General features: G+C 41.4%; 7 protein-coding genes, 1 non-coding gene and 3 pseudogenes across 27 annotated transcripts; 5 read left to right on the top strand and 6 right to left on the bottom strand.

Moving 5' to 3' along the window:
- Positions 1-25,818: 25,818 nt before the first annotated feature.
- Positions 25,819-75,420, top strand: ESYT3 (extended synaptotagmin 3). Of its 4 annotated transcripts, none has more exons than XM_019437670.2 (23): positions 25,819-26,352; positions 44,463-44,504; positions 46,942-47,076; positions 50,277-50,353; positions 51,857-51,923; positions 52,558-52,647; positions 53,172-53,227; positions 54,472-54,592; positions 56,685-56,855; positions 57,530-57,612; positions 59,456-59,504; positions 59,790-59,879; positions 60,368-60,430; positions 60,530-60,592; positions 61,145-61,213; positions 62,200-62,286; positions 62,965-63,114; positions 64,696-65,192; positions 65,831-65,929; positions 66,477-66,608; positions 73,619-73,724; positions 74,750-74,799; positions 75,144-75,420. In XM_019437670.2, exons 1-23 carry the CDS (start codon positions 26,026-26,028, stop codon positions 75,178-75,180), a joined length of 2,661 nt encoding a protein of 886 aa, XP_019293215.2. In that variant the 5' UTR covers positions 25,819-26,025; the 3' UTR covers positions 75,181-75,420. The 4 variants fall into 4 exon arrangements, with proteins under 4 accessions (XP_019293215.2, XP_019293221.2, XP_019293238.2 ...); XM_019437702.2 differs by lacking the exon at positions 25,819-26,352 and adding an exon at positions 40,486-40,631; XM_019437676.2 differs by lacking the exon at positions 66,477-66,608.
- A 19,084-nt stretch (positions 75,421-94,504) lies between these two features.
- On the bottom strand, positions 94,505-173,804 carry CEP70 (centrosomal protein 70). 8 transcript variants are annotated; one of them, XM_053903777.1, is made up of 20 exons: positions 173,693-173,803; positions 166,348-166,478; positions 162,290-162,392; positions 151,684-151,774; positions 149,366-149,490; positions 146,859-146,949; positions 146,612-146,735; positions 146,091-146,271; positions 136,543-136,712; positions 129,800-129,856; positions 119,725-119,812; positions 119,548-119,636; positions 118,449-118,523; positions 111,718-111,823; positions 104,421-104,591; positions 100,652-100,798; positions 100,308-100,476; positions 100,020-100,134; positions 98,156-98,235; positions 94,505-95,225 (listed from the first exon to the last, which is right to left on the bottom strand). In XM_053903777.1, exons 5-20 carry the CDS (start codon positions 149,378-149,380, stop codon positions 95,164-95,166), a joined length of 1,740 nt encoding a protein of 579 aa, XP_053759752.1. In that variant the 5' UTR covers positions 149,381-149,490; positions 151,684-151,774; positions 162,290-162,392; positions 166,348-166,478; positions 173,693-173,803; the 3' UTR covers positions 94,505-95,163. The 8 variants fall into 8 exon arrangements, with proteins under 8 accessions (XP_053759752.1, XP_053759750.1, XP_053759751.1 ...); XM_053903775.1 differs by lacking the exons at positions 166,348-166,478; positions 173,693-173,803 and adding exons at positions 151,227-151,250; positions 164,557-164,705; XM_053903776.1 differs by lacking the exon at positions 166,348-166,478 and having other exon boundaries at positions 173,693-173,804.
- FAIM (Fas apoptotic inhibitory molecule) lies at positions 173,724-189,351 on the top strand. 7 transcript variants are annotated; one of them, XM_019437782.2, is made up of 6 exons: positions 173,724-173,829; positions 178,591-178,649; positions 179,726-179,858; positions 180,391-180,619; positions 185,872-185,921; positions 188,974-189,351. In XM_019437782.2, exons 1-6 carry the CDS (start codon positions 173,743-173,745, stop codon positions 189,121-189,123), a joined length of 708 nt encoding a protein of 235 aa, XP_019293327.2. In that variant the 5' UTR covers positions 173,724-173,742; the 3' UTR covers positions 189,124-189,351. The 7 variants fall into 7 exon arrangements, with proteins under 7 accessions (XP_019293327.2, XP_019293390.2, XP_019293373.2 ...); XM_019437792.2 differs by lacking the exon at positions 173,724-173,829 and adding an exon at positions 173,974-174,137; XM_019437802.2 differs by lacking the exon at positions 173,724-173,829 and adding an exon at positions 174,286-174,712.
- A 9,089-nt stretch (positions 189,352-198,440) lies between these two features.
- Positions 198,441-380,844, bottom strand: PIK3CB (phosphatidylinositol-4,5-bisphosphate 3-kinase catalytic subunit beta). 4 transcript variants are annotated; one of them, XM_053903772.1, is made up of 24 exons: positions 380,732-380,844; positions 336,441-336,546; positions 307,133-307,319; positions 301,341-301,566; positions 295,109-295,332; positions 284,493-284,672; positions 281,268-281,438; positions 279,818-279,895; positions 268,747-268,998; positions 266,851-266,947; positions 263,819-263,949; positions 260,133-260,183; positions 253,397-253,585; positions 248,400-248,521; positions 244,718-244,861; positions 243,409-243,508; positions 228,151-228,329; positions 227,161-227,270; positions 225,616-225,694; positions 210,962-211,129; positions 209,758-209,881; positions 208,507-208,652; positions 199,915-199,961; positions 198,441-198,702 (listed from the first exon to the last, which is right to left on the bottom strand). In XM_053903772.1, exons 3-23 carry the CDS (start codon positions 307,301-307,303, stop codon positions 199,928-199,930), a joined length of 2,976 nt encoding a protein of 991 aa, XP_053759747.1. In that variant the 5' UTR covers positions 307,304-307,319; positions 336,441-336,546; positions 380,732-380,844; the 3' UTR covers positions 198,441-198,702; positions 199,915-199,927. The 4 variants fall into 4 exon arrangements, with proteins under 4 accessions (XP_053759747.1, XP_019293422.1, XP_019293402.1 ...); XM_019437877.2 differs by lacking the exons at positions 198,441-198,702; positions 199,915-199,961 and adding exons at positions 202,690-206,854; positions 207,130-207,262; XM_019437857.2 differs by lacking the exons at positions 198,441-198,702; positions 199,915-199,961; positions 380,732-380,844 and adding exons at positions 202,690-206,854; positions 207,130-207,262; positions 380,504-380,617.
- On the bottom strand, positions 349,757-349,843 carry LOC128777477 (U6 spliceosomal RNA; annotated as a pseudogene).
- LOC128777523 (small nucleolar RNA U13) lies at positions 372,690-372,793 on the bottom strand. Its single transcript, XR_008422768.1, has one exon. It is a non-coding gene; the product is annotated as a small nucleolar RNA U13 (small nucleolar RNA).
- Positions 380,845-402,180: 21,336 nt separating the features above from the next.
- LOC109258279 (small ubiquitin-related modifier 2-like) lies at positions 402,181-408,473 on the top strand (annotated as a pseudogene).
- Positions 408,474-436,353: 27,880 nt separating this feature from the next.
- LOC109257943 (purine nucleoside phosphorylase-like) lies at positions 436,354-444,617 on the top strand (annotated as a pseudogene).
- Positions 444,618-479,517: 34,900 nt separating this feature from the next.
- On the bottom strand, positions 479,518-482,259 carry FOXL2 (forkhead box L2). Its single transcript, XM_053904235.1, has one exon. The coding sequence runs from the start codon at positions 482,001-482,003 to the stop codon at positions 480,867-480,869; it is 1,137 nt and encodes a 378-aa protein (XP_053760210.1). The 5' UTR covers positions 482,004-482,259; the 3' UTR covers positions 479,518-480,866.
- A 152-nt stretch (positions 482,260-482,411) lies between these two features.
- Positions 482,412-485,980, top strand: FOXL2NB (FOXL2 neighbor). Its single transcript, XM_053904183.1, is given in 4 exon segments — positions 482,412-482,751; positions 485,060-485,152; positions 485,242-485,369; positions 485,371-485,980. Coding segments are annotated over 4 exon segments (702 nt in total). The 5' UTR covers positions 482,412-482,651; the 3' UTR covers positions 485,752-485,980.
- Positions 485,981-530,797: 44,817 nt separating this feature from the next.
- Positions 530,798-531,550, bottom strand: LOC109258284 (proline-rich protein 23A-like). The gene has a single exon (XM_019434994.2). It carries the CDS (start codon positions 531,548-531,550, stop codon positions 530,798-530,800), a length of 753 nt encoding a protein of 250 aa, XP_019290539.2.
- Between the last annotated feature and the right edge of the window lie 1,099 nt (positions 531,551-532,649).

Here is a 532,649-nt window from a genome sequence, read left to right as displayed (position 1 = left end):
CTCAAGTAGACTGTGTCAAAGTATCTCCAATATTGAGTTCCTGGTCTCCCATTCCTGCTTCACCCAGCTCTGTTGATGGCATCTCCATACTTCCAGTTACTCAGGCCCAAAACCTTGGAATCATCCCTAATTCTTCCTCTCTTTTCCTCACACCTCATAGCCAATCCATCAGCAAATCCTGCTGACCCTGCCCTTAAAATGTACTGCCCATTTCTCATCACCTCCACTGCTAATATTCTGGCCTGAGCCACCAAGATTCCTGCCTGTTTCACTCGTGTCCTCCTACGCTTCTTTCTCAGCACCACATCCAGAGGAATCTTGGTAAAGGGAGGAAGTCAAAGTATGTCTCCACTCTGTTCAACCCTCCCCACCCCAAATGCTCCCCTACCTCATTTTCACTGTATGTCACAGTGAGCTATGCCACTGAACACCTAGAAGTGAGCTGATGTTCATTACCCACAAGAGAAGGGAAGTCAAATTGTTTCATTCATTCAGGCAACAAATATTCATTGGGCTCTGAGCCAAACATCAGGGCAACAGAGGATGTTAAAACCCAGTCACTAGAAATAACAAGTATTGATGAGGATGTGGAGAAAAAGGAACACTTGTGCACTGTTCGTGGGAATGTAAATGCAGCCACTCTGGAAAACAGTATGGAGGTTCCTCAAAAAATTAGAAATATGATCCAGTAATTCTGTTATTGGGTGTTTATCCAAAGAAAACGAAAACACCAATTCAAGAAGATGTAGGCACCCCTATTTTATTGCAGCATTATTTGCAATAGCCAAGATATGGAAGCAACCCAAGTGTCCATCGATAGATGAATGGAAAAAGAAAATGTGAGGTATATACATACACACACGCATGTATATATGATATATATATGCACACATATCACACATGTATACACATATATACAGACACACACAATGGAATATTATGCACCCACAAGAAAGGATAAGATTGTGCCGTTTGAGACAACATGAATGGACCTAGAGAGTATTATGCTAAGTGAACTAAGAAAAAGCCAAATACCATATTATTTCAGTCAGTGGGATGTAAAAAAAACAACAGCAAATGAATAAACAAACAGCAGAATCAGACCTGTGATGCAGAAAACAAACTTTTATTGGCAGAGGGATTGGGCAAAACAAGTGCAAGGGAGAGGAGAGGGAGATGCAGGCTTCCAGTTACGGAATGAATGACTCATGGGAACAAAGACAGCATAAGGAGTATAGTCAATGATACTGTCATAGTGTTTAGGGTTACAGATGGTAGCTACACTTGTGAGCACAGCATAATGTCAAAACTTGTCAATCACTAAGTTGTACACCTGAAATAATATAACATTGTGTGTCAGCTGTACTTTGTGTTTAAAAATATTTTGTTTGAGGTCATCAAAACATCCCAGCCCAGCCACTGTCTACACTTATGAGTATTGTAGTACTCAACGTGGTGAGCATTGAGTAAGGTATAGAATTGTGGAACCACTGTGTCAGACACCTGAAACTAATATAACACTGTTCATCAACTATACTTTGCTTTAAAAAAAAGTCTCCACGTCACAGGGGTTCATGCCCTAATGGGGGTGGTGAACTATTATGATCTGTGCATTCAGAGGAATCCCTCAACCTGGGGGAGCCAGGAGGGGCTCTCATAGACTTTGTACCCAGTCAGTGAGGAGGTTGTGCACTGACTAGATGAGAATTTCAGGTACAGACTGGGTCCACTTGTTCCATTGCTTGTGAGGATTAAAGGTTTCACTGCCCAGGTTCTCAGGACTATCTAAAATAAACTCCACCTCTGTCTCCACACACTTGTGAAAAGGCAGTGGAGAAAAGTTCCCAGGTGTCACGGATGTCAGCATCGGCATCACCTAGGAGCGGGGGTCCTGGCCCGACCTACCCAGTCAGAATCCACATTTAGCAAGACCCCTAGGTGATTGATGTGTGCATCACAGTAAAGTTTGAGTAGCACTGCCTTAGAACATCACCCCAGCATTGGAATGATATCCAGCCCTGGACTCACTGTGCCTCGGGACCCTGTTCAACCACATGCAACCAGCAGAAGCCTCATTGGCATTCAACTTGGCAGTTAAGAGTTTGCTCCTCTGCCTGTAGCTGCTGCAAGATTCTGCCTGGCAAGGCAGTATGCTCAGAAGTGTCCTCCCATCAGCATGTGGTGCCCTTAATTAAGAGGAGTTTTTACACTAAGGCCAGTGGGACCCCAGTTTGCTTCTCACACTCTAGTACTTTTGTTCAAATGTTGGTAGCTATGTTCAATGCAAAGAACAAGAGAACTCACAATCCGAGCTAAGAAAGCTGAAAGGCTCTGGGTTCTTCAGCCACTCTGAAGACGGGGTATTCTATGCAGGCTGGAGATATGCTTGTTCCCCAGGACTTTCGCTTTGCAAAACTCCAACGTTGTGCCAAATAGGTCATTACCATGCTAATGTGAAAGTGTAAACATAAAAAAGAAAGTTGAGTTCACACTGAGCCTAGCACTGATGGATGCTTTCAGTAGAATGTACATTCTGGCGATGATGTGGTAAACCATTAACTCTGACTCAAACTCAGCTTCCTAGTCAGTCCTGGGACCCGTGCCCAGTCCGATGAACAGAAGTAAAATAATTTTATAAGTGGTTCTCAAAGTTTGGTCCTCAGACCAGCAGCTTCAGCATCACCTAAGAACTTATTAGAAATGCAGATTATCTTGGGGAGCCTGGGTGGCTTAGTCAGTTGAGTGTCCAACTCTTTTTTTTAATTTAATTTTTATTTTTTTTAATTTACATCCAAATTAGTTAGCATATAGTGCAACAATGATTTCAGGAGCAGATTCCTTAGTGTCCCTTACGCATTGAGCCCATCCCTCCTTCCACAACCCCTCCGGTAACCCTCAGTTTGTTCTCCATGTTTATGAGTCTCTTATGCTTTGTCCCCCTCCCTGTTTTTATATTGCTTTTGTTTCCCTTCTGTTATGTTCATCTGTTTTGTCTCTTAAAGTCCTCATATGAGTGAAGTCATATGATTTTTGTCTTTCTCTGACTAATTTCACTTAGCATAATACCCTCCAGTTCCATCCATGTAGTTGCAAATGGCAAGATTTCATTCTTTTTGTTTGCCAAGTAATACTCCATTGTATATATATATATATACCACATCTTCTTTATCCATTCATGCATCGATGGACATTTGGGCTCATTCCATACTTTGGCTATTGTCAATAGTGCTGCTATAAACATGGGGGTGCATGTGTCCCTTCGAAACAGCACATCTGTATCCCTTGGATAAATGCCTAGTAGTGCAATTGCTGGGTCGTGGGGTAGTTCTATTTTTAGTTTTTTGAGGGACCTCCATACTGTTTTACAGAGTGGCTGCACCAGCTTGCATTCCCAAGAGTGTCCAACTCTTGATTTTGACTCAGGTCATGACCCCGGGGTCATAGGATCGAGCTCTGCATCGGGCTCCACACTGAGCATGGAGCCTGCTTAGGATTCTCTCTCTGTCTCTGTCTGCCCCTCTCTCTTTCTGTCTCTAAAAAATAAAATAAAAATTGATAAATTAAAAAAAAAGAAATGCAGACTATCTGGCCCCATCTCAGACCTACTGAGTCAGAAATTCTGAGGTGAGACCCAGCAGTGTGTGTTTTAACAAGCTCTCCAGGAGATTATAGTGCTCCCTCAAGTTTGAAAAGCACTGTATTAGTATAAGTAAGTAAAAATAAAAACTCCCACCACATGCGGGTAAGTGGCAACTTATCCTGTTCTCACCTGCAAGACAGCAGTGGGCAATCTGGGGAAGTTGTGCAGGGCCTGCCCCTCCCCTTTCAGCAGCTGATTAATGAGGTTCCTTCAAGGTCTGGAACCCAGGGACTCTGGTGCAGGGGTTAGTAACCTTGCTTCCATGGGGTGACAGTGGGGTGGCTGACCCTTCCCCCTCCCCCAAAATCATATGTAAAATTGTCTATACACATGCATTCTTCTGGAGAGACTATCCTATGGCATCAGATTCTTACTGTACTGCTGTGTCTTATCCAACAAAAAAAACTGGTCCCTTGAGCCTCCTTTTCTGACTTCAGGTCCTTCTGGTAGTTTCACAGACACTGAGAGCAGCAAGAGGAAATGAAAGGAGCAAAGATCCATTGACTCTTATAAGCTCTGACAAAATTCTTCGTCTGGTTGACACATCCCTGAACCCGCCTCCACAACATCCTGAGGGAGGGGGCCGGCCACCCTTCTCCCAGTTCCCCCACATGACTAAGTGTGTGACCCGCACATGACTCACTCACCTCCCCCCACCGGGGTTTGTACCACCTGCTGCTCAGGCCCCAGCACTGGTCTAGAATTGGTGAAATGGGGAGAGGACTTTCAGGGTGCTGGGACCACCACTGGGGTGGGAGCCCGGCCAGGAAAGGGGGCAGAGGAAGGATGTAAGGTGTGTAGCAAAGGCACTTAACATCCGAAGCCATTTCTCGAATTCATAGCCACCTAGGCCATTGGTCCGCAAAGGGCTGTGTGTTAATATTAGAATCACTTCTGGAGCTTGGGGGGGAAACCCTGGTGCCCGCACCACACCCCCAGAGAATCTGGGGCAGTTGACTTGGGTTGGGACCCAAATGTGGAGATTTTTTTTAAGTGCCCCAGGTGATTCAGTTCTGTAGCCAGGGCTGAGACCACTAGCTGTTTCCACTTGATTCTGGTCCCTTGAATCCTATAACTTTTTAGTGAAAATTAGTAAATAAAAGAAACAGCTGCCTGGAGTTGCCAGTGTCTGAGGTTACTAAAGGACCCCAGTTTCCCAGCCCTTTGTAAACAGACACTTGACCATAGGGATTCTTCTCTTTCCATTACAGCAGGTCCTCTCTGAGCCTGGCTTGACTTGTTGATTCATCTGGTCACAGTCCACAAGTTCACATCCCTTCCATTTTTATATCCCCAAGTCCAGGGGGATGTGTGGTAATACAAAGTCAACATTTAATGTTTATTGTTTTTTTAATGTGTATTTATTTTTGAGACAGAGCGAGTCTTTTTGAGCAGGGGGAGGGGCAGAGAGAGAGGTAGGGACAGAGAATCCGAAGTAGGCTGTGAGCTGACAGCAGTGAGCCCAACGTAGGGCTTTGAACTCAGGATCTGTGAGATCATGACCCGAGCCAAAGTCCAACGCTTAACTGACTGAGCCACCCAGGCGCCCTGACACTTAATGCTTATTAAATGAGTTAGTAATTACTGTAGATATCAGCAGGGGCCTTCATGCCTTAAACCTAAGTCAGACTCATACCACTCTGAAGTTCAGCCCCTGCCTCAGTTTCCACAAAGAAAGCTCACTCTCAGCAACCATTCCTGAGTTTTGCTGAGGACTTGGCCGGGGGGGGGAGGGTCCCAGGAACGGTCCCTCTGCTTTCAGGGCCTCTCAGCCCTTGCCATGCTAGACCTTCCAACAACCCTACTCCTCCCCCAACATCAGCATGCCCCTCAGTAGGCTAAACACCCACCCCTCAGTTTCCCTCACCTGCACCTGGTTTGTTTTATTTTGCCACAATCCCATCATCGCTTCCAAGTGTGTAATATTCCAGTTGTTAGTAGGGTAACTAAAGGTTCCCGTCTGTGCAGGACTGAGGGGTTTCCTAGAACATGGGCCTTTCAGTGCTAAAACTAGAACATTTGGTCACCCTATTGGTAAGAATATCATTTTTCAGCTCTTCTATAAGAGCAGAACTAATAAGTCTAAACTAGGCAGTGGTTCCTGAATGTTAGCAACCATCATAAGCACCTGGGAGGCTGGTGGAGACACAGGCTCTTCTGATTCACCAGGTTTGGGGTGCGGCCCAATGATCTTCCCCAGGATGTGACGTTGCTGGTCTGGTCGCACACTTGGAGAGCTCGGCATTAGCTAATCCACATCCTTCAGCAGAGGGCTTGGCATGGACTTCCATGCACCACAGATACTGGTTACCAGCAAATGTTTTGTCGAGTGCTTTCTGTAAGCCAGACCCTATGCTATTTATACATATTATCTCATTAGTCCTCACAGGCACTCTGCGAGGTAGGTGCTATGATGCTTGTTTCACAGAAAGAGAAACTGAGGTCCAGGGACAGCCGAGTGACGGAGCCTGATTTTCACCCAGTTCGGTCTGGCTGCAAAGCCGTGCTCAGCTTACCACCACCCCCGCCACGCTGAAGACAAGCTGCTCCCAGCTTGCTACACCACCCTTGTTAATGTAACTTGCTTGCGGGAAATCTTTCAGTGTATCTCCCACATCCCCGCCTTCTTCCAAGTAAGCTAAATGCAGATCAACTTCCCCTGGGTGACTCAGCAGCAGCATTTTGAACCTAGACCACTGTCATTTTCCAGAACTTCTGCCCTGGGCCTTCTCCCTGAGACACGGCCTCTAGTCCTGTCCCTGCCGCCTCTTTCTCCAGCCTCTTCCTGAACCAGGCCAGCTCAGTCTAGCCCAGCAGAGGCCTCAAGTCTGAGGGCCTCCGACCTCCAGCCCAGGGTAGCACCCCACAGCCAGGGATCCCCTGGGACCCCTCCTTGGTCCTAACTCCCTTGAGGGCTGTCTGAGGGAGCCCTTGATGCAGGGCACCACAACTGGCTTTTTTTGTGACTATAAGAGCTCCTCCCCACTCCCAAACCCCAAGTGAATCAGACTTTTGTGTCCCTATTTGTGGTTGGTATTGCTGAGATTCCTGGTCTTATAGGTACTCAGACTCTGTGTGGGTGGTGATAAGAGCATGGCTGTCCAAGTCTAGCCCAGCTATTTTGCCACCTGAGGACCTTAGGAGGTTGCCCAACCTCTCTGTGCCTCCATTTCCTCATTTGTCAAATTGAGTTGATGATAATATTTGTACTTCTTAGGGCTATTAGGCTATCAGCTTTGAATCAGATATACCCCCTTAGAATAATGGCTGGCACACAGAATCTCTATGTAAATGTTAGCCAAGATCCCAGAATCCAATCAGTAAATGCTTTTGGAGCCGACTAGTCATTACAGCCACCAATTACTGAACACTTAGCAAGTATCTGTCATTGTGCTTTGTATGGGTCACTTAAAACTTGGAGGATCTCAGACACTTGCCCAAGCACGCAGCCCCAGTAAGTGGGGTGTGAGGACCTCAGTCTAAACCAACCTGCCCTGCGGGGGGGGGGGGGGGGGGGCCTCTGCCTCCCATGTGCATATCAGCAGGGAGGCTCAGCCTCACCTCCATTGCCCTCCTTCCCTTGGATGGCCAGCCTGGAAGGCTCTGCCCTTCACCTCTGTCCTCTGGCCACAGCTCCTGCCTTCCCACCTCTACCCTGTCTGCCTCATTCCCCCTGCTCAGTCCTCTTCTGAAAGGCAGCCGCCACACTCCACTCATTCTGCCTGTTGTCCTCTCCTTTCCTGGTCCCAGGGCTACTCTGAGCCCTGCTCTGACCCAGCTCTTCTTGTCAATCAAAGCAGATTTGAGCTTCATGAGAAGCAATTTGGCCTCGTGCATCCAGAGCCTTAAAACCCTCCATCCTAAAAAATCCACTCCTAAAGAAATCCTCAAAGATGCAAAGAATTACAGAGATGATCTTTGAATTTATAAGCCAATTTGGAGATGATCTAAGTGAACAACAATTGACAAATGATTAATAAATAATGCTGGATCCACAGAATGGAGTACAACCCAGCAATTAAAGAGAAGATGTGTGAGTGTGTGTAAAAACTACACATTTCCTGCCCTTTCGCCAGCCCTGGGCGGTATCCTCTTTGTCAAAATCTTTGCTTGGTGGAAGTGTGAAGGAGGTAGCATCTAATTCCTTTTATCTTCATTTCTTTGACTATCACCAGTAAGGTTGGGCTTTTTAAGATTTTTCAACTTGTATTCCTTATAAATTGCCTATTTATGTTCTCACTTCAGTTTTCTATTGGAGATTTTATTATTCTTACTTATTGGTTTCCATCTGTTAAGTGTACTGGCCACTTATGTGTCATATTTATTGCAAATTTTTCACTAGTATGTGATTTCTTTTAATTTGATTTTACACTGTAGACATTTTAAATTTTAAATGTTCAAAGCTATCCTTTTCTCCTTTATGGTTCTTGTCTTTGATGTGATGCTAACAGGATCCTTACTCATCAAATATTATTTTCTTCTAATGCCTTTAAATTTTTTTTAATGTTTATTTATTTTTGAGGGAGAGAGACAGGGCATGAGTGGGGGAGGGGCAGAGAGAGGGAGACATAGAATCGGAAGCAGGCTCCAGGCTCTGAGCTGTCAGCACAGAGCCCGACGTGGGGCTCGAACTCACAAACCGCGAGATAATGACCTGAGCCAAAGTCAGACACGCAACTGACTGAGCCACCCAGGTGCCCCTCTCATACCTTTAAACTTAACACCTTTTTGTCAGATGACTTCCTATCCATAAAATAATAAAATGGAATTATCCACACCTCATACCATTATAGTGAAGATTAAATGAGCTAATTCATGGAAAGCTCTAGAAACAGTAAGTGGCACATAGTAGGTACTCATTGTTAGCTATTATTAAACTCTAATTCACTGGAAATTTTTTCTGGAGTTAGGTATGAAATAGGTTAGAGTTTTGTGTTAAGCCAGTGTTGTCCCAACACTGTCGTGCGCTATACATTTTGCGCTCGTCAAAAAGCCTATGGCTGAAATGCAATCTTTGTGTTGAGCCCAAAGTTCGAGGGGAATTCCCTTTACAAAGCTGTGGGCTGGGAATGAGGCTGCTCCAAAGCTCCCTGCTCACCTTCTCACCAGGTACTCTCCCCATGCCAAGGTCAAGGCCTGTGTCACGACAGGTTTCCTAAGTAGGGTGCAGGCCCAAGACATGCTCAGCTTGCCATGTTCTTTTCCAGCCCACACTCAGCCACATTGCCTCAGTCTTTCCACAGATCCTCCCCTCGCTTTGGTCTCTGGGGCCAATGAGACTCCTGTTTTCTCTAACCATGCTCCTCCCACAGTCCACTGAGTCTGCTCAGCCAAAGTGCTCATGGCCCCTATCCAGCTGACATGCCAGGTAGGAGCCGAGGAAGGACAGGCCCTATGTCCTGGAGGGGTGGCAGTGAGGAGGTGAGGGGTGCTGTCCCCTGGGGGTCACCGGATCAGTCTTTCTGGCCACTGCTGATTCCCGGGTCCAATAAGGGCCAGATTTCCTCTGTCTGAGACTCAGTGTTAGTCTCCCTTCTTATAATTCACCTCTGCAAGGAAGTTCAGTGACACATATTTTCTCTGAGAAGCATAGTATCAAAGGTTGGGGAAGGAATTGGGCTTTTGTAACAGAGATGCCTTTTTTTTAGGCAAAGAGTTGAAATGCCACTTATAGAGGGCTCTCTGTGTCTTGGGCAGTACCTGGCAGTCGCACAGCCCGGGAGGCACACAGGAATTTGTGTGAATGGCGCCCCCTGGTCTTCAGAGCAACCAAGGCATGTGCTGAGGGCTTTTACCATCACTTCTCACTGCAACTGCCACCAGGTGAGGAGGACGTTGAACTCCTCTCATGTGAGAGACTGAGAGAGGTTAAATAACTCTCCCAAGGTCTCACAAGCTGAGCAGCAAACCCGCAACTCTAAGCGTGTCCTCCACACACACCCCCAACTGGGATCAGAGGCCACTTCCTCACTATGCAGCTTTGTCAAGTTATTACAAATCTATGGGCATGGATTCCTTCATCTGAAAAAGTGAGTTCTCAGGAGTACTTGCTTCACTGGTGGTTGAGGATTAAATGAGTTGATGCATTCAGAGAGCTTAGAATAGTGTCTGACGCACATAAAGAAAGCTCTAAAATGCACAGTTGCGATTTTTAGCACTACTAGCATTATTACTGTGATAGGAGCAGCAGGAGTTGGTATTATCCCCATCTGAGGTTCCCCTGGCACCAGAATGCCTGGGAAGCCAGACCAGGGTCCCTCTCGTCCACCAGGTGGCACCATCGCAGAGCAGATGGGCGGCTTTCCCCACTGCCTCCCTTCAGTATGTTTGTAGGGAAGCCGTCTGGCTTCCCAGAGGGCACTCTCCCCTGCTCTCACCCCTGCCCTCTGAGACTTCCTCCCTCTAGGGCTGCTTGGACCCAGATTAATGTACACCCTGGGGACCCGGGGTCTTGTCTTGAGTGTAGCAAGTTCACCGTACCTACTTTGTGCCAAATGGCTCACACAGGGCCAGGCCAAGAGGCCTTCTCAGGAACTGTTTGATGATCCCCTCTGGGCCTAAACTTCCCCACCAGAGGCCAGGCTAACTCCCTCTGAACACTCCATGGTGAAAGCCAAAGCCAAACCCCTCATGGCTGACCTCAAATACCCTCTAGGAACTGCTCCATCTGCCTTAAGTTTTCCAGGTGGACACAAGGAAATGTTCTCACAAGGCTCCACACACATTCATAGCCCTACCAACTTGTCGCCAACTTGGGAGACGCCGAGTCCCTGGCCTCTGGCCTTCGGCCTTTCACTCTGCAACCAGCATCTCCCAGGATGTTGTATGAGGACCTCCTGCCTCACATCACAGATGGAGCTTGTTAACAGGGAAGAGTCCAAAGCCCCATGTTGGGCCAGTGATTCTCCAGGTGTGGCCCCAGGACAGCTGCTACAAATCACCTGGAAACTTATAAGAAACGCATATCCTCCCCACCCCAGAACCACTGAAGCAGGAACTCCGGGCTGGGGCCAGCAACCTGTGCCTTCACAAGCCCGCCACGTGATCCTGCTACCTCGGGAAGTTTGAGACTCTCTGGCTTCCGCTCTCCCCTCTTCTGTGGCCACAGGATTTCTCTCCACAAATGTCGCCAGATCGTTCTCTCCAGAGCTCCGGTGGGTCTAATTCATCATTTCCAAGGGGCTGAAGTGTTTTGTCAGTGATGTGATTGTTGGCTTGTGTGGTGCACCACTGACACGGTTGTGATAGGTGTCTTCCCGTATGACGGTGCTCAAAGTTAACATGGTTTTCATTTTCATCTTGATGAAAATGTGCAATGTTTTCGTTACAGTTGCTTAGCAAATAGAACCCTGACTTGTGACAACCGGCTTCACAGATGGTCAGATTTCATGATCTATCTTGTTTCCAACAGCTATAGTATTTTTCTCCTCAGAGGCAGGGGGAAGGTTGCACAGAGACACTGAGGTGGCCCTGTTCTAGTGTGAAGGGGTCGGAGGTACAGGCCCTGCTCCCACCCACCCTTGTGATGTGGAGAGCCCTTGCCTGGGGAAGGTCCAGGCCTGGGATGGGAGCAGCATGATGCCTGGATGAACAAGAGGTACAGACCCATTCTTTAGGAAGCTCACAATCTCAAATAGACACATAATCTTTTTGACAGAAAGTGTGAAAATTTCATTCCTTTCCCTCCAAGTGACATCCAAGAGAGGAATTTCTTAGAACTCAGCATTGCCATCCAAATCCCGCCGCTTAACCAACTGAGCCACCCAGGCGCCCCTTTATTTTTATTTTTAAGTAATCTCCTCACCCAGCGTAGGACTTGAACTTATAACCCCAAGACCAAGAGTCATATGCTCTACTGACTGAGCCAGCCAGATGCCCCTATTTTTATTTTAAAAATTCAGAAAAGCACAAAGAAAAGTCATTCATATTGCCATCACCTAGAACTAATAAGCTGGCAAATTTGCATACCGTTTTTTTTAAAGAATGATTATTCTGCTGCATAAAACATGTTTGTTATAAACAATTGAAACAATACAGAAAAGTGCAACAATAAAATTTTTTTAACCACCAACCAGAAACAATTATCATTAATATTAGGTAAACATTATTCCTGGTATCTTTCAGAACATGTTTGCACATAGAAGGTTACAGATAATTTACAAACACACATGGGGTCTACAGTTTAATTTCACTGCCATTTGTATCTGTGTTCATGGGAATATTGGTCTGTAGTTCTCTTTTCCTACAATGTCTTCATCTGGGTTTTTTTTTGGTAATATTTATTTATTTATTTTGAGAAAGAGAGCAAGAGTGGGGGAGAGGCAGAAAGAGAGGGAGAGAGAGAATCCCAAGCAGGCTCCTCACTGTCAGTGCAGAGTCCAATGCGGGGCTCGAACTCATGAATTGCTATTTAATTTACCAATATTTTGGGGTTTTTTTAATTGTTATTAAGCTCTAATTTAATTCCATTGTTTTCAGAGAATATATTCTGTATAATTTCAGTCCTTTTAATTTTATGTTTACTATATGGTAAAGCACATACAATCAAAGTATGTAGTTGGCCATTTTATGGCACAGTGTCCTTCAAATATCAATTAAATCAAAGTGTGATAGTTTTGTTCTGATTTTATGTCTAGTTTTATCAGTTGCTGAGGGAAGGGTTTTTAATCCTCCAATTATGATAGAAGAACTGTCTATTCTGCCTTTGCTTAATATTTTTTAATGATACAAAAGGAGAAAAAGGGACAAACACCAGACGGAACAAATTGAAAACAAAGAACAAGACAGTAGACTTAAACCCAAACATATCAGTAATTACCTTAAACACAAAAGAACAAATGCTACAATTAAAGACAAAGATTGTGAGGTGCCTGGCTAGCTCAGCTAGTAAAGCGTTAGACTCTTGACCTCAGGGTCTTGAATTTAAGCTCCATGTTGGGTGTGGAGCCTACTTAAAATACAATAAAAAGTAAAAATAAAAAGATTTGCTGACTAGCTTTTTAAATGACCCAACTTTACACATATATGGCACACTTTAAATATAAGAACACAGGGGCGCCTGGGTGGCTTGGTTGGTTAAGCGTCCGACTTCGGCTCAGGTCATGATCTCACGGTCCGTGAGTTCGAGCCCCGCGTCGGGCTCTGTGCTGACAGCTCAGAGCCTGGAGCCTGTTTCAGATTCTGTGTCTCCCTCTCTCTCTGCCCCTCCCCTGTTCATGCTCTGACTCTCTCTGTCTCAAAAATAAATAAACGTTAAAAAATTAAATAAATAAATAAATAAATAAATAAATAAATAAATAAATAAAAGAACACAGAGGGGTGCCCGGGTGGCTCCTGTCAGTTGAGCCTCTGACTTTGGCTCGGGTCATGATATCGCAGTTTCTGGGTTCAGGCCCCACATTGGGCTGTGTGCTGACAGCTCAGAGTCTGGAGCCTGCTTCAGATTCTGTGTCTCCCTCTCTCTGTGCCCCTCCCCCAACTCTCTCCCTCTGTCGCTCTCTCTCTCTCCCTTTCTTTCTCTCTCAAAAATAAACATTAAAAATATTTAAATATAAGAACACAGATAAGTTGAAAGTAAAAGGATTGAGAGATATATTGTATCAGTAGTAAGTGCAAGAAAGCCAAAGTGATCATATCCATTTGAGGCAAATTAAGATAAGGAGAACCATCAAATATAAACGGAGACATTTTATAACAATAAAACAGTGAGTTCATTAGAAAGACATAATTATAAATGTGTATGTGCCTGATATTAGAGCTTCAAAATACATAAAACAATATTTGACAGAAGTAAAAGAAGAAATAGACTAACCAACAATGATAGCTGGAGATTTTTTTTTATTTTTATTTTTTAACGTTTTATTTATTTTTGAGACAGAGAGACAGAACATGAACGGGGGAGGGGCAGAGAGAGAGGGAGACACAGAATCAGAAGCAGGCACCAGGCTCTGAGCCATCAGCCTAGAGCCCGACGCGGGGCTCGAACTCACGGACCGCGAGATCGCGAGATCGTGACCCGAGCTGAAGTTGGATGCTCAACCGACTGAGCCACCCAGGCGCCCCTATAGCTGGAGATTTTAACCCTCCTCTCATTAACTTATGGAATAGCTGGACAAGAAATTAGTAAATATATGGAAGTTCTGCACAATACCATCAATCTTCTTGATCTAAATGACACTTATAAAATATGATACCCAACAATTGCAGGATATACCTTTCAAGCACACATAGAACCAAAATGGACTATATGCAGGGCCATAAAACAAGACGCAAAACATTTATGAGGGTTGAAATCATACAAAGTGTATTTTCTAACCACAATCAGATTGAATAAGAAAATAATAAACTGGAAAAACTCCAGCTATTTAAAAAGTAAACAGAATTTCCAAATAATCAATGGGCCAGAGAAGAAGTTGCAACAGAAAATAGAATAATTTTTAACTAAACAGATCAGGAAATTATAACCTATTGAACAAAACCCTGACATAAGAATAAGTACAAGTCTGAATAGTCACTATTTGTTAGTGAAATTATATCAAGAAATTTCCCACAGAGCAATGATTTCACTGGTAAATTTTGCCAAACATCAAAGGAAGATATAATACCAACCATATACAAACTCTTTCAGAGCACAAAGGAAAGAGAAAACTTCCTAACTTACTTAAGAGGCCCGCATAATCCTGATATCAAATATTGACAAGGAGAGAAAATTATAAGGACGGAACATTTCAGAACCATATTTTTCATGAACATAGTTGCAAAAATTCTAAACAAAATATTAGCAAATCAAATACATAAATGAATTAAAAGGAGGAAACACCTAATGACCAAATGGGTTTTATTCTAGGCATGTGAGGTCAATTATACATCCATAAATCAATCACCATAATTCACTGCATCAACAGAATAAAGGGGGAAAACTATACGATCATCTCCACAGATTCAGAAAAAGCATTTAATCAAATTCAGGAAACTTATATAAAAGGGGGAAGTTCCTTAATCTGATACAGGATTTATTTTAAAAAATTACAGCTAAATCATATATAATGATAAAAGATTGAACACTCTTCCTCGAAGATCAGGAACAAGGCAAGGATTTTGCTCTCACTCCTGTTCAACATTGTACTGGAGGTCTTGGCCATTCCAAAATGGCAACGACAAGAAACAAAATATATAAAGATTGAAAACAAAGAAGCAAAAAAATGTGCTTCTGGGCAGATAACATGATTATATTTTTGGAACTTTCAGAAGAATCTATAAGCAAACTAATAAGTTAATTTAGTGAATACAAAATCAATATAGAAAAACCAATTATAGGCTGGTCCGAGTGCAGTGGTGTTCACAATTAATTGATCACAGTGAGTTACAGATTTCTTTGCTCCCTCTCCATTCCCACTGCTTCACTTGACTAGCCTTAAAAAAAAAAAAAAAAAGAAAAAGAAAAACCAATTATATTTCTATATGCTAGCTGTAAAATACTAAAAAAATTTTTAATTAACACCATTTACCATAGCATCAAAAATATTGAAAACCAGGGTTCCCAGGTGGCTCAGTTGGTTGAGCATCAGACTCTTGATTTTGGCTCAGGTCATGATCCCAGAGTCATGGGATAGAGCCCCCCATGGGGTTCTGCACTGGGCATGGAGCCTGGTTAAGATGCTCTCCCTCTCTTTCTCTGCTCCCTCCCCTGCTCACACACTCTCTCTGTCTCTCTCTCTCTCTCTCTCTCTCTCTGTCTCAATATAAAATAATAATAATCAATGGGAGGGGCACCTCGGTGGCTGTCGGTTAGGCACCTGACTTCAGCTCAGGTCATGATCTCACAGTTCATGGGTTCAAGCCCCGCATCGGCCTCTGTGATGACAGCTCAGAGCCTGGAGACTGAGCTTCGGATTCTGTGTGTCTCTCTCTCTGCCCCTCCCCCACTCATGCTCTGTCTTTGTCTTTCAAAAATAAATAAACCTTAAAAATTTTTTTAAATAATAATCAATGGGAAAATTAATGATTGTTCCCTGACCTTTAAAAGTATTTGACAGCTGGGGCACCTGGGTGGCTGAGTCAGGTAGGCATCTGACTTCCGACCATGTCATGATCTCACAGTTCGTGATTTCGAGCCCCACATCAGGCTTTGCGCTGACAGCTTGGAACCTGGAGCCTGCTTCAGATTCTGTGCCTCCCCCTCTCTCTCTGCCCCTCCCCAGCTCATGCTCATACTCTGTCTCTGTCAAAAATAAATAAACTTAAAAGAATTTTTTTAATAAAAAATAAAAGTATTTGACAGGGGCACCTGGGTGGCTCAGTCAGTTGAGTGTCCAACTTCAGCTTAGGTCGTGATCTCCCAGCTCGTGAGTTCAAGCCCCACATCTCCAGGCTCTGTGCAAACAGCTCAGAGCCTGGAGCTCCCTTTTGGATTCTGTGTCTCCCTCTCTCTCTGCCCCTCCCCCACTCATGCTCTGCCTCTCTCTCTCAAAAATAAACATTAAAACAAATTTTTAATAATAAAATAAAATAATAAAATAAAAAAGTATTTGACAAACATTAAAAATTCCCTGTCAATTATAGATATATCAGGTAATTAGAAATATAGTAAAATTCACATTTATACAACGTAATTCTAAATGTGAGAAATACTGGCAATATCTACTAAAACTAAAAATTCACATATCCTATGGCAAAGCAAGTAATTCCACATAAGACCAAGAGAGCGTATGTCCACCTACTAATATGTGCAAGAATTTTCATATCAGTTTTATTCATAATAATCAAAAACTAGAAAACGTTTTAAATTTCCATCTTTAGGAGACTGGATCAACAAATTGTGGCACATCCATGCAATGGAATATTACATAGCAATTAAAACAATCTTATATGTGCAATAATATAGGTAAATACTGAAAACACTAAACTGAGCAACAAACCCAGACACGGAAGTGTACATACTGAATTACTGTTGGATATAATTTATATGAAGTTCAGGAATAGGCACATTAAATCAATGGTAACGGAACTCAGATGAGTGGTTACCTCTGGACATGGATGTTAACTAGGAGGAAGAATGAGGAAAATTTCTGAAGTGATAAACATGTTTCATATCTGGATCTGGGGACTATATAGATGTATATATAATTGGTAGAAATTGGTCAAGTTGTACCTTTAAGATTTGTGTGTTTTAATATTTGTAAATTATATTTACAAAAATAAATATATAAATAGAAAGAAAAAGCTTAAAAAGCTTTTAATACAGTGCTTCACATACAGTATGGCCTGAATAAATATTAGCACTATGCTATTGAAAAAGCTTGTAGGATGCAGCCATTAGCTGTACTTAGAAATTTATAGCACTAGATGCATATGTTATAAAGGAAGTTGAAAAGTAATTATCTTAATTTCTATCTCAAGAAGTTAGCTAGAAGAAAAAAAATTGCAGCAAAGTAAACCCAAAGAAAGTAGAAGAAAGGAAATAAATATGGAAGCACAATTATGGAAATAAGTAGACATACAATAGAGAAAATAACTGAAGCCAAAAGCTCCTTATTTAAAAAGAATAATAAGATCGATAAACCCGTACCAAGACTAAAGGGGACAAAAGGAGAAAACAAACTATCCATAACAAGAATTTAAGAACATCACTATAGATCCCACAGACCTTTTTTAATTTTTTTTATTTTTTTTAACATTTATTTATTTTTGAGACAGAGAGAGAGCATGAACAGGGGAGGGTCAGAGAAAGAGGGAGACACAGAATCTGAAACAGGATCCAGGCTCTGAGCTGCCAGCACAGAGCCCGACGCGGGGCTCGAACCCACGGACCGTGAGATCATGACCTGAGCCGAAGTCGGACGCTTAATCGACTGAGCCACCCAGGCGCCCCACACAGACCTTTTTTAAAAATAAGAATATTATAAAAACACCTCCAATTTTAGATCAGATTGAAAAATTCCTTGAAAACAACCTCACAATTAGTTTTAAAAACACAACTGATTAAGAAAAGAAAGAAAATCTTATAGTCCTAGAATTATTAAAACAATGTGATGGGAAATACAGAATGGTTGGAGCCGAGGGGCTGGGGGTGGAACTGCTGTCATAATGGAGATGTGTGTGCAATTGGACAGCCTGCTAGTTGTCCAAAGGGCAGTAAGGACAGAGAGGATTGTCCGTTTCCCACTTGGCCCTTGGCCCCGAAGAGTCAGGTGTGCGCCGTAGTCAGCACTGGCATTCATTGCTCAGCGGTGATTGCCTCAGCTGTGACAGATCTCCAGGTGGGCTGAGCTGCAGTGTCAGTGTGGACTGGCTTTTCTGTCCCTCCTGCATCTGCCAACCCCAGGAGGACCTGTGGGACACATTCCTGCAAGCCAGGTGTCTTCCAGACAGTATCAATGAGGAGAGATCTGCAGCTGGGTAACATGATTGGCACTGACAAAAGATCTCGGATCAAAGAAAAGCAAATGAATGTGAAACAGTTTCTGACACTACTGTGTGAGAAGACTCTAGATAGAGATGCTCTACTGATAACTAGGACTGATGTTTGAGGTCAAAAGACAGAGTTTGCCTTCTTCTAGTCATGGGAAGAAGAAACTCAAAAGTTATATTATGTCCCTAAAGAGGAGAGTGGAAGATGTTAGGGAAAAAAAAAATATGTATTAGCTAGCCAACTAAGCTAGAAAACCAAAACTAGGACATAAGCTTCCCAAAGCAGTTTTGTCTGTTTAATTCACTGCGACATCTCCAGTGTTCTAAGCAGTGCCTGACATGTAAAAGGCCCTTAATGAATACTTGTTGAATAAATGAATGAAATAGCCAAAGACAAATGTACAAAACCTGGGACAGCAATTAAACACCAGATTGAATGACGTAGACCTCTTTTTGCACAACTAGAAGAATCAATTTTTTCAGAGGATACAAGATAAAGGAAAGGATATTATGCACAAGTCAAGATCAAATAACATCAACACTTTCAGATCATGTTTCCACACTAAAAAAATCTAATCATTATAAGTGTATATGGCCAGAACAGGTATAAAGAACGAATATTCCCTTACTCTTCCCAATTAAGGAATGGTAGTTGCAGTTTTCCTTCATACTACTATGGCCTGAAAGAAAATTCTCAACACATTTAAGGCTGATCTAATTATAGATTCTAAAATAAAACACCTCGTCTACTGTCCCTGAAAATATATATGTATACATGCTTTTGGAAAGATAAACTTTTCTTGTAATCAGAGATTTACTTGCTCCATAAGTGATGACATTCATCAGGGATTTCTTTCAGGCGGGTGGTGCTACTGGGCCCTCGAAGGGGAGACACACATGAACGGGTTGGGGGATCTTAGAGACTCTCTTCCCAGAGTCGAGGAGAGGCCTTCCACACAACAGGCTGAAGGCTGGTGAACTCAAGGGTAGGATCAAGAATGTCTCACTGCAGTAGCCACTGTGACTTCCTTCTACTAAAAGAGCTCTCCTTACCTTTCCCGGCATTTTTCTGGACTGTTGTGTTGGGTGAGATTTCATTTCGTAACTTGAATGACAGATTTCATTTTTACTTTTACAGAAAAAACCAGACCTTTATTCTCTGCTGGTCTTGTTTAAAATTAATTTACCATCTGCAGAGTGATGTAGTGAGCTACCTAGAAGACTATTTTGGTTTCTTGTGGAGGGTTTTTTTCTCTTGTTTTATTTTTTATATTTTTATTTTTGTTATTGAAGTACAGTTGATACATTAGTGCACAAGATAGTGATTTGAAAACTATGAAATACTCACCATAAAAAGTATGGTTACCAGGGGTCATTACACAAAGTTATTACAATATTATTGACTATATTCCCTGTACTGTCCTTTTCACCCCTGTGATTTATTTTATAACTGGAAGTTTGTACCTTTTAATCATCTTCCTCTATTTCACCTGCTCCCCACCCCAGCAAACTGTTTTTGTATTTATAAGTCTGGTTTTTGTTGTTCTTTTATTGTTTTTTATTTTTTTAATATTTTTTAATGTTTATTTTTGAGACAGAGACAGAGCATGAGTGGGGGAGGGGCAGAGAGAGAGAGAGAGAGAGAGAGAGCGAGAATCCGAAGCAGGCTCCAGGCTCTGAACCATCAGAACAGAGCCTGACACAGGGCTCAAACCCACAAGCCGTGAGATCATGACCTGAGCCAAAGCTGGAAGCTTAACCGACTGAGCCACCCAGGCGCCCCTGTATAGATTCTGCATAAGTGAAATTATATGGTATTTGTCTTTCTATGATTTATTTTACTTAGCATAACACCCTCTAAGCCCATCCGTGTTGTTGCAAATGGCAAGATTTTGTTCTTTTTTTTTGTGGCTGTGAATATTCCATTGTATATATATATATAACATCTTTATCCATTCATCTGCCCATGGACACTTTGGTTGCTTCCATATCTTGACTATTGTAAATAATGCTGCAGTAAACATAGGGGTACATAGATCTTTTCGAATTACTGTTTTCATTTTCTTCTGGCGAGTTCTAACATTTTTTTCTATTTTTCCTGCTTTTTACCTGTTTGATTCCAACAATTCTAGTGGCTGTTTCTTCCTGCATACATACTTTTACCACTGTAATGAGCACATGACTGTTATTTTTATCTATTTTAATAACCAACTATAAAATAATTTGAATATTTAGTATGTAGCTCATCGGGATTTGGGGAATTATGTTGGAGAAATTTTGAGTTTCTATTATCTCATTTTAGAAAGAAAAGAAAAAGAAGAAAAAGAACCAAAACTTGCTCTGTTTTTTGTCTTTGTATGAACACACAGACAGGTGAGAAAGGACATAAACCAAGTGGATACGTCAATCACACATGGGGTACATGATTTTAAACTTCATTACACATCTTTGTATTATTCGCTAAAGCAAGCATGAATTATTTCTGTAATTTTACACACTTGAATAGAGTAAGTTTAACGAACAAATATAGAAGCATTATGACATTTCCTCAAAACATGAAGTGTAGACTTACCACACGATTCAGCAATTCCTCTTCCGGGTGCATACCCCAAAGAACTGAAAGCAAGGACTCAAACAGGTATTTGCACACCTGTGTTCACAGCCGCATTAGTCACCACCAAAGGGAGAAACGATCCAAATGCCCATCAATGGAAGAACGGAGAAACAAAATGTGATTCATAGGTACAATGGAATATTATCCAACCTTAAAAAGGAAATTCTGACACATGCAACAACATGGATGAAACCTGAGGACACTGGGCTAAGCGAAGTAGTCAGTCATAAAAGGGCAAACATTCCACTTACATGAGGTACCTAGAGTAGTCAAATTCATAGAGGCAGAAGATAAAACAGTGGTCGCCAGCGGCTGGGGCAGGGGAAATGGGGAGTTACTGTTTAGTGGGTACAAGTTGCAGCCTGAGATGATGGAAGAGTTCTGGAGATGGATGGTGTGTGGTGGGTGGGCAACAATGTGAATGCATTTAATGCTGCTGAAACGTACACTTAAAACAGTTGAAAATAGTGCATTTTACCTCAGGGTGTTTTATGACAGGAAAAAAAAAGACACCTCTGGTCTCATTTATTTTTGGGAAGCAAAGTACTAGTTTGTGGGTGTCAGGAACGGCAGGAATGAAAGTTGAGCCAACGAAGTGGAGAAGAAGGGGGAGGGTGGGAAGAGTACTGAAGGAAGGGGTGAGGCAGGCTCCCCAAACCTCTGCCTCCAGGACCTGTGTGAGGAGTTCTAGAACCACATCTCTGGGAAAGGAGGCCACAGACCCTGCCTGTGGTGAGCATCTGAGGGGGACCTGGCTGAGGCCTTTAACAACGCGGTCATCTCCTTGGCCATGTCCCCCACACCAGGTTGGAGGAGGGGGGAGCAATTAGAGCCTGACCCTCTGAGATGACAGCAATGGCCAACACTGCTATGCCCCAATGCGCATGTCTAGGAACTCCATTTTGACCCCGAACAGGGAAGACCCACAGGGCCACCTTCTTCCCGCTTAGAGTGTGAGAGCGCAGGGAGAAGTGTGGTGGCTTTGGAAGCACAGGCACAGGATGGATCCATCAGGAGGTGGTCTTGGAGTGGCAGGTGATGGTCAAATCACGAAGGACATTGTGGGGACATCTCCCACCCTCCCGCCCCTGAAATCTTCCTGCTGTCCCACCACCTTCACCACACACATACACACACACACACACACACACACACACACACACACACACACACACACACCTCTGCCACATTTTCATGATGACAGTATGAAATAGTTGACTTCTTAGGTACAGCCTCTATACCTTTCCACCCCCCCCCCCCCCCAGCACCGCATACAGTGTTCTATAAATATTGTCAAATATCACTTGCTCGTGTGGTTTTGAGTCCTGGCTTGAAAAGATTCCAAGCTAAGCAGCTCCATCTGTTGCTTTTTATCAGAAAATATGATTAAGGGCCATCCTGTTCTTGGCTCCAACACATTCGTCTATTCATTCTTGTGTGTGTTCCTTCACAAACATGAAGCCCCTACTGCTAGGTACTAAGCTTGGTAACCCAGTGAATTATCAAGACATACTGAGGGAACCAGTACCCAAGACCTCCCAGATGCCCTGGTTAAACCCTTCATGGTGGGCACAAGGGATTGCTAAGGTCCAGGGTGCGAAGGACATTTGCATATGGTCACACAGCCTATTACTGTTTTGTGTTTTTAAATTGTTTCCAGCTTTATTAAGATATAATTGACATATAACACTGGGTAAGCTAAAGGTGTGCAATGTAGTAACTTGATATATATATATATAGTGAAATGATTACCAAAATAAGGTTAACACATTTATATCACCTCACATAGTTACAATTTGTGTCTGGGAGTGGAGAGGACTTTTACAATGTACTCTTTTAGCAGCTTTCAAATATAGAATAAGTTTCTTTTTTTTTTTTTTTAAAGTAGGCTTCATGCCCAGTGCAGAGCCCAACATGGGGTTTGAACTTACAACCCTGAGATCAAGACCTAAATGATCAAGAGTCAGACACTTAACCAACTGAGCCACTCAGGCACCCCTAGAATACAGTATTTTAAACCATGGTCACCATGGTTGTACATTATATCCCCAGAAGTGTTTCTGTGTTTTCTCAATGATGATATACAAAGGAACACAAACATATGAAAAGAAATTCAACATTACTAATCACCAGAGAAATCCAAGTCAAAACAACAATGAGATATCCCCATGCCCATTAGGATGATTACCATAAAAAAAAAATAACAAATGTTGGTAGAAAAAGTGGAACCCTCACACATGCTGGTGGGGATTGAAAATGGCAAAATCTGTGGAAAACAGTATGGTGGTTCCTCACAAAAATAAACATATAATTACCGTATGATCCAGCAATTCCACTTCTAAACTTTTTTTTAATGTTTATTTATTTTTGAGAGAGAGCGTGTGCATGTGCACAAACAGAGGAGGGGGCAGAGAGAGGGAGAGAGATGGTCTGAGGATTCTGCCCAGGTTTTGTGATGATCAAACAGTGTGTAAAATGTCTTTTACTCACTAAAGCAACTAAACTAGAGGGGTGCCAGGGTGGCTCAGTTGGTTGAGTGTCTGATTCTTGATCTCAGCTCAAGTCTTGATCTCAGGTTCCAGGGCACTTCCCTATATTCTTATCACACATTCTCAGTTCTTTAGCTTAAAGAACTTAAAGGGTTGTGAGTTCAAGTCCTGCATTGGGCTCAGCATTTGACTTGACGCCAAATAAATAAATAAATAAATAAATAAATAAATAAATAAATAGTAGGGTATCCAGGTCAAGAGAAATAATAGTTCAAATGTTCTAGGTACAGATTCAGTCTCAGGCGGGATATGAAGTTTTAGGTGCCACATTCTTATATATTTAATTTATGAGAGCAATTTAATGCCATTATAAATAAAGTTTAAAAAAGAAAATTAACCGGGGTGCCTGGGTGGCTCAGTCGGTTAAGCATCCAACCTTGGCTCAGGTCATGATTTTGCAGTTCATGAATTCGAGCCCCGGGTTGGGCTCTGTGCTGACAGCTTGGAGCCTGAAGCCTGCTTTGGATTCTGTGTCTCCCTCTTACTCTGCCCCTCCCCCACTTGCATTCTCTCTCTCTCTCTCTCTCTCTCTCTCTCTCAAAAATAAATAAACATTAAAAAATGTTTTTAAAAAAAGAAAAAAAAATCAAGCATAATGCCACTACCCTAACATACTGTGGGGAACATTCAGAAGGGGAACTTTGCAGGTAGAAGAAACAGCAAGTACAAAAGCCTTGAGGCATACATGAGCTTGGTGTGTTCAAGGAGCAGAAAAGGCAGTGCAGCTGGGGTAGCGGTGTTCCGCAAGATGATCCAAGTCTCATGCTGGAGATCTTGTGGGTGTCCATCCAGCTCACAAATCAGCAACCTTCCTTTTTCTGGTGATCCTCCTCTGAACACCCTACTCCCACATCCCCTCTGCAAACACACTAACCCAGAAGAGGGACCTGGAAGTAGGACCCGGTGTGTGTCAAGAGGGGAGGGGATGATGGATACAGTTGGGGCCTCTCTCCGAGGCATTTGGACTTGGGACAGGATAAGGGTCAAGCAGTCTCTCTGGAAAGTTCTGTGAGCGTGGAAGCTGTGGAAAAGGTGCTATGTTCTCCACTTCAGCCGGAGGCAGAGGAGGCAGGTCAGTAGGAATAGCAGCAGGGATTCAGAGCTGAGTCAACAGTCAGCTTCTTGGTGCGTCCATCCTGACGGCGGGTTGGATTCCTGACTCAGGTTCACAGAGCACTTCCTCTATCCTCATCATATATTCACCATTCTTTAGCTTAAGCTGACTTGGGTCAACCAATAACAGAAGTGTTTTGAGAAAGAGTTCTGTGGTCAAATAATTTTGGAAACTGAGTTAAATAAAATTTAACAGCTTTTTATCTGCAGGAATTCTCAGAGCCTTTAATAGGATTGTGTACACCCAAAAAAGGAACTCTCCAAAACAAAACAAAACCACAAAAACCGTTAAGTAAACCACATTTCCTATACTGATTTCCCAGGCTATCCTGGGAAATAGCGGAACAATGTTAAGCTGGGAGGCTTTCAGCTTCCATTTTGACTGAGTCCTGGAAGGCCAGGAAGAATGGCCTGGAAGAATGATAGAGGAGAGCCCAACAGGAACCAAAGGAACACTGTTATTGAAAACACTCATTGCAGCAAAGAATTTTATCCAGGAGAGGATAGGGACAGAGGGAAAGAGTATAGTTATCTTCTGGCTGTTGTCCATTGGGTCCAGCCATTCAATGAAACTACTGAAAGCTCGGAATCATTCCAGTGCATTTGTCACCTCCAAAATCACATTCCAGTAATGGATGTGATCACTCATGAGAACCGCCTAAAATGTGTGCCATTCACAAGACAATTTACTGTCTGAAGGTGGAGACTGAGACTCCCCTGCTCACATAATTCAGAAACGATTAGATAGAAACCATGGGCTTCACAACCGACCTCCAGTCACCCCAGGGCTTGCCCTTCATCTCCCTTGTGAACACCCACCACTTGCTGTGCTGGGCAGCCCAGAGCCTAGCAGGACAGCCTGGCCACTGGAAACTCCCAGTCTGATGATGGGGGGGTGGGGGTGGGGGGTGAATTAAGATCCAAACTGACACACACAGTGGGGAATGCAGGACACAGGGCATTGTAGGGGGCAAGAGGCACCTTGGGCTTGGCTAGCTTGGGTTGGGGGCCAGGTCTAAGCTTTAGGGATGCCAGAGGAGCGGGCATCGATGCCGGGCTCTAGGGGCCAGATGGAGGGCTGAGTCAGACCCACTGTGGGGTGGAGAGGCCCGGCGAGCCGGTCCGTGGAGAGCCTCGAACGCCCAGCTAACAGCCCATATACTAGACTGCATATTATAAACGGGTGTAGGAAACAGGTTTTATGTGATGTTTACCCATGACAAGCCATTTGTCCACATGCCTCGGTGAGTCATAAACCGCCTGGGGCAGCACCTAGACCAACCAGGGCTCTACCCAGGAGTTGCAACTGCGCCCTTAGCTGACGCCTGCGCGGGACCTCGGAGTCGGAGGGTGCCCACGCCCGCTGGTTGCTCTTCAGAACCCCGCAGGAGCCCCGCCCACGGTCTGACCCCGCCCCCTTCCCTGGGCCCGCCTCTGGGGGCGGAGACGTCGCGAGCCAAGGCTCTGGTTGGGAGTTAAGTGCTGCGGCGCCGCGTATCTGCACATCCCGCGCTCCAGGTGGCGGCAGCGAAGCCCTGGAACTGAGCGCCCAGACCTCACCAGCGAGTCCGAGTCCCTCAGGGCAGGTGCGGCGCGGCGGCCGGGTCCTCGCGCTTGGAGGCCCGATGTGCCCTGGTGTCAGGACGCGTGGACCTGAGCTTGGGTGAAGCTCTGGGAAAGGGTAACACGGTGGCGACGAGATGCAAGCGGAGGAGCCCGGCGCCCCCAGCGCCCCCGGTGCCCAGGGAAGCCAGAGCGCACCCAGCCCCGAGCCGCGCCTGTCCAGCCAGCTGCTGCCTGAGCTGTACACCTTTGTGGCGCGAGTGCTGTTCTACCTGGCGCCGGTCTACCTTGCCGGCTACCTGGGGCTCAGCATAACCTGGCTGCTGCTCGGCGCTCTGCTGTGGATGTGGTGGCGCAGGAACCGTCGCGGGAAGCTCGGGCGTCTTGCGGCCGCATTCGAATTCCTAGACAACGAACGCCAGTTCATTAGCCGCGAACTGCGGGGCCAGCACCTGCCGGCCTGGGTGAGCAGGGTCGAGGGGGGCGGAGGTGGGATGGATGCCTTTGGAGGTTCGGAAGGAACCTACCGTCACCGGGGGAGCTGGGGGCGGCGCTCCACGATCCGAATACCTGGTGCCCCACCAAGCAGGGCGCACAGACCCCTCGCCGCGACGTCCCTCAGCCTCATACCCGCCTCTTGGTCTGGCAGCTCGGGGAGCGGGGAACTTAGGTTTCATTTAAGGGCCCAGAGCCTGGGAGAAAAGTTACGGGCGGGCCACACCCAGGGAAAAAAAAAGGGGGGGGGGCGTTTGGTACTTTGCAAAGTTTCTCGGGAGGGAAGCAAAAGGCATTTATTTCTTCCACTCACCTGTTGATTCAAAGAAAGAATGCAAGGCGCAAAACGGATCCGCCAATGCCGCAATGACAGAAACTTCAGCCTAGTTGCCTCCGCAGAGGTCCGGACAGAGGGAGGGGGCGGGCTAGAGATGGGATTGAAGGGTGGGCTGGGAGGCTGGATCACGAGCTTCTCTCCCTGCCTCCGCCTGGTGGGATGCTCAGACCTGCCCGGACACACACACATATTCACACTCCACAACTACACACCCCCCTCCTGGTGTGGAAGGGCCTGTATTAGGGTTTCTCAAACGCTTCTGGTCCTGAGAATCACCTGGCCCACTTAACAAAAACAAGTTCAGAGCCCCACCTGGCAACTCCCAGGTGGGGTTGAGGCACCTGGGTGAATCTTGGGATCCGGTGAGTCTGGGAAATACTGGAAGAAGGGTGTTTGGTCCAAGGCTTGGTCTGCGGCAAACCTACCCCTCTGGGTGTTTCTCTGATTCTTCCAGACACACTCAGGCCCACAGTGGGAGATGTCCAGAGGCCCCCAGGCCCCTCTTTTCCTCTGGCCTGAGGCCCGTATTCTAAAATTCAGTCAGGCCATGACAGTAGCCTCCAAAGTGCTTGTGAGAAGAACCAATTAGAAAGATCTGTTTTATGTTTATCTTTAAAACGAGAGAAATTAAGCCTGACTATATTCGTTTGCTAGGGTTGCTATAACAAAATACCACAAACACAAAAACACAAACCCAGTCACACAAACAATGGAAACTGGTCAAGACCAAATTGTCAGCAGGGTTTGCCTTTTCTGAGGCTTCTCTTTGGCTTGTAGATAGCTGTCTCCATCATGTCTTCGTATGGTCTTCCCTCTGTATATATTTGTATACAAATTTTCTCTTCGTTTTAAGTTTATTTTGAGAGAGACAGCGTGCATGTGCAAGCTAGCAGGGGAGGGGCAGAGAGAGAGGGAGAGAAAGAATCTTAAGTGCGTTCCAAGCTGTCAACACGAGCCTGATGGGGGCTCTAATTCACAAACCGTGAGATCATGACCTGAGCCGAAATCCAGAGTTTCAAGATTCAGACACTTACCCGACTGAGCCACACAGGTGTCCCCAAATTTCCTCTTCCTTTAAGGTCACCAATCACATTGGGTTAGGGTCCACCCTAATGGGACCTAATTTTAACTTAATCACCTATTTAAGGGCCCTCTTTCCAAAAACAGTCACATTCCGGGGTCCTGGTTAGGACTTCACCATGAGTTTGGGGAATATGGTTCAGTTCATAACACTGATATTTAATATATGGATTGACCATACAGTTTTGTAAATTGGTTTACATATATTGAGGGTGAGGGGGCCCAAACCTTCCGCTAAGTGTGCACAATAATCACAATGACAACTTTTCTATGGTAGCAGCCGTGGGAACAGTATTTGCAGCCTGTCTCCCAAACTTGATTATCCTGATTGTTCTTTGGGGGCTTGTGATCCTGAAAGATGTGGACCCAGAAAGCAGGCCTGGGCCTATCCATGCTCCTTGCTTATTGTCGAGGGAGTACTGGATGCCTGCTAGACTTTGTTGTGACCCCATGGTGGCATCAATCCATGAGGGGGAGCTTGTGAGTCCTCACCAGGAGACGGCCCTTTCTTTCTGCCCCTTCTTGTATTAGGGAGGCCTGTAGACACTTAGTTGTTTGCAAAAGGTAATGTTTCCAAAATTGAGGCAAGAATCAGATCCTGTGGGGGCATTGACATGCCCCAACCACCATCACCTGCCCCCCTGCACACGAACACCAGGAGCAACATGAAACTAGCCAACGGGGAGCTCAGCCTGATGGGTGAGACAACACAGGAAGCTACCTCATCTCATAAACCATACCCCAGGACTGACCCGGCTGGGTCTAGGGACACACAGAGGAAGGTGATGGTGTCTCTCCTTCCAAGAGGACAGTCTGGGGCAGGAAGTGGATGCATGTAGGTAATTGCCATAGAGGTCTCAGGGAAGCCAGAGATAGTCTGAACAGGGTCCAGTCAAGGGTTGAAAGCATGGAGCAAAGGACATCTGGCTTTGTTTCCATATCAAAATGTCCCCAGACCACAGCTTGTTGTTGCCTTGGCAGAGTCCTGGGAGGAGTCTGGCCTCAGCTTGCAGTCTTCAGACTCTCCTGGCTGGCTTGGCTGGCTAGTTTGGTGAGCCAGGATGTGGATTACATTTTGGACTGAGGCAGTGGTGCTGCAAAGGGGATTCCAGGCTGGGGGAGGCTCTCGAGCACAGCATGGAGGCACAGAATGGCCAGTATATGAGGGAGCACCATATGGTTTGGATTGGTTCAGCTGGAGTGTGTGGTAAGGGTTGATGGACAGGGGCCAAACTGAGGCGGGCTTGGTGGAAGTTGGGCCTGATTCTGAAGGCCACAAGGAGCCTCTGGAAGGCTTTGGAAAGATGCTGTAAAAAGCAGCATGGGGGGTGGGGAGTGAAGCTGGAGAAGAGAGACAAGATGAGAAATTGACTTAAGCCAAGATGGTGGTACTGAGGACTGAGGAGGAGTACAATAGATGTATAAGAGTGGGACTCTGGGTGCTTGGTGGCCTTAGATTAGTGTGAGGGAGGGATCCAGGAATCTTCCAAGGCGTTTTCTAATCTGGGGAGCTAGGCATCTAGAATGAGAAGCAGGTCTGGGGAGGTTGGTCGTCTGCGTGAACACCTGTGTAGAGCATGCAACTAGATTCAGGTGTGGGCTTTTTGCCCTGCCTCCTCGGGAAGGTTGCCAAACGGGGAGATGATGTGGAAAACCTGGAAGCTACTTGGTTGCATACTCTCTCCCTGTTGTGAGGAATGCATACTGTTGATGAAGACAGAGACATGGCTCTGGGTATGGTGGGGCAGCATGACCCTTGCCCACGATTTCACAGCACCAGTGTCTTTATCCTTATATATGGACCTTTCAGTGTGCCGTCCTCCCTGTTTTGAGAATTGACTTCTTGCACAGAAGTGGGGTCAATGGCTTATGACCTCCTTTGGTATCAAGAAATATTTTTACAAATTAACACATGGCAAACCAATAGTTGGGGAGAGTTGAAGAAAAGTTTGAGGGTCTTGAAGGGAGAGTGTGGGGAATCCAGCCCACAGGCTGCTTGAGAAAGAGCACCTTGTTCTAATTTGCACCAAGCCCCTGTGAGCGGATAGAGGAGGCCCAGGCCAGGCTGAGCTGGAGCCAGTCTCCCCTGCCGGACCACAGTGGGCATTTTTAGTTCTCAATGGAGCAATGTTCCCTGCCTGTGAGACTCCTCAACACACTGCTCCAAGCTGCTGCCCCCAGGGCATCATAAGAAAGGATCTTAGAGATTCATTTCCCAGCCTGAGCCTCAGTGTCCCCACCTATAAAAGGAGGTTGTTTCTGGTCAAGCTTCATTCACACAGCCCTGCCCTCCCTCTGGGTCCCTTCCAGGGAAGAGAGAGCTGGAATAAAGGATTCTTCTGCTTTGCGAGGGGTCACCAGTGAAGAAGCCGTGGGTCCTCTTGGCTTGTGAACGTGGCCTGGCCACTCGGAAAGAGCAGGCCGAGCTGTCCCCACTTCTCATCCTCTGAACAGAGGAATGGCTGCCCCTCACTGTTCATGTGCGAATGTTTTTTTATATATCTTGCACACAGTTTTTAGATATATTTTTCAAGGAATGAGGAGCATCTTCCATTAGCCCATCTTGCCAGGGCTGGGGACTGTGGACCGGGTAGTGACAAAAGTGGAGTCCTTGCCACTGCAGAGCTGGTGAAACCCCCAGTGGCTGCAGAGGGCAAAGCAAGCAAGGGGAACGGGTAGCACATGGCAGTGAGACTCCATCCCGGGCCCCTGGCTCTTTCTGGGACCTGCTCCTGTAGGTCCTTAAGTTCCAGTGACCGCGCTCCAGAAGTCATTTCCCTTCTGATCTTCATGCTCTGGGCTCCTCAAGATCCTTTGCAGGGTCCCTTCGATGCTCTGCTCCTCGAGGCCTGGGCCCCTGGTTGAAGCTTGGCCGGCTGCCCTCCTGACCTTGTGCACCAGATTTCTCCTTCAAGGCCCCGTGCCCTTTCAGGATATTCATCAAGCCCTTGACCTGTGCTCAGTAACCTGATAAACCTGACTGGTTTATCAGAGGTGTGTTTTGCCCTATCACAACTGTTCTCTGTGTGGTGTGCTGAGGGAACCTCAGTGAGAGCCTTGCCTGGCCCCAGGTTTGGGGGATGAAGGCCTGAGACTGAGTAGAGTGGGGGAAGAACTATCAGAAAGCCTGGCATTTTGTCTGTCTGGGTCTCCCGTCTAGCCGGACTTGCTCTCCGGCCAGCTGATAGCAATCAGTTGGCAGCTTTGTTAGAGACAATTAACCCTCAGTATCTGCTGGGATGGGGGTGGGGGTTGAGGTGATGTGGTGGCTGGTAGGGACCTGGAGTCTGATGCTCATTCACCAGGGGAACTCGAGAAGGTCCCCTGTCTTCCCTGGGTCCCTGGTTCCCCTCTGAAAATGATGAGACTCCAGGAGATGCCCTCTGGAGTCTTTTCAGCTGTAGGAGTCTGTCATCATGAATCAGTCCCAAGTTGGCTTTTCTGTAGTGCCACCCACCCACAGGACCGGGTTCTGCAGTCTTTCTTGCCTACCCATCATCTAACTGGGTGCGCCCTGGGGACATCAGGTGAGGCAAGCACCAGGGAAAACTGTTCACACAAAGCTGTGAGCATTCCAGGGCTCCCGGCAGTGTCTCCAGGATACTGCCCTCCAGGCCTTCCTGTGCATCATTCAGGTTGAAGACCAGGGTTGAGTGCTTTGCTTTCCTGGGGCTGAGTTTGACATTCCTTCTGTGGGTGGAACAGCAGTCTTCCAGAACCCAGGCGCTCTTGGTCTGTCCCATTCTGATACTTTTGTTAATTAGAGGAAGTAAATGCAATGACAGCTCTGAGCTGGGCTGGCCACTCAATTGAGCTCAATTCTTGGAGCCAGTGCTGTGGGATCTGCTTGGAGTTAGGGGACTTACTTGTGGGGTCCCTGCAGTCCCATGAGGTCATGCATATGGCTTGGAGTCAGGCTTGTCCTCAGGAAGGAAGAGGCACAGCATGATTTAGTCATCCCCCTGAGTCTCTGCCCCACATCTTAGTGATGCTTTATGAACTTAGCATGTCTCGGGCCATGGCTGGGCAATTAAAGAGACAGAACGTGGGCGTCTGCCCTCCAGGCCCAGCACAGGGATCTTAGGCATCCATGTGTTCATTCCTATACTCAGTCAGGAATCATCTATCGAGGGCTTGCAATGTGTCAGGCATGGTGCTGCAGGCTGACTAATGATATGAATGACACCTGGTCCCCGACCTCAAGGAACCCCTGGTCTAGACGGTGATTCAGACCCGCTAGAACAGGCTTTCCTGATACAGTGTGATCAGTCCTATGAGGTGGCCGCGCAAGGCTCTGAGAAAGCCTGGGGGAGGGTATCTAACCCAGGCTGGAAGTGGCCCACAAAGCAACACTTGGGTGATGCTGGCTGGGGAAAGGGATGGGGACTGTGGGTAGGTATGGTCACTTGAGCTCATAATCTCGTTCTGGGGTGAGAAGATTCTGGGACAGCAACTTGTGATACCCTAACTCACACGAGGCTTCCCGTTGCTTTATGTAGAAGGGGCTGAATTTTTCTGCGACAGAAGTGTCCACAGCAGTCTTGTCTCCCAGCTAAGTATCTGAGGACCTTAGTAATGGGAAGGTCACGTGGTAGACAAGGATCAGGGCCAAGAAGGGGACAGCCATTGCCCTGCTCCTCTGTCGTGGCCCCCCTGTCCAGCGGGCAGGAAGTGTGAAGAGCTGCTCACCAGCTTCCATGGGTCTCCTGGCCCTGGCCTGACAGCAGGCTGAGCTGGCACTTGAGTGGGAATGTTCCCAGTGACACTGGGGGGCCGCTGGAGGGTGTGGGCTGCAGCCTGAAGGTCACAACCCAGCCACACAGAGGAGATTCGGCCTTGCCTTCCCTTCCTCCTTCCTGACCCTCCTACCCCTCCCTTCAGTTATTTCCTGGGAGAGTTCCAGGGGTTTTTCATCTCAGGAAACCTAGAGCTTGTAGCCCCAAAGTGTTCACATGTGCCTGAGGAAAGTGATTTCCTTCTTCGTCCTTCTTCACTGCAAATAGTGAAGAGTTAAAAGGTGTTTTCTGTCCCAGTGGGGACTATTAAAGGGGAAGGGGAAAGCCCCATTCTCTTTACCCTGCCTTTCAAGCCAAGGGTATGAGAGGTGACCCCCTCAGGCCACACTGGGAGTCAGGGCCCAGCTCCTGCAAGCCCTTTCTCTCTAGGAGCTCAGGGTGGCCGCTCCTGGCCGTGAAACCCCATCGCAGGGTGCCAGGACCTCCAGACACTCCGAGGAAAGAGCCAGGAAAATACAGGATGTTTCAAGACCCCAGAATCACCCACTCCATTCCGTTGCCCATGTCATGTTTACTTTCTTAAGTAACTGGTTATAAAAAGTGATTAAAAATCTTTTTTTCTGGTTGTCAAGTGGAAGTATTCCCATCGTAGAATATTTGGAAATGGCCTAAAAGAATTAGAACCAACAGTCCCTCCACCCAGAGATAACATTATTCTATTTGTGTGTACTTCTTTTGTATAGAAAGTATACAAACATGGTTTCTTAAAAAACTTGCACCCTTTTTTTTCTTATTTTTTTTTTGTTCTTAACATTCTATAACATTCTTCAAAAACATGCTTAAGGATTATGATACCCTTAATGTGAATATACCCTACACTGCTTAAAAGATTGCTCTAACATTGATTGATTATCTCAGTTATTTCAGGTTTGTCCTACTCATGTGGCTAGCAGAGGTGGGGGTGTTTCCTGTGTCTGTCTGGAATTTCTCCCTCTGACCTGCCAGGGGCTCCCTTGTCCTTTCCTTCAAATCCAAGCTCAGGCTCCCCAATCTCAGACACTGCTCCTCAGGCCCCCGCAGCACCCGGAACCTGTGTCACCCCACTTCCTTCCTGGACTTGCACCTACCTATTTTTGCATCTGACTTTTCTTCCAGACTGAATGCTCTTCTGAGGCAAGGTGTGTTTCCTGCTCCGATCTGTACCTGCAGTTCCTCAGTTGGTGCCTAGTACATAGTGGGCTCGGTAAAAATCTGTTCCTCACATGCTGCATGAATCTTAGTCTCAAGTTTCACAAGTTCCTTGCTATAGATTCCTACATGTTAAACTGATAGGTCAAGGCTTGGGAACAACTTAAAGATTCTCATTCCCACTTCACTGTGGCCTTAACAGCATCGATACTACATTTTTTACTCTCTCTCTTTTTTTTTTTTGTAAGTTTATATATTGATGATGAGAGAGTTCATGCGCATGTACAAGTAAGGGAGGGGCAGAGAATCCTAAGCAGCCTCCACACTGTCAGCGCAGAGCCCATTGCAGGGCTAGAACTCACAAACGGTGAGATCATGACCTGAGCTGAAGTCGGGCCTTTGAGCCACCCGGGCGCTCCTTCATTTTTTGGTCTTTTAAGGTGTACGTCATTTTATTATGCATTGCAGATAATTGCATTTTTTTTCTTTTTTTTACAAATTGAAGGTTTGTGGCAACCCTGCATCGAGCAAGTCTATCAGTGCATTTACCCAACAGCACTTGCTGACTTTGTGTTTCTGTGTCAGTGTCACAGTTTGGTAATCCTTGCAGTGTTTCACACTTTGGCACCATTGTTATATTTGGTGATCTGTGATTAGTGATTATGACTTCCTGAAAGCTCAGATGATGGTTAGCATTTTTTAGCAATAAAATATTTTTAATTTGTTTTTAACATTTATTTATTTATTTATTTATTTATTTATTTATTTATTTATTTATTTATTTTGAGACAGAGACAGAGCATGAACAGGGGAGGGTCAGAGAGAGAGGGAGACACAGAATCTGAAACAGGCTCCAGGCTCTGAGCAGTCAGCACAGAGCCCGACGCGGGGCTCGAACTCACGGACCGCGAGATCAGGACCTGAGCCGAAGTCGGACGCTTAACTGACTGAGCCACCCAGGCGCCCCATAAAATATTTTTAAATTAATGTATGTACTTTTTTTAAAACATGCTATTGCACACTTACTAGACTACAGTATAGTGTAAACATAGCTTTCGTATAGGAAACGAAAAAATTCATTTGACTCATTTTATGGTAATATTCACTTCATTGCAATGGCCTAGAACTAAACCTGCAGTATCTCTGAGGCATTGCCTATACTAGTTTGATAAGCAAGAGGATATGTTTGTTAACCTTTGGGCACTGCCAAACCTAACTGTGTGACTGAACTGTCTGGAGACTTAGCATTACACTCAGGCCTCCTTGAAACAAAGACTCTCTAGAGCCCAGGTAGTCCCTCCATGCTCCAAGCCCTTACTCCTCAGCAAATGGTGACAGGTTCTTGGCACCAGTATTCTCATGGCCGGTGACTGCCTTTGGAGTTTTATCTGCTCAGCGTCCCCCCCCCCCCCCCCCCCCCCGCCACTGGGTCCAGCTGGCTTGGGCCAGTCTGCAGGCTGGGTGTGTTGTTAAATAGCCTATGGATTTTAGAGCAGCACTAAATGGAACTTCAAGTTGGCAAAATGTTTTTTCCTTTAAAGCACTTTTAGCAGGGTAATTTTAAGCAGAAGAGTGGACAGATTTAAAAGCAATTTTTAAGGTTAAATGTTTACCTCCCAAGAACAGAGAAAAGGGGACGAAGGCTGTTCTTCACCAGAAAACAAGTGAATGAAATGAGGGACCAGTTTCTGGTAGAGGAGGAACCACTGAATAGGCACCACAGAGAAGGAATCTATCTCGAAAGACAGGAGCGTGTGTCTCAGGTCTTTGAGATACAAAGAGGCACAGGAACATACTCTATCTCTGTATGTCTGTGTGTCTCTTTCTCTGTGTCTGTGTGTCTGCACACGGCTGCTCCCATGGGAAGAGCTACCATCCCTGTGACAGGGAGTGAGCCGGGTTCACCTGGTGACACGCAGGCCTTTTAAGTGAAGCCCTCCAATCTCCCTGCCTCCTGAGAGGGTCTGGTGGCCCAAAGCTGGTGTCCAGGCCTCCTAGTCCATCTGTGGGGCCTGCCTAGGCTCCACGCTGCTGGACACAGCCATCACTCTGGCTCCGTTTCCTCACTGCTGTGGAATCCTTTTTCCTCAAGGGTTTAAGAAGTAAAGCACGACCACCTAGAGATGAAGCATTGATGTGTGGCGCCTTTGTGGTGGCCTCTGCTAGCCTGGAATTCTGACTTGAGTTTGCTTTACAGTCTATCTCTTCTCTGAGCTCTCATTACTGCCATTGTCTAAAACGTTGCTGTCATTAAAATATGAGCCCACTGCCTGGGAAGCTTTGGCCCAAGCACACTAACAGCAGCAAGATGTAAGTTAGCACAGGGAGGCTCTCGGTGGGTGCCGAGGCCCCGTCTACTTAAGTTTCTCTGAGGGGCAAAAGCAGGCATCTAAGGTCTTGGTGACTTGACCACGGGCTTGGGCAACTTTAAGAGTTTCCAGGCCTTCTTTGGGTAAGTGCTCACACCTGTAATATAGCAGTCAGGATAGTCTCCATGTTCTAGGGGGATGAACCTTGCTACAGCTCTTTTTTTTTTTTTTTTTTAATGTTCATTTATTTTAGAGAGAGAGAGAGAGCACGTGAGTGGGGAGGGGACAGAGAGAGAGGGAGACACAGAATCCAAGCAGGCTCCAGGTTCCAAGCTGTCAGTATGGAGCCCAATATGGGGCTCAAACCCACTAACTGTGAGATCATGACCTGAGCCGAAGTCCGACGTTTAACCTACTGAGCCACCCAGACGCCCCACCTTGCTAGAGCTCTTAATTTGTCTCCATATAGAGTAGATTTGCGTTTATTGTCTCCTGATTGTAGACCTGGGCAGCATAGGCATCACAGCCTCACTTCCTTCAATGGGGAGAAACCTGAGGCTGCAGAAAGGGGGTCAGGACCAGACCCTGTTCCTCAGGGCCCCTGGTGGCACGTCCTACCTCTGCTGCTTGGCTGTAGAAAGCAGCTACCGGGTGGAAGTGGCTCACCTTTTTAGGGGCCTGAGCAGCGCCCAAAGCCAGGCAGACTCATCATACTGTGTTTTCATCTGCTAGCCCTTGCCTTCCCTTGCTCCTCGTGGCACAAAAGATACTCCCTTTGTAAAAGAATTGAGGTCCATAGGCTGCCGGTAAGAATTTGATGACAAAGTGACAGCTGTGACTTTGGAGTTTAAGAATTTGATGACAAAGTGACAGCTGTGACTTTGGAGCCCTTGTCAGGAGCCTCAGGGGGGCGGAGGAGTCACCTTCTCCCAGGGTCTGAGCGGGTCCCCTAGCCTAGGGAGGCCTGTCCACTCATTCTTCAACACGCCCCAGCACTGTGATCAGAATGACCTGGGAGCTTGTTAAAGATACAAGCTGTCGGGTCCCTGCCCCAAGTTTTCAGTTCCCAGAATCGAAATCTCTGAGGGACCTCACTAAGAATCCACGTCTTAACGAGGTCTCCGGGTGGTGGTTTTGTAAGGAAAAGTTTAAGACCGCTGCCCACACCCGCCTGAGTCTAGCCCTTTGCATTGCCAGGAGGCGTGGATGTCTCCCTGCTCTCTGGTCTCAGAGACTCCCAGCCTTGTGAGGTATTGGAACCAAAGTTCCGGTGACTTTAGGACTCAGTCTGAGAGTGGGCCACCAGTCGTCTTTTTCAGCTTTCCCTTCCTTTACCTCCTGAGGGAAAGACATGCACAGAGGCTCTGATTGGGTCCCTTTGCCCCGCCTCATTGTGGAGCGCCCTCATTGGACAGCTTCACACAGGTGCCTCACAGGCATTGGGCCCAGCCTATCTAGGGGCGCATCCCTCAGCCAATCAGCAGAGGCCGGGGAAACAACACTCAACTGTGGTCCTCCTTCAGCCTCAGGCGCTTTCACTGTGTTGTCTCTCTTCTCAGTGTTTCCTAAAGTGCAGAGCCGCAGGCACCTGGGGAGCCCGTAGAGAATTTGCTGGGCTTTGGGTCAGACAGAACTGGACGCATAGCCCAGGTGACATTGTTCTTGGCATGTACCTGAGGACAAAGACGTCAGTGTCTGCACCTTCAGGGTCTATACAACTGCCAACAACAGTAACAGCTTCTGGAGCATTTACTCTGAGCCAGGGAAGGTACCGAGCACTTGCATTGTCTCATTTACTCACTCAGGAGCTCTGTGAAATTGGTAGCATGGTACCCATCCTGCGGATGAGAAAACCAAGGCTTACAGAGGTGAAATTTTAAATGCACAAAGACTACTTTGACCCTAAGAAATGCACTTCAAATGCTGACACTTCAGGTGGAGAAGGCAGGAAGAAAAAAGGCTTGAAGGCTGGGCTCAAATTACATGCGGGTGAAATCCGAGTTCTGGTCACCTGGGTGATCTTGGCAGGTACCAACTAGTCTCTGAGCCTCTCCTCATCTGTAAAATGAGGATAATTGTAGCTTTGCTGTACACCTTATGGAGTATTAGGAGGATGAAATGAAAGTGTAGAATGTCCTTTGTAAGCTATAAAGCATGGCCTGCTAATGAAGACTCAGGTCCCATGAGGGCAACCCTCTGCTAAATTAGACTTTCTATAAAAGAGGAAAAGATAATACTATGTAAGGTTTTCTTAAGAGGAGTGAGAGGGGTGGGGTGGACAGGCAGGGACTTTGTGGTGAGACCGACCTGGATCTGTGATTCCGCTCTGGCACTCCGCAGCTGGTGCCTGTAAGTAACCTTTTTGAGCCTTAGTTTCCTTATCTGTAAAATGGAGCTAAAAAGGGACTAAGGTGAGTTTTAAATGACATGAGATCACATGAACTCAAAAAGTTTGAAAATAAGGTGGAAAAAAAATACAACTGGGCAACTTTGAAACAAAAGTAAGCTAGAGTAGCAATTTTCATATCAGATAAAGTAGAATGTAACTCAGATATATCCTAAAGACAAGGATGTTCTGTCATTATAAAAGGAATAGTAATTTTGAAAGATAACAGTCATGGACATATGTATATGCTGCATAATATAAACTTGAAGTAAAAAACCCAACAACTGACAGAACTGCACAGGGAAGAAGATAAAGCAACAGTTGGACTTGGAAACTCTAATACATTCCTCTCTGAAAATGAGAAGTAGGCAAGGAGGAAACAAGGATAAAGAATTTATGAAGGGCACGATATTTTTTTTTTTTTTTTACAAAGGACATGATTAATAACTTGATCATACATGGAACAGCCCTAGCAATTAATCATGCACTAGGCCGCAAAGGAATTATCAATATATTCCAGTGGACTGCCATCCTACAGACTGTGCAGGCCATAAAGAAATGGAATCAGAAAGCAATAAGCAGTGTTAGAAACTTCACATGCCTAAATATTTAAAAATAGTACTTATTGTAAAAAATTATTGTTTAAAACGTCATCATGGAAACGACAAAAAAATGGGAGGTAAATAATGAAAACACTATGCCAAAAATCATAGGGAATTTAAACTTTGAATTTATCACAAACCAAAAACTGAAAATAAATTCAACTCCAAGAACATAAAAGAGCAACAGGTTTAGATCAAAGAAATAGGTAAGGAAATAAAAAACAACGATGAAAGTGAACAAAAATGTTAATATAATGGTAAAGGGGAAAGAAAACTATTAACAACAACTAAAGCTAGTTCTCTGAGAAGATCAATACAATGGGCAAAACCTTTGTCAAGCTAGACCTATTAAAAAATAGAAAAAGATGAAAATAAAATATGGGATAAATGCAGAAATAACTATAGATAAAGCAGATTAAAAGTAATAAAATATTATAAGCCTGGGTGGCTTAGTCCGTTGAGCTTCGGTCTTCAGCTCAGATCATGATTTCACATTTCCTGAGTTCGAGCCCTGCATCAGGCTCCCTTCTGTCAGCGCAGAGCCCATTTAGAATCCTTTGTCCCCTCTCTCTCTCTCTGCACTTCCTCCACTTGCACTCCTCTCTTTCAAAAATAAACATTTTAAAAATAATAAAATATTATAAGCAAATATATATCAATACCTTTGAAAGCCTATATAAACTATATTTCTAGAAAAATATAAATGCTGAAATTGCCACAATAAGAGATAAGTAGACCTTGAATACACCATTAACCACTAAAAAGAGGAATGGTAATTTCCTACCCCAAAAAGCCTCAGGCCAAGATGGCTTTATAGCTAAGATGCATTAAACTTCATTGACCAGATAATTCCTTTTTTTGTTTTTAATGTTTATTTTTGAGAGAGAGAGAGAGACAGAGCATGAGCGGGGGAGGGGAAGACAGAGAAGGAGACACAGAATCTGAAGCAGGCTGAGCTGTCAGCAGAGAGCCTGACGCGGGGCTCAAACTCACAGACCAGGAGAACATGACCTGAGCTGAAATTGGACGCTTAACCGACTGAGCCACCCAGGCACCCATTTTTTTTTCTTTTTTCTTTTAAATGAGATAATTCCTATTATTTACAGGTTGTTTCAGAAAATAGGAAGATATGGAAAGGCTGTCCCACTAGTTTTATAATTTATTGTAAGATCTTTGTACCAAAACTGGGTGTGAATTGCACAAGAATGAAAATTGTAGGTATCACTTTGAATCCTAAGTGTATAAAACCTAAATGAGATATCAGGCTACCTAAATGTATTACTTCAAATGGGGCGTTTCCTGAGTACTAGAGATGGCTTTGTTTTATAAAGAAACATCAGTTAAGTTCACCACATTAATGGACAAAGGAAAAAATTACACGATTGTCTCAATATCTATTGTGTTGAATATAGTTCGATACCCATTTATAATGAAAGTCCTTGCAAATTAAGTTATTGAGAAGAGCTTCCTCAACCTGATAGGGGCTGTCCTCTAAAACTCTACAGCAAAAATCACACTTCATGGAAAAACTTCCATTTGAGGCCAGGAACAAGGTAGAGCTGTTCACAATCACTGCTACTGGGCGTGACCAAAAGACAAACTAAGAGAAGGTAAGAAAAAATTGTTACTGGAGTTTATTCATGTGTATAAATAATCTGTGCGAATTCATGAACAGTTAGAACTAGCAACAAATTTCAACAAAGTTGCACAGAAAATGAAATACCATTTTTAATAACTGCAAAACCCACGAAGTAATCTAACAAAAATATATGGGATTTTTATAGGAAAAGGTTTATGATCTCAAATGTGAATGCAACCTAATGTGATTCATAAAGGGAAATATTCTGCTCATGGCTACAAAACTTAATATTGTAAAGCTGTCATTTCTCCTACAAATTTATAAGTTCTGGAATATAACCATCAAAATCCAGGAGGATATTTTGGAGGGAAGATTGGCAAGATTCCAAAATTCATATGGAAGTATAAATAACTCCTATTAGCTAAATCAGTTTGAAAAATAAAAGCTAACAGAGGGAATCACCCAACCCCGGTCATGTTGCAAAGCTAGAGTGATTAGCACAGTGTGAGACTGGCAAGGAACAGGCAATCAGACCACAGAGTTCAATGCCAAGTTCAGAAACACACCAGAGTACACAGCAGAAGCTGACATATGAGGGAAGTCACTTCACAAGTCAGGAGGAAAGATAGACTTTTTTTTTGGTATGTGATACTAGAAAATTGCTGCCTTAGAGTATGGAAAGAAATGAAAGTAGAGGCCTATCTCATCCGCTATAAAAAATTTCAGACAGATTGAAGACCTAAGTGGAAAAGCTAAAATATAAAGCCAATAGATGCAATAACATGCAATAACTTTGAGAATTTGGAGTAGGGGAAAAAAAAGGCCAACTATAATGGAAATATGACTAATTTGTCTCCATCAAACTGAGGGAACATTGGGTCTGAGTAATTGCTTCCTAAATGTCCATCACTCTGATGTCATCCTCTGGTCCAGGACTTACTCTAGGGCCATCACAGAGAAGGTGGCCTGGCTCTTGAATCAGCTCACTGGCGAGTCACGATAGGTGCCAAGATTTAGGCCGAGGGAGAGCCAGCAGGGTGCCTAAGGCAGAGTAGAGACTTGATGGTCTCTTCCTTTCCTGGCCTGAATTGCTACTCTTGTCAGGGCATTCAGACTCACTTTCTAGGGGAATCTCTTAGCAGGGAGCCTCAACACAAGTGCAGCTGGCCAAGAGACCATGAAAACAGTGTGGGCCCTGGACATCCCGCTATTGTCTGCATTGTCAGGGTGAGTGTGGGCCCCTCTAAAGGAAGGGGCGGGCTGGTCATTGATGCCAATCCTGATGGAACTCCAGAATCCTGCCAGGAGCTTGTTAAAAATAAATTGCCAGGCCCCACCCTGAAACACTGTGAGTCAGTAGGTGTGAGGCAGCTCAGGAATCTTCGTTCAGCCGGCTCCCAAGTGTGACCAGGGTTAGACCTGCCAAGCTGGATCACTTTTCCAGGGTGCAGGTTATCAGAACCCAGTTCCCAGGGTACAGAACCTCCTCTGGGTCCTCCCCTGGAGAGTCAGGGGGTCGGTGGAAGGGGTGTGCACATAAGATGTGCCCCGGGGTAGGTTGGGAGTGCAGGGGGCAGGATGGACGGAGGAGAGGGAAGGGTCCAGCCAGCAGGCTTGAGCAGCAGAGGGACAAAGGTGCCAGTGAAAGCCCAGCTGTAACCCGCTTTTCTCCTTTGTGGGGGTCCCACTCCCCACACCTTGATATTGATCTTGTACTTGGAATGATCTGTTTATTGTCTGCTTCCTTTGCCAGCCTAGGAGCTATTTGAGGGCAAGAAACTTGCATACATTTATGCATTCATTCATTCCACAAATATTTATTAAGATATTCATGTGTCAGGGACAGGCACTAATAGGGAACACGGCCAAGTCGGCCCACGAGAGCTTCCAGTCTAGTAAGGAGGCAGGCAGACAAGCAGGTCTATTAAGGTGTGTTAAGTGTCTCAAAGGAGAACCAGCAGACACATAATAGGGACACCTGTCTCTGACTTGAGAGATCAGGAAAGGCTGCCTGGAAGAAATAAAGTCAAAGATAGTAATGAGTGGAGTAACCAAAGAGCAGTGGGGATGTCTGTTTCAGCCCCACGTGCAGGAGCTTTTTCTTTAGTGTGCTTTAGTGGGCAGTGTGATAGGGAGCAATGAAAGGGTCTCACCCTCCATTTGCCTGCTACCAGCTTAGGACCTGACCCAGGGCAGCAGCAGGGAATGGGTGGTGAGTAGGCTGCTTCTCCCCAGCTGAAATGAATGGGCTGACCCTAATTCCTGCCTACCTCCCTCAAGATTCCTTTCCCACCATTCCCTTCTGTTCCTGTGGACTGAGTCAGCCTCCCCCTGCCCTCTCCCTGGGAACCAGGCTGTGATTTTCCTTTAGCACCTGAGACTATTAGATGCTTCTCCAAGTTAATACGGATCACTGCCCAGGGCTGGGGGAACTGGGGCTGGGAGAATGGCTCAATGTTCCAGGAGTCTCAGAAGCGCCGGGCTTCTTTGACTTCTCAAGGTTGTTAAAAACTCCTTAAGAGGACTGAATTGCTTATCACTCCTTTGGGAATGGCTCTCCTCTTGGGCAAGTGGTCTAGGCCGGGGTCTACATTTAGGCCTTCAGGGAATCCCCAGAGCCAGCCCAGGGCCTGGTGTGCACTAGGAGTGTGAACTGCATGGACACATCTCCTTTCCTGACCTTGGGAGTTCCAATGCCCACCATGAATCTGATCCTGAGTTGGCCTTGTGCTCAGAGGACTTTGGTGACAGTGATGGTAGCCACTGCTACCATTTACTGATCCCTATTTTGTGCCAGGTACCACTACAGTCTTACCCCTTTGTCCCTGAAAACCTTGGGGGTTGGGGCGGGGGTCTATGAGAAGCTCAGACACTGGCAGAGACTGAGACTCTTGCAAGGAAGGGCTTAAACACCCTCAGGTGATGCAAAGGTTAGCCAGTAGGATTGTTGCTTCACCTGCCCCCCGCCCCCCCCACCCCCCAAGCTCCCTCCCTGACCCAAGGAAGTGGCAGGACTCACCCGGTAGGCACAGTGGCTAGGGGCTGTGACCTGAAGGAAGCTCCCCTATGTGACCACAGATCTGGCCTGCTGGGGAGGGGCTCCTGGGAGCTGAGGGGGACACTTCCATTCTCCAGTTGCCTATGAAAATGGCTTTCAAACGGGCAGTTGTTACCTTAGGAATCAATACAATCCTACATACACTAGGTGGAAAAAAGCAGACTACCAAAACACACGGTGACTTCAATTTCTGTGGGAACTACATAGCCTTGTTTCCGCAATAGGCTGAACCTGTTAACGGTGGTTGTCCCTTGGCATTCTGTGATAAAATATTCTTCCTTTTGCTTAGCTGTATTTTCTAGTTTTTCTCCAGAGTCCATGATTACTTGTGGCATTAAAAGGAATAAGGAGGAGGGAAAGGCAAGGAACGAAGTCGGGTGGTACCCTGGGCCAGCCTGGGTGGGGACTGTGTGTATCCACCGGGAAGGAAGGTCTTATTTGTGTAAGCAAGCGACGGGGTTCCAGTCCCGCCCTTCCAGCCTGTGGGCTGCAGGGCGCAGTTGGGGGGCGGGGGGCAGGAGAGAGGAGCAGTCTCTACAGAACCGCACACCTATGTGCAGGGCTTCCGAGCCCAGTAGTGTCAGTGTTGACCGTGCATTGGTACGGTCTGGTTGCCTGCCGCACCAGACGGTGCGCTCCGGGGCAGGGCTGGCTGAGTCTCTGGCCAAGTGGGTGCTGGACGGGGAGGAAGAGCAGAGGTGCGTGTGGGGTGGGAGCGGGGACTTGCCCGGCTGCTGCGCTTCTGGGTTTTCAGGGATGGGCAGGTGTTCAGTCTAACTTACCTTTGGGGTTTCTGTTCCCTAGATCCACTTCCCAGATGTGGAGCGGGTCGAGTGGGCCAATAAGGTAAGGCCGGGGTGGGTCCGGCAGGGCTGGCTTCCTTCTAGGCCTCATCCTCCTGGCCCTAGGCTGAGGGACCCCGGGGACGGGGCGTCGGCGATGCCACGCACAGGGACAGGGGCCTCCTGGCAGTAACTGCCGGCTGCCTTCTGCCGGTTTCTTCCCCTTCCCACCCTCCCGGATCTTCTCATTACCAATGATTCTATTTAAAACAAAACAGAAGAAAACAAAATTTATTTTAGTGTGAAACTAATGCATGGCCACAGCTGAAATGTTAGAAAACACAGAGAAGTATAGAGAAAAATGCAGCACCCCCAGTGGCCCATGAGGCCAAGATCAGTGCTTGCTAGGGAGGAAGGCCATGGCCACACTTTACCTGGTCTCCAGCCCAGATCTGTCAGCACTGACTCTGCAACCCTGGGCAGGCCGCCTCACCTCTCAGAGCTGGTTCCCCCTATCTGTGCAACAGGAATAATTACGGTCCCTGCCTTGTGAGGCTGTGAGGGTTAATGAGGTAATGAGTGCCCCACAGTGCCTGGGACGTCATGAACACTGTCATCACTGGTGTGACGACTATTAGATCATTCAGGGAACTCCCAGCAGGCTCTGCTCCCAGATGCCTCAGGGGGGCCCCCAGGCTCCAACTCTGGGTCTAGCCCTTTCTTACAGATGAGGAAACAGAGTCTGGCCCCTATCTGGACAGCCCACATCTGTCCCCTAAATGTGACAGCTCGTGGATCCTCCCACCCACTCAAGTATTCTGACTCAGGACTTTTTCTAATATGAACCTTGCCTCTGTTCTGGTTAGAACAGCCACAGCAGGAATGACTTAAGTTAGGTCTAAGAAAAGACTTCCTGATGGTTTTTGAGCAAAAGTTGATAGTTCTGTGTTACCAAAGATGTCAATGCCGTGTGGATCAAAAACCGTTTCCAGCAGGGGTGCCTGGGTGGCTCAGTCAGTTAAGTGTCCAACTTTGGCTCAGGTCATGATCTCATGGTTTGTGGGTTCGAGCCCTGCGTCGGGTTCTGTACTGACAGCTCAGAGCCTAGAGCCTGCCTCAGAGTCTGTGTCTCCCTCTCTCTCTCTGCCCCTCCCCTGCTTGCTCACGCGCTCTCTCTTTCAAAAATAAATAAACATTTGGGGCGCCTGGGTGGCTCAGTCGGTTAAGCAGCCGACTTCGGCTCAGGTCATGATCTCGCGGTCTGTGGGTTCGAGCCCCGCGTCGGGCTCTGTGCTGACAGCTCAGAGCCTGGAGCCTGTTTCGGATTCTGTGTCTCCCTCTCTCTGACCTTCCCCCGTTCATGCTCTGTCTCTCTCTGTCTCAAAAATAAACGTTAAAAACATTAAAATAAATAAATAAACAAATAAATAAATAAATAAACATTTAAAAAAAAGAAAAAAAGAACACTGCTCCCAGCCTATGGGTAGAAGTTGGACGAAGTAGGTTGCTGCTTTCAGAGGAGTGACCAGATTTCTGTGGATTAATGCTGGGCCCAGGGCCCCTGGGACAGACCTTGTTCTGTGCCCACAAAGGGGAGTCCCTCCTGCCTGTGTCCCCTAGTTCATGGGTGCCCTCGTGTGTTACATCTTGCTTTCTTACACTGACACACAGAGTCCCACACAAGGTGTTGGGGACGTATGACTGTAGGATGAGGCTCCCACCCTCAGTTCAGGACACGGGTGGGGAGACAACTGTGTAGACAAACCACACACTGGGGCACCCAGTGTGTCCCATGGAGCTTCATGCTCAGGATGCACTCAGTAGACGACAAAGCAGTGAGGCAGGAAGACGGAACCAGCCCTAACGGGGCCCCTGAGAGAGATGGAGGCAGTGGTGCCCTGAAACCTCTCAGCCTCGGGCTCCTCCAATGCTGGGTCTGGGGAACAGGAACTGCATCTTTAAACTATGACCACTCTCTGCTGCCCTCCCTCTCCCCTGTCCCATGCTTACTTTCCAGACCCACACCATGAGTCATTCTGCAGAGATCAGCCCAAGGCAGCCTTTTTTTGATTGTTAGAAAAAATTAAATCCACAGGAAGCAATTTAACTTTCTCTTCTGTGATTCTTTTTCCTTAAGCCTCTGGCACCTGCTCCTTCCTGGTTATATCACAATGTTGATTCTGATAGCTTACATTTTAGCAGTGAACCAAAAGTTTCATAATACTAAGTTGAGTGACCATTTCGTGGTGTTCTGCAAAACAGCACCAAGTCTTGGGGTCCCACTGCCTGGGCCAGAGTGAGAACAACTGTTGTAGTTATGCCATGTTTGATGGATAGATGGATAGACAGTTGCGTGGATGGGTGGGCAGACAGGCCTGTGGGTGCTGCAGTGTAAGGGCCATGGGACCCCCCGCCCCCGGGGCCAGGTTGTTCTGGGTAGCCCTGGGTCTTGGGTGGGGGAAACAGACCTGACCCCCAAGAGCCTCTTCCTGTGGTCACAGATCATCTCTCAGATCTGGCCCTACCTGAGTATGATCATGGAGAACAAGTTCCGGGAGAAACTCGAGCCCAAGATCCGGGAGAAGAGCATCCACCTGAAGACCTTCACCTTCACCAAGCTCTACTTTGGACAAAAGGTGGGTGACAAGAGGTGGGTGATGTCTCAGGAGGGGCAGCCTGTATCTGCTCTGCAGCCTTTTCTCTGTCCCAAACCCTGCCCCAGGTCATTCGCTCCTGACTGAGAACATCCCAGGGGACCTTGCTGGGGGCCTGGCCGCCACCTGCCCTTCTCAGCCTCTCAGCCTCGGTATAGACCCCTCACCCCTGAGTCCCGGCCCCACAGTCTCTGCAGGGTCTAAGGAAGCCTGGCTCGGAGAGAACAAAAAGGAAAGATGGGAAATAAGTCCACCTTTCTTCAGCCAAATTTTGGAAACATGCCAGGCAGTGGCAGTCGGCCAGATACAAAGATGTACAAGTCATGATTGCTAAGGCATCAGCTTGGGAGAGCACACCTTCACGGAGAGAGGCAGTGCCTCAACACAGTGGATAGTTCTCTACCAAATGATTGGTTCTCACAAGCAGCGTCACAAACCCAACCCTAGTTCTGTGAAGATAATAGGTGACCCAGGATAGGTGAGGTTTGCATCTGACATACCCAACATCAGGTCCTTATTCTTGACAGCTTCCTAGTCCACCCTTGTGCCCCGTTCCTGCTGCCCTAAAGTGCCCCACTGCTGTGAGTCTTATTTTTGCTGTTTGAAAATTCATCCCAGGAGCCCCTGGCGGGCTGGCTCTGTCGCTGGAGCACATGACTCTTGATCTTGGGGTCATGGGTTTGAGGTCCATGTTGGGTGTAGAGTTGACTTAAAAAAAAAAAAAAGAAAAGCATCCTCCAGGCAGAGAACTGCTGTGATGTCCATCACTGGGGAAATCAGAGGCCCCAGCATGTGGTCTGCTGTGGGGCAGGCAGGTGCCAGAGTGCAGGCCAGCCTGCTGAGGGCCGTCTGCCTGCCCCAGGGCGTGTCCCAACTCTGCCCCGCTAGCTGCCTGAGCCCTGGAGATTCTGGTTTATGCCACTCGGACTCAGCCAGGACTGGCTTGTCCCAGCATCTGTTGGTTCATTTGTCCATTCCCTGGTTCGTTCATGTAGACTTTATGGAACATGGCTGTGAGTGAGACACCATAGACAGAAATGGGCGTGGCTATGCGCCTGCCTTCACAAAGGTCACTGTCCTGTGTGAGGCGGACGTATAAACTGGTGGACCTCAACAGGGCCATGTACGCACAATGGTAGAGGAATGCGTGAATTCAGGAGTGGAGGGGAATGGGGTAGTCAGGGAAGGCTGCCGGGAGTGGGTGATGTCTGAGTTGGCATTTGAAGGATTCAGCAGGCTAAGAGCTAAGGAGCCGGCAGACTGCTGTGTTTACCACACAGCCCGATGCCTGTGGGATGTGATGCTGCTGGGAAGTCGTCCCTTGTCACAACAGAAGCAGGCCTAGAGGCCCCAGGCTGTGGGAAGTCCGTTACAGTGCCCCGCCCTGCTCCCCAGTCTTCCACTGGCTTTTCTGGGTCTTTAATACGAAGGCCCTGGAGACCAGGGTGGACGTGGCCTGAAGCTTCGACAGGAAAGAAAAAGAACATGGGGCGCCCAGATGGCTCAGTCGGTTAAGCGTCCGACTTTTGATTTCAGCTCAGGTCACAATCTCAGGGTCATGAGATGGAGCCCTGTGTCCGGCTCCATGATGGGCGTGGAGCCTGCTTAAGATTCACTCTCTCCCTCTGCTGCTCACATGCGTGCTCTCGCTCTCTCTCAAAAAAAAAATAAATAAATAAATAAATAAAAATATAAAATCAGGGCAAAAATAAATGTTAAATAAATATGAGAAAGAATGGCAAAAATAAACCACAGCAAACTATATATTTAAAAAAGCTGACCTACCACACATATCACAAACTGTGGAAAGACTACATAATAATTTTAATTAAACCACTCGAGATGTCCCTATTAATACTTTTTCCCCTGCATTTTTGGTTCCATACTCTTGGATAGGCTTTTCATGTGACAGTGCATTTGTAAATGGCACTTTCTAAGGGGAGAACAGAAAGATAATGGAATATTCTCTAGTGTGGTTGACCGAATTTTTTTCTCCAACATTTCATTGTGAAAAATCTCCAGCATACAGAAGACGTGAGAGTATTATGCCACGAGACATCTGAATCAAACAACTGCTAACCTGTTGCTGTATTTTGCTTTAGCACATATCCATGCATCTATTTTTCCTCATCATCTTTAAAAAACTTTTTTTTAACATTTATTTATTTTTGAGAGTGAGAGAGACAGAGTGTGAGCGGGGGAGGGGCAGAGAGGGAGAGGGAGACACAGAATCCGAAGCAGGCTCTGGGCTCCGAGCTGTCAGCACAGAACCCGACGCGGGGCTCGAACCTACAAAGCACGGGATCATGACCTGAGCCGAAGTCGGACGCTTAACCAACTGAGCCACCCCAGTGCCCCACCTCATCATCTTTTTTTTTAAATGCATTTCAAACTAGATTGCAAACATTAGTGAACTTCAACCCTCACTACTTCAGCATGACTATAACTCAAATTCAAATGATACTTACTTTTTATTCTTCGTAAATAATAATCAGACCCCCATTCCAATGCCCAGTAGCCTCCTAACAGAAGGCAAAGAGACCTGGGGTAGGAGGCATTACTTAGCAGCTCAGCCCTCAGCCCCAGAGGCTGGGGGACCATGACCCTGGGTCATGGAGGGCTGGGTCAAGGGCAGGGCACTTTAATTTTTAGGGTCAGATCCCACAGCCAGGGATCCTGCCCTCTTCCCTTGCCCTTGGGTGGCCGACTCCTACTCATAGGCCAGAACTGTTTAAATGCCTCCTCCTCCAGGAAGCCTTCGCTAACTTCTGCCCACACCAGGGGAGGTTGCTCCTGAAATCTCCAGATCCCCATGTGACAGCAAGGGGCTGAATCTCATCACACCCTCCCCCACCACTGTCTCCTCTGCTGGGCTTCCAACCCATGAGGGCAGGCTCAGCCCATCTTGCTCCTGGCCTTCTCCCCAGTCCAGTGCCTGGCACAGAGCAGGTACTCCGTAAATACCTGCACTAAGAGAGAGAAGAAAGGGTGTGCGTTCTAGGGAGGGAAGTATCACGGTGCCCAGGACAGATGCAGCAGCGTGAATTTCTGTTTGTGCCTCATCCCGGGAATGCAGAGGCCACCTTGGTTGTTGGGGACAAAGCCCGGTGCTGGGCGAGGGGCCAGCAGCCATCCCTTGCTGCCAGATCCCTGCTGACCTAGCCCTCTGGCCTCTCTTCCAGTGCCCCAGGGTCAACGGCGTCAAGGCACACACTAACAAGCGCAACCGAAGGCAGGTGGTCCTGGACCTGCAGATATGGTGAGCCCTCTTGCCTTTGTGGGCCGGGTGGAGGGCACAGGGGAACCCTGTGTGAGAACAGTCAGTTTGAGGACGGAGTAGCGTACTTACACTCGAATTTGGGGTGTGAAAGCGCCTCACAAAAGACATACCCACACCACCTTGGGCTGGAGCAGGGCCGACTATCAGGAGTAATGGATGGTCCCAGGGAAGCCACAGCTGTTTGACCCTCAGCCCAGGCCCAGCTCCTCCCATAAGACTAGGCACCAAGCATGCTCTGGGTGCCAAGGCCCAGACAGCAGAACTTTCTTGGAAGTCAGGGCTAGTCACCTGGAGGGTCAGACAAGCTGCCTTAAAGAGCATGTAGAAAGAGGGAGCAAGTATGGCAAGAAGATATGGGGACTTGTGGTAAAGCCCAGGGAGCTCTGAGCACAGGCTGTGAGAAATCTGTGGGAGAACTGGAGTCGTGGCACCTCAGGAAAACAAGGATGCAAAGACACATGAGTGACTAGTTCAGTGGGTTGGGCAAAGGAGCCTCTTTGGAATGATGTTTGTAGCAGGCTTGAGTCTGAGAGAAGGGACATTCAATCCAGGAAGTCTTCCTGGAGGTGGTGAGATCTGAACTGTGCTTTAAAGGACCAAGGATCAACTCCTAAAGTTCCAGGTTGTTGCCATTCCTCTCCAGTGCCTCATTTCCTGTCCTTAGCCCAGAGGCTGGCACCGAGAGCATATTGGGAAGACAAGAGTCAACTCTGGGAACACCCATCCCCATTTAAGGGCTGGTCTCAAGTGTGTTGGGATGATGTTGGCTGTTGGTCACTCTTGGCTCCAAAGCTCTGCCACAGGATCCTTGCATGAATAGTTGAGGCACATCAGGGTCCTCTGGCACTCAGTTAGCTTCTCAGTCCGCTCAGACAAGTCCCCCCCGCCCAACCCCTGCTCTTCAGAGGGTACTCAGCATTTCTGTGATACCCAGCTTCTCTGCCTGTCCTGCAGATATTTAAAGCCTCCCCACTCTCTATCCCCTTAGAGGACCCTTTGACAGAGTCCTATGATCCTTACCCTCCAAGGCGCCCATCTGGGCTCCCTGTGCCCATTACTTGGTAAGTGCTGCCAGCTAGACTCAGGTTCCTGTGTCCTTGGGGAAGAGACCTGAACAGGGATGGGGCAGGCACACAGCAGTAGCGGAGGACTGGGTAGTATGTTCATCGAGAGCCCCCCCTTCACATCTTCAGGGTGTCACAGGGCAAAGTGGTGACCACAGTCACCGCCCTTGTGGGCGGAGGTAGGGATATTCATGAGGCACCTGGGTGAAAGGACCGGTGCAGCTGCCTCCCAGGGTCTGGGCTCACGTCGGTATTTTTGCAGAGCTGAGAAAGGCTAAGGCTTTTAGGGAGGCCATATCCAGGTGACACGGGGCTCAGGCTTGGTGGCTGGCCGCCTGGACTTGGGCTGTGTGGTGCTGGGCAAGCTTCCTGATCTCTCTGAGTGGTGTACCTGCCCTTCGTCCCTCCCCACTTTCAGCTACATCGGGGACTGTGAGATCAGTGCAGAGCTGCAGAAGATACAGGCTGGCGTGAATGGGATCCAGGTACGTGGAGCCTGGTGGGACTGCCCACCCCCCATTCCTGCCCCTGGGGTGGGAGGCTGGGCAGGGGGAAGTGGGCTCATGCTGGAGCAGGCTGCAGAAAAGGTACAGACACCAAACACAGGCTGACGATGACCAAGGGACTCCAGGCCTGAGGTCGCCTGACCGTGAAGAGGTGACTAGGCCTTATTAACCTGCTGCTTGGCCCCATGGCCCCACACCTGCCTCTGTACAGTCCCCCCAGGGCAATATCAGCTGCCCAGGGAAGGGAAAGGTTCTGTTCATGGAGTGATGCAGAACCAGTGCTTAGAAATGAGGCGGTTGGAGGAGGAGGTGGAGATCTCTTGTGGTAGAGGAGTAATACGGGAGCTGGGTCCCCGCTGGCTGGGCTGGCCTGAAACGTGAGCAAGAGGTAAAGTAAATTGCCCTCTGCACCCGTGGAAGGCAGTGGTGGCTAGCTCGGGGCCCCTGGTAGCTGGCAGAGGCGTGACAGCTGTGTGCAGATTTCTGTTTCCTAAGTGTGGTCCCTATTGGAACAGCAGGTGGCCCTGATGTTTGGGGGTGGCCTCGGCAGAGCACAGCAGGTGCAGGGGGGAGTGGGGCTGAGGTCCCACACTGGCCCCCTGTGCCCACCCAGTTGCAGGGCACGCTGCGGATCATCCTGGAGCCCCTCCTGGTGGACAAGCCCTTCGTGGGAGCCGTGACGGTGTTCTTCCTTCAGAAGCCAGTAAGTCCCAGGGAAAGACGCAGGCCTGCGGTTCCCTGTGAGAAAGCACTCGCCTGCTAGGCCCCAGGAGCCAGTCTGAGTCCCAGAATGGAACTGCCGAAGGCCGGCGAGACTGGCTGCTCCAACTGCTCGTCTCATGTCATCTAAGGCAGCCTGAGGTGCTCGGCTCTGCTCTCCCTGACACCAGGAAACATTCGGGAGAGTGGCTTGCCGAGGTCACACAGGGGGACCGAGGTGGAGACGGTGTAACCCAGACCTCTCAGTCCAGGCCGGCCTGTGGCTGTGTGCCCTGCTCTCCCGTGTGGTCCTGGCAGGAGAGCAGCGGGCCTCGCGGCCCCAGCCACCCAAGCCGAGGCCTAAGCAAGACTGAGAGGTGCCCTCACCTGCCTGACGCCTCCGCAGAGGTCCCACCACCACCAGCAGGCTGGGTTCCCCGGGCTGGCAGGTGTGAGGCGCTTGGCAGAGGGACCCAGCCCTGGGCTTCCAGCTTCATCCAGCCTAACAGCCTCCCTCTGCCCCTGCAGCACCTGCAGATCAACTGGACAGGCCTGACCAACCTGCTGGACGCTCCAGGAATCAAGTGAGTGCACTGCAAGAGCTGCCAGGCAGATCCCAAGAGTGAGGTCCTCCAGAGACGGGCATCCGGTGACTGGAGCTGCACCTTGGCTGTGCCCTCCCTCCCGGTTCCTTTGTGAGGAGCGGGGTGGCACCATGCTGTCTCTGCCCTGGGGGGAAATGTGTTGGTGTGTTCGGAGTGGGACCAGGAGGCTAACAGTGTTGCTTGGCCTCTGTGGGCAGGCACTGCACCTAGAAAACACACACACACGCACACACACACACACACGCACACGCACACACACGCGCACACACGCACGCACACACACGCTCAAACGCACGGGCACACACTGGCCACAGGAGATGTCCTGGGGGAGGCTGTGTGGGCTAATGAGAGAGCACAGGCTCTCTGGCTCTGTTGTTCAGCAACTGTGTGACTTCTCTGGGCTCTTCCTCAGTGAAAGGGGATCCCGGTTCTTCTACGTCCCTTCCTGGGACTGGCCGTGGCAGGGCCGCACTCAGAGCCTCAGGCCCCCTGGGAGGAGAAAGGGAGGGCTCCAGGCCCACGTGGACACGTGTCCCCAGGCATCAGGGACATTTGGACTGGCCAGGGCAAGCACCAGCAGGCTCCCCGGGCTCAGGCAGCTCCCTGGCCTGCGGGGAGGACCACTGGCTCGCTCCCTGGGGACGATCCCACTGCTCCTGGCCCCCTGGATGCAGAGAATCCAGTGGCACATTGTTTCATTCAACAGATATTTCCTGAGCACCCGCTCTGCGTGCCAGGCCTGTTCCAGGCACTGTCCCTGCTCCTCTGCTGGGGAGAGGGAGTCAGGCAGTGAGCAGAGAACTCTGATGGGATGTCAGCCAGTAGAAGAGCTACGGAAGCAAACACTTAGCTAGCACTTACTGTGCGCCAGGTGCTATTCTCTGAGATGAGGAAACAGGTCCAGAGAGGTGATCGACTTACCCAAGGTCACACAGCTCATGGGTAGTGGAGCTGAGATTTGCACACAGGCTCCAGGCCATCCCTTAGCTACCACGCTGGGATGCCTCAGAGAACATAGCGGGATTGAGAGGGTGGTGGTCAGGGGCTGTCAAAATGTAAACCCCGCATCTTCCCCCACCCCCACCAGCCAGGCAGGCTGGGGACAGGGATGTTCCCTGTTGGGCAGGGCCCACCCCACCACGCTCTGCTCCTGGTTTGAGCTCTGGGGATGACCAGTGGAGGGGTGGGCGGCCTTTACAGCTGGTCATGTCCACTGTCCCCAGCGAGGTGTCAGATAGCCTGCTGGAGGACCTCATCGCCGCCCACCTGGTACTGCCCAACCGCGTGACTGTGCCTGTGAAGAAGGGGCTGGATGTGACCAACCTGCTCTTTCCTCTGCCCTGCGTGAGTACCTGCACTGGCCACAGAGCACTGGGCCCAGAGCTGAGGGACCCTCAGGCTGGAGGAGGGAACGCATTCTCAGTTGGTAAGCCTGGTCTCTGCCCTGTGAGAGCATGGCATCTTTGTTTGATCGGGCGAGGACCGAGCGTTGGAAGACTGACTGACTTGCCCAAAGCCACCCATCTAGGGAGGGGCGGAACCCAGGTGGCATTCCTTCCTGGATGCTGGTCCCCCCTCACCACCCCCCACCTGTGCAGCCTGGGTTGGGGGCTATGGGAAGTCACCCCTGCTCCCAGGAAACTCTAGGAGATTCCCATCCTCCCTTCAGGGACACGAGACTCCCCCGACTCCATTATTTGGTGGTGGAAAGAATCCTTGGGGTACACTGGGAAGAACATTCAGTTGAGCCAAGACGTGGGCCTTCCTGTGTGCTCAGTCCCACTGCCCCTGCCCCCCACATCCTGGGCCTTGCTTGGGAGGCCCCTGAGGACAGCCACATGGCCTCCCTACAGAAGGTGCCCTTCAGGGCTGTGAGTCGGGGCTCGGGAGAGGGGTGCGTGCCCATTTCTCCACCAGTACCAGGTAAGAGGCATCGGCTTGCTCTGGCTGCACCGGGGTAAGGCCCGGGGCGAGCAGGCGGCAGCACATATGTCCTCTCAGCCTCCCCAGGCTGAGTTTGGCCATCTCAGAATAACAACCAACCCCATCACCTACGCCTCTGTTACTGAAAACAATCTGTCCTCAGGGGATATCCCCCTCAAGAGGTCCTGGAAAGTTGCTACCATTTAAACTCACTTGGAATAGTTCTTTCTGCGTGTTTGCGACAACTGGCCGTGAACATTTACATTGATTTGTTTCATTCCATTTTCTATTTTTAGGGCTGAATTTTTACCGTAACTTCCTTTCACAGTCATGTAAAATATTTGCAAGCTTCCGAAGTCCAACATAAAAAACGTATTCTATCTTAAGGGATCTGGTTTCGATCCTTTCTTCCCTGCACCTGACCTCCACCATCCCCCTTAAGTAATGGTTTATCCTTCCACTGTTCATTGCTGGTTTTCTAAAATGAGCAGCTGCAGATATATTGCAGATATGGTTGTGTGTGCATATCTGATGATGGTCATATTCCCCTTCTTTGACGGATGGCAGCAACCTAGTTTTCTCCACCTTGCTTTTATCACTCCGTATGTCATGGGCACCGCTCCGTGACAGGGTAGACAGGGCCCTAACTCTTTCCTGCTTACGGCGGCCCAGTACTCCACGGTGTGTGTGTGCAGGGGGTTATTGAATGGGCTGTGTTGATCTCTCGCTATTACAAATAGCGCTGTCACGAATAGCCTTGGACGTGTCTTTTTTGAGTTTTGGCAGTATACTTTTAGGGCTAGACGTGGGATTGCTGGGTCAAAGGGTAAATGCCTGTGTATCTGTCACTGTTTTATTTTTTTATTTTAATTCCAATACAGGTAACATACAGTGTTGTGTTAGTTTCAGGTGTACAAGATAGTGACCCAGCAGTTCTATACGGTACTCAGTGCTCATCCTAAGCGTACATGTATCTACTGATACTTAAAAACACAGTTCTAGGCAGGAGGCCTCCTGGCCCCATGAAGTGTACTTCCTAATTCTTGCGTTCCATTCTGTCTGAGGACAAAGCCCAGAGTGCGGGGCCTTTATGAGCACTCTGCCAGCGGCACGCAGTGCCCACAGGGGTGTGTACACCTGGGCCTCAGGAGGAAATGACTAGAACTTTGTTCCCCTCTAGAGAGGGGGAATCCAGGAGGCAGCCTCCTCAGATGGTGGTCGTCAGCACAGGAGGAAATAGCTGCGGCTGAACAAGCCATTCACACGGCAGGTTGAAGGCCAGGAATGGGGGCAGGGCATGGTGATGAGTGGACAGAGCCCTGGACCCTGACATCACTTGCTTCGTGGCTTTGGCAAGGAAACTGCCATATCTGGCTTGTCTCCCATCTAGACCACAGAGACACTGAGACGGGGCTGGGATGATGTCTGATGGCTTTGGCCCTGATGTTGTGGGCCTTGGGGGCGGGCACAGCCCAGAAAGCAGCTGTGAGCCCTGGGCTGGGGCATTTTCCAGGGAGTGATCAGAGTCCACTTGCTGGAAGCAGAGAAGCTGGCTCAGAAGGACAACTTCCTGGGGATCCGAGGCAAGTCAGACCCCTACGCCAAGGTGAGCATTGGCCTACAGCATTTCCGGAGCAGGACCATCTACAAGAACCTGAACCCCACCTGGAATGAGGTATTTGAGGTGAGGGTCTCCTCGGCTACTTTTGATGCCCTCCGGGCTCCACATTGGGTCATGCTGGGTACAAACAAGGGAGGGCCTCACACACCCATGTGGCAACACCGGGCCGGAGGAGTGGCCTTGGGGACATGCAGGGTGGCCTGCATCACTCCTCCTTCCCACATCCATCAGGCTTCAGAGGTGGGCTGCCGTGGCCCTGCTGGAGGAACAGCTCGTAAATGAATTCCCACCTCCCTTCCCCATCACTGTCAGATTTGTTGGAATTTTTCAAATCAAAGTAAAAGAACCTGAGTCAGTTCTGCCCCAATCCTCCCAGCCTCCCCTGCTGCCAGAGCCTCACACCAGGAGCTTAAAGTTCTTAAATCCACCCACAATCCCTACTACCTGAAGGTAGCACCCACAGCCTATGAAGTGCTCCAGAAGCTGCGAGTCCCATGCAAAACACACAGCAGCCGTTGTCCCCTGTGCACCAACCCCCGTCCTCCCCATCCCGCAGGGGAGGACATCACTCCCTTCTTACAGGTGGGGTTCTCCAGAGGTGTTGAAGGCAGGAAACTGCCCAGGGCTCTGAGCTGGCAGGTGGTGGGGCTGGACTTGGGCTCTCCCTGGGTCATGCTTGAGGTCGGCTTCATCAGCTGTTGCGGCCTCCAGATCAAGTATCCCGTCTTTTGTTCCAGTTTATAGTGTACGAAGTCCCTGGGCAGGACCTGGAGGTGGACCTGTATGACGAGGATCCCGACAGGGACGACTTCCTGGGCAGGTGAGGAGGAGGGCTGAGCTGGGCGCAGGGGCACTGGGCCAGGCCTCGGGCCACAGCACCCTCGCCTCCAGCACGCAGTCACCTGACACAGTGACTGCGTTAGGCATCCTGCTCTGTCATTCCACATTCCTGCTACTAACCTCCTTCCTAGGTGTCTCCTGAGTGCCCAGTCCTGAGCTGGGCTACGGGGATGCAGAGGGCCCCAAGGTTTGTGTCCCATGGGCTCTGCGTCCTGCAGTCCTGGTGCAGTAGCTAGACTCTCTGTTCAGAGCAGGTGCAGGGGCGGGGCCGGCGTGGATGGTCAGGTTCCCAGTGCCAAGGAGTCCTGGCCTCTTGCTCTGGGGCAGAACCCAAACTCAGGGCTGTGGGTGGACTGAGATGGTGGGTCTGGGGCTGGCCATCAAAACTTCAGACTTATATGTCTTTTGGCCCAGCAGCCCCACTTCCAGGAATCTCCCATAAAGTCAGAGTATTATACGTGGGGTGCTCTGCAATGAGCAGAACTGTGGTGGCTGGAAACACAAATGTCCAGCCTCAGAGGATATTGGTCGAGTGTTTGAGTAGATTTGCCATTGCCAAACTACAGAATATTCTGCAGCTTTTAAAAACAATGAGCAGGGTCTGTGTTGAGCTGGAAGACTTGGTTGGGGGGGTGGGGAGGGGGTAAGGGGCGGGAGCTGGGTGTGGCCCATGCGGTTTCATGTCTCCAGGGAGGACGCCGGAGTATGTTTGTGTGAGCACAGAGAAGGGCACAGGAGACACACAGCAGACTGTTCACACCGCTCGCCTCAGGGGGCCTGGGATGAGGAGGCAGAAAAGAGAGTTTCACCCAAATCTTTCTTGCTCCTGTATGGTTTAGCTGGTTTCCACGAGCATGTAATTTTAAAAGCAACAAAACAAAGTGGGAAGGGTGCCATCTGCCACCCTAAGAAACAGCTCCCCACCAGATGTTCTTTTTCTTCTCTTCTTAATGGAAAAAGCTGCAGTTTTTGTGTTGTTGCAGATGAGAAGTGTGGCTTGTAGTTCATGCTGCATGTTACTGATTTCCAGCGTGTGCTGAGCTCAAGCACATTTCTAACAGTCACCCAGACTTAATCCCCACCCCCCTTCCCCTCTGGCTATCAGGGTCTTGTGTTTGGGCTGCAGTCAGGTTAGGTCTCCGTCACCTCCTGTCACACACATGCCAACCAGACTTATCCCCTGGAGGGCACCTGGGGCAGTGTTGGAAATGGATGGGCCCTGGGGGTCGTTAATGATGACTGTGGGAGGCGGTGCTGCGGGTGTTTAGAGGACACAGGACCGGGAAGCTAAACCCATGCAACGCATGGGCAGTTTTTCACAAAGAAGAATCATCCTGTTCAAAATGCCCATAGTACCGTCACTGGGGAATCCAGAGCCAGTGTGCCCAGCAGCCTCTGCTCATGTTCTCCTCTGGGGATTGGAGCCACCTGCTGACTGGCCTTCATTTGCTTGAGCGGCAAGCGCTTTACCACTGGTGCCTTGAGATGAATAAGATCCCATCTTTTTTTTCCTCAAAGATTATAAACCATTTTTTTACATTATGTATTTTGAGTGAGAGAGAGAGAGAGAGCAAGAGAAGGGGGGGTGGTGCAGAGAGAGGGAGAGAGAAAATCCCAAGCAGGCTCCATGCTGTCTGCTGTGTCTGACATGGGGCTCGAGCGCACAAACCAAACCCTGAGATTATGACCTGAGCCAAAATCGAGTTGTACACTCAACCAACTGAGCCACGCAGGCACCCCTAAGGTCCCCTGTCTTGAGGGCCGCCCTCGGATATGCTGCTTCCTGCCTGCTTGGAGCTAAGCCGACTCCCTGTGTGTTCCAGCCTGCAGATCTGCCTTGGGGATGTCATGACGAACAGAGTGGTGGATGAGGTAGAGTCGAGCCTGCAACCCCCCCTCCCCCCATGGACATTCTTGTTTCCATCTCAAAGTGTAGTACTCTGGCCTTCTATAACCACCTCTCCCATTCCCTCGAGCCCAGAGCCCACACCGCCCGGCTGGGCCATCTTTGCCCTAAAGCCCCTATTAGGGCTCCACCAGGTCCCAGAATTGAACTGCTTGGAGGGTCGGTAGCATCTCAGTGGGCCTTTCCTGGAGCCGTCCTCCCTCCTCCCTCCTCACCCTCTTCCCTCCTCATCCTCCTCCCTCCTCCTGCAGTGGTTTGTCCTGAACGACACAACCAGCGGGCGGCTGCACCTGCGGCTGGAGTGGCTTTCACTGATCGCCAGCCCGGAAGCTCTGACCCAGGTGAGGGTGGGGTGTCAGCGTTCCCTACCAGAAAGGTGTGCGGAGGCTGGCGGCCGGTCCCTGTGTGAGCTTTGTGGAAGGGGGCGAGATGAAGCCCCCAGATCTTGCTCACAGAATCATCCAGCCAGCCCCACCTTCGGCAGAACCTGTCCCTCGGCCTCAGCTCCACACCAGGCAGCTCCTGATCTCTCAGCAGTCTCGGAGCAGCTCAGCCATCTTCGGGAAAGATGGGATCCTTAAAAGCTCTGTCAGTGCTGGTCAGCCCAGTTCCTGAGGAAGTCCACCCCTGTGTCTGACTTGAATCTGACATGCTGCAGTTGTAGATTCAGTCTCAACAAAAAGCTAGGTTGTGGGCAATCGTAGGGCTTGTCTGGAGTTCAAGGTCTGGCTAGCTAGCTTCCTTCTGCCGTGAATAGGCTTCTCCAAAACCAGTCTGTGTCTCCTAATGCTTCAGCACCCAGTGAGTGAGAGTCTGTGTGTGCTTGTAGGACCATAGTGGCTTTTCAACTGCCATCCTCGTGGTTTTCTTGGAGAGTGCCTGCAACCTGCCGGTGAGTGGTGCCATGCCCAGTGTCACATACACCTTTGCCTTGTGCCCGTCTCTTGCACATGTCCATGTGTCATTCATTTATCCTATTCTTGTGCTGCAGAGAAACCCCTTTGACTACCTGAATGGCGAATATCGAGCCAAAAAACTCCCTAGGTTTACCAAGGTAAGTGAAAGCCAGTCACGGCGCCTTTTCCTCAGAGTAACCACAGCCCTGTCTTCTGGGTGACCGTCTGTGCACACACAGCCTATGGATGACAAGAGTGCCATTCACCATGTCTGCCATGTGCCAGGCACTGGGCTTTGCAACCCACCCCCCATGTTCATTATGCCAGAGTCCCATGATGAGTGTGTCTCGTTTTGTTGCCATTTTACAAGTAGCACCCGAAACGTTAAGTACCTAGGTCACAAGGTAAAGGAAGAGCCAGAACTTGTCTGCCTCCATAGCTCGAGGGAACAAGAGCGTGTGCTCAACCAGGCCCAGCTCTGGGCCTCCTGTCTTTACCTTGGAGCCTCCCCTGGGGTTAGCCCTATCCTAGAGCTCACAGTGATGGCAGCCCAGGGACCTGGGGGCACCAGGGTAGCCTTCTGTCAGAGGGAAGCAATTGGCTGGCCCCAGGTCCCACTGATGCTCCTGGGGGTTGGGAGGTGAGGCTGGTCAGGGTGGTGTCTCAGACCATTGGTACCACTTTCATTGTTGTCCATCTGTTCCCCACAGAATAAAGTGAGCAGAGACCCCTCTTCCTATGTCAAGCTCTCTGTAGGCAAGAAGACACAAACGAGCAAGGTGAGACAGTTCAGTGTGTAGCCATGGGACAGTGAGGGCCCCACCCCTTACAGGAGAGAAGCAAAAGGGCAGGGGATTAGAGAACAGAACAGTGTTCGTAGGTGTCAGGACACGTTCTAGGCCCGGTGTCTTCAAAACAACCTCACAAAATAGTTGCACAGTTCAAGAACCTGAGGGTCAGAGATGGAGTGACTGACCCAAGGGCCCATGCTAGAAAGCTGTGGAAGTCCTTTTGGCCCCTCCCCTGGAAGTGAGCTCTAGTGCTGCTATGCTTTCAGCCCCACACAACTTCCAGTTTAGGGAAAGAGCCCACATCTCCATTGCCTGATGAATGGATAAAGAAGATCTATCTATGTATATACATGTACATGTACATATATGCACACACACTGGAATATTTGAGATCAAAAAGAATGAATTCTTGCCATTTGCAACAACATGGATGGAGCTAGAGTGCACTATGCTAAGTGAAAAAGGTCAGAGAAAGATAAATATCATATGATTTCACTCGTATGTGAAATTTAAGAAACAAAACAGATGAACATAGGGGAAGGGAAGGAAAAATAAAATACAGAGAGGGACACAAACCCTAAGACACTCTTAAATACAGAGAACAAACCGAAGGCTGCTGGAGGGGTTGTGGAGGGGGGGGGGATGGGCTAAATGGGCGATGGGCATTAAGGAGGGCACTTGTTGGCATGAGCACTGGTGTCATACGTGAGTGATGAATCACTACTCCTGAAACCAATACTAGACTGTATGTTAACTAACTTGAATTTAAGTAAGTAAATTAAACCCCCAACCTTCCTGGGAAAGCTCTCCTTGCCTTTGAACCTGGCTGCCCCACCCTAAAGTCTCCCACAAGCCGTGTGGGTGGGTCTGACCCCCAGGCAGTGCTGGTGAGTGGCCAGATGCGAGCAGAGGGTGCCTGCACCCTGCTCTGCCCATCCTGACCCTTCAGTGATCTTTCTCTCTTCCATCCCCAGACTTGTCCCCACACCAAGGACCCCGTGTGGAGCCAGGTGTTCTCCTTCTTTGTGTACGATGTGGCAGCCGAGGAGCTGCATCTGAAGGTTTGTGTCAAGTTCGGGTCTTGGAACAAGGCTAACAGGTGTCTACCGCAGGAGGGGTGGGGAGCTTGAAGTGCACCTCAGGCAGGTGCTCCCAGTGGTGAAGTCAGCCTGTGTGTGTGGGAGAGGATGTGGAGGCTCCGCATCCTCACGGACTGGTGGGTGGGCGAACCCTCACGTCCCTTGGCTCTCTCCCTGCAAGTCTTTCCGGTTTTACATAGCACCCAGAAGGGCCTGTGTTGGAATCCTCCCTGGACGTTAATGATGATATACTTCTTTAAAAAAATAACTTAATCTTCAAAATGATCTGTGGAAAAGAGATACTTTCTTTATTTTACACATGAGCAAATAGAGGCTCAAACAATGACTCGTCCAAGATTTCATGACCCAGCAAATTTTGGGGGCCCTCAGCCTTGTCCGATGTCTCATCATGGAGCAGCTCAGCTCATCAGCCCTTAAAGCCCCTGTGGCCATGGGCATTTGGCCCCTGCCTCATACAGATCATAACTGCCTCTACCCTGACTGTAAACAGGGACCAGGCCTGGTCCCAGTCCCAGGTTTTCAGAACAGGGCCAGGGGCCAATAGAAGCACAGTACTTACTTAGGCGAACTGAGACTCGGGAAAGGCAGTGGTGGGTCTGAGGCTGGGTTAGCCTGTTTTGTGACTGGCCCACTGCCCAGGTGCTTGATGATGACCAGGAGTGTGCTCTGGGAGTGCTGGAGTTCCCCCTGTGCCAGATTCTACCCTATACAGACCTCACCCTGGAGCAGCGATTTCAGCTGGACCACTCAGGCCTGGACAGCCTCATCTCCATGAGGCTAGTGCTTCGGGTAAACATCCCTTCTTGTGCCCCAGGGTAGGTGAGGGGTGGAGCTCTGGCCGTGGAACAAGGTGGTCTATCCCAGCACTAAGTACCTGCTCTGTGCCGAGAAGAAGCTAGGAGATAGATTGCTGTTTTTCATCAACTTTGGAATATGGTCAGCCATTATCCCTTCAGATATTGCCTCTCCCATTCTTTCAATCCTTCCTTCTAGAATTCTTACACTGGACCACCACCTCCTCCATGTCCCGACCTGACCTCATGGTCATATTTTCTGTTTCTTTATCTCCTGGTGCTACATTCTAAATTTCCTAAGATCTCTGTCATCTTAGACCACTAATTGGCTGTTTTTTATTTCTGATTTTATCTTTTTTCATAGTATTATGATGTTTCTATTCCATCTTCAGTCATTTGAAAATACGTTAGAATTCACAGGTACACATTATATCTTAAGATCTTGAGTTAGATTTTGATGGTTGTTGTATCTGTTTTCTATGCTTAGTAACTTGGGTTGCAAACATATGTTCAGTGTTCTGGGACCTGGACTGAAGCTGCTTGCTTCCAGCGAGGTTCCGTTTTACTATAACCAAGCACCTCGGGAGCATTACAAACCTAGGGTCCATTCTTAGGTTATTTTTTAAATTTTAGGTTTCAAGATTCCACAGGTAAAAATAAGAACCAACATTCATATAAGACAGTCCTGTAAGGTGCCATATTCTCAGGAAAGTCTTCAGTTCCCCCCACCAGAGTACAGGCTGAGACAGACATATTTCTTATCAGTCTTTCCTGGGGGGTGGAATGTTTATCCTAGACTACTTTTTTCCCCTAGAGATCGCACCTTCATGGTTTCCACTTCAACTCCCAGCCTCACATTGATCCGAGGCCTCTTCTCCTTACCCCTTGAATTTTCAAGGTTGATAAACCACCCTAGGAAAGCTTAGCCTTCGTTTTTCAGTAACCCCAGGGGCTTTCCCTCCTTTCTTGTGAATTTGGCAATGCATTTAAAAGGATGTTTGTTTCATTTTATTAGACATTCCTAATGAGATTTTTCAGAATATTTTGACCACCACAGTGCTAGAAATGGAAGTCCCTAGGAACAGTCTTGATGACTAACGGGGAAGAAACATAGTGGCTGAGGTTTGAAATTTTGGTGGTAGGAACACAGGGGTATATGTGGACAGGAACTGTTTTAGGGAAAGCAGTGGTGAATAGGGTGACAGCTGGAAAGGACCCCATCCAGAAGGCAGTAGAGGACTGGAGGTGTAGATCTGGGAGTCCTCTGTGTAGAGGAACAGTGCATGTTGTAAGAGTGAGCTAGGTCTCCACCAGCCAGTTTGAGTGGGGGCAGGACTGAGTCTTCATGAAGACTCATGACTGAGGCAGGAATAAGGGAGAAAGAGAATATTTGGTTACAGGGACCCAGGGGCAAAGAGAGATTAAGGAAGATATGGTGTGGGGTTGTGGGGGTGGGAGGTAGAATCCAGAGGATTGGGCAGTCAGGAAGGAACCATTTCCCAGAGGTTAAGATGAGAGCAGAGGAGGAGAAGGTGGATAGGGGGGCCCAGCCCATAACCCTGTCATCTGCTTGCAGTTCCTGCGTGTGGAAGAACGAGAGATGGGGAGCCCATACACAGGACCTGAAGCCCTAAAGAAAGGTCCTCTGTTCGTTAAGAAGGTGGACACCAACCAGGACCCCAAAGCCCCATCCCAGGGAGGGGGCCCTGAAAATTTGCCATGCCCCCCAGACCCTGTTTCTGATACCAAGGAAGTCTCCAAGAGCACCATGACAACCACCAGTGCCACTACTGTTGCCACCGAGCCCACACCCCAAGAGACAGGCCCAGAGCCCAAAGGCAAGGACAGTGCCAAAGGGTTCTGTGAGCCCACGGGGAAGAAGAAGAGTGCGGCCACCATCTTCCTGACTGTCCCAGGCCCACACTCTCCAGGGCCCATCAAGTCACCCAGACCCATGAAATGCCCTGTCTCCCCATTTGCGTGGCCGCCCAAGAGGCTGGCTCCCAGCATGTCCTCGCTGAACTCCCTGGCCTCCTCCTGCTTTGACCTGACAGATATCAGCCTCAACACTGAGTATGCACCCCTCTGCTTAATCTATTCTAAAATGACATGCATGAAAAATCCATCCCTGGATAGAATAGTAGACACAAACTTACTTTGCTGTACAAGTTCTGGTCTTTCAGAGTGGCTTCATGAGAGGCAGCATGGTATGCTAGAAACACAGGGGAAAGGGGGGAGAGAGAGAGCAAATGCATACCAACTGTAAAACAGGTGCTGGGCTCTAGTGAAGGTTCCTTACCGCAGAAACATTTCCTGAATTCTCAAGTGTATGAGGATGATATGGAGAGCTTAGAATGTGGGATTTATATAAAGTGTTTACCATGGGCTTAGCATGTTATTTAATTCCATCTTCACGATTAGCCTACGAGATACAATTTACTATCATAAAAGTCGAATAACTTACCCAAGGTTTCACAGGAAATCATGGTATAGAAACAGATCCCACTCCAAGGTTCATATCCTTCCTACTGTAAAGTAGGATAATTAATGTGAATGGATGGAATGGACTTCAGACCAAAAAGAACCTGAGAGCTATTTTATTAACCCACAGGGCCCTATGTTCCTAAAGCAGGACATGCTTCTGTCGTTGGGGTTGGGGGAGAGGCCAACACCCGTAACGGCAAGGGACGTGACAAGCCCTTTCTTTACAGAGGCGGGGATCTCCGGCAGCGGAGGCTGGGTGAGATTCGGCTCACGGTGCGCTATGTGTGTCTGCGGCGCTGCCTCAGTGTGCTCATCAGCGGCTGCAGGTAACGAGATGCTGGGGCCAGGAAGAGGCCTCTGGGAGCATCAGGTGAACAAAAGAGTGAAGGCGCTTGGAGCAATGGCAGTGGGCGGGGGGGGGGGGGGGGTGGCATGGCTGAGGTAGACAAGTAATACACAGGGAAGGAGGGAGGGCTGAAGGCTGCCTGCTGTGAATGACAAGTCCTCAATGATGCTGATGGGCTCCAGAGCCAAGGGCTTTGTTCAGACATAACCACTGCAAAACTGTCTGGGGTGACTTGGAGCCAGTACCTTCTCTCAAGTAGGAATCTCCTACTTCCTTTAGATGCAATGAATGTACTTGCTCTCCTCCCTACTTTAAAACACACACACACACACACACACACACGCTTTTGAAATCGTGTGTCTGATGTTTTGTCCTTCAAATCTGCAGACTGTTGCTGTTTGGTCATCTAGACGACAGGGCATTTTTGTCCTCAAAGCCATCTAGAGCTCCATGGCTAGTATAGCTTTCTCCAAATGAGTCTTTGCAGTATTTTAAAACTTTCTTTAATGTCTTTGAAACCAAATCAGAAACCTGACACCCTGCACCAGCAGTGGAGCTGATCCCTATGTCCGTGTGTACTTGCTACCAGAAAGGAGGTGGGCAAGTCGTAAGAAAACCTCAGTGAAAAGGAAGACCCTGGAACCTCTGTTCGATGAGACGTAAGTGGACCAAGCTGCCCTGCCTAGAGTGTTGTCTTATGTCTTCAAGTATTTGTTGAGGGCCTGTGGTGGGCCTGGCAAGCCAGCCACATGTGTGCCTTCACGAACTTTCTAGACATGACTGGGAGAAGAGGACTGCCAGGGCACTGAAGCAAAACAGCTACCATCTGTTCTTGCCCATAGGGGCTAAAGTCTTCCTGATTATGAACTGTGCCATATTTTTTTTTCTTTAAATGAAGCCTCTTTAGAAGTAAAAGGATATAAATATGGTCAAAGAGGATTTCTTGGAATCTCTCTTAAAGTAGCAGTTAAAAATAAACATACCTTGAACCTAAGGACCTAAAATTTCCTCCAAAGCTCCAAGCTCTTTGGCCTGTCTTCCCTTCTGCAACAAAGCATAGCTGTCAAGTGAAATAGATATGTTACCCTGACTTGTCCACCCATGTCCTTGGATACAAGACTGGTAGACAGATTCTCATCACATTTCTTGCTTTTGATGGTCCTGGTGTGGCAAGTCTTATGTGAAATATTCTTGACTTCAAGTTGATCTCAAGGTACACAAGTCAAAATCTCCTCATTGCTTCCTTCTGCATCAGGATCCTAACAAAAGACATTTCTAACCAGCCTAGGAAGGTAATATACCTGATAATTCTGATTTCCTCTCATTTTGGTTAATAATTACTCATTTTAAAAGAGTTGAACTAAGTGCTCTTTGGGCCATGTCTAAGAACTAGTATGTTCCTTTAAGAGCTTCACTTGGGAGTTCAGTGGTACCAAGAAAGGATGTAGGGGAGAGAGAATCTAGTCATTATTTATTGAACACGTTATGCCAGGCACCATCTATATTCTAGAGCCACACAAGTCAGAGACTTTGTACTCAAAGACAGCTCTGACACAACTGTAAAAGGATTTCAAAATTGCCATGTAGGAACAGAGGAGGGAGAGGTTTGACATCTGACTTTTGTGACAAACCTGATCTGTTAGTAATTCTCTCTGAAAATGTGATCCAGCAAGATATGGCTGGATTATCTGGAGGGCAGACTTAGCAGCCTCCACCCTAACAATACACCTAGAAGTAAGGAGCCCAGAGGCCTCTTGTGAGTACGTGACCTATACTAAGACACGTTATAATTAATATGTCAAAAGTTAAGGGGAGAATCTTGAAAGCAGCAAGACGAAAGTAACTTGTTATATATAAGGGAACCACCTTTAGACAGGGGATTTTTCAACAGCAACTCTGCAGGCCAGAAGGGACTAACACGATACAAAGTGCTGAAAGAAAAACTAACCAAGAATACTCTACCTGGCAAAGTTGTCATTAAGAATTGGAGAGATGGGGGCGCCTGGGTGGCTCAATTGGTCAAGTGTCTGACTTCAGCTCAGGTCATAAGCTCACGGTTCTTAAGTTGGAGCCCCAAGTCAGGCTCTGCACCTGAAGCCTGCTTCAGATTCTGTGTGTTTCTCTATCTCACAAGAGTAAATAAACAAAGAAATAATTGGAAAGATAGAAGTTATTACCACTGAACTGGCCTTAAAAGAAATGTTAAAGGGACCCTGTAAACTGAAAAGAAACGGCGCTAATTAGTAACAAGGACACATAGAACAGTACAAATCTCACTGGTAAAGGTAAATATATAGTAAAGGTAGTGGATTAATCACTTATAAAGCTAGTATGAAGGTTAAAAGTACAAAAAACAACTATCACCACAGTAACTAGTTAAGAGATATAAAAAGATGTAAAATGTGGAGTGGGGGGAGTGGTCAAAATGTAGAGTTTTAGAGTGCTTTCAAACTTAAGATATTATCAGCTTAAAGTAGACTGTTATATGTAAGCTTCAGGGTAACCACAAATGTTACCTATAGTACATATACACACATATGTACCTATAGTACATATACACAACATAAAAATAACCTAAGTATACCACTAAAGAAAGTCATAGAACAGCCAGAAAAGAATTAACAAAATGACATTAAGTACTATTAATACGAACTATCAATGGTTACTTTATGAGTTGACTAATCTCTCCAATCAAAAGACACAGAGTGGCTGAAAGGATAAAAAACAAGACCCACCTATATGCTGCCTATAAGAGACTCACTTCAGATGCAGGCTAAGTGTAAGACTCCCTTCACACACAAACTGATAGTGAAGGGATGGAAAAAGATATTCTATGCAAATGGAAACCAAAAGAAAACTGGGGTGGCTATACTTCTATCAGACAAAATGGACTTGAAAATAAAGACTGTAATAAGAGACAAAAGTGGGCATTACATAATGATAAAGAGGTCACTTCAACAAAAGGATCTAAAATGTGTAAATACTTACGTACCTAACCTAGGAGTAACAAAATATATAGAGCAAATATTAACAGACCTAAAGGAAGAAACAGCAATATCGTAATAGTAGAGGACTTTAATACCCCACTTACCTCAATGGTAGATCATCCAGACAGAAAATCAATAAGGAAATATCAGCCTTAAATGACATGTTAGACCACATGGATTTAACAGACATATACAGAACATTTCATCCAAAAGCAGAATATACGTTCTTTTCAAGTGCCCATGGGACTGTCTCCAAAATAGATAATATGTAGGTCACAAAATAAGTCTTAATAAATTTTAGAAAAGTGAAATTATATCAAACATCTTCTTTGACCACAGTAGTACAAGAAATCAAGTACAAGAAGTAAACCGGAAAATTCACAAGTATGTAAAGATTAAATACCATGCTACTGAACAATCAGTAGGTCAAAGAAGAAATCAAAAGAGAAATCAAAAATATCTTCAGACAAATGAAAATACAACTTAGCAAATTTGTGGAATGCAACAAAAGCAATTCTAAGAGGAAAGTTCACAGTGATAAATGCCTATATCAGTAAATAATAATCATCTCCAAAAAACAACCTAAGTTTACACGTCAAGGAACTGTGAAAAGAATGAAGAAAGCCCAAAGTTAGCAGAAGAAAGGAAAGATCAGAGCAGAAATAAGTGAAATGATAGAGACTAAGACAATAGAAAAGATCAATGAAACCAAGAGCTGGTTCTTTGAAAAGATAATTTGACAAACCGTTGGCTAGATTCATCAAAAAAAGGAAATACAAAATCAGAAATTAAAGATGAGACATTATAGCTGATACCACAGAAGTACAATGGATGAGACTAAAATTATATGCTAACAAATTTGACAACCTAAAAGAAAGGGGTAAATTTCTAGCAACATACAACCAAGACTGAATAATGAATGGAAAATCTGAACAGACTATTAATACAGAGACTGAATTAGAAACAAAAAACCTCCCAAGACCAGATGGATTCACTAGTGAATTCTACCAAACACTCAAGAATACAAATCCTTCTCAAAGTCTTCCAAAAAAAATAGAAGAGGAGGTAACTCTTCCAAACTCATATTATAAGGCCAGTATTTACCCTGACACCAAAGCTGAACAAGGACATCGTAAGAAAAAATTATAGACCAATATCCCTGATGAACACTGATGCAAAAATCTTCAACAAGATATTAGAAAGCTGAATTCAGGGAGCCTGGGTGGCTCAGTCGGTTGAGTGTCTGACGCTCAGGCTTAGGTCATGATCTCATGGTTCATGAGTTTGAGCCCCATGTTGGGCTCTGTGCTGACAGCTCAGAGCCCTGGACCCTGCCTTGGATACTGTCACTGTCTCTCTCTCTCTCTCTCTCTGTCTCTGTCTCAAAAACAAACATAAAAAAACAACTCTGAATGCCCCTCTCTCTCTCCCCCTCTCCCACTCACTCTCTCTCTCTCTCTCTCTCTCTAACATTAAAAAAATTTTTTTTAATAAAAAAGGTAACATTCTCTTAAATGTTTAATAAGAAAGATAACATTCTCTCTTAAAAAACAACGCTGAATTCAACAATATATTAAAAAGATGGCACACCATGATCAAGTGGGAATCCCAGAATTCAAGGATGATTCAACATCCATCTGCAAATCAATCAATGTGAATCATCACATTAACAAAAATCATACGTTCATCTCAACAGATGCAGATAAAACATGTGACAAAATTCAGGGTGCCTTGGTTGCTTAGCTGGTTAAGTGTTTAACTCTTGAATTCAGCTTGGGTCATGATCTCATGGTTTGTGAGATCGGGCTCTGCGCTGACAGCATGTAGCCTGCTTGGGATTCTCTCTGCCCCTCCCTCCCTCGCTCGCTCTCAAAATAAAAAACATTAAGGAAAAAAAAGTGACAAAACTCAACATCCACTAAAAATAAAAACTGTCAACAGAGTGGGTATAGAGGGAATGTAGCTCAACATAATAAAGGCCATAGATGACAAACGCACAACTAACATCATACTCAGCAGTGAGAAGCTGACAGCTTTTTCTCTAAGGTCAGGAACAAGACGAGGATAGCCACTCTTGCCACTTTTTTAGTATTGGAAGTCCTAGTCAGAGCAATTAGGCAAGAAAAACAAAAGGTATCCACATGGAAAAGGAAGAAGTAAAAGTGTCACTATTTACAGATGACATAACATTATAGAAAACCCTAAAGACTCCACTAAAAAACCATTAGAACTATTCAACAAATTCAGCACATTTCTGTACACTAATAATGAATTATCAGAGAAATTAACAGTCCCATTTACAGCTGCATCAAAAAGAATAAAACACCTAGGAATAAATGTAACCAAAGAGGTAAAAGATCAGTGCATTGAAAAATCTAAGACATTAATGAAAAACACTGAATACAACACAAAGATAGTTCCTGCTCAAGGAATGGAACAATTAATGTTAAAATGTCCATACTACCCAAAGCAATCTATAGATTTAATGCAATCCTTTAAAAATTCCAATGGCTTTTTTCACAGAAATAAAACAGATAATCCTAAAATTGGTATGGGGCCACAAGAAACCAAAGCAATCTTAAGAAAGAACACAGCTGGAGGCATTATACTACTTTGATTTCAAACTCTATTACAACGCTATGGTAATAAAACAGTATGGTATTGGCGTAAAAAACAGACACAAAGATTAATGGAACAAAACAGCTCAGAAACAAATCCACATCTAGATAGTTGACTAACTTATGACAATGTCAATTAATACAACTTATACAATGAGGAAAGGACTGTTTCTGCAGTAAACGGTGTTGGGAAAACTGGACAGCCACATGTAAATGAATGAAACTGGGCCACAATCTCACATCATACACAAAAGTAAACTAAATATGCATTAAAGACTTAATGTAATGTAGGACCTGAAACCATGAAACTCCTAGAAGAAAATATAGGCAATAAACTCCCTGACACTGGTCTTGGTTATCATTTTTTGCATTTGACACCAAAAGCAAAGGCAACAAAAACAAAATTAAGTGCAACTACATCAAACTGAAAAGTTTTTGCACAGCAAAGGAAATGGTCAACAAAACAAAGAGGCAACCTACTGAATGGGAGAAAATATTTACAAACCATTTATCTGATGAGGTGTTAATATTCAAAATATACAAAGAACTCCTACAATAGCAAAAAACCCAAAAAGTCTGATTTAAAAATAGGCAGAGAACCTCAACATTTTTCCAAAGAAGATACACAGATGACCAAAAGATACATAAAAAGGTGCTCCATATCATTAATCCTCAGAGAAATGGGAATCAAAACAATAATGAGATATCACCTTATACCTGTTAGAATGACTATTACCAAGAGTTGGCAAAGATGTGAAGAAAGGGGAACCCTTGTGCACTGTTGGTGGGAATGCAAACTGGTGCAGCCACTGTGGAAAACAATATGGAGGTTCCTCAAAAAATTAAAAATAGAACTACCCTACAACCCAGCAATTCTACTTCTAGGTCTTTAGCCAAAGAAAATGAAAATACTAATTCAAAAATATATATGTACCCTCATGTTCACTACAACACTGTTTACAATAGCCAAGACATGGAAGCAACATAAGTGTCCAATGGTGGATGAATGGATAAAGAAGATGTGTATGTGTGTGTGTACATATACACACAATGAGATATTCTGCCATAAAAAAAAAAAATGAAATCTTGCCATTTGTGAAAACATGGATGGACCCTGAGGGTGTTATGCTAAGTGAAATAAGTCAGACAAAGATTCTTATTGAATGATCTCACTTACATGTGGAATCTAAAACAAAACAAAAAAAATCCATAAAAGATACCAAAAACCCCAAAACTGCCAAGCTCGTTGATATAGAGATTGGTGGTAGGTGCCAGGGGGTGGTAGGGTAAAGATGGGTGAAGGGGGTCAAAAGGAACAAATTTCCACTTATAAAATTAAGTCATGGGGATATTATGTACAGCATGGTGACCATATTTAATAATACTATATTACATTTTAGAAAGCTAGGAGAATGGATCTTTAAAGTTCTCACCATGAGAAAACAGATTTTATAACTGTGTAGTGATGCATGTTGACTTGTGATCATTTTGCAATATATACACATATAAAATCATGTTATACACATGAAACTAATGTTACTTTACCTCAAAAAAAAATAAAATATCTACAAGTAAGGAGGCCAGTAACCTTTTGTGAGTACATGACAAAGCTTATACAAAAAGATTCCTCTGCCTTGCTCCACAGACAGAAGAAAGGCAGGCCACTATTTTTCATGAAACTCCAAGAGACCTAAGTATTTAGCATCCTAGTCCTTAGCTGGTCAGAAAAAACAGAGTTGAGGTGGGCCTATGAACAGGCACTGCTGAGAGAGAAGGGGCAGGTAAAGAGAGACAGGGCAAGCTCAGAGAAAGTCCGAAGCAAATCCCAAAGCACAGTAGTCCGAGGCACTTCCCAGAGAGGCAAATAGCCTCTTGATGCTTCCAGGGCTTTTGATTAGCACACGACAGCGATTATCTGTCATAATGATGCACTGAATATCTGTTACGAACCAACACTGTTCTGGATGCTCCCCTGAATAGTCTTCGGTTTTAAAAGTAGGAAAATAGATCAAACAAAAATGATTAAAATATGTAAATCTCAATTTGACTTTTTGCTTCTTTAAGATTTGAATTTTTTGTTCCCATGGAAGAAGTAAAGAAGAGGTCACTAGATGTTGCAGTGAAAAACAGTAGGCCACTTGGCTCACACAGAAGGAAGGAACTAGGAAAAGTAAGTACAAGAGGGACTCCTGACACTGTTCCCACAGCACCGCCCCCCCCCCCCCCCCCCGGCACTCTAACTGTTCATTGGTGGAACACCCTTGCAGAAATTCTGATTGGATCATCTGGTTATTATCAGACCTGGGTTCAAGGAGGGGAGAGCCTCATTAGGAGGTTATTTTTATTTTGTGTGTGTTTATGTGTGTGTAATGTTCCTGAAAGTATTAGATATGCCAATTAATATGATCAACACTTTTAACAAGCTGGAGAATCTATCTAAATTCATCATTGCACAAGTATCTGAACATGTATTAAGTATTGTTTTGATAAATACAGCATCCTGTGAAGGCTTGGGTCTCATCACGTCAAGATTTTTGCGGAGATGAGATTTTACTTAAAGTAAAAGTATGGTAAATATAATCTTCAGGAAGATGCCAAGGAGACACAAAAAAGAAGGATGTTTGTTAATACTTTGCAGTTGTATTTCAATAAACATCTTCTTATAATCATGTTTTGAAAAGCCCACTTCTATGATGGAGGTAATATCCTCACTTTTACAGTTGAGGCAACTATGGTGTCTTGCTTAAAATTATGATCAGTTCATGAGTAAAGGCAAGTTGTTCTCCCGTTCAGTAACATTGATAAATTCTTTTTTCAAAGTTTTATTTATTTACTTAAGAGAGAGAGAATCCCAGGTAGGCTCCACACTGCCAGCATGGAGCCCAATGCAGGGCCTGAACTCACAAACTGCAAGATCATGACCTGACCCCAAATCTAGAGTCGGATGCTTAACTGACTGAGCCACCCAGGTGCCCCATGTAGATTCTGAGGTTTAACTCCAAAGAGCAGTTGACCTCTTCTCAGGACACTGAGGTCATTGTCATAACCTCTCCACAAGGACAGTACAATGTTGAGAGCCAAAGGAAAAAGAGCCCTTGCCCAAGGAAGCCCTTTTTATGATCAATTCCGTTTGTGCCAATAGGTTTCCACTCAATGCAATTTTTGGAAGGAAACTGATTACTTGTGTTTGTTTAGGTACTGATCGACTTATCAAAAGAGGATCTGATTATGGGCTTCTCACATTGGTGAGTGAGCCCTTTCATTTTACCACATTAATCTGGTACTCAAGACACTGTCTCAGTTGTGCATATTCTCTCCAAAGTTCTTCCCTTTTCAGGACATGTCAGCTTCTTTGCTTATCAAGGAGAGAGACAGATTAGACTTGTACTTCAGGCTTTCCCCGCTTGCAGATCTCACTTGCCCAACAGACCTCTTTAAGTTCTCGCCTTAACCCTGCCTGGTCTCCTTACAGAGAGACGGGTTCTGCTGTCCCACAGGGGCCGAGGCAGGCTAGACAAGGCTGCCTTTCTGCCACTGCCACCACAGCACGCTCTCATACTAATGCAAGTCCAACCTGACTGTCTTACAGGTATGAGCTGACTCCAGATGGACAGCCCCGAAGTTGATGAGCACCCTTACCAGCTTTATATTAAAATGTGTACATATGTATATTTTGTAATTTAAATCAGAACAGCCATTTGAAAATATATACATACATTTTCGTGTGAAATTTAAGTGCATGACTGGATAATACTAGGAAGAGGTCAACATATGCAAAAGCAAGAACTACTCTCTCAGTTGGATTTAATTGTTCAAATCCAAAAAGAAATGAGGTATTTGTGCCTAATAAATTATTAGGAATCTCAGTGGTGATTTTTTTTTGTGTGTGGGTAATTACATACAACTTGGGACTTGTCAAAAGGGTCCTGTCTCAGGCATAGGGGGAAAAGGAGGTCTGTTCCTGGAGCAGCTACCAATATTCCTGGGAAGCGACTGACTGAAGAGGCTTCTTTTATAGGAATAAAAAGGGACCCACACCAAAAGTGCCAAAAGCCAACACTACCTGTGCCCTTCTGACTGCCACCTCTGGTACTGTGCTGCCTGGAAATTTGTCCCTGTATCTACTTTAGAACTGAAATGTACTTTTCCGATGACCACAATGTTATAGTGGTATACCTAAATACCCTCAGTTCAATACTCCAGCGTGGGATGGCCCAGGACCAAACTCCAGCAGGAGGCATCACTTCCATAGGAAAAAGCAAACCAAATCCCAAACGTGCCTCTACATCTGCTCTCCGAGGGCAGAGCACTAGAGACTGCTGCCGAGTGTTGGTGCCAGAGGGGAAAAGGAGCCTCTGTATCTCTCTCACATGGTTTGGCAATTCTGTTCCACCTTTCTAAGACATGGCGGGTTCACTTAAATAACTTTGGAAGCAAAAAGTATGTAAACTGCACATTTAAACAAGTGCCCCTTTTGCATTTCAAACTTAATAAAACCAAATATTCTTGTCCTCTCTGATGTTATCCTCGAGTTCCTGTGGAGCCCACATTATCTTTTCTCTTACTCAGGCAACACCCCTGACATCGGTTTCCTGGTCTCCCTCCCCCACTGCCTGCACTACGCTTTTTCTGAAGAATGGTAACATCCTAAAGTTTTTGTCATGTTACTGTCTTATAAATTATCTGTGATTTCCTGTTTTCTACAAGAGTAAAACCCACTGCTTAATTTGCCCTTTAGACCTAACAGTCTGGTCCCCAGTCTTTTGCTACTCTCTATTCATATGCATATGCTCTTTTCCAGAATAGTCTACATATCCTATCCTGCCTACTCAAATCCTATTTTCTTAAAAGCCTGTCTCAGAACCTACCTCCTCTGTTATGCCAGTCCACAGTGAAATGGCCTCTCCCCACCTCCTACATCATTTACTGTCAATACTATTTTTCATTTTAACAATTCCCTGCCTATAACATTTAATTTTTAAAAATGTTTATTAGAGGGGCACCTGGGTAGCTCAGTTAAGCGGATGACTTTGGCTTAGGTCATGATCTCACAGTTAGTGAGTTCAAGCCTTGCGTCAGGCTCTGTGCTGACAGCTCAGAGCCTGGAGCCTGCTTTGGATTCTGTGTCTCCCTCTCTTTCTGCCCCTCCCCCACTCATGCTCTCTTTGTCTCTCAAAAATGAATAAACATTTTAAAAAAAAGTTTATTAGAAACCTATGAAGGTCACATACTAAGCAACTACTTATATTGTGTTTGGTATTTAATGTTTGTTTATTGTCCACCCAATTGAACTAAATTACTCTGGTTTTTCAACCCCCCTCATCCAAGACTATGCTAAACACATGGCAGATGAATAATAACATTTGTTTCTGCTAAGATTTCTATTTTGAATGACAAATTCTCATAACAAAACGGAGCAAATGATACCTGCCTGTGCTGTCTACCTCACAATGGCATTCAAATGTTCATTAAATACACAGGCCTTGAAAATGGTAAAGCACTAGAGAAGTATAAGGGAATGTATCATGTGTCATATCCTGCATATATTAGCAACCTTAACTTCTGGTCAAGATGGCAGACAAGTGCAGGGTGCCTGGGTAGCTCAGTCGGTTAAGCATCTGACTTCAGCTCCGGTCATGATCTCGTGGTTCATGAGTTGAAGCCCCACGTCTGGCTCTGTGCTGACAGCTCAGAGCCTGGAGCCTGCTTTGGATTCTGTGTCTCCCTTTCTCTCTGCCCTTCCCTGGCTCATGCCCTGTCTCTCTCTCCAAAATAAACATTAAAAAAAATCCTCTTAAAGATAGCAGACAAGTGAAAACCTATCCTTCCTCCTCCAAACACACAGAAAGCCCTACTTAAACCAGCAACAACATTTATTTTACACATGGCTGATTAAGACATAATGCAGGTAAAGTTCCTGATGATGGTTTAAGAGGATATCTAAAGCAGGGTACAGGAGTTGAAGGTGAGTTTAAGTATTGACAGGAACCAGAATTCTAGCATACACACTAGACAGAAGGCAATGTTACTGTGTAAGGGGCAAGAAGCCTGAAAAGTTTTGAAACAGAAAACACCTTGGCTGCTGATGAGGATAAGGAACTGGTTGTCAGCAATGGGTGGAAACAATCACCGAATCAGTCCTACAGGAGTATGGAATCTGTGGTTACACATAATTGACATAATTGAGCCCCCAAACCTTGAAAATGTAAAAACTGGTTTCGAACCTGCAATCACATGAAGCCCTGACCCAGGCAACCACAAACTGGCCCTGAGGTTGCCACTCGCACCCCTGGGGAAGCTCTGGGATCACTACAGCAGGTAATTCCCACTAAAAGAAGCTTCCAGGCAAAAGTTACAAGATAAAATTGGAATTTTAAAAATATGAAACACAAGGGAACATCAACCTGAAAAATGGCTACTAGATGCACTTCAGGAAAAGAGAAAATGTAACATTCAGAAGTGGCATGTGGGAAACAATGGGGAGCAAAGAAATCCATAAATTGGTGGTTAACTAAGTCTTAACTGTTTAAAAAATATAAGCAAGCAAGCAAAAATTTTTGCAAAAACTGGGTTCGGAAACACAGTGGTGCTAAAATGCTGGTATTAACCTTTAAGAGGAATATGATTTGGCTATTGTTGAAAGTGCTGCTATAAACATTGGGGTACAAGTGCCCCTATGCATCAGCACTCCTGTATCCCTTGGGTAAATTCTTGGCAGTGCTACTGCTGGGTCATAGGGTAGGTCTATTTTTAATTTTGGGGGAACCTCCACACACTGTTTTCCAGAGCTGCACCAGTTTGCATTCCCACCAACAGTGCAAGAGGGTTCCTGTTTCCCCACATCCTCTCCAGCATCTATAGTCTCCTGATTTGTTCATTTTGGCCACTCTGACTGGCGTGAGGTGATATCCGAGTGTGGTTTTGATTTGTATTTCCCTGATGAGGAGCGACGTTGAGCATCTTTTCATGTGCCTGTTGGCCATCTGGATGTCTTCTTTAGAGAAGTGTCTATTCGTGTTTTTTGCCCACTTCTTCACTGGATTATTTGTTTTTCGGGTGTGGAGTTTGGTGAGCTCTTTATAGATTTTGGATACTAGCCCTTCGTCCAATATGTCATTTGCAAATATCTTTTCCCATCCCATCGGTTGCCTTTTAGTTTTGTTGATTGTTTCCTTTGCAGTGCAGAAGCTTTTTATCTTCATGAGGTCCCAATAGTTCATTTTTGCTTTTAATTCTTTTGGTTTTGGAGATGTGTCAGGTAAGAAATTGCTGTGGCTGAGGTCAGAGAGGTTTTTTTCCTGCTTTCTTGTCTAGGGTTTTGATGGTTTCCTGTCTCACATTCAGGTCCTTTATCCATTTTGAGTTTATTTTTGTAAATGGTGTAAGAAAGTGGTCTAGTTCCATTCTTCAGCATGTTGCCGTCCAGTTCTCCGAGCACTATTTGTTAAAGAGACTGTGTTTTTTCCATTGGATATTCCTTCCTGCTTTGTCAAAGATTGGTTGGCCATACATTTGTGGGTCCAATTCTGGATTCTCTATTCCATCGGTCTATGTGTCTGTTTTTGTGCCAATACCATGCTGTCTTGTTGATTACAGCTTTGTAGTAGAGGCTAAAGTCTGGGATTGTGATGCCTCCTGCTTTGGTCTTCTTCTTCAATATTACTTTGCCTATTCGGGGTCGTTTGTGGTTCCATACAAATTTTAGGATTGCTTGTTCTAACTTCGAGAAGAACGCTGGTGCAATTTTGATTGGGATTGCATTCAGTGTGTAGATTGCTTTGGGTAGTATCGACATTTTACCAATGCTTATTCTTCCAATCCATGAGCACAGAATATTTTTCCATTTCTTTGTATCTTCTTCAATTTCCTTCATAAACTTTCTATAGTTTTCAGCATACAAATCTTTGACATCTTTGGTTAGGTTTATTCCTAGGTATTTTATGATTCTTGGTGCAATTGTGAATGGGATCAGTTTCTTTATTTGCCTTTCTGTTGCTCATTATTAGTGTATAAGAATGCAACTGATTTTTGTACATTAATTTTGTATCCTGCGACTTCGCTGAATTCATGTATCGCCTAAATGTCCATCAATTGATGAATGGATAAAGAAGTTGTGGTTTATATATACAATGGAATACTACTTGGCAATGAGAAAGAATGAAATATGGCCTTTTGTAGCAATGTGGATGGAACTGGAGAGTGTTATGCTAAGTGACATAAGTCATACAGAGAAAGACAGATACCATATGTTTTCACTCTTAAGTGGATCCTGAGAAATGTAATAGAAGACCAGCAGGGAGGAGAAGGGGGAAAAAAGTTATAGAGAGGGAAGGAGGCAAACCATAAGAACCTCTTAAATACTGAGAACAAACTGAGGGTTGATGGGGGGTGGGGGAGAGGGGAAAGTGGGTGATGGGCATTGAGGAGGGCACCTGTTGGGATGAGCACTGGGTGTTGTATGGAAACCAATTTGACAATAAATTTTATATTAAAAAAAAGTCATCACAGCTAAAAAAAAAAAAGGAATATGAGGCTGATTCAAAGGAAAGTTAAGAGTGTTCAAGTCGTTATTTAGGAAACTAAAGATAGTTTTATATTTAAAAAAATTTATAAATTTGTGTCAGTTACTAGCTTATCACCTCTCAGCTCCAAATCAATCCGTCTTTGCCATGCTTTGATGACACAGAGACACCACTGACTTGCTTTTTTGCCTGGCTGGGAGGGGGGCTGTTGCTGTTAGGCTTTGCCAATAGAGGACGCTGGAGAGACGCTGAAAGGCAGGAGCAAAAGGAAGGGGCTTTTCTTTTTGCTACTGAAGTGCTGTTTTCCATGGCAGCTTGCTGGTTGTGGTGTGGAGGCTGTTCTGGGTCACCTAAGCACCCCTCACACTTTACCCTTGGCACATATCCTTGGGGTCTGCCCCCATAACCAAGGCCTTCACAGTTTAGAACCAGCCAGCAAGTTGGTTTTGTCTTTTTCTTTTTCTTTTTTTTTCCCTGTAAGTGGGCTTCTTCCTATGGCTGCCAAACCTCTCCTCAAAGTTTTCAATCTCAGCCTAGTTGGAAGGAATTCTTCTAAATTTCTAAATTCCTTTCTTGTTCACTCTCCTTTATCCCTGGGGGGTAGTAGTACCTGCTTTCTGAAGTTGCTACTTTCTACCCCTTAGAGTCCTCTTTTATCCCCTTTTAGTAGTTAACTACCTTTTACTAACTAGCAATTCTTGTTTTAAATTTTTCCTGTTAGCTACTTACGCAATGTGGTTTGTTTCCTGATTGGACCCTGAATGACAAAGTATATATTAAAAATGTTAAGATAGGGGCGCCTAGGTGGCTCAGTCGGTTGAGCGTCCGACTTCGGCTCAGGTCATGATCTCACAGTCTGTGGGTTCGAGCCCCATATCGAGCTCTGTGCTGATGGCTCAGAGCCTGGAGCCTGCTTCCAATTCTGTGTCTCCCTCTCTCTCTGCCCCTTCCCTGCTCAGGCTCTGTCTCTCTCTGTCTCAAAAATAAATAAAAACATTAAGAAAAAAAAATTTTTAAAAAATGTTAAGATAATAAGTAAAATAGAGTAACAGTAGACTATCAATAGAGCTGAACTATAAAACTTCCACATCAGTAGTCAAGAAAAAGTAAAAGAGAAAAAAAAATCAACCTCCCAAAAATAAGAAAAAAAAGCACAGAAAAATTACAAACTATAACAAACAAAAGAAGATGGTCAAAAGACCTCTAAATATATTTATAATCATAATAATCCCACCATGAAAGCCTACAATATAGAATGATGCTGGGAAAACTGGACAGCTACATGCAAAAGAATGAAACCAGACCACTGCCTTATACCATACACACACAAAAAAACCTCAAAATGGGTTAAAGACCAAAATGTGAGACCTGAAATCATAAAAGTCCTAGAAGAAAATACAGGAAGTAATCTTTTTGTCTTTGGATTTAACATTATTCTAGATATGTTTCCTCAGGCATGGGAAACAAATGCAAAATTAAATTACTGAGAATATGTCAAAATCAAAAGCTTTTTTTCATGACCCTGAGATCAAGATGCGAGCTGAGATCAAGAATCAGACACCTGACTGAGCCACCCAAGCACCCCAAAATAAAAAGTTCTTGTACAGCAAAGGAAATCACGAACAAAACAAAAAGGCAACCCACTGAATGGGAGAACATATTTCCAAATGATATATCTGATAAAGGGTTAATATCCAAAACATAAAAATTATCTATAAACTCAACCCAAACAATATCCAAATAAAAAATGGGCAGAGGATGCTCAACATCAGGGGTGCTTGGCTGGCTCAGTCATTAGAGCATGAGACTCTTGACTTAGGGGTCATGAGTTTAAGCCCCACATTGGGTAGCGATTATTTAAAAAATAAAGATGTTCAACATTATTAATCATAAGGAAAATCCAAATTAAAACCATAAGGAGACATTACCTTATAGCTATCAGAATGGCGATTATCAGAGAGAAAAGAAATAACAAGTGTTGGTAAGGATGTGGACAAAAGGGAACCCTTGTCCACTGTTAATGGGAATGTAAGTGGTACAACCACTGGGGTTTCTCAAAAAATTAAAGACAGAAATGCCATATGATCCAGTAAATCCACTACTGGGCATTTATGCAAAGAAGATGAAAATACTAATTTGTAAAGATATATGCACCCCTATGTTTATTGCATTATTTATAATTATTAAAAGGAAAACAACAGCAATCCAAATGTCTATCAATAGATAAATGGATACAGAATATGTAGTATATATACACAAAAGAGTATTACTCAGCCATAAAAACAGGTTAGATTGTGCCATTTGAGATGTGTTGTGTCTAAAGGATATTATGCTAAGTGAAATAAATCAGGCAGAGGAAGACAAATACCATATGATTTTACTTAGATGTGGAATCTAAAAAAACAAAGGAACAGACAAAAAAAAACCCCACAAAAAACAGCAACAGACCCATAAATAGAGAATAAACTGGTAGTTGCCAGAGTGCAGGAGTGTGGGGGGATGGGCAAAATGGGTGCAAGGGAATAGGAGGTTAAGGTTTCTAGTTAGGGAATGTATAAGTCACAGGGATAAAAGGTACAGAATAGGAAATATAATCAATGGTATTGGAAAAACATTGTATAGTGACAGAAGGCAGCTACCCTTGTGGTGAGCGTAACATATATAGTTGTATCCCCATATTGTACCCCCGAAATTAATCTCACACTGTGTGTCAACTATACTTCCATGAAAAACAAAAAACAGAAAACAAAAAAAACCACAAACAACAACAACAACAACAACAACAACAACAACAACCCTCCAGGTATATTAGAATCACTGTGAAAGACAAATATACAGCTATAAGATAACATAGGAGAATAACTTACAACTGTGACCAGGGAAAGATTCCATAAGACACAGCACTGAACTATAAAGGTGAAGACCATACATCTCCCTACTAAAATAGGGTTCTTCAGTTCATCAAACGAAACTACACTTGACCCTTGAAGAACATGGGTTTGAATGGCATCTGCAATCTACTAATATGCAGATTACTTTTTTTATAAATACAGCACAGTACTATAAATGTATATTCTCTTCCTTATGGTTTTCTTAATAACATTTTCTTTTGTCTAACTTAATTTCTTATAAGAATACCGTATACTATATATATAACATTAAATATGTGTTAATTGCTTACATTATTAGTAAACCTTCCTCTGGTCAATAGTAGGCTATTAGTAGTTAAATTCTTGAGGAATCAAAAGTTAGACACGGATTTTTGACTGCATGAGGGGCAGGGTAACACCCCCAGTCCCCCATGCTGTTCAAGGGTCAATTGTATAGGAAAATGGAAAGAGAATACAGAATGGTAGAAGCCATTTTACTACACATTTAACTATCAAGTGGCTCATATCCAAAATATGTAACTCTTACAAATCAATATGAAAACACAGGTAGTCCAACAGGAAAAATGAACAAAGTACATATATAAGCACTTGTAAAAGAAATACAAATGGTCAATAAACAAAGGAAAAAATACCTAACTTAATTAGTAATCACAGAAATAAACATTACAACCACAATAATAACTCTATACAATGGCAAAAAATTAAAAATCTGACTTACCAACAACTGGTCAAGATGTGGAGATTTGAGAACTCTCATACACTGATGGTTGGAGTATACTCTGGTACAACCGCTGTGGAAAATACTTTGGCATTTTGTCATTTTCTTCTAGAGTTGAAGGTAAGCATTCCCTGTCAAAGTTGCTACAATGTACAACCCTCAAGGCTCCACTGACATCATTACCTACAGGAATGATATCACCTCTAATTGTACAGAACACAGCCTTTGTGGCTGTGTACAGAAGTGTTTTCCCCTAGGGCCCAGCCATTTTACTTCTTAGATATTGTACACAAGTGTACAAGGATGCCTATACAAGAATGTTCATAGCACCAATTTACAATAGACAAGAAAAATAAACAACCCAAATATCAATTTCCAGTAGAACAAAAAATGGACTGTATAATTTTCATAGAGGAATATCAAATAGCAATGAAAATAAATAAACTGGACCAACAGACAACAACATGGACCAATAGTACAAAAATAATATTGAAGCAAATAACAAATATTAAAAATAATATAAATGACATGATTCAGCAATTTTATACAATTGAAAAATAGGTAAAACTCAACTATCTGGTTTAGGCATACACACAAAAATGGCAAAACTATAAAAAAAACAAGGAAGTGGCTAACATAAGTCAGACTAATGATTACCCATTGGGAGAAGGGACATACCGTGGGGGCAGGGGAGCATTTTGGAGTGCTGGTGATACTCTATTTTTTATCATTCATTATACTTGACACTATGGTTTATACCACTTTTAGCATTGTGTTCTACTTTACAAAAAAGATGAGTAAATAAATGAAAAAAAAGGAAAAGAAATACCCAACAACTGTTAATTAAAAGGACAAAACTGGGGGCGCCTGAGTGGCTCAGTTGGTCGAGCATCCGACTTCCACTCAGGTCATGATCTCGAAGTTCTTGAGTTCAAGCCCCTTGTCAGGCTCTGTGCTAACAGCTCGGAGCCTGGAGCTTGCTTTGGATTCTGTGTCTCCCTCTCTCTCCCACTCTTCCCTGTTTGTGCTCTGTCTCTCAAAAATAAATGAACATTAAAAAAAGTTTTTAAAAAAAGGACAAAACTGTATTCAAAGTGAAATGAATGAGTAGTAATAGAGATATTGAGAAGATATTACCAACCATGAATTTATAAGTACATGTACATAGACTTGAAATATACAAAACAGGGATGCCTGGGTGGCATCAGTTAGTCAGTAAGTGTCCAACTCCAGCTCAGGTCATGATCTCACATTTCAATGGGTTTGAGCCTTGTATTGGGCTCTGTGCTGACAGCTCAGAGCCTGGAGGCTGCTTCAGATTCTGTCTCCCAGGCCCTCTGCCCCTCTCCCTGCTTGTGCACTCTCTCTCTAAAATAAAACATTATATATATATATATATATATATATATATATATATATATATATATATATATATATATATAAATTTTTTTTTTTGACAAATCCACAGAGAAATTTCACTATCTCCCATAAACTAACAAATCAAGCAGGTAAGAAAAAAAAATTGATAGAAATGAAGTAGAAGTAGATTTAAACAGTATAATAGCTGGGGGGTTACTCAGTTTTCCTGCTTCACTGGCATGGATACAGGAGGAGAGCTGAAGTCAGCTGACCTTGTACCCAGGTTGGACCTCAGGGGCTAGCACACTCGAGTTTACTCTTAAGGATTAAGAAGGGGGACCCAAAGTTCCCTCGTCCCTCAAACACAGCAGTGTTGAGGCCACAGGTCTTGGAATTCCAAGACTCTGGGCTGCAAAGTGACAGAGACCTCTCCAAGGGCTCTGGGGGACAACCTGGTAGGCCACAGGTGTGGGACTGCGAACTGGGAGAGATAAAATGGGTGGCATAGGCATGGAAGGGAGGGATCCCCTTTTGCAGAGAGACAAAAGGAAGAGGAAGAGAGGCTTTGGAAGTGTAGGACTGTATTTGGGGGAGAGAAAAAGCACAGACTGGGGATCGGAAAAAAACGGAGCAAGATCCAATTTCTAACTGCGGGACTTTCTCCAGACTGGGGCTGGCTGCCCTGTTTGCACACCTGGGGAGGAGGGGAGCCAGCCCCAGCCTCGATAACTAGTTCAGAGGCGCAGTCCACAGTGGGAGAAAGCGATCCTCTTCCCTGAGTGCTGTGGGAAGAAGGTATATATTTGTTCCAAGGACAAAGATCCCTGTCTGCACTGCCAGCCAGAGACCCTTTATCGACAGGGTGAAGCAGCATTTCCCCAGTACGGGAGAGCACGGATTGGGTTCCTTTTAACACACGGGGGTTTGAATCCCAGACAAGCGCCAGGGAGGTGCGGTGGGGAGGAGCAGGGGGGTGGGGGCGTGGCTGAGCAGCCCTCTCAAGCCCAAGCAGCACTGTGCGGATGACTTGAACGAAGTGGTTTGGGACACCTGGTCGGGGGAGCAAAGACTGGGGTGTCACCATTTTTCTCCCCATCACCAATAAGGTGGGGCTTTCAGGGAACGGACAAGGGGCCACAATGTAGGCGGGACCCACCTATACCAAACCACGCCCCTCGCACCTGGTAACTGTGTATCTACTGGAGCAAGATTGAGGCTGACCACACCAGACAGCCCCTCCTCCAGACCAGGGCCGCCACAGGTTCCAAGGCACTGGCAGTTTGGCATTTTCTGATTTAACTCTTGGACAATTCTTATTATATATACATATATGCATATATGTATATATACACACACACACATAAAAAATATATATATATATATATATATATATATATATATATATATATATATATATATATGTATTTTTTTCTTCCTTTTCTCCTTGTTTCTTCCCTCCTCTAGTCTGGTCATTCTGGTCGTTGGTTTGTTTAAGCAGGCAAAATTTAATCTATTCTCTTTACACCTGTTCTAGATCTTCTTTACTTTCCTCTTTCTCTCTGGATTAAGCCATATAGTTTCTCTGCCTGGCCAATTTTCTTGTCTTTTTCCTCGCCCCATCATTTCTCTCTTTGTATGGGATCAGGCCTCTTCCACTACCATGCCCCCCTTTTAAAAAAATTTTTTTTCCAGGGTTACTTCAATGAACATATCAAAGCACACCTGGTGGAAGGTCCAAACCATGCCTATAACTAGGGAGATAAAGCAACCAGAGTCACAACAACAGAGCGCATGTAACACACTCCAAAAAACACCTCCTGAAGGGCCAGGCCCTGGACAGTGTATGACCCCCCCTTTAATATAGTAGTGCTTGCAGGTGCAGGACACCTAACAAGCTTTTAAAACACATAAGGGACAGAAAACTATCCAAAATGATGAAATGGAGCAATTCTCCACAGAAGAAATTCCAGGAAGAAATGACAGCTAAAGAATTGCTCAAAACAGATACAAAGAATATATCTGATCAAGAATTTAGAATAATAGCTATAAGATTCATCACTGGGCTTGAAAAAAAGCTTACAATACAGCAGAGAATCTATTGCTGCAGAGATCAAGGAACTAAAAACTAGTCATGATGAATTAAAAAATGCTATAAATGAGGTACAAAATAAACTAGATGTAGTGACAGTGAAAATTCAAGAGGCAGAGGGGAGAATAAGTGAAATAGAAGGTAAAATTATGGAAACACATGAAGCTGAGAAAAAGAGATAAAAAAAATTCTAGGGATGCCTGTGTGGCTCAGTTGGTTGGGTGTCCCAACTTCAGCTCAGGTCATGATCTCATGGTGTGAGTTCGAGGCCCACATTGGACTCTGTGCTGACAGCTCAGAGCATGGAGCCTGCTTTGGATTCTGTGTCTCCATCTCTCTCTGTCCCTACCTTGCTCTCTCTCACTCTCTCGAAAATAAACATTAAAAAATTTTTTTAAAAAAATTCTAGACCATAAGTGAGAATTAGAGAGCTAAGTGATTCAATGAAACATAATAATATCCGTATCACAAGAGTTCCAGAAGAAGAAGAAGAAGAGAGGAAAGGGGCAGAAGGTTTACTTGAACAAATTGTAACAGTGAACTTCCCCAATCCGGGGAAGAAAGCAGACATTCAAATCTAGGAGGCACAGAGAACTCCCTTCAGACATAACAGGAATAGGTCTTCTCCATGACATATCATTGTGAAACTGGCAAAATACAAAGTTAAATAGAGAATTCTGAAAGCAGCTAGGGACAAATGGGCCTTAGCCTACAAGGGTAGACACATAAGGGTAGTAGCAGATCTGTCCACTGAAATTTGGCAGGCCAGAATAGGGTGACAGGAAATATTCAATGTGCTGAATAGGAAAAATATGCAGCCAAGAATCCTTTATGCAATAAGGTTGTCATTCAGAATAGAAGGAGAGATAAAGGTTTTCTCAGACAACAAAAACTGAAGGAGTTCATGACCACTAAATGGGCCCTACAAGAGATCCTAAGGGGGACTCTGTGAGTGGAATGTAGCAAAGACCACAAAGGACCAGGGATATCACTATAAGCATGAAACCTACAGACAACACAAGGACCCTAAATCCATATCTTTCAATAATAACACTGAATGTAAATGGACTAAATGCTCCAATCAAAAGACATAGGGTATCAGAATGGATTAAAAAAACAAGACATCTATTTGCTGGCTACAAAAGACCCATTTTAGACCTGAGGACACCTTCAGATTGAAAGTGAGGGGATGGAGAACCATCTATCATGCTACTGAAGTCAAAAGAAAGCTGGAGTAGCCATACTTATATCAGACAAACTAGATTTTAAACTAAAATCTATGCATCAAGAAGAGCTAACAATTATAAATGTGTATGTACCTATTTTGGAAGCACACAAATATATAAATCAATTAATCACAAACATAAGCAATCTTATTGATAAGAATTGGTAATTGCAGGGGACTTTAATACTCCACTTACAACAATGGACAGATCATCTAGGCAGAAAATCAGTAAAGAAACAATGGCTGTGAATGATATACTGGACCAGATGGACTTGACAGATATATTCAGAACTTCTCATCCAAAGCAGCAGAATACACATTCTTCTTGAGTGCACATGGAATATTCTCCAAGACAGATCACATACTGGGTCACAAAACAGCCCTCAATAAATATAAAAGGATTAAGATCATATCATGCACACTTTCAGATAACAATGCTATGAAACTTGAAAAAGTCTGGAAAACCTCCAAATGCATGGAGGTTAAAGAACATCCGACTAAAGAATGAATGGGTCAACCAGGCAATTAAAGAAGAAATTTAAAAAATATGTGGAAGTAAATAAAAATGAAAACATGACAGTCCAAACCCTTTGGCACACAGCAAAGTCAGTCCTAAGAGGAAAATACATTGCAATCCAGGCCTATCTCAAACAGGAAAAATCCCAAATAGAAAATCTAACAGCACACCTAGAGGACTAGAAGCAAAACAGTAAATAAACCCCAAGGCCAGCAGAAGAAGAGAAATAATAAAGATTAGAGCAGAAATAAACAATACAGAATCCAAAAAAACAAAACAAAAAACCCAGTAGAACAGATCAATGAAAGTAAGACCTGGTTTTTTGGAAAAATAAACAAATTGATAACCCCCTAGGCAGACTTTTCAAAAAGAAAAAAGGAGGACCCAAATACATAAAATCATGAATGAAACTGGGCACATCCCAACCAATCCCTCAGAAATACAAACAATTATCAGAGAATACTATAAAAAATTATATGCCAACAAACAGGACAACCTGGAAGAAATGGACAAATTCATAGACAACCACACACTACCAAAACTCAAACAGGAAGAAATAGAAAAAAATTGAACAGACTCATAACTAGAGAAGAAATTGAATCAATTATCAAAATTCTCCCAAGAGGGGCACCTTGGGACTTGACTCACTCAGTTAAGCTTCTCACTTCAGCTCAGGTCACAGATCTCATATTGAGTTCCAGCCCCATGTTGGGCTCTGTGCTGACAGCTCAGAGCCTGGAGCCTGCTTCGGACTCTGTGTCTCCTCCTCTCTCTGCCCCTCCCCTGCTCATGCTCTGTCTCTCTCAAAAATAAATAAACATTAAAAAAAAAAATCTCCCAACAAGTAAGAGTCCTGGGCCAGATGGCTTCCCAGGGGTATTCTACCAGACATTTAAAGCAGAGTTAATACCTATCCTTCTCAAACTGTTGTAAAAAATAGAAATGGAAGGAAAGCTTCTGGACTCATTCTATGAAGCTAGCATTACCTTGGCTCTCAAACCAGACAGAGACCCCACAAAAAAGAATTACAGGCGAATATCCCTGATGCACATGGATGTAAAAATTCTCAACAAGATACTAGCAAATCAAATTCAACAGTATATTAAAAGAATTATTCACCATGATCAAGTGGGATTCATTCTGGGCTGCAGGGCTGGTTCAATATCTGCAAATCAATCCATGTGATACATCACAATAAAAGGATACAAACCACATGATCCTGTCAATAGATGCAGAAAAAGCATTTGACAAAATACAGCATCCTTTTTTAATAAAAACCCTCAAGAAAATCTGGATAGAGGGAACATACCTTAAAATCATAAAAGCCATATATTAAAAGCCCACAGCTAATATCATCCTCAATGAGGAAAAACTAAGAGCTTTCCCCCTGTGATGAGGAATACAACAGGGATGTCCACTCTCACCGCTTTTTAACATAGTGTTGGAAGTTCTAGCATCAGCAATCAGACAGAAAAATGAAATAAAAGGTATCCAAATTGGCAAAGATGAAGTCAAACTTTCACTTTCACAGATGACATGATACTCTACATGGAAAACCTGAATGACTCCACCAAAAACTTGCTAGAACTGATACATGAATTCAGCAGTCACATACATAAAATCAAAGTCAAATACATAAAATCAGTGTACAGAAAAATCAAATTCAAATACATAAAATCAATGTACATTGATATAAAATCATGTACAGAAATCAGTTGCCTTTCTTATACACCAACAATGAAGCAAAAGAAAAAGAAATCAAGAAATCGATCCCATTTACAATTGCACAAAGAACCATAAAATACCTAGGAATAAACCTAACCAAAGATGTCAAAGATCTGTATGCCAAAAAGTATAGAAAATTTATGAAGGAAACTGAAGTAGACACAAAGAAATGGAAAAACATTCTGTGCTCATGGGTTGGAAGAATAAGCATTGTTAAAATGTCAATACTACCCAAAGCAATCTACACATTCAATGCAATCCCAATCAAAATTGCACCAGCATTCTTCTCGAAGCTAGAACAAGCAATCCTAAAATTTGTGGAACCACAAAATACCCTGAATAGCCAAAGTAATGTTGAAAAAGAAAACCAAAGCAGGAGGCATCACAACTCAGGACTTTAGCTTCTACTACAAAGCCGTAATCATCAAGACAGTATGGTACTGGCACAAAAACAGACACATAGATCAATGGAATTGAACAGAAAACCCAGAATTGGACTCACAAATGTATGGCCAACTAATCTTTGACAAAGCAAGAAAGAGTATCCAATGGAAAAAAGACAGTCTCTTTAGCAAATGGTGCTGGGAGAACTGGACAGCAACATGCACAAGAATGAACCTAGACCACTTTCTTACACCATACACAAAAATAAACTCAAAATGGATGAAAGACCTGAATGTGAGACAGGAAACCATCAAAACCCTAGAGGAGAAAACAGGTAATAACCTCTTTGACCTCAGCCACAGCAATTTCTTGCTCAACATGTCTCCAAAAGCAAGGGAATTAAAAGCAAAAATGAATCAATATTGGGACCTCATGAAGATAAAAAGCTTCTGCACTGCAAAGGAAACAATCAACAAAACTAAAAGGCAACCCATGCAATGGGAAAAGATATTTGCAAATGACATATCGGACAAAGGGTTAGTATCAAAAATCTATAAACAACTTACTAAACTCAACACTCGAAAAACAAATAATCCAGTGAAGAAATGGGCAGAAGACATGAATAGACACTTTCCAAAGACATCCAGATGGCCAACAGACACATGAAATGATGCTCAATGTCATTCATCATTAGGGCAATACAAATCAAAACCACACTGAGATACCACCTCACACTGGTCAGAGTAGCTAAAATTAACAACTCAGGAAACAATAGATGCTGGTGAGGATGTGGAGAAACAGGAACCCTCTTGCACTGTGTGGGGAATGCAAACTGGTACAGTTGCTCTGGAAAACAATGTGGAGTTTCCTCAAAAAATTAAAAATTAAACTACCCTACAACCCTGCAATAGCACGCCTAGGGATTTATCCAAAGGACACAGGAATGATGATTCATAGGGACAGATGTACCCCAATGTTTATAGCAGCACTTTCAACAATAGCCAAATTATGGAAAGAGCCAAAATGTCCATCAACTAATGAATGGATAAAGAAGATGTGGTTTATATATACAATGGAATACTACTTGGCAACGACAAAGAATGAAATCCTGCCATTCGCAGCAATGTGGATGGAACTGGAGGGTATCATGTTAAGTGACATAAGTCAGAGAAAGACAGGTATCATGTTTTCACTCATATGTGGATCTTGAGAAACTAAATAGAAGACCATGGGGGAAGGGAAGGGAAAAAATATATAGTTACAGAGAGGGAGGGAGGCAAACCATAAGAGACTCCTAAATACAGAGAACAAACTGAGGGTTGATGGGGGGCCAGGGGAGAGGGGAAAATGGGTGACGGCCATTGAGGAGGGCACTTGTTGGGATGAGCACTAGGTGTTGTGTGTAAGCGATGAATCACGGGAATCTACCCCCAAAACCAAGAGCATCCTGTACACACTGTATGTTAGCCAATTTGACAATAAATTATATTAAATTAATTACTGAACTTAATTAATAAAATTAAATACAGAGAACAAACAGAGGGTTGATGGGGGCAGGGGAGAGGGGAAAATGGGTGATGGGCATTGAGGAGGGCACCTGTTGGGATGAGCACTGGATGTTGTATGTAAGCTATGAATCATGGGAATCTACCCCCAAAACCAAGAGCACACTGTATACACCCTATGTTAGCCAACTTGACAATAAATTATATATATTAAAAAAAGTATAATAGCCATATATATCAAATAGAGATCAGGCTTTTTTTTAAAACAACTTGTGGAATATGTATAAATTTCATCACATAAAAAGTGACAAAGAAACAACAATTTCCAAAGACCTGATACCAAAAAACAAAACATGTTCTGACTACAATGCAGTAAAATTAGAAAAAAATAATTTAAAAAAAATAATAAAAAGACAACCTAAGAACCCTACACATTTTCAGACTTAATACTTCTAAACTTCCACTTTTAACCAGGATGGAGTAACAGAAACCAAATTTACCCTTCCACCTGTACCAACCAGAACCAAAACAAAACAAAGAACAGACAAAATACATGAAACAACAATTTTCAAGACACTGGATACCAGGTATGTCCACATAACAGTCTGAACATGAATGTTTATAGCAGTTTTATTTGTAGCAGTCAAAAACTGGAAAATAACTAAAATCTCCATCACTAGGTGAATGGATAAACAAATTGTGGTATATTCATACAATGGAATACTACACAGCAATAGAAAGGAATGAACTGTTAATAAATGCACCATGCAAAAATCTTAAAATAATTATGGTGAAAGAGGCCAGACAAAAAAAGAGAACAACTTTTTAAAATCAATTTTATGATTCCATTTACATGAAATCCCATAAAATGCAAACGAGTCTATAATGACAGAGAACAGATCAGTTGTTGCTTAGGGGTGGCAAGGGGCTGGGTAAATTACCAAGAGCAAAGAGAGAAGCTTTGGAGAGAGATTGGTATGTTTATTATTTTGATTGTGGTGATGGTTTCACAGGTATAGGTGTATCAAAACTTATCAAATTGTATACTTTAAATATGTTCAACCTACTAATCAATTATTCCATAATTAAAAAGTTAAAAAGGGGCCAAACACTAATTTCAGTACTTTACTTATATTTTAAATAATTAAAACTGGATAAAAGTAGATCCAACAGAGGGGGCCTAAAGTTCTTACTAGTGGCACTGTCCCATTCAGTGATCCTCCAAAAAACTCTTGAGGCCTCTGAGGAAACGTTTGAAACCTGTTTTAAACTAAGAGTTAACCAGAGATTCTTAAACTAGCTAACAAAATTTAAATTCACATACTTTTTAAATTATATTTTTTCATTTCAAATAACGTTAGATTTTCTAGCTGCCTCACAGCAATTTCTTAGAGTAATCTAATCAGCTCAGAGTATTTACATAATTAAATATTCAATTACTTTTTCTACCCAACTCTCAAAAGACACAGGTCCTTTCACAGACTGTGGGCTCGTGTTTGGAAATGTAACTGCAGGGGTGCCTGGGTGGCTCAGTTGGTTGAGCATCTGACTTCAGCTCAGGTCACGATCTCACTGTGAGTTTGAGCCCCGCATCGGGCTCTGTGCTGACAGCTCAGAGCCTGGAGCCTGCTTCAGATTCTGTGTGTGCGTCTCTCTTTCTGCCCCTCCCCAACTCACACTCTGTCCCTCTCTCTCCTTCAAAAATAAACATTAAAAAAAAATTTTAGAAATGTAACTGCAGCCTAACAAAACAAAGAATTTTAAATCTAGAAAGAACCTAGGCCTGCTACTTATAACAGAGTGGCAAGGGATTGGCGGGGGGGGGGGGGGGGGGGGGGGGGGGGAGTAACACTGGTCCCTTAAGAAACTCAGACTGAATATTGAGAACAGAGAATAAGTAGAAGCAGCAATAAAAGCATTCTTATGTAAAATAAAATGCAGCAAGGATCAGCCTTGTAAGAGAATATGACTCATTCTATGTGAGTAATGCAAATAAGTCACTGAGGACACTTACATTTGGAAATTCTTCACAAGAACTTTATTTAAGATTTCATGTCCTTATAAAAAGTACATTACATCAAGATTGCAAAAAAGACACTTTTTTCAATGAGAGACTATTATCTACTCCTATTACCTCATAATTCATTTCCTAACCTAACCCAAAGATAAAACATTTTTTCCTTCTTCCTTTTCTTCCTCCAGCTTTGAAAGGTCAAGTGCCATGAAGGATATCTCAGTAGAATGTGCAATTTCCTTGCCAGGAAAGCAGTAGGTTCCTATTGGCTGAATTCAAGACAGCCATTGGCAATCCTTATTCCCAGAATAAAAAAGGTCACTAAACCCTCAATTTAAATGCAATCTTTCTATTGTTTGCAACCTGTCTCCCTGAGTTTTTCTTTTACTTACACACTACATTTTAAAACAATCTTATAAAGCACTCAAGAATTGCTTAAGATTAAAGGATTTAAAGTTAACTTACCACTTTAGCTTAGCAACTATTTTCTCTATAAGAATCTCAAAGTTAATAAAAATATAGATGGGAAGACCCAATATTAAGAAGGGGATGAATTCTGAGAGTAAATACATTTTTAACCCTTGTCTTAAAGCACGATCCTACAAAATACTCAGAATGTTAAGAATGCAATTTACACAGTAAAAATAATTTGATTTGTTTTCAGTATGAAAGTATTTTTAATTTCTTTACTGCAGGTACAATGGCATCCAAGTCATCAATTTCTGTAACAGAAAAACAAGAATAAGAATAGCTTTATCTAGTGATAGGCTCAGATGAAATGACAATCTCTCTGGAAAGGAAAACCTCAAATGCAAAGGCAACACTAGCACTTTGATGCACATGAAATTTTTACCCAATAGTGGTGATAAGAGTATCACTGATTGAAACAAAGATGCTTTACAGGGCATCTGTTTGTAAAAGCTACCATATACCTACAAGTATCCTCTGACTCTGGTATTAATCTCATTAGCAGTGTCCTCTTATTAAGAGATCATACTGGCCACATTTGCGATATGTCATTGCCTCTTTAAATCTATATAATTACATGGGTGAGCCTACATGGTGAAATCCTGCGTAGAAGCTGTCTCTCTTCTGGGTACCCATCTGAGGACTTAATGATTTCTTCTCATGGAACATAGTCCTCTCCTTAATTCTACTGGACAAATTTCTCATTAGTAAGATCATTCTGAGGTCTACCTTTTAGATGAAACAACATATCTACCTAATAAAAAGTGTGAGGCTTCTCAAAGTACAAATCTCAGATGCAATGTACTGCAGAGCTTAGCCTGGTCCACCTTACCAGATAAACTAGCTCAGGTTCTTCTCTGCCAGATTCTTTGTGAATTTGGTTTCTCTTTCTAAGACTGTCTGCTTCCAACCAGCCTGTTAGAATTCAGTCTGAAAGCTCTTGGTCACTGGAGAAGCAAGGTCCTTTTCTCTCATTATCTAGACTCCAGCCCCAAAAGCCCCAGTGGGAGGTTCTCTAGATTCTGACCACTTTTTTCTACATTATTCTGCTAGGCCACTGTTTATAAATTCATTTTCTTTTATGTAAAAATGCTTCCTTAGATTCCACCTCTCTTCTTCCATGTTTAGCTGAATTTTGGTTGTTTTTCCTTTAGCCTAAATTTATAGCCTATGCTACTTAAGCTCCTGACTTCACTCAGAATACTTGTCTAGATACACTTACAAAGCATCAGGATATAAGAAAAAATATATATGCAGATCTACAACAGATTATTTGATTCATACTTCATATCACGATAAGATACAAGATCAAGTTATTTCCTGAACCCCATTCTGAAATCACACTTGTTTTTTCACTACATGAGAAATCTGCCTTATAAATAAATCCCACAGAGAAGGATCTTGGCTGGTATGAGAATATTCTCAGCTAATCATACCACTTATGTAAGAAAACAAAGTCCTTCTCCATATCTGGTATTCAGTACAACATTCCATAGTTCTAAATGCTTAAAATGACATCTAGTAATGATAAAAATAGTTATGTTTGCCAAACAATTTTAACCTTCCCAATGTTAAGTGTCATATGTAACTCCAGAGTTTCAACTGTGACAAAAATACAGAGTTCATCTGCAGAGAGATATGGCTTATTGAAGTAAATGATGCCACATGAACCATGCTGAGTATCGTATCTAAGAGGAAGTTTCTATAGAAGGATTCTGAAATAAGTGTTACCTGTACACCAACTGAAATGTTTATTAATGATGAGAACCTCACTGTTTAACTGCTACCACAAAGCAAGAAAAATATTATTCTATGAAACAAAGCTGTTTGGAATACGAGGCAACACATTTCTATGCCTAAAACACATTCAGTCACTGTCTCCCTTGCTTCCCCAGTCTACATAAAATAGGCCACAAAACTTTTACGTTTACTAGGCTAGATATTCCAGTCAGATGTTTCTTTCATTTATTCATCTTCTTACCAAATTTTAATTTACTCATTCCCTTATCTTCTACTAAACCTCATTTTCTCTTCTAATTTAAGAAATTTATTAAATGTCGGCTCTATGCCCAATGTGGGGCTTGAACTCACAACCATAAGATCAAGAGTCACAGCCTCTACCACCTGAGCCAGCCAGGTGCCCCCTCCTCTTCTAATTCAATTTCCTATGGTCAAGGAGGCATTCTTTAAAAAAAAAAAAAAAAAAAAAAAAAAAAATCTTTCAAATGAGCTATATAAAAAAAAATTAATCACTGAATAAATCACTTTAAACTTTAAAAATGTTCTTAATAGTAAGATAAATTACTTTTATAACCATATATAATCACACTTAAGAGACTTAGAGGCACCTGGGTGGCTCAGTCAGTTAAGCATCTGACTTTGGTTCAGGTCATGATCTCTCAGTTCATGAGTTCGAGCCCTTTGTCAGGCTCTGTGCTGACAGCTCAGAGCCTGAAGTCTGCTTCAGATCCTGTGTCTCCTTCTCTCTCTGCCCTACCATTACTTGCACTCTCTCTCTCTCAAAAATGAATAAACATGAAAAAAAAATTTTATAAGATAAGAGACTTGGGTCTTTGTTTTGCCTAAAATTCCTAAATAAGTTACATTTTTTCCCTTCAAGAGATAAAACTAACAAAACTCTCAATATGAACAAAAATGCAAATATATATCTTCCCTACTATATATAGGTTTATAAATGTGTCTTTCTTTATACAGATGTTTACTTTACATTACTTATCACCCTGAGAAGGAAATTTAATTTGTGTATTTAAAAAACACAGTAAGTTCTATCTTAAAAAAAAAAAAGAAGGAAGAAAAAAAAACAACACAAAACATCTTCCAAGATCATAAATTCTACCACGATTTCTTCTCATTAAGCCATGACAGAGTTAGGGTTTAAACTGGGCCCAGCCAGAGTAATGCCATTTCTCCTTTTAAGATTTCAAAACAAAGGCAATCCCCAGCTCCTTAAAGGATATGTACCTTCTCTGTTCTGTAGACCAACCCTAACCAACTCTAACTGCAAGTTAGGAGTGTGTTTCCAGAACTGTTAGTGCTTTTTAGACACTTTCTAACAAAACACTTCTAGGTACAAGCACTAATACAGTGACTAAGGAACACTCTTCCCTCCAACCCAATGATATCTTAAGACTCAAAATTTAACCACCAACAACAAAGATCTTACCTAAGATTTCAAGTAGATCATTAGTAAATGCCTGAAATGCTGGGAAAAATTCCTCATGTTCTTCCAATTTGTTGATAATGCTTTTAAAAAAAATGCACAGTTTACACTGAATTTCCCAACTTAAGGTTTGCATTTGATTGAAAATAAAACATTTTCACAATGTTAGGAAATTTCCTGCTAACTTAAATATAAATGTAATAATAATTTACTGCAATCCTTGATTTTTGAGCTCTGTGTTGATCTTTTACTACTTTTGTAGAGAAGTATCTATTATCAGTGTAAAACACGTGTTCCAAAGTTAAATTTATGTAACACTCCTGATGTGGAAAACTTTCCATTTAGCTCAAGGATTTTTAAGAGACCTTGCTTTTTAACGTTTTCTAAAAATTGGTTTTTATATCCAGTATTCTATTAAACATTAAGAATAAGTATCAGTAGACAGTATAAATATGGGAAGGGAAAAAAGACCAATAATGAGAGCTATGCTCCTTTTAAAAGCAGCAAGTATCAGGGACGCCTGAGTGGCTCAGTTATTAAGCATCTGACTTCAGCTCAAGTCATGATTTCATGGTTCCTGAGTTTGAGTCCCATATCAGGTGAGCTGGAGCCCTGCTTCTCTCTCCACACCCCCTCACTCACTTGTGCCCTCTCTCTCAAAAAATAAAAACAAACAAAAAAAAACCACTTGTTTTGAGGTACCTGGGTGGTTCAGTCAGTTGAGCAGCGGCCAACTCTTGATTTCAGCTCAGGTCTTGATCTCACATTCCTGAGTTTAATCCCAGCATTGGGCTTTGCGCTCACAGCATGGAACCTGCTTCTGATCCTCTGTCTCCCTCTTTCTGCCCCTACCCCACTCATGCTCTCCTCCCATCTCTCTCTCCCTCTCTCTCGAAAACATTTTTTTTACTGTTTATTTTTGAGAGAGAGAGAGAGAGAGAGAGAGAGAGGAGAGAGAGAGAGAAGACAGAGAGAGAGAGAGAGAGAGAGAGAGAGAGAGACAGAGTGAGAGCCAGGGAGGGGCAGAGAAAGAGACAGACAGAATGGGAAGCAGGCTCCAGGCTCTGAGCTGTCAGCACAGAGCCTGATGCAGTGCTCAAACCCACAAGTCTTAAGACCATGACCTGAGCCAAAGTCAGGTGCTTAACCGACTGAGCCACGCAGGTGCCCCTCTCTCGCTCTTAAAAATAAATAAAAGTAAAAAAAAAAAATTAAAAAAAAAAAGCATCAAGTATCAGAAAACTCAAGTGTCAGATTAGGTAAGGATTTTTCTTGGAAAACTTACATAATATATGGAATAGGTGGTTTATGTATGTGTTCCTCTTCCCATATGTTACAGTACCAAATTGGGGGGAGGGTGGTGGGAAGAGTTGCTTGAAGTATAGCTATAATGTTTCAATATTTAAAAAAAAAAATCAGATCTTATTTTAGAGATGACTAGCTTTAAAAAAAATCCTTAACATTTATCTTTTAATCAAATAATACACTGTTAGTGATTATTAAGTGGTCTATGGTGGTATATTAAAAATAGGACTGGTTTATATATTCTGAACACTTACATGATGTTGCTAATAAGGTCTGAATTTCTCCATATATAATTTCCCCTGGGAACAGGCTTAGAGCAGTAATGCTGGAGTCCTGACCCACCCTATATAAACTTAGAGGCCCTACAATCTATTTTTACCTTGAAAATGGTTGGCATTCTCTCCATCTATCTATAAGGTGTGAGATATTTTAGACTGTCAAATTATTTAAAAGATGCTATCCCAAACAGGAAAGGTAAATAACTTATAAAGTTTTGAAAGTCTTCAATTTCATCACTCCAAGCATTTTGGATAATATTTTGCAAACTTTTTAAAATAAATACCTTTGGAGATCTTCAGGTCCTAATACCTGCATAACCTGCTCATTCATATTCTCATTAATCAGCCTACACAATTTTCCAACTGTGCTCACCAACACACACAATGAAGTTGAACTATCTGTAAGAAAAAAATAAAAGGGTATTTTAAAACTGAATTTTCAAAATCATTAAATCAAATACTTTATGCTTCCATTACCCTCAATTTTTTACTTAAAAAATTTTAACCTACTTTTACTTGATTTATCAGGAATAATTCGTAAATGGGGGCCAGACAGGGCAAAGAGTCATCACCTAATTCTAAGAGTTCTTGGAGGTTTCTCACAGCATTGTTCATTTCTCCAAGCCTAGTATAAACTTCATTCATTCGAGGATAGACTCCATTTAAAGAAGGCACATCAAATAATTTTTGGAAGTGAGAAACAATAGCTTGCAAAGTTTTTAAGTTTGGTATATTGCTGTCCTGTCCAAAAGAGAAAGAGAAAGATGGTCCACGTCTTAAAATAATCCCAAGGCTTTAATAAAAACTTTAAAAAGAGACATAGAATTCTAGTAGAATATCAATATCTGTATCAGTATCCGTTTTTAAGATAAGATTACATTAAAATGTGAAAATTTACAGAAGTATTAAGCATTACCTTTTCCTTATTTTCAACTTCTTCTAACATGGTATCTACTATAAATAACAGATCTTCAACTCTGATACCTTCATTTTCATCCTGCTTTTTTAAATTATGCCAAGGCACCAGTTCTGCAGACAGTATTTTCAAGGACTTATACAAATCCTTTATAACAAAAGAAACAACATGGTATTATTGATTTTTTAAAAAGTTTCCATGATGATAATAAAATACAGTAAAAACTTGGATTCCAAGTAACTTGTTCTGCAAGTGTCCTGCAAGACGAGCAAACATTTCTAATAAATTTTAAGTTGATAAGCTAGTGATGTCTTGCAGTACAAGTAGTACGTGACGCCAAACGTCACATCATCACAACTGAACCAATGGTCTCTCTCTCTCTCTCTCCCTCTCACTGAGGGATTGTGGGTGATCAGTCTCCCATGCTCGGATGCTTGGTCTCAGGCCATGGTGTTTGGCAAAAATCGGTGATTTTTCAGAACTTTGGAAGGTGCCCTCAACCAGCACTAGTGTATGTTTCGTCACTTCAAAGCACCTATGGACAGTCCTTTGCTTTTCCATACAAGAGTAAGCTTAGGAATGCATTGCTTCAATGCTAGGTCACTGAATAGGTTCCTTGTTAAAGTTGACCAAAACGAGAAAGATTCCATTTGAGCCAACAGACAGCAGTGATTCCGTTAGTGATAGTGGTATAACCCTCCTCTCTTTTGTCTCTCTCACACCAGCCACAAAGGTTTTCAAAGGTAAGTGCAGGTTAATTTATTTTTCTTTATTACTTTGTATTAGATTACAGTATTGTAATCATTTTTACATGAATATTTCTGGATTGTGGAATGAATGTTCTGAGTTTCCATGATTCCTTATGGGGAAATTTGCTTTGATATACAAGTACTTTGTATATGGATTACAAGCATGTTTCTGGGATGAATTATGCTCACAAACCAAAGTTTTACTGTAAAATTATCCAGGCAGGTATGTGTGTGTGTATGTGTGTGTGTGTGTGTGTGTATGTGTATGTATATATATATATATATATATAAAACATTTGGGCTCCTGAGTGGCTCAATCAGTTAACCATCCAACTCTTGATTTCGGCTGAGGTCATGATCTCATGATTCATAGGATTGAGTCCTGAGTGTCGGGCTCTGGGCTGACAGCGTGGAACCTGCTTGGGATTCTCTCTCCCCCTCTCTCTCTCTGCCCCTCCCCAAATCACACTCACACTTGCTCTTTCAAAAATAAACATTAAAAAAATTATATATAGGGGCGCCTGGGTGGCTCAGTCGGTTAAGCGTCCGACTTCGGCTCAGGTCACGATCTTGCGGTCCGCGAGTTCGAGCCCCGCGTCGGGCTCTGGGCTAATGGCTCAGAGCCTGGAGCCTGCTTCCGATTCTGTGTTTCCCTCTCTCTCTGCCCCTCCCCCGTTCATGCTGTGTCTCTCTCTGTCTCAAAAATAAATAAATGTTAAAAAAAAAAAAAAAGTTTTATATATATATATATATATACACACACACATATATATATAAACAAGAATTGTGTGTATTTATATTTTATATATATATATATACATATATACATACATATATATATATACATACATATATATATATGTATATATATATATAAAATCAAACCATCATCAGTACCTTTTTTATTTTTAATGTTTATTTTTGAGAGAGAAAGAGAAACAGCACAAGTGGGGGAGGTATAGAGAGAGAGGGAGACAGAGACTCGAAAGCAGGCTCCAGGCTCTCAGCTGTCAGCACAGAGCCTGATGCCAGGCTCAAACTCACGGACCATGAGATCATGACCTGAGCCGAAGTCAGATGCTTAACTGACTGAGCCACCCAGGCGCCCGTATCTTTTTAAAATATCATTACCATTTTAGAAAAACTCTGTTATATTGCTTTCTCCAGGTAAATATAGGGCTTACACAAAACACGATATATTGATGATCTCCAATCTATTGTTTTTAATTTATTTATTTTGTGAAACAGGGAGAGCACACGCAGGTAGGGGAGGGGCAGAGAGAGAGTGAGGAAGAATCCCAAGCAGGCTCTGCAAACATGTCTAATAAAATTTAAGTTGATAAGCTAGTGATGTCTTGCAGTACAAGTAGTACTGTTAGGGCAGAGCCCAATGTGGGGCTCGAAGATCATGACCCCAGCCAAAATCAAGAGTCGGCACTTAATCAACTGAGCCACCAAGATACCCCTTGATTATGTCAACTCTAGATGTTTAAAGTAATTATATGTTATTTATTAGTACTATATGTTATTTAAGTACTTATTTTTTTAACTATTGATGGATAAAAAATAAACCTGAATATTTTATAACAGATTTATTGAAATGTAATTCACCTAACATAAAATTCACCCTCTGTTAAGTGTACAATTCAGTAATCCTAATCAATTTACAGAGATGTGCAACTATCACCATTATCTAATTTCAGAACATTTTCATCACCCCCAAAAGCAATGTCATTCCCATTCACAGCCACTCCCCATTCTTCCCTGTCCCCAATCCCTGGGTCACTACTAATCTACCTTCTGTTTCTATGGATTTGCCTATTCTGGGCATTTCACATAAAGTGGAATTATACAGTAAGTGTCCTTTTGTGACAGGCTTTCCTTCACTTAAGATAATGTGTTCAGGATTCATCTATTATAGCATTTATCTCCAGGCAGGTTTTTATCTTGAAAAAAATTAACTTAAAAGATTCTAAATTAAATTAATTCTAGTCTTCATGACAGCCTACTTAATCTTCTTGGCCTAGACAAATTGTCCCACTCTATTTTATTTTTAATTTTTTTTAATGTTTATTTATTTTTGATAGAGAGCACACGCGAGTGGGGGAGGGACGGAGAGAGAGAGAGAAACAGAATCCGAGACAGACTCCAGGCTCTGAGCTGTCAGCACAGTGCCCGATGAGCGTCTCGAACTAATGAACCACGAGATCATGACCTGACCTGAAGTCAGATGCTTAACTGACTGAGCCACCCGGGCGCTCCTGTCCTAATCTATTTTAAACTGTGCACAAAGGACAAAGCTACTCTAAGTTTAAAACTCTAAGACTGGTCAATTGGTAAGTAAGACTGGTAAATAAACATTTACTGAGCATCTACTATGTGCATGGCACAGTCCTTGGCCCTTTAGAGCACTGCTGTCCTCTCTCCCCTCTTTGTATTCTCTCTCTCTCTCTAAAATAAACAAACAAAAAAAGGCGGGGTGCCTGGGTGGCTTGGTCAGTTAAGCATCAGCCTTCAGCTCAGGTCATGATCTCACAGTCCATGAGTTTGAGCCCCACGTCGGGCTCTGTGCTGACAGCTCAGAGCCTAGAGCCTGCTTCGGATTCTGTGTCTCCCTCTCTCTCTGTCTGCGCCTCCCCTGCTTGCACTCTGCCTCTATCTCTCTCTCAAAAATAAATAATAAAACATTAAAATAAAAATACATTAATTAAATAAATTTAAAAAAAAAGAAAGTGAAGAAATTTTTATCTTCCATGGATAGATAGAATAAGTAAAAGTAGTATTGGCTGCTTCTGGACTATTAACTGCTCTACAGAATAAACAAATGTGGACAGTTTTGAAAGAAGGAAAATTATTTCAAATATGAAGAAGGAAAAAATCCCCAATTAAAATGAATGAAGAACAAAATATTACATCTGAGGAGGAATAAGGGCCAGGAAAAGCTGCAGCATGGAGACACCAAAAAGAGGAAGATGAAAGTAGAGCAGGGTCTATATAATAAAGAATATTCAACCCTTTACCTTTAGGGAAGTCAGCTGATCTGCCCACATTTCTATTATAGGAATAAGATGCTCAAATCCACAATCTTGAACAAAATCTTTATGAAAATGTTGGGCTCCTCCTTTGCTCTGTTTATGAATTATTACTGGAGCTCTTGGATTGTGAACAACTGAATTGATGCTACTTAGCACCTTTAAAAAAAGACAATGTTTTAGTTGAAAGGTCTATCATTGTCCTATCCAAGTGGTCTAGGTTACAGAAGTGCTTTCTATGTTAATGTATCATCATTTTCAGAATTAATTTTGGACATTAAGAAGCTCTTTAACTGACACCTGTAATGTTTTGGAAGTACAGTAGTTGCATCAACAGAATTAAACATGTAATTCTAATGAGAACTACAGATTTCATAGAAAAGCGAAATGCATTTCAAATGATTTAGACTTGAAAGTAGTTATGAATGACCTCTTACAATCCACACAGGGAAAAATAATCATCAATATATCCTTAGCTAGAGTCTCACATTTCTCTAATTCTATCTCCTCATATTTAAGCTAAATCAGATATTAAAAGGGTCATTTCCTGTTGTTTGTTTCATAGCTTCAATTAAAGGCCAAAGTGTAAGGACAGTGAATAATAAAGTCCCACACATTCTATACAAAAATCCTGGAAACATCATGCCAATTCTGGAAACCCCAGACCCAATTCAGAGAACTCATCCGTAATATGTTGTTCCTCTACAACCACTCTCAGTACCAAAATCTGTATTAATGAAGGCTCTAAAGAGAAAGAGAAACAATGTATATGTATATAAATACATCTAAAGAGATTAATTTTAAGGAATTGGCTCACAAAATTATGGAAACTGAGAAGTCCCAATTTCTGCAGTAGGCAAGCTGGAGACCCAGGAGAGTCAAGGAAATACTTCTACTTTGAATGCCCACAGGCTTAAGATGCAGGAAGAGACAATGCTTTAATTCAAGTTTGAAGGTAGGAAAAAACTCATGTCCCAGCTCAAAGGCTCCATCTTATTAACCCTTTTTGTTTTAGTCATGTCTTCAAATGACTGGATGAGACCCATTCACATTAGGGAAGGCAATCTGTTTTATCCAGTCTACCAAATCAAATGTTAACCTTATCCATAAACACCCTCACATATTCATATGTGACATATTCAGAATAATCTTTAACCAAATATCTGGGCACCCCATGGCCCAGTCAAGTTGATACATAAAATGAACTATCATAAATACCCACATAATCATTACCTGGATTCAACAACTGTTAACATTTTCCCATATTTGCTCACTCTATTTTTAGCTGAATCATCTGAAGAAAATATAGACATGATAAAATTTTATCCTCAAATACTTAAGTATGCATCTCTTAAAATAGGCATATTCTCCTACAAACTCATAACACCATTATTATATATAAGAAATTTAACAGTAATTCCCTAATATTATCAATGCCTGGAGTGAATTTTAAATATCTTAACATGTATAATATGTGACTATCCGCCCCCTGTTGAAAGTTATGAGTTCTACCTTATATATCATCCAAGCAAAGGAGGAGACCCAAAATGGCAAGTTTAAAGGGAAAAGAGTAGGTGTGCCTGGGTGGCTCAGTCGATTAAGCATCTGACTCTTGGTTTTGGCTCAGGTCATGATCTCGCAGTTCATGAGTTCAAGCCCCACATTGGACTCTGTGCTGACAGTGCGGAGCCTGCTTGGGATTCTCTCTCTCCCATCTCTCCCTACCTGGTTTGCTCACTCTCTCTCTCTTTCTCTCAAATAAATTTTTTAAAAAAGGGGGAGGAAAGTAATTTCCATATTTACCTCCATCAAGCCCATATCATTTAATAAATAATTACATAAGCATAAAGACAAGATACTATTTTGATCTTGGATCTTTGTCCCTACTCATACTTCAAGCTATATTCATAGGTCTCCTGGTAATAAAACTTCAGATGTTTGGGGCGCCTGGATGGCTCCATCGGCTAAGCGTCCAACTTCGGCTCAGGTCATGATCTTGCGGTTTGTGAGTTCGAGCCCCGCGTCGAACTCTGTGCTGAGCCTGCTTCGGATTCTGTGTCTCCCCATCTCTTGACCCCTACCCTGCTCATGCTCTGTCTCTCTCTGTCTCTCAATAATAAATAAAGGTTAAAAAAAAATTTTTAAAAAAAACTTCAGATGTTTACTTACGAGTTTTCTTTTTTAGTTTAAGAGAGAATATTTCAATATTTTTTTCCTCTTGTATGTATGTATGTATGTATTTATTCACATAGCTTATTTATTTATTTTGAGAGAGACAGAGAGAGAGCAGGAGGGGCAGAGAGGTGGGGGAGAATCCCGAGCAGACTCCACACCATCAAGTGCAGAGACTGAAATGGGGCTCAAAATCACAAACTGTGAGATCATGACCTGAGCTGAAACCAAAAGTCGGACACTAGCCAAGTGAGCCACCCAGGCACCCTCTCTTGTATTTACACATATTTTAATGGAGAAACTAAATCCCCTTCACAGATTTATTACTGACAGCAGAGCATTTCTTATGACTTGACCACAGTCAGATGACTGGCAGAAAAATGTGTATTAACAATGAGAAAATAGTAAAATGACTTAAACAATTACCAGAGAGATGAGAATTAAAACAAAAACAACCCAACTCACAAATAGGTCTTATCTTATTCAGAAACAGTTTGCAGATACTGATAAACTCTTGATATGGATAAAAACTGTATCTTGAAAGTAAACATTAGACAAGTAGAAAAGAATTAAGATAACAGATGTCGTAAGTACTAGAAAAGAAAAAGAAGACAAATCTCAACCTAGCAAATTTCAGGAAAAAAAAAAAGAATGGAACTAGAAAACATATAAATAGAAAACAAAGATGTCAGGAATAAAAGTAGATATAGGAGTAAGGTCTCAATATCTATGATGGTTTAATTGCCTATTAAAGGACAAAGCCTCTCAAATTGAATCTAAGAAACAAAATGAATAAAAGAAACTCAGTTACATGCTGGGTACAAGAGAGTTATCAAAAAAAAAATCTGTTTTCAGAAAATTGCCTGGAAATGAAAATCAACACAGATATATGAAGAACCAGCAACAACCAATTAAAAAATGTAATGGAGGAAAGGATGCCATTCTTGATAGCAATACAAGTTATAAAATACCTAGGAAATAAACCTAACAAGAAACGTCCAAGAGCTAAATTTAAAAATATATAGGGGTACCTGGGTGGCTCAGTCGGTTAAGCGTCCAACTTCAGCTCAGATCATGACCTACCTAGCGGTCCATGAGTTTGAGCCCTGAGTTGGGCTCTGTGCTGACAGCTCAGAGCATGGAGCCTGCTTCAGATTCTGTCTCCTTGTCTCTACACTCATGTGTATTCTCACTCTCTCTCTCTCAAAAGTCAATAAACATAAAAAAAAAAAAAAAAAATAGCTCTTTAAAAAAATTGAAAAAATATATAAAGCTTTATTCAAGGCTATAAAGGAAGGCCTAAAGAAAATTAGAGACATATTTCTGAGACGATTAAAAAATGTAAATGTGTCATCTTTCCAAATATTAATCTAAAAAGTTAATTCAATTTCAGTTGCTCTCAATAGGATCTATTTTTGAATCTGACAAACTGTTCATCCAGGAGAGTAAATGTGCTAAAAATATAATAAAGGAAAAATTTTAAAAGAACGATGCCTAAGATTCTTTTCCTAAAAGGTATCAAAACCTACTATAAAATTACAGAAAGTAAAAGAATATGGGAAATAGTATAAAAATGGAATAGACTAAGGAGTCTAGAAATAAATAAACCTATGCATATGAGTGGATATGACAGAGGTTTCATTTCAGTGAAGTAGAGAAAGAATGTCTATGAGAAACTGCAAACTCAAATGCATCTAGAAGCAAGTTAAGACCATGAGTGAGTGAAGCAAGCATGGCCAGGGGCTATGGCTAACTAAAGAGCACATGCCCATATGTGACAAGAGAAAGGCATAATTCTGCTCTGATAAGGACTATGCAGGAATTTGTTGCCAGATTCTGTAGCTTTTTAAGAGAAGGTAGAAAAAAGAACAAATAAAATATCTTAATTTTTAAAATATTAGTAATTAATTCAAAGTTTAAAAAACCCTGTTTGAGTCCAATAAAATAAGAGCACAGGCCCAGTTCAGTCAGTAAACAGGCTGGCTTGATCACTATCTATTCAATAAATGGTCTATAAAAATCACTAAGGTTAGGGGCACCTGGGTGGCTCAGTCAGTCGAGTGTCCGACTTTGGCTCAGATCATGATCTCACTGTTTGTGAACTCGAGCCCCGCATCAGGCTCTGTACTGACAGCTCAGAGCCTGGAGCCTACTTCAGATTCTGTGTCTCCCTCTCTCTGCCCCTCCCCCACTCATACTATGTCTCTCTCAAAAACAAATAAACATTAAAAAAAAATCACTAAGGTAAGATCTCTACATCACACCACATAGAAAATTACAATTCAGAGGGACTAAATGTCTAAATAAAAACAGAACCATGTAAGGACCTTAAGAAAATAAATTTATATATAATAACAGTCATAATAATAATACCAACAAAAGCAACAACACAAACAATAAAAAGGGAAATGGCTTAAGAGAGGAGAATAGGACAGACCAACAACCAGCAAATGAAATGGGTTAGTAAACAAAAATCTCCCCCTCTCTCTAAGTAAATAAATAAACAAACTTTAAAAAAGAGAGAGAGTGAGAACTACAGGCCAATCTTAAAAATCTTATTAGCTTTTTACTACCCTACTTTTAATTAGGCCAAAGTCTTTCAAGGAGTAAGACAAATTCTAAGTCTAGCTACCTACAGTGTTTTCAGCCAAGAAGACATGCCATGATAAAACAGGATAAGCACACACAAATACAAATATTCTTTACCACCTGATAACTTATTAAACTGAGATGAAAATTAAAGTTCAAATACAGTAAGAATGGGGAACTTTAACACCCCACTTACATCAATGGACAAATCATGTGAACAGAAAATAAACAAGAAAACAAAAGCTTTGAATGACACACTGGACCAGATAGACTTAACAGACATATTCAGAATATGCCATCCTTAAACAGGAGAATATACGCTCTTTTCAAGTGTACATGAATATTCCCCAGAAGAGATCACATATTAGGTCACAAAACAGGCCTCAACAAATACAAAAAGACTCAAATAATACCATGTACCTTTTCTGACCACAACAGTATAAAACTAGAAATTAACCACAAGAAAAAATCTGGAAAGACCACAAATACATGGAGATTAAACAACATGCACTAAACAATGAATGGGTCGACCAAAAAATCAAAGAAGAAATTTTTAAAAATACATGGAAACAAATGAAAATGAAACACAGTGGTCAAAAACCTTTGGGATGCAGCAAAAGCAATCCTAAGAGGGAATCCCTAAGAGGGAGTTAAATGGCAAAACAGGCCTACCTTAAGAAGAAAAATCTCAAACAACCTAACCTTATACCTAAAGGCGCTAGAAAAAGAACAAATGAAGCCTAAAGCCAGCAGAAGGAAGGAAATAGTAAATATTAGAGCAGAAATAAATGATATAGAAACTAAAAAACAATAGCACAGATCAATGAAACCAGGAGCTGGTTCTTTGAAAAGATCAAGAAAATTGATAAGCTTCTAGACACACTTATCAAAAAGAAAAGAGAAAGAACCCAAATAAAGTCACAAATCAGAGAGAAGTAACAACCAACACCACAGAAACACAAACAATTGTAAGAGAATATTATGAACAACCTAGAAGAAATGAATAAATTCTTAGAAACATATAAATTACCAAAACTGAAACAGCAAGAAATAGAAAACTTGAACAGACCAATAACCAGCAAATGAAATGAGTTGGTAATAAAAAAAACCTCTCTTTCTAAATAAACAAACTTCAAAAAAAGAGAGAAAGAGAGAACTACAGGCCAATATTGCTGATGAACAGATGCAAAAATTCTCCATAAAATATTAGCATCCTAATCCAACAATACATTTAAAAAAAAAGCACTCACCACAATTCAGTGGGATTTATTCCTGGGTTGCAAGCGTTGTTCAATATTTGCAAATCAACCAACATGATACATCACATTAATTGAAAGAAAGGATAAGAACCATATGATCATTTCAATAGATGCAGAAAAAGCGTATGACAGAGTACAATGTTCATTCATGATAAAAACCCTCAGCAAAATAGGTTTAGAGGGAACATAACTCAACATGTAAAAGCCATATGTGAACAAAAACACAGCTAACATCATCCTAAATGGGGAAAAACTGAGAGCTTTTCCTCTATGAACAGGAATAAGACAAGAATATCCACTCTTACCACTTTTATTCAACATGGTACTGGAAGTCCTAGCCACAGCAATCAAATAACAAAAAGAAATAAAAAGCATCCAAACAACACAAGAAACAGGTGTAGGCAAGGATGTGGAGAAGAAGGAACACTCTTGCACTGTTGGGGGGGTCAAACTGTGCAGCCACTCTGGAAAACAGTATGTATGGAGTTTCCTCAAAAAGTTAAAAACAGAACTACCCTATGGTCCAGTGATTGTACTACTAGGTATTTACCCAAAGAATACAAAAATACTAACAGAAAGAGATAAATGCATCTTGATGTTTATAGCATTATCTATAATAGCCAAATTATAGAAACAGGCCAAGTGTCCATTGATCAATGGATAAAGAAGATGTGTATATGCACAATGGAATATTGAACAGCCATAAAAAAATGATGAAATCTTACCATTTGCAACCACATAGATGGAGCTAGAAAGTATTATGCTAATATTTTGTCTCTGAGAGAGAGACAAATCCCATATGGTTCCAGTCATATGTCGAACTTAAGAAACAAAATAAGGGCGCCTGGCTGGCTCAGGTGGTGGATGGAGCATGTGACTTTTGATCTTGGGCTTGAAAGTTCAAACCCCATGTTGGGTAAAGAGATTACTTAAAAATTAAAAAAAAAAAATTTTTTTTTTTGATTAAAGAAAAAAAACAAATGAGCTAAGGAAAAAAACTATAGAGAACAAACTGATGGATAACAGAAGGAAGGTGGGTGGGAGGATGGGTGAAATTAGTGATGGGGATTAAGGAGTGCCCTTGTGATGAGCACTGAGTGTTGTATGGACGTGTTGAATCACTCTATTACATAATTGAAACTAATATTATACTGTATGTTAACTAACTGGAATGTAAATAAAAACTAAAAAAAAATTAAAGAATAAAAGAAAAAAGAAACCAAGGTTCTCTACCAACACCAGTCTCTTTGCCAGCTGTTCAGTACCTGAAAGTATCTCTGGTCAATTAGGGCCTGCTGCTGGTTGTCTTTGCTGGGTTCATCTTGTTTCTCTGGGTCCTCCACCTTTTTTTGACTGAGAAGATCCTTTAATCTAAAGGGGAGAAAATAAATCAAGATAACACAAAATGCTTTCCTAGACACCGGATTAAGAAAACAAACTGAGCCAATGATTCAGCTCCCCTCCAACAGCTTTATATCATTTTACATACACATGTGTGTGTGAATGCGTGTATATGCATGTATAAATTTTTTTAATTTAATTTTATGAGCCTAGACTACGAAGATGGAAATGGAGACCAGGCCGAAGAAGCGGAGGTTAAAACAGGCAAGGAGGGCAAGGGGGAAAGTGCAACTTGCCTCCATCCTAGAGTCTGTCTGATGCTGGGGGTCAAGGAGGGAGCCCTGGGTGCAGTCTCTCATTTTAAATTTTCTTAAGGGGTGCCTGGGTGGCTCAGTGAGTTGAGCATCCGACTTCGGCTCAGGTCACGATCTTGTGGTGAGTTCGAGCCGTGTGATGGGCTCTGTGCTGACAGCTCAGAGCCTGGAGCCTGCTTGCGATTCTGTGTCTCCCTCTCTCTCTGCTCCTTCCCCACTCACACACTGTCTCTCCCTTCTTCAAAAATAAACATTAAGGGGCGCCTGGGTGGCTTGGTCGGTTAAGCATCCGACTTCGGCTCAGGTCATGATCTCACGGTCCGTGAGTTCAAGCCCCGCGTCGGGCTCTGTGCTGACCGCTCAGAGCCTGGAGCCTGTTTCAGATTCTGTGTCTCCCTCTCTCTCTGCCCCTCCCCTGTTCATGCTCTGTCTCTCTCTGTCTCAAAAATAAATAAACATTTAAAAAAATAAAAATAAAAATAAACATTAAAAAAAAATGGGGGGGCGCCTGGGTGGCTCAGTTGGTTGAGTGACCAACTTTGGCTCAGGTCATGATCTCACGGTCTGTGCATTCAAGCCCCACATCATGCTCTGTGCTGAAAGCTCAGAGCCTAGAGCCTGGAGCCTGCTTTGGAATCTGTGACTTCCTGTTTCTCTGCCTCTCTCCAGCTCATGCTATGTCTCTGTCTCTCAAAAAATAAATAAAGTTAAAAAAAATTTAAAAAAACAAATTTTCTTAAAACAGGGCTGACAGGGCAGTTGCCTATGTACTAGCAACGCTTTCCCCTTCCTGAAAGCTATAATACTACAGCTATTCTAGCTCCTTGTAACTAAGAAAACTCACGTAAATAATGTGATGCCCGTGTTACACTACTAATCATTCTCTTATTTCCCAATTGCATATGAGTTCATTGATGTTTTAGAAACCTATGCTGTAGGAGAGTAGGCTGTACTCAGAAATATGCTAGGATTGTTTTATTGTCTCCAAAGCACTGAGCAGGGCCTAAGGGCCACAAAACCCCTAAGAGCAGCTAAAAGATTCTTTACATACTTAGTGGACACTCATTCCATGTTGCTAGAAGCAAGAGCTGTGTTTCTTTGTGGAGTTTGGGAAACCCAGAAAACTGCCCCTCCAGCTTAAAATATGCTGTGCTGTCTCCTGCTTTCTAGAGCCATCTCCGTACAATAGGCTTCTATGTACAGATACTTTATAGCTTTTAACCATATCTGAAGCCTTTCTATGATCTCATGATGGCTCCCATTCTGGAGATGAGGGACCAGTTGAAAAGTGGAATGCCAATTTTGTTTTTATAACTCCTGCTTACTTAGTCACAAAGATACAAAATACATGTAGAGACCAATACAAACCTCTCAGAGCTGTATGTTCCCTAAGTCCTTTTCTCTACATTCCTAGGATTTTTTTATATGATTAAGATGAAAAGAGGGTAGGTTTCCTTCAATCTATCAACTCCAACGCTACAACTCTGAAGGTAGCTGTTTGTCTAGGGGTGAAGTCTAGCTCCAGGCCAAAATCCTATGTATTACCTTTCAGGCCCAAACCACTGACAATTACAAAGGCTTTGCCTGGAAAGCTCTGTGAGAGGAAGTTGCCCTCCCACATCAGACTTGGTGCACAGTCTGGGCACTGCAATCTCTGGAGGGAGTTGCTGTCAAGAACTCAGACCCCGGGACTCCACCCTTCCCTTGTGACCCCTTGGCCAGCCGTGCTCACCAGCATTTCTGCATTAGTGCCTCCATCCAGAAGCTCTTTAGTGGGGTGGCCCTGCCTGAGGTACTTTTCACTTCTCCTTGTGGGGAGGAGTCCTGACTAATATACTTTTCTCCACTCTGACTCAGTATTTTCCACTCCAAGGCCTTCCCCAGGCCCATGAAACAGCAGGAGTCTTTTGTGCAGGGCTCCTAGGCAGTGATATGTTTCCTCCCATCTGCACAGCATGTCATTCACTGACCCTTGCCTGGTACCTTTCCAACGAGAAGAACGGAACACTAAAAATAGAACATTTTTTGGCTGCTTATACTACTGCAGTAAGTGAATAAAGACTTGGTTGTGCATTTCAGTTTGGTTCACTGTCCTCTGATGACCTTGACATCCATCAGCTCAATACCAGGGTGACAGGATTCTGATTTTGTTTTCTCCTAGCAAAATATAAATACCACTGAAATTAAATGGAATTAGTGTAATACCTTTACTTATCTTGTACTGGCAGACCTATTTGATCACTTCCTAACAACCGAATTTTATAATCAACCTCTTTGTAATATTAACTCAAATAAGAAAAGTCCATGTGTTCCCATGTTAAATAGATTCATTTGCTATTAAAGATTGATTAGCTGAAAGGCAACTACAAATCTAAAGAAAAAAAAAATTGAATTCTCTCAGGTTCTAAAAGGGGAGAGAGACTTTCCCCTTCTTTTCTTTTAGCATTTTCTTTGGAAAACTTGTAGTTGTAAATCCCTTCTCTCTTTAAGAAGTACGTAAATCTTCTTAACATTTAAATAAGCCTCTTGCCAAGTTTACATCCTAGGAATGTCTTTCATTCTTGGGAGCCTTAGAACCAAATCTTAGACATCAGGGAGGAAGGTGCCTTGTCTCCCTGTGTCTGCCTAAGCTCCTGGCTCTAGGTTGTTAACTTTCTGCTTATTAAAAACATGGAAAGCTTTATTTTTCCTTAGGATAAAGACAATTCACATGTATGTAATGGACTGTATATGCATGGCTATATAATAGAGTGAGATTTCTGTCTTTGTAATTTTTTTGGCAGACTGCCTATAATGTACATCACAGTCTAGTTAGATGTTTATTCAGTAATAAAATTGTTCCTTTTTCTACATATGTGGAGAGAATTCACCAGGCTGACAGGATATTTTATTTTTAATTATTTGCCCAACATTTGTAGTTCTTTGAAAAAATATTCTACCTCTGCCACTGCAGAAAATGAAAACTGGAAAAGCTTTACCTTAAAAAAACATTTTCATCAGGTGTTTTGTTGGTTCCAATTAGGATGATGGCTAAGAGTCAGAATGATTGGGTACAAATCTAATTTCTTTTCAAGTTCTTCCATATACCACCCATGTGATAGGCAAGTTATCTAACATTCCTAATTCCCTGTTTTCACATCTAGATTCTACAGAAGTTCCAAATTAAAAAAAAATATATTAACTTTTAAATTACAAATTTAAATTTCTAAAGCATAAATAATTTCTACAAAATCCAACAGAATATAGCAGGGATTGGTTCTAAATCATAATTTTAAAGGCTAATAGTGAAAAGTCAGAGACTCCTGGGTGGTTCAGTCAAGCGTCTGACTCTTGATTTCGGCTCAGGTCATGACCTCACAGTTCATGAGACTGAGCCCCATGTTGGGCTCTGACAGCATGGAGTCTGCTTGAGATTCTCTCTCTCTGCCCCACTTGCATGCTCATGCTCTCTCTCTCAAAATAAATAAACATTAAAAAATTTTTTTTTAAATAGCAAAAGGTGAGTTTAAAGATGAGAGCTCAAATGAACAACAAAAATATATACACTCAATTCTCATTATTCATGATAGTTATATTCTATAATGTCACCACAAACACCACAAAGATTGAACCATTGCTCCTAGAGTTAATACAGAGTCAGATTCCTTCATGCATCTGGAAACATTTTCCTCAACTGATTAATATATAAGCTTATTTTATGTGTGTTAACGTTTAAAGATACCTTATTTACTATTGTTGATTCATTAACACTGAACTCATGGCTAACAGTGGTATAACTCACACCTAAGTGAAATTTACTTGGCACGTTTATTTTCTCTGTAAGCCACATGACAGCCTTCTTCCCACTCAGAAGGGACACTAGACAGCACTTCAACACTATGCTTGGTGGCCCATCTTGGGGAAATCACCAACAAAAAGCACAAAAGTCCAAAAAAAAAAAAAAAAAAGTGGTACTAGAACAACACAAAGAATGCTTCTGTACAGCTATGAGAGCTGAAACAAGAGGAAAAACCATCACCTGTTCAACAGCTGCAAATGTGTGTTGGGCATGTCCATACATGATCATGAAAGTGCCACAACTATTCATGTGGGGATTAAAGATAAATTTTAGCAGGTTAGGCAAATTCACAAATATGGAATCTGAATAGTGAGAACTGACTACCTATCTCTATGTATACGTAAGTACATGACAGTGTGTTTATATCTTCACTAATATACTTGCCTTTAAGTGAGTAAAATTCCTTCGAAGGGGATCAGGATACACTCCAAAATATGCCACTTTGACAGAGGACATGTTTTAAGCCAAAAGAATTTGAGACACGGCAGGTGCCGGAAGGACTCTCTGACCTCCTACTTCTCTCCTGAAGCAGATCATAAGAGCCTTATGTACTAGGTGCCCTCCCTATACCTAGAGGAAAGGACCATCTTCATCTCTGAAGACAGAGGGATTCCAAGAAAGAATCCAAGTTTTCCCCAGTGTACTTGGTTCATGCTCTTTTGTCCTATTATGTTTTCCACAATTTTCCACTTTATCAAACATTAGTTTAAAAAAAAAAACGCTCAGCTTAAACTGTTTCTTCAGGCCTTCATTTCCTTATGAAGACTTTGATATATTCACTATAACATCTATTGACACCTTCTCCTCTTTTTACCTCCCTACATCCTCCTTTTCCAAGTTGCTTCTCAACCAGTTTCCCTATCTCACTGAGACACTAACAACTAGTTGTTGGCCCAAAACTATTCAAGCCTGTAACTGAGGAGTCTTGATTTTTTTTCCCCCTCAGCTGCCTATATCCAATCCATCACCAAGTCTTGTTCTACCTCCAATATTCCAAACACTTCTCATTTCTGCCACTACTGCTCCCTGTGACCTTGTTACTACCACCTCTTGTCCAAACACACACAACAGCAACTCATACTATTTCACATTCAGTACTTACACTGTATCAAATTGGTTTTATTTTTTTTCATCATCCTTCTCCTTCCAGGTAATCTCCATGAGGGCAAAGACCCTTTCTATTTGACTTACCACTGCAATTCCAGTAACCAGAATACCAAGTACATAGTAGGAAGTACTAAAGGTACCCAAAATATTAAGCAATAGTAGGAAGGGAAAAACATTAATTGAACTATTGGCTGAAGCCTTTCCAAACCTTCCACTTCGCTTTTCTTTTTTTGTTTTCCTTCTGTACTATCTTTTTTTTTTTTTATTGAGTTTTTTTTTTTTTTTAACGTTTATTTATTTTTGAGACAGAGAGAGACACAGCATGAACGGGGGAGGGGCAGAGACAGAGGGAGACACAGAATCAGAAGCAGGCTCCAGGCTCTGAGCCATCAGCCCAGAGCCTGACGCGGGGCTCGAACTCACGGACCGCGAGATCGTGACCTGAGCTGAAGTCGGACGCTTAACCGACTGAGCCACCCAGGCGCCCCTCTTCTGTACTATCTTAATGTAACTAGTATGTCAATTCCTAGATGTCCAAAATATTTGCCTTTCTCTGTGGCATGTGTTGCCATAGGAAGGAAGAAACACAGCTGTCATGAAAACGGAATCAACTTATGTTAATACAATTGATTTAATAGATCTAATGCATATATTAACTCACATAGTTTTCAAAATATTTCCCCCCAATGCTTCCCACACTACCTCCTCAAGTTCCATTCCTTTGAATGAAAGAATACACCTAGATAATCTTCAGAAAACACTACTACTATTTGAGGGCCAACTTTTTCAAACTGCTTTTCAAAGTCAAGAAAAGTACCATTAAGTGATGGATGTGAATGGCTCACTGCATTCTTCCTACTACTTTTAAAGTATGATGAGTCTATGTATTATTCAGGCCATGACTGGCACCAACAAAAATCGGAGGCTGTCATCTCTAATTTCAGTGATTCCCTTGCAATTCCTCTATGACTTTCAAAGACAATTTTCTGGTTAAAATCTTTGCCCTTGTTATATCAGGCAAATGCCTTTTTTTGTTCTTATTTAGCATAAGTATACAGTCAAATACAACACAGTAGCAACTGTTTTTAAACTGTGGAACCAGAAATATCCTTTTGAGAAAACACACCTTAGTAAGAAAATAACTTTTTTTTTTTTAAAGTAGGTTCCATGCCCAACATGGGGCTTCAACTCACAACCCTGGGAACAAGAAACATGCTCTGACAACTCAGTCAGCCAGCCACCACTCAAAAATATCCTTCTCTGCCATTTTCCCCCATCAGTCTGGTAATTTCAAGCTTAGGCCACCATGAGGTAACCATGATGTAAACTTATAGGTAACAAAAATAATAAAATACAAAACCATAATGAATCTGTAACTTTAGTAAAATATAATTACCTGATGTTTTTCTTAAGGGCTTTCTCCAGTTTCTTCACCTGTTGTTTATAAAGTCTTAATTCATGCTGTGTGGGCCTGTAGAAAGTAAGTCACATTGAATGCATTTAATTTAATAAGTAAAACTACAAAGGTATTTAATAAGATACACCATGTTACTTGTCACAAATATGCTTATTAAAATTCTTAAAATATTGCACCGAATTTCTTCTGTGTATTCTCTGTTCAAAACTTTTTACCCCTTTTTTTATTGCTGTTAATTATTTGTTCTTATAGTGAAATATTTCAAATGTACAGACAAAAAGAGAGAATAGTAAAACAAATAATGGCATACCCACTATTTGGCTTTACCAAAGTTAAATATTAACAGATTTGATTTAAATCCTCTTTTAACTAAAACATTATACATATATTTAAGGTTCCATGTGTGGCCTTTGTGAGGTAACCACTACCCCAAATCCACTGTTCATTATTTCCATGCATGGTTTAAAATTTTTACTGCACAAATTTATATATTATTATGTGGTAGGTTTTTTAAACTTTACCTAAATGGTTTCAACTGTAGGTATCAGTTCCCTCTCCATTTAAGTATAATCTTTATGAGAACAAGTTATTTATTTTGGTCATGACACCAGAGCTTAGGACAGTGTCTAACTTACAAGAAGTATTCAACAAACTCTTGTTAAATGAAAAAAATCCTGACAATGTTCATTTCTTATTATTCACAGTCAACACGCAGATAGGTCTTGTACGCCATTTACATTTTTTAGTTCTCTTCTTTTACAACACAGGGATGAAATGAGATCATAAGACATTCCAAAGTAATTTGGGAATGGGAAACTCGTTTATATCAATCTGAATCTACTCTGTGTTCCTAACCACTTTTATCTTCTTCAGTGTGGGCTCCTATATTCTCACTTCCTTTGCCTACCTATGTGTTCTCGTTCCTTCTGCCATATGAGATATAACTAAAATGAGTGAAAACATGGTTTCCAGGATTAGTTTTAAAGTAAAGGAGCTACAAAGATACATTTAACACCCCAAATTCCAGGATGTATTTACTTTCCAAAAGTTAAGTAAAAATGATTTAAGTTTCTCTCACCTGGTTTCCAAATCTTTTTGGAGATTCAGCTTTTCACTTAGAAGCACATCAATCTTGGATTTTGATTCCTTGAGTTGATTCTGTAATGACTTCAACACATTTCATAGAAAAAATAGTTAACTTTCCAGATTATTTTACTTCATAAAAAAGTACTTATTACTCATGTAGTCCCCATACCATTAGAAGGCCTTTATAAGTCAGTGAGGCATCGAAACTTCTGTAGTCTTTCTCTTCTTCTGACAGACTTTCATCTTCCTTATATACCCTGTGAAAAGACAGATCGTGTGTACTTCTTATGAAAAATCTATCTTCAATAGAAAAAATATAGCTAACAAAAATCAGTAAAGGCTTGATAACCTAAATATCAATTAAAATTTAAGCCAAATTTCCTACTTGTTCTCAGAGAGAATATTAGAACACACTACCCAGTATTATAGTACATATCTGTTCACTATCACCTTAATTAGAATGTAAAATCCATGTGGACCAGACTTTGTTTAGTTCACCATTGTATCTCACTGCCTAGAAGAATATGGGGCATAAGAGGTGGTGGAAAAAACACTTTTTGAATGAATAAAAAAACAAAGCATACTGTTTTTTCTTCTACTACTTTTAGGTCACCAAAAAACCTATACAAAAAAAAATGCAAATGCAGAGTGGACATGGCAACAGATTTATCAGTCGCAATTCAAGTCTTGATACCATTAACCCAGTGCTATTTGAGTACACCAATCTCAGAATCTGTCTTCTGTCAGAGAAGTATCTGTGACATCTACCTCACAGGACTGGTGTTAAAAGTAAAATAAAAAATATGAAAGCACTCATTTCCAGGAAATAAGAAGTGAACCTCTAAGTCCCTTGCTTCCATTATCCAAGACCATTTTTAAAAATTTCTATCTAATTGGGAATGCAAGCTGGTGCAGTCACTCTGGAAAACAATGTGGAGGTTCCTCAAAAAACTAAAAATAGAACTACCCTACGACCCAACAACTGCACTACTAGGCATTTATCCAAGGGATACAGGTGTGCTGTTTTGAAGGGACACATGCACCCCCATGTTTATAGCAGCACTATCAACACCAGCCAAAGTATGGAAAGAGCCCAAATGTCCATCGATGGATGACTGGATAAAGAAGATGTGGTATATATATACAATGGAGTATTACTCGGCAATCAAAAAGAATGAAATCTTGCCATTTGCAACTACGTGGATGGAACTGGAGGGGATTATGCTAAGTGAAATTAGTCAGAGAAAGACAAAAATCATATGACTTCACTCACATGAGGACTTTAAGAGACAAAACAGATGAACATAAGGGAAGGGAAACAAAAATAATATAAAAACAGGGAGGGGGACAAAGCATAACAGACTCATAAATGTGGAGAACAAACAGAGGGTTACTGGACAGCATGTGGCAGGGAGGATGTGCTAAATGGGTAAAGGGCATTAAGGAATCTACTCCTGAAATCATTGTTGCACTATACGCTAACTAATTTGGATGTAAATTTAAAAAAAGGTGGGGGGGAGGCACGCCTGGGTGGCTCAGTTGGTTAAGCATCCGACTTCGGCTCAGGTCACGATCTCACGGTCCGTGAGTTCGAGCCCCGCATCGGGCTCTGTGCTGACAGCTCAGAGCCTGGAGCCTGTTTCAGATTCTGTGTCTCCCTCTCTCTCTGATGCTCCCCCGTTCATACTCTGTGTCTGTCTCAAAAATAAACGTTAAAAAAAAAAGTGAAAACAACCCAAATGCCCATCACCTGATGATGGATAAATAAAATACAATGCATCCATGCAATGAAATATTATTCAGCAATAAGGAATGAAATAACTGATACATGCTACAACATGATAAATCTTTAAATCATCTTGTTAAATGAAGGAAGTCAGTCATAAAAGACCACATATTGTATGTTCCATTTACATGTAATGTTCAGAATATGAAAATCTATAGAGACAAAAAGTAGATTAGCAGTTATCAAGGGCTGGGGGCTTTGGGAAAAATTGGGAGTGACTGCTAGTGGTCAGAAGGTTTCTTCTGGAGTTAATAAAATGCTCTAAAATTTAGATTGTGATGAGGGTTGACAAATGTGAATATAGTAGGATATGTACTGTGAATACTAAGATGCTGTACTGTGAAAATATGAAAAGCTTTTGAATTTTACAATTTAAATGAGTAAATTTTATGGTGTATGATAATGGTGTATATCTCAATAACATTTTAAATAAAAAAATAAAATAAAATTTCTATCTAATGAGAAAGATGGAATTAAACAAGGGGGCTTCTCCTAACTACTAATTCACTATAGAACCATTTTCCCTGGGGTAGTTTTTCGAATGTCTCTGACATCCCAAAAGAAAATCTGAGCCTAGTATATTTTATTCCTATGCTACCTTCCTTGGCTCTTTAATTGTAAACACCAAGTTAGGGAAATACTAACAAGTAACTAGCAATTTAGGTCATGTAATCTATACTGAATTACTAACACTGGGCAAAGAAAAGTAAAGTTACATAGCTGAACACCTATCATTTTAAAATGTACTTTTCCTCTTTTTCAGAGATTATAGTGTATTTACAGTTTTCTAAGACTTCCAACTGGTTAACTTTTTTTTTTTTTTTTAATGTTTATTTTTGAGACAGAGAGAGACAGAGCATGAACAGGGGAGGGTTAGAGAGAGAGGGAGACACAGAATCTGCAGCAGGCTCCAGGCTCCGAGCTGTCAGCACAGAGCCCGATGCGGGGCTTGAACTCACGGACAGTGAGATCATGACCTGAGCCGAAGTCGGATGCTTAACCGACTGAGCCACCCATGCACCCCCCAGCTGGTTAACTCTTACATTTACATTTCTGCTGCCTTGATCGTCGCTTCAAGTTTGCTCGTGTATGGAGACAGAAAGTAACAGTCCACAGTATTCAGAAACCCCCTTCAAAGTCCCTCTGGAAGTCTTTGCACACCTGTGCCCTGAACTAGAGCCCCCAAACAGCGTGTCATAGGTGTACTGTGCAGAAGGGGTATAGATGTGGTGAGATATTCATCCCCTTCAGGCCTCAGAACAACCGGGTAAGGCTTGGGGTGGTCAGAGTTCTTGAGCCAGGCGCTTCTGGCTGCAGCTCTGGGTGTACCCCAGTGTGGTATCCCAACAGCAACTGCTGTCTCTCATAATGAGAAAAACTCTGAGCAACACCGCCCTTAATACATAGGTGTTAAGCAGGGGCTTCTGCCTCTGCAAGAGGCCCTGCCCCACCTGTCTTCTCCCCTTGGTCTTACTCCCCTAGCTCTATAGGTACCCACCTCTTTCTCCTGTGCTTCCTGTTTAGCCCATGTAGGCCTCCAAATTGTAGTCTCTCTTCCCTCTTTTTCTCCCCTCTGTTCTTTCATCTTCTTTTCTTCAGTAATAATATACTTGTCAAGTATACCCTTCTTTTACAATACTCCTGCTCCTTCAGGTGATAATAATACCCTATTTATAGATACCAAATCCACCTTGAAGTTGCTACAACCTCACTAGCAAGTGAGTACTCACTCTAAGAAAAACTGTTGTTTGTTTTTTAATTTTAGAGAGAGAGAGTCTGAGTGGGGGAGAGAGGCAGAGGAAAAGAGTCTTTTTTTTTTTGAGAGAGAGAGAGAGATAGGGTATAAGTGAGAGACATATAGGGAGACGGAAGATGGAAGTAAGAGGGGGAGGGGGTAGAGAGAAAGAGACAGACAGGGGGAGAGGGAGAGAGAGAGAAGCAGGGCTCACCCGGGGCTGGTGTTCACCTGAAGCAGGGCTTGAACTCAACAACTGTGAGATCATGACCTGAGCTGAACTCAGATGCTTAATAACTCAGCCATCCAGGCACCCAGAAAGGAGACTATTGGAATTTATGATGTCAATGAACCCTGAAAAACCCTCTTCTCTGGAGACTCATCACTGCCAAGTTTAAATGACTTCTAATTTTTTCATCTGTAAGAAGATTGTTTATAATGTAGTTCCTATTTTCTTCCTTTCTCCTTCTCCCTTAATGAGAGACATTCAATCCAAATATCTGGCCTGAGCAACGTTTGTATAGGCCAAACTATCTCACTTCAGCTAGGCCTGTGATGACAGGATTGCTAAGTGAAAAAGTAATTCCTTTCCCCCAAGCTTCTCATTCCTCAACCCTGCATTTTTACTGAAAATTCATGACAACCAAATTCAACACTCCTCCCCACAATGGCCTCAATCCTTTTATCATTTTTAGTCAGACAACCCCAGTTTGCACAACTTCAGAGGCAACTTCTTACACCATATGCCACGTGGCAGATTTCAAATGATAGCTATGCTAAATCTTCTCTACTCTTAGTAAAGATCCCAAACTCTATCATCTATCCAGTCAGCAGTCAGCAAATGGCTGCCTGTGGGGTACATGCAGGCTGTGGATTTTCAAATTAAAGGTTTACATAACATAGCTATGCCAATTCATTTGCATATAATTTGCAGCTGGCTTTGGGCTTCAACAGCAGAGTTGAATAGCTGTGAAACACTATACAGCCCAAAATGCCTATATTATTTACTGTCTGGCACGTTACAGAAAAGTTTGCAAATGCCTGAATCTAGATTATAATTTACTAAAGACAGGGGCGCCCGGGTGGCTCAGTCGTTTAAGCGTCCGACTTTGGCTCAGGTCATGATCTCACAGTTGGTGAGTCTGAGCCCCGCGTCGTGCTCTGTGCTGACAGCTCAGAGCCTGGAGCCTGCTTCCAATTCTGTGTCTCCCTCTCTCTCTGCCCCATCCCCACTCATGCTCTGTCTCTGTCTTAAAAAATAATAAAAATTTAAAAAAATTTTAAAAAAGAATTTACTAAAGATACAGCTCAAGGGTTGGAAGTGATATTCCGTTTGGACAATATTTTGTTTTTATTTGGACAGTGTTTTATTTGGACAATGTTTTTTTATTTTTTTAATTTTTTATGAGTGGTTGATACATAATGTGTCACAATGATAGTGATTCAACTTTCATGTTCTCTATCCTCACAAGTGTACCTACCATCCGTCACCATAGCTTTTTACAGTACCACTGACTACATTTCCTATGCTTTCCCTATTTTTCACATGACTTATTCATTCCACTACTGGAAGCGTTTATCTCCTACTCCCCCTTTACCCATTCTGGCCACCCGTCCACTCCCCTTCCCTCTGGCAACCATCAGTTTGTTCTCTGTGGACATATAATATATTTTAAAATCATTGAGTTAATTGTGTATATAAAAAATCTTATTTATGGGGCGCCTGAGTGGCTCAGTCGGTCAAGCATCCGACTTTGGCTCAGGTCATGATCTTATGGTCCATGGATTCGAGCCCTGTACCAGGCTCTGTATTGACAGTTCAGAGCCTAGAGCCTGGAGCCTGTTTCGGATTCTGTGTCTCCCTCTCTCTCTGCCCCTTCCCCACTCACACTCTCTCTCAGGAACGCAAAAATAAACCTTAAAAAATTTTTTTAATAAAATCTTATTTATAAATATAACCTTGTAATTTTTCTCAAAACACTCCTAGGCAAATCTAGCCACACTGAGCTCACATTCTTAAAAGGTATCAAATGGCTAGAGTATGTAGTAATGGCCCCCTTTAGAAAGATGGTACATAGCTGTCCAATTTGCCACAGTCCTCACCTAACCTGCTTCCCTCAATTTCATTATTTTCTTGATTGTGTAAGCTTAAGTTTGCAACCTCTCAAGCCATTAAAATCTTCACCTTCCTTCCCTTTACTCTTACATACTATAACTGTACATTTTAGTGTCAAGTTGGCTAGGCCTTGGTGCCCAGATGTTTAGTCCAATACCAGTCTAGATAATGCTGTGAGGTATTTCTAGATGTGATGAACATTTAAATCAACAGACTTTAAGTAAAGGAGAACCATTGATAATGTGGGAGGGCCTCATGCAATTAAATGCCTTAAGAACAAAGACTGAGACCCACAAGAAGGAACTCTTTCCTGAATCTGCAGCCTGCAGGCCTGCCTCAAAAGCACATGAACCAATTCCTTTATTTATTATTTTTAAATTTAATTCCAAGTTAGTATACTGTATTAATAATTTCAGGAATAGAATTTAGTGATTTACCACTTACATATAGTATCTAGTGCTCATCCTAACAAGTGCCCTCCTTAACACCCATCACCCATGTAGCCCATTCCCCACCCAACACCTTACCAGCAACCCTCAGTTTGTTCTCTGTATTTTAGAGTCTCTTATGGTTTGTCCCTCTCTCCATTTTTATCTTATTTTTGAATCCCTTCCCCTATGTTCATCTGTTTCTTAAATTCCACATATAAGTGAAATCATATGATATTTGTCTTTCTCTGAGTGACTTATTTTTGCCTAGCATAATACATTCTAGTTCCATCCACATTGTTGCAAATGGCAAGATTTCATTCTTTTTCATCACCGAGTAATATTCCAGAGAGAGAGAGAGAGAGAGAGAAGGTGTGTGTGTGTGTGTGTGTGTGTGTGTGTGTGTGTACACAATACATCTTTATCCATTCATCAGTTGATGGACATCTGGGCTCTTTCCATATTTTGGCTATTGTCGATAATGCTGCTATAAACATTGGGTGCACATGCCCCTTTGAATAGACAGTTTTGTATCCTTTGGATAAATACCTAGTAGTCCAGTTGCTGGGTTGTAGGGTAGTTCTTTTTAATTTTTTGAGGAACCTCCATACTGTTTTCCAGAATGGCACTCCCACCAGCAGTGCAAAAAGGTTCTTCTTTCTCCACATCTTTGTCAACATCTGCCGTTGCCTGAGTTGTTAATTTTACCCATTCTGATAAGTGTGAGGTGGTATCTCATTGTGGTTTTGATTTTTATTTCCCTGATGATGAGTGATATTGAGCATCTTTTCATGTGTCTCATAGCCATTTGGATGTCTTCTTTGGAAAAGTATCTATTTCTTCACTGGATTATTTGGTTTTTGGGTGTTGAGTTTGGTAGATTTCTATAGATTTTTGATACTAACCCTTTATCCAATATGTCATTTGCAAATATCTTCTCCCATTCCATTGGTTACCTTTTAGTTTTGCTGATGGTTTCCTTTGCTGTGCAGAAGGTTTTTATCTTGAAGAGATGCCAATATTTCACTTTTGCTTTTGTTTCCCTTGCCTCTGGAGACATGTCAAGTAAGAAGTTGTTGCGGCCGAGGTCAAAGTGGTTGTTGCCTGCCTGTTTTCTCTGTTTTCTCTAAAATTTTGATGGCTTCCTGTCTTACAGTTAGGTCTTTCATCCATTTTAAGTTTATTTTTGTGTATGGTGTAAGTGGTCCAGGTTCATTCTATGTCGCTGTCCAGCCTTCCCAACACATTTGCTAAAGAGAGTCTTTTTTCTATTGCATGTATTTTTTTTAATGTTTATTTATTTTTGAGAGAGAGACAGAGTGTGAGCAGGGAAGGGTCAGAGAGAGAGGGAGTCACAGAATCTGAAGCAGGCTCCAGGCTCTGAGCTGTCTGCACAGAGCCCAACATGGGGCTCAAACCATTAACTGTGAGATCATGACCTGAGCCAAAGTCAGACACTTAACCAAGTGAGTCACCCAGGTGCCCCTCTATTGGATTTTCTTTTCCGCTTTGTCAAAAATTAGTTGGCCATATGTTTGTGGGTCCATTCTCGAGTTCTTTATTCTGTTCTATTGATCTATGTGTCTGCTTTTGTACCAGTACCATACTGTCTTGATGATTACAGGTTTGTAATACAGCTTGAAGTCTGGAATTGTGATGTCTTCAGCTTTGGTTTTCTTCATCAACATTACTTTGGCTATTCAGGGTCTTTTGTGGTTCCACACAAATTTTAGGATTGTTTATTCCAGCTCTGTGAAGAATGTTGGCGCTATTTTGATAGAGACTGCACTGAATGTGTAGATTGCTTTGGGCAGTCTCAACATTTTAATATTTGTTCTTCCTATCCAGGAGAATAGAATGTTTCATTTCTCTGTGTCTTCTTCAGTAGCTTTCATAAGCTTTCTATAGTATTCAGTATATAGATTTTTCACCTCTTTGGTTAGGTTTATTCCTAGGCATTTTATGGTTTTGGCGCAACTGTAAATGGGATCAGTTCCTTGATTTCTCTTTCTGCTGCTTCATTATTGGTGTATAGAAATGCAACCACTTTCTGTACATTGATTTTATATCCTGAAACTTTGCTGAATTCATGGATCAGTTCTAGCAGTTTTTTTGCGGAGCCTTTGGGTTTTCCACATAGTGTATCATGTGGTCTGTGAAGAGTGAAAGTTTGATGTCCTCCTTGCCGATTTGGATGCCTTTTCTTTTGTCTGATTGGTGAGGCTAGTACTTCCAACATTATGTTAAATAACAGTGGTGAGAGGGGACATACCTGTCATGTTCCTGACCTTAGGGGGAAAGCTCTAAGGTTTTCCCCACTGAGGATGATATTACCTGTGAGTCTTTCATATAGGGTTCATGATCCAAGATGGGTCACATGAACCAATTCCTTTAAAATAAATCTTTCTATTTACATCAATATATATCCTATTGGTTCTATTTCTCTTGAGAACCCTGAAAAACCCAGTTTTTCTGTATTAAAGGAAAAGTATCTTCCTTCTTTCCAAGGCAAATGATGCCTTCTCATTCATTTTTAGGTTACTTGGGGCTGTATGTGAAAGACTACTCTCTATAGGTTACTACAAATCCCTTGAACTCCAGCCAAATTGGCTTAATCACAGTGACATTAAAAACAAACAAAAAAAAAAAAAAAAAACAAAACCAAGAAAAAAAGCCTACACTCTTATACCTATGCAATTTTGCCCATAGCATCCAAGCAGTCTAAAAATGACTACCTTTTTTGCCTTTCTGCTTTCCCAAATTTTACTTTTCCTTTAAGCTCAAACACAACCCTCATCTGCTTTGTAAAGACTTCCCTAGTCACTCTATCCAAAACTATATTGTTCTTGTTTTAAATTCCTATATTACTGTCTGTTTTATTTTAGTGATTACTCTATTATTATATGTATTAGTGTTTTTTAATCTCTTATTATTTTTAATTATTAATGTGTTTACATTTTATCTCCCTTACTAGATTGTAAAATCTTACAAGGTAAGAACCATATCCAAATCATCCCATCTCTGTAGAATCTAACACCATCTAAAAGACACACTCTCACTTGGAAATAAGGAAGTCTCTGAAGTTACTTGATATAATGCTACTTTCTGAAAAGAATGAAACTAGGAATTGCTCTATCATTAGTTGTTCTTGTCTTTCCTTCCTTCTTTTTTCTCTCCATCCTGTCCCCCCGCTTTTATTTTTTTACACTGCCCAAGGTGCTAGAAGGAATCAACAACCAGCACAGCTCTGCTATTGGTCCTGAAGTGTTTCTGGAGTCATTATTCTCGGGGCAAGAATATAAGAACGGAGTAGACAATTTATCTGCATGTTTTTTAAAGTATATCAAGTACCTAAAACAATATGACACAAGGTAGGTGCTCAAATATTTGTTAAAAGAATTATTCCATCTATGAACAATGAAACAAGGGCCTTAGATACCCCTCAGTTATTTTACGTTAGTCAAAGACCATTATCTTTATCTTTACCCTTATTTTTTAAATCAGAGGTTATAGGTGTGTTTTACTCTACATGTTTGATTTTTCACTATGACATTTTACCTTTATCTCCTTTAAGTCTGTATACTAATTAGTTTGGACTTTGTTAGGCAGCTAGTCAAATCTTATGCACCCTGTGGATACACTCAGTAACTGTCCAGTGGCTAGATGACATAGAACAAATTATAATACTTCAACAAACTAAATACTGTTTCTTCTGTGACCAATATTTTGGTGACTGTTAAATACACATATCTTAAAATAAATGCAATAAATTTTAACATAAAAAGTCAAATGCAGTCTTCAAGATCTTTATAAAAAAAGGAAATCATGGTTATATTAGGAAGATTTCCAAAATATATTTAAAATTTCATGAGATTATAAAAAATTTTGGTGTGATTCAGGACTAGGTAATAACTTTAAACACTGTAATACGGGGCACCTGGGTGGTTCAGTTGGTTGAGAGTCCAACTCTGACTCAGGTCATGCTCCCATGGTTCATTGGTTTGAGCCCCACGTTGGGCTCTGTGCTGACAGCTCAGAGCCCGGAGCCTGCTTCAGATTCTGTGTGTCCCTCTTTCTTTGTCCCTCCCATTTGCGCTTTGTCTCTCTCTCTCTCTCCAAAATAAATAAACATTAAAAAAAATTTTTAATAAAAAAACTGTAATACATGATTAGTCTTACCTTTGTTTATGAAGTTTTCTAATTTTAGATTCATAATAATCAATTAGGCAAAGCAACCTAGAAAACAGAAGATAGACTTAATTTTCAAAATTTGGTATTGGAGCATTTACTACTATTGTCTCTACATAACTTCAGATTACAATGATAAATGTACCAGCAAGTTTAAAAATTTGATTTTTTTTACCCGAAGCATTATACTAAGCCATATATTTTATATTAATTTCAAAGTATAGGTTTTAAAATAACCACAAACTTCATATCTCGACATATTAAATGAATATTTTCCTTGTCCCAGCAGTTCTACCTTTAGCAATTGCTCCCACAGAAATATTTGCTTAAGCTTGGAACTCAAAATGAACAAAGCTATCCAATGCACCATTATTTACAAGAGTAAGAACCCAGAAATAATCTAACTGTTCTTCAATAAGGAAAAGTTAAATAATGACACATCTGCTCTATAGAAAACAATGAAGCACAGAAGAAATGATGTAAATTTCTATGTCCTAATAAAAATTGATAAGGAACAAAAGTAACGCTGCATAGCAAAATGTAGAGTATTACTCTACTTGTTTTAAAAAGAAATAATTTTAAGTGACGTTGTCTTTATCTTGAATAAGAACTCTGTGGGTTGTTTTTTTTGTTTGTTTGTTTGTTTGTTTGTTTGTTTGTTTGTTTTGAGAGTACATATGGGGGAAGGGCACTGGGAGAGGGAGAGAGAGAATCCCAAGTAGGCACAGCGTGGAACCTGATTCAGGGCTTGATCTCATGACCTGAGCTGAAATTAAGAGTCAGTTGCTTAACCAACTGAGCGACCCAGGTGCCCAACTCTATGGGTTCTTAAGTGGGGGATAATACCATAACCTAGGGGATGGTTCTAGTTGTCACACTAACTAGTTGAGGAGAGGGAAGGATCTTAAAAGTTCATCAATGAACTCACAGCCCTACTACACAATGAACCATCCCCTGCAAAATGCCAATGGCACTCCTGTTGTTAAACCCTAGGAAGGACACAAACTAAAGTATTACAAGTGATTATCTCTGGAATGTGGGAATTAGGAGGGGTAAGCAGATACATAATATTTTACTTTACACACTTTTATACGGTTTGAATTTTTATAAACGTGCTGCATTTGTAATTTTTAAAAACCCTTAAAAAAATAACACTGTTTTCACATTATTCTTTTTTTTTTTTAATTTTTTTTTTTTAACGTTTATTTATTTTTGAGACAGAGAGAGACAGAGCATGAACGGGGGAGGGTCAGAGAGAGGGAGACACAGAATCTGAAACAGGCTCCAGGCTCTGAGCTGTCAGCACAGAGCCCGACGCGGGGCTTGAACTCACAGACCTGATGATGACCTGAGCCGAAGTCGGTCGCTTAACCAACTGAGCCACCCAGGAGGCCCACATTATTCTTTTTAAAGCAAGAATTCATACTTTTTTTCCATCTGAAGAAAATTACTCATCTCTTTTTTTCAGAGCTTATTCAACCAATTGTGCTCTTACTATACAACTTTCTGGGTTATTCTTTCTCTTCAATCTTTCTCTGTCTCAACACATACCAGCTTTCCTATTACCCGGCAAAAACGCTTTAATTTCTTTTATATCCTTCACAAACCTCCTCACCCCCTACTTCTCCCTTATGCCACCACTCCATCCCTCTTTTTCTTCATAGGAAAGTTCACTCATTCTGATTGTTACCAGATACCTTCAATAAACTTTTCAGGAAGACTTACTGTGTGTCAAACTGAGAATTCTGAGCAAGACAGTGAGAAGGCAAACACATAAAATGATTAGGCAGCATATAACACTTCTTATCACCTCTCTTTCCTGAAATACTTTTTTTTCCTTAGTTACCCTGACGCCCAAAGGTAACTCCTCTTTTCCCTCTTCTTTCTTCCTCTATCTGATATCTGGAAGGTCTCTGGAGTTCGGCCCTTCTAATTGTAGGCCAAGTATCTCTACATGGCTGATGGAAGGTACCTAAGCACATGTCCATACATGAATTCATCATCTTCCATCCCTCTTCCCCAAACCTAGCTTGAAATTGGGCTATTTTTGAATCCTCTCCTTCTTTCAGTATCTGCAGCCAGTTAGTCTGGACAATTCCTGTTCATCTTTGCCATAGTTTCCTTTCTTTTGGCTCTAATGCAGGCCTTTGCAATCTCCAACCTAGACGACTACAACTGATTAGTAACTTGTCTTTTTGTCTCTGGGTTTAATTTCTTTGATCAGAAATCCTGAGGGGGGGGGGAGGGGGGTGGTTCCTGCTATATAGTAAGCAGAACCCAAACTCTTCAGCCTGGAGTTTGAGTCCTTCACAAAGTTCCAGCATACCTCTCCATATTGTCTCTTAAGACACTTACCATCATCATTTTGTGCACTCTACACTCCAGACCTCTTGGACTACTTGCTATTTTCAAATATATTCAGTTTTCCTGCCACCATGCTTCTCTAACTAAAATACGTTTCCTTCATCTCTACCTATTAAAATTCTATAGCTCCTAATAATCAAGTTTATAAGTTACCTCCTTCATGAAGCCTTTTTGGTCATCCCCATCTTCCTCAAAGGAAACTAATCTCTTCTTCTATCATGCCCACTTGGTATCCTATTTGCCCCACCATTACAGCACAGACCACAATCTGCCTTCTATTTTCTATGTATGTTTCTACCTACCCAGCTAGATTATCAAGTCCATAGTGGCAGGAAACATGTTTTTACTCATCTGTGTATGTTCTATACTGTTTTGCCCAATGCCTTTGTAACTTTTAAAAATAGCCATAGTGGTTCCAACTCATGTATTACTAATAGGGTTAATTCACAATTTTTTAAGCTCTGTATCTCAAACTGAAAATTAGCTTTATTAAAAATCCAATAGAGAATTTCCAGGTCATCAAATTCACACCTGAATTAGCTTGACTTCGGATGGCAAATAAATTCTCCCAATACTTCTCTTTCTCTTGCCCTCTTACTCACTCAAATTGGCTGGTTTCTGTTCTTGTCTTCATTCCCTTTCCTCCTTCATTCCTCTCTTATATGCCTCTTTCTCCCACTATAATCATTTCCCTTTCCTTCTTTTAGTTCTTCCTTACCCCTATTTTTCTTTCTTACCCCTGTTTTTCTTTCTTTGCTTCTCTCTTTTTTAAATTTATTCACACCTAGGAGAGCCTTGGTGGCTCAGTCGGTTGAGCATCTGACTCTTGATTTTGGCTCAGGTTGTGATCCCAGGGTCATAGGACTGAGCCCCACATTGGGCACCATGAGCCTGCTTAAGATATTCTCTCTCTCTCTCTCTCTCTCTCTCTCTCTCTCTCTCTCGCTTTCTCTCCCATTCATGCTCTCTAAAATTAAATAAGTAAAATAAAATAAATAAAATAAAATAAAATAAAATAAAATAAAATAAAATAAAATAAAATAAAATATTGGGGTGCCTGGTTTGCTCAGTTGTTAAGCATCCAACTCTTGATTTTGGCTCAGGTTGTGATCTCATAGTTCATGACATCAGGTCCTCCATCTGGCCCCATGCTGACAGCAAATAGTCTGCTTGGCAGTCTCTCTCTCCCTCTTTCTCTGCCCCTTCCCCATTCATGTGCGTGCGCTCTCTCTCTCTCTCTCTCTCTCTCTCAAAAGAAATAAACTTAAAGAAAAAAAAAAAAAAAGTAGGGCATCTGGGTGGCTCAGTCACTTAAGTGTCAGACTTGGGCTCAGGTCATGATCTCACAGTCCATGGGTTCAAACCCCACATCGGGCTCTCTGCTGACAGCTCAGAGCCTGAAGCCTGCTATGGATATTCTGTGATTTTCTCTCTCTCTGCCCTCCTCTGCACTCTCTCGCAAAAATAAACATTAAAGGGGTGCCTGGGTGGCTCAGTCAGTTGAGCGTCCGACTTCGACTCAGGTCATGATCTCACAGCTCATGAGTTCAAGCCCCGGGTCTGAGGCTGACAGCTCAGAACCTGGAGGCTGCTTTGGATTCTGTGTCTCCCTCTCTCTCTGCCCCTAACCCACTCGCATTCTGTCTCTGTCTCTCTAAAAAAGAAAGAAACATTCAAAAAAAATTTTTTAAATAAACATTAAAAACTTTTTTAAGTAATAAAATAAAATTTATTTACACCTATCTCTATATATTTATGGTATCTTAATTTTAATTTTTAAAGTTTTGTCCTTTTTATTCCTTCAAAAGGATGAAAATTATATATATGTATTAGCTCTTAAATAATTATCAAAATAATCTAGTCTTAACTCATTTTTAATTTATATGAGAACTCATTTATTTTTATAGTAAAAGAGAAATATAATTCTATTATGTAAATATATAAGACTAGTTAAAATTTAATTCATTTATCCTATTAAATGAAAAAAAAAACATGGTGCTACCTTTTATACAAAAAGATGAAATACGGGGGTGTCTGGGTGGCTCAGCTGGTTAAGCGTTCAACCCTATTTTGGCTCAGTCATGATCTCACAGTTCATGAAATCGAGCCCCACATCAGGCTCCACACTGACAGCATGGAGCCTGCTTAGGATTCTCTATCCCTCTTTCTCTCTGCCCCTCCCCTGCTTGCACTCTCTCACTTTAAAAAATAAACTTTAAAAAGGTAGGGAAAAATGAACATAATAATGATACTGCTTGTATTTGCTAAAAATAACACTAAACATTTAAAATTACCCATAGGGGAAGTAAGGAATAGGGTCAAGGGGACAGAAATGAAAACACAACTTTCTGAATACGAATAATTAGTTTTGACTTTGGAATCATATTGATGTCTTACATATTCAAAAGTAAATCAAATATAAAAAAGCAATCCCTAAAAATTGAAAACAAATTTAAATAAACCTAACTGTATATTAATCTGGTGACACACACGCAAAGAAATATTTCAAGATATTTTACAACACTGTATTTGACTGCATCCTAGTAGAATACATTATTGGTGTCTAAGATAATTGCAAAGAAATTTAAATTTCATAAGTAGGCTTATTGTTAGCAGTAATTCTGGTATTATTTTGAAACCATTTTCATATATTACACAATAAAGCAAATGAATAAGTATTATATTATTGTTAGGAAAAAGGATTTCTAGCATAAAAGAAAGTTACAAATGTAGAATCAGACTTTCAATCCTGTAATGTTAACTTTAGATGGAAAAAAAAATTAAGGATTTGTTTTCTCCCCAGAAATATATATATAATTCCCTGCACTCTTCACTATAAAGTCCTAAAATCAGTGACAACATAATAAACATTATAAGCATGACAAGCAACCCCAACATCCAGACTGTGGTCTCTAAAAACCATTCCTAACTAAAAGAAATGTCTAATTAATTAATTTTAATTTTAATTTAGTTAATTCTAAATGTTTAGTGTTAGCTTTAACAAATATCTGAGTCCACTTCACAAAAGCGCTCTGAGGCAAAAAAAAAAAAAAAAAAAAATTAATTAAATAATAATAATGATAATAATAATAATAAAGCACAGAATGTGCCTTCTGCCTAAAAGTAAGAAATTTAACAAAGATTAATGCGGTTGGGTTGAAAGGATATACTACCAGCAGGAAAAAGTTCCCACCTGCTGAAGACAGAATAATTTTATTATTAAAATACTTTTGTTAACAACTTTAGAAAGAAGAGAGATAGCCACAAACAAAAAATTTTACTGCTTATCACTGGAAATCATAACAGCATCAACTTCTTACGCTAAAAAGTGAGAATTAAGGGGCGCCTGGGTGGCTCAGCTCGTTGGGCATCTGCCTCTTGATTCCAGCTCAGGTTATGAAGATCTCACATTTTGTGAGTTCAAGCCTCTGCTTGGGACTCTGTCTCCCTCTCTGCCCCTCCTCTGCTAGCTTTCTCTCTCTCTCTCAAAATAAATAAACTCTAAAAATTTTTTAAAAAAGAAAAAGTAGGAAGTAAAATGAAAAAACTGAACACTAATTCTATCTTCCCTGTAACAAACCACATAAGGCAACTAAACAGCCCATAGTCAATAGGAAAGATTCTTTTTTTTATGAAAGAATTAAAAAAACAAAAAACAAAACAGTAGAATTGAAAAATCACTATTTTGCAAAATCATCAATTGGGTGAAACCATTAGATGAAGAGATGATGGGGAATTTTATAGCGGAAAGATTACATTACTATTTAACCCCAACAATCTAGTATCCCTAAGAGTAAGTCAACAAGACAATATGTGCCTAATATGTTACAATTAGAATCAATTACCACCTATGGAAGTATTTTGCCAAAAATATTTTTTCTTTTTTTTTAAGTTTATTTATTTATTTTGAGAGAGAGTGAGTTTATTTATTTTGCAAGACAGAGAATCCCAAGCAGACTCCGTGCTGTCAAGGCAGAGCCTAACACGGGGCTCCATCTCACAACTGTGAGATCACAGCCTGAATAAAAACAAAGAGTTGGATGCTTATATGACTGAGCCACCCAGGCACCCCTGCCAAAAATATTTGTATCTAAATTTAGCCCTAATTTCCAGTTTAGAGGAAATACAGGAGACAGAAGAGTAAGTTAAATGACATAATAAGAAAGCAAATCTAGCATAAACCAGTTTCCAAGACAAATGACCAGTTTCTTCAACAAGTCAATGACATTTTGGGGGGAAAATAAGCAGGGAACAAAAGGAGGAAGACTCCTCTAGTTTATAAGAGATATAACCACTCCCAAGATAAAATGTGTTTTAAAAAAATGATAATGAATAAAACTACACATATGAATTTATGTAGGAAACATTACTGTCTATCCAAGATGGTATGAGGAACTCTTTTGCAGAGATAAGCAAACACTCTGTTTTGAGTGACAATGCGCTCTTCCTCCTCTTTTGTTAATCTATAGATATCCTTTTGCAAAGAAGCAATGGTCTCTTGTTGCTCCATTTGTTTTTTCTTATAATGCTGACATTTTGCCTGTAAGAAATTTTTCAAAAAACATAATCACAATATGTACCTCTAGGACATGCTGCCCTAATAACATTGTACACAGCTTCTATCAAGATGCTTCATTCAAGAACTTTTAACAACTGTTTTCACATGGGTGCAAGCTCCAAGGACATTAATAAGTCATAAACAGAAAAAAAAAAAATCAAACAATAGGGAAACTATAATTAATTGGGTCTATTCAAGTTTGGGTAGTAAGTAAAGGAACTCAAGTATGTCCACAAAAATGATATAATTTCATAGATGAAAATAATAATCAGGAAACAACCAATATTAACAAATTGGATTTAACAAAAACCAGGATTTAAAATTGTTTTCTTTTTTTTTTTTTTTTTTTTTTTTTTTGAGAAAGAGCATACATGCACACGTGAGCTAGGAAGGGACAGAGGCAGGAGGAGAAAGAGAGAATCTTAAGCAGGCTCCACACCCAGCACAGAGCCCAACAACAGAGCCTGAAATGTGACTTGATCACATGACCTTGAGATCACGACCTGAGCAGAAATCAAGTTGGATAACCACCCAAGTGCCCCTAAAATTCACGTTAAGTGATCAATGATAATTCAAGATTTCAGATAATTTGATCAATTTAGGCACTCATGCCATATGAGAGACAACAAACTCAGAGGAAGTCCCTAACAAGGATTTATTATTAAGAAATAATATATACCCCAAGATTTATACAAAGGAATATGAATCTTGGACACTTTCTTGCTTGTCTTCAATGAAATATCACTGGCCTGGTTTTCTCTTATTCCCTACCTTCAATCCTTCAATGTCCTTTGAAAGCTCATTATCAACAGCACTATCATTGCTGTTATTAATACACTTTTCATTAAACTCAGTGAGAAACTCCATCCCCACCTAACCTGCCTATAACTAAGACATACCATTTTCAAAAGAGAATGACTTGTCTAAGCACATGTTCACCTGCCCATAGTGTCAAGTTTACTGAGACTTAGATAGCCTCAAGGGGAAAAGGGGACTCAGCTTCTGATACTACAACATCTCCCAGTAACCAGTGATCATCTGCCTCAGCCCCCAACTAGAAGTCAGGCAGTTGCTCTAGAGCCAAGTGATAAATGTCCCAGTTCCACCACTATCTATACATTAGCAATGAAACCAGAACTAATCATCAGTTTTGCAAGGTTGCAGGTGTTAAGAGCAATATACAACCATCAACTGTATCTCTCCTAAGTCATTCTATGAGGCCAACATTATCTTGATACCAAGCAAGACAACACAAGAGAAGAGAACCACAAACCAATATCCATTATACACACTAACGTGGATAATCTCTGACAAAACTCTAGCAAACCAAATTCCTTAACATATTAAAAGGATTGTATACCAGGACCAAGCGACTTCTATTCCTAGAATGCAGAAACGACCCATCATATGAAAAATCAATGTACTACACCACATTAACAGATTGAAAGAAAAAAAAAAAAAAACATATGATCATCTTAATTGATGTAGAAAACGCATTTGACAAAATCCAACACCCTTTCATGATAAAACACTCAGCAAACCAGGAACAGAATGAAACATTCTCAACATAATAAAAGCCATTTATGGGGCACCTGGGTGGCTCAGTTGGTTAAGTGTCCGACTTTGGCTCAGGTCATGATCTCACATTTCTTGAGTTTGAGCCCTGCACTGGGCTCTGTGCTCACAGTTCAGAGCCTGGAGCCTGCTTCAGATTCTGTGTCTCCCTCTCTCTGCCCCATCCCTACTCATGCTCGGTCTCTCTCTGTCTTAAAAGTAAATAAAACATTTTAAAAAAATTTAAAAAGCCATTTATGAAAAACCTAGAGTGAACATCATACTCAATAGTGACAGACTGAAAGCTTTTCCTCTAAGATCAGAAACAAGGCAAAGATGCCTGCATTCGTTAATTGTACTGGAAGTCCTTATCAGAGTAATCAGCCAAGAAATGGAAATAAAAGGCATCCATTTTAGAAAGAGGTAGAAGTATGTTTGTAGATGATACGATGCTATATGCAGAAAACTTAAAGTGTGCACAAAAAGAAACCTGTTAGAATAAACGAATTCAGCAATGTAGAAACATACAAAGTCAACACAGAAAAATCAATTGCATTTCTTGTTTTTTAATTTGTTTTGAGAGAGAGAAAGAGAGAGAGAGAGACAGAAAGAGAGAGAGCATGCGTGCGAAGGAAGGGCAGAGAGGGAGGGAGAATCCTAACCAGGATCCAGGCTGTTGGTGCAGAGCCCCACATGGGGCCCAATCTCACAAACCACGAGATCGTGACCTGAGCCAGGACCAAGAGTCAGATGCTCAACCGAATGAGCCACCAGACACCACTCAATTGCATTTCTGTATTTACAATGAACAATCCAAAAGGGAAATTAAGAAAACAATTCCATTTACAATAGATCGAAAAGAATAAAATAGAAATAAACCAAGAAGACAAAAGACATACATTGAAATTATAAAAAGTTGCTGAAGGAAAGTGAAGACAACACAAATGAATGTCAAGACATTCTGTATTCACAGACTGGAAGACTTAATATTGTTTAGAGGTCAATACTACCCTAAGTGATCTAGAGACTCAATGCAATCACTATCAAAATTCCAATGACATTTTTTTTGCAGAAACAGAAAAATCTGTCCTAAAGTTCATATGGAATCTCAAGAGATCTTACACAGCCAAAACAATCTTAAAAAAGGAACAAAGTTAAGGTTCTTAAACTTCCTGATTTCAAAGCTTATCACAAAACTATAGTAATCAAAACAGTGTGATACTGGTATATACCAACAGAGTAGAACAGAGAAAGCCCAGAAATAATCCTGTGGATACATGATCAAATTTTTTTTAAACAAGGGTACCAAAACCATTCAAAGGGAAAAGAACAGGCTTTGTTCAACAAATAATGTTGGGAAAACTGGGTATCTACATACTAAAGAATTAAGTTGGACCCTTATCTAACACCATATACAAAAATTAACAAAATGGATCAAAGATCTAAATGTACAAGATAAAATAAAATTCTTAGAAGAAAACATAGGACAAAAGCTTAGTGACACTGGATTTGGCAATCATTTCTTGGATAAGACACAAAAAGCACAAGAGAAAAAAAAAACCAGATAAACTTTCTCCAAACTTAAAACTTTTGTCTATCAAAGGACAACCAACAAAATAAGAAAATATTTTCAAATAGTACATAGGATAAGAGTCAGTATCCAAAATAAACAACTCCAGGGGCGCCTGGGTGGCTCAGTTGGTTAAAGCGTCCGACTTCGGCTCAGGTCACGAACTCGCGGTTTGTGAGCTCAAGCCCCATATCAGGTTCTGTGCTGACAGCTCGGAGCCTGGAGACTGCTTCAGATTCTGTGTCTCCCTCTCTCTGCCCCTCCCCTGCTCATGCTCTGTCTCTCTCTGTCTCCCCAAAATAAATAAATGTTAAAAAATAAATAATAAACAACTCCAACAACTCAACAACAAAATCCAATAAAAAAACAAGAAAAGGACTTGAATAGAAATTTCTCTAAAGAACATATACAAATGACCAATAAGCACATGAAAAGATGCTCAACATCACAGACCATTAGCAAAATGCAAATTAAAACCAGAATAAGATACCACTTCACACCAATTAAAATGGCTACTATTAAAAATACAACATCGGGGCGCCTGGGTGGCGCAGTCGGTTAAGCGTCCGACTTCAGCCAGGTCACGATCTCGCGGCCCGTGAGTTCGAGCCCCGCGTCAAGCTCTGGGCTGATGGCTCGGAGCCTGGAGCCTGTTTCCGATTCTGTGTCTCCCTCTCTCTCTGCCCCTCCCCCGTTCATGCTCTGTCTCTCTCTGTCCCAAAAATAAATAAAAAACGTTGAAAAAAAAAATTAAAAAAAAATAAAAAAAATAAAAAAAAAAAATACAACAAAAATGAAAAATAACAAATGTAGGTAAGGATGTGGGGAAATCTTGTGCCTTGCTGGTAGAAATGTAAAATAGTGTAGCAACTTCAGAGAATATACTGCAGTTCAAGAAAAAATTAAACATAAATTTACCATATGACCAAGCAGTTCCACTTCTGGGTATATAACCCAAACAACTGAAAGCAGGGACTTGAATAGACATTTGTACATCCACGTTCATAGCAGGATTATTCACAATAGCCAAAAGATGAAAACAATCCAAGTGTCTATTGATGGATGAATGGATAAACAAAATGTGGTATATACACACAACAGAATGTTATCAGGCTTTAAAGAGAAAGGAAATTCCAACATGCTACAACATGGATAAATCTTGAAGACATTACGGTAAAATGAAATAAGCCAGTCACAAAAGGACCAATACTGTATGATTCCACTTATATGAGGTAACTAGAATGGTCAATAATAAGACAAAGTAGAATGATGGTTGTCAGGAGCTGCAGGGGGCAAAGAATGAGGAGTTACTGTTTCATGAGTATGAAGTTTCAGTTTGGGAAGATGAAAAAAGTTCTGTAGATGGATGGTGAGGACAGTTGCACAACAGGAATGTACTTAATGCTACTCAAGTGTATACTTTAGAATGGTTAAGTTTTATATTCTGTATGATGATATACAACAAAAAAAGGGCGAAAATCAATTTATCTCTATAAACTAGCAATGAACATTAGTAAATTAAACAGAAAATCGGGGTGTCTGGCTGGCTCCATCGGAAATGTGTGCAACTCGATCTCAGGGTTGTGAGCTTGAGACCCAAGGTAGGTGTAGAGATTAAATTTTTTATTTTTATTTTTTTAAGATTTTATTTTTTAGTAAACAGTCATCTACAATACATCTATCTACAATACAATCATCTACAATACCATTAAAATATTGGATACTCAGAGCTAAATCTGATAAAATATGTGAAAGGCCAGAGTACCCCAAATTACAAAACACTGCTGAGAGAAATTAAAGACTTAAACAAATAGAAACAGCATGTTCATGGATCATAACATTCAATACTGTTAAGATGTCGTTCTCCCCAAATTGATCTATGTATTCAATCCCAGCAGGCTTTTTTTCTGGAAATCAACAATTAGAAAATTCACAAAGAAATGCAAAAGACCTAAAATAGTGAACACAACATTGACAAAGAAAAATGTAGGAGACTTACAGTGCCTGATTACAAGATTGACCATAATCAAAACAGTGTGGTACTTCCGTTAAGACAGATACATACATTAATGAAACCAGTGTCCAGAAGTAGAGCTACACATACAACAATTCATTTCGGCTAAAAGTACAACGGCAATGTGGCAGAGGCAGGATACTCTTTCTAAAAAATGGTGGTATAACAATTAGATATTATAACCTTGAGCTAGGAATCATTTTTTAAGATACAAACCAAAAGCATAAGCTATTTTTTAAAAACCTGATAGAATTAAACTTCATCAAAATTTAGAACTTAAGCTCTTTGCAAACTACCAAAAAAATGAAGACAAGTCACAGGCAGTTTCTTACAAAGTTAAATATATGCTTACCATACAACTCAGCAATTCTAGTCTTAGATATCTACCAAAGAGAAATGAAAGCCTATGTCCACAGAAACACTTGAACACAAATATTCATGAGCTCTATTTTTAATAGTCAGAAATTAGAAACAACTCAAATACACACTAACAGGTCAATACACTGTGGTATATCCACACAATGGAATACCTGTCAGTAATAAAAAGTAATAAACTATTGATACAACCAGCAACATGAATGAATCTTGAAATAATTATGTTCAGTGAAAGATGATTAGATATCAATGATTTTGATAGGGTAGTTAGATATGAGCTGGAGGTAAGGATGGTGGTAAACAGTGCTTCCAGTTTCCCCACCTTCCAGGGCTATCAGATCAAGAATAGCAGGTGCTCTCCTTGTGAGTCTGTGGCCTGCAATAACCTAGAACTTCATTATACTATATTTTAACTGCAGTTTCAGCACCCCTCACTCCCGTGAGGGAAAACAGCCATGACAGTTCTGGCAAGCACCCTGTAGGACCAAAAACTTCCCCTCTCTATTGGAGGAGTCCCTTAAATGACTGGAAACCTCAGTCAGAGACCACTCTAGCCACTACCCGTAACCTATGCAACCATAAAAAGAAAAGATAGCCCTAACTCCAGTGCCATTGCCACCTTGGGCCTGCCCGCTGTCCCATCTTGACAGCATATTGTCCTATTTAATAAACTGCTTTGTGCTTGCTACTTTCTTCTGGCTGTCTTTATTGGAGTGCAGATTCTTATATAAATCTTTCATGGGGAACCCAAGAACTAGACCTCCATTCACACAGCACACAATCTCCCACCAAGAACAATTTTAATAGCCTGTGCCACATGAAATGTCCATTTCCTTCCTATCTCTTTCCTCCCTATTTAGATTTTAGTACATATAACCCAGTAATGTATTCTGCATGTCTTGCTGACTTTAAAAAAGTTTAGGTCTACAGACCACCACCAGAAACTCCCAACTCTATATGCAACACAATGGCAATAATTAATATCTTTCAGTACTCACTCTAAATGTCAATGGACTCGACGCTCCAATCAAAAGACATAGGGTAAGAAAATGGATAAGGAAACAAGATCCATCTATATCCTGTTTACAAGAGACCCATTTTAGACCCAAAGACACCTTCAGATTGAAAGTAATGGGATGGAGAACCATCTATCATGGAGTAGCCATACTTAGACAATCTAGATTTTAAAATAAACATTGTAACAAGATGAAGAAGGGCTTTATAGCATAATTAAGGGGTCTATCCACCAAGAAGACCTAACAATTATAAACATCTATGCCAATGTGGAGCACCCAAACATATAAACCAATCACAAACATACAGAAACTCAGTGATAATGATACCATAATAGTAGGGGACTTCAACACCCCCACTTACAGCAATGGACAGATCATCTAAACAGAAAACCAAGGAAACAATGGCTTGAATGATACACTGGACTAGATGGACTTTACATACATTCAGAACATTTCATCCTAAAGCATTGGAATACACATTCTTCACAAGTACGCATGATACATTCTCCAGAATAGAGTACATACTGGGGCACAAATCAGCCCAAGTACAAAAAAGATCAACATCAACAAGTACAATAAAGATCAAGATCACAATGAGATACCACCTTACACCTGTCATAATGACTAACGTTAACAACTCAGGCAACAACAGATGTTGGCAAGGATGCGGAGAAAGAGGATCTCTTTTGCATTGTTGGTGAGAATGCAAACCGGTACAGCCACTCTGGAAAACAGTAGGGAGGTTCCTCAAAAATTAGTGCAATTACACTACTAGGATACAAAAATGCTGATTCGAAGGGGCATGTGTAGCCCAGTGTTTATAGCAGCGCTATCAACAATAGCCAAATTATGAAAGGAGCCAAAATGTCTGTCAACTGATGAATAAAGATATGGTATATATATACAATGGAATATTACTTGGTGATCAAAAAGAATGAAATCCTGCCATTTGCAAAAATGTGGATGGAACTAGAATGTATTATGCTAAGCGAAATAAGTCAGAGAAAGACCAACATCATATGATTTCACTCACATGTGGAATTTAAGAAACAAAAGGGAAGGAAAAACAAAGGAAGATAAAAACAGAGAGGGAGGAAACCATAAGAGACTCTCAAATAGGGGTGCTTGGGTAGCTCAGTCGGTTAAGCAGCCAACTTTTGATTATGGCTCAGGTCGTGATCTCATGAGCCCTGTATGGGGCTCAGCACTGGGCTTGGAGCCTACTTGGGATTCCTCTCTCCCTCTCTCTCTTCCCCTCCCTGCACTCGCCCATGTGCTCTCTCTCAAAATAAATAAATAAACAGTTAAAAATAAAATAAAATAGGGGCGCCTGGGTGGCTTGGTCGCTTGAGCGTCTGACTTCGACTCAGGTCATGATCTCACAGTTTGTAAGTTTGAGCCCTGCATCGGGCTCTGCACTGACAGTTGGAGCCTGCTTCAGTTTCTCTGTCTCCCTCTCTTTCTGCCCCTCCCTGGCTCACGCTCTTTATCTCGCTCTCAAAAATAAATAAAAAATAAAAAAATTTTTTAATAAAGTAACGATTTCTTAAAATTGGGAAATTAAGCATTCAGTGTTAAAATACTGCTATTTTTATAAAAAGAAAAGTAACCAAACAACTTATAATAATCACAAAGGATATTCCATAAAAACATTAAATTTAATTCAGTAACAAATATTTGAGCATTTACTCCTACTAATAATAGGTACTCTTTTAGCCTAAACAAAATAGACAAAAATATTTGCCTTCATGGAGCTTACATTCTAACACAGGGAAATATATAAACAAAACTATTTGTTTATATATAGTATGTTAGGATATTGGACAGCGGTAAGAACTATGGATAAAACATAAATCAAGGAAGGAGTATGAAGTGTGGTGGATGGGATTGGCAACTGTAAGTAAAGTAGTCAAGAAAGGTATTCCTGAGAGATGGTAACATCCAAGAAAGGACAGAGAGAACAAGCCATGCAGCTAACTCTTGGTGACACTGAGAAAGGAGAGAGAGAAGAGCATGCAGGGCAAAGGGAAAAGAAAGAACAAAATGTACAAAGGCCCTGAAGTGAGGATGATCAAGGAAAATGTTCAAGGAAGAACAAGAACATGAGTGTGGCTGGAGTAGAAATAAGCAAGGAGTACACTAGATGAAATCAGAAAGTAACAGCTAGCCACATTATGTAGGACCTTAGAGGCCATGGTAAGACTTTTTGATTCTCCTCTAAAGAAAAAGGAAAGCCATTAGGGGCTTCTGAGTTACTATGTTCAAAAAGACACTGAAAAAGTCAAGGGTGGAAACAAGAGAGACCAACAGAGGGGTAGAAGAGAAATGAAGGTGACTTGGACCGGAGTGGAGACTAAAAAAAAAATTAAAAGTTTTGGGAAGAAATCCAGGAATACATTTTTAGACACTTAAAATTCTAGATATCTATTAGACATCCAGTAGAGATATCAAATAGGCTGCAAGGTATCAGTCTGGAACTAAGGGAAGATGCCTGGGCTACAGATTTAAATTACAAATGAATTTATGCTATGAATTAGACTGAACATCTGAGTCAGAATATATAGGAAATATAAAAGATCTAAGAAATGAGTACTGGGGAGTCCCAGCACTAAGAGGATAGAGAGATAAGAACCAGCAAAGGAACTGAAGAATGACCAAAAGGAAAACCAGAGGAGAGGACATTCTGGAAACCAAAGAAAGAAAGAATTTTAAGAAGGCAACAGTGATAGGTCAATAAGATAAAGTCCACTGAATTAAGCAACAACACAGAGGTCACCTGTGACCTTAATGAGCCGTTTTAGTATTATCATGTAAGAAAACACAATTAATACCTGTAAAGCTTTATGCTCCTTTTGAAGATCTTTTATTTTATTCTGTTGCTGGCTAACCCTATTTATGGATTCATCCTCCAATTCACCAATTTTGGATTTCACACACTCCATAATTTGTTCCAAGTCATTAGCTCGTTGTTCCTGATCGGCTGCTCGGCTCTGTTCTAGCTGAAGTTCATTTCTAATAACACACAATTCCTTCCCTTAGTTATAAAAGTTAAATCACATCAACAAACATACCCATCTAACAACATAATTTCTAAAATTTCTTTGCATTCTTAAAATTTCCATCATGTAACACAAACCAATATAAGAAATATAGGACACTATTACACACCTAAGCTAAGCTATTACTGAAAGAATTATCTATTAAAAATATTAAAATATAAAAATATTTAAACTTAACATTTAGTCAAAATAGAAAATTAAAGGTCTGGATTCTTTTCAAGGCAATTATTTTTAGAATGCATATATCACTTATATACAAACAATTCAAAAGAGACATTTTTCCATTTTCTTACTTAAGCTGCTGATTAGTTTCTATGAGCTCCTGGATCATGTTCTGCTGACGTGTTGTTTCTTCCATCAATGTTTTCAAATTCTGCCTCATCTTCTGTGATGACTGTTTATCAAAAATGATGAAATCTACATTTATGGAATGTAACACAGATAATAAAAATAAAAAGCAAAAAAAAATTTTTAGGATAAAAAGTTTTGAAAGGAAAAAGACATTTTTTACCATAATGAGCAAGAATAGGATCTGATTACCTTTAAGATCAGTTCTTTTGACTAGTAATAAAGGTTTTAAGCCATGCATCATCAAAAGCACATTTATGCTTTCCCATTCTGCTTCTTCCTGCTACGATTACAAAGAGAGAAAAGAATCAACTTTAACATATAGAGAAAACAAACACCCTCTTGAACATAATTTCCTTGTCTTCAGAATAATGGAACTTTTTCTCCAAAGTTTTTTAATATGAATTTTTATGTACATATAGTAAGTAAAATTAAACTTATTTCTGGCAAAATTAGCAGACTATAAAGAATGCAAATGAGCATAAATAATTATATAATTCCAGAATACTCATACATAAGACCTTAATGGATAGAGTAAAACAAAAACACCAACAAAAAAATACCTTGTAATTTCAGTGAACCAAATAGACCCAAGTTTTTTTGTTTAACTGAACCGGACCAGGCTCTACTCAAAAGAAACAGCTGCAAATTAGGTCATATTAACTGAATAGTAAATTAAATTTGAGTCACTCAGAAACAAGTATCACTTAATAAGTAGGGTCACAAAAATTTTTTTTTAAATCTGACTGGTCAAAGCCAATAATTTAATAGTCTCTTGTATAATAGACAAGGTCTAATTATAAAAAGGAGTCTGTCCATCTAGGTAACTGATTCTAGTAGAATCACTCTGAAAGATACTCTCAAGCTTTGTATCCCTCATTCTTAAATATGTATTTACAACACAAACCTGAGAGGGGAACCCTGACTTTCTAGAGTATGTAAATAAAAACATAATAATGGGAAGAAAAAGGTAATTAAGAACATACAATACAGATAAGAATGAAAAGAGCATGGGGCATCTGGGTGGCTCAGTCAACTAAGCATCTGACTTCGGCTCAGGTCATGATCTCACAGTTTGTGGGTTCAGGCCCCGCTTCAGCCTCTGTGCTGACAGCTCAGAGCCTGGAGCTTGTTTCAAATTTTGTGTCTCCCCTTCTCTCTCTGCCCTTCCCCCGCTCACACTCTCTCTCAAAAGTAAATAACCATTAAAAAAATTTTAAAAAAGAATGAAAAGAGATTTTTTAATTATACATTTATATGCATGACATTAACAGTTTATAACAGTCTTTTGATGTAAATCCAATGATCAATTTGGAATCACTGTATGAGGTGATTTACTTGCTTTTTAAGTTATTAAAGTAGGGGTGCCTGGGTGGCTCAGTCAGTTAAGTGTCCAACTCTTGATTTCAGCTCAGGTCATGATCTCATCATTTGTGAGATCAAGCCCTGAATCAGGCTCTGTGCTTACAGCATGGAGCCTGCTTGGGATTCTCTCTCCCCCTCTCTCTGCCGCTCCCTTGCTCACTCGCGCGCGCGCTCTCTCTCTCTCTCCCAAAATAAACAAACATTTAAGTTACTAAAGTATATTTAAAAAGGTAATTTGAGTGAATTTTTAATGTTAAAATGCTTGAAAAAATAGAATTTATACAATAGTTTTCATTGGTGGAATAGTATTAAATATTTTAATAGCTTAAAGATTAATCATTTAGGCAACAGACAAAATACACATAAATGGATTAGTCTCCATATCCAAATCCCTCTAGATATTAAAGAAATTTCTCAAAACAAAAAAGGAACAAATTACCCTAACTATGATAGCATTATCAATAACAGTGCCAAATCTTTCCTTTTGACTGCTTTCCTCCTCTTCTCTATCCTTTCTGTACTTCTCCGCCCTCCCACAATCTTTTCCCTTCTTATTTTTTAAGGTCTTCTGGTCACAAAGATTCATGACCCAGAATTTAAATTATTAAACATATCGGTTTTAGGGGCGCCTGGGTGGCTCATTTGGTTGAGTGTCTGACTTTGGCTCAGGTCATCATCTCACAGTCCTTGAGTTCCAGCCCCGTGTCGGGCTCTGTGCTGACAGCTCAGAGCCTGGAGCCTGCTTTCGATTCTGTGTCTCCCTCTCTGTCTGCCCCTTCCCCACTCAAGCTCTGTCTCGGTCTCTCTCAAAAATAAACATTAAAAAAAAAAAAAAAAAAAGATATGTTTAGGAGCCAAAAGTTCTGGGTGGGCATCTCAGTGGATGTCTACTATGACTCGCAAAAACAAAGTACTCTGTAAATAATGCCACACATTTTAAATGATCAAATTATACATATTGTTCCTGGATACCTCTTTTAATGGAAAGAATAACTGCAAATTCTGAAAAGAGGTAAGAATGGCATTTTCTTAAAAAAAAAAAAAAAAAAAAAAAAGAAAAAGAATGGCATTTTCTAAAGTATGTGGTACAGAACACTAAAGAACTGTTCCTGAGACTAATGTGAAATAAGTAGGAAATACTGTATACTAAAGTCTCTCTTTGGACAGTATTGTGAAGTCTTACAATAACAAAATCATTAAATAATCTTTAACCCAACATTTCCCAAAGTTATTTTATTACAGAACCCTTTTAAGAAAGATTTTTCACATTTGTAAATGCAGTATTCTTTGGCACGTACTTCACGAAACACTGGCTTCAAATATTTTAAGTTTACCTGTTTTTCAGTCATGAGTCTGTTTGATGATTTACTAGACTCCTAGGCTTTAGGCGCTGCTGGAGATTTGGTATCTTAAGTAAAATCCGAAGAAGTAGATTGGCAGTAAAAAATACTGGAGTTGCCTAAATTAGAAAAGAAAAAATGCAATAGTTGTTAAAGGAAATTATACTTCAAAGAACCAATAACTCTTTGGCAATTTAAGCCATTCCTGTGTCAAAAGTCATATGACTTGTCAGAAAACTGATTTTAAGAATGATTAGAACAGGGGCACCTGGGTGGCTCAGTTGGTTAAGTGTTCAACTTCAGCTCAAATCATGATCTCACATCACAGTTCATGAGTTTGAGCCCCTAACAGGCTCTGTACTGACAGCTCAGAGCCTGGAGCCTGCTTCGGATTCTTTATCTCCCTCTCCCTCTGCCCCTCCCCTGCTCATGCTGTGTCTCTGTCTCTCAAAAACAAACATTTTTCAAATAAAAATTAAAAAAACAAAAGAATGATTAGAATAAACCCTAATTTGGGGATGCCTGGGTGGCTCAGAAGAGCATGCAACTCTTGATCTCTGGGTCCTGAGTTCAAGACCCACATTGGGTGTAGAGATTGCTTAAAATTAAAAAAAAAAAAAATCAATGTAAAAAAAGAATAAGCCTGATCTTATGATGTTCTCTTCTAGAAATAAAACATTATGAGGTTTGACACACACACACATACACACAATTAACTAGCTAATGTACGAAGCACATGCTGCTGATAAAGTTATCTTTTGTAAGCTGATTCCCCAAAACTGAAAGAAATGTGCCTGGCCGAAAGTTACACGTCAGTCTAACAATTCACATGACTAATGCCAAGGGTAAATGCAGTGCCACTTTCTTAGGTGGTCTTTATTTCTAAATAGATCAGAGGCTACCAGCGAAGGGTTCTGTTTGGGAGACAAAAAAGTTTTTATTTACTCTACTCTACCATCACTTCCTCTTGTTTTCTAAGACTCTATCATCCTATAGGAAAAAATTTTCTTGTATTGGTTGATATATAGGTAGAATTCCTCCTTTCCAGAGGCACAATCACACACATTCATTAGCATCATGAACTTTTAGACCTTGAGAGGACCTTGGAAATTGTTTGATCCCAAATCTCTAGCTGTTTGTAGCTGGCAGGGAGGCATACGGGAGAGTTGTACCAGTGTAGCATATACTGGTAACCATCTGGTGAAATGATCTTCTCAAGATTGATTAGGAAAGAAGCAAGCCTCCTTGCTACCAGGTCGTATTTCTTCCAAAGCACAATTCTACCCTTCTAGGTCTGCTTCAGATAATGAAATCCAACTAGACAATTTACCAATCACCCTTATGTGTCTACAGGGTGTAGCTTTCCAGTTTCAGATAAACTCAGTAACATGTTATAAATTTTCAAATTCTGCCACTTTTGCTGCTGGACATCAACTTTGGTCTCTTTTACCAACTCAATCACCCACTATGTTAATCCCTCCTGCCTTTACAAACCTTTCAGCTAGTTTTTAAACTTTTCGTTAGAAAAATTTTCAGAAATACATAAAAAAATATAATAAACCCATGTTTTAAAAAATGTCTTTTTATTTTCCAAATCAGGATCCAAAGAAGGTCCATATGTAGGCCTCTAAAGTTTTTTCTCATCTGTAACAGTCCCATCCCCCCTCCTTTCTCTTTTGACATGCATTTATTTGTTGAAAAAATAGGTCGTCTATCCTGTAAAACTACCCCTATTTCAGATTTGGCTTACTGTATTCTTGTCATTTAACATATATCTCTACCCCCTATATTTCTTGTAAACTGTACATCTAGAGACTTTATTAAATTCAGGTTCAGTATTTTCTGGCAGGAATACCTCAGAGGTGGTACTATGTTCATCCTGTTGTATCACCATCAAGAGTCGGCCAGGGGAGGGAGAGAAAACATAAGAGACTCTTAAATATGGACAACAAACAGAGGGTTACTAGAGGGGTTGTGGGAAAGGGGGTGGGCTAAATGGGTAAGGGGCATTAAGGAATCTACTCCTGAAATCATTGTTGTACTATATGGTAACTAACTTGGATGTAAATTAAAAAAATAAAAGGAAAAAAAAAAAAAGAGCCAGCTAGAATTTTAAAGTGGGAAGAATACATCCTTGGATTTCAGAAATAAGGATGTAAGATAATCCCCCCAAGAGTGAGAAGCTACATATTCTGACAAGCTTCCTAACTACTACACTGGACCTCTTTCAAATCTTCAAAATGTCATTCCTCTCCATATTCAAGGCCTGGCTACTCTTAGCCTGTTCTTCACTTAGTTAACTCATACTTGACCTTCAGATCCTGGCTCAGATTTCTTTCTTCAGGGAAATCTCCCCTGATCCCATGACTAGATTAGGTCCTCTTGTTAAATGTTCTTGTAGCACTATAAAGAATAAAGTATAGAGGTTCAGCATTCAGAGTCAGATGGTGACTACTAGTTTAACTAATAAATTATATGACAAAGACAATTCATTAACATCTTTGAGCATTTTTTTCTTCATTTGTAAAAGACAACACAGTAATATACCTCATAGATTAAATTAAGTCATACAACATGTAGAAAGTACTTAGAACAAGAACCTGGCATATAGAAACTTATAGATTAGTAGTACTTATTGTTATATAAAAGTATGCTAGGGGCGCCTGGGTGGCTCAGTCGGTTAAGCATCCGACTTCAGCTCAGGTCATGATCTCACGGTTCGTGAGTTCCGGCCCTGCGTCGGGCTCTGTGCTGACAGCTCAGAGCCTGGAGCCTACTGTGGATTCTGTGTCTCCCTCTCTGCCCCTCCCCTGCTCTCACTGTTTCTCTCTCTCTCAAAAATAAACATTAAAAAACTAAATAAAAGTATGCTAAACAAAACTAATCTTACCATCATATATTAGCTCAGATTTTTTTCTACAAATTACTCAGATCATTATTTCATACAAGTTGTTTTACATAAGTATGTCTAGATTTAAGACTAAATTTCATGAGGGGCACCTGGATGGCTCAGTCGGATGAGTGTCCGACTTCAATTCAGGTCATGATCTCACAGTCCGTGAGTTCGAGCCCCACATAGGGCTCTGTGCTGACAGCTCAGAGCCTGGAGCCTGCTTCAGATTCTGTGTCTCCCTCTCTCTCTCTGCCCCTGCCCTGCTCATGCTCTGTCTCTCTGTGTCTCAAAAATAAAAACATTAAAAAAAATAAAAAATAAATAAAAGTGTTTAAAAAAAAAGACTAAATTTCATGAGATAGGTAGTCTACTTTTGGTAACGATAGAGTAGGCAGCTCTGTCTCTAAAGTCAAGTAAGAAAGCTGAATAAAATACACTAAATTTGGGGAACCTGGCTGGCTCAGTTGGTACAGCATGCAGCTCTCGATCTCAGGATTGTGAGTTCAAGCTCCACACTGTGTGTATCAAATAGGTTACAAAAAAAAAAAAAAAGGCAGGGGGGGGGGGGGGGGACAAAAATAGAACATACCAAAATTTATGGGACTCAGTGAAAGCAGCGCTAAGGGAGAAATTTATAGTTATAAACATTTACATTAAAAAACAAGAACAGGGGTACCTGGCTGGCTCAGCCAGTTGAGCATCTGACTTCAGCTCAGGTCATGATCTCACAGTTCGTGGGTTCGAGCCCCAAGTCAGGCTCTGTGCCGACAGCTCAGAGCCTGGAGCCTGCTTCAGATTCTGTGTCTCCCTCTCTCTCTGCCCCTCCCCTGCTTATGCTCGCTTGCTCTCTCTCTCTCTCTCTCAAAAATAAACATTAAAAAAAAAAAAGAACCATCTCAAATTAACAACCTAACTTTACAACTTAAGGAACTAGAAAAAGAAGAACAAAAAGCTAGCAAAAGAAAGGAAATAATAAGGATTAGAGCTGGGGTAAAGGAAAGCAATAGAGGAAAATCACTGAAATAAAAAGTTATTTGAAAAAAAAAAAATCAGCAAAATAGGCAAACCTGTAGCTAAATGGACACAAAAAAAGAGAGAAGACTCAAAGTACTAAAATCATAAATGAAAGTGGGGACATTAATCACAATTATACAGAAATAAAAATTCTAAGAGAGCAATACAAAGAAACAGAAAATCTGAATAGACCTATAATTTACATGAAGATTGATTCAGTAATCAAAAATCTCCCAACAGGGGCACCTGGGTGGCTCAGTCGGTTAAGCATTCAACTCTTGATTTTGGCTGAGGGCATGACCTCACAGTTCCTGGGTTTGAGCCCTGTATCAGGCTCTGTATTGACAGTGTAGAGCCTGCTTGGGATTCTCTCTCTCCCTCTCTCTCTCTCTCTGCTCCTCTACTGGTTGTGTTAGTTCTTTCTCTCTCTCTCAAAATAAACTTAGGGGAAAAATCCCAACAAAGCAAAGCCTTGGAAATGATGGCTTCACTGAAGAATTCTACCAAACATTTAAAGAACTAACACCAATTATTCTCTAACTTTTCCAAATACTGAAGAGAAGGGAATAAATACTTCCTAATTCATTCTTTTTTTAATGTGTATTTATTTATTTGTTTGTTTAGAGAGAGAGAGAGAAGACAGAGAGAGAGACAGACAGACAGAGAGAGAGAGAGAGAGAGAGAGAGAGAGAGAGAGAGAGATTCTCAAGTAGGCTCCATGCTCGGCACAGATTCTGACACTGGGCTTGATCTCATGGGCTTGATCTCACTGTGAGATCATGACCTGAACCAAAATCAAGAGTCAGATGCTTAACCGACTGAGCCACCCAAGCACCCCTAATTCATTCTTTTTTTTTTCATTTTTTTTAAATAGTTACTTTGAGAGAGAGACAGATCATCAGTGGAGAAGGGACAGAGAGAGAGGGAGACACAGAATTCAAAGTAAACTCTAGGCTCTGAGCCGTCTGCGCAGAGCCTGACGTGAACCAAAAGATCATGACCTGAGCCGAAGTCAGATGCTCAACCGACTGAGCCACCCAGGCGCCCCAACCCCTAATTCATTCTTAAAGGCTAGCATTATTCTAATACTGAAGCCAGATGAAGACAATACAAGAAAACTAAAGACCAACATTCCTTATGCACATTGATGCAATTATCCTCAACGAAATACTGGTAAACCAAATTCAACAGCATATTAAAAGAATCCCACAACCAAGTGGGAGTTATTCCTGGAATGTAATAATAGTTCAACATATGAAAAACAATTAACGTAATGGACTGCATTAATGGAATAAAGGATAAAAAAACCACATGATCATCTAAATTGATGCAGAAAAAGCATCTGACCATGGCACAGAAAGCCCCTAACAAAGTGGACTCAAGGAAGTCCACACCAAATACGTAATAGTTCAAATGACAAAAAGTAATAATAAATAAAATTTTAATACACTAAAATGGGACACCTGGGTGGGTGAGTTGGTTAAGCTTCTGACTCTTAATTTCGATTCAGGTCATGATCTCACGGTTCATGGGATCAAGCCACACATCTGGCTCCACACTGACAGCATGGTGCCTGCTTGGGATTCTCTCTCTCCCTCCCTCCCTCCCTCCATATCTCTCTCTCTCTCTCTCTCTCTCTCTCTGCCTCTCTCCTACTCGTGTTTTCTCTCTCTCAAAATAAATAAACTTTAAAAAAATAAATAAAAGCACCAGAAGTTAACAGTTACATACAAGAAAAACCCCACAAGGCTATCAGCTAATTTTTCAGCAGAAACAATGCAGGTGCTAACACTCACCACTTAACCTGCTTACACCAGCACCGCTCCCCCATACCAAACTTGAGTGGATCCGCCCCTCCCAGTCATGCTTGCCTCAGTCCCAGCACTGAGGGTCCCCTCCCCCAGAACACCAGTTCAAACCTCACCAGCACATGTCCCAATCTGTGGGTTTTGCAGGACCTCGACTACAGCAGCAGCAGTGGCAGGACTCATTTCACAAGCAGAGCACCACACACCTTGTTAAAAAACGCCCAACCTGGTGAGGGACCAAACACTGCCCACAAGAGGCAAAGAGAGCCGTTGCAAACAATGAGATTGAAGGAAAAAGCAATCAGGACTCAACAGCAAAGCACGCTCAACACACACAGGAGACACTCCCTGAAGCACCAGGTCCTAGAGAACAGGGGACACTGCACTACATGACACTACAAGACCTTTTCTTCATAAGACCATTACCTCAAGAGCAAGAGATATAGCTGACTTTCCAAACAGAAAGAAACAGACACAGAGTCAGACAAAATGAGGAGACAGAAAATATGTTCCAAATGAAAGAACAGGACCAAACCACAGCAAAAGACCTAAGTGAAACAGATATAAGATAAGATCCCTGAGAGAGAATTTAAAGTAATGAAGATACTCACTGGACTTGAGAACAGTGAAGGACATCAGTGAGACCCTTAATAAAGACAGGAAAAAAAAAAAAAACAAAACAGAACCACCAAACATCTTCAGAGATAAAGAACTCAATAAATGAAATTAGAAATACACTAAATGGAATAAATAGCAGGCTAGAGAAAACAGAGGAACAAATTAATGACCTGGAAGTAATGGAGTAATGGAAGTAACCAAGCTGAGCAAATGAGAGAAAAACACAATATGCAGATTGAGAACAGTCAGGGCACTCAGTGACTCCATCAAGCACAATAATATTCACATTATAGGGATCCAAGAAGAAGAGAGAGAAAGGGGGGCAGAAAATTTATTTGAAAACATAACAGGTTAAACTTCACTAATGTGGGGAAGGAAACAGATATCCAGATCCATGAGGCACAGAGATTTCCCCAAAAATTCAATCTGAGAAGATCCACACCAAGACACATAGTAATTAAAAGGGCAAAAAGTAGTGATAAAGAAAAATTTTTAAATCAGCAAGAGAAAAGAAGATACTTACATACAAGGGAAACCCTGCAAGGCTTTCAGCAAGTTTTTCAGTAGAAACTGCATGCCAGAAGGGAGTGGCATGATACATTCAAAGTGCTGGAAGGGAAAATATGCAGCCAAGAATAGTCTATCCAGCAAGGCTAGAATTCACAAAAGAAGGAAAAATGAAGACTTTCTCAAACGAATCAAAACTAAAGAAGTTCATGACCACTAAACCAGCCCTACACCAAATAAACACGACTCTGAGTGGAAATGAAAGAGTATGAAAAGTAAAAAATACAAAAGGAGTAAAAATGAATATTTCTGTAAAAACAATTCAAGGGATTAATAAAAGGATGTAAAATATAACACTGTATACTTAAAACATGGGGAGGAGTAAACAATGAGTTCAAACTTAAGCAAACATCAACCTAATATAGACTACTATATACAGAAGACATTATATACAAATCTAATGGTAACTATAAACCAGAATCCAGTAATAAATATGCAAAGGATAAAGAAAAAGGAAGCCAAGTATATCAAAGAAAGTCAACAAACCATGAAAGAGAACAAGAGAAGATCAGAGAAAAACTACAAAAACAAGCACAAAACAAGTAACAAAATGGCAATAAAGACATATCAATAAATATTTTGAATATAAATGGACTAAAATCAATCAAAACACATAGGGTGACAGAGTGAATTAAAAAAAAAAAATAGGGGCGCCTGGGTGGCTCAGTCGGTTGAGCGTCCGACTTCAGCTCAGGTCACGATCTCACGGTCTGTGAGTTCGAGCCCCGTGTCGGGCTCTGGGCTGACAGCTCAGAGCCTGGAGCCTGCTTCTGATTCTGTGTCTCCCTCTCTCTCTGCCCCTCCCATGTTCATGCTCTGTCTCTGTCTCAAAAATAAATAAATGTTAAAAAAATTAAAAAATAAAATAAAATAAAAAAATAGGGGCGTCTCAGTGCCTCAGTTGGTTAAGTGTCTGACTCTTGATTTCGGCCCAGGTCATGATCTCACAGTTCTTGAGTTCAAGCCCTGCATCAGGCTCTGAGCTGACAGCACGGAGCCTGCTTAGGATCCTCTATCTCCCTCTCTTTCTGCCCGTCCCCTACTCTGTCTCTCAAAAATAAATAAACAAACATTAAAAAAAAAAAACATTCACCAAAATAAAGTGAGATTTATTCCTGGGATGCAAGGGTAGTTCAATATTCACAAATCAATGTGATATACCACATCAACAAGAGAAAGGATGAAAACCACATGGTCAATAGATGCAGAAAAAGCATTTGACAAAGTACAACATCCATTCATGATAACAACTCTCAACAAAGTAGGTTTAGAGGGAACATATTCCTCAACATAATAAAGGCCATATATGAAAAACCCATAGCTAACAGCATACTCAATGGGAAAAAACTGAGAGCTTCTCCTCTAAAGTCAGGAAGAATAAGGATGTCCACTCTCACCACTTTTATTCAACATAGTATGAGAAGTCCTACCCAAAGCAATCAGCAAACAAAAAGAAATAAAAAAGCATCCAAATTCGTAACAAAGAAGTAAAAATTTCACTATTTCCAGCTAATATGATACTATCAAAAGAAAACCCTAGCGACTCCACCAAAAAATTACTAGAACTCATAGATGAATTCAGTAGTTGCAGGATACAAAAATCACTATAAAGAAATCCATTGCATTTCTATATGCTAATAATGAAGCAGCAGATAGAGAAATGAAGAAAACAACCCCATTTACAATTACATCAAAAATAATAAAAAACCTAGAAATAAACTTAACTAAGCAAATGAAAGACCTGACCCTGAAAATTCTTGTCAGATGAAAGACACTGAAGACAACACAAAGAAATGGAAAGATATTCCATGCTCATGGAGTGGGAGAATATTGTTAAAATGTCTACACTACCCAAGGCAATCCACAGGTTTAATGCAATCCCTATGAAAATACCAACAGCACTTTTCACAGAACTAGAACAATCTTAAAATTTGTATGGAACTGCAAAAGACCCCGAATAGCCAAAGCAATCTTGAAAAAGAAAAACAAAACTGAAGGTGGCACAATTCCATACTTCAAGTTATATTACAAAGCTGTAGTCAACACAACAGTATAGTACTAGCACAAAAACACATAGATCAATGGAATAGAGTAGAAAATCCAGCAATAAACCTGTAGTTATATGGTCAATCAATCTTTGACAAAGAAGGAAGGCTATGCAATGTGAAAAAGGGAGTGTCTTCAATAAATGGTGTGGGAAAAATGGGACAGGTACATGCAAAAGAGTGAAACCTAGACCACTTTCTTACACCATCCACAAAAATACACTCAGAATGGATTAAAGGGTAAAGGACCTAAATGTGAGACCTGAAACCATAAAAATCCTAGACAAGCACAGGCATTAATTTCTCTGACATTGGCCATAGTGATATCTTTCCAGATAGGTCTCCTGAGGCAAGGGAAACAAAAGCAAAAATAAACTATTTGGACTATATCAAAATAAAAAGCTTCTGTACAGCAAAGGAAACAACCGACCTACTTAATGGGAGAAGATATTTGCAGGTGATCTAACTGGTAAAGGGTTAGTGTCCAAAATATATAAAGCATTTATGAAACACTCATAAACAAATAATCTGAGTAAAAAATGGGCAGAAGACACCAACAGACATTTCTCCAAAGATGACATACTGACAGCCAACCGACACATAAAAACATGCTCAGTTTCACTCATCATCAGGGAAATGCAAATCAAAACCACAATAAGACATCACTTCACACCTCTCAGAATAGCTAAAATAAAAAACTCAAACAAGTGTTGGTGAGGATACGGAGATAAAGGAATGCTTGTGCACTTTGGTGGGAATGCAAACTGGTGCAGCCACCATGAAAGACAGTATGGTGATTCCTCAGAAAATTAAAAACAGCACTACCCCATGATTCAGTAATCACACTACTGAGTATTTATCCAAAGAATATGAAAACACTAGTTTTAAAGGATATATGCACCCCTATATCTATAGCAGCATTATTTACAATAGCCAAACTATGGAACCAGCCCAAGTAAGATGAATGGATAAAGAAAAGGTGGTATATATATTTAATGGAATATTGGTTGGCCATTAAAAGTGAATAAAATCTTGGGGCGCCTGGGTGGCGCAGTCGGTTAAGCGTCCGACTTCAGCCAGGTCACGATCTCGCGGTCCGTGAGTTCGAGCCCCGCGTCGGGCTCTGGGCTGATGGCTCGGAGCCTGGAGCCTGTTTCCGATTCTGTGTCTCCCTCTCTCTCTGCCCCTCCCCCGTTCATGCTCTCTCTCTGTCCCAAAAATAAAGAAAAAACGTTGAAAAAAAAATTAAAAAAAAAAAAAAAAAAAAAAGTGAATAAAATCTTGCCATTTGCAACAACATGGATGAACCTAGTAGGTATAATGCTAAGTGAAATAAGTCAGAGAAATAAAGATACCATATGAACTCACTCGTATATAGAACTTAAGAAACAAAATAAACAAGCAAAGGAAAAAAAAAAGAGAGACAAACCAAAAAAAAACCCGACTCTTATCTATAGAGAACAAACAGATGGTTCCCAGAGGTGAGGTTGGTTGGGGGGGTGGGGTGGGGGGAGAGTAAAAGGTAAAGGGGATTAAAAGTACACTTAACTTGACGAGCACTGAGTAATATGTGTAACTGTTGAATCACTATATTGTAAACCTGGAACTAATGTAACACTGTACGTTAACTACACTGGAAATAAAATTTTTAAAACCAACAAGGTGAAACCACAATACACCTATTTAAATGGCTAAGACTAACTATACTAGTGTTTATGAGAATAGGAAGGAAATGGAACTCTGATACACTGCTGATGGGCATGTAAAATAGGACAATCAGTTTTTATTTTTAATGTTTATTTATTTTTGAGACAGAGAGAGAGCATGAGCAGGGTAAGGACACAGAGAGGAGACACAGAATCCAAAGCAGGCTCCAGGCTCTGAGCGGTCAGTCTTGACGTGGGGCTCGAACTCACAAACCTAAGATCATGACCCGAGTTGAAGCTGGACACTTAACCAACTGAGCCACCCAAGGTGCACCTAGGACAATTACTTTGGATAACACTTTGGCAGTTTCTGAAAAGGTTAAATAGACACCTAAGACCCAGCCGTTCCATTCCTAGGCATTTACCCAATAGAAATGAAAGCATATGACTACACAAGTCCTATATATAAAAGTCCTTGTAATACCCAGGAACTGGAAACAACTCAAATGCCAATCAATAGCTGAATGGATACAAAAACTGGTAAAAGCATACAATGGAATCTCTCAACAATAAAAAGGAATAAACTATTGATACATGCAACAACACAGATGAACCTGAAAATACTTATGCTGAGGGAAAGAAGCCAGACAAATAAAGACTACATACTGTTTGAATCCATTTATATAAAATTCTAGGAAACAAAAACTAATCTACACTGACAGAATGTAGATCAATGGTGGCTAGGGGAATGAGAGGCTAGAAAAATGGATTACCAAGGGGAACAAGGGAATTTTAGGGGTGATAGATTCACAATCCTAATTGTGTGATGGTTTCACAGGTGTATATGTATGTCAAAACTTATCAAATACAAATACTACACTTTATTTTGTTTTCATAAAGGGAGATGACGAAGGGGAGACTACAGTTTTATTTCATTTTTGAAGTTTATTTATTTTGAGAGAGAGAGAGAGAGAGCACGCACATGCATGTGTTAGTGGCGGAGAGTCAGAGAAAGGAGGAGAGAGAGAATCCCAAGCAGGCTCCACACTGTCAGGGTGAAGCCAGACACGCGGCTTGATCTCACAAAACCATGAGATCATGACCTAAACCGAAATCAAGAGTCAGACGGCCAAATGACTGGCCACCCAGGCGCCTCTCAAATAGTACACTTTAAATATATGCAGATTATATATCACATATATCTCAACAAAGCTGTTTAAAAAAAAAAAAAGCTTTCCTGAAATGAAAAGAATATACACATATGAAATTACACACATGCAAAGAGTCTATCACATACTTGACAATACTGACCCAGAAGACACATCCTAATAAAATTACCGAATTTTAGGGGTGCCTGGGAAGCTCAGTCTGTTAATGATTTCGGTTCAGGTCATAATCTCATAGTTCATGTGACTGAGCCCCGTGTTGAGACTGAGCTCTGTCAGCTAAGAGCCTACTTGGGATTCTTTCTCTCTCTCTCTCTCTCTCTCTGCCCCTCCTATTCATGCACATACGTGCTCTCTCGCTCTCTCAAAATAATAAATAATAACTTTAAAAAATAATTCATTAAGTTACACATTTGGCCTGTGTTCTTTTCTGTTTGACTTCATAATAAAAATTCATTTTATAATAAAAGAATTTTCCTAATAATAAAAACAAAAGCAACAAAACATGAACCAAAGAAAGCTGGTATACCTCGGTAGCCAGGCTACCTGGGTTCAAACCGTGGACTCTGCCACACAGCCAAGAAAGCAGTAATACCTCTGTGCCTCAATCTCATTTTCTTTTTTTTTTTTAATTTTTTTTAATGTTTATTTTTGAGAGAGGGGGAAGGGGAAGAGAGAGAGGGAGACACAGAATCTGAAGGAGGCTCCAGGCTCTGAGCTGTCAGCACAGAGCCCGAAGCTGGGCTCTAACTCACAAATCTTGAGATCATGACCTAAGCTGAAGTAGGATGCTTAACCGACTGAGCCAGCCAGGTGCCCCCCCTCAATCTCATTTTCATACAATGAGTATAATCAAAGTACTTAGCTCATAGGGTTGTTACAGAGATCAGGAGAGTTAATATAGAAATAAAATAGAACAGCACCTGGTTCATAGCAAAACAGAGGTGGTGATTAGAGTTGGTGACCAGCTATGTGAGTTAGTGTAGTTACTTAACCTCTCTGGGCTTTAGTTTCCTTACCTGAGTTTCAAATATCTACCTGACCAGATTATCAGGAGATCAAAAGGAAATATATGCAATGTATCTATTACCGTATTCAATAAATAACAGGTCTTCTCCATGGCCTCCCAACATCCAGAGTTATCTGTCACAGCAGACATACCTCAGTCATAGCACGTCCTTCTTGCGCTTTTCACCTGGTCGTTCAAGTTGATCTCAATGAAATGATCACCCAGTGAGTCTCACGTCCGAAACTGGATCTTCATCTAGATTTCAAAAAGATAAAAAAACCAAAATCTTAAAATGTTTGACCTTCTAGTACGAACGGTCCTGTGTTATTCCCAAAGCAAGTATCCATGGTACCGGTAACTACTGAAGGGGGAACAACTGAAGCCACAACTGATGGACTCCGATGCTGCCACCTTAGCTGAGAGTCCAAATCTATCACCACCTATCATTAATTCTGACCTCTGGCCGCAAGGGTAGAACATTCTCATTTGCAAGCGTACTAAAATGAAGCACTTTCAGATGGACAAATAGCACTAACCACAAAAGGCAAAGTCAGGAAGAAAAACGATCCCCTCAGTTCCACTGTGACCAAGCCCTCCTTTTCAGAGGCCCACGATAATGTGCTGATATTTGCACCAGCCTTTTCCCCCATTAGAAGCTGTGACAGGACATAGACCTGGAACCTTGAGTCACAGGTAGAGACCAAATGCTTCCCAAGGCCAAAGCAGAAGCTATAGCTTTATTCAGTGTCATAACACACCTAAAGAAAGACTGTGGGATTAGGGAAGGCAGGATAGGAGTTGGTTTGTACACGGCATAAAAAGCCAAATGCAGAGAAGCAAAGCATAGTTGTACCTTCTGGCACTGTCCAGGTTTCCAAGAGCCCTTTGCTAACTTACCCTTCATACGTCTGAAGCCCCACTAATAAGCACTGTCCATTGAAATACAATTGTTTTTAGGGGCGCCTGGGTGGCTCAGTCCGTTAAGCGTCCGACTTCGGCTCAGGTCATGATCTCCCAGTTTGTGAGCTTGAGCCCCGCGTCGGGCTCTGTGCTGACAGCTCAGAACCTGGAGCCTGCTTCTGATTCTGTGTCTCCCTATCTCTCTGCTCCTCCCCTGTTCATTCTCTCTCTCTCTCTCTCTCTCTCTCTCTCTCAAAAATACACATTAAAAAAAAATTTTGTTAAATTTACTTGTTTTTCACCCCTTTTGGGGGGAAAAGCTGTAAATAACAAACCATGGCCTGTAATGATTCTTTCTCAATTGAGTCACGTCAAAATCTGTAATTAGCTTTCTCAAAAGCAAATATCTCACATTACTGCAATAAATGCAACACGTAATGCTTTCGAAGTCTCTGGTCTCTATTAAATACAGTATTAGATAAATGCTTTGGAAGTCTCTGGTCTCTACTCCAAAAACATGCCAACATGCTGCTTAATTTTCTTAGGAAGGAGTGAATCTACCACAAATAAGGAAATGGGAGTGGGGATTGGATGTCATCTCCACCCAATCATTCGGCCCCAGAAGAAGGTACACAAAGGGCCAGAACACACCTCTCCCGCCTTTGAAGCAGAAGCTGTGGACAAAACCCTAGTCAGCCACCTCTTCCTCAAGGGGCGGGGGGTAGGGCGGGGGGGGGGGGGTAGGGCGGAGGGGGGGGGGGTGTAGGGCGGGTAGGGGAGGGAGGCCGGAGTGCACTTGGCAATACAGAAAGTAAAAACAAACTCATGCAGAAGACTGGAACCAATATGGGTAATGCCTGCACACTGCTTAATATTATTATGGTCAGAGAGTAAGTGGTAGTAGAAACCCTTCCTGTGTGGTCCCTAGGTGACGGATCTCAGCCTTCTGACATTTCCACCTAATTTTCTCAACAGAATCAAATTAGACTCCGCAGGGAGGCAGCGGTCCTCCCAACCTGGAATGAGCATAACGAACCGTTCCACTCACCTACCCTTCTTGTATTCTCCTTTTGCTCCCTTCTCAGACACCTGACACTTACAAGTGAAGCGGGTCGGCCCTGGCCCACTCGTGTAGATGGAGGAAATTACCTAGGACTTATCCGCAACCCGGATCCGCCAGGTATCAATACCCGCGCCAGTATCAATCTAAGCCTTACACTTAGTGCCTCACTTTACCTTCTCAACCACCACGTAAGGCAAGAATTACCAGCTGTAGGCTACGAATGAAGAAGCTGAAGCGCGGAGACGTTAAATGAGCAGCCAAAGACGGCAAGGGCCGGGGAGCCAGGGCTCGAACCACGTTTGTCCTTATACTGGTATACTTGTGACTGGTGTGCTTTCTGGGGGGACCTGACAAGGGTCGGTCTGGCCACTCGGCGGCACCAGCGGCGGCAGATCTCAGCGGTGCTTTCGGGAGAGGCTCCGACCGATGCCTCCGCGATACCCCTAATCCACTCACCTTCCTCAGCCGCGGCCTCCCACCAGCAGCGCGCCCGGCCCGGCCCGGCTCGGCTCAGCCCTCTCCGGCCCCGCCTCTGCGACCGTTACCGCGCCTTGGGAGACCAGCCAATCGAACTGGAGCGCGGTGAGGGGCGGGCCTCGGCTACGCCTCCGAACGCCGCTAGCTGTTTCCTCCGGCAACCGGGGGAGGCTAGGCGGGCCCAGGGCCCGGTTGGCTTCGCAGCTGGAGGCGGGGCTTATATTCGCGTAGACCAGAGTGCGCCGCGCTTGCGGTCTGCGCCTGCGCACTTTCATTGCTCTTTCAACATTTTCTGGCCTCGCAGGTGCTGGTCGCAGCCACCTGGAAACTCATTTGTCCGGGAGACCGCAGAAATACATACTTAAGGCAGTCGGTCAAAGTGAGGCCGGGGCGAGGTGGCCAAGGCACGCTGCTCTCCATACACACAGTTAAGCCGTGACTGCGAACTCTTGCTGCAGGACTAGTCAGCCTGTTCTCCAGGTTACAGACCTGGCTGAGCACAGCAGCACCTGGCATTTGGAGAACCCCCGTACGTGTTTGTTAATGACATTTTACCCTTGTATTCAGCAATTTCAAATCCCCACGAAGCGTCAGGCCCTACATCAGGCTCCAGAAATGCAGAGGTGGACGAAAGGAGATGCTCAAAGTTTAGTTAGGGAGATGGATATATGCTCTGAAATTCAGATACAGTATGATAGGCATAATCCGAGGATTTTGTGTAGGGCGCAGAAGGGGAAGAGAAGCATTACCTAAATCGGTTACTGAAGTCTTCCTACCTGGCTGCATTTTAGAATCTCCCGGGGAGCTTTGAAAACTTGGTGCTCAAGCCCCAGACCGCTTAAATCAGAATCTCCAGGGTGGCATTCAGGTGTCATAGTTTGTCGGTAGTCTCTCCCCAGGTGATTCCAATGTGCAGCCAATCTCAACTGCAAACCTAGAGAAATGGTTCTGAATGGTAGGAGTTCCCCAGCAATACAAAGGAAAGACAGAGAAAACTTCCTGTGCAAATTAAATAAGATAACTCCAAAGCACATTATTATAATGCTCAGGTTACAAGTGCACAGTAAACCTTATTATTATTTTTTGTCATTTAAACCTGGGCCCCTTCGGGACCGCTCATATCTGCTCTCGCTTAAAACCTAACTCCCAAAGCTTTTACAAATATAATGGAACTTACTGAGAGCTTTCTGACAAAACTGAGTAGTATGTTGCATCACTGGAGATGGGGAGGAGGAACGCCTTGACAAGTGTGCTAAAAAGCTGGGACTTTATCCAGGGGGTGATGGGAAACCATAGACAAGTTTTCAAAGAGGTAATAAAATGGAAATGTTTTTGTTTGGTTATCTTTAGGCCTAATTTTCATGCATCTTGAGACTATAGATAAAAACTGAAAGGCCAGTCGGTTGAGCATCAGATTCTTAATTTCAGCTCAGGTCATGATCCCAGGATGGTAGGATCGAGCCCTGTGTCAGGCTCCATGCGGAGCCTGCTTAAGATTCTCTCCCCACTCTTCCCCTTTCCCCCACCCGCGTGAACTCTCTCTCAAATTAAAAAAAAACAAACAAAACTTTGTTAACCTGTAGGAACAGCTCCACCATGTACAAACATGATCACAGCTTTTTTTCCCCACAAAATGAAATCACCTCAATATTCTATTCCCAAAATAATAAGTTCAGAATCTACAAATAGGTCCCTTACTACCATTTTCAAAAACTCATAGCGGGTTAAGTGATCCAAAAATTCCTAGTAGAAAATACAACTTCCACACACTTGAAGGGAAGGCTTGGAGTCTCATCTGCCCGATATAGTCGTTGCACGTTACAGCCACATGGTGTCGCTGTTTGACGATCTGTAGTTACCAGGTCTGTGGTGTTGCAGGTCCCACAGGGGCCAACAAGGATCTCCAACAGAAGGTATTAATCATAATGTGTCTCACAAGGAAGTCTCAGGGTCATAGCTTTTAGGGTACAATACTTTCAGGCCCATATTCACCCCTCTTCTAGGCAGCTGGGGCCATTATGAGTTTGAGCTCTGGGTCTGCTCCATGCAAACATGTTCTCACCCCTGCCACCCAACCCCTTTCCTTACCTGCCTATTCACACTAGCAATAGTTAATAAATAGATTTTCATCTTCAACCCTTGAAACAAAGTCCCACTGCTTGCCTTTTCCAAGACAATAGGGTGATTTTCCCATTCTTCTGAGTGTAGCTGCCTTAACTGTAGCCAGGAAACCAAATATCACAGGTCCATTGGGATCATTTTGGCCTCAGATAATAGAAAACCCAATTCAAACTGTTTACTTAAAAAATAAGGAAATTTATTATCTCACATAACAGAAGGTCCACAGGCAAAACAGACTTTAAGGCTGGTGAACTCAATGGTTCAACAAGTTATCAAGGACCCAATTGTTACCAGGCTCTCTGCCCTGCTGTAAACATGGTAGGTTTCAAATTCCTACTAAAGTGATTTTCCAGATGTCTACCAGGAGCAATCAGGACCCTATACTTTTTTTTTCCATCTATAATCTTTCCATCCAGTTTTTTTGAGTCAATTAGGTCTCACAGGCCCATACGCTGCTTCCCAATCAATATCTGTCTAGCAAATGTGAAGACGGAGTAAGCCTAGTTTCTGGAAGGGGAAAAGGGTTACCATAATTGGAATTGACATGGGTGGGTGGTCATTGAGTCACATAAATTGCAAGGTGGAGGTATGGCTATTTGAGTAAAACTGGCATCCTGTAAGGGTCAAGAGGACAATGGATGCTAGATGCATAATCACCAGTATCTTTTACAATCTTCAAAGCACAAGAAAGCTGATTACTCTCTATTTCCTAACAAGAGAGCCTCCTCTTCATTCCTCCTGGATTTTGTGTGTATCAAGTGGAAGGGAGGAAGCTCTACAGCACTGTCCTCCAAAGGAATTTCTTTATTACAACCATCAAGGCCTTTTCAGCACCTCTCTTTGCTAGAGAAGTAAAAGGCTCTGCACACAAGTTGTCTTAGCATTCTGCTGCATTGGTCTCAAGTTTTCTATGAGTCTTCATTGACCCACCAGAATGTTAATGGTTCTAAACACTCATTTAACATTTATTCACAAAAATGTATTTGGCACCCATTATGTGTCAGGGACTAATCTAGATGCTGAGTTTACAGTGGTGAGTGAACCAGATGTGATTCCTGCCCTCATGGTGTTCATGATCTAGTTGGGAAGAGAAATATGAAGGAAAAAAAAACGTCAAATAAACATTAATTATGATAAATCTATGAAGGAAGAGAACAGAGGTGTGTGGAGGAGCCTCTCTCAGGAAGTGACATTTAAGCTGAGATCCAAAGGCTATCTTCATTTCAGCTTACTGCTTTCCTCTGTGCTTTGTCTTCCCAGTATAAATTACAGCCTTCGTTAACAATTAAAACAGATCTTTTCATTTCGAAACTTCTAAACTGATTCTCAAATTTTCTCCTAAGCATAAAACTATCAAAGTTATTCCCATAACAAAGAGTATACCACATACGAATGGCATTTGGTGATGAATTCTTGAAGAGTCCTCAATTTACAAGTCTTGTAGACTTAGAATCCTTAATTACACTAATACATTTGTTTCTGCCTCTCCTATGAGAATTTGAACTCTGGGGACACGGATCATATCTTACCTTTTCCAACACCTAGCATAGTCCCTGGCACATAATAGATACTTAGTACAGTGTTGAGTGGCATTGTTAAATTTGAGTCGGTTTTATACAGGGGTCTTTCACCTTCAGGAGCCATTTTCCAATATGAAAGACCATAAGCAAACAGCTCAAACATATTAATAACAAATGCTCAAGAATCAATACAGATTAACAAGAGTTATATTAATTGAACCTTTAAAATGTATCAAGCTCTGGGCTAAACACTTTTATTTTCTAATTTCTTGACTCTTCACAGCAACCTTAACATAAGTACTGTTGTTATCTTCATTTTACAAATGACCAAATTGGAAAATAGGAATAAAAAAAAAAAAAAAAAAAAAAAAGACTTGCTAAGATGACACAGCTAGTATGTGGCAGAGCCAGGATCTGAAATCAGCTCCAAGGCCGACTCCATTAACCACTTTATCAACCACTTCTCTTGATGGGCATCTGCTCTACCATAAGATGGGTATGCATTTATTCCAATTCGAAGTTATTTCATCTGTGCATTAGTTATCTATTGGTACAGAACAAATTATCCCTAAACACAGCCCCTTAAAACAAAAACGTAATATCTTGACATGTCTGTGGCTCAGGAACACAGGGGGGCTTAGCTGGATGGTCTGGACAGAATCTTTCATGACGTTGCAGTCAACCTGTTAGCCTGGGTTGGTCGTCTCAAGGTTCAATTGGGGCCGAAGGATTCGCTTCCAAACTGACCCATGTGGTTACTGGCAGGGCTCAGTTTGTTCCTTACCAAGCGAGCCTCTCCACAGGCTGCCTGAGTATCCCCAAAACATGACAGCTTCCCACAGAGGGAGTGTCCAAGTGAATGTGTGAGCACCTAAGACAAAAGCTGAAGTCTTTTTTATAACCTAATCCAGGATGTCACATATCATCACTTCTGCTATATGCTGTTAATCACACAGACCAACTATAGTAAAACATAGTAGAGGACTATACAAGGATGTGAATACCAGGAAGTGAGGATCCTTGGGAGCCACCTTGGAAGCAACTTACCACAATCTGTTTCCTCATTTTTTGTGAGTGCCTCCTCCACTAGAATGTAAACTTCAAAATAACTTTTTATTTATTTATTTTTTAAAGATTTTATATTTAAGTAATCTCTACACTTAACATGGGGCTTGAACTCACAACCCCGAGATCAAGAGTTGCATGCTCCGCTGACTAAACCAGTCAGGCACCCCTCAAATGCCCTCAAATAATTTTTCAAAAGCAGGGCTCTATCATACCTAAGAACACTACTTATATAATTTTTTTATTTTTATACTAAAAAAATAATAATAGGGGCACCTGGATGGCTCAGTTGGTTAAGCATCCAACTCTTGATTTCAGTTGATGTCATAATTTCACGATTTGTGAGATCAAGCCCCACGTAGAGCTCTCCACCGACAGTGTGGAGTGTGCTTGGCATTCTCTATCTACCTCTCTGTCCCTCCCCCCATTCGTTCTCTCTCTCTCTCAATATAAGTAAACATTTACAAAATAATAATCATTTCTTTTCTGGTTTTCCAGAAAGCAAAATCTCAAAGGAGATGAAACAAAATTTTGAGCTGAACCCAAAGCTATGAGAGATACACATATCGAGAGGAGTGTTACCTATGCATACATCAGCACAGTCAGGAGCAAGTCAGGGGGAACTGAGCCCAAGATTCCTGCATTGACTAGGACTCTGGAAGCATGTTAAAGTGGGTCCAGATCAGTGGCTCTCCCGAGCTCCCAGATACAATTATCTCAAAATAAAATTTTTAAAAAATCACCAATAGACCTACACTAAAAGAACTTCTAAGTATGTACTTTAGAAAGAAGACAAGTGATCAAAGACAAGTCTGAGATGCAGGGATTGTTGAGAAAAAATGATAAACAGGTAGACAAATCTAAACAAACATCATGTAATACAGTATAATGATCATGAAGGCAAATCTGTGGGCTGAAAAAAAGGACAGACTAAAATGAAAATGGGGGCAGCCATTGGAGTTAGAATATTCCAAGGTCCTTGTGTTGTTTGTAAGAAGAGGTGGGATGTTTAGGCTTTGTTAAGTATGTAATGTAAAATTTCAAGGGTAGCCATTTGAAGAAGAGGAATAGAGCCAATGACTTCTAAGCCAGTAGACAGAAAAAGTGGAAAAAGAAAACAAAACCTAAGTCTACTTTTAAGAATGCAAGAAAGGAGGGGTTTTTGGGTGGTCAGTTGGTTAGGTGTCTGACTTCAGCTCAGGTCATGATCTCGCGGTTCATGAGTTTGAGCCTGTCAGCTCAGGTCATGATCTCACAGGTCATGAGTTGGAGCCTGTGTCGGGCTCTGTGCTGACAGCTCAGAGCCTGGAGCCTGCTTCTGATTTTGTGTCTCCCTTTCTCTCTGCACCTCCCCTACTCACACACTGTCTCTCTCTCTCAAAAATAAACATTAAACAATTTTTGAAAGAATGCAAGAAAGGAGAATAAAAAGCAGAACACAGGTGGGACAGTTAGAAAGCTAAAGATAAAATAGTAGAGACAAACCAAATACACTAGTAATAATAAATTGACAATATATAATTCAAAGTGGGATAGTTCAAAACACCCCTCTTCATTATTTTTAATAAATTTATACCCCCTCCACCCATTTCTCCCCCCATCAACCTCTGAAGACCACCAATCTGTTCTCTGTATCTATGAGCTTATTTTTGCTTTTCTTTTTAGATTCCACCTATAAGAGACATATACATTATTTGTCATTCTCTGTCTGACTTATTTCACTTAGCATAGTGTCCTTGAGGTCCATCCATGTTGTCACAAATGGCAGAATTTCCTTTTCTTTTTCAGGCTCAGAGCCTGGAGCCTGCTTCTGATTTTGTGTCTCCCTTTCTCTCTGCACCTCCCCTACTCACACACTGTCTCTCTCTCTCAAAAATAAACATTAAACACCTTTTCACCTGAATAATAATAATAGTGTGTGTGTGGCAGGGCGGATGTCTATACCCAGAAATGAAAGTGCTGGATCATAGCATAGTTCTATTTTTAATTTTTTCCCTTTTATTTTGATTTCTGTTCATACTGTGTAAAAAATTCAGGAAATCAGTCAAACGCATTAACAATTCCCTTTTCAGGGCGCCTGGTCAGTTATGCGTCCTACTCCTGATTTTGGCTTGGAGCAGGAACTCATGGTCCCTGAGACGGAGCCCTGCCTCAGGCTCTGCGCTGACAGCTCAGAGCCTACTTGGGATTCTCTCTCTCTTTCTCTCTGTCTCTCTCTGCCTCTTCCTCCCTCCCTCACACCCCCCCCCCAAATAAACAAACACTTATAAAAAAAAAATTCCCTGTTCAAATGGAGGCCCAATGAAAACATGGAGAATGGTGAATGAAAACATTTTTAGCTGCTCTCCTAAAATACATCACTGATGAGGTGTCTGGCTGGCTCAGTTGATAGAGCACATGATTCTTTCTTTTTCTTTCTTTCTTTCTTCCTTTCTTTCTTTCTTTTCATTTTAAAGTAGAGCATGTGATTCTTGATCTTGGGGTTGTAAGTTCAAGCCCTATGTTGGTATAAAGATTACTTAAAAATAAAATCTTTTTTCCCATCCCCTTGAGAGAGAGAGAGAGAGCAAACACAAAAGCAGGGGAGGGTCACAGGGAAAGGGAGAGAGGGACAGAGGAACAGAGGGAGGGAGAGAGACAGAGAGAGAGAGAGAGAGAGAGACAGAGTCCCAAGGAGGCTCCATGCCCAGCACAGAGCCCAATGTGGGGCTCCATCCCATGATGGTGAGGTTATATCCTGAGCCAAAATCAATAGTAGGATGCCTAACCAACTGAGCCACCCAGCCACCCCCAAAATAAGATCAAATTAATAGATTGAGAGTGAGAATAAGTCAAAAGCATGGGGTACCTGGTTGGCTCAGTCAGTAGGACATGTGACTCTTGATCTTGTGGTTGTGAGTTTGAGCCCCATGTTGGGCATAGAGATTAGTTTGCGGCAGGGGGAAGTAGAGTCGCAAGCAGAATCAGCTTGAATGAATACATTTATACTCAAGTTCAATACCTTTCACCGTGTTTTCTTCAGACTTTCTTTCCATAACAATCCTGTCTGGTAACAAGTGACTATTGCTACCTCTACTGTCCTGGGCCCCTGGGAATAAGTAGGTGGAAAATGTAGCCCAAACTGGTATGTTCCTTAATGCCAGTTATCTGAGAAATTCTACCCAAAGAGAAAAGAGGGGAACAAGCCAGCGGAGGAATCAGACGGCACTGCCTATTTGTGGTGCAGACTTGAGTGTACCTCATGAATGTATTCTGCAGCCCCTGGGCAGAGGAACTTCGCAGGCCTCTAAGGACAGGCCCAGATTTTTCTTCAAGCACAATCAACACTTTTCTATTAACAGGCCCTATTAACATGAACTTCTTGCATCCCACAGGCCTCATTCCACATGCCGGCCCTGCAACTGCTGAAGTGCTTTGGGTCTGTCTGTAATACAAGCACTGGACTATTGTGAAAATTAACAGACGACAATATATAAGGACATAGCAAGCATTCAACAAATTATACCTTTCTGATCATGTAGAGCATATCCAGATTTCTAAAGTTTTACCAGAAAATATGATCCTTCATTAAACAGTATCACTGAGCTGCTTCCCAACCAAGGTTTCCTGGTCCTAGCCCAACAACTCACTAAGGACTAAGAAAAAGTAATTAGGGAGGTGTCTTAGCCTTGTCCCATCCCTGAAAATTTCCACTCTGGGCCTTTTATCTGCCGCCCCTAACTCATTCTTTCAACATTTATTGAAAACTTTCTGTTCCAGACACTGATTTAGAAGAAAATTACAAATATGAAGAGTCTTTGTCTTAGAAGAGTTTTCAATACAAGGTAGCAAACAAGAAATCAGCGCTCACTAAGCAGAATCCTTGTAACATAATTTGCTTAAGAATTCAATCATTATGACTTTGCAGACTGATTAATCTATTAATACATTGTTTCCTATTGTCTCTCAACTTCCCTTTCACTCACACACTTGCTCAGCATCTTGCACTGTGCTGATGTGGGAGATGCAAGAGTGAGAGCCAAGCACCCATTGCCCCTGCCTTTAAGGACCTCAGTCTACTATTAAATTACACATTAAGCAACAATTACACAAATAATTACACACCCTGGCAGGGACTAAGGAGAATTCCAAGTGCTGCAAGTCTTCAGGGCCAAGTCAGTTTTCCTTAAGAAATGATATCTGAAGAGCAAGCTCAACAAGAAAGTGGAGGATAACTAAGGGAAAAAGCAGGGAGGAGTGCCCAGCAGAGGGAAGAGCATCCGCAGAGGCCCGCAGGGGCGGGGAGAAAGAGCTTGCATCATCTGAAAATCTACACGGGGCCTCATGCCCGCTTAAAGAGTTTGGGTCCTTATGGAAGCGGCCAGAGCCATAAACAGAGGTCAAAGAACGAAGGCCATAATCAGATTTACCTGCCTGGTGGCTTCAGAGAAGACACAGGTTCTGTTTTGGCCACCAGGTTATGCCCGGCGTCCAGCCTTGCGCTGGCTATCAGTGGGGCTTACCAACCTCGGCTGGCGGGACGACTGGACGCGGTGCAGGACTTAAGGTTTGGAGCGGGGAAGGGCGGGGAGGGGTGCCCGTGCAGAGAGCGCTAAGACGTCCTCTGAGGCAGCGGGCGGGGCTGGGTCTGCGGTGCGCGGGGGCGGGTGGCGGCCTGCGCTGGGCACCTCCGGGGACCTGAAGCGCCAGAGAGTCGGCGCGCACGGGACTGGCGGCTGCCGAGCTTTCAGCTTACGCGGAGGAGGCGCCCGGTTCTCGGCGAAGGGAACAAGCCTACGCGGCCTAAGTGGCAGAGCCCGAACCCGCGCGTTGTGGGTCCACGACGCAGAGCCTCCCGCGGTCCACGGCGGCCAGGTGAGCCCCGCGGCGCAGGTGAGACGGCCCCCAGAAGCCTCTGCGCTGGAGCGCGGCGGCGACGGCGGCGGCCATCTCGAGGCGGCAGCGGCGGGCGCTGCTAGCGGTGGGCGGTGTTTACGCGGACCGTGAGACGCCGCGGGTGAGGCCTCAGGCGGTGCTGGGGTGTTCCGGGCGTGTCGCGTCTGCAGGGCCGAGGGCAGAGGCGGGACCGAGCGGCAGGCCGAGGGTCTCCCCTGCCCGGCCAGGCCCTGCGACCTTAGGATAATACACTTCCAGCCGCTTTTTCCATGGACGCACAAGCAGACCGTATTTGTGCAGACCCTAGATCGTGAGGTGCCGTAACATCCTTGGCCAAAGGATGCATTACGGGCAGCTACCCGTGGCTTCGCGTATTTTCCTGCGTCCTTTGTATTGGCCGCACTGGACTGCGTTCGTGTGCGCCAGGCTGACCGCCGCATCCATCCCCGGGGCCTGGCCCGGGCTGTACGTGCAGTTTGTTGAGTGACCGGACTGTGATTTACTTCGTGGATGCCGCGCCGCGCCCCGCTCCCCCGCTGTCGGTGAACTTGCAGGTGGTTTTCAGTTTGTAGCTATTACAGTAAGCAGTTCGTTGAGCCCCCTGGTTCACGAAGCTTCCTGGCTTTTCTGGAGGTCCCAGGGCTTCACAAGGTTCTGGGCGTACAGTGTCAACACCTACTTGTTGAAAAGTGACCTCCCTTGTGGCTGGCCTTACCTAGAGCTTTTGCTGAAAAGGGAACTATGAATGTGTTAGTAATTTAAAACTGACTTGGGTTTAGCTTGGACATACTATTACAGTACCCAGTACACTTAAGACCCAATTTAAGGCAAAATTCAATCTGGGTTTAGATGAACAGTGGAAACATCTTAATGTTTGAAGCATACTCTGAAACATGACTGTTGGATTGCTAGGGAAGAGACTTTAAAAGATACGCTGATGTCTAGATACTTAAGTTTTCTTTGAAGACGTAAAAAGTGTTGAGTGAGTGACATCATCTTCATCAGTGAAAAAAATGGAATTTGTTTTTCCATCCTTTTCATTTACATTTTTATTTATTTTTTTTTTAATTTTTTTTTTTTCAACGTTTTTTATTTATTTTTGGGACAGAGAGAGACAGAGCATGAACAGGGGAGGGGCAGAGAGAGAGGGAGACACAGAATCGGAAACAGGCTCCAGGCTCCGAGCCATCAGCCCAGAGCCCGACGCGGGGCTCGAACTCACGGACCGCGAGATTGTGACCTGGCTGAAGTCGGACGCTTAACCGACTGCGCCACCCAGGCGCCCCTTCAGTTACATTTTTAAAGTTTTGTTATTAAATAGAGGGAATTTTCTTTGTAATGATCATTTTCCAGTTTGGTCACATGATCCTGAAAATTAAGTGTATGTATAAGAGTTTATTTTTTAAAACTTAAAAAAAATTTTTTTTTTTTTTTTTTTTTTTGAGAGAGAGAGACAGAACGGCGGAGGGGCAGAGACAGAGGGAGGCACAGAATCTGAAGCAGGCTCCAGGCTCTGAGCTGTCAGCACAGAGCTGGATGTAGGGCTTGAACTTACAAACTGTGAGATCACGACCTGAGCCGAAGTCGGACACTTAACCGACTGAGTCAATCAGGTGCCCCATTCTCTCAGGTTTTAAAGCCAAGTCTCGGGGCACCTGGGTGGCTCAGTCGGTTAAGCGGCCGACTTCGGCTCAAGTCATGATCTCGCGGTCTGTGAGTTCGAGCCCGACGCTGTGCTGACAGCTCAGAGCCTGGAGCCTGTTTCAGATTCTGTGTCTCCCTCTCTCTCTGACCCTCCCCTGTTCATGCTCTGTCTCTCCCTGTCTCAAAAATAAATAAAAACGTTAAAAAAAATAAAAATAAAGCCAAGTCTCTTCTCTCTCCTTACCCACTTAGCAGGCCAGTATCCTTTCTCTGTGGGCCCATTCTGTCCTTCACTGCTTCCCTTTTCAAGGACACTCCTATGGTTCTGTTGTAGTCATCTTTTGGTCTCTCTAGAGCCCCTCACTCTGAGCTTAGTGTCCAGCTGAGTGCCTGGCACATAAGTGACTGATAACTATCAGCAAGGTGAATGAATTTAGAATATGACATGTGTTTATTAAGTCCAGTTTGTAACTTAGAGATGTGTGACAGATATTTATCATTATTCAAATGAGTAATGGAGATATTGGGAACAAGGACAGTTGTGATCATCTTTCAGTTATAGATATAATCACATTTCAAGAAACACTACCAGAATGGCACCTAGGTCTTTTTTTTTTTTAACAATTTAGTTGAAGTATCATTCACATACCATACAATTCACCCATTTAAGGTATACAGTGTCTTTTTGTATATTACACTATTAATTTTTTTAAGTAGCGGCAAAATACATATGACATAAAATTTGCCATTTTAGCCATCTTTTTCTTTTAAATGTTTATTTTTGAGAGAGTGAGAGAGTAGGGTAGGGGCAGAGAGAAAGGGGGACAGAGGATCTGAAGCGGGCTCTGTACTGACAGCAGAGAGCCTGATGCGGGGCTCTTGAACCATGAGATCGTGACCTGAGCTGGAGTTGGGTGCTTAGCCAACAGCCACCCAGGTGCCCCAGCCATTTTAACCATCCTTAAGGGTACAATTCAGTGGCATTAAGCACATTCACAATTTGGTGCAACCATCACTATTTCCAAAACTTTTTAGCACCTTAGATAGATGCTCCATAAATAAATGAATGTATAAATAAATGTTGATAGTTTAGGGGAAAACTTCAAAAAATAAATGTGATTTTGATTTCTCACTTCCCTTCTAATTTGTTGTGTTGTCTTTTATACTTCTATGTGAAAAGTTATTGTAATTAAGTTAGTACTATGCCTTTATGTTAGTGTGATAATATTAAAGTCCCTTGTCATGGAAAAACTGGGCAATTCTTTCAAGTTTGAATGCTGAATTACTGAGCTTTATAAGGTCTTTAAAAGTTATAAAGCAAAATTTGAATGATATCCCTAAGCCCACTCTGATGTGCAAAGGATGGCTTATCCAAGTTTATATTCTGTTTGCTTCCTCTATTGCTATGTATTCTCTTTGCTTTTATAGGTGCAGGATACCCTCCACTTTCATAGGAGATATCCTAGGGCTTCTAGAAAGACTAGAAAATTTCACAAATTGTTAAGGTGCTACCAAAAAAAAAAAAAAAAAAAAGATTTATTCTAGCTACAAAGGGTTTTGAAGTTTTGTCTAATTTTTATTCTAAAATTTGCATGTTTTCTTTGCCTGTTGGAGTGCTTTTATCAGTACTAATTTCTTCTTTGACATCCTTTTAAAAAGTTTGTGGGTTCTGACTGTTTCCAGCTAAAGAAGTTGGGCAATCTCCCATTTTTAACAAGGAGGGAGCACCCTTGGGCAACTATAGGAAAAAGGCTAGGCCAGAGTAGATTTTGGAAGCAAAAAATAGTTGAGCCTATTTTTTGGTAGGTTTGGCCAGGGGTACAGGCTGTTAATCTCAAATCTCCAAATGTGGAGGGTTTCCTATGCATGTGTGAATATGTGTGCTTTTGATTTTAGTAAAATTTAATTAGTATTATAGCCCAGTTAATTCTGGGGTATTTGCATTGGAGTACTGGGCTCTAATTCTGGCTCAGGCCCTACTAGTGACCTGAGCAAACCACATAACTTTTGTGGATTCATTATTGGCACTAGTAAATTAAGTGGGGTCGAGTAAGTGGATAAATTAAGTTTGCTGTTGGGAAACAGCACTAGCATATCCTTGGCTGCTACCTGCAAACTTGTCATTTCTTTGAAGTTCTCTAAAAAAATTTTTTTAAATTTATTATATTTTTTATTAAGTAAGCTCTATACCCAATGTGAGGCTTGAACTTACGACCCCGAGATCAAGAGTTGCATGGTCTACTGGCTGAGCTAACCATGTGCCCCCCCCAAATTTTTAAGTTATATATTCTGACATAATGTGTATTCTAAAATTTAATATTATGATTGCATTTAAATTTGTTACCACCCTGTAACATTGATGCTTCCTGAGATGCATTCTGTGTATCCTGGAGTTTTATGTATTCCCTGACCTACACCTCACACCCTTGGGGCTTCTTATACCTTGATTTGAGGAGCACAGGACCCAGAGGACCTCTAGGTCTCTTGCAGCTCTGATGTGGTATAATATTTGGAATAAACTAGAGTTTATTCTCTAGTTTTAGGAAATTATACATTTATAACAGGGAAAAATATGATTGGCCAATGTGCATGACTTAATTTCTTTTCCTGAAATTGGAGGTTGCAATTCTATTGTATGTAAAAGCTGGTTTCATCAGAAACTGCATGCAATTTAAGAAATGGATTGCAAACTTAGAAAAAACCCTTTGCAGATGTTATCTTTGTTGCTCTCAATCTTTCTTTGCTGCAATTCTGCTTTTTTCTTTCCTGGCTGCTAATTGGATTAAAGGCTATTTTGCCAACCATGGCATCTGGAGATGACAGTCCTATCTTTGAAGATGACGAAAGGTAAATGTCTTGCATGGCAGTAAAACTAGCTTTTGAAATTTTCAATCACTCAAGAGTTATTTATCCAGGCTACTTTTGTTAAGCACACATTTTGTAAAGTTGCAGAATGCTTCGTTTTGCTTTTCTGTGATTTAGAGCAAGGGCAGTAAACACTTGGCATGTAGGTGGCTGCCACCAACATGGCACGTCTTTTCCCGTAGGGCCTGCTATAAGGTCTCCAAACCCATCTTAGCACAGAGTTCCTGGAAATCACTTCAAAATGACAAAAAATCCATTTACCATTTCTGATTTAGAGCACACAAAAGACATTAGAGTGAATAAGGAGTAAGATGTAGTTAAAAGAACAGGCTCAAATATATTTTATGTATGTCTTATATAACATGTCATTCACACAGGACTCGTATAGGATGAATGTTATATATTTTATATTAACATATTAATATCAAACATATGTACTTAATTTGTGCCAGAAACTTATAACAAAACAGAATCCTTTATTTTTTAAATAAGATTACTATAGTAAGGACAAGAATTACCATTTTCCATTTTTTTCTCTCTTATTATAGGACATTTCTTCTATGACTTTTATTTTTCTTAGTATAATGAATTAGAGCCCTTTTTGTTGAAATGAATCCTAATTGGTTTAAGTATGAAATGTTTGGAGAGTTTTTGTTTTGGAGTGAATGGATCTGAGGAAGAAAAACCAGAATTAAATACTGTGCTTTCTAAATGGGGGTGCAGGGGAGAAGTAGAGACTTTTTACTGACCTTTCCAAGCATTATTCTGTAGCCAAGCTTAGAATACTATCCTGGATAAACTGATCGGCTCTTAATCCTATTAATATTAAGGTGACTTTGTTTGGAATTATCCGACTACATACCCATATATAGTAGTTTCATCTTAAAGGAAGAGTGCACAAGAGGGAGAAGATAGTTATATGTACTGTGAGTAGAATTTCTCAGTTACTATCACTTTAATATTTTCTAATTTTATGGGTTAAAAAATCTGATATTTTTACCTGGAAAGATAAATTACTGTTTTTGGTCTATTATAATTGCTTCCTTTTATTCCCTTAGCCCTCCTTATAGCCTGGAAAAAATGACGGATCTCGTAGCCGTTTGGGATGTTGCTTTAAGTGACAGAGTCCATAAGATTGAATTTGAACATGGGACCACATCAGGCAAACGAGTGGTATATGTAGATGGGAAGGTAGGGAAAAAATGCTTGATTTTGTTAATATAGATTCTTCATGTATGAATTCAGGGCTTTTCTCTTACAGTGGTTATCTTTATATTTTGGCCTGTATCATTTTGCTGGACAAAGCAAACTATTTATAGTTACAGAATCCATAGACTATATAACATTTACTACAAGTGCTTTTATTTTGTAAAATATTTGGATCATGAAAGAATAAAATTATACCTATATAGCACTGCTGTTTACTCACTTTAATTATACCATTTCTTGGGGCGCCTGGCTCAGTCAGTTATGCATATGACTCAATTTCGGCTCAGGTCATGATCTCATGGTTTGTGAGTTCAAGCCCCTCATCAGGCTCCTTGCTGACAGCACAGAGCCTGCTTGGGATTCTTTCTCTCCTTCTCTCTCTACCCCTCCCCCACACTCACTTGCTCTCTCTCTCAAAATAAATAAACTTAAAATTTTTTAAATTATAGCATTTCTATAAATATTAAATTTTCTTCCATTTGTGTGTTTTCAACTTTTATATTTTATTGCTTAGGAAGAGATAAGAAAAGAATGGATGTTCAAATTAGTGGGCAAAGAAACCTTCTGCGTTGGAGCTGCAAAGACAAAAGCAACGATAAATATAGATGCTATCAGTGGATTTGCATATGAATATACTCTGGAAATTAATGGGAAGAGTCTTAAGAAGTATATGGAGAACAGGTCAAAAACCACCAATACTTGGGTATTACATTTGGATGGTGAGGACTTTAGAGTCGTTTTGGGTGAGTGCTGTTTCTGCAGAATTCATTGGCTTTTTATGATGGTTGTTAATTAGTCCCTCTGTGAGAGCTTTGAATAGACAGAGTGTAAGGGTAGGTATATTTTTCTTTTTTTTTTTATTGTTTGTTTATTTTCAAGAGAGAGAGAGAGAGTGGGTACACTAGTTGGGGGGAGGGGCAGGAGAGGGAAACACAGAATTGGAAGCAGGCTCCAGGCTCAGAGCTGTCAGTACAGAGGCCAATGTGGGGCTTGAACTCATGAACCATGAGATCATGACTCAAACCAAAGTCAGACCCTCAACTGACTGAGCCACCCAGACGCCCCATCGTAGGTGTATTTTTGATGTGTCCTGTGTGAATGAAGTATTCATTTAATTGATATGTGAGAACCAGATTTTATAGTGACAGTTTTGAGGATGATAAACAGGTTAAAAAAAAGAGAGAAATATTGATGTAGACATTTGCTATTTATTATTGATATTTCTAGTATTTAAAATTATTATATTTGTCTTTAAAAGGATGTGTAAAGACAGTTGGAGGGGCACCTGGGTGGCTCAGTTGGTTAAGCGTCCAGCTTCAGCTCAGGTCATGATCTCATGGTTCATGAGTTTAAGCCCCACGTCGGGCTCTCTGCTGATAGGTTGGAGCCTGGAGCCTGCTTCCAATTCTGTCTCTCTCTCTCTCAAAAATAAATAAACATTAAAAAAAAAAAAGACTGTTGGAAATCTAAGATTGATTAGTAACCAGGGACTTTTTCTCTAGGTAGCAATAGGTTTAGTACTGCAACAGATCAAAATTGTCAAAGTCCAGATAAAGTAGATTAAAAAATAAAAAGTAGTAAGCCATTGATCTTTAAACTAAGTTTTTTTGTTACAGATTGCCATCTGTGTTGTTTCTACCAGGCCTACAAAACTTAAGAGACACATATTTACCAGTTACTATCTTTTCTCTCTTCTGGTACTCCAAGTATTTCCTGCTTCTCAAATCATTAAGACCATTTGGATCATCTCATTAATTCATTGATTCACTTATTTAGATGATATCGAGTACCTACGAAATACCAGTTAGCATATCAGTCACTGAGGATACATAGATGAAGAGATGTTGTCCATACCTGTAAAGATTCTGCAGTCTAGTCAAATGCTAGAAAATACCTTTTTATTTTTTTTAAGTTTATTTATTTACTTTTGAGTGAGGGGGAAGGGGCAGAGAGAGAGGGAGAGAGAATCCCAAGCAGGCTCTGAGTTGTTAGGGAAAAGCCCATGCAAGGCTTGAATTCACAAATGGTGAGGTCGTGACCTGAGCCAGAATCAAGAGTCAGATGCCTAACCGACTGAACCACCCAGGCACCCCTACAAATACCGTTTTATAAACATTTTTTTAAGAATGAAAAATGTTGCTGGGGCGCCTGGGTGGCTCAGTCGGTAAAGCGTCCGACTTCGGTTCAGGTCATGATCTCATGGCTCGGGCTCTGTGCTGACAGCTCAGAGCCTGGAGCCTGCTTTGGATTCTGTGTCTCCCTCTCTCTCTGCCCCTCCTCCTGCTCATGCTGTGTGTGTGTATCTCTCTCTCTCAAAAATAAATATTCAAAAAAAGTAAAAAAAAAAATAGAATGAAAAATGTTGGAGCTCCTGACTGGCTCAGGATTTTGAGTATGATCTCGGGGTTGTGAGTTTGAACCCCATGTTGGTATAGAGACTACTTAAAAATAAAATCTTAAAAAAGAATGAAAAATGTTTGGAGCACTGGCTGGAAGTACATGGATTTCGTGGATTGCATTTCTGTGATGTTTCTCTGTTTCTTTTTCCTTTTCTTTAAAAAATATATATTTTTAAATGTTTTATTTTTGGGGCACCTGGGTGGCTCGGTCGGTTAAGCGTCCGACTTCGGCTCAGGTCATGATCTCACAGTCCATGAGTTCGAGCCCCGCGTCGGGCTCTGTGCTGTCCGCTCGGAGCCTGGAGCCTGTTTCAGATTCTGTGTCTCCCTCTCTCTCTGCCCCTCCCCTGTTCATGCTCTGTCTCTCTCTGTCTCAAAAATAAATAAACGTTTAAAAATAAAAAAATAAAAAAATAAAAAAGTTTTATTTTTAAGTAATCTCTGTACCCAGTGTGGGGCTCAAACTTACAACCCTGAGATCAGGAGTCGCATGCTCTACCAACTGGGCCAGCCAGGCACCTGCATTTCTCTAATATTTCCTATACATTGGTAGTTGACTGAAGAATTGGTCAGATTTAGCTTTGATTTTTTTTTTCTGGCAACACTACTTTATAATTTCGTTATATCAAGAGGCACATGTTGTTTCGTTATATCAAGAGGCACATGTTTGTTTTTTTTTTATGTTGCCAACCTTTAATACCTAATGTTTGTAGCCATTAATTCATTAGCAGTTGCCAAATGGTGATATTCTGGAATATTTCTAAAATAAGAAACTTCCTGTCATCTGTCTGGTTGCACAGAGTTACAATTTGTATAACAAATGCAGAATAACACTTGTTTTGCCTTTACCAGTTTTCAAAATACTGAATTGGAACATATTCTCCTCTAAAGGTGATTGTTTAGGGTTTTTTGGTCGTTATTAACTCATGGATTTAAACAATTTGATGTGTGTCACAACATATTGAAGTTATTATCCTTATTGACCCTCAGATTGTCCCAGTTTTGGCCAATGGTGTATTGTTTAGATTTACTCCTGAGTCCTTTTGACACATCCTTGGTAGACATTGAAAGCTTCCTTGCAGTCTGGTATGACAAGATGTCTTAGGCTCATTTGAACATTTTCTACTCAGACATGAAATCACCCCTTTTTCCAAAATGCCCTGGTTTCTAGTAGAGGCAAATGGTATTTCAGGAGCATAATCTGGGCATACGATAAAGATGCTCATTATTTTTAGGAAAGCCGCAGGCAGGCAGAGGGAAGAGGCTCCAAGACGCACATGCTCCAGGACCTCCTATGACTCACTGAATCCACTTGTGAGCAGCAATGACTGAATACTTTATCAGATAGATATGTTCTTTTTTTTAACATACATACTTGAATAGGTGCTATACTCATATGATTCAGAAATAATAATGATGGGAAAAGATACATGCAGAAATTTCTTTCCACCCCTATTCCCATCCACCCTGTTTCCTCAATAAAGATAAGCTTTTTTTTTTTTTTTTAATAATGAGCCCTTCCAGTGTTTCATTATTCAGAGTCAAGCAAATACAAATATTTTACTACTGCCTTATTTCATAAAAGCCTCTTGCTTTATTGACTTATTTGTATATTTGGAGGATCCTCTTCTACTAGCACATGAAGAACTTTCTCATACTTTTTTTTATAGCTGCAGAGTAAGTCTCAGTAGTCAGTAAAAAAGTTTATTTAACTTATCCCTGACAGATGGGCGTTTGGGCTATTTCTAACCTGCTGCTGTTAGAAGCAGTGTTGGATGAATAGCTTTGTTCACCTGCCTCTTGGAATTTGGTTCACATATCCCTTTAGCATAAAATCCCAGAAGTGGGAAAGTAGGGTCGCTGGGTCCAACATCACTGCCCTTGTTTGAGGAGATGGTGCCCGGTTGTCCCTCCTGGTGCTTCTACTGGTTTGTGCTCCCAAGTACCCATTTCCCCACAGGTTCTCCAGCTGAGCATGGTGTCAGATTTTGTTATTTTTTTTGATATTCTGCTGCATGAAACGTGGTATTTCAGTGTTGTTCATATTTGCCTTTTTCAAAATTAAGTGAAGTTGAGCATCTTTTCATGTTTGAGGTCCTTTTGTGTTTCTTTTCTGATAATGCATCTTCGTGTCCTTTGACCCATTTTCTTTGGGGCTGTTGGTCTTTTTCTCAAGATTAGACTTTTGTCTGTGCTGTGAGCTTCACTTCATTTTTCCCAGTTTGTCATCTATTGTATGAGTTTGCTTATGTGTGTACATGGTTTTTTAAACCATGCAGAAATATTCTTTTATGTAGTCAGATTTATCCCATTTTTCTTTTATGGTTTCTGGATTAGCAGGTTTCTTCAGAGGTACATTAATAATAGCTTTAGAAGGAATCTGCATGCAAGCACATGTCCAGCAAGCACACTAAATAAAATTCCAGTTTTCACCACCGCCATGCTTATTTTAGCACTGTGCTCTCTGATCAGCTGTTGGGTCAAGCTGCGTTTCCCTGCAGCTGCGGCTGGTGATGCCTTCCGCTCAGGAGGCCACTAGGGCAACATCTGCCCACATCTTTTGGGCCCCTCTGCCTCTGTCTCCCTTTAGCCCAGCTCAAAGGCCTCCCTCCACTCTCTGAGGCTCCCATCTCAAGGTGTGGGGAGAAAAGGATCCCTGTTAGACTGTGTTCCTGGAGTAGATGGCCTGTCACAATTAAGCCCCTGACTGGCACCTCAGCCTTGACCCCCAGGCAAGTTTTTGCCTCCTGGGCATCCCGCGCACACGGGTCATGATTCTTTCCAGCCTTCGTTATAACACCTACAGGTCATCTTCTGGCTGCTTAATGACTGCAGTCTTCTCTCCTGCCACCTGCCAGCACACTAATATTTACAAGCAGGCCTGGGGAATCTTCCCCCAAAACGCACATATATTGTGCACACGCGCACACATATACATGCCTCCCGAAGTGAGCTCTGGCAGCTTAACCAACAGCCAAGCTTATCATGGCAGCACTTGGCTCCATACCCAGTGCATACCCAGTAGCACCGTACCCAGCACAGCCACCAGGTATACCTGTGTTGTTGGTTTTTTATGATCCAATAATTTTCCCCAAAGTGAAACTATCGCAAAAAATGAAGAGAGATTCTTGTGCTATCCAGTAGGAAATTAAAGGCTAAATTTCTAAGCCTGACGTGCTGTCCAGCCTGTGTGAACCTCGTGGCAGCCTTTCTTGGTGGCCTTTGTGTGCCATCATCCAGGTGGCTCAGTGTGACAGGGGAGTCATCTGGTCACGATGACAGTCCATATGAAAAGTTCCTTCCTCACATTCATTTCTGTGCATCCTCTTAAATACTGACGTTTGTGCTGCGGTGTTTATTTTGTTTGACAAGGCTTCATCCATTTGTGCTGAGACCATGATTTTCTCTTAAAAGAGTGTTTTGTTTCATTTTTGTTTTGTCTGTGAACCGAGAGTAAACATAGTGTCTTCAAATTTAGGAGAATTTGAAAGCCATGAGTACATTTCAAAATCTAGTATATCAAACTTTTCTTAAAATAATGAAGAGTTAACTTTGAGTCATAGAGTATAATTTTTTTTAATTTGTTACTTTTACAGAAAAAGACACTATGGACGTATGGTGTAATGGTAAAAGAATGGAGACAGCAGTAAGTTGACCCTCTGATTACTTTTAGCACCATGAGTATAGTTGCCATTGAAATGTTGCTGCATTTCCTAATTGTGGAGATTGATAATTAACCAAGGTCATCTCGATTAAGAACAAGAAAGATGAAGTACCCTTGACTCCAAATTCTGAAGACCTTTCCCAGACAGCGCCTGGGGACAGGAAGGGCATGGAAACACCTTATGTTGCGAGCTGGCATCAGCTCTCACCAGCTGGCACCTTTCCTCGCCTGGACCAGACTCTGTCCTAAAAAGCATCCACACATCAAAAACTGCCCCCCCCACCCCACAAAGTTTGGCCTCCTCCTGTGTTTTTCCAAGTTCAGGTGGGGCTCTATACCTCCACTTCTCAAATCTGCATGCATAGGAATCACCTGGGATCTTGTTAAATGCAAACTGTGACACTTCCCTTGGTGCTGCCAATGCTGCTTGTCGGCCCATGGGTCACACTTTGAATAGGAAGGCTTTACATATACCATACTCAAAGCAGATAGTACTTCTCTAGAAGAAAAGTTTTTGAAAAAGAAGTGCTGCACACAGTGTCGGATGACACAAAGGCAGAGAGGAAAGGGCACTGTCGCAAACCCGAGAAGACAAGTGGAATTTGTAGACCAGCAGTGCCAGGAGGGTACACTGCTCATTGAGGCCAAGCACGACATCCCCGTCAGACCCCAGAGTGTTGGGCCCCTGCCGTCAGCTGCTTGCATTGTTATGTGGGATGGATATTGGGATGAATTCGGTGAGAATGAAGTAATAGCGGTGTGCACAGCACAGGGAGCCAGTGGAGACAGAGGAGACCAGCATGGAAAGCACAGAGTGTGGGACTGGGAGCTCACGTCCCTGGGTGGACATTCCGGAGGGCTGTGGGGTCTGCTGGCCAGCAGGGGGCGCTATCCCTTGTACCCACCTTTCATGCTAGCTCAGACGTGGACTTCTGGGCTAGAGGTGACAAGACTCTGCTGTTGTTATGTTTTAGCTAGTTGCACATTGTAGTTGCTGCCATTGTCTCCTTGTCTGTTGTCGGGATAGGAAGGTGGGGAGAGGTGCTTGGAAGGCAGGAGGTCCGGGATGAATTTATTCAACAGGCTACCGAAGACCTGCTGGGTCTTGTGGCTGTCTGCTTCTGAGGAAGTGCCCACGCCAGAAATCAGAAGTTACAAAGATAAATGCTTCTCTCTTTCTTACTCCTGGTATGAATTCTTGAAGGGATATTTAACCAGGGCTCACTCAACGATCCCCAGAGCTTGAGCCACTCACTCTCCAAGTTAAATCCACTGTTAGAGACTTCTTTTATTCAGAGAGGCTTGGTGAGCACTTCAGTGTTTCACGGCCCCTTGTGGAATCCATTAACGTAGATCAGGCACCTGCTGTGTACCCAATGCCACACCTGGTGGTTCTTGCTGTTTTTTCTTTCCTACCCTGGAATTCTCTAGATGCTCAGTCAGCGGTTTTTAATCCCCTTCCCTCCCACCCTCAAGGAATTCTCCAGTGCAGATGTAAAGAGAACATTGTTTTGTGGTGTTAAGAATGTGGTCTGTGGTCGTAAATAAGAATTTAATGATAATGTTTATCCACAATGTCTTTGTTCTTCAGTTATTAACAGGGAAGCACAAGTGTTTGGACAATAGCCCTTTACAACCCAGTTGCTTCCTTATTGTAACTACAACCTAATTTGCAGTGTGGTGTTGGCAGCTCTGTATCTGGGCAGCCTTCCCCAGCACAGTGCACACCTGAGCTAGTTTATTTTCTCCTTTTTCTTTTCATCTCAAAGCCTCATGACCAAGATTATGTATCTGTGAGATTGTGCCCCCGCAAGGTGTCAGTACACCTCCCATAAAGAGCCATTGGCCAGAATCTTCTCAGAGCTCAGAAAAAGCTCTACCCAGTGCATCCCATGCTTTCATTGGTTGGATAATATCAGCTACGGGACCTTGTTCTGTCCACTTTGGCTGCCAGGAAGCCCATAGCCAAGTTTTAAGTCTGCTTGTCATTTCTTTGCTGTCTGGCAGAATTCATATTTATCCTCCAAGCCTCCTGTTCCTTCCTTCTCTGTACTACTTGGCCCCGATCTTTTTACTCTAGATGTTCAGTAGAAATACAATATGAGGCACAGATACGAGTTTCTTGTATAACTTTTCTAGCAGCCACACTAAAAAGTCTTAAGATGAAATTCATCTTAATAATATATTTGGTTTAAATCAGTATATCCAAAATATTATCATTTAACATTTAATCAACATAAAAAGTTTTTAGAGTTATTTTACATTCTCTGTTTCATTCTCAGTCTTCCAAACTCAGTGTATAGTTTACGTTTAAATAGCACGTTGCATTTCAGAGTCCCCACATCTCACGTGCTCAGTTGCCACCTGTGGCCGGTGGCTACTGTGTCTGGAAGAACGGGTCTAGACTCGGTAGTATTTCCTTTTATGTGACCTGTGTGTTTTACAGTAAATCACCTTACATTCTGAGGAATCAGATTTTCAGAGTGGGTAAGAACATCCCATCCCTTCCTGAAGGGGGCCCTCAGCAACTATTTCACCACTCTGTGCCTCCACCTCCTCACCTCTGCAGTGTGGATAGTAATACTACTTCTAGGACTATAGTAATAGTACTTCTAGTCTATAGACAGGGCTATGCGAGGACACCCTGAAATAATGCATGCGAGCTGTTCTTGATATAGAACAAGTAACTTGGTATAAAGTATGTGTTTGCTATCATGTTTGTCATTTTTACTTTTAAAAATAGTTGATACTGTCTACATAGAACATGTTATAGTCACCTAGTCACGCGGTGTAAGGGTTTTTTTTTCCCCTGAAACATAAGATTCTATAATCTTGAGGGGTACAGGTAAGACATTTTCGGTTCATAGCAGAGATGTAAAAGCATCTAGCAATACAAGGTTCTAACTTTAATTTTCCAAAGTTTAACATTTAGCTGATAGATACTTCATTATACTACGCTTTTAGATGGTGTTAATGCTCTAGACGAAGATAAATGTTACTGGAACACTAATTCCTCCTTCTTTTGTTGGCCTAGGGTGAGTTTGTAGATGACGGGACTGAAACTCACTTCAGTGTTGGGAACCATGACTGTTACATAAAGGCTGTCAGTAGTGGGAATCGGAAAGAAGGGATTATCCATAGTCTCATTGTGGATGATAGAGAAATTCCGGAGATTCTTGAATGACTTCATGATGGTGCATTTTAATCTTAAGAAGTAAAGATCAAGACTTTTAAATTAGTGTGGTAATTAAGTATGTTCAAGATGTACTTTTTAGTACACTTAGTCTCCCAACTGTTTAGTTTTTAGTTACTTAAAACGGTAATATTCCAAGGGTCAAAAAAAAATTATGTACAATCATAAAAATTGCAATTTATTTTGTAAATAATGTAAAGTGTTTTAAAGCCAAATGGACCAAAGATATGGACCAAAATCACTAATGTTTTACAAGAGGAACTTTAACTATAATAAACACTATAAAATAAAATGGGTGCTGCTTGATTTGTGTTTCTAAAAATGGATGTCTTTGTATATTTTTAACCTATGCAGATAGTCTCTTTAGTTTAAAGCAGTTGGTACATAATGACATGATTAGTTTAACTGGAGAAAATGAGAAACATTTTCTATCTGGAAACTTAATGTCAAGTCGTGTCACACAAGAATTTAATTAAAAATGGGTTTCTGGAAATGTAGTCATTTTGTTTAATCAGCACAGTAGGGACAAATTAACAAGAGAAAGAAAACAAACTTCTTTACACCAGCCTGCCTCACTTGCATCCTCAGGCAGTATTTACTAAAGTCAGAGTTGCTGGGACACCTGGGTGGCTCATCAGTTGAGTGTCTAACTCTTCACCTCAGATCACGATCTCATGATTCATGAGATCGAGCCCCACGTTGGGCTCCGCACTGACAGTGCAGAGTCTGCTTGGGATTCTCTCTTTCTTCCTATCTCTGCCCCTCCCCCTGCTTGCATGTGATCCCTCTCTCTCTGTCTCAAAATAAATACATAAATATTTAAAAAAAAAAAAAAAAAGCTGCATATGGTGTGGGGAGATAGCAACAGCGGGAAGCAGGCCCACCCAAGCACACTCAGACTGCCTCGTCAGGACAGTGAGTGCTTGAGAATTCATTCAGTACTCTTATGGTCTTTCAAGGCAGGATATAGTTTAATAGTAGGACCCTTCATTGCAGTATCTCCTGTCTATTCTCACATGGTAATCCTCTGTGAGAGGAGGGATTGATTCTCCGTTTTCTACACTTGCTCTGTCTGATATGGGAGCCATTAGTCATGTGGCTATTTAAGTAAAATTACATACAATTAAAAATTCAAGTCCTTTATTACACTAGCCACATTTCAAGTGCTCAATAGTCACCTGGGGCTAGGGGCAGCCATATTGGACAGTGTAGATACAGAACATATCCATCATCCTACCATATTCTGTGGGGACAGTACTGGCTGGCCTGGATACATTGTCTCAAGTCTAGTGAGTTCCTCACTAGTGGCGCCGGCAGGATGTAAACCCAGGTTTTTCCTGACCCTGAAGCCCATCCCTTTCTATCTCCCTGCCACTAACCTATTTCTAAGAGATTTGGGGCAGAACAGAGGCACAACCAGGTTCAAGTACCAGGAACAGGAACTAAGGGGAGAACAGAGAGAGGGAAGGTGCTGGCTCCACCAGGTCTGGGGTAGGCAGGCGACATGCTAGGTGGCAGAGCAAGCGTATTAAAATTAGCCTTTGACTATTTGCTTCCTCTAACTTTTTTTTCAAGTCTTCACAACTGGCAGGTCACTATACTACCTTCACAGAAATGATCCCCTGTTCTCCACCCCCACTTTGCATCACAGCCACTGGAAAACTAGGAGAGGAACTAAGAGAGACTCTTCCAAGGCTTCTTCAACTCACATTTGGGTTTGCTTTCAAGTGTTTGGGTATTTTCTTTTAAATAATGGGCTTCTTTTAATGGCCGTATTTTATCTGGTACCAAAACAAATGTTTTATTTATTTATTAGAGAGAGAGGGCGCAAGTGAGTGAGGGGCAGAGAGACAGACAGCAGTGGGGGTCATGCACACTCGAAGCAGGGCTCCAACTCACGAACCTTGAGATATGACTTGAGGCGAAGTGAGATGATTAACCGACTGAGCTGCCCAGGCGCCCCCAAAAACAAATGTTTTAGACTTAAGTCCAAAAGCAAAGCAAATGTTGAGGTGCCTGGGTGGCTCAGTCAGTTGAGCGTCCAACTCTTGATTTGGGCTCAGGTCATGATCTCACAGTTCATGGGTTTGAGTCCTGCGTCGGGCTCCGTGCTGAGCCTTATTCAGCGCAGAGCCTTATTTGGGATCCTCTCTCTCTGCCCCTCCTCATTTGCTGTCTCTCTCTCTCTCAAAATAAATAAACAAACTTAAAAAAAAAAGCAAAGCAAGTGTTTTTAGGCACCTTGTGTTGAACTCTAGTTATTAGAGGTCAAAACCTGTTTTCAGTGTGCATCATGTCCCACATCGAATACTTGGGCATACAGTTTGATTTAATCTTTGTGGAAATCAAACCTGGGGACAGGGTTTTGCCTTTGACTTGGTGAACCGATGTTCTGTGTTGTTCATTTGAAGCAGCATGGTAATATAACAGTGCAGCCTGGATTTGAAGTTAGGCACAGGTCAGGTTCCTGAGCCTCAGTCTCTTCATCTTAAAGATAAGAGGCTATTTGTTTTGTTGTTTTAGTTGTTGAATGAGGTATTTCAGATGTGCAACATATAGAAAATAATATAACAGACAGTTGTATTATTTAACTGGGTTATACCATTTACCCAGTTTAGTAACTAAAGCATTACATTGCAACTGAATTGCCATGTACCTTCCCAATTCCCAGTCCTCTGCCTTGCCCAGATAATCACTGCCATAATTTTCTTTTTTTTAATTTTTAACGTTTATTTATTTTTGAGAGAGACAAAGTGTGAGCAGGAGAGGGGCAGAGAGAGAGGGAGACACAGAATCTAAAGCAGGCTCCCGGCCCTGAGCTGTTAGCACAGAGCCTGACGTGGGGGCTCAAACTCACAAACTGTGAGACATGACCTGAGCTGAAGTCAGATGCTTAGCTGACTCAACCACCAGGTGCCCCTGCCATAATTTTTAAAAAAGATTTTAAAGTAATCTCTACACCCAACGTGGGGCTTGAACTTACAACCCCGAGATCGAGTCACATGCTCTACTGACTGAGCCAGCCAGGCACTCCTCACTGTTGTAATTTTGATGTTTGTCATTCTCATGCAAGTCTATATTCCTTTCCTGTATAAACATATATCCCTAAACAGTACACAGTACTATTTAAAATTTTAAATATCCTCTTCATGTATCCTTCCTGCAACATGCTTTTTTTCCCACTCAACATTGTTTTTGAGATTTATCTAAGTTGACATGTGCAACTCAAGTTTCTTTTCACTCTTGCATTCAACCATACGAATTTAGTCATCCACTCACCTCAGTAGTTTTCAGATGATCAGTAATACCATCAGCGCTCTAATGAACATCTCTGTGTATGTCCCTTGAGGATATGCTTAAGAGTTTCTCTTGGGCCTTGCTATTTAAAGTGTGTCATTGAACTAGCAGCAACGACATCATCTAGGAGCTTGTTAGGAGTTAAGAATCTCCCGTCCTTCCCCAGGCCTACTCAGAGTCTGTGTTTTAATAAGCCCCCGTGGTGATCTATATGTACGTCAAAGATTGAGAAGCACTGCCCTTAATACACTCAGAAGTAGGATTGCTAAATCAAAAGTAGGTGTATCTTCAGTATCACTAGATATTTGCCAAATTGTTCTCATAGGTGGTTGTGCCATTATAAATTTTGACCAGAAGTTCTTTTCTTCATATCTTCAACTGGAAGTTGTCAAGATTTTAAAATTTTGCCAATCCAATGGGTTTTTTTTAAGTGGTGCCTCATTTTATTTTTATTATTTCTAACGTTTTTATTTATTCATTTAAGTAATCTCTACACCCAACATGGAACTCAAAATCATGACCCTGAGATCAAGAGCCGCATGCTCTTCTGACTGAGCCAACCAGGTGCCCCCCTAAAAATGGTATCTTATTTTAATTTTTCTCTGATTACTAGTGAAGTCGAGTCTCCTACGTGTTTATTGGACACTCAGGTTTTCTTTTCCAAGAATTACCTTTTCATTTCTTTTGCATGTTTTTCTACTGAGTTGACATTTTCTAATAGGTTTGTAATAGTTCTACATATATTCTGGAGCTAATCTTTTAGCTGTAGCCTTTCTCTTATAGCAGTACAAAATGTGCAAGATACCAACAAGTCTCCCAGTCATCCCTCTAAACTAACACAGTTATCTGCTTCATCTAACAAGTGTGGAGTGCAGGGACCACATACTGCTGGATCCCCCAGGAGCTAGCATACTCCCCACTGACGATAGACAGGTTCATGTTACTGCGGTTCACAGGTCTGGCCTGCAGCTATACATGTGGGCAGCAATGGGAATGAATGGCATCAATGAACAAGTGTGTAGACCAAAAAAAAAAAAAAGAAGAAGGGAGTCTAAGATTAAATCCTGAAGAGCTATAGCATCTGAGACTGGCTAAGGGCAAAGAAGATCTTAAGTAAGGAAATCACGAAGCTATAAAATAAAATACAGACATATTTGACTATGTAGAAATTTTAAAGTTGCAAGGGTAAAAAAGTACCATAAAAAAAAGGTAATAAACAATATGGGGCACCTGGGTGGCTTAGTCGGTTAAGCGTCTGACTTGGGCTCAGGTCATGATCTCACAATTGGTGAGTTCAAGCCCTGCACTGGGGTCTGTGCGGACAGCTCAGAGCCTGGAGCCTGCTTTAGATTCTGTGTCTCTCTCTCTCTCTCTCTCTCTGCCCCTCCCCCCACTTGCATTCTCTCTCTCTCTCTCTCTCTCTCTCTCTCTCTCTCTCTCTCTCTCTCTCCCCCCCCAACCCTCTCTCAAAAATAAACATTAAAAATTTTTAAATAAAAATAAATGCTCAAATTAATTTATAGTTAGGGAAATTATTTTAACAATGAAAACAGAAACAAAAAAACCCCCCCACAAAACAATGACATATTGCTGTCTGAGATGTGGAAGGGTACCCCTTTATACAATGAGGGTGAAATAAGTATTTTAAGTTCTTAGTAAAACAATCTGACATTTACTAAACTTAAAAATTCAATTTACAGGTGCACCTAGGTGGTTCAGTTAAGCAACCAATTCTTTATGTCGCCTCAGGTCATGATCTCACAGTTCATGAGATCGAGCCCTGTTGTTGGGCTCCACACTGAGCATGGAGATTGCTTGGGATTCTCTCTCCCCCTCTCTCTCTGCCCCTGCCCCACTTGTGTGTGCACTTGCTGTCTCTCAAAATAAATATATTTTTAAGTTTATTTATTTGAGAGAGAGAGAGAGAGCGCGAGAGAGCGAGAGAGCGCACAAGGGGGGGAGGGGCAGAGAGAGAAAAATCCCAAGAAGGTTCCACCTATGGTCCGCGTGCAGAGCCCAGCACAGGGCTCCAACTCACGAAACTGCAAGATCATGACCTGAGCCGAAATCAAGAGTCAGCAGCTTATCTGACTGAGCCACCCAGGTGCCCCTCAAAATAAATAAATAAACATTAAAAAAAATTAAAATTCCATTTACATAAAGTTCAAAAACTTTTAGAAGCCCATATAATGCTCACCATTTAACCCTGGGAATGTTGACTGATTCTACCAGAGGCCAAGAGACTAAATAGCATTTTTTATAGTTCAGCAGGGCTGGGGGGACAAAACTTGGGGTCCAGGAATGCCAATGTTGGAGGGCAACTCTAGCAAAACTCCCACATTTTGGGCTGGAGCCCCAAAGAGCATAACTTAAGAAGTAATAAAGATTTGATTTGTTCTTGAAATTAGTTACCTTGGATGTGAGTATCCAGCATAAATAAATACACAGCAAATGAGACAGGACAGCATGAATTGGTGTTAGCAAAAATAATGCAGCAATAGAAAAAGACCCATAGGGGCTGCAGTTTAAGAGTTCATTAAAGATGTAGAGCTTAACATAACTATGTTTAAAATGTTCAAGATAACAAAAGACAACTCTGAGAATTTCAAAGGGAACAGGAAAAAAAACCAAGATACTATGCAAAATTTAAATAGAACCAAATAGAAATTGTAGAATTGAAAAATATACAATGAAATTAATAACTCAAAATCAGAAAAATACAAAACTGGAAGAGATGTAAGAAGAAAATATCTAGAAGAAAAATACAAAGAGATTACAGAGAAGAGAGTAATAAATACAGACTGCACAGTTAAAGGTCAAATAAATATAAAGGAGAGAAGTATGCAGAAGCAGATTAGAAGAGAAATTTCCAAATGATGTAAGGTAGCAAGCTATAGATTCAAGAAGTTCTGCAGACTATAACCAGGGAGAACACAAAAACAAAACAAAACAACAAAAGAAAACAAAACAACCACCCAGGTATATCATAGTAAAAATTAAAACTTAAAACTTACTATGATATACCTGGAGTGGTTGTTTTGTTTTCTTTTGTTGCTTTGTTTTGTTATCTCCCTGGTTATAGCCAAATTATGGAAAGAGCCTAAAATTCCATCAACTAATGAATGGATAAAGAAATTGTGGTTTATATACACAATGGAGTAGTACATGGCAATGAAAAAGAATGAAATATGGCCCTTTGTAGCAATGTGGATGGAACTGGAGAGTGTTATGCTAAGTGAAATAAGTCATACAGAGAAAGACAGATACCATACGTTTTCACTCTTATGGGGATCCTGAGAAACTTAACAGAAGACCATGGGGGAGGGGAAGGAAAAAAAAAAAGAGAGAGGGAGGGAGCTAAACCATAAGAGACTCTTAAAAACTGAAAATAAACTGAGGGTTGATGGGGGGTGGGAGGGAGGGGAAAGTGGGTGATGGGCATTGAGGAGGACACCTGTTGGGGTGAGCACTGGGTGTTGTATGGAAACCAATTTGACAATAAATTTCATATTAAAAAAATAACAAAAGTACTGAGTAGAAAAAAAATATTAAAATGTTACCTTTTTAAAAAATGTTTATTTAATTTGAAAGAGCAAGCATGTATGAGTAGGAGAGGGGCAGAGAGAGAGGGACAGAGAAAATCCCTGTCCCCAGAGAAAATGCAGGATCCGTGCTGTCAGTGTGGAGCCTGATGTGAGGCTCAATCTCACGAACCATGAGATCATGACCTGAGCTGAAATCAAGAGTCAGACGCTTAACTGCGGAGCCACCCAGGTCCCTTTAAAATGTTACATTTTGGGGTGCCTGGGTGGCTCCATTAGTCAAGCATCTGACTCTTGGTTTCTGGCTCAGGTCATGAGCTCACAGTTCATGAGTTCAAGCCCCACATTTGGCTCCGCTCTGTGCAGAGCCTGCTAGTAATTCTTTCTCCCTGTCTCTCTGCCCTTCCCCTGCTTGCTCTGTCTCTCTCTCAAAATAGATAAACTCAAAAATAAATAAATAAATAAAATGTTGCCTTTTTCTGTAGAAAAGATATAAGCAAGATGGCAAAGGAAAGATCCCTTCAAAGGATCTTCAAAGGAAATAAGTAATTACCAACCTAAATCTTTACACCCAAGAAAACTAACATTTCTAATCAGGCAAATAAAAGTTTGATGAAATTAAGAGGAGAACAATGAAAAGAAATATGAAAGGGTTTTCTCTGGTCTAAGAAAAAAGATGATCCCAGGTGAAAACTTAAAAATGCAAGAATGGGGTGCCTCAGTGGCTCAGTCGGTTAAGTGTCTGACTTCAGCTCAGGTCATGATCTCATGGCTCATGGGTTCCAGCCCTGCATCGGGCTCTGTGCTGACAACTCAGAGCCTGGAGCCTGTTTCAGATTCTGTGTCCCTCTCTTGCTCTGCCCCTCCCTCGCTCATACTCTGTCTCTCTTTCAAGAATAACATTTAAAAAAAATGCAGGAGGGGCGCCTGGGTGGCTCAGTCGGTTGAGCGGCTGACTTCAGCTCAGGTCATGATCTCGCAGTCCGTGAGTTCGAGCCCCGCATCGGGCTCTGTGCTGACAGCTCGGAGCCTGGAGCCTGTTTCAGATTCTGTGTCTCCCTCTCTCTGACCCTCCCCCGTTCATGCTCTCTCTCTGTCTCAAAAATAAATAAACGTTAAAAAAAAAAAATTAAAAAAAAATGCAAGAAAAAAGATGAAAAGCAATGATGATGGTAAAAATGTATGTATAAATCTTCCTTGACTTATGATGGGGTTATGCCCCAATAAAGCCATTGTAATTTGAAAAGAGTGTAAGTCAAAAATGCGTTTAAAACTGACTGAACATCATACCTGAGCTTAGCCTGCCTTCAACATGTTCAGAACACTTACGTTAGCCTACAGCTGGGCAAAATCATTAAACACAAAGCCTATTTTATAATAAAGTGTTGAATGTTTCATATAATTTATTCAACATTGCACTGAAAATGAAATACAGAAAGGTTGCATGGGTGTGGAATGGTTTTAAGTTTTTCAGTCATTTACCCCCATGATGGCATGCCTGAATAGGAGCTGTGGTTTACTACCACTGCCCAGAATCACAATAGTGTATCATACTACATTATCACTAGTCCAGGAAAAGAGCAAAATTCAAAATTTGAAGTACAGTTTCTACTAAATGAGTACTTTCACACCACTGTAAAATTGAAAAATTTTAAGTCAAACCATTGTTAAATTGGAGACCATCTATATATCTAAATGAACAGTGGCTATATAAAACAATACGTTCTGTGGGATTTAACAATGATATACAACTGAAATCCAACAACAATACCATATAGATTTGGAGAGAAGTAAACAGATTCACTAGCATTTTCTGGGAAGATGATAAAAGTACCAAGTAACATTGGACAAGGATAAGTCTATTATGCAAGTTGTAACCCAGTTTAATCAATAAAAGAATGGCAAAAGAGTGTGATTTCCAAATTAACAGAAAAAATATTCTAGAATTCCATTAAAACTGGAAAGAAAATTGGGGTGCCTGGGTGACTCAGTTGGTTAAGTGTCCGATTCTTGATTCTGGCTCAGATCATGATCTTATGGTTGGTGGGATGGAGCCCCGTGTCAGGCTCCTTGCTGACAGCATGGAGCCTGCTTGGAATTCTTTCTCCCTCTCTCTGCCCCTCCCCTGTTCCTGTGCTTTCTCTCTCTCAAAATAAATAAATAAACATTAAAAAACAAAACAAAACAAAACAAAAACTGGAAGGAACCTATGTGGTTCAGTCAGTTAAGCAACCAGTTCTTGATTTCAGCTCAGGTCATGATCTCATGGTTCATGGGTTCAAGCCCCATATAGAATTCTCTCTCCCTGTCCTTCTCTCTCTGCCCCTCCCCTGCTTGCTTGCTCTCTGTCAAAAATAAATAGACTTTAAAAAAATAAATAAAAAATTAGAAAAAGAAACTGGGAAGAAAATAATGGAAAAAGGAACACAAAGAAAAGCTAGAAAAAAATAAAACTACATAGTAAGATGGTTCACTTGACTCCAAATATATTTGCAATTACATTAAATGTAAATGTGACTGTTTAACAGATTTAACAGAAACACTTAAGGGGCGCCTGGGTGGCTCAGTTGGTTAAGCATCCAACTCTTGATTTTTGGCTCGGGTCATGATCTCATAGGTTTGTGAGTTCAAGCACCATATGGGGCTCTGCACTGACAGTGTGGAGCCTGCTTGGGATTCTCGCTCTTTCCCTCTCTCTTTGCCCCTCTCCTGCTGTGCTCACATTCTCTCTCTTAAAAAAAAAAAGAGAGAGAGAGAAGGAGAGAAACATTTATAAGGATTATAAACAGTTTAAAGAAAAAGCACATTATGCAATCACTAACCAAATGAAAGCTGCCACTACTATATTAATATCAATTAAAGTAGACATTAAGGCAAAAAAGCATTATCAGAAACACAGAGAATACTTTAAAGCAATTTTTCAAATGGTTCACCAGGGATATAAATGAACTCTAAATTTGTAAGCACCTAATAATATTTCCTGAAACTCTATAAATACTGATATAACTAGAATAGGCAAATCCAAAATCATAGTGAGATATTTTAACTGATCTCTCTCATAAATACTCGGCAAAAACTCAGTAAAAATATATAAATTTAAACAACTCAACAGAATTGATCTAATGAACATATATAGAACACTATGTTAACTGCAGAATATGGATTTTTTTCATATGCACACTGAATATTTATAACACTTGACCATATTGTGTCATAAAAACAAGCCTCACAAATTTGAAACAACTAAAATCATATAGTTATGTTCTCTGAATGCCATGCAATCTAGAAATCAACAATAAGAAAATCCACATGTATTTGGAAAATGAATATACTTCTAAATAATCAGCAAGTCACACAAAAAGAAAAAGGGAGATTAGAAAATACTTTTTACTGAAAGGTGATGAAAAGACTTCATCTCAGAACTTATGGGATGCAGATAAATATTGTTATTATAAGGGCTAAAGTTGAAAGCTAAGCAACCATCACAAAATTGGAAAGGGAAAATAAGACCAAATAAAGTAGAAGGAAGCTAATAATAGGGATGGAAGGAAATGCAGAACACAAAGACACACTGGAGAATCAAAAAAGCCAAAAACATTCTTTGTAAAGACCAATACAATTGAAAAACCTCTGTGAGACTAATTAAGAAAACAGAGGAGGCATTGACTAATACCAAGAATGAAAAGAGGGCATCAATACAAATCCTGCAACATTAATAAACTCCTAACACATCAATTACTTTATAGAAATAACATTTAAAATGCAGATGGACATATTCCTAGAAATTACAACTCTTTAAAATGGAGACAATACGATAAAAATCTGAATATTACTCTAGCTGTTACTGAAATCCACACCTCAAAGAAAATATCTGATATACGTCACTGCCAAAATTCTTATCAGACTTTTAAGTAAGAAATAATGACAATAATGACAATCTTACCTGTGTTATAAGGTCAGAGAATCTTGGTAACCAAGCCTGACACAGACCTTAAAAGAAATTTATGGGCCGATCCCATTGATAAAATAGATGTAAAAATCCCAAATGAAATATTGGTAAATGAAATCCTGCAATATATTAAAATACATCATAATCAAATTGGGCTCATTCTAGGAATGTAAACTTTGGTTTAAAATGTGGAAATTGGGGCGCCTGGTTCAGTCGGTTGGGCATCCAACTTCGGCTCAGGTCATGATCTCACGGTCCGTGAGTTAGAGACCCGCGTCGGGCTCTGTGCTGACAGCTCAGAGCCTGAAGCCTGCTTCAGATTCTGTGTCTTCCTCTCTCTCTGACCCTCCCCCGTTCATGCTCTGTCTCTGTCTCAAAAATAAATAAACATTAAAAAAAAAAATTTTTTTTAATGTGGAAATCAATTGATAGAACTTACCAAATGAGAAAAACCTTAGCAAAATGCAGGAAAATAATTCAACTTGGCATCCTTTCATGATTTAAAAAAAAAAAAAAAATCCCTTCGGAATTGAAGCACGCTTCATTAATCTGGTAAAAGATCCAGATTCCAGAGCATAAACCATACTGAATATTGAAATCTTTCCCTTTGGGGCGCCTGGGTCACTCAGTCATTTGAGCATCAGACTTCGGCTCAGGTCATGATCTCTCAGTCAGTGAGTTCAAGTCCCGCATCGGGCTCTGGGCTGATCAGAGCCTGGAGCTTGCTTCGGATTCTGTGTCTCCCTCTCTCTCTGCCCCTCCCCCACTTGTGCTCTGTCTCTGTCTCTGAAAAATAAATAAATGTAAAAAAATAAAAATAAAAAAATAAACTTTCCCTTTGAGATCAGTAAAAAGAGTGAATATTGCTTCTGTTCAACATTTTATGGCAATTTCTAAACAGTACAGAAGGTCAAGAAAAAGAAAAAATGTTGAAGGGAATTGAAAGGAAGAAATAAAACTTTATTTGCAGAACATACATGCAAACTCAAAGTAAGTTCTACAAATAGAATAAGAATGTTTAGTATGTCTGCTAAATGCAAACATCAATTGTATGTCTACTGATTGCTCTGAAACTTGTTAAAGCTTTACTGAAATACAGGTTGCTCGGTGGCGCGTGGGTGGCTCAGTTGGTTAAGCATCGGACTCTTGATTTCAGCTCAGGTCATGGTCCCACAATTTGTGAGACTGAGCCCTGGGTTGGGCTCTGTGCTAACAGTGTGGAACCTGCTTGGGATTCTCTCTCACCTTTTTGCCCCTCCGCGCGCTCTCTCTCTGTCTCTCTCTCTCTCTCAGTAAGTATAATACAGGTTGCTGGATTCCATCTCCAGTCTCCAGAGGTTCTGATTCAGCAGGTCTTGTGGAGGGAAGGGAAGTCCTCAAGAATTCGTAGTTGTAAGCAGCTCCCAGGCAATGCGAATACTTCTAGTCAGGGGACCCCATGTGGAAAACCACTGCTATAGATTAGCAACAATGAAACTTAAAATCACTTACCCAGAAATCTAACAAAAGATATATAAGACTACATAGAAAAGTATAAATCATGGTGGACATAAATTAAAGAGGATCTAAATGAAGGATACTCCATTGTCATAGATTGGAAGAGTCAATATTCTGAAAGATGTGAATTTGCCTCAAGCTAATCTACAATTTAATGCAATGCCATTCAAAATTTCCACAGGTTTCTTTTTGTAGATCTCAAGCAGATTCTGAAATATGAATTGAGGCATCATTGATAACTGTGAGGAAAAAGCATGGATACTTAAGAAAGAGTCTCTGAGTTTGAATACTGGCTCCTACTTTGTGACTATGGCGAAATCACCTAATTTTCTGTGCCTCAGTTTTCTCATCTGTAAAGCAGGGAAGAACACGTGTACCCCTATGGAGGTTGTTACAAAGATTAAACACATACAGTTTAGATGCATGCCTAGCTCACACCACATGCTATGTATGAATATGATAAATAAGTTTAAAAAAATAAAAAGAGGGAGATGAAATCTACTGGGTATCTTCTAGAGTCCAGTAATATCTCCTGCATATATGGACACTTGGGTTATGACAAAAGTGGATCTATAGAACAGTGGGGAAAGGATCCCAATAAAAGAAACTAGGGCAACTTGGTGCCCATATAAGAAAAACATTTCACGCTATATACAAAAAGCAATCTCAGATACATTATAGACCTGAATGGAATAGGTTTTAAAAAAGTTTTTAGAGGATAATCCAAGAGAATATCTTCATGGCCTTACAGGAGGGAAAAACCTGTACAAGGGATATCAATCATAAGGGGAAATAAATTTTACATTAAAATTAAGATCATAGCTATGAGAAGAAACATTGAGAATAAGAAAGTCACATGCTGAGTGGCAAAGAAATTTTCAACATGTGACCGACAAAAGGCTTGCATATGAAACACACACAGAATTTCACATAACAAAAAACAAAAAGCAAAATTAAAAAAAAACCTCATTAAAACAAACAAGAACTCAAATGGTAGGTATCTAAAATTAATAAATGGACAAAGGAATTAAGCAGGTACTTCACAAAGGAGAAAACCCAATGAACAAAAATATGAAAAAGCAATTTAATCTCATTACCAATCAAGGAATGCAAATTACTTCACCTCACACATTAGAATGGCTAAAATTTTAAAAATACTGGCTACTGGGTACTGGTGAGAATATGGAACAATAAGAATTAAGTACTGGAGGAAGAATAAAGTTGGCACACCACTTATTTAGCATTACTTAGTCAAAATAAAGATAGGCATAATCCTATGACCAATTAATTTTAATCTTAAGTATATACATTGAAATATATACATCCATGAATCAGCAGATAAACTGTAATTATCATAGCAGCATTATTTAATTGTAATAGCCTCAAACTAGAAACCACCTGTATGTGTCCCAACAGTAGAAAAGATTTATAAATTATAGGATACCTCTAAGATGGAATGTTGTGCAGTGATAATGAATTACGCAACCACTTGGCTAAATCTTCAAAACATAATGTTGAGCAAAAGAAGCCCAACCCACTAAGTAGGCAGCATAACTGTAAAGTAAGGAAATAAGATGATTGCCCTCAAAGAAGAGACAGTGATTACCTTGGCAGAGAGGAGGGGGTCCTGACCAAGAAGGGGGACTGGTAGGGATTCTGAAGTGTTGGTAGTGTTGCTTCTTGACCTATCTGATGGCTATCTGGGTGTCTGCTCTACAATATGCTAATGCTATTTATATGCCTTATTGCTTTATATACTTTATGTGCCATTTCTCACACTAAAAAAAGATACAGAAAAGTAGGGAGTTTCAAAGGGCAGACTTTTCTGAGTGGTAAACCTGGGCTTTATTAAAAGTGGGTTAAAAGTGAGTTCCAAAAATCCATTAGTTACACATTTTAGAGCAGGAATAACCCAGACGGTGATATCAGATACTTTTCCAATCATCAGACAAGGGGATAAAACTGCCACAGATACTGAAAGAGGAAGAGGCTCCAGGATGACATGACTGTTGTTTAGATCCCAGCTGGAGCTGGACAAGTGCAGCATTCTAGAGCGGAGGAAGGAGAAGAGGCAGGGGCAAAGAAACAACTACTGAGCCTGTTAGTGCATCCTGTTTTTCCACCCACCCAGACTTTACAACATGCTGTACCTTCCTGCTTAGTCTCACCTATCGCCCCTTCACCTAGCTTCTGTCTGTCCTTGAAGACTCAGCTCAGACGCCCTCTGATCCAAGAGACCTCAGCCCTTGCCCCCTCCTTTTTAAAAGCTGCCCACCCCCCACAGTCAGGGTCACATGGCAGGTACCTCCCTGCTCTCCTTCCCACAGTCTTTCTCCTTCTACAGACAAGTGACCTCTGCATTACAGGCTGCCTGGCAGGTCTAGTGCTGAGAGTCAGGGCCATGGGCTGGACAAGGCAGAACTGAGAATACACTGAAGGACTTCCTCAGTCAGGAGACAGGGATAGAGCTCTGGAAGGGGCTTTCCTTCTCTGAGATTCCTCCCTTTAGTGGCCTTCAAGTAGTAGAAGCAGGGAAAGAAATGAGTTTGCCTCTAAATTGGGACTCAGCATACGTTCCCATTCACCGTCTTGACCTAGCCTCTCACCACCATACAGAAGTGAGTAGGGCAGTTGTTATCAGTCCCATTTTACACACTAGGAAGCTCAGACCCTGAGAAATAAAATACCTTACTCAAGGGTCACAGAGGCAGAGCTGGATTGCAAGTATTGGTCTCTACAGCCCAGAGTCTGCCTATAGATATACTAGGTTAATACTCCGAAATTACCTGTTCAACAAAGCCATCCTTTGTCTTCCCAGACCCAGGCAGACACAGATGCTGCCCTCAAGTATGGAAATGTATAGGGTAAAGCAATGTCTTGGATAAACTTGGGGAAGGACCAAAAGACAAGAAGCCAAGAGTTTTGGGCTAAGATTTATTGTTGACCAGAGCACTAAACAGGCAAGGTAATGGGTAATGAGACCCCATGCAACAAGCTGACCCTGCAGCCCAGACTTCTTGGTTAGCTATCCTCTGCCTTCCACCTCCCCTCTCTGGCTCTGACAGAGCCCCTGAGAATCAGAAATATGCAATTCAGGAAGTATGTGGGGAGCACCTGTTACGAGTGGTTGGCAGCTACAGAGGGCTACTGTGTTATAGTGTCCTGGCTATCTTTGAGGGGCTTATGGCAGAGATGGTGGAGGGGGAGTACAGAGTCATCCTGGGCTCAGACCCAGGACTGTTTATTTCTCTTTCTTACTCTTGACATTCACATTCATTGTGAATATATGTATTTTTTAAACCAAGGTTTCCGTGTAGGGTGAGGAGACCCCTCTGGAAGCAGTGGGGCCCACTTCCAACTGGCGACATTCACCAGTCTCCAAACTCCTGACCTGCGACCTAGTGCATGTAATGGTAGACTGCTACCAGACAAAGAGCCTTGAACAAATCTATCCTTCACAGTCCTATTCCTGGAACTCTCACTGAGTTTGGACCAGCCCTGAATGGTCAGTTTAGAGGTCAATCTCCATCCTCGGCTGACTTATTTCTAAGAAACTATGACTTCCCCTGAACATCTGCCCCATGGAAGAGAGCTACAAAGTGGCCACAGTCTGGCCTTGGCTTGGGTACTGAGTAACTGAACAGGCATTCTCCCCAACCTCAGGGTACCTCACAAAGGTATGGAAACTTGATGAGCCTCAGGCACCAACTAAGGTCCAAGAGGCTTCTCACACTGCCTGTTGGGGCTCGGAAGCAGAGGTAGAAGTCAGAGAAGAGACCATGAGCCTCAGCCTATTCCTCAGATTGATTTGTCCCTTACCTTGGCCATTTCTTAGAGTCCCAGTGCCAAGATCTAAAGGCCTGTGCTGTCCATAAAGAAGCAGCCCACAAATCCCAAGAGCAGCTGAAACCAGCTCACCCATTTATTTGACTGAGAATATGAAGGAGGACAACAAAATTAAACAATCTTTAATAAAATTCCTATAGAAAACTCAGTCACAGGGCAAATAATCAGTTCTCTTTCTCATGTCACTGAGGATTGAGAGCTCCCAAAAGTCTTTGGAGAAAAAGCAGTAGTTTTGATGGATATTGCCAGTACTCAGAAAGAGCATCCATTTACACATTCAAACCAGTAGTTCTTATTGCACATATTAACATTATTTGCCATCTAGCACCCTAAAGATATGGTACCTCAACAAATAAATTAAAGAATTCCATGTGGCATGAAACCATTTCAATTTGAGCTAATATCCTTGAAAAAATCACATTATTACAAGTTTTAATAAATACAGTAAGAACAGCTGGCATTTTACTAAAATACTGAATTTTAGGTGTGGAGATGATTCCATAAATAGTTTCCTTTTCATTTGCTTTCTGTCTTGGATGCATTTGCTCAAGTATTATGCTCTATGAAATGAACTCTTTCATAGATACCATGTAAAAACTGAAAGTACTATGTGCCTCATTACAGAAGCAACTGGAAGAACTGGATCACATAGTTAACTAAAAAAAGTAACTTAGGAAAAAGCTCTTCTTTTTGTAAAACTTTAAAACACAGACTGAAAAAAAAAACCAAAGAAATGTCTTTTTATATAGAACTCCCACTAGAAATTTTATAAATATATATGCAACATATATATTATATTTGCCTCACCAGCAGGTCTTCAGCAAGCCTGCTAGAAATGATGCTGTCCTGGTAGATAAATATCAACAAAAGAATTAATGTTTCCATAGATTTAGAGATTTCTTTTGAAAAAAAAAAAAAGTAATTTCAAATTATGTTATAATTTGTAGTTTACACAATTTAAAAGGGGAAGAAAGATACCTTTCTTTTAAGCCTCATTTGGAAAATAAGAACAACTACCAGTGCCCAGGAGTGGATAAGTCGGCTGAGTGATAACACTTGGTCACAATACAAAAAGAAGTATTTACACCTTTCTGGAAAAGTACCAAATACTTAAAAAGAAGAAGAAGAAGAAGAAGAAGAAGAAGAAGAAGAAGACGACGACGACAGAAAACAATCTCTAGTAGCATTCCTCGGCGTGCAAAGTCAGCAGGAAATGATTATCCATAATGTTGAGAGTTTTCATGATGAATCTTGGAAGCATTCAATGAAGCAGGGGGTGGTCATCAGGAACTGTGCAGATTAGGTTCTGTGGGATGCCTTGTTCTTAATTTAAATGAGTTCTAGGATTTCATTCCCTTTAAAACATCTCCGGCAGGGTCATGTTCAATTTAGTGCAAGTGCAAAATGAAAACTAAACAAAACCAACAAATACATTAGGAGCAAAGGCTGATCATTAAGATCTGTAGTCTTTCCGAACTGTGTGGGCCATCCAGTTCACTTTAGTAGTCCAGCTTTCCCTGAGTGCCTCATCAAATTTTTGCTTAAATTGCTTAAGCGCTTCTTCTTCACTCTTTCCTAAGGCAAGAGAGTCCTAAAAATGAAAGGAAAAAATCTGATCGTATACATACTCCATAGTGACATGCAAATGTTGAAATCTCGGCCATGCCTCCCCAGCCATCACAAAGCTGTGTGCTTCATATTCGCACAAGAGAATTACTCAGCTTCTTGTCACTACCAGTCCTGGGCAGGAACAGTTTCACAGGAAATGGCTCTGTTCCATTCCCTTTGAACATGTGAATGAAATAGGCATGTACAGCTGAGCTTCATGCCTACAAACTCCAATATACAAAGAAAAGGGTTTTGTACCTTAAGATACTGTATATCCTTGACTGATGTGAGCTCAGGAAGCCCTGCAGTCAACATCAGTGCAAAAAGAGTGATGAAGAGATTCCCGTGACGTCGTAAAATCAGATATGCATCCTCACAACACTGGCGGAAACTTGAGTTGATACAACAAATCACAAGAACATGATGTTAGAGGAGAGCAAATTTCACAAAGGAAAACAAGACAGACATATCTAGACTTTCCATAACAGCTAGAAGTTTTCTACTGAACTAAAGGTTCATTTCTGATTTTTAAAACTCTTTGAAAATTGGCCCAAGAATAAAATTTACATAGAATGTCTAAAATCACACGTATCTTTTCAAAAACCCAACTAAATTGAAATTCTAGTAAAAGGCTATATAACATTTACTCTGTGCTTTTTAAGTCTATGAGACCTAAAAACTGTTACAAAACAAGTGGTAATTATAACCTGTGAGGATTTCTGAACATATTTCTAGACTCCAGATTTGTAGTCTAACTCCAGAGACTAGTTTGATTTTCCCCAAGTCAATATCAGTGCTTTTGCACTACACCTCCCTATCATCTTGCCTTTCCCCCCTCTCCTTTTAAAGACAATTATTCAAGAGAATCATCCGATGCTATCTCCCTAATTTTGCCAAAAAGAAAAATGAACCCAGATATATATTCTGCAGAAACTCAGGCAGAAATAGAAATAATAGCAATCATTTGGAAAGCATATAGTATGAGTTGGTCATATCATATAACTTTAATTATCATAATAGCCCTAAAATTTATTTTTGTCTCTATTTTATTTATTTATATTTTTGTGAGTGAGAGACAGAGAGAGAGAGAGAGAGGTGCAGAGCGGGAGAGAGAATCCGCTGACAGCATGGAGCCCGACGTGGGGCTCAATCTCATGACTGTGAGATCATGACCTGAGCCAAAATCAAGAGTTGGACACTTAACTGACTAAGCCACCCAGGCGCCCTATGTCCCTATTTTAAGATGAAGAAACGAAGACAAGAAGAAACATACAAGTAGTGAGGACTAGACCAGAGATTACAAAGTCCTGAGCCCCGGCTCCCTTAGAATGAGAGCAAAATGGCTGCCTCTCTCAGCATCTTATTATGAAATGTCTTAACAGTTTCAGAAAATTCTCTAAGACAGGTAAAAAGTGGTATACTCTTAGAATAAAACATAGTAGCTTATTTCAAATTTCTAGATTCTATTTCCCCTCTCTACACCAGAACATGGATCTGACAGGCAAATTCCCCCAAAGCCTCCCAGGTAGCAGTCTGTTTCCCTAATCTAAATATATCTCAGCTAAGAAATGCTAGTCTAGCTAGTCAGATGAGAAAATGTCAGATGTTTATCCATGACATGAGGGCAATACTCACCGGCCAAATTTTTCTGTGTTTCCTGTTTTTCCTTGTTGAATCACATGAATGAAATCATAGGTAAGAATAAAAGGCACTCGTTCCCTTTTAATGCCAAATTTAGACTTGAAATTTCCAAGAATATGTCCAAAGTCAATGTGGAAGAGCTGGGAAACAAAGGGGATTTAATTTCTCTGGTTCCAAATAGAAAGGCAAGATCTCAGCAGTCCTAGACCCCCAATACTACACTGATTCTCAACTTTTCTTGATGTATAGTTTCCCTCTCTTTTCTCTCTCTTTTCATTGACATATAGTTGATAAATAGTACTGTATTAGTTTCAGGTATACAACAGTGATTTAACAATTATTATAAAATGTTCACGAGCCCTTCTCTCTTTCCAAAAGCAAGAGGTCACATGGGAAGAGTGTTTCTAACACGCATAGATCTTTTATTCTTAATAACAACCTGGACCTAATATTAAACTACATTTACTCGGTGGGAAACACAAATCTTTAAAAAGGAAAATACACCCAAATAATAAACATGTCTGATTTTAAAAAGTCAAATAGTTCCACATATTAAACTATTTCAGTCAATATTTCTACATACAAAAACAAAAAAGAGAGCACATTCTTGCCCCACCAACCCCTCAACACCTTGAGTGCTACCACTTGGAGGTAACTTCTCCCTTGAGTGCTACCACTTGGAGGTGATTTTCTTCCATTTTCAAAAATGGTATGTTTACTCTTATTTTCTACTTCCTAATTTTGAATTACTATTTTTATGATGGAAGGTAAAGATTTAGTACTCTGTGCTGATGCAATGCTATACAATGAGGCATATTATATCACAGTTTCAGGCTATATAAATACATTTCAAAGCTAAGGCATGTGGCAATGGTATATACTATGACTGCATTTTCTTTTTTGCCCATATTTTTCCTTGGCAGTTTTTTTTGGGGGGTGGGGGGGGGGCTTAGTGTCCTATGTCCTTATCACTAATTCTTCCCCAGATCTTATATTGAAAGAATAGGGTCATTCTGAATAACTGCAATTGACTTTTCAAACATTAAAGGCTTATCACCTAACTTTGAGCAAATACACCAATGAATATATGAAGCAGATGGTATGTGAAACAGGATGGAGAAATAAAGGAAAGCACAAAGACGTGACTCCCAGAATCACTAAAGAACCTGCCTGAATTTCACAAGAGACTGTGCTGTATGTAACAGCATCACCAAGGCCCCTGGCAGACTCTGGGGAGCAGCTCACCTGGCCGGTTTTCTTGACCATGATGTTGTCACTATGTCTATCACCAATCCCAAGGACATAAGAAGCTACACAGTAGCCGGCACAGGACAAGGTAAACTCTTCAATGGCTCGGTCTAGGTCATCCCTGAATACGAGAGAGAGAGAGGAAAAAAAAAAAAAAAAAAATGAGGTCATCCCTGAATACGAGAGAGAGAGAAAAAAAAAAAAAGCAACAAAGGTTTTCAGTCTCTAAAAGTGTGAGATGAGACCCAATTCACACTTCTGTTTCCTTTTTAATTGTGAATAGAAAGGCAACACAGAGCTGCCAAAACCCTATGAGCCAAACATGCTGGATCAGCCGAGAGAGGGAGGGTGATCACTGCAGGAGCAGGGCAGAGAAGAATCAGCAGGAATCAGATAATGGACCTAAGCCATTCAAACTGCTGTGTTTCCGTGGGCTTGGGAGTAGCTTCATATGTGTAATTATACAAGGTCACCATCAGCTTTGCTCAATGATGCTGGGCATTTGAACCTTTTTTGGTCAGTTTGACCTAACACTAGAATTCCATATTGAAAAGTTAACTATTAAATTTTCAACAGTTCAAGTCACTGACTCAAATTAGAAGTTAGCAATATGGATCCTTTAGAGACAAGGTTTTAAGATCAAAATCTGAAAACTAATTCTCACATACCAGTCCTTGGATTTTGCCAATGATGAAATGTAAGTCCACCTTTGAAGTCTTTAGCCAAAAATATTTATAGTGTTTTCCCTCACTGTGTAATTCCTTAATTGCCTATGATCAGGACTTTTCCAACACAGTAACCATTAATAACACAATTCCTAGCATTGTATTTTTTAATTTGGAGAGATCACAGTCTACAAACTCATTTACTTCTATTGTAAAAATCCTCTGAAAACTTACCTAAGTTCATACATACATTCACATAATTACAGAAGTTGACACATTTAAAAAAAATATTTTTAAAAATGGTAAATTCTTAGATTGTAACTACTACAAGGCTTTGAAATGTGATCTAGATAAAGTAGAATTTAATGGTAACCATCTTTAGGAAGACTTTAGGAAGGCCTATTTGTCACTGATCTAACCTGAAATAAAGCAATAAATAACACTACCATTTCCTCTAGGGCACTGCTGATTCTACTTGGAAGAATAGTGATTTGTTTGGCTGTTTGTTTGTTCAGAAGAATGATAAACAAACTGACCCAGAGTTGTATTCTTTAAGCCAGTTCAGAAGGGCGTCTTTGTTGAAGGCCGCTGCTGCAGCCACATTGCTACTGTTCAGCTGAATGTCAGCAATTGTTTCAGAGGTGCTCACAACTTCTATGAGGCCAGAGCGGTCTCCTGTTGCTAAACAGCCATAAGGCAGCATCCTGAAAGGGAAAAAAATGGGCATAGTCACATGTTTATGTTATCCATAAAATGAAACATTAACAGAGGAAGTTTCTTCTTTGATGTTTTTAAAAGTTTTATTACTATTGATACCTTTGCCATTTTTCTATTATTAGTCATACGGAAAAATACAAGTTCTATTTTCTGTTAAGGAGTAAATCTCTTGGCCAACAGATGGAGTAATTTACTAGAATGCCAATGTACTAGCTAAATGTATAATCTGTTATCTAGTTATTCTGATGAAATATTCTACTTTTTTATGCAGATGGACAGAAGCATATCAGAAAAAGGTTTTTGGGGCACCTGGCTGACTCAGTCCTAAGAGTGCAACTCATGATCTCAGGGTCATGAGTTCTAGTTCCATGTGGGGTGTAGAGATTACTTACATAAATTTTTTAAACCTTAAAAAAAAGTCTTTCGTTTTTACTCTAAATTTTGGAGAAAGGAATCACCCTTTATGGAGCACGTAACAAACAGGTGCCACGCAGTGGGCTAGGCACTTTACACATTACTTTGCTTAATGAATGGCAACTCCATCCTTCTAGTTGTTCAAGCCCACAACCTTAAGGTCAACTTTGACTCTTCATCTCATGCCCAGCATTTACCTGTCTTGAAAATGTGTAAAGTACTTCTCTGCCTCCACTCTTCCTTCTGCTTCTACCTTAGACCAAGCCACTATCAACCCTTACTCAAGTTTCCCTTATTCAAGTTTCCTTATTAGTCTGCTTCCACATCATAGTCTGTTTTAAATGCAACAGCAATACAGGGATGCCTGGGTGGCTCAGTCGGTTAAGTCTGAGTCAGTCTGACATTAGCTCAGGTCATGATCTCGTGGTTTATGAGTTCCAGCCCTGCATCAGGCTCTATGCTGACAGCTCAGAGCATGGAGCCTGCTTCAAATTCTGCATCTCCCTCTCTCTCAGGCACTCCCCAACTCGTGCACTCTCTCACTTTCTGTCTCTCAAAAATGAATAAACATTAAAAAAAAATGCAACAGCAATATAATCCATTTTATTTTATTTATCTATTTTTCAATATATGAAATTTATTGTCAAATTGGTTTCCATACAACACCCAGTGCTCATCCCAAAAGATGCCCTCTTCAATACCCATCACTAATCCATTTTAAAAGTATGCATATTATGTCACTCCATGTCAATTTCTGCAAAGGCTTCCCACCTTAGGGTGAAAGCCGACATGTTTGCCTAGTTCACAAAGCCAGCCTTCAATCTGGTCCCACTTCACCTCTCCTAGTATCCTCCCTCTTGCTCACTTTATCCCTACTACACCAGCTTCCTTGCTATTCCTCAAGCAGATCAGGCATAATATTCCCTCATTCCTTTACATGTGTTATTTTCTCTGGCTAGCACATCTTTCCCTAAGACTTCTACATGATTTACTTCTTTACCCAAGACATCTACATGACCGTCTCTGACATCTTTGCTGAAATGTTACTGTCTCAGTGAGAAATTCCTGATCATCCTATCTGAAATTGTGACACTGTCTGTGACATAATACTTACTATCTCTTCCCTGCTTTATTTCCTCTTTAGCCTTCAACACAATCCAAACATCTTGCACATTTTATTTATGTGTTTGCTTACAGTCTCTCTCTCCACCACTAGGATCAAAGTTCTACCAGGCAGGGATGTTTTGTTCCCTGCTATATCCCCAGTGCCTGAGAATGTGCCTAGCACAAAGTAGACACTCAATAAATTAAAAAAAAAAATTTTTTTTAATGTTTATTTTTGAGAGAGAGAAGCAGGGGAGGGGCAGAGAGAGAGAGAGAGGGAGACACAGAATCTGAAGCAGGCTCCAGGCCCTGAGCTGTCAGCACAGAGCCCATTGTGGGCCTTGAACTCACAAGCTGTGAGATCATGACCTGAGCCGAAATCAGACGCTCAACAGAATGAGTCACCCAGGCGCCCCTAAATATTTTTGAATGAATAGACAAATTTAATAATAAAAATCCTTGTAAGGTAAGATCTCAATTTTACAAATGAGAAACAAAAGTAACTTGGAAAAGATCACATATTTAACTAAGTCTAAGATCTAAAACAATTCTGTGTGGCTCTAAAACTCTCTTTATAACTTAACACAGTCTCTAGAATCACTGACCGTGTAACAGCCCTCTCGTGCTGTTCTCGTTAAAATAATTTTTGCTAAATCGATAGGTAGCACTTTGCTTTGAATTTCATTTATATGATCCCTAATGAAAATAAACATTTTCTCAGGTCTCTTTTAGCCATTGTTTAAAAAATGTTTGTTTATTTATTTTAAGAGAGTGAGCATGTGCGTGAGTGGGGGAGAGACAGAGAGAGGGAGAGAGAGAATCTCAAGCAGGCTCTGCATTGTCAGCGCAGAGCCCTATGCAGGGCTCAGTCTCGTGAACTGTGAGATCATGACCTGAGCGGAAATCAAGAGTCAGACACTTAACCAACGGAACCACCCAGGTGCACCTCTTTTAGTCATTTAAAAATAATTTCTTTTGTGAACTGGGTATTTACATTCTTTCCCTATTTATTAGGGTTTTAAATATTTTCATTAGTGATACATAGGGCATCTTTACATATTAACATTATTCTTTTCTTCTTTTGGCTGTAAACATCTTCTCCAGTTTTGTAAAAACTGTGTTACCATTACAGCGACTCCAAAATGGAATGTGATACACCTTGGGACGTTCAAATAAAAGGTGACTAGAGAAAATGCAATGGATGGAATTCATGGACTCAATTAATATATGGGTACAGCTAAGTGCCAAGCATTGTTTGCTGCTGGTGACACAAAAAGGAGCAAAAAAAAAAAAAAAGCAGTCCTTGCTCTCACTAAGCAGACAAGGCACAAATGCACAATGTGCATGTGATCTCTGAATGAGAATTGCTATGAGAACATGTCGAGAGTTAAGCAGCATCTTGATGAGTAGGAAGGACAGCACAGCTAGAGGAAAATACAAGGAGGAGTGCAAAGGCAAGGTGAGGACCAGAAACCATCAGTGTTGGAAAGACTATGCAGGGCCCTATAGGCCATGTAAGAACTTCTGTCATTCTGCTAAAGACACTCAGAAAGCTTTGAAGGACTTTATGAAAGAGGGTGTGTGTGTGTGTGTGTGTGTGTGTGTCAGAGAATGTATGAATGTGTTACTGTGTCTAATAATCAGATAAAAGAGCCAATTTTAATAAACAGTCCCTCAATTTCGATACAACCAAGAATTCAATTATTTTATGCCTCTTCTAAGCACTTTCTTAGTTCTAACAAAGTAAGGTCGGGAACAGAATCACGAAACTACATGCTGGCAGTGTGATATACCAACAGACTGCTTTTCATCTGTTTTTGTTTTTGTTTTTGTTTCCTTTTAAAAAGTTACCTTTCAATAAGCAAAGTAGCTTGGAGCATGGAAGCTTTCCCAACACCCCTATTCTTATCATGACACAACACATGTGAGGCAAACACTGCGTGGTTTAACTGCACTTTGGCTCACTTTCCTGCTTCTCCTCCCACCTCACTTGCAGCCAAACTGGGCAAAAATCCAACAATTTCCTCTTCAAAAGCGTGCAATGATAAAAGCATTCAGTGTCTTGAGGATGAAACTCTCACAATGGGAAGGAAAAAACATCCTTGTCAGACAGACAGTTTGACAGAAGTCAGGCTGGGGACAAACTCTTAGAGCCCTGATCATCTTACATGGGCCTGTTTTGCACTCAACTTTATAAAGGCCATAAGAACAACCGGTAATGTTTCCCTTCCTTTCTCAGACTCTCTGATCCAAGGAGCACTTTGTTATCTTCCCACTAATCAAGAATTAAAATATAAATTCTACAGCTGAGGGGATGGCAGCCCCATAACCCTACTCTTAATGAGTATGTAGAAAGTTTTCTCGGGCCTTGACTCTGACATATTGACCCACTTTGAGTGGTGACTTAGCCCCTTGCCTCCAAAAGAGGAAAGTGTAATTCCTTTACCTAATGTTTGCATCGTTTCCATATTCTTCCCTAATCCTTCCAAGACCGCTATTACCAGTGTCATTACAGAAGTGTTGATTAGCACTCTTAAAAGGGAAGTAAATCCCATTAATGTAACTCAGATGTAAAGTCACAATGAAGACAACTGTCCAAAATTCAGGGGGTGGTAGAAGACTATGAAATCTACCGAAGGCCAAATAGATTTACATACAGACAACCTAGGAGACTTGACAGAAGAGGCTGAATACCTATTATTTGGTGACTGAGGTCAGAGTGTTCTAACATACTGATAGGCTTACAGATGTTCTAATTTAGTATGAAAAATATCAAGAGTGTCTTTGGGACATCAGAGAAAAATGAAAATGAGAAATAGGCACTTTCATTCATGCTAACATGGCACTGTTACAAATACTAAACTATTCTGGTCAAAGTAATACAGCATAGAAGGTACCTGAAGATTTGAGATTGAATTTACAAGAGTGTGTGCTATGTGACCCAGCTTAACCTGAACAGCTGGCCAAAAGAAAACAAACAATAGGAACAGTGAAGCACGCATATTTATAGAAAGAGTAAAAAAAAGTTTGGTGAGAAAATGGTATTCATTTGGAAATGAACCCTAAAGAATTAAAGTTCCACATATTTTAAAAACATGGGGTCAGAGTACAAAAAGTCAGCAGAGATCTCCCTGGACAGACAAGTTCCTTTTTCTTGTTAGATACTTGTTGCTTCCCATAAGAGAGACACTAGGTTTATTTCTAGCACTCCCACATGTGGTTTCCTCCCTTGGCCTGAGGTCACACAATGAATTTCATTTGATGCTATATGTATTTTACAGTTGAATAGAATGGGTAAAATAAAACAGCAAAGAGAAAAGAACTTGGTTGGGAATTAATTAAGGCAATGGAAGGGAGACAGGGAAACCAAAGGGACTCGCGAAAGAAAAAGCTCTTTTGTTCCCTTTCCTTTTTTTCCTGCTTCTCTTCTTACTAGGACCTGCACCCCGGCCCTACATATGCCTTAATGCGTGTCCTCCTCGTAAGGGACAAAGAATGGTATCTTTGGAGTCTTCCAGCAAAATTGGTAATATCGAAACCACTGGCGCTAGGCATCTCAATGCCAAGACCGCTGGTTTCAAGAAACAAGTGACTCTGATAGACACCTGGCCTCTGTCCTTGTTCTACCTGGTTTCTGGACGCCTGACAGGACATGTACACCACACGACTGTCCCCAATAAAAACCCCCAAAACCTCAGATAAAACCATACTCATGCTCCTTTCCTTTCCCAGTGTTCCAGACGGTTCATCTGTATCTGCTCTCCCTTTATCTTCAAAAAATTCTTCCACCTCCTGCTGGCTCCCAAATAATTTCTATCCTGTGTGAAACCAGGGACCCTCTTGGCTGTTCCTGCAGGACCTTCTCTGAGTCCTTGGATCTGGCCTGGCATCAAATCATTTGATAAAATGATAAAATCATTTTAGCGGCAGTTTACTTTATAGGAAGGGTCAGCAAACTTTTGGACATTAAGCCGGATAGTAAATATTTTGGGCATTACAGACTATCAGGTCACTACTCAATTCTGCAGGTACAGTATAAAAGCAGCCACAAGACAGTATGTAAACAAATGGGCCGTGGCTGTGCCAATACAACTTTATATACAAAAAGTAGGGGGTGGGCTGGGGGACAGTGTAGACCAGACCCTCTGGGTTTATGTTCCTCAGGCAGAGTTCACAACCACCATTCCTCTTATCCATCCAGTATTTCTTACATGTATGTGGTTGACTAAAAAACTTGATACCTATGCAAAACTAATTCTATTTTTTTACACCATTATATTATAAATTCCTCCTAATTTAAAAGCAAAAGTCTGTCACTTATAGTGCTCAAACGGTCCTTTTTAGATACATTATAATCTCACTCCCTTATTCCAATCATATCTGTAAGTCCCATAAAAGGAAAAACACCAACAGCAAATTGCTCTTTCTACTTCAACAGCACTAAAAAGTTTATCCTGCAAGGATCCAAGACTAGAAAACTCTTGCTTTCTTTAAAGAAATAAAACCTCAAATCAATGGAAAATTACTATTTGGGGCACCACAACACTGTGATAAACAAAGGGTTACTACTAAACATGTCTTCCCATGATTGTTTTCTTGCTTAGACTGGTAAAATGAAGAAATAACATCAAGTGTACAGTCTGATAGACCTGGATATGAACTTGGCTCCTTCAATTAATATTTTTGTAACATTTGACAAATTGTTTAAAATCCCTTGAGCCTTGGGGCACCTGGTGGCTCAAGTGATTGAGGGACTGACTCTTGATTTCAGCTCAGGTCATGATCCCAGAGTTGTGGGATAGAGACCTAAGGGTGGAGCCTGCTTAAGATTCTCTCTCTCCCTCTGCCCCTCTGCCCCCCTCCCCCACTTGTGCCCTCTCTTAAAAAAATAAAAAAATTTAATTTAATTTAAAAAATCCCTTTAGTCTTAATTTTCCTCATCTGCTAAAAAAGAATAATACCACCTCATAGAGTATTTTTAACTTACATGACATTACATAGATGAAGAACCTAATACTATGCCTGGTTTAGCAAGGATTTTTTTTTTTAATTTTTAACATTATTTATTTGGAGAGAGACAGAGACAGCATGAGTGGGGGAGGGTAGAGAGAAGAGAGGAGGGAGGGAGGGAGGGAGGGAGGGAAGGAGGGAGGGAGGGAGGGAGGGAGGGAGAGAGAGAGAGAGAGAGAGAGAGAGAGAGAGAGAATCCCAAGCAGGCTCCACGCTGTCAGCACAGAGCCTGATGTGGGACTCGAACCCAGGAACTGTGAGATCCTGATCTGAGCCAAAACCAAGAGTCAGATGCCTAACCAACTGAGCCATGCAGGCGCCCCACAAGTGTCTTAAGTTTAAAAACCCTAAAATATATTTAGTTACGAAGAAAACAATTCAAATTTCAAAACTTAATCAGGAAATACTTATAAGAATAAACTCAATGTCACGTATAACTATTTCCAACAAACTTGTGGACAAAGTTGCTGTAGATTCTAAAACACATAAAAATTACAGATAAAGTCAAAAAGGTTTTATAAATAGCTATGGTAAAGAAAGAAAGAAAAGGAGAACTCTGGGTCCCAGAAACTATTCATAGCACTGGCTGAGCAAACTACTAACTTGGCTGACAATTTAATGTCCATGAGAAGAGAGCTTGGCCTTGGGCCAATAAGAGACAGGATCTAGGCCTGTGATCCTAAACAAAGCTGGGGATCTGAAAGCGCTAGCGCTGTCAAGTGTATGAAGAGGGAACTAGAAAATGTCTGCTCACTGACCAGAAGATGTGGCATGAAAGTCTGCCATCTATCTTGCGCACTAGATGGGGGGAGGAGGGGAACTTTCATGAAAATGCAGAAACTCAAGCCTTCCTACATTCTCATGAGATCCAAGTATAAATATAAACTATCTATGAAATATGAGAGCATGAAGGCTAAGAGTTAAAATAAAAACCGACTGATTGTGTGTAAAGACCTTGGGGAACAGTAGAAATTAAGCACAAACTCATTTTGGGAGGGTACTTTCATACCCTAGGGAGCAAAGGACCCCTCAGAGAAAACACAGTCGACACTAATAATGAATTCAAAACCAAACATTATTAACTACTACATTAACTATTAACTACATTAACTACATTATTAACTATTAACAAGGAAATGAAACTGGACAATGCAGAAGAGAAATTTAGTGAACTGGAAAGACGGTAAACAAGAAACTACAAAGAATGGCACATAAAAGTGGGAAATAGGTAAGACAGGTCAAGAGACATGCAGGACAAAACAGGAAAATCCAACACACCTCTATTAAAGCTGCAGAAGACTGTGAGAGTTTTATAGGAACTAAAACAAGCTGTATTTTCGCTAATTGTAGAGATACACTGAGAATAGGGGGGAAAAGATAAAAAGAAATCCATACACTAACAAACTATAGTAAAATTGCAGAAACCAAAGGCTAAGAGAAATTTGTTTTCTGCATTGGGGTAAAAAAATACCATTCAGACTGACAGCAGATTTGTAAAAAGTAACAGGTCAGAATACCAGGTGCCCCTAGACAAAAATGTAAAAACACTTATTTTAAGTATATTCAAAGAACTAAAAGAAATCATGTCTAAAGAACTAAAGGAAAGGAAAGCCTGAGAATGAGGAATTATGATCATATAGTCTCTATTATTAAGAAACAAATTATTTAGGGGTGCTTGGGTGGCTCAGTCAGTTAAGCATCCAACTTCAGCTCAGGTCATGATCTCATGGTTCCTCAGTTCCAGCCCTGCGTCGGGCTCTGTGCCGACAGCTCAGAGCCTGGAGCCTGCTTCAGAATCTCAGTCTCCTTTCTCTCTGCCCCTCCCCCGCTCTGCCTCTCAAAAATAAATAAATATTTTTTTAAGTTTTTTAAAAAAGAAACAAATGAAACAAATTTAAATTACCCAAATAAAAATTCTGGAGTTGAAAAGGAGAACTGAAATATAAAATTCACTAGACAGACACAATAGCAGATTTGAGCAGCCGTGAGAAAAAATCCGCAAACTTTAAGACAGATCAAGTATTGGGGCGCCTGGGTGGCGCAGTCGGTTAAGCGTCCGACTTCAGCCAGGTCACGATCTCACAGTCCGTGAGTTCGAGCCCCGCGTCGGGCTCTGGGCTGATGGCTCGGAGCCTGGAGCCTGTTTCCGATTCTGTGTCTCCCTCTCTCTCTGTCCCTCCCCCGTTCATGCTCTGTCTCTCTCTGTCCCAAAAAAAATAAAATAAACGTTGAAAAAAAAAAAATTTAAAAAAAAAAAATAAAAAAATAAAAAAAAAGACAGATCAAGTATCCAATCAGAGGAACAAAAGAAAAATAATGAAAAATTAACACAACCAGCAAGTACATAATGGTTGTACAGAGAGAAAAAAGGCAAAAAAGTATATGAAAAAAGCTAAAAACTTCTGAAATTTAATGAAAAACAATAATCTACACATCCAAGAGGCTCAATGAATTCAAAGTCAAATAAACTCCAAGAAGGACTAAACATATTATAACCAAACTGTCAAGATTCAAACAACAGAATCTTGAGGGGTACTTGAGTGGCTCGTTCGCTTAAGCGTCGGACTCGTGATTTCGGCTCAGGTCATGATCTCATGGTTAGTGAGATTAAGCCCCACATCGGGCTCTGTGCTGACAGCACGGAGCCTGCTTAGGATTTTCTCTCTCCTTCTCCCTCTCTCTGCCCTCCCACAGTTCACATGTGTGTGTTCTCTCTCTGTCAAAATAAAATAAATAAACATTAAAAAAAAAACAAAAACACCGGGCACCTTGGTGACTCAGTCGGTTAAGTGTCCAACTTCGGCTCAGGGTCATGATTTCACAGTTTGTGAGTTCAAGCCCCATGTCGGGCTCTGTGCTGACAGCTCAGAACCTGGAGCCTGCTTCAGATTCTGTGTCTCCTTCTCTCTCTGCCCCTCCCCTGTTCATGCTCTCTCTCTCTCAAAAATAAACATTAAGAAAAAAAAAAAAGCCAGTTACCTTGAAAATAATGAGAGATGTGACCAATCCCTTACAGGGATTCCCCTCACCCCCTGCCAAATTAAATAATTTCTGATCAGAAATCTTGGAGGTATGAAAGCAGTGGGAGGACATGTTAAAATGTGGTGAAAGACTGAAAATAGAGAATTCAAATTCCAGTAAAACTATTCTTCAAAAACAAAGGAGAAATTAAGATTTCCCAGATAAATAAAGAGAATGAACAGAAGTTGGAGGACTCACTTCTGAATTTCAAAACTTAATACAAAGCACAGGAATCAAGAATGTGCATAAAAACAAACATGTAAACCAATAAAAAAGAATTTAGAGTTTAGGTAAAAACCGTCACATTTATAGTCAGTTGATGCATGACAAGAGTGCCAAGACAACTTACTGAAGAAAGAATAGTCTTGGGGTACCTTGGTGGCTCAGTCAGTTAAACGTCTGACTCTTGATTTCGGCTCAGGTCATGATTGCACAGTTCATGGGATAAAGCTCCCCATCAGGCTCTGCACTGACAGCACAGAGCTTGCTGGAGATTCTCTCTCTGTTTCCCCACTACTCCCATGCTTGTGTGTACACACTCTCTCTCTCAAAATAAACGTTTAATAAATAAATAAATAAATAAATAATAAAAGGCTATTCTAAAAAATGTATGACAGTAAATGGAAAATACTGATCAACTAGACAATTCTTAACCTCTAGACTGACTCAAGAGGGGAAAAAAATCTGGTAAGTCCAATAATCAATAAGAAAAATCAGTAGTCAAAAAGACCTAGACTCCAAAATCAACACCAGAACCAAATCTTTGCAGAGAGGGAAGAGGGGAAAGCACACTAACTTTGCAAATAAAATCTGCAAAATAAACTATAGAAGAATATCCTTGAAAATAATTGCACAGAGAAAAATATTTTTTTAAATAATGTACTAAAAAGTATAAACCCCTAAGGAACCTAGGTAATTTATAGCAATGGAAAACACAGTACTTTTCAACACTGAAAACAATACTGAACCAAAATATTAATAAAAGAAATGCAAATTAAAGTTCTATGGAGATACCATGTTATATCCATTAGATTTGCAAAAAATCAACAAGTTAACTGGCAAGGAGATACTTCTGGGTGGAAACAACACTGGTACAACCATTTGGACAATGGTGGTAAAGTTGAAAATACATATGTCTCGGGGTGCCTGGGTGGCTCAGTCGGTTAAGCATCCGACTTCAGCTCAGGTCATGATCTCGCGGTCCGTGAGTTCGAGCCCCGCATCGGGCTCTGTACTGACAGCTCAGAGCCTGGAGCCTGCTTTGGATTCTGTGTCTCCCTCTCTCTCTGACCCTCCCCCGTTCATGCTCTGTCTCTGTCTCAAAAATAAATAAACATTAAAAAAAAAATTAAAAAAAAAAAAGAAAATACATATGTCTCATTTATGAGTAAGCAATTCCACTTCCAGCTATTATAAACTAAAGACATCTTCCATATGTGAATGGTGAGCTATTTAGAAGTGTTCAAACTCCCAACAAATTTTTTGTTATTGCTGGAAAAAACAATGAATGTAAATAGCTATTAACAAAAGAATGGATAAACTTTTATATTTATTCAAAACATTAATAAAGAAGTGAAAATAGGGGCGCCTGGGTGGCTCAGTTGGTTAAGCGTCCGACTTCGGCTCAGGTCACGATCTCGCGGTATGTGAGTTCGAGCCCCGCATCGGGCTCTGTGCTGACTGCTCAGAGCCTGGAGCCCGTTTCAGATTCTGTGTCTCCCTCTCTCTCTGACCCTCCCCCATTCATGCTCTGTCTCTCTCTGTCTCAAAAATAAATGTTAAAAAAAAAATTTAAAAAAAAAAATAAATAAAATAAAAAATAAAAAGAAGTGAAAATAACAAATTAGAACATCACATATTAATCTTATTAAATCCTGAAAAATGTTGTGAGAAAAAAGTAAAAGTTGCATGTGGTATGATAGCATTTAAAGTTCAAAACATACAATGGATACAAAATGTATAAGTAAAGCACAAAAATCTATATATTATAGCTTTAGAATAGTGGTTAATTCTGAGATGTGAGAAAGTAGGATAGAATGAGAATGCATTAAAATTTTATCTGCTTGTTTAATTCCTTTTTTAAAAAAGTCAGTTGGACGGAATGGGAAAAGATATTTGCAAATGACATATCAGACGAAGGGCTAGTATCCAAAATCTATAAAAAGCTCACCAAACTCCACACCCGAAAAACAAATAACCCAGTGAAGAAATGGGCAGAAAACATGAATAGACACTTCTCTAAAGAAAACATCCGGATGGCCAACAGGCACATGAAAAGATGCTCAACGTCGCTCCTTATCAGGGAAATACAAATCAAAACCACACTCAGATACCACCTCATGCCAGTCAGAGTGGCCAAAATGAACAAATCAGGAGACTATAGATGCTGGAGAGGATGTGGAGAAACGGGAACCCCCTTGCACTGTTGGTGGGAATGCAAACTGGTACAGCCACTCTGGAAAACAGTGTGGAGGTTCCACAAAAAATTAAAAATAGACCTACCTTATGACCCAGCAGTAGCACTGCTAGGAATTTACCCAAGGGATTCAGGAGTACTGATGCATAGGGGCACTTGTACCCCAATGTTTATAGCAGCACTCTCAACAATAGCCAAATTATGGAAAGAGCCTAAATGTCCATCAACTGATGAATGGATAAAGAAATTGTGGTTTATATACACAACGGAGTACTATGTGGCAATGAGAAAGAATGAAATATGGCCCTTTGTAGCAACGTGGATGGAACTGGAGAGTGTGATGCTAAGTGAAATAAGCCAACAGAGAAAGACAAATACCATATGTTTTCACTCTTATGTGGATCCTGAGAAACTTAACAGAAACCCATGGGGGAGGGGAGGGAAGGAAGGAAAAAAAAGAGGTTAGAGTGGGAGAGAGCCAAAGCATAAGAGACTCTTAAAAACTGAGAACAGGAGCGCCTGAGTGGCTCAGTCAGTTAAGTGGCCGACTTCGGCTCAGGTCATGATCTCGCGGTCCGTGAGTTCGAGCCCCACGTCGGGCTCTGTGCTGACAGCTCAGAGCCTGGAGCCTGTTTCAGATTCTGTGTCTCCCTCTCTCTGACCCTCACCCGTTCATGCTCTGTCTCTCTCTGTCTCAAAAAATAAATAAATGTTAAAACAAAACAAAACAAAAAAACAAAAAAAAAAGAAAAAAAAAACTGAGAACAAACTGAGGGTTGATGGGGGATGGGAGGGAGGGGAGGGTGGGTGATGGGTATTGAGGAGGGCACCTTTTGGGATGAGCACTGGGTGTTGTATGGTAACCAATTTAACAATAAATTTCATATGTTGAAAAAAAAAAGTCAGTTGGAGACATACTAACATCTGTCATTTAATTGCTAAATATGTATTAAATCCCAAAGTAAAACACATAAAAATTATAAATTATTTTCTATACTTTCATGTATGAAAGAGTACACAATTTAGAAAAATAAAATATAAAGAATTAGGTAAAAGAGGAAAAGGTAAATTCTGAGATGTGGGAAGGCAGGACAGGAAATCAAGAGTCAGATGCTTAACCAACTGAGCCACGCATGTGCCCCTCTTTCCAATTTCTAATTTTAAAGTAAATTCTGGAAATACTAGAGGTATAAATAAACTTGATACAGAGAGGTTAGTATTAATTTACAAAGACATGTGAATACTCGTGTTTTTGTTGCTTCAATCGTATCTTAAGCTATTTTATCATTTAACAAAATCTTGGCTAGGAAATCAGTGGTATCCAACTGTTCTTGTATGTTGGAATTGTATGTTGTATTTGTACCTGTATGCTGGAATTGATGTGTTCACATAAGTATGACTAATATTTATTTTATATCTTGTATGAATAGCCTTTTCATTTTTCTCCATATTTCTTTTTTTTTTTAAGTTTTATTTATTTACGTAATCTCTACACCCAACATTGGGCTCAAACTTAAGATCCCAAGATCAAAAGTCACACTCCCTTCTAACTGAGCCAGACAGGTGCCCCTCTCCATATTTATTTCTATGAGCTCTTTAAATATTTAGGATCATTATCCCTCTGTTCTGTTCACTATAAATATTAGGCCCAATGTGAGGCTTGACTTTTAATTTTGTAGGTTTGCAAGATTCAAATCTTATACTGTTAGGTAAATAACCAACATTTTGTTTGTGATTCTCTTCATTTGCTCCTGACCTTAGAAGATCTGACATTGATTAAACTTAAAAAAATTTTTTTCAATGTTTATTTATTTTTGAGAGACAGAGAGAGACAAAGCATGAGGAGGGCAGGGGCACAGAGAGAGGGAGACACAGAATCCGAAGCAGGCTCCAGGCTCTGAGCTGTCAGCACAGAGCCCAACGTAGGGCTGGAACCCACAAACCATGAGATCATGACCCAGGCTGAAGTCAGACACTTAACTGAGCCACCCAGGCTCCCGATTAAACTTTTAAAATCCATTATGTTTTCTTTTTTCTGTTGCCATAAACCTGTTCTGCTGTCTACCTCTAATAATGGTGACAAGCTAAAAACCCTGGAGCACACTTGAACACTTCCCTTTAGGGAAGGTAGAGGAATCAGTGTTACCAGGCTAAGAAGAGGGGCAGGCCATTCTCCGGCCTTGTCATTCTCATGACCACCAGTGCATCCTCCCTGAGAGTACCCTCAGAACCATAGGTTAGAGTGTGACTTTTGCTGCCTGTCTAGGCTTTACTGAAAGTGCAAACCTTTCTTTCTGGAGTCTCTGTAACATACACAGTTTTACATCTGATGAAGTTTCAGTAAGACAATGCATTTGACAGTATACCATAGAACTATAAAATGTTCTATAAATATTACCATGAACACCAGTTAATAATAATAGCAGGAGGGAAGGAATAAAATTTTTTTAAATTTTACTATGGAAGGAATACAACATGAGACAAAAATAAATTCACTAGAAATCTCACCGAAGATCCAGACCAGCTTCTTTCCAAAGTAAATCCATCAAGCGCAACATCTGGAGTGTCAACATATCTTGTCGTAAATCTAAGGGGGGAATACTCTGCTTTATTATAAATGCTTTCCACGTTATGTCTAATAACATTAATTCAAGACTACTAATTCAGACAGAACTAAAATCAATGACCAATAGTGTTAATATTTTCCCAAAACTTTAATGTTGAGTATACTTATTTTGTTAAATATTAGGTTTGCTGGCTAGCATGTGCCTGTAACACTATTTCAGAAATTAAGGTAAATTTTTTTTTGAGAGAGAGAGAGGGAGAGAGCATGCACGCTCGCACAAACAGGGCAGAGGGAGAGAGAGAATCCCAAGCAGGCTACACCCTCAGTGTGAAGCGTGATGCAGGGCTGGATCCCACAACCCTGGGACCATGACCTGAGCTGAAACCAAGAGTCAGACGTTCAACTTACTGAGCCACCCAGGTGCCCCAAGGTAAATAATATTTTTAATAGGGGTGTCTGGCTGGCACAGGCAGTTGAACATGTGATTCTGGATCTCAGGGTCATGAGTTTGAGCCCCACAAACTCACATTGGGTGTAGAGATTACTTTAAACAAAATAATTTTCAATTGTTTACCATGTGTAAGCTACAATACTGATTGTATGGATGCCGTAATACTGTATAACACAGTAATGGCTATCTACAACATCTATACAATTCACACTGCTGATTTTTTTCTTTCCTGGTTGCGTTTAGGGATGCACAGGAAGTTCTTAAAAATCACATAAGGAATTGTATGATAGGTTACAGAATTGTAACAGTTGATTTTATTTGTTATCATATCCAAGGATAATTTTGAGGTAACAGAGGGCTTTGAAAGTATTGCCTTACATAGTAACATTCATATCATCGAGTGGGATTAGATGTCTAGCAAAACAGTACAAGTTCTTTTTAAAATAGTTGTAAGCACACATATTATGGTAAGCATATTTACTAATGTACCTTTTATTCTTTTTAATAAACCCAACATACAAAAACTATAATCCTTATGACCATGAAGAACCTGAAGTGCAATGAATTTTATGTGACTTATCTGTAATCATAACAACTAATGAGTGGTGGCTGTCTGGTTGGTGTAATCACCTCAGAGGCATTTCCTGTCAAAAAATATGAGTCATTAAGACATTTTAATTAAAATATAAAACGATGGCAGCAATATCAAAATTGCTGTCACTGAAACAGAATGTATGAATATACTACTGAAAATACTGTACTTCACAAGCTTCTTACCAAAGAATTAAGACAGACTTTGTATTTTATAGGTAAAAAAGATTTATTAGAACAGTGTATGTAAGTAAGCTGTAAAGATATTTTCTAAGAGGAAAAAAAAGGGATTCACAGGACACGCCAAATTCAACCTTATGACCATTGATAGCTACCTCTGGGCTTGCATCTGTTATACGTTTACACATCATTTTTCAGATAAAGCAAACTGACAACAAATGAAAAATACTAAGGAATTTGGTACTGTAAAAATCTCAGTACATACCATCACCATTTTTAAAAATCACTCCAACTGAATCCTCACCAAAAACTTTGTTGTTGTACACGAGCCACAAAGGCTTCATTTTGGAATCCATGTATTTACATTTTTCAACACTGAAATCAAACAAGGGGGAAATTAGTCCACTTCAATTTAAAGAAATGGCAAGACTGTAAATTTTGCCATGATGTATTAGACTTGGGGAAAACCCTCACCTGTTCCAATCAGGTCTGCAGAAGTCAAAACTAGAACATTTCCTCTTGGTAAAAAAGCAACTGGGGTGACAGTTTTGGTTGGCCTGTAGTGATGCCAGATGGGCTAGACTGAAAACCCAGATTTGCCCTTCTCACTACCTACGTTTAAAATTCTTCCTTTTCTTTCTTCTTTCCTTTCTTTCTTTCTTTAAAATTCTTCCTTTCTTTCTTTACTATTCTTCCTTAACTCTATGTTATTACAGATAGTCAATAACAACCAGATCATAGCATTAGATTAAAATTAGGAATATTATAACTTCATTACTTCTTAAAGGGGGATCAACTTTGAATCCTAACACAAGAGGATACACATCATTACTTTCCTATTATTACTTTTCAAGGGAATGAAAAAGTGAGAAATAATTTTCCAAATCAATTTAAGATCTAATTTTGAAATAGGAAAATAATAATCTATGATGGTTGCCAACATTTTGCATACATAGGATGTTCAACCCTTAGAAACCAGTAACATAGAAAACAAATGTAATCACATACAACTGAAAGGAAAATACCTTGTAATAACTTTCATGGATCCCACAGGTAAGTTTAGCTAGTAGGCATACGTCCCAGTACACACAAAAATAACCTCTGAGAAATTTAAGAGTTTCCTTCTTTAAATATACAGTACTTACTGGGGCTAACAGCTAGCCTTATTGCTCCTGCAAGGCAGTCACTCAGAAATTCTTTCTGCATTGCTTTTTTTATGGAAAAGTCACTGAGCACAGCAAAGATGGTCACTTACTAGAGTTCTGAGAGGATGACACACGGATTCAGAGGTGACTGCAGGTCAGAGAGGGCTTCCCGGTAAGCATTCTGTTTTAAACAAGTATGCATGGCCTCCTTCCCTTTGGCTCTGTTTAGCTTCATTGCATTCAGTTTGATTAAACTATTTAAAGTTTTTAACTTATTGAGTGCTTCAACCTGAAAAATAAGTTTCCCCACCAACAAAATTTATTTATGGTTAAAAATAATATAAAATATTATAGTATCATGTGATATTAATTAATAACTAATCCTTTCCTCTCCCCAACACAAGCCCTCAACAACCAGCCAAAGTAAAATCAGTGCTTAGCTTATGACAAACATATTAAATATAACAAGACTAAAAAACTTATTTTTATCACTTGTGACTTAAAGTACCATTTTTCAAATGTTCTTCAATCCTTTTCTTAAATAAAGTCTTAAAAATCAGAGAAAAGTAAAAGGACATAAATTGTGGGTAAGAAGATGACACTTAAAGTACTCAGAACTCTGCAGCTCACTGAGTAGTAGAATTTGAAACACAATCTGAACCACTCCGTTTGTTCAATTCCATAGTAGAAGAGGAAAATCCTTGTACAAGTAATCCTGGGGATCCTGTCATTCAACCTTAACATCTAGTTTTTGTCATCACTCTTGTGTGATATCTTCTCAATATATTCTCTTGCCATGAATAGTATAGTTAAATGAATTATAGTGTAATAAAATAAATATGAATATAGATAACAGTATTTGTTGTCTAAGTCTATAGTATTTGTATGAAGTAACTTCGGCTATCAAAACTTATGCAAATAAAAAAACTTTATGCAATTAGTACAAGATCAATCAACAGTGCCCAACTGAATCAAAACCATTGTGTTTAAAAGTCAACTTCACTGTTTAATAACTGAGGTCTTTCCGTGTCATGTTATGCAAAAATCCATTAGAAACAGCCTTGGCCAACCATAAGTCATAAGAAAGGGTATTTTATTTTGTTATTATGTCATTAAAACTGAAACAGCTTGTTAATATAAACACATTTATATTAACATGTAAATTATATATAACAAGCATATAAAACATCTATACAACAAATACGAACACCTTGGCTTGAACTTCCATGAACAGGAGATTTATTTTACATAATGTTTTCGTTTTTGAACTTTGCTTCTATGAAAAGAAACCACTAAGACTCTGTAGGAATGTGAATTCAGTCATGCAGTTTTTATAGACAGGCTGAGGGCTTGCTCACAGGAAACTGGAAGGTTCTATGTAGCTTGATGAAAATCGAGATGGCTGAAGCTTGCCAAGTTAGCCACAGACACTCCATTTCTCAACAGTTTCAGGAGCTGGACAAACACTGGTGAAAAGGGAACCAGTTGAAAAACAGACTGTGCAAACAGGAACTTTTTGAAGTATTTCAAATTTGAATTTCTTCTATGTTTGTACAGTTGCGAATTTCAGGCCCCATCACTAACTGTATTGATATCCATTTCCTGGAATAGTGTCCTGAATACCCACATGGCCATAAGTCAAAAACTTTAAGTGTTTCAACACCCTATCTTTTCATAGGTTTACAGTAATAACAAGAACTGCTATGTAAAGTGTACCGCCTCCCTCTTGCTACTCATCAGTCAAGAGTAAAAATGTAATCATACATATGTCATATGTACACTGTTATAAAAGTCAAGCTGAGGTTGGGGCACCTGGGTGGCTCAGTCAGTTAAGCATCACACTCTTCATTTTGGTGCAGGTCATGATCTCACAGTTTGTGAGATTGAGCCCTGCACGGGGCTCTTTGCTGATAGCACAGAGTCAGCTTGGGATTCTCCCTCTCCCTCTGTCCTTCCCCTGATCATTCTCTCTCACTCAAAATAAATAAATAAACATTAAAAAAAAAAAAAAAAAAAAAAGTCAAGCTAAGGTTCCCAGAAAACCAAGAAAATGTACAATGTGGTTTGATCATGAGTGAGGTCAATTCATGATGTAGGACCTCATCAAGCAGGGCTTTACAAACTTTGGTAAAAGTTCAGGGGAGATCCTTTCTACATGCTAGGTGAGATGCTGCTGGATTCATTAATCAATCAATGAAGTCAATTAGATCTTAAAATTCACTGCTGAAAATTTTGTGGCAGCTTCAGGATCTGATGCAAACTTCCAGGGGCATTCAGGAATGAGAAACACAGGTGTGGTACCATGAACCCTTTTGAACTTACTGTCTTTCTCACCATTTCCCTCTTGGTTCTGAGCTCTGCTCTCTTTGTATCAAGCTCCTGATCTAACTGGTTTTCCTTTATAGAGCAGGTCAGATTGAGTTGGCAGACGTATCTGCCCAGAGCTAAGCCCCTAGCCTTTCAGAACACAATTTCCCAGGTAGAAAACCCCAAGTCTTAGTTCTGTCCCTGAATTCCACATTGGAAACCGCTGACAGTTTAGTCTGCAATTCTCCATTTGTTTGAAATCTTTCCCCAGATTCCTTGTTGGGAACTGCTGGAGGCAGCTGTGGTTCTCCATTTTATTTGGAATGAGTCCATCCTCCATATTCCTTGGCATTTGCTGGTTTATCCCTTCCAAAGTCCAAGGTTCCATGGGAATTAGTGGTGCATACAGGCCCTTTCTTGGCCAAGACACAGTAACATCTCTCAGTTACTGTGGTATAATAAAATGCACATATTTTTTGGTCTTGTTTTGTAGAAATAAAGGCTACTCCTAACAGAGATCTCAGAGGTCAAAAAACTGCAAAAAATGGGCCATGCAGTCAAAGGCTGTTAGAGCATCTGCCACTTTAAGAAGACTCCTGTAACAGGGTAAGTTGTTCACGAAACGGGTTAGACTGACACTAGGTCAAGAAAATTTCTGTGCAACAAGGGACACTGTAAACATGCCATAATTCCCAACCCTACCACGTCTCTCTTAGGTATTACTTTAAGAAACCCAAAGGTCTAGCTAAAACAAATCTAAAGAGTTGAACACACTACCTTCCAGCCCAACTGCTTATTTTATGTCTAAGAATTACATGTAGGGGAGCCTGGGTGGCTCAGTTGGTTAAGCATCTGACTCTTGGTTTTGGCTCAGGTCATGATCTCACAGTTCGTGAGTTCGAGCATCACATCAGGCTCCATGCTGACAGCCTGCTTAAGATTCACTGTCTCCCTTTCTCTCTGCTCCTCCCCTGCTCACTGTCTCTCTCTCAAAAACTAAATTAAAAAAAAATTATTAAAAAAAAAAAGATTTACATGTAGAGGCCACTTTTAGACAACAGGCTTGAGCAATGGAATGTAAAGCAAGGCAAAAAAAAGACCCACAGGAGCCACTTGGCTGAATACAGACAGACCCATCAGGTGACCCACCTCAAAACATCCATAAGCCCAAACAGACCAACAGGCTACTGACAAAGAGGCACAGTCACCAAAAAAGAGAAAATTCCATAGGTCCCCATACCTCCTCACCTTCCCCCTCTAAAAACAGCCCTAATCTACTGCCACATTGCAGAGAGTCTCTCCTTTGCTGTCCTGCCAGCCTCTCTTGCAGTGTACTCAATAAACTTCTATCTCCTTTGTTCTGTCTGCCTGGGGTGAATCCTTTCACCACCCTGAACTATTCACCCAATCATCGCTCCACATTTGAGGCCCTCATCCAATCAGGAAAAACACCACATTACAGTCCAGGAAATTTCAGATAGCTAGTAAAATGGCAAAATCTTACTAATGAAAACCTAGAAAGGTAACGTTCATTATGTGGAAATTTCCAATTAGATAAGACATTTAGGAAATGCACTTGAAAGCAAGCATTCCCAAATTAAACAAACAGAATGGGATATCCACTTATTAGTATGCAGAAATCTCCAGAAGGTTTCAAAATTCCAAAATAGTTTCATTGAAAGGTTCATTGCAAAAGCTAATGAAAAATTAAAGAGAAAAGGTATTTAAAACAAAAGACTGTAACAGACTGAGGCATAAAAGTGATGTTATTCCTACTGCTCTCCTCTATCCTTTGAGTATCAATAACCCTCTATCTGAACTGCTTTTCCACTCTAAAGACACTGTTAAACAGTTAACTTATAAAATAAGACCATTTGAGGCTACAGGCCATTCTCTGCAGGTTATCTTTCACATCTTGCTCAAAGGCTGAACTGAGGGCCACAGTCAAAGAATTTCTTAAACCAGGGAGGACCCTGAAATCTTTTGTAAAGAGATTACCTCTGGAGCCCAGTCAAGAGAGGGAAATAAAATTTCACGCTGTCCCTTCCTTTCCAGTTCCTGACCAATTGGTTATTGATCCTTTCTCTCCCAGAGAAGGCTATTTCCTTCTTGCTGGTCTTGTTTCTTATCCTAGGAACTTGGCTTGGCTTTCTGGTCACCTGAGATATGCAAGTTGTTCTTTTGGCTATCTTTGGGAGTTACTCTAGATCTTGGGAAGACAGCCTCTTTTGCATCCACTTTGAAGATGCCTCTTAGGTCTATGGGACTGTTTAATACAGCCAGAGACAGTTAACCGTCAAGGCTGAAATCTTACAAGATATTTTAAAGGACTGAATAACTTTATGATCAGAAATTTGGCCAAACTGGAAGATAATATTCAGAGCCTGACAGGAATTTTTTTAGGCCTTCTCCCCTAAGCTAAATTGGAAGCTGATATTCAGAGCCTGACAGGAATTTTTTAGCCTTTCTCTCCTACACTTACCCACAGGGAAAGAAAAACACTCTAACATAGGTGGATAGGTGTGTTGGCCCTTCGATATAATTTAGGCAGCAACCCAATTCTTTGAGGAATTAAAAACAGCTGCCCTTGTTTTACAAACCTAGTCTTTACAGGACCAGAGATGTAGCTCCAAAAACAACTCAAAATCCACCAATACTTTTTACCAAACCCCAAATCTCCCCTATTTATCTCAGTAGGCTTGGAAGTATTATAAATTCTGGTCTTAAGAAAACAAAAGTTATAGGAAGAGCTTACTTTTTTTCCCCCTGTGCCTTTAAGATATAAATGTTCTACCAGAGTATTCTCCATAATTCTTATCTAGACCATCTCTTTGACATACAAACTTCAGAGAGGTAACTCTTTAATTTTTTTTTTTTTTAATGATTATTTATTTATGAGCGAGAGAGACCGAGTGCCAGCGGGGGAGGGGCAGAAAGAAAGGAAGACCCAGAATCCAAAGCAGGCTCCAGGCTCTGAGCTGTCAGCACAGAGCCCAACGTGGGGCTGGAACCTGTGAGCCACAAGATCCATGACCTGAGCCGAAGTTGGGTGCTTAACCGAGCCACCCAGACGCCCCAATTCTTATCAGAAGGGAAAAAAGGTCATCTGGAACTTGACTTGTTAAGGACAAGACTCTTCTCCACAAGTATTAGAAAAAGTTGTATTCACCTAAGCAGGTAACCCGATCTTATTCTATCTGTTAGAAAAATAATTTAAAGCCAACTATTTTTGTATTATTGTATCTAATCCATGGTAGTAATTTAAAGCTATAAGCTATAAGGTCTCTGTTTGCTTCCATCTATGTTGGTGTGTGTGTCCAGACATACGTTTTACATGTGTGGTACTTTCTACCTCCAAATGGTACTGCCAAAATTAATCTGTAAAAGAGCTCTCTTTAAACGGCTTTTAAAAAAACCAAGCATTTGCATAAACTTAGTCTTCATAAAATTCTCAGAAATATAATAGAAACTATCCCAAATGTTTTTCAAGTTCACATGCTCTGGAATAACTTTTGGTAAATTAAAGCAAGTTTAATAAGTTCATTGGTTGACTGGAAACAGGCATATCTTTAGAATTATCAAGATTGAATATAATGTAGATAAACAACTTTTATTCTACCTGAATTTATCAGCTAAATTCATTTCTGTTCTAGTCTGTCAGCAAAAAATAACTTAGAATGATGCGTGATTTTGTCTAATGACTCATGAAATTTTCATGGGTAAAATAAACATAATTGTTGAGAACAAATGATTTAAACAGATATAAGTGGAATAAGAGGTAATAAAGTTTTTAGCAAGAATTATATTTTATTCTATGTGTACTTAAAAATAGCTTCCAAATCTCTGGTAACTTGAAACTTTAGAACTCTCCTATGTTAAAATAAATATAATAGAAATCTGTTGAATATTTAGATCATTTCCAAATAAGAAAATACCAAACCATTAATTATTAAACACAGGTTTATCTACTTTTGGCTTACTACAGAGAAACCAAAAGATATCTGGATGTGTTAGTGCACTGGAAAACTGAAGAAGGTCTATGCTTCTAGAAATTATGAAAAGTATTCATGAATTTGCAAATCTAAAAAATGCTGGTATAACAGTTTATAATTCCTTAACTTCTTAGTTTTCACTAGGAACTAAGGTTTCTAAGGGTTAAGAATTCTTTTTTCGGGGGGTGTGCTTGGGTGGCTTAGTCAGTTAAGCAACCAACTTCAGCTCAGGTCACAATCTCTGCTGTCAGCAAGGAGCCCCACTTGCAATCCTCTGTCTCCCTCTCTCTGCCCGCCCCCCCCCCCCAACCTTGTGTGTGTGCTCTCTCTCAAAAATAAACATTAAAATAAAAAAGAATTTTTTTTTTTTTAATGTTTTGAGAGAGAAGGCATGCACAAGCAGGGGAGGGGTAGAAAGAGAGAGGGAAAGAGAGAATCCCAAGCAGGCTCCACACTGTCAGCACAGAGTCCTATGTGGGGCTTGAATTCACGAACTGTTAGATCATGACCTGAGCCAAAATCAAGAGTCGGATTCTTAACTGACTAAGCCACCCAGGCACCCCTAAAGGTTAAGAATTCTAATTAATATATGCAATTAAAACTACAGAAATAAGGAAAACATCTCCATATGCAAAGAAATCAAAATGTGTGTTTTTGGTAAAAAGTTTGAGAAATGAAGATACATTTTTGAGGAAAAAAATTGTAGAAAGTTTGTGAAAGAAGAAATCTTTGGAAAGGAATTTTATGTGTGATCAGGACTAAGACTGGAATAAATTTTAATATAAAAAGCAAACTGGTGCAAAATTAGAATTTGATTTTCTTTTTGTTAAAATGACAAAGGTTTTGTTCTGGTTTTTACTTTAAGTCTACTTTTGATAGCGGATTATGGAAGTTTTTTTTATCTTTAAGTGATCTGCCTAGAAAACAAAGATACTGTGTTTTATCAAAATAATTTCTTGTGGTTGCTGTCTTTATCCGGTCTTTGATTACTTAGGAAAACTGAGTCTTCTCTAATATTAAAAGAGCTAAGTTCTGCTAAGAAAATCTAACTAAGCCCCTTCCCTAACTATTCACAAGCAAAATAAGACATCTCATTGGTTGGCTTCCCTGAAGTTACATAGTTGAGTTAGAAAGTACCTGTCTGGAGGCTTTCATGATTCAGGACTCACTCCTCTGATTATGGATAAATGTAAATGAGCCTGTAATCAGGTACTTTTCCGCAATTCTTAAAATTATTGCAGAATCTGCTGCTAAAACAAGAGGCCCAACAACCATCTTTAGGCTCTTTGGCCAAAACTGTTCTTGATAATAGGATGGCCTTCGATTATCTTTTAGCTGAGCAAGAAGGTATCTCTGCTGTGGCCAACACCACCTGCTGTATCTGGATTAACATTTCTCAGGAAGCTGAAACTCAATTACATAAGATGACAAGAGCAAGCCACTTGGCTTAAAAAGGTGACTCCTTCAACAGGGTCTTTCTTTGCTCGGTTTGTGTCTTGGGGACCATGAGTCTAACGTGCACTCCAAACACTGGGAATTATCCTGCTTATACTTACCATAACAATCTCTCTGGCACACTATATTCTCTCATAAGTTTTAAATGCGTGTTTGCAGCCACTAACCATCAAACAAATGAACTCCTTAAGACTGGAATGTCAAAGAACAAGGAGAATGACTGACTTCCACAACCTATGAATATGTAGGAATTAAGCAAAAAACATCATAACCTATGGATAATGTATACCATACAAAAGAACAATAAAAACTGTGAGAACTTCAGAATAGTATCTGATAGTGGTGCTAATGCTTTAAATCTTGATCACATCTCTGTTGAGCTTAGAGCATGATCAAAGGGGAAATGTAAAAGAAAAGAACAGGCCCAAAATGCTAGGCCACATCATCAAACTGGGGCTCAGTACCTAACCTAACTGCACTTTCAACCTCCCTCAGAAGTGCAGTCTTAACAGTCAGTCAGGAATTTCCTGGTCAGCACCATGAGGTAATCTGTCACATGGGCCCTCTCAACCCCCCAAAAGAAAATGAGGAAATCCACCTAATACGGGAAAGTGACTTTCATCTTTTCATCTGCTTATTGTCCCACCACATTTCTGCCTGTAAAACCCTTTTTTGCATGGCTCCCCCAAGTCCCCTCTACTAGATTAGCTAGATGGGACACTGCCCAATTCATGAATCAATTAATAAAGCCAATTAAATGGTAAAAAAAAACCCAAATGGGTTTTATTCTCCATGCAATGAGAATTACTTTAGGGATTTAAAAAATGGAAATGACATAACCCATCTGCATTTTTAAAATGTCACTTTAGCTGCTGTGCAGAGAAGGGTCTGCATGTGCAAGAACGGAAACAAAGGGAGCAATTTAAGAGGTTGATGAAGACATGCAGGTGAGAGAAGATTATGAATTGGACTAGGACAATAGCCATAAACACAAAATACATTGATAGGCATGAGATATATTTAAGAGGACTATAAAATTAAGGGGACTAGGGGCACCTGGGTGGCTCAGTTGGTTAAGTGTCCGACTTCGGCTCAGGTCATGATCTCACAGTTCATGGGATCAAGCCCTGCATTGGGCTCTCTACTGTCAGCATGGAGCCCGTTTCAGATCCATCCTCTGGTTATTTCTTCTATACTGGAATGCATAATTGGAATGGATATACTCAACAGCTGGCAGAATCCCCATATTGGCTCCCTGGCTATTTTGATGGGAAGCGGAAGTTATTATAAGCTCCTCTACCTCAGAAAACAGTAAACCAAAAGCAGTAACCCATTCCTGCAGTGACTGCACAGTTGAGTGCCATCATCAAGGACTTGAGAGATACAGGGGTGTAGATTCACAGCCCCACTCGTCTTGCTTATTTGGCCTGTACAGATGACAGATGGGGCTTGGAAAATTACAGTGGATCATCCTAACATTAACTAGTGGTGTACCAAATATGGTTTCGTTGCTTGAACAAAGTAACACATCTCCTGGTACATGGTATACACCTACTAACAATTGCTTTTTCCTCCATATCTGTCAATAAGGAACCACAAGAAGTTTGCTTAAGCTGTCAAGGCCAACAATACACTTTCAATGCCCCATCTCAGAAGTATAGCAACTCTCCCGCCCTTTATCATAATTTACTTTGCAGAGATCTTGACTGCCTCTCCCTTTAACAAGACACCACTCTGGCACCTTTACATTGATAACATTAGGCTGATCGAACTTAGTGAGTAAGAAATAGCAACTACTTTAGATCTGAAGAAATTTGTATGTCTGAAGGTGGGAAATAAATCCAATAAAAATTTGGGACCTTTTATCTCAATGAAACTTCTAGGGTTCAACTTGCATGGGGCATATCAAGATATCCCTTCTAAAGTAAAGAATAATTTGTTGCTCTGGCCCCTCCTATGACCAAAAATGAGGCACAATGGCTAGTGGGCCTCTTTGGATTGTAAAGGCAACATACTGCTCATGTGGGTCATGTACTACAGCCTATTTACTGAGTGACCTAAAAGGGTGCTAGTTTTGAGTGAGATCCCAAACAAAAGAAAGCTCTGCAATGGGTCCTGATTGCTGTGCAAGCTGGTGTGCTACTTGGTCCATATGATCCAGCAGGTCTAATGGTGCTTGAACTGTCAGTGGCAGACAGAGATGCTATCTGGAGCCCTTGGCAGGCCCCTATAGATAAATCATAGCACAGGTCCTCAGAATTTTGGAAACGACACTTGCCAGCTCCTGTAGAGAAGTACTCTCCTTTAGAGAAACCACTCTTAGCTTACTATTGGGATTTAGTAAGATTGACTGCTTAACCACTGGCTACCAAGCAAGCATGTGACCCGAACTGCCCATTATGAACTGGGTGTTGTCTGATCCACCAAGCCATAAAGATGGGTAAGCAAAATAGTACTCCATCATCAAATGAAGTGTATATATAAGACTGGGCCTGAGCAGGCCCTGAAGGCACAGTAAGTTACATGAAGAGTGACTCAAATGTCCACGGTTTCCTCTTCTTGCTACACTACCTTCTCTTTCCTAACCTGCACCTATGTCATCACAGGGAGTTCCCTTCAACCAGTTAACACAGGAAGAGAAGACTCAAGCATGGTTTATAAATGGCTTTACACAGTACCTAAACACCACAGGAAAGCAGACAACTATGGAACTACAGCCCCTTTCGGAAACAATTCTGAAGGACAAAGGTGAAGTGAAATCCTTGCTGTGGTGCATTTGGAAAATGCACCTTACTGTTTCACTTTGCCTGAAAGGATAAACAGCAATACATGCAATTATATACCAATTCATGAGCTGTGACCAAAGCTTGGCTTATGGCCAAGGACGTAGAAGGAACATGACTGGAAAATTAGTAAGAAATATGGGGAAGAGATATAGGATAGACTTCTCCGAAGAGGCAAAAAAAAAAAAAAAAAAGTGTCCCATTGGATATTCACCAAAGGGAGTCTTTGGAAGAGGATTTTTATAATCAAGTGGATAGGAAAAACCATTCTGTGGACACTAGTCTGCCTTTTTCCCAAACACCCCTGTCATCACCCAGTGGGTTCATGAACAAGGTGGCCAAGATGGCAGGGATGGATGTTATGCATGTGTTCAGCAATATGGACCTCCACTCACCAAAGCCTACCTGGCTATGACCACCACTGTGTGTCTGCTATGCCAGCAGCTGAGACCAGCTGCTGATGAGTTCCTGATATAGCACCATTTCTCCCGGATGGACAGCCAGCTATCTGGTGACAGACTGATTACAACAGACTGCTTCCACTATGGAAGAGGCAATATTTTGTTCTTACTGGAATAGAAACTTAACTCTGGATATGGATCTGCCTTCCCTGAATACAATGCATTTCTGTCAAACTACCATTTGTGGACTCATAGAACACCTTATCCACCATTGTGGTGTTCTACACAGCATTGCTTCAAACAAGAAACTCATTTCACAGCAAATAAAGTGTAACAATGGACTCCTGCTCATGAAATTCACTAGTCTTAACATGTTCTCTACTAATCTGAAGTAGCTGGCTTGACAAAAGAATGGAATGGCCTTTTGAAGACTAACTTACAGTAGCAGCTAGGTGGCAATACCTTGCAGGACTTAGGCAAGGCACTCCAGAAAGCTGTATATGCTCTGAGTCAGCATCCAATATATGACAAGGGTTCTCCCATAGCCAGGACTCAAGGGTCCAGAAATCAAGGTTTAAAAGTCAAAGTTGTACCACTTACTACTCCCTCCAGGGACCCACTAGCAAAATTTTTGCTTCTTTTCCTGCAACCTTATGCTCTACTGGCACAGAGGTCTTAGTTATAGAGGGAAGAATGATTCCAATGGGGGACATGGCAATGACTGTATTGAATTGGAAGTTAAGACTCCAGCCCAGCCACTTTGGGCACCTCAAGCCTCTGGATCAACAGGCAAAAAAAGGCATTATGATGCTGGCTGGAGTGACTGATACTGACTATCAAGGAGAAATTGGCCTACTGTTCCACAGAGGTAAGGAAGAGTAAGCCTAAAATATAGGAGATCTCTTCTTAGCATTACCATGTCCTGTGATTAAGATCAATGGACAATTACAAGCTAACTTAGGTAGGACTACTAATGGCCTGGACCCTTTAAGAATGAAGGTTTGGGTCAACCCAACAAGTCAAGAACCAAAAGTGAAATGCTTATTAAAGGCAGAGGGAATACAGAATGAGTTGGAAGAAGGTAATAATAAATACCAGCTATAACCACATGACGAGTTACAGAAATTAAGCTTAATTGTCATGAGTATCTCCTCCTCGTTTTGATACGAATGTGTTTTTATATATGTGTGTATATATACATAAACATATATGTATATGCTATATTTACATACACAGTCTGTTTCCTTCTGGCTCTTTTCCTTTATCATGTAACCTAGACGTACTGATTTTATATCATAGTATTTAAGTGTTAATGTTACATCGCAGTATTTAATTTATAGTGTAGCAAGAACAGGAAACACCACTCAAGGATATTACCTCCTATTCTGGGGAAAATGTTAGTGCATTTTTGCTTGTACTGAAGGTATTTGTATTATGTTAGAAGTAATTCTCAACTTGCTACACAGTCTTTATTTGGAGATTAAACATGGTTGGCAAAGCTGTGTATACATGCTGAGTTGATCTGTGATGGTTAATTTTATGTATCAACTTGACTGGGCCATAGGGTGCCCAGATATTTGGTCCAACATCATTTTGGGTGTGTCTGTGAGGGTATTTTTGGATGAAATTAACATTTGAATGGGTAGACTGAGTAAAGAAGACTGGCCTTCCTAATACTAATGGGTATTATCAGAACCTGTGAAGTTCTGAATAGAAGAAAAAGGCAGACCTTCCAGTAAGTAAGAAGGAACTCTGCCAGCCCAGCTGTCTTAAGCTGGGACATAGGTCTTTTCCTAAAACTCCTTGGGTGTTAAACTTGTCTGCTTTCAGACTGACACTTTCTACTGACTCTCCTGGTTCTTAGGTCTTTGGACTCAGACTGGAACTTCACCATCAGCTCTTCTGGGTTTCTAGCTTCCTTAACTGAAGATCTTGGGATTTCTTAGCCTCCATAATCACATGAGACAACTCTTTGTAATACAATCTCACCATCCTCCTCTGCTTCATTCTCTCTATACAGCTGACCCTTGAATAAAGGGTTAGGGGTACCAACTCCACCTCCAGACCCACACAGTCGAAAATCTGGGTATAATTTTTGATTCCCCAAAAACTTAACTACTAATAGCCTATGCTGATGGGAAGCCTTACCAGTGACATAAACTGTAGATTAACATGTATTTTGTGTGTTATATGTATTATATACTGTATTAGCTAGAAGAAAGAAAATATTAAGAAAATCATGGGAAAATACATTTATAGTACTGTACTGTGTCAAAAAAATCAGTGTATAAGTGACCTCATGTTGTTCAAATTCATGTTGTTCAAGGGTCAAGTGCATACATACACTCTTATTGGTTGCTTCTCTGTAAAACATTAACATACTCTTCACTGAACTCACACCAACTAGACAAAACCTACAAATGTCACCTCCACTATGAACTCTTTCCTAATATCCTAAGCTTGGTTACATGCCTCTCTTTTGTGCTTCCATAATGTTCCCATAATGCTTAATCATATATTTCTTAATTATTGATTTGTACACCTTCTCTATGGAAATATAAACTCCTTGATAACAATAACATAACTGGGGCATCCTGGTGGCTCAGTCGATTAAGCATCTGACTCTTGATTTCAGGTCCAGTTCATGACTTCAAGTCCACATTGGGCTCTGCACTGACAGTGTGGAGCTGGCTTAGGACTCTCCCCTTCTCTCTCTGTCCCTCCTTCATTCATGCAGTGTGTCTTTCTCCCTCTCTCTCTCTCTCAAACTCAGATAACATAGTTTAAAAAAAAAATAACATAACTATTTTCACTTCACATTACCAATACCTAACAGTAACCCTGGTATAGTAAATTCTGAGTAAATGCATATTAAACCATTAAGAAAACCTTCTTGTGTTTATTTGGATGATACTCATTGCAAGAAAAATCAATGCTAAAGAACAAGAGCATATTGTTGCTACCTGTCAATAAGAATTCTGGCATGAAGAAGCTAGAATAAAGGGCTGCTTTATTTTGATGGCAGAAATGCTCTCATCACATCCTTCAGGGGATGAAGGACCTACCTGGGCCATATCAAGCCTGGGCCATGGTTATGCTTCTCACTTGCAAGCAAGCTATCAAAAGACCTTTACTACTTGCAATTACTACCTATATAAATCAGGATTATCTCCAAAAGAAATAAATGATGTTGAGACAACAACTTTCAATGGCCCCCGATTTTGAAATTCTGTATTCAGTAAAATAGCTTCATGGTTCTGTTTAATGGCTTATATTTTATTTTAGCTTCAAAATACATTTATACTCATAAAATGACACTATTTTATATACTGGATTTATGTTTAAGTTCTGATTTTAAAAAGAGAGTTGTGGTGCCACGAAGGTTTGAAAACTCCCAGTATAACAGTTTTCTAGCTGGACAGCCCTAATTTTAAAAACTCTTTCTGTCACTTAATAGTTGGGTTTTTAGGCAAGCTAGTTAATCTCCTGGAGCCTCTGTTTTCTCCCTTGTCTAATCCAGACAGTATTAGCAACTACTGTGGCACATAATAAGGACAGTAAAATAACATGCTTATAACATTTAATATGGTTCCTGGCACATAAGCATTTAATATCTGACTGATTAATCTCACTAATATCTCATCATCAGCAATGATGAGAAAATGAAGTCCTGGAAAGAAGATAAGGGACTGCAGGCCTGTATATATATTTTGAAAAAGCAGCTTGAGGATTCTGAATTCTAGATGTTATAACAACTATGAATTTAAGTGTCAAAATATCTCAAATTAAAACAAATGGCAGAATATATGAATCATAAATACTATACTAACTGGAAACAGTAACTCAGGGATATGAAAAAACAGGGTCTAAAAATTTCATGACCTTTGTCACCATCACCATCAAACCCATTGTTAAGCATGTCTACATGGGTATTTCCCATTAAAACTTAAGGCATATTATTAATATAGATACTAGGAAGAATCCTTCATTTTTGAGGGAGCATTCAATTAATGTTCGGCTAAATTTAACACTTCATTTCTTGACTTAAATTTTTATTTAAAAATGTATTAATGGGATGCCTGGGTGGCTCAGTCGGTTAAGCGTGAACTTCAGCTCAGGTCATGATCTCGGGGTTCGTGAGTTCAAGCCTCACATGGGGCTCTGTGCTGACAGCTCAGAGCCTGGAGCCTGCTTCAGATTCTGTGTCTCCCTCCCTCTCTGCCCCTCCCCCACTTGCACTCTGTCTTTCTCTCTCAAAAATAAATAAACATTAAAAAAAATTTTTTAATGTATTAATTAGGTTCAGTTACTGAAACTTCCATGGAATAATGGGAGAAATAGCATATGATACAATTTATCAAATACCATGTGGCAAACTGAACATGAAAATAAAAAAAAAAATTAAAAAAACAAAAACAAAAACCAGATACCTGCTTAGAAAGCACTTTCATATGCCCTACACTTCCCCGGCAGTATGCTTCAAGGATGACACCAAACTGTACTGAGACAGCAGGAATATGCACTTCTGACCTACAAATAAGTTAATAATATTAAGATAATTTGCTTATAAAACACTTCAGATCACCAAATAAAAATACTGACTTCATATTATGAAATAAATGTATGATGCCAATCAAAACACAGAAGAATACATCATCTTGTCCACAAATATTAGTGGGATGGGCAACTTCCCAATTCTTTAAACACCACAGATCAAAAACATGTGTGATTATATAATTAATTTTTTATTCCAAAAAACCAAAATTTTCACATCTCACCTTGTTTGCTTTCTGTAGTTGAAACAGAACGTTGCCAATTAAGACAATAAAGTGAAACGCAAAGATCTGATTCACATCACACAAGTGACTAATCCCTCAATTAGCTTCAATTTTTTCTCACTTAAAGAATGGTGTACCCATTTGAAAAAGGAAGGAACAACATATTCTGTTACTCCCTGAAGGGCTTAAAAATAGGAAGGTTGAACTGGATGAAAAAGATGACAAGTTAAAAATAAAAAAGGAAAAACCTCTATGAGTAATAAAGGAAATCAAGATTCAGAAATGTAGCTTCCAAAATCATTATCAAATAATATAGAGCTCATTCTCCTTAAAAAGTTTAGCTAAAATGGGGGAAAGTCCTATTTTTATGACAGTCATTAGTTTCAGTATTCTCAAGTCCAGATGAAAAAAACAAAAATGTCTGAGGACAGAGTCAGAAATCAGGAACCAACAATTTTCCTAGGAAAAAAGGACTTCATTTATCCTTTCTGATTTTACTCCTATATCAACTTGGCGAAATAAGGTTCACATATTTCTAAAATTGACCTAATAAAGAAGCTGAAAATAATGTTGCTCTTGTTATAGGAAAACTTTAAAATCTTTATCTATTGGTAGCAATGATATTACTACCCAAAGCCTTTCCGAAGGAGTAAGTGTGGTTTTAGCCCAAGAATATTAACAAAGTAAGTGCACTTTACTAGAAAATAGCAATACATTAATTTTTAGTTTCAGTTAAAAATCAAGGAAGCTTGGTGGGACACTTATCTGAATTACTTTGCCAAATCCTGAAAATTAAGAGTTAGGTATCAAGAAATAGAAGACACCAAGAAGAGTATGATTGTTATAAATGGCTCAGAAACAAGTAAACCAGCCAACTATTACAGTAAATGTCCCGTATTATGCTGATTTATATTTACAAAAGCACCAGGTAGACTCAAATCTAAAAATATAAAAGACTTACCTAAGGTGCCAAAATAGAAACTGCCCTATCCTGCGGTTAGCAAGTGCTCTTTCTAATAGGAATCTAGAGAGGGCACAATCAAGAAAAGGCTCGTATTTCAAAACTTGCACCAGTTGTAAAAGATATTGAGAGAGTTCTTCATCACTAAAAGAAACAAAAGACAAAATAAGTCACTCAACAACCAATGCCAGAAAGAGATCCCATCCCATCAAACTATCAAACACTAACTTACTGAAACGCAATGGTTCTTTTGGGTCAGGCTTGTTATGTATGTTTACATTCACTGTCCCACTATTAAAATAACACAAGAGGGATGGCCTGAGTGGCTAAGTCAGTTAAGCATTCAACATCAGCTCAGAGTTACAATAAAATCGGGTACTTTAATACTGATTTCTGATCATGCAGGAAAAGTTATATACTCAGTCAACACATTTGTTTGTTTGTTTGTTTCTAAGTTTATTTTGAGAGAGACAGTGCAAGTGGGGTAGGGGCAGAGAGAGATGGAGAGAGAGAATCCCAAGTAGGCTCTACACTGTTAGCACAGAGCCTGACACGGGGATTGCACTCACAAACTAAGATCATGACCTGAGCCAAGACCAAGAAAGAGTTGGAGGCTTAACTGACTGAGCCACCCAGGTATCCCAGGCAACCAGTTTTTTTAAATAAAAAAATTCCATCAGTACTTTTTAGTAATTTATTTTCCTTTCTAATCATTAGGGTTAATTCCTTTTCCCAGATTATCAGTGTGTTAAAATATTAACTTTAAATAATTTAAAGGATAAGGAAATGAGTGTAACTGAGAATTGATTCACTGAATTAATAGAACATAATATTGTAATTAAATGAGCTGAATTAATTAAGGTTAAGAAGTTCTCTATTTTGTGTCCATTTCTAAATCATACACTTATAAACACACTCTTATCAGAGGCAATTCCAGTGGTCAGGTAAGATGAATTCCAAGTCCTCTACTTACTAACTATAGTCTTGGGCAATAAATGGTTAGGATAGTAGTCTAATGCAGATCTGGGACTGAAACCCAGTGCACTATATTTAAAAAAACCTCATTAGCCAAAAATTTATCATAGGAAAATGCATCAGAAATACCAATATAGAACATGGAGATCACAGCAATCTCTTCCTGTATATCAGTTTATTTAAGAGAAACACCTGGGGGGCTCCTGGAGGGCTCAGTTGGTTTAGCATCCAACTTTGGCTCAGGTCATGATCTCATGGTTTGTGAGTTCCAAGCCCCACATTGGGCTCTGTGCTGACAGCTCAGAGCCTGGAGCCTCCTTCGGATTCTGTGTCTCCCTCTCTTTCTGCCCCTCCCCAACTCACACACTCTCTCTCTCTCAAAAATAAGTAAACATAAAAAAAGAAAAGAGAAGAAGAGAAAAGAAAAGAAAAGAAAAGAAAAGAAAAGAAAAGAAAAGAAAAGAAAAGAAAAGAAAAGAAAAGAAAAGACAAGGAAACACCTGGCTCAGTATAAAGGGAGCCAGGTACCCCCTTTCCCTCAGATCTCCAATGCAAACTTAGGAAGATGAGACTAAAGCCCAACTTGCAGCCTCATTTTTTAAAACTATTCACCAATCTTAAGTTTATTGTAAAATCTGTGCCTTTTATAAAACCTACAAAAGGGAGGTGCCTGGATGACTCAGTCAGTTGAATGTCAGACTCTTGATTTCAGCTCAGGTCACAATCCCAGGATCATGGGATCAAGCCTTGCATCAGGCTCCACGCTGAGTATGGAGCCTGCTTAAGAGTCTCTCTTTCTCCCTCTGTGCCCCCACCCCCTTAGTCACCTATTGCCCGTGTGTGGGCACTCTCTCTCAAAAAACAAAAACAGGGGCACCTGGGTGGCTCAGTCGGTTAAGCGGCCGACTTCAGCTCAGGTCATGATCTCGCGGTCCATGGGTTCGAGCCCCACGTCAGGCTCTGTGCTGACAGCTCAGAGCCTGGAGCCTGTTTCAGATTCTGTGTCTCCCTCTCTCTGACCTTTCCCCGTTCATGCTCTGTCTCTCTCTGTCTCAAAAATAAATAAACATTAAAAAAAACCAAAAAACCAACCAACCTATAAATGGTGTAAAAGATAGAAAGGAAGTACGGAAATTGGGAAGGCTTCCTCTTTCCTTATACTTCTAACTTCACTCCCTTAAAATAACAACTATTGAAAAGTTTGTGTAATTTCTTTTGGATATTATGTGGCTTGAAACATATATGACTTTTAAAAAGAAGAAAAAGTGTAACAGTATCCACAATTTTCTCAGAACTTCTATTTTTTCAAATAGCCATACAGTATAAACCTCATTTTTGAAATGAGAAATGGATAAACTTGAAAATGCCCATTGTCTGAGATGGTCTCAATAATGACATTTCTTCAAATAAATCTAATAGATTTTCATACATGTACTAGCCAAACGGGACTGTACAAACATGTTCACTGAAGCACTGGGGAACAAGGAAGTCTGGGGAAAACAAAATGCTTCAATAGGGAAATGCGGCAAATAAGATATATCCCTATGATAGAATATTACACAGTAGTGAAAGAAAAAGACTGTATTTATATGTAATGGTAAAGAATGACCTCAAAAACCCAACAATGAATTTTTTAAAATCAAGATTTAAAATAATACATATGGCAAAACATATTGGTGTAATTTTGTAATGTACAATATTATTCTACATATTTTTATAGATATAAAAATGCAGCATCAACAGAAAAATGTGGTATAAAAGGATACAGACCAAATTCATAATCATGGTTGTCTTTGGGAAGTGAAAGTAATCAGGACTAGGTAACAAAACTATGAGGATTTCACCTTTAGCTGTAATGTTATTTGCTTAAAAGTATAAAATTTTTAAAAAAGCCAAAATATTAACACTTCTTAATTCTGAGTGGTGGACAGAAAAGAGTTAACATAGCAGCAGGCCTGACTGCTATCCTTTTAGAAAGGCTGTTAACTACACCGGCCTTTTGGCTGGCATCTGGAAACATAGCTTTTAGAAGGCTTCCCACCACCTAACAGATAAGAATGGCTTTGTGTGTGTACACTGTTCTTACCCAACGGTTGATGCCCCAACACCCATTTTCCTTCTAGGAGTCTAGGATTTTGCTTTTGTGTTTGGCAGAGGGTGTTTATGTGACCAGCCCCCAATAAAAACCCTGGCCACCAAGTCTCTAACAAGCCCCCCTGGTAGACAATATTTCAGACACGTTGTCACAACTCACTGCTGGGAAGAATTAAGTATATTCACTGCGACTCCACTGATAAAGAACTCTTAGAAGCTTCTGATGGTTTCCTCCAGACTTTGCTCCATGAATCTTTTTCCTTTGCCAATTCTACATTGTCTCCTTTCGTCTCATAAATCAGAGCCAAAAGTATGAGTATGCGCTGCGTCCTGTAAGTCCTAATGAATTGTGGAAACCAAGGGTGATCTTGGGGACCTTCTGACCCAGTATGTTTTTGGGTTTTCTTTTATAATATAGGCTAAACATGAAAGACAAAGGAGTCTTTGAGAGAGAGGGAGGTAGAGAAGGGAATAGGGAAGAACAGATGAAAAATATGCTTTAAACTGAGTAATTCCTAGCTCTTTCCTTTCTTATGAGACATTCAACATACATCACCTTCACTATCTACACCCAAGTTATTCCTTTCCTCAAAGAAAGCCACCTGTAGTATACCTCATCTGTCGCAGGCAGCCCACAGCATATTCTCGCACGTACTGATCTGGATAGTTGAAATCTAGAAGCTCCAAGGCCTCCCGGGGGGGCAGTTTAGGCCAAATCTGAAGTAGGGCTTGAAGCTGTTGAAAAATTGAAACTGGTTCAGAAATTATAGGGGGGGAAAATAATCTATTTTTCCTTGGCACACAGGAGCAGAGATGGGTCAAAAGAAATAAAAAGCATACTTACAATTACAAAGGACTCAAAAATCCACTGCTGTTTACATAAATTAATAATGTCTTTACTGAAATACTCTATAGATAAGCAAGTAATAGAATGATACATTGAATATGCGATTCTACAATCATTAGCCATTAAATAATTTTGTAATTTTGTAAAGGAAAGAGAGAGAAAGAAATGATCAAGGAATAAAGGTAGGAGAGTCTGGGTGGCTCAGTCAGTTAAGCATCAGACTCTTGATTTAAAGTTAGGTTATGATCTCACAGTTGGTGAGAGTGAATCCTGCTTCGGGACCTGTGCTGATAGTGTGGAGCCTAATTGAGATCTTCTTTCTCCTCCCTCTCTGCCCCTCCCCTGCTCATTTGCATGCACAGGCAAGTACACACTCTTGTACTCTCTCTCTCTCAAAAATAAACATTTAAACATTTAAATCTAAAAGCGGGGGAGGCGAAGTGAGAGAGACAGACACAGAATCTAAAGCAGGCTCCAGGCTCTGAGCTGTCAGCACAGAGCCCAATGCAGGGCTTGAACTCACGAACCATGAGTTCATGACCTGAGCCGAAGTCGGAGGCTTAACTGACTGAGCCACCCAGGCGCCCCTAAGTAAACATTTTTTTAAAAAACTGATAATTATGATTCGTGGTCCTTCAAAGCTCACCCCTGTTGGACAAAAATCTTATTACTTAATATTTGATAGATTTCAATGGGTTTTCTTGAGTTTCCAAAGAATACACACAAAATGTATGCAAGATTAGAGCTACAAAAACATGGCAAACAGATGGAAATGACCAGAGGACCTCTCTCACTTGACTGCTCAATCTCAGTCATATTGCAAGAGGTAGCCAGTGAGTATCTGCCAGCTAGCCGCCTTGTCATTTGTCATTTGACCTTGTGCATGAAACTTGGACTTTTGAGAACTAAACATAGTTTTTAGTGTATTATTATTATTTTTTTGATTTAACTTTATATTTTATTTTTTAAAATTTACATCCCAATTAGTTAGTATACAGTGAAGCAGTGATTTCAGTAGATTCCTTAATGCCCCTTACCCGCTTAGCCCATCCCCCCTCCCACAACCCCTCCAGCAACCCTCAGTTTGTTCTTCATATTTATGAGTCTCTTTTGTTTTGTCCCCCTCCCTGTTTTCATATTATTTTTGTTTCCCCTCCCTTATGTTCATCTGTTTTGTCTCTTAAACTCCTCATATGAGTGAAGACATATGATTTTTGTCTTTCTCTAATTTCACTTAGCATAATACCCTCCAGTTCCATGCACATAGTTGCAAATGGCAAGATTTCATTCTTTTTGATTGCCGAGTAATACTCCATTGTATATATATACACCACATTTTCTTTATCCAGTCATCCATCGATGGACATTTGGGCTTTTTCCATACTTTGGCTATTGTCGATAGAGCTGCTATAAACATGGGGGTGCATGTGTCCCTTCGAAACAGCACACCTGTATCCCTTGGATAAATGCCTAGTAGTGCAATTGCTGAGTTGTAGGGTAGTTCTAATTAGTTTATTATTTTAATTCTACTAATTATTCAACCGCTCTCATTAACTATGTCAAGTGCCCAAAATAGGTCAATAATATTTGAATGAATACCTAGCCGCTAAGTTAAAAGGTATTTTCTCAGATCAAGCAAATTTAACCTCATTAAAGATACTTTTTAAATTAATTTTTCTGGGGTGCATGGGTGACTGAGTCCGTTGAGCATCCAACTCTTGATTTCAGCTCAGGTCATTATCTCACAGTTCCTGAGATAGAGCCCTGTGATGGGCTCTGCGCTGACAGCACAGAGACTGCTTGAGATTCTCTCTCTTCCTCTCTCTGTCCTACCGCCTCTCAAAATAAATAAACTTTAAAAAAATTAACTTAATTTTTCTATTATTTTACATTTACAGAAAAAAATAACACTTTTGAATTATGGGGACAGGGCTATTAGAGAAAAAATGTCTAAAAATGCTCCTAACAAGTGTAATAATGAAAAAAGGTTTGACACATACTGGTTTAAAGATATGAAACACCTACCTCAGACCACTTTTTAATCACTGATGAGACCACCCTCCCCACTTTGCCCAAAGTTCTAATAGACCAACAGTCCTCATTATGGAAAGAGGAGTCAAGAGGGACCATTTCCTGAGGGTCTGAAACAGTAGTTAAAAAAAACTAGCATCCCCAGTTAACACATGGACTACAACACTACACACAAAAACAATACAGGGCAGATAACATTCTGTAATACTAGATGGTTAAACTACGCTGGGAATTAAAAAGAGCACTACTATTGGAAAGAAGTTACCTTTGGTAAGATTACTTACAATTATTAAAGAATTAATTATATAAATGTAAACTGAAAAAATTTGCAAAACTCACTACTTTAGTTTGAGGAAAGCTATGAGAGTGAATAGGGAAAATCTGACTCAGACATATAAATAATGAAAGCAGTACCAATTAACTACCAGCCTTTTGCAAAGACTATCGAAACCCCTTCCACAATATGTCAACAGAATATTTTCCTGTGGATTAATGGAAGGCTACTCTTTTTTAAATCTTGGGGCAGTGGAGAAGCTGCTCTTCTACAGAATTTTCACCCACAGCTTTTGCCTTTAGTATTTATTGGAATACAAACTTTGCACCAGGCTCTGGCTCTCTACTTCTTAAGACAGTCAATTTATTAAAAATTCAGTTTATATATTTTTTGCACTCATTCACTGTAACTGGCAATGGGACAAAGTTGTGAAAGCAAGCATGTTACTTTTTTTTTTTTTTTTTAACTTTTTTAACGTTTATTTATTATTGAGAGACGGAGAGAGACAAAGCATGAGCATGGGAGGGACAGAGAGATGGGGAAACACAGAATCCGAAGCAGGTTCCAGGCTCTGAGCTGAAAGCACAGAGCCCGACGTGGGGCTCAAACTCACAAACCGCGAGATCATGACCTGAGCCGAAGTCGGACACTGAGCCACCCAGGAGCCCCGAGCACATTACTGTTTATTCCATCAACTTTTTTTCCCAAAACTACTAAAAAAGAGGATTAGGATTGGCTTTCTTCTATTGAAATGGAGGACATTAGGTTATATCTGAAAACAATGCTTTAGATTACCTCATGGAAATGAGACAAGTATGCTAAATTCCCGAAAGTAAAAAAAATTTCTGTCCCCAGGGTTCAAATAAAGAAATATTATGCATAAACTGGCTCATTCCATTTTCTGACAGTTGACCTAAGAAACCTCTCTCTCAGATATCCTTAAGAGTACAGCCAAAAATTTCTTCTATTTTAATGCTATACAAAATAATAATATGATGGATTTCTTGGATACGCAGTTAGAACTGAACACTAATGGATACATTAGAAGCAGGCAAATGTGTCAAATAAAAAATGCTTATATCTTATGTTCCACCGTTACAGGGGTTTCATAGAAAACTAACCTTGAATGTAAATAAGTAAGTAGTCAGAAGATAACTATGTCAAAACAATCAAAACCTATCTAAATGACAAAAATAGTTCCTTTTCAGAGTAAACAATGTTCATATGGTCTAACTGTATAAACAGTTTAAATGAGGTACATTATAATACGATTAGGTAACATGATTCAAAAAATTGTTAAATACTAGAAATAAACTCAAGAGAAGTCCTTTCTAAACTCTAAACTTAGAGAAGTAAAATAATAAAATAAATTTTAAATATATATGATTAAAATAAATATGCATTTCTTGAAAATCTTTAAGTCATTTTATGGGGCACCTGGGTAGCTCAGTCTGTTAGGCATCGACATCAGCTCAGGTCATGATTCTCACAGCTCATGAGTTTGAGCCCCACATCAGGCTCTGACCTGACACCTCAGCCTGCTCAGATTCTGTGTCCCTCTCTCACTCTGCCCCTCCCCCACTCATTCTCGCTCTCTTGCTCTCTCTCTCAAGAACAAACGTTAAAAAAAAATTTTTTAAGTCATTATAGATTTTACACCTGAAACGAATATAACGCTAATATAACTAGAATTAAATTAAAAAAAATTTTTTAAGCTGCTATAGATTTACTAAGACCAGAAAACTTTTAAAAAGATCAGTTGAATTCAAACAAGTAAGGTAAACAAATTTGGTTATTTTAAACATACCAAATGTATTCATTCTGATTAAAAAACCATTTCAAGGATCTTTCTATAGAGCACTGATAACCACTGCATTTAATAAATGACAGTGCTTTTTCCAGCGTTCTGAAAATTAAATCAAGAAACTAAAATTTGTTTGGCTCTTTGGAACAATTTTTTTCCTTTCTTTATTCTGCCTCAAGGCAAACATTCATCAATACTGCCCAAAAGTGATCTAAAAGGTTTATGCTCTAAAACATCAGCTTCTAGAAAGAGGTAATTTTCAACAATACATGTTCATTTTAGAACAGTCACTGCAAAAATTAAAGTCATTTTAATATTAAAACATTGGAGCTCATTGAATGAAACCGTTAGATATAATCCAGAACCTACTTACTACGTGCAGGTAGTAATTACAATGATTACACCAAAAGCAATGTTTTAATTGTTCTTAGTGAAAGATATAGAAAACCTACCTAAAATCTGGAATTTTAAAATCTTAAACTTTCTAGTCTATCATTTAGAGTATATGTAAAGGTTTAAAACATGAAAATTTCTCCTATGGAAAATTATCCAATCTATGGAGATATACCTATGTTAGAAAGGACAATGTACATGAAATCAACAAAGTAATATATATTCCCAAAAAGAATTATAAAAATTATCTTTTACTCTTACCTGAGCAACATCTTCAAGTTTATTCCACTTGATCGACAGCAGTAATTTTGGCAGTGACTGTGGGAAATTCTCTCTGCAATCTTGTCGCAAAGTCCAAATAAGATCCATTTCGTTCTCACACAGTTGAGACAAGGGATCCCTGTCCAAGATTTCTTTCAGTACAGCAAGAAACTTTTTTCCACCTCGACTCTAAGAAAGTAAAATACTCATTCATCACATAATTTAATTCTGTGAACAGCACTGGCAAACACTTAGCAAATTTATATACAAGAAATTTATAAACAATTTATGAGCTTTAACATGTAAGATACTAAAAATCGAATTCCTTAAAAAGATTACTAAGGATGGATTCCCTTTTTATATGTTTTATTGATAGAATATTAAATCTGTAAGCTAAGGATGAAGGAAAGAATTATTTTTAAACAGTTCTTACAAAGGGGGGGAAATACGGATTCTTTAAAAGTCCATGTGCAAACACTAGGTGGCAGAATTGCAATTTGGATTAAAAAGTCATTTATTATTTGAACTGAATTTCCTATCTTTCCATTTTAATTTTTAATTTCTATAAACAAATAAAACAACAAAGACAAACCAAACATATGAAGTTTTTAAAAAAGTGTAAGTGTCTTGTTAGCTCAGAGGCATAAAAACCACTGGATTAAGCAATAAATCTTGGATAAAACTAAACATGAAACAAATACAGTTATCCCATTTTCTTTCCCAATCCTTGTAAGAATAAACTAAAATAATGAAGATGGCCCGTGCTATTTTTTGGATCTAGACTCTGAATTACAGTAACATGAAAAAAAAAAGAGACTCATTTCCCATACTTAAAGAAAAACTTTATCATTTAGGCCAAAATACATTAAAAAAAAAAACAAAAAACCTTTCCAGAATAGGAATTTTTAACTGATATTTCATATAAGCATTAAACTAGTTATATTATTTTCTAAAGTAATGAGATTAAAAATAATACATGCACATGTACAAAAGAATGGGGATTATAATTATCTACACAGACAGAACTATGTAAAAAATCTGAAAGAATCAACAAAAATATTACCGGAACATAATTAAAGCAAGATTGTAGAACACAGGTTAGTATACAAAAGTAAATTACTTTCCTATATATCAGCAACCTAAGTGCTATTTGAAATTAAAAACCTAATACCACTTACGTTAGCACCCAAAAAATATGAAAACTTAGGTATAAAACTAACAAAATATGTACAAAATCTATATGAGGAAAACTACTGAACTCTGGTGAAAGAAATCAAAGAACTAAATAAACAGAAAGATATTCCATGTTCATGAACAGTAAGATTCAGTACTGTCAGAATGTCAGCTCTTCCCAACGTAATCAACAGATTTAATGCAAACCCAATCAAAATTCTGTAGATGTCAATAAAGCGATTCTAAAGTTATATGGAGAGACAAAAGACCCAGAACAGCCAACACAATAATGAAGAAGCAATAAAGTTGAAGGATTGACACTACCCAACTTAGTAAAAATAAATGTGAAACACAAAACTATAAAACTACTAGCAGATAATATAAGAGAAAACCTAGATGACCTGGGGTTTGGCAATGGTTTTTTACATATAATACCAAAGGCATGATCCATCAATTAAAGAACCATTAATCTGGATTTCAGTAAATTTAAAATTATCTCCTCTGTGAAAGACACTGTCAAGGGAATGAAGAGAGAAGCTACAGACTGGGAGAAAATACCTGCAAAAAGACTTACCTGATAAAGGACCATTACCCAATTACACAAACAGCTCTTAAAAACTCAACAATTAGAAAATAAACCATCAGACTAAAATATAAGTCCTGAACAGACAGCTCACCAAACAAGGTACAGACGTAACAAGAGCATATAAAACGATGCTTAACATCATATGTCATCAGGGAAAGACAAATTAAACAAATATGAGATAAGACTACACACCTATTAGAATGGCCAAAATCCAGAACACTGACAACATCAAATGCTGTTGAGGATATGGAGCAACTCATATTCACTGCTGGTGGGAATGCAAAACACTGCCAACTGCTTAGAAAGACAGTGTGGCAGTGTCTTACAAAACTAAACATACTCTTACCATACAATCCAGTAATCATGCCCCTTCGTATTTACCAAAAGGAGTTGAAAATTTATGCCCACCAAAAACCCCGCACATGGATGTTTACAGCATCTTTATTCAAAATTGTCAAAATTTAGAAGCAACCAAGATGTCCTTCAGTGGGCGAATGGATAAACTGTAATACATACAGACAACGGAGTATTATTTAACACTAAAAGGAAAAGAGCTTTCATGCCACAAAAAGACATGAAGGACCCTTAAGTACATAGCACTAAGGGAAAGAAGCCAGTTTGAAAAGACTGCATACTCTATGATTCCAACTTATATAACATGTAGAAAAGACCAAACTATGGAGAGAATAAAAAGATCAGTGGTTGCCAGGGGTAGGGTGGGGAAATGAAGAGGCAGAGCACAGAGGATTCATGGGACAGTAAAAATATTCTGCATAATATGATAGTGATAAAAACATACCACACATTGTCCAAACTCACAAAATATACAACACCAAGAATGAAACCCAAGGTAAACAAACTATGGACTTTGGGTGATTATGATTTGTCAATATAGGTGCATTCTTGGCAACAAATATACCACTTTGGTGAGTGATGTCGCTAATGGGAAAGGGAGATGCATGTGAAGGGATAGGGGTATATGAGAAATCTCTGTACCTTCCTCCTGATTTTGTTGTGATCCTAAAACCGTTCTTTAAAAAAATTATTTTACACACACACACAGAATGTACGATTACAATGGGTTTATATTCAGACCTTCAACCTAAAAATGGTATACTCTCTTTTACAGGCTTGACAGGGTTTCCCCGAAAAATTATCATGACAAGTCATCAGAATCTGAAAATCAAACTCCTACACTTACTTACACATCTCAAAATGAAACCTGCTGCTGCAAACACAGTATAAATTGTTCATGTCAGCGAAACGCAGACTGCTGTTAAATATTGCAAAAAGCTAGCAAACCTACTGTAATTTTGTGAATCAAAATTAGACTCTACAGACCTACTGTAAGTAAATATCCTGAAGACCTATGAGTAAACTAAGAGGGGAAAGCAAGGGGATTGGCTCTATAATTGTACTGTGATTGTTTACCGAGCTATGAAAAGCACAGCACTGAATAAAGCCAAGGTAAAAATAAACAACTACCAGAAATGTGGCAGGAAGCCCAAAGAAAACACAGAATCTTACATTCTTTTGCAAAACCCAAAATAATCAGTAATGAAAACTTACACTGTATAGGGTAAATGGTGATCTTATACACCTGTTCAAATGTTTGAACTAAACTAAGATAATGGTGGAAAGCAATTAACACTAACATTCATATTCTCTATTTTTCTTTACATGTGGATTTTTCAAAAACCATATACATATTATGATATAACAGTGATTACTGACTAGAATAAATCAAAGCAAATACACTTTGCTATAAGCACATCAAAAAAATGAGTGTGGCTTTCCCCCACTTCCCAATGGGGGGGATATGGGTATGAGGGGGCATGAAAGGAAGAAGCCATCGCTATAACATAAAGGTTCAAGGAGAAACAAGTGTTGATATAGAAGCCACAGGAAGTTGTCCAGAGATCTAGCTAACATAATTAATGAAGGTGGCTACACTAAACAACAGCTTTTTAATGTGCACGAAACATATTTATATTAGAAGGAAATGCTATTTAAGACTTTCACAGCTACAGAGGAGAAGTCAATGTCTGGCTTCAAAGCTTCAAAGGACAGGCAGACTCTCTTGTTAGGGCTCACACAGCCGGTGACTTTAAGTTGAAGCCAGTGCTAAATGACCATTCCAAAATCAGATGGCCCTTAAGAATTATGCTAAATCTACTCTGCCTGTGCTCTATAATAAATGGAACAACAAAGCCTGATGACAGCACATCTGTTTACAACATGGTTTACTGAATATGTTATGCTCACTGTTGAGACCTACTGGTCAGAAAAAAAGATTCTTTTCAAAACTTTAGTACTGACAATGCACCTGGTCATCTAAGGGTTCTGATGGAGATGTACAATTACACTGATGTTGTTTCATGCCAGCTAACACAATATCCACCCTGCAATCCATAGATTAAGGAGTAATTTCAACTTTCAAGCCTTATTATCTAGGAAATACATTTTGTGAGGTCAAAGCTGCCACAGTGATTCCTCTGATGGATGTGGACAAAGTAAATTGAAAACATTCTGGAAAGGATTCACCATTCTAGATGCCATTAAGAACATTCATCATTCATGAAAGAGGTCAAAATATCAACATTAACAAGGAGTTTGGAAGAAGTTGATTCCAACCATCATGGATGACTTTGAGTGTTTCAAGACTTCAGGGGAGGAAGTAACTGCAGATGTGATAAAAACAGCAAGAGAACCAGAAGTGAAGCCTGAATATGTGACAGACATGATGCAATCTCATGATACAACGTGAACAGATGAGGACTTGTTTCTTATGGATCAGCAAAGAAAGTGTTAGGTTTATTCATTTTTGAGGTGGGGGGGGGGGCAGCGAGAGGGGGAGACACAGAATCCGAAGCAGGCTGGAGGCTATGAGCCGTGAGCACAGAGCCCGACGCGGGGCTCAGACTCACGACTGTGAGATCATGACCTGAGCCAAAGTCGGATGCTTAGCCAACCAAACCACCCAGGTGCCCCAAAGAAAGTGGTTTCTTGAGATAGAATCTACCACTGGTAAAGATGCTGTGAAGTCTGTTGCAATGACAGCAAAGGATTTAGAATATGACATAAACTTAGTTGATAAAGCAGCAACAGGGATTGAAAGGATGGACTCTAATTTTGAAACAAGTTCTACTGTGGGTAAAATGCTATTAAGCAGATTGCATGCTGCAGAGAAATCGTTCCTAAAAGGAAGAAGAGTCAATTAATGCAGCAAACTTCATTGTGGTCTTATTTTAAGAACTGCCACAGTTACCCCCACCTTCAGCAACTTCCACCCTGATCAGTCAGAAGTCATCAACATCAAGGCAAGAACTTCCACCACCAAACAGATTACAACTTGCTGAAAGCTCAGGTAATGATTAGCACTTTTTAACAAAAAGTGTTTTTAAATTAAGGTATGTACATTGTGTTTTAGGTGTAATGCTGTAGCACATGTAAGATTACAGTACAGTGTAAACATAACTTTTATATGCAGTAGGAAGCCAAAAAATTCATGACTCACTTTATTGTGATACTCCCTTTATTGCAGTGGTCTGGAACAGAACCCACAGTATCCCCAAGGTCTACCCATAATTGCATGGCAAGCTGATAAGCGTATACTTGCGCTTCTTTTGTGTCATTAAAAAGCAGTGCTCTCAAAGTATTTATGGTAGTAGATGACTTGTACTGCAGGACTATGGATATTTTTGAAAACTCTTAATGGCAAAGCAGAAGACACCCTGAGCCAGACATTTCTCCAACTAGCCAACATTAAATAGAGCTTTGATTCTGTGTAAATGAAAAAAACATACACTCTCTCCATTTTGTCTTCTGGCCTCTATATAATTAACCGTTCTATGGTAGAATGGCCTTATACTGAAGACACATAAAAACTGTAAACAGACAACATGGTAAGAGAACATTAGGTCAGACTCAGCAAAGTCTTAAATGATCTTAAGAGTAAAAAATTTAACTAAAAAGTATAGGTGGTAGCAAAATTGCATATGGTGTAAACTAAACAAAGTAATCTACTTTGTAGTTTTTGGGTACAAACAATGGGTATGTGTGGCAGAAATTACTGTTTATTCCTCTGTATGCATTCTGCTCTTCATCCTTTATTAACTAGAATCTTTTTCTGGCCAAGCACATGACTGCCCAGCCTACGACTACATTTCCCAGCCTCACTTGTGGTTAGGTATGGCCATGTGAGGAAGTCCTGATTAATGAGATGTGAGCAGCAATGAGGCATATAAATGATATCCTCAAAAAGAATGGGTACGGCCTCTACTCTTGCTTTCCCTATTCCTTGCTGGCTGCACCATAATACACAAGAAACTGAAGCACCAGTATTAAACTTGAGACAGAAAGTACACACTAACATGATAGAGCACCAAGATGGAAGAAACTGGCTCCCCAGCACTGTAAATCCTGGCCTGATTATATATGCTGTTACATGAGATAAATAAAATTACAGTCTCTTCATTCAACTGAATACTATTCAAAAAGACAGTATTGTCAATCTATGAGGTGGCATAACATCCCTTAAAGACTAGCTGCTGGGGGTGCTTGGCTGGTTCAGTCAGTAGTGCATGCAACTCTTGATCTCACACTGGTGAGTTCAAGCCCTATGTTGAGCATGGAGCCTATATATATATATATATATATATATATATATATATATATATATACACACACACACATATATATAGTATATACATATAGTATATACATATAGTATATACAATACAATACAATAAAAAAGACGAGCTGCTAAACCTGTGCTTATATCAGAAAAGGGTTTACCACTGAACACAGACCACCTACAAACAGCTGCCATTCAACAAAAAACATAGTATGTACATACTCACATACATTCTCAGGCTATTCTTCCATAAGAGTATGGTCATCTATAAGCTCATTACCATAAATGAGATGAAAGTAACTAATAAGGAGAAAGGGTCCTTTTAAAACCTTGATACTTACTGATACATTAGCACTGTCACTGCTTGCAATCTCAGCTGCCTTCTCGATTATCTGTTAAAAAAAAACTTTTAAAATTAAATTTTGGCTCTTGTATTTGGAAAATTTTAATTGTAAATGATTATAATTGTACTTAGACTAAAAGAAACAACATATGGTCTGGCATTTCTATGCTTTATAATGTAAACATGAATTTTAAATGCAAAATGGTATTATACAGTGATTCCCAATCTTCGAACTTTTTTTTAAATCTTTTTAGAAAATATTTTTATTTATTTTTGAGAGACAGAATGCGAGCAGGGAGGGGTAGAGACAGAGGGGGACAGAGGATCAAAAGCAGGCTGCACACTGACAGCGGCAAGCCCAATATGGGGCTGGAACTCACCAACCATTAGATCATGACCTGAGCCTAAGCTGGACACTCAACTGACTGAGCCACCCAGGCGCACCCCCATCCCAATCTTTAAACTCTTGACAACTGGGTATCAAGGGTATTATTATAAGGGACTGTGACTCCTAGGGTGCACTAGCATTGTCTCTAGACAAAATAAGCAATGGCTTGCATATGCATATGAAAGAATTTTAAATACAGGTAAATATTTTCTGCTTAAGAAAATGCAAAGGTATACAAGAGTTACTAAATAACTAGTAAGTTTTTGTCACTGTTTTTCTGAATTAACATAACAAAAGTAGAGTATCAAGAGACAGCCGTTTGAATTCATTAAGTTCTAAATGGGCTCTGATTCTTTTTTTTAAGTTTATTTATTTTGAGAGAGAGAGAGAGAGAATGAGGTAGGGGCAGAGAGAAAGAGGTAAAATGCCAAGCAGGCTCTGCATTGTCAGCACAGAGCTCAAACCCATGAACTGTGAGATCATGACCTGAGCCAAAATCAAGAGTCTGATGGTTAACCAACTGAGCCACCCAGGTGCCCTTTAAAGAGACTCTGATTCTTGAAAAGACGGGAAAAATCAGTGGTTAAAGAATCTGAAGATTTATATCCTGATACTGAGTTATATAATCCTAAATGAATAATTTAACTGTATCCTCAAATGTAAAGTGCAGTGATAACTCTTATCCTATTTCATAGGGTTGTTATAAAAACAAAATGAGATTACAGTCATTAATCAATAACCATAAAATTGACTTGAAAAGCAAAAGGTACACAAGTGATCACAACAAAAACTATTAAATAAAAAGAACACAGGGAACTTTCACCTTTTCTATCTGTATTAACTGATATTTTAAATGATCGCATATAAATTGTACAATTAAAAAAACCCAATAATTATAAATATATTTATACATATTTAAAGAAAAACCCTCTATCTCAAATTCATCTTCAAAGACAGACTAAGAGATTACAAAAGCAAAAAGTTTAGTGACGTAAGCAATATTTTTTTGTTTTTTAAAAGTTGGACCTCTCTTGAAATAGCAGGTGAAAACTATTTAAATTTGCAGAGGATGTTCTATTTGTAAAAATGCTTCAAAATGCACCACATTTTATATATATACAATGGAGTATTACTCGGCAATCAAAAAGAATGTAATCTTGCCCTTTGCAACTACGTGGATAGAACTAGAGAGTATTACGCTAAGTGAAATTAGTCAGAGAAAGACAAATATCATATGACTTCACTCATATGAGGACGTGAATAGACAAAACAGATGAACATAAGGGAAGGGAAGCACAAATAATATAAAAACAGGGAGGGGGACAAAACAGAAGAGACTCTTAAATATGGAGAACAAACAGAGGGTTACTGGAGGGATTGTGGGAGGGGGGGAAGGGCTAAATGGGTAAGGGCACTAAGGAATCTACTCCTGAAATCATTGTTGCACTATATGATAACTTGGATGTAAATTTAAAAAATTAATTACTTTAAAAAAAAATAATAAAATGCACCCCATTTTGGAGCACCTAGGTGGCTCAGTCGGTTCAGTATCTGGCTCTTAATTTTGGCTCAGGTGATGATCTCATGGTTTGTTGGACTGAGTCCTGCACCCAGCTGAGTGCTGAGAGCTCAGAGTCTGCTTGGGATTCTCTCCTCCTACTTTGCTTCTCCCCCCATTTCATCCAAAAGAAACTATAATTGTTGAACTCACACTATAACAACACAAAAACAGTTGTAGCTTATACTATTAAATGTAACACAAGTAGCTATGCCTTCTGGTTAAATTGCTATTCTAAGGAATAAAGCCAAGGCATGAATGCAAAGAGGAGTCAAAATACCTTTTTCTACTCAATGAACACTAAGGTCTATGGTTCTTGACATATCTGAGATTTGAGATTTCTGCTGTAATAACCCCTATTATTACTAATCAAGAAAATACTTTAGAAGAATTTGAAATAAAAAGGCTTATTTTTTTTTTTTACATTTATTTATTTATTTTGAGAGAGAAACAGCATAAGCGGGTGAGGGGTAGAGAGAGATGGAGTGAGAGAATTGCAAGCCGGCTCTGCATTGACAGATGTGGGGCTTGAATGGACCATGAGATCATGACCTGAGCTGAAACCAACAGTCAGATGCTTAACCAACTGAGCTACCTCGGTGCCCCGAAAAGTTGCTTCTTATGTCGATAAAGTTCAATTAAAATGAGAGTAAAGAAGAAACATTAGGTAACAAGTTTAATTTACATACTACTTTAGAAATCTATTCTATACAGGTCTGGTAGTGCTGGATTTTAAAATACAATTGATTTGAATATTATTTAGTGTGATATCAAATGTATTTATTTATTTAAAATTTTTATTTCTTTTGAAAAACAGAGAGAGAGAGAACATGAGCAGGGGAGGGGGAGAGAGAGGGAGAGACAGAGAGGATCCCAAGCAGGCTCTTCACTGTCAGCACAGAGACTGATGTGAGGCTCTAACGTATAAACCGTGAGATCATGACCTGAGCCAAAATCATGAGTCGAATGCTTAGCTGACCGGTATATTATCAATTTTTAAGGGAAGTTTATTCTCACATAGATTAAGGAAATAAAATAAATTAGTTATTCTCTGAGAATTTGCTTCAAAATTTTCTCATAAAAATCAGCATCAATCACACGTGAAGTAATGATGCCAAGCCTGAAGATAAAACATATGACAACTTAGCTCTCTTAGAATATAAATTAGCAAAGCCCCATTTTCAAATCCACGAGATACCCTCCAGATTGCCAAGATAAGCAGTTTGTATACTAAGGAAATGTGTTTAGAAATGCAAGTCCTTGGTATAGATTCTACATAAATAACAGTACCTTAGGAAGTCTTCCTAATAGTAATATTCAACATAAATTATCTGTTCTTTGAATACCAATTCTAACAACAGCAGTGAATATGTCTTTAATCCCTGAATATGCTGGGCAAGCTTTAAGGACGTTTCACATGCTCAGATTTACATATGAATGCATTTACAGCCGTTTTCAATTGAAAAGAACCTCAGAGAACCATTATAATTTCCTCATTTTATAAATGAGAAACCTGACTTCCAGAGATACTATGTTCCACCTGGTCAGTGATGAAGCCAAGACTAAGTAAGAGTTAGCTGGCTCCATGCTCAGTGGTCTTTCCACTGAATCAAGCTGACAACATATGTGACGTTTGGAAAGAAAAAGTTTTCGTAAAGTTTCATTATAAACATGTAGAGCCAAGAACTAACAATTCAATGATTTTCATACATAGTGGCCTTTAAAATAATTAGCTTACCTTATCAAAGGGAGGATAATAATAAGGTTGTTTTTTATTCTCTGGGAATTTGATATGCAAAGCTGTTGCATTTTCTGTATATGGATTTGTCTGAACAGTTCCCATTGGATTCAACATTTCTTCAAGTTCATCTAAAATATGCAAATAATTTTGATTCTTAAAAAATGTTTTTGAAACTAAACTAAAATTCTTAATAGATTTCAACCATGAAAATTATTTTTAAAGTATGTTACCTAAGGAATTTGTCAGATAATTTTATCAGTAAGCCTCTAATTTTCTGTTAATACTTGACACAAGAGTTGAATACGTTTACATACATCTCTAAAATGAGAAAGTTTACAAAAATTAATACGTACCTCACATCTTCCTTCAAATTTGGTAAGAATTCTCAATCTTGAAAAAGACTTAATTGGAATTGCTTCCCATCAAAATAACGTGACCAAAAAATTTTCCTAACTTCATCACATACAGGGATTTCTTATTTTCTGTGGTCACCACAGTACCCAAACTGTTATTTCTGAGGGTCATCAATGACATTCTTTTGAACAAACCTAATGCTATTTATGTTCCTAGATCATTCCATAACTGCTGATACAGTTAAACACCTCTCCAGTAGTCTCTGCAATACTCCATTCAAGTGGTACTGCTATAAACTGCTTCTTTCTTCAAGGCACTGCTCCCACGCTCTAAAATGGTCCATTCACAGACTTGTGCATAGGCATCTTACATTTCAATGCTCTCATAAAACCCCGGAGTTCATATAACTTTCATTTCACAGATAAACTATTAAAAAGACATTAAACTCAAGATAAGAGAACAGAATTAGCAGTACATCCTCAAGTCTCCCGTCTGCAAACTAGTATGTCCTTCCTTACACTGATTTTTAGCAGTTGTTCTCTCCTAAGGAAACAAAAGATAAAAATCCATTGTGTCCAGGCCTAATATCCAGATACTATGCACACTCGAATTATTTACCAATGCTAGAAAATCTTCACAAAGTATTTGCAAGTTTCAGGTCCTGATCAATTCTTTGCTCATGTTTAATATCGTCAAATTTCATAGAAGGAAGCAATTCTCATCATTTATACACTTCTAAATCAGATTTCTCAGCAAATTAAAATCTTATACTTATGGTAGCATTATACTTCCTTGTCCCATAACATGCAATCTATCTAAAGTAAAATGTACCATTTTAGTATTCTTATCAGTCCCAAACATATAGAGGTAACCTTGCTTAAAAGGGGTTACAAAAAGGCACTCTAATACATTATAGAGAGTATGAACTGGTACAGTCTCTACTGGAGAGCAATTTGTGATTATTCATCAAAATTACAAATGTATTTACTTTTTTATTTTAAAATTCCAAGTTTTTATTTTTTTTAAAGTTTTTATTTTAATTCGAGTTAGTTAACATAGAGTGATTTATCAGTTTCAGGTGTACAATAACAAATGTATATATTCTTTAACACAATAAACCCATCTCTAGGAAATCTTACACAAATACCTACACATAAGCAAGGTTATTCATTGTAACACTTGCTTAAATTATCAAAAGATAAGTCTACTTTAAAAAGCATCAGAAGCACTCTAGATAGATACATAAGGTTAAAAGGTCAAGAGCAGAACACTGCACAGAAAATGCTACTTTCTTTCAGAATGGAAAAAAAATAGAATATTTCCTAGTGTATACATGAAGAAATCGGGAAAGATATAAAAGCAACCAGAAATGTGATTATATACCCTTTAGTGATGACCTAGGGACTCTAGATAATAGATTATTTGGAAGAAAAAAAAAAAAAAAAGACTATTTGTATTTCAGCCTCACTCCTACAGGGATAAAGCGACAATTCTAGAGTTGATACATGCAGAGAAAATGTGTTCATTTATTATTTTTCATGTTATATTTTGTTAGAGATGAAGTCAGGTTCATGGTATGCCAAGTTAATACTGTCCAAAATCATCAATTCTGCTAAAAATACGAGTCAAGTTGCTTGGTGATTCTGGAGAACATGTGTGAATCTAAATTAAGGTTTTGAAAGAAGTATAACTGCTGAAATGCATAACTTTTACTGTTATGACACTCACAGTTTCTCTTAAGAAATGCATAAATGCCTACTATTCTATATTTTGGGAATAACATGATTAATAAAAACTATTACAAGTATATGTAGGAAAGAGCAGAAATTAAAGAATATATATACACATAAAATATTAGAATATGAGGAGTTTTAAATACGTCTGTGAGGAACTGATTATCCAAAACCAGTTTCTCAGATGGCAACTACTAATAAATGAATATTTTCAAACGTCTGTCACCCACAAAATAATTTTAAAATGCACGTAAGTTCACAATTTTATTAACTGTATTAATGAGCTATGAAGGCAGGGGAAAAAAAGAAAACCACTATTACAATGCAAAGCTTACATTAAAAACTTCCAACATTCAAAAAAAAGCAATATGGAATAACGGAAAGAGTCAAGCAATCTTTTGTATAAACCCTGGTTTTGAGCCAATTATGTATGACTGACCAACTTATCATCTCTGAGGTTCACTTTTCTCATCTATAAAATGGAGATAAAACTATCTACCTTATTGGGGTGCTCTGCATAATATTTAAGAAATACAGACAAATTATAGCTCAAATTTCGGGTTAAAGCCAACTAAACACTTATTGTATTTTTACTATTCCTCCCATATTAGTGGATGTGCCTTCTATTAGTGCAGTAAATTTAGTACAACTAGGCGCAACAAAGGTTGTTATAAGACATTGTTTTTTAGGACAATTTCTCCAAAGCCTGCAAAAATAAAATGTTTAAAACAACAACATATTCATTAAGATAACAAATATATTCAGATATAAATCACTTTTTAAACATATTAAAACAATCTGTGGGAATCTGTTTTAGAAAGAATAATAAAGATATGAAATGAAGGTTTCTTTACTAAACTAAAAGAATAGTGAGTCATAAAGAAACAGTAACTAGTCCACATGCCAAAAGTTACTATTTAAGGATTAGGATATAAATCTTACCAGGAAATGAAGACCAGCTGTGCAATATTATGTCTCCAGATCTCAACTGTCCTTTAAAGTCAAAAACCATTGTATTTACCCATGCTACAGGATAATGCTGTTGAAAAAGATACCATTGCATAAATACGCTGAAAATGAACTTTAGCATGTAAATGTGTACATGACCTTTGTTTCAAAAATTTAGTTCTAGAAATTGCTAGAGTTCCCGATGATTTCCAAAAAATCATCCAAAATAAAACAAGATATACATGGAAAAATGTTCAAGATCTTTACAGTGGTTCAAGAAAACTCTGAAAGCCAATTAATGTCTCATGATAAAATAACATATCCAAAAAACAGTATTTAATGTATGAACATTGCAAGTGATAAGGAATTTTTAATGATTCAAGAAAATATGCGTGATATAATGTCAGGCTGTATGTTTTAAGAGCTTTAAGCCTAAGTAAATCTTACGTAGGAGAAGGCAATGTATTCTGGTATTGTAGAATTTATTAATATTTCTAAAAAGGAAGTGCCAAGCTCACAGACTTACACAGGTATCTAGACCAATTAACTTGGTCACAATTTATCAAAAATACTCATAAATAGTCAAAAGCTTTTAGTAAAATTCTGTATCAGTGGAAGAAAAAACACTGAGGAAATAACTCTTCTGTGACTTTTACATCCTAAAATTTATTTTTTTTAACTATATGGTAATAGCCACAAGAAAAGCCTTGCATTCTCACAGTAAAAAATAAAGGATACAAATACACATACATAAATATAGTAACCAGTTTTTTAAAACAAGTATACAATTCATGCCTCCATGCCTTCTAAACTTATAAGAAAATGAAAAAGACCTGACTAAAAACAGGAAACGGAAGATGAGAATATCAGAACAGGTACACCATCCCCTTTCCACAACCTCAAAATCTAACAAACTCCAAAAACTAAAGGTTTGTCCATAACTCATTTGACAGTGCAGGGCACCTAGGTGGCTCAGTCGGTTGAGCATCCATCTGACTTCGGCTCAGGGCATGATCTCGAGGTTCATGAGTTCCAGCCCCACATCAAGCTTGCTGATGTCAGTGTGTAGCCTGCTTTGGATCCTCTGTCCCCTCTCGCTGCCCCTCCCCACTCACGCGCGCACGCAAGCGCTCTCTTTCTCTCAAAAATAAACCTTAAAAAAAAAAAAAATTTCACTTGACAGTAAAACATGGTCAGAAATGGCATGAACTTAACTGATACTCTTCATTTGTCTCATTCAGTATGAATAGTCACAGATTTCACTGTTGGATACTGATGTGTTTGATTACAGATTTGTGCTCCAGATCCCACAGGGTGTGTTGAGTGAAGTGTGTTGTGTAATCTTTCTAAAATTCAAAAAATTCTGAGTGTTCAAGTATATGTGGCACCTAGAATTTTAGTTAAGGGACTGTGGACATATAATTTTTTAGATCTTTTCATTCATTTTTATCTGTATCTTTTTAAGTTTATTTATTTTGAAAGGGGGGGAATGAGTGAGGAAGGGGCAGAGAGAGGGGGACAGAGAATCTAAAGCAATTTCTGTGCTGTGAGCACAGAGCCCGACCCAGGGCTCAAACTCACAAACTGTGAGATCATGACCTGAGCCAAAGTCGGACGCTTAAGTGACTGAGCCACCCAGGCACCCCACACCTCTCTCTTCTTAAAAGTATAATATTTATAATAGAACACTTACAGTAGGACATTTGCTAAAACAAATCTGCCAGAAGAGAAAATAAATAAACAGAATATAAAAATGGATATTTATTGTCTTTTTAAAATCACTTCTTATGGACCAAAGTTATATGATAAAATTTCACTTATATTACTCAATTATTTCAAAGAGTCTTAAAATCATTTCATTATAAAAATTTTTCAGTAGTGCATAATTACCACTTTCCCAGATTTCCGGATGGTCTGATATTTAGAGGGATTAATAGTTTTAGTCGATTTTTTCGTTTTCACTTTATCCAAAACTGCATAAATAGCAAAACATAATCGAGCCATTCGTGGCAGGTCACAAATATTTATATCAAATTCCAGTGGTTCATTCCAAATGTGATCATTTTTCCCTGATATCTCTGAGCTTACGATGGTTTTACACAGGAGTTCGGTACCATGAAAAAGGCCAGCCCTGACATGAACCTATAATGAAGGAGACAAAAACAAACACAGATTTATGAACACTGTACTAATGAACACCTCTATTTTGAAGAAAAATCGTATATTGGGAGAAGGAGCATACCAACTCTAGGAAAAACTTTTTGTCCACAGAACCATCAGGCTATAATTAATCAGTAGATACTTCACTAAACTGTTATTTTAACCTATTTTTCACTTAATCCAAGAGGTCTCAATGTATGTATAAACAGATCTACAGAAACCAAGACCATAAATATAAAAACTATTACTATCATATGCTCACTTCCACTGACTTCATTTATTCGGGATCTTGTCTTACTCTTCTGCAAAACTGGAAAGGAAGTGATGGATGGAATGTCTCCCCAGTCTCTTCCTACATTTAAAAAATTTTTATTTCAGAGGGAGAGAGAGAGTGGAGGTGAGGGGCAAAGGGAGAGAGGGAGAGAGAGAGGGGGGGAGGGAGGGAAGGAGGGAGGGAGGGGGGGGAGAGAGAGAGAGAGAGAGAGAGAGAGAGAGAGAGAGAGAGAGAGAGAGAATCTTAAGCAGGATTCAATCTTAAGCAGGCTCAGCATGGAGCCTGACATGGTGCTTGCTCCCACAACCCTGCAATCATGACCTGAGTGGAAATCAAGAGTCAGAGGTTTAACCAACTGAACCATCAGGCGCCCTTATTTTCTTACTTTGAAACCATCATCAAGCCTACACTGTGTACAAGCCTATACTGTATAAACTTAAATAAAAAATAAAATAACAAAATACAATATATACTCACTAAAAGCATATTCACATTTTGACAGTACAAAGAAATGAATACAAATAAAACTAGTTGTACTATGACAGTAAGAACATTGGTGAGTTATCCTTCTCTTAAGTTATTTTCAATTATATTTTATGTTATTGTTAAAATACTTTAAAATTGGGGCGCCTGGGTGGCTCAGTTGGGTAAGGGTCCAATTCTTGACTTGGGCTCAGATCATGATCTCTGTTATGAGATCAAGCCCTGTGTCAGGCACCGTGCCCAGCATGGAGCCTGCTTGAGATTTTCTCTCTCTCCTTCTGCCCTCCTCTGCTGGAACTCTCTTTCTCTCAAAAACAAAGAAACAAACAAATAACACAAAATAAAATACTTCAAAAATATTATTCTAGAAAGCACCAAACAAAATAGCTGGATGATCTAAATTTAAGATCCTAAATACAAGCATAACACCAAATGCTCACAATCAATCTAAAACTCATAAAATTTAATGCAAATATGAATGAAAATGGAAATCATTTTTTGTATTACTTTTTAAAAAACCATTCAAGGTTATCTGTTTTTAAACAGTGTCAAAAGAATAAACAAATAAAAAATAAACAGACATGGGGTGCCTGGGTGGCTCAGTGGATTGAGTGTCCGACTTTAGCTCAGGTCATGATCTCGCAGTCCGTGAGTTCGACCCCCGCGTCGGGCTCTGTGCTGACAGCTCGGAGCCTAAAGCCTGCTTCGGATTCTGTGTCTCTCTCTCTCTCTCTCTCTCTCTCTCTCTCTCTCTCTCTGCCCCTCCCCTGCTCATGCGCTCTCTCTCAAAACTAAACAAACATTAAACAAATTTTTTTACATAAATAAAATAAACAGACTCTGTCAAGACTGAGTAGTCACAGCCTTAAGCAACTTTTAAGTCTATGTCTACAGTACTTTAAATGATATTCCCCTGTGTTCCCTGAAATAAGGCAAAAAGTCTGGAGATTCTTTTTTTACTCTGTAAATTATACGATAATAATTACAAAGAAAGATTTATACAACAGCACTTTTAGGAAATCTTTGTATTTACATTTATGCTATGCTCAAAGTATCTAAACTATGAGACACTTACAATACTAGTATTTTTAAAGGCCAAGACAAAATAAGAATAATAATTACTTTATTCTGTAAAGAAAACTGCAATTGCCTATAAGAACCATAATTATTTTCTCCTAAGCAACTAAGAAATGGCCCTATCATGAAATGCTCAAAAGATGGAATTTAGTGTTAGTAAAGTTGTATGGAAGATAGGAAGAGCACAAAACTTAAGATTTTGAAGTTTTCTTTTCCTCCCTGAGATACCTCAGGAAAACGGAGCATCAATTAATGAACACACAATGAATGGTAATTTTAGTTTATCAGGAGGTTAGGAAAGGTTCCATCACTATGCACTAGTCATTATCTTTTTCTTTTTTTTTAATCAGGAAAGTGCAAATCATGTTTATTTATTTTTGAGAAAAAGAGAGACAGAGTGTGAGTGGGAGGGGGCAGAGAGGGAGGGAGACACAGAATCCAAAGCAGGCTCCAGGCTCTGAACTGTCAGCACAGAGCCTGATGAGGGGCTCAAACTCACAAACCATGAGATCATGACCTGAACTGAAGTCAGATGCTTAACCAACTGAGCCACCCAGATGTCCCTCTTTTTTTTTTTTTTTTTTAATGTTTATTTATTTTGAGGGAGAGCATGCTCACCTGCATGCAAGGGACGGGCCGAGAGAGAAGAGAGAATCCCAACCAAGCAAGGTAGAGCCTGCTTGGGATTCTCCCTCTCTCTCTCTCGTTTTCTCTCTCTCTCTCTGCCCCTCCCTCACACTCACCGTCTCTCTCTTTCTCTCTCTCTCAAAAATAAATAACACACACACACACACACACACACACACACACACACACAGAAATGTGTACTGACGCCTGTCAAAACAGGAGTCTGGAATTGAAGAAGTACCTAGGCTACAGGCAAAGGCTTAAGAATAATAAGCAAAGGAGGTACAGTTTTTCAATTTTCTTACAAAGAGCATATCAGTAATTGTTTTCCAAGATGTGAAAAATCCAAATGAGAGGGAAAAAAAACTAAGAGGTGTTGAGGCAGGGCCCACATGCCTAAAGCAATCAATCCATCTGACCTCCGAGTTTCCTGACCTCAAAATCTCCACAGTACTTCCTCTCCTTCCCCTCTGCCCCACAAACCCAATCACATGCAGAATTTGACTTTCCCACACCGCAGCAACTCCAAATCACTAATTGCTACATCTCACTTTCTACCACTTCTCCTTCTAACTCACTCTGACACTCCCACAGGAAAATCCCCTTGCCCATTTTTAGCCTCATTTCAATGACCGACACCTCCCCTTCTTTCCCCATCAGATTTGTCCGCCTTTGCCTTCCCCAAAACTCTCTGCCAATGCCAGTCTCTCCCTCTGTCACACACAACTGAGGTCCATACCCTGAATAAACCTAATCACTTGTCTCCTCTCCATACTACATGTTTTTGGGCCAACCAGCACCATGACTAACCAGTCTCAAATGTAAAATTATTGTTTCATCACTGCAAGAACATTTCTTACCATTACTTTAACTGCTGAAAACCTGCATAGCCATTTACTCTTCTATAAGATGAGCCTTCCTCACATTCAATAAAAATATTAAAAATTTTAAAGCCCTTATTTAAGCTCCCTTTTTTATCAGGTTTCTGCTACCTAAAGATGACATGCTGTGATGGATACCTCCTGTTGGTCAACCTATTCTATTGAGAAGTTATAGAACATTAGAACAATGAAATACTAGTCCATTATTATTTATAAGATAAGGAAAGCAAGTAATGAGGAAGATCAAATTATGTAGCTAATAAAAAAAGGAATCCAATACTCACCAAATATAGATAGATCACTGTTAATAAATTATGAAGTCAGATCACTGTTACTAAATTATGAAGTCACGTGGGTGGGGAAGATTGAAGATGGCAAATATGCTGGGATGAAGTAAAGGGGTTAAAGAGTATTTTTCTTCCAGAAAAATGCAGGTTATTTCATTTGCACCAGATCCTCCACAAATCTCCATGTAAAGACGTAGGTGGGGATAGGGTGGGGGTTTTCATCTATTCACACATGAACCCTGCTTATGAACGTCATGTCCCTAAGACTACTTTAATTCCACTATAGGCTCACCTGATGATCAAAGTATTTATGCTTGGATTTCATATCTATATCTGACCTTACATAGGCACAACAAAGTATTTGCTGCCTAAACCTTACCCAAAACCCAATCTGGGGAAAAAATATGCATTCAGAATTTCCTGAAAGACACACAGTACATTTATATCTCTGGGAAGTTCAAATATTACCATTCAATTAAACATAAACCATCACATGGTTGAGTATAAAATTGAGAGTGAGTTACTTTTGTCTCTTACAGAATAACTTTTCCTCAATTGTACTTAATATTATATTTTAAATCTACCCAGTGAAAGATTCTATAGAAGAAAGATATGTGAAACGTTATTTTACCTACTGTAAAGATGCTGGCATGAGTGTTGATGCCCACTTTACTTCCCACTGTGTTTCCTTCATAAGGAGCCACAAATATCTCTCAATTTACAATAGTATCAGGATGAGCTACAAACACATGAATGACTAGTTTATCTTAAGAGAATCTGAATATTACAACTGATCATGTTTTCTTTGCTTTGACCATGAGGTATACTACAAGAAAGCAAAATATGTAATCCAACATCAAGCAGTTACAGAGGATCTTACTATAATACATACTTACCGTGAATCTTGCTCCTGACTTTTGACTATTAAATATTCTCAATTATTTTTTAAAAAGTCAAAATTTTGTATAGGGTTTGTGTGCGTGCGTGTGTGTGTGCGCGCGTGCTGAGAGAAAGAGAAATGGAGACAGATCAAGTACATGTACACTTAGCTCTTACATTTGTGAAGATTCAATAAATCATAAGTAAAACAAAACATACAAAAAACACATTCTGGGGGCGCCTGGGTGGCTCAGTCGGTTAAGCGTCTGACTTCGGCTCAGGTCACGATCTCGCGGTCCGTGAGTTCGAGCCCCACGTTGGGCTCTGTGCTGACCGCTCAGAGCCTGGAGCCTGCTTTGGATTTTGTGTCTCCCTCTCTCTCTGCCTCTCCCCTGTTCATGCTCTGTCTCTCTCTGTCTCAAAAATAAATAAACGTTAAAAAAAAATTTAAAAACAAAAACAAAAAAACAAAAAACACATTCTGTATCTTTTGTATGATAGGATGTAAGGTAGGAATTTCAGGATAAAAGTGACATTCAGTTCTTACTTTCGGTGACCCTGAACAGTTATAAGTCTTATGAATTCTATTACCTTTTACATATGAAATAGTTTATTCAAAAAATAACAAGTAGACTATAAAGAAATAAATGTTTCTCAACGTTTTTGTGATAAAAACCAGCTACTTACAATAAATTGCTGAACTGGAAAAATGTTAGCATCTCTTGGTTTTGACAATTTTTGAGAATAAAAACATATAGGAGTCCACTACATAATTACTCAATAAATGTTAGCTAGTATTGAAAGAACCAAAACAAAAACTGCTAGTTATAATTCCATCAACCAACTTCTAACAGAATTGAGATATAAGGAATGAAGTAAAACTATGGATCAGCTGGATATAAAGGTAAAAAAACGCAAGTATAATGAACTTGAAAAGTTCTGTACTAACTATAAATAGCAAAGGGTATGATCTAGAAAAAAATAATAATAAAGACTCTAACCAAGACATGGTAATAATAAAAAAAAAGACCCAGCATATTCTGAAAAAGTGTTGAAATATTACTCATTATCTAATTATAATTAGTCAAAGTGTGATTTAAGACCAAGTCATTAAGATTATATCTACTTGAGAAATCTAGTAATTCACTAAAATGATTCAAGTTGATACCTGGTTAAAAACGAACAAGAGGGACGCCTGTGTGGCTCAGGTCACGATCTCACGGTTCATGGGTTCGAGCCCTGTATCGGGCTCTGTGTTGACAGCTCAGAGTCTCCCTCTCTCTGTGCCCCTACCCTGTTCATGCTCTGTCTCTCCCTGTCTCTCAAAAATGAATAAATGTTAAAAAAGAAAAAATTTAAAAACAACAAACAAGAGTACTAAAAATGACCTACACTTAAAATTAAACAAAACAAAAAAACCCCACGTGTTTTCGGAACTTAGAATCTCCCATGATAGCAGACATGAAAAACTATACTCTGAACTTGTATCAAATGGAATTTTGTCAAAATTGTCCCATTTCCTGATCCTTGGTCTGAATCATCTTCAAGGTTTGAAAAGTAAAGAATTTTGGAGCACCATCATGCTTAATACAGTCATGTTTTATTGTCCAACTTCAGTAAACTTCCAAGGAAACCCTTTTTGCACAAGCCCCAAAACATGCGGAGAGCAAGAGAAGGTAGGCTTTAGCATGCAGAGAACTTCCCCACTCTGCTACAGCAAGGAGGATAGACTACATTCCTGAACTCAACAATTAAACATGTTTCTGTGTTGGGCAAGACATGAAACTTTTCCCAACACTGCACCTAATTTCCTTCTTGTTCAGTAATAATGGCCAAAATCTACTACTTTCTGCCTGTACATACTAGCCACAAAAAAATGTCAGTGATATGAATAGTCTGAAATTCCCATAGCTTCATGGAGTGCATCACTTTGTAAAGCACATCTGTTCTGGCTTTTGGAAGGAATGTTATGCTACCTTTAACTAAGAAAATGAAGATGTTAGAGATCGTTACATTAAAATGTATTAATTCATAGCACAAGTATTTATTTAGTGTTCCTGGCACTGAAATGAAAAGAGAAAAACGTTAAGGTAGTTTCTTTCTTCAGGTTATATATATTTTATGGTTTTTAAAAAAAAAATTTTTTTTAATGTTTATTCATTTTTGAGAGCATGAGTGGGGGAAGGGCAGAGAAAGAGGGAGACACAGAATTAGAAGCAGGCTCCAGGCTCTGAGCTGTCAGCACAGAGCCCGACACGGAGCTCAAACTCACAAACTGTGAGATCATGACCTGAGTTTAAGTTGGATGCTTAACCAGCTGAGCCACCCACGTGCCCCTATTTAAAAATTTTTTTTTAATGTTTACTTATTTTTGAGAGGTAGAGACAGAGTGAGAATAGGGTAAGGGCAGAGAGAGAGGGAAACACAGAATTCACAGCAGGCTCCAGGCTCTGAGCTGTCAGCACAGAGCCCGATGCAGGGCCTGAATCCACGAACTGTGAGATCATGACCTGAGCCGAAGTAGGACGCGTAACCAACTGAGCCACCCAGGTGCCTCTGATCATATATTTTAATAGTCTAAATATAAGAGTGCTGAGAACCACATAACTAGTCCGGGCAGTGTTAGGATATTGGACTAATAAGTGTGATATCAGATGTACCTAAACTTAAAATTCTGTGTTTATCCAATTTCTGGTTCATTTGAGTTTCTTGAATCTGTTATGTCTTTTACCAACTTTGGAAAGCTCCCAGTGAGAATTTCTTTAAAAAGTTTTTCTGAACTATATTCTTTTTCTTTCTGAAATTCAGATTACCTTCTGATGTTCAACCTTCTGATACTGTTTGACTTTCTGATATTGCTGCACGGTATATGAGGCTATAAAGAGTTTTTTCTCCCTCAATCATTTTTCTCTATTTTGTTCAAAATGAAAATTATTTTTATTAATCTTCAAATCACTGACTTTCCCTTCTCATTACATTTCTACCACTGAGTCCATTCAATGACTTTATAAATTATAAGTTACTGTATTTTTCAGTTCTAAATTTTCCAAACGGTACCTATTTTATCTTCTATTTCTTGGCTGAGACTTTCCACTTTTCCATTCCATTCAATTGTGTTTGCCCTTACTTGCAGCATTTTTATAAGTGACTTAACATCTATGTCATCTCAGCACTGACACCTGTTGATTATCATCATGCACACAACTTGATATCATCCTAGTTCTTCATATGCCAATTAATTTTAAATTGCATCCCAGACCATTCTGACCACTATGTTATGGGACTCCAGGTTTTGTTTATATCTTACAGAAAATGTTAATATATTTTAGCAGACAATGATAAGGTTCAGACTCCATGGTGCAACAAGCCCCTTGAAGCTATGGTTCTAATACCAATTCAGTCAAATTATTTACAGAGCTATTGGATCTGTCCTATGTGTGTAGCATACAGTGACCAGACTGAGACCTGGGTGGTAGTTTATGCTACAGTTCATTTCTCAAAGTGTGTTGGCAGTTAAGACTCAGATCCACATATGTACAGTTTAGGAATAAACCTGTAAGCATAAACAGCTTAAAGGGGTTGCTCTCCTAAGCTCCTCCCACTCTCCAATCATCCAAGTACTTTTTGGTTGCCTGGGGCTCCCCTTTTTTTAATCACCCAGCCAGAAAGCTGAGGCCTTATTCACCCACACTTCATAGAACTATGCCAAATAGCACAAGAGAAAAGGAGAAAGGAAAACAAAAAAGCCAGTGAGGATCTGCCCCATTCTCCTGATACTACAGCTCTTCTAAACATAGAGGAAGGTTCAACTCTCTGCATTTTAGCCTGTCCCCACTGCTGTTGCTGCTGCCACTACCACTGCCACCACTGCTACTAATGCCACAGAACTTGTTAGAAACTGGGGCAAATGAGAACAGAGAAAACAACAAGAAACAAATAATAGAGGGGAAAAGTGGGGAGATCCTCACTCTCTCTCAGAGTTAGAAGACCTCTTTCCCGCTAGAGCTATAACCAGAGGGCTTCTTGAGCTCTGTGTGCACTAGTGTCATCTTCTAGATTTGGGACAGCACTGAATATGAATATGCATACCTGAAAAGTGAAACACCACAAGGCTAGGAAAAGACTGATCAGAAAGCTTTATGCTACAGAATTCTAAGCACACTTAAAAGGTCAAAAGACAGACTTCACTCACATGAGGACTTTAAGAGACAAAACAGATGAACATAAGGGAAGGGAAACAAAAATAATATAAAAACAGGGAGGGGAACAAAACAGAAGAGACTCATAAATATGGAGAACAAACTGAGGGTTATGGGAAGGATTGTGGGAGGGGGGATGGGCTAATGGGTAAGGGGCATTAAGGAATCTACTCCTGAAATCATTGCTTCACTATAAGCTAACTAATTTGGATGTAAATTTTAACAAATAAAAAATAAAATTTGAAAAAAAAAAAAGGTCAAAAGATATTCAAGTGCCAGCCAGGGAGAATAGTGAATCTTCACTGAACACCTAGGATTTTCACTACAAACTGTAGAGAATCATGTGCCCCATAGGATCTCTGGGTCTGTGAATATAATGGATTCGCTCCTGTGATTAGGTTATACTATTTGACATAGCTAACTTTGAAGAAGGGAGATATTGGTGAGCCATCAAAAAAGGACCAGGCTCTTCCCCGCAAGAGATTCAAAATGTGGGAAGAATGTGATGCTTGACAAATTCTCCATTTCTATAGAGTTAAAAATAGAGCCACAGAGCCAGGCTTGAAAGATGCCTCTATTAACTAAGAGCAATCCCCAGTCAATCCCCTGCCAAGACCCAGCAAGGCAATGAGGACCTCAGTTCTACAACTTCCAGGAACTGAATTTGACCAATAACTTGAATCACCCTGGAAGCAAATTCTTCTCCAGAGTCTTCAGAAGAAATACAACCTAACACCTGGATTTCAACCTTGTAAAACCATAAGCAGAAAACCCAGTCACACCACACCTAGACTTCTGACTGACAGATATACAAGCTAATAAATACGTATTCAAGCTGCTAGGTTTGTGGTAATTTGCTAAACAGCAATAGAAAACTAATTTAAGGGGCTATTATGAACGTAATAATTTAACAACTTAAATACTTCAGAAAACAAAAATTATCAAAACTGACACAAAAGAAATAAAAATATGACTATATATCCATTAAAGATATTAAATTCCTAATTAAAAACCTTCCCACAAAGAAAACTCTAGGGTCAGATGGCTTGGAGTAAATCTTACCAAACATTTAAAGAAGAAATAATACCAATTCTATATAAACTTATTCAGAAAATTAATAGGAGGAAGGCTTCTCAAGTCAATTTGGGGAAAAAAGATCAATAACTGTTTTCATGACTGGCATTTAAATTTTTTTACCTGTTGCAACAATCATGTTCTACTTTTGCAACTGGACACAAATTAATAAGGAAAGTTTAAATAAAAGAAAAAACAATTACCACTAAAACAGAAAACAAAGGCCAACTGGTCATAAACACACTCATTAAAAATTAAAACCTAGCTGAGAATGTAAAAGCAAAAAAAAAAGCCCTATTTTAATGACAGCTAACTAAAGGATCTTTAAAGTCCATTTATAAAAGCAAGTCACTGGTAATCTTTGGCAAGATGCTCCTGAATATGTCCTCATGCCAGCAAACATCTCAAACTAAGTGAATCTCTTTCTTGGATCACAAAACTATTCACTTAATTTCCTGCCAAGCAAAATAGGGGAAAATGCATGCTTTACACTTTAAGACAAAATGCCTTGTTAAGTCTTTACTTAATTGTATGGGGTTATGCAATAAATCTCCATGTGTTAACAACTTGTGGTCCACAATGTAGTCATCTATTTTCTTCCAGGAAATGGTATTACATTTTCTCTGTGTTCAGCAAGTTTAAAAGAAAAAAAAGGGGGGCTGAAAAAGGAGGCTGGGTGCAGCTCTAACAAGGCTGACAAAGGAGAGTTAAGCTTGCATAGGAACCTGGGACCTATAGTTTTGTCGTAAACTGTACCTGAGTTCCTGATCTAAAGCAAGTTCTTTTACATAATACATCAGGGGAAAATGTCACTTTATCCAGTACATCTCCAACTATTCAAAGAATACTTTAAGACAAAAATTCTTAATTGTCTTATATTAAGTCGCCATATTTTATCCTGTGCAATTGACCGATATACCTAAAATTTAATCTCCAATGTGAGATTCCTTATGTGTATCAGTAAATTATTCAAATAATGCAGCAGATTAAAAAAACACTCAAATCTTAACAAGTACTCACTTTTACACTTTCTTCTGTGTTAAGTTTATTTCCCTTAACCAAGACAATTTGGAAAGGGTTGTTATTTTCCCAAACATGCTGCAAAAGAATGAAATACAGTATTTTAATTAAGGAAATAAATATTCTATGCTAGCAATGAAATCATCTTACCTGTTCTCATGTCCATTGACAAAATAACAAAAATAGACCTCTGAACTAACAACTGAAAGTCACATGTACTAAAATAAGCACCACAACCGTTAGCACTTTGTTCTTAGGCAAAACACTGGCAGCATTTCAATACTGTTAAGAAAGTGACTATATTAAGCACCATAAACAAATAATATTAAAGCTTTGGATGAATTAAGAATTGACCATTTAGGGGTGCCTGTCCAACTTCGGCTCACAGTTCGTGGGTCTTAGCCCCACATCGGGCTCTGTTGTCAGGAGAGAGCCCACTTTGGATCCTCTGTATCCCTCTCTCTCTGCCCCTCCCCCACTCTCAGTCTCTCTCCCTCTCTCAAAAATCAACATTAAAAACAATTTAAGAATTGATCATTTGGGGCACCCGGATGGCTCAGTCAGCTGGGTGACCAACTCTGGCTCCGGTCATGATCTCGCAATTTGTGAGTTCAAGCCCCGCGTCAGGCTCTGTGGTGACAGCTCAGAGCCTGGAGCCTGCTTCAGATTCTGTGACTCCCTCTCCTCTTCACGCTCTCTCTCTCTCAAAAATAAATAAACGTTAAACAAAAATTTTTTTTTAAATTGACCATTTAAATATACAGTTAATATCTTAATCCTCAACAAGAGAGATTAAATATACAATCTGTTAAAACTGAATAACTATTGAAAAATGTTAACTGTTCCAATTGATAAACAGAAATTTAAGATTTGCTTTATATAAATATATTACATTCTGGAAAAGATGGTATTTTTGATATATTTAAATTCTAAAAGTATTCAGTAAGAAGGCGGCAAGTTATACCAAAAACACTCTCATAGCTAAGCTGATAGAAATGAACTATACCAGTAAACCAACTATTTCTGCACGTCTAACTTTTCTACTAGAAAGTCTCAAATTGCTCCCTGAAGTCTATGTTTAGCTGTAATCTCAAGAAATTTTTAATTTGGTGACATTTTTCTGTGGCACCAAAACAACACCAAAACCAGAAATAACATATTTATATTTCTATGCAGCTTGCGCTGAGGAAAAAGGATAGTAGTTAGAAAGATAATTACAAAGAAAGAAAGAAAGAAAGAAAGAAAGAAAGAAAGAAAGAAAGAAAGAAAGAAAGAAAGAAAGAGAGAAAGAGAAAATTACCAATAAATGGTAACTGATCTTTGTCAAATCTGCATTGGTTTTCACAGAAGGAAAAATCAATAGAGAAAATATGTGTGAGGCTGAAGCACATAACCTAAAACAAAATCACATGCTTTTGGGGGTTACCAAAAGTTCACACATGAAACTTACAGAAATAATTCGCATTTTCTTTGGTGGTAAAGGAAGAGGAAGGTTTGATGAATTTCTATTTATGGCAGCTTCTATGGCAATCATTTCCTGTTCATACATCTTCTTGATCTTGCAACATTCCACAAGCATAAAATGAGGCAAGGTCCTATTCATTACACAGTTCCGGATATACTACAGTGGCAAGGAAAGAATAAGGTAAGGATTTTCAAGCAAATACTTAAATCAAGGGGTACCTGGGTGGCTCAGTCGGTTAACAGTCCAAATCTTGATCTCTGCTCAGGCCTTGATTTCAGGGTTGTGAGTTCAAGCCCTGCCACACCCACCCATCACCCAGTGTGGAGCCTACTTAACAAAAACAAACAAAAACGTAAATTGATAGAAGAATAAAATTAAGATGAACACCACTATATCAAATGTACTGTAAAAATATATCTTAACTCAACATCAAGAATATGAGAAATTAAAATCACAACATAAAATAGCTACCATTAATTGAACACCTAAGAACATAAGATTATTTATAGCTAATTTTCCTAACAACCCTATAAAAGATATTTTCCTCTTTTTAATACATGAAAGGAAAATCAGAAGAGCTGAGTTACATTCCTGGCATCTTTATACCTGGTATCTTTAAATCTATCTTTTTTGTTTGTTTGTTTGTTTGCTAAACCCCGAAGAAACATGTACCTCAGTGTAGATGTTTTGCCTTTTCTTTGTGCTTAATACAGGACAGTTTGACCTATCGGCTCACCTTTCTAGGGGTGGGACTTGATCGGGAGAGACTGTGATATCACTGTGCAAGCTTTGACCAATCAGTCAGGACAAGTGAACATGTAGTACACATGTGGCCATTTCTTCACATCCTGAGGTAGTCAACTTAGACTTTCCGATGGATCCCTGAGGGAAGCCTGGTACCTTTACAGCACAGGGCTCCAGACAACCATTACTATCTTCCTTTTAAAAACATACTGGTCATCTGAGCTTGATGCTTTGTTTTATTTCAATGAGACCAGGATGACTCTCCAAAGGCATATAAGAAAAGGAGGGGCGCCTAGGTGGCTCAGTCAGTTAAGCGTCCGACTTCGGCTCAAGTCATGATCTCACGGTTCGTGGGTTCAAGTTCTGCACCAGGCTCTGTGCTGGCAGCTGGGAGCCTGGAGCCTGCTTTGGATTTCTGTGTTTCCCTTCTCTCTGCCCCTCCCCGGCTCACGCTTTGTCTCTCTCAAAAATAAACATTTAAAAATTTTTTTGTTTTAATAAAAGAAAAGAAAAAAAAAAGAAAGAAAAGGAGTGGTTATTCACATTACCAAGATTCCTAACAAGCTGAAGAGAAAGAAACCTAATGTATTCCTCAGAAGAATAAATTTCATATACAGACAAAGTGTGATTCAACATATTGTATTCAATTCAGAACCAAGAAATACAATTTTTTGAAATTAAAAAAATTCCAGAATTGTCTGTAATTGGCAGTTAGATGATATTGTGCTAAATATATTCAATAAAAAATTTTTCACTATGAAATATGTATCATTCCACTCCTTCACATTCCTTTGAGTACATGGTATATTTTCTCTTTCACTATGACCCTGTACAAAAATGTATACAAGCCTTTGTTTCTCTTTATAACAAATCCTAGTTTGAATAGAACAATATACCCTCCACTAATTAAAGTTTTAAAAAAAGTGTTAAAGAAGCAGAAGGCTACTTAAAGGATGGCAAAACATAAAGAAGTCAACACTCCTATGCTACCACCAAATATTTTTCATCTTCCTTCTTCGTCTCATGGGCTAGAGTTCAAGTGTTGACTGTTAGAATGCCATAGCTCTCAAAGCAGAGAAGTTATAACTGCTTCTAGACCTTCTACCTACTAAACCACAAGAATTGAGGGCCATGCTAAAAATCTGAAAAGAAAGGTGTAAAATCCTCTATTAGCCGCTAATATATCACAGCTCCTTATTCTCAAACAGACATCACTTAATGTTTAGCATGTCTCTATCCCTCTTGCTTAAAACAAAACAATAAAAATCACAAATAAGAATAAACACATATCTTTATAAAATCCTGTTACTATTTACCCCTAACTTGGCATTTAGCATTATTCTTTATGTAATGACCATTTTTTAGTCTCCAAATTCAATTGCAACAAAAATATCTTCAAGTTCCTTGAAGTCAAAGCCATGATTCTATCCTTTAAAAGGACAGTGGTCGGGGAGGAGTACTGCACTGCTTTTATCTTATTTAAACTTCATTTTATTCGACAAACAATCTGAGGCACTATAAGTCAATTCATGATTGCATGGAAATAGGAATGTCAAACACAGAGGAAGTCTTTTGAGGATGTCCAGACCTAACCCTTACAAAATTCCTACCATATGTGGAAGAAACAAATAAGGGAGGGGAGGGCAATTTTACATATTATACATATAGTAATTATATATATAAATATATATATAACCTATAAAAGAAACTGAAAATTTTTCTATTCACAATGAAAATTTATAAGTTTTTATACAATTTATGTAGTGACCATTTAATCAAAATATCTTGTTTTTTACTTCCCGCAGAATATTTTCTATCTAAATCATCATGTTGGGGTTTCTGGGTGGCTCAGTCAGCTAAAATTCCGACTTTAGCTCAAGTTATGATCTCACAGTTCGTGAGTTCGAGCCCCACATCAGGCTCTCTGCTGACAGCTCAGAGCTGGGAGCCTGCTTCAGATTCTCTGTCTCCCACTCTCTCTACCCCTCCCCCACTCACACTTTGTCTCTCTCTCTCTCTCTCAAAAATAAACATTAAAAAAATGTTTTAAGCCTTTCTTTTAAAAAAATAACAAATCATTATGTTTACATGATAAAAAAGTAGGCAGCTATAGCAAATTTTATTAAGAATTCATAATGCTACAGGAAACTATGATATAACACTGAAACAACCAAAAAAGTAGAAAGCAAACATTTAGAAACAAACATTAAACATACAATCATTATACCAAAAATATTTATAACCTTAAGTAAAATGACAAAAACATGCCAAAATGTTAACAATGGTTATCTCAGAGGTAGGTAGGATTATGAATATCTATTATTTAATTCTGTATAATTTTCTATAGGTTCTAAATACTCTAAATGTGACAACACATTTTTATCAGAAATTTAAATTATTAAATGCACACACACACACACACACACACACACACATCTCTGGTAAACTGACGGTGAATACACATACCTGGAACTGAATTAGTGGGTGATCACCAAACACATATTCTACTCGCCCACTGACTTGTAACACATAGTCATACGGGCTAACTTCATCTTCTTTCCCATGAATAGTCAAACGTTTTTGGATTGCCAGTTCATTTATTTTGATAGGATTCATATTAGGAGATATTTGAAAGCTAAACACATCCTAAAAAGGGGAGTAGAAAAAAGGAACAATTTTATACTTGTGCTGAAAAAAATCACTCTTCACATTTGTACTTACTACTACATTGGATATAGCCATACATAATATCCACATATGTGTATATATCTAATGTTACATAAGTATATCCTTCACATTTAACATTCTAGTACATCTTCCTATTTTCTCTTTTAATTTTTTTTTTTAATTTTTTTAATGTTTATTTTTCAGACAGAGAGAGACAGAGCATGAACGGGGGAGGGTCAGAGAGAGAGGGAGACACAGAATCTGAAACAGGCTCCAGGCTCTGAGCAGTCAGCACAGAGCCCGACGCGGGGCTCGAACTCACAGACCGCGAGATCATGACCTGAGCCGAAGTCGGTCGCTTAACCAACTGAGCCACCCAGGCGCCCCTCTTTTAAATTTTTTTAATGTTTGTTTATTTTTGAGAGAGAGACAGAGACAGAGAGAGACAGAGAGACAGTGCGAGCGGGAGAGAGGCAGAGACACACACAGAATCTGAAGCAGGCTCCGGGCTCTGAGCACTCAGCACAAAGCCCAACGCAGGGTTTGAACCCACGAACCACGAGACCATGACCTGAGCCAAAGTTGGCCTTAACCAACTGAGCCATCAAGGCACCCCTCATGTTTTCTATAAGGATTTTTTTAATGTTTATTTATTTGAGAGAGAGAGAGAGAGAGAGAGAGAGAGAGAGAATATGAGCAGGGGAGGGGCAGAGGGGGAGACACAGAATCTGAAGCAGGCTCCAGACTCTGAGCAGTCAGCACAGAGCCCAAAGTAGGGGTCAAACTTCCAAACTTCAAGATCATGACCTGAGCCGAAGTCAGATGCTTAACCAACTGGGCCAACCAGGCGCCCCTCCTGTTTTCTAAATATAATGTGTCCAGGGGCACCTGGCTGGCTCAGTCAGCACAGCATGCGACTCTTGATTTTGGGGTTCTGAGTTCAAGCCTTACGTTGGATGCAGAGATTACTTAAAAATTAAAAAATAAATAAATAAAAAATAAATAAATAATTTTTAAAACGTGTCCCATCAAATTTGTTAAGAGTTGATGGTCTGCAAGTCGTCTTACACTACACAAAGTACCACAGATCCCACAGGTCACACTAATATTTAACTAAAGTTTATCATTAGAAAGTTTATCAAATGCATTTCCCAAATATCTTTCTTTAAAAATGACACCAAAAACCTGCAGTTGTTCAAATTTAGTTAAACTGAGAATTTTATGTTGTCACTGGTAACAAGAGATGTATACTTTACAATAATTAAACTTAAATGAACAGTTCTGTCCAATTTTATAACATATAAAAAGAAACAAAAGAAATTTTAATTAATGAAAAATGAAGATACAGTAGGGACTGGATATTATCAAAACTGCTCATCATAAATCCCAAAGGTACAGACAGTAAAGATTATCTAATAACACCTGGAAATTCTCAAAAGCTAGCAAAATAATTTCACACCACATGATCACATACCAAAGGATATAAGAAAATTCACCATCTCCAAAGGCAGCTAACTGCTACTCTGGACAAATGTGATTGTTAGAGAATTCCCTGTACTGACCAGAGATGGATTCTGCAATATTTCTAACAAGTTAAGTCATCTCCCTTTTCCACAAGGTACCTAAAATTCCAACTTTTTAAATATGAACTTACTGGGTATTCCAATCTATTTTCTCTAGTATTTTTACCCCTTTTCTCCTGAATTTTCTATATGAGTTGTTACTATAGGCATCAAAGCACATGAGCTAGGATCCACAGAGTCATATGAGGACTCATGATTCCACTTTCCTCCCTCACCTGACTTCCCACTAAGATACCAATGATCTTACATTCTAATGGGTTGCCAACTGTTCACCTCCCCATTTCCAGTAATACTCTTCTACTTCAGCAATGCTTCATGTTTATCCTAAAGAGAAATATAACTTCTTATTTAATCCCCTTGCACTATCTACCTTAAAACTAACCTTCATCTAGCTTAAAAGCAATCTATCTTTAAAAAAAGAGTCACATCGGGCTCTGTGCTGACAGCTCAGAGCCTGGAGCCTGCTTTGGATTCTGGGTCTCTCTCTCTCTCTCTCTGCCCCTCACCCACCCTCTCTCTCAAAAATAAAAAAAAAATTTTTTTTTAACTTTAAAAAGAGAGTCACAAAGAGATATGATACTCTTTTTTAACATACTACAAATGGTCAGAACTGTCTAAAGCAATGCTACCCCAAAAAACTCTTTAATAATAGATATATTCTATTCTGTGCTATCCAATAAAAGTCACTAGCCACAGTGGCTCTTGAGAACTTGATATATGGCTATGAAAAGAAATGAATTTTAATTTTACTTGATTAACTTAAATTTAAAATTAAATATACACATGTGGCTACTGATTACTGTATTATATAGCACACATCTGGATAATGCCTAAGCAGCTTAATACATCATAAAATTATTCTATGATTCCCATTTACCCTCTATTTCATACACTGAGAAACACAAAACTGGAGAACACTCTCATTATCAGATAGCAAGAAGCTACAGAAAAGACCAGAAATCAGAACTGGGCTTGAAAAACTGCAGATACTGGAAGTAATACTTAGAAAATAAAATAAATATGGTTGGTATGTTTCAAGAATTAAAGACGGTTTGAAAATGAATAAAGAGCAAATATATCTGAAGAAGAATCAAACAGAACTCCAAGAAATAAAACATAATTAAGTGAAATTTGAAACTCAATGAAAAAGAACATGACAAATTTTAAAAGAGTTTTTAAATGTGACAATATCAAGTATTAGCAAAGATGTGGAGACACTAAACTCTCAAAATATTACTGGTAGGAATATAAATATGGAAAATTATTTTGCAGTATCTATTAAAAACTGATTACACACATACACCTATGACTTACCAGTTCTGTTTCTAGGCATACATCCAATAGAAATACGTAAATCAACATTATTTCATATAACAGCAATAATGAAGTTGATATGCTGTGTGTGTGTGTGTGTGTGTGTGTGTGTGTGTGTGTGTGTGTGTGGGACATGACAGTTGAGGAAACGTGAACACTGACTGGAACTTGAGGATAAAAACCAAGCAAAACAAAACTAACAAAACAAAAAGAATAACAAAGATAAGCCACACTTCGGGAAAATACACACCCAACACCTATGAATGACAAAAATTCACTACCACCCCCCCCCCAAATACCAAGAACTTGTACAAATCAGTAAGACACACACTACATAATTTAAAAATAGATTAAAACAAACAAACAAACAAACAAACAAACAAACAAACAAACAGGGGTGCCTGGGTGGTTCAGTCAGTTAAGTGACCAACTCTTGATTTTGGCTCAGGTCATGATCTCATGATTTGTAAGTTCAAGCCCCACATTGGGCTCTGTGCTGACAGTGCTCAGAGCCTGCTTGGGATTCTCTCTCTCACTGTTTCTCTGCCCTTTCTTCTCTCTCTCTCTCAAAATAAATAAATAAACTTCAAAAAATAGACAAAAAACAAACAACAGAAATATGAATCTTTCATAATCAGTTATGAAAGATACAACTGAGACAATGGATATACAGTTGACACTTGAACAACATGGGTTTGAATTGTGTGGGTCCACCTAATTATGTTTTTTTAAATACAAATCCAGTACAATACTATAAATGTGTTTTTTCTTCCTTATGTCTTAATAACATTTTCTTCTCTCTAGCTTACTTTATTGTAAAAATATAGTATATAATACATATATTAGATATGTGTAAACCAAATATGACTTTCAGTCAACAGGAATCTATTAGTAGCTAAGTTTTACGTGGGTCAAAAGTTATACATGGATTTTCTTTTTTTTTGAGAAGGCAGGGGAGAAAGCACGCACACACAAGCCAAGGTATGGACAAAGAGAGAGGAAGAGAGAGAATCCCAAGCAGGCTCCACACTGTCAGCACAGAGCCTCAATGCAGGGTTTGATCTCACGAATCATGAGGCCACAGCCTGAGCTGAAATCAAGAGTTGGACATTTACCAATGGAGCCACCCATGCACCCCCATACCTGGTTTTTTGAATGCAAAGGGATTAGCACCAGTAACCCTCCCATTATATATAGTACCAACAGCTCAAAACTTTCCTTCAAAGACCAATCTTAATCTCTTGATAAAATTCATGTCTTCTAAATTACTACCAGTGTCTCACCACCCTTGTTCATATTTTTCACATAAATGTTAATTAGACTGACTGGTCAGAAGTCAACTGGTTTTTCTTGTATTTCAAGCAGTTTTCCAACATCTCTTTGAAATACTTCACAAAATATTGCACCTTTAAAAGACTTGTAATTTTCCTGAGGAACTGGCTTGCATTGTATTGCTCAATGATTACAAACAACTATATATGAGAGACTATGCAACAAAGACACTGGGCGTATGAGTGGGATAGATATTTCTGCTTCGCAGGAAGGGATACAATTAATTAGTGATGACATATATATCATGACAACTGGGCTAATTCAGATAATGTCTAGATGGGTGAAGAAATACTTCTTCATAGTTTTACTGTATGCTTCACTGTTCTCACATTTCTGCCCATGCTTCTGATATATTCTCAAAAATTCCCAGAAAGTATAGTCACCACCTCCTTCTACCCTCTGTACAACCTGCCCTGTTCCCTAACACACAGGAGACAATTTCAAATGCCATCTGCCCCCATCCCTTAATTGAGAGAATAATTTCATTTAACTTATGCTGAGTGAGGTTAAAAAAGAAAACAACACAGGTTTGAAAACGATGCTCAGGTTTATTGGTATCTTTAATAAATTATGACTCCTGGAATTAAAAATAATGCCTTTGTGGTTTGGCTGTTGGGACTAATGTTCTTTAAATCTGAAACATGATAATTCCATGATTATATTTATCTTGCTTATTAAGAGCCCTGTTCTATGCTGGCTGATAGTGACTATGTGGTGATCTAAAATTTCACGTTTTTCAAAGAAACTGCTGTCTGTAGTTCTCCCTAACAATCCTATGAAAATCATTTTTTAACCTATATGTATGCTTTGTTACACTTCATCTCATGCTTAGTTTAATATTCCCACATGCTGCTTCCCAATGTTGGTCATTAGCAGTAATGACGATGGGGTGCCCCATGGCGTAGTCGATTAAGCATCTGACTCCTGATCTTGGCTAAGGTCATGATCTCACTGTTTGTGAGCACAAGCCCCACACTGAGCTATGCAGTAATGGTGCAGAGCCTGCTTGGGATTCTGTCTCTCCTCTCCACCCCGACCCTGCTAGTGCTCGTTCACTAGCTCTCTCTCTCTTGAAATAAATAAATTTAAAAAAAAATTTTTTTTAAATGATTCACATAACCAAGTGGAATTTATTCCAGGGATGCAAGGGCAGCTCCATATTCACAAACTGATCAATATGATACAACATTTCAATAAAAGAAAGGATAAGAACCACATGATCAATTCAACAGATGCTTAAAGAACATTTGACAAAGTACAACCTCCATTCATTATTAAAACCCTCAACAAATTAGGAGTAGATAGAACATAGTTCAACACAATAAAGGTCATATACGGAAAACCCACAGTTAAGATCATACTTAAAGGTGAAAAACTGAGAGCTTTTCCCTTAAGACCAGGAACGTGAAAAGGATGTCCACTCTCATCACGTTTATTCACTGTAGTACTAGAAGTCCTAGCCACAGCAATCAGACAAGAAAAAAGAAATAAAAGGCATCCAAAGTGGTAAAGAATAAGTAATATTTTCACTATTCGCAGATGACATACTATATATAGAAACCCTACAGACTCGACCAAAAAACTACTAGAACTGATAAATGAACTCAGTAATGTTACAGGATACAAAATCAATATACAGAAATCTGTTTCTATACACATTTCTATACACTAATAATAAAGCAGCAGAAAAGAAATTAAGACAACAATCCCATTTAAAATTGCACCAAAAAGGGGTGCCTGGGTGGCTCGGTCAGTTAAACATCTGACTTCAGCTCAGGTCATGATCTCACAGCTTGTGGGTTCGAGCCCCGCATCAGGCTCTGTGCTGACAGCTCAGAGCCTGGAGCCTGCTTCAGATTCTGCATCCCTCTCTCACTCTGCCCCTCCCCTGCTCATGTTCTCTCTCTCTCTCAAGAACAAATAAACACTAAAAAAAAAAAAAAAAAAAAAAAGTAAAATTGCACCAAAAATAATAGGATATGTAGAAATAAACCTAACCAAAGAGGTGAAAGACTTATACTCTGAAAACTATAAGACACTGATGAAAGAAATTGAGGATGATACTTTGAAATGAAAAGACATTCCATGATCATGGACTGGAAGAACAAATACTGTTAACATGTCTCTACTATCCAAAGCAATCTACAGATTTAATGCAATCCCTATCAAAATACCAACGGCATTTTTCACACAACTAAAACAGACAATCATAAAATTAGTATGGAACCACAAAACACTCCAAATAGCCAAAGCAAATGTGACATAGAACAGCAAAGCTGAAGGCATCTCAAATCTGGACTGCAATATATATTACTAAGTTGTAGTAATTAAAACAGGATGGTACTGGGGCACCTGGGTGGCTCAGTCGGTTAAGCGGCCGACTTCGGCTCAGGTCATGATCTCGCGGTCCGTGAGTTTGAGCCCCGCGTCGGACTCTGTGCTGACAGCTCAGAGCCTGGAGCCTGTTTCGGATTCTGTGTCTCCCTCTCTCTGACCCTCCCCCATTCATGCTCTGTCTCTCTCTGTCTCAAAAATAAATAAATGTTAAAAAAAAAAAATTAAAAAAAAAAAAAAGCAGGATGGTACTGGCACAAAAACACACACACACAGATCAACAGAACAAAATAAAAAAAAAAAAAAAAAAACAGAAATAAACCCACAATTACATAGTCAATTAATCTTCAACAAAGCAGAAAATAATATACAAAGAGAAAATGACAGTCTCTTTAACAAATGATGTTGGGAAAACTGGACAGCTTCTTTCAAAAGAATGACACTGGACCACTTTCTTATACCATACACAAAAATAAATTCTAAATGTATTAAAGACCTAAATGTCAGAAAGGAAACCATAAAAATCCTAGAAGAGAGCACAGGCAGTAATTACTCAGACATCAGCTATAGCAACTTTTTGGTCCCCTGAGACAAAGGAAACAAAAGCAAAACTAAACTATTGGGATTATACCAAAATAAAAAGCTTCTGCACAGTGTAGGAGGCAATCAATGAAACTAAAAGGCAATATAAAGAATGGGAGAAGATATTCCAAATGACATATCCAATAAAGGGTTAGTATCCAAAATATATAAAGAATTTATACAAATTGGGTGAGTCAGTTAAGCATCTTGACTCTTGCTTTCGGCTAAGGTCATCATCTCACAGTTCATGAGATGGAGCCCCACATTGGGCTCTAGGCTGAAAGAACGGAGCCTGCTTGAGATTCATATTCTCTCTCTCTCTCTCTCTCTCTCTCTCTCTCTCTCTCTGCCCCTCCCCTGCTCATGCTCTTTCCCTCTCTCAAAATAAATAAACTCTAAAAAAAAAAAAAAAAAAAAGAATTTCCACAAGTTAACACCTAAAAAACCAATAATCCAATGAAAAAATTGGCAGAAGACATGAATAGACATTTTTCTAAAGAAGACATACAGGTGGCCAACAGATACACAAAACAATGCTTAATATCACTCATCATCAGGGAAATTCAAATCAAAACCACAATGAGATACCACCTCACACCTGTCAAATGGCTAAAATCAAAAACACAAGAAACAAGTCTTTGGCAAGGATGTGGAGAAAAGGAACTCTCTTGCACTGTTGGTGAGAAATTATACCAGTCCAGCAGCTGCGGAAAACAGTATGAGGGTTCCTCAAAAATTTAAAGATAGAAAAAAATATTTTCAATTTTTTAATTAAAAAAAAAAAAGTTAAAAGTAAAACTACTCTACACACAGTAATCACACTACTGGGTATTTACCAAAAAATTGAAAAACACTAATTCAAAGAGATATATGCACCCCCATGTTTATAACAGCATTATTTACAATAGTCAAATTATGGAAATAGCCCAAGTGTCTATTGATAGGTGAATGGATAAAGAAGATGGGATATGCACAACAGAATATTATTTAGCCATAAAAATGAAGAATGAAATAAAGAATGAACTGAAGATTTCATAAGAATGAAATCTTGCCATTTGCAACAACACAGTTGGAGCTAGGGAGTATAATGATAAGCAAAGTAAGTCAGTCAGAGAAATACAAACACCACATGGTTTCACTCATATGTGGAATTTAAGAAACAAAACAAACAAGCAAGGAGGCATAAAAAGAGAGAAAGAGAGAGAAACCAAGAAAGGGTCTCTTAACTGTAGAAAACAAACTGATGGTTACCAGAAAGGAGGTAGGTGGGGGGGGGTGAAACAGGTGATGGGGATTAAAGAGTGCACTTGTCCTGATGAGCAATGAATTATTAAAAACTTAAACAAAAAACCTCTCCATATATATATATGTATATGTATATATATACATATATATATACATACATAAATAAATATATTTATTTATATATATAAATATAAATATACATATTTATATTTATATATTTATATATAAAATATATTTATATATTATATATAAATATATATTTATATGTATAAGTAAATATATATAAATATATATAATAAATATATATATTTATATAAATAAAATTGAAAAAGTATTCTATGCTTGGAATCCACTAAGATTTTACACTATCTCCATTTCTCTTTTAATTTCAAAACATTTATTTTCACACATACTTTTTTACAATGATGATTACATTAAGATATGTACAGCCAGTAGAGATCTGACCCATAAGTAATGAAATGCAGACTGACCTAGATGGGCAAATTGCCCTGAGCCAGTGTTTTCAAGTTGAATTCTAGTCACCTATCAGCAGTAAGTAAAATTCCCCATTCCAGCTCTTTCAAGAGGGCAGAATTCCCTAAACAGTATTTTAAATTTGATCTTGAGATTTTACAATATCCAAATCTTGGTTTAATTGAACTTCTGTCTGAACATATCTCAGGACACAGCATCAAATGTTTTTGTTGTTGTTGTGTTTTTTTTTTTAACCTATATAAACTTCCTTTGTAAAAGGCCAGAAGGCAGGCTCCTGCTTTTGCATTTGTTCCTACAAATATTTAAATACATATTGTTGGGAAGGAGGCAGAACTGAATAAAACCAGAAACATCTGGAGAAAATCCTGGCTATACCACAGACCAGCTATAAGGCCTTGGCACACATACAAAAAACTTCTCTCCCTTTCAGTTTCTTCCCTATAAAACGAGGATGATAACACTTTATAGAGTTGTTTTTGAAAGTGGAGAATAAAGGGGTGCCTGGGTGGCTCATTCAGTTGAGTGTCTGAATCTTGATTTTGGCTCAGGTCATGATCTGGGGTCGTGGGATCGAGACTTGCATTAGGCACCACGCTGAGTGTGAAGACTGCTTAAGCTTCTCTCTCTCTCTCTCTCTCTCTCTCTCTCTCTCTCTCTCTCTCTCCTCCCTCTGTCCCTCTCTCCCACTCGCACTCTCTCTAAAAAAAATAAAAAATTAATATTTAAAAGTGGAGACTATAACAAAAATACCTTTCATAGCTCTTAGTATGGTGAAGTGCTTAATATAGAATGTTTACTAAAATGGTTTATATCATTGTTGTTATCAGAGTAATTGAAGAAAGAACAGCACAAAATATTCTTGAACTCTACCCTAATTCGAAGCCAGATCCTAGATGATAAAATGACCATACTATATACAAAGGTAGTACCATAATCTGGCTTCTAAAATAACTGTGACTATTCAGATACGGATTAACTGTATATACACACTCCATTATAATGCCCAATTCCAATATCAGCACTTAATTACATATTTAAAGAATGCAAATATAAGAATATGGAAAAAAGAGATCATTTGATCAAAGCTTTCATTTTATAGACAAGAGCAAAATCACATGAGAAAACCCAGTAACTAAAAAACACTGTCTAGACTGGGGTTGGCAATCTTTTTCTGTAAAGACCCAGGTTTTGCTGACAACCTATGAGTCTTTGTCAATATTCTTTTCATTCTTTTTCTCTTTCTTTAACATCTCTTAAAAATTCCTTGAGTTTTTTTACATCCCTTTTAAGTATAAAAACCATTCAAAAACTGCAATTTTCCAAACCCAATCTAGACTAATATAACATTGCATCAAAAATCATATACATGCAAAGCATGTATCACACCTAATGCTAAAATTTCCATCTTAAATCTAAAAATGCTCTTTGTAACAGCATTTACCAAGTGAGCAAGAACCTCTTCTAAGATTGGTGCTGCATTCAGGTAAAATCACAGATTACAAAATATTTCTTAAAATAATACAACACTACCTGACAATTTTCAAAATGAACAGCCACAATGAGCTTTCCTCCATAAAGTTTATCTTCTAAGTTTTCAAGGATGGATGGTTCATGTTCTGGTGGATACGTCTGTTTTAGCCAATCCATCCAAGACAATCCCACAAGTGACTGAATCTTTTCTTCACTGAATTTGCGCATTTTTATTCGGAATTCATTCACTTCAGGATCCTTCAGTGCATCAAATTCATGTAGACCTAAACAAATTTTTTTACAGTGTCATTTTGAGTAGCTAATAATAATACAAGAAATACAAAATATATCCAACCAAATATACTGGACGTTCAATTTTTATCAAGAAAACAAAACTGGGTAGGAAAATATTACACAAGGATCAAAAGAATATCCAGATAAAATAACACATTTCATATATAGAAGATGAACACACAATCAGCTTTCTAAAGAAGACAAACTTGAAATCTTTCAAAGAAATGTAGTTAGGTACCAGTTTCATAAAGATAATCACGGAAATAGTATACACATTTTAAAACCACATATAAGGGGCGCCTGGGTGGCTCAGCTGGTTAAGGGTTGGCTCAGGTCATGATCTCAAGGTTTATGAGATGGAGCCCCAAATGGGGCTCCCTGCTGACAGCATGCAGCCTACTTGGGATTCTCTCTCTCTCCTTTCTGTCCCTCCCCACTTATACACACATGCTCATATGCTTTCTCTCTCCCTCTCAAAATAAGAAATAAACTCAAAAATTAAATAAAACCACCTATAAACTATCCAGTTTTTCTTTACAAACCAAGTAAAAATCACGTTTATCATATCTGAGAAAGCCTAAGAATCTGAAAACTTTTAAATTAATCATTTTAAAACTCACATTTTTACTTAAGGCTCAGTAAATTTAAATTTTATAGATTAAACTTAGGTTTCACTGTGATTTTTCAACAATGGTTATATCAGTCAAAAATCTCATGAATATAAAATTATTCTTCACTGTACTTAATTATGAACCACTTCTACCATGCAGACAACTAAATACAGCAACCTTTTCATAAACTTATCATTATCCTAATAAACAATGCTAGAAATTTACAACAAATAAACATGCAGAAATTTGTATACATAAACTTTTACTTGTAAGATGGCAAACATTTTAAAGTTTAACAACACCCTGTACTGGAAGGCGTATTTATTTAATATCAGAAATTATAAACATACACATACATTCTTTGACCTCAAAATTCTGCCAACAGGAATTTTAACCTGAGAGACCCAGTACTAGCCAGTAAGTGCCAAATATGCACCCCCAAATCATGCACATAAGATGCCCAACTTCTAGTGACCCCCACCTCCAGCTTCTGGCCAACAACTTCCAATCAGCCATACAAGAGGCATTCCCCCTTCTTTAGCATAACACTTTTTCACTCCCCTGCCTGCCTTTGGGTCACTGACAAACAAAAAGCTCCTTTACTATAATAGCAAGCTCTGAGTAAATAGTCTGTTCTCATTGGGTGGTCTTTATTTCCAAAAACCTAGAGAAGTACATTATTTGTACAACGTACTGTTAACAGTACAAGAATGTTCACTGTAGTTTTGTTTATAATGATTAAAAAACTGGAAATAAAGTTAATCATTAAGACCTAGTTTTAAAATTGAGATACATCCATATACATTATATGGTAGTAGAAGTGATCAATGGATAGATTAGATTGGTATTGTTACATTAAAAGCTCCAGGTAAGTTAAATGTAAAAAGCAGGGACAAAATGAGTCTCACAAGATTCCTTTTATGCAAATTCAAAAGAAAGAATATAGAATATGTATACATTTTTGTTCTGAAAAGATACCTGAGATGATGACAGTATTTCACAGTGCTGAGGACAGAAGTACAGGGAAGCAGCCTGCTAGTATTTGTTCCATAAGGCCATTTAATACCCTCTCATTTGAATCTATACTATCTGAATATATGCATGTCAATCAGGGTTACCTAGACAGTGGACTTATCTCCATTGTCTATTTTCTTTTATGTATTAAAACAATTATTATTTCAAAAATAAATATTAGAATCAATCTGTGGTACTAAATATAAAAACATAAAAATGGTTAAGCCGCATAATGAATGCAGCAAAGGTAAAATCTTGAGAGTACATTATAATTTCCTGGATAGTTTTGGATCTGGAATGGAAATATACACTCTTATTCAGCCATGAAAGAACTGTAATTTATGCAGACTAGCTGAGGGATTTTGGAGCTTGTTTGCCAGCACAGCTGAAGCTCTTTCTACTCACAGACACAGGTATCACAGGTGAGGAAAGGGAAATGTGTACCTAATACATCTAACAAAAATCAAACTCTTTATCTCCCTTTATCTACTAAAAATCACGTCTAAACCACTTCCTAAATGTCTCTCAACCCTGTCTACTTCTCCTAGTTCCTGCAGCCATTAATTTATTCCCAGTCCATCATTGTCCCTCCCATGGATTACTACATCAGTTTTTCACTAATTTCTCTACTCCCAGTCTTAACCTCTCCAACCCATGCTCCATTTTCCAATATGAATTATTCTTTATAAAATGCAAATATGATGGGGACACCTAGGTGGCTCAGTTGCTTAAGTGGTTGAATGTCCAGCTCTTGATTTTGGCTCAGGTCATGATCCCAAGGTCATGGGATGGAGCTCCTCATTGGGCTCCATGCTGAGTGTAGAGCCTGCTTGGGATTATCACTCTCTCCTCCTGCCCCTCTCCCCCTCCCCTACTCATGCACTCACTCTCTTGCTCTCTCAAAAAAACAAAAATCCAAATCTGATGTTACTCCCCTATTTAAATCCCTTCAATAGTTTCCCAACTGCTCCTAGGAATACGTCTCAAATTTTTATTTTTTTTAGGTTTATTTATTTATTTTTTTGAGACAGAGCGAGTGGGGGAGGGGCAGAGAGAGAGAGACATGGGGCTCAAACCCACAAACCACGAGATCATGACCTGAGCTGAAAGCAAGAGTTGGACACCTAACCAAATGAGCCACCCAGGCACCCCAACAAACCTTAAATTTTAAGATAAGAATATTATTTAGCTTAGAATCAAATATAATTTTTGAATATAAAAGAAGCATTGAGTGAATAATTTCTTCACATTAAAGACACTGTTAAAGTCCTCCAGACTCTAGACATCCTTCACTTTAAACTATACCACAACTTTATAGGTCGGGGAAAATAAGGGAGTATTCAAACATGTTTTTCAGGATGCTGACAAAATCCTCCAATCAAGATTTCCTAATGCGTATTTGGAGAAATGAATGCAGGGGTGACAGGTACCTTCACTACAGAGGATAATCAGAATCCAAAGAGCAGCTCTGTAAATACTTAGAATAAACATAAAAAATAAAATGATCAAATATATTATCACTCAGGAAAAGGTATTTTTAGACCCATCAGGGCAATTATATCTATTGTTTTCTTTGGGGAGGAGGAGGCAGCAAACTTGTTCCTGAAGTTAAATTGAAATAATTGTTTATTGTTTTCCCAGGAGGCATGACCTCACCAAGTCCCGGTTGTAGTCACCACATACAAATTAGCAATGGCAAAAACTGACTTGTTAGGTATTGAAAGTAAAAATTCACTGTAAAATAATAAACAGAATTACTCAAACTCCTAAATTAATGTTAACACTTGAATTTGTGTATATGATCATCAACATCAAGTTTCCTAGATGCACTGAAAATCTAAAATACAATTTATACATAGTTAAGAATTTAAAAACTGTTCAAGTTAATATAAAACACTCTTTGCATCTTGATCAATCAAACTGCAGGGCACACTGCATTAAAATTTTTTATATAATAAGCTTTATGATACAGAAGGAAATATGGTCACATTACTTATAGAAAGAGAAATTCAAGATATACATCTACCCATACCTGTACCTACACCTATACCTATACCTACACCCATACCTATACCTACATCTATATAATCCCTGCATTGTGGCAGGGCAAAGTCAGTGTTGCTAAATAAAAAACCAGCATGCTCAATTCTATTTGAATTTTAGATAAACAATGAATGATTTTTATCAGGAAGTATATCCCATTTAGTATCTCAATCTACTATATTTTTATTTGCTAAGTCTGGCAAGCTTATGTAGAGGTTAATAGTGGCTAATGAGCTCATATATTTTGGAGATCACGACTAGAAGAGAGTGCAGAGATTTCAGTTTTGAAAACATGTTACATCTCAAAAGATAACTATATCCTGACAAAAGTTAGTCTCTCTCTGGTGCTAACCTTTTGGGTTATCAAATATTTTAGCTTCCTTAACAATCAGTGTGGTTATGATCTACTTCCTTATATCAGCATAGAAATATACAAAAGTTATATATCTTCATACACACACACAGCCATCTGGAAAAAACTTTATCTCAATATTGCCAGTGAATATTCTTGTCTTGGATAAGGCTGTGTTTATTCTTTTTACTTTTCCATATATTCTTCAATTCAAAGGGGAGATTTTTTGTAATAGAGAATTTAAAATTTATCAAAAAGGTCTTTGGAGCTCTAGCAAATAGAAAGGAACGCTCTCTACTGAGGTCATTATTATATAAGAAAATTTGGGTGGTACCTGGCTGGCTCACTTGGTGGAGTGTGTGACTCTTGATCTTGGGGCTGTGCGTTCAAGACCCATGTTGAGTATGAAAATTATTTAACAATAAATAAATAAAATCTTAGGGAAAAAAATAAAATTTTGTATGGTAAATAATTACAAACCTATTTAAGGGGGAAAAAATATTGCCTAAAGCAAACTAGTTATCCTCTGAAGTAATTAACCTTTTTAAGGGGTGCCTGAGTGGCTCAGTCTGTTAAGCATCTGACTTTTGATTTTAGCTCAGGTCGTGATCTCAAGGTTCGTGGGTTCATGCCCCAAGTTGGGCTCTACCCTAAGAGCATGCAGCCTCTTGGAATTCTCTTTCCCTTTCTCTCTGCCCCTCCCCCTGCTCACATGTGTTGTGCTCTCTCTCTCAAAATAAATAAATAAACTTAAAAAAAAATTACAAAAACAAAACAAAACACTTTTTGAATACCAGGCTGTCATTCAGTAAATCAACAAGGTTCTGTTCTATGTACTCAGAGGGAAGAGTGTAGTCCCACATTTGTAATCATTAGTTAGCCTGAATTGCTATAGGTCACCATCAAAGAATGCAATCTCACAGGGCATGGTTCTTAGAGGAGATGGCACTAGATTATCTTGAAGATATGTATAATCCTAAGTGGGATGGTACTATATTATCCTGTAACAGTGAATTTAATCAATGCAGAGGCCAATCCAAATCCAACAACCACCAGTCGATATTTTGATTTTGTATTTAAACTTCAAGTCTCTAAAATAAAATAAAATTAAATTAAATTAAATAAATAAAATTAAATTAAATTAAAATAACATAACATAAAATAACATAAAATACCATAACATAAAATAATGAAATAAAATAAAATAAAGTAAAATAAAATAAAATAAAATAAATAATGAAAACAACCAAAAACTGCTACTCAAAAATAAACAAACACACAAACTTCAAGTCTCTTCCAGAGTTAACCTCTTATAGTACTTAACTCAAGTTAGTATCTTGTCTAAAGCAGGATACTGATATCCCATTGCCCCTGAGACATCTATGATTATTACAGCAAGACTCTACCATATTTTGTTATTCACAATTCTCCCTGGAATTAATTTGCAAAGAAGAACATGGACATAATTTATCTTCACTCACTACAAAAATAACTCTACTTAAAGAAAAATTAAGGAGTAAAATTTGTCAATAATATTGGAATTTATCAATCAGCTTAAAATCTTGGTTGGTATAGAGAGTTGTATATAAATTGTGTTTATACCGTAGAGGCATTTAAAAGAAACAGAGAATGTATCTCTCAGAAAAGGTATCTCTTCTCAAACTACATGAGACAAAGGAACAACTTTTTTCTTTCCAATCTGCCAAGAAACATTATTTTGGAAATAAAAATAAGTCACTAGAAAAGGATGCAAAAAATATAACCCCTGGGATACTGTGGCAATATCACATTGCTACAGGAATTTATAAACATTTACTCTCAATTTTTATACTTACCTGATCTCAGACTGGTTAACAATTTACAGACAAGCATTGGTCCTTGGGCCATACTCTACAATGTCTTAGATTATACTTACTACATGTTTATACATATAGCAACAAACATGGTAAGAATTCATACTAGGAAGTACTTAAGTTACCTTTTCCTATAAGGACTCCAATTTTTGAGTCTAATTTTTCCCCTGGGTCACAACTTCTTGTCACTAATTTGAGAACTGGAAGAAAAGGTCTGACATCACAGAGCCTTCTTGTTTCATCTTCAAGCTCCTCATATACAGCAGTTTGATTCACACATGCAAACATATAGGAGTCAATTTCCATAAGGAGGTTAAACATTGGGTAATTGTGAACTTGCTTCCATAACATCTGCAGGAAAAAATTAGACACTTTCTGGAACAGAAAAACTTACTCAAGTGTATAAAAATACATCTACAAAGATACTTACTACAGCACTCTTTGTAAAACTCAAAAACAGAACAAGCCAAGTGTTTAGCAATAAAGGATTGACTAAATCAATAATAAAGTACTATACATCTGTGAAAATAAAAATAAAAGGTAACATAGGAAACTGTCCAAGATATATTAAGGTTGTTTTTTTTGAAATACCAACTTGTAGTAGAATATGTATACTATTAACCCATTTTTGTAATTAATGTAATAGTATAATGCACATAAAATGCACATACATAAGCAAAATCATTAAGTGAGTATCTGCCAGACTCATCAAGAAAGAGAGTGAGAACTCAAAATCAGAAATGAAAGAGAAGTTACAACTGACACCACAGAAATATAAAGGATTATAAGAGACTACTACAAAAAATCATGTGCCAACAAATTTGAAAACCTAGAAATGGATAAATTCCTAGAAACAAGCTTCCAACATTGAACCAGAAAGAAGCAGATACTCTTAACAGAGTGATTGCCAGTAACAAAATGGAATCAGTAATAAAACAAAAAACAAAAAACAAAAAACCTCCCAAAAGGGGCACCTACATGGCTCAGTCAGTTAAGTGTCTAACTCTGGATTTCTGCTCAGCTCATGATCTCACAGTTCGTGAGAGCCCCATGTTGGGCTCTGTGCTGGCAGCGCAGCACCTGCTTCTGTTCTCTCTCTGCCCCTACTCTGCTCATGCTTGCTCTCTCTCAAAATAAATATATAAACTTAAAAAAAAAAAAAAACCCTTTAAAAAAAAAAATCAAAAGAAAAAAAAACTCCCAACAAACAAAATCCAGAACCAGACGGCTTCACCAGTGAATTCCACCATTCATAAAAGATTTACTATCAATCCTTCTCAAACTCATCTAAAAAAGAAGGAATGCTTCCAAATTCACTCTACAAGGCCAGTGTTACCCTGATACCAAAACCAGACAAAGACACTACAAAAAAAGAAAACCACATACCAATATCCCCAATGACCATAGCTGCAAAAATCCTCAACAAAATATTAGCAATGCAAATTCAGCAAGACATTTAAAGGTTTATTCACCACAATCCCTGCATTCCAAGGATGCAAAGATGGTTCATTATCCACAAATCAATCAATATGACATACCACATTTACAAAATGGAAGATAAAAACCATCTAATCATCTCAGTAGATGCAGAAAAAGCATTTGACAAAATTTCATGATCTTGCATGATAAAAACAAGTGGGAAGAGAGAAAATATACTTCAACATAATGAAGTCATATATGACAAACCCATGGCTAACATCATACTTAATTGTGAAAAGCTGACAGCTTTTCCTCTAAGATCAGAAACAACATAAAAATGTCTACTCTCACCACCTTAACTCAACACACCATACTACAAGTCCCAGTCACAGCAATCAGACAAAAAGAAAAAGCATTCAAATTGTTAAGGAAGAAGTGAGGTTGTCACTATTTAGAGAAGACATGATACTATATATAGAAAACTCTAAGGATTCCATAAAAAACGATTAGAAATAATAAATGAATTCCATAAAGTTGCAGAATACAAAATTAATATACAGAAACCTATTGTTTCTGTACACTTGCAGAGAAATTTAAAAACAATGCCATTTATAAGCACATCAAAAAAAAAGAACCTAGTCTTATGCTAAGTGAAATAAGTCAGAGAAAGATAAATACCGTATGATTTCATATATACATAGAATCTAAAAAACAAAAACAGGAGGCTCATAAATACATAGAGCAAACTGGTGGCTGTCAAAGGGGAGGAGCAGAAGGGACAGGTGAAATAGGTGAAGGGGAATACAAGGTACAAAAATACCTTTTATAAAATAAGTAACCCAATAAGATGAAAAGCACAGAAGAAAAAACATAGTCAAGAATATTGCAATAACTTTGTATGGTGACAGAAGGTAACTACACTTATCATGGTGAGCATTTCAAAATGTACTTAACTATTGAATCACTAGGTTGTACAGCTAAAAGTAATATAATATGTCAACTAGACTTCAATTTTTTTTTATTTTTTTAATGTTTGTTTATTTTTGAGAGAGAGAGACAGAGCGTGAGCAAGGGAGGGGCAGAGAGAGAAGGAGACACAGAATCTGAAGCAGGCTCCAGGCTCTGAGCTGTCGGCACAGAGCCTGATGTGGGGCTCACACTCACAAACCATGAGATCATGACCTGAGCTGAAATCAGATGCTTAACCGACTGAGCCACCCAGGTACCACTATACTTCAAATTTTTTTAAGTGAATATCTCTGAAGGCTAAGAATCAATGAAGACATCCATATTTAACATTCTTATGAATATAAATAACATCTAATCAGAAAATAGAAAAAATTTTAACGTATGTATCATCACTCCCATACAAAATTTGTATTATTTTCTATTCATCAGGGTTATCTTCATTAATTAGCACTGCTCTATCAGTATAAATAAGCAGAATCTCATATCACTTCCCCCAAGTTTCCTGGATGAGATCATGTAAAAGATCACTATATAAATGACAAGGTGGATGATAAATTTTAACTGCAGCCAATACAAAAGCCAAAAGCTGAAAATAACAAACTGGGGATAAAACTCATAGCTAATTCTCAGATTCAGTTTTATATATGAAAAAGGAGTGATGGACAACAAAAGAAAAAATAGGGAAACTGGATTTTCATCAAAATTTTACAAAATTCATATATGAATAGACACTAATGTGATAGTGAAAAGGCAAACCAAAGAATGGGAGAAGATGTTTGCAAATTATATATTTGATAAGCGATTAATATTCAGGATAATTGAAGAACTCTTATGGCTCAGTAACAAAAAAAAAGACCAGTGAAAAAATGTGCAATAGTCTTGAATACACAATTCTACAAATGGCCATTAAGAAGAAGAAAAGATGCTTGACATCATTAGTCATGAGGTAAATGCAAAGAAAAGCTGCAATAAGATACCACTTCACAGACCAAAAATGGTTATTATCAAAAACAAACAGGGGCACCTGGATGGCTCAGTCAGTTAAGCGTCCAACTTCGGCTCAGGTCATGATCATGTGATTCATGAGTTAGAGCCCCACGTGAGGCTCCATGCTGACAGCTCAGAGCCTGGAGCCTGCTTCAGATTCTGTGTCTCCTTGGCTCTCTGCCCCTCCCCTGCTCGCATTGTCTCTCTCACTCAAAAACAAATAAACATTAAAAAAAAAAATAGGGGCACCTGGCTGGCTCAGTTGGTTTAAGCGTCCCACTTTGGCTCAGGTCATGATCTCACAATTCATGAGTTCAAGCCCCACGTTGGACTCTGTGCTAACAGCTCAGAGCCTGAAGCCTGCTTCAGATTTTGTGTCTCCTTCTCTCTCTCTGACCCTCCCCTGCTCGTATTCTCTCTCTCTCTCTCTCTCAAAACTAAACACAAAAAATTAAAAATTAAAAAAACAAAAACAAAAATTACAACTGTTGGCCAGAATGTGGAGAAACCAGAACATTTGTGTACCGCTAGTGGGGATGAGAAATGGTATCACTGCTGTAGAAAGCACTTTGGCAGTTCTTTACAAAGTTAAAACAGGGCGCCTGGGTGGCTTGGTTCGTTAAGTGTCCAACTTCAACTCAGGTCATGATCTCATGGCTCATGGGTTTGAGCCCCACGTCAGGCTCAGTGCTAACAGCTCAGAGCCTGGATTCTCCTTCAGATTCTGTGTCCATCTCTCTGCCCCTCCCCTGCTTGCGCTCTGTCTCTCTCTCTCTCTCAAATATAAACATTAAAAAAAAATTTTCAAGTTAAAAAAGAATTACCATATGATATAAAAATTCCACTTCCAGACAAATACCCCCAAAAAATGAAAGCAGGGACTCAAAAAGATATGTATACCAATGTACATAGTAGCATTATTCACAATAGCTAAAAGATAAACAACCAAAATGCCCATCAAAAGATGAACAGATAAAAAAATGTGGTATATCCATACAATAGAACATTACTAAGTCTTAGAAAGGAATGAAATTTCGATTCATTATTATATATGGATGAACTTGAAAATATTATGCTAGGTAGGGGTCCTGGGTGGCTCAGTTAAGCATCTGACTTTTCATTTCAGCTCAGGTCAAGATCTCACTTCATGAGATTGAGTCCCACGTCAGGCTCTGTGCTGGCATTTCAGAGCCTACTTGGGATTCATATACTCTCCCTCTCTCTCAAAATAAATAAACTTAAAAAAATAAATATAAACATATGTCATAAAAACTTTTTCCTAAAAATATAACCCCTGATTTTCATGTTGGGTTCAGCTATTTGGAAAACATTAAAGAGAAAGTTTAGAAAATAATTTCATTTACATTTCGTAGTCTTCACAAATCAATAGCACTCATCAATTCACTTCAAAGAATAATCCAACAAAACAAGCAACCCTTGTTATGTAAAAGAATTTGCTTCCAAACTGAGGCTCACCAGAAGGGAGGTGGGTGAGGGGATGGGTGAAACAGGTGATGGGGCTTAAGGAGTGCACTTATTGTGAGGAGCACAGGGTGTTGTATATAAATGTTGAATCACCATATTGCACACCTGAAACTAGTATTACACTGTATGTTAACCACCTGCAATTTAAATAAAAACTTAAAAAAGGTGGGGGTGGTGCCTGGGTGGCTCAGTCAGTTAAACGTCCGACTTTGGCTCAGGTAGTGATCTCTGCAGTTGGTGAGTTTGAGGCCCGCATTAGGGCTTTGTGCTGGAGCTTGTTTCAGATTCTGTGTCTCCCTCTCTCTCTGCTCCTCCCCTGCTCGCACTCTGTCTCTCTCTCAAAAACAAATAAACATTGGGGCGCCTGGGTGGCTCAGTCGGTTAAGCGTCCGACTTCGGCTCAGGTCATGATCTCGCGGTCTGTGGGTTCGAGCCCCACGTCAGACTCTGTGCTGATGGCTCAGAGCCTGGAGCCTGTTTCAGATTCTGTGTCTCCCTCTCTGACCCTCCCCCATTCATGCTCTGTCTCTCTCTGTCTCAAAAATAAATAAACATTAAAAAATAAATAAATAAATAAAATAAACATTAAAAAAAAAAAAGACTTTGCTTCCAAAGGAGGACACGCCATTCACTAGTGAGGGAAAACTTTTTCCTCCCCATAGTCACCATGAAAAGTAGTGGGGTACGGAGAGAAGAGGAAGGAAGAGACAGTTAAAAAGATTTTAACACAAAACTTTCTTCAACAATGTCAAATTCCTTTTAATAACCTGAATGAGCATTTAAAACTAACGCTTTAAACTAACGTTTAAACGTTTTAAACTAACATTTAAAATCAACGTAAGTTGATTTTTCTTAAATCAGGTATCACATATGGATTAAAAGTGACAGTAAGAATGACTGTTTTATATGTCCACAAAATACAAGGCAAATATCAAAATCTTTAATATGTAGTGACCCAAAGCTTAATCTTCTCTCAAACTGACCATATGATTTACACAAGTAACATTTCCTATAATATAGTAAGCTACACTGATAAAAATTTTACCTATTAACATACCTGTTTAATATAGGAAATGGTAGCTTCCCGAGGAACCTCCAACTGAATATAAATCCCAGTGGGCAAAAGGAAATCCACAGGTATGGAGCCATCAGATGCTAACTGTGAATCCACTGCCCAGATGTCAAGGATGTCTGCCATAGCAGGAGGCATTATGAAATTGAAGCACATTCATAACCATGAGGCCCTAGAAATTATTAAGTAAAATGTAGTGAAACAGAAAATTAGCCAAATCTTGTATTAAAATATGATAAAGCCCACTAATCCATAATTACTCTTTGGATTTCAATATAGCCAATTACATAACAGGAGGCCAATTAAAGAGTAAGCCACCAGAAATAAATTATTTAAAAACACTTTCAGTTATCACTACATACATTATATACACACACCATACTGACTCAACATAAATTCAACATATCACATGTGAAAAATTAAAGGTTTAAAGATTACAGGTTTCTAAGAAATTAAGAACCATTCAACAAGTGATTCTTGCCAGGTTTTACTTAGATAATATTGGCTTCTTTGGCTGAGTTCTTCTCTGCAAACTTCAATGAAAACAGCAATCAAGAGGGCCTTCTTTCAAAAATAATTTTCTATCAACCTCATGTAAGAAAATGTCATGAACTTGTCATGACCCACCACCTAAGTATTAAAAAGACCAAGTCCCTTAACCCAGCTGGCAAGGTCCTTTGTGCTATGTCTCTAGCCTATTTTTCTTTACTTGTCATACTTGTCCTACTAATGAACAGCCCAGGCCTTTGTACCACAAGTATCTTCTGCCCTCCTGCTGTTAGAACTACGTTCATACAAATGTTGACACTCCTGGAATCAAGCCCCTATTCCAATAAATGCACCCCTCAACTGCACCTTGAGGACTTCCTTGAGGGCTTCCTGCAAGGAAGCACAACAATAACAGTGGGAAGAACATGGCACTGAAGTTAATTAAACCAAGATTCAAATCCCATTTATTCAAAGAATGAAATTGTTATACCAAAAGAGACAATTGCTAACTCAAAGCCATTTTTCAGCATCAAAAGCAATCATGACATCCATGAGTTGAAACACATCAAATATATATAAATGGGTGACTTAAGAAGAAGAAACAAATGCTTCACTGATCACCACCAGAGACTGCTAAGACCAACTCACACTATTCTGAAAACTGATAAAGAACCTGAGTACACCTGGGTGGCTCAGTTGTTTAAGTGGCCGACTTCAGCTCAGGTCAAGATCTCACAGTTTTCAAGTTCAAGTCCCGGGTCAGGCTCTGTGCTGACAGCTCAGAGCCTGGAGCCTGCTTCAGATTCTGTGTCTACTCTCTCTCTGCCCCTCCCCAGCTAGTGTGCTTGCTCGCACTCTGTCTCTCTCTCTCAAAAATAAGTAAAAGTTAAAAAAGAAATTAATAAAATAAAATAATGGGGAAATAAATCAAACATTTAACCAGCTTGTGCTAAATTATTTCAGGGTAACCAAATAATTGATGAGGGTAATTTTTTTTTCTTAATTATTACAACTTTAGCTCATAAACACAAAAAGAATGATAGAATTAGAAAAACACCACCTTGCAACTTCTAATCAAACAACAAACTGAGGCAATAATGCATAATTAATGGATGCTAAAACAAATTTACAAACTAAAGTGAAAGGATGATGAGGAAATTTACAATGAACATATCAGGTCGACACCATCTAAATCCTAAGAATAATCCAGACATAGGTCTCCTCTTGAATGGAACAGGATTAACCACTACCCATAGGATATACTTGATTTAAAAAAACAAAAAACAGAGGTGCCCCAGTGGCTCAGTCAGATGAGCTTCTGACTTCGGCTCAGGTCATGATCTCACGGTTTGTGAGTTCAGGCCCCGCGTCAGACTCTGTGCTGACAGCTTGGAGCCTAGAGCCTGCTTCGGATTCTGTGTCTCCCTCTCTCTCTGCACTCCCTGCACGTGCTCTCTCTCTCTCTCTCTCTCTCTCTCTCTCTCTCTCTCTCAAAAATGGATAAACATTAAAAAAAAATTTAACAAAAAACAAAAAAACTGAACCTGAATTTAATCAAGTCTCTAGATCTGATCTATTTACCAGTTTACAAGAAATAGGGGAAACAGAGAAAGGAGTTAAAGACTTCAAGGAAGCATCAGTCAAGTACAGAATGAATCACCAATAATATAAGCAATAAAAAATAACAAAACAAGCTAATCAATAACAAAAAAAATGAAAGAGAATGGTGCAAGGACTGCTAAAGAATAAAAAAACATTTATGAGACAGCCAAATCGAACACTAATTTCACCAAATCATCTATAAAAACCTATCTCTGAAACAAACTGGGAAATTTAAATATGAATTAAATATTAGATTATATTTTAAAGAAATACTGTTACTTTTGCGAGGTGTAATAATGACATGTTGGTGAGGCACCTGGCTGGCTGAGTCAGTGGAGCATGTGACTCCTGATCTTGGGGTTGTGAGTTCAAGCCCCACACTGGACACAGAGATTACTTAAAAATGGAATCTTAAAAAAAAAAAAATCCCTCACCTTAAAAAATAGTAATAATGGCATGGTGATTATGTTTCTAATAATCAGTCTGATAATGAGCCAGATAGAGATGCATAGCAAAGTATATGCAAGGGTAAAATGACATTATGTTTGGCATCTGCTTTAAATTTCATTTTTTTAAAAAAGTGAATGGACAGCTGATTTCAACAGAGGTGTGAAAGTAAGTCAATGAGAAAAAGGACAGTCTGTTCAACAAATAGTGCTGAAATCCAGATATCCATATACTAAGAAAGTGAATCTTAATTCTTATCTCTTACCAAAAGTAAAAATTAGCTCAAAATGGATCATAGGCCTAAATGTAAACTCAAAACTTTAAAACTTCTAGAAGAAAATATAGGAGAGGGGCGCCTGGGTAGCTCAGTTAAGCATCCAACTTTGGCTCAGGTCACCATCTTGCAGTTTGTGAGTACAAGCCCCTCACCGGGCTCTGTGCTGACAGCTAGGAGCCTGGAGCCTGCTTTGGATTCTGTGTCTCCCTCTCCCCCTGCCCCTCCCCCACTTTCACTCTGTCTCTGGTCTCTCAAAAATAAACGTTAAATTAAAAAAAAAAAAAGAAAAAAAGAAAAAATATAGGAGAAAATCTTTACCTTGGATTTTGCATACTTCTTAGATATAATACTATAAGCACAATTCATAAAATAAAAAGCTATCAAACATCATCAAAACTGAAAACTTCTGCCTTTACCCAGATACTGTCTACAACACAAAAAGGCAAGCCCCAGAGTAGGAAAAAATGTTTTCATGTCAATGAAGGATTATATCCTGAAAACATAAAGAACTCTCAACATACAATAATAAGAAAATAAAACTCAGATTTTTTAATTGGCAAAAGATCTGAACAGACACTTCATCAAATATGTATGGATGGTAGGGCCGCCTGGCTGGCTCAGCCAGAAGAGCATGCAACTCTTGATCTCAGGGTTATGAGTCCAAGCCCTACTTTGGGCATAGAAGCTTACTTTAAAAGAGAAAAATATGTAGGGAGGGCAAAAGGGTTCAATATTATTTGTCAATACAAATTAAAACCAGAATGTGATACTACCACATACCTAACACAAGGGCTAAAATGAAAAACAAACAAACAAATAAATAGGTAAAAATAAAAACCCCAATCACGCCAAGTGTTGGCAAGGATACAAAGGAGAGTTCTAACTCTCATAAACTGCTGGTGGGAATGTTAGATAGTATGACTACTTTGGAAAACAGTTTGGCAGTTTCTCAACATATACCTACCATATGACCCAGTCATCCTACTTCTAAAGCTAGGCAAAAAGAAATGAAGGCATATAAACACACGAAAATTTGTACACAATTATTCATAGCGGCCTTATTTATATTGGCAAAAAACTAGAAATGATTCAAATGTCCATCAACAGGTAAATTGATATAAAAAGCAGTGGAATACTATACAGCAGAAAGGGGGGAGCATTACTGAAACATTCAACAATACAAATGAATCTCAACATAATTATGCTGAGTGCAAAAAGCCTGACAATAAGAGTACATGCTATATAATTACACTTACATAAAACTCTAGAAAATGTAAACCAGTCTATAGTGACGAGGAGGAAGGGTGGGTGGGAGAAATAGGAAGAGAGATTATAAAGGGACATAAGGAAACTCTTGGGAGTGATGGATGTGTTGTTGTTCATTGCCTTGACTTTGGTGATGATTCAAGGGTATGTACATATGTCAAAATGTATCCAACTGTACACTTTAAATATCTGCAGTTTATGGCAATTATACTTCAATAAAGCTTTTTTTTTTTTAATTGAGAAGAACAGATTAAACAAGAAAGCAAAATGTTGATACTTATTGAAGCTGGGTGATAAGTACATTACATTACTCCTCTCTTTTTGTGTATACTTGCAATTTTTAATAACAAAAAGATTTTGTTAGGGCATCTAGCTGGCTCAGTCAGTAAGCAGAGTATGTGACTTTTAATCTCAAGGTCATGAGTTCAAGCCCCACACGGGGTACAGAGCTTACTTTAAAAAGAAAAAAGGTCTTATTAAATCCCATCTATACCACTTACCAGCTATGTGAATTTTAGTAAGTCACTTAAACTTCTGAGCGTCCAATAACTAAAAAAAGGGAAAATAATAAAATGTGCCTCCTGGGATCACCATGAAGACTGAAGCAGATAATGTGTTATAGCCAGACACAGTAGATTCTAGTAAATGACAGCTCTCTTCCCTCCCTGAACATCTAGCCTTTACTAATTTCTCCCTGCTAACTGTTACAGCTCATAGACTGAACCCATCACACTGACACTCGTGCAGGCCCTGAGCCTTTCTGATGTGGCAGTCTTGTTTCTGTGGGCAGAGCAGTCCAACAGCTTCATTGTGAGAGCTGGTTCCATCCCTCACTGGCTGAAAGATCTTGGGCAAATCACACACCTTCTCCCTACTATTTAACTTTTTATTTATTTATTTTCAGAGGGAGAGAGAGAGATAGAGAATGCAAGCAGGAGAGGGGGCAGAGACAAAGGGAGACAGAAAACCCCAATAAGCGCTGACAGCGTGGTACCTGAAGAGGGGCTCAAACTCATGAACCGTGAGATTGTGACCTGAACCAAAATCAAGAGTAGGAAGCTCAACCGACTGAGCCTCCCAGGCACCCCACTTTTTTTCTTTTTTTAAAAGTAGGCTCTGTGCCCAATGTGGGACTTGAACTCACAACCCCAAAAACAATAGTCGCATAGTCAGTCTACCAACCGAGCCAGCCACGTCACTGAGCAAGTGACTTACTAGATCTCAAGGTTGTGAGTTCAAGCTGCACCACGATGGGCATAGAGCCTATTAAAAAACAAAACAAACCTCAGACCACTCAGGTAGACATATAGTATATAATTACAGACATACAGTATATAACATATAGGTTGTACTTGTGTGTCATTTTAATAAAAGCACTGGGGCGCCTGGGTGGCTTGGTCGGTTAAGTGTCTAACTTTGGCTCAGGTCATGAGCTCATAGTCTGTGAGTTCGAGCCCCACATCAGGCTCTGTGCTGGCAGCTTGGAGCCTGGAGCCTGCTTCAGATTCTGGGTCTCTCTCTCTCTCTGTTCCTCCCCCATTCACACTGTCTCTCTCTCCCTCTCAAAAATAAACAAAAAAAATTTTAATAAAAGCACTCTTTATTAGAACAATTCTCAAGGTTTTCAAGTATTTTAAGCTAAATACTACTTAGAAGAATTTTTTCTTTTTAATACTTTTTACTTACTTTGAGAGAGAGAGGAGAGAAGGAGCAGGAGAGGGGCAGAAAGAGAGAGAGAATCCCAAGCAGTCTCTGCACTGTCAGCACAGAGCCTAATGTGTGGGGTTCAGTCTCAGAAACCATGAGATCATGACTTGAGCCAAAATCAGGAGTCAGAAGCCTAACCCACAGAACCACCCAGGCATCCCAGAAGAATGGTTTTCAATCCTCTCATTTTCCATACTCGTTTTAAACAAACATTTTACAAACTTTATAAATCAGCAACAATATAACATATATATACCTAATTTCAAAATAAACCCATATAATGTCCTAACCGTAACATAAAGGAGAAATTAATAAATTAATAAAGTTTCTCTCAGTATGTGAATACTTGCACATGACCAAACTTACTGCTAATGAAGCAGTCAGGTTTGCCTCTAAGCACAGAATCACCACGGATATGACAAACACAAATGCAGACTAGTCCAAATGTGTTGTACTGATGATTAAACACTACAAATGCCACTCAATGGGGCCACAGATTTCCCTAATTTGTATCTTTTAAAATCAATATTTTGAAGTCATGTAAAAAATATTTTGTATTATGCTTTTGTGTAATAAAAAGTTAAGATCTCGGCTCAGATAATAATAAATACACTTTTCACCTGCATGAATATCTGGAAGAAAATTAAAAAATTGTGTTGTATCTGAGACTTTTGTTGTAAAAGACTGTCCTATGCATTGCAGGACACCTAATTATTATCTAACAGTAAGGAGCACTTCCCCCAAATCATTATATCAACAAAATCACTCCTTTATGAATTTCAAAAACATTGTAGAGGAGCGAGTTCACACTGTCCACTTTTTCAGAACCACTGCTCTAGGACAATTCCTACTATTTATCAAAGTAGTAATTACCTAGAAATGTTTTTATCTAGACCTAATTGTACTCTTGTATTTAAAATAGTAATGAACCCAATTTTATCATACATTTCTACTGGCAAACAATGGTGTTTCTTGTATTTGGCTATGCTGTCTTCGGTTAATTCTTGAAGGGTAAAAGAAGGTCAAGTAAAGAAAACTAGCCCCTTAACCAGTCAGAAGAATGTAAGGCCAGTATGACTGGCTCTTAATTTTCTAGACCCTTAGTAAACAAACTTACAGGTGCAGTGGCCTAAGTAACTTGCAGCTCTTCAGTACTACTGAGAGAGGGGGCATACTCACAAAATATACTGTGCTGTTGCTGAAACAGCATGTCCTTTGTCAGACTAAAACTGTGGCATGGTTGCTAAACAAACAAGGTAACAAATCAAGTGCTAACCGATAAGTGATCTTTTGTAGAGATATTCTGAAGAAAAATTACTGCTACACATTTAAACACAAAATATATTCTGGTTCCTATTTCCCTTAGTCAACCTGATTTCACAGAGAGCACCACACTCAAGAGTTCAGCCTGAGAATTCACTCAGGAGTTTCAGGTTGGGAGAGGTCTTAAGAGTTACAGACCCGGGGCACCTGGGGGGCTCAGATGGTTAGGCGTCCGTCCCTCTCTTGATTTTAGCTTAGGTCAGGATTTCACGGTTCATAAGTCTGGGCCCCGAGTCAGGCTCAGGGTGACAGTGCAGGGAACCTACTTGGGATTCTCTCCCTTTCTCTCTCTCTCTCTCTCTCTCCCCTCCCACCTCCACCCCACCCACTCGTGTGTGCACACACACACGCTCTCTCTCAAAATAGATTTAAAAAAAATTACATACCCTTCTCATTTTAAAGAAAACAAGCTAACTAACTAACTAACTAAATAAATAAATAAATAAATACTAAGTCCCAGAGAAATTCATTATCAAGGATGACACAGAAACAGAGCCAGGACCAAAGTCAGATTTTTTTTCCCAAGCAATTAGCATACTTTTTAAATTTTTCCCCCTTATTTCTCTTTAAAAGAAATGTTCTTCACAGGGTTACCTAGCCCAGCAGAATCCTCAGTCTCCCATCCTTCTGTTTGAACCCTGAGGACAAGTATGAAACAACTATGAAAACAACTCTTCCAGGAAGCTATCAGAGGACACAGGAACTTTAGCAGTGACAATGAGCTCAACTAAACCCTTAGACTATAATTACAAACCTATATCCTGTCAATTGTTCACTGGCAGAAAGAGAGGAAAGGGTTTAAATGTTCTCAGCTTCCCTAGCAATATGCCATCAGAGCCATCAGATTTTACTTTTTTAAATCAAATGATAAGCAGAAACAAACATAAACTTGTTATACAGTTGAACAGATTTAACCAAAACCTACTCTGGAAAATCATGGAAGAAACTCTGAAATTGAAAGAGAATTTTTTTTTTTTTTTAATTTTAGAGAAAGAGAGTTCAAGCAGGGAGGAGGGTGGGAGAGAGAGCGAGAGACAGGGAGAGAGAGCGAGAGACAGGGAGAGAGAGCGAGAGACAGGGAGAGGGAGCGAGAGAGAGAGAGAGAGCGAGAGCGAGAGAGAGAGAGAGAGAGAGAATGAATATCTTAAGCAGGCTCCAAGCTCAACATGGATCATGACCCTGGGATCATGACCTGACCCATAACCAAGAGTTACTCAACCAACGGAGCCACCCAGGTACCCTTTGAAAAAGAATTTTTAAAAACTAAATACAATAGCATTTACCTAGTATTTACTTCTTTCCTATTATATGATAGAGCTAGAAGAAAAGTGAATGTTCATACAAGCACATTAACACTGAAAAGGGCAGAACACTTTTAAAGAGTACTACATTTATGATCTCAAACCTTCAGGTTTCAATCACAGACCATTAAGTGATGGGATCTTGATTCATGTGGGCTTGAGTCCTCGCATCCATATTGTTCAAAAACAACAAATAAGCCTCAACTGATTTGTTTACAGTAAAGTATGCATTATACTAAGCACTAAAAATCTGAAGAGAGTAGCACTTCATTTTTTAAAGATGGTTATTTTATCTGAATCATCACAAGTCTACATAAAAGATATCTCCAAAGATGGAGCTCCAAGCTGGCTCAGTCAGTAGAGCATTCTACTCTTAAGCTCAGGGTGGTGAGTATAATTCCCATATTGGGCATGGAACCTACTTAAATAAAAACTAAATTAAGTTGGGGACGCCTGGGTAGCTCAGTCACTTAAGCGTCTGACTCAGGCTCAGTTCATTATCTCACAGATTTTGAGTTCGAGCCCCAGAGCAAGGTCTCTGCCGTCAGCACAGAGCCCACTTGGGATCCTCTGTCCCCCTCTCTCTCTGCCCCTTCTCCACTCATGCTCTCCCTCTCCCTCACTCTCTCTCTCACACAAAAATAAACATTTAAAAAATAATAAGAGTAATAATTGAATATAATAAACCACAGATTTATATTCTTACTACTTAACCTTAATATAGACAGAATACATTTATAAATAGTGTGCCTCTGTAAAACAAGTTTATTTTATAAGCCAGATTTATTTCAACGTCCATGAAAGCAGAACAAATATTTAAAATGACAACACAGGGGTGCCTGGGTGGCTCAGTCGGTTAAGTGTCCGACTTCGGCTCAGGTCATGATCTCATGGTCCGTGAGTTCGAGCCCCGCGTCGGGGTCTGTGCTGACAGCTCAGAGCCTGGAGCCTGTTTCAGATTCTGTGTCTCCCTCTCTCTCTGACCCTCCCCCGTTCATGCTCTGTCTCTCTCTGTCTCAAAAATAAATAAATGTTAAAAAATAAAATAAAATAAAATGACAACACATACTTTACATACAGAAATGACTTCTGTGGATAACCCAGGCACAGACAAAACTTCAGTCTTAAGGAATTCTTCTCTTTTAAAACTTCCCAACAAATAATCTACAATGCACAAATAGTTCCCATCACACTACCTATCCTGAAGAGGAAAACATAGCTAAAACAGTACAAATTTAAATAAAATATTGTTACTAAAGTTTTCCCACCCTCAAAAAATAGATTACTGTCTTTATGTCTTAAAAGACAAACTCCAAAATACATTCAAACTCAATAAAGGAATCATCTCAGATAAAATTATCCAGTATATAAATGTTACTTTTCTTAACTCTGAACAGAGTTCAGAGTAACTGTTCATAGTTAAGAAAGAGTCATCAAGTATTTAACTTTGAATTTTATCATTCTCTTTAGTCTAGCATATAGCTCATCAATAATGAACTAGACCCACAGAGATTTTATTATTTAAACACTAAGAAGTCCTTTTCATAATCTGGTTTCATCTACATGCTTTGTTGTACAACTTGGCTGGTACAACCATGGTAACTTACCTAACTTCTCTGACTTTCAGTTTCCTAATTTATCAATAAGAATAAGCAATTTCCACCTTGCAGCATTAGTGTAAGAATTAAATAAAATGGTGCATACAGAAAAGCACCTTGCATAGCACATGACAAAAAGCACTCAATAACCAATGACTAATATTAATTTATAATAATACTTGTTTCTTTCCAATAAAAGGAACAGCCATGACTCCTTTTCACAGCATACAACCATCAGCCTTGACTGCCTGGTATGAAAGGAATTAGAGCTCCTCAAAAGGTGGTCTCTAGTGACCTACCAGGTGGTTTGCTCTTGTGCATTTCCCAAAATTACAATTTATACAGAAATCCCACAAAACAGTTCTGGGTTAGCTGAGCTGTACTAATTCCTCTTGGGTAACAGTTGACATGATGCTTCGAGTCTTAGCAAATGTATTTTTACTTCCTTGTTACAGCATTTATTTTTGTTAAATACTTCTTACTATCATGTTGTATCACTCTTTCTAAGATAAATGGTTCAAGGGGTGCCTGGGTGGTTCAGTCGGTTAAGCATCTGACTCTTGGTTTTGGCTCAGGTCATGATCTCAAGGTTGTGAAATTGGGCCCCACATTGTGCTCTGCACTGTTCTGCTCTAAGCATGGAGTCTACTTGGGATTCTCTCTCTGTCCCTCACCCGCATGTGTACAAAGCACAATCTCTAAATAAATGAATAAATAAATAGATAAATTCCAGTTAGTTAGCATTTAGTGTAATATTAGTTTCAGAATAAATAAAATCTTAAAAAAAAAATAGAGCACTTAAATTTCTAAGACACCTCATAATATAATCCTACTAAGAAAAAAAAGTTTCAAATACATGCAAATTTCAAATACTCCTCTGAAATAAGTTTAAATTAACTACAGTTTATCAGTTAATGGAATGCCCTAAGTAGACTTCACAGAATGCTAACGTATGTATTTGACACTTACGTTATGTTAGAAACTGTATTTTTTCAATTTTAACTGTACCACTGCCATTATTTTTTCCTTAAAAAAAAATTCCATCCTCAGCACACTCTGGGTACTAACAGAATTCAGCATTCGAAAGATATTCTGGGGTTTTGTTGGGAAATATTACACATAGATCAATGGAATAGAATAGAAAACCCAGAAATAAACCCACAATTATATGGTCAATTAATCTCCAACAAAGAAGGCAAGAATACACAATGGGAAAGAGTCTCTTCAATAAATGGTGTTGCTAAAGCTGGACAGCTACATGCCAAAGAATGAAACTGGACCACTTTCTTATACCACACACAAAAATAAACTCAAAATAGATAAAGGACCTAAATGTGAGACCTGAAACCCTAAAAATTCTTGAAGAGAACACAGGCAGTAATTTCTCTGACATTGGCTATAGCAACATTTTTCTAGATATGTCTTGTGAGGGCAAGGGAAATAAAAGCAAAAATAAACTATTGGGGCTACATCAAAATATGCAAAGCAAAGAAAACAATCAACAAAACTAAAAAGCACCCTACAAAATGGGAAAAGATATTTACAAATGACATATCAGATAAAGGGTTAGTATCCAAAATATACAAAGAACTTACCCAGCTCAACATCCAAAAAACAAATAATCCAATTATAAAATGAACAAAAAATATGAACATTTCTCAAAGAAGACAAACAGATGGCCAACAGGCATATGAGAAGATGCTAGGCATCACTCATCATCAGGGAAATGCAAATCAAAACTACAATGAAATATCACCTCACATTTCTCAGAATGGCTAAAATCAACATAAGAAACAACTGTTGGCAAAGATGTAGAGAAAAAGGAACCTTCTTGCACTGTTGATGGGAATGTAAACTGGTGCAGCCACTCTGGAACAGTATGGAGGTTCCTCAAAAAATTAAAAATAGAACTACCCTACGATCCAATAACTGCATTACTGGGTATTCACACCCAAATAATACGAAAACACTAAATCAAAGGAATACATGCACCCCAATGTTTATAGCAGCATAATTTACAATAGCCAAGATACAGCAGCAGCCCAAGTGTCCAGTGATAGATGAATGGATAAAAAAGATGTGGTATACATATGCAATGGAACGTTATTAGCAATAAAAAGAATGATATCTTGCCATTTGCAACAACATGGATACAGCTAGAGAGTATAATGCTAAGCAAAATAAGGCAGAGAAAGACAAAAAGCACATGATTTCCCTCATATGTGAATTTAAGAAACAAAACAAATGAGCACAGGAAATAAGAGAGAGAGAGAGAGAGAGAGAGAGAGAGAGAGAGAGGGAGGGAGGGAGAGGGAGAGAGAGAGAGAAACACCAAGAAACAGACACTCAATTATACAGAACTGATGGTTACCAAAGGGGAAGTGGGTGGGGCTATGGGTGAAATAGGCAATGGGAATTAATGAGTGCACTTGTCAAGATGTGCACTGGGTGGGGGCGCCTGGGTGGCTCAGTTGGTTAGGCGGCCGACTTCGGATCAGGTCATGATCTCGCGGTCCATGAGTTCGAGCCCCGCGTCGGGCTCTGTGCTGACAGCTCAGAGCCTGGAGCCTGCTTCATATTCTGTGTCTCCCTCTCTCTGACCCTTCCCCGTTCATTCTCTGTCTCTCCCTGTCTCAAAAATAAATAAACATTAAAAAAAAAAAAAAATTAAAAAAAAAAAAAGATGTGCACTGGGTGATGTATGGAATTGTTCAATTACTATTTTGTACATGTGAAACTAATATAACACTGTATGTTAACTACACTGGAATTAAAACTAAATTAATTTTTTTAATGCAGTGAATCTCAAAATGCGTAGGGAACATCAAATTATAGGGTATTCTACAATTCAAAACATTTACCCTACTTTGTTTTTTACACCTCCCACTGATAATCACTGAACAAATGTTTGAAATAAGCTACATAAATTAGCTATGTTTATTTAAAAGGCATTAGAAAATTTTAAATAACATACACATTCCAAACAACTTTTTAAAAGTCATAATTATCAGGTAAAAGTATAAACAAATTTAGATACAACAATGGTATTCCAATGGGGAGACGAAACATTGTTGGCATTATTTCTTCAGACCAAATGGGCTGATGAAAAATTTTTAATTCACCAGATTCCTAAATCTAAAGAATGTTGGTAATTTCCTATAAAGATTATTTTTCTTAAAGTTGTATCACCCATTATTCAAAAATACACTGCTGGGGTGCCTGGGTGGCTCAGTTGGTTATGCGCCCGACTTCGGCTGAGGTCATGATCTCACAGTTTGTAGGTTCAAGCCCCACATCAGGCTCTGAGCTGACAGTGCAGAGCCTGCTTGGGATTCTCTGTCTCCCTCTCTCTCTGTCTCTCCCTGCTCACTCTCTATCTAGCTCTTTCTCAAAATAAATAGTTACTTAATTTAAAAAATTTGAAACATTTAAAACATTTAAAAAATGTTTTAAAATAGGGGCACCTGGGTGGCTCAGTCAGTTAAACATCCGACTTTGGCTCCAGTCATGATCTCATGGTTCATGGGTTCAAGCCCATCGTTGGGCTCTATGCTGACAGCTCAGGGCCTGGAGCCTGCATCAGATTCTGTGTCTCCCTCTCTCTCTGCCCCTCTCCCGCTCATGCTCTGTGTCTCTCTGTCTCTCGAAAATAAATGTTAAAAATTTTTTTTCAAAATTTAAAAAAAATTTAAAATTAAAAAAAATATATACTGCTAACCTGTTTAAGATGTTCCATTCAAAATAAATGGTCTTGGGGCACCTGGGTAGAATGAAACTAAACCACTTTCTTACACCACTCACAAAAATACACTCAAAATGGATAAAAGACCTGAATGTGAGACAGGAAACCATCAAAACCCTAGAGGAGAAAGCAGGAAAATACCTCTTTGACCTCAGCCACAGCAATTTCTTACCTCACACATCTCCAAAGGAAAAGGAATTAAAAGCAAAAATGAACTACTGGGACCTCATCAAGATAAAAAGCTTCTGCACTGCAAAGGAAACAATCAACAAAACGAAAAGGCAACCCAAGGAATGGGAAAAGATATTTGCAAATGACATACTGGATAAAGGATTAGTATTCAAAATCTATAAAGAACCCAACTTCACACACACAAAACAAATAATCCAGTGAAGAAATGGGCAGAAGACAAACATAGAGACTTTTCTAAAGACATCCAGATAGCCAACTGGCACATGTAAAGATGCTCAACGTCACTCCTCAGGGAAATACAAATCAAAACCACACTGAGATACCACCTCACACCAGTCAGAGTGGCTAAAATGAACAAATCAGGAGACTATAGATGCTGGAAAGGATGTGGAAAAACGGGAACCCTCTTGCACTGTTGGTGGGAAGGCAAACTGATGCAGCTGCTCTGGAAAACAGTGTGGAGGTTCCTCAGAAAATTAAAAATAGATCTACTCTATGACCTAGCAATAGCACTGCTAGGAATTTACCCAAGGGATACAGGAGTGCTGATGCATAGGGGCACTTGTACCCCAATGTTTACAGCAGCACTTTCAACAATAGCCAAATTATGGAAAGAGCCTAAATGTCCATCCACTGACGAATGAATAAAGATGTGGTTTATATACACAATGGAATACTACTCGGCAATGAGAAAGAATGAAATCTGGCCATTTGAAGCAATGTGGATGGAACTGGAGGGTATTAGGCTAAGTGAAATAATTCAGGCAGAGAAAGACAGATACATATGTTTTCACCCATATTTGGATCCTGAGAAACTTAACAGAAGACCATGGGGGAGAGGAAGGGGGAAAAAAAATTACAGAGAGGGAGGGAGGCAAACCATAAGAGACTCTTAAACACTGAGAACAAACTGAGGGTTGATGGGGGTTGGGGGAGAAGGGAAAGTGAGTGATGGGCACTGAGGAGGGCACCTGTTGGGATGAGCACTGGGTGTTGCATGGAAACCAATTTGACAATAATTATATTTAATATATAAAAAAATAAAAATAAAAAATAAAGTTTTTTTTCAAAATTTAAAAAAATTTAAAAATTAAAAAAATATATACTGCTAACCTGTTTAAGATGCTCCATTTAAAATAAATGGTCTTGGGGTGCCTGGGTGACTCAGTCGGGTAAGCAACTGACTTTGGCTCAGGTCATGATCTAATGGTTTGTGAGTTTGAGCCCCGCATCAGGCTCTGTGCTGACAGCTCAGAGCCTGCATCAGATTCTGTGTCTCCCTCTCTCTCTGCCCCTCCCCCACTCATGCGCGCGCGCCCTCTCTCTCTCAAAAACAGACATTAAAAAAATTTTTTTAATAAAATACAAAAAAAAAATTTTAAATAAAAAATTAAAATAAAACAAAACAAAATAAAATAAAATAAAACAAAACAAAATAATGTCTTGGGGCACCTGGGTGGCTTGGTCGGTTGAGCATCCGATTTCAGCTCAGGTCATGATCTCGCAGTCTGTGAGTTTGATTCTGGAGCCTGCTACCGATTCTGTGCCTCCCTCTCTCTCTGCCCCTCCCCTGCTCACACTCTGTCTCTCTCACTCTCAAAAATGAATAAATGTTAATAAAAAATTTTTTTAATAAATGGTCTTGATTCAAACATTGATTTTTAAATATATTTTTGATGTTTATTTATATTTGAGAGAAAGAGAGAGAGAGAGGGTGCAGGAGAGAAGGGGTTAGGGACAGAAAGAGATAGAGACACAGAATCTAAAGCAGGCTCCAGGCGCTAAGCTGTGAGCACAGATCCTGATGCAGGGCTCAAACTGACGAACAGTGAGATCATGACCTGTGCCAAAGTCAGACGCTTAACTGACTGAGCCACCTAGGCACCCTTCAAATATTAATTTTTTATTAAGTAATGCTAATTAAGTTCTTCATTGTTCTATTTTTTAGTCTGCCCTCCCTTCTTCTAACCTAAATATTCGATCATGCTTATCAACAACATAATAAATAATTCAAATTAGATACATATTTCCAAGTAGTTTTATTTCATCCCCACAATGTTCTCCCCTCACCCTATCCCTTCTGTTCCACTTCTAAATGGATGGTACTTTTGGGCATGGGAACTAATTGTTAAGCCTATTTAAATCACTGTTGACCATAATCATGTTTTAAGTTAAAAACATTTTTTTTTAATGTTTACTTATTTTTTTAAGAGAGAGAGAGACAGAAGGTGAGCAGGGGAGGGGCAAAGAGAGAGGGAGACACAGAATCCGAAGCAGGCTCCAGGCTATGAGCTGTCAGCGCAGAGCCTGACATGGGGCTCAAACCCAAAGACTGCGAGATCATGACCTAAGCCGAAGTCGGACACTTAACCAACTGAGCCACCCAGACGCCCCAGGTAAAAGGATTATTTTACTAAATAGATAAAATTAGTAAGACAAAAACTTACTACCAATATCTAGTTCAAAACATGGTGACTTTATTCTTTAGCCTTTGAAGACACAGCTGAGGGAATTCTCCTACATGATGGGCAAGTATTCCTTATTTTTAAACATTTTTATTGTTTAAAGTAATAAAAAAGTACACCAAAAGTATGCAATGAGTTACTATAAAGCAAACACCTACTGTAAAGCAAACCACAGTCCAAACCCAGAAAAAGAACACTGCAAGTACTCAGAGCCTCCTTGGGTGTCCCTCTAAGATAGCAACCCCCTTCTTCTTCCTAACCTCTCACCACAACTCTGACTTCTGAAACAAGTTCTTTTCTGTTTTTTAATCACTGTGGCTAATAGTAGAGGAGTGAAGCAAATAATTCGCGTTTATTGGATATACTCTGACACCTACTATACAGATACATATATTTTAGGCAAAAGTTTCATCATCCAGACAATTGTTTCTGTTTCTCATTACAGTGGCAATGGGTCCAACAGACTTACTGGGTGTTTCTGTCTTTTGGGGTTTTGGGGGGTGGGGGGTATGTCACGCATCTTCATCCCAGAAACATTATCCAATCAATTCTGGTACCTATTTATAACAAGTGACATCATGACAATAAGAAATGACTATCTAGTAAAGGATACCCACATGTAAGTGCTGTGAGGGTGAGTCATGAGCCAAATTGTACAAGTGTGTGGTGATGCTGGTGAGTAACTAACCAACAGCCCTCACATCTAGGAACTGAATCAGTGCCAGAAAGCCATCTGGATGGCAAACAGTAACATGAGAAGAATTTTAAATAGCTTTACAGCTGTAGAAAAAAGAACTATTCCAGGCTCTGAACCTTTTAGCTCTGTCTGCTGTCATTTTGAAAATAAGTTGTAATACATAAAAATTAAAGCAGCATCCTAAAAAGCTGGCATTTCTCCCAAACCACTTCAGGATTACTACTTTAGACACTAGTTTAACTTTGGTGTATGCAAGTATTTCTTTGTCTATTTAAATGCTTTTCTTCGGAGACCAATTATCCTCCTAAGCCATCCAGCCATGAATGACAAAATGCTTCTGTGTGTAGCTTTCATTTCTCCTTCACTACTGACAGTAAACAGAGAATTCGAAAAAATAAAAAAAGCTAGAAAAATGAAAGAGATATTTCCCTTGGTACCAACACTCTCTTTCACTGTCTATTTCTATCTGGAGGACACGGTAAGTCCGGTGAGGCAGGCTGAGTGTCATTTCAGTGCTAGGCTTGACCAAGAGAAAAAGAAAAAAAAAAAAGGAATTCAAGTTAATAAATATTTATTAGCTACTTATAGTTTTCAAGATACTGTAACACACATGTGACTGGGGGAAGAAGGGCTTACAAAAATAAAACATGAAGCAGTCTGCAACCCAGCCTGTACCAGAGCACCTAGGTCAGCTGAGAGACATGAATGGGAGATTTGTCTATTTTGTTTCATTCAGATTATGCACCTTCTTAGATTGCTGGAAGTAATAAAACAGAGAGAGATAGTAAAGGCTCATATTACTGACTGTAATATTTTCCACCTCAACCCTTATAGAACCTCAATCACAAGAGATGATGATGGACTATTGGAAAAGGGAAGTATAAAATACCTGCCTGAACTTCACAAAGGAAGCTGGAAGGTAGTGTCTGGGGATCAGACCTCACCTGAAAAGCTGAGGCAGTACCACAGTATCACTGTCATGAAACCCCACCACCACTGCCACACACTACTCTGCCTATGACATGTGCACCACAGAACAAGTACTGGGAGTTACAAGGTTTGGAGTATAGTAATTCATCATAGGTCACTAGGTCTAGGTTCTCAAAAAATCTGAAATCTTCATCTATTTATGCTTCAAACTCTGCTTTTGGCTATTGTTCTGTATTTAATTTATAACAAGGCTCTACAGTTAATCTAATAAATCACATTTTATTTCAAAAACCTCAAATACAGCATTATTTTTTTTCTTTGAATCACTTTATTTCATAACCAGACCTTACAGATGCTCATTTTTTTTTTTTTAGTTTTTACCAACCTAGACTTTCACTTTTTATAATTTTATTTTTTAAAATTTACATCCAAATTAGTTAGCATATAGTGAAACAATGATTTCAGGAGTAGATTCAAATACAGCATTATTTTTAAGACAATTACTTTTCTACTTGCCACAAGAACTTTAAAGATCTACTCTCTTAGCAACTGTCAAATACATAATGCAGTATTATTAACTATAGTCACCATACTCTACATTACACCCCCATGACTTATTTATAACTGGAAATTTGTACCTTTTGATCCCCTTTACTCATTTTGCCCACACCCCACCCCTGCCTCTGGCAATCACCAGTTTGTTCCCTGTATTAATTAGTTGTTTTGGGTTTTATTTCTTTTTTAAAATTCCACACCTAAGTGCCATCATATACTTGTCTTTCTCTGAATTATTTCTTAGAATAACGCCCTCAAGATCCACCCGTATTGTCACAAAAGATTTCCTTCTTTTTATACCTAAATAGTATTCGTGTGTGTGTGTGTGTGTGTGTGTGTACCACAACTTCTTTATCCATTCATTCATCAATGGACACTTAGGTTGCTTCCTCATCTTGATTACTGTACATAATGCTGCAATGAACACAGAGACATCTTTTCAGTTAGTGTTTTCATTTCTTTCAGATAAATACCCAGAAGTGGGACTGTTGGATCATACGGTAGTTTTGTGAGGAATCTCCATACTACTTTCCATTTTGGCTCCACCAATTTACATTTCCACCAGCAGTGCACAAGGGATCCCTTTTCTATACATTCTCACCAATACTTATATTGCCTCTCTTTTTGATATTAGCCATTCTAAATAGGGCAAGGTAATGATCTTGTTGAGATTTTTTATGGTAATTTCCCTGATGACTAGTGATGTTGAACACCTTTTCATGTACCTGTTGGACATTTGCAAGTCTTCTTTGGAAAAATGTCTATTCAGATATCTAATTTGGGTGAGGGCAGGGCACATCTAACTTGTATGGGTTCCTTATACCTTTTGGATACTAACCCTTCATCAGGTATATGATTTGCAAGTATTTTCTCCCATTCAATAGGTTGCCTTTTCATTTTATTGATGGTTTCCTTTGCTGTGCAGAAGTTTTTCAGTTTGATGTAGTCCCATTTATTTTTGCTTCTATCGCCTTTGCTTTTGGTATCAAATCCAAAATATCATTGCCAGAATCAAAACAGGAAAAGTAACTGCATATGTTTTCATCTAGGAATTTATGGGTTCAGATCTTAAGTTCACATCTTTAATCTGTATTAATTTTTGTGTGTGGTGCAAGATGTATTCAATGCCATTCCTTTGTATGTGGTTGTCCAGCTTTTCCAGCACCTTTTATTGAAGGGATCGTCCTTACCTCCACTGCATTTTCTTGGCTCCTTTGTCATAAATTAATTAAACGTGTATGCATGGCTTTATTCCTGAGCTCTCTATTCTGTTCCATTGATCTACATGTCTGTTTTATAACAGTATCACACTGTTTTGATTACTATAACTTTGTAATATATTTTGAAATGAGGAAGTGGGATGTCTCTAGCCTTGTTCTTTCTCATGATTACTTTGCCTACTCAGGATCTTCTGTGGTTCCATATTTAGGATTGTTTATTCTATTTCTGTAAAAAACAAAAACAAAAGTTTTTGTTTTTCTGTAAAAACAAAAACAAAAACAAAACAAAACTAGAATTATAATAGGGATTGCACTGAATCTATAGATTGCTTTGAGTTGTATGGACATTTTTACAACATTATTTTTTCCAATCCAGGAACACAAGCTATTATTCTGTTCAGTATGTCTTCTTTATTTCATCAATGTCCTGTAGTTTTATGTGTGCAGGTCTTTCATCTCCTTTGTCATATTTATTCCTAGATATCTTATTCTTTTCGTTGCAATTGTAAATGGGACTGTTTTAATTTCTCTAATAGTCTGTCAGTAGAATATAGAATTTTGCAGATTTTTGTAGATTGATTTTTGTATTTGCCAACTTTACTGAATTTATTACTTCTAACAGCTTTTTGATGAAGTCTTTAGGGTTTTCTACATCTTATCTTCATTTCTTCATCTGCTAAGAGTGACAATTTTAATTCCTTTCCGATTTGCAGGCCTTTTATTTCTTGTCCTTGCCTAACTGCTCTGGCTAGGTCTTCCAATAATATGTTCAATAAAAGGGGTGAGAGCAGGCATCCTTTTCTTGTTCCTTGATCTTACAGGAAAATTCTTCACATTTTCACTACTGAATATGATGTTAGCTGTGGCTTGTCATACATGGCCTTTATTATTAGTTGACTTATGTTTTTCTCTGTACTCTGTTGAGAATTTTTATCATAAATGGATGTCAAATTTTGTCAAATGCTTTTTCTGTATCTATTGAGATGATAACATGGTTTCTAAACCTTTATTTTGTTAATGTGACATATATCACTGATTTATGGATCTTGAACCATCTTTGCATCCCCAGAATAAATTCTAATTGATCACAGTGTATGATTCTTTTAATGTATTGCTGAATTCAGTTTACTAATATTTTGTTGAGGATTTTTGCACCTATTATTCATCAGGAATATTGGTCTGTAATTTTCTTTTCTTGTGGGTCCTTGTCTGGTTTTGCTATCAGTGTAATGCTGGCCTCATAAAATGAGTTTAGAAGAATTTGCTCCTCCTCTGTTTTTTGAAAGAAGTTTGAGAAGGTTGGTATTAATTCTTCTTTAAATGTTTGGTAGAATTCACCACTGAAGCCATCTGGTCCTGGACTGTTGTTTGTTGCAAAATTTTCAGTTACTGATTCAATTTCCTTATCAGTAATCTGTCCAGATTTTCTACTTCATGATTCAGATTTGATCATATATATGTTTCTAAGAACTGATCCATTTCTTCTGGGTTGTCCAATTTGTTGGTGTTAAAACAGCATTATTTTTGTCTCTCATCTTCTTAATACACCATTTAAAATACTGCTTTGTTGTGGAATGTGATTTTCAATTTTATTCATTCATACCACCCACATCATTTACTGTCACAAATGACTTACTAAGAGAAGAAATAAACTAGAAAATGTCATTATTATCAATTTCATACCACTAACACAAAAGCTAAACAAAAATGTTTCCTCACTGAATGCAGCTCTTAAAACCAAACTATACTTTTCCTCTTGATCATTTTTTCAAGTAAAAGCTACTATTAGAGGTTCATTTATTTCCCAGTTTCCAAAATGACACCATCTGGAAACTGAGGAGATACTCTCAAGGAATTTAAAATATATTGGCTAAAACACTGAAATTAAAGAAAGCTTTAAGAATCCAAAGCAGGGGGCACCTGGGTGGCTCAGTGGGTTAAGCGTCCAGGTCATGATCTCACACAGTTCGTGAGTTCAAGCCCCACGGCAGGCTCTGTGCTGACAGCCTGGAGCCTGGAGCCTGCTTCAGATTCTGTGTCTCCCTCTCTCTCTGCCCCTTCCCCAGGTCATGCTCGCACTCTGTCTCTGTCAAAAATAAACAAACTTAAAATTTTTTTTTTTTTTTTTTTTTTTTTTTTAAAGAATCCGAAGCTGGCTCCAGGCTCCAAGCTCTCAACACAGGGCTCGAACTCATGGACTGTAAGATCATGACCCGAGCTGAAGCGGGACACTTAATCGACTGAGCCACCCAGGTGCCCCTGCACAATGCATTTTTAATTCCCTGATAGAAATGAACATATTGACAGCCTTATTTCTCCTCCTGACTAGTCATCTGAATAGAATTACTATATTTTTAATAAGTTTAGACACACAAAGTATGTGAATTTGAGGCATATATACAAAAGAGTGCAAAGGAAAGGGGATTTTTTAACACATGCTAGAAGGAAGAGAGGAAGTTAGCTAAGCAAAGTTGAGAAAGAACATATGCAAAGACCTAAGAAGCCTTAATCATCTGAGGAGTTCAAAGACAGCTATGAGGGACACAGAGAAGCAGAAAACAGAAGCAGGATGATACTAGAGAGGTAGGCCATGTTAAGGTGTTCTTGATATACAAATAAATAAATAATAAAAATAAAATAACAGGGGTGCCTAGGCGGCTCAATCAGTTAAGTGTCCAACTTCAGCTCAGGTCATGATCTTGCAGTTTGTGGGTTCGGGCCCCATGCCGGGGTCTGTGCTGACAGCTCAGGGCCTGGAGCCTGTTTCAGATTCTGTGTCTTCCTCTCTCTCTCTCTCCCTTCCCCACTCACACTGTGTGTGTGTCTCTCTCTCTCAAAAATAAAAATAAACATTAATAAAAAAAAAAAAAAAAAAAAACAGAAAAAGATTCAATGAAGAATGTTGAACAAGTGAATAAAATAGGTGGGTGAGGGGCACCTGGGTAGCTCAGTCAGTTAAGCATCCAACTCTTGATTTTGGCTCAGGTCATGATCTCACAGTTCATGAGTTCAAGCCCCGCCTCAGGCTCAGGCTGGCAGTGCAAAGCCTGCTTAGGATTCTCTCTCTCCCCCTCTTTCTCTGACCCTCCCATTCTTGAGCTCTCTCTCGCTCTTTCTCAAAATAAACTGTAAAAAAATAAGTGGGTGGGATGTGGATAAAATAGGTGAAGGGCATTAACAGTATATTTACTATAATGATCACTAGGTATTGTACAGAACTGTTCAATCACTATATTGTACACTTGAAACTAGTATAACATTACATGAAAATTATACTGGAATTAAAATTTTAAAATGATCAAATAAATAATTTTTATAAAATTTAGTGTGAAAATAAATATACAAAAATTATATAAATCAAAAATCATAGAAAAATGGGCAAAATAATTAAATACAAATTTCACAGCAGCCAGAAAAATCCATAAACACATGGTGGAAAAATATTCAGCCTCATTAGTCACCAAGGCAACATAAATTAAAATCACAAGGGGGGGCGCCTGGGTGGCTCAGTTAGTTAGCCCTCTGACTCCGGATTTTGGCTCAGGTCATGATCTCACAGTTTGTGAGATCAAGCCCCATGTGGGGCTCTTGCTGAGAGCACAGAGCCTGCTTGGGATTCTTTCTCCTCTCTCTCTGCCACTTCCTCTGCTTGTGCATGTGTGATCTCTCTCTCTCTCTCAAAAATAAATAAACTTAAAAAAAAGTCATTTCAATTTAAAAAAAACAAAACCACAAGGAGATACCATTTCACAGATCACTGCTGGTGGGAGAATAAATTGAATCAACCTCTTCCAAAGAGTCTGGCACCAAAAATTCCATTACTAGGTATACAGCCTTGAAAAAACTCTTAATCTGTGATGTCACATGTACCTGAATGTTAAATGTCGAATTTTTCATACTATCTGAAAACTAGACACAACCTAAATGTATATTAATAGAATGGATCAGTAAGTTCTACTGAATATTTCAACAAAATGGAAAATTAAGAAAATATAGCTATACACATAACTATGAATGGACCCTGTAAACAATGTTAGGAAAAAAAAGAATATGCACAATATGATTTCATTTACTCAAGTATAAATACAAAGTATTGGTCAAAGATATAAATGTAGATGGTACAGCCACAGAAAAACAAGGAAGCAACAAAAAATTCAGCTAAGAGTAGTTTAGGGAGAGGAAGAAAAAAAACAATAGAGTAACGCACATAGAACTGGCCTGCCTATCATGCAGAAGTTTTATTTTTCTATTGTTCTTTAAATTCTAAACTTAAGGTTTTATGTGCTCTTCTGTATATATGCTAAATTTCACTTTTTTTTAATGGATTAAGAGCAATAACATATGTAAACCTCCTAGGCAGCACCAGGCATGAAGAGTCCATTTGATGGGAACCCATTTCCCATTCTGCTCTGTGACCTTCATGTCAAGTTCCACATTTTTCCTCTCACCTGCAGTTGCCTGTCCACCAGCACTGCTCCAACCAAAGAATCCTGACCATCCTCATGTCCTTACTGCTTCCCCTTATAATCTTTGTCTAGATTCTGGGAGGGAACTGAAATTAGCAGCTAGGGCAAGGAGTTTTGATCCTGCTAAAGTTTATTCCTATTACCCTTGTTAATATCTAGATAGTGAGTTCCTGTACAAAAGGGACAGGATCTTTTATCTTTCAGGTTCTGTACAGTGCCTGATACAAGACATCAGTAACTATCTGCTCAATGATGAATAAATAAATACAAACATTATAAAGCTCAGCTACTAGCTGAAAATAAAATTAAAGTTTAAAATCAGGCTGGTGCTTATTCACGTCCCCTAGGCCCTTTCACAGCATTCTGTTTTGTTTTAATGTTTATTTATTTTTGAGAGAGACAGAGAGACAGAGACAGAGCCTGAGCAGGGGAGACGCAGAGAGAGAGGGAGACACAGAATCCAGAGCAGGTTCCAGACTGAGCTATCAGCACAGAGCCTGATGCTGGACTTGAACCCACAAACCATGAGGTCATGACCTGAACTGAAGTCGGAAGCTTAACCGACTGAGCCACCCAGGAGCCCCTTCTTTTGTTTTAAATTGAAATAAGTTGACACTGGAGCGCCTGGGTGGCTCAGTGGGTTAAGCGTCTGACTTCGGCTAAGGTCATGATCTTGTGGTTTGTGAGTTCAAGCCCCGCATCAGGCTCTATGCTGACACCTCGGAGCCTAAAGCCTGCTTCAGATTCTGTGTCTCCCTCTCTCTCTGCCCCTTCCCGCTCATGCTTTCTCTCTCTCGTTCTCTCAAAAATAAATAAACACTAAAAAAAAAAAAATTGAAATAAAAAAGAAACATAGTTGACATACAATGTTATATTAGTTTCAGATATTCAACATAGTAATTCAACAATTTTATAGCCCCATTACAGTTTTTTCTTTTTTAATGTTTATTTTTGAGAGGGAATGAATGAGAGGCAGAGAGAGAGACAGCATCTGAAGCGGGCTCTGTGCTGACAGCAGAGCACCTGATGCAGGGCTCAAACCCATGAATCATGAGATCATGACCTGAGCCAAAGTTGCACACTTAACCAACTGAACCACCCAGGTGCCCTAGCCGCTTCACAGTTTTAAAGAAGACTCTCCTGACTACTCAAGAACAGCAGAAAGGTACCTCCAAAGTTGCTTTAAAAATATCTGCCCACTGGGGCGCTACAGTGGCTCAGTCAGTTAAGCAACTGACTTCGGCTCAGATCATGATCTCACAGTTCCTGAGTTCAAGCCCCACATTGGGCTCTATGCTACTGGTTCAGAGCCTGGAGCCTGCTTTGGATTCTGTGTCTGTCTCTCTCTGCCCCTCCCCTGCTTGTACTCTCTCTCCCAAAATAAACATTTAAAAAAAATTTTTTTTAAGTTTAAAAATAAATATATGCCCACTAAAATAGTGAATTTGTCATCATGGGCTGTATATAATGATTTCAAATCATTAATAGTTCTTAAAACTTTGAATAAAAAATTAACACCCTTTTTTTTAATGTTTTTATGTTTATTTATTTTTGAGAGAGAGAGCACGCAAGCACGTGAGCAGGGAGAGACAGAGAAAGAGAGGGAGGCACAGAATCGGAAGCAGGTTCTGGGCTCTGAGCTGTCAGCACAGAGCCCGACGTGGGGCTCAAACTTACAAATCATGAGATCATGACCTGAGCCAAGTTGGATGCTTAACCAACTGAGCCACCACCTATGTACCCCAAAGTAACATTCTTTTTAAAAGTAACATAAATTTATTTTCTATTTCAACTTTAACTTACAAATTTTTACAAAATTATACTTAAAATGTATCCTATGTATTATGCATAAGACTTGTTAATCTTCCACATAAATGAAACAATGTTATTTAATAACATATGTGACTATTTAGCATGCTCTTATATTGGAAAACTGTATTGAGATCAACAAGGCAGCCATTTATTCTGCCCTTATATACTACTTCCTCTGTCATGTGGCAGTCAAAAGGCTAAGTGAGATGCTTGCAGCAAAGAAAACAGTTTTGAAAGGTCATGCTACACAGATAGCCAGAATTTCCTTCACAATATCCTTACTGTCTATGGTAGACTATATGACAATCTGACCACAGTTATTCTCTGAGTAAAAGCAAAACCCATGTTATCAAAGGACCAGAAACAGTAGGCACTCAACAATATGATCTTTATGAACATTTTTTCTAACTGCGTAAACACTCAATACACATTGAAGAAAAAGAACCCTGAGGCAAAGACAAGAACTGGAGAAGGGGACCTAGTAAAGACCAGAACACAAGTTTAAAACACTCAGTTTATTCAGTGTTCATGCAACATGGTAAGAAGCTTCTAAAGTAAGCTTTTTGAAATTAAAACATGTCATTTACCAACAAAAGGCATAATTATAATAGTGAAGACAATGAATATGATCTATTTCAAAATTTTCAAATCTTAGCAACATGGATGGAACTGGAGTGTGTTATGCTAAGTGAAATAAGTCATACAGAGAAAGATACCATATGTTTTCACTCTTATGTGGATCCTGAGAAACTAAACAGAAGACCATGGGGGAGGGGAAGGAAAAAAAAAAGTTAGAGAGGGAGAGAGCCAAACCATAAGAGACTCTTAAAGACTGAGAATAAACTGAGAGTTGATGGGAGGGCAAGGTGGGAGGGAGGGGAAAGTGGGTGATGGGCACTGAGGAGGGCACCTGTTGGGATGAGCACTGGGTGTTGTATGGAAACCAATTTGACAATAAATTAAATATTAAAAAAAATTTCAAATCTTAATGACAATTACAATCAAGGTGCAAAGTTTCAAAAACCTCTGCAGGAGCTATAATCCCATCGATATTCTTTGCCCTTAATAATTCTTATTGGTCTATTTATGCATCTGAACACAGAATATCTTTTCTGAACTGTTACACAGACAATGTGTTAGTCAACAGCAAGATGAAAACTTCTCTACATCCTTACAAAATTTCCAATCTCAAAGGTTAACAAGTATACTCTTTGGGGGGTAAAAATCATTCTAGGGGCGCCTGGGTGGATGAGTGAGTTAAGCGTCTGACTTTGGCTCAGGTCATGGCCTCACAGTTCGTGAGTTAGAGCCCTGCATCAGGTTCTCTGCTCTCAGCACAAAGCCTGGTTCAAATCCTCTGTCCCCCTCTCTCTGTGTCCCTATCTCTGTTTGTGCTGTCTCTCCCTCTCTCTCTCTCAAAAAAAAAAAATAAATAAACATTAAATAAAAAAATCATTCTAGCTCATTTAATCATCTTGTCCTATCCTGGGAAATCATAGTTATTCCTGCCTACTAATCAAAACACATAGCTTTCTCCTGAGCCAAGCAAAAGTACTTAGTACATTTGTTATCGTAAGCAAGTTATACAGACACAGTAACCATAAGTTTCTGGCAACACATTCTTTTTTGTTGTTTGTTTATTTTTGAGAGAGACAGAGAGAGAGAGAGAGAGAGGGAGGGGCAGAGAGAGAGGGAGACACAGAATCTGAAACAGGCTCCAGGCTCTGAGCTTTCAGCACAGAGCCCGACGCGGGGCTTGAATTCACAAACCGCGAGATCAGGACCTGAGCTGAAGTCGGTCGCTTAACTGACTGAGCCACCCAGGTGCCCCTAACACATTCTTTTTAAGCCTCCAAAATTTTAATTCCTGTGAGGCTCTCTCATTAAAATTTAACTAGAATACAAATCTCTTGGGGCACCTGTCTAGCTCAGTCTGTTAAGCATCTAACTCTTGATTTCAGTTCAGGACATGACTGCGCTGACAGTGCGGAGCCTGGTTGGGATTTTCTCTCCCTCTCTCAAAATAAATAAATAAACATTAAACCTTCTCTTTCTTTTAATGTTTATTCATTTTGAGAGAGGGAGAGAGAGCGCGGACACATTCCAAGTGCACGTGCTCATGCAAGGGGGAGAGGTTAAGAGAAAGGGAGAGAGAATCCCCAGCAGGCTCCAAAATGCCAGAGCAGAGCCCAATGCAGAGTTCGAGCCCACAAACCGTGAGACCATGACCTGAGCCAAAACCAAGAGTCGAATGATTAACTGACAGAGCCACCCAGGCACCCCTTTTTTTTAAATGTTTATTTTATTTTTGAGAGACAGAGAGAGCAGGGGAGGGGCAGAAAGAGAGGGAGACAGATGATCCAAAGCAGGCTCCACACTGACAGCAGAGAGCCCAACATGGGGCTTGAACTCACGAACTGCGAGATCATGACCTGAGCCAAAGTTGGATGCTTAACTGACTGAGCCACACAGGCTCCCAGAGCATCCAACTTGATTTCAGCTCAGGTCATGATCCCAGGGTCGTGGGACTAAGCCCTGCTTCAGCCTCCATGTTGAGTGTAGAGCCTGCTTAAGATTCTTCCTCTCTCTCCTTCTGCCCTCTCCCCCACTTGCATGTTCTCTTTCTCTCTCAAATAAATAAGTCATGGAGATAAAAAATACAGGTATTAATTGATCTACAGGAGGCTTACATCAGAATATATGGTCACACTAACTATAATTCCAGTACTTAGGAAAATGACCACCACATCCTAAATACACACTACATGTTGACTTAATAAATGAGTTAGAGCTGAAATATTCACTTTATCACCTCCTCTTCACTCTTTATTCTACTGCAAGCTTATTTTCAGCCACAAACACTGTCCTGAAATGGTCCCTACTGTCCAGCAGTGTTACCTAAATGCCAACTCCAAAAAAACTTCAGTTTTCAATGAGCCTCTCTAGAAAAGCTTTCAACAACAATGATCCCACCTGTCTCCTTCATGAAGCTCCATTAACTATGGGGTAAACATAATCCTAAATATCAGACTATTTTAAAAGAAAGACTAGGGGGAAAAAAAAACACAAAGTCTAGGATTTCTACCCACCCCCCAATATAGAGATTAACTAAAAGATTTAGAATCTAAACAATATTTATATTTTCCTTCTATATTTAACTTTTGGAAAACTAATGTAAGTAAAGATACAAATTTAGACACTTACCTCAAATTGACAGCCCCCATTTCAGTCTTTTAGGATAACAGATGATGGCATTACTTATTTTTTTAAAGTGAAGTTTTCATGGAAGACTTTCAAATTAGACGATATGCTACAAAAAAGGGGGGAAGAAAAAAGGTATTAACACCTAAATTAGCTAAATTAAAAATAAAATAAATCTGGGGGCACCTGGATGGCTCAGTCAGTTAAGTGTCTGACTCCTGACTTAGGCTCAGGTCTTAACTCCACGGTTTGTGAAATGTAACCCCAAACTGCGCTGTTAGTGCAGAGCCTGCTTGGGATTCTCTCTGTCTCTCTGCCCTTTCCCTGCACATGCTGTCTCTCTCTCTCAAAAACAAACATTAAAAAAATAATTAATAAATAAACATTAAAAAAAAAAAACAAAAAGAAATCCGCCCACTTAAAAAAAAATAAAAGTGAAGATGGGGCACCTGGGTGGCTCAGTTGGTTAAGCGTCCAACTTCAGCTCAGGTTACGATCTCATGGCTTATGGGTTCGGGCCCCAAGTCGGGCTTTCTGCTGTCAGCACATAGCCTGCTTCAGATCCTGTCACCCTCGCTCTCTGCCCCTGCCCTGCTCGCACTTTCTCTCTCTCAAAAATAAACATTAAAAAAAATTAATTGATTTTTTTAAATGAAAAAATAAAATGAATTGATAAAATAGGGGAGCCAGGGTGGCTCAGCTCTGGTTATGATCTCCAGGTTCATGGGCTCGAGCCCTGAGATGGGCTTTGTGCTGACAGTGTAAAGACTGCTTGGGATTCTCTCTCCCCGCCTCTCTCTCTCTTTCTCTCTCTCTCTCTCTCTCTCTCTCTCTCTCTCTGTTCCTCCCCCACTTACGCATGCCTGCACGCATGCTCTCTCTCTCAAAATAAAATGGCTAAACTTAGAAAAACAGTAAAATAAATCTTATATGACATTTGATTGCTTATAACTCTGTATTTTTAAATATGAGAAAAATATAAAAAACACATGAAATCCTATTAGAGACAGAAGGGACTTAAGTGGACATCCTATACAACTATCTAAGTTTTCTCATTTAGATCACCTCTTTCTTGAAACCTTATTTCTGTAACATGCTAATTTTCTTTCTACTTCTCAACCTATCCCTCTATCTACACCATAAGCTGCCAACTATAGATAGCTTATTTCATTTCTCCCCTTTTCTCCTTTAATATCTGACATACACAAAATATATGGAAAGATGCATGCAAGCAAACATAAGATGAACACCGTAAATCACCATCCCACAGAAGAGCAATAACATCACATCTATGTACATACTCCTCTCATCCCCACCTTTTTCTTGAATAATTATTCCATTATGCTTTAAAAAATAACTTTGTCCCATATGTATATATCCCTAACAATGTTTTGTTTAGGTTTGTGTCCCTGGCTCCCTTTTTCAGCTTGATAAATTCATATACTGTATGGAATTTTCAGGGACTTGAATTCTGTCACTCAAATATTTTTCTAAGCTTTATCCATGTTACTTTTTAATTGCTCTATAGTATTCCACTACACAAATAGCTATAGTATATTTATCCATTCTGTTTTCAGGCATTTAAATGGTTTACAGTTTTTTTGCTCTTATTAACATTATTACACAGGTCTCCAGAGGCAAATGAACAAGAATTTCTTTAGGGTATGCTTCAAACCTAGAAGTAGAATTGATGGGTTAAAGGATATGCAAATTCCCAACTTTACCAAAACACCAAGTTGTCTTCCAACTCACTCTACCAACTCACCAGCAGCATGTAAATTGATGACACAATCCTTGCCAATACCTGGTAAAGTGAGATTTCTTAATTGGTGGCAGTACAGAACATATACAACCTTACTGTGATTTGTTTGTATTACTTGATGAGATGTAAGACCTTTTCACAAGTTTTAATGTTTTTTTGTTTTGTTTTGTTTTATCTTTGAGAGAGAGACAGACAGCATGAGGAGGGGAGAGGCAGAGAGAGGAGAGAGATTCCCAAGCAGGCTCTGTGCTGTCAGCACAGTGCCCGAAGTGGGGCTCGAACACATGAAGACATGAGATCATGCATGACCTAAGCTGAAATCAAGAGTCAGATGTTTGACTGAGTCACCCAGGCGCCCTTAAAATGTTTATTAAGTATCTATGTTCCTTTCTGCATTCCTTTGTTCACAGTTTTTGGCCATTTTTATTGGGTTGTCTTTTTATTAGTTAGTAGGCTTTATATATTCAGGACCAGGATTAGTTACATAATTTGCAGGTCCCATTCCAAAATTAAAAAGCAGGGCCATTATTAAAAAATTATGAATTATAAAACAGTGATAATTTAGTATTAAAATAAGTGTGAGGCCCTGTGTGACTGAACAGGTTGTATACCCATGAAGGTAGCCCTGTTTAGGACACTAATTTTCTATTATATACATGACAACTATTTTCTTCCAAGTTTGCAATAATTGTTTTCTAAGTTTAGTTTATCTTTTCCTTTTCTTTATGGTGTCTTTAGGTGAACATTAATTTTAATGTGTTTACAACGATCAATCTTTTTTAAGTTGATGCTTCTGTCTCATTGAGAAAATCCTATAGTCTTCACAAAGTTTTATGGCTTTGCCTTCCCATGAGTCCAAAACCATGGGTGCTTTCCAATGATCAGTGAGCTCACAACCCTCTACTCTCAGCCATTATGTCCCATTCTTCACTAATAAAATCTTAAAGGACTTTATGACCTTTACTGATAGTAGCATCCTAATCACATCATTTAATTTACTTCTGGGCAAGCCCACTCAAACTGGATTAGAGCACAAAGCTTGGAACTATTTACATCTTGTCAGCAATACATCAAGTCAAAAATTTTAATACAAATTCCATGCATCTGATTAGAATATTTTACATTTAAATATTTAAAAGGGAGAAAAATCTTAAAGTTTCATAAAATTAGTAGGAATCAAAGGACAGCAGAATTGTTGCTATAAAGGTTGAAAATCTTTTTCATTTTGTATCTTCAAAATAAAATTGTTAGGAAGCAAGTAATTGAATTCTACTCTTGGTTTCTTTGTTTTTGTAATTAAGGTCCATAAGATTCTTTTTTAAATGAGAAGAATGTTATAAAACTTTAGAATAATGTCAAAATATATCAAGCTGCTTACTTTTCCAAAAGTAAGGGATCAATTAAGTAAAAAAAAAAAAAAGCAATTTGCAAAAAACAAAACAATAAACCAATTTGCTAGTGCAGGATGTTGGTAGGGAGGCTATGCATGTGGGGACAGGGATATATGAGAACTCTCTGTACTTTCTACTCAATTCTACTGTGACCTAAAACTGCTCTAAAAAATGATGTCTTTTGAAAATATGAAAAAAGATATGTATCAAATGCCACCAAAAAAAAAAAAAAAAAACAATTTGAGGGACACGTGGGTGGCTCAGTCGATTAAGCATCCGACTTTGGCTCAGGTCATGATCATGGGTTCAAGCCCTGTGTTGGGCTCTGTGCTGACAGCTCAGAGCCTGGAGTGTGCTTCAGACTCTGTGCTTCCCTCTCTCTCTGCCCCACTCCCACTCGTACTCTGTCTCTATCAAAAATGAATAAACGTTAAGAAAAAAATTTTTTTAAATAACCAGTTTGACACAATATAGGCTAATAATGAACGTAAGTATACTGCTTACTCTTCTTGAACAGTCAACAAAATTACTGTGATTTATTCAAACACACAATTCAATAAAATGTATTATTAAAATTCCTAGTAATAAGCTTTAGGTAAAAATAATGTTATTAATAACCTTACACATGAAGATTCACTCTCACAACTTTATTATGAAAAGAAAGGGAAAAATTCTGGACAAACAATAAATATCCCTTAAACTTTAAAAAGACAGGTGGGAGGGGTGGATTTCAAAAGCTTACCTAAGCACTAAGAATGGCCTATGACCAAACCAAAACCCCTATACATATTCTATCTCTAGTCTTGTTCAAGTAAAAATACTTTTTGGGGTGCCTGGGTGGCTCAGTCAGTTAAGTGGCTGACTCATGACTCCAGCTCAGGTCATGATCTCATGGTTCATGGGTCCAAGCCCCAAGTGGGGCTCTGCACTGTCCATGCAGAGTGTGCCTGGAAATCTCTCTTTCTCTCTCTGCCCCTCCCCATTCGTGGTCATGTGTGCGCACGCTCTCTCTCATAACAAATAAAAGAAAAATTTTAATGTTTATTTATTTTTGAGACACGGCGGCGAGAGACAGAGGGCAAGCAGGGGAGGGGCAGACAGAGGGAGACACAGAATCCAAAGTAAGCTCTAGGCCCAAGCTGTCAGCACTGAGCCTGGCATGGGGCTTGAACTCATGAACCACAAGATCACGACCTGAGCCGAAGCCGGACACCCAACCAACTGAGCCACCCAGGTGCCCCTTAAAAGATTTTAGTAAGTACTTTTCTACAAAAACAAAATCAACACTATGCTTCAATCATGCTAGTTATATTATAATTTAGGAGCCAGCTAAACTACTTAACAATGATTTCAACCTTCCAGTCTCCACCCACAAATAAGCAAGCAAAGCCATGTAAATTCAAAATCACTTCATGATATACATTCATCTCTCTCCTCTTCCTCCTCTTCCTACTGAATTCAGAGTATTCCTCATATACTACCACAAAGTCCTAGCCCTACATCAAAGGAACGTGAATTTCCTCTACTTTTGTTTTTGTTTTACAAAACACAATTAGAACGGTCAATTCTTTGATACCTACTACCCAAGAAAGGACCAGATTAAGACTGCTAGTACAGGAGTTTGTCTGTTTTTCTTCCTTTCTGTTTAACAAATGGAGATTATATATATTTTTTTTCTGGGTATTTTTTAAATAAAGTTTTTCAAAAAAACAATATAGCCAATAAGCATAGGGAAAAAATGGACATTCTCATTAGAGAATAAAAATTAAAACCACAATAAAATAACACTGTGAACCCACCAAAATAGGTAAAATTTAAAGAAACTAAGCCTACCTAAGCTGGAGGCTGAGGATGTGGAGCAATGGAAGTTCACATACCTATGACAGGGGGTTCCACCCTAGACATACATCAAAAAGAAATGTACACACATTTCACCAAAAGATATTTACTAGAATGTTCACAGCATTATTATTCAAAATAGCCAAAAACTGGGGTGCCTGGGTTCATGGGTTTGAGCCCCACATCAGCTGTCTGTGCTGACAGCTCAGAGCCTGCTTTGGATTCTGTGTCTCCCTCTCTCTGCCCCTCCCCACTTGCACTGTGTGTGTGTGTGTGTGTGTGTGTGTGTGTGTGTGTGTATGTGTGTCTCAAAAATAAACATTAAAAAAAAAAACCTCTAAAAATAGCCAAAAACTATAAACCCAAAAGAGAATGAATAAACTATAATATATTTTCACAATGGAACACTATATTGCAAGGAAAACGAACACTCGAGAGCTTTATAAAAAAGGACTGATATAAAAATATGCAAGATGTTCCGGGCTTCTGAGTGGCTCAGTAAGTTAAGCATCTGACTCTTGGTTTTGGCTCAGGTCATAATCTCACAGTTCGTGGGTTTGAGTCCCATGTCAGGCTCTGTGCTGACAGTGCAGAGCCTGCTTAGGATTGTCTCTCTCTCCCTCTCTCTCTGCCCCTTTCCCACTCACTCTCTCTCTCAAAATAAATAAACTTAAAAAAAATTTTAAATAAAAATATGCAAGATGTTAAGCAAAAAATTAACAATAAAGTACAGGGTAGTTACTATAATGTGCTTTTGGTAGAGGAATAAAAATAGAAAGAAATAAAAATCTATATTCAGGGGCACCTGGGTGGCTCAGTCGGTTAAGCATCCAAGTCTTGGTTTCAGTTCAGGTCATGATACCATGGTTCATGAGTTTGAACCCCACATTTAGCTCCATGCTGACAGCACAAAGCTGCTTGGGATTCTCTCTCTCCCTGTCTCTTTGCCCCTCCCCTGCTTGCTCTGTCTCTCAAAATAAATAAATAAACTTAAAAAAAATCTATACTCATTAAGACACACCGAAAGATCACACAAGAAAGTAGTAATACCAGTTTCCTAGGCAGAGTGAGATGTTAGGGGTTAGGGGTGGATATTAACTACTCACATACAATTGGGAATAGAGGTGGGAGACTTTACCTTTTTATACTTTTTATTTCTGAACCACAGAAATCTATCACATACCATAAAAATAAATAATTCAGAAAAAAGATTCAAATACCAGACCTACATATATTTTTTAATTAATTTAGATGTGAATATCTGAATTACAAAAAGATATTTCAGCAACAAATATAATTTGCAAATCCCTCAATAAAAAACAGAAGTGTGCCTCTAACACACACAAATAATAGGAACCACTGTTTTACACATACTAAGAATGAGAATATATATAGCTTTGTCCATCTTATTATTAAGCTACACTTAGCTACAGATAACATGGATAAATGTAATAAGCGTATTGCTGAAAAGAAGACCAGACACAAAGGCACTCCACTGCATGATTCCAGGTATACAACATTCAAAAACAAGCAGAACTAATCTATGTGTTAGCTGTCAGAACAGCAATTACCTCTGGGAAAGAAGTAAGCACTAGTTATGGTTGGTGGGGGATGGTGACAGGATCGGTGTGCATAAGGAGAGTTTCTGGATTGCTGGCAATGCTATACTTCTTGGTGATGGTCACAAGGATCTTTTTTTACTTTGTGATAAGTCATAATGATTTTTTTGCCTTTTATGTGTTATATGCCATTGGAAAAAGTTAAAAGGAGAAAAAAGCACAGTGTACCACTATTTCACATGTGCCAGACTGACAAAAAGGTCTGACAGTATCAACTGCTTATGAAAATACAGAACAGCCAAAATATTTTACTTTCCTAGTGACAGTATAAATTAATATAACCTCTTAGGAAAACAATCTGCCACCATCTAACACATTTCATCATTTTCAGATGAAGTAAAGTTTTTTTTCACTTTGTAACTCCTCTGATATCAAAATACACATTACAGGCACTATCAGGCAGCAGGTTTCATCTATAGGTCATTGTTAGTTCATGTGAACTTGAGTCTTTTTCCTGACAGCCTAATGAGACAATTACAACTTTAATATATTAGTATACAAACCATGTAAGGACCATCTGAAGAAAAATAAATATCCTGGCTGTGGTCTGAAATCTCTGTTGATACCTTCTGGTAAAAGATCACCAAAACCAGGGTGCCTTGCTGCCTCAGTCGAAAAAGCATGCCACTCTTAAGCTCGGGGTCATGAGTTCAAGCCCCACGGTAGATGCAGAGATTACTTAAATAGAGAAAACTTAAAAAAAATAATAATAATAACCAAAACCCTCAGAATGAGTGTCAGAAGCTTATAAAAATCTGTCTCACTATACCCTTAGGATTGTTGTACATGTTATACTCGAACTAGGAAAGAAAAAAAAAGTATAAATGAAGATAATATCATTTCTGCTTCAAAACTCCATGAAAGGGGTGCCTAAGTGGCTCAGGCAGTTAACATCTGACTCTTGATCTCAGCTCCCGTCTTGATTTCAAGGGTCATGAGTTCAAACGCTGCCTTGGACTCCATGCTGGCTGTGAAGCCTACTTTAAAAAAAAAAAATTCATGAGGGGCACTTGGGTGGCTCAGGTCATGATCTCATGGTTGATGGGTTCAAGCCCCGCTTCAGGCTCTGTGCTGACAGCTTGCTCAGAGCCTGGAACCTGCTTCAGATTTTGGGTTTCCTTTTCTCTGCCCACACACACTGTGGGCACACACACACTGTCCCACACACACATTCTCTCTCTGTCTCTCAAAACTAAATAAATGTTTTTTAAAAAAATACAAACATACTTAAACATCATAAAAGCCATTTATGAAAAGCCCACAGCTAACGTCATCCTCAATGGGGAAAAACTGAGAGCTTTTTCCCTGAGATCAGGAACACGACAGGGATGTCCACTCTCACCGCTGTTGTTTAACATAGTGTTGGAAGTTCTAGCATCAGCAATCACACAACAAAAGGAAATCAAAGGCATCAAAATTGGCAAAGATGAAGCTTTCACTTTTTGCAGATGACATGATATTATACACGGAAAATCGGATAGACTCCACCAGAAGTCTGCTAGAACTGATACATGAATTCAGCAAAGTTGCAGGATACAAAATCAATGTACAGAAATCAGCTGCATTCTTATACACTAATAATGAAGCAACAGAAAGACAAATAAAGAAACTGATCCCAGGGGCGCCTGGGTGGCTCAGTCGGTTGAGCGTCCAACTTCAGCTCAGGTCACGATCTCTTGGTCAGTGAGTTCGAGCCCCACGTCGGGCTCTGGGCTGATGGCTCAGAGCCTGGAGCCTGCTTCCGATTCTGTGTCTCCCTCTCTCTCTGCCCCTCCCCCGTTCATGCTCTGTCTCTCTCTGTCTCCAAAATAAATAAACGTTAAAAAAAAAAATAAATAAAAAAAAAAAAAAAGAAGAAACTGATCCCATTCACAATTGCACCAAGAAGCATGAAATACCTAGGAATAAATCTAACCAAAGATGTAAAAGATCTGTATGCTGAAAACTATAGAAAGCTTATGAAGGAAACTGAAGAAGATATAAAGAAATGGAAAAACATTCCGTGCTCATGGGTTGGAAGAATAAATATTGTTAAAATGTCAGCACTACCCAAAGCTATCTACACATTCAATGCAATCCCAATCAAAATTGCACCAGCATTCTTCTCAAAGCTAGAGCAAGCAATCCTAAAATTTGTATGGAACCACAAAAAGCCCTGAACAGCCAAAGTAATTTTGAAGAAAAAGACCAAAGCAGGAGGCATCACAATCCCAGACTTTAGCCTCTACTACAAAGCTGTAATCATCAAGACAGCATGGTATTGGCACAAAAACAGACACAAAGACCAATGGAATAGAACAGAAACCCCAGAACTAGACCCACAAAAGTATGGCCAACTCATCTTTGACAAAGCAAAAAAGAATATCCAATGGAAAAAAGACAGTCTCTTTAATAAATGGTGCTGGGAGAACTGGACAGCAACATGCAGAACGTTGAAACTACACCACTTTTTCACACCATTCACAAAAATAAACTCAAAATGGATAAAGGACCTGAATGTGAGACAGGAAACCATCAAAACCCTAGAGGAGAAAGCAGGAAAAGACCTCTCTGACCTCAGCCACAGCAATTTCTTACTTGACACATCCCAAAGGCAAGGGAAGTAAAAGCAAAAATGAATTATTGGGACCTCATGAAGATAAAGCTTCTGCACAGCAAAGGAAACAATCAACAAAACTAAAAGGCAACCAACGGAATGGGAAAAGATATTTGCAAATGACATATCAGACAAGGGCTAGTATCCAAAATCTATAAAGAGCTCACCAAACTCCACACCCGAAAAACAAATAATGCAGTGAAGAAATGGGCAGAAAACACGAATAGACACTTCTCTAAAGAAGACATCCGGATGGCCAACAGGCACATGAAAAGATGCCCAACGTCGCTCCTCATCAGGGAAATACAAATCAAAACCACACTCAGATATCACCTCACGCCAGTCAGAGTGGCCAAAATGAACAAATCAGGAGACTATAGATGCTGGAGAGGATGTGGAGAAACGGGAACCCTCTTGCACTGTTGGTGGGAATGCAAACTGGTGTGGCCACTCTGGGAAACAGTGTAGAGGTTCCTCAAAAAATTAAAAATAGACCTACCCTGTGACCCAGCAGTAGCACTGCTAGGAATTTACCCAAGAGATTCAGGAGTACTGATGCATAGGGGCACTTGTACCGCAATGTTTATAGCAGCACTCTCAACAATAGCCAAATTATGGAAACAGCCTAAATGTCCATCAACTGATGAATGGATAAAGAAATTGTGGTTTATATACACAATGGAGTAGTACATGGCAATGAGAAAGAATGAAATATGGCCCTTTGTAGCAACATGAATGGAACTGGAGAGTGTTATGCTAAGTGAAATAAGCCATACAGAGAAAGACAGATACCATATGTTTTCACTCTTATGTGGATCCTGAGAAACTTAACAGAAACCCATGGGGGAGGGGAAGGGAAAAAAAAAAAGAGGTTAGAGTGGGAGAGAGCCAAAGCATAAGAGACTCTTAAAAACTGAGAACAAACTGAGGGCTGATGGGGGGTGGGACGGATGGGAGGGTGGGTAATGGGTACTGAGGAGGGCACCTGTTGGGATGAGCACTGGGTGTTGTATGGAAACCAATTTGACAATAAATTTCATATATTAAAATAAATAAATAAGTAATAAAAACTGAAAAAAATAAATACAAAAAAATAAAATAAAAATCATAAAATAGTTAAGGAAAGCTCACAGAAAAAAAAAATTTTTTTAAGTCTTAATAGCAGGGGCGCCTGACTGGGTCAGTTGGTTAAGTGTCTGACTCTTGGTTTTGGCTCAAGTCATGATCTCACGGGTTCATGAGTTCGAGCCCCACATCCGGCTCTGCGCTGAGCATGGAACCTGCTTGGGTCTCTCTCTCTCTCTCTCTCTCTCTCTCTCACTCACTCTCTCTCTGCCCCTCTACCCCATGTGCATACATGAACATTCTCTCTCTCAAAATAAATAAACTTAAAAAAGAAGCCTTAATATGAACAGACTCTTAATCTCATTCATTATAAAAATGCAAATCAGGGGCACCTGGGTGGCTCAGTCTGTTACATGTCGGACTTTGGCTCAGATCATGACGTCACTGTTCATGAGTTCAAGACCCACATCAGGCTTCTCTGCAGTCAGCAAGCAGCCTGCTTTGGATTCCCTGCCCCCCTCTCTCTCTGCCCCTCTCCTGCTTGTGCTTGATAGCTCACTTACTCTCTCTCTCTCTCTCTCTCTCTCTCTCTCACACACACACACACACACACACACACACAAATAAACATTTTAAAAATGCAAATTAAAACTACACTGAAGGGCATCTGGCTGGCTAAGTCCGTAGAGCCCATGACTCTTGATCTCAGGATCCTAACTTTGGGTCCCACGTTGGGCACAAAGCTTACTTACGAATAAGTAGAGAAAGAGAGAAATAAAACAAAACTACCCTGAGACACCATTTTCCATCTATCAGTTTAGCAAAACTCCCTGTTTTACAAGGTACTTTCCTGGCAAGGCTGTGAAGAAATGTACATTATCCACCATAACAACAACCAAATGGTAATTATGTGAATTATGTGAAAGGTGTATAACTAGCATTATAGTGGTGAATATTCTGCAATATATACACATGTCAAATCATCACACTGTACACCTTAAACTTATATAAAGTTATATGTCAAACAAATGTCAATAAAGCTTGGTGGAGAGAAATACACATTTCTCATAATCCCTTATAATCAGTGGGAGAGTCTGGGTCCAAACATAAGGGCATTTTGGCAATATCTATCAAAATTACAAAGATATACGGCCCTTGATTAGTAATATCACATCTGAATTTTTATTCCATAATTATATACTTGCTCATGGGCAAAATGACATGTACAAGGTTATTCACTGCAACACTGTTACAATAATAAAAAACTAGAACTAAAATGTCTACCAAGAGAGAACTGGCTAAATAAATGATCCAAAAGGAAACCATACAAAGTAAACAAAACAAAACTGTACATACTCTTTGGAAAGATCTTCTATGAAGATTTCCATTGTTTAGTAATAAACACAATGTGTAAAGGGAAGGGTGGGAAGACCAATTTGTAAAACAATAAGTATAATATGCTGGCTTTGGAATTGGTGGGTTTTGGAGGGGAAAGAAATAAGGGTTTTGGAGGGGAAAGAAATAAGAATCTGTGTTTTTATTAATATAAAGAAACTCTAGAAGGATACGTGAACTAATAAATAGTTTCCTGGGTGGGATAAGCACGCTGGAGGAATGGGGTGAACAGGAACAGGGTGGCTGAGGGCTAGGGGTGGGAAGGTTTACATTGTTTAACTTTTTTATGTTTAAAAAGTTTTCAATCCCATGGGAATCCATTACTACTAAATAGATCAGTAAATTAATAAGCCAAAAACGGTCCAAATACTATCAATATACACACATGGTGACAGGAACTATCTTGGTTGTTTTTTTTTTTTTACCATCTCTATAACCAAGATCCCAGCAATGCCCATCTATCTCACTGAAGTCTGTAGTGTGACCACGTCCATTTGGCTTAAGCCATCAGCCCAAGATCTCTAACCCTAGTCTTCTAGAGAAAAGATATTTTCTCTGTAATTCTGTTTTCCTTCTCTCAGGTTCAGGGTCAACCTCTTCTCCCTTAGTAGTTTTGGTGTGTGTGTGTGTGTGTGTGTGTGTGTGTGTGTGTGTGTGTATTATTTCTCCAGTCACTTCAGAACAAAAGCCTCACCTAAGGATTCTCCTTCTTGTCTATGAGTCCACAGGTTAGACTTTTCTATTCACCAGCAATTCACCCTAACAACCAAGTCATGGTCTAATAAATAAGGGAAACTGCAAAATGAAGGCATCCAGAGTTTGCCAACCAATAATATCTCCTCCTCAAACTAAAACAATGAGATAACCCATATCCTGGATTATCCTCCCTAATGAGTTTATCATCCACCTCTCATTTACCTAAAATGCAAAATAGTATGGTATCTATGCAAATGCTGCTCATTCCAGCACCCTGTCCATTAGGCCAACTCCTATGTACCTACGTCAGTTGAGGTGACTTCTTCTCTAGAGCCTTTCCTAATCCCCCAAGACTCACTCCCATCCATGGGATCCTGCTGTGACCTGTGTGTATCTCATTTATCACAGTGCATTGCAAATATGAGTTTGCTTATCTTCCCTTCTGGACTATGGATCCCTCAGGAAAAGGAGACAGTCATACTCATATTATAACCCAAGTACTCAGCAAAGTGCCTTTACAAACGGCAGGTAATCAAAAATGTTCAGTGACTGAATTAAAGAAACTACACATGTAGACAAATTGTGAGCATGGAGGAAATTCCACTTAATGTTCTCTTAGCCCCAAAGGCATTTTACTTCATTCAGTCCCTGCTATGAAAGAAACAGCAACTCCAATAACACTTTCCCTTACTGATATCTATTAATATTCTAGGTTAATATAAAACAACTGAAAATATTATCTCAATCACTTCAAGAATGTTGCATAAAACTATGTTAAAAATGTGTCTATTAAAGGATAATAAATAGTTCATGAAGTGCTAAATTTTTATGACCTTTTGTTCATGTTTTGTTTTTAAGAAATGATATAATGACAAAAAACAAGGATATATAGTATCTTCTAAGAAGGTAGATAGGATTATAGGGATCAAGTATTCCTCCACATTGTCTTTTTTGTTTTTAATATGGAACCCTTCACGAATTTGCGTGTCATCCTTGTGCAGGGGCCATGCTAATCTTGGTATATGTGCTGCTGAAGCAAGCACCACATTGTGTCTTAAACACTGACTTGTATGAGCTTTCCCACACGGGCTGTCCCAAGTGGCCTGATGAAAAGAAAGCAGAGAACAAAATAATCAACTATTCATATATAACCAAGAACTGTATGGCAGGTGCCTATAACCCAGAATGGGTTTCCAAATTTTATCAAATAATGGTAAAAACTAGGAACCAGAGAGAAAAACAAATTTTAAGGATGCCTGTTAAAAACTTCCTAGTTAACCATGAAACTGTCTTCAAATCCAGGAATTCAATAAAGCTTTCTGTTTTCTGTCAGAGAATGTTAAGGAACAGTAAACATAACTAGGAAATACTGGATGTATACTGAACCATGGATACACACATTTCTATTTATCTCTGTGTCAATCTAAAAAGACTAGTAATTTTATACTGATATCTCAAATTCCAATCTAACACATCGTTCAATCCATATTTACAATTCCCTTTTTAATTTTTTTATTTTTTTAATGTTTGTTCATTTTTTTGAGAGAGCGTGAATGGGGGAAGGGCAGAGAGGAAAACACAGAATCCAAACCAACCTCCAGGCTCTGAACTGACAGCCCAGAGCCTGATGCGGGGCTCGAACCCACAAACCATGAGATCGTGACCTAAGCCGTTGGATGCTTAACCAGCTGAGCCATCCAGGCACCCCTTTAATTTTTTTTTAATATTTATTTATTCTTGAGACAGAGAGACAGAGCACGAGCACGGGAGGGGCAGAGAGAAAGACACAGAATCAGATGCAGGGTCTAGGCTCTAAATTCTCAATACAGAGCCTGATGAGGGTCTTGAACCCACAAAATATGAGATCATGACCTGGGCCAAAGTCAGGCACTTAACCGACTGAGCCATCCAGGTGCCCCTACAATTCCCTTTACCACAGTGATAAATCTCTTTATCTTCAACATATTGGTAAACACATTCAATCCTAAATTATGTAAAGTAGTTACAGAATTCTTAATTCAAACCACTGTGAAAAACAATTCTACTGACAACAGTTCAGTATTTGTTTAGAGATTTTTTTCTTTTGAGCTTGTGGTGTATAGTCAAAATTCTGTGTAGTTAACTGGTTTAGTTTTTATTCTTTTTCCTTTTCAATGTGGTTGTTATTTACTAGAAATCCAGTTAGGTTCATTTGTTTGTGTCTTTATTTCACTTGGGCTGTTTTCTTTCCACCCAGATAGATTTTATGTATTTGTTTTTCATTATGTTAAACATTCATATAGTTCTAAAACTCAGACTTAACACAAAAAGATACTCTCACAAAAGCATCCCTCTCTCTATCCCTACTACTTCCATTCTCTTCCCCTTCATCCCTTCTACACCGTTTCCACCCAAATCCTGTAAGAAACCAATCTCAGTAGTTTCTGGCTTATCCTTCTTGTATTTATTTTGGCACCTATGTGCAAATACATATTTATATTCCTGTTTCCTTCTTTTCTTACATAAAAGGCTAACACATTATAGTTATGCTTTTGCACTTTTTTCCATTAACAGTAGGCCCTGGAAATAACTTTGTATCAGTTCACAGGGCTCTTCCTCACTCTCTTCTTACAAGTGCACTGCACTCCACTGTGTGGATGTACCACTGTTTATGGGTATTTATTGTTTTCAATATTTTCACAATGCAAAAATGTAAACTAATGACATCCTCCTGTTCTGCATCCACCATCTCAGACACAAACAGAAACAATCAAAAAAACTGGCTCTACCTCTAAAACACACCAAATTCAACACTTCCATTGTTCCCGACACAGTCCCTGTCTAAGTCCTCATCAATACTTCTTGGCTGTTTTGCTCCAACACCCTCCTAATCAGTCTCTCTGCCTCTACTCTAGCCTCTCTACAGTTCATCTGTGCCAAAGCAACCCAAAATGTACTTCATAGACCATGAATCAGGTAACTCCAATTCCTTGTTTAAAACCTTTCAAGGGGCGCCTGGGTGGCGCAGTCGGTTAAGCGTCCGACTTCAGCCAGGTCACGATCTCGCGGTCCGTGAGTTCGAGCCCCGCGTCAGGCTCTGGGCTGATGGCTCGGAGCCTGGAGCCTGTTTCCGATTCTGTGTCTCCCTCTCTCTCTGCCCCTCCCCCGTTCATGCTCTGTCTCTCTCTGTCCCAAAAATAAATTAAAAAAATGTTGAAAAAAAAAAAAAAAAAAAAAAAAAAACCTTTCAAAAACATCCCATTGTAACCCTACCTGAGTTGCACCTATAACCTGCAGAGACCCTATATGATCTGATATCTGTCAACCTCTGACCTCAGCTTCCACTCTCTTCCTCATTCACTACTCTTTAATCACACTGGTTTGCTTTCTGTTCCTCCCATAATTTGTTCCTTACTTTGTGCTTTTATACTTGCTGTGCTTTCAGCTTCAAATGTTCTGCCCCTGGTTATCTGCGACCTTCTAACATTCATGTCTCAACCAAAAGTTACGTCTTCTAAGAGGCTTTCTGTGTACTGCCACAGTTAAGCTATAACCTGGGTCATTTTATACCACTTTATTACCTTCATAATTCTTGTTAGTGCTTATAATTCTCATTTATTATTTACATGTTTGTTTCTTCCACTGGAAAAGGAGGAAAGATAGATTTTCTTTAAGATTTTTTTTAAGGTTTATTTGTTTATTTTGAGAGAGACAGAGAGAAATGACAGGGAGGGGGGTTGGGGGGGAGTCCCAAGCAGGCTCCACAGGGTCAGTGAAGAGGCCAACATGAGGCCCAAACTCACAAAACCCTGAGATCATGACCTGAGCCAAAATCAACAGTCATACACTTAACCCAGTGAGCCACCCAGGCACCCCTAAGATTTTATTTTTAAGTAATCTCCACACCCAAGGTGGGGCTCAAACTCACGACCCAGAGATCAAGAGTCGCACGCTCTACCGACTGAGCCAGGCAGACACCCAGGAAAGACAACTTTTAATCCATACAACTTTAACTTTGTTATTTTTTAAACTTTCTCTAAGTCTGAAATTATTTCAAATAATTCTCCATGGAATTGCCTATTCTGGACATTTTATATAAATGGAATCATTAAATACTTTTGTGAATGGTCTCTTTCGCTTAGCATTGTTTTCAAGGTTCATCCATGTTGGAGCATGTATAAACATAACTGCACTCCTCTTTAAGGCTGAATACTACTCCACTGTATGGATGAACTATGTGTCATTACACATTCATCAGCTGAAGGACATCTGGGTTGTTTCTACTTTTTGGCTATCGTGAATAATGCTGTTTTGAACATTCATGTACAAGTTTTTGTACGGGCATGTGTTTCAATTCTTTTGAGTATATACCCACAAGTAGAATTGCTGGGTCACACGGTAATTCTATATTTAACTTTTTGAGGAATTGACAACTATTTTTCCAAAGTGGCTGCACTATTTCACAATCCAACCAGCAACATATGAGGGTTCCAACTCTACATGTAATACTTGTTATTGTCCGTGTTTTCATTATAGCCACCCTAGTGGTGTAAAAAGTGGTATCTCTTATGTTTTGATTTGCATTTCCTTAATGACTAATGACATTGAGCAATTGCTCATGTGCTTATTAGCCATTTGTATAACCTCCTTGGAAAAATGTTTACTCAAACTTTTTGCCAACTTTTAAATTAGATTATTTAAGTTTGTATTACTGAATTGTAAAAGTGTTCTTTATATATATTCCTTATCAGATATATCCTTTGCTACTATTTTCTCACTGGCCATCTATTTGAATGAGGATCTGAGTTTTCCTATCAACTTAACCACCTGGTTCAGAAGATCTCTATCACTATTAGCTAATAACCATAACTAGCATATTAAAAACAATTTATAAAAATGTTGTATCACTGACAATAGTCACTTGAAACCTACATTTTATAGGAAATATAAAACTGCATTCAGGTGGTACTAGGACTCAGAAGACGCAAATTACTAATATGTTGTCAATGCTAAGTGGTAGTGTCCAGAATACTTTTTCACTTTAACAATTCACACAAAATCAAAAACACAATCTTCTAAACTCCTTATATTTAAAAATACACATAGTAAAACAGCTTTTTAGAGTACTTCACATGTAAGGATAGAAATGAGCACATTTTAGAAACTTCCTATTTAGGACTACAGGAGCAGGAAAAAACTTCTCAACCTGACAAACAAGACATTGAGTGATCCACCTCTTTCTACCTATCTTCTGCAACTCCCTCCCACTTTACATCCCAGCTGGAAATTATTTAAATACTTGTGACTGAGCCCTAGTATCACCTACTAGGGAAAATCCTTCCTTGACCACCTTGCTCCTAAGAACTAGTTTAAAATTTTCTATTCCAGTGGTTCTCAAACTTTTTGGTTGCAGGTCCCCTTCACACTCTTAAAAATTATCAAGAACTCAGGGGCACCAGGCCGGCTCAGTAGGAGGAGCATGTGACTCTTGATCTCAGGGTTGTAAGTTCAAGCCCCTCATTGGGTGTAGAGGTTAGTTAAAAAAAATAAAATCTTAAAAATAATATTATTGAGGGGCACCTGGGTGGCTCAGTGGGTTGAGTATTTGATCTCGGCTCAGGTCATGATCCAACAGTTCATGAGTTCGAGCCCACATCGGGCTCTGTGCTGACAGCTCAGACCTTGGAACCTGCTTGGGATTCTATGTCTCCCTCTCTCTCTGCTCTCCTCTATTCACGTTCTGTCAAAAATAAATAAATATTTAAAAAAATTTTTTTTAATTATCAAGGACTCAAAAGCTCTTATTTAAGTTATATCAATATTTGCTGAATATGAAGTTAAAAACAAGGATTTTAAAATATTTACCATGTAAAAATTAATAGATCTATTAAATGTTTATTTGAAACATTTTAAACATATTTTAACTTTAAAAACCATAATTTTCAAAACAAAACTTTTAGTGAAAAGAGTAATACTGCTTTATATTTCTGCAAATCTACTTAAATGCCTGGCTTAACAGAAGACAGCTAGATTCTCTTCTCTGCTTCTGTATCCAATGTACTGGCATATCACAAATTATATTGCCTCTGGAAAACTCCATCATATATTTGTAAGCAAATGACATCAAAAAAGCAAATAATGTCTTAAGTTATGAAAACAGATTTGACCTCACAGATCCTTATGAGCTCAGGGATCACTAGGGCCCCCATATTGTGAGAACCACTGCTCCATTCTGGGCTCCCACAATACTCTGGATTGGCTCTATCACTTGCACTCACCACACAACATCAGAATTATCTGTTCATTTGTCTTTCTTAAAGTTCCTTAAAGCCATGAATGTCAAAGCCTTCGACTTTGCATCCCCAAGTGCCTCATACAGCATATACCATATATCCTCTCAATAAACACTCCACAAATAAGTATTACTATATAGGAAATATATAGTAAACAAGAAAACAGTCATACACCTTAATATCAAAAGGTATATGTGAATAAAGCAGATTTTTCCATGGCCAGTTCTTTAAGCTAACAGAAATGCACAAAAGAAAATCTTGCATTTATAACAATTCCAGAAGTTAGAATAAAGGATACCATTCAGACTTGGTCTGACCACACTAGATTAGACCTTTTCAAAGTTCAGCCCTGAGGGAACAAGGAAAGCAGATCCTAAAAAGTATCTTAGACTGTAAACAAACACCCACTGCTCCAGTCTTCTGACTAAATAAAAGTATCCACCTCTGTAACAAGACAATTTACCCACTGTTTAAAAAAAAATGGGTGGGGAGGAGTGTTGGTGTTAAGGTAGGGAGAGTGCCAGTGACTGATGACTAAGACTCAAACAGGTATTCCCAGCTCGTGAATTTCCTGAAATTTTGTCAATCAAATTAGAATGTGAAAAAATGTATTTTCCTGTCTTTATTTGCATTGATTTTCAAATCAATGCCACCTTGCATTTTTATAAATGAACATCATCCTCCCAGAGCGACTGGGTGGCTCAGTCAGTTGATCGGCCAAGTGACTCTTGATTTCGGCTCAGGTCATGATCCCAGGGTCATTGGATCAAGCCCTGTGTTGAGCTCCATGCTGAACGTGGAGTCTGCTTAAGGTTCTCTCTCTCTGTCTGTCTCTCTCTCTCTCCCTCTCCCTCTCCCACTCTCCTTCTGCCCCTCTCCCTGGCTCGAACTCTCTCTCACTCTCTAAAATAATAAATAATAATAAATATCATCCTCCCAATCAAATTAAATACCAACATCATAACATTATTGAAGATAGGACACATATGTGCATCTCTCACTTACACCTAGCCCAGTACCTTGATGCTCAACCAATATGTTTAGGTTTGTCCATTAATTGGATATATGAAGAAGTACTTGCACCAAGGAAAAAGAGATCCCTTTCCAGTAAGACTTAGGATGGGTTGGGATGGGATGTCACACTAACCAAGATGAAGAGAAAAGCTCTTTGAACAATTCTCAGGAGTGATGGGGAAATTCAATGCAGAGCTAAAAGAGCCTGGGGCTCTAGGGGAGCAGCCTGCACACCCTAGAGAAATGGCCTCCTTCCCTAGGTCTGTACTCTAAACTGTAAAATGAAGTTCTAAAATGCAGCTGGCCTCCTTCCCTAGGTCTGTACTCTACACTGTAAAATAAGCTCTAAAATGCAGAGGCTCTTGGCCACCCTTTTCAGGAAGTCTTGGTAGCTTGCATGCCCAAGAAAGCCCCAACCCTTAGCAGAACAAATCTGACATTCCAAAGGTCTGAATTTTGACTGGAGTCAGCTCACTAGTATTCCATATATTGGCAAAGCACTCATTTACTGTTAAATCACTTACAACAAACAGATTAGAAATGTTACTACTTTTTCTAGATAAGGAAATAGGAACACAAGTAACCTGACAAATTATTTGACCTCTTCTGGAGAAAAAGCCATGTGAGTATTTTAGAAAATAACAGTCATCAAAATAATTTCCTAGCTCCTATTATAAAATTTAATGAAAGCAGAACTCTTATTAAACTTTTAGTAGTTAAAATCACAGAATATTTTTGCATTAGCAACACACCGTAAATACAGAACCAGTACAAAGACATTCACTTTGGCATAACCTTAGAACACTGTTTATAGAACCGTAATATCATGGTTTAGAAAATAAGTGTTTCTTCCAGTTTTCTTGTCACAGGAAACTAATATCCATTATGTTCACTAAAATTTCACTATATTCTAAATTTTATTTATTTTTATATTACCTAATCAAAAAGCCTTCTATGGCCTTTAAGTGGATATAACATTATTCTCATTTGATAATCTCATCAACTATTTTTTTTTTTAATTTTTTTAACGTTTATTTATTTTTGAGACAGAGAGAGACAGAGCATGAATGGGGGAAGGTCAGAGAGAGGGAGACACAGAATCCGAAACAGGCTCCAGGCTCTGAGCTGTCAGCCCAGAGCCTGACGTGGGGCTCGACCTCACGGACCGCGAGATCATGACCTGAGCCGAAGTCGGACGCTTAACCGACTGAGCCACCCAGGCGCCCCTCTCATCAGCTATTAAGAATAGCTCTACAATGGGGCGCCTGGGTGGCTCAGTCGGTTAAGCGTCCGACTTCGGCTCAGGTCATGATCTCGCGGTCCGTGAGGTCGAGCCCCACGTCAGGCTCTGGGCTGACAGCTCAGAGCCTGGAGCCTGCTTCACATTCTGTTGTCAAGCTCGCTCGCGCTCTCTCTCTCTCTCTCTCTGTCTCTCTCTCTCTCTGAAAAATAAACGTTAAAAAAAAAAATTAAAAAAAAAAAAAAAAAAAAAGAATAGCTCTACAAGAGGTGCCCGGGTGGCTCAGTTAAGCATCTGACTCTTGATATTAGTTCAGGTCATGCCGTCACGGTCATGAGACCAAGCCCCTCGTCTGGCTTGGCACTGAGCATGAAACCTGTTTGGGATTCTCTCTCCCTCTCTATCTGCCTCTCCGCCACTTGTGCATGTGTGCACCAGCTCTCTGTCTCTCAAAATAAATAAACATTAAAAAAAAAACAAACCCCAGCTCTACAAAATAAGCTGTAATCTGGTCATTAAATGCAAGATACACAATTCCTTAGGAATTCTTTTTCTTTCCTAGGTATACTGAGAGTAGCCTTTAACAAACTCATTAAGAATAAAAAATCAGGGGCGCCTGGGTGTCTCAGTTGGTTAAGCATCCAACTCTTGGTTTCAGCTCAGGTCATGATCCCACAGTTTGTGAGTTTGTGACCTGTGTCAGACTCTGCTCTGACAGTACAGAGCCTGCTTGGGACTTTCTCTTCCTCACCCCCCTCTCTGCTCCTCCCCTGCTCCTGCTGCTCACTCTAAATAAATAAATAAATAAATAAATAAATAAATAAACAAACAAACAAACAAACTTTAAAAAAAAAGGAATAGGGGCGCCTGGGTGGCGCAGTCGGTTAAGCGTCCGACTTCAGCCAGGTCACGATCTCGCGGTCTGTGAGTTCGAGCCCCGCGTCAGGCTCTGGGCTGATGGCTGGGAGCCTGGAGCCTGTTTCCGATTCTGTGTCTCCCTCTCTCTGCCCCTCCCCCGTTCATGCTCTGTCTCTCTCTGTCCCAAAAATAAATAAAAAACGTTGAAAAAAAAATTAAAAAAAAAAAAAAAAGGAATAAAAAAGTCAGCATTAGAAAATCCACTTCCCATTTTAAAAGGATTTGTCCTTCCCCTTACGAAAAGTATCAGAATTTCCTTAATTATATCAGCAGAGCAACAGGTTTTATATAGACTAAGAGAAAGATGGGTTAACATACTATCATAAACACATCAGTGCTTTGTTTATAAAATCTTAAGTGGTTTTTCAGACTTGAAAAGAAACATTACGGAGGACCACCAGTATATTCATCCAGCCACATGATAACTAAACATGCTCAGCAGACAGAGGAACCCCAGGAATGACTACATTGGCATCATCCTATTTGGTCAAGGCTGGGACTGAAGACAGAAGGCTCTGAATCTCAGGGTATCTGGCACCTATTTATTCAAAATTATTCTGGAGTAAGTTAGACTTGAAAAGAGACCAATAGGAGATAAAGAGCTAGAAAGACCAACAGAAAAATAAGCTAACATTTACGTAGTGAGAGGATGGGCAATTTCTGGAGTTACACAGGAAAACAAGTAGACTGGCCAGTGGTGATGCTGCCCATGGCTGGATGTTGAAAAACACGATCATCAAAATACAAGAAACTGGGACATTACAGGGATCCCTATGCAGGGGAAAAGAGGCTTACTTTTTACAATAAATTTTTGTACTTTTAAGCTTTATACTATATGCAATCATTCCATGGCTCCTATAGCTCTTTGTGGAAGTGCCCACAAACACATAAATTATATCCATACACATAGATTTGTTAATCACTACTCTGAATTTGAGCCATTTATTACAGTATGTCAATTTGCCTTGTTTATTTCAATGGTCATAATCCAGATCTTAGATCATATAGAATCTGAACGAAATGTTTCAGAAAATCTAAATGTTATTTATTCATTACAGGATTGCTTGTAATGTCTAAAAACTGTAAACCTAAAAGTCTACCAATAGGGAGCTGGTTAGGTACATAATGGTATATCCACGTAAGAGAATGCTACGCATGCAACTATTAAAAAAACAAAGTCTCTAAATGGGGGGAAAAAACAGCAACACTCAGAACAATGTTTGGAGTACACTATCATTTTTATTTTTTAAAAAAGTTAGGATATATATAAAAACATATGTATTTGCTTATATAAGCACTCAGGAAAAATGCATTTGTAACCACTGGCTGCCTCAAGTAATGAAAATTGGGTGGCTGGACAACAGAGAGAAGGGAGACTTTTCAGGGTGGCTCAGTCGGTTGAGCTTCTGACTCTTACTTCCAGCTGGGTCATGACCTCATGGTTCATGGGTTTGACCCCACATCCAGCTCTGCGCTGACAGCATGGAAGCCTCCTTGACACTTCTCCCTCTCTCTCTGTCCGTCCCTCACACATGCATGTGCCTTCTAGCTCTCTCTCACTTTCTCTCAAAATTAATAAACTTAAAAAAAAAGACTTTTCACTGTATGCTTTGTTTCCTTTTGAATTTTGAATCATAGAAGTGTATTACCTATTCAATAATCAATAATTAAAAAATTAAAACTAAACCCAGCATCTTGAGGCATCTAATTCCTGTACTTACCTCACTTGCTAGCATTTTCAATCCCCTCCTACCAACCAGATCTTTCCCTCTGACTCCAGAAACATACATACCTCACTTGTCCCTCTTTCCCTTCTTCCCATCCTTTTCCTTTTCCTTCCTTAACAGCCAACATCATTTCCATTAGTCTCTCCCTACTAGCTCCCTTAATGCCTGTAGTCTAGATTTTGTCCCATCCCTCCACTGAGAAAGTTTCACCATCAAGTCCTTCAAGACCAAATTCAAGTCTGGTTTCCAGGATGTCTTCTTTTACCAGTCCAGCTCACATTGACCTTGGTCTCCTCAGAATCTTAAGGATTTTTAAAACACAATTTAGCATTATACTGTAGGTTGTCTTACAGTGCTGGTTATTTTATTATGTCTTGTACCCTAAATCAAATTAAGGGCTGGGAAAAAATGGATTTATAAATACCATGACATGGTATTTCAATTGACTTTATTAGAACTCTTTATTCATCCTCTTCGTGGGGTGACTACAATGTACAGAACAATGTACAATATTTAGAGTACACACTTTTAAAAAAAATTTTTTTTTTTTTGAAAGAGAGGGAGAGCATGAATGGGGGAAAGACAAGAGAGACAGGGAAACAAAGAATCCCAATCAGGCTCCATGCTGTCAGTGCAGAGCCCAATAGGGCTCGATCTCACAAAATGTGAGATCATGACCTGAGTTAAAATCAAGAGTCAAGACACTTAACCGACTGAGCTACCCAGGCAGCCCTAGGATATGAATTTTTAGCCATTGCTTGCCTCAGGGAATGAAAGTGGATGGCTGGGGAATGGGTGGAAAGGTAAGTATTTCTCTAGGTTCAATGTTCCTAAGGCCTAAGGCTTTCTTCAGTTTAATTCAAACATTATCAAGTGCCTACTGTATGCCAGGCACTGTGCTAAGTATTTTAGTGGTGGATGCAGGGTGAAACTAAATTGTAAAAGACATTACAAGAGATGGTTCTCCACCCTAAGGGGTAAATAATTAGCTATGGGAATTTCAAAAGAATGGGGTGAAAGCTAAGACAAAGGTATAGGATATAAAAGTGGGGCTCTTAGTGCAACCTAGAGGGTTTTGGGGGAAAAGTACACCTGAGATGAAAATGACTAAGAGCAAAGTTTGGAGGTAAAAGGGAGCAGAAAGCTTTCTCAATGTGGATGGATGCTACACTAACAGCTCTGTATGAATTAACACATGATGAGGTATTATCCCATTTATCCCATTTTACAGATGAGGAAACGGAGGCATACAGAGGACAGATAACTTGCCCAAGATAACATGCTAATAAAGATGATTTCAGGGGGCACCTAGGTGGCTCAGTTAGTGGAATGTCCAACTCTTGATCTGGCTCAGGTCATGATCCCAAGGGCGTGGGACTGAGCCCCACATCAGGCTCCAGGTTGAGCATGGAGCCTGCTTGAGATTCTTTCTTCCACCGCCCCTTCTGCTCCTCTCCCCAACTTGTGCTCTCAAAAAAAAAAAAAAAAAAAGTCAAGCTTTCTTTAAAAAACAAAAACAAAAACAAAAACAAAAACGGGGCGCCTGGGTGGCTCAGTCAGTTGAGCCTCTGACTTGGGCTCAGGTCACAATCTCACCGTTGTGGGGTTCAAGCCCCGCGTCAGGCTCTGTGCTGACAGCTCAGAGCCTGAAGCCTGCTTTGGATTCTGTCTCTCTCTCTCTCTGCCCCTCCCCTGCTGGTGCTCTGTCTCTCTCTCTTTCAAAAATAAATAAACATTAAAAATTTTTAAAAAACAAAAAAACCAACTATGAACTCAGTCTGGTCCCAAGACAGTAACAGAAAGGTTGAGTCTTGGGTTTCAGTACTGCCTTGGGAAGACCAGGGCTATTTCACTCCTATCCTTATTCCTCTCTCCCTTTTTTTCCTCCAATCATTCTTCTAGCTTTTCCCAGATTATCTCCTGTTCATCTTCCTTCCCTGACTCTATCAGCATCATAGCCTTTCTCTTTCTCTGTCTCCACACATATCCTGCACAAACTGTATCATACCTGGCCACTATAAAACTAGACAAAACTGTAGCAGAAAGATTATAGATAAAATTTAAATGTCCATTCATACACAAATAGAGAAAAATATTGACAACAAAATAATTAGAAGCCATGGAAAGGAATAAAACAGTTCAATACCTAAAAACTATCAAATATATTGGTAACTGACAAACAAAAGACACAAAGAACAATGAGTATGCTATACTACTTTTTGTGAGGGTGGACGGTTTGGGGGTATATATATATTAATAAATGTAATAGATTCTAGTAAGCTGGCGGCTTAATTCAAATCTCATGCTGGGGCAACTTACAAGTACAACTCATAACTTACAAAGTATTTGAGCCAAAATATATAGGAAGTAAAAAGTCACGGGCATACTTACTAGAAGACAAACCAAGCACACTAACACAAAAAACTATTAAATAACATCATAAGTCAAGATCAGAACTCATATTTAGTGATTCACTTTGATCAGAGGGTAAAATCTTAAGGGCCCTGACTTTGTGGCTTCCTATTACCCATTGCCTCCAGCCTGCACACAGCCATCCAGCCATCTCTATCCTGAAATTCTCTTGGTGAAATCTGAAATGCTCCCAACGGTCTAAAATGTAATCCCTATGGGAGCACCTGGCTGATCAGTCAGGGGAACATGCGACTCGTAATCTTGCGGTTATGAGTTCAAGTCCCAAACTGGGTGCAGAGATTACTTAAAAATAAAATTTTAAATTAATTAAAAAAAAAAAAAAAAAAAAGCAATCCCTCTGCCTGGCAGTCAAGTGTAAACAATGAATTACCAAGGTCAAGTTCTAGCTCCAGCTCATTCATGATTTGTCTCACCTTGGGAAAATTCCCTCAATTTCCATTTTCTTATTTGTAAAGCAGGATGATTAAGCTATATGATCTTTAAGTCCATTTCAGCTATAAATTGCACTTGACTGAGTCACTCATACCTCGAAACTCCTCAGCTTTTGCTCTAATCAAACAACTCTCCAAGCTTCCTCCTACAAGGTCCCACACGGCCCTTGCCTCCCTGTTGGACTCATCCTACACATCTGTCCCCCTCACTCTCTCTTCTAAAGTTATATACAGTCTCCTTTCAATTACTCCAAGATGCCAGCCTCCCTCCCACTGGAGTCTTCCCATGCACTGCACCACCATATCCCATCTATTCTAGGGGTGCTCAGTCATGTCAGACCCAATGCTCCCTTTTGTAAAATAACAAATATTTCATAACATCCTCTTACCACACTGCAATAAAATTTATAGATAATACAAAGGAAACATAATTTTAAGTAATTACATATATATCTTTTAACACAGCATACTGCCTTATAAAGGAGAAATAGGGGTGCCTGGGTGGCTCAGTCGGTTAAGCCACCGACTTCAGCTCAGGTCATGATCTCGCGGTCCTTGAGTTCGAGCCCCGCATTGGGCTCTGTGCTGACAGCTCAGAGCCTGGAGCCTGTTTCAGATTCTGTGTCTCTCTCTCTCTGACCCTCCCCTGTTCATGCTCTGTCTCTCCCTGTCTCAAAAATAAATAAAACGTTAAAAAAAATTTTTTAAATAAAAAAATAAAGGAGAAATAAAAAGAATATAATTTAGTACAAAATAATACATATGCTAGGGGCACCTGAATGGCTCAGTTCGTTAAGCATCGGGCTCTTGATTTTGGCTCAGGTCTTGAGCTCATGGTTCTTGTGAGTTCGAGCCCGGCAATGGGATCCACACAGTCAGCATGTGGAGCCTACTTGGTATTCTCTTTCTCCCTCTCTCTCTGCCCCTCCCCTGCTCGCTCACATGCCCTCATGCGCAAAAGTAAATAAACTTTAAAAAATACATTTACATATATGTGGACACACACAAATACCAAATACCCTGGTATAATTATATTAGAAGAGAATGGAGCAGCATAATACTATGTTTTTCATCACAAACTTTGTGGGGACTATTTGACCATTCAAATAGTTGTGACTATTTGACCATTCAAAATGTATATATGAAAGTATAATCCTGATTTATAAAAACAACAAAAAACTCAGAATCAAGAAACCTGAGTGCCAATAACAGCTCTGCCAGTAATAAGCCTAAAATCACTCCTAAGTCTTTCCCCACCCCCCAAATTTTTATTCAAGTGATCTCTATACCCAGTGTGGGGCTGGAACTCAGGACCTCGAGATCAAGAGTCACGTGTTCTTCTGACTGATCCGGCCAGGCACTCCCCACCCCCCACCTTTTTTTTTTTTAATTTTTTAATGTCACTTCAACTATACAGCCTTGGATAAAGTTCCAGGCTGGAAGAAGAGTGCACACACGGCTGGCACAGTCACTGGGTGGTGATCAAGCAGGTGTAACTCCAAGCTTACTTCAACCAGAACAGCAGCTCAGCTAGGATTTGTTTATATACTGCAACTAGCATCTGTTTATATAAGGATTCTGTGTTACTCCTCGTATGATAAAAGGGACTATGGCAGTTTCTTATAAAACTAAACATGTAATTACCCGACAACTCAGTAATTGCACTCTTTGGCATTTATCACAGAAAAGGGAAATATTTTGTTCACACAAAAAAATAAATGTTCATACTTGCTTTATTTATAACAGCCCAAAACTGAAAACAATCCAAATCCAATCTAAACAATCCAAAAAAAGAAGCCAATTGGAGACAAAAAACAAAACACTTCAGGAACGAACCTCTTTCTAAAAGACAACACTTGAGAGTTAAATGTCTGTTTAAGCCTCATAGGTTAACTAAGAAACCATTCTTCAAAATACACACACGGCAAAATACCTGAGATTACAGTAAAGCAACTCAAGGTGTTCTGTGAAACTCTGTGGGAAACTAGTCTGGACTGGGTTTCAGGATAGAAGTGCTCTGAATATGACACTATCTCTTCTCCAACACTCCAATTCTACAGCTAATTACCTTTGTCCTTAATTTAGGTTCAAGTGTAGATAGTATACACAGTATTAGCTCAAAGGAATATAAGACACAATAGGGGACTGAGAAAAAACATGAAAAGTAAAATCTAGGTGTAATTTCCAAATTTTGCTTCATTTATCCCATAGTTTCAAGCCCCTTTTAAAATTCTTGCCAAGGACATTAATAGGTAACTTTTTTTTTTTAATGTATGTTTGTTTGTTTATTTATTTTGAGAGAGAGAGAGAAAGAGCACATGCACGTACTCACATGTCAGTGAGGGAGGGGCAAAGAGAGAGAGGGAGAGAGAATCCCAAGCAGGCGCCACACTGTCAGAGCAGAGTCTGACACAGAACTCTGTCTCACAAACTGTGAGATCATGACCTGAGCCAAAATCAAGAGTCGGACGTTTAACTAACTGAGCCACCCAGGTACCACTAAACTCACTTTAAAATTTACATCATTTCCCTCTCTCTAACAATACTTTTACAGTTTAATGAATATGTAGCAAAATGTTAACAAGCAGATGATATACAGAAAGAAAACCTAGGGCATGAATAATCTCCTGATTAACAACCATAATACTTAGCAAATCACATTTATTAATGAAATTTAAAAAGAAAATAGAATTATTCAGCAAAAAGAAAGTACTGATATATGTTACAGTATGGATGAACCTTAAAAATATTATGCCAAGTACAAGAAGCCAATCACAGAAGACTGCGTAATAGGCAAATCTACAGAGATAAAGTAGATTAGCCATTGCTTAGAGATGGGGCATGGATGGGATTGAACAATGATAGCTAAAAGATTTCTTCTCACACTGATAAAAAATGTTCTAAAATTGATTTTTGTATGTATTGGAATATACTAAAAACTACTGAATTATACACTTTCAATGGATGAACTGTATGGTATGCAATTACATATACACACATACACACACGCACACATATATATGTATAATCAATAAACCTATTGTCAAAAAAAATTGAGAAAAACTCTCACCACTGTACAAAAAAATGTTTATTTTCAGCCAGGGTGTATGCACACACACAGGCATGTACTCAAGTGGGAGAAAGTAAGAGAGAGAGGAAAGGAGAGAAAGAGAGAGGGAGGGAGACGGAGGGAGAGGGAGGGAGAGGGTGAGAGAGGGAAAGAGGGAGGGAGACAGAGGGAGAGAATCCCAAGCTGACTCCATGCTGTCAATGTAGAACCCAACATGGGGCTCAACCCCATGAACCATGAGATCATGATCTGAGCCAAAACCAAGAGTCAGACACCTAACAGACTGAGCCACCTAGGCACCCCTAGCCACTTTTAATCAACATTGTACTGAATGAACTTCTAGTAACCACAATCAGACAAGAAAAAAGAAATAAAAGGCATCCAAATTGGGAAGGAAGAAGTAAAACTGTCATTATTTGCAGATTACATGATAGGATATTTAGAAAACCCTAAAGACTTCACCAAAAAAAAAACTATTAGAACTGATAAATTCAGTGAAGTTGCAAGACACAAATCAAGATATAAAAATCTGCTGCATTTCTATACACTACCAACGAAATAGAAGAAGAAAAACTCAGGAAACAATCCCATTTACAAGTGCATCAAAAAGAATAAAATAACTAGGAATAAGAATCACTAAATTCTACTCCTGAAACCAATACTACACTATTAAGTTAACCAACTGGAATTTAAATAAATAAATAGGAATAAATTTAACCAAAGAGGTGAAAGAACTGTATTCTAAAAACTATAAGACACTGAGAAAAAAATTCAAAGTTGACACAAATAAATGGAAAGATACACCTGCTCAAAGACTGGAAAAAATATTGTTAAAATGTCCATACTACCCACAGCACTCTACAGATTCAACACAATCCCTATCAAAATACCAATAGTACTTTTTGAAGAACTCTAGCGAATAATCCTAACATTTATAAAGTAAAACAAAAACCCAAATAGCAAAGACAATCTTGACAAAGAACAAAGCTGGAGGTATCACAATCCCAGTTTTCAAGCTATACTACAAAGTTACAGTAATCAAAACAGCATGGTACTGGCACAAAAACAGACATATATACATCAATGGAATAAAACAGAAAGCCAGAAATAAACCCATACTTACATGCTCAATTAATTAATCTACATCAAAGAAGGCAAAATATACAATGGGGAAAAGACAGTCTCTTCAATGAATGGTGCTGGGAAAAGTGGACAGCTACATGCAAAAGAATGAAACCAAACCACTTTCTTACACCTTACACAAAAAATAAACTCAAAATGGATTAAGGAGCTAAATGTGTGACCTGAAACCATAAAACTAAACTTAAATAGTAATCTCTTGGACATCAACCTTGGCAATATTTTTCTGGATCTGTCTCCCCAGGCAAGGAAAACAAAAGCAAAAATAAACCACTGGGACTACATCAAAGTAAAAAGCTTTTGCACAGCAAAAGAAACCATCAACAAAACAAAAAGGGCAACCTAAAGAATGGGAGAAGATACCTGCAAATGATATATCTGATAAGGGGTTAATAGCCAAAATATATAAAGAACATGGGGCTCCTGACTGGCTCAGTCAGTGAAGCATGTGACTCTTGATCTTGGGTCATGAGTTCAAGCCCCACGTTGGGTGTAGAGCTTACTTAAAAAATTTTCTGAAAACTAAAAATTTAAAAATATGTATATATAAAGAACTTTTACAACTCAACACCAAAAAACAATCTGATTAAAGAATGGGCAGAGAGAGGTAGTTGGCTGACTCAATTGGTAGAGCATGTGACTCTTAATCTTGGGGTTGTGAGTTCAAGTTCCATTTTTTAGGTGTAGAGATTACTTAAATCTTGGGGCGCCTGGGTAGCTCAGTTGGTTAAGTGTCCAACTTCAGCTCAGGTCATGATCTTGAGGCTAATGAGTTCGAGCCCCACATCAGGCTCTTTGCTGACAGCTCAGAGCCTGAAGCCTGCTTCAGATTCTGTGTCTCCCTGTCTCTCTGCCCCTCCCCCACTCACACTCTATCTCTCTGTAAAAAATAAAAAATAAGTCTTAAAAAAATAAAAATAAATAAAATCTTAAATGTTCAGTTAATAAATAAAATTTTCTAAAAATTGGGCAGAGAACCTGAATAGACATGCTTCCAAAGACATACAGACAGCCAATAGACATTATGAAAAGATGCTCAACATCACTAATCATCTGGAAATGCAAATCAAAACCACAATCTCACTAATCAGAATGGCTACTATCAAAAACATAAAAAATAGTAAGTGTTGGTAAGGATGTGAAGAAAAGGGAACCCTCGTGCACTGTCAGTGGGAATGTAAATTAGTACAGCCACTGCGGAAAACACTATGGAGGGTCCTCCAAAGACTAAAAATAGAAATACCATACAATCCAGTAATTCCACTTCTGAGTATTTACCCAAAGAAAACAAAACTGCTATATGCACCCCATATTTACTACAGCATTATTTATAATAGCAAAGGTATGGAAGCAACCTAAATGCCCACTGATATAGATGAATGGATAAAGATATAGTATATATACAAAATGGAAGATTACTCAACCATTAAAAAGAATGAAATTTTGCCATTCATGACAATATGGATTGACCTAGAGGTTGTTATGTTAAGTGAAATAAGTCAGAGGAAGACAAATACCGTATGGTTTCATTTATATGTGAAGTGTAAAAAACAAAACAACAACAAAAGAAAGAGCAACAGACTCCTCATAAATACACAGAACTAGGGATTGCCAGAGGGTAGAGGTTGGGGGATAGGTGAGATAGGTAAAGGGGATTGGCAAAATAGGTTAAGGAAGTTGATACAAACCTCCAGTTATAAAAAAAAAAAAAAGTCACAGGATGAAAAGAACAGCATAGGGAATACAGTCATTAATACTGTAACAGCTCTATACCTGGAGCTAGTACGATACTGTATGATAACCACACTGGAGTTAAAATTAATATTGTAATAACTCTGTACAGTGTTATATGGTAACTACACTTATCTTGGTGAGCATTTCATAATGTATATAATTGTTAAATTACTATGTTGTACACACGAAACTAATATAGTATGTCCAATTGTACTTAATTAAAATTAAATAAATTTAGAGGGGGACCTGGCTGGCTCAGTTGGAAGAGCATGCAACACTTGATCTAGGGGTCATGAGTTCAAGCCCCACACTGAGTGTAGAGATTACATTAAAAAATGACATCTTTAAAAAAATAAATAACAAAATTAAATGAGAACAGATAAAATGTTTATATAGAAAAAAGTAAAGAACTTTTTCATACACACCTAATGGCTGAGACACCGAATAAAAACCGAACAAGTCCACTGAGTACAGAAATAGATGAAAGGAAAATGATTGATTTTAGAATACTTCTATGCAGATCGCTAAAGAGCTATGCACACTGTGTAGATTAGGACTATCTACCATTCACGATGCAATACACATTAGTTTCCCTTTCCCTATATAATTCCAACCTCTGCAATTTATATAATTTAAAAAAAGGAAATTAAAAAAATAATAATAATAAAATAAAAAAAGAGGAAATGTGATATTCAAACGCAATTCCAAGTCTTCATGTGTCATACCTAAGAAATAATGATTGTATCTAAAGATTCAGTTCAAAGATGTTCACTATAAGGTTATTCATAACAGCAAAGTAAGTTTAATCTTATCTAATTAAGCTTTTGTTGAATACTTTTGTTATTAAATTGTATTACATCCATGTGGCAGTAGAATTTTAAACTTTTTTTAATAAATGTTTACTCCTTTTTGAGACAGAACACGCAACTGAGTGGGGGAGGGAGAGGTGGGGGACAGAGCATCCAAAGTGGGCTCCATGCCAACAAGAGGGGCACCAACTCACAAACTGAGCATCCCCTTCTATGTGTCTGAATACTATTAATGATAGATATAATGTTCATGCTCACATTCTTTTCTCATGTGAATGTGGGGGAGGAGGGAGGCCAAACAGCACAAATGTAATGCTTATCTATTCATTTTTTTAATTAAAGGATTAATAACTGTAATCTACTGGTTCATTTATTCAGAAGTGAATTCATGAAACAAAAGTAAATTTATGTCTACCTTCCTCTATTCCCAACACTTTAGGATCCAGTTTAGCAAGATGTTTCAATATAGCACCCAACAAATTACCTAGGCAGGAGAGGAAAAAATACTTCAGAGTTTTTGTATTTGAAAATTCTGTAAAGATGATCTACACCCACTTACTAGAACATCTAATAATACCAGATCATACATTAAGCATTTTTGTTAGCTACATATATATAACAAAGCATAAAACCACAGGTTTCTTTTTTTTTCTCTTCTTTTTTTTTAAGAGAAAGAAAGAGATCATGAGGAGGGGGAAAAGTCGGGGAGAGGGCAAAAGAGAGAGAGAGAATATCTTACACAGGCTCCATGCTCAGCACGGAGCACAATGCGGGGCTGGATCCCACAACCTTGGGATCAAGACCTGAGCCAAAACCAAGAATCAATGCTCAACCCAATGAGCCATCTAAGCACCCCTAAAACCACATACTTTCTAACTATAAAGCCAAGGCAAAAGCAAAGCTTTTTATACATTCAAAACAAAGGCATACTACATCAAATAATTTGTTTTTTTTTAATGTTTATTTATTTATTTTCAGAGAGATAAACAAGAGAGCAAGAATAGGAGAGGAGCAGAGAAACAGGGAGAGAATCCTAGGCAGATTCTGCACTGCCAGCTGGGGAGTCCAACACAGGGCTCAATCATGACCTGAGCTGAAATCAAGAGTCTGACGCTTAACCAACTGAGCTATCCAGGAGCCCCAATTTTTTAACTCATAACTCGTACAATAAAACTAGGCTATATCTATATCAAGTTATTTAAGAGTAGTTAGAAAGTTAATGGTTGAGAGGTGAGTGGGGGGATAAGTAAAATAAATGGATTAAAAGACACAAACTTCTAGTTATAAAATAAATCAAGGAGGTGAAAAATGCAGCATATGGAATACAATCAATAATACTGTAATAACATTGCTTGGTGACAGATGGAGACTATACTTATCATGGTGAGCAATGAGTAATGTATTAAACTGTTGAATACATATATATATATATATATATATATATACACACACACACACACCTGAAACTAATACTTCAATTAAAAAAAAAGGTTAAAGGTTCAATGAACAGAAAATTGCATCCTGTTTCCAAATACTACACAGGTAGTGTAAGATGAAGGTGGCGATTATTATACTAAAAAAAACACAACACTTTAAACTTATATAGTATCTTTTAACCTTCCTCTGAAGGGCCTAAAAAATAAAGAACTGTATGATGCAATCAGTTAAAAATATAAATTCTAGGGGCACCTGGCTGGCTCAGCCGGTGGAGCAAAACACTCTTGCTCAGGGTTGTAAGTTCAAGCTTCATGTTGGGTGTAGAGAGTACTTAAAAATAAAATCTTAAAAAGAAAGAAAGAAAGGAGGAAAGAAAGAAAGAAAGAAAGAAAGAAAGAAAGAAAGAAAGAAAGAAAGAAAGAAAGAAAGAAAGAAAGAAGAAAATACACGTAAATTCTAGAGTCAGATCTGAGTTTGAAACCTGACTTTTCCTCAACTATGTGATGCTTGGCATGTTAACATCCCCCAAAGCTTCAGTTTCCTTATCTCTTAAGCAAGGATATCATCACTACCTTCATTTCAAGTTTATGAAGATAAAATCTAGGAAGGCCACTAAGCATAACATGGCATGTAAGTAAGCATACAATAAATGTTAACTACTATTATAGTCTAATCCCATATAGTAAGCACAAAGAGCAAGTTCTTTTTTTTTTTTCTTCTCCCCTTATTTTCTGAATTTCATATGGTACAAAAGGTATTACATACTTGAACATATTCAAATAGAAGGTTCTTTCCATTCTTTGGGCCAACCTTCCTTCAGAGGCAAAAGAGCGGTTTTTCTAACGGGCTATATTGACAGCCACAACTTTAAATGACAAAAAATGATATAAAATAAAAGGAGGGGCACCTGGCTGGAGCAATTGGTGAAGCATGTGACACATGATTTCCAGGTTGTAAATCGAGCCTCACATTGAGCTTGAGATTACTTTAAAAAGAAAAAAGAAAGAAAGAAAGAAAGAAAGAAAGAAAGAAAGAAAGAAAGAAGAAAAAAAGAAAAGAAAGGAAGAAAGAGAAAAAGAAAGGAAATAGGTGACAATATACAGAATTAAAGAAATCATAAATTCTTCACAAGTTAAGGATGAAATCATTGCTGCTGGTTGATATGGCATACATAGCTACCATACACACACACACAGTAGACATTTCTTGTAGGTAGAATCAGGACCTAAAACCCAGAACAATACCAATTACTTAGGAAAAATATTAATAATGAAATGGTGGGTAAAGTATACTAAGACTTAAGACAACCAATGATTTTCAATGAAAATGTGAAAGTTTCCTAACCACCAAAAAAAAAAAGCACCCCAAAATAATTTCAATTGATCACCACCTTGTCAAAACCAACTATCATCTATCTACTCCTATGGATGTTTCCTTAGGCTCTCTAGCAAAAAATAAACATATTAAGAGAATCCCAGATGGTTGTCCCCCAGGACACCCCCCCCCCCAAAAAAAACTACCTGTAATGAATCTCAATTAAGGGGAATTATATATATATATATATACACACACACACACACACACACACACACACACACACACACACACACACACACACATATATATATCTAGCTGATAAATATGGAACCTTTTTTTTTCCCCTATGTCAGACAGGCAATGTGCCAAGGTCGTAACAAGGTTTAAGGGAGGCACATATCACACAACAGCATGAACACCCAATCATCATGCTTATGAACTACAAGAGGATCAGAAACCTAACTTTTTTAAAATATACAACTGGAGAGGTAAGTTTTAGCTAACAAATTATAATTTTTGTTCAGATAACATAACAGCAGCAATTTGTAATGATTTATAAACACTGCTTTTATTAGTATATAAATACAAGACCTACACTAAATTGGTAGTTCAAGAGTACAAAATTTTAGGCAGCTATTACCTGCCCATGGGCCCTGTCCTCATGCTTTAATAACACATTTTTGCACCAAAAAAAAAAAAAAAAAAAAATACACAATTTTAACTGACCATATTTCAACGATTTAATAGAAATTAATTACTGTGTAAGTAACTTGTCAGAGGTAGTAGTAAGTGGTCTGGCTACAAAAACTGAGCATCTCGGGGCGCCTGGATGGCTCAGTCCGTTAAGCATCCCACTCTTAGTTTCGGCTCAGGTCATAATCTCATGGTTTGTTGACTCTAAGTCCTGTATCAGGCTCCGCACTGACTGTGGGGAGCCTGCTTGGAATTCTCTTTCTCCCTCTCTCTCTGCCCCTCCCCTGCTCTTGCCCGAGCTCTCTCTCTCTCAAAATAAACTCCAAAAAAAAAAAGAGAGAGAGAGAGAGACAATCTCTATTTCAAACTGCAGTTTTTCAGTTTAATTCCTCTGAAAATTGTTGAAAATTTAAATTTTTAAATAAACATTAAAGAAAACTTCAAATTGCATTAAACTTATAATTCTCATGGTCTGAAGTACTCATTATTTAAATCATGAAAGCTCAATCATTTAAACTAGTAAGGAGCAAATGTCTCAAAATGGAGTTTGCCCTTTTGTTGACAGTCACCTCAAATTTCTTCCAGTGGCTCAGCAGGTAAGGAATTCATGGAATTCAGGTCTTCGAGGTCTAGTAAGCACTGTGGTTAAACCACCCAGTCAACACCAAATTATGTAGGGCAAAGCCTGTTCATTATCTAATTCCTTTGACCCCTCCCATCCTTTCCCTACTTCACAATTGCCAATACTTCTATATGGTAGGAGATAGATACGAAATTAGTAAATATTACAGTTATTAGAAATGCAAGGAAAAACTATCGTCAGGAATGTGGTTAAACTGCAGTTTAAATAAAGCTTCTGGATTACTCATGGATTTCTTTTAATCCACATAATCCTTCTCCTGAAGGCATGGATAATCAGGATCGCATTTCCCCTGAAGACAAGTAAGCATTTGCCTGGTGGTCTCCCAAGTGATTCCAGCACCAGGGGAGGACAGGCTAGAGTCAGGAACAAGCATGTCAGTTCTTCCTAGCTTGCACCAGAGGACTGTGAGTTGCAGACCTGGCTCTAGCAATACCACAACAGAGAGGATGGTCCAGCAGTAAATACACCCAGTTAAAAGGGCAATGATAACCTCAAGCAAACTGCTTTGAATACTGCAGGAAATGAGGAGGTATGCATTCTTGGCGAAGAGGTGGGGGAAAACAGATCCTGAAGCCAGGATTCAGGGTAAGGATTTGTGAATTTTGTAAGGAAATGATGAAGTTTCTACATTATTAACTGCTTTAGGTTGAAACTAATATATATAAGATAAATGAAAGCTACATTTGCAACACACCATAGTTATACAGATAGCATATCCTCCCTTCAATCCCTAGGAAAGTTGAATGGTTAAAAACAACTTTAAGTGCTAGGAAAAAATAGGCTAGCAGAAAGTGACAATGCTAGAGAGAAGTTAGGAAGAAAAACTGAGACTTCATAACATAATCCTTGGCAAAATTAATCTCTAGCTAACCCTGCAAGAGCAGTAAATGGGAAGTCTAGATTTACCAGAGAGATGAATCCATTATTATCACAGACTTAGCCTCCAAATTCTCTTAGATGGTCCTTTATAGAAGCTGACATTATGGGATTCACCTCACTTGACAGTTTTCAGAAGTTATACAGTAATTTTTTAATTTAAAGCCTTTATAAACATTCCTTCATCTACAAGGGTAATTAGTTTATTGCATGTTGAAGACTGGAATTATCTCATTTATATTTCCAAAAGAAAACCAACAATTAGGGTGATCAGTTATCCACTCATTCTAGTTCTAACATAGTTCTAACATATTCTAGCCATGAAAAATTTTCTCTTTAAAACACAAATAAGGGCTCCTGGGTGGCTCAGTTAAGCATCTGACTTCGGCTCAGGTCATGATCTCATGGTTCATGGGTTTGAGACCTGGGTCAGGCTTCATGCTGACAACTCAGAGCCTGGAGCCTGCTTCAGAACCTGCTTTGAATTCTGTGATTCCCTCTCTTTCTGCCCCTCCCCAACTCACCCTCTGTCTCTCTCTCTCTCAAAAATGAATAAATATTTTTATAAATAAATAAAATGAATCCAAGTGCTCAGAATGAGAAGGGAGAGGACTACAAAGGAGTAACACAAGGGAATTCTTTGAGGTGTTGGAATTGTTCTGTATACTGTTAGTGGTGGCTATGATTACAAAAATCTATGCGTGTGTTAAAACTCAGGATGGGAGCGCCTGAGTGGCTCAGTTGGTTAAGCATCTGACTCTTGATTTTGGCTCAGGTCACGATTTCAGGGTTTGTGAGATTTGAACCCCATGTTAAGCTTTGCACTGACAACATGGAGCCTGCTTGGGATTCTCTCTCTCCCTCTCTCCCTGCTCCTCCCTGGCTCATACTCTCTCCCCCTCAAAATAAATAAATAAACATTTAATAATAATAAAAAAAAAAAAAACCAGGACTGTATATGAAAAAAATTGAGTTTTGACAAACCAAAGAAACAGACTTAACTACAGAGAACAAACTGATGGTCACCAGAGGAGCGGTGGGTGGATGATGGGTGAAATTAGGTGATAGGCAATAAAGATTATACTTATCACAATGAGCACTGAGTAATGAATACAATTGTTGAATCATTTACACCGTATACCTAAAACTAATACACTGTACATTAACTGTACTGAAAACATTTTTAATTAATTTTAAAAATTAGAGTTTTACTGTATATAAAATTTTTTAAATTCAATGTCATCCTCTTTTAGAAATGTCTTTTTATCAAAATCTCTTTGGCCATCTAAAAAAATAGGGGCACCTGAGTGGCTCAGTCGGTTGAGTGTCCGACTCTTGATTTTGGCTCAGGTCATGATCCTAGGGTCCTGGAATCCAGCCCCATGTCTGCCTCCATGCTGATTGTGGATAATATAATAATAATTAATTTTAATATTTAAAAATATTTATCTAAAAGTGTATTATATATTTACTGTACATCATATATTATACAAAAATTATATATTTATATGAAATTTATATAAAAAGTTTTTATTTAATGAATAATAATAAACAAGTCTATTGAAAAAGAAAGGTCTAAATTAGAGACACAATCTGCATTATCAGAGCAACTAGAACAAACACACTATACACACCCAACCACACATCTAATCCCTTTCATTTTTCTCTCTCTCAACTAGAAGCTTGTGACTCAGAACTATTTAACCTGGAGATAACATAAAGGCTACTATGGAATCTATGGTAGAACAACAACTTAAAAAGGAAGTGCCCCAGTTTGGAGCCAGTCTAAAGAGAAAGCTGGACCCAATGGCTAGAAAATGTAGGCAGAAAGACCTTGACTAGGAGAAGAAAGGCCTCTTCAAGAAAAGGATAGTTTCCTCTCACAAAGCATTACAGCAGCAGACATTAAACTACTGAAGGCTCACAGGTACTCCTTAGAAAAAAAGCCCATACCAATCAGGGAATGAAGAGTGAGGAGAGGGAAAAAATCCAAGTGACAAAATCTGGGGAGGGCAGTGAGAGGTAAGAGGAGTGATAAGGGAAGTTGTCTCACGCCAGCCAAAAAAACTGATGATATTCTCACCTATCTTCCTTTTCTTCTTCTCTTTCACTAAACGTTAAGTCAATATTATTCTTCTAATCTAAGCTTTTCTCCTCCAACATATTTTTTCTCTATTTCTACTTTGACAATGGAATTATACACTCTTTTTTAATTTTTTTTTTTTTTTTAATAAGAGAGTTCAAGTGGGGGAAAGGCAGAGAGAGAGGGAGAGAGAGACAGAATCCCATGCTTTAAAAATAAAATCCTGAAAAAAAAGAAAGAAAGAAACCAAATGGTAAGAATTTATCCCCAAGACATGATAATTCCAAATCAAATGGTTGAGAAGATGGACACACACATACACATGCGCGCACACACACACACACACACACAGAGGAGCAGGGGTGGGGTCTCCGTTTTTGTTTTTGTTTTTTTAAATAGTGTAATTGAAATAAACACACCTGCTCTCTGCAAACATCCCAACTGCTACCCTATCGGATTTGGTATGCAATACTAAATGAAAGTACCACATTCTAGAACCAATCTCCTCCAGTCAAGACCAAAATTCAATGTCTCAAAAGAACAACACAAGCCTGGAAAACCTGTTTGGTCCCTTATTTACAAAAATACTAATGAACCAGTACACAATGAATAAAAATCACATTTGTTGTTATTAGTGGCTTAATGTCTAGCCTCTTCAGGAGGTACAGCACCCCTTAACCAAGACTGAGGAATAAGGATGCCTAACAGAATACCTCTAGGCCCTCTGATTACTTCCTTATTTGCACAAATCTGGGACCAAAAAGAATAAGTTTGTTCAACACACGTTGAACTTATAATCAAAAGACTGACTTATTTCATTCACACATTCATTCATTCAACATTAATGAAATGTTTTAGGCACTGCTCTGGTTACCAAGAATACCAATATAGAAGACAGACAAGATCCTGGCCCTCAGAGAGTTTAGAGTATGCCGAAGGGGAAAAAAGCCATAACAAATAAATAAGTAAACAAGCAAGATAATAGCAGATAATGCAAGTAAAGAGTATGGATTTACTTCTTAGTGTAATAAGCCACTGAAGCAGGAAAGTGAGTAAAGATCACTCTGATCACTATTTGAAACAGGAAAGCAAGACCAGAGGCAAGAGACCAGGTAAGAAGCTACTGCCCAAGAAGAAATGGGTTGGTGGCAATAAAAACAAAGAAGTAAATATACCTGAAATGTATTTTGGAGGTAAAATTGACAGGGATTGCTGAAGGACTGATTATGTGGGGAATGGAGGCGCAGTGAGGCAAAGGGATGAATTAAGAATGACCACCAGATATTTCACTTAACAAGGGTGGAGAAGGAGGGCAGAGGGGTGCTGAGGAAGGAAAAGGCTGAGAAACAAATCAAGAGCTCCACTCTGAACGTGTTCAGTTTTGGATGCCTAAAGGCAAATGGAGTGAAGATACCACAAAGGCAGTAAAAGAAATCTAAAGTTCAGGACTGGAGATAAAAATCTGAGCGTCGGGCACCTGGGTGGCTAGTCAGTTGAGAGTCCAACTCTTGATTTCAGCTCAGATCACGATCTCACAGTTTGTGAGATCGAACCCCACATCAGGCTCTGCTCTGATAGCACGGAGCCTGCTTGGGATTCTGTCTCTCCCACTCCCCTCACCACACTCTTGCTCGCTGTCTCAAAATAAATAAACCTTTTAAAAAATCTGAACGTCAACAGCACATGGACAGTGGACATGATGAGATCACCTGGAGAGAGCACAGGTAGAAAAAAAGTAGAGGGAACATAGTGATATTGTTAATAGTATTGTATGGCAACAGATGGTAGCCACACTTGTGGTGAGCACAGCATTATGTAATGTACACGCTTGTTGAATCACTATGTGGTATACCTGAAATTAATGTAACACCGTGTGTTAACTACACTCAAAAAAAAAATTTTTAAGAAAAGAAAAAAGTAGAGGGGATGGGGCACTGGGCTGGCTTAGGCAGCAGAGCATGTGACTCCTGATCTTGGGGTTGTGAGTTCAAACCCTGCATTGGGCACAGATCTTATTTTAAAAAAAGTTTTTTTTTAAGTTGAGGGAATGGCTTGGAAGTGCTAAGGCATTAGGATGTTTTGAATTCAGGGAGAAGGAAAAATCAACAAAAGAGAGAAAGGGAGTGAAGAGAAGGAAACCATAAAAGTGCAATATCCTGGAAGGTTCTTCTATATAATGTGATTCACTAGTCCATCACCACCCTCCCAAACCTTGTGACACACACCCACTCAAACTCTATAAATAAAAAGACTAAGGCAAAACCAAAAAGACTGAGTGACATCCCCAAAGCCCCAGCTATTAGGGACCCAAGTCCAGGCCTAGAACGAAGCAAGATGGGACTTCTGACCCCTAGCCTTTTCAGCAGCTAGCATAGTACTGCTTCTACTGTCAGGTTCACCAATCTAAAGTGAGGCAAGAGGAAAAATCACAATTTAGGAAGAACGTATCTTAGATTACAAGGTCTAATTTTAATTTTTTTTCTGTGTATTTTGTTCACATTCAAAAATAAGTTGAATCAAAGTCTCTGTGGATGAGTCTCTTTACAAAGTAGAAAACACAGTCAAGAGGTGCAAAATGGCAATAAATTAAAAGACAACTCAATTTTCTACACTTCTAAAAAACACCCTAAAGGTCAAAGATCCTCATCAGAGTATGAATCAGGGGTGTAAAACAAAGTTTTTTTGTTCTTAGTCATTTTTGCTTTAGTGAATACAATTTTCATTTTTAAAGCTTATGATTATTACTTGTTTCTACACTTGCCTTCTGAAACTAAGATCTTTATCCTGACCACTGTCTTATGCTACATTATCATGACTTAAACAGTTCTGCTTTTACCATAAAAACCTTACAGCGTTGCATAAAAATCCCCAAATGATTAATGAACTGCTGAGAATACTGACTCGGAGATGATTTTATTAGGAATCACATTTCCAAACATTCACTCAGTGCTTCAAAGTAAGTACTCATCTAATTTAATTATGATGACTTCACCAGACACTAACACTACCCACAATGATGTTTACAAAAGCACTTGTCACTCCCTTCGGATGTAGCAACGCAGAAAAATGAGTCTGTTTCCATATTCCTCGTGTGTTTATACTCTGTAACAAGTGACAGTTAAGTGTGACTTAAGATTATTTAAACTGCAAAGCACTTCCAGTTTGTGTCCCACCATTTTCTATCCTAAGCGAATCCTAAAATTCTTTCGGTCTTATTTCAACAATTGCCACTCAGCACCTGAGACAGGTAGCCCAAGTAAGCCTTAGCAAGAAAGAGACTACAAGATTCTAGTATGGGAAATAGAGGATTCTATTTTGGCCACTGTAAGAGAAAAGTCTCCAATATTAGGCAATTTCAGTGGAGGTTACTGCAACACCAGAGCAGTCTGTAAATAAATGTGCCCCCAAACGTACACCCGCAGCCTGGAATCAGCAATGGCTAACGAGAAAAGATGCTGCACCAGGGTTGCTCCTAATGGCTTACCACTTACCGAGCGCTGGCTGATCGGTCATGCACATCATCCAGTCCTATCCTCAAAACAACCCTGTGAAGTACGTATTATTATTCCCATTAACAAATCGGGACACTTGGGCCCAAGGTCCCAGGGCTGGTCAGTGGAGGCGGTGGAATTTGAAAACACGACCGTACCACAACAGCCCAGGATCCCCGCCCCTAAAATGCACTTCTACACAAAAAGGCACCTGAGGGTGGAGAAGCCGCGGGGACGTCCGCAAAGGCGGAGGAGAGACAGGGCGAGGGCGCCGCCTCTCCAGAAAGGGCCCTTCAGGAACGCCACCAAAAGCGCCAGCGGCCGGGGGCTACCGGTCGCGTCTCGGCCGCCCGGTGGCCAGGAAGCGCCGCTCACCTAAGAGAGCCCCGGGAGGGCCGCAGTGGAGCGAAGCGCCCCCGCAGGCCGGCGGGCGGGTGTCCTCCGCGACGGCAGGAAGCGCGCCGCGGGTACACAACTCGCCGGCGCCGCAGGCTGTGGCGGGCTAGAGCGCGCCGCCCGCCCGCGCGGGGGCACCTCACCCGCCGCCGCGACCGCGCCGCCACTCGGCTGCGCCGCATCCGGGTCCCGCGCCGCCGCTCTCACCTGCCCGGTGTTCCGCCGCCGCAGACTCCTAGCTCCGGTTACGCGGTCAGCAGCCCAGGCCACCGCGACAGTCCCGCTGAGGCACCCCCATCCCTGCCTCTCCCGGTCGCCTCCCGCCTGCCCCGCGCGGCGTTACACTGGCCCGCCACCCACAGCCATGGCCCGCTCTGCCGCCGCCGCCGCCGCACCGACCGACGGAGCACGCGCGCGCCGCCGCCGTGCCCGCGCGCGCGCCCACCTCCCCGGCAGGCCTTCCAGCAGCCTTCGCCCCGCCCCGCGCGCTGCTCGGACCAATCCCCGGCCCCGCAGCGGCCGCCGCCAGACCTGCGGGACTGGCCCGGCAAGGCAGAGGGAGAGGCGGTGCTGCCGCCTAGTTCTCTCGGGCTCCCTGCCCTCCTGGGACGCTACTGCTCGCCGTTTCGGCTCCTCTTTGTGGCTTCTGGAAGACAGTGTGATTGGGGATCTCCAACAGGCCGCCTTCAGCAGAGAACCGCCACCTGCCCCGGCTTTCGTAGCCCCCTCCCGAGACACCCTCTGTTCTAGATTTCCTTGTTGGCCTTCGCTTCCCAGTCCCTCTCCCGAATTCCGTTCTGGAACTTTGAACTGACTCCTCGTTGACTGGGCGCAGCCCATCGCTTTTCCCCCTTCTTCTGTCACTCCACTTCTGGAGATGGAGTTGCTAGATTGGCTGCTTCACAGCTGGTTCTTCAAGTCCTGCTATATTAATGGTCATAAAAGCAGAAGTACAGCCTTCCAAGCCCAAGATTATTTTTTTGTGTGTTCATTTTTGCGACAGTAACAGCTAACATTTGTATGTAGTGCCTTATAGTTTACACAGCCCCCTTTGCTGTGTACCTTATCTCCTGTTATCTTTGGACCTCTACCAGGAAATTTTATAGACTTTCTTAGAGGCACACTTCAATTTCACTTACTGAAAAGCTAAAATCTTAACTTATTGTAAAGCTACTATATCGTAGAGTTATTTTAACTTTTGCTGCTATAATAGCTCAAGCAAATATTTGAGTAACCGAGGATGGAATCTAGAAGTAGAACCTACTATAAAGCAAAGATGGCAAACAGGCCAGTGGTAAAACAGTAGTTTGATAAATTATCCTAGTTTAATTGAATATTTATAATACATCAAAGCTAGAACCATACCACATTCAAAAATAAATTCCAGAAGAATTAAAGATATAAAAATATACAAAACAGGGGCGCCTGGCTGTTCAGCTGGAAGAGCATGCAACTCTTGATCTGGGGGTCATGAGTTAGAGCCCCACTTTGGGGGTAGAGATTACTTAAATAAATATTTTACATATATATGTATATATATGTGAAACAAACACTTAAAGGGAATTTTTTAAAGAATAGTGATATGACATTTATTTCGTGAGGGGGAAATTTTAAGCCAGACAGGAAGCCCAAAATCATTAAAGAAAAAAATTGTCTACATAAGTATTGTGAAAGTTTTGCATGACATCACAATGACAAGACAAATTAAAGAAAAATGGAATAAAACAACAAAATGTATGGCAGACAGGGGCACCTTGATGGCTCAGTTGGTTAAATGTCTATCTCTTGGTTTCAGCTCAGGTCATGATCTCACAGTTTGTTATGTTGAGCCCTGCATCCAGCTCTTTGCTGACAGTACAGAGCCTGTTTGGGATTCTCTCTCTCCTTCTCTCTCACTCTGCACCCCACCCCCTGCCCTTGCTTTCAAAATAAATAAACTTAAAAAAATAACTTTTAAAAAAATGGGAAACACATTGTATCTCTAACATACATATCTCTATGTATCAGAAACATAAGAGTTTCTAAAAATGGATTTTTTTTAAGTAAGGTCTCCTGCCCAAGATGGGGCTTGAACTCACAACCCAGAAAGCAGCAGTCATATACTCTACCAAATGAGCCAGCCACATGCCCCTATAAATGGATTTTTTTTTAAAGCCAGCTGGATCAATGTTATAAAAATATAGGCAAGGTATACAAGCAGGCAATTAATGGAAGAGAAAATCCGAGTGGTCCATTAAAAAGATGCTTATTTCACTAATAGTTATGGAAAAACATTAAAACAATAATCCATTTTCCCTCATTAGACTGGCAAACATTAACAAAAGCAATCAATGATACCTGGGGAAAGGAGCCCTGGTACACCTCTGATAGAAGTATAACAGCTGCAAACTTTCTAGAAGTAACCTGGGAATATTTATTAACCTTTAAAATGCACACACTTGCCAATTGACCAAAAAATACATTAACTCTGCCCTATGGAAAAGCTAAAGAAAATATCCATAAGGATATACACAAGAATGCTGCAGTGGGTTGAATGTTGACCCTTCTACAGATATATCCACCCAAAACCTGTGAACATAGCCTTATTTGGAAAAAAGGATCTTTACACATGTAATTAAGTTAAGGATCTTGAAATGAGATCATGTTAGAATTAGGATGGGCCCTATATCCAATGACAAGTGTCCTTGTAAGGGAAAGGCCGAAGGAGATTTGAGATACAGAGACACAGAGACAAAGGTGATGTGAACGATGAGGCAGGGAGAAAAAAAAAATGAGGCAGAGATGGGAATGATGCATCTACAAGCCAAAGAATGCCAAGGATCACTGACAGCTACCAGAAGCTGGAAGAGGGGCATAGAACAAATTCTCCTTCAGAGTGTCTAGAAGGAAACAACCCTGCCAATTCCTTTATTTCAGCCTTGTAGACTTAGTAATTATGAGAGAATAACTTTCTGTTTTAAGTCCCCCAGTTTGTGATAATTTGTTAAAGTAACCACAGGAACCTAAGACAGATGCTTATCATATTGTTTGTGGTGTGAAACAAACACAAACAAACTGGGAACAAGCTGATCGTCCATAGATAATGGGATCTATGAATCAGTTGTCCTGCCTCCATACTATGGAATATCATTTGATGATGAAAATGAGTTAGAACTATTTGTATTGACCCAGAGGGATGTCCAGATATATTGTTAAAGTCAAAAATGCAAATTATAGAGTGATAAAGAGTGGTATGATCCTTTTAGTTTATTTTTGACCATTTATATATGTTTATATGAATATAGAGAAAGGGGTGGAAGGAATTACAGTAGGCTGATCACATTGGATGCCTCAGAGGGCTGAAAGAGGAAGACTTGGGTGGGAGGGAGTTATCTTTTTTAATATGTGTAGATCTTTGAATTATCTTACTCATTTTTTTTTAACTTGATTTAGTTATTTTGAGAGAGAGAGAGAGAGTGCATGCACAAGCAGGGGAGGGCAGAGAAACAGGGAGAAAGAGACAATCCCAAGCAGGCTCTGCACTGTCAATACAGAGCCCCACGCAGGGCTGGAATTCATGAACTTCAAGATCATGACCTGAGCCAAAACCAAGAATCAGTTGCTCAACCAACTGAGCCACCCAGGTGTCCCAAATTGTCTTACTTGTTATAACCAGTGTATGCATTAACTTATTCTTTTAATCCAATAAATAGTTTTACTTTATTTTTTTAAATAAGCTCTATGCCAAACGTGGGACATGAACTCATGACCCCAAGGTCAAGAGTCACATGCTCTACTAATTGAACCAGCCAGGCACCTCTAGTAAACACAGTTTTAAAAGAAAAAACAATTTGTGACTAGTTCTTAAATTGTAGTTAAAGTTGTAAACACAGGCGTGCCTTGCTGTTTCAGTCAGAAGAGCATGCGACTCTTGATCTTGGGTGTGAGTTCAAGCCCCACACTGGGTGTAGAATTACTAAAAAAGATAAGTAAACTTTTCATAAATTTTTTTTAATTTTTTTTTTACATTTATTTATTTTTGAGAGACAGAGTGAGACAAAGTGAGAATGGGGGAGAGGCAGAGAGAGAAGGAGACACAGGATCAGCAGGCTCCAGGCTGTGGGCTGTCAGCACAGAGCCTGATGCAGGGCTTGAACCCACAGACTGTGAGATCATGACCTGAGTTGAAGTCAGATGCTCAACCGACTGAGCCACCCAGATGGCCCCCCTTTTATTTTTTTCAATTTTTTTTTTACATTTTCATAAATTTTTTAAATGTTTGTTTACTTTTTTAAGAGAGAGACAGAGAACAAGAAGGGGAGGGGCAGAGAGAGAGGGAGACACAGAATGTGAAGCAGGCTCCAGGCTCTGAGCTGTCAGCACAGAGCCTGATGCAGGGCTTGAACCCACGAACTGTGAGATCATGACCTGAGCTGAAGTGGGATGCTTAACCAACTGAGCCACCCAGACGGCCCAAAACAGGTAAATAAACTCTAAAAATAAATAAGTAAAGTTGTGAACATAAAGAGAAGTTTCTATCTGTCCAATTTTATTATTTTTTTTAATTTTTTAAACATTTTTATTCATTTTTGAGAGACAAACACAGAGCAGGAGTGGAGGAGGAGCAGAGAGAGAGGGAGACACAGAATCTGAAGCAGGCTCCAGGCTCTGAGCTGTCAGCACAGAGCAGGACTTGGGGCTGGAACCCACAAACCGCAAGATCATGACCTGAGCCAAGATTAGGTGCTTAACCAACTGAGCCACCCTAGCACCCCTGTCCAATTTTAGAAGACTCAAGTGTTCTCCATGTCCTCCACGTTCCCATCACTGATTTCTGTGTTATACCTTCAACATATCTTTTGGTGGTTTTATTCCCCCTATTTTCTTTCTTTCCAAGTACTTCTGAGTATTTCCTAAGATCACAGAACTTTTTTATGAGTGTTTTAGAATGTGAGTGTTTTCTTTTCATTGTATAAGTAATATATTCACATGATTTGAAATTCAAAATGTACAACCTAACGGCAGTAAAATTCTCTCAGCTATGAAACTCTCTTCACAAAACCAATGTTGTCAGTTTCTTGAGCACCCTTCAGAGGTATTGTATGCACATATAAGCAAGTACAGATATGGTTCCCTACTTTTTTTAAGTTTATTTATTGAGAGAGAAAGAGCAGGGGAGGGGCAGAGAGAGAGGGAGAGAGAGAATCCCAAACAAGCTCTGCACTGTCAGCATGGAGCCCGGACTTGGGGCTAGAACACATGAACCGCAATTATGACCTGGGCCAAAACCAAGAGTCAGACACTCAGAATGGCTAACATTAACAGCTCAGGCAACAACAAATGTTGGTGAGGATGCAGAGAAAGAGGATCTCTTTTGCACTGCTGGTGGGAATCCAAACTGGTGCAGCCACTCTGGAAAACAGCATGGAGGTTTCTCAAAAAATTAAAAATAAAACTACTCTAAGACCCAGCAATTGCACTACTAGGTATTTATCCAAGGGGTACAGGTATGCTGTTTCGAAAGGGCACATGCACCCCAATGTTTATAGCAGCACTATCAACAATAGCCAAAGTATGGAAAGAGCCCAAATGTCCATCGATGGATGAATGGATAAAGAAGATGTGGTATATATACAAGATGGAATACTGCTCGGCAATCAAAAAGAATGAAATCTTGCCATTTGCAAGTACGTGAATGGAACTGGAGGGGATTATGCTAAGCGAAATTAGTCAGTCAGAGAAAGACAAATATCATATGACTTCACTCATATGAAGACTTTAAGAGACAAAACAGGGGCTCCTGGGTGGTTTAGTTGGTTGGGCGATTGACTTCGGCTCAGGCTATGATCTCACAGTTTGTGAGCTCGAGTCCTGCGTTGGCTCTGTGCTGACAGCTCAGAGCCTGGAGCCTGCTTCAGATTCTGTGTCTCCTCCTCTCTCTACCCCTCCCCTGCTCACCCTCTGTGTCTCTCTGTTTCTCAATAATAAATAAATGTTAAAAAAAAAAAAAAGATACAAAACAGATGAACATAATATAAGGGAAGCAAAAATAATATAAACACAAGGAGGGGGACAAAACATAAGAGACTCTTAAATATGGAGAACAAACAGAGGGTTACTGGAGGAGTTGTGGGAGGGGGGATGGGCTAAATGGGCAAAGGGCATTAAGAAATCTACTCCAGAAATCATTGTTGCACCATATGCTAACTAACTTGGATGTAAATTAAAAGATAAATTATTAATAAAAAAAAGAAAAGAAAGAGATAATCTTAAAAAAAAGAGTCAGACACTTAACTGACTGAGCCACCCAGGCACCCCTATTTCCCTACTTTTATTTATTTTTTTTTTACACAAATGGAAGTATTTGATTCATACTTGCTTTTTTCATGTAATATATATCAGGTTGTCTTATATCAGAGCATATACAGTAACTGTATTCTTTTTAAACTTTTATGGATGTGTAGAATTGTACTACACATACATCATAAATTTTCACAAACTGAACACACCTGTGTAACTAGTTCCCAAATCAATAAAGAGAACATGAGGAACATCTTTTTTTTTTTTTTTTTTTTTTTAATTTTTTGAAGTAATCTCTACACCCACTTTGGGGGGGGCTCAGACTTATAACCCCAAGATCAAGAGTTATATGCTCTATCCACAGAGTCATCCAGGCACCCCATGAAGAATATCTTAAAACCCACTTCTCTGAACCCCTTCCACTCACTGCCCTGTCCCCAGAGACAACTATTATCCCAGCTTCTAATGCTGGACATTTCCTCTTTCTGTTTTTGAACTTTCACTGTTGGTGGTGTTATTGGTTTTGAACGTTTAATTAAATAGATTGATTCATTAGGGGTGCCTGGGTGGCTGAGTCAGTTAAATGTCAGACTTCAGCTCAGGTCACCATGTCATGGCTCCCGAGTTCGAGCCCCAAATTGGACTCTGCAATCACAGTGCAGAGCCTGCTTCTTTCTTTCTTTCTTTCTTTCTTTTTTTTTTTTTTAATTTTTTTTTTTAACGTTTATTTATTTTTGAGACAGAGAGAGACAGAGCATAGACGGGGGAGGGTCAGAGAGAGGGAGACACAGAATCCGAAACAGGCTCCAGGCTCTGAGCTGTCAGCACAGAGCCCAATGCGGGGCTTGAACTCACAGACCGCGAGATCATGACCCGAGCAGAAGTCGGCCGCTCAACCGACTGAGCCACCCAGGCGCCTCTTTCTTTCTTTCTCTCTCTCTTTCTTTCTTTCTTTCTTTCTTTCTTTCTTTCTTTCTTTCTTTCTTTTCTTTCTTTTTTCCTTTCTTTTTGCTCATGGATGTGTATTTTAATCTGCTTTCTTAAAGTTTTTTTTTAATGTTATTTATTTATTTATTTATTGTAATTTTTTAAATTTATTTTTGAGAGAGAGCATGTGCACGCAAGCTGGGGAGAGGCAAAGAGAGAGGGGGACAGAAGATCCAAAGGGGGCTCTGTGCTGACAGCAGAGAGCTCAACGTGGGCTCAAACTCATAAACCATGAGATCATGACCTGAGCCAAAATCGAGAGTTGGATGCTTAACTGACTGAGCCACCCAGGCACCTCAGGACTTTTTTATTTTTTAAGTATTCTCTGTACCTGATATGGGGCTCTAACTTGCAAACCCAAGATCAAGAGTGTCATGCTTCACCAACTGAGCCAGCCAGGACACACACCCCCTGGTGTGCTTTTTTTATGTTTAGCTTCTTTTGCTCTACCTTTCCCCTACATTGTTTTGATATTTATACTCTACTGAATGTAACAGTACTTTGTTCATTCTCATTGCTAAATAGTATTTCATTGTATCTGCATTCTTTTTTTTTTTTTTTTTTTTTTTACTATATAGTGGTCCATTGTAAGGATATACTATAATCATCCAGTCACTTGTTAACGGATAGACTGTTTCCAATCTTTTCCTATACAAACAATGCTACAATGAACAACTTTGAATTTATATTACTTTGTGCATATGCAAGTGTAACTGCAGAATAAGTGCCTAAAAATAAAATTACTAGATCAACAGGCATAGATATCTGTAAATTTTTTTAATGTTTGTTTATTTATTTGAGAGAGAGAGAGAGAGAGGCAGAGAATCCCAGGCAGGCTCCATGCTGTCTGTCAGTGCAGAGCCCGATGTGGGCTCAATCCCACAAACTGTGAGATCATGATCTGAGATGAAACCAAGAGTCAGTTGCTTAACTGACTAAGCCACCCAAACGGCCCAAGAGTATATCCCTTAAAAAAAAAATTTTTTTTTAAAAGAGTATATCCCTTAAGATGGTAATTGGTCAATATCCTTCAAAATTATAAATATCTAGGGGTGCCTGAGTGACTCAGTCAGTTGAGCATCCAACTGTTTATTTCTGCTCAGATCATGATCTCACCGTTGATGAATTTGAGCCCTGCATTGAGCTCTGTGCTGACTGCAGAGCCTGCTTGGGATTCTCTCTCTCTCTCTCTCTCTCTCTTTCTGCCCCCCTCTCTCTCCCAAAATAAATGAAAAGGGGATATACTCTTTTTTCTTAAGTTTATTTTTTGATTTTGAGAGAGAGAATTAGCAGGGGAGGGGCAGAGAAAGAGGGGGAGAGGATTTGAAGCAGGCTCCATGCTGACAGCAGAGAGCCCAATGTGGGGCTCCAACTCATGAACTGTGAGGTCATGACCTGAAGCTGGATGCTTAACCAACTGAACCATCTAGCTGCCTCAAAAGGGGATATACTCTTAACACTCATACCAGCGGATTATTAGAAAGTATTTTCTTAAAATTTTAGACTTGGAGCCTGGAGACTTAGAAATCACACTATACAACCTACTCATCTTACCCAGAGATAAATTAAAGCCCTTACAGGCGATAAAACTTGTACAAAGTCATAGAGCAAGTGGTTATCATTCCTAAATTCTAAAGGAGGAGGCCTGGATGCTGGTCTCACTTATCAGAGAACCAACAAAGCCTCAAACATCCTGTCCTGCCTTCAGCTGTGGGAATGCTGCCTCTCTCTCTCCTCTTGTCTTCTTCGACTGCCTTCCAAGACCAGCACAAAAAGGTTGAAACTGTACACAGACCAGGACTACCAACCATGGGAGGAAGAGGATAGAAAGGGAGAGGCAGATGAGGTGCAGAGGTTACTCAAGGGGCACCAGACACTACATTTTCCTGGAACGCAAAGTAAGAGATACATAAGGCTTTAAAGGAAAATGTAATAAAACACTTAGACATGCACACATGCAGAGATTATAGCTGAATTATGTGATATTATACAACTTTTAAAAGAATGAGGCATTTCTATATGAACTGATCTGAGCCAATCTCCAAAACAGTATTCAATGAGATATGTAAGAAACAGAACAGTAAAATATGGTAGTGTTTGGTTATGCTTAGATTATCATCAGAAGGACATAAACTAACAGGGGTAGCCTGGAGGAAAGATAGCTAGAGGCTTAATTTTGATGGTTATTCTCCTTTATGCTAGTTGAAATTCTTAGCATGTTCAGGTGTCATGATCACATATATATATGTATGTATATATATACATATATATAGTTCATAAGGAAATATTATCATAAGGAACAGTTATATATACAATATATATTTAATACATAAGATATATATATAAAGAAAATGTATAAAAGGGGGGTAATTTAGTGAGAGATACAACTATCCCTGAGAAAGGAGAGGAAAAAAGCAAGAGAGGAAGGGGTGGAGCCTAGTGAGGGAGTCAGCTTGGCATTGAGGGCCCTAGAAGGACAGGAAATGAGTTCAGAGACCACCTTTGCAAAATGAGGGAGTCTGGTCACACAGTATTTTAAGTGCAATTAGTCTTCAATCCTATTAACTTGCAACTCTTGAATGGTGTCATACACTGAAGAAATAGAAGTTGAATGTTGAAAAACAATAAATCAGGCACTTTTAAAACGAGTTAGGGCTGGTATGCAGAGTTAGCCAGATCAAAGATTGTCGCCCCGGTTCCCAGGGGGGTTGGGTGTGACTCTGCCTTCTGGAATGAAAACTATTTATCAACAAAGGCGCTGCCCTGTTTGTTGTTTCAGACAAGCTACCCGGGACTCCAATTTAACCTGGTTTTTTTTTTTTTTTTTTTTTTTAATGTTTATTTATTTTTGAGACAGAGCGAGAGTGGGGAAGGGGCAGAGAGAGAGGGAGACACAGAATCTGAAATAGGCTCCAGGCTCTGAGCTGTTAGCACAGATGCGGGGCTCGAACCCACGAACCGTGAGATCATGACCTGAGCCGAAGTTGGGCGCTTAACTGACTGAGCCCCCCAGGCACCCCAATTTAACCTGTGTTTATAAGTAAGGAAGATAATGTAATGTAATTAAATTAACATCAAAAATAATCTGCTACCTGAACACATCGGATCAAGAATTTTCTGGCCTCTTAGGAAGGCATCAGAGGCAGAAATTTCTCAAGCTCCAATGCCAGTGGCCTATTTGCAGTTTCACCCTGATTCATTCATTACTGAATTTTTATTAAGGAGCTTATTTTCAGCTCCTCAGGCAGCTCACAAGGGTATTTACAAAACAAAGCCCTAACTTCAAAGGGCATTATTTTGGCTAAAAAAATGGGCTCCATCACAACTTTTTTCCTTAAGCAAACAATAAAATGAAGAGTTGATTTACTTTAATTTCTGCTGCTTCTTAAACAAGTCTTTTTTTCCAAATGTAGGTAGTTTGGTTTTTTACACCAGCTTTTGATACTGAAGTCAGGCCGAGCTCACAGGTCTAGAGCAGTCTTGAAATACCTATGCAAATGAATGGGGAAGCTTGCAGGTGTAGGATGGGTCTTGAAAACAAAAATCTGGATTGCTCAATCTGAAAGGGTGGGGACCAGAGTGAAATGTGAAATGACTTCCCTAGTTCTCACCCTCACATTGGTCAAAGGGCAGATAAATACTGTTTTTCTTACAAGATCAAGACTTACACACTCAGAGGGTTTAGGGATGTTCCATCCAGACTCAACTTTCAGGATGAAATCAGCAAGTATTTGTCAAGTATCTCCTTAACAGCTGCCAAGAGAATTTCATACAAGGCTGTGTTTTTCAAATCCATGATACACAGACATTTTGGAGGGTAAAAAATGTTCCCAGACCCTTGAGAATATTCACTTCTTCATTCACTCAGCAACAGTCCCAGACACTGGAATAAGTTGTGGAGATACAGGGCTGAGCAAAACAACATGATTCCTACAGCATATGTTGCAGAGGAAGAAACAGTCATTAATGAAGTCATCACATGATTAACTGCAAATTACAACCAAGTGCCATAATGTGGGGGTGCCTGATGCTGTGAAAGTAAATAATAATGGGAGAGGAAAGCAAAAGTTTCCCTAAAGAAGGGAAAAATTGCCTCGGTCTAAAGGAAGGGTAGACCAGGCAAAGAATGGGAGCAAAAAGTGGTCCAGAAAATAGCCAAGTTAGGGGTCTCATGGCAGGAGGGAACATGGTCATTTAAAAACCAAAAAAGACCAGGTGGGGTGTAGAAAGCATGGGATGCCCTAGGTGGACATTACCACACTAGATAATATTTCTGCTTCTCTTACCCTCCAGAGCACTTGGGAGGATTGTACTTCCCTGGTCCTCTGAAGTCATGTGGAACTCTTGAAGTTGAGTAAAGCCATGAGCCTTCCTTTGGCCAGTGAAATGTGAGAAGAAATGTTATCTGTTACCTCACCCTCTCTGTGGAAGCATTCAAGAAATGGTGGGAGTTTTTCTCTCTTTCTCACTAGCTAATATGAAGGTACCACAAGAAAGGAGCAGGATCTCAGAGCCAACACATGAAGGACAGCTACCCTGAGAGCCAACAGGAGCTGATGCAGTCTGTGTGTGAACTAGAAATAAACCTTTGCCATGTTAAACCAATGAGGTTTAGGAGCTCTTTATAATTGCAGCAAACCCAGCCTAGCCTACTGATGTAGACCCACATTTGAGAAACACATAACCTAAAGGGGGAAAAAACCCACTAAAATAGTTCAGAATTTATTTTTAAATTTTTAAAAATTATTTATTTTTGAGAGAGAGAGACAGAGAGACAGAGACAGAGACAGAGAGCAAGGGGGGAGGGGCAGAGAGAGAGGGAGACAGAATCCGAAGCAGGCTCCAGGCTCTGAGCTGTCAACACACAGCCTAATGCGGGGCTCGAACCCAAGAACTGAGCTGAAGTTGGTGCTTAACCAACTGAGCCACCGGGAAGCCCCAATAATTCAGAATTTAAACACAAAGAATCTTTTGTATCTACAACTATTATCTACATCTCATCTGCATTTACATTTATTCACTCATTTATGAATTTCAGTGTTTAGTTTTTCAAAACTACATCTGATTTGCAGCATCTGATTTTCTATACAAAGTTGTAAACACTGAAGAAGAGTGGTTTTTTTGTTTGTTTGGTTTTATAAAGTTGAATAGAATACATTTATCAAGTGCTTCTCTACTATTAGTGCCGACTAAAGTTCTGAATTTGTTCATTTAATCTTCCTAATAGCCAATGATGTAGATCTATGACTGTATGCATTTTCCAGATGCATATGTTATTTCAGATAACTGAGGCTCAGAAAGGTTTAACAAGACCTGGGAAGCAATGTACCTAATATTGGATTCAGATATGCCTGACTCCTTAATAACTGGGTCTAACTCTTATGGAATATTGTGTACACCTTGGCACTGAGCACTGTGGGATTGAACTCCTTCAAGGCGAGGATAATGTCTTCTTGGTCTTTTCATCTCCAGCAGAGTCTGCCACCTAGATAACTTGAAAGCATATTTTTGGAAGTATTGAATGACTGAAAAACATAAATGAATTTATTGGGGCACCTGGGTGCCTCAGTTGGTTAAGTGTCCAACTCTTGTTCCCAGCTCAGGTCGTGATGTTACGGATCATGGGATTGAGCCCTGCATCAGGCCTTGTGCTGACAGCTCAGAGCCTGCTTGGATCCTCTCTTTCCTTCTCTCTCTGCCCCTCCCCTGCTCATGCTATCTCTCTGTCTCTAAATGAATAAATAAACTTAAAAAAAAGAAACTGTAAAAATAAATGAATACATGAATGAATGAATAAATAAATAAAATTATTACAGATAAACTACATTAACATCTAGGGGTTATATTTTGACTATTTATTTATGTACTTATAACTCCACTGGATGCTAAACTCTTAGAGACAGGCTATTGTTAAATACCAAAAAGCCAAATGAGTAAATTTTAATGAACGAATTGGCTTTTTAATTTTTATTTATTTATTTTTAAAGATTTTGCTTTTATGTAATTTCCACACCCAACATGGGGCTTGAACTTACAGCCCTGAGACTGAAAGTTGCATGCTCTACCTTCTGAGCCAGCCAGGCTTTTAAAAATAGTTCATGGGGGGCACCTGGGTGGCTCAGTCGGTTAAGCGGCCGACTTCGGCTCAGGTCATGATCTCGCGGTCCGTGAGTTTGAGCCCCACGTCGGGCTCTGTGCTGACAGCTCAGAGCCTGGAGCCTGTTTCAGATTCTGTGTCTCCCTCTCTCTCTGACCCTCCCCCATTCATGCTCTGTCTCTCTCTGTCTCAAAAATAAATAAACCTTAAAAAAAAATTTTTTTTAAAAATAAAAATAGTTCATGGGGCACCTGGGTGGCTCAGTCCGTTAAGTGTCTGATTTCATTTCAGCTCAGGTCATGATCTTGCGTTTGTGAGTTCAAGCCCCGTGTGGTGGTCTGTGCTGACAGCTTGGAGCCTGGGGCCTGCTTCAGATTCTGTTTCCTCCTCTCTCTGCCCCTCCCATGCTCATGCTGTCTCTGTTTCTCAATAATGAATAAACATTAAAAAAAAAATCATGAGTTGGGCAGTATCCTATCTAGCAAGTGGAGGGGAACTCTGAGGATTTGTACAAAATGGAAGGTTTTCATCAAAAGCAGAATAGGGAAAGAAAGTTATAAAAAGATAGGATTGTTGGGCCATCTGGGTGGCTCTTGATTTCGTCTCAGGTCATGAGTTTGAGCCCCGTGTGAGGCTCTGCACTGACAGCACGGAACGTGCTTGGGATTCTCTGTCTCCTCCTCTCTGCTTCTCCCCTGCTTGTGCTCAATCTCAAAATAAATAAATAAACCTAAAAAAAAAAAAAAAGGATTGTTTCAGGCAAAATCACCTTCCCATGTGTGCAAGGGTAAGGTCTTATTATACAGATTACCTCATCTTCCTTTGGGGAATGGAGAGGGCCCAGGTGACAGATTATCTCATTGGTGCTTATGAGGAAATTGCTAACTGACAGGTGAAGATATGCATTTTGCGGGGAGGTTGCAACTGCAATCATGTTAGCTTGGGTTTGGTAACTTGGGTGGCCCAAGTGACCCCATTTTGGGCTTGTGGTTTTCTCCAAAGATACAGTGTTTATTTTTATACCTCCCGTAGATGACCTTGCTGAGGACCATGTTCACCAAGGACAAGACCTTGCTGAGACCATGTTCAGCAAATGGAGATTAGGTTTCTTCTGAATCCACAGAGCCAGCAATTGCTGAAGTAGAGATTTTGTTCAGGGCAATAGCCCCTGGTCCTTCCATGCCATACTAACTGCCGTCCTCCAGCCTCCCTGAGTTCTGGTCCTCCAGGAAAAAGAGTTAATTCAGTGTTTTTTTTCTAGGAATATGCAATTTAGGGTACCTTCATATGGTACATAATGGTACCCACCATACCTAACAGAAAAAAATTCTTTAATTTTGTATTCAACTTTGAAAACTGTTAAGTCATTTGTTATGCAGGGGAAAAAGAGAGAGAGAAAGACAAAGAAAGCACACACCTGAATGTACATATGATAAAATGGCCTTGAGGATGTAGCACAAGCCAAACAAAGCACAGAAATCCAGAGTTCACCCTGCAACAGCATCCTGAAATTGTGTCTCCACTTCCACTCTGGTTCTTTGAATGAGCTTCCCAGGTGTTATTTTCCAGTGACATGACTTAATATCTGGAGCTCTGGGTTGCTCTCAACTGGAGGGATACTATCTTATCACACTTCAGTACAGGCAGCCCTTAAGGGAGACTTTTTGAAACTTTTGACCAGCTCCCAGTAAGAAATGCACTTCACACTGCAACTCAGTACATTGTGTGTGTGTGTGTGTGTGTGTGTGTGTGTATTTATGATGTTTATAATGAAATAAAAATGTAATAGAAAAATATCCCTATTGTGTGTGATGCACTCTGATGTTGTCTAGTCCATTTGTATTTTCTATTCTATTCTATTTCATGGGGTGTTTTTCTTAAACAGAACAAGCTGATTTTTTATTTTAAAAAAAAATTTTTTTTTAACGTTTATTTATTTTTGAGACAGAGAGAGACAGAACATGAACGGGGGAGGGTCAGAGAGAGAGGGAGACACAGAATCTGAAACAGGCTCCAGGCTCTGAGCTGTCAGCACAGAGCCCGACGCGGGGCTCGAACTCACGGACCGCGAGATCATGACCTGAGCCGAAGTCGGCCGCTTAACCTACTGAGCCACCCAGGCGCCCCTAGAACAAGCTGATTTTTTAAACTGTATTACTATTTATTTTTGAGAGAGACAGCATGAACAGGGGAGGGGCAGCGAGGGGCGTGGTTACAGAGGATCTGAAGCAGGCTCTGCGTTGATAGTAGAGAGACCAATGCAGGGCTCGAACTCACAAACCATGAGATCATGACCTGTGCTAAGGTCAGTTGCTCAACCAACTGAGCCACTCAGGTGCCCCTCTATTTCACGTTTTAAAAATTGTCATTGTGGGGTACCTGGGTGGCTCAGTCGGTTAAGCGTCTGACTCTTGGTTTCAGCTCAGGTCATGATCCCAGGGTCGTGGGATCAAGCCCTGTGTCGGGCTCTGTGCTGAGCATGGAGCCTGCTTGGGATTCTCTCTTTTTCCCCCTGCCCTTCCCCCGACTTGTTCTCTCTCTCCCTCTCTCCCTCTCAAATAAATAAAATGAAACAAAATTTTTTTTTAAATTGCAGTTGCAATCCACCAAGTTCACTTTACCACCCGATGAGTCTTCTGATTTGAAAAACACCGGCCCAATGCAGATGTATAAGTTGTTACTCCTTGAGTACAAGGACACATATCTTTTTTACCTGTGTCTTTAGCACCTTTTTTCCCCCCAGAATAAATGAAGAAGTGAATGTCTACCATGTGCTAGAAGAGCAAGGATGACCAAAACTGAGAGCGGAAGCTGTAGAGATCCTTGCCCTGGTGGAGCTTACAGCTTATTGAGGAAGGGAAAAAGTACCCACCAACCCACCATCAATAAAGAGAGACCAGAAGTTGGACACATGTAAAATCTCTTCCCACTCCTACTCTATAAAAAAGTGCCTTGACCTCTGTTGTTTCTGGCCCCATTTTTCCTTTGGAAGCCCCAATCCCTGATGCCACAGGGGCTTGGTAAGACTCCTTATGGGAGAGCTCTGTCCCTACCCCCAGGAGTAAGTAGGGGACCTAACCACATAATAAATATGATTGGTTCAGGGAGGAACAGGTGACTTCAACTCAGCCAACTGAAGTCATCTTTATCATTATCCGTAAACAGCAGGGGTCTCTTTTCTCCTGGGACTACAGACAGAAGATCAAGGGAAGCTAGAGCTGTCTTCCATTATGTGAAGAGAAGAGGTTAGAAAATGAAACTGAAATACAGAGTAAAAGAGAGCTAAGAGAAGGAGAAAACATCATTTGAAACTCTAGGTCTAGATGGGCCTAAAGCCAGAAGATCAACAACACTTCACAACTGTTTGACCTAATGACTCCACGTTTCCCTAGCGCAGGTTTTAGTTGGATCTCTGTTATTTTCAACTAACAGTAACTGTGAAAGGAAGGGTAGAAAGCCAATTAATTTCCTTGATTTATTTATTTTAAGATTCTTATTATTTTTTTTAATTTTTTTTTTTTAACATTTTATTTATTCTTGAGACAGAGAGAGACAGAGCATGAACGGGGGAGGGCCAGAGAGAGAGGGAGACACAGAATCTGAAACAGGCTCCAGGCTCTGAGCTGTCAGCACAGAGCCCAACGCGGGGCTCGAACTCATGGACCGTGAGATCATGACCTGAGCCGAAGTCCGCTGCTCAACCGACTGAGCCACCCAGGCGCCCCTAAGATTCTTATTTTTTTGAAAGCACCTCACTTTATTTTATTATTATTATTATTTTTTAATGTTTATTTATTTTTGAGACAGAGAAAGAGCATGAGTGGGGGGTGGGGGCGGGCAGAGAGAGAGGGAGACAGAGGATCCAAAGAGGGCTCTGAGCTGACAACAGTGAGCCCCATGCAGGGCTCGAACTCACAAATTGTGAGATAATGACCAGAGCCCCAATCAGATGCTCAACTGACTGAGCCGCCCAGGCACCCCAAAAGTGTTTCAGTTTATTATTTTTTTAAGTTTTATTTATTTAACTAATCTCTATACCCATTGTGGGGCTCAAACTCACAACCCCAAGATCAAGAGTCACATGTTCCATCCATGAGTTAGTCAGGCTCTCCCCCTAATTTCTTTCTTTGAAAAAGAACAGAAAGGGGGGTGCCTGGCTGGCTCAGTTGGTAGAGCATGGGACTTGTGATCTCAGGAGTTGCTTGAGTTCAAGCCCCACAATGGGTGTACAGCTTACTTTAAAAACAAAGAAACACAAACAAACAAGAAGAACAGAAATATATTTGTGGGGCCACAGACTTCTTCCATGATTGGGAAATTTGCCTGGAATATGCCACGTTTCAAGGGTTCCAGAGGTATGAAGCTGGCTGTTTACTTTCCTTCTTTACTTCCTTCTTTCCCTCTTCCTTTCATCTCTCTAAGATCACTGTATCAGCTGTGTGGAGAAAGGTTAAGGGAGTTTATAGAGAAAGCAGGAAAGCTATGATATATTACTAGGTAGAAAAATACCTAGCTCAAGAAGTTTAGACCAGAATGTGATGGGGTGGCAAAAGAGAGGAAGAGAAGCAGATTTAAGAACAGTTAACAATTTTTTTTAATGTTTATTTATTTTTGACAGAGAGAGAGAGAGAGAGCACACACACACACATGCACACACACACACACACACACACACACACACAGACATGAGCAAGGGAGGGGCAGAGAGAGATGGAGACACAGAAGCCGAATGGGCTCCAAGCTCTGAGCTGTCAGCATGGAGCCTGATGCGGGACTTAAACTCACAAACTATGAGATCATGACCTGAGCTGAAGGCAGACACTTAACCAACTGAGCCACCCAGGCACCCAGATTAAAGAACAATTTTGGTGGAGCTGCTAGGACTTGGTTATAAGCTACATAAATGTAACTTGGTTATGGACTAGATAAATGAACTTTCCAGATGAATGAATAAAATGCATAATTAATACACAGTGAGTTTAGCAGTTACAGAGCAGGTGGTATGTCTTAGACCCTGTGGTAAAAGCTAGGACAATGAAGATAGGAATAGTCTCTGACTTCAAGGAGTTGATAGCAGAGGAGGTCCTAACATTGAGAAAAGAAAAACAACAACAACAATAACCACAACAACCACCATACAGGAATAGCAAAGGGCTCACCTGCAGTTGAGAGAATGGGCTTTGTATTCCTTGTAGATGTGGGAGGCCTGAGCCTTGCCTTGTCCTAACACAGGACTTGTGTTATCTGTGGTAAATTAGCCTCTAGGCCCCCCAGACCGTGGTGGGGATTAGGAGAAGGACTGCTATTGAGAGGACAGTGGGTGAGAGGAAGGGAGAAATGATGGCAGCAAACTATATCCAAGATGGGAGCCCATGCTGAGCTTCAATGTCATAGCCAGCTAGATAGGATTTGGAGAAACAAGGGCTGTGAGAGTAGTTGTCATATAGTGATGGAATAGTAGCTTCCAAGTGCACTCAAGCCAGCTATGTCAGAGGGCATGGAACAGAAAAGGTCTTAAAACCAGGGTAATGTTCAAATCATGTGCATTATAAAATTAAGGAAAAATATATAGGGAGAAGCAAGGGGAAGGGGGTAGGATGGTGTATTTAGGATAAGATGTGATGGGGTGGAAGCATGACACCACCTGAATCCTGGCATGGATTACAATGTTTGTATGTTCTGTCTCTTGGCCGCATCAGCCTTCCTTGCTAATGGTACAGTTACAAGGGCCAGAGTTGAGGTTTGAGCAAACGTATGCTCAACAGATGGGAGTTTCCCTGGATCAGTGACACACACTGACACCAAAGAAATGCACAGGCCAGTACACCTGGCCACCAATGTTGCTCATCAATTAACCAGGTGAGCAGTTATGGGTTTTAAAGACTTTATTTTATTATTTTATTTCATTTTATTTTATTATTTTATTTGATTTGATTTTCTGTAAAGTAAACTCTACACCCAACATGGAGTTCGAACTTACAACCCCCAAATCAGGAGTCTCATGCTCTACCAACTGAGCCAGCCAAGCACCCCAAACAGCTATGGGTTTTATTTGTCTATTCTGGTCAGAGGATGGGGCCAGACTGGTTGATATATTCTTTTCTTTCTCTCTTTCTTTCTTTTTCTTTCTTTCTTTCTTTCTTTCTTTCTTTCTTTCTTTCTGTTTATTTATTTATTTTGAGAGACAGAGAGAGCATGCTTGCAAGCAGGGGAGGGGCAGAGAGAGAGAATCTGAGCAGGCTCCACACTGTCAGCGCAGAGCCCTACTTGGGGATTGATCTCACAAACAGTGAGAAAATCAAGAGTCAGATGTTTAACCAACTGAGCCACCTGGGCATCCCAGGTTATCATCTTCTGCTTTAAGACTTCACACATGAATATTCAGTGTCTTATGCATATTTAGGATATCATGAATATTTACTTATTTTATGTTTACTTACTTTAAAAAAAATTTTTTTTAACATTTATTTATTTTTGAGACAGAGACAGAGCATGAACAGGGGGAGAAGCAGAGAGAGAGGGAGACACAGAATCTGAAACAGGCTCCAGGCTCTGAGCTGTCAGCACAGAGCCCGACACGGGGCTCGAACTCACAGCCCTCACGGAGCGCGAGATCATGACCTGAGCTGAAGTCGGCCACTTAACCGACTGAGCCACCCAGGTGCCCCCTATATGTTTACTTATTTTTGAGACAGAGAGAGACAGAGCAGGAACGAAGGAAGGTCAGAGAGAGAGAGACACAGAATCTGAAGCAGGCTCCAGGCTCCGGGCTGTCAGCACAGAGCCTGATGCGGGGCTCGAACTCATGGGACTGTGAGATCATGACCTGAGCCGAAGTCGGCCGCTTAACCGACTGAGCCACCCAGGCGCCCCGGATATCATGAATATTTAGAGTTCCAGTGTCTCACATACTACTTAGTACCTCAAAAATATTAGGTGTCTCTTAGTCCTTCCATCCTTTCCATGTTTAACACACACATGTTGTACTCATTATCTTTCCTGAACAAATTTATAAAAGGGTTTTGTTTTTATCTTACAAACCATAAATGTATTCGTCTTCTAAACTGGAGTAGAGTGGTCTACAAAGCAAATGCACATTACGGTAGGACTTCCAGGTATCCAAGTCAGAGAAACGAGGAGTGGTGAAAGCTAGTCAGGACAAAAGGGCCCAGAGCCCTGGGGAGGACTCTTCTAAGACCTAGGAGGAGAGGGACTTTCTCCCTCAGGAGTCAGGAGCTGAACCCAGGAAGGGAAGAGGGGTCAGCCAGAGCCTGCAAAGGAGTGTTCAGGGGCAGGTGGACCGAGGTGTGATAGGCAAGCACCTTGGATAAGCAGGTGCAGAATCCAACCCAGACAGGCAGAATTGCTGACACCCAAACTTCCAGGAAGACTTTTCCCTGAGGCCTGAAGAAGGGAGAATTCAGAAAAGAGGTGAGAGGAAGCTTGGCCAGGCCCAGGTCCAGCCCAGCCCAGTCCAGCCCAGCTCTAGGTCCTGTGAACAAAGACCAGCTCACACCAGGACTCTCGCCATTTCTTACAAATCTGTAACTTCCTTAAAGTTAGCTATTTTTGTTACTCCTTGTTTCCAGGCAGTTCAACTAGTAATGTGAACAGGCTTTAAACAAAGAAAGGAGGAGGTGCAAAGAGGATTGGTTACTTGCTTAATTTTTTTTAAACATTTATTTTTGAAAGACAGAGCACAAGTGGGGGAGGGGCAGAGAGAGGGGGGTACACAGAATCCAAGGCAGGCTCCAGGCTCTGAGCCGTCAGCACAGAGCCCGACGCAGGGCTCCAACCCACGGACCGCGAGATCATGACCTGAGCCAAAATCGGCCGCCCAAATCGACTGAGCCACACAGGTGCCCCATTTTGGTTACTTATTTAAAAGCTGGTCAGTGGACTGGGAAGCAGCCCCTCATGGGGAAGGTTTGTGTGTGTTGGGGCAGGGGCCTCGGGGTGGGCGACAGCCTGGTAGCCTGTGGGGAGAGATAGGCAAGCCAACTCCATCCCAGAGGAGGTGTGGAAGCTGGATGGGGCCAGGGTGGGGTTAGGGGTGAGGTGAGAGCTCTGCCCGGGACTACTCTGCTAGCCCCTCAGGGAATGCTTGGGCTTTTAAAATCGCTTTGCTTTGTATTGTAGTCAGAGGTATAGGAACTGACTGCTGTAGGCGGGCGGGGGGGGGGGGGGGCTGTGGGAAATAGTTCTGCCCCTCCCCTCGGGGCTCCCACCGCCCCTCCCCCATCACTGTACAAGTATTGTCTGTTCTCTGTGGGTCTCCCCCGCCAGACGTGAGCTTCCCGGGAGCAGGCACTGTGTCCGATTCACCTCTTTCTGCCTCACAATGTGGCCCAGCGTGGGGCCTGACACTTGGAAGTTTCTCAAAGAGTTACTTGTTGAATGAATGAACAAATGAATGCTTTCTCCGAACTGCTCTGAACTTTTGATGGGATTTACAAAGAAGGAAAGGCCTGATCACTGCTCCGGATTCCTGACATCACTTCACCAGGCATTCGTGTGGCTCTGGAACTCGGGGAGGCAGTGAATCCCTAAGGTTTGCTTTCTATGTGTATGCGCATTTTCCTGGGGATAAGATTCTACATAACTTCTCAGATTTTCAGAGGCGACTGTCCAAAAAGAATGAAAGTAATCATTGAGAAAATAGTCCCAGAATGGAAATTTTACATACGTTTTCTCACTATTGATTTCTCTGAACCAAATTACTTTTCTTACCAACATTGCTGTTTTCTTCCTGTGTATGATCTCTCTCTCTCTCTTTTTAATGTTTATTTATTTTTGAGAGACAGAGAGAGATAGAACACAAATGGGGAAGGAGCATAGCGAGAGGGAAACACAGAATCGAACGCAGGCTCCAGGCTCCAAACTGTCAGCACACAGCCTGACTGGGAGCTGGAACCCACAAACTGTGAGATCATGACCTCAGCCAAAGCGGGATGCTTAACCGACTGAGCCACCCAGCCCACCCAGCCGCCCCCCGCCCGGTCTATAATCTCTTCAGTTCATTTTGTAATGTCAGAATCATCCACATTCACCTTAGTAAATAGTAACATGCTGATAGGGGCCAGGACGCGCTACCCTAAAATATGGCATTTTGACTTATTAAAAATATTTTAAGCTGAAGGAATTTTTTAAGGTTTTATTTAATTCATTTTTAAAAAGGTTTTTTAAAAATGTTTATTAGAGAGAGAGAGAGAAAAAACATGAGTGGGGGAGGGGCAGAGGGAGAGGGGGACAGAAAGTCCCAAGTGGGCTCTCTGCTGACAGCAGAAAGCCTGAAGCCTTCTGGAACTCACAAACCGTGAGATCATGACCTGAGCCAAAGTCGGACGCTTAACCGACTGAGCCACTCAGGCATCCCAAGGTTTTATTTTTAAGTAACCTGTGCACCCAATGTGGGGCTCAAACCTACCATCCTGAGATGAAGAGTCGCAGGCTCTATGGACTGAGCCAGCCAGGTGCCCCTAGCTGAAGGAAGCCACAAAAGCAAGAGGGTCAGTCTGACCTCTCCCACCTTCTTCCCCGAAACAGGTCATAAAACTCCTCTGTGAAAGGTACCCTCCCTATACCATTAGAAAGGAGGACATTCTAATTACCAGGGACAGAGAATTAAGGGCCGAGAAGGCTGTGTAAACAAGCCTTGTTAAACTAGCTCTTATCTTCCAAGTTACTTCTTCACCATTTACCACCCCTAGCCCAAACCCCTTGTCAATTCTTCACAAATTTTTATAGCTCTAAAAGGTATAAAACCTTCTTGCTCGGGTCACTTCTTTGGGTCTTTTCTTGGGAAGGCTTCCATGTACATGTAAAATTTTTATTTCTGTTAATCTGTCTTTGTCAGTTTAATTTTCTGATCAACCCTCCCTACGAGGGTTGAGGGAAACTTTTTCCTCTCCTGCAATGCTATGACCTTTGCAAGGTCCCAAAACCTCCCTTTCATCACCTCAGCCAAGGCATCCTTAATTGATTTCTCTTACACTTGGGGCTCATCGGCTGTTTTGCAGGTGGATGACAGTGTGGAGCGGGTGTGGGGCTGTTGGAAGTGAGACCTTAAGGGCAGAGGCAGAATCAGGAAGAGAGCTGCTGAGATATTCAACTACCTAATCCAATTCTCCTTGCACACTCAGCAGCCTCCCCTCCCTCTGCACAACAATGGAAGGAAAGAGGCAGTGGGGAAAAAATAAGGTCCTGTAATACGGTTAGAAGGGGTAATTACCAGGACCGTGGAGCACAGGGAAAGTACCTCCCAGAAAGAAGGGCTAAAGACAGCCTACAAGGATGGGGAGTAAGGGAATTAGTAACAAATGTATGCTTGTGCAGGGAACAAAATAAATAAATAAATAAATAAATAAATAAATAAATAAATAAAAATAAATAAATCTCTGTGCTGAATTGGCCAGGCACTGGAGAACCTGAGGTAGGCAGCAAGGACTGGGCTACAGTACATTCCAGAGAGGAGGAGAAAAAGCTCCAAGCCAGGCCGGGATTTTGCAGCAGCTGCTGTGCCGTGATACAGAGTATCGGTGCCGGTGCCTCGAGGGAGGGATGAGTCAGTCCCAGCAGATCCAAGTTTAGGATAAAAGAGCCAACCAGGAAGGCACTCGGCAAACACCTTCCCTGTGAGAGGGCTACTGACCATTTAGAAGTGGGATCCCCAGCCCCATACAGGACACCAGGGAGGCCCTGGAACGGCTGGAAGGGCTCATTCGCGTAGGGACTGAGAGTGAAGAGCTGTTTTAAACTATGTCCCTTCCTCTACCCGGAAAGTTCCGCCAGATTTGCCACCCGTTGATTGATTTCATAGAGTTGTCTAAAACCAGGGTTGTGTTAGAGCAGAAGGCAAAAGGGTAAGTGCCAGATTATGGTTGTGAATGTCACATCTTGCTGTAGGAGTCAAGGAAGGGTGTTTTGAAACAAGAATTCTTGGTTATGGGTGTGGCTGTAAATGCATCCTGCACCCTGATGCCTCATGGGAGAGAGCTTTGAGTTGTATGGGGATCCGGCCAGAAGGTAAGCTCCAGCACCCCCATCTTGACCTTCATGGCAGTTGGAAGGATGGTGGGGTCAGAGTGCATCACTCAGCCTAAATCTGTGTGGAAAAAGAAAATGACCTGGAGCACATACTGGCCCACTGTTAGTTCATGGTGAGCAGTCCCTTAAACAGTATGTTAGAGAAAAATTCCTGTTTTGGGGAGGAAGTTTGTGACAGGCGACTTTGGTTATATGGTTTTGTGGTACGATATATACATCATGAAACTTGCCATCTTTTAATGATTAAAAAAATTTTTTTTAATGTTTATTCATTAAAAAATTTTTTTAAATGTTTATTTATTTTTGAGACGGAGACAGAGCACAAGTGGGGGAGGGGCAGAGAGAGAGGGAGACACAGAATCTGAAACAGGCTCTGAGCTGTCAGCACAGAGCCAGATGCGGGGCTTGAACCCACGAACCACGAGATGATGACCTGAGCCGAAGTCAGATGCTTAACCTACTGAGCCACCTAGGTGCCCCTATGTTTATTCATTTTTGAGAGACACAGAGCAAGCAGGGGAGGGGCAGACAGAGAGGGAGACCCAGAATCTGAAGCAGGCTGCTGGCTCAGAACTGACAGCACAGAGCCTGACACGGGGCTCGAACCCATGAACCCATGAACCCAGAGATCATGACCTGAGCCAAAGTTAGATGCTTAACCAACTGAGCCACTGAGGTGCTCCTAAGATTTTATTTTAAGTAATCTCTGTGCCTAACATGGGGCTCAAACTCACAACTCTGAGATCAAGAGTCAGACACTCAACCGACTGAGCCACCCAGGCACCCCAAAGATTTTTTATTTCTAAGTGATCTCTACACCCAACGTGGGGCTCGAACTCACAACCCTGAGATTGAGTCATATGCTCCACCGACTGAGGCAGCCAGGTGCCCCTTATCCATTTAAAAATATATATAAATTTATGGGGTGCCTGGATGGCTCAGTCGGTTAAGCATCTGACTTCAGCTTAGGTCATGATCTCACGGTTCGTGAGTTTGGTCCCCCACGTCGGGCTCTGTGCTGGCAGCTCAGGGCCTGGAGCCTGCCTCTGATCTGTGTCTCCCTCCCCTCAGCTCCTCCCCTGCTCACACTCTGTCTCTCTCTCAAAAGTAAATAAAGATTAAAAAAATATATAAATTTAATGACATTAATTAAAACCACAATGTTGTAAACCATCACCACTATTTACAAAGCTTTTTCATCACTCTAAACAGAACCTCCGTACTCATTTGTGTGCTTATTTTTGTTGTTATTGTTTAAATAACTTCTTCTCTAGAATATGTTGGTCTCTGCTGGTAGGTGGGGTCAAGTTATGCCTAGTCAAGAGATTTCTTCACCTGAGTTTCTTTCGTCACAGGGTTGCTGTGAGTTCTTTTTTATGTAAACAGTTTTGCTACTTTCCTTCTCCATATGCACACTTACTTTAACAAAATGGAAATTATATCAAATGACCCCAAATTTAGTGCTTAACACTACAACCCTTTTACTTGCTTACAATTCTGTGAGTCATCAAGTTGGGTAGGAATCAACTGGGCATTTCTTCTGTTGTCATTAACTAGTCTCATTTATGCCACTGCAATCTTCTGGCGGTTCAGCTGGGGCTGGATGGTATTATATGGCCTCATTTGTATGTCCAGTGCTGTCTATGGGCATGGGTGGTACATTTCCTCCAGCATGTTACCTGTGGAGTAGGGTTCCAGATGCAGGAAGAGAGAAAGGTTAAAAGACCCACTGTGCAAACAGTTTTCAAGCTGCAGTCTGGCTCGTTGCTAATGTCCCATTGTCCAAAGCAAGTCACTTGGCCAAACCCAAAGTCTATGTGAGAGGGGACTTCATGAAATATGGATACATACAGCATGGTTCATTGGGGCCATCACTGTAACAATCTACCATACCTATGTACTATTTTGCAGTTTGCGTTCCCCCTTAACAGGGTGTCTGTTTTCCAAGTTGATATAATTATAATAATTACATTTTTAAAAATGTTTATTTATATTTGAGAGAGAGAGACAGAGCGCCAGTGGGGGAGGAGCAGAGAGAGAGGGAGACACAGAATCCAAAGCAGGCTCCAGGCTCTGAGCTGTCAGCACAGAGCCTGATGCGGGGTTTGAACCCAAGAACCATGAAATCATGACCTGAGCCAAAGTTGGAGGCTTCACTGACAGGGCCACTCAGGTGCCCCTATCATAATTACATTTGTAATGACGACAAAAGAGTTAATCAAAGGACTATGCCAAAATGTACCTAATCATTATTGCTTTTTTTTTTCTTTTGTGGTTTGTTTTCATTTTCACTGTTATAAAGAAGTCATTAAGGTCTCCCTCCTCCACTGTTGCCACCTCCTTCTGCTGCTCCTGGTGCTGCTAGTATGCTAGTTAAGTGCGGATCTGGTGCCTCTTGTGAAGCAGCAGCTGAAGAGACCCCAGCACTCAGCGAGGCCCGCAAAAAGCCCAAGGAAGGAGTCAAGACTGAGAACAATGATCATATGAATTTGACAGTGACAGGGCAGGATGATTCTGTGGTGCAGCGTAAGATTAAGAGGCACACACTGCTTAGTAAACTAACGAAAGCCTTTTGTGAATGGCAGGATTTGTCCATGAAGCACAACAGATTCTGATTTGATGGGCAGCCAATTAATGAAACAGACACGCCTGCACAGTTGGAAACGGAGGCTGAAGATACAGTTGATGTGTTCCAGCAGCTGACGGGAGGCATATCCTGAAAAGGGAACCTGCCACTTCACTCCAGAACTCTGTTCCTCCAGACCAAGAAGGCATTCTCGATTAGAAAGCCACAATTTGGTTCCACCACATCCTGAGTACTATAGTTTTCTCTATTCTTTCATTTTCCCCTTCCCCATTCCTTCATTGTACATTAACGTACTGTGGATGTGCACAAGCATATTGCAGGTTTTTTTTTTTTTTTAATTAAATGGCCAATGTTATGTTTGGTGCCTGTCACATGGAGATGGGATGGGGAAAAATACTGGTTCTGTGATAATACCCCCTTTCTCCATTAGTGGCATGCTCATTCAGCTCTTATTTTTACATTCCAGTAAGTTATTTTGCTCTCACTGTTTAACAAAAAATGAACAACATAAAAATCCTTGCACACCTTGTGTGATTGGAGAATTTTAATGTTTTTCATTTATCATTGTAAAACCAAGGGCAATTTTATAACATTTTTGTACATAGCTGTTAGATATAGGGCACTCTGTCTTTAAGTAGGGATAAATTACTCTAAGAGAAATGAATCCTAGATACTTTTCCCTTCAAGTCAGCATCTTGTTGTTGAAACAAATTTCTTGTTTTAAAAAAAGTAATTAAAGGGGCGCCTAGGTGGCTCAGTGGGTTGAGCATCCGACTTCGGCTCAGGTCACGATCTCGTCATTCGTGAGTTCGAGCCCCGCGTCGGGCTCTGGGCTGATGGCTCAGAGCCTGGAGCCTGCTTCCGATTCTGTGTCTCCCTCTCTCTCTGCCCTTCCCCCGTTCATGCTCTGTCTCTCTGTCCCAAAAATAAATAAACTTTAAAAAAAAATTTTTTTTTTAAATAAAAAAAATAAAAAAGTAATTAAATAGATATTTGTTGAATGTCTACTATGTGTAAGGACTTATTCAAGAACACTAAGGATACCTATTTGCTTAAATTTTTTTCAGGGGAAATTCAGACAAACATGAATATATAAAAAGCACTATGGAGAGAAAGCAGAGAAGGCAGATTACATCCTGGAGAGAAGTTGGGTTGGGTAGGGCTTGCTATTTAAAGTTCATTTAGGGGAACCTGGGTGGCTCAGTCGGTTAAGGGTCTGACTTTAGCTCAGGTCATGTTCTCACAGTTCGTGAGTTCAAGCCTTGCGTTGTGCTCTGTGCTGACAGCTCAGAGCCTGGTGCCTGCTTAGGATTCTGTGTCTCCCTCTCTCTCTCCCCCTCTCCTGCTCACACTCTCTCTTTCTCTCTCTCTCAAAAATAATTGAACCTTAAAAAAATGCTTTTGGGGGCACCTGGCTGGTTCAGTCAGGAGAACATCCAACTCTTGATCTCAGGGTCATGAGTTTGAGCCCCATGAAGGCATAGAGATTGCTTTTAAAAAATGGCTTAAACTGGGCACATGGGTGGCTCAGTGGGTTGAATGTTTGATTCTTGGTTTTGGCTTGGGTCATGATCTCTAAGTTTGTGAGTTCAAGCCCTGTATCCAGCTCCAAGTTGATAGCTTGGAGCCTGCTTGGGATTCTCTCTCTCTCTCTCTCTCTCTCTCTCTCTCCCCCTCCCCCTCTGCCCCTTCCCTGCTCTCCTATGCTCTCTCTCTCTGAAAATAAATAAACTTTTAAAAAATGGCTTAAGGGGCGCCTGGGTGGCTCAGTCGGTTGAGTGGCCGACTTCGGCTCAGGTCATGATCTTGCGGTCCGTGAGTTCGAGCCCCGCGTCGGGCTCTGTGCTGACAGCTCAGAGCCTGGAACCTGTTTCAGATTCTGTGTCTCCCTCTCTCTGACCCTCCCCCGTTCATGCTCTGTCTCTCTCTATCTCAAAAATAAATAAACGTTAAAAAAAAAAAATTAAAAAATGGCTTAAACGATAAATGGAGCCTTAAAAAATAAATAGGGGTGCCTGTCTGGCTTAGTCAGTAGAACTTGTGACTTGATTGTAGGGTTGTGAGTTCAAGCCCCACACTGGGTCTGGAACCTACTTAAAATTTAAATACAGACACACACACATACATACATACATACATAAAATAAACCCACAAACAACTAAATAAATAAGATACCTGTGTAACTCCCACCCTTAAAAACATTTTTTGAGGGGCACTTGAGTGGCTCAGTTGGTTGAGTGCCAACTCTTGATTTAGGCTCAGGTCATGATCTCACAGTTGTGGGATCAAGCCCTGAGTCCAGCTCATGGAGAAGTGAGGAACCTGCTTGGGATTTGGGATTTTCTTTCTTTCTGCCCCTCCTCGCCGCCCGCCGCCCCCCCTCCCCCCCGCCACCCATGCACACATGGGCTCTCCATTTCTCTCAAAATAAATAAACTTTAAAAAATGTTTTTGAATTATGTTCTAAGAATAAAAGATTATTTCTCTTGCATCATATCCTTGTAAGAAGAAGTGAAATCAGTGGGACATAGGGTAGGAATATTAAAACTTTCACAATGCATTGCTCAATTGCTCTCCCAAGGGCTTTACCAATTTATACCACCACCAACAGGAATTTGCCAGTTTCCCTGCTTTGACCACAGTTAACATGGAACATTCTAATTAAAAAAGAAAACTTTGGGGGCGCCTGGGTGGCGCAGTCGGTTAAGCGTCCGACTTCAGCCAGGTCACGATCTCGCGGTCTGTGAGTTCGAGCCCCGCGTCAGGCTCTGGGCTGATGGCTCGGAGCCTGGAGCCTGTCTCTGATTCTGTGTCTCCCTCTCTCTCTGCCCCTCCCCCGTTCATGCTCTGTCTCTCTCTGTCCCAAAAATAAATAAAAAACGTTGAAAAAAAAAATTAAAAAAAAAAAAAAAAAGAAAACTTTGTTAGTTTAATAGGTAAGCCTGGATTTCCTTCTTTTAAGACAGTATTTTATATAGTCTTTTACCTTTTCTTTTTTGAAGTTATCTCTAGAGCCAACGCAGGGATTGAACTCACAACCTGAGATCAAGAGTCACATGCTCTGCTGACTATCCCAATAGTCTTTTATCTTGACCACTTCAGTCTTTTTTTTTTTTTTTTTAAGCTTATTTATTTACTTTGAGACAGGGGGAGAAAGAATAAGAGGGGGAGGGGCAGAGAGGGGGGCAGGAAGAGAAAGAATCTCAAGCAGGCTCCTGGGTCTGCTCTGAACAGGACTCAGGACTCCATCTCAGAACCATGAGATCATAACCTGAGCCAAAATCGGGTCAGAGGCTTAACCGACTGAGCCACCCGGATGCCCCTTGACCACTTTAGACTTTTGCACTTTTTAGTTTTTGAGCTATAATTGCTATTTTCTGTTGCTCTGTGGTGGGTTTGGCTGGGGTGGGGAGGTCGAGGAGACTAAGAGGCACACCCACATGTGCACACACATGCAAAAACGTGGGCATGATCACATTCGGACATATTCACGTTTCCTGGTGTGAATAAAAAATGGGGATAAAATATCTGGAATCATAAAGGGCCAAATACAGAGGAAACCAAATATTTTTAATCAGGGGACTTAGGTAGGTATTTCTTTGAATAGTGGTTGTATTTTGGCCCTTAAGAGGGATAAAATGTTCCTTGGCAGGAGCCCATCTGGGTCTGTGCAGTTCAGACCCTGTGCTATGTGTTCTGCTTGGCTAGGCACACTCTTGGGCACTGACCAGGAGGCGGGGCTGCCTTTGGTCCCCAGTCTCAGGCAATTTGTATCTATTTCTACTTTCTAAGTCAGTCAGTAAGGGCAGGATCAGTATCCCTGGCCTATGTATGTCTGTCTGCCCCATGAAAAAATGTTTCATTCATTAATTAATGCATGCATTTATGCATCTGTTTATCCCATAATTTGTCTATTCATTTGGGCATGTATTTATACATGATTGCATTCATTCAGTCAGTACACATTTATTAAGGTCAAGGTTTATGCCACAGGGATCAATGATAACTAATTAGATAATTAATTAGACAACTAAGTGGGCACCCAGGAAAAGGTCGTAGCTTCCAGATCTATAGTAGTTGGTGTCCTGTAGACTGAGATCCTGGCAATGTACTGATCAACCCTTCTTGGTCCATTAACTGTGAACAAATAAACTCGTGTTTTACCACCCCAAAGCCAAAATGTGCTGACTGAGCTTTCTTTACCAGGAAAATGGTATTACATTTCTCTTTGTGATAGGAAAGGTTAGAACAACAGTATGTGACCTTACAGCTCTGGGCACTGATTCCGCACTATGTCAGCTGTGAAAAAACACGTCCCCTCATTCAAGTGACACCCTTTATTTGGCAAGTGGATGTACCTTTATGCTTTCTTTTTGAAAGCTGAGGGCTATTTTTAAGAATTTTTATTTATTTACTTATTTATTTTTTAAAGTTTATTTACTTATTTTGAGAGAAAGAGAGCATGAGCAGGGGAGGAGAAGACAGGGAGGGAGAGGGTGAATCCCAAGCAGGTTCTGCACTGACATCAAGGAACCCGATGTAGAGCTCGAATTCGAGAACTGTGAGATCATGACCTGAGCCGAAACCAAGAGGTGGATACTTAAGTGACTGAGCTACCCAGGCACTGTGAGGGGCATTTTTTTTAAAAAGCAAAATTCAGACTCCTTGTCCTTAAGGAGTTTATAATCCAGTTGGAGTAATAAGGCCAGTCCACCCAGGGTTACAGAGTATAGAACTAAAGAGTGTTTTCTTTTTACTGAAGGCTGCCATCTGGTCTGAAATTCCCTACCAAGATGGAACTCTTCCTTCAAAGTACGTTGTAAGTAGTCTTTTCAGCTTTTTTTTTTTATTAAAAAAATTTTTTTTAATATTTATTTGAGAGACAGAGAGAGAGAGAGAGCAGGAGTGGGGGAGGTACAGAGAGAGGAAGACACAGAATCCAAAGCAGGCTCTAGGCTTGGAGCTGTCAGCATAGAGCCTGATGGGAGACGTGGGGCTCGAACCCATGAACCGTGAGATCATAACCTGAGCTGAAGTCAGATGCTTAACTGACTGAGCCACTCAGGCGCCCCAGCCTTTTTGGCTTTGTACCAACACTTTTCTGGTGAAGAACCTACTATGTGTTTTTGTTTTTTTCATTAAAAATTTTTTAAGTTTATGTATTTATTTTGAGAGAGAGTGAGAGAGAGAGGTTATTTTGCATGCGTGATCAGAGGATGGACACAGAGAGAGGGAGAATCCCAAGCAGGCTCCGGGCTGTCAATGTGGAGCCTGACTTGGGACTTGAACCCATGAAATCAAGAGTCAGAGGATGCTTAACCCGCCTGAGCCACCCAGGTGCCTGTTTTTAAATAGAAAAGTAATGTATGCTTAATGTAGCACATTGAAACAATATGGCAGAGTATAAAAGTAAAAAGCTAAACTTCACCTGGAATCTCCCACCTTCCTACCATTGATAAGGACTGTTACAGGGTGGTGAGGATGCCATTTTCTATACTTGTTACAGGCACATATATAAACATTTTACCCCATACTTTTGATTGTAATCTATTTTTAAAATTAGATAATATTTGAGCAATATAGAATTTTTTAAAAAATCAAATGGCATTAAAGAATATATATAATGAGGAGAAAGTCTCTCTTCCATCCCCATCTGTCTCCTTCAAGTCCCTCAGTTCACCTCCCCAGGGGCAACCACTGTCACTTTCATGTGTAGCCTTCTAGAGATAGTCTATGCTTTTTACAAGCACATATGCTAATTTTTTTAGCTCTATGCTTAATGTGGGACTTGAACTCATGACCCCAAGATTAAGAGTGTCATGTGTAACCAACTGAGGCAACCAGGTGTCCTTTTATACATATACATACATACATATATATATATATATATATATATATTTATTTATATATAAATTTTAATTTTTTTGGTAATGTTTATTTATTTTTGAGAGAGAGGAAGGAACATGAATTGGGGAGGGGCAGAGAGAGAGGGAGACACAGAATCCAAAGCAGGCTCCAGGCTCTGCTTGTCAGCACAGAACCCGATGCAGGGCTCCAACTCACGAGATCATGACCTGAGCCCAAGTTGGGCACTTAACTGGCTGAGCCACCTAGATGCCCTGCATTTGTAATTTTGGTCAACATAGCCAGTTGCTCTCAGTAGAGACTTTATGAATTTGCATTCCTTTCTTCAATTATGAGAGTAATTTTTCTCCATGCAGTTACCAGGATATTAATGACTTAAAAAAAACCAACAAAACAACAAAAAACCAAAAACTTTTGCCAGGAAACCTGGGTGGTTCCATTAGTTAAGTGTCTATCTCTTGATTCCGGCTCAGGTCATGATTTCACAGTTTGTGAGATCGAACCCTGGGTGAGGCTCCTCGATGGCAGCATGGAGCCTGCTTAGGATTCTCTCTTTCTCTTCCCCCTTCCACTGCTCTCTCTCTGTCTCTGTCTTTACTCTCTCTCTCTCAAAATAAATGAATAAACATTAAAAAAAAACTTTGCCAATTTGGTAGATCAAAAATAGTTACCCCTAGCTGTTTTCATTTGTAGTCCTTTTATTATGAGGTTGAGCATCCTCTCATATATATGAGGGCCTTTTGTATTTATTTTCTATGTATGGGCTGTTTATATCCTTTACCTATTTGTTTTTCTTTTTGCAGCTTTTCTTGTCAATATCTACACTTGAAATGTATATTATAATGTATATATTTTTGATTAGCCTGATTTAATAAGAGAGAGACAAATACTACATGCTCTCACTTATATGTGGAATCTGTAAAAGTAGAACACATAGTAACAGAGATAAGAGTGGTGAGGGGTGTCTGGCTGGCCCAGTGAGTAGAGCATGCTACCCTTGATCTTGGGGTTTTGGGTCTGAGCTTTATGTTGGGTGTAGAGATTACTTTAAACAAATAAAATCTTAAAAAAAAAAAAAAGAATAGTGATTACTAGAGATTGAGAGTGGGAGAAATGGGAAGATATTGGTCAAAGGTGCAAATTTTCAGCTCTAAGATAAATTCTGGAAACTTAATGTATAGCATGGTGACTAGAGTTCATAATAATATATTATGTACTTGGGGGGCACCTGGGTGGCACAGTCAGTGACCAACTTTTGATTTCAGCTCAGATCATGATCTCATGGTTCATGCACTGACATCACAGAGCCTGCTTGGGATTCTCTTTCCATCCTCTCTCTGCCCTTGCTGCCACCCTCTCTCTCTCAAAAGTAAATAAATAAACATTACAAAAATAATGTATACTTGACATTTGCTGAGAGTAGATCTCAAGGGTTCTCACCAGCACCAAAAAAAGAGTAACTAGATGAGGGGATGAATATGTTAATTGGCTTGATTGTGCTAATCACGATGTATATGTATATCAAAACATGTATATCTTAAATATACACAATTTCAATTTTCAATCATAGTCTTATAAAGATGGGGTAAAAAAGCTGGAGGTTATTAGTATTTTCTTTAAAAAAATTTTTTTAACGTTTATTTATTTTTGAGACAGAGAGAGAGACAGAGCATGAATGGGAGAGGGTCAGAGAGAGGGAGACACAGAATCTGAAACAGGCTCCAGGCTCTGAGCTGTCAGCACAGAGCCCCATGCGGGGCTCGAACTCACGGACTGCGAGATCATGACCTGAGCCGAAGTCAGACGCTTAACCGACTGAGCCACCCAGGCGCCCCCCCCAAAATTTTTTTTTAACGTTTATTTATTTTTGAGACAGAGAGAGAGAGACAGAGCATGAACGGGGGAGGGGCAGAGAGAAAGGGAGACACAGAATTGGAAGCAGGCTCCAGGCTCTGAGCTGTCAGCCCAGAGCCCCACACGGGGCTCAAACTCACGGACCGCGACATCGTGACCTGAGCTGAAGTCGGACGCTTAACCGACTGAGCCACCCAGGCGCCCCTAGTATTTTCTTTTAGAGCTTTTTGTTTTATGTATTTATTTGTGTGTCTGTTTTACAATACTGAAGAAGGCTTGTCCACAGCAAGATGTTATAATGTTATATATATATATATATATATATATATATATACATATATAAATTCTCTTTATACATGTATAAATTATATACACATATAAATTCTCTGGTGTTTTCTTCTGGTACCTTTGTTCTTTCAGTTTTCACATTTCAGCCTTTGCTCCATCCAGAATTTATTTTGCTATAAAGTATGAGGCAATGGTCCAATTTTATTTTTGCTCTTCAGTTTCTCCAAGACCTTTTTTTGAATAATATGTCTTTTCCCAATTGATTTAGAAGACTATGTTTTTTAAAGCAGATTCCACACCCAACATGGGGCTTGAATTTACAACCCTGAGATTAAGAGAGGCATGCTCTACGGATTGAGGCAGCTAGGTGTCTAAGAATACTATTTTTATGATAAACTCAGTATATAAAAATTATAGATATAATTTTACACATACATATTTAAATGTTAATTTATTTGAAAAAGAGAGGGGAGTAGCTCCTGGGTGGCTCAGTTGGTTAAGCATCCGACTTCAGCTCAGATCATGATCTCACAGTCTGTGAGTTCGAGCCCCTTGTTGGGCTCTGTGCGGCGGGCTCAGAGCCTGGAGCCTGCTTCCAATTCTGTGTCTCCCTCTCTCTCTGCCCCTCCCCTGCCCATGCTCTGTCTCTGTCTCAAAAATAAATAAAAACATTAAAAAAAAAAAAAAGAAAAAGAGAGAGGGCACCTGGGTGGCTCAGTCAGTTGAGTGTCCAACTTCCCCTCAGGTCAGGATCTTGAGGTTTGTGGGTTCGAGCCCCACATCGGACTCTGTGCTGACAGTTCAGAGCCTAGAGCCTGCTTCAGATTCTGTGTCTCCCTCTCACTCTGCCCCTCCCCCACTTGTACTCTGTCTCTCAAAAATAAATAAATGTAAAAAAAAAAAATTGAAAGACAGAGGAAGCAGGGGAGGGGCAGAGAGAGAGAGAGAGAGAGAGAGAGAGAATCCCAAGCAGGTTCTGCAGTGTCAGCACTGAGCCTGATGTGGGGTTCTCTCTCACAAACTGAGAGATCATGACCTGAGCAGAAAGTAAGATCAGACACTTAACTGCCTGAGCCATCCAGGCACCCTTAATTTTATTTATTATTTATTATTTATTTTAAAGAAAGAGAGAGCATGAGCAGGGGAGAGGGGCAGAGAGAAAGAATCCCAAGCAGGCTCCATGCTCATGGTGGAGCCTGACTTGGGGCTTGATATCATGACCTGGGATCATGACCTGAGCCAAAATCAAGAGTCAGATGCTCAACCAACTGATCCACCCAGGCACCGCTGGGTTGTTTATTTTATTTTTTTAAGATTACTTATTTTTTTGAGAGAGAGAGAGTGAGCAGGGGAGGGTCAAGAGAGAGGGGGACAGAGGATCTGAAGCAGGTGCCAGGATGACAGCAGAGAGCCCCACGTGGGGCTAGAACTCACAAACCCGAGAGATCATGACCTGAGGTGAAGTTAGATGCTTAACTGAGCAACCCAGGTGCCCCACACCTCTGGGCTTTTAATTTTGGTTCATGGTTCTATCTGACTAGTCACATTCCTATACTGTACTCTTCCAATTATTCTATGTTTAATATGCTTAATATCTAGAAATAAGTAGTCTGCTTTTTTTTCAGAATTATTTTTCAGAATTTTCTCAGATATTCTTGGAGTATTAATTTTAAAAAGTTTTCTAATTGGGGGGGCACCTGGCTGGCTCAGTCAGAAGAGCATGCGACTGTTGATCCCAGCATCCTGAGTTCAAGCCCCACATTGGGTGTGGAGACTACTAAAAATAAATAAATAAATAAATAAATACTTAAAACAATAATTGTCTAGTTAAGAAAACTCGATTCTTTTATTTTTATTTTTATTTTTTTTTAAATTTTTTTTTTCAACGTTTTTTATTTATTTTTGGGACAGAGAGAGACAGAGCATGAACGGGGGAGGGGCAGAGAGAGAGGGAGACACAGAATCGGAAACAGGCTCCAGGCTCCGAGCCATCAGCCCAGAGCCTGACGCGGGGCTCGAACTCACGGACCGCGAGATCGTGACCTGGCTGAAGTCGGACGCTTAACCGACTGCGCCACCCAGGCGCCCCTCGATTCTTTTAAAAGTGCACTTTTTAAATATCTTATTTATTTAAAAAAAATTTTTTTTTTTTTACGTTTATTTTTGAGACAGAGAGAGACAGAGCACGAACGGGGGAGGGGCAGACAGAGAGGGAGACACAGAATCGGAAGCAGGCTCCAGGCTCTGAGCCATCAGCCCAGAGCCCGACGCGGGGCTGGAACTCGCGGACCGCGAGATCCTGACCTGAGCTGAAGTCAGACGCCTAACCGACCGAGCCACCCAGGCACCCCAATATCTTATTTATTTTTGAGAAAGAGAGAGCACGAGCGAGAGAGGGGCAGAGAGAGAGGGAGACAGAGGATCCAAAGTGTGCTATCCATAGACAGCAGTGAGCCCAATGTGGGGCTAGAACTCAGGAACCGTAAGATCATGATCTGAGCTAGAGTCGGACACTCAACCAACTGAACCACCTAGGCACCAAGAAAACTTGATATTTTAATCCTGGTTATGTTAAATATATAGATTAGTTTATTGTGACTTGATATCTTTATGATATTGAGTCTTCCTAACCAGTATGTATATTTTCTACCTCCTATCACACTATTTTTTGAGGCAACTTATTCCATCATTAGATAGTTCTGCTAATTTTTAAAGCTCCTCCTTGTTTTGAAGTACACGTCTTTCTGTGTATTTTTTAGTCAATGGTTCTACTTTTGTCCCTTGAAACTCTACAGGTGTTAAAATGTAAAGTGTTTAATATGATCTACAAAAACCTACATTAGCATTTCCTAACCTTCCATGTCATGAAACACAAAGGAAATTATAATACGTACACAGAACACAGGTAAGTAGATAGAACTTTTTTCTGTCCAAGGTGATGGTGCTAAGGAGGGAATCAAGTTTTCCTAGGTCTTACTGCTGCAGGGGGCAGGGCTGAGGTGATCAATAGTTGGGGTCATGTGAAACCCCCCTGGGGAACATCATCCGGGAGGCTCTTCACAAGCCGTTTCACTCCTTGCCCATCTGTGTCTTTCTCACTTCTTTAGAACCTGCTTTTCCTTCCAATACCTTAAATATACCAAACACATTCTCATTTTAGGGACTTTGCATTTGCTGTTCCCAATGCCTGGAGTGCAATAGCTCCACAATTTCACACAGTTGGCTCCTCATCTTTTTTTTTTTTTTTTAAGGTAAGCTCTATGCACAACATGGGGCTTGAACTCACTTCCCCGAGATCAGAAGTCACATGCTCCACTGACTGAGCCAACCAGGCTCCCCTGCTCCTCATTTTTTTTTAAGATTTTATTTTTATTTATCTCTTTATTTTTTAAAGTTTATTTATTTATTTTGAGAGAGAGAAGAGGAGGAGGGGCGGAGAGAGAGGAAGAGAGAATCCCAAACAGGCTCCTTGTTGCCAGCGCAAAGCCCCACATGGGGCTTTGTCCCACGAACTGTGAGATCATGATTTGATCTGAAATCAAGAGTTGGACACTTAACCATCTGAGCCACCCAAGTGCCCCAAGATTTTATTTTATTATTAAAAAAATTTTTAATATTTTTTATTTTTGAGAGAGAGGGAGAGAGATGCAGAGAGAGAGGGAGACACAGAACCCAAAGCAGGCTCCAGCTCTGAGCTGTCAACACAGAACCCGATGCGTGGCTTGAACCCACAAACCTCGGGATCATGACCCGAGCTGAAGTCGGATGCTCAACCAACTTGATGTGAGATGCTCAACCCAGGCACCCCCCAAGATTTTATTTTTTAAATAATCTCTACACCCAGCATGGGGCTCGACCTTACAACCCCAAGATCAAGGGTCACATCTCTCCCAACTGAACCAGGCAGGTGCCCCATCCTCATTCTTTAGAGCATTAGACTACTATACTTAAAGGAGCACCCCTCTTTTGCCCCAAGTCATGCGATTCTCTTGGTAACACGTATCAGCTTTAGAAATTTCCAGATGATTTGCGTGTTCATTGTCTCGTTTCCCACCACCAGAATGAAAGCTCCAAAAGTTTTGTCTGTTTTGTTCTCTTCTATCCATAGAGCCTTACCAGTGCCCCACACAGGCCCTCAATAAATATTTGCTATGTGGATGAGTGGATAGACTTCGTAGCAGTTATGACTTCTGCTATCTAACCTTTCTACTACTTTTTCTGGCTGTCCTGGCCACAGAGAGACCACGGGACCTTATCATCCCCTTTGCAGAATCCAGATATACTGTGTCAGCAGTATTCTCGGAACCCATTCAGTTTAGTAACCCTATCAAAAACGGAAATGAAGTTAGCTTGGTGGGAAATGAGGTCAGTTTGGCAACTGATGGTGAAACATGTGAACAATGTGGGAGTTCACAGTTTGAGTGAACAATGTAAGACACGTCCTATGGCAAAGTAATAGGAAGATCAAACAGACCATGAGCTGTGTTGGGCAGTTTGGGCTCAGAGAGGAAAGATCCCTATACACTGGTGATTGATTCCTTTCTGTGTAACTGGGGCAGGTGAATGTGTACTGGAGCATTGCTGAGTCCTCCTGACCTGGGATAAGGATCTTTCAGGGCATCTATAGGATGTGGTTTTGGCCAAAATCAATAAAAAGCACCACTTGTTAAGCCTCTTATACCCTGTGCTAGACATCTGTTATCTCTACTCCTCCTAATACCCCTGTCAAATGGGAAATATCCATTTCAGAGAGAATGATACAGAAACTTAAATGAGTAAAGGACCTACCGAAGGTCACAGGATGTCTGATAAGGCAAGGAGTCAATCAGGCCCTGCACCCCTGTTTGGGCCCCCCTTCTTCCTTTTTTCTATGCTAAGTGAGAAAAACAATGCAAATCTAAGGCTCTAGTGAATTCTTTTGCAAGCAAACACTGAATCTGTCTGGTGGGGTATACAATGCTTTATTAATTTTGAAATGTTATATTTAAGTCCTTGGAATTATTCTTGTTAATAGACCACATAACAGAAATATAAGATTAGTCAAGGGGCGCCTGGATGGCTCAGTCGGTTAAGGGGCCCAGTCTTGATTTCAGCTCAGGTCATGATCTAACAGTTCATGGGATTAAGACCCAGTTGGGCTCTGTGCTGACAGTGTGGATCCTGCTTGGGATTCTCTCTCTCCTGCTCTCTCTCTTCCCAGCCCCTGCTCTTGCACATGCGTGCACTCTCCCTCTTTCTCTCAAAAATAAATAAACATAAAAAAAATAATAAGCCTTTTAAAAAAAGAAGAAGATGAGTCGTTGTAAAAAGAAAAATATCTACCAAAATATCTCTGGCAGTTAGTTATCAGCAGAGATGATCAGCAGAGAAGATCTCTGGCAGAGATGATCAGCATTCTCAAATTTCCATGTGTCACAGTCCCTCAAGGCCTAATAGACATAAAAGCTAATCAATAGAATATACCCATAGATGAAAATAATGATGCTGTTAAAATAGATAAAAGATACAGTTGAGCTCATTAACCTCCTGTTTTATCCATATTTTCCCCAAATTTGTGGAAACAGTGATGTAATTGTAACAAGAAAGAACAGAGGCCAATGAAAATTAGACTTCCATGTGGAGGACATTTAGTTGTTTAATTGCAGGCTCACGTCTTCCCATTTCTTCTGGATAATTAAAGCCACTGGCTGCCTTCCCCTTCCCCCTCTCTAAGCCCCAAATCCTACACCAGGATGTTTGAATTGGCACTAAGAGAAGGAGTGAAGCTCTCGGGTGGGGTAGTTGGGAGATGTGGTCTGAAAACTGCCAACAGCTATCCTTGAATTCACTTGTAGGAACTTGTCAGAGCGAGAGTGGAGTTGACATGCAGAGAGATGTACAGACAAGAAAAAGAGGAGGAAGAGAGAGAGCTAGTTAGATGCACTTGCCCTTGAGGCTCTTTCTGTGGTTGTCTAAGCTAGTTGAGCTGGGTTTCTTTCACCTGCAGCCAGGAGTCTCACTGTTTACTTCATTCATTCCAAACACCTCAACCAACAGCTTTCAAATCTTTTTTTTTTTTTTAACGTTTATTTATTTTTGAGACAGAGAGAGACAGAGCATGAACAGGGGAGGGGCAGAGAGAGAGGGAGACACAGAATCCGAAACAGGCTCCAGGCTCTGAGCAGTCAGCACAGAGCCTGACGCGAGGCTTGAACTCATGGACCACGAGATCATGACCTGAGCCGAAGTCAGACGCTTAACCGACCGAGCCACCCAGGCGCCCCAACCATCAGCTTTCTAGTGGCTATTTGAACGTCATCTCCTCTGATCTAGGGAGAATTCTGTGTGTTGGTGTGTGTGTGTGTTTATCCATTTTCTCCTAAGAAATCTTCCTTTCCAGGCTCTGCTTTTACCAGCGATGTGTTCTCAGGGACTGTAAATAAGTTTTAGTACTCACTTTATTGAAATAAAGTTAGTTCTACTTTTTAAGTCAACCTCATCTGTTTAACAAGAGTCTTTTTTTCTTTTCCCCAATTCACCCCTAATACTGGATGTGGGCAAGTTTTGGAGAATCAACTGTGGAATAGTAAATAAAGCACTAGGACTGGGGACAGTGCTAGTCAGGACACAGGGGCTTGAAAATTGCCCTTTTATTTTATTTTTTATTTTTATTTTTTAAAGGTTAATTGATTTACTTATTTATTTAGTAATTTTTACACCCAACATGGGGATTGAACTCATGACACTGAGATCAAGAGTTGCATGCTCTTCCAAATGAGACAGCCAGGCTTCCTGAAACCTAGATCATTTAGACTGACTGTGTGAACTTGAGCAAATTTCTTGAAAGGTTTTGAATTTGTCCTCATCTGTTAAATGAAATGAGTGTGTGCAAACCCAAGTGCAAGCGTCTCGTACAGTGTCTGGTGTATACTGCGTGTTCAGGAAATGTTTGTTAAGTGAATAATGTATGAAGGAATTGAATCACAGCATCCCTTTTTGAATCTACCATGTGGGCCATAAATACATTCCCTTTGGGCTTTAGAGTTCTACCCAATTTCTTAGCCCACTGAGATCAAAGGTCATACCCCTCCTCTCAGTTTGTTCAAATGTCAAAGCCCTAAAAGAGAGGATTTGATTGGTGGACTCTATGTCACATACACCACAGGGTCAGTGCGAGGAAGTTTCTGCCAGAAGGATCTTTTAGACACACTTACAACTTCTTCAGTGAGAAGGACATTCCTGGATTAACTATTAAACATGCTGGGTGACTACCAATAAAGGCTAATTTACCAAAACAATTATCACAATACATATATGCTTCAAAACCAAATATATTCGTGGAGGGGTGCCTGGCTGGCTCAGTCAGTAGAGCATGGCACTCTTGAATGCTGGGCATGCAGCTTACTTACAAAAATAAAAATACAAAATAGATATATTTATGGAGTCGATTATTTGCATCATTTCTGACTTTTCCCTACTCCTTGGGGGAGAATTATCAGAATTGACAACAGAAACTCAACAACTTTGCCATCAACCACAAACATTTATGAAGCTCCTTACTTTGGTAGAAGAGCTGGGAAAATATAGAGGTGGTGGGAATCACGAAGACCTTGGCCATGCCAAAGACCATCTTACTGTAATAGTGTTCATTTACAAATCAGCAGGTATGTTTACTAACGGTACTGCTAAAATCTTTTAGGGTCTAGGGCATTTAGAGTCTATGTGACTCAGGCAGTTAAGCATCTGACTCTTGATCTCAGCTTAGATCTTGATCTCAGAGTCCTGAGTTCAAGCCCCATGCTGGGCTCCGTGCTGGGCTCCGTGCTGGTCCTAAAACCTACAAAGAAACAAAAAGTTAAAATCTTTAGTGTCTAGACTGGGTGGGGGGGGTGGGGGGGGTGGGGGGGTGGGGGTGGGTGGAGGGGAGGGACCAGAGGACCATTTTACTTCAAGGAACGGGTTTGCATTTAAAAAATTTCCAAGTTTTATCGAGGTGTAATCGATAGGTAACATTGTATTAGTTTAAAGTATACAACATAAAAAACAAAGTGTGTAACATAACTATTTGATATGTATCTATTGCGAAATGGTTACTGGAAAGAGATTTGAAAACATTTCATAGTCTTGGTAACTTTCCTTTTCTGTTCTGCAATCAGTTCTCCTGCCTCCTTCCTGACTCTTATAAACTAAATGTTTATTTCCTCTTATTATAAACTTGTCCATAGATTCTTATCCCATACTGTGCAGAATTACAATTAGATTATATTCAGAGGCTAATGCAACTGGTGGTTCCCCTTCCATCCTCCATAATGCTTCCACCTCCTCACCTACGTGCTGGTTCTGCTCTAGGCCGTTCTGCGCAGGCGCTGCTGGGGCCTGAAGGATGCTGTGGGCAGTCTAGTTAAGACCAAGCGAAAGTTGGATCTGCTCCTGCTCGTCATTGTCTAAGTCTAAAGGAGCGTTGGTCAAGAATCTTTTGTAAACCACAAGTGTGGATTTACCCTTGATGTCTAAGTAAACACTCACCCTTGTGAACTAGGCTAAAGTGTAAGGTTTTCCTACTGCAGAAAGCACGTTGCGCGGAAAGTCCCGCTTTCAACTCATGCTATCCTGCAACTCACATGAAGGGGGCAAAGTTCAGTCTCTGTGGAGTCGGGATTCCCCGGGGCAGTGCGGAGCCTCACCTTGGCTCTACTTCCTTTACTAATTGTGTTCTAGCAGTTCTTTTCAACAACCCAGTCAGCCATACTCAGGGCTCCTTGGCCCCCTAGTTTGATCCCTTGGTCCTCAGCCCAGCATCTTGGTGTACCTTCAGCTTACCATGAGACCCAAAGTAGTCTGATGCTCATAGTACCGGGTGGTAGTGGCTCCCCCTAAACCGTTCCTGTGCCCTGGAGCTAGGATCTGGAGTTTCTGGTTTAGTGATCAGCAGAGGAGTGTCCTTCCTGAGCTCAGGGCTTTGACTTTCACCCAGAGGGAGAAACTGAATGAAAATAATAACTTTAATGAAAGAAGGAGAATTCCACGGTAGACAACTTGTAGAGAAAAAGTGAAGAAAGAAAAACAGAATTTGAATACTGTTCAGTCTGTATCTAGGTTAAAAAATTAGTTATGCAAAGAAAAGGAGCTGAAAAGATTTATATTAAAATGTTGGCAGTTTTGGGGTGCCTGACTGGCTCAGTCTGTGGAGCATGTGACTTTTGATCTCCAGGTTGTGAGTTTGAGCCCCTCCTTAGGGTGCACAGATTACTTAAAAAAAATCTTGGGGCGCCTGGGTGTCTCAGTCAGTTAAGTGCCTGACTCTTGATAGCTGCTCAGCTCATGATCTCATGGGTTCAAGCCCCACATCCGGCTTTGTGCTGAGAGTGCAAAGCCTACTTCAGATTCTCTCTCTACCTCTCTCTCTGCCCCTCCCCTGCTTGTGCTCTCTCTCATTCAAAATAAATAAACTGAAAAAAAATTTTTTTTAAATAAATAAAATCTTTGAAAAAATGTTGACAGATTTTCTCTTAATGGTGGGATTACAGGGACGTCTGGCTGGCCCAGTCCATAGAGCATTGGATTCTTGATCTCGGAGTCTGAGTTTGAGCCCCACATTGGGGGTAGCGTTTACTTTAAAAACTAAAAAAGGAAAAAATTAAAAAAAAATTTTTTAGTGTTTATTTTTAATAGACACAGAGACAGAACACGAGTGGGGAAGGGGCAGAGAGAGAGGGAGACACAGAATCCAAAGCAGGCTCCAGGCTATGAGCTGTCAGCACAGAGCCCGACGTGGGGTTTGAACCCACGAACCGTGAGATCATGACCTGAGACAAAGTCAGACACTCAACCAACTGAGGCATCCAGTCACCCTGAGAAAGAAATTTTTTTTAAATGATGGGATTACAGCTGTTTTTTATATTCTTTGGTACTATCTTATCAATCAGTATTAACTTTTCCTTTTTGAATTTGTTTTTTAAATCACAAAAATAATGTAGACTCATTGTAATAGTGGAAGTGTTACTTTACCCAAGGATCAATTCTGTACCCTCCCAAGTTTATAGCCACTGATAAAGGTTGTTGTATGTGTGCACATGCATGCATATATATGTTTAAATAAGGATATATATGTGTATATATGTATGTATATATATTTAAATATATGATCAGGTTTTTTTCTTAATACTATGTGTTTATTGAAGACCTCAACATCAGCTCTGTCTCATTCTTTTAAATTACTGTTTAGTATTTTACAGCATGACTGTATTGTAATTCGACTAAATGTCCTCATTAATGGATATTTAGGTTATTTCAAACCTTTTGCAATAACAAACTGTACCGCATTCAAGATATTGCATTTACTTCCCTGTACACATGTGTATTTCTTTAGGATCAATTTAGAGAGGTAAAATTTATGGGCCAAAATGTGCCCACTTAGGGTGCCTTGGTGGCTCAGCTGATTGAATGTCCAGCTCTTGATTTTGGCTCAGGTCATGATCCCACAGTGGTGGGACTGAGCTCTGCGTAGGACTCCACGCTAAGTGTGGAACCCGCTTAAGATTCTCTCTCTCTCTCCCTCTCTCCCTCTGTCCCTCTCCCCTACTTACACACAGGCACTCTCTCTTTCTCCCTAAAAAAAAAAAGAAAAAAAAAAAGATATGACCACTTAAATTCTGGAAGGAACTTGCTAAGCTGCCTTTACCAATTTCTTTTCTGTTCACCAATAAAATAGAGCATCCATTCTTCCATAGCTTGGCCAGTAATGGATATTACTGATGTTTATATTCTTTTAAAAAAATATTTATTTATTTATTTATTTATTTATTTATTTATTTATTTATAAGTAAGCTCTACACCCAATGTGGGACTGGAACTCAAGACCCCTAGATCAAGCATTGCATCCTCTACTGATTGAACCAGCCAGGTGCCCAAGACGTTTAAATCCTTTTTTTCTTTTTTTCAGTTTATTTATTTATTTTGAGAGAGAAAGAGAGAGAGAGAGAGAGAGAGAGCATGGGAGAGCAGGGGAGGGGCAGAGAGAGAGGGAGAGAGAGAATCCTAAGCAGGCTCCTCACTGCCAGTGTAGAGCCTGATGTGGGACTCAAACCCACTAACCATGAGATCAGGACCTGAGCTAAAGAGCCAGACGCTTAACCAACTGAGCCACCTAGTCACCCCTCTTCTTTATTCATTATATATCTTGTGTATTAGTGATTTAGATGCTTATATGCATTTCAAATATATTTTCCTAACTTATCACTTGTCTTACAATCTTGTTTTTTGTTTTGTGTAAGTGTTTAGTTGCCTACAAGGTTTTAAATTTTATGAGCCTGGGTGACTCAGTCAGGTTAGGCATCGGACTCTTGATCTCAGCTCAGGTCTTGATTTCAGGGTGATGAGTTCAAGCCCCTTGTTGGGCTCTATGCTGGGTGTGGAGCCTACGTAAAAAAAAAAAAAAAAAAAAAAAAAGTCAAATTTTTCCTTCATGGTTTCTGGGTTTCATTTTATGCTTGGGAAATGTTGCCATTATAAACTGAGGTTATGGTATTATTTTCATATTTTCCTCTAATAGTTTTATGGTTTTTTTTTTTTTTAATTTCACAATTTTAAATCTGGGAGCCCCTGGGTGGCTCAGTTGGTTAAGCATTCAGACTATTGATTTTAGCTCAAGTCATGGTGTCCCAGTTCAGGAGTTCAAGCCCTGCCTCTGGCTGTGCACTGACAGCACATAGCCTGCTTGGGATTCTCTCTCTGTCTTTCTCTGCCCCTCCTCTGCTTGCTCATTCTCTCTCTCTCTCTCTCTCTCTGTCTCTCTCACACACATACACATGCACACAAATAAATAAACATTATTTACTTATAAATAGTAAATAAATATTTATAAATAATAAATGCCTGAATGGCTGAGTCCGTAGAACATGTGATTCTTGATCTCAGTGTTGTAAGCTTGAGCCTCACACTGGGCGTAGAGTTTACTTAAAAAAATAATAAAATAAAATGAAATGTTCTTTTCTGTGCTCATGCATTTTCAATTCAAACAATCTTGAGAGTCAGATAAACTTGAGGATGACTATACGATCACTCCAATAGATGTCAAAAAAGCATTTGATGAAATTGGACATCCACAATATGGAATATTATGCAGTTGTTAACAAAAGAGAGAGTTATTTGTACCTGAATGGAAAGATCTCCAACACAAGTGAACAAAGCAATAGAACGATGCATGTCTTATGAATCATTTAAAAAACAAATTTTTTTTTGTAACGTTTATTTATTTTTGAGACAGAGAGAGACAGAGCATGAACAGGGAAGGGTCAGAGAGAGGGAGACACAGAATCCGAAACAGTCTCCAGGCTCTGAGCTGTCAGCACAGAGCCCGACGCGGGGCTTGAACTCACGGACCGTGAGATCATGACCTGAGCCAAAGTCGGACGCTCAACCGACTGAGCCACCCAGGCGCCCCTCTTATGAATCATTTGAAGCAAAAAAAGAAAAGCTCTATACATATACATGTGTATATGAAAATAAATATGCATATGACTTTAAAAACATAGATCTGGAGAGAGACACACAGGTCATGGTTTTTGTTTCTGGAGACGGGAATAGGAGTATAGGGGTGTACTGGATACTGTGGGATGTTATCCATGTGCTTTTCTTTAGGACAAGGCACTTCAGACAGTTGCCAGGAATGTTGTCTGCTGACAGCTTATACAGAGAGCTGCTTTCAGTTGCATGTAGCTGCTTTGCCAATTTTAAGCCCCTCCCTGGTGACAGGTGGCATCCAATGACTAGTAAATATGCAGTACAAACACATGCCCCTTTGCCTTAATTTGGGACAGTTCTGAAGGACCGTCCTAGCTTTAGAGGTCCCCAAGGTATTGCCTAATATCTCTTTCAGGGCTTTCAGGAGCCCCTTCTCCAAATTTTCATTGAGTGCTGGGTTGGAATTCTCGATGTAAGCAGAAAACCTGGCAAATATGTCCAGTCCAGCAGTGTTGGATCCAGGGTTCAGAGCTGCCAGCTTTGGGTACCTGGGAGGGCACAGCACCACCTCCAAAAACTCCTCAGTCTTGTTGGTGTCTGTGTGCACTTCGGTGCCATATGGCAGGACTGGGAGCTACCCTCCTGGGACATCTTCTGTATTGTTTCAGTCAGCCTTTTCGTGTCAACAGCGGTGACGTTGAAGGGGACTCCCTTGAGCCAGAGTACCATGAACAGTCTCTGGGGAAGGTGCAGTTCCCAGTCTTGGCCCATCACTGCCAGCCTTCGTGAACAATTCGAACTGTGGTTGTTCTTCAGCTGTGGTTGCGACAGGGACCAGGGAGCAGCCAGTGCTGGGGAACTCTAAAATCACCTTTTTGTACCAAAGATGTCTTCAAGAATTCTTTATTGGGCGTCAGCTCCGGACCACCCCACCATCACCCCAAAACTTCATCACTGGTGCCATGTACACCTTTCTTCCCACCCAGTGGTCTCACTGCCATAGCAAGAGTCATTTCATTTCCACATATTTCCCTGAGTGGGAATCACAGAATCATGTTTTTGTCTGGCTTGCTGTGGTGCAAAGAACCACATAGAAATGCAAAGACTTCCCATAAAGGTGGATTTTTCACTGTTCTATAAAGACAATTAAAAAATAAAACAAAATAATGCACAGATAAGGAAGAACAAGCATTCAGAGAACTGTGACAGCCATTGTGCCAGCCTTGGAGCCAGAGATGAGCTAGCTGTATTCCCTGAAAAAGAAAATTCCAGGAGGAAGTTTGCCTAACATCACAAATCCTCTGAGCCAAGGTACCAGAAGTGAAACCCAGGGTTCTGAGCTCCAAAAAATAAAATAAAATAAAATAAAATTGTCATTTATTTTCTTTCTTTCTTTCTTCCTTCCTTTCTTCCTTCCTTCCTTCCTTCCTTCCTTTCTTCTTTCTTTCTTTCTTTCTTTCTTTCTTTCTTTCTTTCTTTCTTCTTTTGAGGGAGAGAGAGAGAGAGAGAGCCCATGCACAAAAGTGGGAGGAGCAGACAGAGAGGGAGAGAGAGAATCTTAAGAAGGCTCCACCCTGGGCATAGAGCCAGACTCAGGGCTCAATCTCACAACTGTGAGATCACGACTTGAGCTGAAATCAAGAGTCAGATGCTTAACTGACTGAGCCACCCAGGTGTCCCAGAGGTCTATTTTCAAATTTCTCTGGGGACTGACCTACAGAAGCTGTGGGGAAACACTATTGCACCTTATTTTCACACATCCATGGAACTCCCCTTTCAGTCTGTATCTCAGGTTGGCCAAAGAACAATCAACTACAGTAGGGTGGTTGGAAACTTCCCTCAAAAATGAGGAACTTCAAAATTGAGGAGTCTATGTTTGTTGTTCCAAGACAATTGTGCTTTATTCTGCCCCAAACAAACATTATGCAACCCTACATGCAGAAAATAACAAGTGTTGATGAGGAAGTGGAGAAACCGGAAGCTTTGTGTATTGTTGGTAGGAATGTAAAATATTACAGGTGCTGTGGAAAAAAGTAGGGCAGTTACCATATGATCCAGAAATCCGACTTCCATGGATATACCCCAAAGAGATATTTTCACATTCATGTTTATAGCAGCATTATTTCCAATAGATAAAATGTAGAAGCAACCCAGGTGTCCATTGATGAATGAATGATAAACAAGCTGGTATGTACATACAATGGAATGTTATTAACCTTAAAAAGAAATTCCGTTACATGTTACAACATGGATGAACTTTGGGAACATTATACTATCTGAAATAAGATAGTTACAAAAAGATAAATACTGTATGATCTCCCTTTTTTCTAAAGTTTATTTTATTTTTTTAGTGATCTCTATACCCAACATGGAGCTCAAACTCAGAACCCTGAGATCAAGAGTCACATGCTCCTCTGAGTGAGCCAGCCAAGTGCCCTGTATGATCCCACTTATATGAGGTATCCAGAGTAGTCAAATTTGGGGCATAGGGCTGCTCAGTCAGTGGAGTGTATGACTTTTGACCTTGGAGTTGTAAGTTCGAGCTCCACATTGGGTGTAGAGATTATATAAAATGACATGACATGACATGAAATGGGATGAAATGAAATGAAATAAAATCTTTAAAAAATCACAAAGTAGTCAAATTCATAGAAACAGAAAGCTGAATGGTGGTTACCAGGGGGAAGGGAAAATGAGGATTTGCTGTTTCGTGGGTACGGAGTTTCAGTTTTGTCAGATGAAAAAGTTCTGGAGACTGGTTGCACAATAATGTAAATATACTTAATACTCCTGAAATGTACACTTAAAAATGGATAGGATGGTAGATTTTATATTCTGTGCTTTTTAACCGTTAAAAAATATATATAAAACACCGAAATTAATATAATATTGTATCTCAACTATACTTCAACAAAAAATAAGTAAAATATTGAGGTGCCTGCATGGCTCAGTTGGTTAAGCATCCAACTCTTCATTTCAGCTGAGGTTATGATCTCACAGTTCGTGTGTTCAAGTCCTGCATTGGGCTCCACGCTGACAGTGCAGAGCCTGCTTGGGATTCTGTCTCTCTCCTTCTCTCTCTGCCTCTCTTGCGTTCTATTTCTCAAAATAAATAAATAAATTAAAAAAAAGAGTAAAGTATTTTTTTATTAAAAAAAATTTTTTAACGTTTATTTATTTAAAAAAAAATTTTTTTAACGTTTATTTTATTTTTGAGACGGGGGAGACAGCATGAATAGGGAAGGGTCAGAGGGAGAGGGAGACACAGAATTGGAAGCAGGCTCCAGGCTCTGAGCCATCAGCCCAGAGCCCGACGCAGGGCTCGAACTCACGGAACACGAGATCATGACCTGAGCCGAAGTCGGATGCCTAACTGACTGAGCCACCCAGGCGCCCCAATGTTTATTTATTTTTGAGACAGAGAGAGACAGAGCATGAACGGGGGAGGGTCAGAGAGAGGGAGACACAGCATCTGAAACAGGCTCCAGGCTCTGAGCTGTCAGCACAGAGCCTGACGCGGGGCTTGAACTCACGGACCGCGAGATCATGACCTGAGCCGAAGTCGGCCGCTTTACCCACCCAGGCGCCCCAAGAGTAAAGTATTTAAAACACTAAGCAAACAGGTCAAAAAGCAAATTAGATATAATTAAAGAGGAAGTTAATAAACTAGAAGATAGATCTGTAGGAATTATTCAGAATATAATACAGAGAAACAAAGAAATGTTAGGAAAAATGAATGATGCAATGAGAAGGTCTAACATATAGACAACTGGCTTCTAGAATAAAAGCATGGAGAAAATAGAGAAAAGACACTATTCAAAGATAAAGTGCCTGAGAAATTTCCCAGAACTGATGAAAAATATGAATCCTCTGATTCAGAAATTAGAATGAATCCCAAGAATAAATATAAATAAAAAAAATTAAATAAATTCACCTTACACTCTTTTTAGGGAAACTGCAGAAGATCAAAGGTAGGGAGATGATGTTAAAAGCATCCAGAGAACAACCAGTGACTGAGTAGGTTAACAGGTAAACATTTTACATCAATATGTGGACTATCCAGAGCTAAAAAAGAAATAAGCTATTAACTCATAAAAAGATATGGAGGAAACTTAAATGTGTATTACTAAGTGAAAGAAGCCAATCTTGAAAAGGCTACAAAGATATTGTTTGATTCCAAGTATATGACAGTCTGTAAAAATGCAAAAAAAATTCTGAAAACCATGGAGATGGTGAAAAGATCAGTGTTTGGCAGGTATTATTGAGGAAGATAGATGAATAGGTGGAGCACAGGATTTTTAGGAGAGTGAAACTATTCTGTATGATCCTACAATGGTGGATACATAGCATTATACATTTGTCCAAACTCATAGAATGTACAGCACCAAGAGTGAATCTACTCTGAGTGATAATAATGTTAATATAGGTTCATTGATTGTAACAAAGGTATCAATGGTCAAGAATACTTTTTTTTTAGAGAGAGATATTTTTTTTTAATATAATTTATTGTCAAGTTAGCTAACATACAGTGTTATATATACAGTGTGCTCTTGGCTTTGGGAGTAGGTTCCCATGATTCATCACTTATATATAACACCCAGTGCTCATCCCAACAAGTGCCCTCCTCAGTGCTCATCTTGCAATTTCTCCTTCCCTCTTCCTCTTCCCGCCGCCCCACCAATCAACGCTCAGTTTGTTAGAGAGAAAGAATCATAAACAGGCTGCATGGTCAGCCCAGAGACTAACACCGGGCTCCATCACATGACCCTGGGTTTATGACCTTAGCCAAAATCAAGAGTCAGATGCTCAACTGACTGGGTCACCTAGGCACCCCACAAATGTAGCACTCTGGTATAGGATGTTGACAGTCTGTGTTTAGGTGTCAGGGGGTCTTTTAGAATTCTCAGACCCAACGTGTAGGGGTTCACCCCACAAAACACCAGGCAATTCTTGGATACCAGCAGGGTGTCCAAAAATTTAACTCAACTCTGACACTATCGACCCAGAGATAGCATCAGGTTCCATAGGTTAAGAGTTTAGTTGTACAAGATTGCCCCCACCTCCCACTTCAGACACCAGTCACAAGCCCCACACTATTACCTGTGTTTCTGACCTACTAGCTACACACTGGAAATTCCAACAACCTCCTCCTTAGGATAGATTAATTTACTAAAGTGGCTCACATAACTCAGGGAAACACTTATGTTTTCTATTAAAGGAAATGATACAGAAAAAGATATGATAAAGGATATGAATCAACGGCCAGATGAAGAGATACATATAGCAAGTTCCCCAACAAAGGAGCTTCTGTCCCTGTGGAGCTTGGGGCCTGACCTGGTGGTATGTGGAAACATACGGTTCCCTAAGTGTGAAAGCTCTCTGGAATAAAAAGACCAAAAAGCTCTCCTCTTGGGTTTTTATGAAGGTTTCATTACATAATCATGATTGTCTAAGTCATTGGTCATTGGCTGAATCAACCGCTAACTCCTCTCACCTCTGTGAAAGGGGTGGGACTGAAAGTTACAACCGTTTAATCACCTGGTTCGTCCATCTGGCAATCAGATCCCACCCTTGGGTGGGGTCCAAAAGTCACCTTCAATAATAAGACACTCATTTCACTTTTATGTCTCTGAAGCGTTTTCAGAAACTATGGAGGAAGAATACATATATCTGGGAAATGTATATTATGAAGACCAAATATATCTGAGAACTATATGGCCAAATACATATTGCTTATAAATCATTATATCATATGAGGTAAATAGGAGCTTTCTGTATTTTCCACTCAATTTTGCTGTGAATCTAAAACTACTGTTAAAAAAAGTCTATTTAAAAAAAAAAAAAAACCAAATGGAAAAAAAAAAACCCACCCAAACATCTAGAGAGAAAAAACAAATAATCAACAAAAGAACAATAATTACACTGACAGCAAACATTTCAAAATAAAGCAACAAATTTATTTATTTATTTATTTATTTATTTATTTATTTATTTATTTATTTATGAGAGTGCATGCATGAGCAGGGGAAAGGCAGAGAGAGAGGGGGACAGAGGATCTGAAGTGGGCTCTGCACTGACAGCAGAGAGTCCGATGTGGGTCTCGAACTCATGAACTGTGAGATCATGACCTGAGCAGAAGCAGAAGTTGGATGGTTATCCGACTGAGCTACCCAGGCACCCCTTTGAATTTTCTTTAGTAATCTCTATACCCAACATGTGGCTTGAACTCATGACCCTGAGGTTAAGAGTCGCATGCTTTTCTGGGGCGTCTGGGTGGCTCAGTTGGTTAAGCGTGAGACTTTGGCTCAGGTCACGGTCTCACGGTTCGTGGGTTTGAGCCCTGCATCAGACTCTGTGCTGACAGCTGGGAGCCTGGAGCCTGTTTCAGATTCTGTGTCCCTCTCTCTCTGCTCCTCTCCCACTCACGCTCTGTCTTTCTCTCTCTCAAAAATAAATAAATATTAAAAAAAAAAAAAAAGCTTGCTTTTCCGACAGCCATCCAGGCACCGTACAACAAATTAAAAAAAAACCAAAAAACACATAACAAGAAATTTAAGGTTGGTTATTGCTATATAAGGTCTTGCTCTTTTCCCTACTCCCTTTCCCCTACCCTCTGTTTGTTTTCATTAATATGCATGGAAGCTTTTATTTTGTAAATAGGAAAAGGGATAGGCCCAGGTAAAGGGATGAAAAAAGTTTACTTAGAGAGGAAAGGCTGTTTGGTTTTTAATAGTCATATTGCCCTTGTGAGGGAAGGGACCTGGAAAGACCATTGGTGGATTTCCATTTTAGCAGGGGTAAGACTATTCCTACATTAGTCCCTATGGGTTAGGAGACTGCTGTAGACAGATTTAGTAATGGTGCCCATGTGTATAGGAGCTTAGAAGCTCTAAAGTCTATTTAAATACATTATCTCACTTAGTCTCTGGGAGAGGTGACTCTCCAACTCTGTCAGGCAATGTTAGTCACAGTATTTCCAGATATCTTGCTTAATCTTATGCTTCCTGATGTTTACTGGTTGAGATTCTGTAGGCTCCTCTAATTCCAATATTTCTTTTTACTTATGAATAGAGAAAGGCAGGCTAAGGTTTTGAAAATTTTTACTTATATAGCCTGGACCTTTCTCAGGAACTTTGGACTGCTATCTGAATATTACCACTGGAATGTCTAAATAAGCATCTCAAACTTAACATGTCCCCATTGATTTATTTCTTTCAATTTACTTGTCTTGCAGTCTTTCCTATGGCAGAAAATGGCAATACAGAGGCATAGCCTCTTAAAGATATATAGGCCAAAAACTTGGAGGCATCCTTCTCTTCTTTTTTTAAAAAAATGATTATTTAGTGGGGGGGGGGGGGGAGGGGCAGAGAGAGAGAATCCCAAGCACTAACAGTGCAGAGCCCAACACGGGGCTCCATCTCACAAACTGTGAGATCATGAGCTGAGCCAAAATCAAGAGTCGGACACTTGACCTACTGAACCACCCAGGTGCCCCTCTCTTCTTCTTTAAAAAAAATTTTTTTTAATTTAAGTAAATTCTGTGGCTAATGTGGGGCTCAAACTCATGACCCTGAGCTCAAGAGTCGTATGCTCCACAGACTGAGCCAGCCTGGCACCCCATGCATCCTTCCCTTCTTCCTTCACACCTCATGTCCAGTCCATTAGGGAATCCTGTTTGCTCCACCATTCAAAATATATCTACCATCCAACCACTTTTCATTACCTCCATACTGGTCCAAGTTTCCATTATCTTTCACTTGGATCACTGTCAAGCCTTTTTAATAATCCTATGTGGTAGGAGCTCAATAAAGACTTATTTTTTTAATATTTATTATTTTGAGAGACAGAGTGTGGGCAGGAGAGGGGCAAAGAGAGAGGGAGACATGGAATCCAAAGCAGGCTCCAGGCTCTGAGCTGTCAGCACAGAGCCCGATGTGGGGCTCGAACTCACAAACTGAGAGACCATGACCTTAGCCAAAGCCGGTCACTTAACTGACTGAACCACCCAGGCGTCCCTAGACTTATTGAATGAATAAATGAAGCAATGTCCAGGTATGTGTTATCATTGGCTCTTGAGACCCCTTGCCATATTTTGGAGAGAGAGTGAAGAAGTAATATTTGGGCAGTAGGTACTGTGAGCCCTCAGAGGAGACAGTTGGGAAAAAATTGAACAAACATGAAAAATACAGACAAGAGGAGTTAGTGGAATTGGGACTCTGGGTGGGAATCGGCAAAGGGACTCAGGTCACTGAGTGACCCGTCCCTGCTGTTGTGATTGCCCATTCTTTGCCTGTATAGAGACTGGCTGAACACCCTGCTTCCCTCTGTTGACCGGTCCAACATGGGATCCTGTGATGTGATCTCCAAGAAGCCCAAGATGGATGAATGATCTTTGTTGAAGACCAGGTGAAGAGAGTAACCTTCCTTCTCAGCTCTGGGAGTGGTGCATCCTGTGGAAGGAGAGAGTTGAATGGAATGGGCAAGCTCCTCCAACTGTGGCTGGAGAAGAAAGGGGAGGAAGTAAGGAAAAGGGCAAGGAAGGAAAGGTGAGGAAGACATATAGTTGTGGCCTGGCCTAGGATCCCTTCTTCTCCTCTGGGGCCACCCTGTACCCCTCCTTCTCCCTCTCCCCATAGGAGATCCAGCAGCTTTCTAGCAGCTTAGGTCTTTTCCTGCTTTGAGAGTCCTTCCAGAAGCTCGTTGTTCTTTGCCCTCTTTTTTTAGTCATTCTTTCAGTGAACCCCTAAAGCCCAGTTCCCTCCTCTTGGACACTCAGGAGCTCTTCTCCAGACTGGCTAATGGAGTATGGTTTGGGAAAGTGCCTGGCTGGGTCCCCTCCATGTTGAGTTCAATTTCCTCCTTTGGGTGTGTTTCAGCTTCCAACTGGGATGTTTGCCACAGCAATTTTAACAACCACACTCTGCATGGAGGTTCTTAAAGCTATATAGGCAAACGAAAACCAGAAAGGAATTCTTAAGAAAAGCCAAGTACTTATCAGAATTTCCACTCCCATCAGACCCAGAAGCTCTGTACTAGCCTGCCCATAACTGCTTAGTGAGAATTATTTAACCAGCTTGAATTCTTTCTTTAACCACATCGAAATCCAACATCCTGAGGGAACGGGAAGTCTCCCCCGACCACTACCCTCTCTGCTCTTCCCCAAGCCTTCCTCATCCAGCCAGTACCATTGTTATTCACCAGGCTGCTTGAGAGAAAAACCTAGAAGTTTGTGTTTATTTTTCCTTCTCCCTCACTTCCTATCATTTCCATCAGTAGGGCCTGCTGCCTCTATGGACATCGTGGACAAGTGCAGTGGTCTGCTAACTGGTCTCCCTGCTTCCACGCTTGTCTGCCTACAGACAGCCCTCCTCACAGCGGCCAGAGCTGTCTTTTCAAGGACGAGACAAATCCCCTCTCACTTTGCTCCAAAGACTCCCACTGCACTTTTGATTCGTTTCTAACTTCTTCCCATGGTGAGCGAGGCTCTGTGCAATGTGGGCTCAGCCGTTCTCTCCAGTCACACGTGTGCTGCTCTCTCCCTCAGCCCCACGGCTGTGTCTGTTCCTTCAGCTTGCTAAGCTTGTTCCTGTCTCAGCACCACAGGATTTGTTGTTGGCAATGCTTAAAATCCGTGAGGATTTCCTCATGGCTGGCTCCTTAGTATTTAGGACTCAGTCCAGTACTATTGCTCTCTAATGAAACCTTCCAAAACTCAGTGGCTTCAAAACAGAAGTCATTTATTTTGCTTATATATCTGTAATTTGGGCTTGGCTTGATGGGAAAGATGCATTTTTGTTCCAAGCAGCATCAGCTGGGGCAAATCACCAGAGAACTGGGGATCTGCTTCTTAGATGGCTTACCCATATGGCGGACAGTGTGGAAGCCTGGGGGGCCTTGGTTGTTCATGTGGCTTGGTTTCTAGAGAAGTGTCCCAAAAGATTTAGATGGAAGCTGTATTGTCTTTCACTTTTTTTTCCTAAGTTTATTTATTTATTTTGAGAGAGGGAGAGAGGCGGAGCTCGAGCATGCACGAGTGGGGGAGGGGCAGAGAGGGGGGGAGGGAGAGAGAATCCCAAGCAGGCTCCACACTGTCAGTGCAGAGCCTGACATGGGGCTCGATTTCACAAACCCTCAGATCATGACCTGAGCAAAATCAAGAATTGGACGTTTAAACAACTGAGCCACCCAGGCGCCCCAGCTGTATTGTCTTTTATGACAGAAGTCACATAGCATCACTTCTGCTGTACTTTATTAGTTGAGCAAGTCAAAAGACCTGTCCAACTTCAAGTGGAGGGAACATGGAAGAGGGAGTTGAAGAGGGAGTGTCAGGGTTTACACAGAATGGAAATAGTGTTCTTCTGGATGATTCTGTGTATCGCTATCTGCCACAGCTATGTCCTCAGGGTGGCTTTCACTGACCACCCTGTGTAATTTAGCTCTTCTTCCCCACCCCTAGATAGTCATTGTTTATCACTTCAGCCTCTGCTTCCTTCATACCTACCACCTACCATCATCTTAAATTATTTTGTCTTTTTATTTATTTGCTCACTTTCAGCCTTACACAAGAATATAAATCCTTTCAGAGCAAGAGCCTTGCATGAAGGGAGGCCAGATGGGAGGCTGATGCACTGAGCCCTGGCAGTTGTGGTCAGAGAGGTGATGGCTATTTAGAGATATGTAAGGTTGGAGATGTTGGTCTTTGGAGACTGACTCACTATGGGGGATGAGGAGAGAAAGGAGGACACTGGGTTACCGGTCCGTGTCAGATGGAGAAAGGGCTCAGGACTGAGGGAGTGCACAGCTCAGGATTCCCTGGCAGAGGCCATGCTGAGACCTGCACTCCTGGAAGGGTAAAAGGGTGTTATATGTGTGGGGAGGCTGGCTAGATGCACCCTGAACCCCTTTCCTCTTTTCTCCAATTTCCAGCCACTTTCTCAACCCTCCTGCAGTTAGGTGGGGGTCAAGTGAAGTTATGGTCAAAGAAATGCCAGTGGAAGCTGATGGGTACCACTTTCTCAGGTGATCTATTAAAAGCCACCATGAAAGATTCTGCACATCCCCTTTCTCTTCCTTATAGGAGGTGTGTTAGTGATGGCAGCATCACAGATGGGGTAGGCCTGGTCTCCTGAACGACTTTGTGGAGGAGAGAACCACTCCCTCACAGCCTTTTTTATTTTATGATGCAACATTTTTGAAGAGACAAGGGCAGTTCTACAGTGTCCCCACATTCCGGATTTATCTCGGTGTTTCTTCGTGTTGTTATTTAACTTCTTCCTCTATTCTTTGTATTTCCTGCCAACTGAAAGTCAGCTCTACAGCTTGATTAGATTCAGGTTAACTTTTCTGGTAAGAAATATTTCAAAGATAATGTACTTTAACATTGCCTCCTATCAGGAGGGACATCAGTGTTAGGTTGTTCTACCTCTGGCGATGTTATGTTTGAAGACTGAGTTTAGATGGTGGTTGCTAGATTTCTCCATTGTAAAGATGCTTCCCCTTTTTGCATTTAGTATGTAAACTATGGGGTAACGCTTGGTCACCATTCTGACATCCTGTTACTGAACAACATTTCATTTAATCTTTTTAGCATCTGTTGTGGTTTCTTCCCTCAGTTGTTTATATTTACTATTTTTCTAGCATTTTTCAGCAATTTACTATGTGCTGGGCATTCTTTTATGGTTCTATCTGTATTTTCTTTATCTCTTTCTCACTCTCTCTTTTTCCTCCTTCCTTCCTTTTTTCCTTCCTTCCTTCCTTCTTTTCTTTTCTCCTTCCTTCCTTCCCATCTTCCTTCCTTTCCTTCCTTCCTCTTCCTTCCTTCCTTTTTTCCTTCCTTCCTTCCTTCTTTTCTTTTCTCCTTCCTTCCCATCTTCCTTCCTTCCCATCTTCCTTCCTTCCTTTTTTTCTTCCTTCCTTTCCTTCCTTCCTCTCCTTCCTTCCTTCCTTCCTTCCTTCCTTCCTTCCTTCCTTCCCATCTTCCTTCCTTTCCTTCCTTCCTCTCCTTCCTTCCTTCCTTCCTTCCTTCCTTCCTTCCTTCCTTCCTTCCTTCCTTCCATCTCTACACCCATCGTGGGACTTGAACTCACCACTCTGAGATTAAGAGTTGCATGCCCTGCCAACTGAGCCAGCCAGGTGCCCCTATATTTTCTTTTCTAATTTCACAATAATAGAGATAATGAGAAAACTTTATTTTATAAGTGAGGAAACTGTGAAATGGAGAAGGTGTGTTAGCTTTCCACTGCTACTATAATAAAACACCACAAGCTACGTGACTTAAAACAACAGAAATTTATCTTAGAGTTCTTGAGGTCAGAGGTTTGAAATAGGTCTCACTGGACTGAAATTAAGGTGTAAGTGAGGCTGCTTTCCTCCGGAAGTCTTTAAGGCAAAATCTTTTTCCTTGCAGCTTTTATTTTTCTATTTTATTATTATTTTTTAAAGTTAATTTATCAGAGAGAGAGAGAGAGAGAGTAAAGTGCAAGTGAGGGAGGGGCAGAGAGAGAGAGAGAGAGAGAGAGAGAGAATCCCAAGCAGGCTCTGTGCACTGTCAGCACAAAGCCGGATGCAGGGCTTGAACTCTTGAACCATGAGATCATGATCTGAGCCAAAGTAGGACACTTAACAGACTGAGCCACCCAGGTGCCCTTTCCTTGCAGTTTTTAGAGGCTGCCTGCATCCCTTGGCTCATGGTTCCCTTCCAACTTTTTTTTGCTTTGGTCTTTTATTTATTTATTATTATTATTATTATTTTAAGTTTATCCATTTTGAGATGGGGGGAGGGTAGAGAAAGAATTCCAAGCAGGCTGTGCATTGTCAGTGTAAAGCCCAATACAGGGCTTGAACTCAAGAGCCGGAGGTTCAATGGACGGAGCCACCCAGGCACCCTCTCCCTTCCGACTTTAAAGCCAGCATTGGTGGACTGAGTTCTCATACATTATCACTTCGATCTTGCTTCTATTGTCACATCTCTTTTTCTCTGGGGACTTCATCCACTTTTAAGGACCTTTGTGATCCCATTGGGCCTACCCCAGGAAACCCAGGACAATCTCCTTATCTTAAGGTCAGTTCTTTAGTCCCTTTAATTCCATCTGCAACTTTAATTCTCCTTCGCTATGTAACCTAACATATTCCCAGGTTCTGGGGATTAGGACATGGACATCTTTAGAGACAACATTATTGTGCTGACCACAGAAGCTAAGTAACTTGCCTTGATCATACAGCAAGATAGCGGCAGAGCTGGGATCTGGGCTCTGGCAGCCTGGTTCCAGAGCCCACATTTTGAATCCCTATGCTATGCTTTCTCTAAAAATGTACTAAGTTGTGGGGTTGGGATAGTTTATTATGACTTGCATAAAACATCCCTTCAGACTTCCTCTTCTGATTTCATAAAGTATCATGAAATTCTCTATTACAGTTTGGCTTCCCACGCTATGCTAGAGTGTCTAGATCCAGAGTCTGGAACTTAGACTCAAATTTCAGCTAGACCACTTACTTGCTATATGATCTGGGCAGATTATTAAATTTCTCCGTGCCTTAGTTTCCATAATGTAATGTGTAGTGAAAAAATAGTATTTCCCCTATAAAGACGATTTTTTTAACTAAAATGATTATACAGATATACAGATATACAACTGCTCTGTGTTAGTCAGGATTTCATTCTTTCTGTATATTTCTAAGGGATCACCTGGCCAGATTAGCTTTCTGGATCTCATTTTTCATCCACAATCACCAAGTAAAGGAGTCACTTGGAACAATCTTGCTACAAAGAACACAAAACTTCAGTGGAAAACAATTGACCTATTATAGTGACCACTAGAGCTGGTATAAGGATCCATTGATAAATTTTTCTAGAGCAAATACCACAATAAACTTGATCCCCTTTTAAAAAATGCTGTTAACTTTTACAATTTTTTTTTTTTTTTTTAGAATATTGACATTTTGGCAGTATTTGTGTTTTATTGTCTTTTCAGAAACTTTAAATGGATTTTGATTTTTACCTAATGTCCTTTTTCTGATTCAGGATCCCATTCAAGATACCATATTGCCATGCATTATCTCCTTGGGCTCTTCTTGGCTATGAGAGTTTCTCAGACTTTCCTTGGTTTTGAGGGTCTTGACAATTTTGAGGAGCACTAGTCCCTTTTGTACCATGCTCTTCTACTGGAATTTCTCCAATGTTTCTCTCATGGTTAGCTTGACATTATAGGTTTTGGGGAAGACAACCACAGAGAAAAAGACCCATGTTCATTATATCATATCAAGGTACACACCATCAGTATGAGTTATCATTGTTGATACTGACCTTAATCCCCTGGCTGAGGTGGTCAGGTTTCTCCACGGTCAAAGTATTCTTTTTCCCTCTTTCCATACTGTTATCTTTAGAAAGAAGTCACTATGTCCAACATACACATAGAGGAGGAGTAGGGAGTTATGTTCAGGCTCCTTCAGGGGGTGTAATAATTTCTAGGGTTGAGTAACAAACTAACACAAACTAGGTGGCTTAAAATGACAGAAATTTATTCTCTCACAGTTCTGGGGGCTGGAAGTCTGAAATCAAGGTGTCAGCAAGGCCATGTTCTCTCTGAAGTTTCTAAATGTTTATTTATTTTTGAGAGAGAGAGAGCACACGCGCCTGGGTGAGTTGGGGAGGGGCAGAGAGAGAGGGAGACACAGAATCTGAAGCAGGATCCAGGCTCTGAGCTGTCAGTACAGAGCCCGACATGGGGCTCAAACTCACCAACTGTGAGATCATGACCTGATCTGAAGTCGGATGTCCAATCAACTGAGCTACCTAGGTGCCCCATCTCTCTGAAGTTTCTGGAGAAGTTCATCTGTGCCCCCTCCTAGCTTCTGGTGCTGCTGGCAAACCTTGGGGTTCCTTGGTTTGTTATGTAACACTCCAGTGTGCCTGCTTCCACTGGCACCAGGTGTTCTTCCCCTGTTGTCTTTGTCTGTGTCCCTCTGTTATAAGAATACCAATTATATTGGATGGGGGCCCACCCTAGTGATCTCATCTTAACTTGATCCCATCTGCAAAGACTTTCCAAGTAAAGTCACAGTCACAAGTACTGCGGTTTAGGACTTTAACATAAATTATTTGGAATTCTTCTGCACAGGAGATTTATCACTTCTCCCCTATTCACTTATTTATTTAATCATTTGTTTACATCAGTATGAGTTAACACTTTGCTATATTTATTTATTAACTCCAGAAGTCATTTTGGGATTTTCTACATAGATAATCATGTCGCCTGTAACTCCTTCCCAATCTGCGTATCTTTTTTTTTTTTCTTTTTCTTTTAAGTAAGCTCTAAGCCCATTAGGGGACATACATGAACTCACAACCCTGGGATCAGGAGTGGCATGCCCTACTACTAACTAAGCCACCAGGTGCCCCCCGTCTGCATATCTTTTATTTCCTTTTCTTGTCTTATTGTAGTAACTAGGACTCCTAGCACAAGGTTGATTAAGGGGGGTGAGAGAACGGGTCACCTGGGTAGCTCAGTCAGTTAAGGGACCGACTCTTGATTTGGGCTCAGGTTGTGATCTCATGGTTTGTGAGTTTGAGCCCCACATCCGCCTCTGTGCTGACAGTGGGGAGCCTGCTTGAGTTTCTCTTTCTCCCTCTCTCTCTGCCTCTCCCCCACTCATGCTGTCTCTCTCAAAAGTAAATAAATAAACATTTGGAAAAAAAAAAGAGGGGTGAGAGAACGACCATGCGCCTCACCCTACCCAGCGACAACAGCTCAGCAGAGTGTATCCGAGTATAGAAGGGCAGGCTCCCGGAGAGGGAGTCTGTGGGACCAGGGAGAATGGATTTACATATGAAGAATATCAGAACTGCAAAATGGCCCCTGTGCCACACCAAACACTGGCCTCGAGTGGCAGCGATCTGTGGTCCTGGGTTAGGAGATCTGGCCAATCAGTTGACTCGGGCCTAGATCTTCACTAGAGTGAGATACCAAACTTTCCCCAAAGCACAGTGCCAGCCAAACACCAATGTGTCTGCATTCCTGAATGGCAGATCCTGAGTGATGATGCAGGCGGGTTCCACAGGGATGAAGGTGATCTGCTCTCAAAGGTGACAATCCCAGTGAGGGTTTTCTGCCTTCCGGGTGTGGACACCCTGGTGGTCACTGATGCAGCTCCAAGTTTGAGGTTGGAGACATCATGCTGATCTGTCATCACATCAACCTACCTGGTTTCTGTGGTTCGAGCCCTCTCAGAAGGCCCAATGATGACAGGTTTGGAACTTGTTTCCCTGTCATGTCTGAGGCCTATGACCGGGATGTGAGGCAGAAGGCTCACGGTGCCTGGAAACAAATGGGGGGGCAGAGAAAGCTTCAGCAAGGCACGTGTGTGATGGTGGCAGGCCCCACCTATGAGACTGTGGCCTCACCTGCTGCAGAAGCTGGGTGGGGGCAGATGCTGTCGGCATGAGCACAGTACCAGAAGTTCTAGTTGCAAAGCGCCATGGACTTTGAGGCTTTGGCTTCTCCCTCAACACCAAGGAAGTCATCCTGGATTATGAAAGCCAGGAGACAATCACGAGGAAAGTACTAGAGGCCGGGAAACAAGCAGTGCAGAAATTGGAACAGCTTGTCTCTATTCTTATGGCTGGTACTTCACTGCCTGGCAATGCCAGTTAACCAGTCCTGGAGTGGCCTCTCCCTAATGGGATCCAAGTAGGTACCTCCTACTTTGGCCCCTTGCTGGGGTCACACGCCTCAGCCACTAAGTAGGAGGAGAAAGGAGAGCAAGATTCCTTCCTTCACCTTCCCCTTTCCTCCCACCAGACCCTTCTGTGCTGGCTCCTCTTTGCTCAGTTGTCACAAAGCTGTTTTCACCCCCTGTTCTTCCCCCAGAGCTAGAGCCCAAGCCTGACCACACAGCTGTGTGTATGCCCTGGGTGTGGCTTGGGCTGTCAAACTTGACACGGTAGCTGCTGCTGTCTTTTTGAGATAATGTTTTCACATTCCTGGAGACTCAGTTCTGCCTCCTCCCAAGCACTAGAGACCACATAAGGGCCAGTCCAGTCCAGTCCAATACCTCTTGGACTTTAATACTATCATAAATAAATAAATAAATGAATAAATAAATAAATAAATTTATATATATTTCTCCTACTACTTTATATATATATATATGGCTTATTTATTTATTTATATAAATTTATATATATTTCTCCTACTACTTTATATATATATATATATAACATATATATGGATTATTTATTTATTTATATATTTATATAAATTTATATATATTTCTACTACTTTATATACATATATAACATATATATATATATATGACTTATTTATTTATTTTTGAGAGAGAGTGAGAGAGGGAGTCAGTGAGAAAGGTGGACAGAGGATCTGAAGCAGACTTTGTGCTGACAGCAGAGAGCCCTATGTGGGGCTTGAACTCACAAACCGTGATTTCATGACCTGAACTGGAGTTGGACGCTTAACTGACTGAGCCACCCAGGCAGATGAAATGGAAAAAAAAAAAAAAAAAAAAAAAAGAATGGTGAGAGAAGGCATCCTTGACTTGTTCCCAATTTTAGGGGAAAAGCATCCAGTTTCTCACTGTTAGGTACGACATTAGTTCTAAGGATTTTTGCCCATTTGGACAATCTCTCTTTTTTTGTTTTTTAAGTTTTTATTTTAATTTCAGTATAGTTAACATATAGTGTAATATTAGTTTCAAGTGTACAATATAGTGATTCAGCAATTCCATATGTCACCCAGTGCTCATCACAGCAAGGGCACTCCTTCATCCCCATCACCTATTTCACCCATCCCCCCCCACCACCTCCCTGCTGGTAACCATCAGGGGTATGGTAACTGGTAACTGTTCTCTACAGTTAAGCGTCTTTTCTTCTCTCTCTCTCTCTCTCTCTCTCTCTCTCTCTTTTTTTCCTATTGCAAGTTTGTTTTGTTTCTTAAAATCCACAAATAAATGAAATCATATGGTATTTCTCTTTCTCTGACTTATTTGCTTAGCATTTTACTCTCTGGCTCCATCTGTGTTGTTGCAAATGTCAAGATGTCATTCTTTTTATGGCTGAATAATATTCCATTGTATATGTATACCACATCTTCTTTTTCAATTCATCAATCTATGGACACTTGGTCTGCAGCCATATCTTGGCTATTATAAATAATGCTGCTATAAACACAGGGGTGCATATATCCTTTTGAATTACTGTTTTTGTATTCTTTGGGTAAATACCCAGTAGTGCTATTGCTAGATCATAGGGTAGTTCTATTTTTAACTTTTTGGGGGACCCTCCATACAGTTTTCCAGAGTGGCTGCACCAGTTTGCATTCCCACCAATAGTGCATGAGGGTTCCTTTTCTCCACATCTTTCCCAACACTTATTGTTTCTTATATTGTTGATTTTAGCCATTCTGGCAGATGTGAGGTGATATCTGATTGTGGTTTTGATTCACATTTCTCTGATGATAAGTGATATTGAGCATCTTTTCATGTGTCTGTTGGCTATCTGTGTATGCTTTCTTTGAAGAAATGTCTGCTCATGTCTTATGCCCATTTTTAAATTGGATTATTTGTTTTTTTGGTGTTGAGTTGTATAGTTCTTTATGTATTTTGGATACCAACCCTTCATTGGATATGTCATTTGCAAATATTGTCTCCCATTCCATAGGTTGCCTTTTAGTTTTGTTGATTGTTTGCTTTGCTGTGCAGAAAATTTTTATTCTGATGTAGTCCCAATAGTTTATTTTTGCTTTTATTTCCCTTGCCTCAGGGGACCTATCTAGAAAAAAGTTGCTGTGACCAATGTCAGACAAGTTACTGCCTGTGTTCTCTTCTCTTCTAGGATTTTAATGGTTTCCTGTCTCACATTTAGATGTTTAATCCATTTTGAGTTTATCTTCATGCATCGTGTAAGAAAGTGGTCCAGTTTCATTCTTGTGCCTGTTGCTGTCCAGTTTTTTTCCTGACACTATTTGTTGAGGAGACTTTTTCCCATTGGATATTCTTTCCTGTTTTGTCGAAGATTAATTGACTATATAATTGTAAGTTTATTTCTGGGTTTTCAATTCGGTTCTATTGATCCATGTGTCCATTTTTGTGCCAGTACTATACTGTTTTCATTACTACAGCTTTGTAATATAACTTGAAGTCCAGAATTGTGATGCCTCCAGTTTTGCTTTTCTTTTGCAAGTTTACTTTAGCGATTCGAGGTCTTTTGTGACTCCATGCAAATTTTAGGATTGTTGGGGTGCTTGGCTGGCTCAGTTGGAGGAACATGCAACTTTTGATCTCAGGGTTGTGAGTTTGAGCCCCATGTTGGGTGTAGAGATTACTTAAAAATAAAATCTTCAAAAAATTTTCAAGATTGTCTGTTCTAGTACTGTGAAAAATGCTTTTGGTATTTTGACAGGGATTGCATTGAATGTGTAGATTGCTTTGGATAGAATCTACATTTTAACAATATTTGTTCTTCCTATCCATGAGTGTGGAATATCTTTCCATTTTTTTGTGTCCTCACAATCTCTGTGGTGTTTTTTTTAATGTTTACTTATTTTTGAGAGAGAGAGAGACAAGGAGAGAGAGGCAGAGCATGAGTGGGGGAGAGGCAGAGAGAGAGGGAGACATAGAATTTGAAGCAGGCTGCAGGTTCTGAGCTGTCAGCACAGAGCCTGACATGGGGCTTGAACTCAGACCATGAGATCATGACCTGAGCCGAATACAGAGGCCGGCTGAGCCACCCAGGTGCCCCACAATCTCTGTTTTTTAATCTGTGTACTTAGATGATTCACATTTGAAAATTATTTGCAAAATATTCTTGTTTTTAGAGCAGTTTTAAGCTTACAGCAAAATTGAGCAGAAAGTAGGAGAGTTCTCAGGTATTTTCTCCCTATTTGTAGCTTGTCTTCTGATTCTCTTGAGACAATTCATATTTTTTTTTTTATTTTTTTTTTAAATTTTTTTTTTCAACGTTTTTTATTTATTTTTGGGACAGAGAGAGACAGAGCATGAACGGGGGAGGGGCAGAGAGAAAGGGAGACACAGAATCGGAAACAGGCTCCAGGCTCAGAGCCATCAGCCCAGAGCCTGACGCGGGGCTCGAACTCACGGACCGCGAGATCGTGACCTGGCTGAAGTCGGACGCTTAACCGACTGCGCCACCCAGGCGCCCCGAGACAATTCATATTTAAAGTGATTACTGATATCACTGGATTAATATTCACCATGCTTGTAACTTTTTCCTATTTTTATTCTTGTTCTTTATTTGTCTGCCCCCTTTTTTCTGCCTCCTCTGGTTTTAACTGAGGATTTTTGTATGATTCCATTTTAACTTGATCTCTTTTTGAAGAAAAGTTTTGCTGTTATTAGTTATATTAGTGGTTCTCAGCTGACAATGATTTTGCTCCCTAGGTGACATCTGGCAATGCCTGGAGACATTTTTCATTGTAATAGCTGTGAGAGTGTTATGGTATTAGCAGGTAGGGGCTGGTGATGCTGCTGAATATCCTACAATGCATACTACTGTCTTCCCCAGCAAAGAATGATCTAATCCAAACTGTCAGTGGTTCCACATGTGCTCCCCTTTGTTCACTGTGTAAAAGCAGTTCTACCTCCTTCTGCTGATCAGGGTCAGTTCAGTTGCCTTTTCCACAATGGCGACTGTTTCTGTCATCGGCAGGATGCTAGTGAGGAGCTGTAGCTTGTAGTTCAGTGGGAACTTGTATTCCTTGGCAAGAGTGTAGCCCGTTTGGGGACCAGAACCTTCTACCTTGCAGAGTCCAGAGTTGCAGGCATGGGAAGCACAAATTTGGTCATGGGAGAGATGGTAAATGGGCCACTCCTTCTTCTCCTCTTTAGTTTCCAGACCCTGGAGGATGTTCTGTTCCACTGCAGTTTACCTTCTTCCCCAGCTTAGCTGACCGATTGCCTCTTGGCCATCTGCACGCCAGTCTCACTTTGTGGCTCTTCAGTTCTGTCTCCTCTGTCTCCTACTTGGATTAGTTTTGCCTCCTCAGGGTGCCACTAAGCTCCTGCCACTGGGTCCCTGACTTCCCCCTCTGGGAAGCTTCACTGATTCCTCAGGAAGCTCAGACCAGCACCTCAGACTTTCCGTCTAGTGTTACTGAATGCCTCCCCAGATCTTTGCCCAGATAAAATGTCCTGAGACAGTAACTTAACAAGAATAGGGAAGACTTTTGGAGGAGGAACCTGTATTGCTGAGTTTATTTATCTGTCTAATTCTTGTTATATTAATGCTTTGGTTAGAATGGGATATTTTATAGGATATACCAAGAGGCCTGCTAGGACTGGTTGTTTTGTTGTTGTTGTTGTTGTTGTTGTTTGTTTGTTTTGAATGAATAATTATTCACAGTGCTCAAAGTTCAAAAGGCACAAAACAATATTCAATGAAATGTTTCCCTCCTACCTCTATTTTCCAGCCACCCAATTCCCCCCCCCCCTTTTTCCAATGTTTATTTATTTTTTTGAGGGGGGGAGGGGAGGAGAGAGAGGGAGATACAGAATCTGAAGCAGGCTCCAGGCTGATGCAGGGCTCAAACTCACAGGCCATGAGATGATGACCTAAACCGAAGTTAGCCACTCAACCAACTGAGCTACCCAGGTACCCCAGTTAATTTGTGTTTTTAACTTCATTCATCTTGGAGATTTTTCCATATTGGCTTCATTAACTTTAATGTCTACACAATCATTGGATAAATGCATCATAATTTATTTAACTATTCCTCTGTTGACAGACATTTAGGTTGTTTTCATCTTTTTTTTTTTTTTTTTTACGTTTGTTTATATTTATTTTGAGAGAGAGAGAATTCCAAGTAGGCTCTGTGCTGTCAGCACAGAGCCCGATGTGGGGCTTGATCCCTCACACCATAAGATCATGACCTGGGCCAAAATCAAGAGCCAGGTGGTTAACTGACTGAGCCCCCCGGTGCCCCAAAGTTGGTTCCATCTTTGACAAGACTGCCACAAACCTCGTTCATGAGTCTTTGTGCAAATGTGCTAGTATATGTTTACAATAAGCTCCTAAAAGTAGAATTGCTGGGTCAAAAACTACGTGTATTTTAAAATTTTGATTGATGTTGACTGACTATTCAGATAACAGGTCAAACTAGCTCTCATGGGAGGAACTGAGGCCCCTAGAGCCAATTCCTCCTCAGTCCTCCCATGACACACATTCCAGCATTGCACAGGACTCACCATTTTTTGACATTTGGTCTGACTTGCTGATACGGGTCTCAAGATGTCTCTATTGGCAAGATCTTCCTAAAGTTATATTTTATTCTATAGAAGGTGTACATCACAATCTGCCTAGTCATGTCCCTATTGAGGTTGCGACAAAATGGAGCTAAGCAGATGACCTTATAGAGAGCATTTTGGTGAACAGGTCAACTTGTGTTTTTTGTCAAGTAGTTTGTCAAGTAGTTACTATTTGCCTAAGCAAATAATGATAGCTAACACTTGGTATGAGCCAGGCACTGCTCTAAACCATTGTGATATATTTTCTCAAAAGTCCTGAGTTAGGTATCATTATTATTAGCTTAATTTTATACATGTGAAGGCTTAGGCATACAGGTAGACAATATTTCCTGGGTCCTAGACCTGATAAGAGATGGGGCTGGAGTTAAAACCCAGTCATTCCAGACATTCTAGGGGCACCTGGCTGGCTCAGTCAACAGAACATATGACTCTTGTTCTTGAGGCTGTGAGTTCAAGCCCCACATTGGGTGTGTAGAGTTTACTTAAAAAACAAAAACAATGGGGCACCTGGGTGGCTCAGTTGGTTAAGCCTCCAACTTTGGCTCAGGTCATGATCTCACGGTTTGTGAGTTCCATCCCTGCATGGGGCTATGTACTGATGGTGTGGAGCTGCTTGGGATTCTCACTTTTCCCCCACCCCTCACCCCCATCCTCTGCCCCTCCCCCAACTTGCTCTCTCTTTCTCTCAGAATAAATAAATAAACTTTAAAAAACAAAAACAAAAACCCAGTCAATCTAGCTCCAGTCAGTAGTCCCATATTGAGGCATTTGGTTCAATGGGTAACTTTATTTACTTATTTTTATTTAAATCCAAGTTAGTGAGCATATAGTGTAATAATGATCTCAGGAATAGAATTTAGTGATTCATCACTCACATGTAACACCCAGTGCTCATCCCAACAAGTGCCCTCCTTAATGCCCATCACCCATTTAGCCCATCCCCCCACCCAACACCCTGCCAACAACTCTCAGTTTGTTGTCTGTATTTAAAAGTCTCTTATGGTTTGTCTCCCTCTCTGTTTTTATCTTATTTTTGCTTCCCTTCCCCTATGTTCATCTGTTTTGTTTCTTAAATTCTACATATGAGTGAAGTCATATGATATTTGTCTTTCTCTGACTGACTTATTTTGCTTAGCATAATACACTCTAGTTCCATCTACAAAGGGTAAGTACATTTACAAGTAAGATGCTGTTGGGGCGCCTGACTGGCTCAGTTGGAAGAACTGGCAACTCTGGATCTCGGGGTTGTGAGTTTGAGCTCCACGTTGGGAGTACAGATTGCTTGAAAATCTTAAAAAAAAAAAAAAAAAAAAAAAAGTTATCAAATTACTCTCCAGGAAGGCTGTGACAGTCTCTGTCCCACCAGAGTGAAGGTGGAGGCCCTTTTTTCTTTCAAGCAGTATGTCTTTTTTACTTCCATATCCTGGCTGTAGAGGATATGAAAATGAAATACACCCAGCATACAGTCCAGCATAAAGTAGGCAGGTGCTCCCCTGACTGCTGACTAAAAGAATGGATGGATGGATGGATGGATGGATGGTTGAAGGGGGGCAGACAAGTGTGGAGAGAGGGCACCTAGGTGTCTCAGAGGAACCATTGCCCAGTTCGGTGCCCTACTTGGAAAACTCATTCACACAAGTGTGAAGTGTTTGTTATTTTTCTGCTCTTACCTCAGCTAGCTGCTTAGGTGCTGTCGCCCCTTCTTTTAGGTATCTGCTAAAACGTCTCCCTCTGAGAGGCCTTCCCTGACAACACTGCAGAAAATAACAATCCCCACCCCACTCTACAACTCCTTACCCCTCTACTCTGCTTTACATAGCATTTATTCCCTTTGACATCTATGTGCTGCTTTTTACTACTTCTATCTTATTGCTCGTCTTCCCTGCCTCCCCTCCCTGCCCCTGCAACAGAATATAAACCTCACAAGAGCCTGGGCTTTGTTTTGTTTACTCATTTATCCCCAGTGCCAAGGACATTTCCTGGCATTAGCAGGCTTTCAATCAATATTTGGTGAATACGGCATTTATTATGCACTGTTCCAGGAAGTGACGGTGCAGCAGCCAGCAAGACAGAGGACCTGCCCTCAGGGCCCAACGCGAATCCTGCTGGGGGTAGCAGCCAAAGAGCTACTCCCTACTCTGGGCTCAAGGTCCCTCGGCTTCTTTCTGAGGAAGTGTGACCAGCGGCGACGCCCTCCGCGTCTGCCGGCCACGCCCCCGGCAGCCGGCCTGCGCCGCAGCGCCCCCTGGCGGGCCTCGTTGGCCCGGCGTCCCTGCCGCGCGAGTCGGCGCCTCGCTCGGCTGCGCGCAGGACCTCCCCCCTGGCCTGGCGCGCTGGGAACCTCGGGAGCTCCCGGCCCGTTTCCTGCCGGCATTCACACACTTCTGCTTCTGCCCCAGGCGGGAAGAGGAAGGAGGGCAGAGGGAGGGCGGAGCGCAGGGCGAGGCTGGCGGGGAAAGGGAGGAAGTTCGGGGTTCTGGCCTTTTCTCCCACCTTGTCATCCGCAAACGTGACTTTTCAAGCGTGAGGTCTCCTCATTTTTGGACGGCCTGGCTTCTTCCCCGGGCCCACCTCGGGTCTCATCTGACCCTCCTTCTCCGCGCGGAAGGAGGTCAGAAGGCGGGGCCGAGGGCTGTGCCAGTGTCCTCCCGGGGACCTGATGTCCCTGCCCGGTACTAGAGTTTGGGGGGTGAAAGCAAGCGGTGCCTATGCATTTGGGTCGAGTTCTACGGGTTCACGGGCACTAGGCGCGTCCCGGCGTGCGCCGCGTGGGTGGACGCCCTGCCCCCAGACTTTAGGGAAAGGCAAAGCCGGCAGCAGTGGGAGCAGAGGTTAGGGTGACACCTGGCGGCCGCAGGCTTCGAACCAGACATACCTTAGGGGTCACTTGCCCGAGGGATCCTGGTTTTGGGCGTCTCTTTCTAGGCCTGCCCCTAAAGCAGATCCTCAGTCTACTTCACTTAGTGGCTGGGAGCCAGGATCATTGGAAATTTGCACGATTAGGTGGGGATCGGTTTTGAAGAGCTGAGGAATGACAAAACAGGATAGTTCTTGGTGTTGGAACTCAAGTTTCTTGCCTTCGTGGTTGGTGTAGTGGCCCTCTGTAGTCTCCCTCCTCACCCCATCTATATATTTTTTTTTATTTTTCTAATTTGTAATTTTTTATTTTAGAGCGAGTTAGAGCACGAGCCGGGGAAAGGAGCGGGGGAAAGATTGAGAGAGAATCTCAGTCAGGTTCCATGCCCAGCCCTGAGCCGACTGTGGGGCTCCATCCCACGACCCTGGGATCCTGACCTGAGCTGACATCAAGAGGCCGCAATCAACCCACTGAACCACCCAGGTGTTCCCTATATTGTTCTTTTTATTCTAATCTTGAAAGGGCCTTTGTGATTATAAAAATGATGCCTAGTCATTGTTAAAAAAAAAAAAAGGACAAAGAAAATATTGTTTCCGTTGGAAGTCCTCCCCTTCCCTTGAACATAGGCCTGTGATCCCTGGGAGTGCAGGTGTGCTAGTTCTCTTTCCCTCATCCTGGCAGGAGCCTTCCGTTAAGGGTCAAGTCCACACCCTTCCTGATGTTGGCAGGATTGGCCCATCCACCCCAAGGTTGGAACCCTGCTAGAGGCAGCTTTATAGCTGGTGGAGCCCTCCTGCCAGAGGGTGGCAAGGGGCTTCCCCCAAGGTTTCTCACTGTCTCTTTTTGATTAAATTTGATTAAATTTTTTGTCCTTTTTGTCCTTATAAGGTTGTTGCCTACTCAAAGACAATTTTATTTATTGTAGTAGATTTACCTTAATGTATTATTGGTAGCCACTCTTACCGTGGGTGATTCCCTTTTTCAGTTGATGGGCCAGATCCCAGGTCTGGGGTGGGAGAAACCAAAGGTTGTGGGCCGCTCTTCTGGTTTAGTTATGCTATCCTTGTTTTCTACCTTACATAGTATGTGACTGTATTTGTTTGTTCCTCATAAGCCCACAAAAATAGCCAGTTCAACAATTCTGCGAATATCATGCTCCAAAACTTAGGTGTTCTCTTTCAAAGAGCTGACAATCTGGGTGTGTCATGCAGTTTATTGAGAAAGCCTGTGGGTAGACAGAGTGGGGACAAGTCTGGGTGCAGAGGCTGAGGTTCCCAGAGATTCCCACTCATATGAGGCCTAGAGCCATTGTCTCATGTGGTGGTTCCCAGGTTTTTGGAGTTCATGAGCCTGTGAAGTATCCCCTATAGTTATTGGGGAAACAACACGGACTTGCTTTGGCACATCAGGATGTTGGCCAAAACAAATGCTATGATCACTTCAGAAAAGAAGGGGGTGTTTTAACACCAAGAATCTCTAAATGGAAGTTTTTCGCATTTCACTAAGGACTGATGGAACAGGCAAGGACAGTATGGGTCCTATTGGGCATCTAGGAGCCCTGGGTGATTCCCTTCGCCAGGGGCTGGCTGCCGTGAGCACCCTGAGGCCTTGGTGATCAGGGAGGGACATCCACTCAGAGTGGAAGTCTCTGAAAACGCAGGCTTCACAGTATCAAGCTCCGTGTTTCATGTCCCTGCTCTGTGGCTGGTCACCATCTCTGGACTTTGGGACCTTCGGGACAGGTCTCTGTCTACTTCCCACATTGTTTTGTGGTTCTGACTGCCCACTCAATGACTAGCTGGCTAAGGATAGGCACCTTGATAGATGTGACTGCTGGCAGTCCAGCATAGTGCCCGATACTCAGCAGGTGCTTACAACATGCTTATTGCCGGAATAAAGTATACTCACTTTCCCCCTTTTGTATTTCCAATTAAATAATTAAGGAAGTACTCACTGTAAGCTACTTTAAAATGAGAGGGGAAATGGCTAATTTCATGCTGAGAGAGGAAAAATATGTGTTAGTTTTCCCACAGGCTACTTTATAACCACTTGATTTCCTTTAAGTTGTGTATTTTCTGTTGTGCAATCTACACTCCTCAAAAGAGAGGTACTCATGCCTTTCACTGTCCCACCTTCTAGAATAGGGATTCTTGGGGTGCCTGGGTGGCTCAGTTAGTTAAGCGTCTGACTTTGACTCAAGTCATGATCTCGAGGTTCATGGGTTTGAGCACTGTGTCAGGCTCTGTGCTGTCAGCGCCTGTGTGATTCTGTGTCTCCCTCTCTCTCTGCCTCTCCCCCTACCCCTCAAAAATAAATAAACATAATTTTATTTTTTAGAACAGGGATTCTCGGCCTCACTGCCCATTAGGAGAGTGGGAGGTTAAAATATTGACACTCAGGGCCCTTCCTCTGATGAACAGAATCAGGGTCTTGGGGTGGGGGGGGGTAAGGTGGGGGCTGGAGGTCTGAATGTTGGTTTTTGTTTGTTTTTTAAATCAGTTTTACCAGCGATTCTAATGTGCATCCGTAACTGAGAACCCGTAGCCTAGATGCATCTTTTGGTGCCCTAGCAACTGAGTAAGAGGAAGGGATGAGGCAGGAGGAAGTTATGGACAAGGATAGGAGACTGGGGTTTCAGACCTGGTCCCCCACTTGTTGTGGTTTCTGTGGTTTAAGGCCTTGGTTTTGTCTTTTGTAAAGTGGGGATGATGATGACTGCCTATAGGGTTGTTTTGGGGATTATCTGAGTGCCTGGCACTGAGTAACAGGTTGTCATGGTTATTTTAATTACTTACTCAACTAATTTATTTTTGAGTGGGCTCTGCACCCAGCATGGGGCTTGAACTCACAACCCCGAGAACGAGTCCCATGCTGTACCACTGAACCAGCCAGGTGCCCCTGTGATTTCTTTTCTTTTCTTTTCTTTTCTTTTCTTTTCTTTTCTTTTCTTTTCTTTTCTTTTCTTTTCTTTTCTTTCTTTCTTTCTTTCTTTCTTCCTTTTCTTTCTTTCTTTCTTTTTCTTTCTTTCTTTCTTTCTTTCTCTTGCTTTCTTGCTTTCTTGCTTTCTTTTTTTTTTTTTAATGTGTCACTTGTCTAGGTTACGATACCCAGCTCTCTGGTCAAACACCAGTCTAGGTGCTGCTCTGTGGTTATTTTTTAGATGTGATTGACATTGAATAAAGCAGATTACCTTTCAGTAATGTGAGAGAGCCTGGAAACAGATGAAGGTCTTGGAGGAAAAGACTGCAGTCCCCTCAGGAGGAAGAAAGTCTGCTTCAGACTGCCTTTGGACTTGAGATTGCAACATGGACTCCTGCTGCAATTTCCAGCCTGGTGGTATGCCTTACAGGATTCAGGATTTCAGACTGGCCAGCCCCCTAAATCTCATGAGCCAATTCCTTAAAATCTCTCACCTTTTGCACTGGAGAACTTTGACTAGTGTTCCGTAAATAATGGCTCCTGCCGTTATCATCTAACTCAGCAGTGGCTCCGGCTGGTTTGGGTTAAAAAGACTGCAGCTTTATAGGTCAGGGCAATAGGCATTATTGTGAGGAAGTGATAGCAATGAGCTTCCACTCTGAGATTCCAGTGTGTGAAGTCCAGATCCAAAGATAAACACATGGCACAAAAATCCTTGTCTCTTTCTTCATCTGAAATATAGAGATTTCCCTCAGGAGGGGAGTCCTATAGCACATGGCACAGAGCCCCAGACTTGGAGGTCGAGAGGCTTGGCTTTGGCTCCTGGCTCTGTCACCAACTTATTGTGTGACCTTGGGCAAGTCCCCTGCCTTCTCTGGTTTTTGGCTTCCTGAGGGACTTGGGCTGTGTGATGTGTGAGGGGCTTTTGGTCGCAAAGCCTCTGAGTCTAGAGTTTCCTCTGGTGCTTCGACTTGCAAAGCACATTTCCCACCAGTTTGTTTACCTGCTGGAGTCTGGTTTCTGCTTCCTAAGTTGTTGCAGGTTGGGGCACTTATATTTATGCTCAGGGGAGAGGCCACATGGCTGAACTGTGGATGTCCTATCCTGGCTTGAGAGGATGCCTCAGATCTCACCCCCAGCTGTCCCCAGGCTGCTAGCGGCTAGGAGGCTCCAGGACGTGGAAAAACCTGGCTCCTATAGGTCCCTGCTGCTGGGATTCCCTTCCAAGTTTACTCACGCACACTGGACTTTCCCTTCCCTGCCAGCATGCCCTGGAGAGGTCTGAGACCACACACAGAGGACCTAATGCTGTTCCACAAATACGCTGAGAGAAACAGCGCAGCTGTGGTCCTCTTCAAATGATACCGATTCTGACTAATCCCCATCCTGCTTGATGTCGGGGCCCTTGTGACATTGGTCCCCACACATTACAGCCGAGTTGTTTGCTGTCCCTTTGGGCCTGGCATCGCTGCTGTCTCACTGCCATGCTGGTGAAGCTGGGAACCCCGGTGTAGCCTGTGGTTGTTCCCTCTGAGCCTCTGCCTCCTCCCCAGGGCATCCTCAGGAACATTACTAAACTAAGGTCCACTGAGCCTTTCCCGCCGGTGGGTGTTAAGGGTACCCAGCTCTAACCCTGACTTCAGTGACTTCAGTCTCTATCTGCAGAATGCAAGACCTCGGTTTGCTGCAGAGCTACCCTGTCCCCACAGTGCTGCCGGACTCACCAGGGGAATTTTCAGAGAACTCAAAACACATTTCTCTCACCTTGGTCTATTCTGGACTGCCCCGCCCCCTTGTGGAACTTTGCTGCCTATGAAGTCACTTGAGGGTGGTGGCTCTTCCCTATCCTGGCTGTGAGGCTATTTTCAATCCAGGGGGCATCTGCCAAGCTGTCAAAATGGCAGTCCTCAAGGATCCACAGGGACCACACAGTTGTGGTCTCGCTGCAGCCGGGCTGTGACCTTGTCAGGGGTAGGAGGATGCTCCCTCCCTCGCATCGGGGTTGCATCTGGTGACCTGGGCACGGATGCGGTACTGCTGGTAGTTGGGGGCTCTTAGGACCCTCCTGATGAAGATTTCTAACTCAGCCTGTGGCTGTGTAGGATCCCGACACATATCCGTGATGACCCGACTCCTCAGACAGCCCCCACACGTTAGCCGGGAGTCTGCTGTTTGCAGTGATGGAAACTCAAGCTGCTCAAAAAAATTTTTTTAAAGGAAATTTATTGGGGCACCTGGGTGGCTCAGTCGGTTAAACATCCAACTTTAGCTCAGGTCATGATCTCAAAGTTTGTGAGTTCGAGCCCTGCATCAGGCTCTGTGCTGATGGCTCGGAGCCTGGAGCCTGCTTCAGATTCTGTGTCTCTGTCTCTCCCTGCCTCTCCCCAGCTCATGTTCTCTTTCTCTTTCTCTCTCTCTCAAAAAAAAAAAAAAAACCATTGAAAAATTTTAAAGGAAATGTATTACTTTATATCGCCGAAAACTCATGGCAAGTCTTCAGGTATGGCTGGAGCCATGAGCTCAAACAATGTGGTCAGAACTCAGTCCTTTCTTTTGTGTTGGCTTCAATCAGGCTGACTTTTTCCACTTGGCTGACCCCAAAACTTCCAGGTTTTTATCTTCCTCATAGCCACCAGTCTTGGTGGAACGGGATCTTCCCTTTGTCTTTAGTCCCCACAAAAGTTCTAGAATTACGTCTCCTTGGCTTATAATTCACTTGCCTGCTACTGAAGCAATCTGTGTGGAAGATGGGTTGAAATCAACATCCTCTCCCATGAAATAGAGGTGGCCCCATCTGGACCACTGAAATGAGAGTGAGGGAAGGTCATTCTCCCATAGAACATCAAGGTTCTCAGGGCGCCTGGCTAGCTCAGTTGGTGGAAAGTGCGACTCTTGATCTCGGGGTTGTGAGTTTGAGCCCCATGTTGGGTGTAGAGATTACTTAAAAATAAAATCTTTAAAAGAAAAAAAGGAAGGATGTCAAGGTTCTCTTAGAAGAAGAAAGGAAAATAGATGCCAGATAGAAACAATTTCAGTGTGTGCCTCCTCTAGGCGTACCTGCATTCCTGGACTGAGAACACGTGGGGCTTAAGCTGGGCCTCCCAGCTACAGCTAAATGCCAGTACAGGAGAGGTGTGAGGACTTGTCCAGTAAGAGGCACAGGTAGCAAAGGGGGTGAGAGTTCAGAGGAGAGGGTGAAGGGACTACAGCTCTATCGTAGAGCGATGCTTCTCAAATTTTAACATGCATGTGAATCGCCTTGGATCTTGTTAAAATGTAGATTCTGATTCAAAGTCTTAGGGCAGTGGTTCTCAACCAGGGGTGATTTTGTCCCCCAGGAGACACATGGCAGTGGCTGGAGACATTTTTGGTTGTCACAGCTGAGGAAGGGCGCTACTGGCATCTAATAGGTAGAGACTACTGTTGAAGAACAAAAATTCAACTCAGTAAGTATGAAGATCTAATTGGCTTTATTAAGTGATTCATGAACCAGGCAGCATTTCATTTAGCAAGAAGAAGGGAGCTCTGGGGAGTTACACAAAATTGTGAGTTTTTATGGGAAGGAGGGTGGGGTAAGAAAGTTATTAGTGAAGGAAAAGATAGGATTGTTCACAACAAGGGTAGCTTCCCTTACAGGGAAAGAGAGGGAGTCTTATTAGGTGGATTACTTCATCTTCCTTTGGGGGATGGAGAGGGCCTAAGTGACATGTTACCTCATCAGTGCTTCTCAGAAAATTCCTGACTGATTGGTTGAGACATTTCTTTCTTTTCTTTTTTAAGTTTAGCTGTTGTTTTTGTTTGTTTGTTTGTTTTGACAATGACAGAAAGCACAGGGGAGGGGCAGAGAGAGAGAGAGAGAGAGAGAGAGAGAGAGAGAATCCCAAGCAGGCTCTGTGCTGCCAATGCAGAACCCAACACGGAGCTTGAACTCCCAGACCATGAGATCATGACCTGAACTGAAGTCAGACGCTTAACTGCCTGAGCCACCCAGGCCCCCCTCTTGTTTGTTTTTTTTTTAAGTTTATTTCTTTATTTTGAGAGGGGGAGGGGCAGAGAGAGAGAGTGAGAGAGAGAGAGTCTCAAGCAGGGTCTGTGCTGTCAGCCAGAACCAGAGGAGGGGCTTGATCTCAGGAACCGTGAGATCATGACTTTAGCAAAAAGCAAGAGTCAGATGCTTACCCGACTGAGCCACCCAGGTGCCTGGAGACTTACATTTCAGGGGGAGATTGAAACTGCAATTAGGTCAGGTAAGCCCCGGGTTTGGTGACTTGGCCTGGCCCAAGTGATGCCATTTTGGGTGTATGGTTTTCTTTTTAACACAAGGAATGTTGCTAAACATCTTCCAGCATACGGGACAGCCCTTTACAACAAAGAATGATTTGGTCCCAAATATCGGTAGTGCTGTGGTGATCTGGAGAACATGGAACTAAGGGAGGACTTTGAAGCAGAGGAAATGTCCAAGCAAAGGAACTGAAGGAGGAAAGTGTCTGGTTGATGGGGGCAAGTCACAGGCAGCCTGGCGGCAGGGGAGGGTGCATGCTGATGGAGTCTTAGCACTATATATATCCTGGGTTAGAAGGAAGCCCAAAGGTTGCCCACAACTTTGCTGCTGAAAGTGTGCTCCAGAGGATCTGCAAGGGTATTGCCTGTGAGTGTTTTCGGACTGCAGGCCCCACCCTAGATCTTCTGAATTAACACCTGCATTTTCATAAGCTCTAGGTGGTTTGCATGCATGTTAAAGTTGGATAAACACTGGCCTATAGCAACTCCTTGGGATGAGTTGACTAACTAGTTGGTACTTATTGAGCACCGACTATATGCTCAGAATTGAATTAGATAGGGTTGACTTACCTGGAGTGCTCGTTTGGTTATAGAAAAGCAAAATGAATTTCAGGTGTCAGACCTAATGGGAAGTGCCCTGCCCCATCCCCACTGGGACTTCCCAAAGGGGCACATTTCAACAGTCGGGTTTTGTGACAAGTGACTCTGTTCTCTTTCTTGGTCAGAGCTGATTGGAGCTGGGGTAGCTCATTTCCCCCAGGGCAGCCACTCCAGATGCTGGCCAGGCCAGCAACCTCTCAGGTGGCTTGTCTTGGCAGGATGATCAGCCCCAAACAGAGTCACTAGTCTTGGCGATTGGAATTAGGAATTTCCAAAAGAGGTTGTCAATTTGCAGAGGAAGTGGGAATTGGAGGGGCCTCAGTGGCCACTAAACCCAGGAGGGACCCAGTTGAGAAAGTAGAGACTAGGGGTACATGCCGAGAAGCAGGGAGCCCCTGGGGGAGACCAGGAAGTCCAGGAGAGACAAGGCCAGACCACAGAGAAACCTCTGATATTGAGGGTAGTCTGGTCTCCAGGCCACGGAATTGAGTCCCTTTTTCTTTCCCCAAAGAAATTTCAGAGTCTAACTAAAACACTATCATTTGACAATTGTCATTTAACTAATTTACTTAAGTCTATAGACATAGGGGCGCCTGGCTGGCTCAGTCAGTGGAGCATGTGATGCTTGATCTCTGGGTGTAAGTTCGAGTCCCACGTTGGATGTAGAGGTTACTTAAAAATAAAATCTTTTAAAAAACCCCAAAACTATAGACATATTTAAAGAAGAGTAATAATATTCCAAGTGTGCGTGGCGGCGGGGAGGAAAATTTCAAATTGCTTTCACTTTAGCTCACATTCATTACTTTTTTGGTATATTTCCCTTTAAGATTATGGTGCTAGCTGCCCCCCAGCCAATTCCCCCCTCTCCTTCTTCAGAGAAGCCTAATTTTGTTCAGGGATGCAGGTTTAGGGATGCAACTCAAATACTGCAGAGACCCTGGCTCCACTCTGGGCCAGATCCCAATTTGTCTGAGCCAGCCACGGGGGTCTCATTTTTTTGCCAGCAAATAGGAACAAGCGTGTGGCTCAGCCTTGGCCAATGAGATGAGTGGGGAGGTCTGCTGAGGGCTTCTGGGAAAGTGGTCCACACTCCTAAGAGAGAGCCTCAAAGAAATGGGTCCTTTTCCCATTGGACATTTTATTTTTTATTTATTTTATTTTTTAAAAATGTTTATGTACTGGAGCGCCTGGGTGGCTCAGTCGGTTAAGCGTCCGACTTTGGCTCAGGTCATGATCTCATGGTCCGTGGGTTCAAGCCCTGCCTCAGGCTCTGTGCTGACAGCTCAGGGCCCGGAGCCTGTTTTGGATTCTGTGTCTCCCTCTCTCTCCGCCCCTTCCCCACTCCCACTCTGTCTCTCTCCCCTCAAGAGTAAATAAACATTAAAAAAATGTTTATGTATTTTTGAGGAGAGAGAGAGAGAGCACGCGCACATGGGATGAGGGCAGAGACAGGGGGACAGAGGATCCAAAGCAGGCTCAGTGCTGACAGCAGAAAGTCGGATGCAGGGCTCAAACCCACAAACCATGAGATCATCACCTGAGCCAAAGTTGGACACTTAATGCTTAACTGACTGAGCTACCCAGGTGACCCTATTTTTTAAAATTTTATTTTAGAGGGAGACAGAGTGTGAATGGGGGAGAGGGGCAGAAGGAGAGAGAGAGAGAGAGAGAGAGAGAGAGGGAGAATCTGAAGCAGGCTCCATGCTGAACCGACATATGGTTCCATCCCATGACTCGGATCATGACCTGAGCTGAAATCAAGAGTCAGACATTCAAGTGACTGAGCCACCCGGGAGCCCCACCCATTGGACATTTTAAAATCTAAATGTGATGCTTGGACCTGCTATAGTCCACAGAGGTAAAAGCTAACAAGTAGCAGGGCTCCTGCTCAAGTCTTTGAGTGACTGTATCCAGAGCCTGGAGCCACTAACCTCAAAGTCTTCTCTTTTGTGAGATAATAAAGCCCTCACTGTTTAAATTCTTAAAGTGATTTGGAAGTATTGTAATTGATGCAGAGATACAGCAGGTTATTAATCACAACTAGATTAATATAGTCCTGAATCAGAAGAGATTTTAGCGGTCATCTATCAATGCAATTCTACTCTAAGCTCACACAGGGAGAGGGCATGAATGTGATGTCACTTCTGTTCCAAGGCTGGTATTTACAAGATGTGTGCATGACCTTGCACAAGTTATTTAAGTTTGCTCAGCCTGACTTTCCTCATATAATAATAGGAAATATAATATAGTTTATGGGAATTCAGTGAGATAACATTGTATTAGGTCTGTTACAGACTAGGTACCCAGTAAAAAGTAACTGTTATGGTTATTATCCAGATGAAAAAGGTTTGGTCTTTGCTTCAATGATATCATAATGAAGAAGTATGTAAAAGACAAGCAGCTATTAAATACAAAGCAAGATGAAAGTGAGTGAAGTTGTAGGAATCTAGGGATGCATGATATTAAGAGTTCAGAAGTAAGAAAAGCTTGATGAACAAAAGGGGAGTTGGGATGGATGATAGTTGATTTTTATTTATTTTTATAATGTCCTGGATTTTTCACATTCCCTGCAAAAAATATCTATTGCCTATATAATCTCACAAAAGTTATTAAAATATAGTATACACTCAACAAACAATTAACATTTTTTAATGTTTATTTTTGAGAGAGAAAGAGACAGAGCATGAGCAGGGGAGGGGCGGAGAGAGAGGGAGACACAGAATGGGAAGCAGGCTCCAGGCTCTGAGCTGTCAGCACAGAGCCTGACACGGGGCTGGAACCCACAAACAGTGAGATCATGACCTGAGCTAGAGTCCCACACTTGACCAACTGAGCCACCCAGGCACCCCTCAACAATTTAAAGGAAAGAAACAAATATCAAAGATCCCCACTGCAATGTGTTTGTTTGTTTGTTTGTTTGTTTCTTTCTTTCTTTCTTTCTTTCTTTCTTTCTTTCTTTCTTTCTTTTTCTTTCTTTTTTTTTTAATGTTTACTTATTTTGAGAGAGAAAGAGGGAGAGGGAGGGACAGAGAGAGGGAGACAGAATCCCAAGCAGGCTCCATGTTGTCAGTGCAGAGCTTGACTCCTCCAGGAACCATGAGAACATGACCTGAGCCAAAATCAAGTTGGTTGCTCAACCGACTGAGCCACCCAGGTGCCCCCGTTCTTTCTTAAGAGTGAAAAATTTGGGGGGGGTGCCTGGGTGGCTCCGTTGGTTAAGTGTCTGACTTTTTTTTTTTTTTTAAGCTTATTTATTTTTTGAGAGAGAGAGAGAGAAGGAGCGGGCAGGGGAAGAACAGAGAAAGAGTGTGAAAGAGAATTCCAAGCAGGCTCTGTGTTGTCAACGCAGATGCCGGGCTGGAACTCACGAACCCATGAGATCATGACCTGAGCCGAAATCCAGTCTGAGGCTCAACCGACGGAGCCACCCGGGCGCCCCCAAGTGTCCGTCCGCCTCTTGATCTCAGCTCAGATCTTTATCTTGGGGTTGGGAGTTCAAGCCCCACGTTGGGCTCTGCGCTTGGCGTGGAGGAGCCCCCTGAACCAACTTCCACTGAAGAGATGAGGCCTGGAAGTGCCCTCTGAAGGGCAGTGCCTGACTCCAAGGAGCACCTCCGACGGGGTGATGGCAGGAACCGTGCCTGCCAAGCCGCGGAGGTGAGCTCTTTGGACGGCCTGGGTCGGATCCCGCCACCGGGGCCATCTGCCATCAGGGTGGGGAGGGATGAGTCTCTGGGTGTCGCGGCGCAGGGGCGGGTCTGCTGCGTCCGGTTAGCTGGGACAGGCTCCGCCGCGTAATGGGGACCATGCCTGCGCTAATGGGAAGCAGCCGCGGCGCGGGGCCGAGCCTCTTCCTCCCGCCCCGCCCCAGGGCGGCCGGGATAAAACGGAAGCGCCGCGAGAGGCGCTTTGATTCCAATACGAAACAAATTATTCCTCCCGGAATGGAACAAAATAAGTCAGAGTGGAGTCTCACGGCCGTCATTCCTCCCCGCGAGGCCACTGCCTGCGGCCCCAGGCCTGCAGACCCCGCGACACTTGGCAGGGACCGCGGACTGGGGGGCAGCTCGGCCACGCGGTGGGGACGTTGCAGTCCCCGGCCTCCGTGCCGACAGCCCGCGGGGGGTCCTAATCCTTTAAGTCAGCTAGGCACCCCGCTGCTGGGCTGGCTCCTGGATGAGCTGAAATCAGCTCCCCGCCAGTGGTCCTCACATTTGGGTAAGGGAGCCTCAGACTCTCCTGGAGGGCTGGTTAAAGCACAGATTGCTGGGGCCCCTGGGTGGCTCAGTCGGTTGGGTGTCCGACTTCGACTGAGACCATGATCTCTCAGTTCCTGAGTTCGAGCCCCGCATAGGATTCTGTGCTCTCAGCTCAGAGCCTGGAGTCTGCTTCGGATTCTGTGTCTCCCTCTCTCTGCCCGTCCCCTGGCTCAACTCGCTCTCTCTCTTTCTTGAAAATAAACGTTAAAAATTAAAAAAAAAAAAAAAAAGAGTCCAGATTGCTGAGCCCCACCCCCAGGATTTCTGATTCTGTAGGTGGAGTGGGGTCTCATAGTTTACATTTTCCAGGTAATGCTGATGCTGCCGGTCCAGAGACACCACTTTGAGAATCACTTGGTAGATATGAATATGCCTAGCTTCACTTTCCTTTGGAGCCTGTTTTTGATTGACCACCTTTGTCCAGCAGTATACCAAGCAAGTCCCACTCCAAAGCTCAGGGGCTGGAATTTCCCAGCAGCCTGTGTAGGTAAGTGGGCGAATGCTGAAGGCCTTTGAAAAACACTGGTGGGGCACCTGGGTGGCTCAGTCAGTTAAGCAACCGACTTCAGCTCAGGTCATGATCTCATGGTTTGTGGGTTCAAGCCCTGCTGCCATCAGCATGGAGCGGGCTTCAGATCCTCTGTCTCCCTCGCTCTTTGCCCTTCCCCCACTCATACTGGCTCTTGCTCTCTCTCTCTCTCCCTCCCTCTCTCTCTCAGAAATAAATAAACATTAAAAAAACTAAAAAAAAAAAGAAAAGAAAAACACTGGTAACTAACTGCCCTAGGACTCCAGGCAGGGTGATGTTTCTCTCCATATCCCCAGCCTCCAGAGAGGCCCCTGGCTCTGTGTCATTGTGCCTGGGCTGTGAGTCATCTCTGACAGGGAGAGTCTGTGGGGGTGGGGTAGGGTGGGGGAGGGGTTATAGGGGGTGGGTGGTGGGGAGGACAGTGGCAGTAATTCTTGCTGGGGTGACATCTGAGGTCATGGAACCTGGTTAGAGATCTAAGAGCCTGGAAGAGGTTAGACTTACTATGTGATTCAGGAGTGGGCTATCTGGGACAAGTAAGTGCCTTCCCTCCCTGCATTCCCTAGAGTGGACCAATGGCTCTCAAACTTCAGTGTGGATCAGAATAACCTGGAGGCCTTGGGTTGCTGTCCCCACCCCCTAGAGTTGCTGATTCAGTGTGTCTGAGGTGGTGCTGAGAGTTTGTATTTCAAACAAGATCCCAGGTGATACTGATGGTCTGGGCTCCACACTTTGAAAAGTGCTACCTTAGGCTGTTTTTGGCATCTCCAAGCCCTTTCTGTACCTCAAAGTGGTCATGGTATGTATGCCCAGCCTGTACAGCCTGCATCAGCCACTGGCCTTTGTGTGACTGCCTTTCCCAGTTTTCTGAAGGCAATTTGGTCTTGCCGTCTGTGCTACCTGGTGCTGGGGCCAGGAAACAGTTCTCAGGGTGGTTCAAGCTTGGGAAGAGCAGCATCCCCCAACTCCCACCCCCATTCCTGCATTCAACCAAGCATGACAGCTCCCTTTTCCTTCCTGTCATCCTTATCCTCTCCCATTTGCTTGAGTCCCAGCCCTGGGCCAGGCTGGAAAGAACAGGAAGCTGAGAAAGGGATCCCTTTCATATGCTGTTGGGATCCACGCAAGGCCAGGCCTAGAGGGGTCGCTGTTGCACTTCTGCCAGTGACTGGATCTCTCCGAGATGATACTTCTCTTTTTACTCTGTGCCTTGCACATCATAGCTGTTTATGAAATATTTGCTGTTTGGCTGATAAATTGTTTGGGAATTCACCAGAAGGGAAAACAAGGCAAAACAAAATGAAGACACTCCTCAAGCTTGCCATGAACTAGGACAAAGTTTTGATCATTGTTAGCTAGCTTGATGAAGGAGGCACAACCTCTCCTCTTTGGTCTCCTGTGTCAGACGCTCCTGGGTGGGAATCCTGAAGCACAGGCCTGTGGGCATGAGCAAACAAGGTCAGTGCGATTCAGCGTTGGGAGCTTTCAGATTGCCCCAACAAGCAGGAGACCTTGGAAAAGAAGGGGCAGGTGGTCTATGGGGGGGGGGGGGGTGCTGGGGTCAGTCAACCAAAGCCATGGGGAGGCATCCTTTGTTCTCGTGGTTTAGGAGCTCTAGAAAAGGCACGTTTCTTTAGGAATGTAACTGAACATTTATATCAAGAGGTTTAGAAAATGTTAAATGTTAGTAATCATGGCATTTGAAATTTGGATTAAGATGTCACTTTCCAATTTAGATGAAAATCAGCCATATGCAACCCATTAGGTTTTAATAATTATCCTCTTAATTAGTTGTATTTTGAGGCTGTGTATTTAAGAAATGGCTAAATTGGCTATAGGTTTCCTATTTGGTTATTTCTATGATTCTCAACCCTTGCTGTATATTAGATTCACCTGGGTTGCTTTGAAAACTCTTGATGGAGTTTTCACCCCAGATGTAGAGCCTGGGTGCAATATTTTTTCTGACTTCCCAGGTGGCTTTTGGAGTGCAGCTCACTACTTATTGCATGGTTGGAGGGGCCAGACTGAAGCAAAGCAGAGTTTGGGGGTTGTCTTACCCTCCAATGAGTGCTGTGGCTGCCCTCTCCCCCTAGGAAGAGACCCTCAGAAATAACTACAGGACCTGCCACCTTGCCAGTGCCTCCAGTTGACAGGACCACCGGTGGACCTCCAGGATAAGATCTGACCCAGGTGAGCCAGTTTCTCTCACAGAAAAGTGGAATTGGGACTCAGAGATAATAGCTATAATTGAGGTCCTCCCTTAAAAAAATTTTTAAACCTTTATTTATTTTTGAGAGATAGAGAGTGTGAGCTGGGGAGGGGAGCAGAGAGAGGGGGAGACACAGAATCTGAAGGAGGTTCCAGGCTCTGGGCTGTCAGCACAGATGGTGCTTGAACTCACAAACCGCAAGCTCATGACCTGAGCCGAAGTCAGACGCTTAACTGACTGAGCCACCCAGGTGCCCCCTGAGGTTCTCCCTTGGACAGAGCAGAGGAGAGGCTTGAAGAGGCAGCAAGAAAAGTTAGTCTGCGGCAGGAAGCTACCTGGGCTGCCGCCACCACCCCAGCCCCTGTTCTAGCCCTTCAGGAAGTCTGGCTGCCACCCCTCCCAGGGCTCCAGGGCTCCCTTACAAGTCCTTATAACAACCCCTCACCCCCACTGTTTGGTTTAAGCCAGCTCTGGTGGATTTATGTTACTTGTGGCCAAAGAGGACTGACACGTGCACAGACAACAGCATAACAAAAGCACACGAAAACAAACATGTATTCCCCCCACCCCCATACACACACACACTCACACAAACATCCGCTGTTTGAACCAGGCTCTTTGTGAGTCCATGTGGTCCCAAAAGAGGATTCTTTGGAATCTGTATTTTTGTGGAGTCCACTTGGAGAAACTTCAGTTTCCATTCAATTGGGCACAGCAGTGGTTCCCTAATGTGGGTTCATAGTCTTTATCAGAATCATCTGGAGGAACTGACTTATACACACAGACGTGGATCGCCAAGCACCAGCCCCAGAGAGACAGAAGCTGGACAGTTTGAAGAGGATCTGGAAATCCACTCCTTAAAAACTTTCTCCATGAGATTAAAAAAATTTTTTTAACTTTATTTATTTTGGGGGGTGGGGAGGGGCAGAGAGGAGATAGAGAATCCCAAGCAGGCTCCCCGCTGCCAGCACAGAGCCCAACAATGGGCTTGATCTTAGGAAACACAAGATCATGACCTGAGCCCAAATCAAGAGTCAGTCACTTAACCAACTGAGCTACCTAGGCTCCCCTCTCCATGAGATTTTGCTGTGCTGTTGAGTCTCCTGGGATCAGACTGGCTAAATTAATGTGATTTCTGAGATTCCTTATTTTTAGATGGAGCTGGTGTCCCTGTCAAGTCTGGGAGATGGCATTTTATTTGGGAGATGGATAAGAGCCTAGTCTGTGTGCATACAGAGTAGAACTCAACAAAGTTCAGGCTTGTTGGAGCCCATATATACAAGCAATCAGGCCAAAGGGACCTTTCCAGATTGACTGCCTGAGCCGGTCAAATGAACCAGGTCATTCGCTTTGCCCTCTTAGCTCTGTAGACACAACCAAAAAAAAAAAAAAAAAAAAAAAAAAAAGTGTGTGTGTGCAAAGGAACAAATGTACCTTTTATTTTAGAAACAAAAATATCATTTCTGACCCAACAATAGCCGGATCCCTGTGAATGAAGGGTTTGCATATTTTCCTGTTTTAACGGTTCTAGTATAAACAGTCCAAGCCCAGGCCTGATTGTCAGAAGGTCCTGAGCAGCCCAACCAGAGTGCTGGAAATGACTCCTTCAGCCCTGAGAACCTGGACCCGGCTTGGTGCCAGGATTTGGGTTTGTGTTTAACAGTAGCAATGGGGTCAGGAGTTGAGGGAGAGGGCAATTGCAGTGATCCCCAAGACCAAAGCTAATGCCAGAAGCAACAGCAGAGGCAGTAGGAGCAGTAACTACCATGTATTGAGGAGTTCTTTGCACAGGCACCGGGCTAAGTGATGTAATTATTTCTTTGAATACTTTAAAAGCTCAATGTGGTAGCATTATTATTCCAATTTAAAGAATGGGGTTCTGAGAGGTTGAGCAGCATTTCTGAGGTCACACAGCTTCTAAGGGGGACGATTCAGGATTCAAATGCAGGTGTGTTTGTGTCCTAACTATTACAAGATACACAGAAACCCAGGGCACAGACACTGTCTTGTGTGCCAGCTGGGGGTGTGGGGGTTTGGTCCTAGAAGCGCTCCGGGGCAGCTCTCCTGATACATTGCTGGTCCCTGCTTTCTTTCTTTCAAGACCTTTCTCCCAGCACTCCAGCTTCACTGGTCTGCAAAGGGAGACAGCTGTCAGCAGGGACTGGAAGGTCCTTTCCTGGCTCCAGGCAATCCCAAATTTTGGGTGGATCCTTTGTGCCCTGCGGGTGGGCCCATGAACTCTCTTTTTTGGGCTAACAAAGGACTCTAGATGTATTGATTAATGACTGATTACATATTTAGGGACCCAGAGAATGAGGCTAAGGAGACTTTCCTGGACCTGAAACAAAGAGATTTGTTCTGTTATATAAAAAATTATGATTCACTCATGATGGATTATTAAACGTTCATTGAAAATCATGTTTCAGGGGCACCTGACTGGCTCAGTTGGTAGAGCATATGACTCTTGACCTCAGGGTTGTAAGTTTGAGCCCCACATTGGGTGTAGAGATTACTTAAGTAAAATCTAAAAAAAAAAAAGAAAAAAAAAAGAAAAAAAAAAGAAAAGAAAAAAAGAAAATCATGTCTCAATAAGATATGGTGAAAGATTAAAAGATGCAGGATACAAAATTGCAAATTCTATATAAAATATGGCTTTAATCATGTACAATTATATAAGATATGAAAATCAAAATAGAAGGAAGTCACCAAAATGTTAACTGTGGTTACCTCATGGCGGAGGGATGGGATTACCTGTAATTTTGTTTTCTTTTTGAATTTTAATATTTTATTTCCCCACCTTTCTTCATTATCTTTCTGAATTATCTTTGTAAAGGAGGGAAAAAGTGAAAATGTGAAAAGTCCTGGAAGTAGCACTGGAAGTAAACAGGTATGATTATTGGTTGATTTGTATGTCAGCTTGGATTTCAGTCCACAGAATGTCTTCCCGACTCACCGTCTAGCATTTATTTCAAGAGCGTGGATAGAGGCGTTTTAAATCGGTTCCCTCACCACTAGGCAGAACCTGAGAGAGACTCGGTGCGGGGCAGGTTGCAATCGGCCCCTGCAAGTCCTTGAAGGCTCTTAATTTGGTTCGGGAGACAAGTGCACTATAACTAGAGGCATCCAGGCGCCGAGGCTACTGTTAAAACGGGATTGGAAGTCAATCGGAGCGGAAGGGCAGGGTTTTCTTGGTGTGGGCAGTAACGCACGGGATACCGATCAATGCTATGGTGCTGGAGTAAAGAGGCTTGAGCACAGCCCGGGGCTCTCCCTGAGGTCCCCAGAGTCCACCAGCGGCCTTCAGGGAAACGCCCGATGGACGCCTGCGGGTTTGCGGCTTCCCACGCCCTGTTCCGCTCCTTCCCGAGGGCCAGTCGGCTGGGGATCCCGGCGGAAGCCGCAGAGCAGCTGGATTGCCAATGTAGAGCTCTGGCTCTCCAAGCAGCCCCCTAGTCCCAGCACTTGGAATCTCTGGCGCCGGCGTGGGGGATGGGGGAGGGGGGCCCGAAGGGTGGTGCAGGGGCCAGGGATCGAGAAGTACGGGAGCGTCCAGGCAGTGGTTGCAAGTGGGGCGGCCACTCCCAGGATCCAGCGGGAGTGGGGCCACTCGCTCTGCGCTGTGGGGTCGCCTTGCCCTGCGCGACCCCCTCGTCGGTACAGCTCCCGGGGCCGCTAAGGGAGGTGGCGATGACGTCGCTTGGTGCCAGCAGAGGGCAGCCTCGAGGCTACGCGGCCGCCTGGCGACCTCGCCATACAGTGGGCTCCCTTCCAGCGCCCAGGCTTCGCTGGGTGAGGGTGGCCTTGTAGCGTGGCGACCAGCGACCTCATTCTTCAGGAGTCAGGCGCCGAGGCCCAAGGGCACCTGGCAAATTGTGGTCAATTACACCCCTCCCGCAACCTCAGTTTGGGAGACCAAGGGCTTGGGGCCCATAGTAACCAAATGCCCCAGAAGAGGAAGCAAGAAGCAAAACCCTACACACACAGGGAATACCTACCTACCTACCTACCTACCTACCTACCTACCTACCTACAACAGATTCTAAGCGTGTAGGAACCTTTTTAAATGATGCTGTGAGAGCTAGGATATTCACGTCCTTGGGGAGGAAAGTCAGAGGCTAGGAGCTGGGAGGCTCCCAGAGGCGTGCAGGAGACATGGCTCAAGCCGCAGCCTGGAGATCTGCACTGGGGACAGAGGGATCCGGACAGAGATAATTGGGGATTCCAACCCAGACTAAACACTTCTGTAAAATGGGCATGGTGGGCTCCAGGTCTTGTATGGTTTTGAGAGATTCAAGACAGCAGAAACTCAATGAATTCAAGTTTCATCACTGCTTCGGCTCTGGCACAACACAGGGCTGCTGCATTTGCTGCTCCAGTGAAAAGATCCCGGCACCCCGCGTTTGCCCGACGTGACTGTATTGGAGACACAGGCACGCCAGGCTTTGGGATCAAGCTGCTCGTGACTGCCTTGTCCCTGGAATCTTCAGGTACTCCGTCTCCGTGCTCCGGGGTGACCTGAGCTCCCCTGTCTTGGGCATCGGGTTCAAGAGCTCTGGCAGAGCTCACTTATCCGCCAATGGAATGAAGCTCAGCACCTGATCGTTGAGTGTCTCGGCAAGCTTGGCGAAGGGCCAAAGGCCCAGGGGCCTGAGTTGCTTGGGCGCTAAACAGGCCAACCTAAGCACACTAAGAGCACACTGGCCATCACATCTACATTCCACAGTGGGCAGTCTTTGCCTGGCCTTGGTCTCTTATAGATGGTGTGCAAACGGGCATCCATGAACTTCTCTTGGCTTGTTGTTTCCCCGTCTAAAATTCCACAGGAGAGCATGTCCCAGGGTAGTTGTGAAAATCGTGATTGAAAATTGAATAGGCTTGTGTAAATGTGAGGCATAATTCACTCATGAGCAGCCAGCTTCATCTGTGTTCATAGCCTGTGAACAGGACACATGCAAGAACAGCACACAAACGTGGGCGCATGCACGTCACTCGTGTGACAATGTGTTTGCTTGTCTCCCTAGATGCATGGCAAAGGCACACATGTATGCGTCTACTGTACATGCACATAGATACGAGACACCCTCGTGCTGACGTGTGCATGCACACTCCGCACTCGAACACTACTGTTTGTGCCTAGAGGCAGAGTGTGCGCGCGGCTCAGCCGACCCGTTTCTCTCCAACTGGGTCGGTGCCACCGGGGGAAACGTGCCGCTCCACGGTGCGGGAAAGCCCGGATCCGGTCAGCGACTCGGCGCCGCCCGGCTCCTTCATCTCTCATCTGCAGGCCGGTGGGCAGCTCCAGTCTCGCTGGGGACCAAGATCCGCGAATCGGCTGGTGGGGGGCAAGGGGCAAAAAAAGGAAGAGGTGGAGGGCACTCCAAGCACGCGAGGCTGCAGGTCCTCACTCCTCTGTCGGGTTTTCTTTACCTCCCTACGTTGCGTCCCGAGGAAGACAAAAGAGGGACCCAGATTCCTCCATTCAGCTCAGGAAAGACGGTCTGGGCCCCCTACCTTCACAAACCATCAGGAAGACAGGCGAACCGAGGGTTCTCCGTCCGTTGAGGAAGATGTGCGGCTGCAGCGGACTGGGGCCCTCCGGGCCCGCATATGGTGTGCGTGGGAGGCGCGCAGCGTGGCTACGGGAGGTCAGTCCACTCCTCACCCGAAGGTCGCGGGGCTCGTTTTCCCTCTCTCGGGTAGGATTCCGAGCCGCCCAGCCCTCGCATCACCTGGATGTGTCTGCGGAGAAAAGGAGTCCATGCGTACTCTACTCTGGGAAACCGAGGCCGCCGCCACGCAGAGGCAACGCCGCAGAGGCTCGAGTCCTTCGGCGACCCGCGTTTCTAAACCACACACACCAATAGGATGGGGCCACAAACGCTCTCCCGCCATCTCCCGCAGACCCTTCGGCGGACGAGAGAGCGTGAGGCAGAGAAATTGAGGCCAGGCGCTGGAGGAGCTTCCCGGGCCGCGAGAAGGCACAGAGGCTTAGCTGCGACGGACACCAAACGGGTTCGGATCCTGTTGGCCAACCGAGCCCAGCCGCAGCGAACGCGCGTCTCCGCAAAAGTTGCGCACGGTTGCACTCTGAAGACCAAGTCGGGCGAGGTCCGGCGGGGAGCCACGGCCGCTCACCCTCTGAGAGCCTTTAGGGAGCAGAACGTAATGCTGGTGGGAACGTAGTGGCAGAAGGAATTTAGTGGCGGAAGGCTCTCGGGGAAAGTCGGGCGGCGCGGCTCGGTGCCGGAGCTGGGCCTGGGGTCGGGGGAGCAGCGCCCGGCCTGGGAGCCCTGGTTCCGGCAAGGCCGGCCTGTTGGAAGTGGCCAGTGGGAAGGCTCTGCGGCCCCCTCCCTCGGGATTCCGCAGGGCTCTGACCCGGCCTTTATCTCGGCGCGGTCAGCAGTCTTGGGGGCTTCAGGAAAGAAGACAAAGGCCCGGTGTCACTGCAGGCTGGGGCTCGGTTTCCTGACTCTGCTCACACTCACAGACTTTAGCGTTTGTTGGGGGGAGATTTTTTAAAAATATGTGTCGAATTTCCTTTTTTCCCCCCTAGAAACAAACAAAAAAAGCAAAAAGCATATTCGCCTTCCCTCCTCGTCCATAGAGATGGAAGTTTCCTGGGATCCTGCCCTTTCCTTTTCTTTGCCTGCCTAGAGGAGTAATTTTCCTTTGTACGTAGAGGAAAATCCGGGGAAAGGTTTTGTTTGATTCGGCTCGTTAGTATTATTACCAACACAGTCAGGCTGGACTCCCAACTTGGAGAACCGGAGTTGGCCTGCCGGTGTGGCGGGGGCTCGGGCGGCCTCTGTCCTCTGCGCTCGGTGTCGCTGGGGACGTTGAGGGTCTCCCGCGCTTCCTCTGCCCTCCCTGCCGGCGGGAGCACCCGGGGCTCACAGCGGCCCGGTCGTTTACCCCGAATTTTGTTTAGAGCTGCCAGGAAGCGACCGCTCCGCGCTCGCAGCTCCGCGATTGCAGCGCCGCCACCGGGCCTGCAAACCGGAGGCTCCGGCGGCACAGGCCCGGGTCTTCGGAGCCACTGGCCCCACACCGTCCCTGCTCCCCTCCCGCCCGCGGCGCCCCTGCCCGCCGCAGCTCGGCCCAACCCGCTTCCTGCGTTTGCCCCTCAGATTTCTCGTTTCTCCACAAATACCGAGGGCGGGAGGGGGGGGGGGGCTCTCCCACAAGCTGACCTCCGCAACTTCCCGCCCGGTCGCTACCTACCGCTTTTCTGAAAAATCGGGGAAAATGTTCAAACAGCTCCGCGTTCCAAAGGGAGGCGCCTGAGGGTGGGAGGCGTCGGCCCAAGAGCCTGAGGGTGGCGGCTGTGCCTGGACGGGTGTCACACTCCGCAGGTCAGCTGGGCCTTTGTCAGAGAAAACCTCGTTTATCCGAGAAGATTGCCTTAGGAGAAGAAAGGGCGGTTGGAGGAGCCCCAGGGCTCGGGCATTCACTGCCACAGCAACAGCACGCACCTCATTCTGAAGGTCAAGGGGCTGGGGCAGGGAGACGCAATCCCCTGCGCCCAGACTTGGAAAGGTGCTCCATGGTCTGGGCTCTCGGGGGCCCAGGGGTGGCTATGGCCACTGGGATAGAATAACAGACCTTACAAGGTTACTACGGAAGGCGTTTCCTCCCTCCCTTCCGTCCTTCCTCCCTCCCTCTCTCCCTCTCTCCCTTCCTTCCTCCTTCCTTCCTTCCTTCCTTCCTTCCTTCCTTCCTTCCTTCTTCCCTCCCTCCCTCCTTCTCTCCTTCCCTCCCTCCTTCTCTTTCCTCCTTTCTATGTGGGACGGAAAACCATATTGACCATCTACTACAAACTGAGCATTTTTACATTAGAGCATTTAATTACTTTAATAACCCCGTGAAATATATATACTTATTTCTATTTCATAGATGAGAAAACTGAAATTCAGAATGGGTGCTTTGCTCAAGGTCGCACAGTTATTACAGGGGGTTGTTGGGCTCTACACTAGTTCTTCCCAGCTGAATAGGCCTTGCCCCATCCCACATAGGCCACCTCCCTGGGAGGACATGGTCTCACAACAAGCTTGTCAGAGCTTATCGCTAAGCTGGAGCCTGTGCAGCAAACAGCAGGTCCAGTGGAATGTCCTGGGGGGACAATCTGCTTGCAGCTCAGTCCTGGGCTTCTTTCTCCTCTGGCTGGCTGTCCCTTTACCCACTGAGCTTCTGGAACATCAAACATCGGGCTGCAGGGCCTGTGCCACTCAGAGAGCCCAGTGAGCAGCTGGGCTCAGTGCTCACAATGCTTTCTAAAATTCCCAAGGCCGTTTGCCCCACAGATAGTTGGATGACCATTGGATGGGCCTTTTCTTCTCAGGACCTCTGGTTCCTTAATGTAAGCTAAGAGACTTGGGGTCCATTCTTTTGTGACAGAATAGAGCCCTGTCTCCAGAAATTAGAAAGCAGATACAGAGTGCCTGGTTTTAAGAATCCTTAATTTCTTGCTGTTTCTAAGGCAGAACCAGGGGCATGACGATTGCTCCCAACTGCTCCATGGCTCTGGTCCCTACCACACAGGAGAGGTATGCTTCCTAGTCCCATCCTTTCCTGTAGGTCCCACAGGCTACTCCAAGAAGCAGGGACAGCCCCATAGAAGTAGCGAGTGGGACCAATAAGGCATGGTCACCACCAGCTTAGCTCCACAGGGTAGGGGCACTGCAGGGCTCCTTAGCCCAACCAGGCAGCTTCCTGACCGTGATGCCCTCCCTGGCCCAGTGGTGCTGGTGCTCCAAGCCTCCGTTAAGGGAAGAGCTTATTCATGGGCAGACTGTTTTGGGTCTGACCCAGTTCCTTGGCCCATCCTCTCTTGCCCCACTGACTGCAAGAAGCTGTGGTTTGCCCCTGATTTCCACCCACCACCAGGGGGCTTTTAGAAGCTTGGAGCTCCAGCCTCCCTTAGTGGGACAGCCCAGCACCTAACCTCAGGTGAAGTATCCTAAGCTTGATGCCCGCCCAAACTGGGGATGTAGGGCAGTGAACTCTTTACTTATGCAAAGGGAAAGCGGGGCCACGACATCCTCTGGAGTAGGGTGTGAGGCCATCCCAGAAAACACCCTAGGTCCCCATTTGACAGTTCCTTGGTACATGTACTGCACTGGCACTGATTTCTCCCTCATCCCTCTGAGAACAGGACACCTTACCCCGTTCAACCCAAGTATTTTGGCTGGGCAGTCTTAGGGGGTCAGGGATGACCAAAAATTTGTGTGTAAGTGTGAGGAGGGGGACTCATTTGTCAGTGATGAGTGTGAGGATGTTTACCTGCATAAGCACACACATACTCCTCATTCAATATCATGTGTAGGCACTCATTACCCAGGAGATGCAGAAACTGGCAGGGTATTTGCATCAAACTCTAAATTGTATTTATAGTATACACTGACACACATAAATACATACACCAACACAGTCCAGCCATCTAGACCAGACTGTAAGTGCTAAGGCATAACTGCTATATATATATCAGGAACTCTCTTAAATACTTTTGCCCTCACTGAGGGAATTCCTTAAATCATCTTCTCTATTAGAAACTCAAAAGTGCAAAGAAGGAGAGGAGAGAAAGGAAATGAGAGATGAAGAAGGTCAGTCATTGCCTCAAACTTTTAGCAGTGGGGGAAATGACCAAACTATAGAGTTATGGAGAAACCCCTAGGGCTGGAATTAGAGACAGATGTCTTCCTGTGGGCATCCATTGGGAAGTGGGGGTATGATCTATCTGCCTTCTCTGTGTGGGATCTCTCCTCTAATCCCTGTGTAGACCAGGAATCCCTCACTGATTCCTTCATTTCATCCTCCATACTTGGTGAGACTCCCACTCCCTCTGCAGCCTTGGGTGCCTCTTGCCTTTCAGCTCTTGGGGACAGAGAGAAGCTGTCCTCCAGCGCTGGCCTAGGCCAGCTTCCCCCACCTCACTGAAGGCTCTGCTCTGGAGACTTCCCTCTTTTGCTTTCTCTGCTTGGGATAGCGGTTAGGAGGTGCTGAGAACTAACCCTGGAACAGACAGCCTTACCCAGCTCAAGCAAAGTGTCTGTATGTATTCTCTCTTATCATTCAGCAAGCCAGGATTATATACCGAGAACATAACTGCACACATTACCGATGGCTTATGAATGCAACACACACTGTCCTCCCAGTAAGCACTCCTTGAGTAGTAGGCATATGATTATTACAAAGCCCCAAATATATGCCCTCTCCGAAGGCTAATGACAGACGTACACACCTCCCATCCTGTCACCAGGACATGACTTACACTGTACACACATATTTGCAGCAGGCATAGACAACACAACTGCCCATGGGATACATGTTCACACCACAGAAAGCACAGACAGACAAGCACACGGCAGTCCACTTTCTTTCCTGCAACTCCTTTTAGCCAGACAATGGTGCAATGGTTCACTAGAAGCACGCGGATACTAGGCCTGACCAGTCTCTTGGGCTATTCACCCCAGCTGAACCTCCCTCACCAGCCTGCTCTTTCCGGCTCCCCTGGCATTGGCAGGCTCCAGTTGAGGGCACAGGGTGATGCTCCTCAGAACAGTGATGGCTTTATCCTCCACCTTCCAATCTCCCCGGTGATACCCAAGGGAGGAAAGGTGTCCTGAATCAGAGCTACTTCCTCTTGGGGCCCAATAACACATAACAGGGATCACCCCCCCACCCCCCGCCATGATCTTACAGCATGGCCAGTAGTATAGATTGAAGTGGGAGGCCTGTAGCCTTGGTCCCTGTCACGAGGTGCCCCTGGGCCGCTGGTCAGTCTGGACCTGTGGCCACTACTGTCTGGGGCCTGAGTAGGGGTGGTGACGGACACATGGATGGAGCGGGGTCCAGCCCAAGCTGTACCACAGTCCTGGGAAAAACCAGCCAATACCTGTCATCCCATCAGCCAAATGAAGGCTGCCCACCCATCATACCCCTAGAGCTCCCGGGTCTGCAACATGGTCAAGTGTCCGTGTGCCAGTGCAGAAGCACCAGTCTGAATTCGTTATTTGAAGAGTCTCAGTAGAGGACAAGAAGGAAAAAAATTAGATTTCTACAGCCATGCAGTGTCCATTCCTCTCTGATACTCCTAAATCTCTTACACATATCTTAAGGTAAATGAATTCTGATTCTTAAAAATAATAAAGCAATCAATGTAAGTCGCTCCTTACATTTGTACAGAGGTTTGCAGCCTGCAGAACATTTCCCCAACCAGGATTTTCTCTATTTGGAATAAATTCTTCTAGTTACTATATTTGTCTGGAAAAATATAAACGTATGAGTTCAATATAATGAAAACACAGTCCATACACTTAGTACCACTGTGTAAGAGGTAAAATACAAACCTGAACAGTTGTACAAATCGAACAAATCCTACCTACACCTACGCCTTGTGAACGAACCACTGATAAAGTCTCTTTGATGACGTTAAACAGCCGCAACAGACCAGCGATGACACAGAAAACAATCTCCCGGAAAACAAAGCAGCAGCGACAACCACAAACGCCCTCCACTCGGGCTGCCTTCAACTCTTATTTATCTGAAAGAGTATAAAATTTTGCTGGACATCTCCCTCTTTTAACCAGCTGCTGAACATACTTAGGCGAAGCGGAAATAATAGAAGTCCGTGTTAAAACAAAAAATTTATTTGGGAATTGACAAGACAGTAACAACAAACAAACAAAACAACAAAAGTGCTCTAGTTCTTTCTAGAAAATTTGGTCCTCCAAAACGACACACTACGGAACAACCAGGTCTAGGGGTTTCGGGCCAGCCGGCTCGGGGCCACAAGCCCGCCTGGTCCGACTGCTGCCGGGTTTCACATTTCTCCTGCCCAAGGTGGGAGAAGCAAGACGTTTGCAAAACAAAAATCAGAGAGAGCACAAGCCGTCCCTGTAGCGTCCGCCAGGCAGGCAGTGATCTCCCCGCACTCCGGGCTTGCATCGGAAGATCCGGGGAAACTTGTTTTTGATTTGTTTTTAGATAGAGGGGAGAACCCCCCCCCCCCCCCAATTCGTAAAGGAAACCATCTTTTACTGAGCATATTCTCCTACCTCTCTGAACATAGCTTTCTGAAGGCCCGACAGGAATTCTACTTCAAATCTCCTGGAAGAGATTTTCATGTTTTGCTTTAGCAAATTCCAAGGCCACAATACTTCGCCGGTTTTCCCGGTTAGTTTTTTCTTTAAAAAAATATTTTTTAAATGTTATCTAAAACAGCCCTCCCGATCTTTTGGGCGAAACTGTAGCCGGCCGCCTGGGGCCTGGAGGTTCCCGAAGCTCCGGGACCGGGAACGGAGGACGCGCAGCCTGTCTCTGAGGCCGGACGTGCTGTAAACCCCCCGCACAGGCCGCCGCGCGAGGCAGTCCCGCTCCCCGCTCGGGCCCAACCCCCGCCCCATCCAGTGGGCCCCGGCTAGCCGCTTCTGAGCTGCTCCAGGAGGCTACGTGGAGCGTGGAGCAAACACACGTTTGTCCCTTTCTCTGGCGGCGCGGGTTCTCGTTGCCCGCCCGGACCGACGCTTCCAGCCAAGGACTGCGCGGCAGCCGGGCGGGGAAAGCCGAGCGCGAGCGCACCGACCTGTGTGAGAAGGCCAAGAGGTCTGCACGGCCGACGCCCGGCTGCACCTCGGCCCCGGCACTTCCTCTCGGTTCTGAATTTTGGCATGGGGTGTCCAGCCCGGAGGCTTGGGCGTCGGGAGGAGACGAGGCCTGCAAAAGGCGCACGGAGAGGCGGCCTGCAGGCCGGAGGAGCGAGAGGGCAGAGAGGGCAGGGGGGCGAGTAACAGGAGGAGAAGCGGAGGAGACAAAGAGGGGCGAGAGGAGCTGGGGAGCGAGGAGGCGCAGAGGGCCTTGGACGCTGGCTCAGAAGATGGCCCCACAGAGGGCGCGTGGTCCGGCCGGAGGCGGTGGCTGCGGCTAAGGCCGGCGTCGCACGTCCCTGCATCCTCGCAGCCGGCGCGCGCTGGGTTCTCAGAGATCGAGGCGCGAGTGCAGCGCGCCGGTCTTGCTGTCGTGGTCCCAGTAAGAGCAATGCATCATGGCGAGCTCGGGCTGCCGGGCGCAGGCGAACTGCAGGCCCGGCGCATTAGTGGGCGCGGGCGCCGGGGGCGCGGCGGTAGCAGGGCTGGCGGGGCTGAGCTGGCCCGGGGGCGGTGCGGCTGCCCCGTGGTGCGGCGGGGCCGGCGGGGGTGCGGCGGCCGCGTGCAGATGGTGTGCGTGCGGGTGTGAGTGAGGGTGCGGCGGCGGCGGGGGGGCGGCCGGCGGGCCTCCCAGGCCGTTGTACGAGTTCACCACGCCGGGAGGCAGCGCCATGCTCTGCACGCGTGAGTACGGCCCATACGAGGCTGCCGGGCCAGCCAGCCCCTTGACCACCGCGGCCGCGCCCGGGCTGCCCGGGCCCGCGGCTGCAGCGGCGGCGGCCGCCGCTGCAGCGGCCGCCGCCATCTGGCAGGAGGCGTAGGGCATGGGCGAAGGCGGTTGCGGTAGTGGCCAGGAGTTGTTGAGGAAGCCGGACTGCAGGTACTTGGGGGGCGCCAGGTAGCCGTAGCCGTCGGCCCCGGCGCCAGCGACGCCGCAGCCGCCCGCGGCGCCTCCGGCCCCGAAGAGCCCCTTGCCGGGCTGGAAGTGCGCGGGCGGCGGCCGGAAGGGCCGCTTCATGCGGCGGCGGCGCCGGTAGTTGCCCTTCTCGAACATGTCCTCGCAGGCCGGGTCCAGCGTCCAGTAGTTGCCCTTGCGCTCGCCGCCGCCCTCGCGCGGCACCTTGATGAAGCACTCGTTGAGGCTGAGGTTGTGGCGGATGCTATTCTGCCAGCCCTTCTTGTTCTTCTCGTAGAACGGGAACTTGGCAATAATGTACTGGTAGATGCCGGACAGCGTGAGCCTCTTCTCGGCGCTCTCTCGGATCGCCATGGCGATGAGCGCCACGTACGAGTACGGGGGCTTCTGCGCGGGGTCGGGTTTCTCCGGGGCTGTCCCGGCGCCGCCGCCGCCTCCCTTGCCGGGGCTCGGCGGCGGCGGCGGCGCCTCGGGCTCCTTGGCTGCGCGGCCGGTCTCCGGGGCCAGCAGGGCCCCCGCGGCGTCCTCGGGCTCGGGGTAGCTGGCCATCATGACAAAGCCGGTGCGCGGCGGCCAGGCAGCCCCTGCTCTTTTCCCTTGGCGCTGGCGCGGCAGAGTCTGGGCGCACAAGTCCGCTCACCGCCGAGTCTCAAACTTCTGGAGACTGCGGATGCCGCCAGTGCTCGCTCGCTGGCGGCCTCTCGCTCCTTTCCTCTCCTCTTCCCCTTCCCCTAGGGAGCGGCTGGCGGGAGTGGAGCTCAGCCTCTGGCCATGGGGAGTCCGCCCAGCAGAGAGGGGCTCCGGCCCCGCCGCCCCTCCCCGCCCAGGCCAGTCCCCGCCTCGGTGGGTTTTCTTTTCGGCGCTCTTCCCCTCCCCCCACCCTCCGGTTTCCCGAGGCACGACCCGCGTCTCTGGCGGAGCTGCCTCCTGGAGTCCCTAGTGCGCCAGGAGCCTCGCTCAGTTCTGATTCGTATGGGCTCCGCGGAGTTCCGCTTGCGTCAGGCGCCTTCGCCCCTATAGCGGGGCGGCCAGTCGCGCACGGGCGAGTTCATCTCCAAGTCACTTTTTGTAAACGCCCCGCACAGCCCGGACCGGCCTGCCCCCTCCCAGCGAGCTGAGGGGGCCCGGCGGACGACCGGGCTCACGCTTTCGCAAGCCCTTGCAATCCGCGGGTGCTGGCTCTGCGGATTGGGCCGGGAGATGCCGAGGGCTCCGGCGGGGTCCGTCCGCACTCGGCCAGTGCCCAGGGAGCTCGGGCCCTAGCGAGGAGAGGCGCGCCAAGCCTCCTCGCGGCTTTCAGGTGAAGGAAAACGACTCCTCTGCTCTGCCCTTTGCGGCGGTCTCGGGGCTAAACTTCTAGCTTGGGGCTGGGGGAGGGGCGGGACGGGGAGGGGGCTGGATGGCGGTGGGGTGGAGAGAGCTGCGCGGTGGCTTTGGGAAAATCAGCCTAGAAACGAGGGTCACCGAACCAAGAAGCCTCGGCCTGGCCTGGCCTGTCCGTGGCGCTTTCAGAGTGACTGGGCCGAATGGGGTTGAGGAGAGGATCGGGAAGGGGTGCCCAGAAGCTCCACCCGAAGCCCCTTGACCTTTCCTTGCGCTGCCCCTGGACCTAGGGAGCCTCCTCAGAATCCGCGTTGTAATCCTACGGGTAGGGTTGTATGTGTGCTTTAACAACACCAAGCAGACCCTACTCTAGTCCTGCTCCTGCACGGTGTGACTGTTGCTGTGGGGCTTTGGGGGATTTTATTTGCATGTGCACCGGTATCACATATAGAGGTCATGGGGAGGGTCTATCTTTGAGACACATGTACTGGTGCAAAAACACAGGTATGCACACGGACAAGGTGCGATTTATATTTCTGGTAAAACATTTATACTTACAGATATGTAAGGGTACATGTGTATCATCCAGCAGTAAACGTGGTTCCGGGATCTTCTTTCTTTTTCCTCTCTTTTCTCTCTCCTCCCCTCTCTCTTTTCTTCCTTCTTTTCATCCCTTCCCCCTTTCCCCCTTCTTTTGTCAATATTCTGTTACAGACTGGGAAGAAAAGCAAGAGGCTGTGAGGGAGGCATTTGTTCAAATCTCTCTCTTGACAAGACATTTGTTCTGATCTTTCTCTAGGGCTGAGGGGTGAATGAATGCTCACCTGCCTTAAGCAGAAGTCTGAATGGGTCCCAGTTACACCTGCATACCCTGAGATTGTCTCAGGGAAAATGAATGCTGGCAGAAAAGGCAGCTGTGCTTTTTAACAGTTTTAACTTAGCTTTGACAAAAAGTCTGCAATCATAAAGTGTGAGAGAGATGGCTGGTGTTTTGAATCCCCAGGCTCCCACCTCCTTGGTACTGAGGTCAGGATACTTTGGGGGAGGAAGGTGGACTGAATGGATGTCATACAGGGGTGTGTCCTATGTCTGGAAGGCAAGGAGTGGCTGCCCCTGTGCTCATTACTACCTCTTCCTCCTAGGCTGCCCAGTCTCTGAGGAAGCCTGAAGAGCCCTTAGTGGCCTGTGGGCCCAGCACCCATGGCCACCTTCATGTGCTGCCTACTTCCCTCTCAGGTCTCTGATCTACATTCCGAGATTAAAGGAAAGGAGGACAGGGTGATGGGGCTCTTTGGAATTCAGCCTCTTGAAAATGACTCCAGAGAGGTCAGCAGGACCGCTTGGTCTGACCATTACAGTTAGAGGGAGCAGGGCTCTCCTAAACTCACCTCAGTAAATACCCTCTTCCACCCACCATTGAAAATATCTCAAAGTAGCTTGATTGTTTTCTCCCACCGCTCCCAGTATACACCAGGACAAGCAGCACCTCTTCATAACCTCTGTGGCTGTCTCCTGAGTAGGCGTGCAGGTGTATTTTTTCTTCCTCACCCCCATCCACGCCCAGGCTATGGGTGGGAGCAGTGTGGGTTAGGTTTGGGGCTGCTGCAGATTGACCCCAGTGCCCATCCTCCCCCTGGGCCTGGGCAGGGGAAAAAACAGCTGGGTCCAGCCCCAACCTGTGTGTGTGTGTGTGTTCTGTCCTCTCTTTTTTTCTGACCACCCAGGCTGGCTCTCTGTCTCTTTCTCCCCCTGGCAGGCATTTCCGCTGCTGGCCTGCAGCAGCCAGGTGTAACAGCATTGTTGTGTGTGTCATCACTTCCCCGAATTCCAAACTCGGCTCCCTTTTCAGCTTTTAAAGAGTGTGTGTGTGTGTGTGTGTGTGTGTGTGTGTGCGCGCGCGCGCGTGCGTAGGGGGTGGGGGTAAAGGAAGGAGTTCTTCTAAAGAATTTTCTGAGTGGACAGGAGTCCTGCTCCTTTCAGGTATTGATCTCTCCAGGAAGCGGTGGGGCGCGCCTTGGTTTACTTCTCAACCGTCTCAGGCAGGCTGGGTAGGGCCCCGCTTCCTGGCGGGGTGGGGATCCCGTCGGGCAGGCAGTCCAAGTCGAGGCTTGTGGGGGGGGCGGGCATCCTCTTTCTCCCCGCGGCATTGCGGCGAAGCCCGCCCCCAGCTCAGTGACCTCGGGGCGGTGCCCACCTCTGAGGGCGGAGCGGAGCTTCTAGCCTCTCCGCCCGGGTTTCCCGGGGGCCTGCAGCTGCCGCTCAGAAACCGCCGGTCCCTTCTGCAGGTCTTCCCGCCCGGGCGCCGCCTGCGGACGCAGTGCCAGAGACCCGCCGACGGGGCGCGGCGTCCGCTCCCGCACCTGCCCTGCTCCCACAAGGCCGGATAGCCGGCGCGAGCAATTCACTAAGATCTGACGGAGGGATGGAGGAAGACGCTTCTCTCGCACGGCCCGGAATCCTGCAACAGCCGCGGAAGGGGCTGCGCCTGGGGATCCCGGCGGCCGGGTCCTGCCAGGTGAACGGCCCAGGGGCCCGGAGGCAGGCAGCGCTTCCCGGGCGCGATTCAGCTGGCCCCGTGTTGCCGTGGGCTGCCTCGAACCGGGTCCCGCGGTGCCCTTTCCTGGCGGGGCCCTGAAATAAACACCGGATTCCCGCCCCGCGCGAGGACCGAGGAACTGAGCCCGCTGCAGCCTTCTCCTGTGGGCCTTTCGTGCGCAAGGCGGGAAAAGGAAGCCTGGATGCGTTCATCAGTACATCCCTATACAACTGCACGCCTCACCTGTTAGCGCTACTCCTAGCCCCATCTACATGCCCGTGGACTCCAGGTCTTTCTAATCCCGTTACATTCCTCCATCACTTCTCTCCAATCAACCGTGTATCCCCTCCGGTTCTCTTTTACCCACTACTCTCTCACACTCACCTGTTACATATATTAGTTCAGATCCTGCACATTTTGGTGGAAAACATGTCACTCTGATGCCTGCACTTTAAGCCTCCTTACACACTTGGGCACTCAGCAATCTCATGACACAGAGTACCTCTTGAGTCCACATCTGCAAGTCTGACTTCTAGAAGCCTGTTGATTCTCTGATGTCTTTGGCCTGGGGTTAGGGTGACTGGGCTGCCACCTGGATATTCCCTTGGTGATGTTGCTGCTCAGAGTTCTTTAAGAAGCTCAGGTACAGAACATACCCTCATGCACTTTATTTAAATTTTTTTAATGTTTATTCATTTTTGATAGAGAGAGAGAGAGAGAGAAGAAAAACATGAGCAGGGGAGGGGCAGAGAGAGAGGGAGACACAGAATCCGAAGCAGGCTCCAGGCTGTCAGTACAGAGCCTGACTTGGGGCTCAAACCCACAAACTGAGATCATGACTTGAGCTGAAGTCAGAGGCTTAACTGGCTGAGCCACCCAGGCGTCACTCTGTCACATACTTTAACACACACAGGCCACTCACACAGGCTTCCTCTCTGTTTGGTAGCTGAGCTCCCTATCACTTTGACAGGCTGCAGCCTGGTGCTTGGTTCCTCTGCACACCCACACAGTGCCCCCAGGCCAGCCATATTATTCTGCCAGGTTGGGATTAGCAGTCACTTACCCAAATATGTGCTTGGGAGAAAGAGTGAGAGAAGAGGGAAGTGGAGAGAGAAGGAGAGGGAGAGAGGGAGAGAGGCCACTACCCATTCTGGGGAATGGCTGTTTGATGAGAGCTGTTTCCAGTTGGTATCTTAGTGGATCCTACCCCCCTCATCCCTTGGGTGGTTGGGCTGGGAGGCAGTAGGCTGGAGTTCTGGGCTTCTCCTTACCTCACTGATGTTGGGCCTCAAGTTCACTAGCACCTCTTTGTCCCAAGGAGAGTGTGCCCTACCCTTTACCAGGCAGACTGTGGGGGCTGTTGTAGCCATTTCTCCTGGCTGAGCCTAACTTAGGGAAAAAAGGCAGAGGGGGCTGGTTCATGAGTCCTGCAGGACCTTCTCTCTCCAAAGACTTCTGGAGTGCTCCCAGAGAGAGAATTCTAGGGTGGCAGGAGCTGCTGACCTGCTTCCTTTGGTATCCCATGGCCATGACTCCCATGGCCAAAAGCCATTTTGTTCATCCCTGAACAGTGAGTGCGTTGCCACCAGCACTCCTGCCCCATGCTTGAGAGTGTTGTTGTTTAAAGTTGCCTTGTTGCCTTTCTCTACACCCAGACTGTAAGTCTTGAAGGGTAGAGACTCTGTCCTTCAGTTCTCACTCAGTGCTTCCCACCAGGATTGGTTTAATGCACTCTAATGGCATTGGAGAATGCCTCCACTCCATGGAGAGAGTTGAGAGATGCCACTTTCCTTGTAGTGAAGCTGAAATTTCCAAGAAAGGGACTGGAGGTAGGGAAGAGTGGCTGGACCATGGTGGGGGCAGCTCAGGATCCAAGAGTCCTCTGCCATCTGGGGCTATCTGTTCATTACAGCTGCACAGCCATGCTGCTGGACCTTAGGCTAGGACACAGGACACCTTCCTGGTTCCCTGATCATGGTGAGGACCTGTGTGAAACATTTAAACTAAACTTTACTAGTAATAGAATGGCTTTGCATCTGCAGCAGCCAGCTAAATGTAAGGCCTGCTGTCTGGAGTCCCAAGTAGGCCCAAGAGGGGGTGGCTGAAAGAGCCCTTCCTCTTGGTCCTCATTCCCTGATCAAGTGTTTTTTCTACAAATGGGCGCCGTGTAAGGAGCCTTTGGGCAGGAGGGCAGTTTTAGATTCCTATCTTTGATGAAGTTTGGAAGAAGGGAGAGAGAAGGGCTGAGTTTTGTGTTTTGCATTCTGAAGATTTCCCTCATGCTAAGTTGGGGTGTGTGTGTGTGTGTGTGTGTGTGTGTGTATGCTGTATAACTTGCATATGTAAACAATAAGCATCTCAAGTATACAGTGTGATTATTTTTATCTACAGTGCACCATGTAACCACCACCCTGATCAAGATATGGAATGTTAACATTTTTGTCACCTCAGAAGGTTTCCTTATATTTTTTCCTCTTCAATACCTGCTCCCAAAAGATAACTGTATTCTGATTCCTACCACCATAGATTAACTTTGCCTGCATATAAATGGGGCAGGCAACATGTACTCTTTTGTGTTTGGTTTCTTCTGCATAACATAATATAATTTATTGTCAAATTGGTTAACATACAGTGTATATACAATGGGCTCTTGGTTTTGGGGGTAGATTCCCATGATTCATCGCTTACATACAACACCCAATGCTCATCCCAACAGGTGCCCTCCTCAATGCCCATCCCCCACTTTCCCCTCTCCCCCATCCTCCCATCAACCCTCAGTTTGTTCTCTTAATATTAAACACTTAATTTAAGAGTCTCTTGGTTTTCCCCCCTCCCTCTCTGTTTGTAACTATTTTTCCTCTTCCCCTCCCCCATGGCCTTCTGTTAAGTTTCTCAAGTTCCACATATGAGTGAAAACATACTGCATAACATATTTTTGATAGCCATTCATCTTTGTGGCATATGTCAGACATTAATTTCTCTTTATTGCTGTGTAATATTCCATAAGTTGCTTATCTGTTCACCTATTGTTGAACATTTGCATTGTTTCCAGTTTTGAGATATCATAAATGAAGCTGTTGCCAACATTTTTAATTTTTTTTAACGTTTATTTATTTTTGAGACAGAGAGAGACAGAGCTTGAACGGGGGAGGGTCAGAGAGAGAGGGAGACACAGAATCTGAAACAGGCTCTGGGCTCTGAGCTTTCAGCACAAAGCCCGACGTGGGGCTCGAACTCACAGACCACGAGATCATGACCTGAGCGGAAGTCGGACGCTTAACTGACTGAGCCACCCAGTTGCCCCTGTTGTCAGCATTTTTGTACATGTTTTTTTGCGAAGGGCATTTTATTATTCTTGAGTGAATACTTACAAGAGTAGGCATAGGTATAGTTTTAGAAGATATTGCCCCTCTCAACAATAGCCAAATTATGGAAAGAGCCTAAATGTCCATCAACTGATGAATGGATAAAGAAATTGTGGTTTATATACACAATGGAATACTACGTGGCAATGAGAAAAAATGAAATATGGCCTTTTGTAGCAACATGGATGGAACTGGAGAGTGTGATGCTAAGTGAAATAAGCCATACAGAGTAAGACAGATACCATATGGTTTCACTCTTATGTGGATCCTGAGAAACATAACAGAAACCCATGGGGGAGGGGAAGGAAAAAAAAAAAAAAAAAAAAAAAGAGGTTAGAGTGGGAGAGAGCCAAAGCATAAGAGACTGTTAAAAACTGAGAACAAACTGAGGGTTGATGGGGGGTGGGAGGGAGGGCAGGGTGGGAGGGAGGGCAGGGTGGGTGATGGGTATTGAGGAGGGCACCTTTTGGGATGAGCACTGGGTGTTGTATGGAAACCAATTTGACAGTAAATTTCATATATTAAAAAATAAAAAATAAAAAAAAAATAATTCAAAAAAAAAATAAAAAATAAAAAAAAATAAAAATAGAAAAAAAAAAAAAAGAAGATATTGCCCAATGTTTTTCTAAAGTAGAGCAAACTACAGTGCTGGACAGACAGACAGATAGACAAGCTGTAACAGGTCCTTTTCACTGTAGATAGCATTCATTAAAGACCACTGTGTACCTCCAGCTATCATTATCATCATCCTCATTATAAAGGAATAAAATAGATATCCTTTATTAAACACTTATTTTGAGCCTGGAACTTTACATGCATTCTCTCATTTCATTTTTATGACAAATCTAAGGTGTTGGTACTTTTCCCATTTTATAGATGAAGAAGCCGAGGTGCACAGAAGTTAAGGAACTTGCTGAAGGCCCCCAGCCAATAAGTGGCAGCTTGACTTTGGAGCCCTGTGTTTCACCTCTGCACATGTGCCTCTATTTGCCCCGGGCAAGTTCAGGAAGGCCTTCCTTCCATCTGCCCGAACCTAGCTGTTATTTATGAGACCTGTTTCCTATAACCTCTGGTCTTCCCCATATACATTGTCATACCCAGGACTGAGATGTGTGTACTCATATGTATGCACACAGTCTTCCTCATAGCCACACACACTCACTGTGAAGAAGGGCATGGGGGCCAATTTAGTGAAAAACTCAAAGTTTTCCAGGCCCTGGGCCCAGCAACCTGATAGTGTGCCTCTTAGGGAATTTGCAGAAGATTGGACCAGGGACAAGTCTGCTTCTGAATGCCACAGGGCAGAATTCAGAGGCCATCCTTCCCTGAGAAGAGATGGGCATTTGGTCCTCCTCCCAACATGCTGAGCCAAGCCCATTATCATGATGCTTCAGGGGCATTAATCTGGGCATCTCTTCATCTGCAGGGTTTGTCCAGGGGTGTTCATCTTCTCCTAGAAGGTGATGACAGCCTGGGAGTGTTGCACCTTGCCCAGGAAAGTGTTAAGTGGGGAGGCAGATTTGCATGATCTGAGTAGGGAGAAAGCATGGAGTCTGCGCTTCTCGTCAGAGGGCTTGACCGGGCGTGCAGGGAATGGTCACTCTGAGGAGAGCCAACAGCCTTCTCGTGGTCCTAAGGATGTTATCAAGGATCCAGGCCCCTAGGCTTGAGTCAGAGGAGTGTGCTGCCCCTGTGGGTGAAGACAATATAGGGGGCTACACTCTATGCAGCTGGCTCCTCCTCAGGCCTCTTTTTAGACTAATTGAGGGCTTGCTGGGCTCTGGGTTTGTAATTGGTGGTAATTGCTGACAGGCTGCTGTGGTGGTACAAGCAGGCTTTTGTTGGGGAAACAGTGGTCAGGATTTTGGTGCTTTGAGTGGGAACAGTCCAGGATTCTGGTGTGCGCTGTTTCAGGTACTTCTTGGTACCTAGCTTTTTGCTAGGAGGTGGCATTTCTGAGGAATGGGGCTGGTAGCATGCCTGAACGGGAAGGGACCCACTCGTGCAGGTGATGGGAACTTGGGTCCAGAAATATACAAGGTCTGCTTTAGGCCGTAGAGCTAGTGCAGTTGAAAGGGAGGTCCTGGTACTGTAATTGACGCATGCCCCACAGGCTGGGAGGCACCATGGTGGGGTGGTTAACACAGACCTCTGTCCCAGTGCTTATGGGTATCAGCCTGGGAAGTCATGAAACCTTGCTGAGCTTTAGGGTTTCAGAATTTCATCATTTTAAAATAGGCAACATATTCATGTATACCAAAAATTAAAAACATAGAAAGCTTATAATGAAAAGTCTCCCTCCCACTTCTGCCGCAGGTCTCTCATTTCACAGGTAGCCAGCGACCCTGGTTTGACACATATTCTTCCAGACATATTTTAGGCATATACAAACACATGTACATGCATTCTCTTGCCCTCCTTCACCTTTTGCACATGGCAGCATCTAATGCATGGTGTTTTGTATCTTAAAAATCTTTCCATACCAATGCATTTTCTTTTTAGAGCATTGGATTTTAGAGTGTTAGGTTTCTTCCAGACTTTTGCTTTTATAAACAATACTGCAATGTATAATCTTGTATATACCTAATGTTTTAGGTGTGTGCATATATCTGTAAAAAATTCTGTAAGTATAGAGTTAGGTCCAAGGATGCCAAAGGATATGTGCATTTATAACTTTGGGATGTTACCAATTACCCTTCCTATGGATTGAAACATGATAATGTCCATAAGAGGTGTATGAGATTCCTGTTTCTCCACAGCCTCACTAACACACATCTTTCTTTTTAAGACACAAATCTTACAGATATAGTTGAGGACACTTCTGTACCTTTCCTTGATCCCTCTCTGTCCGTCCCTTTCCTGAGGAGATTACTGGGGTACACTTGAATAGTCCCAGAGCTGTTTGAATACTTGTACTACATGTGTATCCACTTGTAGGCAGTACTTAGTATTGTTCTATGTTTCATAACTTTATATAAATGGTATCCTGCTGTTGCAGAAAGACACGTGCTTGCTTTTTCATTCAACCTTATGTTTGTGAAAAGTTCCTAGTTGATACTCAAAGACAAGCTCCATTCATTTTCACTCTGTTGTCCAATTCCATTGTATGAACACACCATGGTTTATTTATCCATGTTTCTGTTGAGGGACGGTTGGGTTATTTCCCATTCTTTATTATTACCAATAGTCCTGCTATGGGTATTATATATACCTGCTAGTGCTCATTTGCTACAGTTTACCAAGAAGTGGAACTGCTGGATCAAAGGGCACAGACATCTTCAAACCTTACTAGTTATTGCCAAACAGCTTCTTCATCTGTAAATCAGAGAAGGAGTGATGCCCCTACTGCCGAAGTCAGTGTCAGTCAATGAGATGGTGGAGTGGGAGAGAATCTGGGTTTGGATTTCAGCAAATCTAGACTTAAATCCTGGCTCTGTGTGATTTATTTGCTGTGTGATTTTGGGCCTCTTGTTTAGCCTCTCTGTTCCCTCATCTACAAAACAGTAATGATAGTGTCTAGGTCGCGGGGTTCCTGAGAAGATTAAATAGGATTTGGTGTGAAAAGTAACACGGGGTCTGTCACAGAGGAGGCACCAAACATATATATATATGTGTATATATATATATATATATATATATATATATATATATATGTGTATATATACACATACACACACATATATATGTATATTATGTAAAAACATATAATATATATATATATATATATATATATATATATATATATATATATATAATATGTTTTTTATTGTTGTCGTTGATGTTAAGTAAACTCTACCCCAACGAGGGCTCAAACTCAGGACCCTGAGATCAAGAGTTGCATGCTTTACTGACTGAGCCAGCCAGGTGCCTCTATTATTATTATTATGTCTTTGACCTCTTTGTTTTTTTTTAATGTTTATTTATTTTTGAGAGAGACACACAGAGTGTGAGTGGGGGGAGGGGCATAGAGAGAGAGGGAGACAAAGAATCAAAGCAGGCTCCAGACTCTGAGCTGTCAGCACAGAGCCCAATGCGGGGGTCAAACCCACAAACTATGGGATCATGACCTGAGCTGAAGTCAGACGCTTAACTGACTGCACCACCCAGGCGCCTACGACATAAGAGAGAGAAAAGTACAATGAACCCTCATCTGGTTTCCTCTATATCCCACCCATTTCTTCACTCATCCCTAATGAGATTTTTTTGAAGCCAATTCAAGACATCCCATCTATTACTTCACTAGTAAATATATACATTTATATCCCTAAGGCATAAGCACTTAAAAGAAGCATAGTCACCATACCATCACAATACCTAAAAATTAAGAGGGATTTTTTTTAGTATGTCAGATCCACAGTTAATGTCCAAATCTTCTCAATAGTCTCAAAAGGATTTTACTATTGGTTTGTTTGAGTCAGGATCCAAAAAATATCCATACATTGCATTTGGTTAATATGCCTCTTAAGTCTTTTAATCTATAGATAGAGAACTGTCTCCTCTCTCTTTTTCCCCTCCTTGCAGTTTGTCTGTTAACAATAGTGGGCCCTTGTCCTATGGAGTTTCTCACAGCCTGGATTTTGCTGATTGCATCCCTGTGGCATCTTCTAGCATGCTTCTCTGTCCTCTATTTCTAGTGCATCAGTAGACCTAGAGGCTTGGTTAGATCAGGTTTGACATTTGGGCAAGAACGCTTCACCAATAGTGTTCATTAGTTCCATCAGGGGACACTAATGTCTGACTTTTTCTCTTTTGGATTTTAACAGTCATTGATGACCACTGACTAGAGCCATTATTCATTAGAGTTCATTGGCAAAATGGTGTTATTCTAATTCTGTCGTTCCTTCTTCATTAATTAACTGGACTATTCCATAAAGTGAAACTTCTCCTTATAAACTGTTCGCCTTCCCTGGGGTAGAGTTCTTCAAGGACAGGCAGGATGAATGTTTGATTCTTCTTATATTTAATGACAATGACAGTGGGACTCTACATGATTATTTAGGAAATGGCTGATTTTGTGGGTCCTGAAAGATATTAGTCAGTGTCTTCCATTCAAAAGAAGAAAGGAAGAAAAAAATGAATGCACCAACTCCCCAATCATGTCATTTGTTTCTTTTTAAAAAATTTTTAAATGTTTTTTTAATTTACTTTTGAGAGAGAGAGATAGAGTGTGAGCGGGGGAGGGGCAGAGAGAGAGGGAGACAGAATCCAATGCAGGCTCCAGGCTCTGAGCTGTCAGCACAGAGCCCGATGTGGGGCTCCAACTCACGAACTGTGAGATCATGACCTGAGCCGAAGTCAGACACTTAACTGACTGAACCACCCAGGCACCCCCATGTCATTTGTTTCTTCATACATATTTCTTGGACCCTTTACTGTGTAGTGGCTTTCTGGGTGTGGGGATGCCAGGAGTAGCAGTGCATGGTTTCTGCCCACAGGGAGCTCCAGGTGACCAGTGCGCAGCCTGAACACAGCTCCTACACCCCAAGACACAGGTGCCATAGGATGCATGAAGATGAAGAAAGGAAGGATTTCTGGCTGGGTAATCTGGGAAATCCCGATGGGTAAAGGTCAGGTCCGCCAGGAGAGGCCACAGTAGGGCTGAACTGCTCATCAGTGCCACTGCAGGTGCTGGGTGCCAGAGGACAGCACATTATTGCTCTAACCAAGAGGTACTTCCAGCTGCGTACCTGACAGGTGCCCAGGGAAATGCCAAGTGCTCTGGTGGACATAAGAAATGACCTAGTTTCCAACTGGGAAGAGTTTTCTTCAGTCTGATTGGGAAGAAAAAAACCCCACAGTTGACTGGGTGTTAATTCAGCAAATTTCTGAATGTTTATTGTGTACTCCAGAAGTAGGCTCTGAAGGTGAGTTGGGCTCCCTGTTCCCATACACCCCTCCTCTCACCTCAAACTAGAGGTGCATCCTCAGTCATATGGGCCTTCTGTTTGCCCTACTAGGGCATGGTAACGGAGACTCACTTACATGCGTCCTCTCAGCTACTTGCTGTTCATCCTTCAAGTTGGCTCATCACCTCCTGGAGGTCTTCCTGGCCGCATCCTCCACATTAGCAGGCTGGGTTGGGTGTTAGAGAGCTCCCATGGCACCTTGTCTGTGCTTCCTTGTATCTCAGCAATGATTACCCTCTTTTGTAATATATATACATATATGTATGTATATGGATTTTTTCCATCTTCTCCTAGATTGTGAACTCCCTGAGGGCAGTGGTTGTTCTTAATATCTTTGTATACTTAGCGCCTGATGTATCTGTGCCTCTGGCAGAAAATGTTAAACGAGTGTCGGTAATTCCATATTTAGCGCTTGTTTCTTTCTTTCAGGTGAAGATTAGTCTCAGAAAATATTAGACATTCAAATGTTCTAAGTCACTGACACTGTAGTATGAATTGTATAGTTCTGCGAGAGGTCTAAAACTGGGAGTGGGAAGGAATCTAGGGTGAGTGTCAGGGGCCCAAATGTGCGTGTTCAGTGATAGCGAGGGGTCAGCATGAAGAGGAGAGGAATTCAGGATAGGAGAGGGCCCTGGAAGGCTGTAGGGCAAACGCTGTCAGCAGTCTCAGCAGGCTCTCCAGGGTGGGAAGGCAGGCACAGCTTCCGGGTGTGCCAGGCGGACGGCGCGCTGGGGTGCAGGACGCTGACCGAGCGCCGCGCGTCCCATCGGGCCGGAAACGGGGCTCGCCCGAGCGCGGGGGGCTTCCTAGCTTTGTACCGCGCCACTTCCCCCACGGAGGCCCGCCGGAAGCGGCGGCCGGCGGCCGGGGCCAGGGGGGTGTTATCTTTCCCCGCGGCGCGCAGGAAGCCCGCTGGAGCCCGAGCCCGGCACGCCGGGCCTTCCAGCCCAGGCCTGGCGCGCGGGTCTCAGGGCGCACCGGCGCAGAGCGCGCGCGCAGGGCGGCCCGGACGGGCTGAGGGTCCTGCGCGGCGGTCGCCTGGCCATCTTCCTGCCTCAGCGATCCCAAGGACTCCGGCTTTCCTACCGGCAAGACCGGCCAGCTCTCACTGCCTCCCGCTGCCAACCCCTGCTTCGGACGCCTGTCCCAGGAAGGGAATAGAGCATCCTTTCTGAGATGGGGAGTCCGACTGCAGCTTAGCTGTGGCTGCTTCCGGAGGCGTTGTAATAGGGGCTTTTTAGGCCCAAAGAAGGAGCAGCTAAGACATTCCTTAGGTAGGGGCAACGCTGGAGACAAGGTGAAGTCCACGTGGAGGGAACACCTTGTGTGGGAATGGCTGGCACTGCATTAAGGACAGGAGGGACTGTCTCGGCCCTAGTTTTCTATGAGAAATGGTGCCCACGGGTTCTGAGACTGGGTAAAGGCTTTATTTGTATGTCAAGGGATGGGCTTTCCTTAATCTGAATAGTATATGAATAGAAAACACAATCACGTAGGCTTGGGTGTGTCCATACATACAGTTGCACATACAAACTGCACACTTGTGTGCTCACACATGTACACACAGTTGTGCTCACAGATGCGTGTGTGTCTTCCCTTGAATGTGTGCCGGATGCGCGCGTGCACACACACACACAAACGCACACACACACCTTTTCTGTCCAGGTTGAGTCCTAGGGAATCTGTCCATACAGAATACCTATTATACATGGCAGTTTGTGTTTACTGAATGCTTCCTTATACTTCTTTATGCGTCAGGTCTGGGAAGGAGATTTCTGTTGAGATCCCGCCAGATTTTCTTTGGCTCCTGGGGCTTTGGGGCTAAGTGTTTTTTGTTTGTTTTTGCAAACTTTAAACTATAGGAGCCATTTACGAGAAGGAAACTTCTGCCACAGATGTGGGTTTGCTTGAGACGTCTGCCCTCCCAAAGACTGCCTTCAGGTGCCACTCCATGGTTGGTAGAGTTTGTCATTCATTTATTCATGTGTTCAGATGAATGTGTCTAGGCATCGCCTCTCAACTGGCCCCGTGCTAGGTTTGGGCGTCTGAAGAAGACAGATTTGTTCTTGCCCTTCGGGGAGCACGGTTTAGTGGGGAGTTGGATAGGTAAACAGACAAATGCAAATATGGATGATAAGAACTGTGAGGGGGAAGGTCAAGGCTGTGGGAGTGTGGGGGATGTCTTTCTGGAGGAGCTGAGAGAGGGAGTAGTGCTCTCTGGGAACCATCAGTGGCTGGGTTTGGCAGCATCCAGTGTGGGGGAGGGGCAGTGGGAAATGGGCAGTGGGTCGTGAGGCTGGACAGACTGATAAGGTCTAAATTACTGATGGCTGATGGTGCCTCTCTGAGGGACTTGGACTTCATTCTGAGGCCACTGGAGGTGTCATATGAGAGTGGAAGGGAGGGCTTGTGCGTTGGGAAGATGCTTCTGGCTGCAGCACAGAGAGTCCGGGGGAGAGTTGATGGGCCTGCATTAATGAAGGAAGAGATGGATGGAGACAAGGGCTCACCTTGAGAGGCATTTAGGAAGTGGAATCTAGGAGACTTGATTGATTGGAGGGGGAGAGAGGGAGGAGTCAGAACCACTCCCAGGTTTCTGGCTTGGTCCACGGAACATAGAGTTCGGCCATTCTCTGAGACAGGGAAGGTTGGAAGCACGGGTTCTTGGGCCAGGTGATTGTCTGGAACACATTGAGTTTGAGGTGCCTTGAGGCAGAGATGTCTTAGGCAGTGGGACATGAAGACCTGGCTTCAGGAGAGAGGTGAGGCAGGATGACATCGCCCAAAGAGGATGTGGGGACAGAGAAGAGAACACTGAAGGAGAGAGATGGGTAGAGTGGGGAGGCTGTACCATGCCTGAGTGGAGTGGCCAAAGAAGTGGAAGGTGGCCAAGGGTGTGCCATATTGCAGAGATCTTGGGAACATGGTGGTCAAGCCTACTCAGGACCCTCTCTAAAACCCACCCTCCCTGGTTCCCTAGGCCTGGGGTGCCTTGCCCCTTATAGGGCTGTTGGTATCTGTGGTGATAGAGTCTCTCTGATGGAGAAAATTCACATACTGCAGTAGACTAGCTGTGGGACAAAAGTGAGGGCTTCATATGTGCTTCAAATATTCATATTTCCTATTTAAAAATTTAAAAAGTTTATTTATTTTGAGAGAGAGAGAGTTGAGTGAGAATGAGTGGGGGAGGGGCAGAGCGAGAGGGAGAGAGAGAGAGAGAGAGAGAGAGAGAGAGAGAGAGAGAGAGAGAATCCCAAGCAGGCTCCATGCTGTTAGCACAGAGTCTGACTTGGGAGTTGATCCCACAAACCGTGAGATCATAACCTGAACTGAAACCAAGAGTAGGACGCTTAACTGACTGAGCCACCCAGGTGACCCTCATAGTTCCTATTTATTCAGCTCTTATGAGGTGCTGGTTACGCACACTATATGTTTAATCTTCAAACAACCCTTTGCAGGTAGAGAGCATTTTCTCTACTTTACAAATGAGTAAACTGCAGCTCAGAGAGGTTAAATGTCTTGTCCAAGGTCCTACAGCTAGCTGGAACTGGAGCTGGGATGTGGAGTATGGTCTTTTTGCTTTACATGTCCCCCATTTTTTTTGTTTTTTGTTTTTTACTGCCCTATGCTTTCTTCCTTAGTGCACGTTCTGTGGTGGCTGCCTCCTGGATTGGCATCTGAGGCTGGCCTGGCTTGCCCACACCCTTCAAACCCCTAAGCCCCGGGGACTTCAGAGGAGGCCTGTATCCCAGATTAGCCCTAAAGACAACATACTCCTGAAGAAGAAAGAGGAGGTCTAGGCACAGCCAAGGCCTGTGATGGGAAGGGCTTCCCGAGAATCAGTGGGGAACTTCCTTCTGGAAAAGCCATGAGAAGGGCAGTTCCTCTCCTAGGCCAGGCATCAGGGAGTCAGGGCCCCAGCTGTTCCTGCCCAGCCGCCCGCAGCCCTGAGCACCCACCGGAGACAGGAGGCCCGGCCTGCTCACTGCCCATTGTCCCAGCACCACAGTGCCGCTTCCCATGCGCCTCCTGTTTATACAGGAAGCTCCTGCTCTGGGATGCCACCTCCCAATCCTGATGGCTGGATGCAGGCTTGAATTCCTCACAGGCAACCCCAGGGAGCGAGGACTAGAGTAAGTTATCACTGCTCAGTGACTTTAAGGATTAGGATAGCGGAGCGGGTAAAAGCATGGCCTTGCTGTGTGGCTCTCATGGCTTTGAGTCTGACCACTCATTAGCTGCATGACCTGGGGCATTCACGCCAACCCTATGAGTACAGGTTCTTTCTCTGTGATATGGGGAGTAATATTCCTACATGTCTCAGAGGTTTGATGTTTGATGTCGGATAAATGAAATATGGAAAGTATCTGGAACACAGTATATATGATCAATAAATTATAGATCTCGTTGTGGTTACTTGTTCTCTACTTCTCACTTTTAGTTGCACCAAATTTCAGCTGTGTTTCAATTGCAGGTGATAGTTTTAAAATATGGCCTCCAAATTCTGTGACACTTCTCCCATTGAGAGGTAGGGTCTATGTTCCTGCCCTTTGGGTCTGGGTGGGGTTGTGACCACCTTGACCAATATGGTACAGTGGAAGTGATACTGAGTGATTTGCCAGGCTTTGTTTTGGTTGTTGGAACATTTATACTTAGAGCCCCTATATCACCATGTAAGAATCTAACTACTCTGGGAGTGCCTGGCTGGCTTAGTCGGTAGAGCATGTGTCTCTTGATCTTGGTCATGAGTTCAAGCCCCACATTGGGCATGGAGCTTACCTAAAAAAAGAAAAATCTACTTTGGAGTTTGGTAGGCAAAAAGGGATTCTTCTTGGGTGTACTGTCAGTGGGATGGGAATAGTTTTTTCCAGTTCAATAAAAACTTATTATTTTTCAAATGTTTATTTATTTTGAGGGAGAGAGAGACAGTGCATGCACATAAATGGGAGAGGGGCAAAGAAAGAGGGAGAGAGAGAATCCGAAGTAGGATCCGTGATGTCAGTTCAGAGCTGGATGAGGGGCTTGATTTCATGAACTGTGAGATTATGACCCGAGCCAAAATCAAGAGTAGGTAGCTTAACCGACTGAAACACCCAGGTGCCCCTCAATAAAAACTTATTGACTTGAGTTTCAAAATGGTAGACTGTACTCAAACTGGAATTTCCTCCCTTACCAACAGAAGATGGCGAAAATTAAAAAGATAAAATAACAAAACAGAATTGTCCTTAAATTATGAATGGATACTCTTGATAGACCAGTAATGATAAACATTCCTGGAATAAAGAAGTAAATAGAATGTGACAGCTATACGCTGAAGTCCTTCTGAGTTCATGACCCAAACGTATGCAGAATTATGTCTCAGAAGAGGGGCACACAATCAAGAATCACCAACCAATAAACATTTGTCAAGCACTTATTATATGCTAAGCCTTTGTCAGCATTATCTGTGTGTTTTTATAGTCAGTGCTTGTTTAGAGTTACCTACATGTTTCCCTTTTCTTTGCTTACCCCATTCCTTCCTTCTGAGTTCCCTTTCCTTTTTCCTGAAGTGTATGCTTTATAGTGCTTTCACCAAAAGCCTGTGAAGAGTAAGTCTGCTGAAATTTAAAAATTTCATTCTCCCTCTTAAATGTTAATATAGCTGGATATAGAACACTGAGGTTGACAGTATTTTTCCATAGCACATGGAAGATACTTGGAATATTCTATTACTTTCTGTCATCTGTAGAGAAGTTGAGAAGTCTGCAGTAAGCCTAATTCTTCCTTTGTAGGTAATGTGTCTGTTCTCTCTAGTTGATTTTAAGGTTTTCTTTTGGTGGTCTGCAATTTTAATATGATATGTCTAGTCATGGAATTATTTTTATATAATCTGCTTGGGGATTGGACTGATTTTTCATATGAAGATTCTTATTTTTGTAATCATTATGGAGAATTCTTGGTTGTTATGTTTTAATACTACCTCTTCCCTATTTCTTTTGCTCTTGCCTATTACATATTTGTCAGACTTTCTCGTTCACTCTTTCTTTTCTCTTAATTATCTTTCATACTTTCCATTGCTTTCTCTCTTTGTGCAATATTTTTTTTAATGTTTATTATTTGTTTTTTAAGGGAGAGAGACATAATGTGAGTGGGGGAGAGTCAGGGAGAGAGGGAGACATAGAATCTGAAGCAGGCTCCAGGCTCTGAATTGTCAGCACAGAGCCCCACATGGAGCTCGAACTCACCGACTGTGAGATCATGACCTGAGCTGAAGTCAGATGCTTAAACAACTGAGACTCTTAAGTGCCCCTCTCTGTGTGTAATCTTATGGGTGATTTCCTCATAGCTGTTTCTAATTCAGTAATTCTCTTTTAATCTCCATCTAATCTACAATTGTACTCATCTATTAAAAATTTACGTTTGCATTCCTAGTTTTATTTGGTTCTTCAAAAAACCTGCCTAGTATTTCATTATGGTTTCTGTTTCTTCTCTTTTCCTTGTTTTTATTATTTTAAATATACTTATTTCATTGTCTTTCAGAAATTTTCAGTTATCAGAAGCTCTTGGTATGCCATTTCTCCTATTTGTTGTGTCTGAAAGCTCTTGTTCATGGTAAACTTTTCTTTGTATGGTTTGCCATTTTCATTGGTGATTTCTTTCCCTATGGGACTTCTGTACTACTGAGTCATAGGAATGACCCTGCAGAGGAAGTTTTATTTTATTTGTATTTTACTTATTTGTTAGCTATTTGACATAAGATATCTGCACAAATGTGAGTGGTATAAGTCCAACTCTAAACTGTCACTTGGTGTAAGCTTGGTGTTTTGGTTTCTCATAGGAGACTAAGAAGAGACAAGCTTTGTCTCTAGACTCTTGGGGGGAGCTTTTCTAGCCCTTTTTTCACTAAGGGAGGAGTTCCTAAAAAATCCTGACTTTATGTTAGATACTCCTAATTTAACTTGAGTAATCTCAAAACCTTGTCTCTTGTCCCTTGTCTCTTGTCTTTTAAGATGGTTAGAACTGAAGCTTCTCGGAGAACCTGAGTGGCTCAGTTGGTTACCTGACCAACTCTTGGTTTCAGCTCAGATCACAATTTCACAGTTCCTGGGTTCGGGTCCTGCATCGTGCTCTGTGCTGGCAGCTCAGAGTCTGCTTGGGATTCTGTCTCCCTCTCTCTTTGCCTTTCCCCCACTCACTCTCTTTCTTTCTCAAAAATAATTAGAAAATAAATGTAAAATAGAAGAACTGAAGCTTCTCATCTTTAGAGATGTTTTCCAGTCTCTCAGCCCTCTGCCAGTAGGTCTCTCCAGTGTCAGCTCATGTACTCCTCCTGGCTTTTAGTTCTATTTCTGGTGTCTAGAGGTTTCTCTTTCCTGAGAGCTAGAAGTTGAAAAAAGGGACTTTTTTTTATTAGTTACTTTTAAGCCTAGAATTTCTGTAAGTTTGTAATGGAAGACTTTTTTTATTTTTATAGCTGTTGGTCACAATGAATCTTTCCAAGCCCTTTGCACATATTCTCTCATATCATCCTCACAAGAATGCTGTGACACAGATGTTATTCATCAGCTTTCTTTCGTGTGTTACGACTGAGACTTGGCAAGTTTAAGTGTTGTCCTAGATCAGACAGGTAGGAGATGGCTTCGACAAGATTTGAACCCAGGTTTCTCTGATTCCACTTAAAGTAACATGCAGGAAGTTATGGTAACTCCCTTTGCCCCCGGTCATCTCATTATGAAAATCTTAACACACATAATACGTACACTATGCACCCAGATTCTACAATTATCATTTTTCTTTATTTGCCTTTTTGTATATCTATCCATTTACTCATCCTTCTATTCATCCCTCTATCCATCTTATATTTTGATATATTTCAAAGTAAGTTTCAGACATTAGGATACTTCAACCCTAAACAGTTCAGCATGCATTTCATTAACAAGAGTTTAATATTTATTTATGGTTTTTTTATCACCCTACTTACAAATGAGCCAATATTAAGTCTCCCATCCCTGAGTTTTGACTAATACTTACACCTGTGTAATGCAAACCCATATCAAGGTCTAGAACATTATCAACACTGCAAGAAGTTCTCTCCTACCCCTTCTCAATCTCGGCACTCACCCAGAGGTAACCACTCTTTTGATGTCCCCTCCCCTCCAGGACTAGTTTTGCCTGTTCTAGAAATTCATGTAAATGGATTCTTACTTTCATTCAGCCTAATGATGTTGAGATTCCTCCATGTTGTGTGTGTGTGTTATCAGTAGTGTGTTAACTTTTATTGCAGAGTCGTAGCTCAGCCACAACACAGTTAGTTTATCCATTTTCCTGTTGTTAGAAACTTGAGCTGTATTCAGTTTCTGGAAATCATAACATTGCTAAAACATTTTAATATATTTTGCTATTGTAACAGTTTCTGTGACATGGTGGGGGAGTAGTGTAGTAGCCAGACTGTAGTTGAGAGAGAGTAGAAGGGCAGAAAATGAACTCAGAGTTTTCTTAAGATGAGTAGATGAAAAGCAGGAGACAAAGAATATAGCTAGAGGGATGTTCAGGGGTCAGGGACAGTATAGATATGCACCATATATAACAAATGATATGTAATATATATTTAATAATATTATGTGTTATAATAGAAATATATTATAATTTTTTTGTAGAAGTGCATGTAAATTAAACCTATATATGTGTACAAATACAGACATATATATTTCTATTTAACAGGAGTAAGAGGTGCCTGGGTGGCTCAGTCAACTCTTGGTTTCGGCTCAGGTCATGATCTCACAGTTTGTGGGTTTGGGTCCCGCGTCCGGCTCCATGCTGGCAATGTGGAGCCTTTTTGGGATTCTCTCTCTCACTCTCTCTCTGCCCCTCCCCTGCTCGTGCTCTCTCTTTCTCAATAAATAAACTTAAAAAAAATTTAATGGGAATAAGTTAAGCATGTTTTTACAGTGGAAGAAAGGGGGGAGAGGAGGGAGAGAGTGGGAATCCTGGCTCCTGGGGACAGCTCATGGCTGCCCTCCTCGTGGCCCTGGTTGTCAGATTCTGGGCAGAGCCCATGGTCCCTGTGGCTGCTCTCTGGTTTCTATTGGCAGAGTCTCAGTTCCTAAATCTTTTTCTCTGTCAGTCTGACATCCAGACTGACAACTGAAGGGACAGCAGAACTCTGTCTTGGCCATCGTTCAGGCTGTTGATGCTCTGGAGGGGACAGCAAGTGTCACTGAGAGATGGGACAGGAGCTCCAGCCGGGCAGTGGGGAAGAACCTACTCAGAATAATAGAGCCACTTCTTGGGGTGATGATTGCATGAACCTTGCCATGGGAGAAGCATGAAGATTCCTTCCAGGTCTAAGAAACTGTGGCTAGGGGAAGGGCTGATCTCTCCCTGGTGAGTAGTCACTGATTGGAGCTGCTGGGTGAGATCATCTGCTGACAGACATACAGTGGTCCAGGGCAGGGGCTGATCTACTAACTCACCTCTGCCCATGTCTGCTTCTCAAGATTGTCTGTTGCATTGATAAAAGAAAATCTGCTTTTATTTATTTATTTATATATTTTTAAATATTTATTTATTTTTGAGAGAGGAAGAGACAGAGCACAAGTGGGGAAGGGGCAGAGAGAGAGGGAGACACAGAATCTGAAGCAGGCTCCAGGCTCTGAGCTGTCAGCACAGAGCCCGATGCGGGGCTCAAACCCATGAACCATGAGATCATGACCTGAGCCGAAATCGGACACTTAGCCTACTGAGCCACCCAGGTGCCCCAAGAAAAATCTGCTTTTAATGTTTATATATTCTTGAGAGAGAGAGAGCGAGCGCACGCACAGGGACAGAGAGAGAGGGACACAGAATCTGAAGCAGGCTCCAGGTTGTCAGCACAGAGCCCGATGCAGGGCTCAAACTCACAAGCTCAGCTGTGAGATCATGACCTGAGCCCAGTTGGATGTTCAAGTGACTGAGCCACCCAGGCACCCCTAGAAAATCTGCTTTTAAATATAACTTGGGATTAATTGGGTGCAGGTAGGCAGGTTGGACCAGTGAGTTCATATGACTTTTCTAACCATCGCTTTCTGGGTGAGGTCAGGCTTGTTATGAAGAGTTTTTCTCATTAAGCTTTCAATACTGGACTTTGTTGCTTTAAAAACTCTTTATTGATTTGTATCACATACATATATTTTCTTCTCTAGAAAATCAACTTTACTGAGGTATAATATTCATATAATAAAATGCACTGATTTTAAGTGGGTATTTTGGGGCAGTTTTGACAAATTTAAACATCTATGTAAAGAATAATGAAGGTATAGAACATTTCCATCACTCAGAAAAGTTCCTTTGTGCCCCTTCCTAGTTAGTCTGCCATCTCCCACCCAGGCTCCAAAACCAGTGATCTGCTGTCTCTCACTACGGATTAGATTTGTCTTTTTGGAGTTTCATGTAAATGCAGTTATACTGTGCACTGTCTTCTGTATCTGACTTCTCTGGCATAGCATAATATTTTCTAGATTCACCCATGTTGTTGACTTTATCCATAGTTCATTCCTGTTTACTTCTGAGTTGTATTCCATTGTGCATATAGATCCTTATTTACTGAATAGGTAATACAGACACAAGGTACAAAATTTACAAGTGCACAAGTTTTTCCCACCCCAATGCCTACCCAGTCAGCTCCCTTCCACAGGGATTCAATATGATCAGCTTCTTGTGTATCCTTTTGAACTATATTATGCATTTAGAAGCAGATGTGTATGTGGGATCTTCCTCCAGTCCCTGAAAAATATATATAATTCTGCATGTGTATGAGTATAATTTTAGAAGTGGACTTGCCAGAATAAAAAGTTCACCACAAAAGGGTTATTCACATGTAATTTTGACAGATATTACCACCCCCCCAGACATAATACAGATTCCCCCAAACTTTTTTTTAAAGTTTTTGAAAAGCTTAAACAGAGAAACCTCAAAATAATAGGATAGTGGACACTTGGTTAGCACAGGCTTTTCTTTGGATACACTTGGGTTTTCAGCTTCACACTCTGGGAACCTCAAGTGAACCTGTGTTCAGTCACATAGTCTTTGGGACCTGTTGTTCTCACTCACTTTGAGGTGATCCGCTTCTCACCACCTGGGTGGGACTTGGGCTTTAGGATGTTTCTATTCTGAGTGGCTTTCTGGGTTCCTGACCAGAGATGGACAAGACAAAGGCCCTAGCCTGGATTGGGTCTGAGGGGAGCTTGGTCCACAACAGCCCTGATTCTAGAAGGGGAGATAATTGGATCGGATGGTCAGCGTGTGTGTGTGTGTGTGTGTGTGTGTGTGTGTGTGTGTGTGCATAAACAATCCATATCCATGCTGCAGCCAGGGCAGGTCTTGGAATATGCCAATCTGGTGCTTTTGCTCTGGTAGCTTGTTGGGGGAACTCTTGGGGACAGTAGGAAATCCTTGTGTTGTCCTACAAAGCTCATAGTGGTCTGGCCCTGCTGGCTCCCAGCTTCCTCTGAGGAGCTCTTTCTGGGTTACCTGCACTTCAGCCACTCTGGCGTTTCAGTTCCTGTCTCCCTCCTTCCAAGCTCACGTGGTTCTCTGCATCTTGAAGCACTCCCTTGTGCCCACATGCCCCTCAGCACCCCGGCTTCTCCTAGTTACCACAGATTCACCCTTCAGGGCCGACTCCCACACTGGACAGAGCCTCCTGGCAAAGTTCTAGAGCATTTATCATGATTTATGCTTATATATTTCTTTGATTTGGTCCTATGTGTCTATTTCTTTCTTCATAAATATCATGCAGGCATGGATCATATATGTTTTGTGCACCATTATAGTCTCTGTGCTCTAAAAGAGATTAGCACATAGTAGGTGCATGGTAAAGTTGGTGAGGCATTTTGATAGCATAAGCACGTAGCTTGTAGTCTGAACTTGGGGGTGAATTCCATTTCTGCATCTTGGCAAGTCACCTAACCTCTCTGGGTTGCAGTTTCCCAATCTGAAAAATGGGTATAACAAAACTGAGTGTCAGAGCAGTTGGGAGTATTTGGAAAGTACTGGATAAATAGCAGGTACCTGAGCCCTGGTAACTATCATAGTAGCATCTCTGACGCAAAGCCAGTGAGCACACTTGTTCATGGGCAGCTTGTGCTTCTGGTGACCAGCGACAGCTGGCTTCAAAGTCTGGGGTCAGGCTGGGCCACGGGTGGGAGTTCAGGGCCTCTCTGACCCAGGAGGTGAGAGTGACGTTGGAGCTGGGGGTTGAGGAGGTCACTGTGCCATTTGGCAGCGGCCACCAAGACCTTGGATGGAAGACGGCCCTGGGGCACCTCTAGTGTCTAGGCTTCTGCCAGGGCAGAAGAAGGGAGCAGCAGGGAGCCATGGGAACAGAGGAGGGCTGGGAAGCCAGGTGGTCCCAGGAAGCTGCAGGCTTGGCTGGCAGGCGGGAAGGGAGCTGATGAGAATGTCAGGGCTCTGGAGGGGATAGGGTTTCTGCCGCCTCCAGCTGCCCTAAGCTGCCTCTGCTGTTTTCCAGAGGGACCCAATTACACCCCCCTTGTGGAGCCAGAGCTGCCAGAGATCCTGCAGAGATAGGAGGCGGCTCTCAGCAGGGCAGCAGGGACCTTTTAAGCTCCCCTAACCATACACCTGTTCCTGATCATCTAGGATTTGGGGCCTGGTTCGGGGAAAATGTTAGGACTTCTGAACATGGTCCCTCAGATCTCCACAGAGCCTCGGGCTTTCAAAGTGTTCTCATAAGTACCGACTCATTTGATCTTCTTCACAGCTTGGGAGCTGCCTGGGAGGGTTTGTTGACTTCTTTGGACAGTGTCCCTGTGGTCAGAGAGAGGGAAGCTGGTTGGCTATAGTCACCCGGCAAGCAAGCGATCCAGGACTTCTGTCTCTGCAGAGCCTCATCGCTGTGCCACTCGATCGACCAATCAGCATACAGCAAGGCTCTCCATCTTGCCACAGGCCCCACCATGCCCTATTGTGTGCCACCAGGCATGCATCCCTCAGTGTTACCTGCTTGGTCCTTGAAATACTTGAGCAGCAGCCCTGTACAGCATGCAGTGTGTGCCCAGCTTTGTCCTGGGTGCTGTGGAGGAAAAGAAAGGTGGAGTGTTCTTAGCCCCCCAGGAATAGGTGGCCAGACATGCCCTCTGAGAGAGCACCATATAATGTTGGGTATACTCTTGGGAGACCATGTGATGGCAGGCCTGAGGATACTGAGTTGGGCCTTGAGATGGGTCTCCACGGGGGATTTGGTTAGGCTGAGGGAAGGAAAGGCATTCCAGTGAGAAGCTTGTACCCGCAAGTATAGGAGGCAAGAAGGGATTAGGGTTTCATAGGATGGAGAGAAGGCTTTTCTGTGTAGAGTGGAGGCAAGTTTGGATGTTATATGGCTTTGACTCCGTTCATACCACAAATATTTCTGGAGCCCTCCAACACGTAACTTCACCAGTTGGTACCCTGTGCAGACTTTGTGCCACTGCCAGGCTCTTCTGGTTGCCCGCACTTGATTGTCACTCCTACCCTCTCCATCCATCCAAATCCTGCGTAGCCTTTTGTGGTCCACTGGAAATTTCAGCTCCTCCAGGAAGCCCTTTCTGACCTTGGCTGTAATCTCTTTTTCTCCTCTGAACTCCAGTTGTCCTGGTTCTTAACTGAGGGTGCCCAGGCCCCTTTCTAAAGTCAGTCTTATTGCCTCAGTTTGTAAGCTCCCCATGTTCTGGCAGAGGCCACAACTCCAGCCCCCTCTCTGCAAGTCCCAGAAGCCTCACAGGCAGTGGTAGACCATTGATAAAGCATCTGCTGTGGGCTAGGCAAGGGGCCAAGCCCTTCACATGAATTTCTTCATTTACTCCTCACAGCAAGCCCTGAATCTGACTAGCCCCAAGTGGAGAGGTGGCTTGAATAAGGGTCCTGCTCACAGGCACCCACAGTAAGAGATGTGAATGCAAGATAGTCTGGGCCTGGTGAGGTGGCTGGCCCCTTGCAGGTGCCTTCTAGCACACCCTTCCCATTTGTCCATTTTTTCTTTTGCATGCTGATGGGGTATGTGTGTGTGTACTGGGGGGGGGGTGGCTTTCCTACAAACCCATCTCTGCCTTTAATCAATTTCCACTTGGAAAGTGAGCCTGGATGGCCCTGGTTTGAGATGGTACTCACCTCTGGGAGTCAAAATAAACCCATCTGGGGGTGATGATGAGGGGACTGTGGAGATCCTTCACCAACCCCAGATGCTCACAGCTCAGCCCACTGAGGCCCTGAGGCCCCCATCCTCCTGCCCAGGAGGGATGGACCAGCCTAGAGGCAGGCAGCAGAACAGGAATGCAGCCTTCTGGCTGGCTCCTGACAGGGCATCTCTGGGAGGCCCCCCAGCTCTTCCAGGCTGCTGCTCTGCTGGGGAAGCCGGGGATTAGGAGCCTAATTCCGCAGAGAATCCTGTTTTTCTTAGCTTCACACGCATTGCTCTTTAGGAAAGGCCCCTCATCTAATTAGCCTGAGTCAACAGCTCCATTTATTTGGACACGTGATGTTATGAAATGGGCTGCTGCTGGGGTGTTTTTGTACTGCATATCTGGGCTGCCCCTCCAGGATGGCATCAGGAGGGAGGCACCATGGGCCACCGGGCCAGGGTGAGTCCAGCCTGAGAGGGATGCAGCAGAGGCCGGAAGGGAGGCTGCAGGTCTGCTAGCCAGGCGGGAACTTCTCACTCTCGGATTTCATAACAAGAAAGTGACCCATGGAGTGTCCACATATCCAGCTTCCTCTCCCGTTGGTGTTTCTGAACCAAAATAAGAAAGAGATTAGGGGCCCTTTGACTGAAACTCCTTCCTCTGTCCCTGGTCAGAATCAAAAGGGACTTCTACAAGGGGCTTTTAATGGTGACAGACCCTTTACCACATCCATAAGTACCCAGGACTTTTGGAGAAAAAAATGTGTCACAATAGTTACTATTTATTAAGCATTTACTATGTGCAGGGTTCTAATCATATTATAAAATAAATCACACACACACGCACACACACTTTTTTTTCCCTCTCTCCCTGTCCCCTCCACTGTTCTCCTTATCTGCCTGGTGAAAGTGTAAACCCTCCTCTTTCTCTCCTGCATTCAATCCCTTCCCAGTCTCTCTTCCCTGTACCTTGACTGGCATTTAGCCTTCTAGATTCTTTTGTATGCATTTACATACATATGTATCATATGTAATTTCTAACTCTAAAGACAACCCTTTAAGGAAAGGAAACTACTGTTATCCTTGTTTCACGGATGAGAAAGCTGAGGTAAGAGAGGCTAAGCAACGTACTCAAGGTCACACAGCCAGGAAGGAGCAGAGGTGGGCTTTAAATCCAGGCCTGTCAGACTCCAGAGAACGACAGGAACACTTTTCCTCTGGCAGCACACTGATTCCTGGCAGGTCGCAGACTTTGGTCTTAGTGAATTATAGTGTGCTTCTTACCTGTTCTTCCTGCCCCCCCTTCTCCATGCTGTTATTATTTTTGCCAAATGGGTCAGTCATGGTGGGCATTTGATACATTGGGTCACATGGAAGTCACCCTGAATAAATGGGGCGGGAGCTCTGCCTTGCTGCCTCCTTCTTGTCCCCTGAATTCCCGCCAACCTAACTGTTTTACCTGGACCACTTACTGCTTTGTGCATACCAGAGCCAAATGGAAATAAGAAGCATAGCCACCCTTTCCCCAGAGGATGGTTGATCTACATGCACATAGCTCAGACCACAGAGCACTCGGGACTGAGTGTTAATCTTTGGACAAGCAGAACATTGTTGTGAACAGCAGCAGTTCAGCAGAGTTTCAGCGCTCTTACCGCACGTGGGGAGTCTGGGAGAGCAGCTGGTCATTGCCTGCTCCTGCCTGGGAGGTGAGCCCAGTGGGAGGAAAAGTCTCCTAAATGTTTTCCTATCTTTTTTTTTTTTGATGGGGGAGGATGCAAGTGAGTGAGGGGCAAAGAGAAAGAGAGGGAGAGAGAAAGAGAGACAGAGAGAAGCCAGGTGCACCCGAAGCAGGGCTCACCTGAAGTGGGACTTGAACTCATGAACCGTGAGATCATGACCTGAGCCGAAGTCAGATGCTCAACAACTGAGCCATGCAGGCACCCTGTTTTCCTCTTTCTCATGGGGTTTGTGGCCAGGAACTGCTGTGTGTGTAAGATACTGAAACAAACTCTTACAATTGATGTGGGCTGGAAAAGCAGAGGACAGGGAGAGGCAGGAATCAAAGAGACATTATTTGATGGATTAAAAAAAAAAAAACAAATTTCAGTGCTGGGCCTGGAAGCTTCTGAAAAAAGCAATGGGACCTTTTTTTCCTGTTGAACTTTCAAACCTTTACTGACCCTGCACTTTGTGCTCTGGAGTTTATCAGGGACACCGGGGGCCAGGAGTGTAGCATGACTAAAGTTACTAGGACAAAGCTGGAGGCAGGTCAGCCCTCCACAGGGGAGTCCCAAGGGCCTGCAGGCAGCCACTGCCACCAAGAACTTCTAAGGCCAAGAAAGGGAAGCCTTGAAGCCAAACATCCCTGCACGGTCCCAGGCAAATGTGTTCCTCATCAAGGCAGATACAAACAAAGTTTATTAAAAAGCCTTCTAAAGGACATTCCAAATCACCAGCAGACCCCTGTGAGGTGACCGTCCATCCTCCTGCAGACTCTCATTCCAACCTCATTGGAGCTTTTCAAACACCAAGTCACCACTATGTCCAGGAACGAAAATAAACAGGGGGCTCCAGTGGACAGCCCTGCAGCTCACGGTGACCCGGGTCTCAGTGCAGGTCTGCACTTTTTGACACCACAGCCGGCGGGGTTGATAGGAATGACCTGGGAACCGAATACACACAGGGCAGTGAGGCCTCTTGGCCCGTGGGGTGGGCACTCCCCGACCTGTCCTAATGGCAGCCCACCAGGCAGAGGAAGGGCCCCTGCGGTTCCAAGAATGGCAGCTTGATACAGTGGCGTGGGCTCTGGACCAGGAAAGTCATGTATATGCCTTTTGCATTCTGGAAAGAGAGGAGACCTCTGCCTCCAGGTAACCGGAAATTTCCTCATCTTGCAAGATTGTTGATTTTCCCAATAGATGGGAGTGGGGTTGCTTTCACTAAAGTAGGGGCTGCAGGTCTCAGAGCCGGTTTTCCCACAGCATGGCAGGGTACCCCACAGAAACCTGGGCCCTGTGGAGCACAGTTTAACAACGCCCCTCCTGGTATGTAAGCTAAAATTCTGTAATTTTATAATGATCTGAATAGACACATGGACAAATAAGCAAGTTGTGAATCATAGTCTATTGCAGTTGTAGTATAGGAGATAGGGGAGGGGCGCCTGGGTGGCTCAGTTGGCTGAGTGTCTGATTCTTGATTTTGGCTCAGGTCATGATCTCACGGTTTGGGGTTCATGAGTTCAAGCCCCACGTCTGGCTCTGCGCTGACAGCCCAGAGCCTGCTTGGGATTCTCCCTCTCTCCCTCTCTCTCTGCCCCTCCCCCACTCATGCACTCTGTCTCTCTCTCAAAATAAATAAATAAACTCAAAAAAATTATTTAAAAAAAAGAGGGGAGAACTCTGTCTCTAGAGTCAGATTAGGTCTGCACTGCCATCACCTACTTGTGGTACTTGGTCAACTGCATTGCCTAAACTCCCAGAACCTAGTGATAAGAGGGGATCATAGTAGTTGCTTCATGCTGTTTATGTGAGCATCTGTGCTAAAGTCTAAACCATTAGCGAAGAGTCAGACATGTAGTTGGTACTTAATAAGTGGTAGCTGTTGTTATTTTTATTTCTTGGGCCCTATGGTCCCAGCACTGTTCAACATTTTGGAGAAACCAGGGGGTATCCAGAGAATAAAGAAGGGGAGGAAGAAGAGAAAAAGAGTCGTGGAAGGTAGGAAGAACTTTGCTACTGATAAAATTATACCTGTAATGATTTATTGAGAGCTTTCTATGAGTGTGTACTATGTATGGAGATTATAGTAAGTCCCTTCTATGACAAGAGCACATTGCAGGTTGCTGTATGGTTGTTGTTTTTCTTTCTCACAGGGGAGGAATGAGGCTCAGAAAGCTTCAGTGATTGCCCAAATCCAAGGTCTATGCTACAGATACAGATGAATGTTTGTGTCCCCTCCCGATTCATATGTTGAAAACCTAATGCCCAGTGTGATGGCGTGAGAAGGTGGGGCTTTTGGGACATGATTGGGTCATGGGGCAGAACGACCCCTTTCTCCTTTACCACATGAGGACACAGTAAGAAGGAAAGGTTACGAATCAGGAAGAGGGCTTACACCAGACACCAGATTTGCTGACATCTTGATCTTGGACTTTCTAGTCTCCAGAACTGTGAGAGATATTTGTTGTTTATAAGGTACCCAGTTTATGGTATTTGGTGATAGCAGCCTGAACAGCCTATATAAGAGAGGGACCTAGGTTGTTTGATTCCAGATTCGGATTCTCAGCCTCTAAGGGTTATAGATCCCAGATTCTGAGACAAAGGAGTGTCTTTCTCCTGCCACAGATAATCGTTGTCTTGAAACACAGGAATCCAGCCAGAGCTGCCAAGTGCAGTGCTTGAGAAACCCTTACTGTCATGGTGTCGTGTACAAGGCCAGGGAATGATTTCACCGGTTTCGGCAACCCTAGCTTTCTGGTTCTAAACTAGTGATTCTCACCCCCCCTGGCTGCACATTAACATCACCCAGGGAGCTTTAAAAAATCCATACTGCATGAGGCCACCCAGACCAATTACATCAGTGTCTGTGGGTGGGGCCAGACATCAGTATCCTGTTAAGCTCCCTGGTGATTCCAGAGAGCATCCAGGCCTGAGAACCTCTCTGAAGGGCCATAGCAGGGTTTGAAGCCCTTGTTCCCTTCCTCTGAGGGGCTGGGGCTGGGAGCTGGGAGTAGAGGAGGTTTTGAGGCAGGGATGGGGCCTGGGAGGGAGGTAGTAAAGGGGAGGGATCAAAGGCTGACAAAGAATGAATGCAGTGTGGGTACGGAGGCTCAGAAAGGTTAAGTAACTGGACTCAGGGTGCACACAGGGAAAATGGCAGAGCTGGAAATAGACACCGCTGAAGGGGTGGCAAAATGATAGGAATCTGTTGTTACTGGGGAGATCCCAAGGGTTGCTCAGTGCTAGAACTCCCCAAGACCTACTTCTGCATCCAGTTCTTTCAATAGTTCATCCTTTCCTCCCAGTCAGCCTCTTCCAGGCCCAAGGGCCTGGTCATCTGACTCCCAAATGTCTATTTTCAGACCAGAGTGTTCCTTGGACCTTCAAACCTATAATGCAGTAAGACATCTCTTTTAGATGATTTTACGGCACCCAGGATTTTACATGCCCAAGACGAAACTCATAACCACCTGTGCTCCCAGCCTGGTTCTTATTCAGGGTTCCAAGCCCAGTGAATGGCACCAGCATCATGCTGTACTGTTCCCTCATTCCCCACCCATGTGTCTCACCAGTGTTCTTCCTCCAACTTTCAAAGTACCTGTACGTCCTGTCTTCTCTCCATCTCTGTTGCCACCCCTTTAGCCAAGCCACCATCCTCTTTGGTAATTTAATTCTTTTTCTTTTGGTAATTTATTCTTGCTTAAATGATTATTTATGTCTGCCTCCTCCACTAGCTTATACCCTGTGTAAGGGCAGGGACTAGCTTTTTTTTTTTTTTTTTTTTTTTTAAATGACTTTTGTATCCCCAGGACCTAGCACCTTACCTGGTCCTCAATAAACATTTGTTGAATACCCAAGTGAGTGAATAACTTTATTTTGAACTTTGAACTCATTCTGGGGGCTGTCACTTTATGATGGCTGTTTCATTAGAGCTTGCTGCTTTTCAGGCTGAAAGCAGGGTTCATATGTTTGGATGATGCTGCATTCCATGAAGTCTAGGGGCAAAGAGGTCTTGTCTATGGAGGTTTCACAGAGAGTCTGAGGGGACCACGTGCTCTGAGATGAGCCATAGCCACACCACAGGGCAGGTGAACACACACACGCTTGTATCCATCCTTGGTTAGCTCTGGCCTGCTTACTCCACAGACATTATCTTTATTTGGAGAATCAATTATGAAATCTATCCCTCACTATTTCTCCAATAATGTAGCTAATAAAAAGAAAAGCTATTTTGACGGTGTCTGGTTTTCAGCTAAAAGGAGGGTCAAAACAGCAATTTTATCAGTTGCCCTTTGAAAGTGCTTCTCTTAGTTACGGCAGTTCACAGGGGGAAACACAATGATTCCAACCCCATTCTTAATATTGGTTCCTGCCTGAGGTGACAGATTATGTTACCTCTGGACCAGGACATCTGTGGGTAGACATCAAGGTCAAGTTAAGGTTACACCATGCTGGCTCTGTCATCAGAACATGGCCCAGCTCTCCCCCACTGTCTGATATAGTGAAGCACCAGTCAAAATAGCACGTCTCCGGGATTCTGGCAGAAGTGGGCCATGGGAAGTAGCTCCAGGCCTTGGGGTCTTGGTGCAAGCTCCTCTTTCAGAACCTCCTCATTTTAGATTCTTCTCCAAAAAAAAAAAATGTCCCAGCTTCGTGGTGGCAACTTTGACTGTTATTCTTGCCCCCAGTAGATGGAAAAGCCCGTAAGGGCAGTGACCATGGTCTTTCCACTCCCCACCCTCACTGTCTGAACATTTATGGTGCTTAGGATGTCCTTGGGTGGTGGGAGAGATACAGCCATGAAATTGTCAGAAATTAAGTACTAGAGTCAGAGATGAAGTCTGCCTCCTGGACCTGCCACTTCCTGGCTGAGAGCTTTGGGCAAGTTATTTAACATCACTGAGCCCCAGTTTTCTCAACCTAAAGATGGAGATCATAATAGTAGTTATGCTACTTGCATAAGGCTTTTTGAGGAGCATTCAATGAGATAATGCATATAAAACAATAAGTGCCAGTTCGTAGAATGAATAAGGGTAGAGAGGCCCCTTCTTGGATCAGGAGGTCAGAGGAGATGCTGGCACATGCTGGAACCCATTGGAGGTGGAGTCTCAGGCCTTCTAAGTTCACTACTCCTTTAGATCTGATTTCCAAAAATAGAAAATAGAGACTACTGCCTTTTACTGCCAAGGCCTGGATTTAGAAACTGTTTCTTTTGCAGATTAAATGTCATCAGAAGACGTAAAACAGATTGCAGTGTCCCTAGCAAGCAGCTTCCTTATTTGCACGTGTCACAGACACAGTTAATTTTATTTGTTCTTTTCACTAACTCTTTTTATTTAAGCATATATTTTGGGGACACTTAATCCATCAAAGAGGCATTTAAAAGAAACTCATCAATTGTTCTTGGGCACCAAAGAGTAAATAAAAGCACAACGCCTCACTTTCTTAGGTTAAAACTCCAACCACCTTGCTTTGATGTGCTAACAACCCCTAATGAAGGTCAGGAAAGCAGTAATTGCCTCAGCAAGAGCTTTAAAGAGGTTCTGTGCATAGCCAGGGCCTCCAGGCACTGGTGTGAACAAGGCTGAGAGAGACCCTGTCTGACAGAGAGCCCACGGTGTGGGGTATGGAGTGGCTTAGAGGAGTTCTTCTAGCTTATGGCTACTTCTTAGGCTGCCATCTTGTGGCAGCTGCTCTGAGGTGAGTCTGCCTGTGGGTACTGGGTTTGCTAACTTCTCCAAAGACACACTCCCCGGTGATTTATATAGTTCTTGCATACATTTGCAAATGGAACTCTCGGGTCCTAACTCCAGCTGTAGGAAAAAGTGAAACAAACAAGATGATCTGAGAAGGGGATCTTCTTCAAGTGGAACATCCAGACCAGCACTGGGTGGCAGGTGTCTAGGTGATATACATCCAGGGCAGTGTGGTGCCAGGGCAATAATGGTAAGAGCTACCATTTATTGAGCATTTACTATGTGCCAAATCTGGCTTAGCACTTCCCATATGTTATTTCATTTGATACTAACAACAATCCTCTGGGCTAAGCCCTGCTATCTCCCCATTTTATAGATGAAGAAATCAAGGCATGGAGAGGTTAAGGCACTTGCCAAAAGTTACAGAGCTAGTGTGTGGTAGAGTTGGGACTCAAAAGACTTTCTTTTTTTTAATTTTTACTTTAGAGAGAGGGAACATGCAAGTAGGGGAGAGAGGTAGAGGGAAAAAGAGAGAATCTTAAGCTGGCTCCATGCTCAGTGTGGAGCCTGACACTGGGCGCAATCCCATAACTCTGGGGTCATGATATGAGCCAAAATCAAGAGTTGGATGCGCACCCAACTGAGCCACCCATGTGCCCCAAGAGAAGCTCTTTCTGACCCCAAAGCATATACTCTAAACCCCCCTGTGCAGTTGTGGGGGGGGGGCGGCTATAGAGCCACAAAGACCTGGGAGCCTGTCCTGGCTCAGCCACTTGGGTAATGTGAACTTGGCTTAGTCATTTAGACTAAGACATCCTCTGCCTGTCTCTTCCTCTGCAAAATGGAGCTTCCTCACAGGTTAATTGCAAGGATTAATATGAGATAAGTGATATAGTTAGGATGGTGCCTGGCACAGGTGAGAGCTCAGTAATGTGGGTTTCTTCCTTCTGCCCTTGGACAGGGAGAAATGGGAGGGACATCTCCCTAGCCAGTCCTCTTACCATTTTCACCTCCTCTGCCTCCCCTGGGCTGCTCAGGACTCTTTTCACCAACACTGGAAAGTCTTTGATTCCTTACTGATCCATTTCTCAGTTTAATTTTCTTGGCTGTGTGGGAAAGGCAGCACTGGATAGTGCGAAGAGACTTTGGCTAGAATTTTGGAGACCTTGCTTCTTAGTTCAGCCCCTGGTCTGAGACTTGGACAACTTTTGTGTCTCTGGGCCTCAGTTTCCCTATCAATGAAATGTAGGAGTGATGTGCCTGTGCAGTCCATGTACAGTTAGTTACTCCCTAGTTCTGCACCTACGGTACATATGATTAAACAATTGTAGCATCTTTGTCAGTGATCCTGGATGTGGCTGCAGAGGCTCCCCGCCCCCCCTCACAGTAGAGGCGCAGTTAGATTCAAAATTATAATTACTGCCTCTTGATATTCACAAACAATTCGTCATCTGCTAAGGGTCCTTCTGGTTCTGATGACGCCACCTGAGTCTTTAACACTGTGAGGGGCTATGCAAGAGAGCATGCACCTGAAATGAGGAGAGTGGATTCTAGCTTTGGCCACATTGCCTAGCAGCTGTGTGACCTTGGCACGTTGCTTATACCCTCTGAACCCTGCTTTCTAATTTGTAGAAAGAAAGTCCTACCATATGCTCTGGCTGTTGGCTTTGTTATGAGTTTGAAATCACTGTAACCTCCCTGAAAGAAGGCCCTGGACCTCTGTCAGTGCTGTGCCCCCTGTGCCTGGAACAGAGTCCTGTCAGGAGCAGGCTTTCCATGAATTTTTGTTGAATAGAAACACGCTAAAATATGAAACCTATAGAAATGGAAGAAACTACACCCTAGTGAAATACATTTCTAGAGAAGCAACTCTCAGTCTTGTGGAGCATGAGGCTGATCAGGTAGCCCTTTCAACATGCAGATTCCTGGGCCCTACCACAGGAAACTGTTCCAGGATGCCTGCGGTGGGAGGCAGGAATCCACAGGTTTAACAAGATGTCCTGGGAATTCTGCTGCAGGTGGTCTGGTGCCCACTCAGTGAGAAATATAGCTCTGGAGTTGGGAGGCTCAGAGTGGAAATTAAAAAAACAGAGAGAGGCCTTGGTTTGCTTCCAGTTGTTCTCTGGGAGTTGAGTTCCACCTTGGAGGTCCCAGAGCTCCAGTATCTGTTAGGGAGTCACCTGGAAGGACAGTGCCGTCCACCCATCATGGCTGCCACAGAGGCTCGATGCTCAGCTGACTGATGCTCTCAGGTTTCTGTGCCCTGACCTGGGAAGCCCACAGAGAAAGCAGCCAGGTCAGGGGCAGTTTCCCTTTTATCTCAAGTAAAAGGGGAGTGGTGGGGACCTAGGCTGCCAGTGCTGTCCATCACCAATTATTCTGTGTGGATCATATGTTGCTCTCCCCAATGCCATCCATAGCCTCAGATCAGGATCCTCCAGGAAGGGCAGGTTGGCTGGGACTCAGCCAGGGTACTCTGGTTGAGGTGATGGTGGTGGTGGTGTGTGTGTGTGTGTGTGTGTGTGTGTGTGTGTGTGACAGAGAGAGAGAGAGAGAAAGAGAGAGAGAGAGAGAGAGAGAGAGAGAGAGAGAGAGAGAGACCTGGTGTTGGCTGCCTACTAGTTTCCCAAACAACTGAGTGGAAAGTGAAAAACAGATAAATATTTGGGATTTTTTTTTCCTGCATGTTGCTAAACTTAGAGATCTTTGCAAACATTCATGCAAATATTTCATCCTTAGGTTTCAGGGTGGTAATGCAACTTGCAAGTAGATGACTGATGAAGACATATTTTTGGATTTAGGATTTCACAGTCCTATTCATCATTGTTGTCATCATCATCATTCAGACTGAATTCATGAATTATTAAGAGATAGTTGGATTTTGAGCTCTTGTTAAAAATTCAAAATAAATTCAATTAAAAAATTATGATTCTTTCCTTTTCCTCCTAGAGCCTTTTCCCCACAGCTAACAAGTTCTGTTAACTACATGGGCTTCTTATAAGGATTAAACAAGTTAATATGTGAAATGGGCTTGCAACAGTGCCTAGTAAATTCTCATAAAATGATGCCCATTTTTCTTCACTACTACTGCAACTACTGATACAATACTATTTAATATAAATCCAACCAGAGCAACCCCTTAATTATTCCAAACCAATAGGGAATTGGGATTCTCCAACCAATGGGATGTCTGGCAGACATTAACTTCTCAGTCAGCTGAACTCTTATACTTTATTTATTTATTTGTTTGTTAATTTTTTAAAATTTTTTTAACGTTTTATTTATTTTTGAGACAGAGAGAGACAGAGCATGAACGGGGGAGGGGCAGAGAGAGAGACACACACAGAATCGGAAGCAGGCTCCAGGCTCTGAGCCATCGGCCCAGAGCCTGAGGTGGGGCTCGAACTCATGGACCATGAGATCTTGACCTGAGCTGAAGTCGGACACTTAACCGACTGAGCCACCCAAGCACCCCTGTTTGTTTATTTTTGAGAGAGAGAGAGAGAGAGAGGCAGAGAGAGAGAGAGAGAGGGAGACACAGAATCCAAAGCAGGCTCCAGGCTCTGAGCTGTCAGCACAGAGCCCAACGCAGGGCCCAAACTCAGAGTGAGATCATGACCTGAGCGGAAGTCTGCTGCTTAACCGACTGAGCCACCCAGGTGCCCCTGAACTCTTATACTTTAAAAGAGAAGGTCTTTGTGCCATTAGTCACCTGGGGCTATGGAAACATGGAAGCCATCCTGGACTCTTTGCTTTTATAAATAAACTAGATGGGCACAGCCTAATTTTTCCCTGGTTTGCTGGGCTCAGAATGCAAAACACCAGCTGGTGATTGTCAGGCCTTTGAAGGTCCACAGCAAGTACTTCTTGAGTTCTTTTTCTCCTTGTTTTTTTATGGTGCCCCCTCCGCATTCTGATAGTCAACTGTCTCTGCTTCAGGGCCTCTTCTCTCCTCTCCCTTCTATCTTGCTGCACCAAATCTGCCAGGCCTTAGGGACGAGTAAGACAGACAATGATGCTAAACGTGTGTGAAACATAAGAATATCTCCAATACCAGAAGGCTGCTTTTATTGAAGCCTAGGTTGTTAGTGATGTCCCGGAGAGTTATAATTGTCATGCCAAAAGCTTCTAGAGAAGCACAGTGTTTGTTATCTGGACATTACATCCTGGTGGGACCTGGAAGACCCTCCGAATCCAGGGTAAGAACCAGTTATGCTCAGCCATTCCGGATTCAATACCTGGCCCGGTCAGAGTCTCCAACCAGCCTCCTTGCTTGGGTTCCCTATTGTCCTAGCTTGCTCAGCCTGTCCCAGAAGTGAAAACAGATGGCCAGGGAGGGTAGTACGGGAGACCCACAAAAAGGCCCCAGGGAAAACTGAGCTCCTGGTCCCACCCACTGCCCCAAACTGCTTCTGAATCGGTTCATCCATGAACAAACCCAAAAATTCCTTTTATCTCCCAATCACCAAGAATCCGATCCTTTATTTAGTCCCGAAACTCGGAAACTAATCTTTTATTTATCTCTACTGTAATCCCACTTCAAGCTGTGTATGGAATATACCGCTTGGGAACAAACCTCTAGGATTTCAGAAGGACCCTCAGTCAGGGCAGCGCAAGGGCTTATGAAGGAAAGTAAAACCAGGGCCAGGATGTTTTGGTTCCATGTGCGAATTGGAGGAAGAACGCTGGGCTCATTTGGGCTTGTGTGATGGAGAATGAGCCACAGGCAACTCCCTAATCACCAAACCACAGTAGAAGGCGGGAAAATGGGTGGCATGATGTCAGGCCCCAGCAAGGCAAGTTGGTTAAAATAGTTTCCCAGCTCTGCGCTCAAGCCAGGTCAAAGAATCCCTGACAGGCTGCTTGGAGCATGCCGAGTGGCTGAGCGGCTGTCAGCTTGGTTTCTTCCTGTGTGCTTCTGGGGCAAAATGCCTGACCGGTAGCAGGGGTGCCATGCCCTCCCCCCCCCCTCGCCCCCCATCCGTCCTCCGCAGGCCTCCTCCTATCAGGGCCCTGAGAGGACCTCCTCTGCCTTCTTTCACTCGTTTTTGCATTCGACAAGTACTTCCCGAGTGCCTACCATGTGCCAGACCCAAGGCTGGGGGTGGCCATTCAGTGGGACAGGGCACTGTCTCTGCCCTCACAGAGTGAATAGACCCTGTGGGGAAAGCAATCAGATGCTGAACGTTTAATGAAAATTCTGATGGAAGGAGGCGGAGGGGCCACGCTGGGGTTTGGCAGTTCATAATGGGGGAAGGATGTTAGCACAGGCCGTCAGAAGCAGTTAGCTGACTGTGGGAGGATGAACAAGAGTTAGTAAGGTGCAGAGTTGGGGCGTCAAGGGGTGTCTTCCCACTTGCTCTGGCTTTCTGGCTTCTTCATGTGTCCCTCCAAACCTTAGCTCCTGACTCAGGCCTCTGGGGAACTTAGCATGACTGCAGAACTTCATTTCTGGACCTGCCTCTGGGCCCCAGACTCTGGCATCTGCCCCCAGAACCAGCCAGCTGGTGTGTCCCTTCCCAAGCCCTTCTGGGGAGGCAGCTGCCCAGTCTTGGTCCTTCTTTCACCAACTCACTCTTTTATATACTCACACATCATTGATCCACATGCTGAGTCAGCTCGATTCCACGGGGCTTTCCCAGCACCTGCTGGCCCCACAGGGGAGGCCGCTCATTTTTTTCATGTATCCTCTCCCTTGAAGTTTGCTTCTTCACTTCGCCAACATTCCCTCCACCAGGAACAGGCCTTGTGCTGGGCTCCGGCTGAAAGCTAGAGCGGAGCCCAGAAAAGGGCCACAGGGGTGAGGTTCAGGGAAGGCTTCCTATGAGAGGCAGGCTGAGTGGGAGTTGGCCAGGTGAGATTGGCCTTCTTTCCCATATTCTACCTCTTATCCTCTTTCCCATACTTTTTTCACCCTCTACTCTGGCCCATCATGGATGTTTCCTGGCTTTTGCCTGAAGGAATCTAGCCTGATGCCTGCCTCTTTGAGAGTTGGGGATAATGAAGTCCCAAGACCAGGAGGGATTTGCAGTCAGGCCACTCAAGGAAACAAGATGACTAGTAACTTGTATCGTTCCAGAGTCCGTGTGCCTAAGACTCACTCCTTCCCAGATGTGAAGGCTTTCTTTAAAGCTTACAGCAGTTCTCTCCTCTGAGTGCTACCGGGCTCTTCCCCTTCATCATTGCCTGATTCTCCCAGGGAGGGATTTTTAGAAGTCTCAGTGCTTTCCTGCTTTTGGACAGGGGAGCCTCATGAGAGTATCCAGGGAGGGCCCTCTGGGCTGCTGTCCTTCTTGATCTCTCCTGAAAGAGGGAAGCTTCACTGGTAAAAGCTGTGAGACTTTGGGCACACCCAGTTTTCTTATCTGTAAAATGAGGATAACAATAGGGCTAGTAGCAGCTTGAATGAAATCATGTTTGAGAAATGTCCGTACATAGCACGTGCCCAACATCAGCTGCTACTATTTCAGTTCCCTGTTCAGACTTGCCCCAGATAGTCATGGTCAGTGGTCAGGGAAGGCATGGAAGCTTCTGGAATGCTGTGTCCAAAGGTCTGTTGGGGAGGGGAGAGGAGGGAGAGGAAGGGAGGCCAGGCCTCTGACAAGGCCTCTGGGAAAGTGAGTCTTGCCTACCTGAGTTTGATGGACAGGTTAGTGGAGGATGGGACTGAAATTAGAGGGCCACAGGGTAATAAGCAACAATGTCCTGGACCCTTTGCCAATCTGACAGGAAAAGGAAGAAATCTGTGGGAAATGTCCAAAGGCCCCTAAAGCATGACAGGGACTGTTGGTTCAGTTGTTTATTCTTGCCTGTGTTTTCAGGGGTTTCCATGCAGGCTTAGCTTGGGGGCTTTAAGCCTGTGACAGCCTCAGCTTGATGAGTGGATTTAAAAGGAACCCAGCTCAGAACAGAGTTCATATTAGAGCCAGAGTTCATGTTAAGTCTCTGTGGAGCAGGGGGCAAACGATTCCTTGCGTGGATTTCTCTAGGCACACACACCAGCTGATGGATCCCTCCAGAGAAACACACTATAATATCTCATTAGAGCAAAGAAAACTGAGACACAGACAGTTTGAGTGACAATAAATCTGTTATAGAGCAGCTTGGACTAGAAGTCTGTGGACTCATCTTTTCTTCCTTTCTTTTCTTTTTGGAAGAAATTAGACTTTTATTCTAAAAACACTGAGGAACCATTATTGTAAGCTGAAGAGTGAGATGGTCCAATATACATTTAAAAAATGATAGCTGTATTGAATTATAATTCACCTTTTTATTTCTGCCTTGGCTGACTATAATTCTCTAAAGCTACTTCCCTTCCTTCCTTCCTTCCTTCCTTCATTTTCTTTTTCTTCCTTCCTTTCTTTCTTCTTTCTTTCTTTTTCTTTCTTTCTTTCTTTCTTTCTTTCTTTCTTTCTTTCTTTCTTTCTTTCTTTCTTTCTTTCTTTCTTCATTTTTTTCCCACAAAATAGAGTTTGCTTCTCATACCCCTCACCAAAACAGTGCACTTTTTGTAAAGCTTATGTTCAAATCTTTCTAAGACTACTTGTTTGATAGGAATATCATTTGGAATACTTTTTCAATTAAATAAATTTTTAGATAGAAGCCTTGCTATATATCCCTATTCCCCCCATCATCTTGCGTTTCATCAGGTCAGAAGAACCTATGGTTCTTTCTTCATGAAGCAGATTATCTTTAAAGAAAAATAAAAGTGAGTGAGGTGAAGGGAAAAAATATTTAAAAGAGTTATATTCTTTTCAACATTATTGTATGCTTTTTCGTCAGACATTTGAAAATGAGATTTTAAGAACTATGCTAATTTGAAGAAAGCCATAAAATTGATTGTTTAGTTCTTATAAAAATATAGTATTTTAACAACGTTGTCTGTGTGTGTGTGTGCATGTGTGTGATTGTTATGCTCAGAAAGCATTCTTTGTCCAAAGAAAGTACAATAGGTTCTTTTTCTTAAAAAATTAATTTTTATTTATTTATTTTTTTAATATGAAATGTATTGTCAAATTGGTTTCCATACAACACCCAGTGCTCATCCCAACAGGTGCCCTCCTTAATGCCCATCACCCACTTTCCCCTCCCTCCCACCCCCCATCAACCCTCAGTTTATTCTCAGTCTTTAAGAGTCTCTTATGGTTTGCCTCCCTCACTCTCTAACTTTTTTTTTCCCCTTCCCCTCTCCCATGGTCTTCTGTTAAGTTACTTAGGATCCACATTAGAGTGAAAACATATGGTATCTGTCTTTCTCTGTATGACTTGTTTCACTTAGCATAACACTCTCCAGTTCCACCCACGTTGCTACAAAGGGCCATATTTCATTCTTTCTCATTGCCATGTACTACTCCATTGTGTATATAAACCACAATTTCTTTATCCATTCGTCAGTTTATGGACATTTAGGCTCTTCCCATAATTTGGCTATTGTTGACAGTGCTGCTATAAACATTGGGGTACAAGTGCCCCTATGCATCAGCACTCCCGTATCTCTTGGGTAAATTCCTAGCAGTGCTATTGCTGGGTCATAGGGTAGGTCTATTTTTAATTTTTTGAGGAACCTCCACACTGTTTTCCAGAGTGACTGCACCAGTTTGCATTCCCACCGACAGTGCAAGAGGGTTCCTGTTTCCCCACATCCTCTCCAGCACCTAGAGTCTCCTGATTTGTTCATTTTAGCCACTCTGACAGGCGTGAGGTGATATCTGAGTGTGGTTTTGATTTGTATTTCCCTGATGAGGAGCGATGTTGAGCATCTTTTCATGTGCCTGTTGGCCATCTGGATGTCTTCTTTAGAGAAGTGTCTATTCATGTCTTCTGCCCATTTCTTCACTGGATTATTTGTTTTTTGGGTGTGGAGTTTGGTAAGTTCTTTATAGATTTTGGATACTAGCCCTTTGTCCAATATGTCCCTTACCCATTTAGCCCACCCCCCCAATCCCTCCAGCAACCATCTGTTTGTTCTCTATATTTAAGAATCTCTTATGTTTTGTCCCCCTCCTGTTTTTATATTATTTTTGCTTCCTTTCACTTATGTTCATCCATTTTGTATCTTAAATTCCTCATATTAGTTAAGTTATATGATATTTGTATTTCCCTAATTTCACTTAGCATAATACCCTCTAGTTCCATCCACGTAGTTGCAAATGGCAAAATTTCATTCTTTTTGACTTCTGAGTAATACTCCATTGTATATATATACCACATCTTCTTTATCCATTCATCTGTCAATGGACATTTGGGCTCTTTTCGTACTTTGGCTATTGTCAATAGCATTGCTATAAACATTGGGGTGCATGTGCCCCTCCAAAACAGAACACCTGTATCCCTTAGATAAATACCTAGTAGTGCAATTGCTGGGTTGTATGGTAGTTCTATTTTTAATTTTTTGAGGAACCTACAAACTGTTTTCCAGAGTGGCTGCACCAGTTTGCGTTCCCACCAGCAGTTCAAAAGAAATCCTCTTTCTCCATATCCTCACCAACATATTTTGTTGCCTGAGTTGTTAATGTTAGCCATTTGACAGGTGTGAGGTGGTATCTCATTGTGGCTTTGATTTGTATTTCCCTGATGATGAGTGATGTTGAACATTTTTTCATGTGTCTGCTAGCCATCTGGATGTCTTCTTTGGAGAAGTGTCTATTCATGTCTTTTGCCCATTTCTTCACTGGATTATTTGTTTTTTGGGTGTTGAATTTGATAAGTTCTTTATAGATTTTGGATACTAACCCTTTATCTGATATGTTGTTTGCAAATATCTTCTCCCATTCTTTTGGTTGCTTTTTAGTTTTGTTGACTGTTTCCTTTGCTGTGCAGAAGCTTTTTATTATGATGAGATTCTAATAGATTATTTTTGCTTTTGTTTCTCCTGCTTCCAGAGATATGTTGAGTAAGAAGTTGCTGCGGCCGATGTCAAAGAGGTTTTTTTTGCCTGCTTTCTCCTTGAGGATTTTGATGGCTTCTTGTCTCACATTTAGGTCTTTCATCCATTTTGAGTTTATTTTTGTGTATGGTGTGAGAAAGTGGTCCAGTTTCATTCTTCTGCATGTCGCTGTCCAGTTCTCCCAGCACCATTTGCTGAAGACGCTGTCTTTATTCCATTGGATATTCTTTCCTGCTTTGTCAAAGATTAGTTGCCCATACGTTTGTGGGTCCATTTCTGGGTTCTCTATTCTGATCCATTGATCTGACTGTCTGTTTTTGTGCCAGTACCATACTGTCTTGATGATTACTGCTTTGTAATACTTCTTGATACAATAGGTTCTTGGTAAGCAGAGTTTTTGAGATGAAGTACCTATGACTAATGTCAGAATTAAAAGCCCCAGCAGGACTGCCCATCCAGCAAAATTTTGTTTCCTCATTGTTAACATGGGCTAATGTGCTACTGTAGCCCTGGCCCCCACCTTCTCCATAGCATGATTATCCTGTCCTACAATATCTCCATCTTCTGCCCCTGTCCAATCCCACCATCCTCGCTGCTCCCTCACTCTGACCATAGGTAAACCAAGTTAGATGTGATCATTTTTTAAAAGGATGAATTTGAGGATTCTGTTTTCTTTTTCAGCAAGAAGTTCAAATGGATGCAGTACCTTCAAACTAAAACATATCCAGCAATAGAGTGAAGAAACTAAATAATACTCTAGTATTCCAAAAGAACTATTTTTAATATATATTTTTATTTTTCAATTTTCATTTTATTTATTAATTTTTTTTTACATTTAAGTAATTTCTACACCCAACATGGGACTCGAACAACTCACAACCTTGAAATCAAAAGTTGCATGCCCTTCTGACGGAGTCAGCCAGCTGCATATATATATCCACAGACACACACATATATAATTTTATTTTATTAATGTTTATTTATTTGTTTTTGAGGGGGGAAAGGGCAGAGAAAGAGGGAGAGAAGAAATCCCAAGCTGACAGCATGGAGCTGGATGCGGGGGCTCAAGGCTCAATCTCACCAACCGTGAGATTATGACCGAAACTGAGGTCAAGAGTCAGATACTTAACTGATTGAGTCACCCAGGCACCCCCAAAACCTCCTTTTTATTGGCCTTCTCCTATACCATTGTGAAGAGTTTTTACTTATAGAAGCTGAAAGTCATGAGACATGTGAGTGATGAGTGCTTACACTCTTAAATCTGTCCCTCTTTTCCTTTCCACATACTACTCTTAGGTAAGACTGGCCTTTTTTTCTTTCCATTCTTGCCCAGTTAGAACTCCTCTGTCTTCTGTGCTTAATGGTTTCTATTAAAACTCTATGTTCCAATTTCCAAAATTGGCTGTTGATATTTAAAGGTTACTTAGGAAATTAAGATAACAATTTTTCTGCCTGGAGAAAACTGATTCTCATATTTACCTAGTAATGGGCTAAAAAGAGTCAGCCTGAAACTCTGGACTGACAGCTAACTGCTTTAATCTAGGGTGTACTTGTCTTATCCACTGAAAAGGTAAAGACATTAGATTTAATGAGAGAGAAGTTGAGAGTAAGATTTGCAGTATATGAAAATATATCTGAAATTATTTTTAAAGTATCATTCCAATTACACATGAAAAATTTCATTGTCTTACCAGTAATTGGGGAATTGCAGTTTTAAAAAATGAGGTACCATTGGCAGGGGGCGCCTGGGTGGCTCAGTTGGTTAAGCGTCTGACTTCGGCTCAGGTCATGATCTCGTGGGTCATGAGTTTGAGCCCTGTGATAGGCTCTGAGCTGACAGCTCAGAGCCTGGAGCCTGCTTCTGATTCTGTGTCTCCCTCTCTCTCTGCCCCTCCCTTACTTGCACTCTCTCTTTTCTCTCTCAAAAATAAATGAACATTAAAGTTTGGTGCTACAGTGTGGTGAAAGACTGCTAGAAGCTGTTTAAATTGTTACAACCACTCTAGAGAACAATTTGGCTATATCTTACAAAACTGTATATGTACATGCCATACTACCCATAAATATAATTTCTAGGTATATTTCCTACAGAATCTCTTCCTCAGGTGCATAAGATGACAAGTGTGAGGATGTTTACTACAGTATTGTTTGTAATATTAAAAACTATAAACACAAATATCCATTAATAAATTAATGAATAAAATATGGTATATCCATGTGATGGAACTGGAAATCTTTGGGAGAAATGAGCCATATATATACAGGTGACGCTTGAACAATGAGAGCATTAGGGGTGCTGACCCCACACAGTAAAAAATCTGTGTGTAACTTTGATTAACTACTGATAGCCTACTGTTGACCAGAGCCTTACTGATAACATGAACGGCCAATTTAACACATATTTTGTGCACTATATGTATGTGTATATGTATGCATTATATATGTATATATTTATTCACCATAAGAAAGAGTGAAATCTTGCCATTTGCAATGACATGGACGGAGCTGGAAAGTATTAGGCTAAGCTAAATAAGTCAGTCAGAGAAAGACAAATACCATATGATTTCACTCATATGTGGAGATGGGGGGATGGGTGAAATAGGTGATGGGGATCAAGGAGTGCACTTGTGATAAGCACTGGTGTTGTATCAAAGTGTTAAATCACTATATTGTACACTTGAAACTAATATTACACTCTGTGTTGGGGCGCCTGGGGGGCTCAGTCGGTCAAGCATCTGACTCTTGATTTCGGCTCAGGTCATGATCTCCCGGTTTGGTTTGTGAATTTGAGCCACACATTGAGCTCTGCTCTGTGCTGACAAGTGCACAACCTGCTTGGGAGTCTCTCTCTCCCTCTGCCCCTTCTCCCCAGTCATGCTCTCTCTCTCTCTTTCTCTCAAAATAAATAAATAAACTTAAATAAGAAATATTACACTGTATGTTCCCTGAAATTTAAATAAAAACTTAAAAACAAAGAAATACTCATTTGACTGTTTAGCTACAGGAGAATACAGGAGAATAGTGTACAGTCTGCTTCTGTAATGAAACAATGTCATGGCTTTTCCTTTCCTCCTTCCATTAAATACTGTTTTCAGGGGTGCCTCGGTGGCTCAGTTGGTTAAACATCTGACTCAGCTTAGGTCATGATCTCACAGTTGGTGAGTTTGAGCCCTATATCAGGCTCTGCACTGATAGTGTAGAGCCTGCATGGGATTCTCTCTCTGTCTCTTTCTCTCTGCCCCTCCCCTAATTGTGCTCTCTCTCAAAATAAGTAAACTTTAAGAAAACATTATTATTTTTTTTTAATTTTTTTTAACATTTATTTATTTTTGAGACAGAGAGAGACAGAGCATGAACGGGGGAGGGTCAGAGAGAGGGAGACACAGAATCCGAAACAGGCCCCAGGCTCCGAGCTGTCAGCACAGAGCCCGACGCGGGGCTCGAACTCACGGACCGCGAGATCGTGACCTGAGCCGAAGTCGGCCGCTTAACCGACTGAGCCACCCAGGCGCCCCAAGAAAACATTATTTTCACTGTTTTTTTATTCTAATTTTAGAAATACTTCCCCAAAGCCCAATGCATTACATTTGTGTGCCATTCATTCATTCATTCATTTAGTATGCATTTATCTTGATTGACCAGGTCCAGGGAAAGGAGTTTGGAAAGCAAGAAGAGAGAAAGAAAATTAGTGATTAGATTTTATCCAAATATTCAAGACCTATATGAAAAAAATTATAATTTCTTTACTGCTACTCATAAAGATCAGAATAAGTGGAGGTGAACAGACGAATATTAAGATAAGAGGAATCAATATTATGATGTTGCAGTGGGCAGTGCAATGCACCACCTAGATCCTCTTTATAGAAATTTTTCCATAAGTGCTAGAAGAAGTGCTATGGACAGCCTTCAGCTGCCATGCCCTTTAGAAACTGTCTCACCTGAAGAAAGTGGCCTTGCCCTGGGCTATGGTCCTTCCCTGGTCTCTCACACCCAATGGCTGATTGATGAGGGAAGAGGGCTATTTCAGCCTTCCCTGGGACAACGCTGACCAGCCATTCTGACTCCCGAGCTCCCAAAGAGGTTGCTGAGGCTGTCACTGGATCTGCAGCACTTTAACTTCTCCTCGTCTCCCTACTGTTTACTTGGCCTTTTTTTCACGAAGCTCTTCTTAATAAATATTGAGCATGCTAAAAGCAAGCAAACAAACAAAGAAACAAACAAACAAAAACTGGTGATCAGAAGCACCTCCAAGGACATTGGAAAATTCATAGAGGTAAATTCACAATTACAAAGGTAAGGAAAAACAACCTGAAGTGGAGAGAAAGGAGACAGGCATTGGGAGGTGATGAAAAAAGGGGATAAATTGGAAAAAAATGAGATGACTTTGAAGCAAGAGTAGGGGTGAAACAAGAAGAATAGGGTTGGCTGAAGATGACAGAAGTGGAAGAAACAGCTCATGCACCACAAGCAAGGGACCTGAAAATCCATCGTTGATTATGTGTGGTCTACTCTCCCTGCTAAAGGTCCTTACCAGACTCTATCGATCTATCTATCTATCTATCTATCTATCCACCCACCCATCCATCCACCCACCCATCCATGCCTGCTACCGATCAAGGCATTTAGCTAAACAAAATGAGACAAAAACTAACATAACAAAAACTGCAGCTGCCCATTGTCTACGATGCAGATACTTCATCTCTGAGTGGTGGTATGTGTTCACAGCATGTAGTGGAGGATCACTAGTGCCGAAGCCGGGTGGTGAGAGATTGTGGGAGTAGTTCATTCCTGGAACAGGCGTCTCCGGGCCTTGCGAGAAGGACCCGGAGGGCGCTGGGGGCGCGCGTGGGGACCTGGACTCGGAGAGGGAGGTAGAGGTTGGAGTGGCGAGTTGGGGAAGGGCTCCAGAAGGTGGACGTCCAGGTTGAAGTAGCGGAAAGAAGAGCGTCTCTCTGGACTAGGAGTGGGGGCCCAAGACCGGGGCTCTAGTACCTGGCCCACAGGGTAGGGGTTGGCCACGCTTCCCGCGCAGGGGCGGAGCCCAGCAACTGAGCCGGCTGCAGGGTCCATCCGAGGCGGCAGGAACGCGGGGTCCGCGTCTTCCTCGTAGGCCTCTTCTTGGGGGACCATCTGTGGGACAGATGCGTGGAAGAATCCTTGCTCGACGGCGACGTCGTGCCCGGGCGCGCCCAGGAAAGCGCCGGGTTCCAGGCCGACAAGCGAGTGGCCCTGCTCTCCTGAGCGCAGGAGGGCCTCGGGGACCAGCAGCAGGGTGAGCTCTCCGACAGACACTTGCAGGACCGACGTTGGCTCGGGCTCGAGCACCAGGTCGACGTCGTCCAGGGACATCTGCAGGACACATCCCATGGCCAGGACCACCACTGAGGTAAGGGCACCGGCGGCCGGGGGCCCCTCCAGGCCTTCCAGGCCTGCAAGCTCCTCGGTTCGGCTGCGCTTGGCGGGGCCGGGTCCTCCGGACGGCGGTCCGGGACAGGGCGCAGGGTAGGCGCTGGGGCTGCGGGGCCGGCTGCCCATCACCTGGACGGCGCTGCGGGTGGCGCTGCCGGGGGGGGGGGGGGGGGCCTGGCGGAGGGCGTGAGGGGCTGGGTCCTGCACGCAGTGACAGGTCTCGACGACAGGTGAGGCGGTGGGGCACGGCGGGGCGCGGTATGGCGCGACGCAGAGTGAGTGCCCGGGAGTTCTGGGAGCGCCTCCCGGGAGACCCTCAGTCCAGGTTCTGGTGGCGCAGAGTAGGCCCTCACACGTCAGGGTAAGCATTGAATTATTAATAGGAGAAGTCAGGTGACCGGCAGAGGCGGTTTCAATATAAGCCCCGCCTCCTGCCTAACGGGGGATTAGATTTAGTGACGTGCAGTAGCGGGAGGTTTTTAAGAAACTGTAGGGAGAATACCCCTTGGATGTGCCTGTGGGTTCCACTGGCCTTTATTGCCTTTCTTTTGGGGGGTGGGGTGGGGTGAGGGGTGGAGAGCCAGAGCACAGGATCAAAAACTGCTTGTTTACTTTAAGAAGTAGTCGTTGCCTGGGGCGCCTGGGTGGCTCAGCCCGTTAAGCTTCCCACTTAGGTTCAGGTCATGACCTCGTGGTTCCTGGGTTGGAGCCCCGCATGGGGCTCTGTGCTGGCATTGAGGAGCCTGCTTGGAATTCTCTCTCTCTCTCTGCCACCCCCTGACTCGCACGTTCTCTCTTTCAAAATAAATAAATAAACTTTACCAAAAAAAAAGTAGTCTGTGTCTAATGTCCTCTAAGATTTTACAGGAGATATGAAAAGCCTTTACTTCCTCATGGATCACTTGTTTCCCTGCCCCACTCACATGGTCCTTGAAATTCTTCTCATTCGGGAGAGAAATTAGAAATCCTAATTTTCTGTGATAAAAAAAGCTTTAAAAAAATGATCAAGGCAAACTAACTGCGGTTTTGTTTTTCCTACCTGCAGTTTTGGTTGTTGTTGTTGTTGGAAGCCAGACTGTGGTAATTATTAATAACGGTAGCAAAATATATCCTAAGGTTAACTGTATATATTCAAACTTACTACCTGACTTGTATTATACTTGTTTAAAAAATTAGTTTATTCAGTCCTCACTAGTAAAACTCACAGGAAAGAAGGAATTTCAGA

This window comes from Panthera pardus, unplaced genomic scaffold (assembly GCF_024362965.1).
Source record: "Panthera pardus isolate Hobbes unplaced genomic scaffold, ASM2436296v1 HiC_scaffold_16, whole genome shotgun sequence".
NCBI classification, from domain to species: Eukaryota; Metazoa; Chordata; class Mammalia; order Carnivora; family Felidae; genus Panthera; species Panthera pardus.
The sequence above is the reverse complement of the archived record's forward strand: the minus strand, read 5'-3'. Positions and strand labels throughout refer to the sequence as shown.

Bases quoted from the DNA above. Each gene is read 5' to 3' on its own strand.
- FOXL2 (XM_053904235.1), bottom strand. From the start codon at position 482,003: ATGATGGCCAGCTACCCCGAGCCCGAGGACGCCGCGGGGGCCCTGCTG.
- CEP70 (XM_053903776.1), bottom strand. The intron at 129,857-136,542 runs GTAATGTTTCCT...TCTGTTTTCTAG, and splicing joins CATACCATCTTGGATAGACA to GTTGCTTTGCCTAATTGATT. The intron at 95,226-98,155 runs GTAAGATCTTTG...TTTCTGTTACAG, and splicing joins TGATCTACTTGAAATCTTAG to AAATTGATGACTTGGATGCC.
- LOC109258284 (XM_019434994.2), bottom strand. From the start codon at position 531,550: ATGGGCAGCCGGCCCCGCAGCCCCAGCGCCTACCCTGCGCCCTGTCCC.
- PIK3CB (XM_019437877.2), bottom strand. From the start codon at position 307,303: ATGTGCTTCAATTTCATAATGCCTCCTGCTATGGCAGACATCCTTGAC. The intron at 295,333-301,340 runs GTAACTTAAGTA...AAATTTGTTTAG, and splicing joins TGGAGTCCTTATAGGAAAAG to GTCTACATGAATTTGATGCA. The intron at 260,184-263,818 runs GTAAGCTAATTA...TTTTTTTAACAG, and splicing joins ATTATCCTCCCTTTGATAAG to ATAATCGAGAAGGCAGCTGA.
- FAIM (XM_019437782.2), top strand. From the start codon at position 173,743: ATGCCCGGCGTCCAGCCTTGCGCTGGCTATCAGTGGGGCTTACCAACC. The intron at 179,859-180,390 runs GTAGGGAAAAAA...TTTATTGCTTAG, and splicing joins TGGTATATGTAGATGGGAAG to GAAGAGATAAGAAAAGAATG. The intron at 185,922-188,973 runs GTAAGTTGACCC...TTGTTGGCCTAG, and splicing joins GTAAAAGAATGGAGACAGCA to GGTGAGTTTGTAGATGACGG.
- ESYT3 (XM_019437670.2), top strand. From the start codon at position 26,026: ATGCAAGCGGAGGAGCCCGGCGCCCCCAGCGCCCCCGGTGCCCAGGGA. The intron at 54,593-56,684 runs GTGAGTACCTGC...GGCATTTTCCAG, and splicing joins TGCTCTTTCCTCTGCCCTGC to GGAGTGATCAGAGTCCACTT. The intron at 74,800-75,143 runs GTGAGTGAGCCC...ACTGTCTTACAG, and splicing joins ATTATGGGCTTCTCACATTG to GTATGAGCTGACTCCAGATG.